We start from the raw sequence: 463685 nt of genomic DNA, 5'->3' as shown, positions 1-463685 counted from the left end.
AGGACTGCCGCAGGTCCTTAATTTTGCACCGGACCTGCTCCCGGCTGCGCTGGTGGCCCCTGGCGGCCAGGCTGGCAGCCATGCGGCTGTAGACAGCCGCGTTCCTGTGGCTAGTGTGGAGATCGTGGACATTGGAGGCTTCTCCCCAAACCTCGAGGAGGTCCATGATCTCCGCACTTGACCAAGCGGGCGCCCGCCTTTTGCGCCCTCGGGCAGGCTCCTGGGAGCCGCCAGGCTGGTCCTGGGGAGCAGTGGAGGGCTGGGTGTCCTCGGGTAGCTGGCTCATGGTGTGGCAGGTGCAGGTTCTGCTGGCATGGGTGCTGGCAGCCTTGCAACTGGCACAAACTGTGTAGCCAGCCCGTGGCCCTTTAAGGGCTCCGGGGCCAGGAGGGGGGCAATAGAGTTTCCCTGGTGTTGGCCAGAGTGGCCACCAGGGAAACCTGGGAAGCCTTAGCCTCCCACTAGTTCGAATTAAGGGTCTACACAGCCCTTAATTCGAACTAGCTAGTTCGAACTAGGCTTAATCCTCGTAAAATGAGGTTTACCTAGTTCGAACTAAGCGCTCCGTTGGTTCGAATTAAGTTCGAACTAATGGAGCACTAGTGTAGCGCCTAGCAAAGTTAGTTCGAACTAACGTCCGTTAGTTCGAACTAACTTTGTAGTGTAGACATACCCTAAGTCACTTAGCTGATTGATAAAGTATCATAGTATGTCTACACAACAAAGTTAATTCAAACTAACAGCCGTTAGTTTGAATTAACTTTCATAGGCGCTACACATATAAACCACTAGTTTGAACTTAATTCGAACTACGGGAGCACTTGATTCGAACTAGGTAAACCTCATTCTATGAGGACTAACGCCTAGTATGAATTAAGTAGTTCGAATTAAGAGGTATGTAGCCAGGATGACGCGGTCCCACCAGTCGCTGGCACGCTGGCATCCGGGCGCTGCTGCCGCTCCTCCACGACCTCTAGGGAGGCCAAGGGGACAGGCAGGGGGCTGACGAGCACCAGATGGTGTAAGGCAGCCTCCAGCCATTGCTGGCAGGCTTGCAGCAGCAAGTCCAAAAAATGGAGCAGCGTGCCGAGGGTGAGCTCTGGTTCCATGGTGCCAACTGCGGCGGCGGCCCCAATGGGAAGCACCAACACAGGCAGGCGGAGAGAAAAATGCTTTGCTGTCCCTCGGCGAGGTTGGCAAGCAAGCGGAAAAGCTGAGAACCAACTGTCCAGTAGGGTCCCTTTAAGCACGAGTGTCAGATAGCCTCAGACGGCAGCCACACAAAGCAACTACTGACCTGAAGCCCTGCTGGAACCGGTTTCAGCTGCCCTTAAATGCGACCCAGCATCCAATTAGTGTGGATGCACTAGTTCGAATTAGCAAAACGCTAATTCAAATTAGTTTTTAAGTCTAGAAGCACTAATTCGAATTATCTTAGTTCAAATTAACTAATTCAAATTAAGTTAGTTCGAATTAGTGCTGTAGTGTAGACATACCCATATTGACTTCTTCCCAGATACAAATGACTTTTTGTGAGTGAAGTTTGATTGGCTGCCATAGGCATGGGCATGGGGTGTGCCGGGTGTGCCCAGGCACACCCTAATGTCTGGGGCCAGCCAGCAGCTGCTGGAGGAAGAGGGGGTTTTGTGACGGAGCGCCACAGCCCCTCACTTTAAATTCCCCACAGCCATCGACTGGGCACTGTGTGGCAGAGAGAGCACATGCGAGGCATGCTCAAATGCAGCGCAACAGGTGAAAGGGGAAACACCGGGAATTTTAAAACCCAACAGCCCAGCTCCAAAAGCAGCTGGGGCCCGACTACAGACGGTTGCCCGAGCCACTTTTGCTGCCTGGGACCCACCCTAAAGCACTGCCCGGTGCCCCAGGGGTGCCCACGCCTGGCTCTGTAGCACTGCGCAGCGCCCCAGGGGCACCCCTGTACATCCCAGCAGCACCCAGCTGTGCAGCACCATACAGCGCCCCGGGGGTGCCCCTCCCCAGCCCTGCAGCTTGGGCTGGCTCTGACTCCAGCCCTGCAAGCCTTAAGGCAGAAGCTGGGGTGAGAGAGGGAGGGGCTTTCGCGATGTGGGAGGGTGGATGAGGAAGAAAGGGGAAGAGGTGGAAGGGGCTTGTATGGAGGGGGAGGAGAGAGGGGGAAGAAAGTGGAAGGCACTGAAGGGACAGGGTAGAGGAGACACAAATGCTAGGGGGTAAGTGGAGACAATGAGGAAAAGGGCAGGAGGGGAGGTGTCAGTGGAAGGGGGACAGGGTGATGCTGGAAGAGAGAAGATAAGGGCATTGGGGATTGGAGGAGGAGAAGGCTTGACAGAAGGGGTAGGCATGAGGAAGGTGGGGCTGGAGCAAGTCATGTGTAAGGGCAGAAGGGCATGAAGGGAGTGGTGGCAGAGAGTGGGGAGGGGGTGGGCATCAGGGAACAAAGGGCAAAGAGGGTAGGGGCAGGGGAAGTGAGGGAGACACCAGGAGGGTGCAGGGCTAAGGGAAGGTGCAGGGGCCAGGAGATTCTAGGGGTGGAGCAGAAGGGCAGACACCTGCAGGGGAGGGACCAGCACCAGAGGAGAGAGGCAGCGCAGGTGTGTAGAGGGAGGTGTTAGAAGAGGGGATGAGGAGGGGTAGCTCACATGATCAGAGTGGGGCTACTGGAGGAGTGGGCACAGCGGGGAGAAAAGGGCTGGTGGAGGGAGGGCAGGTCTCAGGAGGGCTGAGGGCAGTGAGAAGGGCAGGAGTCAAGACAGCAGAGGAGGGTGAGGTGTTGGGGGCAGCAGGCACAGGGGAGTTGATGGAGCAAGGGGAGGAGACATGGCAACAGAGTGGAAAGGTAGATATTTATTAATAACTTGGGTGCCACAATGGCTCATCCAAACAAGCCAAATGGATTCAGTACTGGTGCACAACACAAAATTCATTCTGCTCATGGGAGGAAACTCTTAGAGGGAACACTTCCCCCCCAGCCTCTCCACCCCCACATTAATGTCACACACATTGGGTTAATGCAATTGCAGGATAGTTGCATGGGGGGGTGGAGTTGGTGGGGGGCCAAACTAATCCCTATTGGTAGGAGGATGGTGGGAAAAGTCCTTGGGGGGGGGGTGACACATAACACTTTTTACTTTTGGTCTTTTGCCCATCTTGCCCGGAGAGGGTTACCACCAGAGGCATGGCTAATGGGGGCCAGGGGCGTGGTTAACAGGAGTCAGGGGTGTGGCTAATGGGGGGTCAAAGTACATTTTAAAAAATTCTTTGGGAGCACACCCTAATGAAATGTGCTGCGCACGCCTATGTTGGCTGCCATGATAGAGGTAATGGAGTTCCCGGTCCAAAAGCTGGGCTGTCTATGGGATGGAACAACAGTTTCAATTGCTCCGTGTTGCTTGTGTTGGGTGTTAGTGACATTGGAACCTCATAATTATGGATTCTCTAAGCCTTTCCTTTGGCTCTCACCCAGCACTGCCCTCCAAGAATGACTTACGAAGGACCAGCATGGAGATGCCGTCTGCTTCTCTGCAGATTCCTACACAACTGCTTTGCCAGTAAGTACATTGCTTAGACTGTCACATTGGGATGACTTTTCAGCAGCCTACGTTCCCAGCACAGATAGTATGTCCTGGATTTTTAAAAATCATTAACAATGTTAATGCTGGACTCTGCTAAATATTTTTGTTTACAAAATATAGAAAAAAGGGGTGAAGGGAGATCACCCTTCTCAGTGGAAACTTTATGCCAAATTTTTACCAAGGTAAATCTTTGCATCCAAGTGCTAAACTCCTAGGCTGTGTCTACATTGGCACCCTTTTCCGGAAATGTTTAAAACGGAACAGTTTTCCGTTATTCCGTTATAAGTATTTCCGGAAAAAGAGCATCTACATTGGCAGGATGCTTTTCCGGAAAAGCACTTTTTCCAGAAAAGCGTCCATGGCCAATGTAGACGCACTTTTCCGCAAAAAAGCCCTGATCGTCATTTTCGCGATCGGGGCTTTTTTGCGGAAAAGACTACTGTGCTTTCTACACTGGCCCTTTTCCGGAATAGTTTTTCCGGAAAAGGACTTTTGCCCGAACGGGAGCAGCATAGTTTTTCCAGAAAAGCACTGACAATTTTACAGTAGATCGTCAGTACTTTTCCGGAAAAGCAAGCGGCCAGTGTAGACAGCTTTCAAGTGGCCCAGTGTAGACACAGCCCTACTGAACAGCAGGGGCTTCAAGGAAATATTCACAAACTGTTGTTTACAAAGATATTTAGCAGGTGTTGCTGCTAAACCATAGCTCATCCATTTGCCAGGTAGCCAAGACTAGATGAAGAAACACTGCCTAGGACATACAGAAGAAAAAAAATACAAATGGTCTGGTAGCAATTTATAGACTAACAAAACATGTAGATGGTATCATGAGCTTTCGTGGGCACAGAAGTGGGCTGTGCCCACGGAAGCTCATGATCCCATCTACATGTTTCATTAGTCTATAAAGTGCTACCAGACCATTTGTTGTTTTTTTCTGTAACAGACTAACTCAGCTACCCCCTGAAGCTCTAGGACATACAGGTTACTGGTTTCTACGTTTGTCTACCTACAATCAGACGTTTCTTCTTTTGCTTGCCTCTGGCTGTGAAGAGTGACTCAAAAGCCTTCCTGCACCTGTGACTATATGTATGAGGCAATAAATCAAATTTCTGCCTCTTATTTACACTAGGAATTATGTTAATATCAATGAGTTTTCCATTGTAGCTATCAGTACAATCATTCTTGGTTACATTTCTTTCCAAGTGTCAGAGATGTGGATTCTGAAATTATTCTATTCAACTAGACACTTAATTAATTACAATGAAAATGCATCCATTTTGCTCAGGTTCTTGTACTGCGCCTATCACCATAGAATCAAGGCTCACTTAGGACCTGATTTTCAGTGATGACTACTAATGAACTGAGCTTGTAATTTAATGCCAACAGTGAATTAAGGTGAATGAATGAACAGGACTTAGATGAATACATTAATAGGCAGCTAAATGTCTCAGCCTCCCAATTACATTTGCAATTCCCTGGGAATGCTGTGGTGTATGGCACAAAACAGCATCCACACAAGTAGGCATTAGGCTTGAGATCTGGCTGGAAATTCAGCCCTTAAACTGTACAAAGGAACTTCAAAGTGACAAGAAATAACAACTACTGTGTGAAGTGCTATCTATAGTTGTGTTTAAATACAAGTAAGCAGGGCTCGACAAATTCTGGAAAACCCTACTCACCAGACAAAAAAGGGACTCGCCACCCTCCCCCGCAAAAAGTGGGTTTTTAATAGCATAAATTCCTAAGAAGAATAAGAACAGTAATTACGAATAAGTTATTAATAAATATCTTATAAACCTCTACCTTTTCCCTCTGCTGCCATGTCTCCTTCCCTTGCTCCATCATCTCCCCTGGTGCCTGCTGCCCCCCAACCCCTCACCCTCTCCTGCTGTCCTGACTCCTGCCCTTCTCACTGCCCTCAGCCTTCCTGAGACCTGCCCCCCTCCACCAGCCCTTCTCTCCCCCCTGTGCCTACTCCTCCAGTAGCCCCACCCTGATCATGTGAGCTACCCCTCCTCATCCCCTCTTCTAACACCTCCCTCTACACACCTGCCCTGCCTCTCTCCTCTGGTGCTGGTCTCTCCCCTGCAGGTGTCCACCCTTCTGCTTTGCCCCAGATTCCCCTGGCACCTGCACCCTCCTGGTGCCTCCCCCTTTCCTCATTGTCCCTGCCCCCTTTGCTCTCTTTTTTCCTGATGCTCACCTCCTCACCACCTTCTGCCCCCGTTCCCCTCATGCCCCCTGTGCCCTCACACATGAGTTGCTCCATCCTCACCTTCCTCATGCCCACCCCTTCTTTCTAGCCTTCTCCCAGCATCTCCCCCTCCCTCTCTAGCTTCCAGTGCCCTTATTCTCTCCTCTCCCAGCATCACCCTGTCTCCCCTCCCACTGACACCTCCCCTCCTGCCCTTTACCTCATTGTCTGCACTTGGCCCCTGGCATTTGTCTCTCCTGCACCCCTGTCCTTTGGCGCCTTCCCCTTTCTTCTTCTTCTTCTTCTTCTTCTTCTTCTCCTGACCTCCTCCCCTCCCCTCCTCTCCCCTCCCCTCCCCTCCCCTCACTTCCCCTCCCCTCAGCACAAGCCCCTTCCCCATATTTTCCCCCTCCCCTCCCCACAGTCCAGCCCAGCCCAGCCTAGCCCCTTCCCTTTCCCCAGGGCCAGCTCTAGGTTTTTTGCTGCCCCAAGCAAAACATTTTTGGCTGCCCCCCTTTTTTGTTGTCTTTTACACATGTTTGCATTTTGCAATGGGGGGGGGGGGGGTGTTTTCATTTTTGTCCCAGCATTTTAGCCCTATAAATAGCAAATAGCATTTTCATTTGTTTTTTTCCATAAAGGCAAAGATGCTTCAAGTGAACTCCCCCTTTCACTCACTGCTGGGTCACAGCAGCCTTTTCTCTGCCCTGTCCAGCCCCTCCCTATGAACAAGAACCCATCACTCCCGACCCACAGGGGGAAAAGGGTGTAGGGACAGCACAGACCCAGAGGAGTGCAGGGAACAGTGGAGGGGGGAGGTACAGGGGTGGCACGGGGAACGGGAGGCACAGAGCCAGAGGGACACGGGGTGCAGTGGAGGCACGGGGAATGGGACGTGGGGAATGGGAGGGGCAGAGGGATCGAGGTCTAGGGGCAGTGCAGGGAATGAGCAGCACAGAGCTGGGGGGGCAGGGATCGGAGGGGAGCAGGGTGCAAGGGCGGCGCAGAGCTGGGGGGGCAGGGATCGGAGGGGAGCAGGGTGCAAGGGCGGCGCAGAGCCAGAGAGTCACAGGGAAGAGGGAGAGCAGGGGATCTGGCGTATAGGGGAGCAGGGATGGCGTGGGGAACGGGCAGCGTGGAGACAAAGGGATGCGGGGCTGGTGCAGCAAGCTGGGTGGTTGGCCAGGAGCGGTCTCTCACCGGTGAGGGGATTGGCCCAAGGCAGGACTGGAGCTGGCAGGGCGGGGCCTGGCTGCACCGCAGCCAGCTTCCAGGGCCATGCAGCCAGAGCCGAGCTGCCGTGGCCTTTTAAAATCAGAGGGGCCATGTCACACCAGTGTCCTGGCGTCTGCCGGCATCCTGCCCTCTGGCTCATGCCCTGCCTCCTCGTGCCAGAGCAGCACACAGGCAGCCCGGCGCTGAGAGTCACTGCGCTTCCCCCTTCCCGACGGTGCTCTGCTCCTCTGCCCGGCCGGCGGATTGGATGGGGCCGCGCCACCCATAGTGCCAGCTTTGGCCAGCCCGTCATAACCACCCACCAGGCCAGTCCGCCCCTGCACTCGCCAGCTGATAAAATCTACTCGCCACGGGCGAACAGGCAAGTGCATTTGTCGAGCCCTGCAAATAAGACAAAAAGGGCCTGTGGGTATGGTAGTGTGTTAGTGGGATGATCATGGGAAGGCAGGATAGACTGGAGAAATAAGCCAAGGGCCAGGAATCAGTGCTGAATGCTAATCCTGCCTCTGCTACTGATTTACTGTGGGACCCCAGGCAGGTCACTTCGGGTACGTCTAGACTACAGGCTTTTGTCGACAGAAGTTTTGTCGACAGATACTGTCGACAAAACTTCTGTCGACAAAGAGCGTCTAGACTACATTCAGTTCTGTCGACAAAGCAAGCTGCTTTGTCAACATGGTAGTGTAGACGCAAAGGACAGTTTACATGCAATAACACCTTCTGTTGACAGAAACTCTGTCGACAGAAGGCGTTATGCCTTGTAAAATGAGGTTTACCAGCATCGACAAAACTGCTGAGTTCTGTCGACGTTATGTCGACAGAACTCAGCGGTAGTGTAGATGCAGGTATAGTTTTGTCGACAAAAGTCCACTTTTGTCGACAAAACCCTGTAGTCTAGACACACCCTTCATGTTTCTGCATCAGTCACAATGCCCGTAAAAAGGAGATGATAACCCTTACCTAACAGGGATGTGTTGAGGGTTCCTTGGCTAATGCATGTTGTTCTCTGAACAAAGAAAATGCCTCTGTAATATAAAATGTTACTATAAGTCAAGTGCTGTTGATAAATTTCAACGTCATGAACCAGTCACACAAAATTACATAGTCATGAATTTCTCTATGATTAGGAAAGAAACACAACACATGAGGCTATGTATGTGGCTGAGTGACTGAGTTTACTTGGTTGAAATCTTGTCCTAGATCACAAGTGAATTGAGGGATCATAACCTACTTCTACATCACAAAACAACATACTATTTGATACAGCCCTACAAGATTATTTAGAAAGCTTGAGCTTCTTATCTTCACAGGTGTCATGATTATGTGGAGCATTGGTAGCTGCCAAGATGGTAGAACATAAAGTACTACGCGAAACTCAGGCAAAGAATAAAAATTATCCGGCAGTTCAAGTTGCAGTCATCATGTTGCAGTCATTCTGGCACAGCCTCTTGGGGCTTGTCTTCACTACAGGCAGGATTGACTGCAGTGAAGTGAAGACAGCGTCTAGGATAGATGCAATAAATGGCTGGCTGAGCGTGCTCTCATTGTCTTCTCCAGAATGAGAAGAGTAAGCCAAGTCAATAGGAGAGCATCAGCTGCTGATTTACTGCAGGGAAGACACTGTGGTAAAAAGACCTAAGCACGTTGAATTAAGCTATGTAATGCATATGGCTGCAGTTGCCTCACTTATATCATCACCTGTGGCTGTGTAGACAAGGCCTGAGTAAAGCCAGCACTGCTATTAAAGAGAATTGGTGCTTTTGCATCTCCCCTTTTGTTGGAAGCATTGCTTTTCTTGATGCATAGCAGCTAGGGTCACTGGTTTGTGATCTGTGTGAGCACGGGAGAGACTTGTACTCTATGGGATATAATGAATCATAGATGCATGAGCAAAAAAGCCAGTTTTCAGTTGGATGAGGTTTCATGGCAGTCAGTCCATTCACCAGAACTTGCATAGCCACTTCATTCTGAGTCTTTGTTTAAGCAAATACCACAGACTAAACACATTCATAGAATCATAGAGCTGGAAGAGATCTCAGGAGGTCATTAAGTCCAGCCCCCTGTCCAATGCAGGATCAATCCCAGCTCAATCAACCCAGCCAGGGCCCTGTCAAGCCAAGACGTAAAAACCTCCAGGGATGGAAATTCCACCACCTCCCTAAGTAACTCATTCCAGTGCTACACCACCTCCTAGGGAAATAGTTTTTCCTAATGTCCAACCTAGACCTCTCCCACTGTGACTTCAGACCATTGCTCCTTGTTCTGCCATCCATTACTACTGCGAACAGTTACTTTCCATCCTCTTTGGAACTGCCCTTCAGGAAATTGAAGGCTGCTATCAAATCCCCCCTCACTCTTCACTTCTGCAGACTTAACAAACCCAAATCCCGCAGTCTCTCCTCATAGGTCATGCGCTCCATAACCCTAATCATTTTGGTTGCGCTCCGCTGGACCCTCTCCAATGTGTCCACATCCTTTATATAGTGGGAGGCCCAGAACTGGATCCAATATTCCAGGTGTGGCCTCACCATAGCTGAATAAAGGGGAATAATCACTTATCTAGATCTGCTGGAAATGCTCCTCCTAATGCAACATAATATCCCATTCACCTTCTTGGCTATAAGGGCAAATTGTTGACTCATATTCAGCTTCTCAACCACTGTAATCCCCAGGTCCTTTTCTGCAGAACTGCTACTTAGCCATTTGGTCCTCAGCCTGAAACTATGCTTGGGATTCTTCAATCCCAAGTGCAGGACTCTACATTTGTCCTTGTTGAACCTCATCAGATTTCTTTTGGCCCAATCCTCTAATGTGTCTACGTCACTCTGGACCCTACCCCTGCCCTCCAGCGTATCTACTGCTCCTCCTAGCTTGGTGTAATCCATAAACTTTCCAATAGTGCAATCCATCCTCTCTTCCAGGTCATTAATAAAAATGTTGAACAAAACCAGTCCTAGAACCAATCCTTGGGGCACTCCACTTGAAACCGAACACCGACCTGACATTGAGCCATTGATCACTACCCATTGGGCCCGACAGTCTAGCCAGCTTTCTATCTATCAGAGGGTGTGTCTACACTACAAAGTTAATTCGAACTAACAAACATTAATTCGAATTAACTTTGATAGGCGCTACACATGCAAACCGCTAGTTCGAACTTAATTCGAACTAGCGGTGCGCTTAATTCAAACTAGGTAAACCTCATTCCATGAGGACTAACGCCTAGTTAGAATTAACTAGTTCGAATTAAGGGCTGTGTAGCCACTTAATTCGAACTAGTGGGAGGCTAGCCCTCCTGAGCTTTCCCTGGTGGCCACTCTGGGCACCACCAGGGAAACTCTTCTGCCCCCCTCCTGGCCCCGGACCCCTTAAAGGGACACGGGCTGGCTACGGTGCCCGTGCCAGGTGCAAGACTGCCAGCACCCAGCCAGCAGACCTGCACCTGGCACGGCTCGAGCCGGCCACCTGCTGCCACCCAGCCCTCTGCCTCTTCCCGGGACCAGGCTGGCGGCTCCCGGGAGCCTGCTTAGGTCCACAAGAGGCGGGCGCCCGCCTGGTCTAGTGCAGACATCGTGGACCTCATCCACAATCTCCGCACTAGGCACCGGAAAGTGGCCATCTAGGGCAGAATAGCTGCCAGCCTGGCCACCCAGGAGCAGGTTGGCATGAAAATCAAAGTGGTCCACTGAGACCCCCGACCCTGAGCCCTGAGCATAGAATGGCTGTACTGGGTCAGACCAAAGGTCCATCTAGCCCAGTAGCCTGTCTGCCGACAGCGGCCAACACTAGGTACCCTGGAGGGGATGGACCGAAGACAATGACCAAGCCATTTGTCTCATGCCATCCATCTCCAGCCTTCCACAAACAGAGGCCAGGGACACCATTTCTACCCCCTGGCTAATAGCACTCCATGGACCCAACCTCCATGACTTTATCTCACTTCTCTTTAAACTCTGTTCTAGTTCTAGCCTTCACAGCCTCCTACAGCAAGGAGTTCCACAGGTTGACTATTTGCTTTGTGAAGAAGAACTTTCTGTTATTAGTTTGAAGCCTGTTACCCATTCATTTCATTTGGTGTCCTTTAGTCCTTCTATTATGGGAACTAATGAAGAACTTTTCTTTATGCACCCTCTCCACACCAGTCATGCTTTTATAGACCTCTATCATATCCCCCTTCAGTCTCCTCTTTTCTAAGCTGAGAAGTCCTAGTCTCTTTAGCCTCTCTTCATATGGGACCTGTTTCAAACCCCTGATCATTTTAGTTGCCCTCCCCTCTCCCACCCTCTCTCTTCCCCTCTCCCACCTTCTTTTCCCAGTGTCCCCGAGTTTTGTTCAATAAAGAGAGTTTCTATTTTTGAACACACGTGTCCTTTATTTTGTACATCAGTAAGGGGGGCTAGGGAGGGGTAAGTGGAAGTTGGTAAGGGAGGAATGGGGTACAAGCCCCCGATGGGGAGGACTGGGCTGGCTCTGTGGGCTCCTCAGGGTGGAAACTTTCCTGAAGCCCCTTGATTGACCTCCCCTCTGGATGGCAGCCTGCGGCAAGTGCAGCCAGGCTAATGGCCGAGTGCTGTGATGTGCCGAGTGTGGGCACTCAGGGCACTCCAAGCCAGGACTGCTTTGCAAGCAGGGAACCCCTGAGAACTGTCTGTCCGGGGTGGGGGTCGGGTCCCTTTAAGAACAGCCCTCGGCTAGCCTGAGACAGCAGCTCCACGCTGTAAATCCTAATCTGATGCCCTGCCGGCACTGCTTCCGGCCATCCTTAACCTCAGTTCAGGGTCCACTCAGTGTGGACATGCTAGTTCGAATTAGCAAAACGCTAATTCGAACTAGTTTTTAAGTCTAGATGCACTAATTCGAATTAGCTTAGTTTGAATTGACTAATTCGAACTAAGTTAGTTCGAATTAGTGCTGTAGTGTAGACATACCCTGGGTTCCCAGCTTCATTGCTCCACTTCCTGCTGCCACACATGAGTGCAGAGAACAGTTCCACCCTTCCCTCAAATCCCTCCCCTAAGTGATTTGGCTGATTGCTGGGACAGTGTACCAAGCTGGGGCCATTTTGTTCCATTTTCCATCACCTCTGGTGACCGTGGGGGCAGGCCCATCTCCTCCTGTCTTGCTCTTCTCCCCACCCCTCTCCACCCACAGCTCTGGACCTGGCCTCGACAGCACCTTTCCTGCTGCCCTGAGCTCAGCCCCGCTCCCCCTCTGTGGAGCAGAACCCGCATGTGTGTGTGTGTGGTGGGGGTGGGGGGGGGGGGAGCTGAGTAGGGCTCCAAAATGTCTAGGGATGGCCATGTGAGTTTGTTATCTCTTTAGCTCTCACTCTCTGTATATATAAGAGCAGAACTCTCTCTCTCTCTTTCTTTCCCCCTGCTGAATTTACCACACACTAGTGTGTATCTCTATTTTCTTTCACAGCTCTGCCTCCTTTACAATGAGCATCTGTCCCAGTTTTCAGGTTTTACTTAATGTCCCTGTCTTAGCTGTCATAATTCCCTGCACGCCTGAAGACACCATTCATGAGCACAGACTGAGAGAGCAAGATTGCTAAGCACAAACATGTCTCCAAAATCATCTCCATGCCATTTTGCTACCTGCTCTCAGCTCCTCTCATGCATAAGGTCTCTGAGCAAGCCTATCCTCATATGCAGCAGTGTTACTTGGTTGAGGCTGGAAAAAAGGAACTGCCGCTATTTTCTTTCTCTGCTTTTCATTCAGATGACAAAACCCTTCTGTGAACACATGCCTACTCTCAGAACGGACAAGAGCCTTCTAACTGACAAATGTTTCCCCTTCTCTTTTCCTCCCCATCCCCTCTTTTTCTGCTATTTATTTGTAACTTTGGACCCCTGGCTCCATTCATCTGAAGAAGTGGGCTGTTATTCTGGAAAAACAATACGGCTGTGTCTACATTGGCACCCTTTTCCGGAATTGCAAATGCTGCGGGGGATTTAAATATCCCCCGCGGCATTTGCATGAACATGGCTGCCACTTTTTTTCCGGCTACCCCTCTGTGGAGCAGAACACGCTTGTGTGTGGGGGGGGGGGGGGGGGAAGCTGCGTAGGGCTCCAAAATGTCTAGGGATGGCCATGTGAGTTTGTTATCTCTTTAGCTCTCACTCTCTGTATATATAAGTGCAGAACTCTCTCTCTTTCTTTCCCCCTGCTGAATTTACCACACACTAGTGTGTATCTCTATTTTCTTTCACAGCTCTGCCTCCTTTACGATGAGCATCTGTCCCAGTTTTCAGGTTTTTCCTAATGTCCCTGTCTTAGCTGTCATAATTCCCTGCACGCCTGAAGACACCATTCATGAGCACAGACTGAGAGAGCAGGATTGCTAAGCACAAACACAGTGCTTGATGTCTGGCCACCATGTCCCAACCCCAAGGCCCCCAAGAACCTCCTAACCATCCCAGGGAGCATTCACAGGGCTCCGAGGAGCCTGCCAGGGGATGCAAGAGGCATGTGCCATCCTGGTCTGTGGCGAGGTGTGGGATGAGGAGGAAAACCTGCAGGATCTCTACTCCAGATGGCTCAACGCTGCTACATATGGCCGATAGCCTGGCCAAAGGGCCATTTCAGGACACAGGAGCAGGTCTGGAGTAAAGTGAAGGAGCTCCAACAGCCATATGCCAGGGCGAGGGAGCACAGCTCATGCTCTGTGAAAGAACCCCATTCCTGCCTCTATTTTGAAGACCTGCACTGCATCCTGGGGGGGCGGGGCAGCCCCTTCCCCACCGCTGGTGGTGGACTCGGGGCTGGAAACACCCATTATCGCCCACTTGGGGGTCCCAGACAATGAGGAGGAGGAGGAAGAGGAGGATTCAGACAGCACAGTGACCACCATCATGCTGGAGCTAGTACCCCCCGGCCTGGATTAGGGATGTGAAAGACTAGTCGACTCGTTGCTGCCCACCCCCACTTGCTGCCGCTATCAGAAAGAGGAGGGAAGAGTCAAAGCAGCAGCACCATGTAGAGCCTCTGGGTCCACACGGCACTACTGCTTTGAAATGCCGCGTACAGCCCAGGGCCAGCTGGGGTATCCCCAGGCTGCATGCGGCATTTCAAAGTGGCAGCGCTGCATGGAGCCTGGAATCAGCTGGGGACTCTGTGCGCGCTGCCACTTTGAAATGCCACGAGGAGCCTGATGCTGGGCTTCCTGACACCTTTCCAAGTGACAGTGCTGCATAGAGCCCAGGGTCAGCTGACCCCAGGCTCCACGCGGCATTTTAACCCTAAGGCTATTGCTACACTTCAAAGGCAGAGGGGTCCTATGGACTAATCGAATATTTGATGAAAAATGCATTGACTGTTCAATTAATCAACTACGCACAATTTAACATCCCTATTTTGGATGTGCCCCAGGCATTCTCTGAGGCCAGAGAGGTAACATCAGGCGAGTGACCTTAGTTTTCTCACACAGATGCTCCCACCATGAGCCACCACTAGAAGGAGGCTGGAGAGAAGGCCTCTCCCCTCCTCTTTCCCACCTGCCCTTGCTGCTTCTGAGAGCGGCAGCAAATGGAGGTGGGAGGCGACTAGTCGACCAGTCTTCCACATCCCTAATCCAGACTCTGGAGCGCCGCACACAGCACATGGGCATGCCTGCATGCTCAAGGCAGCATCCGCTGCCAGGGGCAGTGCTGCCAGGCACAGGTGTGTCTTCTGCTCACACCCCTACTCCACTCTCACCCCCTCTCTCCCAGAAGTCAGGGATACAAGGTCTGTCCCCTTGGGATGCCACCACTGCCAGAGCCGGTATGTGTGGCACTGCTGGAAGCCCAGGCAGTTCGAGGCCCCCCTCTCAGCCAATGGATCCCAGTGTGGCCAGCCATTTCCAAGACCAGCTTATCTGTGGGACATGGGAAAGGGGTGGGAAGCATGGTCCCCTGGAGACATCTGGGCCACTGTGAGGCAGGGCCTGCTGTCCAGCCCACACATGACCTTGCTCCCGGGACATCACTGTCCTCTGATCCAGGAACTGTTTCTCTCAGCTCACAGATGAGGGCAAGGCCTTAGGGACAATGTCTTCAGGGATGACTGAGCACCTCTCTTTATTCTCCCCAGCTGGACCAGCCATGACTGTGGGGCGACCGACACCACCCGAGCCAGCTGCCCGACCCCGGGGGAGCCACAGGTACTGGAGGGCCCAAAAAGACCTCATGAGGGAGCACGTCTCCATCCTCTGGGACATGCAGGAGACGCTGGCTCAGAAGGTCTGGGATGACGTGTAGTGGCAGAGAGAGACATGGACTGAGCTGCTGCAGCAGTGACGCAACATGTGTATGACCATCCAGGCTCACCTGACCTACCCGACCCCTGTTCCAGTCCCTGCTCCTGCCCTAGACCAAGTCCCTGCTCCTGCCCCAGTCCCTGTTCCCCTTCCCTTGCCAGCAGCTCCCCCTCCCAGGCTTGACCCTGCTCCAGTTCCCACTCCTGTCTATCCCTCTAGCCTTCCTGCACCCCCTCAGAAGTTGCCGAGGTTCCCACACACGAGGTGGAGGAAGCACCAGAGCCATGAGCCTCTCCTCCCCCCTCGGAGTTTTTCAGCCCCCCTCCTCTCCAGTTACTTCTACCCCAAATAAATCACCACACTGTTCTGTTTTTATTAACCAAAATGTTTTTTATTGTGTCTGAAGGGGAGGGAGGGGAAGGGGGAAGGGAGGAGTAGCTGTAGGAAAGGCAGAGAGGGGCAAGGCACAGGCCCCCTAGTGGGGAAGCCTTGGGGAGAGTGTCACTGGGGTCCTTGAGAGAAACTCCCTAAGGGCTTCCTGGATGTGCACCCCTGCCTGATGGGCCAGGTGGATAGTACCTGTGCACGGCTGCTTGAAGGCACTGCCCTCTCAGTAAGCCTCTGCCTCCCACCCCGGAAGGAATGCTTCCCCCTTGCTCTCCCCAATTTGTGGAGCACACAGCATACAGACACACCTGGGGGATGTTCTGCTCCCCCACATCCAGGAGGGTCAGGAGGCACTTGAACCTCACCTTGAGACGTCCGAAGGCGCACTCCACCTGCATACAGGCCCTGACTAGGCGGCCATCAAAGCGGTCCACAGCATGAGAGGGTAGGCGGTGTCCCCCATGATGCACAGTGGCATGTTCACATACCCGACCCTGATGCTGCGCTCAGGGAAGAAAGTGCCGGCCTCCAGCTTCTGGTAGAGGCTGGAGTTGCAGAAGATGCAGGTGTCGTGCGCTTTCCCCGACCAGCCAATGAGGATGTCTGTAAACTGGCCGTGGTGTTGACCAAGGCCTGCAGGACCATAGAAAAGTATCCCTTCCAGTTGATGTACTGCGTTGCCCAGTGGTCGGGGGCCCAGATGGGGATGTGGGTGCTGTCAATAGCCCCTTCACAGATGGGGAAGCCCATGGCAGCAAAGCCGGCTACGACGGAGTCCAAGTCTCTCCCAGGCAGATGACCCTGCACAGCAGGACTGTGTTGATGGCCCTCACCACCTGCAGAAGGAGACAAATAAACAGACCAATCAGAGAATCAAAGGGGTTGCCAGAGGCCTTGGGAGGTCCCTCAATCTTCCCTCCCACAAACACCCCAGGAGCCATCCCCTATGAAGCCTGCCTCCCCCCCCCCCACTGCAGGGCTTCCCCTCGCCACCCCTACCCCACCACCTGTGCCCCCAACCTCCCTTTCCCTAGGGTCCCCCTTTCCAGTACTCCCCCACCCTGTAGGGACTGCAGCATGAGAGCATCTTACCTGCATTACAAAGGGTCCCGACAGTTGACTTTCCCATGCTGAACTGGTTCCTGATGGATCAGTAACTGGCGTGGGGAGCTTCCAGACAGCAATGGCGACCTGCTTCTCCGGGGGATGGCTGGTCGCATCTATGTGTCCCATTGCCTGTGGGCAGGGATGAGCCAGTCACACAGCTCCAGGAACATCTCTTTCCTCATGTGGAAGTTCTGGAGTCACTGCTGGCTGTCCCACTGCTCCATCACCAGCCAGTCCCACCCGTCGGAACTGGTGTCCAGCCACCAAAAGCAGCGCTCCACAGTGGGGTGCGGCTGCAAGAGCAGTGCTCTTGCACACATGCTGATGTTCTCCTCCAATAGCTTGTGGTTATGTTCTTGCAGGGCCACGAGGGCAGCCTGCACAATCTGCTGCAGAAACTGGAGCACCACAGTCTCAGGCTGTTGCGTGCCCAGAGGCAGCTCCAGCTACATATCAGGGGGTATGTCTACACTACACCGCTAGTTCGAACTAGGGTGGTAATGTAGGCATACCGCACTTGCAAATGAAGCCCGGGATTTGAATTTCCCGGGCTTCATTTGCATAAACTGGGCACTGCCATTTTTAAATCCCTGCTCGTTCGAACCCCGTGCCGCGCGGCTACACGCGGCATGAACTACCATTACTCCTCGTGGAATGAGGAGTAACGGTAGTTCGGACTAGGAAGCCTAGTCCGAACTACCTAGTTCGTGCCGCATGTAGCTGCGCGGCACGGAGTTCGAACGAGCAGGGATTTAAAAATGGCGGCGCCCAGTTTATGCAAATGAAGCCCGGGAAATTCAAATCCCGGGCTTCATTTGCAAGTGCGGTATGCCTACATTACCCCGCTAGTTCGAACTAGGAGGGTAGTGTAGACATACACAGGGAGTGCTGTGGTCTCCAAAGGAAGGGCAACCAGAGCACGCAGAGGAAATGCTTTGCTGTCCCTCGGAGAGATAGGCAAACAAGCAGCAGAAGCTGAGAAATGGCTGTCTGGGAGGGTCCCTTTAAGCACGAGTCTCAGACAACAGCTCCAGGAACCAACTGCTGACCTAATGCCCTGCCTGAATTGGTTCCAGTGGCCTTAAATGTGAGATAGTGTCCAATCCATGTGACACTATCTTTCGAAATAGCACATCGCATGTTGTTGCGCTTTTTGTGTATAGATGTGCTATTTTGAAATAAGCTTTTCCGAAGGATCTCTTCTGGAATAGCTTATTCTGAAAGAAGCTTGCAGTGTAGATATACTCTAAGGTGCTGCAGGACCATTTGTTGGTCCTTAGTTATCCCCACAACCAAAAGGGCAAGAAGCTACTCCCCTAGCTCCTATCCCCAACCCTTGATGAGAGCTTAGATTCTGCAGAAGCTGATCATTTTGCCAGAAGAGCTTCTCTAAGTGCATGGAGTTTCCAAGATCTGTGATCCAAATCCTTTCTCTCCCTTCCATATATACCTCTCCTGGGGCCAGCATATGGAGAAATACCATGAGTTGTACTTTAGGTATTTCATCTATAAGCCCTATGGTAGTACAAAAAATGTCATACCTCACTGAGCTGTGGCCATATTCCTGTTAAATATGCTTGGAAATCCAGTGGATGCAGAGGATGCAACTGTTTCATCTCTTGTTTGAGGTAACTTCTACTACCTAGGTAATATATAGTAAAGAACTCATGAGTCAGGCTGTTAGGGGAGAGAGTAATAATGCATTTTCATATCTGTGGCAGGAGTTAGCACTCCATTCTGACTGACTCAGGCTTCAGGACACAGCAAGGAAAATAAACGGAGGGCCTGGGCAGAGGCTTTTGGCTTAGTCATACTGCACTTCGGAATCATTCAATTTGCATACGCACTAAAGCCCTGATGCACAAAAGTGTTTAGTCTCTTCACTTCCACTGAAATCAACAGAAATTAAGAACTTAAATACCTTTGTGGATCTGGCAAACCAGCTAGGCAACTTGATAGAACTGATTGAAAATGGGGGGGAAAGGAAAACTTCAACATGTTTTTACCCTCTGTGGAGTTGGTTAAAACCAGAAACTCTCCCCTTCCCCCCCCTTCCCATTTTTTGCCAATATCTCAAAAAAAATCACACGACTGATTTTTGGTGTGGTGTTCTAAGAGGTAAAGTAAACCACAAGTCAGTAGATTTTATGCACCCCCCTTTGTAACTGATACACAGAGGATGTGAACCAGTTACAGCACATACTCCCTTAGTGCCTCATACTTTTAGCTCTGGAAGTCCCTGATTCAGTCATGAGTAGTGAATGATGGCTAAAACGGAGCCTGTCACAACAGTCCTGCTATCTTGGGAGTGCTATTGTTTAGAAAATGGAGTGATTCAAAGAGGAATAAATACTATGTGTATAGATAGCAAGAAACAACTCATCCACCCTGAATTTTACAGGGCAGTTGGGTGCAGATTGTTAAAACATAACAGATGTAATTTAGATGGTGAACTCAACCCACCAGCAGACAAACACACCAGGATGTTACACGGTGATGTGAAAATGCTGGTGTTGCACAATGATGCCAAGTTGAAATGTTTCTGATGTCCTCATGCAATTTTTCTTACTCACCCTGACTCTTCTTAAAAAGTAGCAGCCCTGCTGGGCAGTTTCAATGGTGGATATACAAGTAAAAAAAGTAATATTTTTTCACAGTCACTCGTGTCCAGTTACATTTTATTCATGCAAGTACAAATTTTCACAAGCACAACAGGCATTCGTCAACTATTTCCGTAAGGAACTCAAATTGTTAACTAAGAAAGATATGTGTTATCATAATGCTCCAAGGAAGGTATTTCTGAGGAATGGATTTCATTGACAGGAACAAGTTAAAGAATCAGGCATAGCATCTCGAAATTAAATCCGTACAAAACTTCTGTAAGGAAACAAGGACCTGGGGCAATTCTATTATTTCAAATGAAATCTGCAAAAGGAAAGAGTAAATCAGTGGGTTTTGACCCCCAAGCACCAGCAATGTTCAAATTTTTGCCCTGTAACTTTGAATTCATTCATTTGGGTTTCGGTTCCGAGGATTCCTCCTGCAAACTTAATTTCGCTTGATCTCGGATTACTTGAGCTCTGCTGTAAGGCGAACTAAGGGGGCCGGAAAAGCGCACAAACCAAGCAGGGAAAGTGTGCATGGATTCCGCTTACAACTCAACGAAGCGCCCGGACTCTCGCCGCTAGCTCCAAGCCAAGCCGGGCTGCAAGGAAGCGTTCTGGGCGCTGTGCTCCGCACTGCACACCGACTCTGCTGCTGCTCCGGAGGGGGGCTGCAAATGCCTTGGCATGTGCGCGAGATCCCCTTGCAAGTGGCTGCTCCTCAGGCGGCTCCCGCTGCCGCGGCTCGGGTGGTTTCTGTTACTCCCCTATATGTCCCCTCCCCACGCGATCTGTCCCCTCCCCACGGCTCCTCCCTTCTTGCCCCCTCCCCTCTGGACTTTCCTATGAGGTCACCAGCTGCTCCCGGCTCCTCCCCCCGCACCCCCTGCATGATGCGGGCCCAGACTCCGCCTCCCTGTAGCGAGCCCGCTCCTCGCGTTCATTTCATTCCTCGTCTCATTCCGAACATTCTTAGCATCGCTCGCGCCGCACAAGCCCATTCGCGAGCCCGGCCCGCCCCGCCACCGGCCTGGGCAGTAACTAATCACTTGAAGGGATTCAATAATCCTGCAGCCAGCAGCTAGAGCCTAGATATAAATAGAGAAACTGCAGATTAAAAATACACACGGGGCTATAAATAGCAACCAAGCCCAGGGGGAGCTGGAAGAAGTTTGCAATTGAATTGCAAAGAGCTGCTGGTGGTTGCAAAGGTGGGGAGTGGAGTGGAGGTAAGTTTCGTGTGTCTGTGTGCGAGTATGTGGTCGCTGCTGTTCGGAGGGAGCTGCTGCTATGCTCATCTCTCCCTTTGCTTTGTGTGGCTGGGAGGGGGGGGGGTCTCTTTTATTTGCTTGGAGAGCTACAAAGGCAGCTCTGGCCCCCCTCTTTCTCCTCCCAGCCCCCACTTCCAGTCCCTGCAGGTGATCTGGGGAGGAGGGTGAGGAACGGGACTTAGGGAGGGAGGGGGAGAAGAAGTTGTTTCCAATGGAGTTTTTGCTGCTTTGGGGCTGTAGCCAGAGCTGCAACAGGCGGCTGCTCCTCTGCTGCTCCTCTCCTCTCTCCCTCTCCCTGCTCCTTGCTGCTGCTTTCACTTAGTTGCCTGAGTCACTGCTTTGCAGCCTGGCGCTCGCTCGCACACTCTCGCACCACACAAATCTTTGACATTTTTCACATTTTTCATGAAGAAGGAAGAAGTTAGGACCGGCCCTGGGCTTGCAAAATAAAATCCCCATAATAATCAAAACTCTCCCAGTGTCGTGCTCTGCAAAAGTGACTCGCTCTGAATCGAGGGAGCTCTGGGGTTTTGTGCCTCGAGTTTTGTTTTCCTTCCTCCCTTTTCTTTTCCTCTAAAACATGAAAGAAAGAATGTTCTTTTTCGCTGCTTCTTCTCCTTCTCCAGAGCTGGTGCTGCTGCTGCTGGTTAATTGCACATTCAAGTGGAAAATTTTCGGGAGTCAGCAGAAATATTGTATCCAAAAAAGACAAAGTCGCAGTTACAACAAAACCGAAGAGCTTGTCCCTGGAAAACTTCCTTTCGGTAGGAACCATAGGGTTATTTATTTATCCTGAACATTTTAAAGAGATCTATTCGACAGATACCCACGGTGCTGATTCAAAGGCAGCCTTTGTTCACAGAAGTAACATTTGCAAAGGAAGTACACTTTTAAGGGGGAGGGGGAAAGTTATATTACAGCCTTGTAACAAAATTAAAACAACAACAAAGAGAGCTAGAGAAAGAAAAATTTGTTTTAATACATCAGAAAAATTCAACCTCCTCCTACCTCTGTTAATCCCATTCCTGATTTTTTCTCCTCTCCTCTCCTGAAATCTGTTTTCAGTTGCATGGAGTTACTGTATAAAAATATTTATGAAACAATGAAATACCAGCCACCCCTGTTTCTCAGGAGAGTTGTTAACTTATTAGAAACAAGTGCCTGCCTTTGATTTGGAGAAATGAAAAGTGATCTCAATAAGGTCTGGAAATTTAGGGATCAGTTGTGCTTTACATTTTCTGAATGTAAATGATTCCCAATAGTTTTTTTTAAACTTCCTTACAGAACACTATCTAACAAATGAAGGGCCAAGAAGCATGTCAGAAGTCACTGACATTTTCTCATTTAAAAGATTATACATATGATATCCAAGTTGAGATGGTACACTCGTAAAAAATAGTTATATAGTTGTATTTCTGTGTAGAAAGAATAAATACCTTTCCCCCTATATTGGTAAAGTTTGGAAGCAGGATACATATTAGTAACTTTTATGGTGATATTTGTATTAGGTATCTGAGTTGTCACAGGTAATTTTGAAACGTTTTTATTCTTTAAATGAATGTTCAGATATTATGCAGTCCATCCTTGGTACGTACATTTATGAACTTGAAAGCATCTTAAAAAAATGAAGCTAAATAACAGAGCATTATATACTATGCAACATGAACACAATGATTATTATAGCTTTGGGATTTAATCCCAAGTACAGGATTCATATAATCCTAAATTTGGAATGCCTGCCTGTAGAATATAGTGTATTACCATCTCTATAAATAGTTGGGGAATACCATTACAGGAGCATTCAACTGTGCTGGAGATCTACACATTGAAATTTAAAAATGATATAAGGAGCAGAATTAAGTTGCTTTATTTTGGGGGATGATATACATGGATTTCAAATAGTAATGTCTGAATTACAATGCATTAAACATTGGAGGTTTTATGTATCGGGACACATTTAATTTATAACTGCTTAAACTATGTTTCCTTTTTGAAAGAATTGTATTTAAACTTCCAAAATTTTTGTCAGGCATGTTTATTTTTCATTATTGTTCATTAAATGTCTATTTTCCTACTACACTGATTTTGAATGAGGTGCTAATATATTTTTAAAGCAGTAAGGGGCAGTTATGTGTTTTACCTGATGCTGGTTTATATCAGCTGATCGAGTAAAGATATTTTGGGTACAAGTGATATACTTCATAGTTTTTCTTTATAATAGTACTTTCTTATTACATGCACAGTAAATATATTTTGAACTACAATTTTAAGCCGACTGTTTAGCTAAAATATTTATATTTTCACACCAACAAAAAGCAAACCACAACATCACTTTAGATGTGGAATATGGCTTGACATTATGCATACTTTATTTTTTCTCGGTGCAGAATGTGACTAAAACAGTGTGCACAAGGAGTAAAGCAGAAGGAAAAATTTGATTTCATGTGAGCCTTAGTAAGGACAGCAGATACTTACTGAAGTTTAATTTAGAGTTGAAAGGAACAATAAGTGGGAACTGGGCCCTCAGTGAATTTGCAGTTCAGATTGTTTGCATTGTGGTGTATGCTTGTGCGCAACCTGTATGATACAATTTGGAACTTGTTTCTTTCTCTCTCTGCCAGGATAATGTACTGGGTTTTGATACTATTAGAGTGTTTTTTAGGCTTTGATGGTCTTTGACGGAAAAAAGTCAAACTCAATTAAATCATACGGGTAGGAAGAAAGAACCTTAGACTTCTTTTTTTCTAAATTAATGATAATAGCAAAACTGTAAAGCATCCCTCAAGACTCAGTAAAGTAAAAATAATTTATTTTAGACCCTCTAATGCTTCAGAGAAGCACAAGTATAAGAGAGACCTCTTTTACTTAATGGAAAGATGAAGGTTAAAAGAATTTCATTTTTGATAACAGAGTATAATTGTCAAATTATATGAAGTCAGATTAGTTTCAGTAGAAATAACATTAAAAATGGGATTATTTCAGAAATACTGGTTTTTTTGCAGTTTTCAGTGTATTTGTGGGGAGAGTGTTGCCTTAAAATTTGTGTCGTTTGACAATTACAGTGTACCTTTTGTGATTTTACACACACACACACACACATCATTTTTTAATGCAGCCCTTTTCTTGACATAGTTATTTTATGTCTAATTTATATGAGATTTTAGACCACAGACAATATCTTTTGAAAGGTATTCCATTATTTTAGAGTTTAAAGGTTTGTACAGTCAGGCCCTCTCTCACATTAAAGTCAATGGGACAACTCATGCAAGTATCAGATGTGAAGATATTTACAGCATATACTTTATGTACATTGGCATAGTATGATATTTGCTGTCTGAATGGAAAATCAAATGGTAATGTTTTTACATATTAATCAGCAGTGCCTTAAGAGTAATATTAAATTTTAAAAAAATGACAGGAGCAGTACTTATAGCTACATTTCTAGTCACAGTTAGTCAAATCAGTCCTGTCAGCACTGTTTCCACAGCAAGTGCAGATTTTAGGCAAAGTTTGACTTTTTTTATAGTGGTGTAAGTTCACAGGAACTCTACCAACTTCATTAGATCTGTATTGGTTATGCTCATGTAACTGAAAGTATGATTTGACCTTGCAAACATAACACTGAAAGTGACAACTTTCTTTGTGAATCTAAATATACAGGATTTGGGATATAATTACCATTTTATCACTTTGCAGTAATTTGTAAGGAATTTATTATTAGTTGCCTAGAGTATGAATGGTGTATATTGCTAAGCTAATTATATTTGGCAAACTTTTAGTCCAGCAGCAGATTTGAAAAATCAACCAGCTAACTAAGGGGAAGCTGCAGAGTGCTTTTAGAGGTTTTGTTGCTATCTACACAACTACTGTACTAGTTAAATGATAACCTGTGCCACATTATTTCTTGTAAAGCCAACTGATTCTAGGCCACAAGTAATGCCACGTTTTGCAAAGTAAAAAAAAGAAAAAAAATCTGTAATTAATCACCCACTTAGGGCTTTATCCCTTATATTCGTGTTTTTGCACAAAACTTCCTTTGATTTCTGCATGTGGAACGAGAGTGGAAGATTGTTTTCTGGAATAATTTTGTTTGGATTTTATGATTCTACATTTCCAAAACATAAAAAGAACTTACTTCAGTGCACTGAGACACTAGTTCCAAATGAATCACTTAAAAATACAGACAGTACTCTGCAGATTTAATTCTTCCAACACATACAGAACTTAATTTGAAATCCTGATACCAATGAAATTAAATGAGAGTAGGGCCAGGATTTCACCTTTTGTGTAAAACAGGTTAGGCAACTTTAAAGAATATACTTTGCCAAAGATAAAAGGCCACATGTCATCTTTGTGAAGCAGAACTGTCCGTTTGTTTCAACTGGGAGCCTTTGCCACAGTGATCCATAACAATTCATTTGGCTAGATATCTTACAAGGAAGAGTCTGTATGTTTTACAGACACTGAGCACCTAATCTTGTGCTATATATATTTATTTGTTGCATGCAGTTTTGTAGACTCAAGGAAATTATGAAAATCCATTTAAAGTTTGAAATGGTCAGGAAACTTCCATAATCATTGCAGAGATGCAGATCTTCCCTCTCCTTCGTTCCAAATTATGTGAAGGTTCTTCACAGCAAGTCCATTTTATTTGGGAGCTGGTCCAATAAAAGGTCTACAATGTCTTGTTCTTTGTGTTTTAGTCTTAGTTTACTGAAGCAACATGATTATGACTTTTACATCCTATTGTACAGGTCTTAGTGACTTTCTTAGATTTCTCAGTTTTCATCAGACGTCTTAGTCTGAGGTGTACTATATATTGTAATAGAAGCACATAAATACAAAATAAAAGTTTGTTTGCTGACACATCTCTGGTTTCAAAAGGTAGAATTTGGAACCTCAGTGTATTTGAGGGGAAAACAGTGTATTTGAGGGGATCTTGTGTAAAAAGATTAAAATGTTATTGACCGAGAATCTACAACAATGACGAATACTGTTGTTTTTACAGATACATAAACTGAAAACTGCTGCTAATGATGGGAAATGTTAATTATGTGAGAACATATTGAACTTATATTCTCTGGCATGAACTTTTTAAAATGCATCAACTGTGCTGCCTTTTATGCGCACAGCTTTCTAATTATCGTAATTCTGTACAGCTCTGGCTTTTGGAAGGAGTTCAAGTGCAATTGCAACTTAACATGAAAGGAGATTATTTAAAAAAATTGAAATATTCAAGAACAACTTGCAAAGAATCTTAAAAATACTATATGCTTAGCTAAGTATGAATCAACATACCTGTATTCATATAACTGGCTAGCAAAGTCAATAAGATTATTAGAACAGTTAGTTATTTCTGCATTTCACTATCTCATTCACACACATACAAATATAACTCAAAACACATTTCCATAATTGGATACCATAGGTTGTTCTATCCTATATTGGTCAACAGTATTTTTTATTTTCCCACGGTCCTTGAAATGATAAATGACGTAAGTGAATAACCATATTGTTAAAAAAAGACACTTTCTGAAAAAGTTCAGAGGTAACAATAACTGCAGCAGTATTAAAGAGAAAGAGAGAGAGAGAGATCCTTGAGATTCTTCTGTGTGAACCAGATGTGAATCTGTCGCTAATATTGCTGCTCCACTGTAAATCATCCTTATCTATCACTATTCACACCTTGCCTTCATGACATTTGATGGGTTGTACATTCTATTCTTTCAAATGTCTTTAAAAGCTCTTAAATGAGGGGAAAGTAACTTACATTAAACTTAAACCTGAATGATCCTTTCACATGTGTTTTTTGCTTTTTTGTTTTGTAAGGATCAAAGCAATAGTTTTGTCTAACAGGTTTCAAGCTTAAAAAGAAAAAGACAAGCTTGGAAAAAAATTCACTTATTTTACTGCACTACAAGCTACATTGCTAAAATGCAAAGAAAAACCCAGTGAAACAAAATGACTTCATTTGAGCTGGCACTTAAGAGCAGAATTCACTTCCATCCTGCTGAAATAAAAGAACCCAAGTGTTTTAAATAGCCACTCCCCTAGGCCAGAGAGTTTTTAGAAAAGCTTATTGTCTAGATTTGAGCTGTAACAGTATGTCTGCCTCTGTTAAATCTCCCAAACCAGACAACTCGATTTCTAAAGTTGACATCTGGTTTACTCTTTGTTCACCTGTTTAAAAAAAATGCAAATAGACCAGCAAGCCATTGCCCTAAAGCTCTTAAAAATGCTGTTGACAGTTTGTCAAATAGTGCTTCCAGTCTAAATCTGCAGTAGCCTATTGTTATGTCAGCAACAGGCAACAGAAGTTGTAGCACCATATGGCTAGTATATGCTTCAGATAAGCTATCTTTAATTTAGCCTATCAATAGTGTTTTGATATGCTTTGTGTTTGAATCACCAACCACTATGAGCTTTGGGTATTTTTGGTGCCAGATTATTCCTTAACATTATAGGCATCACAATTATTCCCTTGGAGGAATCTCTTCATCTCCATTATGCTGTTGAACAATGCTACTTGTTTTTGGAATTAGCCAGTAGGTTGCTGTCTTTGCTTTCAGTCATGAGATTATAATTTGGGAATGCTGTTTCAGTCTTGAATGAGAAAATGTCAGAGCAGACTTTAGAAGAAAATGGGTAAATGGTCTGACAAATACAGTAGCACATAGAGTTCACCCCAGTTTAAAAAAGAGTGTAGTTCACAGTTAGTAACAATGGAAAGGAAATCTGTTTTTCTTTTATTATGAACATTAAAAAAACCCCTCTGTCCTGCAACTACCTTGCATTTTTATGTACTATGTAAACATTTGAAAACCATTTCATTTTTCACAAGCCTGATTTCATCTTTATTCTTAGAACAAATTAGCCTTTGCAGAATTTGTTTGTTAATAGACTGAAACTCTCCTACAAGGCTCAGTGAAAACTCCTTCATTCCCATTATTTTCTAATCAAATTGCCTCTTGTAGCAGGAAAATATCAGTTATAATAGAACCATCTATTCAAAGCTGGATGGACGTCTTCTGGGTTGGATCTTTCTGCATTGTGTTCTGACCTTGTCTCACATTCTTTTTCTGTCCCTTTGGCTTCATCTCTCTTTTTGCTTACAGGGCACCATCTCGCTCTCTTGGCTCCTCATCTTGTCTTCTACGCACATTTCTTTGCTCTTAGGCTTCTCTTTGTTAGGCACTTTCTCCTTGAGATGTCATTTTTCATGTTCTGTCAGTCTCACCACTTGCTTCCTATCTCCTCGGTGCACAGCACGGTTCTTTACTCCATTCACTTTCCTGCTTTTCCATTTGGTCTCTTTTGCCAGTCTCGAGTCCAACACTTCTTTCTGAATGTGGACTGGTTGTAAGCGTACATTCCTTTGTTCATAGTGTTTGTGTTACTGATCAGTAAGAGGACAAGGTTCTAGGCCACAGGAATTTACACCCTACATTTAAATTAATTTACTGATTCTGCCCATTGAAGAGAAGGGATGCACTGTCATGCTCATTGTATTGTGATGAAAGTTTAAAAACAACACCATTGTTTAAAACCAATTCTAAGGGTATGTCTATACTTGGTTCCTCCTTTGAAGGAGGAATGCAAATGTAGACATCCAAAATTGCAAATGATGCGGGGATGTAAATATCCTGCGCTTCATTTGCATAATTGCGGATTGCTGCTTTTCTGCAATAGCGCTATTTTGGGTCATCAAACTCGGTCCCCATGGGTTTATTTCGAGAGAAAACCCTTCCCTTGACATAACCCTTAAACCTCATTTTTTGAGGAGTAAGGGTTATTTCGAGGGAAGGGTTTTCTCTCGAAATAACCCCGCAGGGACCGAGTTTGATGTCCCGAAATAGCACTATTGCGGAAAAGCAGCAGTCTGCTGCATGATCTGATAGTAACAACTTTTGATAACTTCCAACCTTGTACAGATTTGATCAGTGAATCCTCACTTGATCTCCTTCGTGTGGGCAGTTTTTAAAAGGACCCCTGTCCCTTACAGCAAATGACTCAGTGGATGTGGAAGACCTCAGTCTAAATCCTCTTCTAAATAATTTAGAAGCTTCAGAGGGGTAGCCGAGTTAGTCTGTAACAGGAAAAACTTAAAAAACAACAAAAAGCCTAGTAGCATCTTAAAGACTAACAAAACATGTAGATGGAATCATGAGTTTTCATGGGCACAACCCCACTTCTTCAGATGACCGGAGTGTTGGAAGTCCAGATCCAAGAATAAATAAGGGGGAGGTGGGGAGGAAAAAAAGAGAAAAAAGGAGGGAGAAAGATGGGGGGTGGGGTGGAGAAGAGAGAGTGGGACTTCAAGGAAGGGGCGGGGCAGTAGATCTTCGCCTGTTCTGAGACTTAAAAAGCGATCTTGGGTGTAAAAAGGTTGGAGACCACTGAATTAGCATCTCCATTGGTTGGTTGGTTAAGTCATTAGAGCAGTCTTAAACCCATCTCTCCCTGGTAAGTACTTTAACCTCTGATCTATAGAGAGGATTTGAACTCAGCTCCCTCACATCCTGTGGGACAATTCTAACTGCCAGGACATAACAGGAAGTGAGAGGGAATGAATCACCACAGTTTTTCTTCAGAAAGGGCTGACTTGGCTTAGGCAGCTAAATCCAGGAGGGTTTCATGGCTGTGCATCCCAAGTGGAGATCGGCACCTAACTCCCTTGGAGGGGCAGGGCATAGCACACCACTTCTTCTCCCTTCAGTGTTTCCTGCTAGCTAGCTTAAGTGGCTTCTACTCAGCTGTCTGGCTTTTGTGAATCCTCTTTTGTGCCTAACTCTCCCCGTTGATTTTACAGGGAGCCTGGGTGCTTAACTCAAGACTATGGATTCCATGAGGTGGCTGGGTCTCTAAAAGTTAGGAAAAGCAATGACTGTTGCAATGTCCAAGTCCCCATTGCGAATTACCCTTTGCATAAGTGCTTGCAGCTGAAAGGCTTGCTGCACAGTCTTCAGTCCCCTGGCCCATCTAGTCATCTCCTGTAATGAGTGTAGACCTGGTAGAGTAATTGGACATGTAAAATGTAACATCTGTATTTTCTTACATGCTAGACAAGTCTTTACACGGTTTGATTTTTGTGGTTAAATTTTAGAACCCAGGAAGTCAGAATTGATTTGGTATCTACTTAAGCGAGTTTTCACAACCCCTTGCTTGGATACAGTTTTTATTGTGCAATAGCAATCTGTAGCTCCAAATAAAATGTATTTTATTCAGTACATTTACTATGATGTATGTATAACAATTTCTTTCATCACTTCTTGGAAAGTTTAGTGCATAACTATTGATCAATTACAAAATATGCATTTGAAAGGGTATATTTTAAAAGCAGGGTTTAAAATATATAACTTTACATATCCAGTTCCTATTTATTAGGCTGCAGTATCAGTAACATTTTTTTGTTAGCAAAACAATACTGTATAACTCAATCTCACAAAACCTCTAGAAACAATGCAGAAAAGAGCTGTTTAGAAAATTAGCTAATGTCCTGGTCTGTGAGATTTTGGAAACAAATTGAATAATCCTTTTTTTTTTTTGGTTAGGTAGCAGGCTGCTTTTAATGGTTCTTCTGTATTAAGTAGTACAGTACTGAAGGTTATTTATTTCTGGGCATGGAGTATGAGGTGAAGAGCCTGCATTTCAGCTAGCAAGGCCTCTGTGCCCTGAGGTAAACTCTATTTCACAAAGGGAATTTTGATTATGGTCTACTGCTCTGTAGCTTAGTGGAGGCTTCAAGAGTAAAGTGGTAAATGCTACTAAAGAAAAAGCTGGATTGGAGCCACTGACGTCATCTAAGTAAACCTGCTGTAGGACTATAGCCATAAAATGACTGCCAGCCACTGAGCGCACTTTGGCCTTTCCTTGTCAACTGTTTTAACTGCTTTTTTTTTTAAGCAACTTGCATTTTGTTTTCCTTTTCTGTGCAAATCCTGTGGACATTGAAGGTCCACAGATGCAAAGGAACACCCCCTGCAACACTATACATCAGCATGCGTGTAGCTACAAGATTGCCTTTCTGAAATAAAAAGTAATCTAGTACTTTTCCATACATGATGAGAGCAGAATTAAGCTTCCCTCTCAAGCTGGGTTTCTTAGGTAAGAGACTGGCAGTTCAGGTTACAGTGTACTGATGAGATTTTTGTTGCAAGCAAAAATGTTTTTGATAGTTTTGAAAGCATGCTTTCTTCTATGAAAGAAAGAAATACCATAAAAAGATGACTGGCTGTGAATTCTGTATTTGCACAAATGATTTCGGGAGCTTAAGATCCAGTGGACGAGCACAGTAGCCATTACTTTAAGATTGATCATTGCAGTGCTGTGAAAATGGAACTTTCCCCAATTTACTGTCACCAGCTGGTCCCTGATTATACATGGTTACATAAATCATGTAACAACAATAGCAACACTAGAGTTTGTTGATTAAAATAAGGCTGTAGATATTTTTGTATGTGGGGGTTGATCTTTAAAAATACATCTGATATCCCACCTGTCCTCCACTTCTGGGAAGTTTACATGTGTCAGAATTGCAGTAAAGATATTAGGTTTGGCTTGTGTCTTTTGAATTCCTTGTCAGCATACTCCTGCAAGGTGATCACATTTTTCCAACTAATTTAGGAGGCTTTTTTTGTAAATGTATTTTGAGTCACTATTAGGAAAGTAAAAATGGGTTTATAATGAAAATCAGTTGTAATTGTTTAGATAATATTTTTCCACTAAAATAATTTTTTTCCTTTTCAAAATCGAAATTAAGCATCATTCAGACTTGTTTTTAAATTCATAAGTCTTATTATCAGAAACACATTAAAACCAGTATCTTATCCATGAATCATTAGATGAGTCAGTTCCTGAAACCACTACAAGCCTCACAACTCTTGGCTACAACTGAACGCAGGAAATCCAGGCTTCAATAACTTCCTTTCCCAGTACTGGCTATGGCCGTGTTCGTGGTTAGGATATGCTGCTTTTGTAAGCAATAGGAAGATGTATGTCTGAGGAACAAAGGCACTCAAGTCAATTTGCTGAAACTGTTTATAATTTGTGGTCTTGAGTCGAATGTCTGGATATATTGGCATATACTAGATTGTGTGCAACCATCTTTTTTAGCAGTAAAATTGAGAATGTAAAATGCAGTGGGCAGAATTCTCTGACTAAACCATTCTACCAGTTTCTCAGAATCTTTGATGTTCTCGAGATTTTGAGTGGCATTATAAGAGTAACAAACAGCGGAGCAGAAAGTAAGGCTGAACGCTTAAGAGTGCCTCTGAAATGTTTATTTAGCAGTTATTTTGTTTTTATTCTTTTGAAACAAACTATTTTATGCTGTTTCTCTGTTCCAAAGGAACTGTAAAAAAACCCAACCAAACAAACTTGGAATGTGTAAAACAAAAACACATGATTTGTTTTTCAGTCTGCCTTTTTGCTGTGAAAACTGTGTGCCTCCTCATAATCAAGGCCACACGGATTATCTCTGTCTTAATACAGCCATGTTGGCTACGGAATCCATCTCTTTGAATATAAGATGTTTGTTCTAGCACAGACACTTCAACTTTAGGTAAAAAGTAATTTTTACCTGTCCAGACTAAATGGGTGAAATTCAGCCTTGTTGTAATGCTGACCTGAATGCTTTTAGATCAGAAAAGTGTTTGTCCTATTATACTTTTCTTACCTATTATGAAAGATAGCATATCTGGTATTTCTGGTATTTCTGTGTTTTGGCTTTTGATCATCAACTGTGTTATGGAAATAATTAGCAGCCCAAAATCTGTAGCCAGCACCTCCCTATCTTTAATTATTTTTGTTTGTTCTTCTCTCTAAAAAACTCTCCTGCCATAACATACCAAAACAAGTATGGAGAATAGGTATGTTCGCACAGTTCTTGAACTATAAAGAAATGATCAAATACAGCACTGATTAAAACAAATGTGCAAGAAAAGAATCTACAAAGTTAAAATGTATCTTTTAAAAACAATGTAGAGTTTTTCAACAGTTTAAGACATATTGAGCCTCTTCACTTAAATAGGGATCATGATTATCCAAGACTTATTTTTTTTACATGTTTTTCTTTAGGTAATATGGGTATGTCTACACTACCCTCCTAGTTCGAACTAGGAGGGTAATGTAGGCATACCGCACTTGCAAATGAAGCCCGGGATTTGAATTTCCCGGGCTTCATTTGCATAAGCGGGGAGCCGCCATTTTTAAAACCCCGCTGGTTCGAACCCCGTGCAGCGCGGCTACACGGGGCACGAACTAGGTAGTACGAACTAGGCTTCCTAGTTCGAACTACCATTACTCCTCATTTCGTGAAAGGAAGCCTAGTTCGAACTACCTAGTTCGTGCCCCGTGTAGCCGCGCTGCACGGGGTTCGAACCAGCGGGGTTTTAAAAATGGCGGCTCCCCGCTTATGCAAATGAAGCACGTGAAATTCAAATCCCGGGCTTCATTTGCAAGTGCGGTATGCCTACATTACCCCGCTAGTTCGAACTAGCGGGGTAGTGTAGACATACCCCAAGAGATTAAGCCAGCCTTCTATGGGCCAGTTTCTCAGCTGAGGGTTACTGCAGCCCCAGTGAATAAGGAGGACCTGTACTGCAGGGCTCTCCCCATGTATAAATAATTCTGAGGGATGATGAGAGGTGTAGCAGTGGAGAGACTGCTGGTGGTAGGTGAGTTTTTTTTGCTGTGATAGCACCATGCCCTGCAAGGTTAATAGCTTTGTTTTGAAGCTGTTTGCATGGTGGTCACACTCTAGGCCTGTGGAGCCCATTCAGTTTTCCTAGCAGATTGAAACCCAGAAGGAACCTGGCAACCTCCCTATGGATCTGCAGTGTGCTATTGTGGTCTCGTCTCTGCATGGTCAGTAGATTCGAGCTGTTGATTGGCAGTTGGACTGGTGTAGACAAGGGTTCCTTCCAGTGATTTGTGGGAGCTTCCACAGCTGCAGAGAACATCCCAGCCAGACACCTCTGTTTAATTCCGATGACAAGGGAATTTTGTCAAGTCACTTAGACCTCAGGTTAAACTTACTCCAAAGCTATGCACACTAGAAAACATGCTCACTATGCCATGAGTGAATGGTGTTTGGGGGTATTTTTCATTTAAAATTGTATATTTTAGCAGCACTTAATAATAGTGCATTTGTACAGTACAGGATTAAAGAGCATATGAAAGGCCTTTGTTATGCTAAGTGATCCCATGATGGGCATTTTTTCTCTATTATTTAACCAACTGATTTTGTTTGAAAATAACAATAAAACCAGTTAAATGGAATAAGGATCATGTTCCTATTGTGATCTAAAGGTTAAAAAGCCAGTTAGTCATATGTTAAATAACTGTTTTTGATTATTTCAGTTCTAAGGGAAATTATAATGGTTTAGTATTGTTTTCCTGTGTTAAAGGTTTTCAATACTAGAATTTTAATATATAAGATTACAGGTTACTTTTTGGTCCTCACTTTATGTGTGTTTGAAATGTAACACTTTTTGTGTCAAGTATCGATCTCCATCACTCTAATGTGGAGTTCATCTTGGGATTAGAGGCCTGGGGCTTTGAGTTGCTTACTGTCTGTAGACTAAGTCATCACTGGCCAGTGATTGATTAATTAAAATAAATGTAAATAGATTTGTAAGCCTCATGTAACAGATTATCTTATTAACAGCATAGAGAAAGGCACTGTGATCTGCAAGGAATGTGTCGCCTTAGACAAAATGTAATATAATTTTATGGGAGAACTTCATGAATTGCTACTGCCCTAAGTGATCTATGCAAATGAAAGTGCCATGCTTAAATCCTACATTAAACAGACTCTTCCTGTTGAACATGTTTTTTATTTTGAATGAGTCTCTTCCAAAAGACTTGCCTTTAATCTTAACCTGTGTGCGTATGTGTGTATTCATGCCCACAAGGATACTTTAAGTATCACCTAGCTTCTGACAAATTCTGGTCTTTGAAATTCCTGCAGAGACTCTTCTACAGCAAAGGAAAACATGACTGTTTGTCTTTTCTGGTTTTATTTTTAAAAATAACAACAAAAATAATTTCCAAAGTTATTGGAAAACAAAATTTCAGAAAGAACATCTAATACTGGTTAATCCATCATCTGCCTGCTCAGCAGTACAGTCTAGGGAAAGTGCTTTGGAAACTGGGAGGAGGGGGGGAAACGTGGGCAGAGAGGGATAGTGGCAACAGCGAAAGAGGTGTCAAGATAAGCGAGAAAAGACTCCCTTATTAACGGGAGGACCAAACTAAATTTCTTTCTTTTAAAATTAAATCTTCAACTTTTGGCAAGAACACCACTTATTAAAAAATGCAATTATCTTCCAACTCCAAATCTTGAGGCCAGCCTTCCAGGCAGTGGTGGACTTTAATAGATTTTTATCAAAAGTGCCCACCTCAGCTGACATTGAGGTCAGTGGGAGGTTTGCCATTGACTTCATTTGGGGTGGAACTCTCATCAGAATGTGACAATTTATGTGAACCTCTCCAATCTAGTTTACCCTACCTGCTGCTGAAACATGCAAGTGTTTAAATGACTCTTGAGTTAGTGTTGCATCTGTTCTCTTCATAACTTTCCTCCTTAAGGGGAGAAAACTAGATCCCGTTGAAGTTAATGACAAAACACCTATTGACTTCAGTGGGGCTAGGATTTCACCCAAAGCCTCTCTTCCATCAGGTGTATTGGAGATCTTTTATATCTGTTCTGATAGATGGGAATAAATTTTTGATGCCAGCTGAGTTTTATATGATTTTGTTGTTGTTGTTTTTTAAAATAATTTTTTAAAAACTCCACGTCATTTGGAAATAGCTCATGGAAATTATTCTTGTAGTGATTTTTCCCCAGGGTACTTTTTGAGGAAATCACAAAAATTGTTTGAGTTTTCTCATTTCTCCATTAATATCCCACCAACTGATGTATCTACCTCACCAGGGTGCTGGGCCCTGGATCCTTCTAGTAACTGACTGCTAGTTCTTAATGTTGCTGATACTCCCATTATTTGACTTGGGGAGATGTGAAAGAAAAGACACTTCCTGTCACAATAGTCCTAAGGACATGTCAACCCACTGACACTGGTTGAGTCAATTCAGTGGGAAGATCGGAAGAAGCAGTAAGGGTTGGAGGAGGACATTGACAACAGGATTCCCCTGTGAGTGTGTGCAATTTCCAAAAATCACATCTGGCTTGTGCCAGCTGCGAGGCCGACCAGCTCCTTTTTCTCCTCCTGGGTTTCTGGCCTGAGGCTTTTGGGCCAGTGTGGGGTGTGAGTAGCATGGGAAAACTAAGACAGGGATCACATGATGTGGGATACTGTGGCTCTTTTGGAGAGCCATGGGTCTGAAATCCAGCCTTTTGATTTGCTGTTTCACCTTGGCCAAATCATATAAACCTCCACATTTTCCCATCTGTAAAAGGGAGGATAATTTGCTCTCCATGGTATGATAAATTAGCTGTTGTTTGTATACTGCTTTGAAAACAGACCCCTCCCAATATTTATGTATTACTACTCATTATGACGGGTGGGAAACCTTTTTTGGGTCAGGGACCGCTGACCCACTGAAAACTGTTACAAGTGAGAAGCCAACAACAACAAAAACCAAAACCAAACCCCCCCCCCCTACAACAACCAAAACCCAAACCAAGCCCCAAGCCCCCTTACTGATGTGGCCCCTGACGGAGAAGGAGAAAGACACTCTCCACATTGCTCTTGTATATCAGAGCTGAGGTGTGTCTAGCCTAGTAGACTATTTGTGCTCTGGTGGGGCAGGGAGGGGAGATAGAGGGAAGAGGAGCTGGAATGCCAGTGCCGGCTCCCAAATGCTTGGGGAGGAGTGGGTGCTTGAGCCTCGGGGGCTGGATCCACGCAAGGTGGGGGCCATATCCAGCCCCTCGGACCTTAAGTTCCCCACCCCTGCTTTGAGACCCCTGTGGCTACAAAGGAGCTGGTTGATTCTCAGGCTGTCCCTGTTGAAAAGGACTGGAAGGGAATGGGGAGAGAGATGCTAGATTGCAGTATTTTCTGCGGATTTAAAAAAACAGAAGATAAACTATACAGCACTGGTCTCCAACCTTCTTAACCACAAGATCACTTTTTGTATTTAAGTGCAATGTAAAATCTATCTCAAACCCAAATACCCTTGTCCCGCTTCCTTCCTGCCCCTGCTCCACCCCTTCTCTGAGGCCTCACGCTGCCCACTCCATCCACCTTCCTCCCCAAATCTCATTCACTTTCACCAGGCTGGGGTAGGGAGTTGGAGTGCAGGCTCTGGTCTTGGGCCAAAGGGTTTGAAGTGTGGGAGGGGACACCCTGAAGGTAGGAAGGTGAGGTGGGTTCTGGAGTGGACTAGGAGTTGGGCATTTTTCTGGGGAGCACAGGGTTGGGGACTTGAGTCCTGCCCACCCTGGAAGGAGCTGGACAGCCAACATAGGCTGAAGCAGGATAAGGGACCTGCTGGAGGTAGGGAGATGGATTGGGATCTCCAGTAAACTTGGAGAGGGCATTCACCTTTGGAGCACAGGGTGGTGGGAGTGGCCAGACAGCTGTCCCAGGGATGGAGCAGTGGGGTTAAGGCAGGCTTGCTCCTACCCTGGCCCTGCACCGCAGCTGGCATGTACAGCAATGGTGCCATGTGCTGCCCCTCATCTACAGGCACTGAGCTCACAGCTTCTACTGGCCACAGTTTCCCATCAATGGCAGCTACAGGAGCGGTGTCTGCAGGCAAGGATAGTGTGTGGAGACCCCCTGCTCTGCCTTTCCCAGGGGCTGCAGGGACCTGCCAGCACCTTCCAAGAGCAGCAATTCCCACAGGGATAAGGACTGCAGCCAAGACAGGTTAGGCATTTTAGAACTCACTACTCCCGCGCCGACCTGAAAGCCTTTATCGACCTCCCCGTTATGCCTCGTAGGATGAGGTTTACCGGGGAGGTCGATAAAGGGCTTTCATGTCAGCAGGGGAGTGTCCAGACTAGTGCGCTGAGCCGACAAACAGCTGATCAGCTGTTTGTCGGCTCAGCGCGGCAGCCATTTAAATTTAAATGAAGCCGTGATTATTTAAATCGTGGCTTCATTTCCCTTTGCCGAACAAACAAATCTACATGGCTCTGTCGACGGAGCCATGTAATTTAGACATACCCTTGAAGTGCAGGCAGACTCTTCCTCTGCTATGGTCACTGCTAGGCAGCCAGCTCATTGATTACTAGTCAGTTAGCTCACAAGTGAACAGACTTAAAGAAACCCTATTACAAGAAAATAACCTCCCCCCCCCAAAAAAAACCTCCTTGAGAACAACAAAATAGAAATGACTCCCCATTGCTACATTTACAGAGGAGCTGAAGAATCCCACAGAGTGAGAAAGTGACTAAAATCCTAACAGCATTTAAAGCAGACAATTAACACAGAAGTTATTTTCCCTCCCAGGTTCCCCTAGCTCTAAGTAGCATTGCCCTGATCCCTGGTAGAGGCTTAACATCACTACCTGCTGCAAAGTGCTGCAGTGTGAGGAACAGCAGCCAGTTCTCTGCTCCTGGCTTAGTTCCTTCCAGCTCACACAGGCCTTAGAAAAGCATCTGCCCTGCCTGCTTGCTCATGAAGTCTGACCCCAAACTACTGGAACCAACTCCAGACGTTTCTGTGCTGAATCTGTCAAGTAACAGTAATACTCAGCTCACTCCTACCTCGCCCCACAGGGGTCTCTTAAAGAGATAGCTCCCTATTAAGTACATGGGTTACACACAGACCAGTCACAAACCAAAACACTTGCAAGCACTTTGCAAGCAGTAAAGTAGTAACAACCCTCCACGTATGTGTTGAGTCAGGAGATGAGCGGGAAGGACAGTGTGTGTGTTTGTGAGAATGACAGACACACACAGTGTGAGAGTGACAGAGATTTGCATTCCCAAGCTCCCTCCATCCCCTTCTCTCTGTGTGGGGAAGGGGTATAGCAGTGCGGGGAGGAGGGACACCCTGACATCAGGCCCACCCCATTCTCCCTCCCACACCCGGCACAGCAAGCAGGAGACTCTGGGGAGCAGCTCCAAGGCTGAGGCAGGAGCAGCATGACAGTGGGGGGAGGGGCAACTGAAGTGCCAGCTTTGATAGCTTCACAGCCATCTGTCAGAGATTCCAAGATCTACCAGTAGATCCGGATCTACTGGTTGGTGACCACTGCTCTACAGTGGAGTTCAGCAGAGGAGTGCTTCTGCTCAGTTGTGGTGGCAAACTAGACAGACTTTTCCAAGGCTATGTGGAAAGTCATTTGCATAAAGTGGTGTAGAGCTGTGAAGTCCTGCTCTAAAATGTACTAGCAAATAGAAAGCGTGCTGACTTTTCCTTCGGCTGCTTCATCATATGTTTTCAATTCTAGGCTCCTGAACACCATAGTTTCAATTAATTGACTTTTTTTAGTTGAATTTATACAGTAGGATTGTGGCTAAAAAGAAAAGGACAGTGTTGGAGAATAGCTTTTAAGTGGCATGCTGCATAACTTTGCCATTATGACTTCAGGGAATGTTTTCAATTCTACATTTGTCTAGAGTGGGAATCTTAGTAACACTTGCCTTGTAGCAAAGATTTGTGTTTTGCAAACATTGTGAAATGGTTCTTAGTTGTCCTAAAAATATCAAAGTTCAGTTGGCTCAATTATTCCTTTTTGTAAGCATACATTTTATAATAAGTCATAGTTATTATAGTGCGGAGTTACATGAATTGCAATTCAGTTTCTAGTAACAAAATTTCCATGGAGCTCTATATGAAGGTCAGTGGTATGTAATTATCTGGTGGACTGGTGACAGGTGCTGTGTAGGAAGTGTTCCTGCCCTTGACACTGCATGTAGTAATTAAGCTAAGGGTCTATTATAAAAATTGTAGAAAATACACTACTTTTTAAAATAAATACTCAACTTGTCATAACATGCAGCTTAGTTATATCACATTAAATGTGTACTGAAGCCTTAATTTTATAAGTCAATGTTTATGCATTGCAGATTCAGAAACATATTTGGTGTAAAGCCTTTAGTTTTTATGAATGCAGAATTTATCTTTGTGCATTGGATTGTATAGTCTCCTTTTTAAGAGATGGGGATTTGACACCTGTTTTCCTGACCTACATTAAAAAAAATTCAGCCATTGCCAGCTTATGGACTGAAGAAACATTCATCAGTTATTATAAAAGAAAAAGGGGCTAAGGCTTGTTGAAATAGAAAGGTAGTTTTGAAAAGAAAGTGTTTGATTAAAAACACTTCAAAATCTTTCCCAAGGCATTCCTATTTTACTAAATTATTACAGAATAAGCATATTGAAAAGCTATAGGTTTAAAGTCTGTTTTGCCCTTTTCACAGCAACAGTCATTTGGGGCTTTCGTTGTGTAAGCCAGACCCTATTATATGTAATTCTTCTGCACTGCACAAAAGCTTCCATAAATAACAGAAAAGTTTAAATTATGAGGTGTTGTGCATGAAATGTTTTTATGTGTTCATGTGTAAGAAATAGTTTGGAAGCAAGAAGTTGCACTAATAAAATCTTTAGGTGAAATAAACTAGACTGTTGCTGTTGAAGGTGTGGCGATGTGTGTTCTTATTCTCTGTGGGGAACTACTGTGTGAAATAATGAAATAACATTTCAGAAGAGGATACAGAGGTCTTCACTCAAGCGTCAGTAGAACAATATTCTTTCATTTGTGCATTGGCGTACTTACCATTCCCAAGCAAAAGAATTAAAAATAAACACTTAAGTTCTGTAGATGCGGAAAAGGGGTAAATTTAAAAAAAATTCAGTGTCCACCTGCTGGTTCTTTCCAGTTGTCTTTTACCTCATTAGCTAGCACATTATCTTGGTCTCATAGTCTCACTCCCTGTGACTGACAGTGGGTGCAGCGTTCTTTCTGTTCTGGAAAGAAAGATGATCCTACGGGTCGGGCACTGACATAGGAGTAAAGAGGCCTTAGTGCTGCTCTGCAGCAGTGCTGGGTGGCAGCAGCCTCTGTCCGCAGGGGTCCGAGTTCCCCGCAAACAGAGGCTGTTGTGATGTGGGAGGGGAGAAGATGCCACGAAGCAGCTTCTGTCCGCAGCCAGCCCTGGGCCCGCTGTGGATAGAAGTTGGTCCCCAGCAACAGCCCCTGTCTGCAGGAGTCCCAACTCCCTGCGGTCAGAGGCTGCTCTGCCTCCCAGGGAGCAGCCTGGTCCCTGGCAGCAGCCCCTGTCCATGAAGGGTCCCAGCACCCCCCCTTGCTCCCCGATACAGAGGCAACAAGGGAGAGGGAAATGCATGTAGTTGAAAAGATTAAGTGAAAAGCCCAGGCTTATGTTAATTGTATAGTCGACTACATGTTGACATCCCTGGTGTGTACATGAAGTGTAGGATAAGTTTTGCCCTTACTGTCTCACAGCAAGCTCACTGCCTTTTTCCAGCAAGGACTGGTGGATTGGATTTACCAAGAGTCTGGTACATTTTTCATACTTATAAATTTTCTCTCTTCAATAAAGTATATTGGCCAACTAAAGCCCTGGAGGAGGAAGAAAGTGAACTGGCTTGTTGGCCTCAACTGTTACACAGTGAAGGCTGATGTCATCTGCAAGAGAGCAGGCCAATTCAGATTAGAGCCAGTCTACAGCAACGGGTGCAGCTGAATTTTGCTCAAAAGGTGACACATAACGACCATCCCCTGGGTACTCTGCAGACCTTTCTTGCTTTTAATTGATAAAACAATAAGCAGGATAATAAAATCTGGTGTTCTGTGAATTGAGTTCAGGCTTTCCCTAGCTGAAATCTTTCCCTAGCTGCATTAGCACAGGATCAGTGGTCTTTACAGTTACTGTGATCATTTTATTTGTATTGCAATAGCATCTAATTCTACAGTGAAGATAGGGCCCAGTGTGCTAGGCTTGGCATAAAAGCATAATTAAGAGACAGTCTCAGCTTTTCAGAACCTTTCAAATAGACAAGACCAGCCAGGGTAAAAAAGAGACTATGTATTTGGAAGGTTGGAAACATAAGCACTTGAGTGTCTTGCTCAGGGATATGCAGGAAGCATCTGGCAGAGTCAAGATTTGAACTGAGGTCTCCCGAGGCCTGCAAGAGCATCCTTCCTTTTACATATCTGTTGGATTAATCTAATATTATACCTGGCTGTGCTAAATACTTACAATACCATGGCAAGGTATGGTCTCTTATTGTAAAGAGGATATTAGGGCTTCAATTAATTTTTTACACCCAAAATGGATGAAACTCAGGGATACTTTGTGGTGTTCCCCACATCTTTTATCTTTGTTTTTTAGCAGGGTCACCTTATTTGAATTTGAGATAATGGATGTCCCTCCCACTTGCAGCTCAGATTACATGATGGGCTGTGTGTGGAAGTGCAGCCTGTGAAACAAAAGAAGTGTGTTGTTTTGGGCAATTGGCCAAGGTGACCTCACTTCTTTGTTATCGGAAGCCATGTATTTTTCTGGCAAGCAACTCAGTTGAAAATACAATTGCCTAGTTCATGGATTGTCTTCATTGAAGAAAAAGCTTGCCAGCTATTTAAATACATTTTCAAAACCCAGTCTAGGAATAGTGTGTAGTGGACAGCACAGCCAGCTGCTACATGGCAGACTCGGTTTAGAGGAAACAAGAGGAGAAATGTTCTCAGGTTGTGAAGATAGAACCTGCTCCACAAAACCTCCTCCCACTCTCCAAAGCGGTGTCTTACTTATGTAGGCCTAGACTGTGCCCTGCTGCTACCGAGGTGTGCATGGTTGGAGGGGAAGGATGAACAGCTTCCATCCTTCAAGTTTGTGGGACTGCTGCTTTCCTAAGCCCCTGCAGTAGTGTTTGACCTGGTTTATTGGTTGGGGTGGGTGGGTGGTGTTTGTGCTGCATCCTATGAAGTCACAAAGGAGCACTTCAGCTGCCACTGTACACTGTATGCAGATTCACCCACCTGAAATCTTGGATTGTGCCTTGGAGAGTTAACTGATCCTTTTACAAACCTCTCTTGATTTGTTTATGGACTGTTCTCAACATGGAGCTGCTTTAGGGAGAAGTGTCATTGTCCTGATGAGTGAATATGGTGGAAATGAAATCTATGAAGGAAGAAAAGAAGATTAGTCAGGACATGTGGAAAACTCACCAGTTCCTTCCCTTTTCCCTCTGTCTATGTGCTAGGGGACCTTTTGTGATCCTTTTGGATCCTTCTCCCTGATGTTGGAGTAAGGCAGACTTTAAAATTGATTTTGCAAGATAACTGGGGAAATATTTAAAATTCATAATGAAGAGCTGGGAAGGTGCCAAAACTCCTCCCTCATCCCTTCAAGGTTAGCAGATCCTAAAAGTTGTTTGTCATTCTGGATAGATAAAACAAAAACATATGGAAGAAGGTGAAAAAGCTGAGCATGCTTATGGGAACATAGTACTATGGTATTATGTGACTTTCCAGAAAAATCTTGAGTTCTGCAGAAATCTTAATTTGTTCTCTCAACCCCTTTTGATAATGTTATGAATATGTCTTGTCTATAGACAGGCTGAGGTTTCTTAAAGTTGTATTAGTGGAGAAGTTAGATCCATTAAAATAGTTTGGAAAAGACTGAGTGTACAGGAGACTGATCTCTGCTCTTACGTCAGGTTCATGGTATATGGGCTTTGTATTAAGCGTTGGCTTTTCCCGTAAGTGTGATTCTTGTTTTGACCTGCAGGACTATGGTTATTGGCAACCCTGTAGCTATTTGGATTTATTATTTTAAGACTGACAATGAAATGATCAAAATATAAATCTACTACAAACCCTGGAACTGCAGTGTCTGACCCTGCCTTTTCATTCCCTCTGGGTCATTTGGCATTGGCCACTGTCGGCAGACTGGAAACTGGGCTAGATGGACCTTTGGTCTGACCCAGTATGGCCATTCTTATGTCTTATATTGAATGTCTACTGTTTCACCAAATCATAGCAAACTCATCCTTTTTATAAAGCTACTTGCAGTAGAAAGTAATTGTATCTGGGCCATGCAACTTCATTAGCTTATTTGAGTTATCCTCATCATACTATTCATTTCACTGTTCATGGAAATTTCAAGAAGAGGGTCGTAAAGGCAGAACATTATTTGGATTAAATGTGCCATTCTAGTGGTAACCATTAATGGAAAACCCCATCAGTGTATATGACCTCGTGATTAAACATATGCTAACAAGCCTCTTTCATGCTAACAAATTGAGAGTTACTACTATTGATTTGTAAACTATATATAAGTAAAGAGATTTGAAGAAGTGATTCCTCTGTCATATTCTGTCCAGGGTACTATGTGACTCTACAGTTTTTAACCACAAAAATCATATTAGCTTTGATTTTGTCACCAGATGGTATATAGCCGGCACTTGAATTAAAGATTGAGACATAACTTTTATTCCTAGGTAACCTCACTGACAAAGACTCCATATTTTGTGGAAATGAGATATCCCAGGAATGAATGGACAGTGGAATTACTCTCCTCTTCCTCCTCCTCCCTCTCCCCCCCACACAAATGTCTCCTTGACCATCAGGAAACAAGTTACATTTTTAGTCTGTGGTGAAAGGAAAAATTACTGTCCTGTGAATACACTAAGTTGAATTATTAGGTTTAAATGTCATAATTTGACATGTTTCATAAAGAAAGAAAATCTCTATGTACCAAATTAATTTATTTCTACTTTGCTATTTTATTTTGTTTACATATTTTAAAAACAAAAACAAAATCTACTATATATTTTGAAGACTTTTTTGTGGATTTCTTTGTGCAAAATAAAGATACCAAATTTTGCATAAACAATCCTGCCACTTACGTTAGCTGAATGCACTACTTTTAACCCCATAATATGCGGGGTGAAAGGTTTAAGTAATTATTTTTATTTTTCATAATCAAAAAGTCATAATTATTTTGATTGGGGATCATAAAAAATTTGCTAACAAAATTAAAATCAAATCGCCTATTCAACTGTCACTTTAGTGCAAAGAAAAATTTTACTGTTACAAATCACAAAATAATTCAAATTAATTATAGAAAGAGTAATCGAAGCTTTACGAGTTTCTGATTCAAATGTACTATGTATGTTCATTTATTCAATCAAATTAATCATATTTGATGTTGAAATCTTACAAATTGAAAACTGTTCTTTTACTTCCCTTTTGCAAGCACATTGCTTAAAAAATGTATTATATATATTTAATTTTTTGAACTTTCCTGTAAGTGTAATTTACACAAAATGACTTTGCTTGGTCAACAATAGGCATCACTTGCTTGTCTCTCATAAAACATCTCTCCCTATAGTAGGGCAATAATTAAACCTACTTATTTCTTTTAACTGTAACCTCCCCAACTTTCTTGAGGTTATTGGACTCAAGAAGAGGGCAGAACTGAATATGTTATATCCCTTTTTCTCTTAATATGGAAAGGGAGAGCTGGAAATTACTGTGATTGGCTAAGAACAATGGGCTTGATTCTCTGGATACGTATGAATGTTTTACACTGGTGTAACTCTTGACTTCACTGGGGCTACTCCTAAGTGAGAGGAGCCTGATGTCAAATTTTTCTGGGGCACTGAAAAAGAGGACAGATCATGGAGGGGATTAGTGGTTTACCTCCTCCCCAAATTTATCAGCAAACAGTCAGCAATTTAAACATCAACACTTAGACTCCAGAATCAACACCAGGTTAAGATAAATGGTGACATTCTACACTTGTTTTGGAGGTAGTGGGCCGAATTCTGACCTTAGTTACCCTTGACCAGATTTACTTCAGCTCAGCTCCACTGACTACAGTGGAGCATTCATCCCATCACTTCCCTTTGGAGTCTCAGCAAGACTGTGCTGCCCTAGGTAACATTTCAATCATCCAAGAGACGTAGAAGATGCTTTCCAACAAATGCAAACATAAATTCTGCAAAACTGATTTGGCCACCAGAGATGTGCTGGTAGAGCCTTGCCTAGAGCACTGGCAAGATCTGATTATAATACAGAATTAGTTAAGAGAATAAATGCGTGTCTGTGCAGCACAAGGTGACTTGAATGTGTAACTTGGCAGTATTGTGCCTTTAAAGGGATGCTTTTGCATTACAGGTTATAGTTAAATAATGCAAAGAGCCAGGGGTAAACTGAGTTATGTGTGGTTTTGGATGGGTGACTCTTTCTGTGTTGAAAGGGAGTCACTCATCTGAAGTCCCGTACAGTTACCCTCTCCTATAGTAAGTGTTAACTTCACAAAGGAAAGGAGGACTGTAGTTCTACATCAAGCATTGCACATCTTACATGTAACGGGCTGCAGCTGGAACATGTTGAGGATGGTGCCTCATTACAGCAAGATATTGGTGGCTGTACAACTTAAAATTGGATTTATTTTACTAACAAAAGAGACAATCTTTACCCCAGTTATGGTCAACATAGGCTAGTGAGTGGGTCGCATGAGTGGCCCCAGTTCAGCTCAGCTCCTGCTACACAGAGAGTAAATCCTCTTTTGACCCCATATCTGCTATAATTACTCCCTGTGATTCCACTGCCAAGCTTTCTCTGGCTATGGAAGAAGCTGCAGAGTAGCTGCTGATCCAGATCCATTGTTGAGGGGGCACTTCCCCCTCAGGATTGCTGTGGCTGGCACCTCAGTTTGAAGACCTGGCGGCCTGTGCAGATGACACCCACTTAGTAGCTGGCTTAATTTGTCCTGTGGGCTGCAGCTTAGCAAAGTGATTTGTATAGCCCTTTTCACAAGCCTTAAAGCAATCATTAATACAGCAGGCTTGTAAGAAAGCTGCTTATTGATTGAAGCACTGTGCAAAGAAGCAAGTTAGTATTACATTATCTGACCCATGTTGCTGTTCTCCTGGGGGCAAGTTGTCCATACCAGGAGCTGCTAAATTTTCATTGTTTTTTAGATGATGTCACATGCAATTACCATTAAGTCACCACTGTACCAACAGCTTATTACAACCTGTCTGTAGCTGAAAATATGTATTCATTGAGAGTTATGGCTCACATTCTGCAATCCAATACACACAGCCCCACTTGTCAGTGGGAGCAGGGTCTGCACATAAGAGGACAGGATTTGGCCCATACTACATACGTACACTGGAACCTCTTCAGCTGCCTCAGACAAGCAGCTCAGTGTGAGTGGAATTTGGCTGCTGTTTCACAGCATTATAGAAACGCTGTAGTTGAGGACAGGACGTGAAGTAAAACATTGCCTGTACTAATTTGGAATAAGTGAAAGTTCAGGAAGAATTTGGGTAGTAGAACATAGTTATCCAGATTAAAATTTAGCCAGAATATCAAATGGACAATAGTACCATATTGCTCTTATGAAAAATTAGTCCAAGGCATGCTCTGTTATTGTGGATGCGCTACCTCGACTTAGGGTATGTCTATACTGCAAGCTTCTTTCGGAATAAGTTTTTCCAGAAGATCTTCCAGAAATAGTGCGTCCACATGCAAAAAGTACACTGGAATAGCAATGCGTTATTTCAAAAAATAGCATCCAATCTGTGTGGACGCTATTTAGCATTTAAGGCCACCTGGAACCAGATCAGGCAGGGCATTAAGTCAGCAGTTGCTTCCTAGAGCTGTTGCCTGAAGCGAGCTGAGATGTTGGCTTAAAGGGACCCCCCTGGACAGCCGTTTCTCAGCTTCTGCTGCGGGCTTGCTTACCTCTCTGAGCATTTCCACAGTGTCCTTTGGTTGCCTTGTCCTTGGACACCACAGCGCTCCCTGCTATGGAGCCGGACCTGCCCCTGGGCACGCCATGGCCCCTGACTGTGGTGCTGCAGTTTCTGCAGCAGTTTCTGCAGGCTGCCCTCATGACCCTGCACAAACTCGACCCCGAACTGATCATGGAGAACCTCTGCCTGTGTGTGGGAGTTCTCCTCTTGCAACCGCACACCACCATGGAGCAACGCTTCTGGTGGCTGGACACCAGTGGGATGACCAGCAGTGGCTCCAGAACTGCCACATAAGGATAGGAGACATTCCTGGAGCTGTCCTCCTAGAGCTGGCTCACCCCTGCCCTCACATGATGGGACACCCAGATGTGACCCACCATTCCCTGGAGAAGTGGGTCACCATCGCCGTCTGGGAGCTCGCCATCCCAGACAGTTACCGGTCTGTGGGCAACAAGTTCGGTGTGGGGAAATCAACCATTGAGGCCCTCCTCATGTAGGTATGGCGCTCTCGGGCTGCAGTCCCGGGGGGGGGGGGGAGTACTGGAAAGGGGGACCCTAGGGAAAGTTATCGGGTGCAGGGGGAGGGATGGGGATGCTGGGGGAAGCCCCGTTCCTGGGGGGGAGGGGAGTTCCTGCAGTCCAGCTCTCACAGAGCCCTGGGGGGTGGCTCCTGGGGTGTTTGTGGGGGGAAAAGAGGAGGGCTCAGGGACCTCCCAAGGGCTCAGGCACACTTTTGATTTTCTGTTTTGTTTGTTTGCCTCCTTCTGCTGGTGGTGAGGGCCATCAACACTGTACTGCTGCACAGGGTCATCCGCCTGAGCAACCTGAATTTGCTGCCATGAGCTTCCCCAACTGCAGGGGGGCAATTGATGGCACCCATATCCCCATCCGGGCCCCTCGACCACTGGGCAGCTCAGTACATCAACCGGAAGGGGTACTTTTTGACGGTCCTGCAGGCCTTGGTCAACAACCACGGCCAGTTTATGGACATCTTAGTCGGAAGGCACGCTACGCCCATGTCTTCCGCAACTCCAGCCTCTACCAGAAGACTGGCACTTTCTTCCCCGAGCACACCATCAGGGTCAGGGTATGTCTACACTACCCCCCTAGTTCAAACTAGGGCAGGTAATGTAGTCATACGGAGTTGCAAATGAAGCCCGGGATTTGAATTTCCTGGGCTTCATTTGCATAAAGCCGGCCGGCGCCATTTTTAAATGCCGGCTAGGTCGGACCCTGTGCCGCGCGGCTACACACGGCATGGACTAGCTAGTTCGGATTAGGCTTCCTATCCGAACTAGCTGTACGCCTCGTGGAACGTGCCGCGTGTAGTTGCGCGGCACGGGATCCAACCTAGCCGACATTTAAAAATGGCGCCGGCCGGCTTTATGCAAATGAAGCCCGGGAAATTCAAATCCCGGGCTTCATTTGCAACTCTGTATGACTACATTACCCCCCCTAGTTTGAACTAGGGGGGTAGTGTAGACATACCCTCAGGGATGTAGAAGTGCCACTGAGTATCATGTGGGATGTGGCCTATGCCCTCATGGTGTGGCTGAAGCCCTACACTGCTCATATTAACCCAAGCAAGGACTGATTCAGTGGCCACCTGGCCAGGGCCTGCATGCAGGCCAAATGTCCCTTCAGTCTAGGGATGTTAACTAACGATTACTTTACTAGTTGAGTAGTTGATGGAAAATCCATCGACTACTTGACTAGTCAGTAGGCACTTCCACATTCCTCCTTTGAACTGTACAAGAGTCCTCAGCGGGGGCTCTTGTGCATTTCAAAGCGGAAGCACCCTCATGGAGCTTGGGGACAGCAGAGGACTCCGAGTCCCCCACTGACCCTGGGCTCCAAGCTGCATTGCCGAGTGGCATTTAAGGGGCAGCGCTACTCAGCTGATCCTCAAGGAGGGCCAAAATCTCCACCCCAGACCAGGACAGCGCAGGCCTCTTGCAGCCCTTGGCAGGCTACTGGGAGCCCTGCGAGTGCTCCCTGGGATTGACGGGGCTTTTGAGGGGCTTGTGGCTCTGAAATGGTGGCCAAATGTGAGGAACTAGCAGCTGTGCTGTGGCTGGAGGCTTTGAGGGCCAGCTTCCTGCCACAAGACCTTTTCCCTGTGTCTGCAGCTTTAAGAGCTACAGTGGAAGAGGAACTATAGAGTCCTGAGGAGTGTGGATAGAGTGGCCAGCAGTGGGATTTCCTGGAGGCCTCTTTATTTGAAAAAACTCCCGATTCTGCATTCACACATGGCCTCTTCCAAAAAAGCATTTTTTCGGGAGAGGCCTTATTCCTCTGTCTGTTATTTTGTTTTTCTTTCTAAATAATGCATTTGCTTTGTGGATGCTAGTGCAGTAAACTTCCGATAATCCGGCACCTTTAGGACCCAGGGGGTGCCAGATTATCAGATATGCCGGACTATCAGAAGGGGGGGGCTATGAGGGGTCTGGGGTGGAGTGGGGGGATGCTACCCCAGATCCCGTCATAGCCCTCCCTTCTGATAGTCCGGGTCTGCCCCAGGAGTCCCTGATTCAGCCGCTGCTGGTCAGTTTCAGCAGCGGCTGAATCGGGGACGCCTGCAGCAGAGCAGCTGGAGTGTTGCCGGGTTGGTCCGGTAGCGCCGCGAGACCAACCCGTCAGCCCCTCAGCTGCTCTTGGGGACGATTGGGGCAGAGCAGCTGGGGTGCTGACGGGTTGGTCCCGCAGCGCTGCTCCTCGGCGCTACTGGACCAACCCGGCAGCACCCCAGCTTCTCTGCCCCAGGTGTCCCCAAGTCAGCCGCTGCAGAAACTGATCAGCAGCTGACTCCAGAAAGCCAGAGGCAGAGCTGCTCTGCCCCGGGCTTCCTGGAGTCAGCCCTGGTCAGTTTCAGCAGCGGCTGAATCAGGACGCCTGGGGCAGAGCAGCTGGAAGGCTGCTTGGTTGGTCCCATAGCGCCAAGGTTTGGCGCTACCAGACCAACCCAGCAGCACCCCAGCTGCTCTGTCCCAGGTGTCCCCAAGTCAGCTGCTGCTGAAACTTATCAGCAGCTGACTCCAGAAAGCCAGAGTCAGAGCTGCTCTGCCCCGGGCTTCCTGGAGTCAGCTCTGGTCAGTTTCAGCAGCGGCTGAATCGGGACGCCTGGGACAGAACAGCTGGGGCGCTCATAGACTCATAGACTCATAGACTTTAAAGTCAGAAGGGACCATTATGATCATCTAGTCTGACCCCCTGCACAGTGCAGGCCACAGAATCTCAACCACCCCTCTTAGAATAATCCTCTCACCTATATCAAAGATATTGAAGCCTTCAAATACTTTGAAGGACCCAACATGCAGAGAGTCCTTCAGCTGTGATCTGTGCCCAATGCTACAGAGGAAGGCGAAAAACCTCCAGGGCCTCTGCCAATCTACCCTGGAGGAAAATTCCTTCCCGACCCCAAATATGGCGATCAGCTAAACCCTGAGCATGTGGGCAAGACTCACCAGCCAGACACCCAGAAAGTTCCCTATAGCAACTCCTATCATCCCTCCATTGACCTATTTCCAACTGATAATGAATGGTCAATTAGTTACCAAGATCCTGTTATTTCATCCAACCATCCCCTTATCATAGAATCATAGAACTGGAAGAGACCCCAGAAGGTCGTCAAGTCCAGCCCCCCGCTCTAGGCAGGACCAATCCCATCTAAATCAACCCGGCCAGGGCTTTGTCAAGCCGAGACTTAAATACCTCTAGGGATGGAGACTCCACTACTTCCCTAGGTAACCCATTCCAATGCTTCACTACCCTTCTAGTAAAATAGTTTTTCCTAATATCCAATCTGGACCTCTCCCACCACAACTTGAGACCATTGCTCCTTGTTCTGCCATCTGTCACTACTGAGAACAGCCTCTCTCCATCCTCTTTGGAACCTCCCTTCAGGAAGTTGAAGGCTGCTATCAAATCCCCCCTCACTCTTCGCTTCTGCAGACTAAACAGACCCAAGTCCCTCCGCCTCTCCTCATAAGTCATATGCTCCAGCCCCCTAATCATTTTGGTTGCCCTCCGCTGGACCCTCTCCAATGCTTCCGCATCCTTTTTGTAGTGGGGGGCCCAGAACTGGACACAATACTCCAGATGTGGCCTCACCAAAGCCGAATAAAGGGGAATAATGACATCTCTGGATCTGCTGGCAATGCTCCTCTTAATGCATCCTAATATGCCATTAGCCTTCTTGGCTACAAGGACACACTGTTGACTCATATCTAGCTTCTCATCCACTGTAACCCCCAGGTCCTTTTCTGCAGAACTACAACTTAACTGGTTGGTCCCCAGCCTGTAACTATGCTTGGGATTCTTTTGTCCCAAGTGCAGGACTCTACACTTGTCTTTGTTGAATCTCATAAGATTTCTAGTGGCCCAATCCTCCAATTTGTCTAAGTCACTCTGGATCCTATCTCTGCCCTTAAGCGTATCTACCTCTCCCCCTAGCTTAGTGTCATCTGCAAACTTGCTGAGGGTGCAATCTATCCTCTCATCCAGGTCATTAATAAAGATATTGAACAAAACCGGTCCTAGAACCGAACCTTGGGGCACTCCACTAGAAACCGACCGCCATCCTGACATCGAACCGTTGATCACTACCCGCTGGGCCCGGCCTTCTAGCCATCTTTCTAGCCATCTTACCGTCCATTTATCCAATCCACATTCCCTTAACTTGCTGGCAAGAATATTGTGGGAGACCATATCAAAAGCCTTGCTAAAGTCAAGGTATATAACATCCACTGACTTTCCCATGTCCACCGAGCCAGTTACCTCATCATAGAAGCTAATCAGATTGGTCAGGCACGACTTGCCCTTTGTGAATCTATGCTGACTATTCCTGATCACTTTCCTCTCATCCAAGTGTCTCAAAATGGATTCCTTTAGGATCCCTTCCATGATTTTTCCGGGAACTGAGGTAAGACTGACCGGCCTATAGTTCCCTGGATCGTCCTTCTTCCCTTTTTTGAAGATGGGCACTACATTTGCCTTTTTCCAATCATCCGGGATTTCTCCCGTTCTCCACGACTTTTCAAGGATAATGGCCAAAGGCTCCTCAATGACATTTGCCAACTCCCTCAGTACCCTCGGGTGCATTAAGTCCGGACCCATGGATTTGTGTACGTTTACCTTTTCTAAATAGTTCCTAACCTGTTCTTTACCCACCAAGGGCTGTCCATCTTCTTCCCATCTTGCGTCACTTAGCACAGCAGTCCAGGAGCCGACCTTGTCCATGAATACAGAGGCAAAGAAAGCATTGAGTACTTCAGCTTTCCCCACATCATCTGTCACTAGGTTACCTCCTTCATCCATTAGGGACTGCACACCCTCTTTGATCACCTTCTTCTTGTTGACATGCCTGTAGAAACCTTTCTTGTTATCCTTCACATCCTTAGCCAGTCGCAACTCCATTTGCGCTTTCGCCTTCCTGATAACCCCCCGGCATTCTCGAACTATACATTTAAACTCCTCCCTAGTCATTTGTCCAAGTTTCCACTTTCTGTAAGCTTCCTTTTTGTGCTTAAGTTCACCAAGGATTTCCCCTGTAAGCCAATCCTACCAGGTTTGCCTCTCTTGCTACGCGTCGGGATGGTTTCTTTCTGTGCCTTCAATAAGGCTTCTTTAAAATACTGCCAGCTGTCCTGGACTCCTTTCCCCTTCATGTTAACATCCCAGGGGATTCTTTCCATCAGATCTCTGAGGGAGTCAAAATCTGCTTTTTTGAAGTCCAAGGTGTGTATTTTACTACTCTCTTTCCTTCCTTTGGTCAGGATCCTGAAATCTACTGTCTCATGATCACTGCTTCCCAGGTTGTCACCCACCTCTACGTCCCCTATTAGTTCCTCCCTGTTTGTGAGGAGAAGGTCAAGCTGTGCACGGCCCCTGGTCGGATCCTTCAGCACTTGTACCAAGAAGTTATCCCCAACATTCTCCAAAAACTTCCTGGATTGCCTGTGTACTGCCGTATTGGTTTCCCAACAGATGTCAGGGTGATTAAAGTCCCCCATGAGAACCAGGGCCTGCGATCTGGAAGCTTCGCTCAGTTGTCCGAAGAAAGCCTCATCTACCTCATCCACCTGGTTCAGTGGCCTGTAGCAGACACCAACCACAACATCACTGCTGTTTGCTCCTTTAAACCTGACCCATAGACTTTCAACAAGTTTTTCTCCCTCTTTATACTGGAGTTCAGAGCAATCATAGTGCTCTCTTACATATAGTGCAACTCCTCCTCCTTTTCTCCCCTGCCTATTCTTCCTGAACAATCTATATCCTTCCATGACAGCGCTCCAGTCATGCGAGTCATCCCACCAAGTCTCTGTTATCCCAATTAAATCATATTTCTTGGTCTGGGCCAGGGCCTCCAGTTCTTCCTGTTTGTTGTCCAGGCTTCTCGCATTAGTGTACAAACACTTCAGGTAACCAGTTGATTGCACTATCTTCTCCATTCAAAACTGGGGTCCTCCTTTCTCGCTCCTTGCTCTATGCATTTCTTCCTGGTATCCTACTTTCCCACTCCCCTCAGGGTTTTGGTCACTGTCCCCCGACGAACCTAGTTTAAAGCCCTCCTCACTAGGTTTGCAAGCCTGCCCGCGAAGATGCTCCTTCCTCTCTTCGTTAGGTGGATCCCATCTCTTCCTAACAATCCTTGCGCCCGGAACAGAGTCCCATGGTCGAAGAAACCAAAGCCCTCTCTGCGACACCACCTGCTCAACCACGCATTTACGTCCTCAATTCGACGATCCCTGCCCAGTCCTTTCCCTTCAACAGGGAGGATGGACGAGAACACCACTTGCGCTCCGAATTCTTGGATCCTTCTTCCCAGCGCTACATAATCCGCAGCAACCCGCTCAAGGTCATTCTTGGCCGTATCATTAGTTCCTACATGGAGAAGAAGGAAGGGGTAGCGATGTGAAGGTTTGATCAGCTTGCTAAGCCTCTCAGTGACATCCCGAATGCGAGCTCCCGGTAAGCAGCACACCTCTCCAGATTCCAGGTCTGGACGGCAGATGGATGGCTCAGTCCCTCTTAGGAGGGAGTCCCCGACCACCACCACCCGTCGTTTCCTTTTGGGGGTGGTGGCCGTGGAACCCCCATCCCTAGGACTACGCATCCCATGCCTTTCAGTAGATGGTGCTCCCTTCTGGTTTCTACCTTCTGAGGTCCCTTCCAGAGCTTTCAGCACTGCAGAGCCTGTGGAGAGAGCTTGAAAGCGATTGCTTACCTCTATAGTATCGGGGGAATCCCGTGCTGGCCTTTTTCCCCTTCTAGAAGTTACATGCTGCCAGTTCTCTTCTTGGTCACGTACTGCCCTCACTGGCTCCTCTGCCTGCCGTGCTTGGAGGATCAATTGCTGCCTTCTATCGAGGAAGTCTTCATCCTCTCTGATCAAGCGTAAGGTCGACACTTGGGCCTCCAGTCCTCTAATTTTTTCTTCCAAAATCTCGACCAGCTTGCACTTCCTGCAGATGAAATACGTTCTTTCTTCCGGGAGGAAGACAAACATGGCACACGCCGTGCAGGTAACAACAGCAGACCCATCATCAACCATCGCTGCTGTCCTGCTTCTTCTTCACCTGGAGAACTCCCTCTCAAAACTCCCTGTTAGCAATCACCTGTTCGCGCTCCCTGTTAGCAATCACCAAACCTCGGCGCTGCGGGGACCAACCCAGCAGCACCCCAGCTGCTCTGTCCCAGGTGTCCCCAAGTCAGCTGCTGCTGAAACTGACCAGCGGCTGATTTCAGGAAGCTGGGGCAGAGCAACTCTGTCTCGGGCTTCCTGGAGTCAGCCGCTGGTCAATTTCAGCAGCGACTGAATCCGCGACAGCTGGGGTACTGCCGGGTTGGTCCCGCAGCCCCGAGGGGCAGCGCTACTGGACCTACCTGGCAGCACTCCAGCTGTTCTGCCCCCTGCTTCCCGGATTCAGCGCTGGTCAGTTTTAGCAGCGGCTGAATCGGGGAAGCTGGGGGCAGAGCAGCTCCAATGGTCCGGCTGCTTGGAGCACTTCCGGGTTCCTGATGGTGCCGGACCATCAGGAGTGCCGGACCGTCAGATGCCGGACCATCGGAGTTTTACTGTATTGTTTTTTCAGAAAAACGGCCATTATTCTTGAAAAATGGTGCAGTGTAGACTCACCCTTAGAGCTCCAGGAAACTCTGGGGAGTAATTACTTCAAATTACTCTGGGGAGTTGTTATTTTGAAATAGCAGCAGCAGAGCGTCCACAATAATGCTATTTCAAAATAACCATTTCAAAATAAGCTTTATTCCCCAAGGAAAGCAGGAGTACAGATTTTGAAATGACCAGCCTGTTATTTTGAAATAATGCTATTGGTAGTGTAGATGCTCTGCTTATCACTTCAAAATAAGGGGGGTTATTTCGAAATAACTCCCTAGTGTAGACCAGGGCTGAGAGATTTGCCAGCTGGGAGCTCCTGGGACATGGAATCAGCTCTCCGTTGCTCTGATAAGAATATCATTGCCCTCTTTTCCTCCTGGCTCCCGTACTGAAATCAGGAAGCTGCAGCTGTAGCAACAACAATGAAATATCAGAGATCACTTCCTTGTAGGTCCTGGTTGTGTTGTGGGGGTTTGCTTTTTTAAATTTTCATTGGTGCTTTAGGGACAATTTACATACAATAATAAACAAGCAGTGAGCTTGTAAACAATTTTGTGACAGTTGATGTATATGATTTTAAAATTGTTGATCTTTGGTAGCTATGGTAGTTTGATTGGGTATAATTGGTCCTCTGGGATGTTTTTCTTCCTTTTTTTTTTTTTTTTTAAACTTAGCTACTTTTGTAGGGTCTTTCTTTCATTTTTGTTTTTTTTCCCCATTTTGTCGACCCTCTCTCTATACCTTCTTCCTAGCACTGTTTCCATTTTTCGGTAGATAGACAAAAGTATGTAATTACCAAAAGCTGATTCTTTGAACTTATGAAATGCAGGTGAAATTATACAGTATAAGGATATAGAAAATCACAGAGCAATTTTAACAAATTGCTTTTAACTGGATTGCACAAGCAAAGCTCTCGTAAGAAATGTTAGAAAGGTGTGTGTGTGTGTGTGTGTGTGTGTGTGTGTGTGTGTGTGTGTGTGTGTGTGTGTGTGTGTGTGTGTGTGTGTGTGTGTGTGTGTGTAATCCTAGCTTGGGGCTAAGTAGTGTTAAACTTGTTTTTCAGGTTGTTCTTGTATTAACTTTCTCATGCTAAAGATTGTAGACATTCCAGAAAAAGCACAGTTGGTCTACAGCATGGTTTGATGATGAAAAAATGGTCTCTAGTTCAGCAATAGTTTATTATGCAGTGCTTTTTAATTTGGATTCTTGTTGGACGGTATATTTAAAAAAAATAGATGTGTGGAGAAAAAAGGTAAACTAGCCCAGATCTTCTAAAATAAAGCGTCTTGAAAAAAGTGTCAGTTCAGACACACAATCTGTTTACTCACAGTAACCCTTATGACTTGCCTGATGCAACTAGTTGATATAGCTCTGAAGTATCAGTATCAAAATAGTGACTTGCATAGATAGGTTTGAGAGAGGTATAAGTCAGTGGTTCCCAACCTCTGGCCCGCGGCCTGACAACTCTGGGTGTCGGACGGGGGGGTACACTGCTCCCACCGTAGTTGTTGTGTGTCCTGCTCTGCCTCTCAGCCAACCAGCACCGGCCACGGGTGGGATCTCCTCCTGGATGTGGAAGAGCATTTTGCTGTGCTGTGGGAGGGCTGCGCGGAGCCCATCATGGCAGCCTTAGAGCAACCATGACCCAGGCAGCAGCTCTCAGTCGGCAGCTGGGAGGCAGTGCAGGGCTAGGTGAGTGGTGTGGGGCAGGCACTGGGGACTTTGGGGCCGGGACTAGTGCTGGGGGCTTTGGGGTTGGGGGGCTCTAAGAGGTGAGGGGCTGACACTGCGGGGCTCGGGGTGGTGCTACTACTGGTGAGCTCTAAGGGATGGAGGGCTCTAAGAGGCAGGGAATGACACTGGGGCATCCGGGGTGGGGAGCTGGCACTGGGGGGAGGGTTCTGGAGGGTTGAGTGCTGTGGGGCTCTGGAAACTGGAGGCTGGTGCTGGAGGGTCTGGTGGTGGTAAAGCTCTAAGCTGTGCGGGGCTGGTACTGGGGAACTTGGGATGGACTGGTAGTGAAGGGCTCTGAGGTTGTGAGGCTGGCACTGGGGTGGTGCATGCTGGGGACTCTGGGGTCAGTGGCTGGCACTGGGGAGTAGTGGAGGGGTGGGGAGCTCTAGGGGTTAGGGCTGGCACTGGGGGGTAATCGGGACCGTGGCTTTTGGCGGACCAGCAACAGTTTATTTGTATATTTGCATTTTCATTATTTGCATAATGGGTATGCAAATATGCAAATAAAATGTCACCAGTGTGCCAGAAGTCTGTGAATGGGTTTGCTGGTCTCATATAAAAAAGGTTGGGAACCACGGATCTAAATAATCCCCAGCCCTGGGTGTAGTTGCTTCATACTATACATAACTTTAAAGGTTCTGAGTAGTTTTATAGAATTAGCAAAAAGGGTTTAACTTGACATTTAGAATGCATTTTAGCATTTGCTAAAATAATTTTGTTGGCATTCACATAATTCACTATACAAAGTAACAAATATTAGAAAAGTCATTGAATGTATGGAAGCTTCAGGGGGTAGCTGCCTTATTCTGTACAGGATAAACAACCAAATGGTCTGGTAGCACTTCATAGACTAACAAAACATGTAGATGGGATCATGAGCTTTCATGGGCACAGCCCATTTCTTCAGATGACCAGAGTTATTGTATGTACAGTTATTTTATTTATGCACTTACAGAACATTTTTGAATAACAGCCAAGTGTATGTACATAAGAGAATGTTGATGCTCTATTTCAGTTTAATTTGTTAATGAAACAAGATGGAGTGAGTTCCTACTACACCTCTTTGGATGTTTGAGGCCAGGCACAATTAATTTATTTATACATCTGTGTAGGCGTATGCCAGCTAATATAGTGTAAGAGCTTTTATCTTTATGTTCATAATGAAGAGGGGCAGGTTTTTGGCAACTAGACAAAGATTAACTGATGACTCATCCTCTCTGGACTGTAAAATTCTTTCTTGTAAAATCAAGAAGACAACTAACCCTATTAAAAGTGGGCACACCCATTCTGGAATAGTTCAGACACTTTATATGCAAGTCATGGAGGGAAAGGAAGTGAGACTTAGCTACGTAAAATTAGTTTAGGTCCTGTATTGAAAATGTCTAGAACAATAGTAAATGTATGAGGAGGGAGCCCCTTATAAATAATAGATATTGCTGTACAATTGGAGTTAATGTGTTGGGGACTGTTATTAATCACCATAACTCATGCAGCTGTATTTTCACTTGTATTAGCATTGTTATACACACCTGTGATTTGGTGGCAATGCACCTGATATCTTGTCCAGTAGAAGTATTTTTCCTCTGGGCAATAAGTTTGAGTACAGACACTTCACCCAGTCTTTTATGTATCAGTTAGCTTGGGTTACTCAACTCCTGGGCATTTAGATGGCACTGTGAGATAGCAAGTTAAGTATAATATTTGAGTTAGTGGAAGTTGTGGAAGTGTTTGATTGCAGAATTTTATGCACACTCAGTATGATATTAAATACTGTTTTCCTCTTAAGGGACACATCAGCCTATGGTTACATCAGTTATGTGAGTAGTTTATGGGAGAAAGCATGGGAATGGATTTTTTACCAGGCAGCATGGAAAGGCTGTTTAAGGGGCATATTCCATGAAAATAAACAAGAATGGCTGGTGTATAGGAGTCAACTATTTCTCTACATTTTCAGGATCAAAATATTATTTTTATTGAAATAAAAACATCATTTCACCTCAGTTTTCCTACACAGGCCTTTGTCCATGAACATGCCCCTGCAAACTCATGCTCTTCCCCCTCTCCACTTCTCTCCTCCATATCTGGCAGAGGCTGGAGGATCTCTGGACAACAAGAGAGGATGTTAGTTAACAAACTACTTAATTTATTTTTGACTGAGCTCTTTTACTGGGCTGCTTCTGAGACATTGCAGGTACACACTTTCCTATATATATATATATATATATATATATATATATATATATATATATAACATGTGTGTAATCACCATCTGTCTTGTAGTAATTAAGAGTTTTTAGTGATAAACTTTCTCTCACATCTTATTTTTGTTTTAAATATACAAATAGTGTTTTGGGCAACACTTTGATTTGAACATCATGGGTATTGGCTTCAGCTGAGCCATGACAATTTACGCTAGCTACCATTTAATCTACACGCCCCATGATTTATAGAAGATTTTACCAGTTTTGTTGATCCAGTGTTATTCAAAATGGGTTCTGACTTCACCTTGCCACAAATGAAATGGGCATAGTCAGAAGACTTGTGAGCACTGCCCACAATAGACATCATATGCATTTATTGCCAGAAAGTTGGTTCTGTGGGTGGGTTCACACAGTATCGATTAAAGGATTAAACAATATCATTTGTCATCTTCAAGTGTATGAATTGGTGAATCTCAGTTGGCATATATAGTTGAACACTCTGTGCACAATGCATAGGTGAAGGTGATTGATGGATCATATTTTAGCTGTAAATGTAGGTCTCTTCGAAACTGAAAGCCAAGAGTAAAGTCTATAGCATATGCCCCAAAGGGCTGTCTACCACTGATTTTCCTTATGGGGAATGTTAAAATCTTGAATCCAGGATTTAGAATTCGGGGATTAACTGACAAGAATTTATGTAGGCCACTATCTGATTCTTCCAATTATTTCTTCCGTTCTTGCAAAGTCCTCCTTTAACTATAACTAAGAGGTGTCTAATATGTAGGTAGAAAGCAGTGTAAATTAATTCTGACTTGTCTGAAGTTCCGCTTGTGTTATGCTTTGGAAAAAAATCTCCAGGGATTGGCAGTCTTTTGTCATCTTATCTTTTAAACGAAATGTCTTCTTGTCCTGGATGAAAAATTAGTATCCCATATACCTGGGAAGTCCGTCCTACTCCCAAGAGAGATCTTTTATTTATAATGATTTGTATTTTGTATTGGAATACTTTTTAGCCCCTATATTTTGTGTCTGTTTTTAAAAAAAGCGGATTTGTTAAACTTCTGTTGTCCCTTCCAACGTTAACCTAAATATAGTAGAGCTGCTGCTGTTCTGTGTATACTGGGTTTTCATATGGCACCTGTTTCTGTAGTTTGTAGAATTAAGGAACCATAGAAGCCCAGAACAAAATATGTCATGGAAGAAAACTCTGTAGAATTGTTCAGTTTTATGCTAGTCCCCAACAGTTGTATGCTAGTCCACAAAGTGAGTGGGAGGCAGACAGTGCCGATGCTACTGACGTGTATGTGACAAGCGTAGTGTTTTGCAGGGGGTATGAAGTGTGTTAGAGAATGCAGCTGGGGGAGTGGTCAGCAGTTCTGCAACTATGTGGATTCACTGATTCACACACCCCATATAGAGAAGAGAGGGTCATAGATGGTACTATGCCAGTGCTCTGTGTTTTAAAGTCAGGCATGGGTCTGATCCATGAGCATGCCAGAGATCTTCTGCATAGCCTTGCTGACATGGGATTGGGTAGGGATTCAAGAATTAGCACACTGGAGTACAAATTTTAAACACTGAAATAAGTATTGAAATAGCAAATCCTGCTTCAGAGAGAAGCGAAAATTTAATCCTGCATGTTGCCCTTGCAAGGGAGTTTTGTGAGTTCCCAGTATAGCTAACATTTGTAAAGTACCAGTATTTAAAATGGATGTTTGACTTGCAAGTGAACAGTTACAAAATTTTAAAAAAATCAAATGAATTGAAATGTCTGGATTGCGACTCTTTTCTGAGACAAGAGCTTTTTTTTTTTTTTTTTTAACTTTTGTGTGTGTGCAGAATTCCAGTAAAGTTATATAGGAGGAGAAGCTATTTCTGGAATTCAACACCTGCAAAAAGAAAATATATAACCCTATGTCAAAACTACACAGTATATGGTGTGTTGTGTGCGTAGCTTGACAGGAGATTATAGCAAACCATAAACTATGTCACATACAAAATATTTAAAAATCTGGCCCAGAGCTGAGAGTTCTGTGGCATATATACTAATCCATCACACAATATTTCATTATTTGCATGCAGTTTAGGACTGGTTCTTAAAGGAAGGGTAGAAAAATTCTGATTTGTTAACGACGTGTGACTAATGTTCCTTATTTATAGAATGCCAGGGTTGATAAAATTATTCATTGCCTCTGGAATAGGGATGTAAAAGGTTAACCAGTTAACTGGTGAGCATATTAGCCTTACCCGCATGCTTACCAGGTAACTGGTTAACTGGCAGGGTGGGACCCTGCAGGAGGACCCTGGCCATCTGGCCAGAACAGCCACCCCATCTTCCCTGCCCATGGAGGGCCGGGTTGGAGGACACTCCTACACAGTGAAATAGCTGGACCCCAGCCCTGGCATGGTTAACTAGTTAAACAATTGCAATTAAAGTGTTTAACCAGTTAACTTCTTTCCTGCATATTCACATCTCTACTCTGGATTGTGCTTACCTGTCTTGGTATACTTTACTGTACAGTATAACTGGTAATGAAAAAACCCACAACTACGTCCAGTCCAAACTGTAGCATGTAGATATACGTTGCATTTTTTTCTTCAGGGAAATACAGGGGAGTAGATGTCATCCAATAAGCTTCATACACAATTAAACTGAACCTTTTAAAACCAAACCATATGTGGTTTTAGTGAAATATATGTCAGTTCCGAACTCTTGAATTGAGTGGAAGTTTGGCATATCCGATAAGTATTGCACTGGGCCGTATATCAGCCTCAGCAGTGATGTCATGCAGTGGCTCCAATCCTATACACTATAATTATCTGAGTATGTAACTACAGGCAGTCCCCGGGTTACGTACAAGATAGGGACTGTAGGTTTGTTCTTAAGTTGAATCTGTATGTAAGTCGGAACTGGTGTCAGCCGCTGCTGAAACTGATCAGTTCTGACTTACATACAGATTCAACTTAAGAACCCCAGGCGTCCCCAAGTCAGCTGCTGCTGAAACTGATCAGCGGCTGATTCCAGGAAGCCTGGAGCAGAGCAACTCTGTCTCCGGCTTCCTGTAGTCAGCTGGTCAGTTTCAGCGGCGGCTGACTTGGGGACGCCTGGGGCAGAGCAGCTCGGGTGCTGCTGGGTTGCTGCAATAGCGCGGCTCCTCGGCTCTACTGGAGCAACCCAGCAGCACCCCAGCTGCTCTGCCCCAGGCGTTCTGATTCAGCCGCTGCTGAAACTGACCAGCAGCGGCTGAATCAGGACGCCTGGGGCAGAGCAGCTGGGGTGCTGCCGGGTTGGTCCGGAGCGGCGCTGTGGGACCAACCCGGCAGCCCCCAGCTGCTCTACCCCAGGGGTAGGCAAGAAAAGCCTGATCTTCTGGGGGTGGGGGGGCACTAGCTGCAAGGGAGACAGAGAGCAAAGCCGTGGAGCACGCCCACAGCGGAACAGCCCAAGCGTGCCCGGGCTGTCCCACTGCGGGCGTGCTCCAAGGCTTTGCTCCCCGTCTCCCTGCAGACCAGGTGGCGGGTTTGCTCGGGTGTCCCTGGTCTGCTGGGGGGGTCCAGTGGCTTTGCTGGACCCCCCCAGCAGACCAGGGGGACAGGAGCAAAGCCGCCCAGGTGGGGGGAGTCCCGCTGCCTGGGCGGCTTTGCTCCGGGGCAAACGAGCAAAGCCGCCCAGGCAGCGGGACTCCCCCCGCCTGGGTGGCTTTGCTCGGGTGTCTCTGGTCTGCTGGGGGGGGGGTCCAGCGGCTTTGCTGGACCCCCCCCAGCAGTCCAGGGGGACAGGAGCAAAGCCGCCCAGGCGGGGGGAGTCCCGCTGCCTGGGCGGCTTTGCTCCGGGGCAAACGAGCAAAGCCGCCCAGGCAGCGGGACTCCCGCCGCCTGGGCAGCTTTGCTCGGGTGTCTCTGGTCTGCTGGGGGGGTCCAGCGGCTTTGCTGGACCCCCCCCAGCAGACCAGGGAGACCGGGAGAAGCTTTTCTCGCCCCGGAGGACACAGGTGGCGATCCGCCGCCCGTGAGCTCCGGGGCGAGAAAAGCCCCGTTCGTAGGTGCAGATCCGACGTAAGTCGGGGACTGCCTGTACTTGTATGAATAAAGTGAACAGGATTTCACATTGGAATATTAACACCTACAGGTTCAACAGTGCAAAACAAAGAAATTGCTGAGGCTTTTCAGCTGGAGAGATCAGAGGATCTGCTCTATAATATCCCTTTAAAATATAATTGTGTGAGTGTGAGTGTGAGTGTGAGTGTGTGTGTGTGTGTGAGAGAGAGAGAGAGAGAGAGAGAGAGAGAGTGTCTGTATATACTTGTATGTAAAAAATGTGCTTCTCTGCAGAACAGTCCTTGAGGAAGATTTTCAAGTGCTCAACACCCACGATTAGAGCCAAATTTTTCTAATGACCTCAGCTCCCATGAAAGTGCCTATTTAAAGAGCTCAAAAGAGCTCAGCACCCAACATGTTGAACTGTTCTGAAAATCTGGCTGCGATTGCCGGTGCTGAGCCATTCTGGAAGGACTGCTGCCTCTAGCACATGCTGTGCCTCTTTAAGGGTTTTGCAATTAATACATTGTTAAAAATATATAAAAAATGAAAGCAATGAGAACAACCCCAACTCTCTCTTATCAGACTTTTCATGAGGAGGGTCCCCTTCCTTTAAAAGGCTTTGCATAGGCATTGTCCCCAGCAACATCATTTAAAGCTTTTGGAATAATAGTCTCTTCCACTTCCCTCCCTCATTGTGGATCAGTGGGCCCAGCTTTTGTTTGTTTTGTACTGTTAGCCAAATGGTACCTGATTGGTCGGTGTCTGATTTCATTTTAGTGGATGATGTCAGTACTGATCCAGAAGTTCTCTGTGAGTTTGCTTTTAGCTTTTGGTGGTGGTAGTGGTTGTTTTTGTGTGCCTGAGCACAAGTCTACTTACTTTAAAGTAGCAGGATTCTGTAGCAGGATGAAGATTCTTCATCAGCAACAATAATAAGGAATAGTCTTAGAATTTTCTTGCATTTAGAACTACTGGATCTATTTCACAAAAATACTAAGGATATCTAGAAGTTCTGACTTTTGAAATTCAGGAGGCTATAATTAACTGATAATTCATTGGTATTAGTTACTGTTTAATACCAAAATCCCATGGCCATTAAAGGAATAGTACAGTACTGATAAAGAAGCAAAAATTCTGAAAACCAGATTGATGATGTGTAAATACTGAATTTGCATTACTGTGTGTTACTACAAAAATGTTCAAGGTCAGAAACCTTCATCCTCATTTAATATCACTTAAACTATCTATTTTCATAGTGACAAGTTCAGCATTGGCATTCCTCAGATGCATTCTCTGTGTGACAGTAGGAATTACTAGTATGCAATATGTGCTCTTACTACTTACAGAAGAATAAGCAGTGTTTAGTTTTATGCTATCCAGTCTGCAAATATTCTTATCTTTGTAAAACTTTGTTTTCCTTTTTGCCAGCATTAATATTGGCTTTTTTCCCCTTCAGCAGACACTGACTCTCTCTGTTTCTCCTGGTTAGATAAGTAAAAGATGAGCTTTACTTTATAAGGATATAGTTTCTTACTCCTGTCCTCTGTTACATTGCAGTCAAGTTGCTTGTATAAACACGACCAATTTTGCTTACTTTTCAGTTTATTAAAATGATAGTACAAATTTCTAAAGCTAATTTTTGTCTGATTTCTTTTCTTTCTCATCATCTGCTTGATACAGCACTTTATGCGCAAGTGTTAAGAGTAGAACCAGTTCCTTTTAAGTGGTTGTTATATTGGTGTTACCCAATGCAATTTCTCTTCCATTGGCTGTCATAGTGCATTGTCCTGCTATACAAAGTAATATCATCAGGGCTGTGAGAACATGGTAAAAATTGTCCATGACATTTTGTGCAAAAGTTTTATTTCCCATTTCATATTTTAGAATGGAATGTTGGGGAAGGGACTCAGACACTTGTGTCCAGTCAATTGTTGGTAACATGGAGACATTCAAGATAAAATTTCCAGCAGCTGTTTTCTGAGGTTTGCAGAGTTGCTGTGAAGTGGCTAATGCCGATCCTTCCCCATGTTCACCCACATGCTGCTGCTGCTGCTGCGTCAGGAGACTCACCTTGCAGGATCCTTGCCCGCTTTATCTTCTGATGTAGGACCACCTCTGTTTTCAATGCTAACACCCTAGACAGTCTCTATTTTCTGAAGATTATTGCTATTTATTATTATTAGTGTAGAGCCTAAAAGCTCTAGTCATGAACCAGGACCCATTGTCCTAGGTGCTGTGCAAACAGAACAAGAAGACAGCCCCTGCCTCAGGGAGCTTACAGTTTTACTGATGTTAAAAAAAAGCGATGTAAAATCCAATTTAATTAGTTAACAGGTTAAACTGATTAAATGGGTATGGGCGGGGGAAGCTCTTTCAGCCCATTGAGCTGGAGCATTTACCCCTCTCCCTGCCTGCCACGGTCAGACAGGGGCTACTCTTGACCCTGTGCTGGGCTGCTTGTCTCAGCCCATGCGTTCTTGTAGGCTGGGAGTTGGCAGCCTTGTGTGGTGCCAGAAATGGCAGCAGAGGGCTGCTGGCTAGTGCCTCACCACCTTCCGCCAGCTGCTGCTTCCATCACTCAAGAGCAGCCTGGAAGCTGGCAGCCTTCCCCTGCTGCTACTTCTGGCCCCCTCCTTATGAGGCCACTCTATTAGAGTTCTTTGAGGGGGAAGGGGGCTGTCAACAAACATGGGGACTAGGGGGATCCAGTGGATATAGTGTACTTAGATTTCCAGAAAGGTCCCTCACCAAAGGCTCTTAAGTAAGTTGTCATGGGATAAGAGGGAAGGTCCTTTCATGGATTGATAACTGGTTAAAAGACAGGAAACAAAGGGTAGGAATAAATGGTCAGTTTTCTGAGTGGAGAGAGGTAACTAGTGCGGTCCCCCAACAGTCTGTCCTGGGACCCATCCTATTCAACTTATTTATAAATGATCTAGAGAAAAGGGTAAACATTTGCAAATTTTTCCACATCTGGGTATGTCTACACTACAGCACTAATTCGAACTAACTTAATTCTAATTAGTTAATTCGAACTAATCTAATTCGAATTAGTGCATCTAGAGCTAAAAACTTATTCCTACTTTCAAGAGATCCTCTGGAAAAGGGCTTATTTTCCGGAGAATCACGTCTAGACTGGCGCTTTTCTCCAGCTTATCCCCAAGCCGGAAAAAAGCGGCAGCCATGTAAATGCAAATGCCGCGGGGGATATTTAAATCTCACGCGGATTTGCAATTGCGATGTGTCTCATTAGCATCCCTTTTCCGGAAAGGGTTGCTAATGTAGACACAGCCATCAGGTTTAAAACAAACAAAAGGAAGTTTTTCTTCACACAGGACATGGTTGGCTTGTAGAACTCTTTGCCAGAAGAGGTTGTAAAGACCAGGTCTTTAACAGGGTTCAAGAAAGAACTAGATATATTCTTGGAGGTTAGGTCCATCGGTGGCAGTTAGGAATGGTGTTCATAGCCTCTGTCAGAGGCTGGAAATGGATGATGATTACCTGTTGTGTTCACTCCCTCTGGGGCATCTAGTATTGGCCACTGTTGGTAGACAGAACACCGGGCTAGATGGACCTTTGGTCTGACCCAGTATGGCCATTCTTATGTTCTTATAAGGCTGCTGATTCCCAGGCTTCTTGGGCTGGCAGCTAGTGCCCTCTGCCCACTGCAGGCCACAGGCGGGGGCATGGGTTTCACCTTTTGAGGAAGGAGAAGAGAATATTTTTATACAGACTGTCTAACCTAGTGAGAAGGGCTTTAAACTAGGTTCAACAGGGGCAGGTGACCAAAGCCCACAGGTATGTGAAAAACATGGAGACCTGGGAGATGGGTTGGAAATGGGAGGAAGCGTGGGCTATAAGAGCAGAGATAAAGGACGGAAAAGGCAGAACTGGAGGGCAAAATCAAATCAGTATCTTAGATGCCTGGATACAAATGCAAGGAGTATGGGGGATAAGCAGGAAGAACTTGAAGTGCTAATAAATAAACACAGCTATGACATCGTTGGCGTCACAGAGACTTGGTGGTATGATACACATGATTGGAATATTGGTATAGAAGGGTACAGCTTGCTCAGGAAGGACAGGCGGGGAAATAAAGAGGGAGGTGTTGCTTTGTATATGAAAAATGTACATACTTGGACTGAGGTGGAGATGGACATAGGAGGCAGACTTGTTGAGAGTCTGGGTTAGGTTAAAAGGGGTAAAAGACCAGGGTGATATCATACTAGGGGTCTACTATAGACCACCTACCCAGGTAGAAGAGATGGATGAGGCTTTTTGTTTAAACAACTAACAAAATCATCCAAAGCGCAGGATGTTGTGTTGGTGGGGGACTTGAGCTATCCAGACATATGTTGGGAAACTAACAGAGCAGGGCCCAGATTATCCAATCAATTCTTGGACTGTATTGGAGACCATTTCTTATTTCAGAAAGTTGAGAAATTTACTGGGGGAAAACTGTTAAATATTTGATTTCAACAAATAGGGAGGAACTGGTTGAGAAATTGAAAGTGGAAGGCAGCTTGGGTGAAAATGACATGAAATCATGCGGTTTGTCGAGCCCTGAATATAAGCAATAACGCAAATATGCAGGGGAAGAGCGAAGGCACAAAATGAGTTAAATCTAGCTAGAGACATAAAGGGTAACAAGAAGACATTCTAAAAATATATTAGAAGCAAGAGGAAGACCAAGGACAGGGTAGGCCCATTGCACAGTGAAGAGGGAGAAACAATAACAGGAAACTTGCAAATGACAGAGGTGCTTAACGACGTCTTTGTTTCTATTTTCACCAAGAAGATTGGTGGTGACTGGATGCCTAACGTAGTGAATGCTAGTGGAAATGGGGTAGGTTTAGAAGTTAAAATAAAAAAGGAACAAGTTAAAAATCACTTAGAAAAGTTAGATATCTTCAAGTCACCAGGGCCTGATGAAATGCATCCTAGAATACTCAAGGAACTGATAGAGGAGGTATCTGAGCCTCTAGCTATCATCTTTGAAAAGTCCTAGATATTGGGAGAGGTTCCAGAAGACTGGAAAAGGGCAAATATTGTGCCCATCTATAAAAAGGGAAATAAGAACAACCCAGGAAACTACAGACCAGTCAGTTTAACTTCTGTGCCAGGGAAGATAATGGAGCAAATAATTAAGGAATTCTGCAAACAACTAGAAGACAATAAGGTAACAGCCAGCATGGATTTGTAAAGAACAAATCATGTCAAACCAATCTGATAACTTTCTTCAATAGGTTAACAAGTTTGTGGATAAGGGAGAAGCAGCGGGCGTGGTATACCTAGTATTTAGTAAGGCATTTTATATGGTCTCACATGACCTTCTTATCAATAAACTAGGGAAATATAACCTAGATGGGGCTACTATAAGGTGGGTGCATAACTTCAGACATCTGTCAGGGATGATCTAGATGGTGCTTGATTCTGCCATGAAGGGCAGGGGACTTGACTTGATGATCTCTTGAGGTCCCTTCCAGTTCTAGTGTTCTATAATCTTTACTAGACCACCTAAATCAAACCCTGGAAGATCAATCTCTAGAGCAGTGTTTCTTAAACTTTTTAAGACCAAGGAACACCAAAGAATATATTTTTTTATGAGGAACACCAAGGATTTTTTTGTTGAGCAAAAAGAAAAAACCGGGGTGGGGAGAAAGTTATTGAGCAAAAAGAAAAGGTCGCCTCCATTTTGAACTCTGTTGTTCTCCACGGCACACCTCTAGGGTTACCAGGTGGCTTCAAAAAAAAATACCGGACACACTTGATCTGAGATAGGGGGACCAGCTGGGAGGGAAGCGGGGCTGGCTGGGAGGAGGTGTGTGTGGGGGGGGGGGGGAGAACTGGCCAGTGGGAAGCAGGGCTGGCTGGGAGAGATCGGGAGGAGGAGGTGGGGAGAACTGGCTGGTGAGAAGCAGGGCTGGTCGGGAGGAGAGGGGAGAGCGGGGCTGGCAGGAGTGGGGGGTGGGAAGCAGGGGGAAAGGATCAGCCGGCGGGGAACGGGACTGACCCAGGCGCACGCAGATTCCGGGGTGCTGCTTGTCCTGCGCACGGTCCCAGCGAAGCACGAGCAGAGTCCGGCACCGAGGATTCCCTCCCTCCCCAGCCCTGCCCTCCCCCGTCCCCACTCTCCCTCACGTAGTTGCGTACTGATACTCCTAATAATAATAAAACGTAGGTAATCAGAAAATACTGGACATTTTATATGTCTGGTATTTTCTCAATTTGTTTCTCGGACAGAACCCTCAAATACCAGACTGTCTGGTTCAAAAACGGACACCTGGCAACCCTACACACCTCTGACTGCCTAGCGGCACACCAGTGTGCCACGGAACACAGTTTAAGAAACACTGCTCTCGAGTGTCAGTCTTGAGGTAAGTGCAGACCTGACCTAAGTGGAGAAGGTACAAGCTAGTCTACCTCACCCTGCCCTGGCTTGACAGACAAAGAATTGCATCAGGAGGAGTGGGATGTCATTTGTTCTTGGAGTGCAACCTTTTCCACTGTGATACCAAGTGATCGTGATTGGCCTGCGCCTCTTGATCATGTATATCAGGCAACTAGGGAACTTATAAGAGACTTAACTGGGACAAGTAACATGGCTGAAAAGCTAAAGGCATCATGAAAAGCTGCCTTGTGTTATGAGCAACATCAAAGATAGATATCTGGTTTTTTGCTCTAACTTCCCTGAGGTGAAACATGTTGAACAAAATCTTGAATGTTTGTAGAAACAGGTCAGTCTGGAGAGAGAATGTCAGTTTGCAATGTTGCAGCACTTTAGGTGTTTTCTTTTTAATGTGTGTAACTCTCATTAATGGGAGGGTCACATCTCTGGAGGGTCAAATTAACACATGCAAGAGGGTGTCAATGCTAGCCCATTTGTACCACAGAGAGTTGCTCAAACATTTGTAACTTGTAAAATCTGGGGGTCAGTCTACAGTGGTCATGTTTTAGTTGAATTGGCAGCAGAGGAGTAGAGAGAGTCGTTTGTTTATAGAGATTCTCCTTTTGCTCATATAAGAGTCATATTTATAGTGAAAGATCCTATAATCCATTCCCAATGCGGCCTTTAAGTACTGCCCGTAGTGTCTGTGTGTATTCTGTGAATCCTTGCTGCAGCTAAGTTTTCAGTCTGGCTATTTTTCTGGCGGTCGATTACTTTGAGACGGTCCACACTTTCTCCCTGCCAGACAAAAGTGAAAATTGTTTCACTAGAGTCACAAGTGACACAATCATTGCAATGAATTTTGTTAGGTTCTGCTGTGACCATCTCTGATTAGAAGTACAGGCAGTCCCCGGGTTACGTACAAGATAGGGACTGTAGGTTTGTTCTTAAGTTGAATCTGTATGTAAGTCGGAACTGGCATCCAGATTCAGCCGCTGCTGAAACTGACCAGCGGCTGACTACAGCAAGCCCGAGGCAGAGTTGCTCTGCCCCGGGCTTCCTGGAATCAGCCACGGATCAGTTTCAACAGGCTGAATCTGGACGCCAGTTCTTACATACAGATTCAACTTAAGAACCCCAGGCGTCCCCAAGTCAGCTGCTGCTGAAACTGATCAGCGGCTGATTCCCGGAAGCCTGGAGCAGAGCAACTCTGTCTCCGGCTTCCTGTAGTCAGCTGGTCAGTTTCAGCGGCGGCTGACTTGGGGACGCCTGGGGCAGAGCAGCTTGGGTGCTGCTGGGTTGGTCCAGTAGCGCCCAGAGTGGCGCTATGGGACCAACCGGCAGCGCCCCAGCCGCTGTACCACAGGCGTCCGGAGCAAAGCCGCGGAGCACGGGGACAGCGGGACAGCCCAGACGCACCGCGGCTATCCTGCTGCCTGCGTGCTCTGCGGCTTTGCTTCCTGTCTCCCTGGTCTGCTGGTCTCTGAGGACGCCGGTAGCAGGACAGCCGCAGTGCGTCTGGGCTGTCCGCTGCCCGCGTGCTCTGTGGCTTTGCTCCCCGTCTCCCTGGTCTGCTGGTCTCCAGCAGACCAGGGAGACGGGGAGCAAAGTCTCTGAGCACGCGGGCAGCAGGACAGCCGCGGCGCGTCTGGGTTGTCCCGCTGCCCCCGTGCTCTGCGGCTTTACTCCGGACGCCTGTGGTACAGCAGCTGGGGCGCGGAGCACGCGGGCAGCGGGCAGCGGACAGCCCAGACGCGCCGCGGCTGTCCCACTGCTGGCGTCCTCTGAGGCTTTGCTCCCCGTCTCCCTAGTCTGCTGGTCTCCAGCAGACCAGGGAGACGTGGAGCAAACCCAGTTCGTAACTGCGGATTTGACATAAGTCGGATCCGCGTAACTCGGGGACTGCCTGTATCACAAAAGAAAAATGAGTTTATCTTTTTTAAATACTGTACTTGTTTATGATTTCCATCTGATTCTTGGAGCCTTTAACATAAATAAACTCATATTATACTAATTTGATGTAAGGCCTTGGAGAGGTTTTTGTGATGTTGGATTTAAATGGGGTTCCTGCCTGGCTGATTTTACACTGGCTTTGTATGGTTAAAGCTAGTTGTAGTTAAGCAGTCCCCTGATTGTTTAAGGATAAAAACAGAGGCAGTGCGTATTTTTAAACCTTCCAAAAATAGTCTAAAATCCTTTGCCAGGATTAATCTAGCCAGAATTTCCTTGAAAAACATCAGTTAATGGAGTTTGGATCAGCTAGTATGGTAAAAAATAACAACTCATTTTTCTTTTTGCCCCTCACCATAAATTATCACTTAGTAGTTTTGGAGGTGTTAATCTTTTAAAAACGTTTTTGAGAGATGGTAAACCCTAGTCTTAAAAAGATAGATTTGCACTCTGAATGAGCATATCCTATTCACTGTAAAAAAAAATCTTTGTCAAGGTAGTAGTTCTCCCAGGATCATGCATGGGTCATTGCTCCCAGACTAAGGGGTCTGATTTGCCACTGGTTTGAACCTTTAGTAATCATTTACTCCTGTGCAAGCTGGATGGGGAAGCTATCAAATTAGAATCCTTCATTCACTGGCATTGGTGTCTTAACACTCTGAGGGTATGTCTACACTACAAAGTTAATTCAAACTAACAGCCGTTAGTTCGAATTAACTTTCATAGGCGCTACACAGGCAAGCCGCTAGTTCAAACTTAATTCGAACTAGCGGAGCGCTTAATTCGAACTAGGTAAACCTCATTCTACGAGGACTAACGCCTAGTTCGAAATAAGTAGTTCGAATTAAGGGCTGTGTAGCCACTTAATTCGAACCAGTGGGAGGCTAGCCCTCCCCAGCTTGCCCTGGTGGCCACTCTGGGCACAACCAGGGAAACTTCTGCTCTTCTCCCAGCCCTGGAGCCCTTAAAGGAGCACAGTCTGGCTACGGTGCCCGTGCCAGGTGCAAGCCTGCCAGGACCCAGCCAGCAGACCCTGCACCTGGCGCGGCTTGAGCCAGCCACCCGCTGCCACCCAGCCCTCCGCCTCTTCCCGGGACCAGGCTGGTGGCCTCCAGGAGCCTGCCTGGGGCCGCAATAGGCAGGCACCCGCCTCGTCTAGTTCAGAGATCGTGGACCTCATCCAGGTTTGGGGGGAGGCCTCCAACGTCCACAACCTCTGTACTAGGCACAGGAAAGTGGCTGTCTAAGGCAGGATAGCTGCCAGCCTGGGCACCAAATACCACGTGCAAACCCAGGAGAAGGTTTGCATGAAAATCAAGGTGGTCCAGTAAGACCCCCGACCCTGAGCCCTTAGCTTAGAACACAAGAACGGCCTTACTGGGTCAGACCAAAGGTCCATCTAGCCCAGTAGCCTGTCTGCCGACAGCGGCCAACACCAGGTACCCCGGAGGGGATAGACCGAACACAATGACCAAGATATTTGTCTCGTGCCATCCATCTAAAGCCTTCCACAAACAGAGACCAGGGACACCGTTCCTACCCCCTGGCTAATAGCACTCCATGGACCCAACCTCCATGACTTTATCTAACTTCTCTTTAAACTCTGTTCTAGTTCTAGCCTTCACAGCCTCCTGCGGCAAGGAGTTCCACAGGTTGACTATTTGCTTTGTGAAGAAGAACTTTCTGTTATTAGTTTGAAGCCTGCTACCCATTCTTTTAATTTGGTGTCCTCTAGTCCTTATATTATGGGAACTAATGAAGAACTTTTCTTTATGTACCCTCTCCGCACCAATCATGCTTTTATAGACCTCTATCATATCCCCCCTCAGTCTCCTCTTTTCTAAGCTGAAACGTCCCAGTCTCTTTAGCCTCTCTTCATATGGAACCTGTTCCAAATCCCTTATCATTTTAGTTGCCCTTTTCGGAACCCTTTCCAAGGCCAAAATATCTTTTCTGGGGTGAGGAGATCACATCTGTACACAGTACTGAAGATATGGCGTACCATAGTTTGATACTTCCCCTCTTCCTTCTTCCCCTGGCTTCCCCCTTCCAGCTCCCTCCTCCCAGGTTTCCCCGTCCCCTCTCACACTCTCCCTCTTCCCTTTCCCACCTCCTTTTCCCAGTCTCCCCAGAGGTTAATTCCCCCCTCCCCCCAGTTTTGTTCAATAAAGAGAGTTTCTATTTTTGAACACGTGTACTTTATTTTGTACATCAGGAAGGGGGGCTAGAGAGGGGAAAGTGGAAGGAGGTGAAGGAGGAATGGGGTACGAGCCCCCGATGGGGAGGACTGGGGTGGCTCTGCGGGCACCTCAGGGTGGAAGCTCTCCTGCAGCTCCCCGATTGACCCCCCGGATGGCAGCCTGTGGCAAGTGCAGCCGGGCTGATGGCCGAGTGCTGTGATGTGCCAAGTGTGGGCACTCAGGGCACTCCAAGACAGGACTGCTTTGCTGTCCCTCATCGAGGTAGACAAGCAAGCGGGGAACCCTGAGAACTGTCTGTCCAGGGTGGGGGTCGGGTCCCTTTAAGCACTGCCCTCGGCTAGCCTGAGACAGCAGTTCCACACTAAGTCCTAACCTGATGCCCTGTCGGCACTGCCTCCAGCCAGCCTTAACTTCAGTTCAGGGTCCACTTAATGTGGACATTCTAGTTCAAATTAGCAAAATGCTAATTCGAACTAGTTTTTAGGTCTAGATGATTAAGTTAATTCGAATTAATGCTGTAGTGTAGACATACTCTAAATTCCCATTGTCCAGGTTGTAATGATTATATGACATAGGTCCAAAGCCGTAGATTAGGGCCACAGTGATTCTCTAGCAGTCCCAGGAGGGTAAAATTGATGTAATTCCTGGTCTGTTCACTTCAATGTTCCAGGTAAACTGTTAGGTTAGCATTCTCTAAAAAACAATGCTTTACTTCTTAAGAATCTGATGAGAATCTAAGGGCCTGATTCTCCACGGTTACAGTTTTTATGTTGATTGACTGAGCTGACGTTACTCCTGACTTGCACTCACATGAGGTAATCGAGACCTCATCAATGTATTTCCCAAAATTTAGCGCACATGGTTTTGTGGTTGGTTAGTAAAAGCACTATACCTAATAGAGAAATATAAAATAGGTCATAGTCTAATCAAAACTAGGAGTATCTCCATGAAAAATAGAAGATTAATGACATGGTTTTGGATAATGTTGCTGAAAAGTATTTGTTCAGATATTTGGATGAGAGTCCAAGTAGGATGATGCAACAAAAACGATGGCGGATAGAACAGAACAGAAACTATCAAAGCCAACATAGTCATTGATTCTCAGAAATTAAATGATTTCCGGGTTAAAATAATCACGTGTAGATTTTACTTCTGAGCTTTCTGTAAAATGTCTAAGCATGTTGTGTTATCATGTCCACCACAATCTTCTCTTCGCATAGGAAACGGAAACACCTGTAGGATTCTGATGACACCATTATCTGATGTTTCCTCATTTAAAAAAAATGTTTAGACATTACAACTCCCATCACTTATTTTTTGAAGAGTGAAATGAATAGCTGAGGTTTTGAAGTGAGGACCCAGGGTAAATCTTCAATAGATTCTGACAGTCTGAGATTATATAAATTGATGTTGCACCATTGGTTACGATGATATAGATAGGATATATCTAGAGTAAAACACTGTTGTTATTAATGTATTAATATCCCTTTTATTCTGACTGTCATCTATTTTTAATTATTTAGAAAGCTGAAAGTATATCCTCAGAAAAAATTTACTCGAAGATCTGAAATTTGCTTCCCCTACAACTGGCAATCCTTAGGGTATGTGTAGATAGTAGCACGTACCTTGAAATAAACTATGCAGTTTCAGCTATGCAGATTGCGTAGCTTATTTCAAAATAGCTTATTTTGAAATTTTGGCCCTGTCTGCACAGCACTTATTTAAAAATAAATTGCTATTCCTCTGACTTCGTTCAACTTCGTACAACGAGGTTCACAGGAAGCTGGAGTAAGAAGCCCATTATTTTGAATATATTTTGAAATGGCCTTCTTGTGTAGACAGTGCAGAACATTATTCCAAAATAACTTTGCTGCGTACATTAACTAATCAAATAGTTGATGTGATTTCCATCAACTATTCGATTAGTTGATAAGGGCGCCTCAGCCTTTGAACTGTAGCAAGAGCCGTGTAGCTCTTGCTACAGTTCAAAAGTGGAAGCCCTGCAGGGACTGGCCCCATGTTCCCTGTGGCACCTGAGCCTTTGGGTACGTCTAGACTGCAGAGTTTTTCCAGGATATTGGAGGTGTCCCAGAAAAGCTCTGCCACATCCAAGGAAAGCATCTGCTTTTCTGGAAAAAAAAAATCGGAAAAGCGTTTTTTTCGGCATCCTTGTAAACCTCGTTCTACGAGGAAGAAGGGATGTTCCGAAAGAGGCCTTCCCCCAGTCATTTGGCCCAGTGTAGATGAGCCAAATGTCAGAAAAGCCTCTTTCGGAAGAAAAGCGGAAAAAGATATGCAAATTGCGGTTCACGATTTGCGTATCTTTTTCTGAGTTTCCTTTGTAGTCTAGACACAGCCTTTGAAATGTGCTTATGCGTATTGGATAGTCTACTAGTCAACTGGTCGCTTACATCCCTAGTGTAGATGTACCCTTACAGAGGGAGCTCACGGAAGAGAGTATCAAATTGGAATGGGTACTTTATGTAGCAGAAACAAATATTAAAAAAAATCCCGAAGTGCTTTATGCCACAGTCTCAAGAAAGGAAAAAGAAATGGAGTGAAAAAAAAAGTGAACCTAATTTCTAGGGGCTCATAGATACAGAGATTCAGTGCTAAATGCCTGGAAAGGTCATTTCCTAATTTTAGCTCCAAGAGTACTTTACTTCCAGAACTTCTAATACTAAAATTGCAGGAAAAAAGACACTGTTTAATGTGAAAGGCAAAAGATAAAGCTTAAACCTGTGTGTGTGTGATTTGAGGCCTAGTTACTTAAATGTTGGAATGGATTTTATAGAAGAGAATCTCACTTAATAACAAAATACTTACTGATCAGGTTGTTCCAAGTGACTGGGAAAGAAATCTAATGTTTTAGGAAGAGACAGTAAAGACTGGCAAAATGTCAGAGGCCTTAAATGAGCCTTTTAAAGCACGCCTGGAAAAATGCCTAATACAAATAATTCATAACCATGTTGGGCCCATTGTAGACGCCAAGCTCCCTGAAAACCAGAGCAGTGTTATTGGAATAAGATGCAGAGATTAAACATTCATGGTCCAGAGTGGAAACAACAATCACTGACAAAGTTTGAAAAAGCTCTTTAGTTTCAGAAATTAAAATGAGCTCCTACCATGAGCTGTACCCTTGCGTGTATTCTGTAGTTTTCCATCCCATTCTGTACCCCTGCTGAAGAGATGCATATCCTAAACAATGCATATATTCTTGCCTTGCCAGCTGAATGAGACTAAATATGCATTTTCATTGTAAAGCTGTGGTTAAGCAGGGCTGTGGTTTGTCTGAAATATTAGATTTATAGTCTTGGATCTGATTTTTAGAGGTGTTGAGTAGCTGAAGCTAAGGAGAGCAATATGGGAGCAGCACCTCTGTTAATCACTTAGGGAGCGTTTAGATAGCAGTGCTATTTTGGGATACTTCTGGTATCCCGAAATAGCGTATTCCACGTCTTGACAGCACGTCCATTATTTCGAAATAGCTTTTGAAATAACAGGCACTCTTTTCTGACGTCCCAGTAAAACTCATTCCATGAGGATTAAGGGTCTTTTCAGAGTGGCATTTTATTTGAGTAGCTCAAATTGCGTAGCTTATTTCGAGCTGTGGGTGCAGTGTAGATGCACTCTTAGGGTCTGATTCTTCCACACTCGTTGAATAGTACTTCAGTGGCACTACTTGCATGTGCCTGTGCTACTCAGCATGACCACCCCGGTGATGTTCAGGCACGCAAAGTATAAATGACTGGGGGAGACTTGGTTTAGCTCTTCAGAATTGTGAAGTTAATAATTCGCTGACTTCCCCTCCTCCCCACCGCCAAAACCAACAAGAAAAAACCAAGCAAACCCTAAATCCTGTGATTTGTGGTTTATGTGTATAACAAATCTTCCATAATTTTTGTAAAAAGGTACGACTCTGGTACAGGGAAAGTACAATAAGACAAAAGAGAACGAGATCATCCCAAGCAGAAGGGAACCTCATGCACACTTCTCTGTCTGCCTGTATGGTAGCAGGTCCTGTTCTTGTAGCACCATTCACCCTGATTGTGGACTCTGCAGTGAGCCTTACACTAGCTCTGTGATTCATATGGGTAGGGAGCAGGCAAGGCAAATGATGTGCCAAGGGAAGCTGCCTTGACCCTGGCTAAGCATGGAATCTGCTCAAAACTTAAGAAGTAGAGGGAAGGATTTTCTACCCTGTCCTAGCTCAGTTTTGATGCAGTGGAGAGGGTGAAGGGACCCAGTTGCAGTTAACAGATCCTAGGCCACTCAGCCCCAGTGTGCAGCTTGTAACATACTTGTCATAAGATTCCTCCAGTGGGCCAAAGCTATTAAAGTTAAGTTACAGCTATAGAAATGGCTACAAGTTGTGTTTGTAAAGACCATTGGCACTGTATTTGCTTTGTGTGTTTTCAGATCTCTGCCTACTTTAGTATCAATAATCAACTTCATATCATCCAGAACCAACTAAGTTAGGGTATGTCTACACTACCACCCTAATTCGAACTAGGGTGGTTAATGTAGGCAACCAAAGTTGCAAATGAAGCCCGGGATTTGAATTTCCCGGGCTTCATTTGCATCTTGCCGGGCGCCGCCATTTTTAAATGTCCGCTAGTTCGGACTCCGTGCCCGCGGCTATACGCGGCACGGACTAGGTAGTTCAGATTAGGCTTCCTAGTCCGAACTACCGGTACACCTCGTTCCACGAGGAGTAACGGTAGTTCGGAATAGGAAGCCTAATCCGAACTAGCTAGTCCATGCCGCGTGTAGCCACGGGCATGGAGTCCAAACTAGCGGACATTTAAAAATGCAAAAATCCCGGGCTTCATTTGCAACTTCGGTTGCCTACATTAACCACCCTAGTTCGAACTAGGGTGGTAGTATAGACATACCCTTACATATTTATTGCTGCTCAGTGCGGGTCTTGAAGTCACTCCACCCTAAATTTATGATTTTAGTTATTAATGGGAACCAGTGTTTTTACTAGTAAACTAAACAGGTCCGATGAAGAAATCACTGAGAACCAACAAACAAGAGATTTTTACAGATGGTTTTCAGAGCAGAAGCCCGCCTTGATCCCCATCCAGGAGCACTGATACCAATCAAGAGCTGTGCTTTAAATGTGAATAGCAACAGGATCAGTCCTAGTGAGATGAAGTGATCAGCCCTACTCAGATGTTAGATAGCAGGTGATAGAATAGTCAACTAACCTCATGGATTCTTAATGGTTAGTCAGCTATTCTGCACTCCCCAGGGATGGGACTGGCAGCCAGTGCACTCTGGCCCCACTCCTAGGGAGCCCTCTGCCACGTCACGCTGCAACCTCTTAGTCAGAGCCAGACTATGACAGCAGTCTTACCGGAGACTCTGCCATAAGGAAGGGGAATAGCCAGAAATGGCTTATTGGGGGTTCCATTGGAGTGTTTTTCATGGACCTGTGAAGTAGGAGTTGTTGATTTAGTTTAGCAGTGAGAAGAAAGTGATGCTTAAACCAAAGCGTTCTTGGCTGAGGCAGTCACCACTCTCCCCCACCCCCCCAAGAAATAGGATACGTCTAGACTGCAGGCTTTTTTCCGAAAGAAGCTTTTCCGGAAGAGATCTTCCAACAAAACTGTGACGGACCGGGCTGAGTCTGGGCACAGCTGAGGGTGTCCACTCAGGGTGAATTGCTCAAATCCGGGGCTCCTTACAGCACCCAGACTGGTGACCTCTCCGAACAGGCCACAAACCAGTCCCACAGAGCACTTCAGCTGCCTGCCTGAAGCCTCACGAGCAAAACCCCTCTGACACCCCAGCAATATCCGTGCCTCAGATGGCCCCGGGCCTCATACACAGGTGGGGGGTCCTAGCACCCAATCCCACCTACCCCGAACAAGTCCTGTCCGGTTCCAAGAAACCAGCCACAGATCCCTGGTCAATTTACACTCTGGATCTTACCCACAAATCACGATGGGCCAATCCTTTAGAATCTATATCTAAAGGTTTATTATCACAAGAAAGAAAAGCATGAGAGTAAGGTTGTCAAAGATTAGTACGTTACATGCACCGAATCTCCCCGTTCTCGATGCAGGCTCTAGCAGAGATTTTACAGCTGCTGGTTTAAAAGTCCTTGTTGCACATCCTAGAATCAGGATGGGTTCACAGGTCTTTCTGGCTCTTCGATCCCTGCATTGCTGCCTCTGGGATGAAGTGCTGAGCTGAGAACCAAGATGGAGACCACCACATGGCCTATTTATCCCTCCTTCCTGGTCTCTTCTTGGCTATAGCAGGTCACATGGTCCACCTTATTCCTGTGTTGCCTGCTGGTAGCCCTTAGGTATGAGTCACCACTCATTCTTTAGGTGTGTCCTTGGCCCATTGAGAGCCATTGTCCCACAGGGCCTCGCTGATTAGCATGTCCACAGGCCCGGCCCTGCCCACTGCTCAACCACATACAGAGAAGTATTCAGTATCCATATAGATTACAGATTCTTAACTACACACAGACATTATACAAACACATGAACAGCTTACATAGGATTATCAGATAATAAGCTTCTATTCAGCACCCCACATGGCCCCCTTTTTATACCATTTTCTGGGGCCAACACCCCCACCTATGGGTGCAGCAGCATCTAGGTGCTTCCCTCAAATTCGGTAATGTGACAAAACTTCTTCCAAAAGAGAGCATCTGCACTGCCAAAGCACATCAAAAAAGCGATTTGCTTTTTTGAAAGATGGCGTCCACACTGAATGACACTATCTCACATGTAAGCTGTGATTACTATAGGCAGAATGGCCACCAGGACATCTGTGCTTTTTCTTTTTTCCTCTTCTTCTGAAAGAACTTCACCGTCCACACACGATAGAGCTCTTTTGCAAAAAGGCTTCTTCCTCATAGAAAGAGGTTTACCAATGTTTGAAAAACCCTTCATGTCTTTAGATTTTTCTTGTGGAAGAACACAATTGCAGAGTTGACGTTAGGTTTTTTTTAAAAAACGGACGCTTTTCTGAAAAAAACTGTAGTGCAGAAATACCCATAGTCATTCACATGCATGAACTTCTGTAGACCATAGTAGGATATTGCTGGTGCACTCCAGACTTCCTAAGACAGGTGCACAGGCTGGAGCCTTTGAACTTTGAACTTTTATCAACCAGCTTTTCTTTATGGCTGAGAAGTGTGTGCCATATAGGGACACTGGCCTTCTGAAGATCAGAGACTCTCCAGTTGACTTCAGCAGAACATGTGGCACTTAACACTTCTGAAAATGAGATCCTGAATACTCTTTGGGACAGGGACCATCTTTTTGTGCCTAGCACAATAAGATTTTGGTCTATAGCAAGGGCTCAAGGTGATGTGATAATATAAACAATAAGAATAAGCAATTACAAGATCCAGCTGTAATAACCTGACCTATAGTACCTTGAAGCTGGCAAATCTGACACACAGTCCTAGGGTATGTCTACACTACAAAGTTAATTCGAACTAACGGACGTTAGTTTGAATTAACTTTGATAGGCACTACACTAGCGCTTCGCTAGTTCGAACTTAATTCGAACTAACGGAGCGCTTAGTTCGAACTAGGTAAACCTCATTCTACGAGGACTAAGCTTAGTTCGAACTTACTAGTTCGAATTAAGGGGTGTGTAGCCCCTTAATTCGAACTAGTGGGAGGCTAGCCCTCCCCAGCTTTCCCTGGTGGCCACTCTGGCCAACACCAGGGAAACTCGTATGCCCCCCTCCCGGCTCCGGACCCCTTAAAGGGGCACGGGTTGGCTACGGAGCCCGTGCCAGGTGCAAGCCTGCCAGCACCCAGCTAGCAGACCCTGCACCTGCCACTGCTCGAGCCAGCCACCCGATGATCCCCAGCCCTCCCCCTCTTCCCGGGACCAGGCTGGCGGCTCACGGGAGCTTGCTCGGGACCGCAAGAGGCCTGGTTTAGTGCAGACATCGTGGACCTCATCCACGACCTCCGCACTAGGCACAGGAAAGTGGCCGTCTAGGGAAGGAGAGCTGCCAGCCTGGCCACCCAGGAGCAGGTGTGCATGAAAATCAAGGTGGTCCACTGAGACCCCCGACACTGAGCCCTGAGCTTACAATGGCCGTACTGGGTCAGAACAAAGGTCCATCTAGCCCAGTAGCCTGTCTGCCGACAGCGGCCAACCCTAGGGACCCTGGAGGGGATGGACCAAAGACAGTGACCAAGCCATTTGTCTCGTGCCATCCATCTCCAGCCTTCCACAAACTTTGGGCAGGGACACCACTCCAACCCCCTGGCTAATACCACTCCATGGACCCAACCTCCATGACTTGATCTCACTTCCCTTTAAACTCTGTTCTAGTTGTAGCCTTCACAGCCTCCTGCAGCAAGGAGTTCCACAGGTTGACACTTTGCTTTGTGAAGAACAACTTTCTGGCCGTGTCCAGACTCAGGGGTTTTTTCGGGAAAAGTAGCCTTTTCCCGAAAAAACTTCCCCTGCGTCCAGACTCAAGCCGCGTTCTTTCGAAATTATTTCGAAAGAACGCGGCTTTTCTTTCGATGGCGGTAAACCTCAATTTACGAGGAAGAACGCCTTCTTTCGAAAGTTCCTCTTTCGAAAGAAGGCGTTCTTCAATGTAAAGAGGCCATCTTCGAAAGAGAGCATCCAGACTCGCTGGGTGCTCTCTTTCGAAAAAGCGGATTTCTCTTTCGAAAGATCCGCCTGCAGTCTAGACGCGATCTTTTGAAAGAGGCTCTTTCGAAAGATGCTTTCGAAAGAGCCTCTTTCGAAAGAAGCCTGCAGTCTAGACATAGCCTCTGTTACTAGTTTGAAGCCTGCTACCCATTCCTTTCCTTTGGTGTCCTCTAGTCCTTCTATTATGGGAACTAATGAAGAACTTTTCTTGATGCACCCTCTCCACCCCACTCATGCTTTTATAGACCTCTATCCTATCCCCCTTCAGTCTCCTCTTTTCTAAGCTGAAAAGTCCCAGTCTCTTTAGCCTCTCTTCATATGGGACTTGTTCCAAACCTCTGATCATTTTAATTGCCCTCCCCTCTCCCACCCTCTCTCTTCCCTTCTCCCACCTCCTTTTCCCAGTGTCCCCGAGTTTTGTTCAATAAAGAGAGATTCTATTTTTGACCACACGTTTTCTTTATTTTGTACATCAGGAAAGGGGGGTAGGGAAGGGTAAGTGGAAGGAGGTGAGGGAGGAATGGGGTATGAACCCCTGATGGGGAGGACTGGGCTGGCTCTGCGGGCTTCTGGGGGTGGAAGCTCTCCTGCAGCCCCCCAATTGCCCCCTCTCTCCATATGGCAGCCTGCGGCAAGTGCATCCGGGCTGATGGCCGAGTGCTGTGATGTGCCCAGTGTGGGCACTCAGGGCACTCCAAGCCAGGACTGCTTTGCAAGCGGGGCACCCCTGAGAACTGTCTGTCCGGGGTGGGGGTCGGGTCCCTTTAAGCACAGCCCTCGGCTAGCCCGAGGCAGCAGCTCCACGCTCTAAGTCTTCATCTGATGCCCTGCCAGCACTGCTTCCGGCCATCCTTAACCTCAGTTCAGGGTCCACTTAATGTGGACATGCTAGTTCGAATTAGCTAAACGCTAATTCGAACTAGTTTTTTAGTCTGGATGCGTTAGTTCGAATTAGCTTAGTTCGAATTAATTAATTCGAACTAAGTTAGTTCGAATTAGCGCTGTAGTGTAGACATACCCCTAGTGATTAGCATAGAGCAGGGGCTAGGCCCCCATATTAGTTCATAACATAGAAATCTGGTGGAGTTAAGAAGGGCTGCAAATGGATGTGCATCAGGATCACCCTCTCATTGCAAAAGGATCAGCTCTCCAGGGAGATTGTGGACTGCCCCAGGCACACATATGTCTAGGGAGGAGCTGCCAACTAATATCCCTGGCAGACTCTGGAATCAGGGCATAGTACAAACTGGTCCATTGGGGTCCTTGCCTTCCTCACATGGCAGCAGGTCCCATCTCGTGGAGTTGGGGCAGGACATGAAGGCGAGGAAGTGGATGGTATGAAGTACGAATATGTGCAGCGTTTCTCTGGACACTGTTCAGAGGCAGATTGGCTGAAGTCATGCAGCTGGCTCAGGTGGCATGTTGGGCTCAAGGGCAGTAGCCCAACGATGAGTTCTGGTAGGTCAGAATGGGAGGTGGACACAGAGCCACCTCCTGCAGGGGCCCAGTCACCTCTACTGGAATAATATTGTCCAGGATACTCTTGCAACCTGTCCCTGTGGTACACAGTTTGCACTTCAGTTTTTTCTGTTTGTTTGGAAATGCTCACCCATGCTAGAAGAGCTAACACCTATTCCTTTCTCTCTCCCATTGTCTGTCTTCCATAACGCGATTGTAAACCCTTCAGTGCAGGGACTCCTCAGGTAAGGGGGAGGGGGCTGATCTCAGTTGGGGCTCCAACAATGATGATCATGACCTGTAACAGAATGGGTAACAATATTCTAAAAAGGAGGCATTCTAAAAGCAGAATTGCCATGTATCTCTCCATGGCCAGTAGCTAGATGTTGTTAGTTGCGAGTCCCTGTCTCTGCAATGTGGTCTCCTTGCTGGTCTGCCAGAGTCTGACTTGGATGAGTGTTGCTAAGAAATTCATGTTAAGAGCTATATAGAAGGAGGCAGCCATTTGCAGCACACAAGAAATAGCTTTCTTGGTCCTTCAAAAACTGGGAACTAGGCTTGGTCTATACTACCAGAGGACACTGGTATAACTATATCACTCAAGAGTCTCAGAGGGGGAGCCATGTTAGTCTGTAACAAATGGTCCTGCAGCACCTTGGAGACTAACAAAAAATGTAGATGGTATCATGAGCTTTTGTGGGTGCCTGTGAACGCCCATGATACCATCTTCCTTTTAAGTTAGTCTTTAAGGTGCTCAGGACCATTTGTTGTTTGAAATTTTTCAGGTACGTCACTCAGAGTGACCGGGGGGCGGGAGGGGCGGAGGGCTGGGAGCCGCCCGTCCTCCCCTCTCTGTGGAGCGGGGGGCCGAGCTGCTCGGCCTCCCGCCCCCTGCTCCCGGGGAGGCTGGAGCTGCTTCCGCCCTTGTGCTCCAGGGGGGTGGGAGTGGGACCTATGATCCATGTATCCTTCCCCAACCCTGCACCCCCTCAGCCCCATCACACACACCCTTAGCCGAGACCCCACACCTCCAGCCCACTCATTCACCACCCTGCTGAGATCCTGCACCCCCAGCATACTCACTCACCCCTTCCACTGAGACTCTGTACCCCCAGGCTGCTCCTGCATCCTCCCCTGCTCTTGTATCCTCTCCCCTCTCCAGACATCTACCTCCAACCTGCTCCTGCACCCTCCCTACCCCCAGCCAGACACCCTACCCCCGGGCTGCTTCTGCACCCTCCCTGCTCCAGGCCAGACACCTATCCCCCAGAGGGGGGTGGGCAAGTGTAACGAACAAGGAACACTGCTCCCTAATTTGTATTATTAAGGTTTTCTGGTGTCAGTTATAGTAGTGTCCAGTTAGTTGTTTGGCAGAAGATTTTGGGGTAGGTCATTCAACTTCTTTTAAATTAAAGCACTTATTACAGCAGCTGGGTTGTAAATAACATATGTGATGAAGAGGGCAGGGTTATATATGCCTATACTAATAAATGGGACAAAAAATGCAAGGCAGATTAGTTTATTGGTATAAAATGGCTGAAGTGAATATGTAATTTGTACTGAGAATTTATCAAATGATTATTTTTTCTGTTTAAATGTTGAACTTTAGTTCAACATGTGAACATGTGTATATCTTATAGACATTCTGGAAATCTATCACTTTTGAGCTCAGACTGTAACTTTATTTATTCATTACATCTACATAAAAACAGCCTATTGATCTAAAATTTGGGCTTAGATCTGCCATCCCACCCATCCTTGGCAATTGTGCTTTTTGACTGATAGACTATCCTAAAAATAAAAAAAATGTGCAAAAGAAAATGTCCTTTTTGGCTCTAGATCATAATACTTGTTTACCAGAAGTCAAGTTTGCTTCTAGTTTAGTATTCACTATGAATGAATATTTTTCATTTAGTCATATGAAATTAAAAAATGGTCAGCTGCAGAAAGAAATGCTAATTTGATTAATCAAACTTCTTCCTCTTCTAATACTTTGTCCTTGGAGAGCATTCACTTCCTATTTTTAACACTAATTCACAGGGCTCGCCGAGCTGCGGCGTGCCCCGCTCTCTAGCCGCGCTTTCTGGCATTCTGCGCATGCGCAGATTGTTCTGCGCATGTGCAGATGACCTGAACCCGGCTCTTCTGGGATGTAATCTACTTGCCTCAGGCAAGTAGATTACGTAGATTGTCGAGTCCTGCTAATTAATAATAATAAAAATAAATAGTGCACACTTCTACAGTACTTTTCATCCAGTGGTTTCAACACGTTCAGGCTATGTCTACACTGTAGGCTTCTTGTGCTAGAACTGTTTTGCTCAAGAGTTCTTGTGAGAAAGGTCTTGTGCAATAGCGCAGCTATACTGCCATGTAGTTTTGTGCAAGAAAGGTGCTTTTGCGCAAGAGCATCCATGGCAGTATGGATGCTCTCTTGCACAAGAAACCCCTATTGCCCATCCACACTGACTTCTTGCACAAGAATTCTTGTGCAAGAGAGCTTATTCCTTGTGGAGAGAGGAATAACTTGCGCAAGAAGCCCTCTGTTCCCATGCTTTACTGTAAATTTACGTGCGCAAGAACGCACGTGCAGTGTAGATGCTCTGCAATTTTTTGTGCAAGGACGTTCGTTCTTGCGCAAAAAGCCTGCTGTGTAGACGTAGCCTAAGGGTTCCTTCTTCCCTTGAAATTCGTGGCAAAACTATTAGCTTCAAAGACACAAGATTGTGTCCTGAGCCTCCCAGCAACTCAGAAAGATGATATTGTTGATTTTGCACACATACATAAATGGAGGCATAGAGAAGTTAAATATTTTGCCAGAGATCACAAATCAGGTCAAAGGCAGAGTGGGAAATAGAATCCAGGAGGCACTATTCCCAGTCCTCTAAACACATTAGAGTACACTGATAAGTTAGTTAAGTGTTCCTGAGTATTGCCATTTTGCTGTCTGATCATATATGCCCAGAAATCCATTGGCCTCAGTGGAATCCCTTTACTTTGAAGGACTGAAACCTTGAATTGCAAAGTGGGGGGTAGGGTGGTTAATGGTGTTTTGTGGTAGTGAATTAAATTGTGAAGTTAAAAATGTCAGTTATCAACATGAAACCACCCATAGTCTATAATTTAAAACATGTTAGAAAAGCCATACAGAAAGAGTTCAGTTTCCCTAATGATAAAAACTTCCATTTCATTAATGGAACCTTTGTGTAAATGAGGACATTGTGAGAAACAGAGGTAATTTTCAACAATAAATAGTGCAATTTAAGATAATTCAGAAATGCAGCTAATCAGAGACTATTTCTCTTCTTCTACTAAGCTTGCCAAAAATTATTTCCTTTTAGAGTGCACTCTGTAAACATTATCTTTCATTTCTCCAAACCTACACACTTTTACATCTCAGTTCTTTAGATTTTTATTAAAAGAAGCTTTAATTAAAAGCTCCCTGTCCACCCTACAAATTAAGCCAGCACTAGCCCTGACCAATGTGTGCAATTCTTTATTGGTTTCTTTGTCCAAGAGCTTCATTGGTATAGTATTATATAAACTACCCAGGGAGCGAGAGTAGCAGGAAGAGCTGAGCCTATTCTTATGAAAGAAGCCAGGGCCTTTAGCAAGGGCACCATTTTGGGCATGTGTGGGGGTCAGCTCCGGGATGGGGCTAGCTTTTCATCCTGTTCCCTTGGCGCTAAGGGAGTGAGGGGAAAGTGCTTGCATTCCGTGAATGCCTTTCACAGCTGACTGGTGAGCTCCCTTCAGATGTCAGAGGTGTGAGAGGAATGCACAGCCAGGTGGGAGAGGAATTCATGGAATGCAAGCACTTTCCCCTCATTCCCTTAGCATACTGGGAACGGGATGAAAAGCTAGCCACATCCCAGAGCGCACAGCTGCTGCCCCCCCACATGCCCGAAATGATGTCGTTGGCCTTTAGAAAAGTCTCAGCTCCAGATAGGAAGCACGCAGGCCTGCCTTGATGGGGTCAGAGAGCAGAACGGGACCAAGGACTGAGAAGCATATCAGCAGAGGAATATGCGGCAGAATCCCTTGCACTGGAAAAAGAAGAGCAAAGTAAAGATGGCCCAAATATAAGATAGTCCCCAAGCAATCGGAGCCTGTGCTAACTATATCAAAGGCTTATTGTGCTCCAGAGCAAACTCATCCAGTTCACCCCTTTGTCTGCAAGGCTAGAGAAGGAGGACAGCCAATCAATACACAATAAAGCTGGAAGGCCAAGCAGAGGACAGCAAGGGGCCACAAAGCTTAATTGCCTCCCGGCGCTTTTATTCCTTCAGATAACCTTGCCCCTGCAATATCTAGGGGGAGCCCAGCCAGAGTTCCAGGCTAGTTCCAGGCAGAACTGAGAATTCCCAGCATAGTTAACCCTGGGATCTCATCTCTCAGGTAAGGAGAAGCCTAACTCTCCCTTTCTAGGAGCTAGCCTCCAGGTGCAGCAGATACACAGAGTGGTGACCCACACAAGGGCTTCATTTAGATGTTTATGTGGTTTCACCTACCTACGGAAATGATCGCAATCTGGGTATTAGTGTCTCAGATGTGCCAAGAAGAATTCAGAACTTTTTTTAGTGTTTTTTTTTTTAATTCTCACAGATTTTCATGCTCTTCTCATTGAAATCTGTGTCTTCCCTATTGTGTGCTGTCTTGCTCTTTAACTCAGGGTCCAGTGAATTCAAGGTCCTGGTGGATGTCAGCAGAGTTATTTTTATGGTAAATTGACACCTCAGAAACAGGGCAAAACTACAGAGGCAACAGGGAGACAAAATAGGCGAGATATGTAAGTCAGAACTTGAAACAGCAGTTGCTTCACCAACAAGCAATAATAGCAGGACAAGTGCTGACTAACTATGTAACTATTACACTGGTTTGTAAATGCCACAGTTGGTCATTGTAGCTTTTATTTAAAATGTTTAGCAATTAAAGCTTGTCTCCGTGTGGGATAGTTTTGATCAGCAAGACTGTGTTTTCCACTTCCATGCATGAGATCCAAGTCCTGATGAACAACAGACATTTCTTGTTTGAGTGGGTGATCCACTTCAGATGCTCATGTACCTCTCAAGCCCTTGATTGGAAATTTGTGTTTAGGGTCTGTTCTGCCCATGCATGTACCCTGTGCTGCCTCATACTGAATACTGAGGTTATATAGGGGTGGATAGGCAAACTGATCTCAGTTCTTTCTCTACCTCCTCTACTCAACATCAACCTCTTGTGTGCCTTCCTGGAGGGAACCTTTCTTATTTCATGATTTTCTTATAGTTGCTTGTTAAGATTTGTTAGTAGCAGTTTTACTTAGTAAGGGTATGTGTAGACTACAGAGCTTTCCTGGATACCAGAGGTATCCCAGAAAAACTCTGCTGTGTCCAAGGAATGTGTCTCCTTTTCCAAAAAAAAAATTCAGAAAAGAAGACGCGTTTTTTCAGAGTCCCTGTAAACCGTATTCTACAAGGAAGAAGGGATGTTCCAAAAGAGCATTTTTTTCTGATATTTGGCCCTGTAGACAGGCCAAATGTCAGAAAAGCCTCTTAAGAAAGAAAAGCGGAAAAAGATACACAATTTGAGAACCGCAATTTGTGTATTTTTTTCTGACTTTTCTTTGTGGTATAGACACAAGTAAGTGTTGGTAGTAGGGTTTTTTCCCCCTACTCCCTTTCTCCTTGCGGAGCTTTGTCCTCCTGGCAGGACATGCCAGATTTCAAACACTGCCTCTCCTATCACAAGACTCTCCATGGGTATGTCTACACTACCCCGCTAGTTCGAACTAGGAGGGTAATGTAGGCATACCGCACTTGCAAATGAAGCCTGGGATTTGAATTTCCCGGGCTTCATTTGCATAAGCGGGGAGCCGCCATTTTTAAAACCCCGCTGGTTCGAACCCCGTGCAGCGCGGCTACAGGGGGCACGAACTAGGTAGTTCGAACTAGGCTTCCTAGTTCGAACTACCGTTACTCCTCGTGAAATGAGGAGTAACGGTAGTTCGAACTAGGAAGCCTAGTTCGAACTACCTAGTTCGTGCCCCGTGTAGCCGTGCTGCACGGGGTTCGAACCAGCAGGGTTTTAAAAATGGCGGCTCCCCGCTTATGCAAATGAAGCCCGTGAAATTCAAATCCCGGGCTTCATTTGCAAGTGCAGTATGCCTACATTACCCCGCTAGTTCGAACTAGCGGGGTAGTGTAGACATACCCCATGTGAGCAAGGGAGTCCCACATCTCCCAGATATACAACTCTGCCTAGACCTCAAGTTGTGGGCAAGAAGAAGAAGGAAGATTAAACTCAACTGTTAATGATGGAATGCCTACTTCTGCAAGCATCTGGTTGCCAGACTGAATCCTCCCTCCCAAGCATGAACTGACCTCCTTCCCAGCTGACAACCCAGAATGCCCCTGCCCCTGACAGTTGCTGGAATCTCCCCATCAGCGATACAACCCACACCCTTCATTGGTGTCCCAACTGCCAGTCTAGTTGTTGTTCTACACAAAAACTACCTTGAACTCCTTACACTGGTTGAACCTGTTAAATCTCAGGTTTGGAAAAACAAGAAGGAAGGAAGAATGATGGGGGCTGAGAAATACTAGCTTCCTGCAACTTGTTCAATGGGACAGGTGATGGACAGCATGTCCATTATAAAGTTTTATTTGGTTACATTGCTTTTGGTACAAATAATTAGCCTGCTCAAGTATTTTTATCTTTAGGCAATGTTGAGGAAGAGTAGCCTGTTCAGAGATCCTTAGGTGCATGGTGAGTTAGAGCAGATTGGTGTGATCCTGTAGCTTTTTATTTTATTCTCATGGATTTTTGTTTCCATTTCTTCAGCATGTTTCTTCTTTCCCCAGCTGTATTTTTTTAAGATTTTGCAATGATGTGTCCAATTATGGTTTTCATCTACAGTTTACCTTTCTAAAATTTTATTATTGGTGGCATTATTTAGAAAGCAGGGATCAAATCCACACCATGAATAAAAGTATGCATGACTCTCTCTCCAGATTTCAGTGGTGAATTTTGGCCCACTCAGTGAGGTAGGAGTTGGTATCAAAACTCACACTTGAGTGTTTTATAAAACTAGGTCACTAGTCATGGAAAAACATCAGAAAAGAATTAATCCTGTATCAATGTCCTATTTAAAAAATAAAGACACTGGAGTAAATTGCCTAAACATTTTACTTCTCTGTGCCTCTTTTGTAACTTTTTTAACAGGATATTTAAATTTAACATATAAAATGTATTTTATAGACTAGGGTTCCATGTGGCATATGAACTGGTGAGACATTGGACTACCCTTCACATTATGCCTTCCATGACTAACATTGTATAAGGTTGCTCAAGCAGGTGGGATATTAATGCCCCCTGCTCCCAACACATGCATACCATTACTCACAATAGGTACACATGTTTTACAGCTATTGCTGAAAATGCTTTTCAAGTTACTGGGAAAAAGAAAAAGGTTGGTCAGAGAATGGAGGGCCAATTAGACACTGGAAACAAGCAGATGAAGGGCTGGAAGTAGGGTTTTTTTTTCAAAATGTATGTTCTTCTAGATTGGGGATTATTTAAAAGATAGAAATATTAATAAAAATAATCATAGCTTCACTGTGTAGCACTGTTTCCTTTTTTAAAAAACAGGAACACAGCTGGGGCTGACATGTCATGGCATTGCATTTGTAATAGGTGTTGCCATCACTGTTCACAATCTAGAGCTTTCAATAGATGGCATATGTGCACGGTCTGCTTCCGCTGCAGAGGGCAACAGCTAAATTGAGCCTTATTCTTAGGTTACCTCCTGGAGTTGCAGGAGGAATGGTTTCTCTTGCAGCGTAATTATCATCAAGGACTTGAAAAATCAAATAAATTGGCTAAACTGCACTAATACCAGCCCTTACTTGGATTGCTGGGTATGTGTGAATTTCCACTGGCACTGGAAAACGTTCGGGGATTGGGTGCATAGGGGTGCAGGAGCCAGAACAGAGCCAGAGGTCAGAGAACACTGCAGACAGTCAAAGGCTGGATTTAGTCTCAGTTATGTGATCTATGTGATAGCCTTTTTGCAGTCATTAGTCTTTAAAAGGGTGTTGTATTTTGCTGCTCTTCTATTAGTGCTAGTGCTTCCTAGAAAGAGGCAAGGAGATTTTTTTTTAATCTCATTTTTATTTCATCCCCAAAGAAATAAGAGAATGAATGAACTCTTACCGAATGGCAGATGGATTTGCCACACTAGGTGGGCCCGGCACAGTGGTGTGGATGAAGGGACAGCATTTGCAACAGGCAGTCATGCATCTCTGCAGATAACACCCAACAGAACACTTGAGATATATGGCTCTGAGCCTGTGTCCTGTGGCCATTGTTTATACTGCTGCTGAAGATCACGTCAGCTAGAAAGAGTTAGCGGCTGCTGGGCTTAGCTTTCAGTTTTTGTTTTTGTTTGAGAGGGGTATGAAATATTCAAGCCACAATACATTATAGCAGTTCCAAATCTTAACCTTCACTCTGCAGCCTGGAAGTGTGGAAGGTAAAAAACCCTTGCAAGTGACTCATAAAGAAACATTTTGTCCTTCGGCTTCCTGCATCTGCTGATTTATTTGTTTTAAATTACCAAAGACAGATGTTGAAATTAAACATAGTGGGCCTGACTATATTCCTTGCACTCCCAGCTTTCCCTGGAGTTTCAGGGTGTCTTGGAGGTGGGGACCAGGGCATTCCGGAAGAAAATACTCACCATTCATTCGCTTACACTAGAAAATGATACAGTGTTTGCACTTGTGTTTATTTACATAATTTAACATTCAGTATAAAAGCCTGTCTCCTTTGACATCAATGGCAAAAAGTGTCATTGACATGAGTGGAGTCAGAATTTCACCCCATGTGTGGACAGGGACTGTTGTGTTGAATATCACATCAGCTGCTAACCTGGGCCTACTATCATGATAGTCAATAAGCAAAATCTTTTTTTAAACACTGAGTGCTAATTCATGCTTCACATCCTGTTATGAGTTGGTAGCATGATGTAGGTTTTTAGTACAAATAAACCCTATGAGCACCCTGACAGTAAACCAAAGAGGTGTACACTCTAGAGCTTAAGATGAATTCATCTGCTGTCTCTATAGCTTTTGAGCATTCAAGGAAAAACTTTTGTATTTCATTTTAATGGCAAACATTATGTGAACTGCTAAATTTGTCGGGTTGAGTTTTAAATGAATATTTTGTCTTGGAGGTAGGTTTCTACTCTCTCCTGGCATTCTTTCCTCTTGGAAGGAATTATTGCTGATAAGTAGACCCTGTAACAGAAATGCCGTACCGTCATTTTGATGTAATGATTTCACACTTGAATGCTCTATAAATGATTTACATCTTTTATTGTTGATTCATCATTATAACATTTCCTCATAAAGATAAATTATGTGTAATCAGGGTGCATCTACACAGCACAGCTAATTGATGTTTTTTCGAAATAACAACGCGAATGTCTACACAACATTTCCGTTATTTCAAAATAAATTCAAAATAACGGATGGCTTATTCCGACTTCTCTTAACCACATTCCACGAGGATTAAACACCTATTTCGAAATAGCTATCTTAGAATAGCTGTAGTGTGGATGCTCCACTGCTGCTATTTTGAAATACAGCCGGTCCCCGAGTTGCAACCTAAGCTGTCATAAATGGCAGACCCCGAGTTACAAATGCGATACGCGCTTACAAACAGCGTGGTCGCGTGTAACTCTATGGGGTCCAACTTACGAACAATCCGAGTTACGACCAGTTGCTTGGTCCGTAACCGATTCGTAAGTCGGGGAGAGGCAATGTCATGTGAACACTTCAAAGATTGAGAAAGTCCTCTTTTATTATGGATGCACAAAATCTTCTATGGGCATTATTTTTTCCATTTTAAAGCAAAACAGAGTATTAAAAAAGGCCCATGCATATGGTTTGCAATTTCCCTGCCCATTGCATTGGCCTGCTAAACCCAGGGTTGTGAGTTCAATCCTTGAGGGGGCCATTTAGGGATCTGTGGCAGATCTGTCAGGGATGGTATTTGGTCCTACTGTGAAGGCAGGGGACTGGATTCAATGACCTGTTAAGGTCCCTTCCAGTTCTATGAGATAGGTATATATCTCCATATATTAAATTCAAATTTTTTGGACTGAATGAAAAAACTCACAATTGAATTTTGCCAAGCTTGTGTAAAATATTATCCAGCTCTGACAAACACTGTGTTTCAGATCGTCCCTTTGTGCCACTCTACCGTGCAAATGCTGAAATATCTTTTGCGCATAGTGGTCCCAATCTTGCAAATCATTCCGCACAGCTAGAGCTTTATTTATTGACTTTAGTTTTCTACCTGTGAATGGCAATTTGCAAGACCAAGCCTGTGTTTTCACTGCTCAGTGATAAATGCAGGGACATAAAAATGGAGAAACTGTGCCTGACATGCTGTACTCATCTGAACAAATCCTTTTTTCCACAGAGATGTTTTGATTGTTTTTGACTAGGTAGAGCCGTGGTCACCAACTCGTCGATCACGATTGACTGGTCGATCGCGAGGGCTCAACCAGTCAATCGCGAGGCGCTTGGGGCTCCTCATTTCCCCCCACCCCCAAGAAGCCCCACTACCTACCTACAGCGACAATGGAGGTAGTGCCGGCTTCCTGTGGGATGGCCGGAAGTCCTGCAGCTGCGCGCCACTTCTGGAAGTGTGCTGGCTGCTCCCCTCCGCCAGGTCTGTGGCGTACCAGGAACTTGTGCGGGGTGGGAAAGTCCCCAGAAGAAGTGTGTGCCGGGGCTTCCCTGCTCTGTGGGAGGGGGAAGTCATCCCTAGAGGAGGTGCACACCAGGGCTTCCCTGCTCTGCGGGGGGGGGGGGGGGGGAGAGGGGAGAGAAGTCCCGGGAGCAGGTGGGTGTGGGGGACACCTTGTCCCCTCCCCTGCTGCAGAATCTTGTCCCCTCTTCCCCACTGGCACCCTGCCTCCACTGGCACCCTGCCCCCACCCCAGCTTCCTGTCCCCTGTCCCCACTGGCATCTCACTTGTGTGGCCCCCAACTGACTTTTCTGTGGGTCAGTGACCCCTGACTTAAAACAGGTTCCCTGCCCTTCTCATAAATAAAGACAATGCAGAAACTTTTTGTGTTTGACACAGTATTTTATTTAAAAATGAAGCCTGGCCAAGCCCTCATCTGGCTGCAGCATCATAACAGTCCTGCAAACCCCCTCCTCCCCCCCCGACCCTAGATCTGAACTTATCATACACTGGAACCCTCTGCCCTGAGCCCCTCACATACCCCTCACACATCCCAACCCAAATTCCTGCACCCTCACATCCATAAGTCTGTGGCTTGCTTAGTACCCCAACTCTCCCCAGCCTGGAGCCTCCTCCCCGAGCCAGCATCCCTTTCTCTACTTCCTCCTGCATCCAATTTTTCTCCCAGAGCTTGCACCTCTCAGCCCTTCCCACACCCAAATCCCTCATTCCCACCCCAGAGCCCACAAATCCTATCTTAACCCAGTGAGGGTATGGCTAGACTGCAAAAGTTTTTCCAGGATTCCAGAGATATCCCGGAAAAACGCTTCTGCATCTAGGGACGCATTTGTTCTTCTGCTTTTTTTAGTGGAAGAGCAAACATGCTCTTTCGGTAATAAGGGGGCTTCCAAAAGAAGGGGTTTTTCTGACATTTGGTCCAGTCTAGACAAACCAAATGTTGGAAAAACCGCTTCCTACAGAAGAATCGGAAAAAAACAGCAGTGTAGAGTATATAAGGGCCAAGGATAGCAAGTGATGGAGAGGAGGAGAATAGAGAGGGCAGGGCTTCAAGGAAGGGGTGGGGTCTTGGAAAGGATGGGGCGGTAGATCTTGGCTTGTTCTGATATTTAAAAAGTGATCTTGGGTGTAAAAGGTTGGAGAGCACTGAGGTAGAGGCTATTATATATGTTATCCCTCATTTCTTTGGAATTTTTCTAAGTAAAGATCCAACATACTAAACATGAATGGATATACACTACCTTTAGCTAAAACTATTTCTTGTGTCTTTATGAAACTTTGCTGGGGTGATAATGGCCATTAAAATGTTTATAAAATTCAAAGTGGCCCTCTGAGATTTTCTATTTTGTTTAATATACAATGGCATTCCTTCTAGGGAGGAGCAAGGGTACCAAGTATACAGCCTGCATCTCTCATAGGGTATGTCTATACTACCCTTGCGACGCCCGGCAAGATGCAAATGAAGCCCGGGAAATTCAAATCCCGGGCTTCATTTGCAACTCCGGTTGACAACATTACCACCCTAGTTCGAACAAGGGTGGTAGTGTAGACATACTCATACAGAGGAAGAGCGTTACTACTTGAAGACATCAATATGGTTAGGTTTGACTGACAGATGAGAGGATAAAGAAGACAAACCTAGGGGAGTCCAAAGTCAGGAAAGATGTGGTCAGGCAGAGGTTACTGTGGCCTGCAGCGAAAAATAAGGTTGCCAGGTGTTCGATTTTGAACCGGACAGTCTAGTATTTGAGCTTCTGTTTGGGAAACAAATCGAGAAAATATAAATGTCAGGTATTTTCTAAATAATATGTAATGTAGATTGTGATGTAATGTCAGATGTGTCCGGTATTTGTTGAAACCATCTGGCAACCCTAGCTAAAAGGTTGTGTGCAGGATGCAAAACAAGCAGAAACACAGAATAAACAGTGCAGGGAATAGGACACTGCAACTGGAGAAATTTTTTATGTTAAAACAACCCCAAGAGCTGCAGAAGGAAGAGTTGAAAGAATATATTCTGGATTTGGGTATCAATGTTGAGGGTTTACATTTTTATATTTTGTTTGGCAGGAAATGAGGCACATGAAAGTGGTGGTATTATTAACAGGGTTAAAGGCAGATGAGTTGTAATGGGTTGGAAAACAATTGTGGAGCTATTCATCCTGGTTGAAGAGTACGCGTGAGCATAGCATACACATATATATCTTTTTTTTTTGCTTGCTATTTCCAGCTAATTAAATCCTCTTGCATAGAAAGTTGCTACTTTGAGCTTTGAAATGTATACATATCAAAGAAGTGCATGCATGGAATGTGTTTTTTCACAGGAATTGTCGCAAAAATCCATTTTTATTAGCTTTACAGCAACTTATAAGAGCATAGTATAGCTTGTCTAATGGCAAATAAATTGTGATTCCTCACATAGCCACTTTGAACTCTAGAGCATTAACACTGAATTATTTCTTCATGGTTGAGGCCTTAGAATTCAAACTATAATATGAAATAAAATGGCCTTTTGATACATGGTGCAGTGAGGGAAGTGACTTAACTGAGTAGTTCATTATTCTTCTGAAATAAGAGGGAGGCATTTACTGGTTGGGATACAAGTTGTTTCCCGCCACCCCCTTGTCTGCTGGCTTGATCTGCAGTGTCAGCATTCACAAAAATGGAATTCACTAAAAGCTTCCTTCAGTACGAGAGCTTATTTCCAACATATTGCTCCGCTCCCCCACTATCCTGACATTTGAGAAGAAACACATGCTTGTCTGATGCTTTTGAGACTGCTAAACACTGATTTGTAGAAGCTATAGTTTTGCTTGAAGATGACCCAATGAGGTTGGAAGGGTTAGGGAAAGCAACAGTAAGTTAGTTGAAACATCATCATTAGACACAATGTGAGGTCCAACATGAATATCAAGTAACATTAATTATGTTGGAGTCTATATAATGTTTTTGTCTATGTTTCTTTAGAATAATTTTATATGGGGTGATCAAGAATTTGGGCCATGACCCTGGCAGAGTTCATAAGCAGAGCACAGTAGAACTAGAATGGGAGACCTACATGGCTCGCTTGCATGCTACAGGAAGTGGAATTGGTTATCCAGAAAGTGACATGAATCTCCTCTGAATCTTTACTGAAGAAATGCCCGAGTGTGTTATTAGGGAGCTCTGTGCTGCTGGAGGTGATACGTCTTCAGATGAATCTGAGATCGTGGTTACTAGAGGCCACCAAGGATCTGGTGTGATTTATTTTATTTCATTTTGCAAGAGCAGAGTGAATGAAACTCTTGTCTTTAGTTTGAAGAATATCATTATAATTATTCTCATTGGAATCAGTGGAAGCTGTGGATGCTCGGTACCTTTGAAAATCAAGCCATTTATGTGGACTAGACTGACCACTTGTGGTTTTGACTCCAATTTGTCCAAGGAAAGCTGCAGTTACATCCTCTGGCTATACTGCTGTTTTGGTGCACTGCAGGCTGAAAGATGAATGTTGCTTAGCATTCCATCTCTGATTAGCCTGCTGAAAGGGGATATGTAGGAACTTGGATGGTGCTGTAGAGCAGTGATTCCCAGTCTGTGGTCTGCGGACCCCGATGGTCTGCGATGGTACTCTGCGGGGCGTGGGGAGGTCCGCTGAAAGTTTAAAAGTAAGGATTGGGCCCACCACGGGACTGAGACTTTCTGCCAAATGATTCTCACTAGGGGCTCATACTTCGCGACCACCCGTCCTCCCGCCACCAGCTGTGCTGCTGTTTATGCTCCAGCCCTCTCCCCTCCCCCAGTCCCGCGGTGGGGATAGAAGGGGTGGGAACTGAGGAAGCAGTACAGGCCAAGGGACATGGTGGTCACTGCTTCCTGCTGCTCCCCTTGACCCAGAACAGTGAAAGGCAGAGACTGAGAGCTGCAGTCGCTCCACGTGGGTAAAATGTCCCAGCGCGTCAGTGGTTTGGCTGGCTGGGCGGGGAAGTGACCCTGGGAAGTGCTGCAGACTCTGCTGTGCTCTGCTGGGACATTTGTTCACTTGCAGAGTCTGAGGGTACATCTAGACTACATGCCTCTGTCATCAGAGGCATGTAGATTAGGCTACCAGGCATAGGAAAATGAAGCGGCGATTTAAATAATCGCTGCTTCATTTAAATTTACATGGCTGAGCCGATCAGCTGTTTGTCGACTCAGCGCGGTAGTCTGGACGCGCGGGTGTCGACATCAAAGGCATTTGTCGACCACCCAGGTAAGCCTCCTGGGATGAGGTTTACCTGGGTGGTCGACAAATGCCTTTGATGTCGACACCCACGCGTCCAGACTACCGCGCTGAGTCGACAAACAGCTGATCGGCTCAGCCATGTAAATTTAAATGAAGCGGCAATTATTTAAATCGCTGCTTCATTTTCCTATGCCTGGTAGCCTAATCTATATGCCTCTGACGACAGAGGCATGTAGTCTAGATGTACCCTGAGTCTGTTTGCTTGCGGCACCGAGCCTCTCCACTCCCATTGGCTGTGGACAGTGAACAGCAGCCAATGGGAACGCCCTGCAGTCTGCACGTCCCTGTGACTGTGCTCTGGCATCGGCTTATAAACAGGTCAGTCACTTTTTACCATTTTTTCTCTTTTTTGAAACAATCATGCTAAGTGAATACGGCACGCTGCTGTAACCATTTAAAAGGTATGAGAGCGGCAGGAAGGGTTTAGTTGGGCCACTAGCAAAAATGGATCGGTGGGTCCAATAAAATTTTATTCAATAAAAATACATGGCACCTCAAAGTTGTTTAATTTCAATGTGGACATGTTGTATTATCTCTCAGCACTACTATATTTGTTTAGATAACATGAACTATTCTACATTTCCAATGATTATCAAGTAATGGAATGTTTGAAAAGAGCTACAGGTAGTCCCTGACTTACAAACGCATCAACGTACGACCAGCCGCACTTATGACCAACCTCCCATTAAGCGCGGCCCCGACTTAGGAATGGCAATCCACGCTTACGAATAGCGCGGTCCCATTGAAATGAATGGGGTCCAACTTACGAACACATCGAGTTACGACCAAGTGCTTGGTATGTAACTCGTTCTTAAGTCGGAGACTGGCTGTATATTGTTTGGAGGGGTCCATAACATTGTAATAGATTGAAAAGGGGCCCATATGCTCAAAAAGGATGGGAGCCACTGCTGTAGAGGTTTCCGATTTCCCTTCTCTCAACTTTCTTTTCACATTATGGTCCTTCACGTACAAATCAGGTAAATGATTTTGAAGTTGGGCAGTTTGGTTGGTTTGGTTTCATTTAACTGAAAATTTTCATTTTTTAAGATTTCCCTTCCTAGTTATATAACAAAAGTCACCAAACATCCATCTTTTTTCTTAATAAAAATGTGGTATGCCTAGACATGTTGAGCCAAATTCATTCATAGTATTGCATAATTGCTTTCCAAAGAGTTACGCTGGAGATGAATTTGGCCTGGTATTGCAGTTTTTTGCCTGAAGCAAACCTTTATAGCAGAGTTGTATTTCTCTCAGAAATATAAAAGAACCTGACAGATCTATAGCTGGTGTTAGCAGGTGCTGCTATATTGAATTATTTCTTATTAAACTGATTCAGCAACTTGAAGCTTGTAATTTTTGTTCTGCTGTAGTCCCATGGCAAAGACTTTTAAAAACATAGATGAAATGTGTAATGTCTTCTGTAGTTTCTCCTTTCCTTGGTATTATTATTTTTTTAAAGATTTCACCTTATGTATTGTTCAGACTCTTGTTATTCATTTGGTAGGATCTAAACATGTTAGTATGTCCAGTTAACCATACTGGGCTGATTTCATTTCTGGTGCTGTTTTCCTGATGCCATTGATAATCTGGAATAAATTTGTTTTGTTTTATTTAACATGTTTATTATTTTTAGGTTTAATGTGCTGGATTCTCATTGGGGCAAACACTTCCATTGAAATTGGTGCAGTGACAGCAATTTGTACCATCTGAGGATAAGCACCATTATTTTAAGGCTTCCAATGTAAATCCAAATTAAATATATTACATACAACAGGTTTTTTTGCATTAGGTATTTACCAAGTTATACTTCATAAAAAGTAACCTGATGCCCTGTTCCTATATGCAGTAGGGCAGAAAAAATGAAGCGTGCCTCCTTGCTTTTGTTTCAAGATATTCAGTTCTACAAATGGTTCAGGATAGAATTGTGCTTGTATTTTACTTTTTGTTGTTTTTTTACAAACTCCGTAATCACAATTGCTCATCACTACCGGGCCCGTTGCTGGCAAGTTCTGTGCAAGTTACCTTAGGCAAAGAATGGTTGTAGGCAAAGAATGTTTGTGTTAAGTTCCACATCTTCAATATCTTTTTGTTTGTTTGTTTGTTTTTAGGTTTATTTTCTTTAAGACTCCAGGCTTAGGCTTGGAGACCCCAGCCACCATCATTGAGCCCAGCAGCTGGAGCGGCAGCGAAAGCCCTGCCGAAGACATTGAAAGAATGAGTGACTCGGCAGATAAACCTATTGACAATGATGCAGAAGGTGTCTGGAGCCCTGACATTGAACAGAGCTTTCAGGAGGCTCTAGCTATCTATCCTCCATGTGGGAGGAGAAAAATCATCTTATCAGATGAAGGCAAAATGTATGGTAAGTAGTGAAAATGTAACCCTTTGAAATAATTGTCCAATGAGAAGCAACACAGCCAAAGCTGTATATAGACAAAAGACTAGATTCTTATCTCCAGATACACAATTGTAAATCAGATAGACCCCAAATGAAGTTAAGGAAGTTCCAGAGCATTCAGTTACTGATCTCTCCAGATCTCAGCGATTGGTAGAAAAGATATATTTGCAATTCTGCAGCTGTATCTACAATGTGGCTGAATAAGAGTGTTTAAAAGGTTTTAAATGGGGTTCCTTGTGCATAAATAATAGTGGTAAGCACTCTTCAATTTGCAATAAATACTACAGTAAAATAAAATCAACTTGAACAATCATTAGGAATTAGAGCACGTTAATACAGAAGTGATAAAGTTCTTGTCGCTTTCACAGTCCTCTCAGAGAGTGATGCAAGGTCTTTATCTCTTTTTCTCTTTATGAACTACTATAAAGTGTATGATGTTCTAACAGTGTTTTGTAAATATAGCCCATCTGAGAATATGGACATCTTGGCACATTTTCCCTGTTGTTTAGTTTTGTCTTTCCAGTTTCCTTTAGCTAAACTCTGACTTTGGAGAATTAGTTTGGCCTCCTGCTTATTTTTTTGTTTAAACTTTTGCAAATATTGCTGATTGCAGAGTTTTAGTTTTGGCTCTTCCGGCTATAAAAAGCAGATGGTGGTTTGTTCCTGTGCACTTTACGTTTTTATCAATCAGGGAGTGTTTTGGTGGTTGTGTTTGTGTACTGTTACTGTTAAAAATGATCAGGAGTCTATCTGACACATGGATGCAGCTTTCTTGATCCTTGGAGTAATTTGTTCCTAAATAATTGTAAATATGTCACATAATGGCATGTTGTGTCTTTAACACAGTCCCTTCTCCATTAATATCAGTAGGAACCTACAGAGTAAACTAGCAGGCACTGTCAGGAGAAAGCAGATGGCACTGCAGCTGCCACCAGCTGTGCCCCCTCCCCCAGTACTAGTTGGATGATGTAATGGAAACAAGGGGAAAATGTCTTTCTGTGGTGTTGGGAGTCTCTCACAGCCTGTCAGTGTCACAGCGAGGCAGAAACAAACCTTAAGGCGTTAGTTTGCAGCTGTCATGTGACCCTTGCAGCCAAATGAAACATAATGTCTGGAAAAATAGACTTGTGATGAAGCATCTCAGCTGCTGTTGGCAGAAAGTTTCTAGGCCTTTGGTTTCCTGCTGGATTTTTTTTTTTAATCTAAGAATACAGTTTTTCTCCTCATTATTCCCCCTTCACCTGTTATTTCCTTCTATTTTGATTGAAAGGCTTTTTGTTGTCACTCTTTAAAAAAGGATGAAAATCAGTTTAATGAACAGGTTGCACTTTCTGTGGAATGACTTAGAGATATACTTGCAAATATGTTTGTTATATATTTATAGTTCAAGACTACTCAGATGTGGACACCAAAATATGCCAAAAATAATGTTGGCTCCTTTTTTAAAATCAGGGTCCCATAATCCATAGATAATTTATTGTAATGACTACTGAAATGTATTTTTTTGTCTTGTAAGATTCCCTTCTGCAGAAAGAAATGGATCAGTAATGTGAATTTTTGTGTTTTAATGAAAATTCATACATTTGTACGTATGATATGTGAATGTAGGTTTGATAAGACAATTGTACTGAATCCTAAATGCCGAAAGAGTACTAATTATATTATAGAAAACCATCTATGCAATACATAGGCATAGTTAGTTGACAATAAATACATTAAACAATATCGGCATCATCTGTCATTATATACAATGTAAAACTGTTATTTTGAATATAATTACAAATCCTAAATAAAATGTGTTTCACATTAATTTGATATGAAAATTAAGTACATCTGTTGATTTAAAATGTTGCTATAATTTTGAAGAAGAAATGTTAGGAAATGCAGAATACTATATTTCTGATATTTGCATCCTGACTTTTTTAGTGGATGAACTCATGTTTTCATTCTTCAAGCTGAGTAACTGCTTTGTAGTGTTTTGAGGATTTATTGAAGCCATGCTAGGTTCCTGAGGACTTTATAATAGAGTCTTATGGCCATAAGAACATAATTGTTCTCCAAGGATTTTGAAATCAAAACAGCAGAAGTGTTTTAGATTCTGTGTGGCATAATGAAAATAATTTAATGCCTTTTAGTGGCATACCAAGTTTATTTCTCTTACGAGAAAGACATTACAATATTTCTAAGATTCCACAGGGCTGGGGCATTTTGTAATGTGTCAGTGACTCATGAACCATGCCAGACAAAAGGTCAAGATAGTACCATTTCATTTTCTGTCTGAAATTACCTTTAAATGTAGATACTAGAACAAATATGATTTTCTATAAAGACAAATGTAATGATCTCTTTGTCATGGGCTCAAGTTAGTGCAATTGTAATTTTGCTTTTCCAAAAAGGTATATTTTTAAGAAGGGAGGAATCTGTTGCCACTATAGATTTAATAAGACATTTTAGTTTCAGCAGAAGGCAGAATTGCTTCACGGATCTTTTTGTAATTATCTTGAGCAATTGTTACGAGTGGAGCTAATTAATGTGATTGGGTGTGAGTTCCTTGCTTTCTTATTTTGACTGTAGGGGTGTGTGCAGGTACTCCTGGTTTTTGTAAATCCCATACCTGCAGTGGAGGTATGTGAGAATTGTCTTCTGTGAAGAAAGAAATGTGCAGTGTGAGTTCTATGTCAAGCATTGAGGGATATCCCTGGCTTCTGTGTTTTGCGAATATAACTTGGTTTTCTTCAGTTGTTCTCCCACACATTTGTGATTATTTTAGAAGAAGTGGGACAAAGCCGTTCCCAGGTCATTCTCCCTCTACTATGGCCCTTCCATGAAAGTAGCCCATGGGAATGGATCAAGAGTATCAGAGAACTTCTCTGGCTATTGCAGCCCACAAAGGAAGATTTTAGGACTGTGTGGTTTGGGTTGGAAGGAGAAGTGGTTTGGGTTGGGAAGAAGATTTGGCCTCTCACTACTGCAGATCCAGAGGCTACACAGAGAAAAGAACTGCGAAATGCATAGAAACAGTGATGTCTTCTGTTATATCTTGATTCTATCTTAGCTGCTTTAAGCCCCAACACTCCATCATTGAAACCATGCAACAAAGCATTAGAAACTCCTGAACTGTGACTTAAGGAAATAATTGGGTAAAATATGAAGACTTGTTGATTAGAGTTCATGCCAGTAATATTGGTCAGGACATACCTAAAAGAGATTGGCCAATAATGACCAAAGAAATAGAGAAGATGGTTTCTGCAGGATGGTGCCACTCAGAGTTACATCTTTTGTCCTCAATGATGGAAAGTGCTATGGTTGAAAAATGGAAGTGAATAACAAAGTCTGATCTAGGATGGAGTACATCACTCTGAAAATTGCTGAGAACCAGCTGCTGCTCACTTTTGGAAGAAATAAGCAAGGAAGAAACAGGCTACTTTTATACCCACATTGCTTACATTTGTCATGTTGGGTCTTCACTACTAGAAAGATTTTTTGTTAGAAAGAGGAAGTGTGACACTGCAGGATTTATTTCCCCTCCCATAAATAGTTATGAATTCGTAACTTTCTGTTCTAAAACTCAATAAAATCCATAGTCCATTAGGCCTGGTTTACATTAGGACTTTTACATCGACTTTTCCCCATACAGTCAATTTTCTAAGTGATGCATCCACACTACAATGCCTGTCACATTGACCTGAAGGGCCGCAGAAGTCAGTTTCAGTACTCCTGCTTTTCACGAGGAGTAAAGCTATTCCCAACCTTGCATGGTTGAAATTACAGTAGTGTGACTACAGTGCTGCTGGAAAATTGACACTGTTGGCCTCCGCGAAGCTTCCTGCAGCTGTCTGCTCTGGCAATGCTATTGCTCTCCTGCCGAGCTAAAAAAGGCCTGGTAACAATAGAAGGACCTTTCCTGTTTGGCCGTGTGGTGACCCCATCTGTGAGTGAGCAGTACGTGGCGATGACTTTTGAGTAATCTGACCAAAAGTGCGACAACTTTGAGGACTTCTACTCCCATGGGCTCCAGTTCCCAGGGGCACAAAAGAGCTCCAGCATGGAGTGTCCAAGAGATCTTGGTCCTTATCGAGGTGTGGGGAGATGAAGCCATCCCCACTGATCTCTGAACCAGCAAGCAGAATGCCAAGATTTACGGCAGGATTGCAAGTTGCATGGGGGCTAGAGACTATTCCAAGGGATACCCAGCAGTTCAGAGTGAAAATCAAGGAGCTGTGCCAGTCCTACCATAAGGGGAAGGAGGAGAGTGGATGGTCTGGTGCAGCAGCTCACACATGCCACATCTAAGACCAGCTGGATGTCATGGGAAGGGGGCAACCAGTATTCCCAGTGTGCTTGTGGAGTCCGTCCAAGACACGCCTGTTGTCAGCCTGGAGGACACCATGGGGGCCGAGGGGCAGGAGAAAGAGAAGGAGGGGTATGTCTACACTACCCCGCTAGTTCGAACTAGCGGGGTAATGTAGGCATACCGCACTTGCAAATGAAGCCCGGGAAATGAAGCTCCTCATTCCACGAGGAGTAATGGTAGTTCGGACTAGGAAGCCTACTCCGAACTACCTAGTCCGTGCCCCGTGTAGCCGCGCTGCACGGGGTTCGAACGAGCAGGGATTTAAAAATGGCGGCGCCCAGTTTATGCAAATGAAGCCCGGGAAATTCAGATCCCGGGCTTCATTTGCAAGTGCGGTATGCCTACATTGCCCTCCTAGTTCGAACTAGGAGGGTAGTGTAGACATACCCGAGGAGACTAGTCAGCCAGTGATTGACAAAAGCCAGGAGCTGTCCCCTCATCCCAGGATGTCTCCCAGTCCAGCACCAACCCTGGGAAGGGCACTTCTGGTTAGTTCACTAGCTTTGTACATAAGAACATAAGAACATAACATAAGAACATAAGAACGGCCGTACTGGGTCAGACCAAAGGTCCATCTAGCCCAGTATCCTGTCTACCGACAGTGGCCAGCACCAGGTACCCCAGAGAGGGTTGACCGAAGACAATGATCAAGCGATTTGTCTCCTGCCATCCCTCTCCAGCCTCTGACAAACAGAGGCCAAGGACACCATTTTATCCCCTGGCTAATAGCCTTTTATGGACCTAACCTCCATGAAATTATCTAGCTTCTCTTTAAACTCTATTATAGTCCTAGCCTTCACCGCCTCCTCTGGCAAGGAGTTCCACAGGTTGACAACACGCTGTGTGAAGAAGAACTTCATTTTATTAGTTTTAAACCTGCTACCCATTAATTTCATTTGGTGTCCTCTAGTTCTTCTATTATGGGAACTAATAAATAACTTTTCTTTATCAGCCCTCTCCACACCACTCATGATTTTATAGACCTCTATCATATCCCCCCTCAGTCTCCTCTTTTCTAAACTGAAAAGTCCCAGTCTCTTTAGCCTCTCCTCATATGGGACCCGTTCCAAACCCCTAATCATTTTAGTTGCCCTTTTCTGAACCCTTTCCAAGGCCAAAATATCTTTTTTGAGGTGAGGAGACCACATCTGTACACAGTATTCAAGATTTGGGTGTACCATAGTTTTATACAGGGGCAGTAAGATGTTCTGGGTCTTATTTTCTATCCCTTTCCTAATAATTCCTAGCATCCTATTTGCCTTTTTGACCGCCGCTGCACACTGTGTGGAAGTTTTCAGAGAACTGTCCACGAGAACTCCAAGATCTCTTTCCTGATTTGTCGTAGCCAAATTAGCCCCCATCATACTGTACGTATAGTTGGGGTTATTTTTCCCGATGTGCATTACTTTACACTTATCCACATTAAATTTCATTTGCCATTTTGTTGCCCAATCACTCAGTTTGGTGAAATCTTTTTGGAGTCCCTCACAGTCTGCTTCTGTCTTGACTATCCTAAACAGTTTGGTATCATCTGCAAACTTTACTACGTGACTGCTTACCCCTTTCTCCAGATCATTTATGAATAAGTTGAAAAGGATTGGTCCCAGGACTGACCCTTGGGGTACACCACTAGTTACCCCTCTCCAATCTGAAAATTTACCATTTATTCCTACCCTTTGTTTCCTGTCTTTTAGCCAGTTCTCAATCCAAGAAAGGACCTTCCCTCTTATCCCATGGCCATGTAATTTACACAAGAGCCTTTGGTGAGGGACCTTGTCAAAGGCTTTCTGAAAATCCAAGTATACTATATCTACTGGATCCCCCTTTTCCGCATGTTTGTTAACCCCTTCAAAGAACTCTAATAGATTAGTAAGACAGGATTTCCCTTTACAGAAACCATGTTGACTTTTGTCCAACAAATTATGTTCTTCTACATGATTCACAATTTTATTCTTTACTATTGTTTCGACTAATTTGCCCGGTACTGAAGTTAGACTTACCGGTCTGTAATTGCCAGGATCGCCTCTAGAGCCCTTTTTAAATATTGGTGTCACGTTGGCTACCTTCCAGTCATTAGGTACGGAAGCCGATTTAAAGGATAGGTTACAAACCACAGATAATAATAGCTCAGCAATTTCCCATTTAAGTTCTTTTAGAACCCTTGGATGAATGCCATCCGGTCCCGGAGATTTGTTAACATTAAGTTTTTCTATTTGTTCCAAAACCTCCTCTAATGACACTTCAATCCGGGACAGTTCCTCAGATTCATCACCCACAAAGGACGGTGCAGATTCAGGAATCTCCCCAACATCCTCAGCCGTGAAGACTGAAGCAAAGAAATCATTTAGTTTCTCCACAATGGCTTTATCGTCCTTGATTGCTCCTTTTATAGCTCGATCATCTAGGGGACCCACGGGCTTTTTAGCAGGCTTCCTGCCTCTAATGTACTTAAAAAACATTTTGTTATTTCTTTTTGAGTTTTTGGCTAGCTGTTCCTCAAAATCTTTTTTTGCTTTTCTTATTACATGTGTACACTTGATTTGACAGTGTTTATGTTCCTTTCTATTTATCTCACTAGGATTGGACTTCCACTTCTTAAAAGATACCTTTTTGTCCCTCACTGCTTCTTTTACATGGTGGTTAAGCCACGGTGACTCTTTTTTAGGTCTCTTGCTATGTTTTTTAATGTGGGGTATACATTTAAGTTGGGCCTCTATTATGGTGTCTTTAAAAAGTTTCCATGCAGCTTTCAGGGATTTGGCTCTAGTCACTGTGCCTTTTAATTTCTGTTTAACAAACCTCCTCATTTTTGTGTAATTCCCCTTTTTGAAATTAAATGCCAGGGTGCTGGACTGCTGAGGTGTTCTTCCCACCACAGGAATGTTGAATGTTATATTATGGTCACTATTCCCAAGCGGTCCTGTAACGGTTTTATCCTGGACCTGATCCTGCACTCCACTCAGGACTAAATCGAGAATTGCCTCTCCCCTTGTGGGTTCCTGCACTAGCTGCTCCAAGAAGCAGTCATTTAAGCCATTGAGAAATTTTATTTCCGCTTCTCTTCCTGAGGTGACATGTATCCAGTCAATATGGGGGTAATTAAAATCCCCCATTATTATAGAGTTCTCTTTTTTGGTAGCCTCTCTAATCTCCCTCAGCAATGTCAGTATCACGGTCCTGGTCAGGTGGTCGGTAATATATCCCTCCTGCTAATTTCTTATTATTGGAGCATGGAATTTCTATCTATAGCGATTCTATGGAACATGTTGATTCACTTAATATTTTTATTTCATTTGATTCTACATTATCTTTCACATACAGTGAAACTGTACATTATCTTCCACATACAGTTTGTCTAACTACAAGCGAGTTAAAGGTGTGAGGTGTGTGGCATGCGCTGTGCCTACGCAGCATGGGGGGGGGGCCAGAACAGCTTGTTTATCTATCTGCAGATGGAGCGGGAGTCCTGCCTGCACAGCTCCATGGAGCTCTCTCATAGGAACTCTTTAATTCTTTTCACAAGGGTTTTTGGGAGGCCTGCCTTATTCTGTCCTCCGGAGTAAAACACTTTCCCACACCAAGTCACCAGTAAGTGGTCTGGCACGATTGAACCGAAAAGCTTTGCAAGATAAAGCCCAGGTTTCTGGCCACATTCGGTCAGTATCCGCTCCTAATCACTCTGTGTGATTCAGAGAAGACTGATATCTCGCATGGCAACCTGCACGAGGGAGGAGGGGAACCTACTAATACTATCCCTGGGAGGTCACATGTGCTGGACACATATTCCCCTAGCCCCCTCCCATCTGCAGGCTCCTGCCCTGGCTGGGAAAGTAGCACTGTCCCGGGAAGCCATGTGTGCCAGATCTGGCATGTGCTGGACAGAGTGGTAAGCTACCTTCTGCTGCCACTCCCCACCCGCCTGCAGGTTCCTGCCGGGGCTGGCCCTTTGCCATGTCTGCCTCGGGATCGAGTTCATTCCCATACTTCCCTGAGAAGTCTCAGCACCTGCTGTAAAGTGCTGCTTTAAAGCAACATTTGGGCTTGCACAGAGCACATCTCCTTTGTCTTTACAGAAATATTTTCCCCTTGCTCTCATAGGGTATGTCTACACTACAAAGTTAATTCGAACTAACAGATGTTAGTTCGAATTAATTGTAATAGGCGCTACACATACAAACCGCTAGTTCAAACGTAATTCGAACTACCGGAGTGCTTAATTCGAACTAGGTAAACCTCATTCTACGAGGACTAACGCCTAGTTCGAATTAAGTAGTTCGAATTAAGGGCTGTGTAGCCACTTAATTCGAACTAGTGGGAGGCTAGCCCTCCCCAGCTTGACCTGGTGGCCACTCTGGGCCAAACCAGGGAAACTTGTCTGCCCCCCTCCCGGCCCCGGGAGCCCTTAAAGGAGTACGGTCTGGCTATGGTGCCCGTGCCAGGTGCAAGCCTGCCAGCACCCAGCCAGCAGGCCCTGCACCTGGCACGGCACGAGCCAGCCACCCGCTGCCACCCAGCCCTCCCCCTCTTCCTGGGACCAGGCTGGAGGCCTGCCCGGGGCCGCAAGAGGTGGGCGCCCGTCTGGTCTAGTGCGGACATCGTGGACCTCATGCATGACCTCCGCACTAGGCACAGGAAAGTGGCCGTCTAGGGCAGGATAGCTGCCAGCCTGGCCACCCAGGAGCAGGTTTGCATGAAAATCAAAGTAGTCCAGTAAGACCCCTGACTCTGAGCCCTGAGCTTAGAACATAAAAACATAAGAATGGCCGTACTGGGTCAGACCAAAGGTCCATCTAGCCCAGTAGCCTGTCTGCCGACAGCGGCCAACCCTAGGGACCGTGGAGGGGATGGACCGAAGACAATGACCAAGATATTTGACTCGTGCCATCCATCTACAGCCTTCCACAAACAGAGGCCAGGGACACCATTTCTACCCCCTGGCTAATAGTATTCCATGGACCCAACCTCCATGACTTTATCTAACTTCTCTTTAAACTCTGTTCTAGTTGTAGCCTTCACAGCCTCCTGCAGCAAGGAGTTCCACAGGTTGACTATTTGCTTTGTGAAGAAGAACTTTCTGTTATTAGTTTGAAGCCTGCTACCCATTAATTTCATTTGGTGTCCTCTAGTCCTTCTATTATGGGAACTTTTCTTTATGAACCCTCTCCACACCACTCATGCTTTTATAGACCTCTATCATATCCCCCCTCAGTCTCCTCTTTTCTAAGCTGAAAAGTCCCAGTCTCTTTAGCCTCTCTTCATATGGGACCGTTCCAAACCCCTGATCATTTTAGTGGCCATTTTCTGAACCTTTTCCAAGGCCAAAATATCTTTTCTGGCATGAGGAGACCACATCTGTACACAGTACTGAAGATATGGCGTACCATATTTTGATACTTCCCCTCCTCCTTCCCCTGGCTTCCCCCTTCCAGCTCCCTCCTCCCAGGTTTCCTCCTCCCCTCTCCCACCCTCTCTCTTCCCCTCTCCCACCTCCTTTTCCCAGTCTCCCCGAGTTTTGTTAAATAAAGAGAGTTTCTATTTTTGAACACACGTGTCCTTTATTTAGTACATCAGGAAGGGGGGCTAGGGAGGAGTAAGTGGAAGGAAGTGAGGGAGGAATGGGGTACGAGCCCCCGATGAGGAGGACTGGGGTGACTCTGCGGTCTCCTTGGGGTGGAAGCTCTCCTGCAGCCCCCCGATTGACCCCCCCCTCCGGATGGCAGCCTGCGGCAAGTGCAGCTGGGCTGATGGCTGAGTGCTGTGATGTGCCGAGTGTGGGCATTCAGGGCACTCCAAGCCAGGACTGCTTTGCTGTCCCTCATCGAGTTAGACAAGCGAGCGGGGAACCCTGAGAACTGTCTCTCCGGGGTGGGGGTGGGGTCCCTTTAAGCACAGCCCTCGGCTAGCCTGAGACAGCAGCTCCACGCTCTAAATCCTAATCTGATGCCCTGCTGGCACTGCTTCCAGCCATCCTTAACCTCCGTTCAGGGTCCACTCAATCTGGACATGGTAGTTCGAATTAACAAAATGCTAATTCGAATTAGTTTTTAGTTCTAGATGCGTTAGTTCAAATTAGCTTAGTTCGAATTAACTAATTCAAATTAAGTTAGTTCGAATTAGTGCTTTAGTGTAGACATACCCATATAGTTTATGGAGCACACAACATGCTGCCACCATAAAGGGAATGTTTCGTTCACTGAGGTCTAACCAAGTCAGGAGAGTCCTGAACCTCCTCTTCAAATATGCAAAGGCACATTCCACCACCATTCTGCACTTGCTTAGCCTGTGTTGAACTCCTTTTTGATAGGGTCCAGGCTGCACTTATAGGACTTCATGAGTCATGGAAGCAAGGGGCAGGCTGGGATCACTATTGGCATTTCCACCTCTCCAACTCTGATTATCCAGTTGGGGAAAGAAGTTCCAGTGTGCATCTTTTGGAAGAGGCAGAAGTTCCTAAAGATGTGCACATCATGCACCTTTCCTGGCCATCCCACATTGATGTCAGTGAAACAGCCCTTGTGATCCACGTGTGCCTGCAGCACCATATAGAAGTACCCTTTGCAGTTGATGTACTCCATGGCAAGGTGTTTGAGGACCAAGATGGAGATGTGCATGGTGTCTATGGTACCACCTCTGTTAGGGAAGCCCATTGCGGCAAAGCCATCCAGTATAGTGCCCATGTTCCCTAGAGTCGCAATCCTCCGTAGCAGAATGTTATTGATGGCCTTTGCTACTTGTATGACAACAACCGCAGTCATAGATTTCCTCACTCCGAGCTGATTCTCGACTGATCGGTAGCTGCCTGGTGTTGCAAGTTTCTCGAGGGCTGTTGCCATACAATTATCTGTGGTCAGAGAGTGTCTTATTCAGGTATTCTAGTGCTTCTGGGCAGGAGAAAGCCATTTGCACACTTCCAAGAATCTGGCCTTCTGCATGTGGAAGTTCTGCAGCCACTGCTGATCATCCCATGTCTGCATCACATTGTAGTCCCACCAGTATGAGCTTGTCTCACGGTGGCAGAACTAGAGTTGCACTGTGTCCAGAGGATTGTCTGGCAGGTGCACTAGAGTGAGTACCATGCCTAGCCAAGCAGTGCCTCCATACAACATTTTTTTGTCCTTGTCCTCTTCCTGGTGGAGCAACAGGCATATGCTGTCAAAGTAGAGCTGTTAAATTTTGGTTAGCTGATAAATGGGGGTGGAGCACTTGCTATCCCTGCTGCACTTCTGCCCCTTAAATGTATAAGAACTACAGGAGGTTCTTCATACATTTAAATGGCAGAGGCGCAGCAGGGAACACGGGGCGAGCAGGGACTGAAGCAGGATCCTATGGGGCTCCTACTACATTTGAAAGGCAGAGGTGCAGCAGTTGGGACTTGGCGTGAGCGGGGACTGCTTCAGTTCCCACTTGCACCATTTCCCCTCCCTGTACCTCTGCCTCCCCTATCCCTACACTCCCTTTTAAGCTGGGTCCCCCTAGCACCAGGTAGTTGACTAGTCGCTTACATGCCTATATCTAAATCCAGTGCCATTCGGTGCACCACGACATACATGAGCTTGACAGTGCTTTCCTGCCAACTGGCCCCATGCTTGTGCTGATATGGCATTGTGACAGGGTGGATGACGCCTGACGCTTTGCTGCAACCTGCCCCAGGGAGAAGATTAGAAAAGAGGTCCTCCAAGTAGAGTGGCTGCTTCTCTGGCAGCCAATCAGGGCCCAGCAAGTGGATATAAAAGAAGCTGATGGGCCAGGGCCTGGCAGTTCGTTGCTAGAGTGCCACCAAGCAGACCTAAGGGGTGCGGGGTGGGGGGAAAAGGGGGGGGAGGGGGGAGAGAGGGACAACAGCACTTTGGACAGCTCCAAGTGGGAGCTGGACTTCAGACCTGGGCAGAACCCAGGTCCAGTGGCTGAAGACTAGTCGTTAAATAGCAACACCTTGCAGAACCCTGGACAGGGTCCAGGGAGAACTCAACTGCAAAGTTCCAGGAGAAAGGGCTGGGGAAGTGGCCCAGGGAATGTGACAACAACAGACTCTATTGATATGCGGCAGGCAGCTGCTACTTACAAGGGTCTCTGGGCCAGGACCTAGAGGAGTGGGTGGGCCTGCACCCCTGCCAATTCACAGCAGTCACAACAGGGGGTAAGAAGAAGCCTACTGATGAAGAGCATTCATCACAACAGGGGGTAAGAAGTCTCAGGCTACTGATGAAGAGCATTCTGGGACACCTCCACCGCCTGAGAACAGCCAGGCAGAGGAATTGCAGACTCGCCCTCAGCCACAAAGGGATGCTCACAAAAGGGTGAGCCCCTTCACAGGCATCTGCGTGGGAAACCAGGGTAACATGCAAGGGGGGAGGACTAGATAAGCGCCTTATGAGATTCTGGAGACATGAGCCCCTAACCACCCACTGCAGAGTTTTGGACCCAGCGGGCACCAGGAGCATAGCCCAGAATGCAAAGCTGCCCATGGTGCCTTGCTCCCTGGATCAATGGTAGGCTCCCTAATGGGGACACTCTACTTCGGATTTCATTCTGTTCTTCCCTGCAGTGAGGACACAGACCTTCAACTTCACAAAATCGGGTGGAAATCAACCCATAGATTCAGCCTTATCTCGTAGTGTAGATGTGCCCTAGAGAGCATTGGCCGTGTTTGTAGTTGTTGATCTTTTTCTGTTGACACTTTAGGTACTTGTAGTGATTCCTCTTAACTCACTTATTGGCAGGATACTTGCATGCACTTGTCTCTGATCTGGCTAAGATGGTTTTGGAAATATAAGAAGAATGAAGGCTTCAGAGGTTTTGCTGTAAAAATACAACTCTAATTCATCCCTGGTGAAACAACCCTGAAATCAGTGGAGTTATACCTGGAATTAATTTGATCAAGTGTGGTTTTTTTCACTCGTCTGAAATGCAAATACATTAATATATATTTGTTAGCACTTTGGGGATGATATAAAAGTAATTCAGAATAGTCATTAAGTGCGATAGTGCCTGTAGACATGAAATACTTTACTATCATTGTTATTAGCTTATCCATAAGGTAGCAAAGATGGCCTTTGCGTTTAATAGGAAAAATAGTTTATTTAATTTTTTAAATTAAAAAAATCAATTATCCTATAAAGAGATCTTAAGTGATGAAGCAAATATATCTGTGTAGGAAACAAAGCTACTAGACAAATGTATTCATAGTTTTATTAAAAATGTTACAAAGCTGTTTACATATTCTGCAAAGATTACTAAATTCGGTGGTAAAGTTATAAGAATATATTGCAACCTGCAAAACTATTATATAGATTTTAATAGTCCAGGCACAAAAGCCATGAGCCTATCCTTACTAGGATGTTAATGAAAAACCTCGTAGTATTTTAGTCACTCGTCAAATACAAATACTCTGCCTAGGCAAATAGAATATTGCAAGATTCATAATGATACTTTTTCATCTCCAAAGCACCATACTAATATTAATGGAACTTCAAATGGATCTCACAGCTAATCCACAGCAAAAAGCCCTATTCTATAAGGTTTATGTGACAGTGGAGGTCAGCATCCTTCTAGTTCTCTGTCTAGGTGTCTGTCATGAGAAAACTATTAGGTGAATAGTTTAATTAAACAATACTAACCTGTTAACGATTCTTTTTTATATTAATTCAAAAGTTTCCATATGAGTTACTGCTTCTTTAAAAGACATTATTATCTTATAGTTTCTATGCTATTAAATATATTTGAATGTGAATAAGGTATTTGGAGTGATGAAATAAAAAATGTGGGGAATCAGGTGGCATGTTTGTTCATCTGTTGTTGCAATCATTGTACAAAGATGTACTCTTGTATTTTCTGTCTCACAGCAACATATGCAAAATGCACCAGAGATAGGATACCTATTATGACAGTTACTATTTCAGATACTTAGAGTGTAAACAAATCTGCCTGAAAACATTCTTGCAATCCTGTGATTGTTCCTTGTATTGCATCATCATGCTGTGTGTATTCAGGAAGGCAGGTTGCACAATATAATTTCTGTCCTTAAATATGAAGAAAGTGGAGCTGACTTTGTGACCTCGGGAGCAGTTGTGCTCTGCTCTGCCACATGGGAGACCAGTTTAATTTTTGTACCTTGGTCTCTCAGGATTAAATGCTTCTTTAACCAGGAATTGGGAGAGAGAGGTCCATGAGCTAGAAAAGGGTTTTTTTCCCCTCCCTACTGGCAGCTTCCACCTTTAAGGACAGTGTAAGAAATAAACAACCCTGCTTTTAAAATAATGGGCTCTACCTGTGAAACAGGTGGGAGAAGACAGTAGGAAGCAGTTTAGCTGTGGGTTAAGGAATTATACATGGCACAAATACTGATTGCCTCCACTGACTGTGTATAATGTACTCCAAAGGAGAATTGCTACAGAATTGTGCACCAAGGCGAGCAGGCTAACATTTGGGAGTTCATCTTAGAAGTGTTATCCCTTCTTTCTCTTTGGTATACTGGACTTTTCCCTCTACTTAGTTATGCAAAACAGATGCAAAAAGCCCTATATAACCCTTTTATTGTGAAGCAGAATGTCAGATCAGTTCTGTGCCAATTGCTCAACAGGTTTTGCAATATTTGGTACTTATCTGTAGAGCAGAGTTTCCATCTGAATTCTCTCTCACTCTGCGCCAACCAGAGACTAACTTACTGCATGGTAAGGTGCCATGTTAATCTCAGGAATCTGAGTCTAGCATCACTCAGCATCCATTCCTAATGATGCAAAATGGAAATCAGAGCCATTTTTCTGTTTATGAAAATGTAAATATTAAAAATAGGTTGATATAAAGGCACACACTTTGGGAATGGGAGGAATTCCTTTTTGAGCTTAGTGGAATGTATCAGCACTAGAATAATACAAACTCTCTTGAACTAAAATGTGTTGAATGAGATTTATACAAGTTCAGCCCCTTTTTTTCCTCCTGGGTTAATGTCAGTACTTTAACCTGAGATCCTGTAATTGCAGATAACTGGTTGCAATAAGCTATTCTTAAACAGTTAGTTTGTAACATTGGGTAGAGCAAGCTAAAACTGTGTTAGTGAGGTAGGTCTGCAGTACCAAAAATTTGAGAGCCAATGGATATGTGGAAAACCCTGAGAGATAGTGATCGGAGTGGAAAAAGCACACTTCCTTTTGAAGTCATACATTGCAGTAACTGTGGTCCCTCTTAGAAATGCTACAGGTCCAAACTCTTTTCTAGTTCAGCAGAAGTCCATTCAGGAGCAAGGATGCCACAGTCCGAACCCCACCGGCTTTTAAGTCTTATAACAGACAGCCTGTATGAGGATCTTTTTGATAATCTCTGTATGAAACTGCTGAGGAGATTTCTCCTTTCTTGCCACCTGGCATTGGCAGCTTTCCAAACCCCAGTATTGGGGGCTGCAAATCCTGACATGGCCCTAATAACCACTTTCTTTGGGACGGCGTTACCCATGGAAAGTGGAGAGTGATTTGGTTTTTCAAAAGACATCAATGTCCCAGTTTAGGGGCACATGCTTTTAATGAGTGTCTCAAGGAAGAGGGACATATCAAAGAGGAGTAACAGTGGGAGAGGAAGCAAAATGCAGGACAATGTAGCACTTTAAAGACTAACAAGATGGTTTATTAGATGATGAGCTTTCGTGGGCCAGACCCACTTCCTCAGATCAAATAGTGGAAGAAAATAGGCACAACCACATATACCAAAGGATACAATTAAAAAAATGAAAACATATGAAAAGGGCAAATCAAATTTCAGAACAGGAGGGGGATGCCGGGGGGGGGGGGGGGGGAGGAAGGAAGGTAAGTGTCTGTGAATTGATGATATTAGAGGTGGGGAGAGTGGGACGTCTGTGAGCTAATGGTATTAGAGGTGATAATTGGGGAAGCTATCTTGGTAATGGGTTTGCGCATTTGTTCATTCCTTCCCGGAGAGAGTCGAATTTTAACATGAATGACAGTTCAGAGGATTCTCTTTCAAGTGCAGATGTAAAAGGTCTTTGTAGCAGAATGCAGGTGATTAAGTCATTGAGAGAGTGACCTTTCTGGTTAAAATGGCAAGAAACTGGTTTTTCTTTGTGATCTTGTCTGATATCTGTTTTGTGGGCATTGATCCTTTGGCAAAGTGTCTGAGATGTTTGTCCAATGTACATAGCAGACGGACACTTTCGGCACATGATAGCATAGATTATATTTCTGGATGCGCAGGAATATGTGTTCTTGATCTTATAACTCACTTGGTTAGGTCCAATAATGGTATCAGCAGAATGAATATGTGGACAAAGCTGGCAACGGGGTTTGTTGCAGGGGAAGGTACCAGGGTTGGTATTAGTGTGGTATGTCCTGTGGTTGTTGGTAAGAATCCTCTTGAGGTTAGGTGGTTGTCTATAGGAGACTATGGGTCTGTCTCCCAGAGCCTCTTGGAGTATGGTATCCTGTTCTAGTATAGGCTGTAATTTATTGATAATGTGTTGGACAGGTTTAAGTTGGGGGTTGTAGGTGATGACAAGTGGTGTTCTATTGTTGGTTTTCTTGGGTCTGTCTTGAAGTAGATGGTTTCTAGGTATTCGTCTGGCTCTTTCAATTTGCTTTTTTATTTCTCCGGGTGGGTAGTTGAGGTTTATAAATGCTTGGTAGAGATCCTGAAGCTTCTGGTCTTTGTCAGTGGGATTAGAGCAGATGCGGTTGTATCGAAGGGCTTGGCTATAGACGATGGATCGTGTGGTGTGTTCTGGATGGGAGCTGGAAGCATGTAGGTAACTGTATGAGTCGGTGGGTTTTCTGTAGAGAGTGGTGTCTAATTTTCCATTGTTGATTTGTACTGTGGTGTCCAGGAAGTGGATCTCTCGTGTAGAATGGTCCAGGCTGAGGTTGATGGTGGGGTGTAGGTTGTTGAAATCTCTGTGGAATATCTCCAGTGTTTCTTGGCCATGTGTCCAGATCATAAAGATGTCATCGATGTACCGTAGATAGAGAAGGGGTGAAAGGGGACGGGAGTTGAGGAAACGTTGTTCTAGGTCAGCCATAAAGATGTTAGCATACTGTGGGGCCATGTGTGTACCCATGGCTGTGCCGCTGATCTGGAGGTATAAGTTGTTCTCCAGAACTTTGGGTGAGAACAAAGTTACATAGGTCTGCTATCAGGTTGGCAGTGGTGTCCTCTGGGATAGTGTTTCTAATTGCTTGTAATCCGTCTTCATGGGGGATGTTGGTATATAGAGCTTCTACATCCATGGTGGCAAGGATGGTGTTATTGGGGAGGTTATCGATGTTTTGTAGTTTCCTTAGGAAGTCAGTAGTGTCTCAGAGATAGCTGGGGGTGTTGGTTGCGAAGGGTTTGAGAAGAGAGTCTACATAGCTGGATAGACCAGTAGTGAGCGTGCCAATACCAGAGATGATGGGACGTCCGGGGTGCCCAGGTTTATGGATCTTGGGAAGCAGATAGAACAATCCTGGTCGGGGGTCAGAAGGTGTTTCTGTGTGGATTTGTTCCCGAGTAGCTGTGGGGAGGCTTTTAAGGAGACAGTGTAGTTTCTTTTGGTATTCCAAGGTGGGATCAGAGGGGAGAGGTTTGTAAAATGTGGTATTGGAGAGTTGTCTGGTTGCCTCCTGGTTATAGTCGGCCTTATTCATAATGACCACAGCACCCCCTTTGTCAGCTGGTTTGATTATAATGTCCAGGTTGTTTTTGAGACTCTGGATGGCATGGTGTTCGGCGCGGCTAAGATTGTGTGTCACTTGTTGTCGTTTGCGAATAATGTCAGTCTGTGCATTGTTGCGGAAGCTGTGTATATAGAAATCCAGATTGTAATTCCGACCATCAGGGGGAGTCCATATAGAATTATTTTTCCTTTGGTGTTGATAGGTGGGATCCGGTAGGTCAGATTGATGTTCATTGGTGGTTTGGAAATATTCTCAGAGACGGAGGCGGCGAAAAAAAGCCTCAAGGTCACCACAAAATTGTATCCAGTTTGTGGGGGACGTGGGGCAGAAAGAGAGACCCCGGGACAAGACAGACTCTTCTGCTGGATTGAGTTTGTAGCTGGAGAGGTTAACAATATTATCCGGTGGGTTGAGGCAGTTGCTGTTGTAGCCAGTGGTATGGAGCAGGTTAGAAAATTTATTGTCTTTTCTTTGTTGTAGGGAATAGAAGTGTGTATAGTAGATTTCTTGTCTGGTGGAACAAAAGTCTTGTAAGGTGTCAGACGGTGTGGATGTTTGTCTTGAGATGAGATGATCTAAGTTAGAAATGTCATTCTTGATGGTTTTCTGTTTCTTGTATAAAATACTTATCAGGTGATTTCTTAATTTCTTGGATAGTGTGAGGCAGAGTCTTTCACTGTAGTCAGTGCAGTATGTTGATCTTAATGGATTGTTCACTTTCAGTCCTTTGGGTACGATGTCCATCTTCTTGCACTTGGATAGAAAGATGATGTCTGTCTGTATCTGTGCAAGTGGGAGAGGAGTAACCGTGGGAGACCCTAATTCAGTCTTTCAACATGAGAGAGACATGAACAGCAAAAAGAGTACCTTGTACAGTAGACTTCTGATAATCTGGCCCAGGGGATGCCGGATTATCAGATATGCCGGAGTATCAGAAGGTACTCCAGTGGGGGGCTGTGACAGGTCTGCTAGGACCCGCACTACGACCGGCGGGGAATGGCACGGCGGGGCGGGGGCGAACCCTCTGCCATTTTGCAGGGAGGAGGGAGAAGCCCCGTGCAGCCACTGGTGACAGGCCAGCTGGGGCGGCAGTGGTGGACGTGGGGAAGTAGCGGAGCAGAGCAGCTGGGTGCTGCTGGGTTGGTCCCGCAGCGCCACCCCTTGCCTCGCCCACTCTCCTCCGCCACCGCTTGCAGCCCCAGCTGGCCTGTCACCAGCGGCTGCACAAGCCTTCCCTCGGCTCCCTGCAAAACGGCAGAGGGTTCGCCCATCACCACACTGTTCCCTGCTGCCCCCGCCTCTCTGCCGGACGCACTGTGGGTCCCGGCAGACCCGTCACAGGGGTATAATCCCCTTCCCCTCTCCTCCTTTTCCATTTCCCGGCCCGTGAGCATGCTTGGGCTCACAGGAGCTCCAATTGTCCGGCTGGCTGGAGCACTTTCGGGTTTCAGTTGGTGCCAGACTATCAGGAGTGCCGGACAATTGGAGTTTTACTGTACTTGCAAGACTGGCTAAAAGGAAAGCCAGTCAGAAATTAGCCTAACAACATCACTGTTACGGGATAGACAATCAAGGGGGCACTCTGGAAATAGACTGATTGCCAGCCCTTCATGTAACATGGCATTTAGATCAATGAGATAATTAGCCAAAGCTCAGGCATCTGAATCTGTAGGTAGGAGAACTCTACCTGAATGTTTTCTCGTCTGGACCTGCCTCGTGTGGGACTGGCCACAGATGGAACTTTTGGTTAAAAGGGGAAAGAGAAAAGTGAGTATCTTTTATAGCATCTTTGATTTTTATGGGGTGTGTAGTATCTCAAAGATATGAGATTTTCCTCTGAGCTACATCACCCAACATCTTACTCCACAACATCTGATGTAGAGATCTACAAAGCTTTCGCAGAGCAAATGCAGAGTCAGATTAGTTCTTGTATTGGTTCCTGAGACCATGCTGTGCAGAGCTAACATTTATTTTTAAATTTTGCTTACAGGGATTTCCTCATGAGATACACACATGAATTTTGAGAGATCCTTAGGGTGGCAGTCATCATATTAGTGTTTGTGAATTTTGTAATTATTCAAATAATTTATTGTAGGATAGTCAGTCTTGAACAGCGAAAGCAACATTGAAGAGTGGACATTGTCAGTTGATTTTACTCTGAATGTATGTTTTAAATTAAATTTAAACATTTCTTAGAACTAAACAATTTGGAGCCTGTTCAAGTGGAACAAGTTGTTATTCTGGTGGTTTAGTTTTAGCCCCAAAAGCCTCTTCTAGCTCTAGGCACTTTAAAATCAGTACATTATTTTAAAGAAAGGGCATATTTTCTTAGGAAAAAAAATCTGAGTTGGGTGAGGAATAGAGGGGGAGAAGGTGAACACGAATATGCTGGTGCCAAACTTTGAATACATTTTTAACATGCAGGGGACTGGTATTACTGACTTGGCTCAGGATTACCAGTGCAGTTTATCATAGAGTAAAGAATTATGGTTCTTGAATTCACCATCTTTATTGGAGGCAGCACCATCTAAGGGTTGCAATAAAACAGTCTGCCAGGATTTTACATAGAGAGGACTCAAATCAACACTTGAATCCTCTGACCAGAAGGCTCAGAGATGCTGTAATAGCAATTAGCACATTCCCACAACCACCACCACATAGGTCAAGCCTTCGTGGAGTCTCCTAAGTGTAGCCATTGTTTGTAATTTATGGCAGCCTCCTTATAAATGACTCATGTTATGTGTCTAGTACATCAGAACTTCTCACCTGTGCAACCCCAAGTGCATAAATTAGCACAGAATGAGGCCCAACATTTGTAAACTAGAATTTACAGTGCTGCGTGAAGGATTTGTATTAATAGTAGTAACTCCTTGAAACCTTGTCCAGTTCTGGACACCACATTTCAAGGAAGATGTGGAGAAATTAGAGAAGATCCAGAGAAGAGCAACAAGAATGATTAAAGGTCTAGAGAACATGATCTATGAAGGAAGACTGAAAGAATTGGGCTTGTTTAGTTTGGAAAAGAAAAGATTGAGAGGGGACATGATAGCAGTTTTCAGGTATCTGAAAGGGTGTTATAAGGAGGAGGGAGAAAAATTGTTCTCCTTGGTCTCTGAGGATAGAACAAGAAGCAATAGGTTCAAACTACAGCAAGGGAGGTTTAGGTTGGACATTAGGAAAACCTTCCTAACTGTCAGGGTGGTTAAACACTGGAATAAATTTTCTAGGGAGGTTGTGGAATCGCCATCTCTGGAGATATTTAAGAGCAGGTTAAATAAACATCTATCAGGGATGGTCTAGACCCGTGGTCACCAACCTGTCTATCGCGATCGACTGGTCGATTGGGAGGGCCCGACCAGTAGGTCGTGAGGTGTTCAGCCCCCCCCATTTCCTTCCACCCCCAAGAAGCCCCACTGTTTACCTCCAGTGACAGTGGAGGTAGTGCCGGCTTCCTGGAGGGTGGCTGGAAGTCCCGCAGCTGTGTGCCACTTCCAGGGTTTCAGGAAGTGCGCTGGCTGTTCCCCCTCCCCCAAACAGCCGGTGCAGTACCAGACCCAGGTCTGTCACATGCAGGTGACTTCCTGTGGGGCTGGGAGGGGAAGGAGTCCCTGGAGAAGAAATGCGCGGAGTTCCCTCCTCTGCGGGGGCGCGGTGAGGGGCTAGGAGTCCCCGGAGCAGGCAGCGTACCGGGATGTGCTTCCCCTGTGAGTGGGAGGGGTTAGGTATCCTTGGAGGAGGCGAGTGCCGGGGACTTCCTGTTTCCTGCCCCCACCGACACCCTGTCTCCTGCTGCATCACCCACTGGCATCCTGCTACCTGCACCATCAGCCTGTCCCCTAGTCCCACCAACACCCTGTCCCCTGCTGCAGCACCCTGTCCCCTGCTTCAGCACCCACTGGCACCCTGTCCCTACTGGCACTCTGCCCCCACTGGCATCCCGTCCCTGTCCCGAGCACCCTTCCCCAGTACCATGTCCCCTGCTCTCACCTGCACAGTTGGGGCCACATTAGTGAGACTTGGGGAGGGTTTGGAGGAGGGTTTTTTTTTTTTTTGCATCTCACTTGTGTGGCCCCAACTGTCCTTTCTGTGGGTTAGTGACCCCTTACTCAAAACAGGTTCCTTGCCAGTCTCATAAATAAAGACAACGCTGAAACTTTGTGTTGACATAATATTTTATTTAAAAATAAAGCCTGGCCAACAAACCCCCCATTGGGGCTAAGCCCCCATCTGACTGAAGCATCATAACACTCTTGTACTGCCCCCGCAACCGCAAGTTTGAGCCTCTCATACACTGGAACCACCTGTCCTGAGCCTCTCACATCCCCAAACTCCTGCATCCCCACAGCCTCAGTCTTCTGCCACAGCACTTCTGCATCATCCACACACTGCAAATCTGTGTCCTGAGCCCATCATACTCCCAACCTTGCTGCCCTGAGCCCCTCACATATCCCAACCCAAAATCCTGCACCCTCACATCCACAAGCCTGTGGCTTGCTCAGTACCCCAACCCTCCACCTGACCTCAGCTTGGAGCCTCCTCCCCAAGCCAGTATTCCCTTTTCCACCTCCTCTTGCATCCAGATTCCTTCCCAGAACTTGCACCTCTCAGCCCTTCCCACACCCAAATCCCTCATTCCCACCCCAGAGCCCAAACCTCTTGTCTCAATCCAGTGAGGGTACGGATAGACTGCAGGAGTATTTTTCTGGGATACCAGCGGTATCCCAGAAAACCTCTTCTGCATCCAGGGACGTGTTTGTTCTTCCGCTTTTTCTAGAGGAAGAGCAAACATGCTCTTTCAGCAACCCCATGTATTCCACGAAGAAAAAGGGGGCTTCCAAAAGAAGGGTGTTTTTCTGACATTTGGCCCAGTCTAGACAGGCCAAAAGTTGGAAAAACCTCTTCCTACAGAAGAATCGGGAAAAAAAGAAGCAGTGTAGCCATACCCTGAGAGTGTATAAGGGCCAGGGATAGCAAGTGATGGAGAGGAGAACAGAGAGGGCGGGGGTTCAAGGAAGGGGTCGAGTCTTGGGGGAAGGATGGGGTAGATCTTGGCTTGTTCTGACATTTAAAAAGTGATCATGGGCGTAAAAAGGTTGGAGACCACTGGTCTAGACAGTACTGGCTCCTGCCATGAGGGCAGGGAACTGGACTCGATGACCTCTCGAGGACCCTTCCAGTCCTAATATTCTATGATTCTATGATTTATTCTATTGAACCACCCCATCCTCTGATGCAGCCCTAGTTATCTTTGTAGCTATTTCACAGAATAAGGACAATACATAAAATTCATGAGAGCCTTTGGATGTTAGTAGTTAGGATTGAACTGTTTTGTTTTAAATTCCTTTTTAAGTGATATATATGCCAGAATTTGCTTTATCTTGCTCCTAACATTGTCAAAGACACAGTTGTGTGCAGAGACTCCACATTATATAACAAACCATGACTATAGATCTGAAGAGTATGCTAGAATTCCTAACTTTAGGTTGTTTAGATGTGCCACATGGATCAAACCAGAGAGGACAGACAGCATCTAAAGCTACCAAGCACAAATGGATCAAAGTCGATACATTACTGCTACGGAGTTTTCTCTCCATGTAGTTAAACCGTGTTCTGTCAGATTGAGGGACATATTTTAGGCTAAGTGAGAGATAATGGAATTGTGCTGGGCTGAGTCCTGGGCATGTCTGAAGCCCTCCACACAGAATTATAGGCATGGTATATGATAGATTGGGAGCAGAGATACTACAGTGTGCAGTGAATAAAAAAGATATCCCTTTCTACCCTCATGGAAGTGGGAAAACTAAATTAAACTAAATGCTGATGTAAGGAATCCTTGAATGCTATTTTTAAGACTGAATTCTTCGTACTCATTCAACCTGAAACAATTCAGTCTTGACTGTCTGCAATCATTTTACTTGTGTTTGTTTATACTTAGTTTGCATTTTGGTTAGAGTATAAAGGAAAAAAAACACACTGTAAGTTACCTAATGAGACTCTCATAAATATTTCCAGTTGGGTAAACTAAAAACATGATGCAAAGTCACCCACAGCCACCTGGAGAAGAGATCCCCTGATCCTTCTGGCTACAAACACAGGTCTGTAATCCTAACCTGAGGAGCAGTTTTGTAAACTTGAGCAGGTCCAATTCCGTCCAGTAGATCAGTGGTTCACAAAGTGTGGTCCATGGACTACTAGTGGTCTGCGAGCATCTTGCAAGTGGGCTGTGGACTTGGGGCTTGCTTCTTCCCCAGCAGGAGGAAACCTGTGTGGTGCTCCAGCTCCCCGCCCCTTATGAGGATAGAGTGCCAGCACTGGCTTCCTGCTGCTGCGGAGGGGGTCAGACTCATGGGCTGGATCTGGCTTGCAGGGCAAGGAAGTGGCTGTGCACACTGGAAGTGGCAAGGAAGAGGCTTTTCCCCTCCCCACAACTGGGGAAATGGCAGCACAGGAAACCACTTACTTGGAAGCTCGCCCCGCTGCTCCCATTGGCTGGAAGCAGTGGGGACAGTGCTCGTAGAGGTGAGAAGCACACAGCAGGTAAGTGCCTCTCTCATGGACCTCCCGCACCACCCTTGCTCCTTCAGCCAAGCTCTTGGCCAGACCCCACCCCTGCCCCCTCGTGAACCCATTTTGTCATCATGGGTGGTTGGCTGGTGGTCTGTGAAACGCTACATTGAGTGGGGTGGGTCATGGGTGTCACGTTATTGGATTTTAAAGATCATTGCTGCACCCGTGGGGGCATGTTTGCCCCAAAAGTCGGTACAAAGGGGGCCATGTAAGATGTCAAATAAAAGCTTGTGTTTTATTGATTCTGTATATGCTATTATGTACTTGTATGATATTTGTATGTGGAGTTATAAATAAGTAATCTGTGTTTATGCTGGAAGGAGATTGGGTTCTATAACCCCTCACCTGTGTGTTAGGCCCGGGGCTGATTGTGGCGCAGGGATAGCTGGGGTGTCCGAGGTGTTTTGCTTGGTGTGACCAGTTTGTGACCTGTTTGGGAAGGTCTCTGGCCTGGGCATTTAGAGGACCCTTGTTTTGAGCAATTCGCCCTGAGCGGACTCCCTCAGCAGTGCCCAGATCCGTCCTGGTCCATCACAATGGGCCAAAAAGTTTGAGAACCCACTGCAATAGATGGTAGTGGGCCCAACCCTCATTTACAGCTGTTGCAGGCAACTATGGATAGATAGGCAGTTTTCACAGCAAAAGTAGTCTTTGAATTTATTTTAGTGTATGCCTTTAAGTCATTCTGGGAGCTTTAAGTTTACTTCTAAACTGTGATCTCCTTAGGGCAAAGTCTGCATTTGCATCTGTTCATGCAGGCTCAGACAAACCACTGGCGTGAAGTACATATGAACTTCTTAGTAAAACTAAAGTGAAATTCAAACTATACTAATAAAATATATCACTTACAAACAATTTTAAAAATGTCAAACACACAGAATGAGATACAAGCTTTCCAAAAGCAAATGCAGTGCCACCATTGACACAGAGCACTTTGATTGTTTGCTCTTGTGGCTGCTCATATGGCCTGTTGTGAGAGGGATCCGCTAGAAAATGTTCCAGCACATAAGCCAAATAGTTATATGTAGAGTCACGCTGGTGGAAATTACATCTCGCTCCTCCCCAAGGGAATTTTTCTTCCCTTCCTCTGTGGGAAGAAGTGGCAAGTTGTGGTTGAAGCTCCATAGTAAGGATACCAGTGAAGCTTTATCAGGAGATGAGCTGATTTAGGAGGTTCCTAGGACAGTTGTGCCCAATTTTGTGGCTGTGTTGGCCTCTTCCAGTCCAGCTTCCAGAGAGAACATTGTAGCTACTTTCTATAGCTCGAAACTGCCATTGACCACTACTAAGTTGAAGATGATAGTGGCCCAGCACAGACCATGTAGAATCTAACTAATGAAGTCAGCAGAATGGATGCTGTGAATGGGCGAGGTAATGTGAAAGAGAAAAATAGAGGTAGGTGTGATAGGGTATGTCTACACTACAAAGTTAATTCGAACTAACGGACGTTAGTTCGAATTAACTTTGATAGGCGCTACACTAGCGCTCCGCTAGTTTGAACTTAATTCGAACTAGTGGAGCGCTTAGTTCGAACTAGGTAAACCTCATTCTACGAGGACTAAGCCTAGTTCGAACTTACTAGTTAGAATTAAGGGCTGTGTAGCCCCTTAATTCAAACTAGTGGGAGGCTAGCCCTTCCCAGCTTTCCCTGGTGGCCACTCTGGCCAACACCAGGGAAACTCTATTGCCCCTCTCCTGACCCCAGACCCCTTAAAGGGCCATGGGCTGGCTACGGTACCCGTGCCAGGTGCAAGCCTGCCAGCACCCAGCTAGCAGACCCTGCACCTGGCACGGCTCGAGCCAGCCACCCGATACCCCCCAGCCCTCCCCCTCTTCCCGGAACCACGCTGGCGGCTCCCGGGAGCTTGCCCGGGACCGCAAGAGGCGGGCACCCGCCTGGTCTAGTGCGGACATCGTGGACCTCGTCCACGGCCTCCGCACTAGGCACAGGAAAGTGGCCGTCTAGGGCAGGAGAGCTGCCAGCCTGGCCACCCAGGAGCAGGTGTGCATGAAAATCAAGGTGGTCCACTGAGACCCCCGACCCTGAGCCCTGAGCTTACAATGGCCGTCCTGGGTCAGACCAAAGGTCCATCTAGCCCAGTAGCCTGTCTGCCGACAGCGGCCAACCCTAGGGATCCTGGAGGGGATGGACCGAAGACAGTGACCAAGTCATTTGTCTTGTGCCATCCCTCTCCAGCCTTCCACAAACGTTGGGCAGGGACACCACTCCTACCCCCTGGCTAATACCACTCCATGGACCCAACCTCCATGACTTGATATCACTTCCCTTTAAACTCTGTTCTAGTTGTAGCCTTCACAGCCTCCTGCAGCAAGGAGTTCCACAGGTTGACTCTTTGCTTTGTGAAGAACAACTTTCTGTTATTAGTTTGAAGCCTGCTACCCATTCCTTTCCTTTGGTGTCCTCTAGTCCTTCTATTATGGGAACTAATGAAGAACTTTTCTTGATGCACCCTCTCCACCCTACTCATGCTTTTATAGACCTCTATCCTATCCCCCCTCAGTCTCCTCTTTTCTAAACTGAAAAGTCCCAGTCTCTTTAGCCTCTCTTCATATGGGACCTCTTCCAAACCTCTGATCATTTTAGTTGCCCTCCCCTCTCCCACCCTCTCTCTTCCCCTCTCCCACTTCCTTTTCCCAGTGTCCCCGAGTTTTGTTCAATAAAGAGAGATTCTATTTTTGACCACACGTTTTCTTTATTTTGTACATCAGGAAGGGGGGCTAGGGAAGGGTAAGTGGAAGGAGGTGAGGGAGGAATGGGGTAAGAGCCCCCGATGGGGAGGACTGGGCTGGCTCTGCGGGCTTCTGGGGGTGGAAGCTCTCCTGCAGCCCCGCAATTGCCTCCTCTCCCCTGATGGCAGCCTGCGGCAAGTGCAGCCGGGCTGATGGCCGAGTGCTGTGATGTGCCCAGTGTGGACACTCAGGGCACTCCAAGCCAGGACTGCTTTGCAAGCGGGGCACCCCTGAGAACTGTCTGTCCGGGGTGGGGGTCGGGTCCCTTTAAGCACAGCCCTCGGTTAGCCTGAGGAAGCAGCTCCACGCTCTAAGTCCTACTCTGATGCCCTGCCGGCACTGCTTCCGGCCATCCTTAAGCCCGGTTCAGGGTCCACTTAATGTGGACATGCTAGTTCGAATTAGCAAAATGCTAATTCGAACTAGTTTTTTGGTCTGGATGCGTTAGTTTGAATTAGCTTAGTTCGAATTAACTAATTTGGACTAAGTTAGTTTGAATTAGCGCTGTAGTGTAGACATACCCATAGGGTGGTGTTAAGTGAAGGTTAATTTTTGTGATTCTATAATCATGATAGATTTATTTTGTATCCAGTTAATATTAACAGTATTTCAGTAATAGCAATTTTTAAAATTACATAAAAGGAATGTCTTGCAATGTATTGCATGCCATTATTGTCTGGAATTTGTAGTATAGTAGCATTTAGAGGTTTCGGCCAAATCTGGACATTATTATACCAGGTGCTATGTATAAGGGGAAAACGAGATTCTACCTTGAAGAGCTTGCAGTCTAAACAGGAAGACTCTAAGGAAGATTTATTATACTCTTTTTACCAATAGGGAAACAAAGCAAAGAGAGATTGTGACTTGAACAGGGTCACCTAAGCAATCTGTGGCACAGCTGAGTCCCAAATCTCCTGAGTCCTAGTCCAGAGCATTAACCAACTTTGTGTTATTTACTATATGAATTGAAAATGGGATAATTTCAGTTTCCTTTTAAACAAATTCTACTGATGTTAAAGTATCCTGCAATTTGCAAGAGAAGTGTATATTTTTCCTTACAGCTTTCATTGCAACAATGAAAATTGTTTATTTTCTTTTGTATTCTGCATTCAAGTTCTTATGCTTACAGGATGTGCCATAGTAAAATTCTGATCTTTAATTACTGGTTTAGAAAATGTGTTGGTCTCAGTTTTGCCCTAAATTACACTGTTGTAAATCTAATGGACTTGTTCCAGATTTGCCAGTGTAATTGAGAGCAGAATGGGATCCCTATATTTAAAATTCAGTTTTATAATAACTCATTTATACCTGTGGGCAGGAGTTTAAAAATCATGCAGATCTCTGTTTATGTAAAAGAAATAAGTAGTACAGTAATGTGGACTTGTGATTAATTGTAGGCAGGATGTGAAGGGGCAATCTAAATTGCCTGGTGTTGAAAATCCATATGACATGCAGGTTTAGGATCTGTTTGAGGATGCCCGATAATTCAAAATGTCATTTAAAAATATTCCAAGCCTTCATTTAGTAAATTAGTGCATTGCTTACCTGTTCAGTGTGCAGAATACAAGACTTGCTAAAATAATAGCATCAGATGGAAGGATGAACTTACTCCATTCCTCTTAAGAAGGAGTTAACTTCAGATCTTAACAAGAATAAAGGAGAATAATCACTTCTCTAGATCTGCTGGCAGTGCTCCTCCTAATGCAACCTAATATGCTATTAACCTTCTTGGCTACAAAGGCACACTGTTGACTGCTATCCAGCTTCTCATCCACTGTAATCCCAGGTCCTTTTCTGCCGAACTGCTACCTACTAGTCGGTCACCAGGCTGTAACAATGCTTGGGATTCTTCCATCCCAAGTGCAGTACTCTGACTTGTCCTTGTTGATCGTCATCAGATTTCTTTTGGCCCAATTCTCCAGAATCGACCCTTGGGGCACTTTGCTTGATACCAACCACCAACGAGACATCAAACCATTGATCGCTACCATTGAGCCTGACAACCTAGCCAGCTTTCTATCCACCTTACAGTCCATTATCCAATTCATATTTCTTTGACTTTCTGGAAAGAATACTGTGGGAGAGCATATCAAAAGTTTTGCTAAAGTCAAGGCATATCACATCCACTGACTTCCCCATGTCCATAGAGCCAGTTATCTTGTCATAGAACGCAATCAGATTGGTCATGCATGACTTGCCCTTGGGTGAATCCATGTTGACTATTTCTCATCACTTTCCTCTCTTCCAAGTGCTTCAAAATGGATTCCTTGAAGATCCCCCCCCCCATGATTTTTCCAGGGACTGAGGTGAGGTTGACTGGTCTGAAGTTTCCTTGGGTATGTCTACACTACCCCGCTAGTTCGAACTAGCGGGGTAATGTAGGCATACCGCACTTGCAAATGAAGCCCGGGATTTGAATTTCCCGGGCTTCATTTGCATAAGCGGGGAGCCGCCATTTTTAAAACCCCGCTGGTTTGAACCCCGTGCACCTCGTTCCCGGCAGGGCATCAGATGAGGACTTAGAGCGTGGAGCTGCTGTCTCAGGCTAGCCGAGGGCTGTGCTTAAAGGGACCCGACCCCCACCCCGGACAGACAGTTCTCAGGGGTTCCCCGCTTGCAAAGCAGTCCTGGCTTGGAGTGCCCTGAGTGCCCACATTTGGCACATCACAGCACTCGGCCATCAGCCCGGCTGCACTTGCCGCAGGCTGCCATCTGGGGGGGGGTCAATTGGGGGGCTGCAGGAGAGCTTCCACCCTGAGGAGCCCGCAGAGCCACCCCAGTCCTCCCCATCGGGGGCTCATACCCCATTCCTCCCTCACCTCCTTCCACTTACCCCTCCCTAGCCCTCCTTCCTGATGTACAAAATAAAGGACACGTGTTCAAAAATAGAAACTCTCTTTATTCCACAAAACTCGGGGAGACTGGGAAAAGGAGGTGGGAGAGGGGAAGAGAGAGGTTGGGAGAGGGGAGGGGGAAAACTGGGAGGAGGGAGCTGGAAGGGGGAAGCAAGGGAAAGGAGGGGGTGGGGAAACTCAGGGATCAGGGGTGAGGGTCTCGCCGGGCCAACCGCCTCCCAGCATGGCGATGGAGGGGGCCTCGGCGTCCCCGGGGAATGGGGTGGAGGGTGCGGAGGTTGAGGTGGGGGGTGTGGACATTGAGGAAGAGGGTGTGGGGGTTGAGGAGGAAGAGGTGGGAGGGGGGGCAGAAGTGGGAGGAGAGACAGCAGTTGGGGGGGCAGCAGGCGCAGGACTGGCACGGGGCACCATGCTCTGCAACAGGACCTGCAGGTTTGTGCTCAGCCAGCTGCTCCTGGTGGAGCTGGAGATCTGCCCGCATCCAGGCCTCCACTGTGCAGTGCACGGCTCGCAGGGCCCCCAGGTGCTGGTCCCAGTACTCCTGCTCCGTGACCGCACCCATGTCCCTGTGCCATGTATAGTGTGGCTGGGGTGGCAGGGGGGAAGGGGGAGATGTCCCTTGCCTCCGTGTAGAGGGGACATGTGAAGGGAAAGCATCCTGCTGGGTCCCGCCCCGGGGTCGGGAGCATGTCAGGTCTCTTCGCACAAACATGTGCCTAATGGGCCATGGCCCCCGGGGTGTCACGCAGCTGGAGCCACCTGCCCAAGGGTGGCATGGCACGTGCTCGCACGTGCACAGGTGTCTGCGTGATCCGTGGAAGGCATGGCCCACGCGCGTGGTCTCTGGTCTCCCTCCCGCCTCCCCCCTCCCCCAAACTACTTAATTCAAACTACTTACCCGGTACGGTCTCCCTGGACGACCCTGCCAACTCGTGAAATGAGGAATAATGGTAGTTCGAACTAGGAAGCCTAGTTCGAACTACCTAGTTCATGCCCCGTTTAGCCGCGCTGCACGGGGTTCGAACCAGCGGGGTTTTAAAAATGGCGGCTCCCCGCTTATGCAAATGAAGCCCGGGAAATTCAAATCCCGGGCTTCATTTGCAAGTGCGGTATGCATACATTACCCTCCTAGTTCGAACTAGCGGGGTAGTGTAGACATACCCTAATAGAGTAATAAATCATGTACATTATACAGGCAGTCCCCGAGTTACGCTCCGCAGTTACGAACGGGGATTTTCTTGCCCGCGTCCTCTGGGGCGAGAAAAGCTGCTCAGCGTCTCTCTGGTCTGCTGGGGGGTGGGGGGGAAACGCAGCTAGCGCGCCCCCCCCTCCCCCAGCAGACCAGGGAGACGTGGAGCAAAGCCCCGGGCCTGTGGTAGAGCAGGTGGGGCGTTGCCGGTTGGTCCCGCAGCACCGCTCCTTGGCACTACTGGACCAACCCGGCAGCACCCCAGCTGCTCTGCCCCAGGAGTCCTGATTCAGCCACTGCTGATCAGTTTCAGCAGCGGCTGAATCAGGACACCTGGGGCAGAGCACCTGGGGTGCTGCTGGGTTGGTCCAGTAGCACCGAGGAGCGGCGGCGCTACTGGACCAACCCAGCAGTACCCCAGCTGCTCTGCCCCAGGTGTCCCCAAGTCAGCCGCTTCTGAAACTGACCAGCGGCTGACTACAGGAAGCCCCCGCTCCGGGCTTCCTGGAATCAGTCGCTGATCAGTTTCAGCAGCAGCTGACTTGGGTACGCCTGGGGTTCTTAAGTTGAATCTGTATGTAAGTCAGAACTGGCATCCAGATTCAGCCGCTGTTGAAACTGATCAGTTTCAGCAGCGGCTGAATCTGGACACCAGTTCTGACTTACATACAGATTCAACTTAAGAACAAACCTACAGTCCCTATCTTGTACGTAACCCGGGGACTGCCTGTATTGTCTTAGAAGTGATTTTCATTTATCTTTTATATTAGATGTGAACCAAGTTACTTTGAACTAAAAAGTGTAAACATATACATATAGTTCTGAGTTACACATTTTGACTCATGATATTTATAACTTTTATGTATGGATTCTCTTTTGGGTTTTTTACATTCAGATAGATCATTCTGTTGCAAAATTAATTCAGATTAAAATGAATAAAACAGACTTGCCATTTCTTAAGGTATTTTGCAACCTAAGCAAAGGCCTCAGGTATTCCAGTTATGAGAGATGTGCAGATTGCATAAGATGTTATGCATTGCTCCCTCTAAGATACAGAGTCCTGTCTGCCCTTAAACCTTTTGTTCTCTTGGCTGAATGCAGTTAATTAGCAACTGTCTCCATAGCAACTGCCTCATAGTCCAAAAACATTGTCTAGTTTTTGCAGTTTAGCTTATCACACTGTTTACCTGAAGGGCTTTTCACTGCTTTGAGTCTCATTTGAGTTGGCTGCATGCCTGTTCACGGAAGTGAATTGTCAAGATAGAAAAACACCATGGCAGCAAGATGCTGAACAGGGTCCTGTTGTGTCAAACCAAAAACACTTTAAAAAGTTCTGCGGACACAAAAGTTAACCATAATTTACAATTAATTTTAAAGCGTGTAACCTGCCAGGAATACTCTGGATTCTAAAATATAGCCTTATTCCATAGCTTACCATTTTAATGTTCCTTTTTTTGTATCACACTCTCATTAGTAATCCTCAAGCCAAAGGTGCTTTATAATTACAGCACCTTCTTCTTCCTTACTATCTAAGGAGACTTCACTTCCTTTAGAATGTCATACCACTTCAAAAGACCTTAGCTTATTTATTGAGAGGGGTACGACTATATATTAGTGGTTCCTTGAATATTAGACCTTTTTTTTGTTGTTTTAGCATAACTAAGAAGAGTCTGTGTGTTGGTTCTATACAGTGATTAAAAACTGTGGAAGATCCATATCTCAGCTGTGTACAGCTGATTACATGGGAGACTGAAAATTGAGTAGGATATTGTTATTAATCTTTCATTGAAATGGAGGTAAAAAGCTATGGAAATGTATTTATATGATCCAGATGTTAACTGCTCAGTTTGGTGCTAATGTATTTAAGTATTTCAGCCCAGCTTGACCATCAAGTTGTTAGGTTAAGTGAAAAAAGTGAAAATATGCTATTTAAAGGCAAGTTACATTTTAAGAGAATACTGATCTAACATTTTAATCTGGAATGTATTCTAAGTGCTAATAGCATAGGAAGCTCTACAGTAAAGTTAGTACTGGACTTCATGGAATTTTGTTTTTTCTCTCTGAATATGTAATATATGTGGTGGAAGAGATGCCAATTTAAAATGGGGGACAAATTCCTATTCCTACAATTGCTCTCTGGCTGCTCTATTTCTCCTGCCATTTCAGTCGACTATTACATTCTTCACTTCCTGCCCTAACTGTTGTGTACCGTTGCTATACACTGATAAGCAGCTGTTGCATTTCATCCTAGATGTGGTGGGCGAAGTGATCCTTCATTTGAGTTTGTAAAGTGTTTTGGGATCCTTTCAGATGAAAGAGAACTATGTAAATGCAAGCTGATATTAATTATTTATTCAGCAGTTTGTGTACAGCCTCTCAAGAAAAGTTGACATAAAATTATTCTTCAGCCACACTGATGTATTGCTGTTACATTAATGTTAATTATTATTGGTAGTAGTAGTAGTATTTGTATTATGGCAGTGCCAAAAGAATACAGGCTGGACATAGGCCCCATCATCCTAGGTATTATCATAAACAGAGTTTGAGACAGTTCCTGCTCCAATGGTTTGCAGATTTAGAGCAAGATGTGTAAGTGCATGTATCACCAAAAGCACATAGGAAGCAGAAATGTAAAATCTCATATAATTAGTTAACCGGTTAAATGTTAATTAGTTAACTGGACAGCCTTGCATGCGTCCAGTTAACTGATAAAATGGGGATGGGCTGGGGGGAGCGCTCCAGCCTAGCTACTCTAGACCCGCTAGTTCTGGCTCTGCATGGGCCTGCCACCTCCCAACCTACATGGGGCTGGCAGAGACACTGCTGTGTGTGGTTGCCAGCTCCCATCCCGCAACAGCCTGGTGAGGCTGGAGCAGCCCTCTGCCTGCAGCAGGCCGCAGACAGGGCTGCTTCCCAGGTACTGGTTACCTGTTATCCAGGAAGCAGTGATGCTTACCAGATGAACCGTTAATCAGTCACCCGTTAACATCCCTAAGGATGAGGGTAATAGTTATAGAAACTCATGGTTACATAGACTGTGCACATTAAGGTGGCTTTGAAACTGTCCGCATTTTTATTTATAGAATACAAATTAACAAAAAACGTGTGGTCAGTAATCCCTGCTGCATTAGCAGCAGGCATTTCACTATAGGCATGTCAGTATAAGAGAGTTTTGAGGAGGAATTTTGAAGGAGGCCTTTTTAGAATCATTCATGAAGTGTTGGGGTATGTCTACACTACCCCCCTAGTTCGAACTAGGGGGGGTAATGTAGTCATACGGAGTTGCAAATGAAATCCCGGGCTTCATTTGCATAAAGCCGGATGGCGCCATTTTTAAATGCCGGCTAGATCAGACCCCGTGCCGCGCGGCTACACACGGCACGGATAGCTAGTTCGGATTAGGTTTCCTAATCCGAACTAGCTGTACACCTCGTTCCGAACTAGCTGTACGCTTCGTGGAACGAGGTGTACAGCTAGTTCGGATTAGGAAGCCTAATCCGAATCCCCCGCGGCACGGGGTCCGACCTAGCTGGCATTTAAAAATGGCGCCGGCCGGCTTTATGCAAATGAAGCCCGGGATTTCATTTGCAACTCCGTATGACTACATTACCCCCCCTAGTTCGAACTAGGGGGGTAGTGTAGACATACCCTCCTTTATCATTCAGGCATAGTATGGAGAGAAGATCCAAGGCACTTGGGCAAGAACTGGTCAAGTGAGAAATCAAGGTTGGCAACTCTGGAGTTGCTGAATGATAGAGCTTCTACTTTCTTTATGGGGTCACCACTAGATGTCTTGGATGTCTTAAATACAGTGTCTAGAAATAGTGTCTCTAATAACCTGGAAAAAAATCTACTATAATTCATATAATTCATGTAATTCTGCTATAAAATCTGCAGTAGTACACACCATAAAAACAGACCTTGACAGATGGCAAAATGGTGAGAAGGGGCTCTGTTTTAAAAAATAAAGGCCAACATCCTCATCTGATGTAAATTGGTTTAGTGCCACGGAAACCAGTGTTTGGCTTTTGCTCATCAGAGAAACAGAGAAAATTTTGCAAACAAATTAGCAGGAGGATTGAGGGACAGATATAATGCTTGAAACTACTTTTTAATTCATTTTTTAAGATGACTAGATTTCAAGTTAATGGTTAAGAACCATTGTGTTGTTGATGTGTGAGACAGAAAAAGAATCCAGCTCTCTTTGTCAGAGAGATTAAGTCTGCAAGGCTAACAGGATTAAAACTTTCTGTACTCTAGCTTTTCTTAGTTATTAATTTTTAGAATAAGTTATCCATATTTCATTCTAGTAATATATGTCAATTTTGAAACTGTGCAGAGTCACATTATTGTTACTTCATATAGTGCACAGCTTCTTAGAAACAAACAAAGAAAGCTTTGTCTGAAATCTTGTCCTCTGAAATCTTGTCACTGAAAATCTGTTTTAAAATAAAAGCTACCATCTATTTCAGAGCAAGTGCATTTTTCATTAATTACTTAATGTTTGTTTGAGGAAGGAGGTGTTGCCTATTTTTAAATCTGAATGAAAAGAACAAAGTATTGAATTATAAAGTTGGGAGCTCACTTATCTAGCCAGGTATAGCAGAGTTGCTTCATTAGTTCCTTCTTATAGATAAAATTGATCAGAATCAGCAATAAATCAAACTTGCTGAAAGCTAGTAATGATTAAAATCAGCTTTAAAAGTGGCTTTTCTGTACCTGCATATTTTCTTTGAAATAGAGCATTTGTGTAAACAAAGATGATCATGGAAATTAACCACATGCTGTAGCATATCATAAGTTTTTACATGCAGTCATTCCAAGCTATGGATTTACTGCATAAATAAAATCAACATGAAGTACAACTTTACATTTTAAATGAATTAGTCAAAGGGGTGAAGAATATTAGTAAAGATAGAATTTTTATGTCTCTTTGCTCTCTTGGTTTTAATGTTGCATGCTTAGGGTAAAATTGTGGCCACTCCAGTTCAGATGTTAGAAGGTGTGTATGAGTGTGTGTGGTGGGGGTAGGTGGTGGGGCACAATAATTAAGCCAATGGCTATGGGACTAGTGAGAGAGGGAAGAATCCTAGCTAGTGCAGATGGTTACATAAGAACATAAGAACGGCCGTACTGGGTCAGACCAAAGGTCCATCTAGCCCAGTATCCTGTCTACCGACAGTGGCCAGCACCAGGTACCCCAGAGAGGGTTGACCGAAGACAATGATCAAGCGATTTGTCTCCTGCCATCCCTCTCCAGCCTCTGACAAACAGAGGCCAAGGACACCATTTTATCCCCTGGCTAATAGCCTTTTATGGACCTAACCTCCATGAATTTATCCAGCTTCTCTTTAAACTCTATTATAGTCCTAGCCTTCACCGCCTCCTCTGGCAAGGAGTTCCACAGGTTGACAACACGCTGTGTGAAGAAGAACTTCCTTTTCTTAGTTTTAAACCTGCTACCCATTAATTTCATTTGGTGTCCTCTAGTTCTTCTATTATGGGAACTAATAAATAACTTTTCTTATCACCCCCCTCCACACCACTCATGATTTTATAGACCTCTATCATATCCCCCCTCAGTCTCCTCTTTTCTAAACTGAAAAGTCCCAGTCTCTTTAGCCTCTCCTCATATGGGACCCGTTCCAAACCCCTAATCATTTTAGTTGCCCTTTTCTGAACCCTTTCCAAGGCCAAAATATCTTTTTTGAGGTGAGGAGACCACATCTGTACACAGTATTCAAGATGTGGGCGTACCATAGTTTTATACAGGGGCAGTAAGATGTTCTGGGTCTTATTTTCTATCCCTTTCCTAATAATTCCTAGCATCCTATTTGCCTTTTTGACCGCCGCTGCACACTGTGTGGAAGTTTTCAGAGAACTGTCCACGAGAACTCCCAAGATCTCTTTCCTGATTTGTCGTAGCCAAATTAGCCCCCATCATACTGTACGTATAGTTGGGGTTATTTTTCCCGATGTGCATTACTTTACACTTATCCACATTAAATTTCATTTGCCATTTTGTTGCCCAATCACTCAGTTTGGTGAGATCTTCTTGGAGTCCCTCACAGTCTGCTTCTGTCTTGACTATCCTAAACAGTTTGGTATCATCTGCAAACTTTACTACGTCACTGCTTACCCCTTTCTCCAGATCATTTATGAATAAGTTGAAAAGGATTGGTCCTAGGACTGACCCTTGGGGTACACCACTAGTTACCCCTCTCCAATCTGAAAATTTACCATTTATTCCTACCCTTTGTTTCCTGTCTTTTAGCCAGTTCTCAATCCAAGAAAGGACCTTCCCTCTTATCCCATGGCCATGTAATTTACACAAGAGCCTTTGGTGAGGGACCTTGTCAAAGGCTTTCTGAAAATCCAAGTATACTATATCTACTGGATCCCCCTTGTCCGCATGTTTGTTAACCCCTTCAAAGAACTCTAATAGATTAGTAAGACAGGATTTCCCTTTACAGAAACCATGTTGACTTTTGTCCAACAAATTATGTTCTTCTACATGATTCACAATTTTATTCTTTACTATTGTTTCGACTAATTTGCCCGGTACTGAAGTTAGACTTACCGGTCTGTAATTGCCAGGATCGCCTCTAGAGCCCTTTTTAAATATTGGTGTCATGTTGGCTACCTTTCAGTCATTAGGTACGGAAGCCGATTTAAAGGATAGGTTACAAACCACAGATAATAGCTCAGCAATTTCCCATTTAAGTTCTTTTAGAACCCTTGGATGAATGCCATCCGGTCCTGGAGATTTGTTAACATTAAGTTTTTCTATTTGTTCCAAAACCTCCTCTAATGACACTTCAATCCGGGACAGTTCCTCAGATTCATCACCCACAAAGGACGGTGCAGATTCAGGAATCTCCCCAACATCCTCAGCCGTGAAGACTGAAGCAAAAAAATCATTTAGTTTCTCCGCAATGGCTTTATCGTCCTTGATTGCTCCTTTTATAGCTCGATCATCTAGGGGACCCACAGGCTTTTTAGCAGGCTTCCTGCCTCTAATGTACTTAAAAAACATTTTGTTATTTCTTTTTGAGTTTTTGGCTAGCTGTTCCTCAAAATCTTTTTTTGCTTTTCTTATTACATGTGTACACTTGATTTGACAGTGTTTATGTTCCTTTCTATTTATCTCACTAGGATTGGACTTCCACTTCTTAAAAGATACCTTTTTGTCCCTCACTGCTTCTTTTACATGGTGGTTAAGCCACGGTGACTCTTTTTTAGGTCTCTTGCTGTGTTTTTTAATTTGGGGTATACATTTAAGTTGGGCCTCTATTATGGTGTCTTTAAAAAGTTTCCATGCAGCTTTCAGGGATTTGGCTCTAGTCACTGTGCCTTTTAATTTCTGTTTAACAAACCTCCTCATTTTTGTGTAATTCCCCTTTTTGAAATTAAATGCCAGGGTGCTGGACTGCTGAGGTGTTCTTCCCACCACAGGAATGTTGAATGTTATTATATTATGGTCACTATTCCCAAGCGGTCCTGTAACGGTTTTATCCTGGACCTGATCCTGCACTCCACTCAGGACTAAATCGAGAATTGCCTCTCCCCTTGTGGGTTCCTGCACTAGCTGCTCCAAGAAGCAGTCATTTAAGCCATTGAGAAATTTTATCTCCGCTTCTCTTCCTGAGGTGACATGTATCCAGTCAATATAGGAGTAATTAAAATCCCCCATTATTATAGAGTTCTCTATTTTGGTAGCCTCTCTAATCTCCCTCAGCATTTCTATGTCAGTATCGCTGTCCTGGTCAGGTGGTTGGTAATATATCCCTACTGCTAATTTCTTATTATTGGAGCATAGAATTTCTATCTATAGCGATTCTATGGAACATGTTGATTCACTTAATATTTTTATTTCATTTGATTCTACATTATCTTTCACATACAGTGCCACTCCACCACCCACCCGGCCTGCTCTATCCTTTCTATATATTTTATATCCCGGTATGATTGTGTCCCACAGATTTTCCTCATTCCACCAGGTTTTAGTGATGCCTATTATGTCTATCTCCTCATTTAATACGAGGTACTCTAGTTCACCCATCTTATTAGTCAGACTCCTAGCATTTGTGTACAAGCACTTTAAAAATTTGCCACTGGTTATTTGTCTGCCCTTCCCTGATGCATTGGATTCCTTTCTATGCGGTTGTTTGTCATCTCTGGCCAATGGTTTGCCCTCTCCCCTCCTCTCTTTCCTACTACAGCTTAGAGAATCTCTATCAACGGATTCTCCTCTAAGAGAAGTCTCTCTCCGATTTACGTGCATCTCCGCACCAATCGGCTTTCCCCCATCTCTTAGTTTAAAAACTGCTCTACGGCCTTATTAATTTTTAGTGCCAGCAGTCTGGTTCCACCCTGGTTTAGGTGGAGCCCATCCTTCCTGTATAGGCTCCCCCTCTCCCCAAAGTGTCCCCAGTTCCTAATAAATCTAAACCCCTCTTCCCTACACCATCGTCTCATCCACGCATTGAGACTCTGAAGCTCTGCCTGCCTATCTGGCCCTGCGCGTGGAACTGGAAGCATTTCCGAGAACGCCACCATAGAGGTCCTGGATTTCAGTCTCTTTCCTAGCAGCCTCAATTTGGCCTCCAGGACATCTCTCCTACCCTTCCCTATATCATTGGTACCTACATGTACCACGACCACCGGCTCCTCCCCAGCACTACACATAAGTCTATCTAGATGCCTCGAGAGATCCGCAACCTTCGCACCAGGCAGGCAAGTGACCATACGGTTCTCCCGGTCATCACAAACCCAACTATCTATGTTTCTACTAACCCCTGCCTCTTCCTAGCTGGCATTCCCTCCCTATCAGAGGTATCCTCAGTGCAAGAGGATACCGCAACATCCTCTGAGAGGAAGGTCCCAACTACGGGATGGTTTTCCTCTGCTCCCATTAAATGCTCTGTTCCCTTGAGATTTTCATCCTCCTTAAGAACACTGGGGCTCTCAGACTGGAGGTGGGACAGTACTACAGTGTCCCGGAAAGTCTCATCAACATAGCTCTCTACCTCCCTTAGCTCCTCCAGTTCAGCCACCCTGTCCTCCAAAGCCCGAACTCGGTCTCTGAGGGTCAGGAGCTCCTTGCAATGGGTGCACACATACGCCACCCGCCCACAGGGCAGGTAATCATACATGTTACACTCGATGCAATAAACAGGATAGCCCCCACTCTGCTGCTGGGCTTCTATCTCCATGTTTGTAATGAATAAGTTTAAGTACAAACTGGGATTCTTTTTAAACTTCTGGAGTATAGATTATTCTAAGAGTTAGGTTTTAAAGAAGGACACAAGTCACTCGTGCCCTCTGAACTCCCTCTCCAAACTCTGTTAGCTGTTCCTGGTCGCGCTCCTCCCTGGTTGCTGAGTCACAGGCTTTATAGCTCTGGTAGCCCCTCCCCCTGACTGAGGCTCAACCAATCAACAGAGGCTTCTAGATTTCAAACCTTTTAGAAGCTCCTTCAAACCAACCAACCAACCAAACAAACCAAACAGACAAACACAAGCTCAGCACACTGCAAATAACTCCCCCACACACAAACACACACTCCAGACAGCCACTTACCACAAGGGTCCCGTTTTTACTCCTCTTTTACCTGGAGAACTCCCTCTCCAAACTCTCCTGTTACCTGTTCCTGGTCGCGCTCTCCCTGGTCACATTGTGAAGTTGATAGCCCCACCACACCATTTATCTCAGAGCAGTGCTGGGGGAGAAGTATTCTTTTTACAAAGGTGGGAATATCTCCCCACACAGGCACATAGGGATACGTCTGTGCTGCCGTACAATGTTCTCGGTTGGCCCGTGTCAGCCGACTTTGGCTGTGGGACTATAAAATTACAGTGTAGCTATCCAGGCCTAGCCTGGACCTTCAGGGTCCCACCACTGACACTGGAACTTGAGCTTGGCTGTCTGCACTGTAGCTTATTGCCCCTCCACCTGAGCCCTGCAAGGCAGATAAGAGAGGCCAGCTGCAGGTGTTTTACTGAATGCACTTTATGCCTTTAAAGATATAATGGCTCCATACATTGTTTCTGGGGCTGGTAACCTCCTCCAGTCCTCTATCATGATTCACTTACAGGAGTCACAACAAAATTCTGATTCACCTCTCACACTTGGTGTAATAAATCATGAAGCATTGCACTGAAGTCAAAAGACAGCAGAATCTGCCATTGATGGAGGCCACATTTGACCCAGATCCATTTTACTTCTTCTGTGTTTACCTTCAAGGGAGATCATGTCAAGGAGTTGCAAGATTAAATAAATGTTTATGGAGAGTGTTACTTAGTAGGTGGTATATCTTCATGATTTACTTATTTACAAAACCATATATCACACCTTTTCTGGCTACAGTACTGGGGAATTAGAAAAACATAGATGCAAAATGTTTACGTGAGTGTGAATGTACGCTAGCTAGATGCAGTGCTTCTGACATTTTTGTGACAAGAATAACAAGACGGGTTACCTTCAAGAAGTCCTGTTAGCCAAACATCTAAATTGCCTGAAAATGCGTGGTTAAACAAGTGGAGTTGAAATTATATACTATAATGCAGGTCTCAACATTTTTACAGTACTAGACTTTGAAACATATTTGGTGAAAAACTCTGCAATTGTGAAATTGCCTATGAGGATTTAAAGTTACACCGGACAATCAAATGAATCGGTGGACTGGCTATCACAGGCAGACCTTGATTTTAAAGCTTGTTTAGATTAAACTACAAAAGATAACCTGAAGTAAGTGGATATAAATCCTAACAGAGTTTTCTTTTGTCGAAAATTGTCCTCCAGGTTGTTAAAAAGAATGAAGCTAAAATACTGAGCAAAATTGACTGGACAAAAATGTTTCACCAAATTACACAGAAAAGCTTGTGCTCCGAGTTGCAGCAGTTCAGTGCTATTGAAACCAACGGAATTTCAGCAGTGCAAGTTAAGATGAGATTTTTGTCCTGAGAACAATCTTCATTTGGAAATTACATAATGAGACATCTAATCCACTGCTGCTGAAGTTTCCAGAGGTATAATTGGGTTCAAACAAGAATTAGATAAGTTTGTGGAGGACAAGTCCCTTAATGGCTACTAGCCAAGATATCCTGGGACACAATAGGGGATGTAATATATTAACTGGTTAGCCAATAAGAGTTAGTCTTACTGGTTAACCTGCCTTAACCATTGATACCCATGCTGGCTGTCTGGCCAACCTCAGCAGCTCCAGGCCATCAGCAGGAACAGCACTGCCCTAGTTGTGTCAGACAGCTGGCCTAACCCAACTCTAGCCCCAGCTGGGGGCTGGCTGGAGCCTCCACCTTTAATTAGTTAACTGTTTAAATTATATAATTTGTATTGCTTAAATGGTTAACTCTTTTTAAACAATATTTACATGCCTAGACACAAGCTATGCTCTGGGTGTCCCTAAACCTCCAACTGACAAGCTGGCGCCATGAACAGGGAATGGATCACTTAGCAATTGTTCTGTTCTGTTTATTCCATGTGAAGCATCTGACACATTCAGTGCCAGAAGACAGAACATTGTACTAGCTGGACCATTGGTCTGAATCAGTAAGACTGTTCTTGTGTTGTATGAAAGTGATGAACATTTTTTTTTTTTGCTTATAGTCTTGCTTGGAGAAATCACAATTCTAGATTTTAGCTTTTCTGTGACATTTTGCCATTTTTACATTTTGTTTTTAATGGTATTCCCTCCCAAATTAATTTGGGGTGCATCGCTGTGTGTCCCAAAATATAATGTTACTAGCACATTTACCCATCATTTCTTGGGTACTTAAGGAGGGAGCAAGGTGCAGGAGTTAGGGTTGCTGGCTGAGGAGGGGCTCTGGACAAGGGACTTTGTGTGTATGTGTAAGAGGAAGGGGGGGACAATCCCCCCAGATTTGTAGCAGGGTTGCTTGCTCTTTCTCTTCCTGTCTCTGTCAGGGAGCAAGAGCAAAGTGTACAGCTTTTTCTGCCCTGGTGTTCTCCAGCCAGAGTGAGGAATGCAGAAAATTGTGCATTTTCCGCTCATTGCCTGATGAAGGGGAACAGCCAGCAGTGTCCCTATACGAAACTGGGGGTGGGAGGTTTCAACCCCCCCCCCCAAAGGTTCTTGGGGGATGGGAGGCTCAGGGCTGGGGCAGTCCCAGACCAGAGGGAGGGGACAGACACCGCCAGCCAGCCCCATATCACCTGCCTGCTGATTCTGTCTCTTTTTTGTATGGCTTTATGAGAAGTAATCCCATTCCAGGTACATCCCATTTTCTTGTCACAACGACCCTTATAGAATCATAGAATACTAGAACTGGAAGGGACCTCAAGAGGTCATTAAGTTCAGTCCCTTGCCCTCATCCCTGATAGATGTCTGTCTAACCTGCTCTTAAATATCTCCAGAGATGGAGATTCCACAACCTTCCTAGGCAATTTATTCTAGTGTTTAACGACTCTCACAGTTAGGAAGTTTTTCCTAATGTCCAACCTAAACCTTCCTTGCAGTTTAAGCCCATTACTTCTCATCCTATCCTCAGAGGCCAAGGAAAACAATGTTTCTCCCTCGTCCTTGTGACATCCTTTCAGATACCTGAAAACCGCTATCATGTCCCCCCTCAGTCTTTTCCTTTCCAAATTAAACAAGCCCAGTTCTTACAGTCTTCCTTCATAGGTCATGTTCTCTAGATTTGTATTCTTGTTGCTCCTGACACTGGCCTGTGTTTCAGGGCTTCAGTTCCAGCCCTGCTGGCTGCCTTTTAAGCTGGCCACCTCCAGCACCCCCACTTGCTGCCTCTGCTGGAAATGCCAGTAGTCAAGAAGATTAACTGATAAACCTAGACTTATTGGTTAATCATCTACTAGACCACTTGCACACATCCTTAACTGTAACATTGCTTTCCCTGTTTCACTCTGAATTCGTCGGCCAGCCAATGGCTAATAGAGTATTTTAATCTTGAAATTTCTTTTACAGCTTTGTTTCAATAATTTAGTAAAAGTCATCAACATAATAAATAATTTTTTCTGTGTCTATATATAGATATCGGGGGGTTAAATCTAATTAATTTATTCAGAGGCACAGGAGAAGACAATGAGGAAAACAGGTGCAAGAACTGATTTTATTCATAGCAGTGCCATCTTAACACAACATCCTAGATGAGAGCCTATGAAGGAAAAGAAAGAATAATAAATAACACTGACTGAGGGCTTTGTAGACAAATACTTAGTTTGAGCAAACTGCAGTGTAAATCTGCCTTGCACTATCTGTGTGAACCTCACTGCCACACACTAAAAATTCCCTAGTGTGCATTAATTTTCCCTGTTTTGGAACGGGAGTAAATTAAAGTGCACTGGGGAACTTTTAGTGTGTGGCTGCATGGTCCACACAGACAGTTCATGGCGTGCTAGTGTGAGGTAAAATTCACAACCTAGTTTGCCATAAACCAAAGGCTTGAACATGGGGGCACAACACATGCTGTGGGGTGTGATTTCTAAAGAACACTGATGTGTTGCTTATTAATTGTTCCATGTAGACCCTTTTGGTGAACACTAAAATTTCCAGAGTGAGATTTAATATAGAGCAGATTGAAATAGTGCTGTGTTAAAGCACACTAGGGAACCTTTACTGTGCAGCAGCAGAGTCTACACAAACCAATCAAGTTGCAGCAGACGGATGCTATTTAGGAATCACCATTATGTGCATTAACTGACTGTGTAGACAAGCCCGAAGCCTGCAGTTCTTTGGGCTGCAGAAGCGTCCCGCATTATGTAACCTTTGTTGTAGGACAGCAGCAGCCCAGACCGTAACCTCTTCCTTCCCTGCAAGGGACCAGCCTAGAATTCATGAGTTCAGGTGGTGGGTGGCCCCAGACTCCTCAGCCTGTGGGGACGGGCAGCAAGTCTGGGTGCCTGCCATGTAGCTGCCTCAGTGACTGGGCTGACTGCTCCACCGACTGGGGACCACACAGGACCAGCTGGCTGTCCAAGAGCTGGTGGGACTGGATGGCAACTTCAGATTCACAACTGCCTCAAACCGTCCACTCTGCAGAATTGGCCGGGTTTCTTGTGCATCCCCATCCCAACTGTGCAGCTGCACTTGACATCTAGTGCTCATGGGGCTGACACTGGGGCCATTGGGCGCTCCAGATCCTGAAGCCCATGGGCTTACTGGACTTTAACACACAGTTTGGCTGCAGCTACATGCTAATAGGGCCACAAATGGACAAGCTCTAATATTTAAGGCTTGTCTACAGAGAGATTTTATGTGACTAATCAGGAGTTCAGATAATCAAGAAGGCAGAAGCAATTCAGCAATTCATCAGCTTTCCTTGTACCTCGCGCCTGCAGCAGTTAGAGGTTGCCTACTCTGTGGCTATACTGGAAGCTCGCTGCAGTTTTCCTGTCACATCCCTGCCCTCTCATTCCACAGGAGCCATTCAGCAGGGTGGCCTGCACTACTGCAAGGAGCTCCTCCTCCTCCTTACAGTGCTTTCTGGGCAAGGGTCGGCAATGTTTTCAAACCACGGAGCCAAACTACATCAACATTCAGAACAAGTGGTCAACAGAGAGCCGTGTACGAATGCCCGTTTGCATGACTGAAAACATAGGGTATGTCTACACTACAAAGTTAATAGTGTCTACACAGGCAAACTGCTTATTTCGAAATTGGTAAACCTCATTCTACGAAGAGTAACACCAAATTCAAAATAGCTATTTCGAATTAAGTGCTGTGTAGACACTTAATTGGAAATAGGGGGCTTACAGCTCTTCCCAGGGAGCCCTGGTGGCCACTCTGGGCACAACCAGGAAAGCTTACTCTCCTCTCCCCCATGCCCGGAGACATTAAAGAGGTAGGCCCTAGCCACAGTGCCTGCACCAGCTCCAAGCCTGACAGCCCAGAGCTAGCAGTGGCCACTGGGGCCCCTGACCCAGTGGCCCCAAAACATGAGCCAGCAAGCCACTGGCAGCCAGCCCTCCACCACTCCCCAGGAGCAGTCTGCCAGCTCCCAGGAGCCTGAAAGGGGCTGGAGAAGGCGGGTGCCTTCCTGGTCCAGGGTGGAGATCATGGACCTTATTCAGGTTTGGGGGGGATGCCCCCAACATCCATGATCTCTGCACTAGACAGAGGATTGCGGCCGTCTATGGCAGGATAGCTGTCAGCCTGGCTACCAAAGGCCACATGCGAACCCAGGAGCAGGTTAGCATGAAAGTCAGGTTGGTCCGGCGAGACCCCCAACCCTGAGCCTTGAGTTCCCCCTTCCCTTTCTTCCCCTTGCTTCCCCCTTCCAGCTCCCTTTTCCCAGGTTTCCCCTTGTCCTCTCCCACCCTCTCTTCCCCTCTCCCACCTCCTTTTCCCAGTCTCCCCAGAGGTTTATCCCCCCCTCCCCCAGTTTTGTTCAATAAACCCAGTTTGTATTTTTGAACATACTTGTCTTTTATTTGACATCAGGAAGGGGGGTTAGGGAGGGGTAAGTGGAAGGACGTGAGGGAGGAATGGGGCATGGCCATGGGCTTAGGACAGGTGGGGAGGACCGGGGAGGCTCTGAGGGCTTCTCGGGGTAGACGCTCTTCCTCAGGGCCTCCTGGATCCTGACAGCTCCCCAATGGACTCCCCGGATGGCAGCCTGCAGCAAGTGCAGCCAGGCTGATGGCAATGACTCCACAAGATGCACCGGCATGCCCAGGGGCAGCTCTGGCTCCATGTTTTGCGAGTGCTGTGGTGTCCCGAGTGCAGGCACTCAGGGCACTCCAAGACAGGACTGCTTTGCTGTCTCTCATCGAGGTAGACAAGCAAGCGGGGAACCCTGAGAACTGTCTGTCCGGGCTGGGGATAGGGTCCCTTTAAGCACGGAGCTCAGTTAACCTCAGGCAGCAGATCCAGACCAAGTCCTAACCTGATACCCTGCTGGCACTGGTTCCGGCCAGCCTTAACTTCGGTTCAGGGTCCACTCAGTGTGGACGTGCTATTTCGAAATAGGTTTTGGGTATACATGCGTTATTTTGAATGAGCTTAATTTGAATTAACTATTTTGAATTAAGTTAATTCGAAATAGCACTGTAGTGTAGACATACCCATACAGATTACTATTATTGATAATTGACATAATGATTAATAACAGCAGACATGAAACACTGAACTCACAGACTTTATTTAATGGGACTTCTGCTGATGTATCTTGTCACACATGTCTTTGAAGTTTACATCATAACTGGTAAAGTCCAGCTTCATGCATGCATTCAGGCTGTCTTCTTTTAGTCTCATGGCAGGGAGCTGGAGATGTGGGGGTACAGGAGAAATATGGCAGAGGACTGGGAATGTGGAAGTGCAGGAGTCAGGATTGGGTGTATGAGTGGCTCAGGGCACAGGATTAGGGTGTGGGGGTGCAGGAGTGTTATGGCAAGGGGCTGGGGATGTGGGGGTTCAGGAGTCAGGGTTGAGGTGCATGAGGGGCTCAGGGCAGGGGGTTGGGGTGTGTGGGAGGTTCAGGAGGCAGGGCAGGGTGCCAGGGGTGGGAAGTAGAATATGTGGCGGCGGGACCTGGGGCCAGATGACCTTACATGGCCAGGTCTGAGCTGCAGCACCTAGGCAGCAGTGGCTGGATGAGGGACCAGGCCTGGATCGCTGAAGCCAGATTGTGGCCTTCCCATCCCGCAGCCCCGGCCACAGCTCTGGAACATGGAGCAAGCCACTCACCACGCAGCCTGCCTTGGGAGCAGCTGGGCAGCCACCACTCAGACAACCCTGGCCACAGCGCCAGCCCTGGGGAAAGGCTGAGGCTGGGGCGTGGGCCACGTGATAGCTGACCCAGGTTAGGGCCGCATGGTGGGTGGCTGCCCCATGTGCTAGGGCTGGCACAGGGGCTGCAGTGCAGCTGCTTCTGGGACTGCACCATGGCCCTGGCCCCAGGAACAGCCACACCTTACCCCGGCTCTGGCACATGGGGCAGCAGGGATGGCCAGAAGAGCCATATTTGGTGCTATACTGAGACATCTTTGGCTCACGAGACATAGGTTGCTGACCCCTGTTGGTGGGGGTTTCTGCTCTATTATTCAAACCTCCAAATCCCTTCCTTGTCTTTGCAACATATACACGTTGCAGAGGGCATATATCTCATGCGGTGGGACAAAGAAGGGATTCAGATAAGGAAGAGCTTTTGATAATACTGTTTCAGATATACAGGAGTGTACTGTAGGTAAGATGCATTAAGCCTTGTGTGGACACTCATATTCAGAATTGAAGTGACCTTAATCTAGTTCACTTTCAAGTGGGTTAAGCTAAACTGAATTCAAATCACTTCAGTTTGAATAAGAGCATCCACACAAGGGTCTGATGTGGTTTAACTAAACCTCTATAAAAGTTAATGTGACTTGTCTACATGGGGACTCCCAGGAAAGTTCAGCCATCAGCTGGAGTAAGGTACAAGGTAAGGCAAAAACTGAATCCCCGGTTCTATAAACCTGATGATTTGTTGACGTTCAAAAACTGGTATCTGGGGAGGCAAACTAGCCTCTAAAAGTGACAAGAAAAGTCTTACATATTTGCTTTTATCTGGGCTTTCTGCCTCTAAGCTTGCTAAGGCCTCACTGAGGCTACGTCTATACTGTAACCTTCTTGCAGAAAAGCATATGCAAATGAAGCACAGTGTGGAATATCACCGCGCTTCATTTGCATAAGTAATAAGATGCTGTTTTGAGCAGCATAGATGGCTCCTTTTTGCACAAAAACCTCCTCATGCACAAGAGCCTTTCTTCCTCATTTTTTCAAGCCTCTTGCGCAAAAACGTCTGCTCATTAAGTCCATTAAGAAAAAAAGCATTAGAAAAAAATATATCCTAAAAAGAATAAACTGTACATATGCCTGGCCCATCAGGGGTCACAAAATGCTGAGCGAAGTACTTCAGGCCCTCTTGCAGAGCCTGCACCTCAGAGTCACACTCATGTCAGTTTATTGGATGATGGATCAGATGACTCGCGTGACTGGAGCACTGTCGTGGAAGGGTATAAACTGTTCGGGAAGAATAGGCGGGGGAGAAAAGGAGGAGGAGTATATAGGGGTATTTCTACACTAGCCACCCTAGTTCGAACTAGGGTGGCTAATGTAGTCATTCGAACTTGCAAATGAAGCCCGGGATTAAAATATCCTGGGCTTTATTTGCATGTTCCCGGGCACCGCCATTTTTAAATGCCCAGTAGTTTGAACTCACTACCCACAGCTACATGCGTCACGGACTAGGTAGTTTGAATTAAAGCTCCTTATTCGAACTACCGTTACTCCTCATTGCAGGATGAATAACGGTAGTTCGAATTAGGAGCTTTAATTTGAACTACCTAGCCCGTGCCGTGTGTAGCTGCGGGCAGGGAGTTCGGACTAAGGGTATTTAAAAATGGCGGCGCCTCGATACATGCAAATGAAGCCCAGGATATTTTAATCCCAGGCTTCATTTGCAAGTTTGAATGACTACATTAGCCACGCTAGTTCGAACTAGGGTGGCAGTGTAGACATACCCTAAGAGAGAACTATAGTTACTCAGTATATAGAGGGAGAAAAGCCTGTTGAGGGTTAAGTTTAGAGGTGGAAGTAGAACGTTGCCAGATGGTTGAAACAAAAATACTGAAAACCGCCCCCACCAAAAAAAAAAATCCTCCACCGGGAAAAAATTCTATGTGGGAGGGAGGGGAAGAGGGAGGAGTTGTTGAGCAAAAAAAAAAACAAAACAAAAAAGGACTCCAAGGACTTAAGCCAAAAAAAAAAATTAAAATAAAACAACATTAAAACACCAGGTCCTGAAGTGCTAAAGGAACCGACCAGGGGCCATGCGCAGCTTGACCTGCTGCTCACAAAGAAGGAGGAATTAGTAGAAGAAGTAGAGGTGGGTAACAACCTGGGAAGCAGTGATCATGAGATGGTAGATTTCAGGATTCTGAACAAAGGAAGAAAGGAGAGTAGCAAAATACACACCCTGGACATCAGAAGAGCAGACTCCCTCAGAAAACTGATGGGCAGGATTCCCTGGGATGCTTACATGAAGGGGAAAGGAGTCCAGGAGAGCTGGCAGTATTTCAAAGAAGCCTTATTGAAGGCACAGGAAGAAACCTCCCGATGTGCAGCAAGAAAAGCAAATATGGTAGGCGACCAGATTGGCTTACCGGGGACATCCATGGTGAGTTTAAACACAAAAAGGAAGCTTACAAGAAATGGAAAATTGGACAGATGACTAGGAATGAGTATAAATATATTGCTTGAGAATACAGGGGAGTTATCAGGAAGGCAAAAGCGCAATTGGAATTGCAGCTAGCAAGAGATATAAGGGGTAACAAGAAAGGTTTCTACAGGCATGTTAGCAATAAGAGGGTGATCAGAGAGGGTGTGGGGCCCTTACTGGATGAGGGAAGTAACCTAGTGACAGATGATGTGGGAAAAGCTGAAGTACTCAATGCTTTCTTTGCCTCTGTCTTCATGGACAAGGTCAGCTCCCAGACAAATGCCCTAGGCAACACAGTATGGGAAGGAGGTGGGCAACCCTTGGTGGGGAAGGAACAAGTTAGGAACTATTTAGAAAAGCTAAACTTACACAAATCCATGGGCCCAGATTTAATGCATTCGAGAGTACTGAGGGTATGTCTACACTACCCCGCTAGTTCGATCTAGCGGGGTAATGTATGCATACCGAACTTGCTAATGAAGCCTGGGATTTGAATTTCCCGGGCTTCATTAGCATAAAGCCGGCACCGCCATTTTAAAAAGCCGGATAGTGCGAACCCCGTGCCGCGCGGCTACACGCAGCACGGGCTAGATAGTTCGAACTACGTAGCCATTCCAAACTATCTGTACTCCTCGTAGTTCGGAATGGCTACGTAGTTCTAACTATCTAGCCCGTGCCGCGTGTAGCCGCGCGGCACGGGGTTCGCACTAGCCGGCTTTTAAAAATGGCGGCACCGGCTTTATGCTAATGAAGCCCGGGAAATTCAAATCCCGGGCTTCATTAGCAAGTTCGGTATGCATACATTACCCCGCTAGTTCGAACTAGCGGGGTAGTGTAGACATACCCAGAGGGAGTTGGCATATGTAATTGCGGAGCCTTTGGCCATTATCTTTGAAAACACATGGACATTGGGAGAGATCCCAGATGACTGGAAAAAGGCAAATGTAGTGCCCATCTTTAAAAAAGGGAAGAAGGACAATCCAGGGAACTACAGACCAGTCAGCCTTACCTCAGTCCCCAGAGAAATCATGGAGGGGATCCTCAAGGAATCCATTTTGAAGCACGTGGAAGAGGGGAAAGTGATCAGGAATAGTCAACATGGATTCACGAAGGGCAAGTCGTGCCTGGCCAATCTGATTAGCTTCTAGGATGAGGTAACTGGATCTGTGGATATGGGAAAGTCAGTGGATGTGACATACCTTGACTTTTGCAAAGCTTTTGATATGGTCTCCCACAATATTCTTGCCAGCAAGTTAAGGGAGTATGGACTGGATAAATGAACTGTAAGGTGGATAGAAAGCTGGCTAGACTGTCAGGCCCAATGGGTAGTGATCAATGGTTCGATGTCGGGTTGGCCGTCAGTTTTTAGGGAGTATCCCAAGGATCTGGTCTAGGACCGGTTTTGTTCAATATTTTTATTAATGACCTGGATGATGGGATGGATTGCACTGTCAGGAAGTTTTTGGATGACATTAAGCTAGGGGGAGAGGTAGATACGCTGGAGGGCAGGGATAGGGTCCAGAGTGACCTGGACAGATTAGAGGACAGGGCCAGAAGAAATCCGATGAAGTTCAACAAGGACAAGTGCAGAGTCCTGCACTTGGGACAGAAGAATCCCAAGCACTGTTACAGGCTGAGGAACGAATGGCTAAGTAGCAGAAAAGGACCTGAGGATTACAGTGGATGAGAAGCTGTGTATTAGTCAACAGTGAGCACTTGTAGGCAAGAAGGCTAATGGCATATTAGGGTGCATTAGGGGGAGCATTTTCAGCAGATCTGGAGAAGTGATTATTCCCCTTTATTTGGCACTGTTGTGGCCACATCTGGAGTACTGCGTCCAGATTGTGCCCCTGCTATAGAAAGGATGTGGACGCATTGGAGAGGGTACAGCAGAGGGTGACCAAAATGATTAGGGGGCTAGAGCACATGACCTATGAGGAGAGACTGAGGGATTTGGGTTTGTTTAGTCTGCAGAAGAGAAGAGTGAGGGGGTATTTGATCGCAGTGTTCAGTTTCTTGAAGGGAGGTTCCGAAGAGGAGAGAGAAAGGCTGTTCCCAGTAGTGACGGATGGCAGAACAAGGAACAATGGTCTCAAGTTACAGTGGGGAGAGGTCTAGGTTGGATATTAGGAAAAACTATTTCACTAGAAGGGTGGTGAAGTACTGGAATGGGTTACCTAGGGAGGTTGTGTAATCTCTATCCCTAGAGGATTTTAAGTCTCAGCTTGACAAAGCCCTGGCTGGGTTGATTGAATTGGGATTGGTCCTGCCTTGGTCGGGGGTTAGACTTGATAGCCTCCTGAGGTCTCTTTCAGCTCTATGATTCTATGAAAGGTGAGCCACCTGCCTGCATCCAGGTGGTCACTTTATACAATTGTTCAGTTCTTTGTGTGTCAGGCCTGGGGATCTAGGTTAAACCAGTCTATGCAATTTCCCCAAGAGTCCGAGGCTTCTCCGGATTTGCTACCTGCCTAGGGAGGTGCATTAATTACTCCTCTTGTTCCCTCTCCAGTGATTTACATTTCAGCAGGAAACTCTTTCCTTCCCCATTGGAGCAATCCTTAGCTCATAAGATACCTATAACATTTATAACATACATATTTTTAGGTTTTGGATATTCCATATGTCTAGTATAGCTGTCATACAAGACACACCAAAGTGAAGTGACTTCATGCAGAAAGCTACGAAGGAAATCTATGGTAGAACTTAGGCATGAAATTAATAGACAACATTTTCAAACTTGTGTGTCTAAAATTAGGGTCCTAAATCCATATTTAGGTTAGTAAATGACAGGAGACTTTTACAAGTGCCAAGCCAGGGGAAGGGGGAAATAAAATGATGGTAGTTCAGCTGCTGCTATATTTACCTGTGCCTCCACAGATATGGGTGATTGCAGCTCCCATTGGTCAGGAGTGGCAATCCACAGAGCTGGAGGTGCAGGTAAATATGGTGGTTTGTGGCGGATCCGGTCCATGGGCCAATATTTGCCCACCCCTCTGCTTAGGCTTTCCAGATGCTTTCACCAAAAATCTGAAACACGACAGGAGAAAAACTTGGTTGAGCAAAAAATGAAAGGAATAACACCCAGAAGGCGAAAGTTTTTCAACAAAAAAAAGGGGGGGGGGATGCTGCACCTTTAAGAAACCCCTTGCTCCTCGCTTCCCCACGCCAGACGCAGCAGGGGAAGAATGTCCCTGACGGCCTTCCGTCCAAGAAAAACACAAAATACCAGACATTTTACACGTCCAGTATTTTCTAGGTTTTTTTTTACCAGACAGGGACCAGAAATAACGATAAACCATATATCTGGCAACCCTACCTGTGCTAAGCACTGGCTTCTTCCAGCAACTCTTATTCCTCTGTTTCAATTGCAAGTTCTGTTCCCCTCATGTCCATGGGTGTCAGGTGAAAGGCCAGCTGGGAAAGGGAAGCTCCAGCCCTGCCCCTTCTGCTGAGGCCACACCCTTGAGGGCCATGTAGAGAGCCATGGCTTCCGTGCTGCAGCCCCAGCCCGGCTTTCCTTGGTAGCCAGGGAAAGTCAGGCTGCTGTGCAGCGGCCCAGTTACTCCCTGGCGGGGAGGCATGTAGTTTAGACGTACCCTTAGAGATCCTACAGCAGAAGGGAAGTTACCTCTTTCCATTGCTGCGGTATCCCTGCTGTTGGATGATGGGTGAGAACTTCACCTGTGATCATTGTAACAACTTAACAGTTGGTTTAGATTGTGACTGTATGCGGAATACTTAGTAGCTGGTAAAAGTCTATTGTTATTTTATATGCGATGAAGAACAATGTAAGTAATAGAGAGAGAGAGAGAGAGAGAGAGGAAAGGTTAAGAGTTTAGATACCAGCATTTTAACAGGAATAACCAGTCTAGGGTAAAAAGTGATGAACTTCTGCGATCCTACATTCATTTTGAAGAGTTTATAAGGAAAATCAGTAGTGAAAGCACATATGTCACAGGATTTTTTTCTCAAGTGACCTGAAAGGATTTCATATATCAAGGTTGGTTGTAAAATCTAAAACCACATTTATTCAGGATAGAATATAGGAATGAAACAAATAATTGGAGAGCTGGGGATGAAACTTCAGATGGTAAGGTATGTCTTAATTTTGGCTTCATTCATTTCTTGTAAACAGAAAATATGGACTAGGGTACCAAATATATGGGAACTTTAAATCACTTGGGGTATGTCTACACTACAAAGTTAGTTCGAACTAACGGACGTTAGTTTGAACTAACTTTAATAGGTGCTACACTAGCGCTCCGCTAGTTCGAATTTGAATCGAACTAGCGGAGCGCTTAGTTCGAACTAGGTAAACCTCATTTTACGAGGACTAACGCCTAGTTCGAACTAGCTAGTTCGAACTAAGGGCTGTGTAGCCCTTTAGTTCGAACTAGTGGGAGGCTAGCCCTCCCCAGGTTTCCCTGGTGGCCACTCTGGCCAACACCAGGGAAACTCTATGCCCCCCTCCCGGCCCCGGACCCCTTAAAGGGGCACGGGCTGGCTACGGTGCCCGTGCCAGGTGCAAGCCTGCCAGCACCCAGCTAGCAGACCCTGCACCTGGCACGGCACAGAGCCAGCCACCCGATGCCCCCCAGCCCACCCCCTCTTCCCGGGACCAGGCTGGCGGCTCCCGGGAGCTTGCCCTGGACCGCAAGAGGCGGGCACCTTCCTGGGCTAGTGCGGACATCGTGGACCTCGTCCACGATCTCCGCACTAGGCACAGGAAAGTGGCCGTCTAGGGCAGGAGAGCTGCCAGCCCGGCCACCCAGGACCAGGTGTGCATGAAAATCAAGGGGGTCCACTGAGACCCCCGACACTGAGCCCTGAGCTTACAATGGCCGTCCTGGGTCAGACCAAAGGTCCATCTAGCCCAGTAGCCTGTCTGCCAACAGCGGCCAACCCTAGGGACCCTGGAGGGGATGGACCGAAGACAATGACCAAGCCATTTGTCTCGTGCCATCCCTCTCCAGCCTTCCACAAACTTTGGGCAGGGACACCACTCCTACCCTCAGCTAATAGGACTCCATGGACCCAACCTCCATCACTTTATCTCACTTCCCTTTAAACTCTGTTCTAGTTGTAGCCTTCACAGCCTCCTGCAGCAAGGAGTTCCACAGGTTAACTATTTGCTTTGTCAAGAAGAACAACTTTCTCTTACTAGTTTCAAGCCTGCTACCCATTCCTTTCCTTTGGTGTCCTCTAGTCCTTCTTTATGGGAACTCAGGAAGAACTTTTCTGAATGCACCCTCTCCACCCAACCCCTGCTTTTAGAGACCTCTATCCTGTCCCCCCTCCGTCTCCTCTTTTCTAAGCTGAACAGTCCCAGTCTCTGTAGCCTTTCTTCATCTGGGACCTGTTCCCAACCCCTGATCATGTTAGTTGCCCTCCCCTCTCCCAACCTTTCTCTTCCCCTCTCCCACCTCCTTTTCCCAGTCTCCCCCAGTTTTGTTCAATAAAGACAGAGTCAATGTTGGAAGAAACGTTATCTTTATTTTGTACATCAATAAGAAGGGGGGCTAGGGAAGGGTAAGTGGAAGGAGGTGAGGGAGGAATGGGGTACGAGCCCCCGATGGGGAGGACTGGGCTGGCTCTGCGGGCTTCTGGGGGTGGAAGCTCTCCTGCAGCCCCCCAATTACTCCCTCTCCCTAGATGGCAGCCTGTGGCAAGTGCAGCCGGGCTGATGGCCGAGTGGTGTGATGTGCCCAGTGTGGGCACTCAGGGCACTCCAAGCCAGAACTTCTTTGCAAGCGGGGCACCCCTTAGAACTGTGTGTCCGGGGTGGGGGTCGGGACCCTTTAAGCGCAGCCCTCGGCTAGCCTGAGACAGCATCTCCATGCTCTAAGTCCTCCTTTTATGCCCTGCCGGCACTGCTTCCGGCCATCCTTAAGCCCTGTTCAGAGTCCACTCAATGTGGACTTACTAGTTCGAACTAGCAAAACGCTAGTTCGAACTAGTTTTTAGTTCTAGATGCGTTAGTTCGAACTAGCTTAGTTCGAATTAACTAATTCGAACTAAGTTAGTTCGAACTAGCACTGTAGTGTAGACGTACCCATGGAGATTAATCATGGAACCAATATGTGAAATAATGTATTTATAACTCGGGGTATGTCTACACAGCAAAGTTATTTCGAAATAACAGCCCTTATTTTGAAATAACTTTCCTAGCGTCTATACAGTCCCCTGATGGACCTCCTGGATGACAGCCTGCAGAAAGTGCAGCCAGGCTCACAGCAATGCGTCCATGAGAAGCACCAGAGTGCCCAGGGGCAGCTCTGGCTCCATGTTGCAGTACTGTGGTGTCCCGAGTGAGGGCACCCAAGGCACACAGAGACAAAATGCTTTGTTGTCCCTCATTGAGGTAGGCAAGCAAGCTGGGGAATCTGAGAACCGGCTGTCCGAGGAGGTGGAGGGGGGGGTCCCTTTAAGCATAGGCCTCAGATAGTCTCAGGCAGCAGCCACACAAAGTAAATCCTGACCTGATGCCCTGCCGGACCTGGTTCCAGTAAGCCTTAAATGCGATTCGGCATCCACTCAGTATGGACGTGCTATTTCGAAATAGCAAAACACTATTTTGAAATGCATTTTGTGTGTAGATGCGTTATTTCGAAATAACACTGTAGTGTAGACATACCCTCAGATAAGGCAGTATACATTACAGATGGAAACATGAGAAGATAGTTCATAAGAAAAAAATAGTAACAAAAAGAGAAAAAAGTGTCCTTTTTCTGTGAGTCACTGGCAATTTACAGATAATTTAGCTTTTATAGATAGAGTTGAGTTAAAAGGACACTTAAAATTAGCCATGTGCTTACACATTGCTGAACTGAGGTCTAGATCTAGTATTAGAACAGAAACAGTGGGCTTCATCTCATTATCACTGAGATCAATGGGAATTTGTCCCTAAATCCAGTGGGAATAGATTCCAGCCTCAAGGCTTTGGTGTTCACAAAAATCACTGAAAAGACTCCTATTGATTTTAGTGGGTTCTAGTTCAGGTTGTGAAGCATAAATTATTATTTATTATTTGAATTAGGATACCATCTAGGAGCCCCAGTCATAGACCCATTGTGCTAGAGGCAGTATAAACACATGCAAACCCCTCTTTCCTCCCTGGATTACTTGGGAGCAGCCATGCTCACCTGTGTGCCTGGGCACTTGATGTTTTTAATATTAAAGGAGCTCCTGGGTATTTCAGTGGTGATGTTGGACAGTTGTGGATTCCCTATTCACCGTTTTGCTGCTGTCCTTTCCCTCAAAAGGAATATAAAATGGCAGTGCCTGCACCTGGCTGGCCCAGTACACACTTAATAGTGTGCCTTGGGGGCCTCTAGTAATAAACTTATTCCAGTAATAATCTGGATCTAACTTCCAAACAACAATTATAAATAATATACAGCTAATTGATTAAATCAGCATCATAGGATCATAGAACACTAGAACTGGAAAGGACCTCGACAGGTCATGGAGTCCAGTCTCCTGCCCTCATGACAGGACCCAGTAATGTCTAGACCAGTGGTCACCAACCAGTGGATCGGGATCTACTGGTAGATCTTGGAGCCTCTGACAGGTGATCCTGACAGGCCGAGAAGCTATCAAGCGCTGGCACTTCAGTTGCCTCTCTCCCCGTTGTCATGCTGCTCCTGCCCTCTTCCTTGGAGCTGCCCCCCCGAGAGCCTCCTGCTTGCTGCGCAGAGTGTTGGAGGGTGAAGAAGGGGACACTGATGTCAGAGAGTCCCACCTCCCCCCACTTCTATACGTATATACACACAGAGAGAAGGGGATGGAGGGAGCTTGGTAATGCCAATCTCTATCACTCTCACACACTGTGTGTGTGTCTGTCATTCTCTCTCTTGCACACACACATTGTTCCGCTTTCTCATCTCCCAACCCAACACATATGTGGGGGGGATGTTGTTACTACTTTTACTGCTTGTGAAGTGTGTTAGTTTTGATTTTTGACTGGTCTGTGCATTTCATAATTTTCATTTCGCTTAAATTTAATTCTTTGAGTAGAGAGTTCTCAAATGCCTAACCTGTCATAGCTGAGTAATTATCCCTGTGGTAATTACTGCTCCTGGAAGTGGCTGGCATGCCCCTGCAGCCCCTGAGGCACTTAAATTGAAAAAATGATCTTGTGGTTAAAAAGGTTGGAGACCACTGGTCTAGACCATACCTGATAGATGTCTATCTAACCTGTTCTTAAATATCTACAGAGATGGTGATTCCACAACCTCCATGCTGGCTGTTACCTTTCACCGTATTATCTTCCAGGGTGTTTGCAGATGAATTCCTTAATTACTTGCTCCATTATCTTTCCTGGCACAGAAGTTAAACTGACTGGTCTACACTTTCCTGGGTTGTTCTTATTTCCCTTTTTATAGATGGGCACTATATTTGCCCTTTTCCAGTCTTCTGGAATCTCTGCTGTCTTCCATGATTTTTCAAAGATGATAGCTAAAGGCCAGATATCTCCTCTATCTTGAGTATTCTAGGATGCATTTCAGCAGGTCCTGGTGACCTGCAGACATCTAACTTTTGTAAGTGATTTTTAACTTGTCCTTTTTTAAAATTTTATCTTCTAAACCTACCCAATTCCCACTAGAATTCACTATGTTAGGCATTCCTTCATTATCAGACTTCTTGGTGGAGACTGAAGCAAAGAAGTCATTAAGCACCTCTGTCATTTTCAAATTTCCAGTTACTGTTTCACTTTCACCCAAGCTGCCTTCCACTTTCAAATTCTCAAGCAGTTCTTTCCTATTTGTTAAAATCAGATCTAGAACAGCTTCCTCCTAGTAGCTTTTTCAACTTTCTGAAATAAAAAATTATCACACCTTTACATAATAATGTAAAGAAATATTGTTTAACAGACTAAAATTAAATAAAAATCAATTAACAAAGTACACAGAAGTAAATGAAACGTATCTAACTGGCATTTACATGGCCACCATTTATCCCACCCCAGAGTGTGCACTCCTCTGGATCTTAGAGTCCCAAACACTTGCGTGGGTGCGCTTGAAGGTCTGCAGCTAGAGTGAAGACAGCCCTGTGCAGGTTATGTGTGTTAGTGCAAGCTAGGCAGCCAGTCCAGGCAAAGCAGTCCAGCAGCTCTGGTTCACTGGGCAGAACTTTTGAGATCCAGTTTGCCTTCTGTGCTCTGTCCCAGGCAGCACTTTCCCAAACAGCCACAGTTACTCACAGTACCTTCTATGTAGGCTCTTTTCAGCCACAGGTACAGCCAGAGTCTCTCCCCTCCAGAGACAATCACCAACAGCCCCTGAAGCAGCCTGCTAGATCCATGCCCGAGCAGGTACTCAGCAGCAGGCTCTAGCTTCCAGCAGCGGCCCTTGGACTGGAAAAGGCTCCATACCCACAGTCTGGTTCCTCTCTCCAAATTGGAGCCTCCCCTGCCCTCCCCTCCCCCCCCCCCCCTGCCCCCCAACTCTGTCTCTGCATTGCCTGGAAGAAAGCAACAGTTTTCCCTCCTTTCCCCCAGGGCTCGTGGGAGTTGTCTCTAGGGCTAGATGGTAGCACAAAGAATCCTCCCAGTAAAAGTCAGAGGTTCCTATAGTAAAGGGAGCCTACACACAGAAAAAAGATTGCCTTTATCCTTCAGAGTTTGCAGTCTAAGTAAATACACAACAGATAAGTTGTCGTTTGAACAATAACAGTATTTTAACAATGAAAGTAGTTTGCACTAAGAGTCCATTTCTGCAATCCTTACTCCCATTAACCGAATAGGAGGAACAAATGGACAAAGGAAATTCAGCTTTGGTTGGGAATGGAAAATAAGTGATATACATTGTTTAAGGATAGTAGATTCATATATTTACATTACTGTACCATTTTGAAAAGTCGTCAGCTGTAGTAACTGCAATTATAAAACTGGACGCCAGTCCAAAGTTAATTTTTGAATCGCTGTTCCCAAAGAAAACAAGCCCATTACAGACAAATAGAGTGTTCCCTCACTTCACACAGTTTTATTAAGCAATTTGAAAGGCAACATAATTTGAAAGCCTTGTCATATCTTTAATAAATGCTTTCTAACATTACTGTGTTTTGCACAGTTATGACAGAACGCATTATAATGACACGCATTTCAGCTGTCGTCAGTTTGGATTTACATATGTTCTGTGGAGCAAAGTGCAGAGAATGTGGCCGCCTCTACTAGAACAGAGCAATAACTTTGCAGGATGGAAAAAAACTTTTGGTACAGGCTGTGGGAGGCTAGTTAAACCTGTAAGTCTGCCACAGGATGTTTTGTACTTGAGGATAGTCAACATCAGAGTTGGCCCTGCCTTTTGTGACCCTGCTGCAGTGTATTTATTTATCTTTTTAGTACAATGAGGCTCTGATCTCTGATTGGGCATTCCAGGCACTACTGCAATACATATAATAAAATAATATAGTTACATTGACGACATATCTGTTGCAGCATTATTATTAATGGGTTGTTTTTGTAGTTTCATGGTTACATGACTATTCCTTGTCTGGTATCAGGTTTCGGCTAACAAAATAAGAGAACTGCCTTTAAATAGGAAGCACTATTTAAAGGTGCATCATTAATTTGAAGAATCTATTGGTTTCAGAAAACGTGGACCTATTATTATATAGGAATTAAAAATGACTGTAGATGAGGAAAAACATTTAGTAAAAAAAATTCTGCTTTCTTTCCTTCCAAATTTGTTAATTTTATACCTTTTATTGTATAATCAGAAGTTGCCCCCCCCCCCAATATAGTCAGATTTGCCTTTACAGAAATAGACCCTGGTGTATTTAAACAAAAGAGAAGAAATACCATATAACATTCTTAAGAAGGATTCAAAAACAAAATTAGGGACCTATTTAAAGGGTACCTTATCAAAAACTGATATTTTAAGAAATTGGTCCATGTTTAAAATTTGAATTTGATGGTGTCCTTTTAACAATAACAAAACATTGGAATGTGAAATGCCTCATATTGGCTGTCAAGGCTGTTCCCCACTCTGGAATGACGAATGCAGGAGTTGGGGGCCTGAAAGAGCACTACAGGCTCTGGTACAAAAACTCCCCTCCCAATCCTAATACCCAGATTTTGGGGAATCTGCAGCCACCATCAAGTGATTTTGAACCCACAAACAAAACTTGAAACCAACCTGAGGGGTACCCCAAGTTCTTTTCCCCCCCAAAAGCTTGAAAAAGATAAGAGTAAAACAAGCTGCAGTCTCTGGTAGCTGACCCCTTAGTCAGACATTCAGATACACACAGACAGATCTTCCAGGACACAAAGATTGACCAATACTGATTAATTAGAAAAAAGAAACAATCATTTATTATCAAAACAATACTACAGTTGCAAGCATAGTAAAATGGCTAGATGGAAACAGCCACCATTGATATAGCTACTCATGAAAACCCCCTGGGCTAAAAGACTTAGTTACAAAAAAAAAAAAAAAAAAAAAAAAAACCCAACAACACAATTAACAGCTCAGACATAATTTCCAAATCCCCAAACAAGGAAAAACCACAAATCCTGATGGACTAGCTTTTCCCTACTTACACATTGTAAGAAGTCAGTTCTTGGAGAGAGAAGCGTCTCCCATCTCCCTCAATACATGGGAGAAACTGCTCTCCATCTCAAACACAGAAGAGAGAGAAAAAAACCTCTTTTCCAGTTGGAAATTCCTACCTGCATTGTTATTGGCTGACCACTCGATACCTTGCTAGGTACAGAGTTAACCGCTTAGCTACCAGGTGCTGGTAAGCACTCCTGATTATGACACTGGCCATTTGTCAAAGAGCATAATTCTGGTCAAAGCCTACTAAGCCAATAAGATTTGGATCAGGCCCCAGATCAGTTCAGGTAAAACAGAGATATTAAATGATAGAACTCTGACTAATTTCACATTGTAATTATTTAAGGCTCACAATAAGGTTTTGCTCAAAGGAATTCTTGCTGAAGCTGTTTCTTACTCACTCCTTGTAGTTATTAGATGCAGAAGAAGTTGCCATTTGTTGTAGTGACCTAATGTATACCTGTTCATGTCAATGAAAACATCAAAGATTAAAAAATCAGAAGTAACTGGTAGGATAGAGTAACAGTATGAAATCTGGAAACAGCTTCCTTTTATTTTTATGGTTGTTTTGTTTGAGAGTGCGTACACCATAAATGGTATTCTTAAGCAACTACTGTAGTAGTTTCAACCTTTTACTAAATTTTAATAATTCATTAATTGTAAGATTTATTGTAAGGCTTAAAGCATTTTTAGTGCATCGTATGCCATTAATTGCCTGAGGTCTTCAGAACAAGTTACCTTGTTTCTATAAACCTAATGAAAATACTTAAAAAATGAGTTCCAAAATGTTTCCTGCTTCTGTGAAATTTGAATTTAGAAAATGTTTTATAGAAATCCTGATTTCCTTCTTCCATGAAGTAACTTTTCTTTCAATGAAGATTGCACAATTAGATTTAAAGAGACCAATTTAAAGTCTGACAATAGTAAGAATAAAATAATGATGTTCAACATAAGTAAAAATTCAGATAAGAAAAATGAAATATGTGAAACTGTACATGAGTGATATTCTAATGTAGAATACAAACTAACATTTTAGATCATTGACCAGAGGTATTGAAAGCACAACGGCCAGAGTAGACAACCATTCAAATTTTCTGCAAGCGTAAAATGAAGACTACTAGGTAAAATGTATAGGGCCAGATCCTCTCTTGGTATAAATGAACGTATTGTAGCTCCAGTTGGCTTCAATGAAACTATGTTTATTTATGCCACTTGAGTATCTGGCTCCTAGTTTTTTTTTCATAGCCCTTTCTAGTTTTATTTCTTGACTCGTATGTAGAGATCATGTACGTGCCTGCACTATCGAAAGATTGTAGCTAATGTCAATAGACGTCTCATGGTTGGATAGCCACTGGGAGACCTTGAACTAGGGAGTGTGAGATGGTCCGTAGACTATTAAAAGCTGCATGTGAAAATGTAATTTATTCACGCAGAGCAAAATACTTATTAGCTATATCATACAAACCTGTGGCAATTGTGAAAATTATGTGACTCATACAGTTTATAACTGTTTGATCAACACTTAATGACTAAATTATAGCCTGTCAAACAAAAGAAGCATTAATTTGAGGAAAATCTAATTTTATATATAAATATATAAAATAAATGTTGCTACTTTGCTAAAGAAAGTCCTGTAACCTAGCAGTGTGGGTTACTTTTTATTAATATTAAACTAAATTGGATCTGTATTACTGAAAAAATAAATCCACAGATGTTATTTAAAAGACCTACTCTAAGAATGAAAACTCTCAATAGTTTGGCTGTAAATCACAGAAGATGCACATAGAGGACTAATAATGGCTTCTATGGGACTTGTCTGCACATTCTAGGATAAAATTTATTCTAAGAGGAGCCAAGTTTAAATGTGTTTAAATCATTCCATACACATTATGCTTTTATATAATATTACATTATATGCAAATCCAGTCTTTCCTATTCCTTTTAACAATGTATTAGCTATTGTAGGCTAGTTATGAGGGGCCTGTAGGTTCCCATTTGGCACAAAACCACAGAGAATGGATCTGGTTATTGTGCCAGGTTGCCATTAATCGGTCAATAATGAGATCTTCACCTTTATGCTTATATGTAAGCTCTTTTGGGAAAGGCTCATGTGTCTGTTCTGTGTCTGTACCTTGCCTAGCATAGAGCAGAGTTTCTTAAACTGTGTTCCGTGGCGAGGCAGTCAGAGATGTGCCGTGGAAAGAACAGAAAAAATTCTGATCCCCCGCCCCCTGCGGAGCCTGTTGGCAGCTCCTGCTGTGACTGCACCTCTTCCTCCCCAGCCCGCAGGACAGCTCCTGTCCCACAGGGACTCCACTGTTGCGTGGACTCCTCCTCCTCCACGTGTGGTGGTGGCAGCTTTTATAGTGGCCGCTGCTGCTGGGAGGCAGAAGGGTGGCCAGAGCTGAGGAGCCGCTCCTGAACCTCAGTGTTTTAAAACTGCCACCTGCGGGGAACCCAGCTCAGGCTCTGCCCCCCCTCTCCTCGGAGTGTGCTCGGGCTCTGCTGCCCCCCATGCGCTGCTGCTCTCTCTCCCTGTGCCCTTCCCCATTGTTCTGGGGAAGTTTAATCTGAATTTAATCTGGCAGGAATGGTCAGGGCTTCTACTCCTCTCCCCTCGCCCCGCCTGCGGGAAGCCTGGCCTGGTGCTGCAGCTGCACTGGGTTCCCCACTGCATGGACGGGAGAGATTGGGAGGGGGGAACTGAGCTCTCTTCCTCCCCCCACCCCCCGAGGAACAAAAGCATGCTCCCTGGAGGCTTTCCCTGCTGCAGCAGAGTGCCAAGCCAGATAAGTGTCCCCCCTCATGCCCAGACCCTGCACCCAAACCCCCCTCACTCCTCTCCCACTGCCAAGACCCCACATTCCCAGCTTGCTCTGATACCCTGCCTCAAGTCCCCTCGTGCACTCCCTCTGCCCCAAGTTCCCTCCTCTACCCTCCCTCCTGGCCAGACACCCTGTCCCAAAACCCTCCTCTATCCTCCATCCTGGTCCAGTGGGTTTTTTGTCTGTTTGTTTTTCTCGACAAATTTTCCCTGGGGGAAAAAAATCCTTGGTGTTTCCCATAAAAAAAAATACCGTTTTGTGTATCTCTGTCTTAAAAAGTTTACGAAACACTGGCATACAAGAACCCTGGTCCATGATCGTAGGTATCATTATAACACTGCTGTTGGTAATATGAGGAAGGACTTACATGAGTATATGAGTTTTGTTTCCTTAAAGGTAAGCAGTGAACTGGATTGATTTGTGTTCTATCTGACTTTACTGGAGCTTCCATATTCTCTCATTTGTAGCCGTGAATTCTTGATGGTACGTAAGGGACATGGTTGAATGTTGTTGAATACACAGCACTTCTGGCACCGTGGAAATGATTGGACTAACCCATGTTGCGCAACATTGGAAGCAGAGTTGTTTTCTGTGCTATGGTGGCTTGTGGGTGACCTCCTCCCCATAGCATGCCAGTAGAGTTTATAGAGTGTGTTTAGATGTTTCTGGCTTAGTTACCTCAGTTTAAAAGGGTGAATATTCTGACTGAGGTAGATATTTCCCCTCCCCCCATTCTTTACAAGATAGTTATCTTCCTACAGACTATATTTTCTGCTTTTGCACACTTCTGGTCATTACTGACACAGATGTGCAAATAGCAACTATATGTAGGCCGATAAAAATGTGGCTACACAAAATATTAGTTTTGAGTCCCACTGGTTGCCACATGTAATTTCTCTGCATAGGGCCATATCTTTGGCAAGGTCTGAGATTAGGCAGTTCTGATTGGCTCAAGAAATGGTAGAATATTATGGGTTTGGGCATAAAAAAGTGAGGGGCCATTGACAGCTGAGATGTCTGTGGCCTAGGGTTGCCAACTTTCTAATCACGCAAAATTCAACTCTTGACCTGCTACCTTTCCAGAGACTTTTCCCCTTTTCCAAGGCCCTGCCTTTACTCGGTCCATCTTCTCCCTGCTTCCAAGTGACTTGTTCTCTTCCACCTTCACTGATTCTCTCTTGGCTGAGGCAAAGGGCTTGTGGTGTAAGAGGGGTGGGGGCTAAGGAAGAAGGTTGGGGTACATTCTCTGTGAAGGAGTTTGAGAGTGGCAAAGGATTCTAACCTGGCGCAGGGATTTGGTGTGTGGGCTCCAGATGGGTGGCTCTTACTTCAAGTGACTCCAAGTTGGTGGCACAGAAGGTCTATGGCAGGGTCCACCACATGGCTCCCAGAAACAGCAGGCATGTCCCTGCAGCTCCTAGATTGAGAGACTTAAGGGACTTTGTGGATTGTCAGTCTTGGAATAGAGTCAGCACATGGACTACAGGCAGTCCCCGAGTTACGCGGATCCGACTTATGTCGGATCCGCACTTACGAACGGGGTTCCTCTCCCTGGTCTCCAGCAGACCAGGGAGAGGAAGCAAAGCGGCGGAACACGTGGGCAGCGGACAGGGCTGTCCGCTGCCCACGCGCTCCGAGGCTTGGCTCTGCTTTGTCCCCCCCCTCCCCCTGGTCTGCAGACCAGGGGGACGGGGGACGGGGGGAAGCAGAGCCAAGCCGCGGAGCGCGCAATCAGCTGACAGCCCAGACGCATCTGGGCTGTCAGCTGGCCGGGCGCTCCGGGGCTTTGCTCTGCTTTGCCCCCCCCCCCCCCCCCGTCCCCCTGGTCTGCAGACCAGGGGGACGGGGGGGGGGGGCAAAGCAGAGCAAAGCCGCGGAGCACGCGGGCAGCGGACAGCCACGGCGCGTCTGGGCTGTCCCGCTGCCCCCGTGCTCCGTGGCTTTGCTCCAGACACCTGTGGTACAGCAGCTGGGGCGCTGCCAGTTGGTCCCGTAGCGCTGCTCTGGGCGCTACTGGACCAACCGGGCAGCACCCCAGCTGTTCTGCCCCAGGCGTCCTGATTCAGCCACTGCTGGTCAGATTCAGCAGCGGCTGAATCAAGACGCCTGGGGCAGAGCAGCTTGGGTGCTGCCGGGTTGCTCCAGTAGCGCCGAGGAGCGGCAGTGCTACTGGACCAACCCAGCAGCACCCCAGCTGCTCTGCCCCAGGCGTCCCCAAGTCAGCCGCTGCTGAAACTGACCAGTGGCTGACTACAGGAAGCCCCTGCCCCGGGCTTCCTGGAATCAGCCGCTGATCAGTTTCAGCAGCAGCTGACTTGGGGACGCCTGGGGTTCTTAAGTTGAATCTGTATGTAAGTCAGAACTGGCATCCAGATTCAGCCGCTGTTGAAACTGATCAGTTTCAGCAGCGGCTCAATCTGGAGCCAGTTCCGACTTACATACAGATTTAACTTAAGAACAAACCTACAGTCCCTATCTTGTACGTAACCCGGGGACTGCCTGTATATACATTGGCAGCCCTGCTACGGCTAGGACCTGGATATGACAGCCGTTTCTGAGAGCCATGCAGAGCCAAGGCAAGCCTGGAGCCTGCCTTAACCCCTTTTGTGCTGCCAACTGGACTTTAATGACTGGAACTTCCAGGCTGGATTGCACAATTGCTTCAGCTGGGGATGGCCTGCAGACTGGGAATTTGAGACCCCTGCCCTGGATGGTATGTGTGGACTGTGGCTGGAAGCAAGTTTCCTAGCCCAGGCAGATGGATATATGCTAGTGAGGATCAATTGAAAATAACAGGGTATGGACATTCTGGAGGGGAACTCAAGCTCTCACGCCTACCCAAGCTTGTAGGTTTGAGAGCCTAATCACCAGCTTGAGCCAGAAAATCTATGCTGCTATTTTTAGGGAGGTAGCTTGATCCCCACTAACATAAAGCTGCCTACCCGGTACAGGAGTTTCTCTCCCAGCTGCAGAGTAGACCAAACTGGCTATTTTAGCTATAGTCTGTCCTAAGTAAGAGCCACTGCTTAGTTGCACCACTCTGGGTAGTAGATTGTGATTTGAGGAATCTGGCATATGAACCATCTGGTTTCTCCCTGATCTGATGAGGAAGTAACATGGGCCAGGCCTGTATCCTATGCCTCATGTGCATTTGGAGATGGACTCTGTGGCGCTCAATCCCAACCACCTGTGCTGGTAAGGAGAAGGAACAGCATTGCAGAGTATGCTTCCCTAGCCATGCTGCTGCCTGCAGTACAAGTCACCCATGCAAGATAGCAAAGGGTACCTCGTCCTCCTGTGTATTTCTTTGTGTGGCCACATGGAATGGTTAAAAATGTAGGCTACTGTGATTCTAAAAAAGCTCTGTGATTGTTCAAAAATCCTGTGGTATTTAAACACTGACTTTATAAGATTATTCCCTTCTGCATCCACCCACCCAGGTAATTGATAAGAAACTATCTCTTGTAAATTACCCAGAGACAGAGCCCTCAGTGTGTTTTTAACAGTAATATTAATAATAAATGAAAAAAAATCCTTGTCATTCGTTCCTCTGAGCATCCCCAGTTGTCCCTTGGGTTTGGCTTGTTTAGATTTAAAGGTCTTTGGAGTTGGGATCAATCTGGTTTAGAAGATGAAATCTGAAAAACCCACTTTTGTACGTTTCTCAATCTTTGCCTAAGTGTGCTGCAATATTAGGGGACACAAGTTACTAGATACAAATGTCAATTTCCTTTTGATTAAAAGTTGAGTAAAGGAGGTCATTCCAGTTAGTTGCTTTGTAGATGAAGGGCCAGAACCTTGGCCCAGGCTGTTTTGAGTTGGTGCAAAACAGCCAGAAAGTTATCCTAAAGGGCCATCGAGGATTCCCTGTGGTGGAGATATGAGAGAGCCACCAGCATTGTCACCATTTCCTGGTGGCTTATAGGAGGCATGAAGGGAAGAAGGCAAACTGCATAGTACTGTACCATCTCCTCAGCACAGCAGTCCTACAGGACCAAATGCAGCTTACAAAATTTAGAGCCGGCATAATAGGCCCAGGTTTGAGGAAGTGGAAAGCAAGCTCATCTCTATCTTTGCTACACAGTATCCTACACTCTCAAGCACTCTGCTGACTGTAAACTCTGTGAAACTTAGTATCTGGTCCAAAGACTTTAATTTAACTATATGCAGTATTATTGTAAAATATATATTTACATTTATCTTTTGCAAGGAGGAACTACATCTTAAAAATATGTAATCAGTATGCATCCTGTAGAATAATAATAATTTGATTGTTATGCTCTAGAGGACCTCACTGACTTGTGTTTTGGCCTTGAAATGATCATGGGATAGTTGATTTCAGGATCCTGACAAAAGAAAGAAAGGAGAGCAGCAAAACACACATACTGGACTTCAGAAAAGCAGCCTTTGATTCCCTCAGAGAACTGATGGGTAGGATCCTCTGGGATGCTAATATGAAGGGGAAAGGAGTCCAGGAGAGCTGGCAGTATTTTAAAGAAGCCTTATTGAGGGCACAGGAACAAACCATCCCGATGCGCAGTAAGAAAAGCAAATATGGTAGGCGACCAGGGTGGCTTACCAGGGAAATCAATGGCGAGCTTAAACACAAAAAGGAAGCTTACAAGAAGTGGAAACTTGGACTGATGACTAGGAAGGAGTATAAATATGTTGCTCGAGAATGCAGGGGAGTAATCACGAAGGCGAAAGTACAATTGGAATTGCAGCTAGTGCAGGACAGGAAGGATAACAAGAAAGGTTTCTACAAGCATGTTAGCAATAAGAAGGTGATCAGAGAGGGGGTGGGGCCCTTACTGGATGAGGGAGGTAACCTAATGACAGGTGATGCGGGAAAAGCGGAAGTACTCAATGCTTTTTTGCCTCTGTCTTCACAGACAAGGTCAGCTCATAGACTACTGCACTAGGTAACACAGTATGGGAAAGAGGTGAGCAGCCCTTGGTGGAGAAAGAACAGGTTAAGAACTGTTTAGAAAAGGTAGACATACACAAATCCATGGGTCTGGATTTAATGCATCCAAGGACACTCGGGGAGTTGGAAAATATCATTGTAGAGTCTTTGGCTGATCACTGATCTTTGAAAACTCATGGAGATCTGGAGAGATCCCGGATGATTGGAAAAAGGTAAATAAAGTGCCCATCTTTAAAAAAGGGAAGAAGGACAATCCAGGGAACTACAGACCATTCAGCCTTACCTCAGCCCCCAGAAAAATCATGGAGGGGATCCTCAAGGAATCCATTTTGTAGCACTTGGAAGAGGGGAGAGTGATCAGGAATAGTCAACATAGATTCACAAAGGACAAGTCATGCCTGACCAATCTGATTAGCTTCTAGGATGAGGTAACTGGATCTGTGGACAGGGGGAAGTCAGTGGATGTGAAATACCCTGACTTTAGCAAAGCTTTTGATATAGTTCCCCACAATATTCTTGCCAGCAAGTTAAGGAAGTATGAATTGGATAAATGGACTGTAAGGTGGATAGAAAGCTGGCTAGACTGTCAGGCCCTACAGGTAGTGATCAATAGCTCAATGTCTAGCTGGTGGTCAGTTCCAACTTGAGTGCCCTAAGGCTGGTTTTGTTCAACATCTTTATTAATGACTTGGATGAGGGGATGGATTGCACCTTCAGCAAGTTTATGGATGACACTAAGCTAGGGGGAGAAGTAGATACGTTGGAGGGTAGGGATAGAGTCCAGAGTGACCTAGACAGATTAGAGGACTGGGCCAAAAGAAATCTAATGAGATTCAACAAGAACAAATGCAGAGTCCTGCACTTGTGATGGAAGAATCCCAAGCACTGTTAAAAGCTGGCTAAACAGCAGTTTGGCAGAAAAAGACCTGAGGATTACAGTGGATGAGAAGCTGGATATGAGTCAACAGTGTGCCCTTGTAGCCAAGAAGGCTAATGGCATATTAGGGTGCATTAGGGGGAGCATTTTCAGCAGATCTGGAGAAGTGATTATTCCCCTTTATTTGGCACTGTTGTGGCCACATCTGGAGTACTGCGTCCAGATTGTGCCCCCGCTATAGAAAGGATGTGGACGCATTGGAGAGGGTACAGTGGAAGGCAACCAAAATCATTGGGAGGCTGGATCACTGAACCTGCAAGGAAAGGCTGAAGGATTTCGGCTTATGTAGTCTACAGAAGAGAAGAGTGAGGGGAGATTTGATAGCAGCCTTCAACTTCGTGAAGGGAGGTTCGAAAGAGGCTGGAGAGAGGCTGTTCTCAGTGGTGACAGATGGCAGAAGAAGGAGCAATGGTCTCAAGTTACATTGGAGAAGGGCTAGGTTGGATATTAGGAAAAACTTTTTCCCTAGGAGAGTGGTGAAGCACTGGAATGGATTACCTAGAGAGGTGGTTTACATCCCTAGAGGTTTGGAAGTCCTGGTTTGGCAAAGCTCTGGCTGGGATGGTTTAGTTGGGATTGGTTCTGCTTTGGGCAGGGGGCTGGACTCAAGGACCATCTGAGGGCTCTTCCAGCCCTAGGATTCTACGATTCTATGAAGGTACTTATCTAAGGTGGATCACTAATACATACAATGGAAGCAGCAGAGCTCACCATGTTTGTTGAACCTCTGAGTATCTGTAGCATGCAACATAATGGGACCCTAGTGAGGACTCAAGGTTCTATTATGTGATAATTCTTTGCTAATGTATAATGATAATATATTCATTATTATATTATTTATATTATGTACAGTATATACAGATAAATATAAACCAAGGTTCTGTAGCAGATATACATTCATGAATTGCATTTTCATGTTATTTGGTGGTATTATATATATATATATATATATATATATATATATATATAAATAAATGCAGGAGCTTTGTGCAACGCATGTTTTTCCTTGTTCAATTTCAGTTTAGATACACTACATTATGCATTTTGTCAGCCATTCTTGCCAATTAGCAATCAAACTTGGTTTTGTCTTTCCTTCAGGCAGGGGAAGTACTGTAGTTTTTGTACTGCAGCTGCTCCTGGGCTGGGGCCAGGGTAGTAAAAATAGCAAGGCAGGGGATGGAGCAAGTGATGTGTGAGGCCACAGAGGGCCATAAGGAGAACTGGGGAAGAGGGTGGTGAGGGGTGGGCACCACAGAGGAAGAGGGCAGGGGGGCGGGTGTTGGTAGGGCAGGGGCACTGAGGGAAGGGGAAGCACCAGGAGGGTGCAGAGGCTAAGGGAAGGTGCAGGTGTCAGGGAGTTTGTGGGGGTGATTAAGAAGGGCAGGCATAGGGAGGGAACGGGAAGGGAGGGATGGGCACCAAAGGGCATACAGGAGAGGTGGGGCAGATGTGGGTAGAGGGTAGGAGAGGGGTTGGGGAGGGGTAGCTACAGATGATCAGAATGGGACTAGAGGAGGGCTGGGCACAGGGAGTAAGGGAAGTATGGGTGCAGGGGTCAGAGAGGCTAGGAGGGGGAGGTCCCAAGAGGGCTGAGGGGAGTGAGAAGGGAAGGAGCTAGGACAGCAGAGGAAGGTGAGTTGTGGGGGATAGCATAAGGCACCAGGGGGGCAGATGGGGAGAGGGGAGGAGGGAGACATGACAGCAGAGGGGAAAAGGAGAGGTTTATAAGGTATTTATAAGATACTTGTTAATAACTTGGGTGCCATGGTGGCACTCCTCCAAACAAGTGCCCATGACTTCAATATTGGTGCACAAGACAAACTCATTCTGCTCATGGATGGAAAATCTTGGAACACTGGTCTCCGCATCCTGGGACACATGGGTTCCTCACAATGGCCCAGGCTTCCTGGGCAGCTCTTAATACTGTCAGGCTCTGGCTTCTGGCCTGGCAAGGGCAGGGCCTTGGGGGGAAGAGGAAGTGGAGGGTCAGGGCCTCATGCTGAGGAAGAGGACACTAAGACCCATTTCAGCCCCCTCACTGCGCAGAGTTTGGTCCCACCCCTGACCCTTGAGCAGGCACAGAGTGGCACTGCAGAGTATCCATGATAGACGCTGAGTATCGATATGACAGTGCAAGTCAACGCTCTGCTTTTCTTCTAATGCATTCTGGTCATATCTTGTTGAGCACTCAGAAAACTTACAAATTGTTGAAGCTTAAACTTTAGTACATTTTAGTTCAAGCAAATATAAAATGTTCAGTTGAATGGGGATATTGTTGCTGTTGGAGACTAACAATGCCTGAATACTTAGGCTGCCTCTATACCTCCCTCCCCATCAGTCTAAGATACAAAACTTCAGCTGTGCGAATAGCATAGCTGAAGTCAGCATACTTAGACCTACTTACCATCGTGTCTTCCGTGTTGTAAAGTCAGTGCCGATATTCTCCCATCTACTTCACCTACTCTTCTCATCATGGTGGAGTACCAGAGTTGATGGAAGAGCACTTGGAGGTCGATTTATTGTGTCTAAGCAGATGTGATAAAATTGACCGCTGGTGGATTCATCTCTGCAGCGTAGATCCACCATGTAATAGAGACAAGTCCTTAGTTATGTTATAGCAGACAGTCTGAGTCTAGCTTGTCTGGTTCCAACCCACGATCATACTAGATGGATTTATCTGCTTAAGTAAGAACATGATACCTATCCCGCTTTTTCCCATCTATATTCCTTGTTCAGTTTATGGTATACTCTCCTGACCCCTCTTGTATTTGTTTTATCTCATGTTCCCAATGCTTCTTCCCCCCTCACATCTGTCGAGTTTCCCACCTTAGTCGATAGGGCTACTCTTTATCCCCAGAGTTTACCAGATGTTTTGAGTGAACTTCACTTTTGTATAGAGAACCAGCACCACAGCTACACATATCAGTGGTGCATAGGTCTTGTATGGCTGTCTTGCACCCAGACAAGTTTCATTCTTTGGGAATGCTGCCCCCATGTGTAACAATCTTGTCACCCTTTTGAATGGTCTTCAGTGCTCGAGCCCTTTTTCTGTTCCCACATGTGCCAAAATTGATAAAAAGAATGCAAATATTGATTACCCCCTGCCTCGCAGCATACACACAGCTATGAAATTGTCATATGGTACCATTTAATTAATTCCTTTTCAGTGTGTGTCTGTGTAAGCCGTGGAGCATGCTGTGATTATATGTTGTGTGGACTGCATAAATGTTACACTGTGAAAGTAATTCAGAATACAACTGCTGAGTCATCTGCAGCTTTTATGATAATGTTTACAATTAAACGAAATTCAATCATGTAATTATCTGGCAATTACTGTATGTGCTAATTTCTACGTATATAGTAGATCAGTTGCTGTACTTAATTTAACAGTTATAAATTAGATATTTTGGGCTCAGCTCTGTTGCAGTTACACAGAGAACAGTCAAACCCACTGATGTGACTGGTGTGATATAAATGAGGGAAAAAGTAAGATGTACAGATATATTAATATACCTACACAGATTACAGTATGGAATATGGTCTCTTGCTATAAACAGGGTATTTAGCTATACCTTTTCCATAGCTCAGCCATGTATTGCAAACAACTTTTGGGGACTCATTTTCCATCCAGCTCGACACAAAGGGAAAATGATCATGACCCACTGCTGTGGACCTGTTTGTGATCTCCCATGCACTCAGGGGCTGTGTCTAGACTACATGCCTCTGTCGGCAGAGGCATGTAGATTAGACAGATCAGCAAAGGCAAATGAAGCCGTGATTTAAATGATCGCAGCTTCATTTACATTTACATGGCTGCCGTGCTGAGCCGACAAACAGCTGATCAGCTGTTTGTCGGCTCGCCGCTAGTCTGGACGTTCCCCCTGTCGACATCAAAGCCCTTTGTCGGCAGCCCCGTTATTCCTTGTGGAATGAGGTTTACCGGGGCTGCCGACAAAGGGCTTTGATGTCGACAGGGGGAATGTCCAGACTAGCGGCGAGCCGACAAACAGCTGATCAGCTGTTTGTCGGCTCAGCGCGGCAGCCATGTAAATGTAAATGAAGCCGCGATCATTTAAATCGCGGCTTCATTTACCTTTGCTGAACAAACAAATCTACATGCCTCTGCCGACAGAGGCATGTAGTTTAGACGTACCCAGGATGAGTACCAGTATTCTGTGATGTTTAGGTATGACTCCTCAAACAGACTGTAAATACCTAATTTCATATAAGTATGTCCTTTTCCATGGTACATACATCTGAGTCTCATTGCTGCAAATAAAGATTATATATGCCCTGTTGCAAGAATCAAGATCCAGAAAGTTGGGCGCTAACCTCCACTAACTGGATCCTTTGGGTCTGTTACTGATTATTGTAATTTGTGAGAATCATTTTAATGAGTAAGTGCTTATCGAACTCGAGTATAAATGGATAACTTATACCCATTTATGGATACTAAATTTGTTGTATTGTGTTCAGAATGCACTTGGAAACATTTCCTTTGATCTAAAATGAACTTTTTCAATTCCCAAAATAATTCTGAAAATTTTCAAATTTGGTTTCACTCAAACTGATTTTTTAAAAATTTTTCAGAACTGTGATCAAATAAAAAGTGAGTTATTGGCCCATCTCTATATCAGAGTTCCTTGAGTGTAGATTTGAAATGAACATTGTGGATAAATAATGTGAGCTATGTGTGTTTTTGAAGTAAAAGATTTAACCTCAATCTCTTTACAAGTGTTGTATAGTAAAACTAGCAAATTGTTGCTTAATAATAGCTTAAAAACAAAGGCTATTTTGAAATTCATCCATATAGTTCTTTATGAGAGAGTCTGGTTTTCCCCACTAAAATTAATTAAAGGCTTGCTAGCTTGATTAGGGCTCTGAAGAACTGAGCCTCTGCCTTGCTGGTGTATGGACAGCAAAACCCTATCTCAGAAGAATGGATATCTTTTGAGAGAAAATCGGTGAGATTAAACCAGTTTCCACAAATCAAAATCCACAGGGAATATCTCTATAAAATAAAAACAGAAAAACTTGCATTGTGGTGTCTGGAAGTCATCCTTGACTGGTGTCTCTTACTTTTCACCTGAAGCTGGGTCTCACACTGCTGTGTGGTGACAGTTTCATCATTCTTGATAATTAGAATGTGCTTTGCTGGTGAGTTGCAATGGATCTGATTAGCTAACTATATGCAGGGTTTCTATCTAAATTTGAAAAGCTCTGTTCTTCAGCAACTTCTGTTCCAACAATAATACATAGACTTCCCCAGGAATATACTTGTTCAAAGTACAGCTTATACAAAAAAAGAGGCATCTAGGTTAAATGCCTAAGTCCCTGAGTATAAGCAGCTGTTCTGAAAAATAGCATCAGACAATGGCATCTCTCATTGATATCTGTTTATCATATATCATACTGGTGTTCGCTAATATTTCACTTAAATTGATATTTATCATGTCATATGCTGGATCATACTTTGTCTACTCTGTCATACGGACATCTTCATCGACAACATACAGCAATTTGAAGTGTGAATTTTTGAACATTTATGTTGCTGTGCAAACAGAATAGATATTTAACTGGCATGTCTATTTGTTCAGGCCTTTATCTGACCAGGGCTGTGTCCAGACTCCATGCCTCCGTCGACGGAGGCATGTAGATTAGCCAGCTCGGAAGAGGGAAATGAAGCCGCGATTAAAATAATCGCGGCTTCATTTAAATTTAAATGGCTGCCCCGATCTGCCGATCAGCTGTTTGTCGGCAGATCGGGAGAGTCTGGACGCGATGCCCCGACAAAGAAGCCTTTCTTCATCGACACAGGTAAGCCTCGTGAAACCAGGTTTACCTGTGTCGATGAAGAAAGGCTTCTTTGTCGGGGCATCGCGTCCAGACTCTCCCGATCTGCCGACAAACAGCTGATCGGCAGATCAGGGCAGCCATTTAAATTTAAATGAAGCCGCGATTATTTTAATCGCGGCTTCATTTCCCTCTTCCGATGTGGCTAATCTACATGCCTCCGTCGAAGGAGGCATGGAGTCTGGACACAGCCCAGGAGTCAGAACAAAGGAATTTTCAGGACCACTTTTGTAGTAATATGAAAAATGTATAAGTTGACATAAAAATTTAGATCTGTCTAGCCACAGGCTTCTTATAGTTTGTCATCCTCTCAATAAGATTCAGAATACATAAAGCTACATTTCAGTCTTAAATGTTGGATACAAACTGTGCCTAAATTATAACATTTTGAAGGCTGCCCTAATTGAATGTGGGGGCATTAAACTTGCCATGAACAGTTCATAGTTAATTTAGTACTGATATTAGTTATGGTACTTTTGCAATTTTTCATATAATAAACAAAGCAGAAAATCTTTAGTAAAACCTCATTGGCCACTTCTGTCCTTTATGTAGTATTTAATATTCAGAAGGGCTGCTACACTTCATTTTACAGCACTGTATGTAACCCAAACAATATCTGCAACATGTTAAAGTAACTTAATCATGACACTAATATGTCGGTAGGGAAAGAGATTCATTGGAGCTACGGGTATGCTTTTTCAAAGCGTTTTATTCAGGAAAAACACATTTTAATTCTCCTTTTTATCTTACAAAAATATCTGGAGTATTGCATCCCAGTTCTGGGCCCTTCAGATGACTAGGGAGGAGTATAACTTTATCACTCGAGCATCCAGGGATGTAATCAGGAAGACGAAAGCACAGTTGGAATTGCAGCTATCAAGAGATGTGAAGGATAACAAGAAAGATTTCTACGGGCATGTTAGCAATAAGAGGGTGGTTAGGGAAGATGGGGGACCCTTACTGAATGAGGGAGGTAACCAGTTTTCCTATAAGATGCGTGCCTACACGGTCACGCACAAAAAACTTTAGGCCCACTCACAGAGCTGTGCAGCAGTGCTCACCACTCACTTCCCTGCTGGACCGGAAGACGAATGATGGTGGTGATCTGATGGAGCCATGTGACAGTGGGCAGCTGCCCTGTCCCAATTTGCATTGGCTGGGGCTGGGACGCGATGAGGCTGTCCCTGCTGGGGCAGCCTCACCAGTCCCGCTTCCAGCTGTGGCATGCGGGGACACTGTGGCCCAGCTGGCTGGACAGTGTGGATGGAGGTGGTGGCTGCTTGGGTGGCCTGGCTAGGGCTGGAGCTGTGTGGTTAGAAGCAGCGGTTGCTCGGGCCAGAGCCATGTGATTGGGGGTGGCAGCTGCTCAAGACAGCCCTGGACAGGCCAGTGCCATGTGTTGGGCAGCTGCTCCAAAGGCTTGGTCTTGTCTTGGTCGCTGGTGCGGAATCCATGGTACAACAGGGGCCATTTGTGATGAATATTCAGGAAAAAAATTTACATTCCGCTGATGATTACAGAAATGCAGAAAATAGATTTGAGAGAAATCACAGGCTGTGTCTAGACTGCATTCTTCTGCCGACAGAGGGATGCAAATCAAACACTTTGGAAGTGCAAATGAGCCCGGGATTTAAATATCCCGGGCTTCATTTGCATATTCACGCTTGGGCGCTGTGCTGATCACACACCCCTTTGAAAGTGAAAGTATAAATCCTCTTTTTTTGAGGAGTACGGTATCTGCCAAAAAAACTCCCCGCTGTCGGCAGAGCCACGGCTACACTTTACTTTCACTTTCGAAAGAGCGCATGATCGGCACAGCGCCCGAGTGTGAGTGTGCAAATGAAGCCCGGGATATTTAAATCCCGGGCTCATTTGTACTTCCGAAGTGTTTGATTTGCATCTCTCTGTCAGCAGAGGGATGCAGTCTAGACATAGCCCCAGATAGGAAACCAGTGATCTGCAATATTAAGACAGTAGCTGTCTAGTTCATATTTACTTCTTGCAGTTTGATCCTGCAACCTTTTCACATGTAAGTTGTCTTGTTGCCTTCAGTGGAACTATTCGTATGAATACAAATTACTAGATAAGGCCAATGAATTTGTGTAGAAAATCCTTTTTGTTCTGTCCAAAAAATTTTCTGCAATAAAAAGCCTTCTTTAAATAAATGTGTTTTTGTAAGCAAAAAAGTTGGTAGAGTTATAATTGTATGCATAGATCATACGTTCATCAAAAAGACTTAAGTAAAGGAGTAGTGGGTTTTTTATGGCTCAGTGATTTGTCAGCATTTTCAAGAAATCTGGGTCTATTAATGTCATTGCCACTCATTTGTTTAAATGTGTCTGTCTGTCTGTTTTGCACTGCCACTTTTTTCAAAGTATTTGCCATAGTCTTTCCATGATGATATACAATTCATTAGTCAAACAAGAAAAAATTAATTTGCTGCCTGACGTCTGAGCCTTTAGGAGACACCTGCTTCACATTTTCTAGCTTTCCCGTGGAACTGTGAGGACTACAAATACGATGGTTAAAAAAATTGAAAGCAGACATTGTGATGCAAACTCTTGTTTCTGGTGAGACTAAGAAAAATAATGCAAGTCTGGCAATGAAAATCACAAAAGGTGGCAAGACTGGAGCAGGGGAAATGGACAACACAGCCTGGTTCTCCCCATACTGATTCAAAACTGTTCTTTACCAGGGCTGGTTGACAATTTGTGAAGGAAAACTGGGCCTTTGATGAAACAAACCTTTTCTATGAAATGTGTTTCCTTTCCTTAAAAAAAAAAAAAAAATCTGTTTTTACAAGTCATATTTCCCCCCAATGAAAATTTCAGCATTTTTGGACCAGCTCTACTTGTTATCCATGAACAAACTCGAGTAAAAATCTTTCGTATGTTGCTCCCTGCTAATTTTCCCTTACTTCCATTTTTTAAAACTGTAGGAGTGAGTTTTAGGCAGCATGGAATGTGATACAGTTCCTATTGATGATGAAGGAACATCCAAGGGGAAAGAAATCAGCACAGCATCACAGCAAAGATGTAGGAAACAATCATCAGAATCTCTCATATTATAATAGATTCACTATGCACTGTGGGTGGCCCCAGACCTGGAACAGCGACACCACAGCCCTGGCTCCAACTCTGGCTGCCACTATCTCTCTAGCCATTGCAAAGTACTGTTAATAGTTCATCTGGGGCAGGGGAAGCTTCTGCCGACCCTGAGAATAGCAGCAGTTGCTCTTTGCCAAGGAACCATTCCTGCTGCCATTTATTACTGACATTGTGTAGCAGCTCAGCACAGGTCTTTAAGAAAAAGAGCTTTTGTTCAGACGTTGCATGAATGTGTAGGGGGTGGCATTGCCAGGGGTCTGGTATTGACCAAGACAGTCCAGTATTTTCTCCTCTTGTCCGGTAAAAAAATTCAGAAAATACCCGACACCTGAAATGTCAAGTATTTTCTGGGTTTTTTCTCTGCCAGGAGGTGAAAATACCGGATACCTGGCAACCCTACAACACACAGCAACCAGGTCCAGCCCCAGGCCCTCCCCACCCCCAGATCCCCTGCTTACCGGGGGGGGGGGGGGGGGGGGGAAGGGGGGCCTCGATCAAGAAAACAAGATGGCTGCTGGCAAAAAGTCTAAAGACCTGAAGCAAGAGGAAGCAATGCCATCCCTGGGTCTTAGTGCTCAGCCTCTCCCCTCTCACACTTAAAGGGGTCATGCAGTTTTAATGCTGTTTTATTTTATTTTGTTTATTTTGCTTAATAACTCTCGGGCTTTTTTTTTTGCTCAACAACTCTGGTCTTCCCCCTTTTTCTTTTGCCCTCCCCCCCCCCCCAGTGGGGATGGGCGTGTTCGGTATTTTTGATTAAACCATCTGGCAACCCTAGTGGAGGTAATGTCTTTTTACCTTATCTGTCACTGATGGCATGATACAGTACATTGGCACTTACGGTCAGCCATAATAAAAAGGGTGCTTGGGTAAAAGTGCTGATTTAACAGCTCTTTAATTCTTTGTGACTAGGAAAGGGCTTTCTTAGTATTCTTTCTTCCATAACATTATCTAGATCTACAGATATATAGATAAATAAATGATATTTGTTAGTAACTGGTAGTGTATAAGACAAAACTCACTCTGCTCATGGATGGAAAATCTTAGAGGGAACATTGGTCAAGAGCTCTGGCCTGGTGGTCGGGGATGGGTGGCAGGCAAACTCCTTCTCACCCGTGCTTCAGTCCATCAGGTGCAACGCAGGTTCACTGCTCGATCCTGGCATTTTCCTTTTTGCTGTACATCCCTCCCCACCGGAAAACTGGAACACTGGTGGTAACCTGGTGACAGATGAGGTGAGAAAAGCTGAAGTACTCAATGCTTTCTTTGCCTCTGTCTTCACAGACAAGGTCAGCTCCCAGACTACTGCACTAGGGAGCACAATATGGGAAGGAGAGGGGCAGCCCTCAGTGGAGAAAGAACAGGTTATGAACTGTTTAGAAAAGCTGGACATGCACAAATCCATGAGGCTGGAACTAATGCATCCGAGGGTGCTGAGGGAGTTGGCTGATGTGATTGCAGAGCCATTGGCCATTATTTTTGAAAACTCATGGTGATCTGAGGTGGTCCCAGATGATTGGAAAAAAGGCAAATGTAGTACCTATCTTTAAAAAAAGGAAAGAAGGCAAATCCAGGGGAATATAGACCAGTCAGCCTTACCTCAGTCCCCAGAAATATCATGGATGGAATCCTCAAGGAATCCATTTTGAAGCACTTGGAAGAGAGGAAAGCGATCAGGAATAGTCAATATGAATTCACCAAGGGCAAGTCATGCCTGATCAACCTGATTAGCTTCTATGATGAGGCGAATGGCTCTGTGGATGTATGGAAGTCAGTGAATGTGATATACCTTGACATTAGCAACATTTTTTGATATGGTATTCTTGCCAGCAATTTAAAGAAGTATATATTGGATAAATGGACTGTAACGTGGATAGAAAACTGACTAGATCATTGGGCTCAATGGGTAGCGTTCATCAACTTGATGTCTGGTTGACGGTTGTTATTAAACGGAGTACCCTAAGAGTTGGTTATGGGACCAATTTTGTTCAACATCTTTATTAATGACCTGGATGAGCGGATGGATTGCACCCTCAGCAAGTTTATGGGTGACACTAAGCTAAGGGGAGAAGTAGATACATTGGAGGGTAGGGACAAGGTCCAGAGTAACTAGGGGTATGTCTACACTACCCCACTAGTTCGAACTAGGAGGGTAATGTAGGCATACCGCACTTGCAAATGAAGCCCGGGATTTGAATTTCCCGGGCTTCATTTGCATAAGCGGGGAACCGCCATTTTTAAAACCCCGCTGGTTCGAACCCCGTGCAGCGCGGCTACACGGGGCTCGAACTAGGTAGTTCGGACTAGGCTTCCTATTCCGAACTACCGGTACACCTCGTGGAACGAGGAAGCCTAGTCCGAACTACCTAGTTCAAGCCCCGTGTAGCCGCGCTGCACGGGGTTCGAACCAGCGGGGTTTTAAAAATGGCGGCTCCCCGCTTATGCAAATGAAGCCTGGGAAATTCAAATCCCGGGCTTCATTTGCAAGTGCGGTATGCCTACATTACCCCGCTAGTTCGAACTAGCGGGGTAGTGTAGACATACCCCTAGACAGATTAGAGGATTGGGCCAAAAGAAATTTTATGAGATTCAACAAGGACAAATGCAGAGCTGGCTAAGTAGCAGTTTAGCAGGTTGGATATGAGGAAAAACTATTTCACTAGGAGTATGGTGGTGAAGCAGTTAACTGCCCTTGTCCCCACCTCTTTTGGGGTGTGGAACCACATCCCTCCTACCTTGCGTTGGTGCCCGTGGTAACTGGTGGCTCCGCTGGGTGCAGAGGTGGGCTGGGGATGGGGAAGTCTGACCAGAGGGGAGGGTGCAGGAGTTGGCTGACTAGGGAGGTGGTGGAATTTCCATCTCCAGAGATTTTTAAGTCCCAGCTTGACAAAGCCCTGGTTGGGATGATTTTGTTGAGATTAGTCCTGCTTTAGCAGGGGATTGGACTCAATGACCTTGCGAGGTCTCTTCCAACCCTATTATTCTATGAAACACAAATAATAAGTGACAAATAATATATTATGACCGTTTTCAACACTGTGGTTGTTGCCAGTAATAGATTCAAGTGTTTCCGTTTTGTCTGATTTTAATTTCAATTATTTCTTGGTTTATTCATATGGAATGTGTCAGTTGGGTATTTTGTTTGACCCATGTGAACTCTGTTTATGATATGGCTACACACTGCTTGTTTTAAGACATTTGGAACATTGTTATATATATAGGCCATCCTCGCTATAAGTCCAAGATACGTTCCAAAAAACTTGGACTTAAAGTGAAACAACTTCCGTGACTGACTTCCATTTATGCAAATTGGGGTTTTTTTTGCGTGACTTAAGAGCGGGGAATGGAAGGACTTATAGTTCCTACAAGTGTCAACTACTTTAGTGTGGAACGTATGTATACCAGGGCGACTTATAGTAGGGCTGCCTGTATACCATACTTTTGACTCAAAAAAGGTATTTTTGTTTGTTATATTTCCTCCCTCTGGACTTGTGATTGTAAAAGCACTTAGTAACTTGGTGCAGAAAGATGAAGATGGATCATACTGAAGCCAATGTAGCCCAAAAGATGTCGGGCTGCCTCCAGCCTGCCCACCTCCATTTAGTCAGTTTACTGGTTAAACTTAACATGTAACCAGTTCACTAATTAAACAGGATTTTACAACCCTAGTTGTGAGGACACTTGGTCACAGCCATCGGTTTGAAAGAAGGAATGTTTGTGAAGCAAAGACTGTAAAAGTCAACGGATGTAAAATTATGGTCATGTAAAATCGGTGTGGGACCAAAATCAGTACCGAGTTGTATTAAATACAAATGTCCCAAACTCAAACCCAGGCCAAGTATGCATGCCATTGCCATCTGTGGCACAGAGATTTTCGCTTTAGTAGGTTGGGAGAATAAAAGACACAGGATCTGATTGTGATATCACTTGCATTGTACCTAGGTGGTTTCAATTGAGTTACACCAGTGTGAGATCAGAATCAAGCATGATGTGCAACATATCTCCCTGTATATAATTTGATCTGTAGGCTTTCATGGAAATTGACTTGCTTTCTCCAGGTTGACTTTGATTCAAAGATCCATGTGTTTAAAAATAGTTGGAACTGATTTCCCTCAATTTCTCTGAAGGGATAATTGAGACCTGGAGATGAAATCCTAGACCTACTGATATCCCTGGATTTCTGTGGGGCCAATATTTTCCTATGGCCATTTATGTCCTCTGCTTTGTGAAAAATACAGTAGTAAAGTTCATGGGATCACTCTCTTTTGTCATCATCTCTCTGAGTTGCTAAATTGATCTGATCAAGGGTAAGACTCTTGGGTGTCTCCATGGAAGTTTTACTTTTATATACTGATTTTTTTCAGAGTTGATCAGAGTTTTAACTCTTTGAGTACCTGATCATGAGCCCCTGGTTTCTGCTAACTTTGATTATGTTTGAATGTGAGTTTTAGATGCACTTGCACATTCCATGAGGCGTACAACTAGTTCGGATAGGAAGCCTAATCCGAACTAGCTAGTCCGTGCCGCGTATAGTCGCGCGGCACGGGGTCCTACCTAGCCGGCATTTAAAAATGGCACCGGCTGGCTTTATGCAAATGAAGCCTGGGAAATTCAAATCCCAGGCTTCATTTGCAACTCCGTATGACTACATTACCTCCCCTCCCCCAGTTCGAACTAGGGGGGTAGTGTAGACATACCGTGAGAGTCCATTGACTTCAATGGAATTACTCCTGGTTCATGCCAGTATAAGTGGGTATGTCTACACTAGTCCCCTAGTTTGAACTAGGGAGGCTAATGAGTGCAACCAAAATTGCAAATGAAGCGCGGGATTTAAATATCCCGTGCTTCATTAGCATGTTCCCGGGTGGTTGCCATTTTGGAATTGACTAGCCCAGAATAACTGCCCGTGTCTACATGTGGCAGTGAAATGGGAGTTCTAAGTAATTTGAATTAGCTGTTAAACCTCATTCCAGGAGGAATAACAGCTAATTCAAATTAAGGGCTTTACTTCGAACTCCGTTTCACTTCCACGTGTAGACACGGGCAGTTATTCCGGGCTAGTCAATTCCAAAATAGCGATTGCCCGGGAACATGCTAATGAAGCGCGGGATATTTAAATCCTGTGCTTCATTTGCAATTTTGGTCGCCCTCATTAGCCTCCCTAGTTCGAATTAGGGGGCTAGTGTAGACATACCCAGTGAGAGCAGAGTTAGACTCAATGATCTTTTAGAAATGTGCTCAGAATCTCTTTGCTACCATATATTACCTCCTATATTTTTGGAGCCTGAAGTAGAATCTTCAAAAGTATGTATTTTATATATTTTAATATTCCACGAGGAGTAACGGTAGTTTGAATTAGAATCTTTAATTTGAATTACCTACTCCGTGCTGCGTGTAGCCACGGGCACGGAGTTCGGACTAATGGGGATTTAAAAATGGTGGCTCCCGAGAACATGCAAATGAAGCCCGGGATATTTAAATCCCGGGCTTCATTTGCAACTCCGTTTGCCCTAATTATCCTACCTAGGTTGAACTAACGAGCTAGTGTAGACGTACCCTCAATAGCTTATTTTGAAATTTGGTGCTGTCTATACGAGGGTTACAGGGATGCTGGAAAAGCACACCCATTATTTCAAAATCTACTTTGAAATAATGGGCTGCTTTAAAGATGCAGAATACTTCCGGTATCCCAAAATAGCTCCACAGTGTAGACGTAGCCTTAATGTCCTTGTACACTACTTCTCATTCTTTGTTATTAAAAGTAGCTTCCTTGTTCACGATGAAAGGAAACCATTTTTCTCTACCGTTCACATGTATTCTTCAGAAATGTCATAGAATTTAGAGTTGTCAGAGGGAACTCACATATTAAGAGACTCAAAAATGAAACAAAATTTCTATTATTTTCTCATATAGTATAAGGAGATCTTCTTTGTTGAAAGATAGGTCTTACATATAACAGATAGTAAATTTCCTACTTCACTTTATCTCATTTTACTGTAGGATGTAAAATTCCCCAGTAGGAAAGTTGTGCATTCTTTAGTCCTCTAGGTTTGGATTAGTAGGTGGCACAGTATAGAAATGATATTTTCTCCTATGTGTATGTAGTAGATCCGAGTGGGCAATAAAATGGTGGTGGTTCGGTATGGTTAGCTCCTGGCTAGCCGCCACCGCTATATTTGCATGCCTCTCGTCAGGTATGGGCAGTTGCATCTCCTGTTGGTCATGGATTGCTGTTCTCGGCCAATGGGAACTGCAGGAAATGACACAGACTGTAGTAGATATTCCTCCTCTTTAGGCCTCTGAGAATTCTTGTGTAAAACCTTGGTGACTGCTTTTAGTCACAGCAATGCTTTCCATTAGGTTGTAGGAATGAGTTGGTCATAACCAGAAGGGTTTGTCCAGCTGAGAAATAAATCAAACTGAGGAAAAGGTATCAGCAAGTAGTATACTAACTTTAGTCTAACAAGATGTATTCCGTTTTCACTGTTGTTGGCAGGGATGAGTAAGTTCCTTAGTTACAGATGACTGGTACAGAGAGGAACTTACAGAAATAAAATTTTTGGTAGGACAAAAAGATACTTTATTAAAAGATCAGAATCTGTTCATTTGTAGTGTGAAGCTTGTTGTGGATGGTAGCAGAAGGTGGTTTACGAGATGGAGTCATATAGACTAGCCAGTCTTTATATTCTCTGCACAACTCCTTAGATTTCTAGTGACAAAGTTAATGATAATTGGACATAAAGCCAGCTTGCTGTTTCACAACAGATACATTTTACTCTTGGATATATGATTCATAGATACTTAAATTATGCATTCTTTATACTCTGGCATCTAGTTTAAACAATTGCTTCATTTGTTCTATGATCAGTACATTGTTAGTTAGTCTTTTAATGTAATCAACTGAACTGTATGTTCATATTGTTCTTTCTGTACTTATTTTATAGCTGCTCATACAGAAGAGGAATGAATCAATTAGCTTCTTGTCTTGTGAACAGGGCACTGCTTTTCTAGAACTACAAGGGTGTGTCAGAGAATGAGACAAGCAGTAGATTTCTCTTGGGCAGCGTGCGTGGGTCGGTTTCAAGTTACACCATTTTTATTGGCTTCCTTTTGCTGAACCGTGATTTCATATGATTGTGCTTGTTAGCTGAACTTAAAGGTGCCGGTGCTCTGATGTCACTGAATTTCAAATAAGGCAATGTATATATACAGTCTCTGTTGTTCTTAATCTGTACTGTGTAAAGTTAGGCAACATTTTTCATGTATAAGGCATTATGCTATGATACGGAAGAGCTAATGTTTACTGAGCCAAGCTGTGATAAAATCAAACATTTTTTCCATTTAAAAGTAACATGCACAGAATTTCTTGCCTAATTTTTACTGACTTTTAACAAAACCTGTAGCACTGAATTCCACAGGTTGGCCATATGCTATGTGTTTCCCTTAATTGGTTCTGAAGATCCCCAGGGATCCTTGGAGATGGAAGGCCGTCCAGTTTTACTATTATAATTAATGTTGATGTTTCCATGTTGTTTTTAATTTCACAAAGAGCATTTAAAAAAAAAAGTATACATGCTGTCTTGCAGTGTCAGCTGCAACTCAACCACAAAAGCATTAATCTTAGGTCTGAGAATCAGAAAGTGACAATTTACTTACTTGACCCATCTATTTTCACTGTCCATGATGAGTTCAAGCTACTTGGTGAGGAACAAATAACGTTGTCAAGCCTGTCCATGTTAATAATCCAGGGCGTTGTTAGTTTCATGACTAGAGATTATTTTCAAGACACACTGAGCCTGATTACAATGTCCAATAAAAACAGTAGAAAAACTCCCATTCATTTCAGAGGTCACTGGAGATGGACTAAATCACACTGCTGAAGACAGTTGCAGGAACATGGCAGAGAAAATAATTCCTGTATAGTTTCCCAATATTCATTCCAAGAATGGTGAGGAAGGGTTGTCTGTCTTCCACCCCTTATGGAATGAGCCAGAATGGACACACAAGAGCTCATTCCTCTGTACTGTCTCCCAACCTCAGATAGATCTCTTCCACTTCCCTTCACCCAGGGAACTGCCCTCCTAAGTGCGCATCACAACTCCTCCCACCTGAGGATCCCAGATGAATGGTGACTGGGTTGTATCGGTATAGAATTAGTAGGGGCATGGTGTGGTGGACACCACTGTTCACTCTAAGGTGCATGCCTGTGTGGCCACGCACAAAAAATTCTAAGCCCGCCCACCTCCTTCTCAGAGCCATGCAGCAGCACTTGCCTTCCTGCTGGACCTGGAAAGTGAGTGGCGTGGCTGCTCTGGCGGCTGGGGCCACATGGCGGGTGGATGGGAGACTGCTGGAGGTAGAGACTGTGCGCAGGAGGGCAACTGCTGGCAGGTATTGGGGTCATGGGCAGGCAGGTTGCCGCTGCTGGGGGTTGGAGCCACGGCTGCATGGCAGGTGTCTGCTGCCAGGGGTTGGAGCTGCAGCCATGTGGCAAGTGAGAGAGTGGCTGCTGCTGGGGGAGGAGGCCACAGCCATGTGGCAGGTGGTTGGCTGCCAATGAGGATTGGGGCCACAGCCGTATGGTAGGTGGGCGGCTGCTGCTGGGGGTTGGAACTGTGGGGGTTATTTCTCTCTTGCCCTAGATCAGGGGTGGGCAAAAGGGCTGTGTGGGAGGCATGCAGCGCTTAGAGTCAACTCTGGAGGTTGACTATAAGCGCCACCCGCTGGAGGGCTGGGAGCGAGAGACTTCATGCCCCCCCATCTCCAGGCCAGTCAGGATCTGGAGGTGGGAGGAAGCATACAAAGTCTGCTCCCGCCATGTCCTTGCCCCTGCCCCTGCCCTGCAAAGAGAGTGTAGCGCTTAGAAGCATTATGCGCTCCTTGCAGGACAGGGCAGGGCAGGGTAGGACAGGGCAGAAAGAGACTTTGTGTGCTCCCTTCGCCCCCAAACCCTGATTGGCCTGGGGGCAGAGGGAGCACGTGAAGTCTCCTCCCATCCTGCAAAGGGCTCAGCACTTAAGAGTCAACCACCAGCTGCTGCTCAGCTGGCAGCTGGCTCTAAGCATGGTTCTCCCTTGCAGGATGGGGGCAGAGAGCAAACGACTTCATGTGTTCCTCCTGCCCCCAGGCCCTGATTGACCTGGGGGCAGGGTGGGGGGAGTGCGTGTAATCTCCCACTGCCAGGTATGCAGATACTTAGAAGGAACTGCCACCTGGTGGCTCTCTCTGGGAGGGAGCTTGGGGACAAAGACTTCACATGCTTCCCTACGCACAGACCAATCAGGGTCTGTGGGCGGGGAAGCACAAAAGTGTCCCAGTCCCGCCCCTTCAACCTGACGCCCTACCCCTTCAAAAATTTCTGAAGTGGCCCTTGGTAAAAAATTATTGCCCATCCCTGACATAGACCATTTTGCACTCCAGTGCACAAAGGTACCCTAAAGGCAATGATCTCACTTCCCTACTTGGGTCCCCTCTCCTCCCCCACCTGTGTAGGTAGGGGACTCCCTATCTTGCTTAGAGCCAATTAAATGGCTCTGTAGTGTTTCCTCCCCCGTTAAAGCTCCTGGAATAGGGGCATTCTGGAGGAAAACTAGAGCAGTGCTGCAGTGTGCTTATTCTTGGCCTCCTGTGACTTCTATGGGACTGTGAGCAGTGCAGACTTAGAGCAGCCTTGAGACTAATCTAACATAATGAAAACTTTACAGTATTTTCTTTTTATCTGACTTCATATTAAATAAACATTCAAAGTCGTGCACCTTGTTAATTTTCCTTGTTTTAGCATTCTTTCTTCCAACTGGGTGCCACAGTAGCACACATCTGAACAAGTGCATGTGACCTCAATATTGGTGCACACGACAAAACTCACTCCGTTTATGGATGGAAAAACTTAAAGGGAACACTTGTGGACACCCCCTCTGACTCAGCTGTTCATGAAAGGAATTGCTACTGATTCAATCTCAAGTGCATCTGATACAGCTCTGAGAGTATTCAAACTTCAAGGATTTCTACTGCTAGCCAAATGTGTAAGAAACCATATGAAATAAATGTGTTTTCACACATTTAAAATTTGTGCAACACATTTGAAATGTGTACTTTGGTAAATTTCCATTTTTTAATTATCCTAGGGCTTTTCAATTTTTCTACTAAAACTGTTTTGATTTGACAAACTGAAAATGGCTTTTATAAGAAGGATGTTGCAGGCATAAAGGGTTAAGGTGTATATCCATTTTTAGGTGGGCGTAATGGAAGTAGCCTTCCTTGATACCATTTTGTGGTGAAAATAATACTTAGTCATTACTTAGTACAGATTTTAACAAAGGTCTGCATTAAAATCCTAAATATTCAGCTTGTGCCTGGTCAAGAATGTACCCCCAAACTCTTTTTTTTAAGGCTCATCTAATCCCTCCTGAATGAATAATTTTACAGTTTCCTTTGTGAAACAATACTAGAGTCAGTTGTGTTTCTTGGTGTTACAAGTAAAGAATCTGATGCAAAGTCTTTGATTCCTTGTAAATGAGACTAAATTCAGCAGTGCTTAATAGAAACAATTTATATAAAGTTTCTTTTCTTTAATGTTTAATTGTCAAAAGAACCACTTAGTGATCTTAGGACTCTTCCATATGAAACAGAAAAAATGTCAATAAGATGTCAAGCTGCATTCCTGGTGGGACTTTTTTCCAAAGCGATCAAGGGTTTTTTCTTCTCTCTTGCACTAATCATTAATAAATATACAGTTGTCACAGCTCAGAAACTTTTCTATTGACACTTCAATCATTTTTAAAGATCTTGAATGTTCAACGTGTATTAAAACTAACCTTTTGCACTCTATTAAAATTTAAGAATGGCTTGATTTTTCAGTGAATGCCCAAGCAACTGGATCATGAAAGCATTACCTTGTGCCAAGGGCATGATGCAGTGCACTGATTCCTTTTTAACAAATAATAAGAAGTTTGACTTTTCATTTACACATTCTGCCAATTGCTAACAAGTTTCCATCTCATTCAAACACTGGATTGATCCTAAGAAATTGAAAATATTGATTTAACCCTCTGCCTGATTTGTGCTGTGGGCACCTGCTAGTACAGTCTTAGCACATTACAATTGCTTGGCCGTAATTCCTTAGGGGACCACTAATAACTACCACATTTGTCTTTTCATCTTCTGAAATTATGCTAGCAGTTGTCCAAGTCAATTGTGATTCATTTGATACTGCTCTCCTTCAAGATATATTGCAACCAAATAGACTTGCTCACCAGTAATATATCTGATGACATAGTTAGTTCTTGTTAATTGACAGAATGATTCAGGCTTTTATGGATGGCATTAATTGGTCCCTTGTGTCCATGTAATAATTGACCAGACGGTGGAGGCTACATTAGCTTCTCATCCAGTCAGAATAGTAGTAAGATGAGGTAAATGTGGTATAAATGATAAAATGGCTATATTTTAAATCAAACATTTATAAATCTTGAAAGCGGGAGATTGTGGCATGAATAGAGTCTAAGTAATGGAACTATATCAACATCCACACTCAAAGTTTGGGTGGGTTTTCTGATTTGTTTTTCAATTAACACATGTAAGGCACATTTAGTTGCTGTAATGGACTTGGTTGATCGTGGTTTAATGTGTAAAGTAAAGCAGATGAAAAGGCCTTTTACATGGAGCATTTGAAATCTGGCATCAATCTTTATAAAGCTAAGTTTATTTAAAAAAATAACAATGGATGAAAAGACAACGGAGGCTACCTGCCTTACTCGCATTAAGCAGTACCATTCCATCAATAGTCCCATTAAACCAATGGGATTTTTTTTGTGGAGTAATGTATCACTCAAAATCAGTAAGGATAGCAGAATACGTACTCCAGTGGTCACCAACCAGTTGATCTCGAGGCAATGTTCCCAGTCCCCCCTTGCTCTCCCCACTTGCAATGAGGAGCCCATGCTGGCGCTAGAGCCTCCTGCCCCTTGCAAAAGTGGAGCCAGAGCCATCTTCCTGCAGGGAAGAGATATGTCCCCAGGCTTCTCGAGAAGCAGCGTGCACTGCTTCTCCTTTCTTATCTTCCCTTCCTTTCCCCAGGCTCTGGGAACGGGGTTGTAAGATGGCAGCAGAGGATAACAAGGGGAGCCCCTGGTTTTTTTAAAGGAGCCGCATGTGCGCTTCTTCCAGCGCTTCCTGCAGATCTTGCCCGAGAGATACTTGTCCCTGGAGATCCCCCAGGTATAATAGTGGCTTATACTACTGCTTTCTTAGAAAGTTCCTTAGCATCTCCCTCTCCTATTTCATTTGCAAAAAGCCTGGGGAAAAAAGGGGGAGGAATTTCTGTAGGATGTGGTCCGTACCAAGGGGCATATAATAGGAGAGGATTAAACTGCGACTCACAGTACTGATCCACTCCACCCCTCACTTGGGAGAAGACCCACTTCTACCACGACTTACAAGGAATTGGTGTGCTAGTAACAGTTTGAGCAGCAATTGGCAATGTTATGCATGTAAGCTGCAGTGAAAGTAACTTAACATTTCTTACGAGTACTGTCCTATTGCAAACCGGATCCCTGCCAGCTCTTTCAATAGCTTCCTGCTGACATTTGCCGCAGCTCAGCCAGCTCTAGAGGGAGCGCCGCACCTGGGCACACCTGCTTACTTTCACCTCTTCACATAAGGAAAAAGCCTATTATATACCCAAACCAGGCTGTTCTTCACCTTTGACTGCTTTACTTGTATGTTATATCCTTTCTCACTATCCTTCTACTTGTTTGGTTTTCAGTTGCAAATTCCACAAGGCAGAGACTTTGCTTTCCTTTTTTGTTTGCTCAGCATCTAGCACACGAGTGGGCAGTACCAGAAATAAACAACAATAATAATTGTTGCCTATCTTTAATTTCTATGAACTGCTAAGCACCCTCAATTCCTACAGATTTCCCTTTGTGAGTGAGAGGTGAGGGCACTGAATGCTTCCAAAACATTATCAGAATCTTGTAGGCTCAGATCTTTGGTCTTTGCACTATCCAGATACATGTTGGTAATTTTTATGTCTCCTCTCAGTTGTTACTTAGGCAAACTTTAATTCTGTCTTCATAACCCACTAATAATTGTACCGCTTTTCTACCAGTTGCCTCTAAAATATAAATATTTTTTGGTACTGAACCCCGTATGCCCACTAGAGCTATATAGTTAGAAGATGCTAGTGTTGTATAAAAGGGCCTTTGGAAGGTTAAAAGTGTATCAGTTTCACAGGAAAGCATTATAGACTATCCCATGTTTGGATCAGACTTTATTCCTAAAGCAAGGTGTCAGCACTCCCTTATACTGAAGAGAATATTGGGCGATCATACTTGGGGGGTGCTGTTCCTATTTAGAGCAGCGTGAATTTCTACCTCATTTGGATATGCATATTGGTGGCCTTGTGCTTAAACTGGGACAGTTCTTGGAATGCCACAGCCCTTACGTTTCCTTGTTACTTTACCATCTGGTTCTATACAGTAACTTATTCTAGCAAGAGGATGTTATTCCTGTACACCGACTGGTAAGGGCCAGGTTATTATAATCTATTACTGGACCTGGTGGATTCTGTGTTGTAAATTGCAGTGGTGGACTTGCATACCACTGATTATTAGCAGACTTGTTCTGAACCTCCAATAATTAGGGCATGTCTACACTACCCTCCTAGTTCGAACTAGCGGGGTAATGTAGGCATACCGCACTTGCAAATGAAGCCCGGGATTTGAATTTCCCGGGCTTCATTTGCATAAGCGGGGAGCCGCCATTTTTAAATCCCCGCTGCTTCGAACCCCGTGCAGCGCGGCTACACGGGGCTCGAACTAGGTAGTTCGGACTAGGTTCCTGTTCCGAACTACCGTTACTCCTCGTGAAATGAGGTGTACCGGTAGTTCGGAATAGGCACCCTAGTCCGAACTACCTAGTTCGAGCCCTGTGTAGCCGCGCTGCACGGGGTTCGAAGCAGCGGGGATTTAAAAATGGCGGCTCCCTGCTTATGCAAATGAAGCCCGGGAAATTCAAATCCCGGGCTTCATTTGCAAGTGCGGTATGCCTACATTACCCCGCTAGTTCGAACTAGCGGGGTAGTGTAGACATACCCTTAGTGTGTAGAAAGTTTTTCTTCTCCACATTGACAGCATCGATGTTAATATGGCTGAAGTTTCTGTATGTCATAGCAGAAAGTAAATAACATGAGATAAAGAATGTTTCACTCCGGCTACGTCTACACTGGCATGATTTTCCGGAAATGCTTTAACGGAAAATTTTCCGTTAAAAGTATTTTCGGAAAAGTGCGTCTAGATTGGCAGGACGCTTTTCCGCAAAAGCACTTTTTGCGGAAAAGCGTCCATGGCCAATCTAGATGCGGTTTTCCGCAAAAAAAGCCCCGATTGCCATTTTCGTGATCGGGGCTTTTTTCGGAAAACAGTACTGTGCTATTTACACTGGCCCTCTTGCGCAAATGATGTGCGCAAGAGGGCTTTTGCCCGAACGGGAGCAGCACAGTATTTCCGCAAGAACACTGATGATCTTACATGAGATCATCATCAGTGTTCTTGTGGAAATTCAAATGACCAGCGTAGACAGCTGGCAAGTTTTTCCGCAAAAGCAGATGATTTTGCGGAAAAACTTGCCAGTCTAGACACAGCCTCCGTGTAAAGAAGAAGACACTATTTGCTAGAGTTTTTTCTTTTATGGAAGTGATTTTTGTAAAACATGCCTCCTTCAAATGCAATTCTGTATCCACATAGCCAAAAATCTCACAGACTTCAGTTGTACTGGAACTTCTAAGCTCACAAGAAATGCAGAATTTGGCCCAAATTAGGGATATAACAGTGTAGTCGATTAACCAATAATCAAAAGCATATAGGTCAATGGCAATGCTCCCCCTCCACCCTCAGTAAATTTAGCAGGCTGGCTAGCTCAGTCTTGGCTTGTGCTGGGTCTGGGACCTACCTCCCTGTGGTTCTGCATTAAAAGTGTATTAAGAGCCAGGCAGGCAGCCCAGCTCAGTTTTGGCTCGTGCTGGGTCCAGGAGCCCAGACCCTCACCTGGACAGGGGCTGCTGCCACCCTGTGCTGCTGCCTTTATACCAGAGACAGTAGCGTGGGGTGACAGGCAGCCGGTCCGCAAGGGGAGCTGGTTTTTAAACTGGTTTCCCTTGCAGACCAGCTCCTGCCTGGCACCCCATGCCTTGGTATAAAGGCAGCAGTGTGGAGTGGTAGAGGGCTCCTCAGGAGTGGAGCCGGAGCGCACTGGCTGCCGGCTCCACCCCCGGGGACTATAGAATAGTTGACTAACTGCTAAGAATTCATGAGGTTAATTGACTATTCAATTAACCAATATTTAACATCCCTAGCCCAAATGTTATAGTTGTAGGAATAATTGAATTCTTAATCTGTGTACAGTAAACTTCCGATAATCCGGCACCTTTAGGACCCAGGGGGTGCCGGATTATCAGATATGCTGGATTATCAGAAGGGGGGGTTAGGAGGGGTCTGGCCCCAGACCCCTTCTAGCCCCTCCCCCTTCCGATAGTCCAGCTCTGCCCCAGGCAGCCCTGATTCAGCCGCTGCTGGTCAGTTTCAGCAGTGGCTGAATCGGGGACGCCTGCAGTAGAGCAGCTGGAGTGCTGCGGGGTTGGTCTGGTAGCGCCGACCCTTGGCGCAGCGAGACCAACCCAGCAGCACCCCAGCTGCTCTTGGGGACGCCTGGGGCAGAGCAGCTGGGGTGCTGCCAGGTTGGTCCGGCAGCGCCGCTCCTCGGCGCTACTGGACCAACCCGGCAGCACCCCAGCTGCTCTGCCCCACGTGTCCCCAAGTCAGCCGCTGCAGAAACTGACCAGCGGCTGATTCCAGAAAGCCCGAGGCAGAGCTGCTCTGCCCCGGGCTTCCTGGAATCAACCGCTGGTCAGTTTCAGCAGCGGCTGAATCAGGACGCCTGGGGCAGGGAAGCTGGGAGGCTGCCGGGTTGGTCCCACTGCGCCGAGGAGCAGCGCTACTGGACCAACCCAGCAGCACCCCAGCTGCTCTGCCCCAGATGTCCCCAAGTCAGCTGCTGCTGATACTGATCAGCGGCTGACTCCAGGAAGCCCGAGGCAGAGCTGCTCTGCCTCGGGCTTCCTGGAATCAGCCACTGGTCCATTTCAAAAGCAGCTGAATTGGGATGTCTGGGACAGAGCAGCTGGGGTGCTGCGGGGTTGGTCCCGAAAGCGCCCGCACCTCAGCACTGCGGGGACCAACTTGGCAGCACCCCAGCTGCTCTGCCCCAGGTGTACCCAAGTCAACTGCTGCTGAAACTGACCAGCGGCTGATTCCAGGAAGCCCGGGGCAGAGCAGCTCTACCTCGGGCTTCCTGGAGTCAGCCGCTGATCAGTTTCAGCAGCGGCTGAATCGGGGACAGCTGGGGTGCTTCTGGGTTGGTCCCGCAGCCCCGAGGGGAGTGCTACGGGACCTACCTGGCAGCACTCCAGCTGCTCTGCCCCCGGCTTCCCCGATTCAGCTGCTGGTCAGTTTTAGCACCGGCTGAATCGGGGAAGCTGGGGGCAGAGCAGCTCCAATGGTCCGACTGCCCGGAGCACTTCCGGGTTCATGATGGTGCCGAACCATCAGGAGTGCCGGACCATCAGATTCTGGACCATCGGAGTTTTACTGTAATTAGCACTGATTTGTAGGTTAAAATATGGTACAATGGTTAACTTAATACTACTTTCCCCTGAGTATGTGTGTCTTTCTGTCCCTTCTTCCCTCTTTATCTAAACTAGATAAACATTGTGTAGTGATTTAATTATCTAATCTCAGAATCTATAATCATTTTGACATTAAGTACAAATAATTAATATTTTCTATTCTCCAAATATTTTATAATAATCTTTAGGAAGAGAGTTCTCTATACAGTATTTACAGCATTTATAGCCATTTTATAAAATACTGTAATCCCTAAACAGGACTAAAGTTATTGTTCTTTGTACAACAAGGAGGAGAGAAGCAGTTACCACTCAGGATGGGCTTCTCTGGGGTGTACAACTGGAAACCCATCTCATCCCTTGGCCTGACTCAGGCACATGTATTTTAAATGTTTGGGTCTTACACTCAAATTTGATAGTAGCTCTGTCATAAAGGATTTATACAGACTGAACATACGTCAATAATTTCTGAGCAGCCCACAATTTGCCAAAAGTCTCTGCAGAAGAAGATCGCAGAATTGGAAGACACCCATATTGAGATGCATTGGCAGAGCTATGTGGGAAAACTAAACATGTTGCCTGTGCCCTTTGATATTGGTTTGTTACCTTAATGAGCACTCCAGCTCTGATACAGTTCAGCCATAGAAAATAAGACAAATTGGAATTAAATTAAGAGAGAAAGTTAAAGAGATGGAATAATAATCTGCTGCTATGTAAATACAGAGTGCAAACTGGAGACATCTTTGGATATTCACTTTTTTTAAGCAGAAGACATTCAACCCGTGACAACATTCTCTTATCTCAGAATCTGTTATCTCAGATAAGATTTCTGTAGTCAAGTGCTCATACATTATTTAAACAAAATGTCCAGTGAACAGATTTTTTGCTTATGGTCATAGATTGCTGGTTTAAATTGGTCAGACATGCTTTTGTATGTCTTTTGAATATCTGGATATTTAGGCCCTTACATAGCTCTCCTCCTTATAAGTAGAGAGGAGCTCCTGCTCTGTGGCTCTTGATTGGGAAGATGATAGGCTAGTGTTGGGGAAATCAGGATCCTAATGATACTTGTCTTCTCAAACACTCTGGGCAAATCCGTTCAAATTATTTCATGTTCCCTCTCGGTATGTCTACACTAGCTTGTTAGTTCGAGCTAGGTAGGGTAATTAGGGCAATCGAAGTTGCAAATGAAGCCCAGGATTTAAATATCCCAGGCTTCATTTGCATGTTCCCGGGCGCCGCCATTTTTAAATCCCCCTTAGTCCGAACTCCGTGCCCGCAGCTACACGTGGCACGGAGCAGGTAGTTCGAATTACAGATCCTAATTTGAACTACTGTTACTCCTCATTCCACGAGGAGCACTTTGTTGGCAAAAAGCAGCAGTCTATAGGGGGATCTGTAGAGAAAGAAAGCCTTTTTCGACAGATCCTGTAAACCTCCTTGCAGGATGCATAAGGGATCTGTCGAAAAAGGCTGTCTTTCTCGACAGATCCCCCTCTAGACTTCCGCTTTTTGCCAACAAAGTGCTAGGTCAGCAAAATGTGGTGGCCATTTTTATGCAAATTAGGCAAGGGATATTTAAATCCCTGCCTCATTTGCAATGTCGACCTGCCTAATCTGGATCTCTCTGCCAACAGAGGGATGCAGTCTAGATATACCCTAACAGATTTATTGGAGCATAAGCTTTCGTGGGCAAAGACCCACTTCGTCAGATGCATGTATTTGTGTGGTTTTCATTGTTGTATGATCTCAGTTCTACAAAGCTAAGTAGTCTGCATTTAAAAATTTCTCTAGGACAGTGTTTCTTCAATTGTGTTCCGCGGCAGTTGGAGATGTGCCGCGGAGAATAACAGAGTTCAAAATGGCCGCCCTTAAAGGGGCAGGCTACCTTTTTTCTTTTTTTTTCTCAATAATTTTCCCCTGACCGTTTTTCTCCCCGACTTTTTTTTATCTCAACAAAAAATCCTTGGTGCTCCTCATTACAAAAAATTATTGTTTGGTGTTCCTTGGTCTTAAAAAGTTTAAGAAACACTGCTCTAGGATAATAAAAGGACCCATCTACCAAGATTGGAGCAGAAGCAAATGAGGGCTATTCATAAAAGTGGGAATTAATAAAGCAGATAAAATATGAAATGGAAATATATACTAGCAGACTTACCTGGCATTACCTGGGTACTTTAGGGCAGGAAGCTGATGGTGTGCAGGGTGCTAGACTCAAGGCAGGGCCTTGCAGATATGGGAGTGGGTGCAGTGATCAGGGGGTTTGAGAATGAGGTTTGGGGGGTGAGAAGGGATTCGGGGGGGGGTCCCATGTGTCATGGGCCTTTTCTCTCCCCCTGCCATGCCCTCAGCCACCAGGGGCGTTTTCTCTCCCCCCAGCTACCCCCTAGCCACCAGGGTCCACCCCCCCCCCCCCCGCCCCGGCTGGGAGAGGGGAAAGGGTTTGGGGCATGGGGACTACTTACTCGGTGTGCTGGCAGGAAAGATGGCAGAGCCCCAGCCCTGCTTGCCACTCCCTTGGTGATATAGCTACCCCTAGTGGATACAGGATAGCGCTCCCTTGAAGGCTCTCTCCCCTAGTGGCCACTCACAGTATCACATCCCTCTGAACAGTAGCCCTTTCCTTTACACACACACACTCTCTCTCTCTCTCTTTCTCTCTCTCTCTTTCTGATAAACTGGCCTATATTTCAGTTGATATATTTAGTGAATTCCATGGAAAATGATACACTTTCATTTTCACAATGTTAGGTCAACTTGTCAGCATAACTAGAATAGGTAGCGTTTAAATGTAATCAAACAGAGTTTTCTTTGCTAGGCAGGAGAATGCTCTGGGTACTCCAATATGGCTAGTCACATTCCTCCATAATACAAGGAACAAGACAACAATATGCACTGTCTGCATATTAAAAGGTGTTTGACCACACTGGGTGGAAACTTGTATGGAAACATTTGCAATTGGCATTTGATGTGGACGTGTGTGTGGTCTCACAGACACAATTAATGAAAAACACCAAAAATATTTCTACTGTTCTCTTTCTTTCCTGCACACACAGAGAAGGAATCAGTCCCCTTCTTGTGCAATGTTAATCTGAAATGTGAAAATTCTTGAGATTTTTTTTTTGTTAATTTTTGTTACATTGTTTACTGCTGGTATATAAATAAGTATCTGATAGGAAATACAATTAAGAAAACATCATTTATAGAATTTACTTTGCATCCAATGGCTATAATATTCTGAAGTGTGTTCATGGCCCATTAGTAGATGAGGTTTGTGTTGCACTCTGAATGGAAGGAGCATTGGTAAGTTTTTGGAAGTGTGTGGGACGCTGAACAGGATTTTTTACAATAGCAGTGAATTACCCAGAGTCACTTCTCTAGGTGGTGCTTGTCTGTCTGTACAGAACTCTTCCAAACCTTGGGTTGCCATGAAAAGCCTTTCATATTAGGCTTCTTTGACCCTCTGGCAGCTTACTCAGTAAGGAGGAAAAAGGCCCATTATTTCTCTGTTCCCTCATGAGCTCCTGTTTCTTCTCTGTTTCTTACTAAGCCAGCTTTTTTTGCTGTCACCCAGGCTATGTCTAGACTACACTGATCTACTGGAAAAAGGTACACAAATTGCACTCCACAATTTGCGTACTTTTTTCCGATAGTTTTTTCGGAAGAGGCTTTCCCGAAATGTGGCCCATCTACACTGGGCCAAATTTCGGAAAAGCCTCCTCTTTCAGAAGAGCCATTCTTCCTTGTGGAAGGAGGAAGACAGGGCTTCCAAAAGAGTGCGTCTGCTCTTCTGCAAAAAAAAGCGGAAGAGCAAATGCATTCCCTGGACGTGGTGGAGTTTTTCTGGGATACCTTTGGTATCCCGGAAGTCCCCCATAGTGTAGACATAGTCCCAGTCTCTTACTGTTGCTGATCTCCTAGGTGAGAGTCACAAAGGACTTCAGTTTTGAACTATTTCTTTCATTTAAACTTTCCTTTTTAGCAAAACATTCAATTCAACATCATAATAAACTTGCTTCTACTGTAGGACAGGCCTATGCCACTCTAATAAGCACCACTGATAAAAAATATGGCCTTATTTTTCTGTGACCCTACATCAGTGACTTCCTTTTAGAAATGTTGTATTAGACATCTAAATACATTAAACTAATATACTTTTAAAATGTGGGGAAACTTTAAATATCATACAGGTTGATCCTTTCTGGACTGGCACCCTTCTGGACCTAACTGGTACCAAACCAGAGAATTTGCCAAGCCACAGGAGGTCAATATTGGGATAGCTTTAGCTATCTCAAATAGTCAGAAAGCAGAATTCTTCTTGAGTGTCTCATTCCTCATGAGGATGAGTTGGTCTTTGCCTTTGGACATCCATTTCTTCTATGCCTATTTGTCTCTACTGATTCTTCGTTAGCTTGGTTGTTTTCTTGTGCATTTAGTTTTGTCTATTGTAGTTCTGTTTTTGGGTGGCAAGAGACTTGAAAGCTGATGTCTGAAGGGAATTTTAAAACAACTTTCAGCATATCTTTGGCTGGTCCCTTTTAAACTCATTTTATTTTAATTGCAGTTTGTTCTATGAATTGTTATTTTTACAGTTCCTCCATCCTTTTGACTGACTTTCTGAAATCCAGAGGTACCCGTGTTCAAGCCATTCCTTAGGTAACACTTTTCCCAACAGTGAGTTAAGCATGCATTAAGGAACACATCCAGAAGTATTGTAGCAATGAATTCAGGATTAGACCCTGCAAAGCTAGGTCTATACTGCAATGTTAAATTGGAAAAAGAAACACAATTTGCAATATGCAAATTGTGTATCTTTTTCCAATCTACTTTCAAAAAAGGCTCTTTCAAAATTTGGCACATCTACACGGTGCCAAATGTTGAAAGAAAGTGCTCTTTTGACACATCCCTTATTCCTCGTAGAATGAGGTTTACAGGGATGGCGAAAGAGCATGTCTGCTTTTTCGAAATTTTTCAAAATTATCCCAAAAAGTCAATGCAGTCTAGATGCAGCCCAAGAGCACTGCTGTACAGTCTTCCAGAGAACTTTTTCTAAAGAAAGCAGTGGTTCATTTGAAGTCCAGGCAATTAGGTCACACGTGTACTAATGATGGATACTTTTTAAAGGCTTGTTTGCATTAGCTTGACAGCATACTTCGGTATAGTTGGGGAAATGAGAAGCTTACACATGCTACCTGGAAATCCTTGTGGTTAGCCTGCTTGACAGGAATAATGTAACTATAAATTTTCCTCAACAGAAAACTCATCATTACATCAACAGCACCAGAAACAGTTTTTCATTTTGCTTTTGATAACTATATTGTTTTAAATCTCTTGTCTCTAATGCCGTTAAGATTTTGTGAGCCTTTAAGGTAACTAAGCATGTTTTCAATAATTTTTATGTCCTAAGGAGAATCAACTACGGTTCAAACATGCATGTGTATGTGTACATGTATATGCTAATATTGCAAAGTTAAGCTTTCTAATATTGGGAAATGTCAAAATTAAGATTGGCTGTGCAACCTTAATTCAGCTGCCTTGTGTGTGTGTGCTAGTGTTCTATCCATCATTATATAGGATGCCTAGGGAGAACTATGGATAGAAATATTTATGTTTTTAAGCCTCCCATTATGAAAAACCTACTGTGTTTTGTTAGGAATGTGTTATGTTAGGAATTAATTGACATAATTTTTATATCAGTAGCCTAGGTACTAGGGAGGTAATGGTGTAGTCAATTAACCAATAAGCCTATAAGCAATAACTAATAGGTTAATGCTATAGACTACATGCATTTCCCCTCCCCCCCATGCCAGTACATTTTTTAGCAGGCTTGGACAGCAGCAGAGCTCAGTTCTGCCTTGTGCCAGGTCCAGGACCTACCCCTCCTACAGCTCTGCTTGTAAAGTATATTAGGAGCTAGGTGGGCAGGCAGTCGGTCTGTGAGGGAGCTGGTTTTTAAACCAGCTCCCTTTGTGAACCAGCTCCCTTTGTGAACCAGCTCCCACCTGGTAACCCACATATCTGCCTCTGATACAAAGGTAGCAGCGCGGGGTGCCAGGAGGCTCCTTGGGATTGGGGCCAGAGTACACTGGCTGCCAGCCTCACCCCCAGGGACAATAGAATAGTTGAGTAACCGATAAGAATTCATGAGGTTAATCGACTATTCAATTAGCCAATATTTAACATCCCTACTAGGTACAATTAGTGGTTGGCACAATACATTATTAAGCTGCAGAAGATAGATCTGTTACTTTATCAGTTACTCTTTCTGCCAAGCAATACACTATATTTAAAGGATAGGTTTCGGTTCCTGGGTTGAAGAGAGCAGGCACTCAGTAAAATTCATATGAAATCTGTGGAAAAATGTAAACAGCAACTCTATTTATGACCTGGATACATATCCTAGTAATAAAAACTGAAATATAATATAATAAAGTGTACAGTTGTTTGTAAAACCAATATTTTTGCAAAGCTAAGTGCACACGTTAATCTTAAAAAATACTAAATATATGCATTGGTTTATATACTAGGACATGGCAAGCACTCTTCCATACCAATTTAGAATAATTAGAAATTATAAAATCCTAGAGTGGAAGAGACCTCAGGAGGTCATCGAGTCCAGCCCCCTGCCCAAAGCAGGACCAGCTCAGTTAAATCATCCCAGCCAGGGCTTTATCAAGCCGAGACTTAAATACCTCTAGGGATGGAGATTCCACCACCTCCCTAGGTAACCCATTCCAGTGCTTCACCACCCTCCTAGTGAAATAGTTTTTTTCCCTAATATACAACCTAGGCCTCCTCCACATTTCTTTGTAAATCCAGAATAAGTCTGCTAGTCACCCAATGTAACTGGGTTCATTATCAGTCTGACCCTCTATTTTAGTATTAAAATGTGAACATTCAGATAAAGGAGCTAGTCTGCCAATGCAGCTGTAAGTGGGACTAACATACACTCTCCCATGCCCCAAAACATTTTTATTGGGACATGGCGCATAACAGCAGAGTGGCAGGGAATGGATGGAGCCAAAGTTCATAACACTTCAATTTGTGTATGCTAGAGGGATAAGTAGCAGATTGCTACCCCCGCAAGAGCAAGGAAGGAGGTTGAAGGATTAGTTTTTCTGCTTTAGATTGTCTGGTTACTAATGATTACTAACTGGCTTTGAGCATAAAAAATATCAAATTGCAAGAGAAAAGATATCTAGAAAATTTACAAACCACAGGTTTAAAAAAATAAACAGAACTCCATCAATAAAGGTTGCAGGCCATATATTATTTGACTAAGTAAGCAAAAGGTAAGATTTACAGGAGCAAACTGAGAGGCTCAAAAGATCTGTGACTGACCTAGACAACACAATGCAATTCCAAACCTCTGCATTTATACTTAAATTCCTCTTTGCTGTTGTTAAATAAGGTTACCATGTTTGCAGCTCCTGCCAGCATAACTGCTATAGTTCTTGTGATCTTAACTGGGGTTATTATACTGGAACATTCCATCCTCTGTCCTTGATCTGATTCAACTCCTGCCCCATCCCCAGTAAGGCATGTCTAAACTGTGAAATGGAATCCGTCTGCTCATCTTGAAATCTCAGTTGCTGCTGTCAGGATTTTTAGTTTCTATTTGCTAAAACCATTTAGTGTGATAACCATGCTGAAAAGAATGCAAGTGGGAGAGAGATACATCATGGGGAAATAGAATTGATCTTTCATGTTGTTGTTATAATGAATATGTCTCCATGAGAAAGCCACAAAATTAGAGGATTCTAATGCTCATTTACCTACAAACTGCTTTCCTCTGCAGTGGATTGCTCTTATTGATCCCAGTTAGAGATGTGCATGTTGTGTGCACAGCTATTGGAAAGCTTTTCCCCTTTGTCACAGGGTCAACTCACTGCTGTGGTGCCTCCTGCTGGTTGTTCTGGGAAATTAGTTCTTAATTATCAGGGCATCCCCTTCTGGCAGTGTCTCACCTGTCTTCACTCCACACGAGCACACTGGACCCACATCATTCATGGACCATGGCGTCCTTTTCAGAACACTGTCTTCAACAGTGCCCACTACAGTGGCCTCTCGTACCCCTTCCAGAGATTATCAGCACTCCTTAGCTTAGCATCTGCCATCATGGCTCTCTGCAGGCTCAGTCTAACCCCTCACTTCAGGGGCAAGCCACATTCCTGGCAGGCCACACATCAATTGTGGCTAGATACAGTGCAAGACGTTAAGGGGAACCCAAATCAGTTTGGTTGTTGTGCCGTCTTTCACTCTCCCTGCACTGCTTCTTGCCATTTTCTCCTGGCCCTTGTGTCAAGGCTGCAGCCTGACAGGTATCAGGCAGGAGCCGCCCTCTGTGGCCTCCCAAGCCTGCCCAGCACTGTTCTCCCAAAAGTGCCTGAGAACGAGGTACTGTGCCTTCCCTGATCAGGACCTAACTGTTAACTCTCTGGTGAGCAGCTCCTTTTATACAGAGCTGTCCCAGCAAGATACACCCTGATTGGCTCCTCTAAGCCCTTCCTTGATTGGCCAGCTTTCTTTGTAGGCTCCCTCCAGTCTGTTTTAGCTCCTCTCAGCCAGACACCCCACCACACTTCTCAACGGCTTTTTCCCCATCAGGTCGGCTGTGGAGCCCCATGGAGTGGCACCTTCAAGGTGCTCAGTATATGATCCTGCCAACCCAGTGCCTCCTTAGTTCCTGCCTATCACCAGTGATGATTGTTGGAACTGTAGGGGTTCACTTAGCAACTTTTCCTCCCTAGCCTTTCAGGTTAGTATAGTTTGGCATTGGTTGTAGTTTTAGTGTTAGCTTTAGTTTGTTGTAATACTTCTGTTAGCTGTTCAGAGCAGGGGTTTCCCCTCCACCCTGCCCACATATTCCCTCTTGGGGAATCTGGGCATGCCTGAATCCCAAGGATTGAAACTCTGCAAGTCCTGCAAGAAGCCTATGCCAATGGGTGACCCCCATGACACTTGACTAAAGTGTCTGGGGACGGCTCGCCAAGTGGACAAGTGCACGATGTAGAGGATTTTGCCCTAGAACGAAAAAGGAGTGGGAATTTCATTTATAGCTGCTCTTCATGGAGATGGCTCTGAGATTGCAATCCACCATGGCCCAGCAAATTCAACGGTGTACAGCGCTCCAGTGTCCATGGCAGAAGTGGCACTGCTGATGGTTTCTGGGCACAGAGACCTGAGGCACAACTGGTCCCATCTCCTGGCACCACAGCAGCAGCACCAGAAATGGGTAGAGTGGATCTCCAACTCCAAAACCTTCCTGTTCAGAGCCAGCCACTGTGGCACATCTCAGGGAGAAGCACTGATGCCTTTGGAGCTGGCACCATTGACTTTGGCCCCCAGGTGCTATTGGACTTCCCAATGCAGATGACTGGAAGGTGGAAATGCTGTCCACCTAGGACTTCTCTGAGGCCACGAAGGACTTGGTCACGATGATGGTATCATATCTGCAGTCCTCCAGGGGCAAGCCTTTTGTGTCACAACTTGCAGCTCACTCCTGAAGCAAATCAGTGATGTGATGTCCTTTGATACTGCCAATGGAGAAAAGATAAGTCTCCAGGTCCCAGGATCAGTCTGAATCCTGACACCACTCTGCTTCATGAAGCTGTTCAGACTCACAGTTGGACTCGCAGGGTCAGTAACATTCACAGCACCACTCCAAGTCATGTCAGCACTCCCGATCGAGGCACCAATCTTCGAGTTCTAGTCCCCATCGTGCAGTAGACCCCTGCACCTGACACCAGCTGTCTCAGCACTGATCATCTTGGCATTTCTATGCAAACCCTACTCCTGCCACCTCTCCCTTGTTCAGCTCTGCTCAACCCTGCCCTGACCATCACCATCCTGGTCCTCATCTCCCGGCTTGGACATGGGATCTAGATGTTCAGAGCAGAGCCAGCACCAATCAGCCTAAAGAGGCTGGTGCAGGGAGGTGGCTCATTGGTGGTATCTGTGGTGAATGAAAGGCCCCACACCGAAGTCAGAGGACTCTACACGCCTAGAGTCGTTCGTGCACATGGCATTCTCTACTGTGGGTTAGCAACTTCCGAGGATAGTGCATCAGCCATGATACTTTCTGTCCCACTTCTTTTGTGCTTGGTCCAAAATAGAATTGGGCTGCTGAGTTCTTTGAACAGTAGACATGGGATATTATCTCCTATTCGGCTCCTCCTGTCCAACTCAGCCCTCTGTCGACAGCCCCCTTCAATTCGCAAAGTGCATGTCAGTACTGGCCTTTCTTTATTGCAGGGAGGTGCAGGGGCAGGTACACCCTTTCCTCAACAACTGGCTGCTCCAGGCACGTGCCAGGGACCAGATGGATCAGCAGATTGAACAAAAAAAATGGATTTTGAAATAAAAAATAATCAATAAAATACTAAATTTCTCATTTAAAAATAACAGTTACGGTTACATCTCATCCCAAACATGGTACACATATATTTACAGTATCATAAAAATGAATTAATAGTTCTAGTCTGTCTAATCTAACCACTAGCTCTTGCTTCTTAAAAGTTCTGGGCTTTCAAGTTCTGGGCTTTCAAGTTCTGTTTTTCAGCAGACTAAAAAGTAACGTGCAAAGAAAGACACAAGCTGGATAGGATTTTTTTTTGTTCTGTGCTTATGTAGTGGTGGACCTTGTTCAAGCACAGCAGAGTAGTTAGTTAAGACATAGTCTTAAATAAAGAGAGATAATATATAGGAAAGGACGGTGGCAGCATAGAAAGGAACAGTGGAGTGGACTGGAAATACGAAGGAATAGTTCAGCACTGAGGATGTGAAAGATTAACCTATAAGCATCACCTGTTTAAGGTGATGCTTACCAGTTCCAGTTAACTGGGCAGGGGGCTGCTCCAGCTCCACAGAGGGCCTGCTGCAGACAGAGGCTGCTCTCATTTGGAGCAGCCTTTGTCTGCGGGGATCACACGCTAAATATGTGTCAACAATATGACATTGTCACAAAAAAAAGCAAACATCATTCTGGGATGCTGTAATGGATGGGAGGAGTACCACCCTTTTCTAGACATCACAGCCATTCAGTTAACTAAATTGCCTATAAAGGGTTAAACTTAGAGACTTGCAGGTAGATGTTGAGAAACATTTTCAATCCTTGCCAAAATATATTCCAATGCAATATTAATTCTTTCATTTTAGTGACTTAGCTCTGCAGTGCTAACTTTCACAGCCGCACTTTACAGTAAGAAGTAGCATCTTGAGCCTTGTAACAACAGAAGTTTCCTTACCTAAGTAACAAAGGGTATGTCTAAACTACATGGCTCCGTCGACAGAGCCATGTAGATTTGTTGTTTTGGTAAAGGCAAATGAAGCCGCGATTTAAATGATCGCAGCTTCATTTAAATTTACATGGCTGCCGCGCTGAGCCGACAAACAGCTGATCAGCTGTTTGTCCGTTCAGCACGCTAGTCTGGACGTTCCCCTGCCGACATCAAAGCCCTTTGTCGGCAGCCCCGGTAAACCTCATCCCACGACAGAGGCATGTAGTCTAGACACAGCCAAAATGATCAAGCTTTTCTTCTTCCTTCAGGATGTACTCCTGCAGTGCATCTAGGGATACCCTGGAGCTGCCTAATGGCACAGGATGGGATTAATGGTGTAGGGCTGATATTAAGGAACCAGATGCAGAGAATTATTCTGGAATGGCTTATATTGTACCTGGAAGTAGAGGCAAAGTCTAACCTTTTTCTCTTTGAACTAAATAGAGACAAACTATTCCTTCATTTAACTATGTTTGGGCACGTCTATACAGCAGGGCTAATGCAGAAATTAGCTATGCAACTTGAGCTACATCAATTGCATAGCTTAAGTCGAAATAGCTTATTTTGGCCTTTGGTCCTTTCTACACAGCAGGAAGTCTGAGGAAGATCACTCTTCCTCCAACTTCTCATACTCCTCGTAAAATGAGGGTTACAGCAAGAAGCCTTTGACTTTATGTTGAAATAACTGCTTGTACTATAGACACAGGTTATGTTATTTTGGAATGACGTCAACTATTCCAAAATAATGCTGCTGTGTAGACGTACTGTTGTGAATCACTTTTGAATATTCATAAATAGTGCAAATACTCCTGCCATCTGAAGAAGTGGCTTGTGCCCACAAAAGCTCATGATACCATCAACATGTTTTGTTAGTCTTTAAGGTGCTACTAGACTATTTGTTGTTTTTTAATTTTTTCCTGTTACACACTAACTCGGCTACCCCTTTGAAGATTTGGATAATTCCCAATATCTTTCATACATTGGTCAAATGTTTCTAAACTTGGCTCCTATGATGTCAGAACCTGTCATCACATGTAAATAGAATTCAAAACACTTGACATAATGAATGTTTAAATATCTCTTTGCACCTGTTGTGAAAACAGGTCTTTACTACACCAAATAATGTATAGGATAAACAGCTTTTGCAAACAACTGTGAGCAGCAGCTAGAACTCACAGAACTCAGAATCTGAGAAGCTGAAAATGCAGACAACACATACTGTCATCAATCTTATGTAAATTAATCCCCCACCCAAAGCAATAAGATAGGCATAACAGTCCTCAGCTAAGGCATCTGATTTATCTTGTTTAGAGAACCATTGAAATTGTTCAGAATTCAAATAAGTAAACAAGGGAAGCGCCCACTTCTTTTATAATCTCATTATAGTAAATGCTGGATTGAAAAAACATGTCACTGGGTTTTGGTTTTTTTTTTCATTTGTAATATCAGCCTTGGAAGAAATCTAGCTCCATGATGCCATAGCTTTGTTCTTTATTAATGGTATTATAATACACAGCAGAATGTGTCACTGATTCAACCATGGATCACCTTTGGGGATGTACAAGGACACATTTACTGTGCAATGATAGTATTTTTTAAACACGAATTGACTTTTTCAGAGACTGCTCACTGGCTGCTAAAGCTTTGTATGCATCATCCATGCGCCATTACTTTTGAAACTATTGTGCTCCTATTTAACATACAACTCTTGGGGGAAGGATAGATTTCTCACAACCACCTTCGCTCAAGCCTTCTGTAGGAGTGGCTTCACCAAGTCTTGACTTCACCCTAGTGCCATGGTGTCCAACACGTGAGCCACTAGCCACATGTAGCTATTTGGCCGGATTACTGTGGCTAGTTGGCTTGAACAATGTGACTGCTTGGCCGGTTGAGTGTGGCTAGTTTACTATGGCTGCTTCAGAACTGGTTGGACACCACAGTCCTAGTGAGTGTGTTTTCTGTGAATACCTTATGCATTTTCATTGTTATGTATTCTTAGTCATATATATTTTCTCTGTTGATGTTAATTCTTGAAGTTACAGTGAAAAGCAAGCCTTTCATTATGCTGTTTTGCACTGTGAGCTTTTGCTGTTTATCTAGTTGAAAGAAACACATATGTCTTTTAGGGATGTAAGCAACTAGTCAGCTAGTTGACTACCCGATAAACTAATGCTCATTGGGTAGTCAAGTAGGAACTTGACTAGTTGCTTCTCCACCTACCCCCCTTTTGCTGCCTCTATCGGGGGAGCACAAGCTGGTGCAGGAGGGAGCCAGCTTAAAAGCCTTCTCTCCCCCCATGCACTATATCTGCAGAGGGCAGGGGAGGCAGAGGGCAACGGGGAAACAGCATGGGCGCAGATTGAAACAATCCCAGTGGAACCAGTCCCACTGCTGCTCCTCTCGACTACTCGATTAGTCGATAAGGGAGGCACTCGCTATCCCACTGCGCCTCTCCCTCTGAAATGTACAGGTGCTGCCCACAGCTCTTGCACATTTCAAAGGAAGAGGCACAGAGGGGAACCTGTGCCAATGGGGACTGCCTTGCTCCCCACCGGCGCAGGTTCCTGCTGCCCCTCTCCCTTTGAAATATACAAGAGCTGTGGGCAGCTCCCGTACATTTCAGAGGGAGAGGCGCTGTGGGATAGCGAGTGCCTCCCTTATCGACTAATTGAGTAGTCAATGGAAATTCTATTGAAATCATAGAATCATAGAATACTAGGACTGGAAGGGACCTCCAGAGGTCATCGAGTCCAGTCCCCTGCCCTCGTGGTAGAACCAAATACTGTCTAGACCATCCCTGATGGACATTTCTCTAACCTGCTCTTAACTATCTCCAGAGATGGGGATTCCACAACCTCCCTGGGCAATTAATTACACAGTTTGACTACCCTGACAGTTAGGAACTTTTTCCTAATGTCCAAATTTAAAAATTTAAAATCTCTAATATGTTTTGAACATCTCACCTTAGCTACTGAGTCGTAATTACAGATTTGGAAGTCAACAAAGCACTATGTGCAAACTTTACAGTAACCAAGGGAGTGTTTCTTAAATGAATATATTTGCTTTATAGTCTACTGACTTTCCTGTATATTTAATACTTTCTTGCATATGCAGGTTATATTTGTGCGAATATTAAAGAGCAAATTTCAAAAACCTACATATACAATTAAGATGTAATCTTAAAACATTTTGTCCCCATGAATTTAAATATTTCATTTGAAGCTAAGATTGTTGATTTTTAACTGTTAATATAACATTTATATCATCATTCTGAAGGACTGCCCATAAAAGGAATATCAGCACCTAAAATGTAACCTCAGCAAATTAATATTACTTAAATCAACTGTAATTCCTCTAAAAATGGGATCTTCTCTTTATGCGAAGGACAACCGGAATTGAAAGCACCTACTGAGAAATTCTATTTTGGTAATTTTTATCTATTACAATGCAAATAGTAGTTTTAATCCCCATAACTCATCTATCATGCATGACAGGTCCGCCAACCTATTGTCTGTGGATCTGAAAGATTTCTCTTCAAATCAGACTTTTTACTAGTAGCTTTGGGCAAAAGTCTTCCTGTATTTGAAAGTGTTTGTGCCATGCAATATCAGCACCATGGCAGAAAATAATTTTGCATGCAGTATGGTAACATGAATATCACTTAAACTGATTACAACTAGGTTACTAAGATATCCTATCACAGTAGCAAAAGCAATAATAGCTTCTTTCTTTAATATGTCAGATTTTGGAAATGTAACTGTTAAACATATTTTAGCAGCTTCAGATAGATGCAAAGGGCAGGATTGTGGATTTCTTTCTCTTTCCTTGTATATTCTAAAACATATAAATTGTAATTTGTTTTAAATGCATTTTTATTGCTGTAATAAAACATACTTTATAATATGTAGCAAACTATATAATTACAAGGTGGCAAATGAAATTCAATATAGATTAGTTGTAGTGTTTGAATTTTAATTAAACCAGGTGAATAGTAAATTATAAATGCTTCTTTTGCTGGGACGAGTGACACTAACAAAATATTAATCTAATGAATTGACATTTAAACGAGCTCAAACATCCCTGTGCCATTCTTTACTGTCTTTAAAGGACATCCAGAATAAATATTTCAAACAAAAGAATAAAATTTGAAACCCACATGAAATAAACATTGTGCTTGAATGGAATATTCCATTATTTGAAAACATGTCAAGCAGAATCCAATGCATCTCATTTGTGTCACTGAAGACTTTTTTGAACCAGATGTGTCTGTGGTTATTCTTTCTTTTTTTAAGTCTTTAAACTAAAGCTGGGATAAATAGCAAACTGTTGAGTACAAGATCTAATATAAAAAGGATAATTATTCCATGTTCCTGTTAGGACATTTCCCCTTTGCTATGTAAATTATTTTGTGTTACTGCTTAAGTCTGAGATTACTTTACTGGTTTTTCACTTTTTATTTAAATAACCAAAACCAAAAAGACTCTTCTTTGGGAGCCTAACTGTATTATAACTTCAATAAATTATACTAGTCCATTAACATCAATGAGAATTATTTTTATTATTCTATTTCCTGGGCCATGTCCTTTCCGTGTTTTGCAGGAGTACCTATTTTTACATGATACTTTACTGGATGGTCATTTGTGTATACTAAAACTTGAAAGACTACTGTAATCTTATTTTTTTTAAAACATAAAAGCTAACCAGATAAAACAGCAATCACCTTACATACTCCATGATCATAGTTCTGTCACAACTCCTTCCTGTGTCTGTGCTTCTACCTCCTGTTCCTGTGTAAATTTAAGGTCACACTCTGCACTTCCTTATCAGGTCACTCTGGAGCTGGCCTGTAGGTTCATGGAGAGGAATAAGGGAATGTAAGACAATCTATTGCTTTCCTATGTTGGCAGCCTACACAGGTCCCAACACAGGGGAAAAAGCAGCTATTGGTGCACTGTCCCCGCATCTGCACTAAAGAGGACATGGGTAGGGGCTTGGTCAGAATGTTGATTTCAGCCCTGCAATGATGAGAGTGCAACTGAGCCAGGACAGAGAAAGAAATATTCTCTGCCAGGTATGGTGCGATCCAGACTACTTTCCTCATGGAAGCAGGTTCCCTTCTGTTCCTAGAGCAGTATAGCTATGCACTTCCCAGTTCACATTCTGAAGTGCTAAGCTAACCCATACCATGTGAGTCCATTAATTTGCAGAATGGTTTTTCAGAATCTGGCCCTTGTATCTTAAACTTTCCGGATAGGGACTCTATCTTTGTTTTCTGAAGCACTGTTTGTATTTGTGGTCATCTAAATAACCAAACAAAAGCAGGGAAATTTAAATGATTGTGTTTATCGGGTAATTTGGAAATTTCAATGATCTTCCATTTAAAAGTAAAAGAATCAATGTGGACTTTACAAGAGGAACTTAGTAAATATTTTTGTATAGTTAATCTATATGAAATGTGATTTATGGCTTTGAGTGAAAAATTGTTACAACATAGTAATACTTGGAACATTAATGGCTTTATATTTCTGTAATTGTTATAAATCAATTTGAAAAACATCTCTGTTTGATTGGCTGTAAATATTGTCAGCTCAGAGGTTAAATTCTGTTGTTGGAATCACTTAGGGAAATTCATCTGAAATGCAAATATGACAGAAAAAGCAAAACAATATGGTAGAGGAATATTTGCTGACTGAAGAGCATAGGCTCAACACCAATATTTTTCCAGTTATGCTAAACCTCTTGTAACTGCTAAATTGGATTTGTAGTTGAATGAAGTATCAGCTGCTCTTGGACAAGCCCATAAAGGCAGGACGGCTGGCCTTTTGTAGGAAGAGCTTAAAGGACGATTGATATGTTTTAGCACTTTTGGGATTATTGTGATTAAGAGGAAACCATTCTGAATGATAGAGAAAAGGGTGTAAAATACACAGACCACAGCTGGTAAGCAGCATGTGTTTGCTATGAGGGGAGGTCTTGACTAGGTGATCCTGCTGGTTCTGGAGTTGACTGACAGATAAGAAAACGTGATATTATGGAGGAGGGTATTTCTTTAAGAAACAGTGCTTTAGTAAATATAAAAGTAAAAACAAACAGTAATTAGAATCTGCAAAATGTTGTGCAATATTTTATCAGTATCATCAAAGGAAAGTGTGAGCTGACTGCATAGAAATATATTACTGCAACATTCCAAATAAACTGTTAAAAATTCAGAGGAAGGACGTCACTTCCATTGTATGAGAACCCCACTCAGGACTTTCAAGGTTGGGTTCTGTGTTTTTACATTTTTTGTATTTTATCTGAGTCTGAAATAAAACCTATTTGTAATGTAGTAGAAAAAACTATGCTAAATATAAGGAAATGTTAAGTTAGCTGAATTTTTAAACCATAAGTATCTGATGAGTCTGAGATATTCATGTTTATATGATTTATGCAATACAGAAATCTTACATTTATTTTTAATAAACACCTGCCCTCAAAATGTGTAGGCTTTTTCATCTTATCACTCTCTCCTCCGCTTGGAAATTTAGCTCACTCAATTGATTGCTTTTTTAAAACTACAGTCTGAATGCTCGCAAATGTACATTCAAAGCGTTGGATCTCTGACTCTTTTTAGTGGGGCTGTACCTCTTTCAAAATTTGAGTTTAGCATACCACACAGGAAAGAACACAAGCTTGCCAACTCCTGCTGAGCGTTTTTTCAAGCCTGTGAAAAGAATGAATTATTCAGCAGTAAGCATGCTTACAGCTGGCCATTTGGGAGCTTTGATGTGCGAATCAGGCGGTTGCATGAATGCCCTTATTGTCATGTTATGTGTACACAGTGTGTGAATTATTGAAAATAGTGAGGCCTGAGCCTCATCTGGTAGAGATTACAGTGTAGGCATGCTGGGTGAAGGTCTGTAATTGAAAATCCCCAGATGCTGTTTATTTGGCCTATGTCACATGACCTTCTGCAGTAAGCTTGTCTGAACAAAATGTGGCCTGCATAGGAAGCAGAGCCCAACCCCCACCCTAAGCCTTTTTAAAACTCAGCATGTAGATGACTTAAACACCTGCCCTTAATATTTTTAAAAGCTTAAAATAGATTTGCCCGTAATGTTTAAATAGAGGATGTCTTATTTACATGTTAAAACTCTTTGGCCAGTTATTGACTTTTAGAGCTCTTTTATCTACAAGACACTTTTGTTAGTTAATTTAACTTTATTGTGTCTTTAGAAAACACCATGTCAACTTTTGAGCAAATGCTCTAAGAGCTTCATTTTATGCTTGCGAAATAGAGTGGAAAAGTTCAGGGCTTGATCCTAAAAAGGGCTGTTTACTCCTGTGAGGTGCTGAGCACCCTCAACTCCCAGTGACATCAACGAGGTGTCAAGTTCTGGTAGAGCAAAACAGCAAATAGAGCCCAATCCACCTCCCTCTGGAGTCAGTGGAAAAACTCCCCTTAACTTCAGTGGTATCAGGAGCATGCTCTGCTGCACAGCAAAACAAAGAGGCCAGTCCTGCTTCCTTTATTTGCATGATTTATCCAAGAGAAGTCTGTGAGATCTAGCATAAGGTGCTCAGAATTTGTCACTCCTTCCTCAGTCAAGGAACGTTCCCATTGACAACAAGATTTGGTTTAAGGCTGTGTGTTCAGCACTTCTGAAAATCAGGCTTCCTAGCAGGCCTGTCAAAAATTCAGGTATCCAAAAATCACTAGAAATTATTGAAAATTTTAGCCATGGTGAGAAAACCATTTTGGGTATGAAATCTTGGTAAATAAATGTTTGTTATGAGATCTTTAACACACCGCAGTACCTAAGCGTGTATCTGAAATTCAGTGTGCTTTTTGGGGAAATTAACAATTTATACTCACATATAAAGAGGAATCTCAAGTTTGCTTATTTTTTCATGCTAGTTACTTGTATTTTGCTACTAATATAAGAACTTTTTTTAAATTCCCTACTCATTTTCAAGTTATTAAATAATTTAATTTTCTGTACTTAATGTATTATTTATTATTAGCACACACATTTTGAAGGCAGCTATTATCATAGGCTTTGGGTGCAGTGGGTTAATTTGTGTCATTAACTTTTCAAATAAAGGGAAAGCAAAACATTCACTCTGCCCAGCAGCTATAAAGTTCTTCCCTGTGTTGCTTCAGTTCAGCATTGGGGTAACTTGACTGATTTCAGCCTAACACTGAAGTGGGACGAAACCTGGCCTGCCAGTTTATGGAATCCACTGCTGGTACAAATTGTCATAGCTTTGTAGTAATGTATCCCAGCTGAGGAACTGCACTGGAGTGTCCATAGTTTCAGTCTGTGGGTGTGGCTATGCGAATTTTAGCTGAATTGTGAAGTGTGAATTATGGGAAAATACTCTTCACAACTACATTATTTGAAGATTTAAAATATTTTTAAAACTGACCATCGATCTATTAATGTAGTATCTTTGCATGTATATATATGTGTGCATGTAAATATATCCTGCATACGAATATTTGCTGGTGCCACAATTATTACGTGTTTCGTTTGCACGGTGAAGCATGTCTCTAGTAGAAGGATTTGAAAATTCTGTTTTCCCGTGGAAAACAGGAATTCTTTCCAAGGTGAGTGCTGTCAACTTCCACTTAATTTAACCTTTAATTTAAATAAAAAAGTAACACTCATAGCTGTGAAGGAAATCTTTCAAAATTGATCCAGTCATAACTAATACACTAATGATAGAAATGTAGCCGTGTTAGTCTGGGGTAGCTGAAGCAAAATGCAGGACAATGTAGCACTTTAAAGACTAACAAGATGGTTTATTAGATGATGAGCTTTCGTGGGCCAGACCCACTTCCTCAGATCAAATAGTGGAAGAAAATATAGTCACAACCATATATACCAAAGGATACAATTTTTTAATATATATAAAACCAATTTATAGTACCTCTTGGTAGTCCAGCATATCCAATAATCCAGCACCACCTAGGTCCCAAAGGTTCCGGATTATTGGAAGTCTACTGTATAATTTTTTTTAATGAGCTTATTTTACAGGTGTGTGTATGTGTGTATAAGAGAGATTCTTATGAGCTTTCATTTTTTTAAAATAAGTCCACATCAAATGTTCTTTTTTAAAAATGAATCTTAATTCCACATGGTGTTGGTCCTTTCTGAGGTCAAGACGCTTTTCCTCTAGTTCTTCATGTCCCTTGGAATAGGTTCAATAAGATTCCTTTGCTCTGGAGGTATGCTGTATCTCACTGGGTACCTTCCCAAGACTGACGGATACCTGAACCACAAAATTCCAAGGAGAGACTGAGGACTTAGACATGATAAATCAACCTCTGTGTGTTCTTCTCTTGACTCTGGTATTCCACCGGGACAAGAAGAGTAGCTGGTGTCGATGGGAGAGCAGCCTGTGCTGACCTTATGTGGAACACACCACAGGAAGTACATCGATTTCAGCTATACTATTCACATAGCTGAAGTTGTATAGTTTAGATCAAATTGGGCGTGGGAGTGTAGTGTAGAGTAGGTCTGACTCTCATAACATAAGACAAGAAGGAATAGAGCATTTCTCGTTCATGAGTGTGAGGTTTTTTTTCCATTTGGCAATCTCTATATATTTTATTTTTCACTGCTAGAGGAAGAGTGGAGAAAATATTACCACAAATGTACTCTTCTTGGAGAAGTACATACATATCTGTCATTCATGCTAAAATTCGACACTCTACGTGGGGTGCTCAACAAAGACTCTGGCTATCTTACCCATTGCAAAGATAGCTTCCCCAATTATCACCTCTAATACCATTAGCTCACAGACATTTACCTCCCCCCCTCCTCCCCGCATCCGCCTTCTGTTCTGAAATTTGATTTGTCCTTTTCTTATGTGTTCATTTTTTTTAATTGTATCCGTTGGTATATATGGTTGTGACTATTTTCTTCCACTATTTGATCTGAGGAAGTGGGTCTGGCCCACGAAAGCTCATCATCTAATAAACCATCTTGTTAGTCTTTAAAGTGCTACATAGTCCTGTATTTTGTTATATCTGATCAGAGAGACTTTACAGCTCTTAGGATTTCTAATGTATGGTGTGTAGGTGGTTCGTTGAGACCCACTTTTTTTTCAGCCTCTTAATACTTTATAAAGACATGATGTGTTTTTGGAGTGTCCTTAAAATTCTCTCCTTTTTCATATTAATCAAGAGAGAAGGGTCAGTTTCTGACCCAAGCTGATTTTTGAAAAAAATACCAGGGATGTTGATTGACAGTTAACAGAAGACCCTAAGCTTTTATTTGGAGAATTCTAGTTCCTTTCACATGTCAGGCAATGTTTATTTTACTGCTGGAGTCTGGTAGGGTTGCCAGATACCTTCATAAAAAATCCCAAAAAGGCAGGGAAAAATTGGTTGAGGGGAAAAAAAAGGGGGGGGGGGGAGACCAAACTTGTTAAGCAAAAAAAAAATAAAAAGTTGCTGCGCCTTTAAATTACCACACTCCTCGCTCCCCCCCACCCTCGCAGACACTGACGGCCATCTTTTTGAGGAAAAAAAGGCCGCTGCTCCTTTAAATTACCTTGCTCTCTCTTGCAGATGCCGCCAGCGGAAGGCCAAAATACCGAACTGTCTGGGCAAAAACCAGACAGTTGGCAACCCTAAGTCTAGGAAAGGTGGTAAGGCTTCTCAGATAACAATGGCCGCACTGGTATTGATATGTTGTTAGTCTCAGAGGGGTAGCCATGTTAGTTTGTAACTGAAAATTTTAAAAAAAACAACAAATGGTCCTGTAGCACCTTAGGCTATGTCTAGACTGCAAGCCTCTTTCGAAAGAGGCTCTTTCGAAAGATACTTTCGAAAGAGCCTCTTTCGAAAGAGAGCGTCTAGACTGCACGTTGAACTTTCGAAAAAGTGGCTTGCTTTTTCGAAAGAAAGCATCCAGTGAGTCTGGATGCTCTCTTTCGAAGAAGCCCTATTTACATTGAAGAACGCCTTCTTTCGAAAGAGGAACTTTCGAAAGAAGGCGTTCTTCCTCGTGAAATGAGGTTTACCGCCATCGAAAGAAAAGCCGCGTTCTTTCGATTTAATTTCGAAAGAACGCGGCTTGAGTCTGGACGCAGGGGAAGTTTTTTCAGAAAAAGGCTACTTTTCCCGAAAAAACCCCTGAGTCTGAACACAGCCTTAGAGATTAACAAAATATGTAGATGGTAGCATGAGCTTTTGTCGGCACAACCCACTTCTTCAGATGAATGTTATTGAGACTTCTAAGGGATAAGTATCTTTCGTGGTTAAGCTTGGGGCTTATTTCTCCACTGACGGAAAACCATGGGCATTAGAAGATTTGTAAGGTCTTGGTCATCCTATATGTTTTGTCTCTTAGGCCTTTTGTCCCTGAAAGTGTTGCTGCATTAAGTAATGACACTCTTGCAAGAATCAAGCGTTCCTAATATGTGAAAGAACAACCAAACTGGGAAGCAGCACTCTAGTCACCAAAGTCATGTGATGGGCTAGCTAGCTTGAATTTTAAATACCACCTTACTCAAGCTATTGGTTGTGCTTATGGGAGGCAGATTAGGGACAGTGAGTATTAGCCTGGCAAAATTTGGTGGGTTTTTTTTTAGGAGATTCAGCTTCTGACAAATTTCATGTAAAAAAAAAAGTTTCTATCCCTCATGGATGGAATAAAAGCTTGAAAACATGATCTCCAAAGGCTAAAAACAACTTAGGCTTAAAAATCATGACAATTAAAGAAAAATCGTATTTTGTAATACTTGGGTTTGGCAATATTAGACCAGAGAAGTATTCTGTATAGATTATAACAGTGTTTTGAATGAAGTAATAGAAATGGCTAAAATTCCTTTTAGGTGCTTTAGCAATTCAAATAATATTGAGGGGTTGTGACTCTTATTGCAATGGATGTATAATTTGTGAGTGTTGAGCAGCATTATTGTTCATGCTTATTGATTAGTGAAATTTTCCTCAGGGCAGGTGGCAGCTAGGGCTGAAACAGCATTCTTGTTCAATAGCTATAAAGCCATCTTTCTGCTCCCTTTACTCTGACTCTGACCATCGATAAAAGTGTGGTTTGTGGTGCTAGTTTCGGATGAGTAAAAGGCTTGAGGAGAATTTAGACTAGTTGAATATATTTAGTTCTTGAACTAGTATGTGTCAGGTAAAATTTTTGACTCCGTTTTCATTTTAGACTTCATTTTCAAAGTGATGCCTAATCTTAGTATAAAAACTCACTCTAGGTAAGTAATTTTCCAGAGTATCAGCAAAGGACCATATTTTAAACATACTTACACATAGTAGTACAAATACATCTTCTGAAGTTATTGAACAGCTCCGTCCTCAAGTGTGACTTAGACCAACTGCTATGATCTCATGAGGACTACAGGTTGAACCTCTCTAGTCCAACACCCTTGGGACCTGACTGATGCCGAATCAGAGCATTTGCCAAACCACGGGAGGTCAATAATGTCTAGCAGCATTAACAACACTTCCATTGCTTACTGGGCTCTTAGAAGACATTTAGGTTATGTCTAAACTACATCCCTCTTTCGAGAGAGGAATGTAAATTAGACATATCGAAATTGCAAATGAAGCCGGGATTTGAATTTCCCATGCTTCATTTGCATAATTGAGTAACGGTGTTTTTTCAAAAAACGCTGTTTCGAAAGTGAAACCATGGTCTAGACGCGGTTCTTTTGAAAAGAAAAGTCTTTTTTGAGAGATGAAGTTTACAGGAACTTTCGAAAAAGGCTTTTCTTTTGAAAGAACCATGTCTATAACGTGGTTTCACTTTCGAAATTTAGTTTTTTGAAAAAACACTGTTACGCGATTATGCAAATGAAGCATGAGAAATTCAAATCCGGGCTTCCTTTGTAATTTCAATATGTCTAATTTACATCCCTCTTTTGAAAGAGGGATATAGTCTAGACATAGCCTTAGGGGGAAATTGGAGCTAAATAACAGCACAGAACAGAAAGCCAGGACTGGTGGCTGTAAACAAACTTTATGGGTATGTCTAGACTACAAGCCTCTTTCGAAAGAGATTGTCTAGACAGCCCCAAGTCTTTCAAAAAATCGAGCCACTTTTTTGAATGAGAGCATCCAAGCAATCTGGATGCTCTCTTTCGAAAAAGCCCTGTTTGCAGTCAAGAATGCCTTTTTTTGAAAGAGCTCTTTCGAAAAAAGGCGTTCTTCCTCATAAAAGTAGATTTACCGCTGTTGGAAAAACCACCACGTTATTTTGATTTAATTTCGAAAGAATGCGATGGCAGTCTAGATGCAGGTGAAATTTTTTTTGAAAAAAGAATACTTTTTTAGAAAAAAACCCTCTGTAGTGTAGACATACCCTATGGCAGGCAAAGAACCAAAATATTTGTGCATATAGCGCAAAGAGCCGGGGAAAAAACATTGTTGAGGAAAAAAAGAAGCCCCAGCCACATTTGGGGTCGAGCAAAAAAAAGAAAAAGAAACTGCCCCTTCTTTTTGGCCACATCAGGCTCCCGTCGGCCAGCACCATCTTGCTCCACTGCACCGGATGGCTCTCCAGCACCCAGTGAGCTCAGGGAACTGGGGACCATTTCTAGGGGCGCAGGGGGAGTTTCGCAAGCCAAGGGGGAGGCTTCGCAAGCCGCACTTTAAGGGGCATGGCTCACGAGCCGCAAGTTGGCCACGGCTGCCCTATGGGACCACAGGAGAGTTGTCCAAACCCATTGTAAGTGGACATTCAGTTAACTACATTCATGCTGGACCACAGATTTTGCCAAACCAGAGAGTGTTGGTCTGGAGATGTTCCATTTGCACTTTATTGGCAGAGGACTGACGGGAGCACTCCACACCAAGCCTGTCATGAATGCAGAATGAGGGTCCGTGAGCTGTCAACCTAGTGATGCTGCATTTACGCTGAGGATTTCCTCTAGCCATAGGAATCACCAGCTGCCCTTTTAGGGCAACTTTTTCTGCCTTGTTGCATTGATGAACTGGGCCTGATATTTTATTCATGTGTTTACTGAAAAATGTATATGTTGTTCCCATTGCCTCCACAACAGGGCACCTCCCCTTTCCTCAGAAAGGTGCACTTAAATCAATTAAAATTTCCTCACAGCTTGCCACACTGAGGATCCCATCAGCTCAGTTAAGTGCTAGCTAAATAGATAAACCATACACTCCTTGAAGCCTATCAAGTCCAGAGCCTTTGCACTGTTCATGTTCCCTAATGAATTCATTTTGAAGCAATTTTTCACTCACTGTATTACCTTAATATATATTAAAAGGACAGTGTTGTTGTGTAAGGGTACATAACCATTGTGGGAAGGTTGCTTGAAGCTCCTGCCCCACTGCAGTTGCAGTACAGTGTATTGAAACCATCATTTTATTTGTGTTTTTCCTGGTCTTTCCCATTAGTCAGGCCTCAGTCTCTTGACGATTCTCCTACTTTCTTTTTCTGGGTGATGTTTTCCCTCTTTTTCCATTAGTGCTCTTTTCTCCATGAACTGGTGCTCCAGAGCAAAACTAGACCATAGTGTCCCATTTTCCTTCCATGGATGACAGTCATGGAACAACATGAGATTAGCTCTCTTGTGGGGAGTAACTGGGATTGTGTCTAAGGATGTGGCTACGGAAACTAAATATCATCCTGTCTGTTGGAAGAAGGGGTGCTGGGCTGCTGACAGTAGGCTGCAATCAGCTCCAGGCTCTGATGGCTATTATACAGTGTTTAAATAAAAGGTATGTAGCTGTTAAAAACAAGTAGTCCGGAGCTTCTGCACAGGGAGATCAACATAGAGGAGATGTTGGGGGCTCTGAATGACAGAACAGGGCTCTTACTGTTTTCTTAACTTGCTCATTAATGTGTAAAATGTAAAATATAAAATGTATGGAGACTGGGGCTATGCCTACGCTGCACTCTAAACTCAAAATAAGAGTACTTATTTTGAGTTTATTTCAAAATTTGGTGCTGTCTAGACAACACCAAATTTTGAAATAAAATGCTATTTCGAGACATCCCTTAACTCTCGTGGAATGAGGGTTACTGGGATGCCAAAAACATTTCAAAATAATTGGTGGCTTGTGAAAACGTGGGGAAGCTATTTCGAGATACCTCTGGTATCCCAAAATAACTTTGATGTGTAGACATACCCTTGTAGATTGACAAGGACTGTCTATTTGGTTGGATCATGTAAGCGCTGCAACTCTTGATTTTGTAGCAATTTGATAGTGTACGTGGATAATATTTAAAATATCCCCCCATATATTTTAATTTAATAATTTTTTAATTTGTTTTGGCTAACACCAAGGAATATTTGATAATTACTCAGATATATAATTTAAGAATGACATAGAAGAAACACTCTTTTTTTCATCCCATGAATAGGGTGACCATATTTCCCTAAACCCAATACAGGACAGCAATGGGGCGAGAGGGGGTTGCTTCCAGCACTTAGGGCTTCAGCCTCACAGTGGGGTGGGGGGAGAGGAAATGCGATGGGGCTGGGGCTAAGCTTCACGGCAGAGACCTCCCAGGAACTGAGCTTCAGTTCCACAGCAAGGGACTCCTGGGAATGGGGCTTTGGGGCAGCCCGAGAACAGAGCTGATTTGCTGCGGGGGGGGGGGGGGGGGGGCGGAGGAGGAAGGATGGGGTGCATCCCAAGAACAGGGTTGAGCCCCATGACAGGTGGGTGCTGTTGCAAGGGGATGTGGATTGCAACTGCTTTAAACACTAAGGAGAGGGGATCACCACATAGGAGTGTAAAGGGTTTTTTTATTCAGTTAAAACTCACTCATACACTCAACCACACTTACGGTATGTCTACACTACAATGTTAGTTCGAACTAACATTCATAGCCGCTACACTAGCGCTCCGCTAGTTCGAATTTGAATCGAACTAGCGGAGCGCTTAGTTCGAACTAGGAAAACCTCATTTTACGAGGATTAAGCCTAGTTCGAACTTACTAGTTCGAATTAAGGGCTGTGTAGCCCCTTAATTCGAACTAGTGGGAGGCTAGCCCTCCCCAGGTTTCCCTGGTGGCCACTCTGGCCAACACCAGGGAAACTCTATGCCCCCCTCCCGGCCCCGGACCCCTTAAAGGGGCACGGGCTGGCTATGGTGCCCGTGCCAGGTGCAAGCCTGCCAGCACCCAGCCAGCAGACCCTGCACCTGGCACGGCACAAAGCCACCCACCCGATGTCCCCCAGCCCACCCCCTCTTCCCGGGACCAGGCTGGAGGCTCCCGGGAGCTTGCCCGGGACCGCAAGAGGCGGGCACCTTCCTGGGCTAGTGCGGACATCGTGGACCTTGTCCACGATCTCCGCACTAGGCACAGGAAAGTGGCCGTCTAGGGCAGGAGAGCTGCCAGCCTGGCCACCCAGGAGCAGGTGTGCATGAAAACCAAGGGGATCCATTGAGACCCCCGACCCTGAGCCCTGAGCTTACAATGGCCGTCCTGGGTGAGACCAAAGGTCCATCTAGCCCAGTAGCCTGTCTGCCGACAGCGGCCAACCCTAGGGACCCTGGAGGGGATGGACCGAAGACAGTGACCAAGCCATTTGTCTCGTGCCATCCCTCTCCAGACTTCCACAAACTTTGGGCAGGGACACCACTCCTACCGCCTGGCTAAGACTACTCCATGGACCCAACCTCCATGACTTGATCTCACTTCCCTTTAAACTCTGTTCTAGTTGTAGCCTTCACAGCCTCCTGCAGCAAGGAGTTCCACAGATTAACTATTTGCTTTGTGAAGAACAACTTTCTCTTACTAGTTTGAAGCCTGCTACCCATTCCTTTCCTTTGGTGTCCTCTAGTCCTTCTTTATGGGAACTCGTGAAGAACTTTTCGGAATGCACCCTCTCCACCCAACCCCTGCTTTTAGAGACCTCTATCCTGTCCCCACTCCATCTCCTCTTTTCTAAGCTGAACAGTCCCAGTCTCTGTAGCCTCTCTTCATCTGGGACCTGTTCCCAACCCCTGATCATGTTACTTGCCCTCCCCTCTCCCAGCCTTTCTCTTCCCCTCTCCCACCTCCTTTTCCCAGTCTCCCCCAGTTTTGTTCAATAAAGACAGAGTCAATGTTGGAAGAAACATTATCTTTATTTTGTACATCAATAAGAAGGGGGGCTAGGGAAGGGTAAGTGGAAAGAGGTGAGGGAGGAATGGGGTACGAGCCCCCGATGGGGAGGACTGGGCTGGCTCTGCGGGCTTCTGGGGGTGGAAGCTCTCCTGCAGCCCCCCGATTGCTCCCTCTCCCCAGATCGCAGCCTGCGGCAAGTGCAGCCGGGCTGATGGCCGAGTGGTGTGATGTGCCCAGTGTGGGTACTCTGGGCAATCCAAGCCAGGACTGCTTTGCAAGCGGGGCACCCCTGAGAACTGTCTGTCCGGGGTGGGGGTCGGGACCCTTTAAGCGCAGCCCTCGGCTAGCCTGAGACAGCATCTCCACTCTCTAAGTCCTCCTCTGATGCCCTGCCGGCACTGCTTCCGGCCATCCTTAAGCCCTGTTCAGGGTCCACTCAATGTGTACTTGCTAGTTCGAATTAGCAAAATGCTAATTCGAACTAGTTTTTAGTTCTAGACGCGTTAGTTCGAATTAGCTTAGTTCGAATTAACTAATTTGAACTAAGTTAGTTCGAATTAGCGCTGTAGTGTAGACGTACCCTTACAGTCCCAGGCTGGATGATAAGGCGAGAAGAAGGCAGTTCATGTTGTTTGATCTTCCCAAGTTGACTCCTAAGCTGGTCTGCTGGCCAAGTGATCCCAGCAGAGGGCGTTCTGGGAGGCTCCACTTGATGGTCAACCAACCGTGTCTCTGTCCTTCTCTCCTTTAAGGATCAGCCACATGCAGCCTCTGAGTCTGTGGGCCTCTTGGGGCCGTGGGCACTCCCTGCTGGGGGCCGTGTGTATTGTTGTTTACTCCTGCTGTTTACCTCAGACATTCTTCTGCACTCACTCAGGGAAGGGGTAGGGGGTTAACAGACAACACTCCAACAGTTTAGGGAACCAAATAACATAATTAACAGGTGAGAAAGAGAACAACAACCATTTTAACTCTCCCCTTGCTCCTCTTTTGCCTCCAACAGGTGCTGCCCAGGAACAAGGGTTGATCCGAGTGGCAGGGAAAGGGCTTCAGCCCCACAGCGGGTGGGGGCCGTGTGGGAACGGGACTTCAGCACCGGGGTGACAAAAGGCTTCAGCCCTACTGGGAAGGCCTCCTGGGAATGGGCTGCAGCCAGCGATGGGGGTGTTCGACAAAGGGGTTCCAGTGCCGGGGGGGAGGGGCGTGCTGGCGGTCGGGGCTAAAGGCTGGCAGACTTCCGCCCTTCTTTAGGGTGCACAAGGAGGAAAGACACTCCTATTTGGTTTCTCCTTTGGCACCCTGCCTGACTCTACACATCACATGCTTTACCATCAGCCACAAACAGGAAGTTGCTGTGACTGCGCTGACCGGGGAACTCAACGATCAGAAGGGGGTGTGCAAATATGGGACATTTTGGTCCTTTTAAAAAAAAATCAGGACACCTGGAAGACAACTTAAATATAGAGCAATCCTGGTAAAAACAGGACGGATGCTCACCCCACCCAAGAACATAAGAACAGGACTAATGCTCAATGAAGATACGATGTACCTTTCTGACATAGTGCAGTGTAGAATTGCTGTCAGGGGTCCATTTTCAATTTTCCCAATGATGACTTTTTGCCTCAGATTGGACAGCTAACTGCTCACTTTGTTGATTTTTGTGTATGCAGATTTACAGGGCTCGCCAAGTGGCGGTGAGCCCCACTCGCTAGCCGCGCGGTTTCGCACAGTTCTGCGCTCTGCGCATGCGCAGATTGTTCTGTGCATGCACAGATCATTCTGTGCATGCACAGATCACTTTGCGCTGGCTCTTCCAGGTTGTAATCTACTCACCACGGGCGAGTAGATTACATTATTTGTCAAGCCCTGCAGATTTAGGCTAATGTATCAAATATGCCAAATTTGGTTTTTGAAGTTTGGCCTTTAAGGCCCTGTAATTTAATCACTAACTTTGCATCACCACCATAATTCTTTATTCCAGATAGCTCTAAAATGTCCAGACCCAAACTGAAGGGGAGCAGAGGGAGTGCAGATCCACTTTTCACATTCATAAATTGCATATTCATCTGTCTACACACAGACAGACTACAAAAGGGATGGAGAGTATTTCATTGCTGGAGGTGACATTGTCCAAAAAAGATGTAAAATTAAAATGGAAGGTGCCAGGGGATGAAAAAAGGCCTACTTAAATAAATGTGTTATGTGTAGGACTTTCCAGAGGAGTTGAGCAAAAGGAACAGTTTGCCCTGGGTTCGTTGTTTGAGAGGATCCCCAAGTCCATGGAATTTGTTAAGGTCACAATGTTCACACCTGAATTCCAAAATTAGGAGGCCTAAAGGAGAGGTCAGATTTTCAGCTTGGAAGCTGTTAGTGGCATTAACTCCTTTTGAAAATATCTGCTCCTTTAGATGTCCAATTTTAGAGACTTACATTTGAAAATATTGGCTTTTGCGAATGTCTAAAGCCACAGAGCGGAATTTGAGAAATCCAGTGCAAGTGACAATCCTTTTCTAAAACAGTGGGAATTGGGGATTATAGCCACATTAAGGTGGAGCACAGCCACTGGGACATCTCTCTCCAACTTTTCATTGTCTACTTGAGGTTTCCATTAATGTGTCTGCAATAATCAAGTAGAATTATATTTTACTTATATAGATGTGCTTTTTCTCTGTAATGAACTGGATTAGAGAAGGAAAAGAAAATGATAAAAATATCGACAAATGCCATTTCTATTAATGAAAATCAGATTATATAAAAATAAGAATATTCTCATATTTGTAGACCTTTTATTTTTAAGTCCTGGAGTTTGATAGCTGTTTGGTCCTCACTGTAAACTCTTTTTCATTTCAGGTAGGAATGAATTAATAGCCAGATACATCAAACTTAGAACGGGGAAGACACGGACCAGGAAACAGGTAAAACACCCAGTTGAAAAGTGTGCATGTCAGCAAATGACAAAAAAATGGCATTTTTTGGCTGCAGTGGCTGTCGGCAATTCAGCTCTAATAAGATGATGCATTGATTTCACTGTCATTAAGTATGTACTTTTAAAAAATCCATTGTTTGTTTGGTTCATTATTTCAGTGACCCTTTATTGGGGACATTCCATATTAATCTTTATATATGTCGCTATTGCCTCATAGTGAAAAGGGCATTTCATAGGACAAACTATTAACATAAGCCATATTACTTCTTGCATCGCGTGCATATAAAGAAAATACAGAATTTAACAATTGTTTTCATATAGTGAGTAATGGAACAATTAGATGTCTGGCCACATCACCTAAACAAGAAAGTTACTTGCTTAGAACATGAAAAATAAATAAGTAATGAGTATTCAAAGTACTGGTTGTACTCATGCTCCCTCTTCATGGCCAGTGGTCACAACAGGCTGAAACAGAGTTATTTCCATAAGAGTGATGGGTACTGTTGTGTAACTGTAGTAAGATTTTAGTCATAAGTAAGTCAACCTAAACTTCTGTCTTTAATCTTTTTCAGAAGCTTATCCCATATCAGTTATCATATCCCACTAGATCCTTTAATTGTTATTAGGGATGTGAGGGTATGTCTACACTACCCCGCTAGTTCGAACTAGCGGGGGTAATGTAGTCATCCGCACATGCAAATGAAGCCCGGGATTTGAATTTCCCGGGCTTCATTTGCATGAAGCTGGCCGGCACCATTTTTAAATGCTGGCTAGTTCGGACTCCGTGTCACACGGCTACACGCGGCACGGACTAGCTAGTTCGGATTAGACTTCTAATCCGAACTAGCTGTACGCCTCATGGAACGAGGTGTACAGCTAGTTCGGATTAGGAAGCCTAATCTGAACTAGCTAGTCCGTGCCGTGTGTCGCCATGCGGCACGGAGTCCGAACTAGCCGGCATTTAAAAATGGCGCCGGCTGGCTTCATGCAAATGAAGCCCGGGAAATTCAAATCCCAGGCTTCATTTGCAAGTGCGGATGACTACATTACCCCCGCTAGTTCGAACTAGCGGGGTAGTGTAGACATAACCTAAGAGAGTAGTCAGTTAATTGACTACTTGCATTCTCCCCTTCCCCCCCCCCCCCGCCGCTGCCTCTGTATCAGAGGCAGCAGGAGGAGGGGGCAGAGGAGGCTGCTGCTGCAAAGCAGCTCCTGTCTGCAGGGGTCCCAGTGGAGAGCTGGGATACCCACGGACAGGGGCTCTGCTGGCTGGGCAGAAAGTCCTGCTCAGTCCTGGCTTGCACTGGGATCAAACCCCGCTGCAGCTCTGCAATTTAAAAGACAATAGGAACCGAGCATCCTGGCTCTTACTATGTTTTAAATTGCAGAGCCACAGAAGGGTTTGGTCCCCAACCCTGTGCGAGCAGGGACTAAGCAGGGCTGCCTGCCTGCCCAGCTCCTACTAAATTTAGGAGCCAGTCAGGCAGGCAGCCCAGCTCAATCCCTGCTCACACCAGGTTGGGAACAAAACCCCGCTGTAGCTCTGCAATTTAAAACACAGTAGGAGCCAGGGGCAGGCTGCCTGATTCCTACTGCCTTTTAAATTACAGAGCCTCAGTGGGGTTTGTTTCCAGTACAAGCCAGGATTGAGTAGGGCTGCCTTCCCCTATTGAGTAATCAAAAGTCGATAGAATTTTTATCAACTACTTGATTACTAAAATAATCTATTTAACATCCCGAATTGTTATCTCCACAGTGTTTAGCTGTCTCACAAATGCACACATAATCATCGTGTAGTTTGAGTTGAAGTTACTAAATGGGTATGGAAAAAGTTAGCATATTTCAGCATCCCTTTCCTTGAGCGCCACCTTCCAGATCTCCTTATCAATGTGTGTTATGGGGAGCAGGAAGAAGAGGGAGAAACTTTTTTGCAGGCATGCAATGCATCTTGTATACTGTGATGAAAAAGAATGCTGACTCAGCATAAGCAAAGCTGGCCTGCTGCCAATGCTTGTATTTAAGGCATGTTGAATTGGGTGACATTTTCCCTCCAGTAATGTTCTTTGTCAGTTAGGAAGCAATGTAAACTACAAGGGAAGAAAAAAGGCCATGAGGAAAGAGAGAAACTGCAATTCACAGAGAATGAACAAACTACACATTGACAAAGAATCCATCGTAAAGGAAGCTCCAAGTTCTTTTTTATTATAGCTGGGCAACCCCCATGATGGGGATGTGAGCGACTAGTCGCGTCCCCCTGCTTGCTGCCTCTATCAGGGAGAGGCAGCAAGGGGGCAGGGAGCAGGAGCCGGTTCTGGGGGGAGCTGGCTTAAAAGCAGTACCATCTCCACAAGAGGCAGGGGAGGCAGGGGCACAGCGGGGAACTGGTGCTTGTGCTGTTTCCAGTGCTGTGCCTCTGCCTCCCCTGCCTCTGTGGCAGCAAGGGGGGAGGAACAGGAGCCGGTGTTAGGGGGAGCTGATTTAAAAGCTGATTCCACACCAGCACAGTCTCTGGGGTGCTACCAGAGGCAGCAGGGGCAGGAGGATAGGGGAAGCTGCTGTGAAGCTGCAGGGGTCCCAGCAGGGAGTCTTGTCCACCATGAACAGAGGCTGCTCTGGCACCAGCTCTGTTTGTGGCAGCCAGGGCTGGCCACAGACACAGACAGAGGTTGCTGTCGGAGCAGCCCCACCCGTGCCCAGCTGTGGCTACCAAGAACAGAGGCTGCTCCAGCAGCAGCCCCTGTTCACAATGGACATGGGCTTCTGGATTTGGCTTGAGCCAGGGCTGATCAGTCCCAGCTCGTGCTTGTCCAGGACGTTGCACCTCTGCATTTTAAATGTAGTAAGATCCTGCTGACTCGTACTACAGTTAAAATGCAGAGCCGCGGAGTGCGTGGCTCCCAGAGCTGGCACGAGCCAGGACTAGTCAGTCTGGTTCAAGCCAGCTCTGGGAGCAACCCCCATTGCCACTCTACAGAGCACTCCTATCCACCAGCTAGGCAACCGCAATTTAACATCCTTACCCCATGAACTTGGGGTTGCACAGGTGCAGTTAGCAGCACGTTTTGGCACAATGGTTTAAAGCACATGACCAAATCCTCAGCCAGGGCAAATCAGCCTCGCTCCATTTTCATCAATGGGGAGGGGTTGATTTATACATGTGCGCACACATATGTGGAACACTGTAGAATGGTGCATACAGTGTAACCTTTAACACCATCATCCTAAGAAACTGAGAACAAAAATTACCATATGTGAAAATTATATATATATGTTGAATTATCAACTTGCTTACTAGTCTGAGAAACTACAGACTCTTGTTCCTGGGCTGCTTCATTAAGAAGCTGGATAAAGTTGGCCTTCATGAATCAGAATTTGTTTACATATTACAATACAGTACATTTTTTCCCCTTGCAAACAAAAGTTGCTCTAAGGTACCACAACAAAAGGATTTTTCTAAGTGAAAATTTTTAATCCTTTCTTTCTCCCTCCTTTTATCTGTCAGGTTTATTTAGATTCAAACCTGTTCAAGGGTGGGACGGTCTCTTCCTGTGTGTCTGTGCAGCACTCAGCACTGTGGGGCCATGTCTCTAGGTGATACTGTAATACCAATAGTATGGTGCAGTGTTCCCTCTAAGATTTCCCATCTACGAGCGGAGTGAGTTATGTCTTGTACACCAACATGGACATCATGTGTGTTTATTTGGATGTGCACCACCATGACACCCACCAGTTACTAACAAAATTTTTATTATGGATACACACATGCGCATGCGCGCACACGCAAATATACACATTTAAATTGTTATATAAGAAAAAATACCAAACCAAGGGCTAATTAACAAGGTGCATGACCCTGTGGTACAGAAATTGGGGGACAGGAGGTGGGAGGTATGGGGTGGCTCAGGGGGTACAGGATTCAGGGCAGGGGGAACTCAGGATGGGAGTCTAAGAGGTTGAGGAAGTGACAGCTCCTCGCTGGGGGGACACTGGAGCTGGGCTTCCCATTCTTGTGGGGGGTAGGTACAGGACTGGGCTGTCCGGCCTCCCACAAAAATGCTCACATGGGGGAAGAAGGAGAGCAGGGCTGGGCTGCCCAGTACTCCCAGCTAACTGTTCCTGGGGTAAGGGTGCCACCTGGCTTGGTGCTACAGCTGAGATCCAGGGGATAGGTTTGGGGGACACACAGCGACTCCGGGCCTAGACCTGACAGTGCCACCCATCACATGGCCACTCTGGCCCCAACTGAGAGCAGCAGCTGCCACTCGCCATGTGGTGGCTCCAACTGGGGCCACCCGAGCAGCTGCCCCCCGCCACGTGGCAACTCCGGTCCCAGCCAACCAGCCACCACCTGCCACGCTGCAGCTCCAGTCCTATCTGGGGTCTTATGACCAGTCGCCACCTACCATGTGGCAGCTCTGGTCCCAGCCGACAAGCTGCCGCATGTCACACTGTGGCTCCGGTCCCGGATGCGGTCTTATGACCAGTCGCCGCCCACAGTGCGACAACTTTGGTCCTGGGTGGGGCCGACCAAACAGCCACTCTGGTCCCGGCTGGGCTGCAGTGTCCCACACGCTGTGGTTGGAACTGGGGCCGGTAAGGCCGCTCACGCAGGAACTGCTTCAGTGCACCCTGGCACCAGCTGGAGCAAATGGGGGTATGGCAGGCCAACTGCTTGCCACCACGCAGCACCGCCGGAACCCACTCGGCCGCCAGCAGCACACTCACCTTTCTGTCCAAAAGGAAAGTGAATGGTTGTGAGTGCTGCTGCAGGCGAGTTGGGCGGGCCTAAAATGTTTTGTGCACGGCCATGCAGGCATGCAGCTTAGAGGGAACCCTGGTATTGTGGTAGAGAAGTTTCTCTATCATTTTTATTGTTGTTGCCGCTTAGAGAAATTCATATTGGGCCGAGCAACTCTCTTAGAGGTTGATTGTGCTCTCAGCTTCTGTTTTAGATTGCTTGCTCTTAAAATTTGGCAGGATTTAAAAGTATAAGCTGGGTTCAAAATTAAATGAAGTCATGGAGTTTAGGTCCAGCATTGGCTATTAGCCAATATGGTCAGCTCTGTCTTCTGGGGGTCCCCAGACTTCTGACTGCCAGAAGGTGACATGAAATGACAGGGACTGAATCACTTGGTAATTACACTGTTCTGTTTACTCCTTCTGAAGCATCTGGCACTGGCCACTGCTGGAAGATTGGACAGTGAGCTAGATGGTTCTTCGGTCTGACACAGTATGGCTGTTCTTATCATGTAATCCACTACCATCATCATAACACATTTTAACACATGCTTGAGAAAATGTGAATGCAAAACGTGGCCCCCAATCCCTCTCTCATCAGTCAAGCAAAACTTCCAGAAAAACTAGACCCAGGAGCTGGATGCAGCCCCCAGCTTGCCTGGATCTGGCCCTGAGGGCTCGCGCTGGCGCTCAAGCCCCCCGGCTGCTCCACCGCGGGGCCGGAGAACTTAGGCTCTGGAATGCAAGAGGAATGAATGTGGGGAGTGTCTTTCTCCTCAGTGGGGGCCACGTTAGCATGTCAGTGAGGGGTTTTTTTCTGTGCACTTGTGTGTGGCCACCCACTGATTTTTCTGTGGGTCAGTGGCCCCCAACCCTAAAAAAGGTTTCCCATCCCTGTTATAAAGAAATGCAGTATTCATTTGTATTTCCTTAAGGTCTATAAGATGTCAATATTTTATCAGTTGTATAAATGAGCTCAAAACACAGCCTTGGTGTAATCATTTGAAATCATAGAAGATGATGAATTATTGGTAATATTTCTTGATGCTGTGCCAAATAAAGTCTCTCGTTCAATGCTGAATGCTGCAAGGGCCTGGTTCTGAAACCTCTCAAATATGGTTAGGCTTTACTCATGCAAGAAGTCCAATTGACTCTTTGCATGAGTAAAGGTTCTTTGGCTGTCTGTACTAGGGGTTATAGGATTTGTTACAAAAGAGGAAGCGATCCACACCCGATTCAGAACAATGTCATTGGGTCTTTTCCGTAAAAGACTATTTAACTTGATAGATTAAACTTTTTCTCCGTAGTCAAGTCACTGCAGTCATGGCCCGTGTTGTTAAGCCTTGATGCTAAGAATTTGGTATGTGACTGGGAATGTGGTATCTTTAAAAGCAGCACTTACTGAAGATGCAAATAACTTCCCCCCACAAAAAACAAGTAATTTAAAAGAAATTTTAAATTTGATTTCCTTTTTGTTTTTCTTTTTCTTTTTTCTTTTTTTTCTTTTCTCTCTCTTTTTTTTTATAAATCTGAACAATGTAGGTGTCTAGTCACATACAGGTCTTAGCAAGAAAGAAAGTTCGAGAAATTCAAGCCGCCATTAAGGTACGTTTGGCTTGCCCAGTTGTAGGGGGCTTTTCATCTCCATGGTTACAGGCTTTTCCTTTGTTTTCCTCCCTTCCCCTACCCTGCAGGTGTCTAGTCACATTCAGGTTCTTGCCAGAAGGAAATCTCGTGATTTTCATTCCAAGCTGAAGGTATGCGCTTTTCTGCTTTTGGGCTTGTGGTTGCTATGCATTTCATTTCCTGTTTTCCATGGTGATTGGTGAATGCCTGGTGCTGTGATTCTTGTAACCTAGTTTTCTTGCATGTGGTAGCTGTTTACATTTCTTTGTGTTTAATCTCTGATTCTGCACTAGCATCCATATTAAAAATTTTAACACTATCTAGATATAAAGTAAGCTATTCTTGTAACTACTCAGCACATAAACATGATTGTTTTTAACCCATTAGTGTTTTAACAGCTAGATTGTTAGTGTATTTAAATAAAGGGAGGAGGTTTTTTTGTGCGCTTGTTCACAAAAAAACATTTCCAGAGTGGAAATTAGGATTGTGATGCTTCTTTTCTATTCCAAAATGCTTTTAATCTGTGCTTTTGAAATACTTTCAAGAATGCTTAAAATAGATTTTTTAAGAACTAGATAGTATAGTTATTAAGTTTGCTTTGGAAACTGCAGGCTGAAATTTCCACAGTACAGTCTAATATAACTTTAAATTAACTGCTGTACATGATTCCCTGAAGATGTATTCATTTCTCAGTAAAATATTAATATTTATCGTGGTTAATTTTTGGAGAGTCTCAATCAGAATCATGTTTGGGGAACATTAATATGTTTGCTTAATCTAACTTGATGCAGCATATCTGTCCCCATTTTTCCACGAAAGATCTACCAAAACTAAAAGGAACCTCTTGGAAATGTTTAATAAGGATCTTTGCAAATTTTCCAAGGGAGATCTTGTGTTACATTTGCCCAACATTATTTAGAAATCAAGGAGGTTTTAGAGTTTTGTAAAAAAAAATTCTGTTTACAAAAAGCAGAACAATTTATAAATCTTTTATTTTTCCCACCTTCTTTCCCCTGCTTTTTGCTGAGTTGTTGTGGGTTGCCCCCATCTTTCTCCCTCTCCCCACCCTGCAGCCATGGGGGCTATGTATGAGAACAAATCATGTTTTTGTTCTAGCTGAAAAGCAAAATATTTCAGAAAATAATTTCACAATACAAAATGGTGAGTGCTGGGACCGCTTACCACAATTTTGGAACTGCAATATGTAAATAACAGACTGGCTTTGTAACAGGCCTACTTGATGGAAGCATTTGGTTTTCGATGTGCAGTGGGCAGCATGCTGGCAAGCTTGTATGGCTGTGGTGGCTGGCTTTTTAGCTGCACTGGCTAAGCAGTTGGGATTGATGAAGAACTTAAACATTAAACATACTGCTTTTTAACCAAGGGTGCAATAATACAGAGAGAAGTAGCAATTTAGGCTAAAATAATCAAAACTGGGTGCTTAAATTTTGGTACCCAAACCCATATTTAAGTATCTAACTAAGTGGCCTGAGTTGCAGAGGTGCTGAGCTCCTAAAGCTCTCATTGACTTAGGTAGAAACTGTGAGTGCTTTGAAAAGCAGGAAACTTGTTTAAATGTCTACATCTAGACCTAGGCACCTAACTAAAAAAATGGACATAGTGATTGGTAAACTTTGGGGAGGGGGGGTGACACTTTTGTCCATACTTTAAAATCTGAAAAGACAATATTTTAAAAACAGAAATATTCTTTATTACTGCACCTGCTGTACAACTCCTACTGAAGCTTTTTCACAGAGCAAGGCAAAAAACTCAACTCCAGCGAGACTTAAAAGTCCCCTTTTCTAGTTGACTTTCAGTAGGCACTTAGCATAAGTTGAGATCATAAAAGTATCCTGGTAAGGCTGTTATTTAAGGAGCTGTGTAAAGAAGGAACAGACATCTAGTACAACAATTTATTGTGTCATGATTTCTTTAATTTCTACACTCTCAGATCCATCAGTTCAGAGTGATGGGTTGCAGTTCTAACTGAGCTAAGTAACAAGCAATGGACCAGTGAAAATTAGGCCACCCTTCAGTTGCTAAGAATTCCCTTCACACTCAAGCCTCACAATCCCTGCAGCTCTACAGAAGACAGTTGCTTCAAGTCTGTGGAAGAATTACACAGCAAGGATGAAGCAGTTTTTAAAAGGGCAATTTCAGTTTTCACAATGAGCCTTGTGGAAGGGGAAGCAAAAGGAAGGAAATGTATCCCTAAGAGTCACAGTTCCCTCTACTTTCCATGTACTCCATGGTGGAGAAATTAACTGATACCAGAAGCAAATTGTGATCAAGTCCCTTCTGACAAATGCATGTGGGCTCAAGTATGCTTGGGGAAGAGGCAAAGCCAAGACTCTGCTTATTCTCTGACTGCCTCAAGGGAAGTATTTATATGGTACTGAGAATACTGTCCTCCCTATATGACTGACTTTTAGGAGGAAGTGACACAGTTTGACTCCTCTCTTGTCCAGAAGAGTGTCCAGCACATTGAAAAGAAGGAGAGGAAGAGGAAAAACTCTGTCCAAGCAGATGGCCCCTTACTCATGGCATTTCTGTGCCTGTAACATGGCTCCGACTCTGCCTGCACATTCATATCTAGACAAATCGTCACTGCCACTTCCCTCTTCCTCCTGTCCTCCCCAAAATTGGAAGAACTGAAATTTTGAGGAAGAAGATTATATGAATATTCTAATGTCAGTGAGGAACTTATCTACTGCTCTTCCTACTCATACAGCTGAAACGACTTTCTCAGAAAGAGGAGGAAACTGATTCTTTTGTATCTTAGAAGAACTCTCACTCCTCCAGATATTTTCAATTAGTAGAATTACCTGATTTATCAACAGTTAAATGTCTATATCCAACCACTCATTCTTCTCAACACATGCTGAAAATTAGCTGAAGGAAATATCACTTGTTTGGGGTGGAAGAAGAATTGGATACTTCTTGGCATCCATGATTTTTCATTTCATTGTCCATGCTACAGTAAAGATCAGTTGTCTATATTTTATATAATCAGATTCTCTTACATAAAATCATCTTTTGGGTTATTAGCCAGCACATGAAAAACAAACAGTGCCAGAGTATTTGGGGTAACAAGGGGATGCAGTTAAGCTGAATCTCAACATCTGTATTATCCAACTAGCTTAGCTAATGGTGAATCAAGCAGTCCAGCACTGAGCAAAGGCCAAAGATTACTTTTATATAGTGTGCTGTGTGAAGACACTATGTCTGAGCATCACATTTTTCAACAAAGTATCCCTTCTATCTGTCCATAATTACCCATTCAGCCAGAGTTGCCCAGTGGCGTTTATCTCTTAGATCTCCTGTTTTCTTTCCTTGACACAAGATTATTCCCTAAACATGCTTCCACTTACAAAACTCCCTTGCAAAAATCTGGTAGCATGTTGAGGGTCTGCTGCCCAGTAGCTTTATTGCTATTCCTATAGGCATTGGGGCTGAAATGAAAACCAGGAAATAAAATCGTGCTGGAAGGGATCTCAAGTTGTCATCAAATCCAGCCTTTTGTGCTGTGGCAGGACCAAGTAAACCTAGAGCATCCCAGATTAATGCTTGTCCAGCCTGTTCTTAAACACCTCCAGTGATGGAGATTCCATAACCTCCCTTGGAGAGCTAAACTATAACTATCCTTATAGTCAGAAACATTTTCCTAATATCTAACCTAAATATCCTTTGCTGCAGATTAAGTCCATTAGTTCTTGTTCTAAATTCAGTGAATGTGGAGAACAAAAACTCACTTCCTCTTTTTATAACAGCTTTTAATGTATTTGAAGACTGTTATTAAGTCTCTCTGGGTATGTCTACACTACCACCCTAGTTCGAACTAGGGTGGTAATGTAGGCAACCAGAGTTGCAAATGAAGCCCGGGATTTGAATTTCCCGGCCTTCATTTGCATCTTGCCGGGCGCCGCCATTTTTAAATGTCCGCTAGTGCGGACTCCATGCCACGCGGCTACACGCGGCACGGACTAGGCTTCCTATTCCGAACTACCGCTACTCCTCGTGAAATGTGAAATGAGGAGTAATGGTAGTTCGGAATAGGAAGCCTAGTCTGAACTACCTAGTCCGTGCCGCATGAAGCTTCGCGGCACGGAGTCCGCACTAGCGGACATTTAAAAATGGCGGCACCCGGCAAGATGCAAATGAAGCCCGGGAAATTCAAATCCTGGGCTTCATTTGCAACTCTGGTTGCCTACATTACCACCCTAGTTTGAACTAGGGTGGTAGTGTAGACATACCCTCCGTTATCTTTTCTCAAAACTAAACATACCATTTTCTTTCTTGTCTCAGTGGTGAGAGGTGAGGGATGAGGGGTTCTATGGGTGAGGGGTTTCTAGACATGCTAATCGTTTTTGTTGCTCTCTTTTGGACTTTCTCCAGTTTGTCCACATATTTTCTTAAGTGGAGTGCCTGGAACTGGAGGTTGTACTCCAGCTGAAGTCTCAGCAGTACAGAGTTGAGTGAGGCAATTCCCTCATGTGTCCAACATATTGCATTTCTGTTAATGTCCCCCAGAATGTTAGCCTTTTTCACAACTGCATCACATTATTGATTCATAGTCAGTTTGTGGCCATTCTAATCCCCAGATTCTTTTCAGCAATACTAAAATTAAATTCTAGCCATCTTGTAGTTGTATGCTGGCTTTTTGCATCCTAAGTAAAGTACTTTTCACTTGTCTCTATAGAATTTCATCTTGATGAATTGAACTTAATCTCCAATTTATCAAGATCATTTTGAATTCCACTTCAACGTGCTTATAACCCTTCCCAGGTTGGTGTCATCTGCATCATTAATAGGGTTGCCAGGTGTCCGGTATTGACCAGGACAGTCCGGTATTTTCGCCTCTTGTCCGGTAAAAAAAATCAGAAAATACCAGACACCTAAAATGTCTGGTATTTTCTGATTTTTTTCCTGGCCAGGAGGCAAAAATCTCGGGTGCTTACCTGGTTCCGCAGGGAAGCTGTCAGGCCCGGAGCAGGGAGACAAGATGGCGGACAGACGCCAGCAGTCTGTTAGGGCCAAAAAGCCTCAAAAGCATTTTTAAAGGGGCCACGCTGTTTAAAAAATTTATATATATTTATTTTTATTTTTATTTTATTTGTTTGCTTAACTCTCGGGGTCCTGTTTTTTCCTCAACAACTTTTTTCTCAACAGAATTTTTTTCCCTGCAGGTTTTTTTGGGGGGGCGGGGCGGGGGCTCAGTATTTTTGGTTAAACTATCTGGCAACCCTAATCATTAATGAAAATATTTCAGACACAGGACTGAACCCCAGGGAATCCCACAAGATATACCATCCCATTCTGAAAGTAAACTATGAATATGAGCTTTCAACCATTTATCTACTTACCTTTTTTTTAATTTCATCTAGACCACATTTCCCTAGTTTGCTCAGGAGACTGTCTTGTGGCATTGTGTCAAGATATAGCATATCTATAAAATAAAGACGTATTATTTCTATGGCTTCCCCCTGCACTCCACATTGTTCTTTATGCCAGTAATCCTGTAAAAGAACCAAAAAAGATTGTTTTGGCATGATTTGTTCTTGACAAATCCACTCTGGCTATTCCTCATAACTCTATTGTCTTCCAGATGTTCACAAACTGAGTTTTTAATAATTTGTTCCAGTATCTTTCTAGCTATCAGAGTTAAACTGATAAGTCTGTAATTCTCCTGGTTTTCATTGTTCCTCTTTCTATAATTAGGTACTGTGTTTGCCCTTCTTGAGTATTCTGGACTTTGCCCATCCTCAAGGAGTTCTCAAAGATAATTGCTAACTGCTCCAAGATTGCTTCTGCTAATTCCTTAAGTACCCTCAAATGAATTTCAGCAGTCCTTGCTGACTTGACTGCATCCAACTTATATAAATATTCTTTAACCTGTTCTTTCCCATGCATTCCTTTCCCATAGTTATTAGGATTGACTGTGGTGTGTGTCTTATCACCATTAACCTTTTAAGTTAAAAATCCCCCCATTATTACTGGGGGTGGGGTGGGGGGGGGGCTGAGGGATTGTATATTTCTATTATTTCTCCTAGAAATGTCTCATATACCTTCTAGGGTTGCCAGATGGTTTCAACAAAAATACCGGACACACTTGACATTCCATCACAATCTACATTACATCTTATTTAGAAAATACTGGACATTTGTATTTTCTCATTTATATTTTTCAATTTGTTTCCTGAACAGAAAGCTCAAGTACTGGACTGTCTGGTTCAAAACCAGACACCTGGCAATCCTAACACCTTATCTTTCTGATTTGGTGTCTAAAGTAGACATCTAAGATCCAGAGTGTCAGGCTTATGTAACTCTGCAGTAGTGGATTCACTGGCCAAGGCTCTGGCCCACTCGTTGCTAATAATTTTCTTGGCGTATAATCAATGTATTGGACTTTTGGGCACTGTCCTACCTATCTGTTGCCTGAATCCAGACAGTGACAGGGAGAGTACTTTACACTCTTGCAATGGAATATAAGGTGTCCAGTAAGGGTTCATCCTTTGCTAGTATCATAGAAATGGATGGAAAGATTGCAACACTTTGGTTGCTCTTGGAATTGGCTGGTATGGTGTTGAAGCTTACCTGACAGATGATATTTCAGACCTTGTAAAGGCTATTTGCCAGCATCGTCTTCCTGAGTAGAGAGAGGAAAGCCTCATGGAAAGTATTTCTGAGGGTTCAGTAATACTTAAATATTTTACCAGGCACTCTGCCAACAATCACTGTGGATTGGTGGATCTTAGCATGCAGGAAAATTTTACCTGCATCTCAAATACACCAATCTGGAGTGTCCCACAGATCTCTCCCGCGCAGGGACAGTGCATCCTATTTCTGTTAGGCCAGAAGTTCAGATTCTGTCATTGGGTGTTTGTTTAGGGCTCTTAGCTTCTCCTCCTCCATCCTTAAAATGTTTCTAAGTTTATGGAAGTTTCCTGGAGAAAGAGGCAAGAAAGAGTAGGAGAACAGTGACACTGTTTACAGGACACAAACCTGGTAATGGTTCCTCTCAGGCAGGAAATGCTGCAACCTATTTTTCTGGACTGGTTTATCTGAAATGCAGAAACAACTTTATCAGGTAAAAATTATGCTTTCCATTCTCCTTGATAATGGTGCCTGAACCTTCACTCCACATTCAAGAAAAACTACTACTGAAACCAGTGGGAGTTCTGCTTAAATAAAGAGCAAGAATACAGAATCCAAACCAAAATCTATACACCAGAATCGACTCCAGTCTTTGACTTTGATTTTAGATATTCCCTCATGCTATTAGCTTAATTAAAGAGAAGCAAAAAAGAAACATTAAAATGCCTACAGTTCACACGTATTACATGTTTTAAAATCCATTATTCTACATTCCACATTGAGGGATAAAAAATATTGTTGACAATTATAGAATGCTAAAGATAGCTCTATACTTTTTAAATGAACAATGATAAAAGCCTTGAAAAATTCCCTTTGATGTGAATGGAGTCTTCAGCATTTTGAAATACAATAAGATGGATTAATTGCTACTCATTAGGCAGCAAGTTGGGACAGCTTTGAATGCGCATTCTCTTCTTGGCATTAGCTATTGCCTGGCTGAAATAGCCAGCTTTTGTATTTACTACTGTCTTCTCTAATAATAAGCAAATTGGAGAGCAGGGCTAGAAACATTCAAGTGCTCTCTATCTTTTGTCCAGAACAATTGTATAGTTTCACGATTTGTTTATCTTTTTTGAGCTACAGCTAATAATTGCAAAGGTTATTTGAATCAATACAATATATGAGCAGAAATAACATCTGCAAAATTACTTATTAGGAAACTATTTTGTGTCAGTGTCTTATGTTATACAGTAAAATCCATTTGTGAGCAAATTGCTGTTTCTTCTTCACCACATCATATTTTTCTCCTACAAGAAAAGTTTTGTCTTTAAAAAAATCATTTGATAGGTTTTACGGCTTTTTGAAATTACATGATCTATTGTTGCCCTTGATTTTCTTGTGTCTTAGATTTCTTGTTTCAAACTCCACCTAGTCAGTGTGGTATTGAAAGCCCAATTTTCCTGCTAGGATAACAGATTTTTTTTCTTTTAGTAGAACTAGCTTAAACTGATTGGTTATTCTGCTGTTTACGTTGGATTAAAAGAAAGCCAAGCAAAAATCCTAACATGCTGGTTATGTAAAATATGTTTTACCCTATGTTTCTTTTAACTTATTTAAATTTGTGATTTGGATGTAAAATGGATGAGTCTGGGGAGTTATTCTGTGCTAATGTGACAGTGATCCACATTCCAGAAATGATCTGTGTAACATAAACCTCGGGGGTCTGATTAATTAAAAGTTGTATAATCCATTTATGTTAGATTCAGACAATTTACCTCTTGTGGGTATATTTACAATCTCTCAAAAGATATACAGCTGCAAGTTGGAGAGAGCCTATGCTCACCCAAGAAGTGTCTGCAAGTTGGAGAGAGTCACTACAAAGTGCAATTCCGAACTCACTGGAAAATCCGGTGATTTCAGTAGAATTCCAGTTTTTTACTACAATGACTGAGCTCTAAGTCTAGTCTAGTGCTTCTAACAATATATCACAAAATACAAAAATTTGGTAATGGGAGAAAAGGATGAAGGGATTTTTAAAACTGAAATCCATTATTTACTTCAGTGTCTTACTAGAGCAACAATCCTATCAGAGCTCCTAAGTTAAGTGAGGTCAGGCCAGGTCAGTACTAGATGGGAATCATCTAAGAAATACCTTCAGCTGCTGCAGGAATTAATGTTAATGATGCAATAGGGAGACCCTCTTCTTCTGAATCTATGCTGAACCAATATATTGGCATAGCACTTGAAAAAAACCATCATGCTGGATATTCTGGGCCAAATCCTACTCCGATTTACTCCAGTGTGACTTCAGGAAGGCTGTTCCAAAAGTATGCATCAGGATAACACAGGACATGTCTACACGAGGAACTTATTTTGAAATAATTTATTTTGAAATAATAACTCCTGAAATAACTATTTCAAAATAGCATGTCCACACTACAGGGAAGCCTTAAAATTAGTCTAGGCCAGGATCCTTTCATGTGGATGCACTACCTAGACCTAGAGCCCCGGAAAGCAGTGGGTAGTAATTAGTTCAAATTACTGTGGGGAGTGGTTATTTTGAAATAGCAGCAGTGGAGCATCCACACTACCGCTATTTTGTAATAACTATTTTGAAATAAGCATTATTCCTTGTGGAAAGCACGAGTAATTTTTGAAATAACCAGCCCCTTATTTCAAAATAATGGGCTTGGTAGGGTGGACGCTCCACTTGTTATTTCAAAATGACTCCCTAGTGTAGACCAAGGCTGAGGAACTCTGATAAGAAGTAAAATTAATATCCTGACTCCTTGTGGTCATTAAAGATCCCATTGCATTCTCTGTTACAGTAAGCAGGTGGCCAAATTACAATTTGGGTAATTATTGTAATCTGGCTGCCTAAATTCCCGCTGCAATTTTAATTGGATAAAATATTCTTCATTTGCTGCCCACACGTTCTGAATGTTGCTATGTATTATTGGTCAGTTATTGTGTTTCACCCCAGAAGTGTCTGCATTTCATTGGTGGACAAAGTGATCGCTTTTGTATTGATTATGTAGGATTGATGCGGCTATACATGCTGCTGTCATTTTTAATTTATTTTAAGGGAGCTACGGTAAATATGGCAGGTACTTCATCTTCTAATCCAAGCGAAAAATGAACCTTAAATGGAGATTTCTTTCAGATTTTTGGAAGACTAGTATTGTGGGCCCAGTTTTACAGATGTCAATCAGCCGCAACTGTCACTGACTTCTGCTGGAGCTATATGCGCTCAGGACTGATAGAAATCGGAACCTTATATCTACTTATGTTTGATTTGAAATGAAAGAGAAGTTAAGCAAGACAACTTTTTAACTCTGAAAAAAACTCTTTCTGATTGTTTAAAAAACTATGCAAGATCAGAAACTCAGAATCCTAAAATAAGGTCAGACTCTCAGCTGATGTTTTTGGTGGGGCTTCATTGAAACCAGCTGAAAAACGTATATAGATGTTTATAAATCTGAGAGACATTTGCTGTCAGGGCTATTCTTGCATTGCCAGTTCTGAACTTGTCTTCATTCAGCTTTGCAGAATTCAACATGTAACCACTCAAAGAGACTGAAATACACTGCTATTACAGAAATGCAGGTACCTCTAGGATGACATGCAGCATGTTTAAATGCACATAGCAACAAATACATTATATTAGTAATATACACACACACACACACACTCAGGGTATGTCTACACTACCCCACTAGTTCACGAGGAGGAAGCCTAGTTCGAACTACCTAGTTCGTGCCCCGTGTAGCCGCGCTGCACGGGGTTCGAACCAGCGGGGTTTTAAAAATGGCGGCTCCCCGCTTATGCAAATGAAGCCCAGGAAATTCAAATCCCAGGCTTCATTTGCAAGTGCGGTATGCCTACATTACCCTCCTACTTCGAACTAGGAGGGTAGTGTAGACATACCCTCAGTTCTTTGCAATCAGATGTTTAAAAAAAACCCTTCTTGTTCTCCCACAGTAACTTAAACAAGTATGCTCTCCTATGACAATTTCTGCAACTTCTGAGTGTCAGACATATCAGTAGTAAAGGTAAATCACAGATGCTATTTTTGGATTTGTCTTTCTGAATTGCAACTCCTATAGGAAAATTTAAATTTTTAAAGGCTTTCTTTTTTCTGTAAGAATATAATTAATCATGAGTTTGAGCAATGCCAAGATCCCAAAGAGAGCATTTGAATATTTAACTCCTTAATTCCATATTGCAGCAGAGCAATGTTTATATTTGGGAACTCAGGAAGAAGCCCATGAATTGGCTTCACTCTTTATGGGTAGTCAGTGGAGGTATCATATTCAGAGAGAGGGCTCTGAAGGTAATTGTTTATGCTTTCAAATTAACTAACTTCAGAATTTCTGTGAAGTTTTACCTGAGTAAAAGCTGCAGGATTGGACCCTAAGGATGCATCTACACAGCACTCTTAACTCAAAATAAGCGATGCAATCTGTACTATGCAAATTGCATAGCTTATTTTAATGCTATTTCGAAATAGTTTATTTAGTAATTTGGTGCTGTCTACACAGTGCCAAATTTCAAAATACTTTGCTATTCCAAAATTCTCCTTAACCCTCGTGGAACGAGGGTCAATAGGATGTCAGAATAAGCCACCCGTTATTTTGAAATCTACTTAGAAATGGGCTGCTTCAATAGATACAGATTAGCTTTCAGTATCCCGAAATAGGTCTGCAGTGTAGACATACCCTTAATCTGTATTCATCAAGTCAGAGATCCCACATGTTGCCTGAAGGCCATATTATATCTTAATAGAGGTTTCAGTTATGGAGATTCCGTCTCAGAGTGCAGAACCGTTAAAGGAGTCATCCCCTAAGACCTCCGGGCCTCAGAGTCCCTGAATGGCTGCCCCATTGTGCATTTCTCCCTGTCAGCTTGGTTTTATGGGAGCCATGTGGCTCTTATCTTGCATTGTATCCCCCGTGCCTGAGCAGGAGCAGTTGTGGATGGGTCCATAGGAGTTTATGCTGCTTCAAGAAGCATTAACATTTGATTCAATTTCTGTCCTTCAGCCTGCAGGATGTGGAAGGGAGAATGCTGCTGAGAGTAGCTGTTCCCCTGCTCCCTCTGCTGTAAGGTTTCTTATAAACCACAGAGGCCAAAATACAGAGAGGTGCTTCCATGTATCCCACCTAAGCCATAGAAACATGCTGAATGGTCGATACCTGCCACCCAAGATCTGCTGCTCTCTGCCGTGGAGATGGGCACATTTTCCTGTGTTTTTTTCCCCCTTTTTTATCTTTTGATGAATCAGACCCTAGGTGAAAATTAATTTGTTTGTCCCTTATATGTAATACTGAGCAAACTGCTCTTCTTTTGTCTCTCGCAAAGTATTTTACGTAAAACCTTCTGTTATACACAAGCATTTTAACAAACTGTTTGTTGTTGTATCCAGGTAACAAGCATGGTAAGTATTTTAACTAAACCAGTATTATGTACATTAGCTGTGCTTGGCAGATTTTTTGGCTAGCTTTTACTGTATTCTCAGCCTATGCTGTTTCTAAAAGAGCTATTCAAAGGAAGAAACTGCTCACCTTTAATACTACTACATATAAGCTTTAGAGGGAACATGTATGCAACTTCATGTACCATATATAAAAGCATGCATCCCTTGCCAGCATGCATGGTAGTTTGCTTGTAAAAATGAACTTGCCTATGATTGCTTGTGTTCCTTCACTGTAAGCCATGGATCTAAACATTAGCATTTATTAATACAATATTTACACATGAAGAATCATGACCTGGCCATAGAGTAACACAATTTAGTGTGTGCCTATTTTTACTGTTCTAATATATCCACTTGCCTGAATCTATAATCAGACAGTTTTTATAAAAAGCCAGGCTTTTGTGTTTGAGAGCAGGGGGTTTTGTTGTTGCTATTGTTTTGGAAGCACTGTAAAATATTAATGGAAATTGGAAGTCAAAGAATGCATTTCCTTGTTTGAATATATATACACACACACACACACACACACACACACACACACACATATATGAAACCAGAATATTTAATATTTGTAAACATATAATTCTATGTTCACCTTAAAAGTTTTCATTATTAAGGGCAAATTCTCTCAGATCCGCATGGTCAAGCTCAGCTCTCATAGGTCCCAGTTCTGCAATCAGAACCATACAGGGAGACTTCTACTGAAGGCAAAACTTAGATGAAGTCAGTGAAGCGCTGCATTTGCAAAGGATGTGCCTACATGGATTCAATTTGCAGAACATGGGGAACAATTTGCTCTTCCTGAATTGCCTGCTGCATGTCAGGAGAGCAGACTGAGAGAGCTCAGCTCTTCCAGGCATCTCTGAGAGGAGATTTTTGCTTTGAGGAAATGGGAGTGTAATTTCACTTTCATGCTATATTTTTCTGCATGGTTTTCTATTTTTTGTTTTCTGTGGCCTTTTAAGTTTGGCTTACGTGCTTGTAGCTGCAGTTATTTAACAGTATTTGTGGTCCCAAATGTTTTAACAGTCCATATCATTGTCATGTTAAAGGATCAGACTGCGAAGGACAAAGCACTCCAGCACATGGCAGCAATGTCATCAGCTCAGATAGTATCAGCTACTGCTATCCACAACAAGTTGGGCCTGCCAGGAATTCCCCGTCCTACATTTCCTGGTGCACCTGGGGTAAGTTGTTAACAGATGCCAATAAAAAGTTTGTTTCCTAACAATGATCAGTAGGAAATAAAGACTAGATCAATGGATTTATGCATAAATTGTACTTACATCCGTGTTTACAAAATGAATAATTTTGAGTATAAATATACACAATTATTCTACAAAGAAGGCAATTACAAAGTTGTTTTTCTCCCTACCCCTTCTAGTTTTGGCCAGGAATGATACAAACAGGGCAGCCGGGATCCTCACAAGAGTAAGTCTGAAAAATAAGAATGATTTTATGTGCAGTATAGTGGAATTCATTGCCAGAGGATATTATTCAGGAAAATACTTAACAAGATTAAAATAGAAGATTAGACAATTATATGAATCTTTACAGTTACAATAGCTCCTGTTAAAATGATACAAGAGATAACATTCCTTAAGGCAGAAGCTGAATATCAGCTGGAGACAATAATTCTCATCCCTTTCTCCCTTTGATGGTACATAATTGCACCATAAAGCAAGTGTATGACAGTGTTGTGAAAATGTATATGTGTATTTCCAACACAAATCTTCTCACTCATTTTAATACATACAGCACATGGAGGGAGGCAGGGAATGACAACTTCGCATGTGAGCCAGAACTAGATGAAAAGCCTGGTTCAGGTCAGGCGTGTGTGAAATTGCATGGCACCTTGGGAACAGCAACATCATGAAGTGAAGAGCCTTGTAAATCTGACAAATTGAGCCCTAGCTCTACTGGAAAGTGTGATCTGAGGAGTACCTCCTCTCAGCTCCCTTTCTAGGCCTTATCCAAAGCTTACTGAAGTCAGTAGGGCTATGTCTACACTACTACGAGATTATTTCAAAATAACAACTCCCAAAAATAACTATTTTGAAATAGCGTGTCCACACTACAAGTCCCCATCGAAATAGCACAGATTTATATAGAAATGGAGCATCCACACTGATGGTGCCTGAATCGCATTTAAAACCCCTGGAAGCACTCCAGGGAGGGCATCAGGAGAGCAGTCACTTCCTGTAGCTGCTGCCTGAGGCGAGATGAGACTTGTATTTAAAGGGGCTCCTCTCTACAGCTGTGTCTCACACTCCTCTTTTCCACTGCCTGCCCCCTTGAGGGACAGCCAACTCACGCTGTGTGCTCTGTCTGCCCATGTGGATACCTCAGCACTGACACTATGGAGCTGGAGCTCATGCAGTGGTGGAACGACCAGCAGTGGCTCTAGAACTTCCGCATGCGGAAGGCCACCTTCCTGGAGCTGCATGAGACACGTCAACCCCCTACAGAAGCGCATTGCCATCGCACTTTGGAAGCTTGCCACACTGGCACTTATTGCTCCCTTGGAAACCTGTTTGGCGTGGGAAAATGGATGGTCGGGCCATACTCATGCAGGTTTGTCTCTCTTACTATTTCCCTAGGAGGGTGGTGAAGCTCTGGAATGGTTTACCTAGTGAAGTGGTGGAATCTCCATCCCTAGAGGTTTCTGAGTCCTGGCTTGACAAAGCCCTGGCTAATATGGTTTAGTTGGGGTTGGTCCTGCTTTGGGAATGGGGTTGAATGTGGTGACCTTCCAAAGGCTCATGCAACCCTCTGATTCTATGTTCCTATGATTTTATAGGTGGTGAAGGCCATCAACGCCATACTGCTACAGAGGGTCATCACGCTGGGCAACGTTGACCCCCATCATCACTGGCTTTGCTGCCATGGGCTCTCCCAACTGTGTCTGTGTGTGTGTGGGGGGGGAGGGGGTTTAGACACTCACATTCCCATCCTGGCCCCCTACCACCAGGTCTCTGACTATATCAATAGGAAGGGGTACTTTTTTATCATGCTGCAGGTCCTTGTGGACCACAGAGGCCAGTTCACAGACTTTTACGTCGGGTGGTGGGGGAAGTTGCAAGACGCCCACATCTTCATGAACTTGAGCTTCTTCTAAAGGATGCATGCTCGCACATTTTTCCTCGACCACACACATCCTGGGTGACACAGTCTATCCCTTGCTCCCCCTACATGGGAAGCCTGGACTGCACTAAAGAGACTTTCAACACCAAGTTCAGCAAGTGCCACATAGTTGTGGAGGCTGCCATCAGCCACCTCAATGGGAGGTTCCAGATTCTCCTCACCCGCCTGGACCTTGGTGACTGGAACATCCCCAGGTGTGGTGACCTGCTGTGTGCTCCACAACATCTGTGAGAACAAGCGGGGAGACTTTCCTGCCAGAGTGGGGGGCAGAGGTTGAGTAGCTGGCCAGGACTTTTGAGCAGCCGGGCACCAGTGCCATTTGGCAAGCCCATCAGGGGGCTGTGCTCATCTGGGAGATCTTGAGGGAGAGTTTCAGCCAAGGCCACTTGTGAGACTTTCCCACAAGCTCCCCACAAGGAGCCTCTGCATTGTCTCTGTGTGCCTCTAATCCTCCACCCCTCCCTTTCTACCTTTGCCCCCTCCCCTACAGAGCAAATAAAGAAGACCTTTTTGTTTGAAAACACCACAGAAATTTTTATTGGGGGAATATACAACAGGGGAGAGACTGGGGAAAGAAACTGGGAGGAGGGGCTCAGGAATGGGACTGGGACTGGCACCTACCTCAGGTACCATGGGACACTTCAACTGCCTGGGAGGTCTAACTGCCTCAGCAGCCCCTGAGGGAGCTAGGACGAGAAGCACAGGGGTGTGTGCAGGGGTAGGTGCTGGGAGTTTGGGGGAGAGGAGGTGTGGGGACTTGTGCAGGGAATTAGGGGGCAGGTGCAGAGGGGTGATGATTGAGGAGCATGTGGCCCTGTGCTCCCAGATCGTCCACCTTTGCTCCTGGTCAGCCCAATGTTCCTGGCGCTCCTCCTCGAAGTTGCAGTTCAAGGAATGGAGGCATTTGAGGTGTTCCCACACCAGGATGTCATGGGGTCGCCTTCGCCTGCTGCTCTCGCGGAGTTGGAAGGCTGGCACAGGAGATGGTGGATATGCCACGCTCACAGCTGGCCCAGCTGTGAAGAAAAGTGACAAGAGCAGTCATCCCAAGAGACACAGTGCATGAAGCCTAGCATTAATCTCTGAGCTGACCCCAAAGATCTCAGTTCAGATGGTGGCAGTGTGCTTTGAGCAAGACCATCTGTTGCCTACACAGTTCTTTAATTTTCATCTGCACTTGGTCTAGGGTATGTCTGTGCCCTTTCTGGGCCAGGCAGGCACCATCTGTCCATATACATCTGCATTTTGGCATTTGGTGCGGAGATCCTGGAGGTTTATCTCCTTGCCCCAGACCTTGATGAGATCCAGAATATCCGCACCAGTCCAGGCCGGTGCCCTCTTTTGCCCCAACCAGGGGCTTCAGAAGTGGCTGCAGGTGTGCTTTTTCCCTAAGTGCACCTTGTGTTTCAGGTTTGGGGGGCTCAGAGGAAATTCTGAGATCACTCATGGCTGGACTAAAGGGTGCCTCTGTGTGGCCCGGGGCTGGTATGGTGCCACAAGCCCTTTTCCTTCTGCTTGAAGCTTTAAAGAGTATAGGAGAAGGGGAGCAGTGGAGTTGTCTGGTGTGTACCCAGAGTGGTCACAGGGACCGCTGTGAGAGGCCTCTGGAGGCCAATTATTTCAAAATAGCAGCAGCTGAGTGTCCACACTAACGCTATTTTGAAATAAAAATTTTGAAATAGTATTGAAATACTCCTCATCACAAGCAGGGGTTGTTATTTCAAAATAACAAGCCCACTATTTCAAAATAATTTCAAAATAACAGGCTTGCTGTATGGATGTTCGCTTTGTTATTTCAAAATAAGGGGAGTTCTTTCTAAATAACTCCGCAGTGTAGACATGCCCAAGGTGTCTGTCTGTTGGATTCATTGGACTTTGGATTCATAGAAGGCCAGAAGCAATCATTTTGATCTAGGCTGACTTCCTACATCATGTGTATTAGAGAATGTTATCCAATAATTCCTGCAGTTGAGGGCATTATTTTTCCCTACTATATAAGGGTATGTCTACACTACCCCGCTAGTTCGAACTAGCGGGGTAATGTATGCATACCGAACTTGCTAATGAAGCCCAGGATTTGAATTTCCCGGGCTTCATTAGCATAAAGCCGGCGCCGCCATTTTTAAAAGCCGGCTAGTGCGAACCCCGTGCCGCGCGGCTACACGCGGCACGGGCTAGATAGTTCGAACTACGTAGCCATTCCGAACTATCTGTACTCCTCGTTCCACGTAGTTCGAACTATCTAGCCCGTGCCGCGTGTAGCCGCGCGGCACGGGGTTCGCACTAGCCGTTCCACGAGGAGTACAGATAGTTCGGAATGGCTACGTAGTTCGAACTATCTAGCCCGTGCCGCGTGTAGCCGCGCGGCACGGGGTTCGCACTAGCCGGCTTTTAAAAATGGCGGCGCCGGCTTTATGCTAATGAAGCCCGGGAAATTCAAATCCCGGGCTTCATTAGCAAGTTCGGTATGCATACATTACCCCGCTAGTTCGAACTAGCGGGGTAGTGTAGACATACCCTAAGTCAGCTTGCAGCCCAATCAGCACACAGTGGAGGCTCATGTGACAGCCTTGGGCTATAGAGGTTCACTAACATGAATCAGACTCAGTGTTTTAAATTTGGGATGACCTTTCCTTGCTACCTGTTTGCTAACTATCTTTTCAATAGGCTTACTAGGAAAGAGACATCTGTGTGCAGAAAGATTATAATCATATATTTCCCTTCACTGTAAGTAAATGAATTGTGAATTTTGTACTATGTGATTTTGTGTAACTGTTTATTCCAGTGTAAAGCCATTCGTCCAGCAAGCCTATCCTATTCAGCCAACAGTCACGGCTCCCATTTCAGGTAACTTTATTTTCTAGCTTTCTTTAAAGCGAGCTGAATTGCATAAGGAAAAGTAATGAGTGTGTTGTATTAATTTATGATCTCACTGTGTCCAGAGTCTCATATGTCCCTACCAGACATCAATGAACAAGCAATTGATTCTTTATGAAGAAAAATCACTGCTTAAGTAGGAGACAGGGACTCCTAATCCCAGCACCCCCATATATACCAGCAGTTCCTACAGCACTAAAGTATGTTGCCTGGTGGTATTTCATATAAAGCAAGAAAATGACTTGTGCAGAACATAATGGGCCATGCATTGCATATTCTGTTTTAAGGGCTAAATCTTGCTTCCCTTGCTCATGCAAAGTAAATCACATTTACTTAAAAAGGCTATGTCTACACTGCCACCCTAGTTCGAACTAGGGTGGCTAATGTAGGCATTCAAACTTGCAAATGAAGCCCGGGATTTAAATATCCCAGGCTTCATTTGCATGTTCTCGGGCGGGCGACGTTTTTAAATGCCCATAGTTCGAACTACCTGCCCATGGCTATATGCGGCATGGACTAGGTAGTTCGAATTAAAGTTCCTAATTCGAATTACCGTTATTCCTCCTGCAAGGACTACCTAGTCCGTGCCGTGTGTAGCCGCAGGCAGGTAGTTTGAACTACGGAGCATTTTAAAAATGTCAGCGCCTGGGAACATGCAAATCCCGGACTTCATTTGTAAGTTCGAATGCCTGCATTAGCCATCCTAGTTCGAACTAGGGTGGCAGTGTAGACATACCCAATCAGAGTTAAAATACCAAAACATTTATATTCAGTTGTACAAGGTACAAAACATGCCACCACTGGTATATGCTCCATTAGCCATTCTCTCTTTCCTGAACATCTCAGGTTAGAAGCCAGTGCCACCAGAACTCTCTTCTGCTAGCTACTCCTTAGTTTGGTAGACACCTTGTACCTCAGAGGGCTATGCTTGCCCAAAACTGTTATTGTGACCTTTTCCCTTGTCATCTCATGCATTTCATTGCTAATTCCAAGAATAGGCATTATCGCTGATTCCAATGATGGGCAAATGACAACCTACTGTGTCCCTTGCCAAACTTCCTCATCCTTTTATTTCTCGTGTATTGGTTTTTCTCAAGTCTATCCTTTCTTCTCAACATTATAATTGCCATCTTTCCAAGTAAAAAAATTTCTTTTGTAGTCTTGATATCTTACTGTATTCTCATTTTTCCTAAACTATGTAATGTTGCTTCTGAAGCCAGAAATTATGAGTCATCTTCAACTTTTAGCCTTTCACATCTCCTCTTGGAATCTGTTTTTTACCACTGCTTCAAAACTGCTAGAATTTTCAGCATTACTGAAATTGATAATCACATTTCACTGTTGCAATTCCCCTTTTTATGTAGGCTTCCTAAAAGCATGGCTACACTACTAGATGAGGTTGAATCTATCATGGTCGATTTCTGGTCACCCGATTTTGCAAAGTCAAAGGTCCGTGTCCCCACTGCAGGGAGGAATCCAATGTAGTTTGAAGTAGCACGCCCTCCGTAGGCAGACTGCTGACTACTTTGGGTATGTCTACACTGCCACCCTAGTTCGAACTAGGGTGGCTAATGTAGGCATTTGAACTTGCAAATGAAGCCCAGGATTTAAATATCCCGGGCTTCATTTGCATGTTCCTGGGTGGGTGACGTTTTTAAATTCCCCGTAGTTCGAACTACCTGCCTGCGGCTACACGCGGCATGGTCTAGGTAGTTGGAATTAAAGCTCCTAATTCGAACTACCATTAAACCTTCTTGCAGGTTAGCTATCCCACAGTGTGCCTACATCACTTTCCATTCTGGGTTTTGCTCCCGATGCACGCTGGGACCAAAACAGTATAGTGGGTACTTATGGGTTTGTGTCATCCGCATCCTATAATGAACTTGTCTACCTCCTCCTCCTTGACAGAGAAACAGTCTATTCACACTTTGGCCCTGGTTGTCCACTCAGACATCAGAGCAGCAGGAGCATGAATCCACATCAAACCATTGTGATGTTGATGTCTACCTGGGTGCTCCTAATGGTGCAGTATTTTAAGAGCATTAGCATGCCATGTCAGGAAGAGGAGGAGTAGTTATCTCCTCCATCTTGGGGTCCCACGGGCATTCTGTAGAGGCAAGCCTTGCTTCGAGCAAAATGGAACTGCAGCCAGTATTTGATCTTATTAACACAGTGGAACACCGGTTCTGGTGCCGTGAGACAAGCACAGACTGGTCAGATTGCATAGTGATGCAGATATGGAATGATCAGCAGTGTCTGCTTTCTTGGAACTTTGCGAATGGCTTTCCCTTGCCCTGAAGCCAAAGAATGCCACAATGACACTTGCTCTGACTTTGGAGAAGAGCATGGCCTGTGGAAGCTTGCAAGGCCAGACAGCTATCAGTTACTTGGGAATCTATTTGGAGTGGGGAAGCCTACAGTGGGGGCTGTCATACAAGTAGCCAAGGCGATCAGTACCATTCTGCTGTGGAGAGTTGTGACTTTGGGAAATGTGGGTACCACAGTGGATGGCTTTGTTGTGATGGGGTTCCTTCACTGCAGTGGGGCGACAGATGGAATGCACATTCCCATCTTGCCCCAGCCACCTTGCCAAGGTGTACATAAACCACAAGGGAAACTTTTCCAAGGTGCTGCAGGTGCTGGTGGATCACAAGGGTCATTTCACTGACATCAATGTGGGATGGTTGGGAAAGGTGCATGACACGCGCATCTTTAGGAACTTCTGCCTCTTCAGAAAGATGCGATCTGGAACTTTTTTCTCATACTGGCAAATTAGAATTGGAGAGGTGGAATTGCCAATAGTGATCCTTCGTGACCCAGCCTACCTCTTGCTTCCATGGCTCATGAAACCCTTGAGTCTCTTCCACACTACCCCTCCTCTTCCCATCCAGGGACCCCTGAGGGTGGAGGCTATGAAACTGAGGCTATGTCTACACTACAGGGGTTTTCCGGGATACCAGAGGTATCCCAGAAAATCTCCGTCACGTCCACAGAACACGTCTGCTCTTCCGCTGTTTTTTGCAGAAGAGCAGATGCGCTCTTTAGGAAGCCCTGTCTTCCTCCTCCCATGAGGAAGAAGTGCTCTTTTGAAAGAGAGTTTTTTCCCAAAATTTGGCCTAGTGTAGATGGGCCAAATTTCGGAAAAGCCTTTTCCAAAAAAACTATTGGAAAAAGGTATGCAAATTGTAGTAGGAGGGAAAGTGATTTTGCACAGGGTGGTAGGGGATCCTAGGAGAAGTTCTTTTCCTGGAATGCCTTAAGCTGTTCCATCACTGCCAAGATTTTCTCTTGTTACTTAGCTTGTAGCTCCTGTCAGGCTTTTCTGTCTACTAGCCTGTCCTCCCTTTCCACCATCCTCTCCTTTATTTCTGTCCAAATCTCCTCTAGGAGCATGTTCCTCCACTCCATTTGCTCCTTAAACAAATCAGCCCTTGTCCGTTTTTGTCGGCATATCTGCACCAGGCGGACAGCTGATGAAGCTAGGGGAATACACTCTGAGCTAGCTGCTGTTCCCACTGTAATGAAAAGTTACAAGGGAACACATGACGGAAAATGCATTGTGTTAAACCTAACCCTAATCTGTTAGTATACAGTTAGGTCGCTGTAAAGACAATGGAGATGTGTTCTGTACAAGGCCAAAGTTTTGCTTTAAAGTGGCCACTGTACAGTAGGTACATAGAATTCTTAGGGAAGCATCTGAACTCGTGGCTCACAGGCAGGCATGGTAAGGGGCCTGCCAGGGCATGATCCTGTGGTTGAGGGTGGAGGGATGGTTTCCGGTCATGCCGGCGGAATAGGATGGCTTCTCTGTGTCCAGCACATGCAGCTTCTTGGGACAGTGCTATTTTCCCATCCTGCACGAGCCTAGCTTGGGAGGTGTGGACTGCGTTCGGTCATACTGGTGGGGCAGGGCTGCTTCCCAAGAGAGTGCTATTTTCTCATCCCACACGAGCCTGTAGTTGGGAAGGGGGGGATTTGGTCCTGTCATATTGGCAGGACATCCTGCAGCTGGGAGGGCAGGAGGGAGGAGGAGAAGGGAGGATGCCAGAGGTTGAAGCCATGCTAGCAACAGAGGCAGCCGTGAATAGCTTCCCATCCTCCTTCATCCAGATTGCCATGAAAGATATCAGTCTCCTCTGAATCACACTGCGTGATAAAAAGTGGATACTGACTGAATGTGGCCAGAAACCTGGGCTTTATGCTGCAATGCATTGTGGTTCAATGACACTAGAGCATTTACTGGTGGCTTGGTGAGGGAAGGTGTCCTAATGTGGAGGATAGAATAAGGCAGGCCTCCCCAGAAACCTTGTGAGAAGGATCAAAGAGTTCCTATCGGAGAGCTTCATGGAGATGTGCAGGGAGGATTCCTGCTTCATCTCCAGACACATTAACAAGCTGTTTTAGCTCCCCCCCACACACACACTGTCTATGCACAGAGCATGCTGCACATCACACTCAATTGCCTTAACCCTCTTGTAGTAAGAAAAAAAATTGAACTCCAGTAGTGCCCTCCCTGGGATTGGTGCTCAACTGGAGAGACATCTTGGGCAGAGGGACTGGTTCCAATGTGTTAAAAAGTTCTTGTCTCTTGCCAGTCACCATCTGGCCTTTCTTGTTCTCCTCCTCCCCCTCCACTACCTCTGTGCTGCTGTCAAGAGCGTCTTGGCTGGATTCCATGGTCAGGCTTGGGAAGACACACTTTCCTGGGGCTTTTCCTCTTCACTTGGAGAGCTATAGAGGTGTATGTTCTGGCCAGAGTGGTCAGAGAGGGGCACTGTGGGGTGTCTCCTGGAGGCCAAGAACCTCGACTTTTGACAGTGCTGCATCTACATTTCCATAAACTTGACCAGCAAGTCTGGAATTGCGTTACTCATTAAATGCAGGAGTACCCAACTTCAGCTTCGGGGGCCCTTAAGGTCGACAAGACAGGCATGGTGGTATAGACACATTATTTAGAAAATTGACTGTATGCAGCTAGATTCAGTGCAAACTCCTAGTTAGACCAAGCCTAAATCTCTGCTACATAAATTTAAGGCGCAGAAAAATTATAGCTAGATTTTCATTCCTGAGAATAGACCCATGTTACCTGAGTCCTTTTTCTTCACTGGCTTGTCTATTTCTCTGAACTCACATCAGAAATGCCTTCTTGATTTTCAAATCTTGGGGGATTATCTCTGTCCTACCTTCTGTGGTGACTGTCTCCCTTGGCTGGTTGCTCTGCTCCTTCTTTATTCTTTCTCCCACTTTTGTGACTTTTCACAGTTTGAAGCTACAGAGAACAGTTACAGTTTTAATTTGTGGCCAGTAAGTTCTGGTAATAGACATGCTTCCTTGTAATAAGGTCAAATGGCTGACTCTTTATTTTCACATTAAGGTTTGGTTAATCTCCCTGCATTAATTATTTATTATTATTTGTACTACAGTAGTGCTTAAAGGCCCTGATATGCTAGGCTCTGCACACACACATAGAAGCACAGCACAAGCAGAAATAAATAGAAGAGCCCTGTCTTGAAGAGCTTACACTGTAAATAGACTAGAGTGGGAGGACAAAAAAGAGAGGTCCCAAGGTCCCAGATTAGGTCACTGGAGAGTCAGGAATAGAAACCAGGTTTCCTGATTCCCATTAGACCAGGCTGCTGAGAAATGACCATGCTACTTGTAAAATATCTGTTGTAGTATTGTGCAAAATGTGTAATAATCAATTGTATAGTTTAAGCAAAGAATATATAGTGACACATTAGCCGTATAAATTAAGGAAGCTCCACTTTTGCTTCACACCATCCTATGCTTGACCATCCACATTGGCACTAAGATCAGTAGGTTGCATCCCCATCTGTGTTGTTTACCTTTAATAAATAATAAATTCATGTTGATTTTGTATCTTTGTTTGAATTTCAGTTAAAAAGAGCTCTATGCACAGATCCTAGTTAAGTTTAATATAGAAAATGGAAGTTGAGAAATTGATTGACTCATACATAACAATGATACTTCGTATTTCAGGGTTTGAACCTGCATCAGCTCCAGCACCATCAGTTCCTGCTTGGCAGGGTCGATCCATTGGTACAACCAAACTCAGACTGGTGGAATTCTCGGCTTTTCTTGAACAACAGAGAGACCCAGAATCAGTAGGTGTAATCAAAAGAAGTGTCCAATAAACTTAATTAAGTCTCTTGTTTTCTCAGCAATACCTCCCTATTTCTAGTCTTTTCCCGTATGCTTTCCACTCTTGGCACTGATGTCACTGTAATTCTGTGAGGCTGTATTTCTCAGAGCTGCTGTGTTAGACATTGATCATTGCGTTGTAATATTATTCTGATTACACTACAATTTTTCCCTTTTCAACCTTGTTTTAATATGGAAAGGGAGGGGCTGTGCCATAGAATCACAGACTTCTAGACCAGGAAGGGACCTCAAGAGGTCAAGTCTAGTTCCCTGCCCTTGCGACAGGACCAAGCACCATCTAGAATGTTCGCCTCCTTTCAGAGCTGAGCCAGCCTAACTGAAAGCTCCACTTCACAGCTTTGCGAGCAAGCCATGTCACTGATCCAGTTTTAATGGTTTGCTGACCCAGTCTCACAGTTATACAAAATTGCATGGTTATGTGGGCCACAGATCAGCCAAGTAATTAAGCATGTGCTTAATTCCTGTTAAAATCAATGGGTTTTAAGCATATACTTAGAGGCAGGTTTGTGCTAGGTTGTTTCTGGAACAGACACATAATTTAAGGACATGCTTAAAATTCAGCATGTCCTTAGGTGCTTTTGTGATTTGGGCAAAAATTTCTCTAGATACCAAGAATAGAGCCTAATCACTTCTGTTACTCTTCTGGAGACTCAAACTGAAAGTATAATTTCACTGAGTCACTTTGTTAATCTTTTTTAAGGAACAGCCAATTAGACAATGAGTTTGGGCTGCAAACCAATGCTGATCGGTAAACATTCCTAACCTAATTTCATTTTAAACTTGTTTAAATTTCTGCTCCAGATTAATAGAGCAAGAACAGTCAAGTAGTTTGTGCAACTTACCTATTTAAAGATCTCTATATGGGCCTGCTTTGATTTCAGTCTGTGTCTCAGGGTCAAATTTAATATTTAAAAAACTCTAGATTATGTACTGCAAAATTTCAGGCAAATTCATTGAGCTGAGCATAATATTTCTTATTTAATCCAATCATTAGTGAGCTCATTTAATGAAGTCTCCTAATATTAATGATTGTATATGCCACAAAAACATATCCACTTAAGCGACAAGGAGTCCTGTGGCACCTTATAGACTAACTGAAGTGTAGGAGCATAAGCTTTCGTGGGCAAAGACCCACTTCGTCAGATGCATGTCTTTGCCCACGAAGTGGGTCTTTGCCCACGAAAGCTTATGCTCCTACACTTCAGTTAGTCTATAAGGTGCCACAGGACTCCTCGTCGCTTTTGCAGATTCAGACTAACACGGCTACCCCTCTGATACATATCCACTTAACTGTCCTACTGCATATCACAAAATACCAGAAATCAAAAGAGCATGTTGTCAGTTTTCAGCAGAAAAAACATGTTGTTGAATCTAAGAATTTTTATTGAGATTATTGCTGAAAAACAAAAACTCTCTTGAGTATGTGGTATAGACAGTCCTTTCTTCTTCAAATTGCTGGTAAAATACAGTAGCTTGGAGTAGAGTGAAGCTGTGTCACATGCTGTTTACAATTCTGCTCTGGAAACCAAGAAATGTATGGGCTATAGCTGTGTGATGTTATCAAGAGAGTATTTACACTAGATAATGGAGATCAGAGACATACTACAGCACCCTTACATCAAAGGAATCCTTAACACAGAAAAATTAAACTAAAAAATACAATATATTTAATCAGTATTGATATTAATATACATGGTCATATTTTCATTTGCTAAGTGTCATTTACAACTGGATTAACTGTATTTGGAGACAGAGACAGTTCTCCTCTCAGTTATACCTGTCTAGCTCTAGAGTAACTCCTCTAAGTTCTGTATAATTTTCCCTGGTTAGGTATTTAATCAATTTCATTATTCATACAGAACAAAGCTCTTGTCTAATGCAGTGGCTTTAACACACTCAGAGGAGAGAGGGTGAGACTCTGAGCTCCTTCACCCCAGTGTCAATCAAAATTGACTTATTTTAGGGGGAGTGGTGGATAATGAAGAGGACTGGTCACTGACACAGAATAATCCAAGTTGTAGGGTAAGCTGGGCATAAGCAAACAATATGTGGTTCAATATGGCCATCTGTATATCTTGCGCAAGAGCTGTTCTTCCGGAAAAAAAGAGGAAGAATGGCTCTTGCGCAAGAGGGGAATTTTGCACTAAAAAAATGGAGCCTCGTTAATTATGCAAACGAGGCATAGCAATATTTCACGCTTTGCCTCATTTGCATATTTTTTGTTGCAAGAGGCAGCAGTGTAGACATAGCCTTTGGTTTTTTGGGATAATCAGCTTTATATGCGCACCCAGTGTGATGCTCTGGTCCAAGGCCTATAGTGTAATCTTTGGATGTATCATCAGGAATCTTGAGTGGGAATAGAGAGTCCTGTATTTAGGATTAGTAGAGCTGCACTTTGAATATTATGGTCAGTTCTGGTGTCTACAATTTAAAAGGTATGGTAATAAATTGGAGAGAGCGGTCAAGGGACAAACCATGAGAATGATTAAAGGAATGACAACCGTGCTTTAAAATGATAGGAGCTTCAATCTATTTACCTTAACAAAGAAAGGGTAAGGGGTGAAAGTGCCTACATAGGGAATAAAAAATGTATAATGGACTCTTCCATCAACCAGATAAAAGGTATAACATGACCCAGTGGCTAAAGCGGAAACTAGACAAATTTGCATTAGAAATTCAGTGCAAATTATTAACAGTGAGGATAATTAATCATTAGAACAACCTACTCAGAGCTATGGTGGACTGTGTATCGTCAGTTTTAAAATCAAGAATGGATGTTTTTCTAAAAGATGCTCAACTTCAAAGAGGACTTACTACGAACTCTATGAACTCAGTGGAATTACACCTGCAGTGTATTTTATGCCAAATGTTTTATTTTTCTTAAATGTATAGAGATGCAATATGTTTAGGCCCACATTCTGTGCTCTGAACACTACTACCATAATTGAAAACCACACAAACGGACTGCCCATAAATATAACCACTAACCTGCTCCTCAAGAACCTGGGGAAATAGATGCCCCTGGCAGCATGCCCAAAAACACTCATACCTGGTCCCTGGAATACCAAGGGGTGAGAGAGGGTTCCAAAGGGATTTCATGTGTGACTGTATGTCATGAGGAGAAAGGCCGACTCTCAGGTAACAAGATTGCTTATCATCTAAAGTTTTGTAGTTTAAAATCAAATATGTATACTTTCATCTGGAAGCTTACTGGAACTCCAGTGTAGATCACAGAGCACTGGCTATAAAGTCCTCTTGCTCCCAGTGCGTAAGTGGGATGCAGCATCAGGGCCATTCTAAGTTATTCCTCCCCAGGGCCTCCTGGGGCTCTAAATCAAAATAGCACGTCTACATTACGGAAACCTGCCTCAGACTAATTTTCACGTGCAGTGTAGACGTGCTATTTCGGATTAAGATATTTTGGAACTTTTCCAGAATAGCTTATTTCAAAATAGCCATGCAGTGTAGACGTACCCAGAGAGGTAAACCTGTGCCTCTGCCAGCTGACCAAGAAATGTGAGCCAGTATGTGGAGAAAATAAGGTTACAACATGACATTTGTTCACTTAATTGTTTTACATTTCTGTCAGTATTTATTCAAGTTCTCAAGAAGGCATCATCTTAAGAAGCTCCTAATAAAGAAGGATACCATCATATAGGTTTTTGTCCTCCTGCAGCCTTGTAAGATGCATAGTGTAGAAGTCCTTGGCTTATTCACTGTACATATTGTATAAGATTTATTGGTTCTAGTGTACACAGAATGCTCCACAGGAATAGGAGATGTTGTGCATGTGTTTCCATACTTGTAGGAAAAATGTACATTGTTTGGAAAATAGTATGTGACTGTATTACTAAAAACAGCATAATCACGCATGTGCACAGGGTGGTAGAATTACATAAATTAATTTTCTTTACTAACTTCCGAGTGGTTCAACCACCTAATTGAAACATCCTCCTCATGTAATATTCATAATGCTATTACTAGTATCCTACATTAACATGTATCAAAATTTGGAAAACAGGTCTGTTTTTAAACAGCAAACAATATTTGTATCTCTAGGCCATCTTACAGTTTAAAAAAATGAATAATAGAACAGTTCACTGACTAAGAAACTTTGTTGTTCTCCCTCTGAGGAACAGAAAGGCTTAAACAAATAAGTTTTTGTCAGATTATATGTGCTTTCCAGTCACACCACTGGAATTAATAATATGAAACAATCTGAGTAAAGATTTGCAACATTATCAATAACTAATGGTCAAAACATACAACTTTGGCAACTGTGGGTATCAAAAAGTCAGCATGCACTAGTACTTTACCCATTGTACTATCACTGTACCCATTTCACAGATACTGTACCCATAGCACTAGTACCATACGGGTGAGACTAAGGCTCAGCAGAGGCTGCTGAGCTCTCATTTTCCAGGCAGGTGTAGACTTTCAGGGAAATGTAACACATACACTTGGATTGCAGAGACAAGTTAGAGACTTGAATTGAAAAACAGTGGTACAGAAAGCCTGGTTAAATATGACAAAGCTGTCTTTAGGTAGCCTAATATCTTTAAGAATTCGTGCTAGCTAGGGTAAGAATCCCATAAGCATTTGCCTTTGATTGGGAGTGCATTGCTAGGAAATTCCACATTTTCAGTGCAATCCATTTACATAAATGGCTTATTTGAATACCAGTAATAAGAAACTACTTGTGTTTTTCTTTAAAAAAAAAGAGCTGTTTAAATATTTGTATTTTACAAAAGTAAGGAACAAAAAAGTAAATATCTTGTCAGTTACAGACCACAGCTAATATCATTCTTGAGTCCCATTGTGATATTTTCCTTTCATTTCTACAACTCTTCACTTCAGAGTTCAAATGCTTGACGAAGTGTAGGTTGGGCAGGAGTCAGTGGCCACGGGAGCGGCCTCAGAAAGCAAATGGGTAGGATCAATAGAACAAAAATCTGCGAGGGAGAGTAATGGTGGAATGCTGAACATTTAGACGATAGAAGGGAGCCAAACAAGCAAGTTGAAGAACAGGAACATCAGGTGATCTGGGGGAATCTGTAGGAGAATAACAGGAGCCATGTGGGGGTAGAGCCGGACTGATTGGCTGAGCACAAGCTGCAGCTAGCTAATCTGCTTGTCAACAGGGGTGTGTCTAAACTACATAGCTCCATCGATGGAACCATGTAGATAAGGCTGATCGACAAAGGGAAATGAAGCCGCGATTTAAATAATTGCAGCTTCATTTAAATTTAAATGGCTGCCGCGCTGAGCAGCTGTTTGTCGGCTCAGCGCACTAGTCTGGACGCTACTGCGCCAACCTGAAAGCCCTTTATCGACCTGCTCGTTATGCTTCGTAGGATGAGGTTTACCGGGGAGGTCGATAAAGGGCTTTCATGTCAGCAGGGGAGCATCCAGACTAGCGCGCTGAGCTGACAAACAGCTGATCAGCTGTTTGTCGGCTCAGCGCGGCAGCCATTTAAATTTAAATGAAGCCGCGATTATTTAAATCATCGCTTCATTTCCCTTTGCCGAACAAACAAATCTACATGGCTCCATCGACGGAGCCACGTAGTTTAGAAGTACCCCAGAATGGTAGGCGTCACAGCATTTTTAATCAGCAGAGGGAAAGTGTGAGGAGCCATACACAGGAGATTGGCAGGCAACTGAAAAGCCAGCCAGGAAGGACAGGTTCTATGTAACAAAAGATGTTGGTGCTGTGCTTCTTTGCTCTTCTTGTAACAGAAGAACTAGGAGTCACCAAATGAAATTAATAGGCAGCAGGTTTAAAACAAACAAAAGGAAGTTTTTCTTCACGCAATGCAAAATCAATCTGTGGAACTCCTTGCCAGCGTATGTTGTGAAGATCAGGACTTTAACAAGGGCTCAAAAAAGAAATAGATAAATTTATGGACATTAGGTTCATCAATACTTATTAGCCAGGATTGGCAGGAATGGTGTCCCTAGCCCACGGGACCTATGGTACGCCTGCCACTTATGGCACATGAGCCAATTTCCACTGGCATGTGTGAGGGAGTCAGCCTCATCTCTCTTCCTCCGTGCAGCTGCTGGAGAGTGCTCCCTTCTCCCTGCAGCAGGTTAGGCTGCAGTGGAAGGAGGCAGCGTTGGGGATGAGGCTCCTCAACGGCGCCTCGGCCAGGACAGGAGGCACTTCTGCTGTGGCCACGCGGTCCGGGGATAGCCCAGAATCACATGGCCGTGGCAGCGGGGCCTCCGGGGCCTCCCCAGACCATGTGGCCGTGGCAGCCATTGTCAGAAGACAGGATATTGGGTTAGATGGACCTTTGGTCTGACCCAGTACGGCTGTTCTTATGTTTCAGCTGTTCCTGAAATGTCACTCCGGCAGCTTCACTAAATTTGCCTTATTTTCATGGGGAATTAATGAGAGCTCCCGCTTTGTTACTTACAGTTTTGAAGATGGCTGATCATTTACTGTTTACATGGTTTGAGTCTCTGGATCCTATTGGATCCTATTGGATATAATTTTAAGCCATGAAGTTTTTGGTTATTGTATTCCTTTTTTCCTCTTCTGACCTAATAAATTGAAAAGTGTAGCTTTTAAATAAACATCTTAAAAAATTTAAAAGAAGCTTTTAATCCAGAATCATGTAACAGTTTACTCCATGTTTGAAATAGTCCTCAGAACCTTTTTACCAGTAACATTTCACATTTAAGAAAATAGAGCTCATAGACTTTAAGGTCAGAAGGAACCATTACGATCATCTAGTCTGACCCCCTGCACAGTGCAGGCCACAGAATCTTACCCACCCCCTCCTAGAATAATCCTCTCTCCTATATCTCAGATATTGAAGCCTTCAAATACTTTGAAGACCCCAAGATGCAGAGAATCCTTCAGCTGTGATCTGTACCCCATGCTACAGAGGAAGGCGAAAAACCTCCAGGGCCTTCCTGACCCCAAATATGGTGATCAGCTAAACCCTGAGCATGTGGGCAAGACTCACCAGCCAGATACCCAGAAAGTTCTCTATAGTAACTCCTATCATCCCTCCATTGACCTATTTCCCACTGATAATGAATGGTCAATTAGTTACCAAGATCATGTTATCTCATCAAACCATCCCCTTCATAAACCCATCTAGTTTAATCTTGAAGCCAGATAGATCTTTTGCCCCCACTACTTCCCTTGGAAGGCCAGAACCTCACTCCTCTAATGGTTAGAAACCTTCGTCTAATCTCAAGTCTAAACTTCCTACTAGCCAGTTTATATCCATTTGTTCTTGTGTCCCCATTGGTATTAAGCTTAAATAATTCCTCTCCCTCCCTGGTATTTATCCCTCTAATATATTTAAAGAGTGCAATCATGTCCCCCCTCAGCCTTCTTTTGGTTAAGGTAAACAAGCCAAGCTCCTTGAGTCTCCTTTCATAAAATGATGCATTATTTTTTAGAAATGGATTACTGCTATAACATAAACAATTACTTAGGGCAGGCATGTCCAAAGTCCGGCCCGCGGGCCAATTGCGGCCCGTGTTCCGATTTAATACGGCCCCCGCTTCCTCCCCCTCTCCTGGCTCCCCGGCGCTCTTTTGAACTGGCGCGCCCAGCGCGCCGCTTCTGGCCGCGCCACCGCCGCCGCCACACATGGCCTCCGCAGTCCTAGAGCCTGCCCTGTAGGGCACGTCCGCAGCCCCGCTCCCCTGCTCGGCTGCGGGTTCACCCTGCCCCCGGGCCGCCGTGAGGCCGGCGTGCCCTGCGCTCTCCGCCCGCCTCCGACCCTGCGGGCCCTCCGCCTTGGGGCTGAGAGTGCGAGGACGGCCCTCAGGCATGTTCACTTCTTCAGATCTGGCCCTCTTTGAAAAAAGTTTGGACACCCCTGACTTAGGGTATATCTACTCTAGCCCCCTAGTTCGAACTAAGGAGGCTAATGTAGGCATTTGAACTTGCAAATGAAGCCTGGGATTTAAATATCCCGGGCTTTATTTGCATGTTCCCGTCCGGTCACCATTTTTAAATGCCACTAGTCCGGACTAACTGCCCGCGGCTACACGCAGCAGTTAAACGGTAATTCAAACTAAGTCCTTAGTTCGAATTACCTGTTACACCTCATTCCAGGAGGAGTAACGGGTAATTCGAACTAAGGACTTAGTTTAACTGCTGCGTGTAGCCGTGGGCAGTTTGTCCGGACTAGTGGCATTTTAAAATGGCGACCGTACGGGAACATGCAAATAAAGCCCAGGATATTTAAATCCCAGGCTTCATTTGCAAGTTCGAATGCCTACATTAGTCTCCCTAGTTCGAACTAAGGGGCTAGTGTAGACATACCCTTACTTAGGCCCTATCTGCCTGAGAAGCATCCCATTTACTTCAGTGACTGTGGTTTAAACATATATCCACACAGAACTCATTGCAGGATTGGGGTACTAAAAGATTTCTGGGGTATCTCAATTGATAATGAATGTTTAAATATACAAGAGCCTGTAACTATCACATAGTTCTATTAATGTAGGATCGGTATGCTAGCAAATTTCAGACCTGCTCCATAGAATCCTGTCCTTTGGAGGCCTCTTTCCCCTCATCACAGAATTATCTCTCTCTCTATATAAAAAAGTTTTTCCTGACGGGTGACAGAATAATGTCCTCACATTCTAGCGCTCTTTGGCCGCTTTCGGAGGGGCTGGCTAGTGTAGCAACCATGGGGCCCAGCCCACAAGTTCCATTTAAAGCTGAAATTTTGAAAAACAAAAATCTTCCTAAAATTATAGAATTGAAATAATAAGCCTCACTTTAACTTTGGTATTTTTGGAAATTGTAAGGTAGGATGCTGCACTTCCAAGGACTACGAATATTGACTCTGCAGCTAAGTGTGAGTAAATTTACTCCTTTTTTAATGTAAAAAACAATTAAATATACACATGCCAAATTGCTCCTGCATTTTCTTCCAAATTCTATGGTTGTTTAGTAGTTCAGTTTATTATTATCTTACAAACGAACATTGAATTTCACCCAATGTCTTCAAACACTAGGCACTTAAAGAGAATAAATGACTCTCTACATTTGGAACATCACTAAATTAAATGATCATATATACCAGTCTGTCACTGTCAACCTAAGATCTTTTTACTTAAGTGTTCTGTGGTTTCACTGTAACAGTTTCTGTGAAGTCCAGAACCAATTTCTATTCATGGTTAAACCAAGTGAATGTGATCTCTAACAAGAAATTGTATCCTGTGACAGACAAGAGAAAATTTAAACTGTTATCTTCCATACAAATGTTTATAAAATGCAAAGACTCAAAAAGTTTTTACCTGTCTGATTCTTCAGTTGCAACTAAAACTGATCTAATAAGGTATCTGATCTAATTAGGTATCTGTCGGTCAGTCTACCTTCAACATTTTTTTCTTCCCTGTCTCTTCTGAAAATGTTCCATATTTTTTATCTCTGGTTTTGTTTTTTTAAATAAAGCTTTTGCATGTAAACATTTCCCTGCAGGACTGAGTCCAGAGCGTGTTGTGCATGAGAGCCATAAAGTTAAATCAACTAGAAATGGATCGTGAAAGTGCTAGCTTGTTCTCTTTGTGCAATTGCAATAAAATACAAAAAGTTAACCGAAACACTTAAGCTGATGAAAAAGATTACATTTTTAAAATTCCCTCCATTTCCCTCCTGTATAATACGTGATTGGTGCTAAGGAGTTTTTATGTTATGCTACACACACATCTTAAGCTGTGTTTAGAAATGTATTCTTTTGTACTCTTGATAGGCGGCATATTAAAGATGTCAACATTTTGGTAATATGAAACTCCTTGTTTAGCCTCTTTACATAAAAAGATCAAGGAAACTTAAATTTAAATGGCTCTTTTAAAAAAATTATTATTTTACCGTGGTAAACTCTAGATTCAAAATTATTTTAATATAAAGTTGAATTAGGTATGCAAAAATGTGGAGGTCACTTCTGTTGCTTTGTGTGGTGATTGTGCATTTGCACTGTGGAATGAACATATCATACTTTGGAAAATTTTCAGACTTGGCTGTCTGTATTTACATTAAATTAAAGTGCCCAGATTTTTTTCAGGGCTGCTCAGAACTGAGAGTTCCCATTGGTTGAGTATTTATGTAGGCCTATGTTCTGAAACTGGCTCTTTAATATTAGCCCCCTCTGGCTGCATGGAACCCCCTCAAGGTTGGTGGGGAGGGGAAACAGCTGTTCGAATGTAGGGCATCCACCTACAAGACTACAACTGTAGGTGCTTGGGCTTAGTTGTCCAGTATGCTCATATTGGTGGTAATGAGTAGAAAGACATTTGGCCATAACTAATTCTCTGAAGTTGGCCTACCTTGAAGTTGACTGTGTGTGTAAGATTATTCACATCATTCTTTTTCAAAATCTACTACCGCTGCTGACATTTTTCAAAATAAAATAACTTTTTCCCCCCAGAACTCTCCAAAACAATCAGTTTTGGTGGTTCCTCCCGCTGGCTCTGTAGTCACAGCTAACAAACACTACTCCCAGAGCTCTGCTGAGATAGTTATTGATGCTTGTGCAAAACCCAGGGAGTAAAAATAACCATGCTCATTTTGACATCACTAGAGATGCATAAGGGGCTAGCGTTGACAAGTGGAAAGAGGAATCAGAAGAAAGATTTTTATTTCAAAAGCTCCTGAGAGGGCACTGCAAATAATGGAAGTGGGTTTTAGAGATGTAAAATTACAATGCACCCTCTTTCATTCTCACTAATGGTCAAGATGTGAACTGGGGAGTGCATCATTATGGGAATAAATGAATATAATTGTAGCTTGGTAGCCAGCCGGGAGCACTATATCATGCACTAGTCCTGTCCAGTATAGCTGTAGGAGCTAGCGTGTTTGTGAAATTGCAGTTGTTTGACTTTATGAATGTAACACTCTTCTTTTACTGTAAGGAGGTTTTTGGACGTAATTCTCTAGTTTTTAAGAAAAGCAAACTGAAACAACTGAAATTCCATCAAATGCCATTATCTTGATTCCATGGTTCTTCAGCAGGCTTGGAACCTTCAAATCCATAGCACAGATCTCATGTCATTTGAGTTACTAGAGTAATTGGTAGCAGTAGTAGGTTGTCATCTTTTTTTGGACCAGGACTAGTGGGAGCAGAGGAATAGTGAAACTTTGGGCTCTGGAGGGGAATGTTATCTAGTGGGCACACACTCTTCCTGTTCTCTCCAAACAGGGCCATGTCTGCCCCTCATCTTCTTCCTGTCCTGTCTCTTCTCTAACACTAGCACCTGGCCCCAGTCCTGTTGCCCTCATATAGCCAGTCTCTTCATTCCACAGTCTCCAGGCTCTGTGAGTTCTAGTTTCATGCCTCCTAACTCACCATCACAGTCCCAATCTTCTTTCATAGTTCTTCCAGGTCCCCCTGTATTTCATTCTCAGTCTCTTTGCCTAGCCAGTCCAGGGGTATGTCTAGACTGCATCCCTCTGTCAGCAGAGGGATGCAGATTGGGCAGATCAACATTGCAAATGAGGCAGGGATTTAAATATCCCACACCTAATCTGCATAAAAATGGCTTCCGCGTTTTGCCAACTCAGCACTTTGCCGGCAAAAAGCGGCAGTCTAGAGGGGGATCTGTTGAGAACGGCTTTTTTTCTTGACAGATCCTCCTCTAGACTGCTGCTTTTGGCTGATAACGTGCTGAGTCAGCAAAACATGGTGGCCATTTTTATGCAAATTAGGCACGGGATATTTAAATCCCTGCCTCATTTGCAATGTCGACCTGCTTAATCTGAATCCCTCTGCCAACAGAGGGATGCAGTCTAGACATACCCCACATTTCTCTGCCACCCTTGTGCAAACTGCATTTTGTTCAGAAGTTTGTAACAGTCAACTTTATGCAGATTTTATTGGGATGGCAAAGAACTTGTGCATAACTCAAAGGCCTCCCTCTGCCCTATTTCTAGTCCCTACTCTTAGACCTGGAGGTGCTAGAGCTTCTGTGAAGAAGGTCTGGGGGATATTTTTTACATTGGCCAAACACTGTATTTTTCCTTAGCCCCTATTATCAGCAATGGCTGACCAATTTTGGCTGAAATTTTCCAGAAAAATTCACACTAACCAGACACCCAACATATAAAATTTCTGCCCAAATAGTAAAGTTTGAAAAAGTTTATGAACAAAGGAAACCAGGTTCTTAGAATGGGAAGTGTTATCAACCTTCATTGCCATGATAAAATGTTGCTAGGCCAACTCTATGTATATGTCTACACAGCACACTTATTTTGAAATAAGCTATTCTGGAATAGTTATTCCAGAATAATTTATTTTGGAATAGCATGTCCACACTGCAAGGAAGCCTCAAAATTAGTCTGAGGCAGGCTTCCCTAATGTAGACGTGCTATCTCGATTTACAGCCCCAGGAGGCACTGGGGAGGAATAACTTAACACTGGGGAGGAGCTATTTCAAAATAGCAGCAGTAGAGCATCTACACATGCCTTATTTCGAAATAGCTATTTCGGAATAGGCGTTTATTCTTCGTAGAATGAAGCTTAGAGAAGTCGGAATAAGCTGTCCATTATTTTGAATTTATTTCAAAAGAACAATTGCTGTGTAGACGCTTGCATTATTATTTCAAAATAACGCTAGTTTTCTCGAAATAATGGTGCAGTGTAGCTTATGTCCACACTGCAATCACGTTCTTTAAAAAAAAATCGAAAGAACAGAGGGGTTTTTCTGACATTGGCAAACCTCTTTCTATGAGGAAGAAGCCTTTTTCCAAAAGAGCTCTTTCAGAAAAAGGCGTGTGTGGATGGGGAAGAGGGAATTCTTTCAAAAGAAGTGGAAAAACCGCAGGTGCACTGGTGGCCACTCTGTCCATAATAATCACAGCTTAAATGCGAGATAGCATCCATTCAGTGTGGACGCTGTCTTTCGAAAAAGCAGATCGCTTTTTTGATGTGCTTCGGCAATGTGGATGCTCTCTTTAGGAAGAAGTTTTTCCAGAAGATCTCTTTCGGAAAAGCTTCTTCTGAAAGAAGCCTGCAGTCTAGACATAGCCCAAGTCTTTATCCCTTTCCATGTGAAGTTATATCTGTGGGAATGAACACTGAAATTTTACTAGAAATAAAGGGAGTTCTTGGCAGTGCACGTGATTTTCTCAAATCAGCAGGAAATTAAGAAGTGTAAGATTTGCAGATAACGCAGTATAGCAGAGCTAAGCTATGTAGGTTATAGGTTTCAGTCACAGGCAGACTGTTACTGTATTGGTGATTGTTTTTTAATCAGGTCATCCTACTTAGTTCCTTTTTCCTCTGATAGCATAGTTTGCTAACCTAACACAGGCAGTACCTTTTAGAGGGAGATCTTCAGCTACAGCATATCACTAAACAGGATACATCTATTGAGCCCCAGCCATTAGAACAAGGCTGTCTCATCAAGGGTATGTTTACACTGCAATAAAACTACTTCAGTGTAGAGGTTTGGGACTCTGAGACCACTTGGGGTGGGGGGTGGGGGGTGGGGGGCGCATCCATCTACACTGCAGTTTTATAGCCCCACAGCATAAGACAGTTAACCTGGGACACCTGTGCTGTACAGTAGATCTTTTAGCACGTACCCCAAGTGTCTTAGACAAAGCCAAGTACTACCACATATCTTAAATCTTACACGGTGATCTAGCTTGTGAGATATTTCTAATTGTCCAATCATGGGATGCTGCCTCTCCACAACTGATAGTTGAGGACCATATTCTGCCTGGCCTTGTAAGTACACTATGTAAGTACATGATGGGAGGAATGTGCAAGGAGCCATCCCTTTGTGTGGTCCCTTTAAGGACCAGGCATTCCTGCACATCCTGCACTAGAGGACGTTCTCCCCACTTCTCCAAAGTATGGTGTTTCAAATAGGTCCAGAGGAGGTGGAACTATGGCTCTATCACCAGCATGAGGAGGGAGCAGGCTGTATGCTATGAAGGGCTTTTGTAGTTAGTGTGCTTTACCTGTAATCAGGGAATTCAGGTAAGTAGAATGTTGCTCAGTAACTCCTTTAGGACAGTGCTGCCTCCTCATTTCTTTTCTCTCTGGGCTGTGCCTAAGGGTACGTCTAGACTACATGCCTCTGTCGCCAGAGGCATGTAGATTAGGCTACCCGACAGAGTAAAATGAAGCGGCGATTTAAATAATCGCCGCTTCATTTAAATTTACATGGCTGCCGCGTTGAGCCGACAAACAGCTGATCAGCTGTTTGTCGGCTCAGCGCGATAGTCTGGACGCTCCCCTGGGATGAGGCATACCTGGGTTGTCGACAACTCCCTTTGATGTCGGCAGGGGAGCGTCCAGACTATCGCGCTGAGCCGACAAACAGCTGATCAGCTGTTTGTCGGCTCAACGCGGCAGCCATGTAAATTTAAATGAAGCGGCGATTATTTAAATCGCCGCTTCATTTTACTCTGTCGGGTAGCCTAATCTACATGCCTCTGGCGACAGAGGCATGTAGTCTAGACGTACCCTAACTGGCACAATCTAATCTTGTAAAATTTAGTTGGAGCAACTGATTCTGTGGTAGATGGCTACAGGTTGTAGCTCTTTTTGTTGAGAGCATGTGCCTGTCAAGTTACAGCACAGCCTGCATCTTGTCAATGAAATTGAAATAACTTTGCTAAATATGTGTGAATTTGTTGTGTTGCATGGGATTCAAAGTGCACTGTTCCAGCACTGTGGAGCACAAGAATGCACCGGAGAGAGCTGTAACAGCTCATACCATCTCGTTTTGTTGAATGTAAGAGCAAAACCATAGGATATGAGGACAATTCACAATCACTGTTGTGTGTGTTGAACAGTAAAACAAATGTAGGTGATTTGTCTTTGTTCTGCTTCAGATTGTATGTTACTATCCTTTGACATTGGCAATTTGTCTTGGTTCCTTTAAATTCCTAAGTGGATTATAATTTTCCTCATGGTATTAGTTGACAACAGTCATTTTTCATGGCTTTACTGCATTCCTCAGATATTTGAAATTTTTAAAGGAAGGAGTTCAGTAAGAGGCAGCCATCTCCAGGACATGTAGTATAATGCAGATGAAAAAGCTCAGGAATGTATTTTGTAAACTTGGATGTAGTTTCCAGGCTTAAAAACCCACAGGATTTGACCTACCATGGTTTACAGTATTTAAAGCATATAATTATGCACGTGTCAAATGCAAATCCTTTAAATACTGTGGCATGGCCAAATTCCTCAGTACTAATATACTTCAGTAACTCTGGAATATGCAGCCTGAAATAATAGCAAAGTTTGCTTATAATGAGGATGTTCTTGATCTTTTCAAATGCTAATAGGTTCAGCAGATATCGTCATGTAACTTAACCTCATAGCTTTCATATATACACACATTATTTTCATGGAGACTGCCCATATAAAATTTTTCGGGTACTTGAATACAAATTTGTCTTGTGCTAATATTGTGGTGTTACTTATGAGCCTGTAAAAATATGCCTTATTCAATTAGATTATTAATTATTCTATTTCATATAGGAATTACAACACCATAAGCAGAAAATAATCACATGGGCAATGACAAATTAAACATTTATGTTCTAAGAATATTGTCAGGTGATGTCATACCTTCTGTCCCACTGTATCCTGTCAGAATTTTTGCTACAGCAGCATCTGGTACTTTGGCAAGATCTGCAAGCAATTGTAGTAACTTTACAGTTGCATTTAACTTTGCTTTCATATTTAAGCAGTATAAAGGCTCTGTGATCTGCTCTGTATTAGGGATATAAAATCTCGCTTAATCAGTTTACAGTTAAATGTTATGTTTAATCAGTTAACTGCTTAAATGGAGGGAGGCTGCTCTAGTCTACCTGGACTGGAGCGGCTCCCCCACCTCCACACCATGGATGGGGACTGCTCTTTCCAGGATGGGCTAGTGATGGATGAGGATTGCTCCAGCCCCGTGGGGGCTGCTCTGCCCGAGCTGAAGCACCAGTGGTGGACTCCACCAGGCTGCCTGAAGCGGGCTTCTTCAGCCCCCTCCAGTTAACTGTAACTGGTAAGTGTTACCCAGTAAAGGTGATGCTTACCAGTTAACCATTCACATCCCTGCTTTGTATTCCAATATACATAACATCGCTTCGATTGCAGTTTGGTTGCTTAGGAATTTATACTTTTTAGTGGTCTGGAAGATAATGTATTAGTGCCTGAAGAAATGTTTTACCTGATTATTTTGCAAGACAGTAATGTTGGAATTCCTTACAAGACTTCTTCCACTTGACTTGTCCCAAATCTCTGGTCCAGTTCTGAGAGAACACTTTATCCAGTTCTTAAGATTAAAAAAAAAAACCCTCAATTTGACTCCAGCTCATCTCTCAGGTTATTTTATTAGGCATGTGACAGCTCTATGCTCATGTGGCCAGGTTGCCCAGATGTACGGTGTTAGATACTAGCTGATACCAATTCCAGTTCCAGTTCAATCATGTCACATGCTAGGCAGTTTATGTACATTTTTCCTAGTTGCTAACATGTATATTTGTTGAATCTAATTGGTTTGGACATTGTGCGGCTCATGTAAGGAACAGTCACTTTGGAGATTGTATAAGGACCAGTTGCTCATTTCCTCACCTGATCTACATTTCAAATTAATCAATCATGGAAACAGTCTCTAGCACACAGCCTGGCAAACAATTGTTTACAATTGAACCTTGTACTCAAATTTTGTCTAAGCCCACGGTTATGTGCCCCAAATTCTAAATGCTGACTGTATCTTGATCATAGTCATTACCTAAAGTACAGTATTCTTGCTTCCTTGCTTGCTTTCCCTGATCACCAGACATTTAAAAGGTAAAGTTAGAACAGAAATGTTCCCAACAATATCATATATTAATTTTTATATATGCTTGGTGCTACAACATAATACAGTGGTGTCTAACAATATGTAGATCACATATAAGTGAAGTAGTGTGTTAGGAATTATTGGCTTGATCCTACACACGTTTAAGTTTATGCACATGTGAGTAGTCTGATGGAGTCAATAAAGAGATAGTCATACTGCATAGGGAATTTCTTGATGTCAGTGGGACTACACACCTGAACAAAGTTAAGCCAGCGTGTAAGTGACTGTAGGCTCTGGCCTCTAGTTTTCTATACTCGTGACACTCTTGATACCTATTGCACTCTAACTAAATGACACTGATTTCTAAAAAAAGAAATTTCGGGGCTATCATATTTTCTCCTGATTCTTTTCTTTTAGTGTGCTATTAATGTTAAAAGAAACACATATTTTGGGTGTATAGTTAGCTTGTTTCATCTGCAGTAATCATTTAGTTATCAAGTTAAAAGGCAAATCTAGCAACTCTGTAGATGTTATGATAATCATTCATAACTGGATACTACAATAATTACTGTAATTCTTGTGTAAATGGTTAGTATTTGACTTAAACTTGCTCATGATAAGGTCTTACCGATACTTTCATACAGTCAGTCAATCCTTTGCATTCATTTGTTTATTTTTCTGACATACGTTCTTTGTTTTTTAGAGTAGAATCACCCTATTCTGACTACTGTGCTTCTTTGGGGGCATCTATGAGCAAAGGTTGGAAAAGTTTTCTACCCCCAATTTTGCACTCCGAGGAAATGAGGATGGTGCTATTTTGAAAGAGCGCTCCAGGGAAAAGCTGATGTTTTCATCTTACATATTGGCTGTGTCTACACTAGGCCACTTATTCCGGAAAATCAGCCGCTTTTCCAGAATAAGCTGCGAGCTGTCTACACTGGCCCTTGAATTTCCAGAAAAGCAACGATGCTCTACTGTACAAAATCACCCGCTATTCCAGAAAAACTATTCTGCTCCCACTTGGGCATAAGTCCTTATTCCGGAACACTGTTCCGGAAAAGGGCCAGTGTAGACAGCCCAGTAGTCTTTTCCGGAAAAAAGCCCCGATCGTGAAAATGGCAATCGGGGCTCTTTTCCGGAAAAGCGCGTCTACATTGGCCACAGACGCTTTTCCGGAAAAAGGGCTTTTCCAGAAAAGCAGCCTGCCAATGTAGACGCTCCTTTTCCGGAAAAACTGAAAATGGAATAGTATTCCGTTTTAAGCAGTTCCGGAAATTCATGCCAGTGTAGACACAGCCATTATGTTTAGGTCTATTAAAGCCTGAAGTGCTATGTCCCCCCTCCCAAATAAAAAACTTCAGGTAGAGACTATATTTTATCCAATTCTGTTTGTCCATTGTAACAGATGAGTGTGATCTAAATTCAGATTTCACCACACTAGATGATTTTTAGCAGATTACTAGTTTGCTTGTCCAAGTACAACTGATAAAAAGCTAGTCAGTCTACTTTCTTTTCCCCTGGATTTTACACATTTTTTAGGGAAAGATATATTCAGTTATTATTATTTATTTTTATTCAAAGCCCTCAACATGGACCCAGCCCTCACTGTACTAATTGCTGTGCAAATACAGAACAGAAAGATAGTCTCCACTTCAAAGACCTTGCAGTAAAAATGTAAGACAAATGACAACAGAGGGAAATAGATGGAATACAAAAAAACTAGACAATAGGAGTCAGCATGATAGGCCAGCTGAATGTCTTAATTTAGGTGTGAAAGTATTGTTTTTTTCTGTTTTATCTGCAGATATATTGTGAACAAAATAGTTAGGCAGACGTCCACTTTCCATTTACAACATTAATATTTGCTTACCAGGTAGAAATTGCCACCTTGCACCAGTATCTAACCAATATTGCAGCATTTTTAGCTGTTCAGTGACTGTACATTATAACTGAGTTAGCAAAATGTTGTTTGTGATCTATGTAACTACAGTGCTCCTTTCATCTTCTCACACAGTCTTGTGGGGATTGGAGCTCCCTGCGATGGGCTTAGCATCAGGCAACAGTAGGTCCTCTTCTTTTTCATTTCAGATTTTACAGCATGCTATCCTCTCAGATAAATATGCAGCATTGTAAACAACATGGATGAAATCATGGCCCCTTTAAAGTCAATAGTGGGGTTAACAATAGACTTCATTGGAGTCAGGATTTCATTCTGAGAGGGAGAGGAATTGTTTAGAGTTGCACTGATAGCTATAAATAGTGGAATGAAAGGGGAAATTTAGGTTGAATATCAGGTAACAAAGTCTGGCAGCGAAAGTGTGAAACTAGTTCTCCCACTCAATTGAAAGTGCATTCAACAAAGCACTGGGGAATATACCAGAGGAAAAAAATCTGACATTGGCAGGAAGATGAACTAACTGGCCTATTAATTCCTTCTTATTAAAAAGTTCCTTCTTAAAAAAAAATCTACTCCCCTGTTTTAGGCAAGTGATATCAGCACACTGTTTTTTAAAGAAAGAAATATTTGTAATGTAAAGAATAAAGGAGCTGTTGCACTAGCAGAAACTCAAGATCTCTGTGCATAAGACATTAAACTGCATAATACAGACACCTCCTACTCTTCCTAATTACCTTGACCTTACTGTGCTCAGAATGGGCTGATTATCACTTTGCTGGCTGTTCTGTATTTTTGTCAAACACTTGCCTGCAGTTAACCATCCAGGTTTACAGTAGGGGAACTGTTTTTATTATACTGAATCTTATTCACTAAGGACTGTGCCAAGACCACCAAAGTTACTTCATGGAAATCATATTGCAAATAACATTGTTGCCATAGGTAAACAAGGGCAGGATTTTTAATCTACCAATTTTAGTATGATTACACAGATACACAGTTCAGCTAAAATAAAACTCTGTTCTTGTACAATAGTGATTTTTCTTTTTCTTAATTTCTTTCAGTACAACAAACACCTCTTTGTGCACATTGGACATGCCAACCATTCTTACAGTGACCCGTTGCTTGAGTCGGTGGACATTCGTCAGATTTATGACAAATTTCCTGAAAAGAAAGGTGGTTTAAAGGAACTGTTTGGGAAAGGGCCCCAAAATGCCTTCTTCCTAGTAAAATTTTGGGTGAGTAAGACATACCATACAAGGTAGTTGAGACTGTGTGTTTGCATATGCTCCTGTACTTGTTCTAAATGTACATGTACATAGGACTATATTTTGTCATTAATAATCTGAAGCTAAATCTCCATCATTTGTATATATCCTTCATGTGGGACACTAGCACAAAAACACTTCAATCGATGGTTTCCACAACATGTATGTGTTCCTAGAAAACAGCTGTAGTAACTATACAGCCTGCTAGTGACAAACAGGTCATAAGATTCATTGTTTATAAATGAACTGCCACCTAGTGGCTTGAATGAAGAGCAATAGCAGCAACTTAAACTGAGACTTCTGTATATATTTTGGAGTGTTTTATATGTTGGACTCTGATAAAGGCAGGTAACAGTTTTTAGCCTTGAGATCAGCCAGTGTTTTCACATCACAGTTATATTTAATATTTGTATTAAAAACTATCTAAGAGTTTGTAATATTTCCAGTGCTGTTGTATAATAATTTTGGTTGCTTCATTGTTGAAGCACATCTGCCTTCAGTTTCTCTAAGTATATCTGGGACATTGGCTTGCAGAGTAATTATATCTACCAAAAGGAGCTGTAGAGATGGGCAGAGGAAGGATCAGAATGAAAGAAAGATAAAAGCAGGATATCACAAATGTTGAAAAATACCTAAACCATTGCTTTCATTTTATCCATGTACATACACTAACGAATTGCACCGGAAACTTGTTATATTGTGGTTTGGGCATGTAAATAAATATACTGTGAGGTCATCAAGTGATCTATCATGAAATCTGAGCACGTGAAGTTTGTCCTATAGGGTATGTCTAAACTACATGGCTCCGTCAACGGAGCCATGTAGATTTGTTTGTTCGGCAAAGGGAAATGAAGCCACGATTTAAATAATCGCGGCTTCATTTAAATTTAAATGGCTGCTGCGCTGAGCTGACAAAAAGCTAATCAGCTGTTTGTCAGCTCAGCGCGCTAGTCTGGACGCTCCCCTGCCAACATGAAAGCCCTTTATCGACCTCCCCGGTAAATCTCATCCTACGAGGCATAACAGGGAGGTCGATAAAGGGCTTTCAGGTCGGCAAGGGAGTGTCCAGACTAGCGCGCTGAGCCGACAAACGGCTGATCAGTTGTTTGTTGGCTCAGCGCGGCAGCCATTTAAATTTAAATGAAGCCGCGATTATTTAAATCGCAGCTTCATTTCTCTTTGCTGATCAGCCTAATCTACATGGCTCCATCGATGGAGCCATGTAATTTAGACACAACCATAGACATTTCCTGCTGCCTCAGAGGTGGATGTTGCTCTGAGAATTGAAATGTAGTGTTTTAAACATAAGGTTTTCTAAAGTTGTGAAAGCATTTAACCCTCCCTCTCCCCCCCAAGTAGTGAGCTGTAGAAATTCTGTATGTAGTTATTACACTTAAACCAAGGTAGGAAAAGCTACTATAGTGTTTTGTGTCAGTTTTTAAAACCTATCCATAGATAGAAATTAGGACTGCTTGGTTTTCATTAACATTCCAGCATAAAGCAGAGGATGAGCTTCAGAAATGAACTTGCAAAGAGCTTTGTTGAATGTAAGCAATGTAAAGCAAAGCAAAAGTTTTCAAAATGTCTCTCCTCATACCCGCTGAGAGAAGGCTTCTCTTCTCCCTGAGAACACTGGCTACTGCTTCTGCTCTTATCTGAGACTTCATCCTGCTCCCCAGATGGGAGTGTTGTGCTTCCCGAAGGATAGGCCATTCTGGTCTTTACCTAACTATTTCACTTACGGTATTGTCTGCCTTGTCACCCAAGTGGTGATTATTGCTTGGATAGCCATATCCGTGCCATCTTTGGCATGGCTAAAAGTGGCATTGTAGATGTGACAGCTTCGGCTTCCCCTGGATCTTTAGTGTGCGTTTAGGGCCTATGCTGAAGCCTATGCCATCCCATCCATACTACTATTTTTAGCCATGCTGTGTGGATAAAATTAGCATGGGTATGGTGGGTATGGCACCACAAGCTTCACTGGTGCTTTAGACTGCAGGCTTGCCCAGAAAATGCATTGAACAAAATGTGCCCCACTCTTTGCAAGCCCTAGACTTTAGCAGAGATTGGGGTGAAATCCTGTTCTTCTTCGAGTGGTTGCTCATGTCCATTCGAACCGCGTGCACCGCGTCTTCCGGAGCGTTTTCCCTAGCGGTACCTGTAGCGCCGGCAGGGCGCCCCCTGGAGTTGCGCCGCTATGGCGGAGCATAAGTACCCCTGCCGGCACTCCCCCTCCTCAGTTCCTTCTTACCGCCCGTGACGGTCATTGGAGCGTGTCTCTCTGTTAGAGTAGTTAATGGTTCCCGTTTCTCTTAGTGTTGTAGATAGTTGTAAATAGTTCAAATTAGTTAGATAGTTGGCAGTTCTTTGTTTTTTCCTTCTCCCCCTTCGGGGGTGAAGAATGCCTGGGCCGCAAGGCTTTAAGGCTTGCGCTGTATGCGCTAAATTCATGCCCAAGGGAGACCCTCATGATAGCTGTTTAAAGTGTTTGGGTGAGGGTCACCTAGCAGATGCCTGTAAGATCTGCAGGTCATTCAAGCCACACATGAAGAGGGAGCAGGACTCTCATTTGAAGCTTCTCCTCATGGAGGCGGCTTTACAGCCGGCACTGACTGGACATTCCACAGTGCGCCGGCGTTGACACGCGACGCTCCATCCCGTACGAGGACTTTGGTACCGAGGGCTCAGCACCGCTCTCATTCCCTGGCGCCAAAGAAGTCAAGGTCTTCGTGGGGTAGGTCTCCGAGCCGGAAGTCCAGCTCCGGCCTACACCGTTGCCTTGAATCCCCAGTGCAGGCGTCTCTGAGTGCTGCGGTGCGGCGTAAAAGAGCTCGATGACCATCAAGTCCAGGTCAGCTACCCTCACATCATCCTTCGACGCCGGACACTTTTGAGGCGGCGCAGGACCTGATTAGCCTCACTACCTCCCCTCCGTCATCGGTTGAGGCGGAGAGGTCGAGGACTTTGACACCGGCAGCCATGTTGGCACCGGCTTCTCCTTCGCACTGGTTGGATCGGTCGGCACCGGTAACATATGCAGTGGGACCGTCCCCTGTGGGACCAGTACCGCTTGCCCCTACCTCGGTGCCAGCTTCGACACAGGCCACCAGGCCTCATGCGGTGCCCAACTGGCCTCAACCCCTGTCGGTGCTGGGACCTCTCCCGGAACCGGTCTTGGCTGCCCCGGCACCGTATTACTCAAGCCTTGTGGCACCGTCAATGGCACTGGCAACGACCCTCTTGACCGGGGTGCCGCTTCAGTCTTCAGCACTGGGCTCTTCGTTACCAGGCTCTTCGGCACCGATACAAGCACAGGCACCGGGCTCTTCGGCACCGTTGCAGGTACCAGCATCGGCCCCGTGGGCCTTGCCGGTACCACCAATGCCAATAACGCCGATCTCTTCGACAGCAACCACTAGAGCTCCAGCGCCTTCCCTCCTGCCTGCTGTGGTGCCCACGGGGGCGATAATAGGGGTGCTGCCTTTGGGGCAATGGGACTTGGGAGTTCCACGCCCGCAACCGGCACCGACTTTGGCACCAGAGTCCACATGCACCGGGTCGACACTGCATGTGGCACAGGGGCCTGTCTTCCAGGCAGTGGCACTGGTACCAGTACGCCCTCACCGCACGCACGCGGGCAAGCCAGAATCTATGGCCAGGTTTGCCTCTCCGATGGTGGCAGGGCACTCATCGTCGGCACCACCCTGGCCTGAGTCTGACTACTCTTCAGATTCTGATGTGGGCTCTTTCAGGTCAGAGTCCTCGGGAGCTTCATCACATCATAGATCCCGTTCCCGGCACCTGTGTGACCATTCGCGCATGCAGCAGACTTGGCCGCCTCAGCCACATTGGACTTTTTTGGATGCCGTGGGCATACCACGAGTGGCAAGGGCCTGTGCCCCCTTCCGCGGTGTCAAGTGTCTTCAGGCACCGGGCTTCTCCGTCGGCGTCACTATCATGACCCCTTCCCTCACCCCAGAGGGCTGTTACTATCGATGCCGCTAGAGATCCGCAGGCTTCGGTGCCGGACCCGCTTCCGCACATGGTGCCACCTGCCCAGCCGCCCCCTCTGTCAGGCCCTATGCTGGATCCGATGCCGCTCCAGGAGTCATCGTCGTCCTCGTCTCCTGATGAAACGTTAGCAGATCCCACACCGGTGATGCCGATTATGGATGCTTAGTCGCATCAAAATCTGCTCCGGCATCTGGCTTCCAACCTGGGTGTCCCAGTGGAACCAGTAGTGGAGGACACGGACCCCATGATAGACATCCTGTCCGACAATGCGCCAACCCGTTTGGCTTTGCCATTCAACAAGACTGTGGCTAAGATCACTAACGCCCTGTGGCAGACCCCGGCTTCTTTAACCCCTACCTGAAAGGGAGTCCAGAGGCACTATTATGTCCTGCAGTTGGGGCATGAGCATCTGTATTCCCAGCCTGTCCAGGGGTCCCTGGTAGTCCAAGCCGCGGACCAGAAGGAGAAACTTCCGCAGCCGGGGCCATCTCCGAAGGCTAGAGAGCCCAAACGCCTCGACCTGATGGGGCGTAAGGTGTATGCCACTGGTGGGGTGCAGCTCCTCATTGCTAACCAGCAGGCAATGCTGAGTCGATACACCTATAACACATGGCAGGCGATGGATAAGTTTAAGGATAGGCTTCCCACTGAGGCGCGTCAGGAGTTTGTGGCTATGACCACAGAGGGCAGGACTGTCGCCCATATAGCTCTTCAGGCTTCCCTGGACACTGTTGACTCTGCAGCCTGCACCATGGCATCGGGTGTAGTTATGCACCATGGTGCCTGGCTGCAGGTGTCTGGAATACCTCCTGATGTCCAGGATCTGCCTTTTGATGGCAAGGTGTTATTCTCGGAGCATACGGACTCGAGGCTCCATACGCTCAAGGACACGAGGTCTACTCTCCAGTCCTTGGGGATCCACACGCCGGCTCCTCAGCGACGTCAGCTTCCCTACCGACAGCAGGGGAGAACGCAGTCCCAGGTCCTTCCTGGGGATTACTGGAGACGCCGTCCTCATACTCCCAGTGTGGGTGCGGGGGTGGCTGCAGCCCCGTCGTCGGCCAGAGGTCATCATTGCCGCCCGACAGGGGACAACCTCTGTGGGGTTGGACAGGGCCCCTCTCAACAGTCTAAGTACCAGTTTTGACGGTCCTCTAGAGCGTTGCGCACCAGTTTCCTCCCCCCCCCGACCCTCTGTTTGGACCCCCTCTCCCCACTTGGGACCTTAACCTCGTGTTGTCTAGACTTGTGTCACCCCCCTTTGAGCCGCTGGCCATGTGCTCTTTGAAGCACCTCTCTATGAAGGTTGCGTTCATTGTAGCCATTACGCCAGCTCACAGGGTCTCTGAGCTGAGGGCGCTAACTGTAAATAATGTGCAGCTCCACCATCACCCGGCCTTTCTCCCCAAGGTGGTGTCACCGTTCCATCTGTCCCAAGAAATTTACCTCCCGGTTTTCTTTCAAAAGCCCCATGCCTCTCCTAAGGAGCAAGTGTTCCACTCCTTAGATGCTAGACGGGCGTTAGCCTTTTATGTTGATAGAACGAAACCCTTTCGTAAGTCCATGCAACTGTTTGTGGCTTTCACTGACAGAATGAAAGCCATCTTGACCCAGAGGTTGTCCAATTGGGTCGCGGGGGTGTATCAGGGAGTCTTATGTCCTGGCCGGGAAGGTCCTGCCCCGGGTTACAGCACATTCCACCAGGGTGCAGGCGTCCTCTGTAGCTTTTGGGGCGCAGGTTCTAATTACGGAAATCTGCAGGGCAGCCACGTGGTCGTCAGTGCATACCTTTATGGCACACTATGCGCTGACACAACAGGCCAGGGAGGACACAGGGTTGGGTTCTGCGGTTCTCAGCTCTGTGTTGTAAATGTGTTGGTTTTTTTCTCTGTACCACATTGCACTTTATTCAACAGTTCTCTGTGTTATGTTACTTGAATACATATATTCTGGGTTGTTTAGCTTTCGTGGACTTCTCTTTCTGGGTGCTCCGACCCCTCCTCCATAAGTAGGGTTGGCTTGGAAGTCACCTGATTCAAATGGACATGAGCAATCACTCGAAGAAGAAAAGAACGGTTACTTACCTGTAACTGTTGTTCTTCGAGATGTGTTGCTCATGTCTATTCGATCCCCCCCCTTCCTTCATTGGAGCATCCAGCAAGAAGGAACTGAGGAGGCGGAGCGCCGACAGGGGTACTTATGCTCCGCCATAGCGGTGCCACTCTAGGGGGCGCCCTGCTGGCGCTACAGGTATCGCTAGGGAAAACGCTCCGGAAGACGCAGTGCACGCGGTGTGCACACCTGATTCGAATGGACATGAGCAACACATCTCGAAGAACAACAGTTACAGGTAAGTAACGATTCTTTTCTCATCAAAGTAGAAGATAAAACTTCTATTGACTTCAATGAAGCTACAGTTTCAAACTGTGTTCTCGGGAGAGCTGGCTGAGGAGGGATTGGATTTTTATTTTCTTGAAAATTGGTTTTAAATTCCAGTTTAATTCTAGTGCCATTTGTTATATTAAGTAATGTGTGTACCTTCATGAATCGGCTCGTGGGTGATAAAACACTCAAACACATTCATTCATCAACTCCCAATCACAGTGTTTATTGCCAGGATTGAAGTGTTACTCAGCTAAAACCTAGATTTCAGCACCACGTCAGCTTCTGCTGCCCCATTTTTGAGTGGGTAATTGTCTCTAAGGATCAAACTTTAAGAGGGTGTAACAGTCAGTCCATCAACAATATAAATATGTATCTCTGTTGTACTTACCAAACCCCACCTTTGTGCTAACAGCATGCTTTTACAAGAGTGTCATAACATGCAAATGGTACTACATCTTATAATGACACTTCTGTACTCACACATAGGGTTTTTTGGGTACTTGAGGTACACATCCATTATCTGCTCAACTGATAGGTGAAATATTGTAACAGGCATTTTCCAAAAAGGAACTGGGAGAGAGGTGGTGATGAGCAAACAGTGCCTGCCTAGCAAAGTGACAAGAGCAGAAGCTGGTGGAAAAATGCAGGTGGGATGGGGAATTAAACACAGAGAAGTCAGGATGGGGAGACTGGCAATGGCCAGGCAGGTAGAATTGGTCAAGGATCCTGAAGGGGACTGGGATGATGAGTCTGAGGGGGTGAGGAGATTGACTGGGACAAGAAGGTTAGAGGTGGAAGGAGTAGAGTCATGACTGGGATATAGGCAGAAGGGACCAGGCCTGATGTAATAGGGACAGAAGTGTCTGTGACCCTCCCCAAACAACACACACAGCATAGGGTATGTCTACACTACAAAGTTAATTCGAACTAACAGCCGTTAGTTTGAATTAACTTTAATAGGTGCTACACAGGCAAACCGCTAGTTCGACCTTAATCCAAACTAGCAGAGCGCTTAATTCGAACTAGGTAAACCTCATTCCACAAGGTCTAATGCCTAGTTCGAATTAAGTAGTTCGAATTAAGGGTTGTGTAGCCACTTAATTCGAACTAGTAGGAGGCTAGCCCTCCCCAGCTTGCCCTGGTGGCCACTCTGGGCACCACCAGGGAAACTCATCTGCCCCTCTCCCGGCCCCGGAGCCCTTAAAGGGGCACGGTCTGGCTACAATGCCCGTGCCAGGTGCAAGCCTGCCAGCACCCAGCCAGCAGACCCTGCACCTGGCATGGCACGAGCCAGCCACCTGCTGCCACCCAGCCCTCCGCCTCTTCCCGGGACCAGGCTGGCGGCTCCTAGGAGCCTGCCCGGGGCCGCAAGAGGCGGGCACCCGCCTGGTCTAGTGCGGACATCGTGGACCTCATCGAGGTTTGGGGGGAAGCCTCCAACGTACACGACCTCCACACTAGGCACAGGAAAGTGGCCATCTAGGGCAGGATAGCTGCCAGCCTGGCCACCCAGGAGCAGGTTTGCATGAAAATCAAGGTGGTCGAGTGAGCTTAGAACATAAAAACATAAGAATGGCCGTACTGGGTCAGACCAAATGTCCATCTAGCCCAGCAGCCTGTCTGCCGACAGCGGCCGATACTAGGTACCCTGGAGGGGATGGACCGAAGACAATGACCAAGCCATTTGTCTCGTGCCATCCATCTCCAGCCTTCCACAAACAGAGGCCAGGGACACCATTTCTACCCCCTGGCTAATACCACTCCATAGACCCAACCTCCATGACTTTATCTAACTTCTCTTTAAACTCTGTTCTAGTTCTAGCCTTCACAGCCTCCTGCAGCAAGGAGTTCCACAGGTTGACTATTTGCTTTGTGAAGAAGAACTTTCTGTTATTAGTTTGAAGCCTGCTACTCATGCATTTCATTTGGTGTCCTCTAGTCCTTATATTATGGGAACTAATGAAGAACTTGTCTTTATGCACCCTCTCCACACCACTCATGCTTTTATAGACCTCTATCATATCCCCCCTCAGTCTCCTCTTTTCTAAGCTGAAACGTCCCAGTCTCTTTAGCCTCTCTTCATATGGGACCTGTTTCAAACCCCTGATCATTTTAGTTGCCCTCCCCTCTCCCACCCTCTCTCTTCCCCTCTCCCACCTCCTTTTCCCAGTCTCCCCCAGTTTTGTTCAATAAAGAGAGTTTCTATTTTTGACCACATGTGTCCTTTATTTTGTACATCAGGAAGGGGGGCTAGGGATGGGTAAGTGGAAGGATGTGAGGGAGGAATGGGGTACGAGCCCCTGTTAAGGAGGACTAGGGTGGCTCTGTGGGCTCCTCGGGGTGGAAACTCTCATGCAGCCCCCCGATTGCCCCCCCCCCCCGTATGGCAGCCTGCGGCAAGTACAGCCAGGCTGATGGCCGAGTGCAGAACTGCTTTGCAAGCGGGAAACCCCTGAGAACTGTCTGTCCGGGGTGGGGGTCGGGTCCCTTTAAGCACAGCCCTCGGCTAGCCTGAGACAGCAGCTCCACGCTCTAAGTCCTAATCTGATGCCCTGCCGGCACTGCTTCCGGCCATCCTTAACCTCAGTTCAGGGTCCACTCAATGTGGACATGCTAGTTTGAATTAGCAAAATGCTAATTTGAACTAGTTTTTAGGTCTAGATGCACTAGTTCGAATTAGCTTAGTTTGAATTAACTAATTTGAATTAAGTTAATTCGAATTAGTGCTGTAGTGTAGACATACCCATAGAGCCCTCCAGAAACTAGAACGGAACCCAAGATTCTCCACTCAGTGTCTGGTTGGCAGTCGATATCAAGCTGAGTGCCCCAAAGGTTGGTTCTGGGGCTGGTTCTGTTCCATATCTTTATTTATGACCTGGATGAGGGGATGGGTTGCAGCCTCAGCAAGTTTGCAGATGACACTAAGCTAGGGGGAGAGGTAGATACGTTGGAGGGCAGGGAGAGGGTCCAGAGTGACCTAGACACATTGGAGGATTGGGCCAAAAGAAATCTGATGAGGGTCAATAAGAACAAGGGCAGAGTCCTGCACTTGGGAAGGAAGAATCCCAAGAACTGCTACAGGTTGGGGACCGACTGGCTATGCAGCAGTTCTGCAGAAAAGGACCTGGGGATTACAGTGGGTGAGAAGCTGGATATGAGTTAACAGTGTGCCCTTGTAGTCAAGATGGCGAATAGAATAGTAGGATGCATTAGGAGGAACATTGCCAGCAGATCTAGAGAAGTGATTATTCCCCTTTATTTGGCTTTGGTGAGTCTACATCTGGAATATTGTGTGCAATTCTGGGGCCCCACTACACAAAGGATGTAGCCACATTGGATAAAAACCAGCAGAGGGCAGCAAAAATTATTAGGGGACTGGAGCCCATTACTTATGAGTTGATGCTAAGGGATTTGGGCTCATTTAGTCTACAGAAGAGAAAATTGAGGGGGATTTGATAGCAGCCATCAACTACCTGAACAGGGGATAGTCCAAAGTAAATGGAGAGAGGCTGTTCTCAGAAGTGACAGATGGCAGAACAAGGAGCAGTGGTCTCAGGTTGCAGTGGGGGAGGTCTAGGTTGGATATTAGGAAAAGCTATGTCCCTAGGAGGGTGGTGAAGCACTGGAATGGGTTACCTAGGGACGGGGTGGAATCTCCATCCCTAGAGGTTTTTTACTCTCGGCTTGACAAAGCCCTGGCTGGGTTGATTTAGTTGGGGTTGGTCCTGCTTTGGGCAGAGGGCTGGACTCAATGACCTCCTGAGGTCTCTTCCAGCCCTAGGATTCTATGGTTCCTGATGCTCAACAGCCCCCTGCAGTCAGACGATATCTGTGAAACCGACTGGCGAAATGTTTCTCTTGTCTCCCTCTAGTGCTAGTCCACAAAGAGGAAGACAACCTGCTACATCTATTACAGTTAGCCTAAGTGGCAGAGGTCTGTGCTCTGCATCTAGAGCAGTGATCTCAAACTCCCAGCCCTCGGGCCAGTCCTGGTCAGAGCAGTTGTACAATCCAGAGACTCCCAGAGAGGGGTGGGATGTCTTTCACCAGTGCTCCTGCCACTGTTGGGAGGATGGGGGGCACAATTGCTCCCTCTCCCGGTAATCCCCAAAGCTATGTGCTCAGAGAATGGGGTGCCATGGGGGGAGAGGGCAGTGGTGGGAAGAAGCCCCTCACCTCCAACCAGGACTGGTCTATAGGCTGGGAGATTTGAGACCCCTGATCTAGAGCAGGGGTCAGCAGCCAGTAGCTCCTGAGCCAAATAGAACCAGATATGGCTCTTTTGTAGCTCAAAGAGTCCCCTTTGCTCCCCCCACAGCACGGAGCCCACGGTGTTGCTCCAGCCTTACGGCCCCCCACAAGATTGGAGCACTTGCGCCAGCTTCCTGGGGGGGCGGAGGAAGGGGAAGAAACTCCGAGCATCCCTGATGGATCCGACTTGCAGAGGGGAGAGGAGAAGGAGCCAGAAATGGCTCCATGCACAGCCGCTTCCCTTCCCCCCTCTCTCAGCTGGGCAAACAGCAGCAGCAGAATCTGGCCAATGGGAGCAGCAGGAGGTGGAGCCCGAAAGTGTGTGGTGCAGTGCGTGAATGCATGTAAGTGCCCTCCCAGATCCTGCACCCCTAGCCACCTCATGTACCCTCTCTACCAAGACCCCACATGCCCAGCCTGCTCCTGCATCCTTTCCCCCAGCCAGACACCTATCCCCAGCCTGCTTTTGCTCCTTCACTCCCACTCAGACCTCTCACTTTCACCCCCTCCTGCACCCTACCTCCCGCCCAGATCCTGCACCCTCACCAGCAACCCTGTCCCACACACGCAACCCCTGATTTTTGGCCCCACACCAGAGCCCCGGGGGGGGCTGTCAAAATCCTCCAAACCTGGAACCCCACAGGAGTTAAGCCTGGCCTGAGGCCTTGAACCCCAGTCCTCCCTGCCCCTCCCTACCATACAACTGGAGCACCAGGGGAATGACGTGTTTCAATTGGGGACCACAACAGTGAGGGTTGAGGAGTGTTTTGGTTTGGTTGTTTTTTGTTGTTGTTGTTTTTTACTTCTCACTTGTGTGGTCCCTGACTGATTTTTCTGTGGGTCAGTGGCCCCCGACCCAAAAAAGGTTCCCATAAATCAAGATAATGTTGAAACTTTTGTGTTGGGCATGACATTTTACTTTATTTAAAATGAAGCCTGGCCAACAAGGCCTCAGTCGGGGCTCAGCCCGCAGCTGGCTGCAGCATCCTGTCCCCAGCCTGGGGCAGGCCTTACGGTTTGGCCCCCATCTGGCTGCAGGAAGGGCTGGTGGCAACCCCCGCTCCTGCTGCAGAGGGCTGTGGCAATCCTTGCCTAGCCCCTCGCCTAGCCACTGCTGCCCAGGTGCAACAGACCAGCCCCAGCCAGGTAAGGTAATCCAGCCCCAGGGACACCCCGCACCCCACATACTCTTATTTCCCACCCCCAGTGCCTTGCCTGCCTCCTGCACTTCCCACACTCTAACCCCCTGCTCTGAGCCCCTCATACACCCAAACCCTGACTCTTGCACCCCACATCCACAAACTGCACCCCCAGAAGCAGCAGAAGTCCCATTAAATAAAGTCTGTGAGTACAGTGTTTCATTTATAGTATTAATAACCATCATATCAATTAAAAGTAATATTAACTTGCATATTTTCTGTCATGCAAATGGGCATTTTTATATTGGCTCTTTGTTGACCACTTCATTGAAATTTGATGTAGTTTGGCTCATTGGTTTGAAAAGGCTGCCAACCTCTGGTCTAGAGGATCCAGCACAAGATGAAATTTCTAGGGTTTTTTCAGGGTGGCTTATTTAATGCTACATTTCCATTTTAAAAACTCAAGTAAAAGAAATTCATGGTTGTAAAGCTGAGCACTCAAAAGTTAGTAAATGCCAGAATTAAGGTTGGCTGTTAAGGTTGCCAGATGGTTTCAACAAAAATACCGGACACACTTGACATTACATCACAATCTATATTAAATCTTATTTAGAAAATACCGGACATTTATATTTGCTCATTTATATTTTCTCAATTTGTTTCCCGAACAGAAAGCTCAAATACTGGACTGTCCAGTTCAAAACCGGACACCTGGCAGCCCTATTGGCTGTTGACCACAAGGGGAGGAATCTATACAGCCTTGATTCAGCCCCTTTGTACATATGCATTATGGCACAGATATTAATTACATGATCACATTCTATTTTTCCACAGGAGGAACCTGCTCTCAGGTTGAATTTGAATGGTGTAATGAAGGAAGGAGAGTTTTGTCTGTATGACCCCTGCCTCATTTGTTACAGAAGCTGGAAGGTGTGTAGTGAACGAGGCAGGGAACTGGAGAAGGACAAAGAATGGCCTCATGTGTCAGACAAGTGATTACTGCCCTGGAGCATGCCACTTGCTCCTGTCTGTGCCACAGTGTCCCCAGGTGACGCTGGGCAACTTGCTTAAACCAGACTTTTCACAGTTGCCACCAAGTGTGTACTCCTCGGTTTTGGGTGACTGGCTTGAGATTTGATCTGAGTTGCAGAGTTACTGAGGACCCAAGCTGCAGCCAAAGTCAGTAGGAGCTGTGACTTGAATGGATAAACGTGATTTGAATGTCTTGAACAGTCAATCTAAGACATTTCAGATTGGCCACCCAAAATTAGTGGGCACTTTTCCTAGGTTCATAGATTATGCAGCTGGGAGATGACTGTAATCATCTAGTGTGAATTAGCTTTAATCTCTCTGGGCCTCAGTTCCCTATCTGTTAAATGGGAATAATTATCACTCCTCTCACATTGTAAGAACCAAGATAGTACCACTGGATGACAGCACCATAGAAAAGCCAGTGAGGAAATAATTGTGTCTTTGGGATTGAATAGTATGCAGTAAATCAGGCCTAGGGGGAACACATTGAGTGTTGAATAGCTGTTCATTAACTGTGCACAAGAGAAAGCAAGAGCCTGTGGCAAAAACATGTGATCATATAATTAAAAACCACATAAACAAAAAGGGTCTGAATTAAACAAACTTCATGGTATTTTAACATAGCTTTTTCTGTGAGATAATATATGGATTAGAGACCATGTCATACTAACATTCTTGTTGGTTATATATTAGGGTATGTCTACACTTGCTCCCTAGTCCAAACTAGGGATGCAAATATAGCATACCGAAGTGGCTAATGAAGCGCGGGATTTAAATATCCCGCGCTTGATTAGCATATTCACGTCCGGTTGCCATTTTAAAAATCCACTAGTCTGAATTAACTCGCCGCGTGTAGATGCAGTATTCATTGCACGAGGAGTAACAGTTAATCCAAGGGAAGGGGTTTCTTTCGGAATACTGCATCTACACGCGGCGAGTTAATTTGGACTAGTGGATTTTTAAAATGGCAATCGGACGTGAATATGCTAATCAAGCGCGGGATATTTAAATCCTGCGCTTCATTAGCAACTTCAGTATGCTACATTTGCATCCATAGTTCAGACTAGGGAGCAAGTGTAGACATACCCTCAAAGAGTTGAAGAGAATGTGGTTTTGAATCATGAACTTCTAACAGGTTAGAGGATTTACTTCTACCACTCTCTGATGCTCCTTCCTATTAAAGTACAGAGTGCTCTGCCCTCTTCAAAATGCAGAGGGATACTTAGTATTTTTGGCCATTGAAAGTATCAACAGGTCTAAACAAACAAACAAGACAATACAGATGCAACACTGGTTACTTAGAGGAAGGATGTCAGTGCTCTACTACTTTAAATGATCAGGTGGGTAATCACACTGACAGCTTTCATTGCTATTTCTAGGCTTTGTGGAATTACTATAATCAAAGGAGGGATTGGAGTTAGTGCCTCTGGGGTCTGGTGTATAGGGGCAACATGGAAGAAAGCCTGGTGAGGGGCAAAAGCAAAAGATGACAAGGGGCCATTGGACAAAAGAAAGAGGAAGAAAATAAAAGGAAAGCAGCTCAGACACGCAGGCAAGGGTGGTGCTGTGGTGTGCCCCTTAGGAAGTGAAGCAAAGATAGCTGAACTTGTTGTGGCAGGTGAAGGGAAGACAGTGAAGGGGTTCAGAAAGAGAGTGACATAGTGTAACAGCAGGTGAGGAAGAGTTTGATAGCTATGGTATTTTGAATCTGGTGGAAGGCAGGGAGGGAGAATAGAAAGAAATAATCAAGTTGATAGATGACCAAGATATAGACTAAGTGGCTTAGATATGGAGACAAAAAGGAATGTTCCTTTTATCTTATCCCTCTATCTAGCTTTTGGGCTGCAGAGCAGATTGGTTTCCTATAATTTTCTCTGTGACAGATATAAGTACTTAAAAAAATGGGTTGAGATCTATAAAAAGGCAACAGTGAAGTTTGGCTACAAAGAAAATTGCTATATTTTGCTGCAGAGGGTTGTTTTGTATGAATTACATCTAAACTGATATACAACATGATACCAACAACTAAAAAATCCTCAGCCTATGTTTTGGTGAAGAATCTGGATGGCCTGGTTTTTGCTCTCCTCCATATACATCTAAATCTTGCTGCCTCTCCTTTGTCTCAAATATCCATCCCTTTCTCTTTGTTAGCAGCACTTGCCCAGGCTCTGATCTGCATCATGAATACTACAATCTACCCCTCTTTGGCATAGATATCTACAGCTATTGCAGTGCTACCACTAGACTCATCTCACTGGCCCATGTTGATAATCACCTTCTCTTTCTCTGTGCATGTCTCCATCTGGGTATTAGATGTGAAAGGTAGGGTGGAGCTAAAAGATAAGTATCATTAAAGATGTAGTTAAGAAGCTTGTATATTACGTGGTGAAGGGGATGTCCCTTCACTGCCACATCACGTACAAGTTTGCTAACCGCACCTTAATGCCATCCTCCCTTAACCTCCCCTTCCTCCTCCTGCCTATCAATATTAACGATCTCCCTAACTGGCTTTCTTTGCCTGCATGGCTGTTTTTTTCCACAAGCACCTCTGTGCTTTCTCCCAGGCCACCCCCATGCCAAGCTGCAAAATGGGTACCTTCTTCCCACTACCTTTCTTCCATTGCCTACAGATCGTTACCACTTGGCACTAATTTGTCTGGCAAGTACGTGTTACTGGTAAGAACACTATGATCACTAATTTTTGTTTGTCTCTGTTATAGCCTCACTCTTTTCCCCCTCTTGTTCATCTGGTTGTTTGTCATGTTTTGTCTGGCTCTTTGATTGTGAGTTCTTTGCACAGTGCCTGCTGCCTGTATAACGGGTCCTGACCCTTGTTAAGAACCTTTAGGTGTTACTGCAGTAAAAATAATAGTAATGCATTTGGTTGTGCATTATGGGCCAGATCTTTCTCCCAATGAAAGCAATGTTGACTTTGGCGATTAACATGCAGGAATAAGAACAGCCCCTATGAGTTAATAAATCTAAAACGAGCAAAAGGCCAGTGTCTGGCTTGTCACACAGTAGGAAAGAACAATCATTATGAATTAATGTCTGGATTTATTGCTTTTGTATGCTGCTACGGTAACTACCTTAATTTTAAATGCTTGCAGTAGTTTGCATTATGCCTCAAACTGATGAAAGCTTGGTCATATGTCAGTGCAACTGTGTGAAGCAGAGAATGAAACTCATCAGAAAATGTCTGGGTGATATTAATTTATTTTTTTAATTAATGCCTCCATTTGCCGAAATCTGCAATGCAAACAAGCAGTTATTAGAAAGTAATACATATTATAATGAGGGCAAGCTTTTAAAGATGCTTTGAAGTCCTAGACATTTTTGAAATTCAAATGTGGAATGGAAATAAAGGAATCTACACAATAAAGGGACATTAAATTATGTCAAAAAAAGAAAAAAGAATCACTGTTTTATAGATGTAAATAAATGCCATAATTAGTGGCAAGTAACATGAGTAGGATGGTTACGTTTATTCCTATTCTTATTTAAAACAGCTGTGGCGTGAAAAATAATTCTGCTTCTCTTTGAAATGTGATGTAACAAACAATTTACCCATGTACTCGGTGTTAAAAAATGGCTTGTCCGCATGATCTCCTCCCACCCTACCCCTTACTGTTCTTGCCCATGTGTTTTCCTCAGACTTTCTGGACACCAAAATTCCTTGTGTTCTTCATCCACCCCCCCCCCCCCCCAAAAAAGTTACCTCTGCTTTTTTTTTCTTTTTTAAATACAACTGTTTTCAATATAGTGAAGCTTGTAATCCTCCTTCTGCTCACTCATCACTTCTGATTGCCAGTTCACATATGTGATCTGTGACATAGATGAGTCTGCAATCAGCATACAAATGTATTCAGAACAAATTAGAAATGGAAGAAAACAGTAGTTCACCTACCTTTCCCTCCCCACTTTTATTTTTAAAACTGGATCCCAAGTAGTGCTTTTGCAGGGTTTCTTCACAAATTGAAGAGTCAATGAGTCAATGAGCAGCTGGATGGATAGATCAGCTTAGCCTGTCAATCACACGCCTAACCCTGGGGCAGATCTGGAAGCAATTCCAAAGCTTCCATACAACTGTGTTCCAAGAATCCAGATGCTACCATTGGAAAACATTGCTTCACAGTTTAGAATCTCTGCCTTGGCTTTGACAGTTGTTCCATGACAGAGAGGGGAGAAACAATGGGATCATATGAATGACACTTCATTGCACTCAGTTTAACTTACAGGTTGTTAACAAATCACTCTACATTTAATTGTTACTACTGAATGTTTGCATACATTATGCTATTTGCTCCCCATGCATCCCTGTGTTACTAATAAGTACTTATTTCTTTCTGGTCAGTGGAGGGGAGTTGTTCCAATGCTACCTTTTGATTAGCCAAACCCATTATTATAGGAACAACCGTATCTCCTTCTTACTGTAGAGATTGAAAGCAATGATCAATATCAAGATTTTATTTACTTGAAGCCAGTTCTGCTTCAGAAATACCATGATGCATCATGTCAAACACTTGATATTGTTGATATACAGTTTTCATAGATAGGTGCTGGAACAACATTGTAGTGAGGGATAAATCTATTATGTTATACAGTGTATTTGCATTGTTGTACGAAAGGAACAACCTTATAATAAAGGCAGTTTCATCTCCTAAGACTTGTTCAGTGCTTTATAGCTCAGTGATAAAAGAAACTCTCAAAAATGAAACATATCAGTGTCCTATTTATATTTAACCTAAAAATAATACACTTTCAAAATGGTTGAAGTTATATTTTTAGTTCACTGATCTTATAAGGTAAAATCCAGAAGTGCAGTTTTTTACTTTCAGCAGAAGATCCTTGTATAAATATAACGACCAAAGTATTGGGGTGAGGTTTTTGTTTTTGTTTGGTTTTGCAGATTTTTTTCTTGATTTAATACCAAAGCGCAACAGATATTAAATTACTGTGCCTTATTTTGGTGTCTCTAGATTTGTTATTTAGGCTTGAGAAGTGAGGCCTATGCAGGTGACCTTTTTGACAATATGAACACATGAACATCATTTTAGAAATGCCTTCTTATTTACTCTAGACATAAGTAAAGCAGAAAAAGGAAATGCTCTGATAAAAAAACTGCAACTGGGGTGGTGGTGGTAGAAATGACTATTTTTGAGAGATTATTACAATCACTTCTTTGAGGCAACTGTTCTTAGATGCTCCAGCACAGCAGCTGTGACATGGTTGAATGGCTATGTCACTGTTCTTCATGTTCAAATGTAATTGCAAACCTGCTAAGAGGGCAAATTGGTTATTTACTTTTAGCTCAGAACAATTTCTTACAGATCACCACAAACACTGTATTAATATTAACCAGTGAACTAATGAAAAATGTTCAAGAAACAAGGAGTAATAAAGATAGAATTCTCTTCTGTTGGTACATGACTACAGGACTGTACAGGCAGTCCCCGGGTTACATGGATCCGACTTACATCAGATCCCTACTTACAAACGGGGTGAGGCAACCCCGCACTAGCTGCTTCCCCCCATCAGACCAGGGAGACGCGAAGCTAGCGCCCCCTCCCCCCCAGCAGACCAGGGAGACGCGGAGCGGCTTTTCTCAGCAGACACCTCAGCTTGAGAATAAAGGACTGAGGGAAGTGAGGTGTGGGAGAATAAAACTGAGCTCTGGAGAAATGTTTGGCTAGAATTTCCCCTACAAAATGTACCAGTTCCGACTTACATACAAATTCAACTTAAGAACAAACCTACAGTCCCTATCTTGTACGTAACCCGGGGACTGCCTGTATGTGTTACTGTGTGTGATTCTCAAGTGACTTTTCCACTGATTAATTTACCAAAGCAAATCTACATTAATCAGGCCTCCTATTTTTTCTCCCCATCACTAATTACCTCAATATGTGCCATCATCAGCATATTGCCTGCAAATGGTTGTTCCTCAGAAACGGAATGTAGCTGCTAAGTAGAATTTAAAGAGCTGCTGCCTAGTTAAACATTAAACACAAGTGACTTGATATGATCAGAAGTATGGATTACACATGATCTAATATGCTGGGTTTTAAAATGTAGCCATATAAAAAGGAAGATGTCCCTGATCTTCCTGAACATATTTAGGAAGTACTAGGAGAGTTGGGGGGGGGGGCGGGTTGTAATAAACTTAAATGTTAGCAGTAAAAAAGATCTGGAATTGAGAGTTAGATAGCTAAACTGGCTGAAAGTACATTTGTCCATCGAAACTCCCACCACCAAGGGTTCAGCTGATCCTTTAGCATTCTTTTACAATAGTTGGCAAGAGATATTTTGTAACAGCTGGAAAGTGTTAGTTCCTGAGAGGTTTAGTAAAAACTTTATACATAATGAGCCAAATCCTGTCCATTGCCACCTTCCCTTGTGGCTTCTGTGGAAGGCCTAAACCAGGATGGGAGCAAGAATGTTTGTAGCTGGCTCTGAAGTGCCTTCTGCCAGGCCATAACTTTCCCAATCAAGCAGGTGCCGTAATTTGCCATGCTTAATCTTAAAAACAAGAACTTTCTGTATATCATAAATTTCCTGACCCTGCATGTGCACTAGTGGCACCAGTGATGAGACTGTATGTGGAACTGTGTGTTCAATGTATGGTTTTAGAAGTGAGATGTTGAAGATAGGGTGAACTCTAAGGGTATGTCTACACTAGCCCCCTAGTTTGAACTATGGAGGCTAAGGGTATGTCTACACTACAGCACTAATTCGAAATAACTTAATTCGAATTAGTTAATTCGAACTAAGCTAATTTGAACAACTGCATCAAGACCTAAAAACTAATTCGAATTAGCGTTTTGCTAATTTGAATTAGCATGTCCACATTGAGTGGACCCTGAACTGAAGTTAAGGCTTGCCGGAACAGGTGCCGGCAGGGCATCAGGTTAGGATTTAGAGCATGGAGCTGCTGCCTCAGGCTAGCCGAGGGCTGTGCTTAAAGGGACCGACCCCCACCCCGGACAGACAGTTCTCAGGGTTCCCTGCATGCTTGTCTACCTCGATGAGGGACAGCAAAGCAGTCCTGTCTTGAAGTGCCCTGAGTGCCCGCACTCGGCACATCACAGCACTCGGCCATCAGCCCAGCTGCATTTGCCGCAGGCTGCCATCTGGGGGGGTCAATCGGGGAGCTGTCAGGATCCAGGAGACCCTGCAGGAGAGCTTCCACCCCGAGGAGCCTGCAGAGCCACTCCAGTCCTCCCCCTCAGGGGCTCGTACCCAATTCCTCCCTCACCTCTTTCCACTTACCCCTCCCTAGCCCCCCTTCCTGATGTAAAAAATAAAGGACACGTGTGGTCAAAAATAGAAACTCTCTTTATTTAACAAAACTGGGGGAGAGGGAAATAACCCCTGGGGAGACTGGGAAAAGGAGGTGGGAGAGGGGAAGAGAGAGGGTGGGAGAAGGGAGGGAGAAACCTGGGAGGAGGGAGCTGGAAGGGGGAAGACGGGAAGAAGGAGGAGGGGAAGTATAAAACTATGCTAGGCCATATCTTCAGTACTGTGTACAGATGTGGTCTCCTCACCTCAAAAGAGATGTTTTGGCCTTGGAAAGGGTTCAGAAAAGGGCCGTGCCAGGTGAAGGGTCTGCTGGCTGGGTGCTGGCAGGCTTGCGACTGGCACAGGCATTGTAGCCAGACCGTGCCCCTTTAAGGGCTCCGGGGCTGGGAGGGGGGCAAAAGAGTTTCCTTGGTTTGGCCCAGAGTGGCCACCAGGGCAAGCTGGGAAGGGCTAGCCTCCCACTAGTTCGAATTAAGTGGCTACACAGCCCATAATTCAAACTACTTAATTCGAACTAGGCGTTAGTTCTCGTAGAATGAGGTTTACCTAGTTCGAATTAAGCGCTCCGCTAGTTTGAATTAAGTTCGAACTAGCGGTTTGTATGTGTAGCACCTATGAAAGTTAATTCGAACTAACGACTGTTAGTTCGAATTAACTTTGTAGTGTAGACATACCCTAATGTAGGCATTTGAAGTTGCACATGAAGCCCGGGATTTAAATATCCTGGGCTTTATTTGCATCTTCCCATCCAGGCGCCATTTTTAAATCCCCTTAGTCCGAACTAACTGCCCGTGGCTACACGTGGCAGTCAAACATTAACTTGAACTAAGGACTTATTTAAATCCCGGGCTTCATTTGCAACTTCGAATGCCTACATTAGCCTCCCTGGTTTGAACTAGGGGGTTAGTGTAGACATACCCTAAGAGATCAATGGAGCTAGATCAGGTTGGTTTATTGCCGACTCCAGTAATGGGTAAAGTTTAGTTATTGGGTGCTCTGTCCATGTGGAGATGTTCTGTTGAAAGCCATATCTTCTACAGAATAGGTGGGGCCCTACTGTCCACATTTGTCTGCATACCTTTTGGAGTTCTCCTTTCTCTTTTCAAGGTGTTCCGTCACCACTTTTTTGATGTAGTGGCTGTGTTGTGCTTAGTCTCAGGCAGATGGGTTGGAGGACGTTGTGGGTAGTTATACGTGAAATCAGGTATGGTACTCAAAAGTTAATAAAGAAGCAGCTGTGGCTTGTGGATGCAGAGACCTCATCATCGCACAAGAATTCTGCATAGGGTAATAGTGAAGACTAGTCATTCTGTGATAGTTAATGTTGTAAGTATTATTCAAGGATCTAGCTGATTCTTCCCGTTGGGCTGTTTTACTGAGGATGGCAAGCAGAGGTCAGCTGTACATGGGCTTTTAATAAACACAGAGCCTCATGTCAAAAGCAGGCTGTAAACTTTGGCCCTTCGTAAGAGATGATATGATCAGAGAGGTCAAACACGTAGTTGTTTATCCAGTGCTATGTGGTTTCCTCTGTGGATTGTAAGTCGTTACTGGGCATGAATTACGCCGTCTTTTAAAAGCAATCTACCTCTATCAGTATATAGTGAAACCACTGAATTTTGGTAATTTCACCACAAAGTAGAAGGAGATGGCCTCACTGGGCTGAGATGGAATGTCCAGAGATTGGAGAAGACTGCGGGGGTACGTCTACACTACAGCGCTAGTTCGAACTAACTTAGTTCGAATTAGTTAATTCGAACTAAGCTAGTTTGAACTAACGCGTCTAGAACTAAAAACTAGTTCGAACTAGCGTTTTGCTAGTTCGAACTAGTAAGTCCACATTGAGTGGACTCTGAACAGGGCTTAAGGATGGCCGGAAGCAGTGCCGGCAGGGCATAAAAGGAGGACTTAGAGCATGGAGATGCTGTCTCAGGCTAGCCGAGGGCTGCGCTTAAAGGGTCCCGACCCCCACCCCGGACACACAGTTCTAAGGGGTGCCCCGCTTCCAAAGAAGTTCTGGCTTGGAGTGCCCTGAGTGCCCACACTGGGCACATCACACCACTCGGCCATCAGCCCGGCTGCACTTGCCGCAGGCTGCCATCTGGGGAGAGGGAGTAATTGGGGGGCTGCAGGAGAGCTTCCACCCCCAGAAGCCCGCAGAGCCAGCCCAGTCCTCCCCATCGGGGGCTCGTACCCCATTCCTCCCTCACCTCCTTCCACTTACCCTTCCCTAGCCCCTCTTCTTATTGATGTACAAAATAAAGATAACGTTTCTTCCAACATTGACTCTGTCTTTATTGAAAAAAACTGGGGGAGACTGGGAAAAGGAGGTGGGAGAGGGGAAGAGAAAGGCTGGGAGAGGGGAGGGCAACTAACATGATCAGGGGTTGGGAACAGGTCCCAGATGAAGAAAGGCTACAGAGACTGGGACTGTTCAGCTTAGAAAAGAGGAGACGGAGTGGGGACAGGATAGAGGTCTCTAAAAGCAGGGGTTGGGTGGAGAGGGTGCATTCAGAAAAGTTCTTCCTGAGTTCCCATAAAGAAGGACTAGAGGACACCAAAGGAAAGGAATGGGTAGCAGGCTTGAAACTAGTAAGAGAAAGTTGTTGTTCTTGACAAAGCAAATAGTTAACCTGTGGAACTCCTTGCTGCAGGAGGCTGTGAAGGCTACAACTAGAACAGAGTTTAAAGGGAAGTGAGATAAAGTGATGGAGGTTGGGTCCATGGAGTCCTATTAGCCAGAGGGTAGGAGTGGTGTCCCTGCCCAAAGTTTGTGGAAGGCTGGAGAGGGATGGCACGAGACAAATGGCTTGGTCATTATCTTCGGTCCATCCCCTCCAGGGTCCCTAGGGTTGGCCGCTGTTGGCAGACAGGCTACTGGGCTAGATGGACCTTTGGTCTGACCCAGTACGGCCATTGTAAGCTCAGGGCTCAGTGTCGGGGGTCTCAGTGGACCCCCTTGATTTTCATGCACACCTGGTCCTGGGTGGCCAGGCTGGCAGCTCTCCTGCCCTAGACAGCCACTTTCCTGTGCCTAGTGCGGAGATCGTGGACGAGGTCCACGATGTCCGCACTAGCCCAGGAAGGTGCCCGCCTCTTGCGGTCCAGGGCAAGCTCCCGGGAGCCGCCAGCCTGGTCCCGGCAAGAGGGGGTGGGCTGGGGGGCATCGGGTGGGTGGCTCTGTGCCGTGCCAGGTGCAGGGTCTGCTAGCTGGGTGCTGGCAGGCTTGCACCTGGCACGGGCACCGTAGCCAGCCCGTGCCCCTTTAAGGGGTCCGGGGCCGGGAGGGGGGCATAGAGTTTCCCTGGTGTTGGCCAGAGTGGCCACCAGGGAAACCTGGGGAGGGCTAGCCTCCCACTAGTTCGAACTAAAGGGCTACACAGCCCTTAGTTCGAACTAGCTAGTTCGAACTAGGCGTTAGTCCTCGTAAAATGAGGTTTACCTAGTTCGAACTAAGCGCTCCGCTAGTTCGATTCAAATTCGAACTAGCGGAGCGCTAGTGTAGCACCTATTAAAGTTAGTTCGAACTAACGTCCGTTAGTTCGAACTAACTTTGTAGTGTAGACATACCCCAAGATCTCTGGCATGAGATCTGGCTGCAGGCATGCACTTTGCAGGAATCTTCAAAGGTCTCTATCTTGGGGCAAGTATGGGGCCATCAGAAGAAACAGGATGTTAATCATCAGGTTTTATGTCATGCTAAGTGTCTTGTGCAGGGGTGGGCAAAAGGGCCTCCAGGGGCCGGATCCAGCCTGCCAAGCAGGTGGTTCTGGTCCACGGAGACCCTGCTGCCACTTTAAAGTGCCACATGCTCCTCACAGGGCAGGAGGAGGCTTACCGCGCTCCCCAGACCCTGATTGACCTGGGGGTGGGGGAGCCTGCCAAACCTCTTCCAGGGCATGGGTGCCTAGTGGGAAGGGGGGGGGGCAAAGGAGCTTCCTCACCCCCAGACCAATTATGGTCTGGGGGTGGGGTAGCCCAGCCCCTTCCCATTTAGGCCCTGCACCTTCCTGTTTAGGCCCCGCCCCTTCAGGGGTGGCCCGGGGCTACCTCAAAAATGTTTGAAGTGGCCCCTGGGCAAAAATTATTGCCCACCCCTGTCTTGTGAGTGGTAGTCATGGCACAGGTGTAGAAATGCCACTCTCATAGGATCTGGGGAAACATAGATGCACTCTCTAATAGCCATGATCCCCTTCCAGGTGTTGTGCATGTCTCTGTTGATAGTGGCCATCTCATAAGACAAAATTCCTTAGAGGCAGAGCAGGTGCATGGGAGCAGATGTTGGCAGTAAGTCACATTAAAGAAATTAATGGGATTCGAGAATGTGGGCTAGCTCCAAACTGGGGCCATGTGGGTCAGACTTACCATTTGGTCCCAGAATGGTGGGTTAAGATGAAGTTAATCTGGAAGAAGGATGGGGCCCACTGCATTTGTCATTGGTGTAGGGCATGGCCCTTTGCAGATATTCCAGGTTCTCATGCTTGGTAAACATTTAGACTAGATGGTGGGCCACAAAACAACAGCTTGTGTCACACCTGGGTGGTCCAATACTAGAGAGAAGGCAGATTTTAGTTGTTTGAATGCATGCGGGGCCTTGGAGGACATGGGACAGGGCTTTTTTCCAGAGTTGTGCATTTAAGTGTTTGGCTTGTTCTGAAAAATTCAAAATGAATATTTAGTAAGAGCAGTTCACAAAATGTTGTGCCATGTACATTGCAGAGAGGGTGGGGGTGCCTAGTCAGAAACAGCCTGGACTTTGCACAGATCCATCTTCATTGCTTCCAATGACAGGATGAAACCTCAGAGACTCAGTTCAGGCCTGAACAGATGTGCGCTTCTCAAGTTTAGCATAGAAACCATGGTGCTGTAGTCTCTCCAGGACTGTGTGGACATAAGTGGTGTGTTGGTCCAAATCATCTAAATACACTGCTACAGACCGGGCCAGTAGGTAGAACTTCTCTGGAACATTAATCCAAATGAAATAACTAAAAATTTGAAGTAGCGTAACAAGCAGGCAATTTTCCATACATCCCTTTAATGAATATAAGATTGTAAGTTCCCCAAAGATCCATCTTAATGAATATCTGGGCAGCTCCCATACAGTACAATAACTCAAGGATTTTTTTTATTACTATTTTTTATTTTTTTACATAAAGGACCAGAGCATCGGCCAGTGAAGTTGATTTGCAGATGAATTCCCGACTAGTTTCTGTTTGAGACATTCTCACCACTCTGACAGTTCAGGCTCTGATATTACATATATGTGGTCCCTTCTGAAGTTCTGTGTGGCAGTCTTAGTCCTGATGAAGGTGGAAGTTTTCCACATTATGATTATCAAAGACTTCAACTTAGCTGTGATACTTGTAGGGGGAGTTCCATAATTCACTTAGTGCAGTGATTCTCAGACTGGGGTTTGTGTACCCATTGGATATGCAGCGGTCTTCCAGGGGGCACATAAACTCCTAAAAAGTTGCCTAGTTTTACAACATGCTATGTAAAAAGCACTAGCAAAGCCAGTACAAACTAAAATTTCATTCAGTGACTTGTTTATAGTGATCTATACGCTGAGTGAAAGTACAATATTATAAAGTGGCGTTTACATCGCAAATTGATTGATTTATTTTATACTTACATGGTAAAAATGAGAAAGTCAGCATTTTTTTGGTAATAATGTGATACTTTTGTATTTTTATGTCTGATTTTGTAAGCAAGTCATTTTTAAGTGAGGTGACACTTGGGACACACAAGACAAATCAGACTCCTGACAGTCATACAGATGTCTGGAGAGGTTGAAAACAACTGCCCAAGTGCATACTTCCATAAGGGTGATGGCAGCTACTTTAGCCTTGGGTCTGAGTGCAAGGTTTTCTGGTCCCTGGCTGTGGTGTTTTAGATGCTGCTTGTAATTATTAGAACTGGGAGCTCTGGCTGTTGGGAATTTGGAAGCACAGAATTCCCTTTGCCTATCTGCTTACCATTTTCAGTCAGGGAAGCTGTGTCAGAGGAACTTAAAAAACTTGTTCAAAAAGACATTATTGAAGAGATTGACTCCTTAGAATGTGTTTCACCTATAGTAGTGACACAGAAAAAGGATGGAGACATTCGCCTTTGTGTGGAATTAAGGGAGCCAAATAAAGCTATTGTGATTGACACCCACCCTCTTCCTCACATTGAAGAAGTATTTGCAGAACTCCGTGGAGCAAAGATGTTTTCTACTCTTGACTTACAGAGCGCATACCACCAGGTTATGTTGCATGAAGATAGCAGAGACCTCACAGCATTTATTACACATGAGGGACTATTTCGTTTTCAACTGGTTCCATGCCGTCTTGCATCTGCCCCAAGTGCCTTCCAAAAAATGATGTAATTGATTCTGAAGAATCAACATGGAGTTCAGTGCTATCTGGATGATATTATCGTGTTTGGAAATACTTCTGAGGAGCATGACAATAATCTGCAATCTATACTAAACTGCATTAGCATAGCAGGCCTCAAGCTCAATATGTCTAAATGCAAATTTAGACAAACAGAACTCTCATTTCTGGGGCATACAGTTTCACCGGCTGGACTAAAACCTGATCCAGATAATATCCTAGCAACTTCAAATGCTCCTCCTCCATTAGATTTGCAAACCTTACGTTCCTTCTTGGGTCTAACCTCCTGGTATGCAAAATTCATTCCCAATTATGCTTCTGCCATTGAACCGTTATGAGAATTACTACAGAGAAGTTCAACGTTGGTGTGGACAATGGATGCACAAGCTAGTTTGGAAACTGTGAAAGACTTGATTGTACATAGTCCAGTACTTGCACTATTCAGTCCTGCATTGCCCACAATTGTGACTACTGATGCTTCTGATTATGGACTTGGGGCTGTCCTCACACAACTTCATGAGGACAACGCAGAGAGGACTGTTGCATTTGCTTCAAGGACACTGAGTGATGCTGAGAGAAAATATTCTACAGTTGAAAAAGAAGCACTTGCTTGTGTCTGGGCTACTGAAAAATGGAGAACTTACCTGTGGGGCTGCATGTTCAAGCTGCGCACAGACCACAGCCCTTTCACAACTTTGCTAACCACAAAAGGACTGGGAAGAGCAGGGAATCGTTGCTAGATGGTCTGCAAGACTACTCTCTTTCAATTATGAACTGGAATATAAGCCTGGAAACCAAAATGTGATAGCTGATTGCCTTTCTCGCCTGCCTTTGTCTTCACCAGATGGTCCACCGGAGGATGAGGATGAAGCAGTTGCGCTTATTACAAGCACTCTTACTGCAGTAACAAGAGCAATTCCAAGCTGCTTGTTCAGCATGTCCAATTCAACAAACGCTACAGGAATTTCTGACAAAGAGATGGCCCAGTAACCCTAAAAACCTTGACCCAGTTTTGCTGCCTTATTTTAGAATTTGGGATGAACTTCCTTTGCTTGATGGCTGTGTGCTATGAGGTACACACCAGCTACTTGTGCCAGAAGAATTACAGCCAAAACTCATACACCTGGCACACGATACTCATCAAGGTATTGTCAGAACCAAACAACGACTACGAGATCTGTATTGGTGGCCAGGGATGGACTCCCACACTGAAGCAATCATAAAATCCCGTGTCACTTGCCAAATGCATGATAAGACAGCAGTGACATGTATCCCACCATTACAGCCTGTTCCTCTTCTGGATTCTCCATGGGAAAAAGTTGCGATTGACATCGTAGGACCCTTTGATACTGCTCCAATTGACTGTCGTTATGCCCTCACTTTAATAGACTATTTCAGTAAATGGCCTGAAGTGGCGTTTACATCGCAGATTTCTTCTGCTACAGTAATTAAGTTCCTCTCTACAGTTTTTAGCAGGGAAGATATCCCCAAAGAACTGTTTCAGATAATGGTAGTCAATTTACTTCCGGTGGAATTTGAAACTTTTCTAGCAGAGAGAAACATTTTACATAGAAGATCGTCCCTGTATTTCCCTCAAGCCAATGGGGAAATCGAAAGGTTTAACAGAAGTTTGAAAGAGAGTTTGCAAACGGCTAAACTGGAAGGACACTCATGGATAACCTTCACTACTGATTTCTTGCAAGCTTACAGGGCTACACGACATGCCACACGCAAAGATCACCCGCAGAGTTACTGCATGGAAAACAGATGAATACTAAACTGAACATTGCTGGATTGTTAAAGACAAGATCTGATGCACCAAATGAGGATGCTGTGAGAAAAACAGTTGAACAGAAGCAAGCAAAGTATAAAGCTTTCACAGGCAAATGGCGGGGTGCTAAGGAACCGAAGTTTGAGTGTGGATGAATTTTACACAAAGGGGACCATAAATTCACATCTCCTCTTAAAATCATAGAGATGATGTTATGTAGTATTTGCAATGTTTTCAGTGTAATATTTCTGCCAACAGTATAGTGTCTTGTTCCATATTTGTTGCTGTGGTTAGAACAACAATGTTTATTTTATAATTGGGAGAGCTTCTTAAGAGAGGAGGGAATGTAGTGTTTTAGATGCTGCTTGTAATTATTAGAATTGGGAGCACTGGCTGTTGGGAATCTGGAAGCACAGGAAACAGGAAGGAGGGGGGAGGAGATGAGCCTGGCCTGAGTGAGTGCTACAGAGGGGAGCACAGCAGCTTTGTAAAGAGGTTTCACTTTTGTTAAATAAAGACCTGTTGAAGTTTGTTACTACCTTGCTTGCATGATAGAACACTGGCCACACTGTTACCAGAATTCTGACAGGAAAGTGACCTATTTATGTTCTACTCTGTACCTGTCATGAAGTGGTAGAAGTGCACTGCATAGGAGACCACTGCACCTTAGCCCTGTTGTTCAGGCTGTCAGCTGACGGTCAGGGCAGCGTGTGTGTGTGTGTGTGTGTTACTGAGAAAAGGTTTAACGTCCGTGCCTTTACCGCTAGGACCGGGGTCCTGTTGCAGAGGGCAGCCAACAGGCTGACAGACACCCCTGTTTATAGGAAGAGCTTATTACACCTCAGATTTTAGCTGCTAGGATACAGGATCCCTTCGCAGCGGGCAGTCTAGGGAAGACTGAGAGATGCCCAACGGATCTGTCACCTGGGAGTGACATGATCCAAACGCCCAAGCTCCTCCTATACCTGTCCCTTATGACCCGCTGAAGTTCTTTTAAACTGTGCTTGGTTCTGTTACAGCAACTGAAGGAGTCAGGTTAAAAACTTAAACAGTTACAGGTTTATTAAAAAGACTTATAAAAGCATATGGTTACAATGGCTATTGCTCTATTTCTTAACTGCTAGCAAATACAGATCTTATGGTTACAATGGCTATTGCTCTATTTCTTAACTGCTAGCAAATATAGATCTTAAAAATGGTTACAAAGAAAATAACGATAGAAAATAGAAATAATGGTACCAAGTGACAGCTTAATCTTTAAAGAGCTCTAAGTCTATGTGTACACTTAAGACAAAGGACCACATCCAGGTACAAGTTTTACCCCCTTCTGTGCCTCTCGACTCCAGCGGGTCAAGCCAGGGCCGGTCCCTCAATTCCTAGGAAAGACGAATACGAGGTGGGCGTCCCCATGGAACCTCAGGAGGTCAAACACCTAACCCAACCAGCAGATAGATGGTAGATTGACACTCAGAGTAAATGTGCTGCTGGACTCATCTTTATACCCTTGGGGGCCCATATCCTCTTTGGGTATGTCTACACAATTTCCCGGGCTTCATTTGCAATTGCGGTATGCCTACATTACCCTCCTATTTCGAAATAGGAGGGTAGTGTAGACATACCCTTTCTTATCTAAGATGCCGAATTGTACTGGTCCGTTTTGTGGCGCCAGTTCTTACAAGGGAGTTTCAAATAATTTACACTTGTAAGAGAGGAAGATAGCTAAATTAGGAGTGCCGGATATTCTTTGCTGGGCGGGAGATTCCTCCCCCCGTGGACGGCTGTGTGTTCGTATCAATATGGGATTTAGTCAAGGGCATTCCTCAGCAGCCTCTTGGTCAGCAATTGGCATATCTCTGTTTACAGCCATTCACGGTCACTGAGCCTGCATATCCAGGCAAGCAAAAATGGATGTTACAAGAGGGGTTCCTGTCTGGCTACACAGGTTCAGTGCAGGTCTTTGTGTTTGACATTTATTGGAGAAAGGCTTCCCCATTGGACAGCACTGAGCTATAGCCTTTTTAACATGGGGGGTGCTGAGTGCAATAAGTCTTCAGTCAGCAGACTGATTGCAAAGGCCACCATGGCCAAGTCAGAGGAATAGATTTGGAACCACATAAGAAACAGACAGTGGTGTTGGTTCATGAATCCCTAGAACCACCAATGATTCCCATCAAGCTGCTTGAGCAAAGGTATTACAGGCCCCTGTTTGGGCAAGATGCTGTAGACTATGTTCACAGCTTTGGGCCTTCACCTGCTCATAGTTGTAAGTCAGATGTGCTGTTTGAGCCTGCCATGCTTGACCTTTCACCTAGAAGCAAAAGGTCCATTTGGGCAAGTCCAGTGCCTCTGGTGGACATAGATGTGTTGCTGGGTCCATCCTTCTTGCACTGGACTTGGTCCCGCGTGGTTACTGAGGTCCATACCAGCTGCCATGGTGGAGTCAACATACTTGAAAGCCAGAAGCAGGAGAGGAACCACAAATAAGATGCCAAGAGATAAGCTAAGTTGATATGTCAAGCTGGGAAAGCAGGAGCTGATAGTAGGAAGTGCAAAGCACAAAACCAGAGCAAGCTATAGTTGTTTATAGAGCTAGCTTCAGTAGGGCCAGTCAGTTTGCTGGGAATCCACCAATTGGATTAAAGAATCAGATGCTTGCACATGGATTGGGTTTTATGTTCCTCTGGTAATCTGTTGCCAGCAAGCTATCAGCTGGAAGGCTGCAGAGTGACTGTTTGCATACATCTTGCAGGCCCTGACTTGAGGTCCATGGGTCATTATGACAAATGCCACTCCCATTCACTTTGGTTAATTATCTGTATCCACATGAACAATTAGTTGGCCTATAGTTAGGAGGAACAATGGGTCTTTCAATAATACATTTGCAATTGTTTTGCTGCTTAAAGTTTAAAGAAATCGCTTCCGTAAGGTTTTTACTGTTACATTGATTTAAAATCCATGAAAGAAAAGTATTTTTACTTATTAAAAAAGAACCACCTGACTTTTTTTCTCACTCTCTTTAACTATGTGGCTGTTATGTTTATAGACTTGCCTCTTTCTCCACCTTTGGTAGGGCAAAAGTGGCCAGCTGCTCATCACTATGACCCTGCTAAATGACAGAGATAATATGCAATATCTCTTACTTTTCTCCACAGGCTGACTTAAACTGCAACATTCAAGATGATACAGGAGCATTTTATGGAGTAACTAGCCAATATGAGAGCTCAGAAAACATGACAATCACTTGTTCCACCAAAGTCTGTTCATTTGGAAAGCAAGTAGTAGAAAAAGTAGAGGTAGGATGCACTGCTGGATGGTGTTACTGTGCTGCCAATGCTGTTAAGTTTCTTTCTCTGTACATTTATACTCACATGAGAGCTTATCCCCTTATCCCCTGTGAATTCAAATTATAAACTTGGAAATAAACCAAGATTACACACCTAGGCTACGTCTACACTGGCCCCTTCTTCGGAAGGGGCATGCTAATTTTGAACTTGGGAAGAGGGAAATCCGCGGGGGATTTAAATATCCCCCGCGGGATTTAAATAAACATGGCTGCCGCTTTTTTTCCGGCTTGGGGAAAAGCCGGAAAAAAGCGTCTAGACTGGCGCGATCCTCCGGAATAAAGCTCTTTTCCGGAGGATCTCTTATTCCTACATCAAAGTCCTTGGACTTTCCTTGGACTTTGAAGTAGGAATAAGAGATCCTCCAGAAAAGGACTTTTCCCCAAGCCGGAAAAAAAGCGGCGGCCATGTTTATTTAAATCCCGCGGGGGATATTTAAATCCCCCGCGGATTTCCCTCTTCCCAAGTTCAAAATTAGCATGCCCCTTCCGAAGAAGGGGCCAGTGTAGACGTAGCCCTAATATATAACTTTCTGAATAAGTCTATGGAAGGAGACTTGCTGAAAAGATTAGCGTTTCAGATCAACAATTCCACTTAATATATGTTGTTGTTTCCAAACTAACAAAGCGAACCATCCTAACATTTTGTATTACCTCTGTTGATCACTGTAGAAATAGGTTTGTGCATAAATACTCTTAAAATGTTTTTCATTTTCTATTTAGACAGAATATGCAAGGTTTGAGAATGGACGGTTTGTATATAGAATAAACCGGTCACCAATGTGTGAATATATGATCAACTTCATACACAAGCTCAAGCATTTACCAGAAAAATATATGATGAACAGTGTATTGGAAAATTTTACAATTTTGTTGGTAAGCATTCATTATTCTTTACTGATCAAGTCTAAAATGTGTTCTGTTTTAGCAGAACTAGTTTAAGTTGGAAATTAAGAACAAAACACTGAAGCCCTTACTGACTCAAGGCCAAGTAGTCCTATTGACTTCAGTAGAACTATTAATGGAGTTAGGTACTATTCAACCTGAGTAAAAGCAAGAGTCTACTACCAAGAAATAAGGCTGCAACACTGTTTCCCAAAAGTGGGGTCTCAGTCATGTAGCAAGATACAAAAGCCTAGCTGGGTTGAGAGCATGAGCAGTCTCATATATTTTCCATATATTTTTAAGTAGGTGTCTAGCTGTTATGATTGCAAAGAAGCCCCTCAATACCGGACCCTAGTATGAATGATCCTGCGATGTTTGCCTTAATTTGCAGAGAGCCTGAAACACAAGCTCAGTGGTATTAAGTGTCCAGTTCATTTCAATGGGTGGAAACTCAGTTGCCAGTGGTGACACTTGAAATGTCAACATTGTTAATTATTTCAATGCTTATCAATGATTATAAGAAAGGAGAAGAGTAGCACAGTATGAAGATCTAAAATGGGGCAGGCTTTTAACAACATATTTTGGAAAGGGTATAATTAATTTAATTTTCCTAAAGTGAGGTTCAGCTATTTAAAGTTTGAAAAACACACAATAACAATTTTATTTTCTTCTCCTTTCAAGCCTGCAGTACCTTTTGGTGCAAATCCAATTTTCCAAGTTTATAACACTGCTGTCTATATTTTCCCCCCACCAATAGGTTGTAACAAACAGAGATACACAAGAAACCCTACTCTGCATGGCTTGTGTATTTGAAGTTTCGAACAGTGAACACGGAGCACAACATCACATCTACAGGCTTGTAAAGGACTGAGTAGTTATTTATATATACACTTCATTACACTTCTTTATCAAAAACATAGACTGTAAACCTCAACACTACGTGGCAGTGCCTCTGGCCTAGCTTTCACCCACATTTTTCTAAATCCTGTTTTAGTGAAGTCATTTTTAATGTGTTCATATATAATTGTAGCTGTGAAATTCTGGTACAGTTGTAAAAAATTCTTTCTAAAACTAAGTGTTCTTCAAATTTGTTAACAACAGTACTTCGGGAAGACTGTATTTAAGAACCTAATGCCTCTGTCTGTGGAGGCTTATTTTTAATTGTGATAGAAAAATGAAAGACAGAGCATTTGCCATGGGGAAAATTTACAGCATTTAAAAGAATTTATTTAGGGTTTTGTTTTGTTTCTTTCCAAAATAAAATACTTATTTTACAATGCAAGTGAAATTGAAATGAATCTTTAACTATAACTATAACTTAGTACACAAAGTTAATAATCTTTATAGAATTATCTTTGTAACTAATCGGAGTGGAAGATACGGACGAATGTAATTCACTAAATTATTTTTTAAAATGAAACATTTTTTTTCTTTTTGAAACCAAATGATAAATGTAGCCTTAAGAAATGCCTGATATAAAAACAAGCAGCTCCTAAAATTAGGCAAATTTTGTATTTTTTTTCTCAGTGTTAAAACTAATCTTTTAATTTATAATTCATTAAACTTTCCAACAGGTATTGCAGAGAAAGAGAATATCATCCCTTATACTAACTATGTTATGTATATTTTTAAAAATACAAAATTGTGTTGTACTAATATGGAAATTTGATTATTTAATGAAAAACTGATGGCTCATTTTGCAATAAGTAGGTAAATACTGAAATTTTAGACTTTCATTGTATGTAGCCTTGTGTGTGCAGTTATATTTTATGTGGACAACTATATTTTCTGTTGAGTGAAAAATTTGCAATGCCAAAATTAACAAACTTAGGGGTGAAACAATTGACATTATTACTGCATTGCAAATAATCTGTATGCTGAATGCTAGAAAAAATAATGTGGTTGAGAAAAGACTACGTAGGCCAGTAAAAGACTCGTCAGCTTTAATGTCATAGGGATGCTAGAAAATCACAACCATCATCAGGCAAAAAAGATTTGAAATTTTATGTCCGCCCCTTTCTCATACTACATAAGTTACCCCAGTTATGTCTCCAATCATGGTACATTTAGTACTTGGAGGCAGGGTACATAGGATGCACCCATTAATACCACTTGAGGTTTGGTCGCCTTTCATATCCAAAATATACAGATGTGCAGTATTCATCCCTGTGGTTAATAAACAGAAAAGTAGTCCATTCAGAGAAGATTTGGATATCAAGTGAAATATTTTAATATTAATAAGGATTAAAAATGTAGTCACGGGTGTGAATGGTTTTCTAGGTTGCACATGTTTTCTGATTCTTGTCGGCATAGGCTTCCCTTAGTATTAGTCTGATGCATCTCCTCTGCCATCTGTTCAACCACCGCCTTTCCACTGCCCCATGCAACCTTAATTTTAAATGTATTGAGAGGACAAGTGGGTTATTCTGGGAAATAACTTGGCTAAAACAATGCAGTCCATTTGGAACCTCAGATCTTAACAGGGCACATCAAACGTAGGTTACAAGGTAAGATGAATGGGAGCTGCAAACATCCAAAAGTCATATTTATCAGGGACCCAGGAAGTCTTGGGGAGTCATCAGCAGGGCACAGAAATGTTTTCAACAGTTCCCCTCTCAGCTGTATTTTACAGGTGCATGCCTGTATTCAATTAGAAGCCTGGATTTGTCCCGATGTAATATACTGGTTGCAATTTTTATGACAATGTCATCTAAAAAGTTCCCTTGGCTATAGCAACACAAATATAGATAAATATTCTGAGTCAATATACCATCTGGAAGAGCAATCAGTATTTATAATGTGCAGCAAATCATTGGTTGTTTTGCTTGCCTTTCATTGTGTTACATTGGAGAAGGAGACCAGCATGGGGCGGGGGGGACAGGGGGTGTGCTTGAAAGTCCTTAGGCTATAAAACTGCTGGTCTAACTATAAAAGGTAGGTGATTGTTGTGATGTCTAGCCGTCATATTATCAACATGCGGATATTAGAGCTGATGAATCTTTTAATTGTTTATATTCAGCGAAACATAAAATTTGATGTCCACCATAAGGTTCCCTAATACATTTATAACACTAACAATCACATCAAGAAAAGCACTGCATTGTACAGCCTAATGGTAGCCCTTTATTCTAAGCACTTGGTGTTACAATTCAAATTACTTCTTTTGTTTTGTTTTAAAGTTCTCTCTTATTTAGGTTTCTGAATTATGGTTTTGATGGTTTTTTTATTAAAAAATTCTGTGTGGAGTATAAAATATAAAATTCAATTTGCAAAACCAGGTACAGATTTTTATACAATCTGGCATATTACATATATCATAACAATAGAGTATAAAAATCACAGTGTTTATTGGTGTTCACATTTGTAATATTAGGGAAAAGATTTGCATTGTCTTTACTTTACACTTTTATGTAAATGATCTAAACCCTGCACATGTTCATTCTTAAAAGCCTTAAGTCCTTCAAATGTATATCGTGGAGTGTATAGTCCAAAAGGCTGCCTGTAAACTGTGAGCTCTTTTGTAAGCTGGAAGAATGTATCTTGTTACTGTTAACTTTTTCTAGGAACTTTTTAATTCAGAGCTGCCAAAGCATTACAATATGCAGTGCCTTAGTGTTGTATTAGAAATACCTTTAGCCTCTTGCATCAATTTTATATGTTGTTTTATTAATTGGTTCCGTTTTCTAAAGAAAAAAATCCCCCTCCATGGAGAAGCTCTTTGACTACGTGGTCTAAACAAACTTTCAGCATAAATCAGTCCCATTACTACACAATGAAATGTCTATACCAAAATCAAAGGTTACAACATAATACTTTTTCTGTGAAAAGTGATTTGTACTAATAATGCTGCCTTTTTAAATTTCATGACCAAATACTTAACTATTTGTGACTCTTCTGCACTCTAGCATGAAAGTGCCTTTGGTTTGAAATTCCAGCTTAGAAAAGTGCTGTCATAATAACGATAATTTGTAGAGAGACCAAAAATATTAAGTGATCACCATAATGCCTTTGGTTTATTGGAATAAGTCAAAACTACAGGCCTCCATTCATGAAAGAGCATCATTTATGCTAATGTGATTTTGCAAATCACGAGACTGCATCGTGCTGGAAAATAATTTACTTGCCATTTACCTGTTTGACTTAGGGTGTGTCTATACAGCAGGGCTTAACTCAAAATAAGCTGTGCAAATTGAGCTACATCAATTGCGTAGCTTATTTCGAAATAGCTTGTTTTGAAATTGGGAGCATCTAGACAGCACTTATTTCGAAATAGAGCACTCTTCCTCCGACTTCCCTTACTTCTCATACAATGAGGGTTACAGGAGTCGGAGTAAGAAGTACTCCAGCTTGACAGTATTTTGACATTATTTTGAAATAACTGCCTGCTGTGTAGACATGGACTAAGTTATTTTGAAATAACGCTAGTTATTTCAAAATAATGTTGCTGTGTAGATGTACCCTTAGTTTTGCAGCATTGCAATCCGGCAATTGATTTGTGTATAATATAAAAATGGTTAATGATTCACTTTTTTCATCTTTTCATCCAGTCTTGCATCTGAATAATGTAACGCCCATATAAATGACAGAATTTCAAACAAGTGAATAAGTGTGACTTTATTATTTTATTCTGGTAATATTTCAGTATATGTGAAGGTTTCTTCTGTATCCTAATTTTGCACTTATTTTGTTTACAAAGTCAAGTATTCTGAAAGACAGAATTATAACATTTGAGATGAAAGTGCAGAAAGTAAATTAGAAAGTAAATGTAATTTGACATGTGCTTATTAGCATGAAAATGTTAAGCATGAGCACTGTTAGTTGAGAGTGCTGTATGGAAAACTGCGTGCAGCACCTTTCCAAACTTTTTTTTTTCCCCAAGCACTATCTCAGTGCAGGGAAGGCAGCCCCTTTAAATAATGTCTGCTTTTGACATGTTGTGTGAATTGGGGCAATACTGCACACTAGAAATGAAATTGACAGGAAGAGGAGCAAAATTAAAAAAAGATGAAAAAGAACAAATATCAGCCAAACCAAAAGCTGGCAAATGAATTATATAGTTGTGAATACAGTTTCAATGTGATTTTATATGAATATGTGATGAAAACTTAAGATTTACTTTTTATATAAAATATTGTGACACTATATAGTAAATATTGTGATAATTCAAGATCCCTGTCTATAAAATACTATTTTTTTTTATTCCTCCAAGGTCTAAATCCCATTTACCTTCCTCACATAGAGCCCTGTTGAATTCAATGAGTCTGGGATAAGGTAAAGAGGATTTGGCCCCATAAGTACAGCATGTGTTTACAGTTATTAAATATAACTGCTGGGAGAAACATTTGATAACAATTGTGATGAATAGTTTATTGCAAAGTCAATGTAATTGTATTATTTACTGATTCATTATACAAAAGTTTAGATAAGAATAATGGTACCATTTTTGGCAGTTTAAAAAATTACTACTAACAAATGTAGTTTTACTTACTTGAATTCCAAACTGGTTTATTTAGGTACTGTACCACTATTTTGAAGAAGTTACACATCTTACGCTTGTTTCTCCACTTTCCCATTCTGAAAGTGATTCAATTGGGCAATAGCTCCATTCTCAGTAAACTCCCTGCTTTATATGATCTTAATGTAAGAATGTGTATTAACTTAAAATGCAAGTCACTGACAGATAGATGTCAGGTATAACATTTAACAAGTTGATCCATTTCTGTTTATTTTCCCATTCTAATTCCTAGACCTGTCAATCAAGTTTTACTTGCTCATTCACACCTAAGAATGTTTGTTATAATATTCAACATGACCCACATTAATATACGTTGTATCCAGTCACTCAACATACATGGTAGCAGATCCCAGTTTCTCAGGATACTTTTCCCTCTACCTTTCATTATAAGATTTTTTTAACCTTCTGAAAAGATCGAGGCTAACTAATTCAAAGTACAAAAAACACTAGGGAGAGGTCTCTAACTTTTCAGGTCAAGCTTGCTGAGATCATTCGATTAGTTTTACTGGGTAAATTAACTCTTACATGCACTCAACTGACAAAAGATGTGTCCCTGTTACCTCCTTACAAAACGTTTGTGGAGGGTGTTGTGGATGTTTTGTTTTGTTTTTTGTTTTATGAGCCTCTTTGCTTCAGGCTCATGACTGCAGACAAAAAAATACAATATGTGCCTGAAAAAAAAAAAAGATAAAAGAATTTTATAACATTGAAAACCCGAATAGCCTTTAATTCTTCAATATCAATACATTTTATGTAAAACAGTTTTAGGGTTTGTTTGAGGGTTTTTTTGTGGTTTTGTTGGTGTTTGTTCTTTTTTTGGGGGGGGAGTTGTGTTTTATTTGCCATGTGCATTTGTTCACATTTGTAAATGACTTAATGGAATTCTCACTTTGTTTATTTGTGTAATGTGTATAAACTGGGTTTGTGACTTAAGCATATTCATATATGGTCAGTGGTTACTTTAATATTGTACTGCTGCTGGTAACTTTTGATGTAGAATCTGCCTTTTGATGAAAAAGTACCTCTTGATTAGACGGGGAGGGAAAGCTCTGCTAAAAGTGAATGTTCTAAAAAATGTTTTAACATATTTGCAGAAGCTTTCAAAAGGAGTTTCAGTCAAACCTCTTGGCAGTACAGTAATCTTGTATTTGTTATTGTCTGTGTGTAGGTACTGGTACCTTTTTTGTTTAAAAATGTTTTAAGTGTTGGCTTTAAAGTGACTTTATCTTTAGTACGATAGTAATATGAAAATTATAGGTTTTGTGTGCAGAGAATTTTTTTATAAAGTGCTTTGTAAAAAAAAATGTATTCTAGCTTTTGCGGTACATATGTGTGACAACTTTAATATCCATGACAGTTAAGTGCAATTATTTCATCACTCTAAAAATGCTATTTTTGTGTCAGTTACTGCAGGTGTTCTCATGTCTTTGCAACGTGACACATTTTGATGCCTTCTTGATAAAGTGGTAGAATTTTTGTAGCTTTCTAGAAACTTTGTATTCATACAGTATCGATTGAAAATAAAGAAAATGAAAGTGTTTGGTGCATTATTTTAATCTATATGGAAATCACTCTTTTTACATATTTTAGGTAAAATTGCCCAGATACCTACATGATTTAGTAGCCTAAACCCCATTTTCAAATGTGACATCGAGCCAGATTTAGAAAGGTGTTTACATGCTTAAAGGTGCAAACAGACATGCAATGCAGTTTAGCAAAAGAAAGCAAGTGAGGTGAGTAACTCCCATTTAAATAAATAACTTTGAAAATCTGGCCCTTAGGAATAGATCTTAAAAGCATAAATGGCACTTTGGTACCTAACTCCTGCTGAAAGTCAGTGGAAGTCATGCACCTAACATTTGTCCCTTTGAAAATCTGCACCTTTCGGCCTCATATTCAGCCAGACCTCAACCTGGTCTCCATTTATTCAGGTAGAAGATAAAGCTGCCACATACATTTAGCAGTTAGATGAGTAATGATGTGTGAACACAAATGTCTTAATATTTGTACCTGCAGTTCATTACAGCAAAAAATTGTGTACAAAAATTGAGATTATTTCTTATTCTGTAGTTTTGAGGATTACAGTGAAGAAATGTTTATTGCTGGGCAATTTTTCCTGTACCATCAGTGCTCTATTTTTGTCAATTTTAATTGAAAGCTTGATTAAGGTTAGTTTCGATTCCCACTAAAATGCCTGCAGTTGAAATAGCAGCAATATTTTGGAAATATCAAGTTTTTAGTGGCAACAGTAGCTGCACTTTGTGTCTAAAGTGTGTGTTTCCTTGTTTGAATATATGACGAGAGGGGTGAATACTTTATACTTAAGCATGTGGTACTGGCCACTGGCTAGTTCGGGATACTGTACTTGATGGACCATTTATCTAATCAAGTATTTCAGTTTCTATCTCCTACTTTTAAGAGCTGATAAACACATTTAATCAGTATTAATTAATTCTAGATAGTTACTCTGTTTCCTATCCATTTATATCCTCCATTTCAACACTTGTCCACTGATCACAGCCACAGGTGAATGGAAATGTTTTAAAACATTCAGGGCCATAAGTACTGATGCTCTTGAGGAATGTGTGTGTTCTGTGGTAATAACACACTGATGCCCCTACCCTTGGTAATTTCCAACTTGTGTTCTCCTATAATCTACCATACTCTATTTCACCAGCAAAGCAGTTTGATCCAGTTCTAAATGAATGTGTGCCATAAAAAAGGGACAGTGCCTGCCTGTGTGAAGCATCCAGTGCATCCCAGGGTCAAGATGCAGTTTTGCAATGTCCTCTTGCTCCTAAAAACTGAAAAGAATCTGTAAGAAGAAAAAGATTATCAAATCTGACTACCCCAACAGATTAATGGTCTAATCTCAATAGGGCTATTAAACATCTAACTTTTAAAAGCAAAAACTCTTAAGTTATTTGGGTAGAGAGCCTAAATCTGATTGCCAGTGAAAATATTCACAAAATGTGTCTTGTGTAATTCCTCTTCCACAAGTCTAGCCAACCTTCTACTGAGAACTTAGAAAATCAGCTCCAAAAGTATTACCTACAGACACATCTGGACATAAGTAATCAGCAGGGAATTGCACATACTTTATCCCCCCCCCCCCCCCAAAATGTTGTTTTTCTGAAGCAACAGCAATTTTTGAAAAGAATACTGAAGCCATTAGATAATGAAGGAGAAACTTCCCCAATCCCAAAAGAAATGGTGATGTTTTCAGAACTGAAATTTAATGAATGCATGTGAAATACATAATTATGTTTGTTTCCTTATCAACTTATGCTGATGTGCCAGTTGTCTCAGAAGTGTGGTGTTTTTCCCATGGATTGGTCTACTTCTCTCTGGAGCTGAAAGAAGTTGCTAGAAAATATAGTAGCATTTTAGGACCTTAATTTTTCATCCTAATACAGGGATTTCTTCTTTGAGTGCTTACACATGTCCATTCAACATAGGTGTGTGTGCTCACCACATGCACCAGTGCTGGAAGATTTTTCTCAGCTGTAGCCATAGGCATGCTGACCATACGTCCTGATTTTTCCAGGACTGTCCTGAATTTAAATACTCTATCCTGGTGCCCCATCAAGTAGTGAAATGTCCCAGAAAACCCCACCGGACATTTCACTACTTGATGAGGACACCGGCACGGCACAGCTGGCTCCTCCCCTTCCCCCCAACAGGGCACATAGGGCTACTGGGCCAGCTCCTTCTCTCCCTCCCCCCATGGGAGTACCTCTGCCTGGGGGATGGGTGGGTCCTGGTCTGGTGACACCACTTCCTTGTCCTTCTGGCTGCCTTGGAGCCCTGGCAGGGGCCACAGGGAGCCCAGCTGGGCACTGCAGGGTGCCACGCATTCGGGCTCAGCAGGTGCTGGGACTGAAGCAAGTGCTATTTTTAGTACCGCAGTCCACATCCCCATGGGCGGCCCCCGCTCCAGTTGGAGTCAAGCGGCAGCCACGTGAAGCATGTTCCAGCCAGCGCAGCCTCGCTGAAACATGCCTCATGTGGCTGCTGTTTAATTCCAGCTGGAGCTGAGCAGTCTGCAGGGACAGGACCACAGAACTAAATATAGCACCATGGGTGGTCTCTGCTCCAGTCCTGGCAAGCAGTTCTGCCCTGGGAGCAGTTGGGGCAAGGGCTGTTCAGGTTTCTGTGGCCAGATCAAAGGCTCCAGACCCGCAAACTGCTTTCTGGAAGGCAGAAGGAGAGGGAAGGGGCAAAGGGGAAGGGGGGCGAGGAGTAGAGAGCAGGGGGCCAAAGCAGGAAAAGAAAAGGGAAGGCACCAAGGGGCAGGGTGGAGGAGAGACAAATTCCAGGGGGGCAAGAGGAGACAATAAGGAAAGGGGCAGGAGTGGGAGGGGAGGGAAGGGAAGGTGTCAGTAGGGATGGGAGGAGGGACAGGGTGATGCTGGGGGAGGGACAATGGGGGCAAGAGGGAGGAGGAGGAGAGGGAAGAAGTGGATGCCCAGAGAAGAGGAGTTGAAAGGAGGTCTGGGTATGAGGGAGGCAGGGGATGGAGCAAGTCATGTGTGAGGGTGCAGAAGGGCACGAAGGGAACTGGGGCAGAGGATGGTGAGGGGTTGGGCACCAGGGAGAAAGAGGGAAAGGAGGAAAGGGGCAGTGAGGGAAGGGGGAGGCACCAGGAAAGTGCAGATGCCAGGGGATTGTGGGGGTGAAGCAGAAGGGCAGACCCGGGGAGGGGAGGGATGGGCACCAGAGGAGAGAGGCAGGGCAGGTGGGTAGCGGGAGATGTCAGGAGAAGGGATGGGGAGGGGTAGCTACAGAAGATCAGAGTGGAGCTAGAGGAGAGGTGGGCATGGAGGAAGAGAAGGGCTGGTGTAGAGGAGGGGGGCAGGTCCCCAAAGGGCTGAGGGGAGTGAGGGCAGATGAGGGTAAGGGGTGGGGGGGCAGCAGGCACCATGGGAGCAGATGGGGTGAGAGGAGTGTGGGAGACATGGCAGCAGAGGGGAAAAGGGAGAGGTTTATAAAATATTTATTAATAACTTGGGTGCTGCAGTGGCGCACAGCCGAACAAGCGCAGATGGACTCAATACTGGTGCACAAGACAAAATTCACTCCACTCGTGGGAAGAAAATCTTAGAGGGACACTTCTCCCAGCTTCTGCCCCGAGTTAATGCAATGCAAGTTGGGTTAATACAATTATAGGATAGTTGCATGTGGGGGCCAAATCCATCCCTATTGGTAGGAGGACAATGGGAGGAGTTCTGAGAGGGGTCACATGACACGCTTTACTTCTGGTCATGTGTCCATATTGACCCCAAGAATACTACCTCCACAGGTGGGACTTCTTATGGCAAGGGTTGTGGTTAATGGGGGCCAGCGGTGTGGCTAATCTGTCATTAATTTTGTTTCAAAAAATGTGGTCACCATATTCATAGAGGACCAGACTTGGTGCCCCGTGGAGTGAGACACACATGCCCTGCTATGTAGGGTGCTCCTGGGCCCCTCTCTCTTTAGTTCCTTCTTGCCACGATTGCCACCAGTGACATGCTTGGAACACTTTGCTCAGCTATAGCTGTAGCTGTAGTTACGCCCTCTATTCATTTGTAAATAGTTTCTCTTTTGTATAGAGTTTAACAATTTTATTAGTCCCCTGTTGGGACATAGCCCAGAGATGGGGCATGCTCCGCTTCCTCTGGTTTTAAAGCCTGTGCCTCGTGCTGCAGGGCCACGTCAGTAACCCACATGCTGACTGCCTATGTTGTCTAGGAGAATCACACCAAGAGTGCGTCTAGACTGGCAAGATATTGCGCAAAAGCAACCACTTTTGCGCAAAAACTTGCCACCTATCTACACTGGCCATGAGAATTTGTGCAAGAGCACTGATGTTCTCATGTAAGAAATCAGTGCTTCTTGAGCAAATACTTTGCCGCTCCTGCTCAGGGATAAGCCCTCTTGCACAAGAATACTTGTGCAAGAGGGCCAATGTAGACAGGCACCTTAAATTCTTGTGCAAGAAAGCCCGATGGCTAAAATGGCCGTCGGAGCTTTCTTGCACAAAAGCGCGTCTATACTGGGCACGGATGCTTTTGTGCAAAAGCAAATCTTTTGCGCAAAGGCACTTGCCAATCTAGACGCTCTCTTGCGCGAATACTTTTAACAGAAAACTTTTGCATTAAAAGTATTTGCGCTAAATCATGCCAGTCTAGATGCAGCCCAAGTGTCATAGCTGCAGGTCTTTGCACCCCAGGATAAGAGGAGATATGGGCATGCACCTCAAAGCCCTGCTCAGGGAGTCATCCTTTGCCCCACAGGATCACACTCTGACTCGGTGCCGAGCATGGGTATCTAGGTGCAGAGCACTCCTCCATTGCCATAAGCAGGTCCCTGGGCATTATCCATTGTTCAGCATAAAGGAACGAAAAAGACTGGCAAGGGTGACTCCTGCTCTCCTTGCAAGGAGAAGACCAAAAAGGAAGGCAGCCGGCCCCTGGGATAAGACCAGCCATACCCATTCCCTGCTACCTGTTTTGAATGTGCAAGACCCCTCCACGCCAGAAGCCTTTCAAGTAGTGCAAGACATACTGACTGTGCCGGTGCTATCTTCTTCAGGATTGGCTGGAACCCATCATAGAGCTGTAAGACACCTCAGGAGGTCATCAAGTCCAGCCCCCTGCCCAAGGCAGGACCAATCAAAACTCAATCAACCCAGCTAGGGCTTTGTCAAACCGAGACTAAAAAACCTCTAGGGATGGAGATTCCACCACCTCCCTAGGTAAACCACTCCAATGCTTTGCTATCCTCCTAGTGAAATAGTTTTTCCTAATATCCAACCTAGACCTCCCTCACTGCAACTTGAGACCATTGCTCCTTGTTCCGCCATCCATCACTACTGTGAAGAGTCTCTCTCCATCCTCTTTGGAATCTCCCTTCAGGAAGTTGAAGGCTGCTATCAAATCCTCCCCCACCCCCACCCCCACTCGTCTCTTCTGCAGACTAAACAAACCCAAATCCCACAGGGTATGTCTACACCCTCAGTCTCTCCTCTTAGGACATGCGCTCCAGCCCCCTAATCATTTTGGTTGCCTTCCACTGGACCCTCTCCAATGCGTCCACATCTTTTCTATAGTGGGGGGCCCGGAACTGAACACAATATTCCAGATCTAGCCTCACCAGAGCCAACTGAAGGGGAATAATCACTTCTCTGGATCTGATGGCAATGCTCCTCCTAATGCAACCTAATATGCCTTTAGCCTTCTTGGCGCACTGTTGACTCATATCCAGCGTCTCATCCACTGTAATGCCCAGATTGAGGGGGGACATGATAACAGTTTTCAGGTATCTAAAAGGGTGTCAGAAGGAGGAGGGAGAAAACTTGTTCATCTTGGCTTCTGAGGATAGAACAAGAAGCAATGGGCTTAAATTGCAGCAAGGGAGGTTTAGGTTGGACATTAGGAAAAAGTTCCTAACTGTCAAGGTACTCAAACACTGGAATAAATTGCCCAGGGAGGTTGTGGAATCCCCATCTCTGGAGATATTTAAGAGTAGGTTAGATAAATGTTTATCAGGGATGGTCTAGACAGTATTTGGTCCTGCCATGAGGGCAAGGGACTGGACTCAATGACCTCCCGAGATCCCTTCCAGTCCTAGTATTCTATGGGGGTATGTCTACACTGCCACCCTAGTTCGAACTAGGGTGGCTAATGTTGGCATTCGAAGTTGCAAATGAAGCCCGGGATTTAAATATTTACTTCATTTGCATCTTGCCAGGTGCCGCCATTTTAAAATCCCACTTAGTGCGGACTCCGTGCCTGCGGCTACACGCGGCACGGAGTAGGTAGTTTGAATTAGACTCTCTAATTCGAACTACCATTAGTTCTTGTGGAACGAGGTGTACCGATAGTTCGAATTAGAGAGCCTAATTCTAACTACCTACTCCATGCCGCGTGTAGCCGTGGGCACGGAGTCCGCACTAAGGGGGATTTTAAAATGGCGGTGCCCGGCAAGATGCAAATGAAGTAAATATTTAAATCCCAGGCTTCATTTGCAACTTTGAATGCCTACATTAGCCACCCTAGTTCAAACTAGGGTGGGAGTGTAGACATACCCTGATTTAGCAACTCCCTCAGTACCCACAGCTGCATTAAATCTGGGCCCATGGATTTGTGTATGTTTAGCTTTTCTAAATAGTTCCTAACTTGTTCTTTCCCCAACAAGGGCTGTCCACCTCTTTCCCATACTGCCTTGCCTAGTGCATTTATCTGGAAGCTGACCTTGACCGTGAAGACAGAGGCAAAGAAAGCATTGAGTACTTCTGCTTTTCCCACATTATCAGTCACTAGCTTACTTCCCTCATCCAGTAAGAACTCCACACCCTCTCTGATCACCCTCTTATTGCTAACATGCCTGTAGAAACCTTTCTTGTTATCCTTCACATCCCTTGCTAGCTGCAATTCCAATTGCACTTTCGCCTTCTTAATAACTCCCATGCATTCTCGAGCAATATATTTATACTCCTCCCTAGTCATCTGTCCAAGTTTCTACTTCTTGTAAACTTCCTTTTTGTGTTTAAGCTCACCAAGGATGTTCCCAGTAAACCAATCTGGTCACATACCATATTTACTTTTCTTGCTGTGCATTGGGATGGTTTCTTCCTGTGCCTTCAATAAGGCTTCTTTAAAATACTGCCAGTTCTCCTGGACTCCTTTCCCTTTCATGTAAGCATCCCAGGGAATCCTGCCCATCAGTTCTCTGAGGGAGTCAAAGTCTGCTCTTCTGAAGTCCAAGGTGTGTATTTTGATACTCTCCTTTCTTCCTTTGGTCGAGATCCTGAAATCTACCATCTCATGATCACTGCTTCCCAGGTTATCACCCACCTCTACTTCCCCTACTAGTTCCTCCCTGTTTGTGAGCAGCAGGTCAAGCTGCGAATGGTCCCTGGTCGGTTCCTTCAGCACTTGTACCTAGAAGTTATCCTCAACATTCTCCAAAAGCTTCCTGGATTGTCTGTGTACTGCTGTATTAGTCTCCCAAAAGATGTCAGGGTGATTAAAGTCCCCCATGAGAACCAGGGCCTGCAATCTGGAAGCTTCTCTCAGTTGTCGAAAGAAAGCCTCGTCTACCTCATCCACCTGATCCGGTGGTCTATAGCAGACAGCAACCACAACATCACCCCTGTTGCTTCCACTCAAAACTTAACCCATAGACTCTCAACAGTCTTTTCTCCCTCCAAGTACTGGAGCTCCAAGCAATCATACTGCTCTCTTAAGGTATGTCTAGACTACATGGCTCCGTTGACAGAGCCATGTAAACTAGTTTACCCAGCATAGTCAATGAAGCCGACAATCAGCTGATCCAGACGTAGATCAGCGAACAAGGGAAGCCTTTGTCAACTGCTCCCTTATGCCTCGTGAAACAAGGTTTACAGGAGCGGTCGACAAAGGCTTCCCTTGTCGACCAATCCGTGTCTAGACTGCCACGCTGTGCTGGATCAGCTGATTGTTGGCACAGTGCGGCAGCCATTTACGGGTAAACTAGTTTACATGGCTCCATTGACGGAGCCATGTAGTCTAGACATACTGTTACAAACAATGCAACTCCTTCTCCTTTTCTCCCCTGCCTGTTCTTCTTGAACAGTTTATACCCTTCTATGACAGTGCTCCAGTCATGTGAGTCATCCCACCAAGTCTCCGTTATTCCACTCAAATCATAGTTCTTCGACTGTGCCAGGACTTCTAATTCTTCCTGTTTGTTTCCCAGGCTTCTCGCATTGTACACAAAACACCTTAGAATCATAACCAGTTGATCACCCTACCTTCTGCATCCGAATTGGGGGTCCTCCTTTGTTGCTTGTTCCTCCTTGTGATTCTTCCCAACGAATCTAGTTTAAAGCCCTCCTCACAAGTTGTGCAAGCCTGCCCTCGAAGATGCTCTTTCCTCTCTTGGTTAGGTGGATCCCATTTCTTCCTAGCAATTGTTGTGCCCGGAACAGACTCCCATGGTCAAAAAAATCAAAGCCCTCTCTCCGACACCACCTGCACAACCACACATTTACTTTCTCAATTCGACAATCCCTACCCAGACCTTTTCCTTCAAGCAGAAGGATGGATGAGAATAACACTTGCGCTTCAAATTCCTTGATCCTTCTTTCCAGCACTACATAATCTGCTGTGACCAGCTCAAGGTCATTCTTGGCCATATCATTAATTCCTACATGGAGAAGCAGGAAGGAGTAGTGATCCGAAGGTTTACTCACTTTCAGAAGACTATCGATCACATCCTGAATGTAAGCTCCTGGTAAGCAGCACACTTCTCAAGATTGCAGGTCTGGATGGCAGATGGATGGCTCAGTCCCTCTAAGGAGGGAGTCCCCGACCACCACCACCCATCTTCTTCTTTTGGAGGAGGGGTCGTGGGACCCCACCATACCTAAGACTACATCCCATGCCGTCCGGTAGATGGTGTTCCCTTCTGATTTCTTCCCTGAGAGGTCCCTGCCAAAGCATTCTCTTCCGCAGTGCCTGCAGAGATAGCCTGATAGTGGTTACTTACCTCTACAGGAGCGGGGGATACCAGAGTTGGCCTTCTTTTCCTTCTAGAGGTTACATGCTGCCAGTTTTCTTCCTTGTCCTGTACTGCCCTGACTGGCTCTTCAGCCTGCTGTGGCTGCAGAATTAAACTCTAACTTCTGTAGAGGAAGTCTTCAACCTCTCTGATAGAATGTAGAGTTGATACTTGGGCCTCAAGCCCTCTAATTTTTTCTTCCAAAATGGTGACCAGCTTGCACTTAGTGCAGATGAAATCCTTTCTTTCTCCCGGGAGGAAGACAAAAATGGCACATGCTGTGCAGGTAACAATCACTATCCATACCTGCCTTCCTTCTGAGAGATTCCTCAGTTGTTAATCAATGCCTCCCTGAAGGGAAGGAGTATAGTGAAAAGATGTTAAAGACTGGCGAGTGTATCTCATCCCCTTCCCAACTCCCTTTCCAAACTCCCTGTTAACAGCCCCTGTTTGCAAGCTCCCTGGTTGCTGACTCACTCCTTTATAAAGCCCTGGACTGCCTGATAGCCCCTCCCCCTGATTAAGGCTCAACCAATGAGTAGATTTCAAACCCTGATTAGAAGCTCACAGCTTCTACCTGCCAGCCACAGCACACACTCCGTGATGGGGGGGGGGAGAGAGGGAGAAGGGAAACGAGAAAAGAGGGAAAAAAAACAGTCGAACACAAGCTCAGCACACAGCAAGAAAAACACAAATACAACCTGCAGACAGCCACTTCCATCAAGGGTCCTGTATTAGCTTCCTCCTTTATCTGGAGAACTCCCTCTCCAAACTCCCTGCCTACAGCCCGTCATTCCATCATTTGCTACACTGTTAGGGTATGTCTACACTACAAAGTTAGTTCAAACTAACGGACGTTAGTTCGGACTAACTTTCATAGGCGCTACACTAGCGCTCCGTTAGTTCGACTTTAATTCGAACTAACGGAGCACTTAGTTCGAACTAGGTAAACCTCATTCCACGAGGATTAAGCCTAGTTCGAACTAGCTAGTTCGAATTAAGGGGTGTGTAGCCCCTTAATTCGAACTAGTGGGAGGCTAGCCCTCCCCAGGTTTCCCTGGTGGCCACTCTGGCCAACACCAGGGAAACTCTACTGCCCCCCTCCCGGCTCCAGACCCCTTAAAGGGGCACGGGCTGGCTACGGTGCCCGTGCCAGGTGCAAGCCTGCCAGCACCCAGCCAGCAGACCCTGCACCTGGCACAGATCGAGCCACCCACCCGATGCCCCCCAGCCCTCCCTCTCTTCCCGGGACCAGGCTGGCGGCTCCCGGGAGTTTGCCCGAGACTGCAAGAGGTGGGCACCCGCCTGGGCTAGTGCGGACATCGTGGACCTCGTCCACGATCTCCGCACTAGGCACAGGAAAGTGGCCGGCTTGGGGAGGAGAGCTGCCAGCCAGGCCACCCAGGAGCAGGTGTGCAAGAGAATCAAGGGGGTCCACTGAGACCCCCGACCCTGAGCCCTGAGCTTACAATGGCCATCCTGGGTCAGACCAAAGGTCCATCTAGCCCAGTAGCCTGTCTGCCGACAGCGGCCAACCCTAGGGACTCTGGAGGGGACGGACCAAAGACAGTGACCAAGCCATTTGTCTCGTGCCATCCCTCTCCAGCCTTCCACAAACCTTGGGCAGGGACACCACTCCTACCCCCTGGCTAATAGCACTCCATGGACCCAACCTCCATGACTTGATCTCTCTTCCCTTTAAACTCTGTTCCAGTTCTAGCCTTCACAGCCTCCTGCAGCAAGGAGTTCCACAGGTTGACTCTGCTTTGGGAAGAAGAACTTTCTCTTACTAGTTTGAAGCCTGCTACCCATTCCTTTCCTTTGGTGTCCTCTAGTCCTTCTTTATGGGAACTAATGAAGAACTTTTCTGTATGCACCGTCTCCACCCAACTCCTGCTTTTAGAGACCTCTATCCTGTCCCCTCTCCGTCTCCTCTTTTCTAAGCTGAAAAGTCCCAGTCTCTTTAGCCTCTCCTCATATGGGACCTGTTCCCAACCCCTGATCATTTTAGTTGCCCTCCCCTCTCCCAACCTCTCTCTTCCCCTCTCCCACCTCCTTTTCCCAGTCTCCTTTATTTGTTCAATAAAGACAGATTCCATTTTGGAAGACACGTTATCTTTATTTTGTACATCAAGAAGAGGGGCTAGGGAAGGGTAAGTGGAAGGAGGTGAGGGAGGAATGGGGCACGAACCCCCAATGCCGGAGAGCTTCTGGGGGTGGAAGCTCTCCGGCAGCCCCCCAATTACCCCCTCTCCCCATATGGCAGCCTGCGGCAAGTGCAACCGGGCTGATGGCCGAGTGCTGTGATGTGCCCAGTGTGGGCACTCAGGACACTCCAAGACAGGACTGCTTTGCAAGCGGGGCACCCCTGAGAACTGTCTGTCCGGGGTGGAGGTCAGGACCCTTTAAACACAGCCCTCGGCTAGCCTGAGACAGCATCTCCACGCTCTAAGTCCTCCTCTGATTCCCTGCCGGCACTGCTTCCTGCCATCCTTAAGCCTGGTTCAGGGTCCACTTAATGTGGATGCGCTAGTTGGAATTAGAAAAACACTAATTCGAACTAGTTTTTAGTTCTAGATGCGTTAGTTCGAATTAGCGCTGTAGTGTAGACATACCCTTACATACGTTCGTTAGTTCGAATTAACTTTGTAGTGTAGACATACCCTTATGGGTTACAGTGGATGAGAAGCTGGATATGAGTCAACAGTGTGCCCTTGTAGCCAAGAAGGCTAATGGCATATTAGGTTGCATTAAGAGGAGCATTGCCAGCAGATCCAGAGATGTCATTATTCCCCTTTATTCGGCTCTGGTGAGACCACATCTGGAGTATTGTGTCCAGTTCTGGGCCCCCCACTACAAAAAGGATGTGGACGTATTGGAGTAGGTCCTGCGGAGGGCAACCAAAATGATTAGGGAGCTGGAGCATATGACTTATGAGGAGAGGCTGAGGGAGTTGGGTCTGTTTAGTCTGCAGAAGCCAAGAGTGAGGGGGATTTGATAGCAGCCTTCAACTTCCTGAAGGGAGGTTCCTAAGAGGATGGAGAGAGACTTTCTCAGTAGTGACCGATGGTAGAACAAGGAGCAATGGTCTCAAGTTGTGGTGGGAGAGGTCCAGGCTGGACATTAGGAAAAACTATTTCACTAGGAGGGTAGTGAAGCACTGGAATGGGTTACCTAGGGAAGTAGTGGAGTCTCCATCCCTTGAGGTGTTTAAGTCTCGGCTTGACAAAGCCCTGGCTGGGTTGATTTAGTTGGGATTGGTCCTGCCTAGAGCAGGGGGCTGGACCTGATGACCTTCTGAGGTCTCTTCCAGCTCTATGGTTCCATGATTCTATGATTCTATGTGTTGGGAAGGAAGAGACTTTGTGCACTTTCCCATGGGGTGGGAGGTCTCTCCTCTGCCCCTGCTCCTGCCCTGCCAGGAGCGCGTGGTGCCCAGAATGAACCACCAGCTATTTTGAATAGCCGGCAGTTCCCTCTGTGCTGTGTGCTCCTGGCCAGGGAGGGAGGGAGGGGGAGAAGATTTCATGTGCTCCCCTGCCCCCAGGTCCCAACAGGCCTCGGGGGAAGGGCAATAGCAGAATGGGTCATAGACCAGATCAAATGGCTTGTCAGGTTGCATCCAGCCTGTGAGCCATAACTTGCCCACCCCTGACCAAGAGGGTGGCCAGCAGGCCATCTTGTCTGCCTCCAGATTAGAAGGGGGAGCAGAGAAGGCCCCTGGTGGCTGGAGTGTTGGATTAAGACAGAAGGCCCCTGCTGGCCAGGGGCACTGGAGAGAGAATGCCACTGGAAGCTGTGAGGGCTGTGGGGAGGGAAGAACGGCCTGCTGGATGGGACCCCACCCTGCTCTGAGCCCCTCCTCACCCTCCAACAATCTCTCTCACCACCCAGACACCTGTCCTGCCTCCCCCTCCCCTGCCACTCGCCCCCAAAGCTCTACTCTGACTCCTGCCCCACCACCTTGCCTGGGCAATGTTGAGTAAGTTTTCTAGTATGCTTATTAGAACGGATTTGAGTTTGCCTGTTTAATAACAGATATGGAATTCTTTAAGTACAACATGTAATTGTTTTGTTACCCCCATGAGCACCAAATGACAGTGTCAAAACCATCCCCTGCTGTGCGTGTTGAAGCGCCTTGTTTTAACACTCAGAAAAATGGCATCTGCTTGCATGACATTTAAGCAAATTGGCTAATGGCTAAATTGCAAAGAACTTTCTAAACAGTAAAGCAGAGGAAAAAGTGTAATTGTCTGAGATGCTGGAGTACTAAGCACTGTGTGCTCAGGGCTCAGTCTGAATTAGTCTGGTATGGATGGCACAAGAAAGACCAGGGGTACACTCAGATGAATATCAGACATGCATTATCTGTCAAAACAATAGATCAAGCCTTCAACAGTTGATTTCAAGACATTGAGTGCCTTTCATAATAAATAAATTAATTAATTAATCATAAAAATGCCATAAATAACATCCCTTATAGGACTGTAGTATTTTATTAGAATGGTCCAAAACATTCCAGTCAGCACCAAAATCAATGCATAGTTTTCCTAAGCAAAGTTATAGAAGTGTTGCCTCTAGTATAAAAGGAATCCTAGTTGACTTACTAGTTTACATAACCATCTTTCACCATTCTTGTCTATGCCTAGTGTGGTCATGGAGCGTTCAGTTTATAACAACTAAACTGATGGAGAAACATGATTGTATTTATAGAAACTAGAATCAAGAGGTGACCAGTGATAAGTGTAAGAGATTTGAACCTCTGTCTTAGGGAGTCTCAGGAACTTGGATTCCCCTGCTGAAAGACTGATTAAAATATAAAATGAAGTTTCCACAAGATCAGTAAATATCTAGATGCCTTTATTTAGAGCCAACAAAAAAACTACTTTAAGCCGCAGTAAAGAATTTTATATTCCTTGTGCCATGACTAAAATGTATGCAAGTGGAACACTATTGAGCCTGAATTTTAGTAAAAATGATTGCAGTTTCACAGAAAGTCTTAGGGTATGTCTACACTAAAGCAGTAATTCGAACTAACTTAATTCGAATTAGTTAATTCGAACTAAGCTAATTCGAATTACTGCATCTAAACCTACAAACTAATTCAAATTAGCGTTTTGCTAATTCGAAATAGCATGTCCACATTGAGTGGACCCTGAACCAAAGATAAGGCTGGCCGGAATCAGTGCCAGCAGGACATTAGGTTAGGACTTAGAGTGTGGAGCTGCTGCCTCAGGCTAGCCGAGGGCTGTGCTGAAAGACACCTGACCCCCCACCCCAGACAGACAGTTCTCAGGGTTCCCCGCTTACTTGTCTACCTCGATGAGGGACGGCAAAGCAGTCCTGACTTAAAGTGCCCTGAGTACCCTAACTCGGCACATCACAGCACTCGGCCATCAGTCTGGCTGTACTTGCGGCAGGCTCCCTTCTGCGGGGATCAATCGGGAGGCTGTCAGGATCCAGGAGGCCCTGCAGGAGAGCTGCCACCCCGAGGAGCAGAGCCACCCCAGTCCTCCCCATCGGGGGCTCGTGGCCCATTCCTCCCTCACCTCCTTCCACTTACCCCTCCCTAGCCCCTCTTCCTGATGTAAAAAATAAAGGACACATGTTCAAAAACAGAAACTCTCTTTATTTAACAAAACTGGGGGGGGGGAGGGAGATTAACCTCTGGGGAGACTGGGAAAAGGAGGTGGGAGAGGGGAAGAGAGGGAGTGAGAGAGGGGAGGGGGAAACCTGGTAGGAGGGAGCTGGAAGGGGGAAGCCAGGGGAAGAAGGAAGAGGGGAAGTATAAAACTATGGTACGCCATATCTTCAGGACTGTGTACAGATGTGATCTCCTCACCTCAAAAAAGATATTTTGGCCTTGGAAAGGGTTCAGAAAAGGGCAACTAAAATGATCAGGGGTTTGGAACAGGTCTCATATGAAGAAAGGCTACAGAGACCGGGACTTTTCAGCTTAGAAAAGAGGAGACTGAGGGGGATATGATAGAGGTCTATAAAAGCATGAGTGGTGTGGAGAGGGTGAATAAAGAAAAGTTCTTCATTAGTTTCCATAATAGAAGGACTAGAGGACACCAAATGAAATGAATGGACAGCAGGTTTAAAACTAATAAGTGAAAGTTCTTCTTCACACACCACATAATCAACCTGTGGAACACCTTGCCACAGGAGGCTGTGAAGGCTAGAACTATAACAGAGTTTAAAGAGAAGTTTGATACATTCATGGAGATTGGGTTCATAGAGTGCTATTAGCCAGAGGGTAGAAACGGTGTCCCTGGCCTCTGTTTGTGGAAGGCTGGAGATGGATGGCACGAGACAAATTGCTAGGTCATTGTCTTCGGTCCATCCCCTCCAGGGTACTTTGTGTTGGCCGGTGTCGGCAGACAGGCTACTGGGCTAGATGGACCTTTGGTCTGACCCAGTACGGCCATTCTTATGTTCTTATGTTCTAAGCTCAGGGCTTAGGGTCGGGGGTCTCACTGGACCAACTTGATTTTCATGCAAACCTGCTTCTGGGTTCGCATGTGGCCTTTGGTGGCCAGGCTGGCAGCTATTCTGCTCTAGATGGCCGCTTTCCTGTGCCTAGTGCGGAGATTGTGGACGTTGGAGGTTTCCCCCCAAACCTCGATGAGGTCCACGATCTCCGCACTAGACCAGGCGGGTGCCCGCCTCTTGCGGCCCTGGGCAGGCTCCTGAGAGCCGCCAGCCTGGTCCTGGGAAGAGGCAGAGGGCTGGGTGGCAGCGGGTGGCTGGCTCTTGCCGTGTGAGGTGCAGGGTCTGCTGGCTGGGTGCTGGCAGGCTTGCAACTGGCACGGGCATTGTAGCCAGACTGTGCCCCTTTAAGGGCTCTGGGGCCGGGAGGGGGGGCAGAAAAGTTTCCCTGGTTTGGCCCAGAGTGGCCACCAGGGCAACCTGGGAAGGGCTAGCCTCCAACTAGTTCGAATTAAGTGGCTACACAGTCCTTAATTCGAACTCCTTAATTCGAACTAAGCATTGGTCCTCGTAGAATGAGGTTTACCTAGTTCGAATTAAGCGCTCCACTAGTTTGAATTAAATTCAAACTAGCAGTTTGCATGTATAGCCGCTATTAAAGTTAATTCGAACTAACAGCTGTTAGTTCGAATTAGCTTTGTAGTGTAGACATACCCTTAGAGTGTTCTGAGCTGCTCACAAATTCATCCAAGCATAAGGTTGTGCACTGGGGCACATCATGATCTACATTTTCTCTGAGACTTGTGTATTAAAGTGAGTAGGGGTGAACTGGTGTTACCAAGAGGAGCCTATGGCTCCATGACAATAGCTTGACCTGGTGTCAGCTGCTGAAAATAACTTCTACAATGGGGTAGTGGCTGATGCTAAATCTGATGGGTGTTTGCTACTCATTTCATTAGAGTAGCTTGTCTCAATATGTTTAGCTGGAAATACTAGGTTTAATCAGGTTAGGCAAGCCCATTATTCCAGTATGTAACCTTTGGCTTGAGGCTTCTACTTTCCCTTCTGGGACAAGCACATTCTTCTCCCTCGTATGACAGCTTTGCTCAGCCCTAGAAAGTGATTGTATCTTCATGCTTCTGCCTCTACAGAAATCAACATGGAGCATTTTTAAAGGAAACCATTTTCAATAATGTTCAGATGAATAACAGGAATATAAGATGTGCAAGACATATAAGAGGTGCAAACGAATCCTGGATAGTACATTTCCCATACTGTGTATTTGTATGACTAGAGTCAACAATTCTGAAAGTCTCAACAGTGTAACATGTTTCCCCTTCTTTTATTTTTCTGGTCCTGCTCTGCATCCCACTGGGAGTTTTTCTTAAATGAGAGAAGAACTGAGTTCCCTTTAGGCCAGTGGTCCCCAACTTTTTGGGGCTGCCGGGCATCTGGGGGCGGGGGCTGCTCACTTTTGCACGTACGGGGGCGGGGCCACTCACAGGCCATGTGACTGCGGGCGGGCCAAGCATGCACCACATGCCCGAGGCCGGCAGCGGCATGTGCAGTGATCCTGGGCAGGGGCTGCCCAGGTTCCGCGCAGCCGGGGCCGGTGCAGGCACGCACTGCGCCCTCAGGGCCGGGGCCAGCGCCGGGACCAGGGCTGGCAAGGGCACGCGCGGCGCACCCGGGGGCGGGGCCAAGGCCAGGGCCAGGGCCGGCAAGGGCACGCACGGCGCACCTGGGGCTGGCACCTGACGCACGCCCAGGGGCGGGGCCAGCCCAGGTTGCTCCGCGGGCGCAGGAAAAGGACCCAGCGGGTGCCACAGCGCCCGCGGGCACCGGGTTGGGAACCACGGCTTTAGGCTATCACCCCTATAGTCTTATCCGCATGTGTAGGGGTTTGAGTGAAAGTCGATGGAAGAGGTGCATGTATTGCTTAGAGCTAAAGCAGAAGAAAAGGACTAGTGAGTTACAAAAGCTGCAGTTGATCTTTTTTCTTATTTACCTTCTTCTTCTTTCCTCATGGCCAACAAATCCTGTTTGCTACCCTGTAATTTCTTGAAGGTTTGCTCCCTTCTGCTCTCAGGGTACCCGGTAAGAAAGGAAGGCCGTAGTTTCCATTTCAGTCACAAAGAGAGCAGCCCTCTTCTAATTCCTCTCTAGCATTGGGCCAAATCCCTCCTGCCATGCTTACTCAGTAGGACAATAGGGGTACGTCCTACACTGCATGCTTATTTTGAAATATTCAGAAAAATATTTCAGAAAATATTCCAAAATAGCTTATTTCGAAATAGCACATCTACACTATAGGGAAGCCTCAAAATTAGTCCGAGGCAGGCTTCCCTAATGTGGATGCACTACCTCGATTTAGAGCTGCAGGAGGCCCGGGGGAGTAATTATTTTGAATAGCCCTGGGAAGGGGCTATTTCAAAATAGCAGCAGTGGAGCATCCACACTATTCCAAAAGAACTATTTTGGAATAAGTGTTATTCCTCACGGAATGAGTTTTACAGATTTTGAAATAAGCTGCTCGTTATTTCAAAATTATTTCAAAATAATGACTATGTAGTCGCACCCTAGATAGATGGCATAAGGATTTGGCCTGGTTTCTTTTTGAATTTTTTTCTTAGTCCCCAGTAGCTACAAAGTTGAGTGAACTCAATTTGAAGAACCTGTCTTTTGCCAGAGGTTCATTTGATTAGATACATGCTTTTGAACAATTTGGCTCAGTTGTTCAGAGATGAAAGAAATCCCCATTCTTTCTCCTCACATGCTCTTCCCCTTCCTTGATATAGTCTGTTTTAAACAATGATTTAAGCTAAAGGATCTCAAGATGCTGTTTGTCTGATGAAACAGTTAATATTAGCTGCCTTAATCTTATCCTTTTTTTTAATAGGACCTAGTATACCAGTGAACATAATACATCATCTTTTCTGTGGTTTTCAGAGCATAGCCTGATACATGCAGAAAGCTGGCTCCTCCTTCTTATTGCTAGCTGCTTAATGTCCTTAGATATTAGCCAAAATAGATTAATTACTTTGCTACTATAAGGAACTATTGTACCCTATGCATGTTTGTGTCTGGCTTTATTGCTTTTCACAGAGTGAAAAGAGTTAATGTGGCACCTCATTTTTTGAAACTATAATTGTTATTACCATTTTTACTCGGATGATTGATCTTCTGTATCATAGCTGCCAGTTCAACAAAGCTTATATTAAGTGGTTTACTGGCGGAAGGCCATAGAATTTAGCTTTTTTCCTAAGCAGTTACCTGCTGACAGCATGGGTGGCGGGTGACAGCTCAGCTGGGAAAGGCAACTAAAGCCCCACCCCTTCTGTCCAAAGCCACACCCCTTCCTCGAGACTCTACCCCTTCACAGTCTACCTCACCCAACCTCAGCTGAGGACCAGGGCTGCCTCATGACACAGTCCAGCCTTCCACAGCCACTGGGGAGCTGCATGGCACAACCGGTATCCTTCCCAGGTGGCTGGGCAGTGTAGGGAAAGCAATGCCTTCCCTTGTCTACATTACCCACTGCCCATGGCTGACATCTTATGTCACCTAGAACAGCACCTAGAATCACAGAGCAAGTTCAATTTATTTATGAGCTTAACACTGCTACAGTGAACAAGCTGAATATGCCCAAGCATCTGAGCATTACGTCTGGTCCATGGTGGTGCATTGGTGGAATGCAAAATTTTAGGGGTTTGATTAGCACAGGTGGCTCATGTGGCTTTTCATTGCACTAGGCTTGAGAAAATGGCCATTGTGATCAGCCACAGCCACAAAAGAAGTTCAACAGAAAAAAACAGCAACAGATCCCTGACATGCAATCACTCTGGGGCCAGAGCACCCGTGGAAACAAAATAGTGGGTGCTGAGCTCTCACCAGCCACAGTTGTTTGGCAGCTTGGGACAGGGCTAGGGAGGGCAGAGAGGATCCAGTGGAGGCCTGGGAAGGGGATGGATTGGGGGTGGGAAGAAGCAGGATGAGGGTCTCAAGGAAGGAGAGTTGGAAGATGCAACACAAAGGCAGGGCCTTGTAAGAAGGTGAAGTGAGAGTGGGGCCTCAGGCAGAGCAAGGAGGAGCACCCAGAGGAAAACTAGAAAGCCGCACCAGGTTTGTGTGCAATAGTTTTTTAATGTGCCTCCTAAGTGTACTCTGGAATAGCATCCTTGCTGACTGACAAGGAAACGAGGTGCCTTGTATAGTACTGCAACCCTGATCAAAAGTGAATGTGCTGCAAAATACTGATCATGCAAGAAACTTTCAGCGACTCCCTCATTACATCTTTTTAAACTGTACCAAGAAAGTAGTTGTCACCGTCATTTCAATAGAACTGAACGTTCAGCATCCAGCTATCTTCCGAGACAAAAATCAGTTCTCGCTCAAAGGCTTTTCAGTTACCTAATAGAATGCTCTCTGACTTCCCCTCCCCTCATTGTTTCTTCAGGCCTCCCCTCATTGTTTCTTCAGGCCCGAAGGGTGCAAATGCACCCCCCTACCATGGTCCTCCATGGGCCGACCTAGGGAAAGCAGGGAGGTGCGCTGCCTCAGCCTCCCTCCCTCGTGCTCCAGACAACAGTGGAAGGTTGGGGATGATTCTCCCTTCCTCACCCAGGAGCGGGGGCAGGGCTGTGCCATAGGAGGTGGGGCTGGGCTGTGGAGGAGGGGTGGGGGAGGCCACCAGTCCCTCCCACAGTTTGCTCCCACACAGAAATTCCTGTGTACAAGCCTGTTCTTCCAACTGAACACCAGTCTTAAGCTTTGTGTGCAGAATAAAGTGCAGTGCAGCACTTGCTTGATGTGGTGGTGTGCTCTGTTTCTGTAGGACTTTGAGAAACACAAAAACAGTTAATATGAAAAAACACTGCTTTCACTGTGCACGCTCTTGTTTGTGTCATCTAATGTTCAGTGGACCCTCAGATGGAAAATGGCTTTAAACCAATTACAGCACAGCAGGTTCCCTCTCACTTTCATCCATAAAGGTAACAAAGGGTACGTCTACACTACAGCGAGAAATTCGAACTAACTTAGTTCGAATTACTTAATTCGAACTAAGCTAATTCGAACTAACGCGTCTAGAACTAAAAACTAGTTCGAATTAGCGTGTTGCTAATTCGAACTAGCATGTCCACATTAAGTGGACCCTGAACAGGGCTTAAGGATGGCCGGAAGCAGTGCCGGCAGGGCATCAGAGGAGGACTTAGAGCGTGGAGATGCTGTCTCAGGCTAGCCGAGGGCTGTGCTTAAAGGGTCCTGACCCCACCCCGGACAGACAGTTCTCAGGGGTGCCCCGCTTGAAAACCAGTCCTGGCTTGGATTGCCCGGAGTACCCACACTGGGCACATCACACCACTCGGCCATCAGCCCGGCTGCACTTGCCGCAGGCTGCCATCTGGGGAGAGGGGGCAATTGGGGGGCTGCAGGAGAGCTTTCACCCCCAGAAGCCCACAGAGCCAGCCCAGTCCTCCCCATCGGGGGCTCGTGCCCCTTTCCTCCCTCACCTCCTTCCACTTACCCTTCCCTAGCCCCTTTTCTTGATGTACAAAATAAAGGACAATTGTGTTCAAAAATGGAATCTGTCTTTATTGACCAAAACTGGGGGAGACTGGGAAAAGGAGGTGAGAGAGGGGAAGAGAGAGGCTGGGAGACGGGAGGGCAACTAACATGATCAGGGGTTGGGAACAGGTCCCATATGAAGAGAGGCTAAAGAGACTGGGACTTCTCAGCTTAGAAAAGAGGAGACGGAGGGGGGGACAGGATAGAGGTCTCTAAAAGCAGGAGTTGGGTGGAGAGGGTGCATACAGAAAAGTTCTTCATTAGTTCCCATAAAGAAGGACTAGAGGACACCAAAGGAAAGGAATGGGTAGCAGGCTTCAAACTAGTAACAGAAAGTTGTTCTTCACAAAGCAAAGAGTCAACCTGTGGAACTCCTTGCTGCAGGAGGCTGTGAAGGCTAGAACTGGAACAGAGTTTAAAGGGAAGTGAGATCAAGTCATGGAGGTTGGGTCCATGGAGTGCTATTAGCCAGGGGGTAGGAGTGGTGTCCCTGCCCAAAGTTTGTGGAAGGCTGGAGAGGGATGGCACGAGACAAATGGCTTGGTCACTGTCTCCGGTCCATCCCCTCCAGGATCCCTAGGGTTGGCCGCTGTCGGCAGACAGGCTACAGGGCTAGATGGACCTTTGCTCTGACCCAGTGTAGCCAGACAAAAACCCCATCTTGTTTTTCCACAAACCCCATCTTGTCCCCCCCCCCCCAGAGAGCAAGAGAAAGTCAGTCAGCCTTTGATGCCCTGGGAACACAGGTTTGCTGCCTGTCCCTGACTCTACCATAAACAGAAACCAGACAGTAAATGGGCTAGCTGACGACCCGGGGCCTCCCGTCGCCCTGATGGCTAGTACCAGTAATTGACACGCCTGCACTGTCCCAGAGAGGAATCTTCGCCCATCACATACCAGAGGTGCCCATTGTCTGCATTTTCCCAGGTGTGAATTATGCTTTGCACCCTTCGTGGGAAACTTGGCATTCAAAGCCATTTTTCCTAATTGGCCACTTGAGCCCAGGAAGAAGCCTACATGACCCAAGGGGTATAAAAGAGGTTCAGCAGCCCACCCCATTTGAGCTCCAATCATCTATACCTGCTGGCAGGTATTGATTGTCTCCCGAGGTCTGTGGGACGCCCAACCTCGCCCTACTTCTTCCCGAGGGATTGAGAGAAAGACGCTGGCCACGCCAAGTCTGGAACGCAGGGGTGAGAATATATACCTGCTATGTGTCTATTTTGCATGCATTTAATAAGAGCTCAGAGAACCAAAGGGTTTCATGGTACCTGTAAGTGACTTATTAGTGTAATTTCTGTCCTGTCCTTTGTAGTGTCTGTGTTATCTGTAACACAGTAGTAGCATTTAACAACTAAGTTTACCCTGTAACAATAAAATAGTAACTGTTTAAGCTTTAACCTGACTCCTTCAGTTGCTGTAACAGAACCAAGCACAATTTAAAAGAACTTCAGCCGGTCATAAGGGACTCACTGCCCTGACCGTCGGCTGACAGAATTGGCGTAGTCGGCAGGATTGTGCTATTGGTTCACATACAGCAACATGAAGCCTGTCATGATAGACATGGATTTTAGTGGTATAGAGAAAGGGTTTGCCCAGGAAGGTTGGGGCAACCCAAAATGGGATAGAGAAATGTTAGAAAAGGATTGGGGAAATCCTGAGGAGTTGTGGGTACAGTTCTGTAAGTATAGAACTGCCTGCAAGCTAAAGAATGGGACAAAGCCTGAGTCTGTGGAAAGGAGACACTTTCCATTTAGCAAGGAAAACAGGATCAGGCCCAGACAAGCAGGCAGGTAACAGATAAGATTGAAAGCCTTGTTATAGAACTGAGAAAAAGGCAGTAAGTACTGGGAATCTAAAACCTTAAAACATACTTACAAGAGTAATATCTGAAACAAGGCCAGTTTTTATTTTAGAGATAAGAAAGTGTTTTAAGAAAAGAGAAACAGAGAAGTTAAACTCTGCAGAGAATGGAGAGAATTGAGCAGTTGTGCAAATGCTAAAATGGTGTAGATAGAAAATTGTGGTTTCTTTACAGTCATTCTGAAGGAAAAATGGGCCCTTTTTCCAAAGGAATGTCTGTAAATAACCCAGGCAAATTTGACTCAAATCTGTACATTTGATTAGAGAGACTGCTAAAAGAACTCTAAAGGGAGGGGGTTCTATTGGAACTGAACTACCCCAATGAATAAAAAGGGAATGTAATTGTTGTACAGCTATGTAGAAATAGTGTAAGAAAGGTTCAAAGAGAATGTATGTGTATCTCTGTGTAGATATATATATATATATATATATATAGTGTAAATAAATGAAGTTTTAAGGTCCAATAATCTTGTTTGTTTGTAGGTTTAAAACAGATTGGTTTGGTTTACTTTTAGTCCAAGTTGTTTAATGAAAGTACAGGAAAACTGTAAGCATAAAGAAAGAGTTACACTATATGCAAAGTTTAATGTGGCTAAGTAGTGTTGTAAACAAAGATTGCACATTTTCCTGTAAACTATAGAATGAGTAAAAACTGCAAACAAACTAAAATGCTGTGAAAGCTCCAGGAGCCACAACAGGTTGTGATTTCCTTTGTGGTGCAAATGCCCTAGCTGGCAGCACAAAGAAGCTTTGCAGGTAATAGCTAAGTTTGATTAGCAAACTAGCTGAGATCAGAAAGTTCAAATTGTAACCCTCCAGAAAGAAAGAAAAAGGAGGTATTGGTATTGCTATTTTAGTCCCAATAGGAGGTTGGGTATACTAGAAAAGGTTTAAATGTAAGCAGTCTTTTAAGAAGGCAGAGAGAAGACTGAGACAATTGGCATTTGTAAAAGATGTTACCCCTTTTGAACAAAATCTTGCAAAGGTTCTGGCATAGCCCTTGGTCTGATCAAGTGTTAACTGCTTGTCCATACAATTTCAGACCTACAAGGCAAATTGGCTAACTACTTGTGCATATGTAAACCCTCAACTCCAATGAAGAGGGAAACAGCTGCAGCTTAACTTCTATGGAAACTCTGTAATGAGGTGTTCTTCAAAATTGTCTGAATATAAGAATACAAATATGAAACTGGAAAAATGTAAAAGCCTCTGCTGCAGAAGTGGAGAGGTAGAAATGCATGTCCCTCAGTACCCAAACGAGCTAGATTCCCTTAAGGATGGGTGCTGAGAGTTAAAGCAACTCAGATTTATTTTTTGTTTTTCTTCCTTCAGGAATATGTTTAAGAAAAGGACAAGGAGGTATGAGGCTTAGTGAACAAGCTCACCCTCCTTACCAAATTAATAGTAGACAAACATGTGTCATTGTAAAAAGTCATTTAGCAGGAATTAGGATGGACCATAAGAAGGGGAAGGCAAAAAGTTTGGAGCCCTATAGGCATAGTTGAAGGAATAAGGAAAGTCAGACATTGGAAAGTTACTAGGAATGAGAAACATTTTTGAAAGAACAAAGCAAGTGATTTGAGGGAATGTGAAGATAAAAGGTGGACTCCATGGGAGTGTGGAAGGAATTAAGTGATGGTTGTAATATGTGAAGGGAAATCTTGTTTTAAAAATGACACCTTGTTTATTTCAAATTAACTAGTTTTATTTTGTTTTGGATAATGTCCTCTTGCTTAAAATTGCAAATAGACAAGGCACAAATTAGTTAGTGCTTCTGTTGGGCATTCAACTCTTAAGGACATTTAACTTTCTAGAAACCAACTTATTAGTTTAAAAACTCAAGCTTTAAAACTTAACTGTCTCTTTCAAGGCTGAGTTGATAACACTTTTGGCTTGCTTTTAAATTCAACATTATATGTAAATACAGGCTGCCTGGTTATTTCAAAGGAAAGTGGACAGGGAAGGCTGTTGCTGTTTCAGCAGACACATCCACTGCACCCCTGTCCACAAACATAGAAGGAACAGCTCAGCTTGCAGAGCTGGCAGCAATCAATTAGCTTGTGAGGCAGGGGCCAGTACCATCTACACTAACTCCTATGCTGTATGGGCTGGAGCCACCCAGTGGATAACTAATTGGAAGAATAATAACTGGGAAATAGGAAAGCCTGTTTGGAGATTGGAATATTGGAAATGGATATACCAGCATGCAACCCCACATGCCTTAAGCATAAGTCATGTGTCAAAAAAATAATAATAATACTCTAGCTGCATAGCTAAATAACCTAGCAGATGCAGCAGTACAAATTTTTGCTGCCCAGGTGGATTGGGAACGCCTGTACATTTGGCTACATAAAACCTTGGGACACACAGAGAGCTGGTGCGGCAGGCACATGCCAGGGGGTGGCCTATCACCCACAAACAAGCCAGAGCTCTGGTACAAGCTTGCACCCTATGTGCTAAACTCAGAAAACATATAACAGAAAGGCAATGATTTGCCAGGCTAAAAGATAGAAAAATACTATGGGCAACCTGGCAAGTAGAGTATATTGGTCCACCGCCCAGCAGTAAGCAAGGGTGGGAGTATGTTTTAACTGAAGTAAAAATTGTTTCAAAAATTGGTTTTGCTTACCCAACCCGATGGACAACAGGGTTGTCTACGATCATGGGACTAAACCACTTAATAGACCTTGTCCCAACACCCCAGTTTGGGAACACAAACCCATTTACTGCACTCCTACAGGTGAAAGGGAGTCTGGGCTAACACCAATAACCATTACTGAGGCTTGGATTGTATCCAAGACCGGCGAACCTTATGTTTTATCACAGGAAACTGAGGCAATAGCCCTGAACAGTGCTCCAGTGGGATGGATCCCTCCCAATGCTGGTGTGGATCCGGGAAACCACCATGAACTTTTTATATATATATATCGCTTGCTGTTGTAGCGCTTGCAACCACTGTTGTTAGTTACAGACTATTGAAATAAGACATGGTACTCCAACTCGCCATGGTCTTCTTCCTCATCCCAACTGCTACTTCTGTACCAGAACACCTTACTTGACTCCTCTACTGGACTGGGAATCGAGTTTGTCCCTCTCAGCCCAAATGACTGGTGAAACAAGAGTGACATCTTCCGATGGGGACCGGTATGGTTCGATGACAGCGACTACCGCAATCCTCTAAATAACTCTGGGCGGAAGGCAAGGGAAGTGGCAACAAACGGTATGGGATAAGACATGCTGTAACTAAAAATGTAAAGCCTCAAGGCTAGATTGTCTAGCCCAACACCTAGGACTTTCGTTAACTCCCTTCCTTCACTCTATTATAAATACTATATTAACCATTTTACTTGTTGTAATTGCTTGCTGCATGCTTCTATGTATTGTTAGGCATTTTGTGTACACTGCTACCTCCTCTGCACAAATCTGGTATATGGCGTTGGGAAGTGATCCTAATCAATCCCTGGATCCAAATTATCTGATCAGACCCTGCTGATAGGGCGATTTTAGCTTCCTCCAAGGAGGGCAAAGGGTGCTGGCATCACCGCCATCTTGCGTTCTGGGACATAGTGAGGCGTGTCAAGGGGGTGGAATGTAGCCAGACACAAACCCCATCTTGTTTTTCCACAAACCCCATCTTGTCCCCCCCCCCCCCAGAGAGCAAGAGAAAGGCAGTCAGCCTTTGATGCCCTGGGAACACAGGTTTGCTGCCTGTCCCTGACTCTACCATAAACAGAAACCAGACAGTAAATGGGCTAGCTGACGACCCGGGGCCTCCCGTCGCCCTGATGGCTAGTACCAGTAATTGACACGCCTGCACTGTCCCAGAGAGGAATCTTCGCCCATCACATACCAGAGGTGCCCATTGTCTGCATTTTCCCAGGTGTGAATTATGCTTTGCACCCTTCGTGGGAAACTTGGCATTCAAAGCCATTTTTCCTAATTGGCCACTTGAGCCCAGGAAGAAGCCTACATGACCCAAGGGGTATAAAAGAGGTTCAGCAGCCCACCCCATTTGAGCTCCAATCATCTATACCTGCTGGCAGGTATTGATTGTCTCCCGAGGTCTGTGGGACGCCCAACCTCGCCCTACTTCTTCCCGAGGGATTGAGAGAAAGACGCTGGCCACGCCAAGTCTGGAACGCAGGGGTGAGAATATATACCTGCTATGTGTCTATTTTGCATGCATTTAATAAGAGCTCAGAGAACCAAAGGGTTTCATGGTACCTGTAAGTGACTTATTAGTGTAATTTCTGTCCTGTCCTTTGTAGTGTCTGTGTTATCTGTAACACAGTAGTAGCATTTAACAACTAAGTTTACCCTGTAACAATAAATAGTAACTGTTTAAGCTTTAACCTGACTCCTTCAGTTGCTGTAACAGAACCAAGCACAATTTAAAAGAACTTCAGCCGGTCATAAGGGACTCACTGCCCTGACCGTCGGCTGACACCCAGGATGGCCATTGTAAGCTCAGGGCTCAGGGTCGGGGGTCTCAGTGGACCCCCTTGATTTTCATGCACACCTGCTCCTGGATGGCCAGGCTGGCAGCTCTCCTGCCCAAGCCGGCCACTTTCCTGTGCCTAGTGCGGAGATCGTTGACAAGGTCCACGATGTCTGCACTAGCCCAGGCGGGTGCCCGCCTCTTGTGGTCCTGGGCAAGCTCCTGGGAGCCTCCAGCCTGGTCCCAGGAAGAGGGGGAGGGCTGGGGGGCATCGGGTGGGTGGCTCGATCCGTGCCAGGTGCAGGGTCTGCTGGCTGGGTGCTGGCAGGCTTGCCCCTGGCACGGGCACCGTAGCCAGCCCGTGCCCCTTTAAGGGGTCCGGGGCCGGGAGGGGGGCATAGAGTTTCCCTGGTGTTGGCCAGAGTGGCCACCAGGGAAACCTGGGAAGCCTTAGCTTCCCACTAGTTCGAATTAAGGGTCTACACAGCCCTTAATTCAAACTAGCTAGTTCGAACTAGGCTTAATCCTCGTAAAATGAGGTTTACCTAGTTCGAACTAAGCGCTCCGCTAGTTCGAATTAAATTCGAACTAGCGGAGCGCTAGTGTAGCGCCTATTAAAGTTAGTTCGAACTAACGTTCGTTAGTTCGAACTAACTTTGTAGTGTAGACATACCCAAGGGTATCTGGCATACTTTACAATTTATAACAAGACATGACAAGGCATGTACGCTGGAGCCATTAATAAATACTTTAGGCACACTGTGAGGTACACAAAGAGCAATGCCTTCACTCCCTGAGGTGGGTTTTAATTAAGTAATGAGAAACAGCCATTGGCTGTGTAATTTGTACCTATTGTTTTCATAGACCGGAGGGCTGAAGTCTTATTGGTGTTTTTTATTTCATTTTCCGAGATAAATTGTGCTATTGGATGCAGTGCAGTAAAAATGCAGAATAACATGAGTCAGTAGTTACAGCAAAGTAACTTACAGCAGAATTTAGCATGTTATGTTGAAAGGAAAAGCAGGGTGTGGAGTGGCAGTTGCCAGCCTAGTGTAGTCAGTTTTAAAAGAGCATTTGGATTTTTGTTTTTGTTTTATTTTGTTTGGTTTCTTTTTCCTTCAAGGGGTTGCTGGCTAGGGATTGGTAATGGAATAGAGAGCTTTTTACTTCAGGTCACCAGTGTTCTTAACATGACACGTTTTGTGAGTTCTATACTTAAAAGCAAGAAATAAAATGGCATTTTGTGTTTTTCTCTCAAGTGCCTTTCTTGCAGGGCTCATCTCATTAAACAGATCCCAATTTAACTTTTTTAAATAGCAACTAAAACTTGAAAGGTACTTGAAGAACAAAGTGGGGAGATGGTCAAAGTATTGCTAGTCATTTAATCAGTCATATGTATGATGTTCCCCCAATGGTTCTGCCCAAGCATTTTAGCCCTGACCTGCAGCATTGATATTTTCCCATCTTACTGCCTCTCCTGAACAAATACCAGCCAAACAAGATAGTGATTTTCTGATCTTCAGTTATGCTCTCTTTTCAGCCCATTTTAACTATGCAGACAGGTGTGGGCACTAGCCATACATTTTTCAGAAGATCCTTTTCTTGTCCTTCAGATAATTTGCATTTTACTGCATGCCACATTCCTCAATATAAACAGACTCATGAATGTTACACTGTTCTGTTGTGAACTCAGCTTTGTGTTCCTATTTTATGCAAAATGTTATGGCACCAGGCACATATGGTTTGCATGGCATTGTTTAATGTACATAATGATATACGGTGTTAAAGAATATTATTAAGACAGCAGTCAAGCACTCAAAAGTCAGGAAACTTCAGAACTATGGTGTCCTGTTCAAGCTTAATTTGTCCCTTGTGCATATCCATTATAACAGTGGTTTGCAACCTCTGGTCCATGGACCCTGAGGGTCCTTGGAGACTTTTAAAAGAAAGGATCCTTACTTTTCTGTTCCTTTTCTTCTCCCTTTCCCTCCTGGAGCGTGGGGGTTGGGGATACAGGGGTAGCAGCCATATGCCCTAGGTCATGGCTTGCTTTTGATCCCACTCCCTGGAAGCATGCCTCTCATGCCTGGCTGGTGTGTGAGAGGCTTGCATGAGATGCAAGCACTTTTCCCTCGCTCACTTAGCATCTAGGCAGCAGGATCAAAAGCAAGACCTAGAGCACATGACTGCTACTCCCATGCTCTCCGGATTTTGATGTCATTCCCCGGACACTAAGGGAATGAGGGGAAAGTGCTTGCATTCTGTACATCCCTCCCATACACCAGCCCACACTGAAGCTGACAAGCTGCGACTGTACTCTGGAGTCAGCTATAAATGGGTCAGTCACTTTTTACCATTTTTTCTCTTTTTTGAATATGTCACCCTGCTCTAACTGTTCAAAAGCCATAAGAGTGGTGGGAAGGGTTTAGTTGGGCCACTGGCAAAAATGGATTGTTTGGAGAGGGTACTGTGAATTTTTTATAGAATGAAAAGGGGTCCGTATGCTCCAAAAGGTTTGGAACAATGAATTATAACAATGAATCATAGAGCCCTAGGGCTGGAAGAGACCTCAGGCGGTCATGGAGTCCAGACCCCTGCCCAAAGCAGAATGAACCCCAACTAAATCAACCCAGCCAAGGCTTTGTCAGGTCAGAACTTAAAAATCTCTAGGGATGGAGATTCCACCACCTCCCTAGGTAACCCATTCCAGTGCTTCACCACCCTCCTAGGGAAACAGTTTTTCCTAATATCCAACGTAGACCTCCCCCACTGTAACTTGAGACCATTGCTCCTGGTCCTGCCATCCATCACTACGGTGAACAGCCTCTCTCCATTCTCTTTGGAACCCCCTTCAGGAAGTTGAAGGCTGCTCTCAAATCCCCCCTCACTCTTCTCTTTTGCAGATGAAATAAGCCCAAATCCCTCAGCCTCTCCTTGTACGTCATGTGCTCCAGCCCCCTAATCATTTTGGTTGCCCTCTACTGGATGCTCTGCAATGCATCCACATCCTTTCTGAGGTGATGGGCCCAGAACTGGACACAATACTCCAGATGTGGCCTCACCAGAGCCGAATAATGGGGAATAATCACTTCTCTGGATCTGCTGGCAATGCTCCTCCTAATGCACCCTAATATGCCATTAGCCTTCTTGACTACCAGGGCACACTGTTGACTTAGATCCAGCTTCTCATGATTCTCAACATTTTTCATTTGTGGACCCCTAACATTTTCTTTTGAATGGAAGTGCAGACTTCTTTGGAAAGCTATCTATCTATCTATCTATCTATCTATCTATCTATCTATCTATCTATCTATCTATCTATCTATCTATCTATCTATCTATCTATTAGAAAGTGTCTATCTGTGAATACATCTGTCTGCTTGTCCCCTTAGGGTACGTCTAGACTACATGCCTCTGTCGCCAGAGGCATGTAGCTTAGGCTACCCGACAGAGTAAAATGAAGCGGCGATTTAAATAATCGCCGCTTCATTTCAATTTACATGGCTGCCGCTTTGAGCCGACAAACAGCTGATCAGCTGTTTGTCGGCTCAGCGCGATAGTCTGGACGCTCCCCTGCCGACATCAAAGGGAGCTGTCGACAACCCAGGTATGCCTCCTGGGATGAGGCATACCTGGGTTGTCGACAGCTCCCTTTGATGTCGGCAGGGGAGCGTCCAGACTATCGCGCTGAGCCGACAAACAGCTGATCAGCTGTTTGTCGGCTCAAAGCGGCAGCCATGTAAATTTAAATGAAGCGGCGATTATTTAAATCGCCGCTTCATTTTACTCTGTCGGGTAGCCTAATCTACATGCCTCTGGCGACAGAGGCATGTAGTCTAGACGTACCCTAAGAGAGTGGCCAGCAGGGCTGAGGCTCTGCCATCTTGCCTGCCTCCAGATCAGGTAAGCAGCCTCCCTGTCTCAAATCTGGAGCCTCTCGCCCTGACAGCCTGCAGATCGTGGGGAGTAGGGGGAGGATGCTGCAGAAAGGTGAAGCCCCCCAGAGCCTCACCCCCCAGACAGTCTGCAGGCTGCAGGGAGAGCAGCCCCCAGAGTCTTGCCCCCATCCTGCAGGCACCTCCAGGGATAGCAGTGAATAGATTGTTTGTTTCCCCTCAATCTACAGTGCAAGTCAGACTGAGCTATCTGAATCTGTGGTAGTCCTGTTTTATAATATAAAGAACATAGAACTTGAAAGAGGATGGATGGGAATAACCACTCATGAAAGTGATTTGGGGAAGTTTGCTACAGATGAGGTCTGTTCTGCTGTGTGATATGCTCATAGTGAACAGCCAAAGCTGCTGGGGGATGGTATAGGATGCTCTATCGCTCTGGGACAGCAGCTGACAACATGACAGCAAAACAGAATGCACAGCATTAATTACAATAAGGCTACTCCTTTGTGGCTCAACAGGCTGCATCAGATGGGACAGCAGGGTTTTCACTCTGGAGCAGCAGATTGCAAGGCATCCGGCAATAGCAGGGTTACACTGTGGCAAAATGTACATTACATAGAGCTGAGTTACTTACCACAGCATGGCAAAACAGATTGTATAGCATTAGCACTGGTGACAACAGGACATCCATTGTGTAGAACAATGGTTCACATAAGAATCTGTGGAAACTTGATTGATTGGGTCCATCTTAGCATATCCATATCAGAGCAACATATGGCAACTGGTGACATTCCTGTCACAAATGTTGAAAGCCTTTGTTTTCATCTAGTCCATGGGGAAGATTTAGTATATCTTTTCCCCTTTGTGTGGGTGAATAGTTTGATTGTGTTGAAACAGTTTCACTTGATGCATTACTCCACTGATTCCTATTATCAGGAATATTTCTAGCTGTGGTTTCATGTTGCAATGTACTCTATCATTCTCCTACTGAAATCCTACTTGTCAACAAATGTTTACAAATACTGGTAGTTACTGCTGTGAAATTTGGTTAGCTTAACAAAGGGTGGGGAAGGTTGTAATGCTGTTTCTTATGCGCTATACAATTTGGGTTTCTACTGATAATAGCTCAGACGGTAACAGCAGCAAAAAATGTTAATTAAAAAAAATCCAAATAATATTTTAAACTCTGTGTCTGCTATAATTAATTACATTATTTAATTTATGTATAGCCACCTATTTGTCTGTTTTGCTCCATAAATCCATGGATTTTTTATCCTAATTTTGTCAGCCAATTGCTTATCTCTTAACTGTTGCAGATTAGACCTCATCTGTATCAAACTTCCCAACTGTGAGTGTGTGTATAAAAATTTCCTGTGGGATGACAGAGTCACCTCATCACGTCACTCAAAGTTCCACTGCCTCCTTTGCCCTCAGCTGCCCTGCCTCCTCCCTTTCTCCCTAGTGCCGTGGGTTTGGAGCCACATGCCCTCCCACCTTCTGGGGGGAGCGGGAATCATGCACCCTCCCCCCTCATGGGGAGGGGCTGGGAGCCGTGCACCCTCCCTGGGTGCCCCCTCACTCCCCACTTCCAATGAGACCCTGCATCCCCAGGCTGCTTCTGCCCCCTCTCCCCAGCCAGACATCTACCCCCAGAGAACGGGGAGTTGGTGAGCATAATGAGCACGGAGAGCAGCCCCTTAGTTTACATTTAAAGTGAATTTTGTGCCTATGGCAGCAGACAATGGAAAGTGCAAGCCTCTGTTGGTCTCCAGAATAAATACATGCTGGGTAGGAGCCTTGCCAGGGTTCTCAGTCCTTTCACTCTCGCTTCCTTTTCTGAAGGAACAACTGTAAGGACGAAAAGATAATTCAGCACCACCACCTTCCCTGCTTTCAATTGAGACTGTCCACAAAGGGGCCAAAGGCTGCTCATTGTAGTGGCAGTTTTTTCAGAGGGACCTCCTTGTACTTTCATGACTAGGGCATTGCACTGGGACATGGGGTGCTGGAATAATTTGTATAGTGGGGGTGCCATTATATAACGGAAAAATCCCATATATAATGGAAACCCCTTTAAGCCAGGGAATGTGCCCTTAGTTGCAGTACCTGTGACTCAGAGGATGTTTTCTAGTCCTGGCTGTGCCACTGGCTTGCTGGGTGACCTGAGGCGGTCACTTCGCCACCATGTGCCTCACTTTCCCTATTTCAGCATTCCTCAGAGTGGGCTGCAGGCTAGCAGGCCTGCACCACTTTGTTTACCTAAAGAGTCTGTAGCCATGGAGCCATGTGTCTCCCATGGGTTCCAGTTTGCTGTTTCCAGCCAAGGGAAGCCACGGGAAGGGGCAGCTGCAGCCACACTACTTCCTGCGGCTCTCTTTGGCTGGAAACAGCAAACTGGAGCCAATAGAAGCCATGAGGCTCCATGGCTACATAACCTTTAGGCAAACAAAGCAGCGCAAACCTACTACAAGCTTTCCCAGTGTTGAGGAACACTGCCCTATTTGAAAAATGAAAGTGATGAGAGCAATTGAAATGGGGATGTTGAGCAGCCTGAGTAAGGGAGGCTCATCTGAGGCTAGAGACACAATGATCATTGAGAATTTAATGCATAGCTTGTTTTGTTCATTTTTCTCACATGAAGTTGCACGTATAACTAGCACTGAACAACAAGTAATAGTCATGGAAAGTTCCATTTTTTAAAAGTGCCGTCAGTAATTGAAAAGGTCATATTCAAACTTTTATATTTGACCTAGTGATAATTTCTGACTTCAGTGAAATTTGCACAGTGGTGAATGAGCAGAATTCAGTTTCACTGAAGAACAGCATCAGAGTAGGTGACTTAGAAATTAAAACATGCATACTCATATTTATTTTTCTTTCATGTGACCAAATTTATACCTTCTGTAACACAAGTAAAGGTATGCCAGGGCTACACAGGACGCACTCATTTAAGTGGGGTTATGTGGTATGCTTCCAAGAGCAAGAAAAGCCAAACATATTTCACACATTTCTGTGGTGCTAGGATGACATCTAGTGGAATTTGAAAGTGAATTGAGAAGTAGCCAAAACCTTTGTTCGGGGTCTCTGCTGTGCCTTTGCTATCCCTTAGTTTGCCTGTGGTTTGGGCATAAGCTATAGCTGGAGGCCTTGATTTTATGGCTTAGTTGATAAGTTAAGTGGATGCTGCTCCCTTTTGCAAGGGTCAAAATGGTCATCCTGTAAAAGTATCTGATCCTAGGGCTACCCTACATCTTGCAAAGAGGAAAGAAGAGGGGAAAAGAAGAGCTTTTTTCATATCTAGTAATCTGCCCGTGGCACAAGGAGTTGGTATCTGCCTACGTGAGGGATGGAGAGAACTACAGCTGCTCAATATTTTCAGATATTCTCATTAGCCACAGTACAGCTGGTCAGAAACAGTTATCAGAATGTTCTTAATGGAAAACACCATTTTTATCTAAATGAAAACTTTTCAAAAAAGTGCAAACTGTGAATAAAATTCCTAGAGGATTTTTTATTTATATTTATTTTTATTTAAAATAAATGTTTTATTTGGAGAATTGTTGAAATTGTGTTTTGAATTTTATTGGCTTTCATTTTTATATTTCTATTCTTTTTGCATTTTGCAAAATGTCAAACTGTTTTATGACAACACTGTCACAGGGTGACTGGATCTTGAGAAGGAAATGACTGCAGTCCTACCTGTGACACTTAGCTCATCTCCTGAAGTGAAGAAAATGAGCAAAGCCTGCAGACTTGTTAAGATGGAAGCCTGTGGAGAGTCAAAATTGAAATTCCAGCCCTGGGAGTTGGTTCTTGGTAGACACTCAAAGAAGTCAGAAAGACAAGGTGAGAACAGAGTTCAGAGGATGGGCTTGGAGTGGCTGATGTTTGAAGGGGGAATACAGTTTGACATATTCTCAGGATATGGAGTTCTTGAATTGAACTTGGAGGCTCCTGAAAGGTTGGACTTTTTTCTTTAGCTGGGTAGAAATTGTACAAAACACAATTTCCTGGTTCTGAATACATAATGCACACTGAAACTTCCAAGGGAAAAGGGAGCACCAAATTAAAGAAATATCTTCTTTACATAAAAGGAACTGTTATTGCTGTGAATTAGTAACTTGTTTTGCTGAGGAAATGCAACCCTACAGATGGCAAAATCCAAAGGCTATTTCCTAAACACAGCCTTTATTGCATACCTCATTCCTATTATAGGTCCTCTCATATATGCTTACAGTGACCATATTTCTGAACCAAAAATAGGGACACATTAGCCACATCCTCTGAGACCACTAGCCATGCCCCTGGCCCCTTAGGCCCTGCCCACCTGCCACAGGAAATCCCACCCTGAGGGGTAGTACTTCTGGGGTCAAGATGGACACATGACAGGAAGTAAAGGGTGTCATGTGACCCCCTCTAAGAACTCCTCCCACTGTCCTCTACTAATAGGTATGGAGCCCCCCATGCAACTATACTGAAATTGCATTAATCCTGACCCCAGACCTAGGGTATCATGACACTGCAGTGCTAGGGTTCCAACCTTGATTCAAGATGAGATCCAGGATCTGACACCTGTTACTTTGCAGGGCCTGGAAATCATCCAGAACTATCCCACAATTTCATGGGACAATTTCCTTAGTCCTCTTAACAGATGGGCTGTGTCTAGATTGCACCCCTTTTCCATAAAAGGGATGCAAATTAGACACAGCGCAATTGAAAATGAAGCGGGGATTTAAATCTTCCCCGCTTCATTTGTATAAACATGGCTGCCACTTTTTTCCGGCTCGGGGCTTTTCCAGCAAAAAGCGCCAGTCTAGACGGGGATCTTTTGGAAAATAAAGCTTTGGTGAACTTAAGCACAAAAAAGAAGCTTACAAAAAGTGGAAACTTGGACAAATGACCAGGGAGGAGTTTAAATGTCTAGCTCGAGAATGCTGGGGGGTTATCAGGAAGGCAAAAGCGCAAATGGAATTGCGACTGGCTAAGGATGTGAAGGATAACAAGAAAGGTTTCCACAGGCATGTTAACAAGAAGAAGGTGATCAGAGAGGGTGTGCGGCCCCTAATGGATGAAGGAGGTAACCTAGTGACAGATGATGTGGGGAAAGCTGAAGTACTCAATGCTTTCTTTGCCTCTGTATTCATGGACACGGTCAGCTCCTGGACTTCTGTGCTAAGTGATGCAAGATGGGATGAAGATGGACAGCCCATGGTGGGTAAAGAACAGGTTAGGAACTATTCAGAAAAGCTAAACGTACACAAATCCATGGGTCTGGACTTAATGGATCCGAGGGTACTGAGGGAGTTGGCAAATGTCATTGAGGAGCCTTTGGCCATTATCTTTGAAAAATCGTGGAGATTGGGAGAAATCCCGGATGATTGGAAAAAGGCAAATGTAGTGCCCATCTTCAAAAAAGGGAAGAAGGACGATCCAGGGAACTATAGGCTGGTGAGTCTTACCTCGGTTCCTGGAAAAATCATGGAGGGGATCCTTAAGGAATCCATTTTGAGACACTTGGATGAGAGGAAAGTGATTAGGAATAGTCAGCATGGATTCACAAAGGGCAAGTCGTGCCTGACCAATCTGATTAGCTCCTATGATGAGGTAACTGGCTCGGTGGACATGGTAAAGTCAGTGGATGTGATATACCTTGACTTTAGCAAGGCTTTTGATATGGTCTCTCATAATATTCTTGCCAGCAAGTTAAGGGAATGTGGATTGGATAAATGGATGGTAAGATGGATAAAAAGATGGCTAGAAGGCCGTGCCCAGCTGGTAGTGATCAACAGCTCGATGTCAGGATGGCGGTCGGTTTCTAGCGGAGTGACCCAAGGTTCGGTTCCAGGACCGGTTTTGTTCAATATTAATGACCTGGATGAGGGGATGGATTGCACCCTCAGCAAGCTTGCAGATGACACTAAGCTAGGAGGAGAGGTAGATACGCTGGAGGGCAGAGATAGGGTCCAGAGTGACTTAGACAAATTGGAGGATTGGGCCACAAGAAATCTGATGAGGTTCAACAAGGACAAGTGTAGAGTCCTGCACTTCGGACGGAAGAATCCCAAGCATAGTTACAAGCTGGGGACCAAACAGCTAAGTAGTAGTTCTGCAGAAAAGGACCTGGGGGTTACAGTGGATGAGAAGCTGGATATGAGTCAACAGTGTGCCCTTGTAGCCAAGAAGACTAATGGCATATTAGGTTGCATTAAGAGGAGCATTGCCAGCAGATCCAGATATGTCATTATTCCCCTTTATTTGGCACTGGTGAGGCCACATCTGGAGTATTGTGTCCAGTTCTGGGCCCCCCACTACAAAAAAAGATGTGGACGCATTTGAGAGGGTCCAGCTGAGGGCAACCAAAATGATTAGGGGGCTGGAGCATATGACCTATGAGGAGAAACTGAGGGAGTTGGGTCTGTTTAGTCTGGAGAAGCGAAGAGTGAGGGGGGATTTGATAGCAGCCTTCAACTTCCTGAAGGGAGGTTCCAAAGAGGATGGGGAAAGGCTGTTCTCAATAGTGACAGATGGCAGAACAAGGAGCAATGGTCTTAAGTTATGGTGGGAGAAGTCCAGATTGGATATTAGGAAAAACTATTTCACTTGGAGGGTAGTGAAGGACTGGAATGGGTTACCTAGGGAAGTAGTGGAGTCTCCATCCCTAGAGGTGTTTAAGTCCCGGCTTGACAAAGCTCTGGCTGGGTTGATTTAGATGGGATTGCTCCTGCCTAGAGCAGGGGGCTGGACTTCCTGACCTTCTGATGTCTCTTCCAGTTCTATGATTCAATGATAATGGGATGGTTTGAGAACATGATCTTGGTAACTAATTGACCATTCATTATCAGTGGGAAATAGGTCAATGGAGGGATGATAGGAGTTACTATAGAGAACTTTCTGGGGTCTGGCTGGTGAGTCTTGCCCACATGCTCAGGGTTTATCTGATCGCCGTATTTGGGGTCGGGAAGGAATTTTCCTCCAGGGTAGATTGGCAGAGACCCTGGAGGTTTTTCGCCTTTCTCTGTAGCATGGGGCACAGATCACAGCTGGAGGATTCTCTGCATCTTGGGGCCTTCAAAGTATTTGAAGGCTTCAATATCTGAGACATAGGTGAGAGGATTATTCTGGGAGGGGTGGGTGAGATTCTGTGGCCTGCACTGTGCAGGGGGTCAGACTAGATGATCATAATGGTCCCTTCTGACCTTAAAGTCTATGAGTCTATGAGTCTATCCCTTATTCCTCTTAAAATCAGGAATAAGGGATCTTTCAGAAAAGGCTTTATTTTCTGAAAGATCTGCATCTAGACTGGCGCTTTTTGCCGGCAAAGCCCCGAGCCGGAAAAAAGCGGCAGCCATGTTTATGCGAATGAAGCAGGGAAAATTTAAATCCCCGCTTCATTTGCAATTGCGCTGTGTCTAATTTACGGAAAAGGGGTGCAATCTAGACACAGCCATGATGTTTACCTGTTCCAATTAACTGGTTATCAGAGGGGGGTAGAGCAGCTCCCCAACTGCTATGGGCTGGGGGTGCTCCATCGCCACAGAGGGCCCACTGCAGACAGGGGTTGCTCTTGTCCGGAGTCTGTGGAGAACCTGGTGGCCCCACAAGCAGGGATTCTACGGGTGTCCAGAGCAGCCTCTCTCCATAGGGAGTCCAGCTTGCTGTGGACAGGGGCTGCTCCACAGGGGGTTGGGAGCTGGCGGCAGCCCCAGTGTGACCCAGTGTGATGAATGGGAATTTACATTCTTAATGAGATGGACTGAAACTGCATTTTTTGAAGTTACTGCAAAACTATCAAGTGTCCTGCATTTCCACAAGCCAGAATGATAATACTGAACTAACCATGACAATTACAGGGTGGAGAAGACCATGTCACTAACCCTCCCCACCACTGACTGAAAGGGCCATTTCTCATGGAGGTCAATGGGGCTGGGCTATTTTAGATGTAAAGCTACCAAGAAATGTACATGTCAATCCCATGATGGCAATGCCTATATTATGTAAATAACACCTAATAGTTGCCAAATGAGACCACTTCCCAATCTCCTTACAAAGGGCCTGATACAGTTTAAATGTTAAGCTAGGATTGGGCCCAAGCGATCTGTTAATATTACCCAAGAAGTTCTAGTTAACATTTAGTCACCCTTCAAAAATATAAAGGACCAATCGGTAAAAGCTCCACTGCGTGGTAGAGATGATCTCTGAAGAAAATTGGAGAGACTTTGAATTGACTTCTGGCAGCAGCACTTTCTCTCAATGGATGTGGGGTCTTTAGCACAGGTTTTACTTTGTGTGTCAGAATAACTCAGATATGCATTGTCACAGCTAACTCCATTCAGGTCTAGACAATGTGCAGCCCAAAGACAGAAGAATAAATCCCTTGCAACTGGAAATCAACTCAACTCACCTCTTCACAGAGCTCACAAAGGGCTTGTTCACCCAGAGACACTAGTCATGACAACCCTCTTTGGAGAGAGGCGATACATCCTGCCTCTCTGTGGACGTGCCAAGTGTTTTCATGTGTCATCTTAAAACGCTGTTTAAATCATCAACTACTTGGATGAGGAAGACTCACAAAGAGTCTTCCCACCCCTCACTGAAATGGCCCCCAACTCAGACACCTCATTCCTCTAGCACCCCACAGGGTGAGGGGAAGGGACAGGGAGGACTGAAGTTCAGAGCTTCCCATAGGCATATTTGCTTTTCTGGTGAATTTTATAGATCTCCCTTAGGTTCTGAGGTGGGGACAAAAACATGAGGTTCAGTGTGTGGGAGCAGGGCTGGAAGTGAGTGGGATAGGGATGTAGTGCAGGATCTGGGAGGGAGGTGGGGTGCAGAAGGGGGTGAGGGAGTGAGATCCGTTAAAAGCATTTGTGGAAAATCATGCCAGTCTAGACGTAGCCCAAGTGTTTATTTCATTGGGGGTGAAAAACAATTGTTGCCTTCAGATCCTATCTCTATTACCACCTTCTACCCCAAACTACCGTCATTCTATCTAGACACCACCATATAAGGGATTCATATTTCAAAATGCCAAGTGAAGTTTTGATTAGCTTGCAATGTGTTATGGCTTTTGTAGGGAGAAGAGTCAGGCTGGCTCCTTAATACTCTTGCATGATTTCTGTGAAATTCAGATGGTAATGGAATCAACTAACAAACAACAGTGGCTTCTAGTAATTAGCAATACTACTGCATGTGTGCAAATCAAATGGAATTACCATGGAGATAACAGAATCCAGATCTGTCAATATTAAAAGATTAGGGAAGAAATAGATTCTTCCCAAGAGCTGATTTACAATCCTCAGTGCAGCATATGCTTGACTTTTAGGGCATAAGTATATCCATCCCTAATCCCTATTTAAGGTGAAGTATGTGATTAAATGCTTTGCTGAATTGAGACCTGAATGGTGGCCTGACAATGCTTTGCAATCCAGGAGAATTTTTTTCTAAATAAAGAAGAACTAGGAGTGCTGTACTTTTAAAATATCAGTTTATTGTTATTTGTATTGTGTCCAGCTGTTGGAGAAGAAAAATTATGTTTAACATAAAATATTCTGTCATGCTAAATAGCTGGAAAACTATATGGAAAAGTTCTTGTTTTGACTCATCAGTGCTATTCATTAACATTGGAATGACAGGGAGGTGACACACCATTTCTGTAGCTAACGGTAAATCACATTTAACATCCACCAAACAAACTCGAATAGTGATGATAGCCAAAGTTTTTTAAGAGTTGGGGGCCCCCCCAATTATTGGATGGTCATTTTAGGATTGCCAGACATGAGCATCTGATGGCTTAGGCAAGGGGAGGCTTAGATTTCCCAAATTGCCAGTCTGGTCCTGCCCACGGTCCACCCCCAGAACGTCTACTATAGGTGTTTTGGGGGGCGGAGTGTTGCCCCTTCCTTCCCCCGTGCTCTGGCCAGGAAGGCTGGAACCACGTGACCACTCCTCTTCCCCCGGTGCTCCAGGAGCTGCACTGTGCACATGCTTCCCTTGCATCTCTGCCCTTCCCCGGTGTTCCAGGGAGTGTGCAGAGCATTCAGTGCACTGCTCCTCTTCTCTGCCCCTCCCCAGTGCTCCAGGGAGCCTGGGGGAGTGCTCAGCATGGTGTCCTGTCTCTTCCCCTAGGGGAAAGGGCTTGCTCAGCGCGCTGTCCTACCTGCTCCCCTCCCCTGCTGCACCAACGACCCATGTTGCCAGCCCTCTAGTCTTGTCCTGGAGTCTCCAGGAATTAAAGAATAATTTTTAATGAAAGATTGTCATATACTCTTCAGGTATACATCCAACCAAAATTGTCAAACCTAGGTCAGCTTGAAATACTTTAAGTATGCCTGGGTATGTCTACACTACAGCGCTAATTCGAACTAACTTAGTTCGAATTAGTTAATTCGAACTAAGCTAATTCGAACTAACGCATCTAGAACTAAAAACTAGTTCGAATTAGCGTTTTTCTAATTCCAACTAGCGCATCCACATTAAGTGGACCCTGAACCAGGCTTAAGGATGGCTGGAAGCAGTGCCGGCAGGGCATCAGAGGAGGACTTAGAGCGTGGAGATGCTGTCTCAGGCTAGCCGAGGGCTGTGCTTAAAGGGTCCCGACCCCCACCCCGGACAGACAGTTCTCAGGGGTGTCCCGCTTGCAAAGCAGTCCTGGCTTGGAGTGCCCTGAGTGCCCACACTGGCTACATCACAGCACTCGGCCATCAGCCCGGCTGCACTTGCCTCAGGCTGCCATCTGGGGAGAGGGGGCAATTGGGGGGCTGCAGGAGAGCTTCCACCCCCAGAAGTCCACAGAGCCAGCCCAGTCCTCCCCATCGGGGGCTCGTGCCCCATTCCTCCCTCACCTCCTTCCACTTACCCTTCCCTAGCCCCTCTTCTTGATGTACAAAATAAAGATAACGTGTCTTCCAAAATGGAATCTGTCTTTATTGAACAAAACTGGGGGAGACTGGGAAAAGGAGGTGGGAGAGGGGAAGAGAGAGGCTGGGAGAGGGGAGGGCAACTAAAATGATCAGGGGTTGGGAACAGGTCCCATATGAAGAGAGGCTAAAGAGACTGGGACTTTTCAGCTTAGAAAAGAGGAGACAGAGAGGGGACAGGATAGAGGTCTCTAAAAGCAGGAGTTGGGTGGAGACGGTGCATACAGAAAAGTTCTTCATTAGTTCCCATAAAGAAGGATTAGAGGACACCAAAGGAAAGGAGTGGGTAGCAGGCTTCAGACTAGTAAGAGAAAGTTGTTCTTCACAAAGCAAAGAGTCAACCTGTGGAACTCCTTGCTGCAGGAGGCTGTGAAGGCTAGAACTGGAACAGAGTTTAAAGGGAAGTGAGATCAAGTCATGGAGGTTGTGTCCATGGAGTGGTATTAGCCAGGGGGTAGGAGTGGTGTCCCTGCCCAAAGTTTGTGGAAGGCTGGAAAGGGATGGCACGAGACAAATGGCTTGGTCACTGTCTTTGGTCATCCCCTCCAGGGTTCCTAGGGTTGGCCGCTGTCGGCAGACAGGCTACTGGGCTAGATGGACCTTTGGTCTGACCCAGGATGGCCATTGTAAGCTCAGGGCTCAGGGTCGGGGGTCTCAGTGGACCACCTTAATTCTCTTGCACACCTGCTCCTGGGTGGCCAGGCTGGCAGCTCTCCTGCCCAAGCCGGCCACTTTCCTGTGCCTAGTGCGGAGATCGTGGACGAGGTCCACGATCTCTGCACTAGCCCAGGGGGGTGCCCACCTCTTGCGGTCCCGGGCAAGCTCCCGGGAGCCTCCAGCCTGGTCCCAGGAAGAGGGGAGGGCTGGGGGGCATCGGGTGGGTGGCTCGATCCGTGCCAGGTGCAGGGTCTGCTGGCTGGGTGCTGGCAGGCTTGCACCTGGCACGGGCACCGTAGCCAGCCCGTGCCCCTTTAAGGGGTCCGAGGCCGGGAGGGGGGCAGTAGAGTTTGCCTGGTGTTGGCCAGAGTGGCCACCAGGGAAAGCTGGGGAGGGCTAGCCTCCCACTAGTTCGAATTAAGGGGCTACACACTCCTTAGTTCTTACTAGCTAGTTCGAACTAGGCTTAATCCTCGTGGAATGAGGATTACCTAGTTCAACTAAGCGCTCCGTTAGTTCGAATTAAATTTGAACTAACGGAGCGCTAGTGTAGCACCTATGAAAGTTAGTTCGAACTAACGTCTGTTAGTTCGAACTAACTTTGTAGTGTAGACATAACCCCTGACTGTAGTGAGGCACTACATGAATCACGGGAGGTGAGAGGGGACAAGCCCGCCCACTTCTAAAGGCCCCTCCCCCAGCCTTGTGTGAGGGACCACTGGACCTGGAATTCAACTGTTAGACAAATGATGAAAAACAAGATCGGGGTGCAGGCATTGGTTTAAAACAGGGGAACCGGATGGGGACACAGAGCAGAAAACTTCAGACAGCTCCCACTGCTCCTCGAATCTGTCCAGGGAGCCAGTGGTCGCTGCCCAGTGGAACTCTGCCCTAATGTGTGAGACAAGGGAGGAGCGGAAATAGGCTCCACAGTTGCAGATCACCCCCTCGGCCAGCATCCTCCTCCTGGTGTGATAGTTGTTGGCTTTTGCTAGGGCCAGGAGGAAGTTGATAAGGAAGTCTCATGACTTTGTGGAGCCATGGATAGGGTGTGGGGAAAAGTGCAGCCAGAACCTCAGCAAGAGGTTCTGAAGGAGCCAGAAGAGGGACTGCAACCTGGTGCATTCTAGGTAGGCGTGCACCAGGTTCTCCCTCTCACTGTAGAAGGGGCAGGTGTCAGGGATAGAGGTGAACTGCACCAAGTACACACCTGTACTCATGGCTCCATGGAGGGGCGGCCACCTGGTGTCCCCGATGGGCCATAGGGTCAGGGTGGGATACACACTGGCCTACCGGGGTTCCTCACTCTTGACACGTGTTAGATATTCCTGCCACTTGGTATCAGGGTGGGACACAAGGGTGAGGAAATGCAGTGTGTGGCACACGAGCATGTACAGTTTTTCCCTAGGCACAGTTCGAAAGCAGACTGGCTGCAGAAATTGCAGCCAGCTGGAGGTCCAGGGATGGGGAGGCTGGGAAGGCCCATGAGACAAGGGCCCAAAAGAAAGGATGGAGGGCTTGAAGTGAGGGATGGGTGAGTCATACCCTCTCACAGTGCTCACTGCAGAAAATTGAGAGCAGGCTGCGACAAAGCCACTTTCACGCAGAGAGGGAGGAAAGCCCCATGTGCAGAGTGAGCACTTGGGGATCCACCCAGTCATCTCTGACCCTGGTGGTTCCAGCACTCCTAGGGAGACCCCACCACTTGCATGCACGAGGTTGGATTGTGGAGTAGTCCATGCTGAGGAGTAAAATGGGACTCGACTCAGATGGTGATGAGATCTGGGCCAAGGAAGTCCCAGAACATGTGGTAGAACTCCACAGTCAATTCTCTGGGTTATGTTAGTGGGTTTGAGAAAGGACTTCTGAGAATTCAGCCGGAGTGAGAGGCAGCTCTAGCCAGTCCCAGTTGCCCATGCTGACCATCGGGAGTTCAGTCAAAAGCATCTTGCAGGTGTTGGTCAGATCCAGGAAGAATAAGCTGGCATAGAAGGACCTGGCCCTTCCATCCATCTCCTCCAGATCCGTGAGTGGGGTGCTATCCTCTGCCAAGATGCAGGTGATGTGCTTTTGTGCCCCCCTTTTTCTACAGAGTGTATAAGTGGGAGCAGTGATTCATCTTCTAAAGGAGACAGATGCTGGATCGGACAAAGGAATGCCTGGCCCAGTGGTCCTCCAGGACCCAAAGCTCCTCCCACTTCTCCCAGTAATCCTCTCAGAGGCGTGGGTCCTCAGGGTTGGATGCCAGGTACTTCTCAAGCTTCAAAACCACAGCAAAAGAGCCAGGCACACACCTTCCCCACGTCTCACCATCGCTGCACCAAGGGAAAGGCCAGCCAGAACTCCTGGAAGAAAGCCACAAAGCCCATGTCTTCCAGCAGGCTATTATTAAAATGCCAATAGGCTGGCTCCAGTCTCTCTGCACTAAGGGAAGCCTGCATGGCCACCAGATAGTGTCCAGAAACAGGACCGACTGTACGCTGGAGGAGTAGGCCCATGCTAGATGAAAGTGCGATAAGTATATGTGGTCCAATTGGGAGTGGTGCGACCGATCGTCCACCAGGGAGTGATGGTCCACGATCTCCCTGAGGTTTCCTGCTGTGGCCTGGCAGTTCTTGATTCCTGAGCAATCCTGGCCCCAACCAGGACCAGGCACTCGTGAAGATCCAAGGTGCCTAGGAAGGTGGCTGCCTGCTGATAAAAGGTCACCCAATCTGGGCCCATGTTCGGCACATTTACGTTGACCAAGTTCAACATCAGCCCCTCTTTGTGGGCCTGGACGTGCAGGAGGCGGCCCAGGATGAGCCTGGTAACTCCCAGCACCTTGGCTGTAGAACAGAGAACAGGGTGACCACCCCGGCCAAGTGGACACTGAGGTGGCTAATGCAAACCCTATTCCTCCACTCCAGCCTCCAGCCAGCCTCAATGGTTGGAATCATGTGGGTCTCCTGCAAGAAGACCACCAAATATTCCCTTCCCAAAGAAAGGAGAGCACCCAGCTCTTGCAGAGACCCACCCTACAGCCCTGGGCATTTAATATTGTGAAGGTGGTGTATTTCATAGTGCGGACTGGCATGGATCTTCATAGGCAGGGTGATTGTTGGCCTCCTGCAGGTCCCACAGCAGACCTCTCTCTGACCCGAAGGCCAGGAGAGCATCGTGAAACTTGCATGTCCAGTGGTAGGCTGCAATATCCTGACTCTTGGTCCCTCTCCCCTCCTGCAAGAGGACCTTTGTAGCCTGGTGGATGCAGTTAAAGTCACCACAGCGCTGAAGGGTGAGCTGCATCTTGTCCTTGACCCTGCAGGTACTTGCAAGGAATTGGTGCAGCTCAGCCTTCAGTGCTGAGGGGGTCAGGGCAACAGGGTCTGCCTCCATCTGGGTCCCTGGATGGGCCTAGTGGGCCATGGAGATGGGCAAACAAGGATCAGATTCCAGGCACAGTGCCAAAAGTAGTAGCGCTGTGCTGCCCATCTCTTATCTCTGGCGAGGGAGTGGGCAGAGGAGGGAACAGGACAGCCCCTATGGAACTAGTAATGGGGGACATGTAAACCACTCCTTGAGGGTCACTCACAGTTAATGGGAGTGATGGCTCCCATGTGGGTGGAAATAACCATGGGCTGAGGGGGTGTGGGCATCGTGATGGGGATGGAAGGAGTAGGGTCAGGATTAGGAGTGGGTGTAGGGCTGGGAATGGGAGTGGGACCAGAGCAGGAGTGGGACTGGGACCAGGAGTAGGGGTGGGATCAGGACTGGGAGTAGTGACAGGAGCATGGGAGGGATCAGGACAGGGAGCAGGGCTGGGGCTTTGGAACAGTCTCCAGGGCTAAGTCATTGGGTTGCGGCACCTCCCAGATAGGATCTGGGACTGAAGGGATATTGGAGAGGGGGCCTGACTGACACCAGGCTCAGATGATAGGGTGGATTGCATGTCCGGACCCACGGTGTTGGTTAGGATGGCAACAGCAGGTGGGAAGGGTGGACAACCGCTCTGCATCAGAGGTGGAGGGGGCGCCCGTGGGCTCAGGACCTGGCCACTAGATGCCAGCCATTGCCCCTAGAGGGTTGGTGGCCTTAGGCAAAATGCCTTTGGTGGCCAGGCTGACAGCCAATATCAGCGGTGACCTGGGGGTGGCCACGTGGGGTAAAGGGGAGGGAGGAGGAGGGAAGGCACAGCTGAGTCACTGCCCAGACTAAGGCCCACTGGAAATGGATTTTCCTCTTCCTGGGTTATTGTGGTCAGACCTAGGGCCTCAGTCTTCTCAAAGATGGAATTAAAGTCTAACCTCATGGCCCCAGAGTCCTCACTGCCAACCACCGAGGTAACAATTGCCTCAGTGGTAACAATAAGGGGCACAGATGGTAGGGAGGCTGGGGGAGCTCCATTTGAGGCCTCCGTGGTGATGGACTTTGTGATGGGAACAGTTCCATTCCCTTTAGGTGCCAAGGTGTCCTTGGTTGGTGCCTTCTACTGATGCTCATCAAGGGAGATAGCAGGAGCAGTGGCCCACTTCAGTATTTTATGGGGGCCTTCCCACCCTCCTCATTGGATATCCCTTCTGGGCCCTGTGCTTCCCCTGAACAAGTGTCCAGCCCTCTGAGGTGGAGGCAGAGGGCTGGTCAGCAGGAGCAGGGCCAGGGGGCGCAGATGGTACTCAGGTGGGGGTCTGGGAAGCAAGGGAGGACAGAGTCAGCCCTCTCCCTCACTGGGCAACAACTACACCACCCTCTCCTCAATGGGCCCTGTCAAATCAGGTTGGGCAAAGGCCTACTTGCCAGGGTGCACTGGTGGGGTGTCCCGGCTCCTGAGTGGACAGGAAGAGGAGGGGCAGCTGCGGAGGCTGGACTACCAGAGGGGTCAGAAGTACTGGTGCTGATGCCCTCCTGGGCCCCGAGGGTACAGATGCCTCCTCAGACCAGGGCAGGGAAAAGTCCCTCTGGAAGTGCCTCATTGCTTGGCAGAGGAAGCACCAGGTCTCCCCCAAGGAATAGTGGACCTGGTAAAGGGCCCCGGTAAGTTACGAGGAAGGATCTCTTGAGTGCCACCCCATCACGTGCCACTGGTAGCATTTGCAGCTGCACCGGCTGGCAGAAGAACAGGACGTAACAGAGGGTGGAGTCCTTGCAGCCAAATGGGAGAGAGGAGATGGTTGAAATGGGTCTCCCCAGATTGAAGAGGGCAGCATTAGGCAGGAAGGGCAAGACAGAGGTGAGGACCACCTGTACTCCCAGGTCCTCTAGCAGATTGAGGGGCATGTGCTTGTCCCCCACCACTAGGCCCCTCTCCACCACCTCCTGGGCAGCAGCCTATGAGGCAAGAAAGAGCGCTATCTTGCCATACATTTTGGAGGCCAAGGACCTCACCGCCTTCGCCAGTGTCCGCATGTATGTTTCAACATGGGGGAAGGCAGGGACCAGGAGGCAACAGACACCGTGCTTCCTGGTCAAGGTGGGGAAGGGGCCCTGGCCACCAGAGATGGAGCTGAAGGCGGAGGTCAAGGCAGAGGACAGGTGGCAGGCAGGGTGGCTTCAGCCACAGGGGTTTTGGCCTTCCAGGCTGGGCCTTTGCTTTTCTTCTTCCCCGGATCTTTTTATTGGCTGAGGTGGAGGCTCCTCCAGAGTCAGGGGAGCATTGACCATGGCAGCATTGGAGTCTGGACCGGGGGTTGTGAGGTCCACAGGGATCCTTGGGGCTAGTGGCATGGGAGGACCTTGGGTTGAGTAGGAGCAGGGGAAGGAGCAGGGACCTCTTCCATTGTGGGGGCAGGGTTAGAAGGAGGCATGGATAGCAGGGGAGGATGACAAAAATCAACCATTCCTCCCCACCTAGCAGCAGGCAGGGGAGGAGGGTGACAATGGAAGGGACTGAGGGGAAGTGAGGTGGGCTAACTACACCTCCTTGCTGAAACAGAGGCAGGGAGGAGGATACGGAGGGTGTGTCTACTCTACAGCGCTATTTTGAATTAACTTAATTCAAATTAGCTAATTTGAATTAATCTAATTTGAAATAACACATCTATACACAATAACTAATTTGAAATAGCATTTTTCTAATTCGAAATAGCACGTCCACATTGAGTGAACCCTGAATCGAAGGTAAGGCTGGCTGGAACCAGTGCCAAAAGGGCATCAGGGTCGGACTTAGTGTGTGGAGCTGCTGCCTCAGGCTAGCCGAGGTCTGTGCTTAAAGGGACCCGACCCCTCCATCCTGGACGGACAGTTCTCAGGTTTCTCTGCTTGCTGGTCTACCTCACTGAGGGACAGCAAAGCATTTGTGTCTCAGAGTGCTCTGCTTGCCCTCACTCAGGACACCACGGCACTGTGCAACATGGAACCAGACCTGCCCCCGGGAACTCTGCTGCATCTCATTGACACGTTGCCAGCAGCCTGGCTGCACTGTCTGCAGGCTGCCATCCGGGAGGACCATCGAGGGGCTGTCAGGATCCAGGGGGCCCTGCGGGAGAGCTTCCACCCTGAGGAGCGATAACAGTCTCCCCGGTCTGCCCCACTGGGGGCTTGTGCCCCATTCCTCCCTCTCCTCCTTCCACTTACCCTTCCCTAGCCCCCCTTCCTGATGTCAAATAAAAGACACGTATTTTCACAAATAACAACTCTCTTTATTCAACACAACTGGGGAGGGGGAATGAAACTGTGGGGAGACGGGGGAAAGGAGGCGGGAGAGGGCAGGAGAGAGGGTGGAAGAGGGGAGGGGGATAACTGGGAGGAGGGAGCTGGAAGGGGGAAGCAAGGGGAAGAATGGGGAGGGGAAGCTCAGAGATTAGGAGTGGGAGTCTCACCATGCCAACCGCCTCCCAGCACGGCGAGGGAGGGGGCCTCGACATCCCCGGGGAGATGGGGTGGAGGGTGCGGAAGTTGAGGTGGGGGGTGTGGAGATTGAGGAGGAGGGTGTGGAGGTTGAGGAGGAAGAGGTAGGAGGGGGGCAGGAGTGGGAGGAGGGACCGTTGTTGGGGGGGCAGCAGGCACAGGACCGGCACAGGGCACCATGCTCTGCAGCAGGGCCTGCAGGTGACAGTTTCTCGCTCGGTCCTTCTCATGCTGCTCCCGGCGAAGCTGCAGGTCTTCCCACATCCAAGCCTCAATGGTGCGGTGCAGGGCTCGCAGGGCCTCTAGGTGCTGGTCCCGGTACTCCTGCTGCGTGGTGGTGGTCTGGAGCAGGCCGTGGGTGCGGGAGCATGTCCCAGGCAGGGTGGTGCGCCCTGCATGAGCAGCTGGTGCAGCTGTAGAGAAAGAATAGAAGTGGTCAGTTCTCCCTGGGGACGCAGTGGGTGATGCCCAACCCCTCCCCCCCCGCGACATGAGGGCAACTGTGCCCTGCACCATCAGAGCTGCTGTGCTTGCACAGAGGCCATGGTCAGGATGTCTGGCTCTCCCCGGGACTGGGAGCTGCCCCAAGACTGCACCCATGCCCCTGTGCCGTGTATATTGTGGCTGGGGTGGGGGGGAGATGTCCCCTGCCTCTGTGTAGAGGGACTGTGTGAAGGGAGGGTGTCCTGCTGGGTCCCGCCCCGGGGTCAGGAGCGTGTCAGGTCTCTTCACACATGCATGTGCCTATTGGGCCATGGCCCCTGAGTGTCATGCAACTGGAGCCACCTGCCCAAGGGTGGCATGGAACGTGCTCGCATGTGCACAGCTGGCTGCGTGATCCGTGGGAGGCATGGCCCACGCGCGCGGTCCCTGGTCTCCCTCCCTGCCTCCCCTCTGGGCAGGGGTCAGTGCTGGCACTTACCCAGTATGGCCTCCCTGGCCGACCCTGCCAACTCCGGTGCCAGAAGAGCTGGCGGTGGCCCCTCCAGTGCGCCCGGGTCAGGGCCCTCCGGTCCCGGCTCACTGCCTCGCAGGCTGCCGTGGACCGCCCTGCCCCCCAGTTGGTCGAGGGCGAGGAAGTAGGGGCAAGTGGCAGCCCCTGCTGCAACGCCCCCCCCCCCCCCGGGTGGCCCTGGCATACGCCTGCCGCAGCTCTTTGACTTTCAGGTGCACCTGCTCCTGCGTGCACCTGTGTCCCTTTTGGGCCATCGTGGCCACTATGCGGCCATAGACAGCTGCGTTCCTCCCCCTAGTGCAGAGATCATGGATGTTGGGGCCTGCCCCCAAACCTCAATGAGGTCCATGACCTCCGCATTAGTCCAGGAGGACGCGTGCCGTCTACAGCCCCTGGCTAGCCCCTGGGGGCTGGGGGACTGGGCGGGGGATGGCTGGCTATCACTGGTTGCCGGGTTCATCCTGGGGCCACTGGGTCAGGGGCAGAGACTGCTGGCAGGGCTGGCTCTGGCAAGTGCCGTCTGGCCAGAGTCTACCCTTTTAAGGGCCCCGGGGCTGGGGGAGAGGAGAGGAGTTTTCCTGGTTTGGCTCAGAGTGTACGTCTACACTACAGCGCTAATTCGACCTAACTTAGTTCGAATTAGTTAATTCGAACTAAGCTAATTCGAACTAACGCATCTAGAACTAAAAACTAGTTCGAATTAGCATTTTGCTAATTCGAACTAGCGCGTCCACACTGATTGGACGCAGGGGGGCATTTAAGGGCAGCTGAAACCGGTTCTGGCAGGGCATCAGGTCAGTAGTTGCTTTGTGTGGCTGCTGTCTGAGGCTATCTGAGGCTCGAGCTTAAAGGGACCCCCCCTGGATAGCCGGTTCTCAGCTTTTCCTGCTTGCTTGCCAACCTCGCCGAGGGACAGCAAAGCGTTGGTCTCTGTGCCCGTCTGTGTCGGTGCTTCCCTTCGGGGGGGCCGCCGCAGGTGGCAACATGGAGCCACAGCTCGCCCTGCACCTTCTGGTGCACGTTCTGGACTTGCTGCTGCAAGCCTGCCACCAATGGCTCGAGGCTGCCTGGCACCACCTGGTGCACGTCAGCCCTCTGCCTCTCCGCCTGGCTGCCCTGGGGGCTGTGGAGGAGCCGCGGCGGCGCCCCGGCACCGGCGTGCCCTGCCGCATCTGGCGTCTGGACACCAGCAGCGACTGGTGGGACCGCATCGTCCTGGAGCGCTGGGAGGACCGACAGTGGACCCAGAACTTCAGGATGAGGAGGGACACCTTCCTGGAGCTCTGCGAGTGGCTCGCCCCTGCCCTGCAAAGAAGGGACACTCGCATGAGGCCCGCCATCCCCCTCCAGAAGCGGGTGGCCATCGCCCTCTGGAAGCTCTCCACGCCGGACAGCTACCGATCCGTCGGGAACCAGTTCGGCGTGGAGAGATCCACCGTCGGAGCGGTGCGCATGCAGATACGGCACATGTTAGCCACCGAGCCGGGGGGCAGAGGGACTGCGAGGAGGGGATGGGCCGCCCCAGGGACAAAGGGGGGGCGGGAGGAGGCGAAAGCGCCCTGCACCGGAGGGGATCGGGCTGTCCCGGCCGTACTACACGCCGCCAGGGGGGTTGCTTCTGGGAGTGGGGCGCGGGGCACTGCCAGGGCACAAACGCTCCCAGCCACCCGGGCGCCCCACTGATTGGAGCTTTGATGTGTCTCTCTCCGCAGGTGGTCAAGGCCATCAACTGGGTGCTGCTCCGCAGGGTGGTCCGCCTCGCCGACCTGGACGCCGTCATCCGGGGCTTCGGCGCCCTAGGCTTCCCCAACTGCGGTGGGGCCATCGATGGGACGCACATCCCCATCCGTGCCCCGGAACACCAGGCGTCCCGGTACGTGAACCGCAAGGGGTACTTCTCCGTGATCCTGCAGGCCGTGTGTGACCACCGGGGACAGTTCACAGACATTAATGTGGGCTGGTCCGGCAAAGCACACGACGCCCGGGTGTACCGCAACTCCTCCGTGTGCCAGCGGCTGCAGGACGGGACCTTCTTCCCCGACCGCCACATCAGGGTTGGGGACGTGGACATGCCCGTGTGCCTGGTGGGGGATGCCGCCTACCCACTGCAGCCCTGGCTCATGAAGCCCTACACGGGGCACCTCAATCCCTCCCGCCAGGCCTTCAATGCCAGGCTGACCAGGGCCCGCATCGTGGTGGAGGGGGCCTTCGGGCGACTGAAAGCCCGCTTTCGATGCCTCCTCACCCGTCTGGACCTGGTCGAGCACAACATCCCTCCCGTGGTGGCAGCATGTTGTGTGCTCCACAATTTGTGTGAGCGAAAGGGGTAGGCTTTCCTGCCAGCCTGGATGGCAGAGGCTGACCGCATGGCTGGACACTACGGTCAGCCCCGTACTGCCGCCATCCGGGAAGCCCAGCGCGGGGCCGTCCGGATCCGGGAAGCCCTGCGGGAGAGCTTCCAGGTGGAGGAGGAGGACTGACCTCTCCCTGCATGCCCCACTGGGGCCTTCTTCCACCCTACCCCCCTTCCCTTTTCCCCTCCCTACCTACTGTAAAATAAAGACACCTGTTTTTGAAACCAAAATGTCTGTTTATTTCATATAACTGGGTGGTGGAAGGGAGGAATGAGGGTGGGAGAGGGGAGGGGGAAACCTGGGACGAGGGAGCTGGAAGGGGAGGGAAGGGAGGAAGGGAAAGGAAAGCTCAGGGGTGGGAGTTCGGCTGCCTCTTCCGTCTTGCCACACTGCGGGTCCGGGGGCGTCGGTGGGAAATGGTTGTGGGGGGGGGGGGGCAGGAGGGACAGGGGGTGTGGAGGAAGCAGGAGCGGAAGCAGGAGCGGGAGCAGGAGGGGGAGCAGGAGGAGCAGAGGGAGCAGGAGGAGGAGGAAATGGGAAGCGGTCGAGCAGGCTCTTGAGGTGGCCTTGCAGGGCACGGCCCTGCTCCTCCAGGGCCTCCAGACTCCTCCGGCGCAGCCTCAGGTCCTCCTGGACCCAGTGGTCCTGGGTGCGGAGCTGGTGGTCCATGAACCGGAGGTGCCGCCGCTGATACTCCTCCTCGTTCCTGGCTCTCCTGCTTGCCCGGGCACGGGCAGCTGCTGCAGGTGGTGTGGTGCGTCCTGCAGGCCCAGGTGCTGCAGCTGTGGTGCAACAAGACCAGCGGTCAATTACCCCAGGGGCCCAGGTGTGTGAAACCCAGCTCCCCTCTGCAAGGCCAGGGCCCCTGCAGGATCCCCAGCTGCTGCTCCTTGGTGGGCAAGGCCCAGGCGCACGGTCCCGGGGTTCCCTCTCGCCCCAGCCCCCCGTACACATAAGGGGAACACTATGGTACTCACAGGTGGACACCTCCCCGGCTTCAGACGACACAGGCGAGCGGCTCTGTGGGGTGCCTCGGGGGTCCCGGGTCCTGGGCAGGCTGCCGGCAGGCTCCTGGCTCTCAGAGCCCTCCTCCTCCTCCTCCATCTCCAGGAGCGGGCCCTCTGCCCCGGGGTCAATCACGTCCCGGAGGGCAGGGACCCCCAGGAGGCGGTCCAGGGCGTGGAAGTGGGGGCAGGCCTCCGGGTCAGCCCCTGGCTGGCAGGCCCGGGAGTAGGACTGCCGCAAGTCCTTAATTTTGCACCGGACCTGCTCCCGGCTGCGCTGGTGGCCCCTGGCGGCCAGGCTGGCAGCCATGCGGCTGTAGACGGCCGCGTTCCTGTGGCTAGTGCGGAGATCGTGGACATTGGAGGCTTCCCCCCAAACCTCGATGAGGTCCACGATCTCCGCACTTGACCATGCGGGTGCTGACCTTTTGCGCCCCCGGGCAGGCTCCTGGGAGCCGCCAGGCTGGTCCTGGGGAGCACTGGAGGGCTGGGTGTCCTCGGGTGGCTGGCTCATGTTGTGGCAGGTGCAGGGTCTGCTGGCACGGGTGCTGGCAGCCTTGCAACTGGCACAAACTGTGTAGCCAGCCCATGGCCCTTTAAGGGCTCCGGGGCCGGGAGGGGGGCAATAGAGTTCCCCTGGTGTTGGCCAGAGTGGCCACCAGGGAAACCTGGGAAGCCTTAGCCTCCCACTAGTTCGAATTAAGGGTCTACACAGCCCTTAATTCGAACTAGCTAGTTCGAACTAGGCTTAATCCTCGTAAAATGAGGTTTTCCTAGTTCGAACTAAGCGCTCCGTTAGTTCGAATTAAGTTCGAACTAACGGAGCGCTAGTGTAGCGCCTAGGAAAGTTAGTTCGAACTAACGTCCGTTAGTTCGAACTAACTTTGTAGTGTAGACATACCCTGAGAGAGTCCTCTGCAGCTACAGGGAGGGACAAGCATGTCTCTCTCTCACCAAGAAACAATGCTTCACTTTAAGTAGGGTAAGGTTTAGGTCAGTGATCCCCAACCTTTAGAGGCTGCCGGGCGCCAGGGTGCATGGCCGTTCGGCCTCCCAAGAGCCGCGCGCCTGGGGCCGCCCCCCCCCCCGCAAACGCCGCGCTCTGCTAGTTCAAATTAAATTAGAAATAGCGGTTTGCATGTATAGGCGCTATTAAAGTTTATTCGAACTAACGGCTGTTAGTTTGAATTAACTTTGTAGTGAAGACATACCCGGAGTGAGGAGACAACTGAGGGAAAGGGGGAAACGACCACTCCTCACTGTTAGGCTGGAGGCAGAGAAGGAGGGCACTAGTGCGATAGGAAAGGGGGTGAGGTTACAGGTACGGGGGCGGAAGGGGTTGCTGGCTTCTCCAGCTTCACTGGGGTGGGGGAAAACTGTGACAACATCAAGGAAGGTGCAGTGAAGGGGGGGGGGGACTAACTAAAAAGGAAGGGAAGGGACATGGGTGCTCGGGGAGGGGACCAGGGCAATATATACAATATACCAGTGCTCTCCAACCTTTTTACACCCAAGATCACTTTTTAAATGACAGAACAAGCCAAGATCTACTGCCCCGCCCTTTCCATGAAGCCCCGCCCTCTCTATTCTCCTCCTGTCCATCACTTGCTGTCCCCAACCCTTATACTGCTGCTTTTTTCCCCAATTCTTCTGTAGGAAGAGGTTTTTCCAACATTTGGCCTGTCTACACCGGACCAAGTTTCAGAAAAACCCCTTCTTTCGGAAGCCCCCTTATTCCACATGGAAAGAGGAATATAGGGGTGACTGAAAGATCATTGTTTCTCTTCCACTAAAAGAAGTGGAAGAACAAATGCATTCCTGGATGCAGAAGAGTTTTTCTGGGATATCTCTGGAATCCTGAAAAACTCCTGGGCTATGTTTAGACTGGCCACAAATTCTGGAAAAGGGATGCAAATTAGGTAAGTCAGCATAGGGAAATCCACGGGGGATTTAAATATCCCTCATGGATTTAAATAAACATGTCCGCCGCTTTTTTTCCGGCTTGGGGAATGAGGGATTTGGGTGTGGGAATGGGTGAGAGGTGCAAGCTCTGGGAGGAAATCTGGATGCAGAGAAGGTGGCTAAGGGGATGCTGGCTCGGGGAGGGGGTTCCAGGCTGGGCAGTGTTGGGGTCAAATGTAGTGTTAGGGTACTATGCAAGCCACACACTTCTGAATGTGAGGGTTCAGGAATTTGGGTTGGGGTATGTTAGGGGTTCAGAGCAGGGGGTTCCAGTGTATGATAGGCTCAGATGTAGGGTCTGGGAGAAAGGGGACTGCAGGAGTGTTATGAGGCTGTGGCCAGATGAGGGCTTGGCCTCAATTTGCGGTTTGTTGGCCAGGCTTCATTTTTAAATAAAATACAATGTCAAACAAAAAGTTTCTGCATTGTCTTTACTTCTGAGAAGGGCAGGGAACCTATTTTGAGTCAGGGGTCACTAACTCAAGAAAAGTCAGTTGGGGGCCAACACAAGTGAGATGCAAAATAACCCTCCTTCAACCCTCCCCCCCCCAAGCTTCACTAATGTGGCCCCAACTGTGTTAGTGGGAACAGGGGACATAGTACTGGGGAAGGGTGCTAGTGTGTGCTTTGGCAGGGGACGGGATGCCAGTGGGGACAGAGTTCTGCGGCTAGGGGCAGGGGAGAGGGAACAGGGTGCTGGGAGGGCAGAGGACAGGGTTCTGCAGGAGGGGACAGAGTGCCAGTGGGGACAGAGTTCTGTGGCTCGGGACAGGGGAGTGGGGACAGAGTTCTGTGGCTGGGGAGAGGGAACTGGAGAGTGGGGCTGTGGAGAGTGAACTGGGCAGTGGAGAGTGGGAACAGGGGGCAGGGGAGTGGGGGTAGTGGGGCGGGGTGCCAGTGGAGGCAGAGTCCCCTGCATCTGCCTCCTCCCAGGATTCCCCCCCCAGAGGGAAGTCAGCGCATGCTTTCTCCGGGCCCAATTCCCCCCCTACCCCGCAGTGCAAGGAAACCCCGCGCGCTTCTGCCCCAGAGCCCCGTGCGCGCCTGCCCCGGGACTGACCTCCCCCGCTCCGTGGCGCAGGGAAACCCTGTGCATGCCTGCCCCGGGGCTAAAACTGCTCCCCCCTCCCGCAGCACACGGAAACCTTGTGCGCGCCTTCCCCGGAGCCAACTCACCCTTCCTGCACCGGTGCAGGGAAGTCGCTGTGCCCTGCCTCTGGAGCCAACACTCCCCTCCCACAGTGCACCCGGCAGAGCAGCCAGCGCACTTCCGGAACCTCTGGAAGTGGCGCTAAGCTGTGGGACTTCCGTCCACCCGTGGGAAGCCAGCACTACCTCTATTTTCACTGGAGGTAGGTGATGGGGCTTCTCGGGGGTGGAGGGAAAATGTGGGGGGGGCGGACGTCTTGCGATCAACTTGTCAAGGCCTTGCAATTGACTGGTCTATCACAATCAATGTGTTGGTGACCACGGCTTTATACTATAGATAATGTTATGGAAGAAAGAATACTAAAACAGCCCTTTCCCAGTCACAAGGAATAAAAAGAGCTGTTAAATCAGCACTTTTACCCAAGCACCCTTATTATTATGGCTGACCCTAAATGCAAATGTACTGTATCATGCCATCAGTGACAGATAAGGTAAAAAGCCATCACCCCCTACACATTCTTTCAAAGTCTGAACAAAAGCTCTTTTTCTTAAAGACCTGTGCTGAGCTGCTACACAACATCGGTAATGAATGGTGGCAGGAATGGATCCTTGGCAAAGAGCAACTGCTGCTGTTCTCAAGGTCGGCAGAAGCTGCTCCTGCCCCAGATGAACTATTAACAGTACTTTGCAATGGCTAGAGAGATGGTGGCAGTCGGAGTTGGAGCCAGGGCTGCGGTGCCACTGCTTCAGATCTGGGTCCACCCGTGGTGCATGGTGAATCTATTATAATATGAGGGATTCTGATGACTGTTTCCTACATCTCTGCTGTGATGTTGTGCTGATTTCTTTCCTCTTGGATGTTCCTTCATCATCAATAGGAACTGTATCACATTCTATGCTGCCTAAAACTCACTCCTACAGTTTTAAAAAATGGAGGTAAGGGAAAATTACCAGAAAGCAACATATGAAAGATTTTTACTCAATTTGTTCATGGATAACAAGTAGATCTGGTCAAAAAATGCTGAAAATTTTAGTAAGGGAAAATTCTACTTGTAAAAACGTATTTTTTTTTTAAGGAAAGGAAACATTTTTCATAAAAAAGGTTTGTTTTGTCAAAGACCTAGTTTTCCTAGCCATGTCTCAATGGCTTAAATGACTGCTTCTTGGAGCAGCTGGTGCAGGAACCCACAAGGGGAGAGGCAATTCTCGATTTAGTCCTGAGTGGAGTGCAGGATCAGGTCCAGGATATAACCGTTACAGGACCGCTTGGGAATAGTGACCATAATATAATAACAGTCAACATTCCTGTGGTGGAAAGAACACCTCAGCAGTCCAGCACCCTGGCATTTAATTTCAAAAAGGGGAATTATGCAAAAATGAGGAAGTTAGTTAAACAGAAATTAAAAGGCACAGTGACTAGAGCCAAATCCCTGAAAGCTGCATGGAAACTTTTTAAAGACACCATAATAGAGGCCCAACTTAAATGTATACCCCAAATTAAAAAACATAGCAAGAGACCTAAAAAAGACCGTGGCTTAACCACCATGTAAAAGAAGCAGTGAGGGACAAAAAGGTATCTTTTAAGAAGTGGAAGTCCAATCCTAGTGAGATAAATAGAAAGGAACATAAACACTGTCAAATCAAGTGTAAACATGTAATAAGAAAAGCAAAAAAAGATTTTGAGGAACAGCTAGCCAAAAACTCAAAAAGAAATAACAAAATGTTTTTTAAGTACATCAGAAGCAGGAAGCCTGCTAAAAAACCTGTGGGTCCCCTAGATGATCGAGCTATAAAAGGAGCAATCAAGGAAGATAAAGCCATTGCAGAGAAACTAAATGATTTCTTTGCTTCAGTCTTCACGGCTGAGGATGTTGGGGAGATTCCTGAATCTGCACCGTCCTTTGTGGGTGATGAATCTGAGGAACTGTCCCGGATTGAAGTGTCATTAGAGGAGGTTTTGGAACAAATAGAAAAACTTAATGTTAACAAATCTCCGGGACCGGATGGCATTCATCCAAGGGTTCTAAAAGAACTTAAATGGGAAATTGCTGAGCTATTATCTGTGGTTTGTAACCTATCCTTTAAATTGGCTTCCGTACCTAATGACTGGAAGGTAGCCAACGTGACACCAATATTTAAAAAGGGCTCTAGAGGTGATCCTGGCAATTACAGACCGGCAAGTCTAACTTCAGTACCGGGCAAATTAGTCGAAACAATAGTAAAGAATAAAATTGTGAAGCATGTAGAAGAACATAATTTGTTGGACAAAAGTCAACATGGTTTCTGTACAGGGAAATCCTGTCTTACTAATCTGTTAGGGTACGTCTACACTACAGCGCTAGTTCGAACTAACTTAGTTCGAATTAGTTAATTCGAACTAAGCTAGTTCGAACTAGCGCATCTAGAACTAAAAACTAGTTCGAACTAGCGTTTTGCTAGTTCGAACTAGCGCGTCCACACTGATTGGACGCAGGGGGGCATTTAAGGGCAGCTGAAACCGGTTCTGGCAGGGCATCAGGTCAGCAGTTGCTTTGTGTGGCTGCTGTCTGAGGCTATCTGAGGCTCGTGCTTAAAGGGACCCCCCCTGGACAGCCGGTTCTCAGCTTTTCCTGCTTGCTTGCCAACCTCGCCGAGGGACAGCAAAGCGTCGGTCTCTGTGCCCGTCTGTGTCGGTGCTTCCCTTCGGGGGGGACCGCCGCAGGTGGCAACATGGAGCCACGGCTCGCCCTGCACCTTCTGGTGCACGTTCTGGACTTGCTGCTGCAAGCCTGCCAGCAATGGCTCGAGGCTGCCTGGCACCACCTGGGGAACGTCAGCCCCCTGCCTCTCCGCCTGGCCGCTCTGGGGGCCGTGGAGGAGCCGCGGCGGCGCCCCGGCACCGGCGTGCCCCGCCGCATCTGGCGTCCGGACACCAGCAGCAACTGGTGGGACCGCATCGTCCTGGAGCACTGGGACGACCGACAGTGGACCCAGAACTTTAGGATGAGGAGGGACACCTTCCTGGAGCTCTGCGAGTGGCTCGCCCCTGCCCTGCAAAGAAGGGACACTCGCATGAGGCCCGCCATCCCCCTCCAGAAGCGGGTGGCCATCGCCCTCTGGAAGCTCTCCACGCCGGACAGCTACCTATCCGTCGGGAACCAGTTCGGCGTGGGGAGATCCACTGTCGGAGCAGTGCTCATGCAGGTACGGCGCTCGTCGGCCACCGAGCCGGGGGGGAGGGGGGCTGCGAGGAGGGGATGGGCCGCCCCAGGGACAAAGGGGGGGGGCGGGAGGAGGCGAAAGCGCCCCGCACCGGAGGGGTCGGGCTGTCCCGGCCGTACTACACGCCGCCAGGGGGGTTGCTTCCGGGAGTGGGGCGCGGGGCACTGCCAGGGCATGAATGCTCCCAGCCACCCGGGCGCCCCACTGATTGACGCTTTGCTGTGTCTCTCTCCGCAGGTGGTCAAGGCCATCAACCGGGTGCTGCTCCGCAGGGTGGTCCGCCTCGCCGACCCGGATGCCGTCATCCGGGGATTCGGCGCCCTCGGCTTCCCCAACTGCGGGGGGGCCATCGACGGGACGCACATCCCCATCCGTGCCCCGGAACACCAGGCGTCCCGGTACGTGAACCGCAAGGGGTACTTCTCCGTCATCCTGCAGGCCGTATGTGACCACCGGGGACAGTTGACGGACATAAATGTGGGCTGGTCCGGCAAAGCACACGACGCCCGGGTGTACCGGAACTCCTCCGTGTGCCAGCGGCTGCAGGACGGGACCTTCTTTCCCGACCGCCACATCAGGGTCGGGGACGTGGACATGCCCGTCTGCCTGGTGGGGGATGCCGCCTACCCACTGCAGCCCTGGCTCATGAAGCCCTACACGGGACACCTCAATCCCTCCCGCCAGGCCTTCAATAACAGGCTGAGCAGGGCCCGCATCGTGGTGGAGGGGGCCTTCGGGCGACTGAAAGCCCGCTTTCGATGCCTCCTCACCCGTCTGGACCTGGCCGAGCACAACATCCCTCCCGTGGTGGCGGCATGTTGTGTGCTCCACAATTTGTGTGAGCGGAAGGGGGAGGCTTTCTTGCCAGCCTGGATGGCTGAGGCTGACCGCATGGCTGGACACTACGGTCAGCCCCGCACCGCCGCCGTCCGGGAAGCCCAGCGGGGGGCCATCCGGATCCGGGAAGCCCTGCGGGAGAGCTTCCAGGTGGAGGAGGAGGAGGACTGACCTCTCCCTGCATGCCCCACCGGGGCCTTCTTCCACCCTACCCCCCCCCTTCCCCTTTCCCCTCCCTATCTACTGTACAATAAAGACACCTGTTTTTCAAACAAAAACGTCTGTTTATTTCAGAGAACTGGGGTGGGGGAGGGAGGAATGAAGGTGGGAGAAGGGAGGGGGAAACCTGGGACGAGGGAGCTGGAAGGGGAGGGGAGGGAAGGGAGGAAGGGAAAGGAAAGCTCAGGGGTGGGAGTCTGGGTGCCTCTCCCGTCTCGCCACACTGCGGGTCCGGGGGCGTCGGTGGGGAATGGTTGTGGAGGGGGGGGCAGAGAGGACAGGGGGTGTGGAGGAAGCAGGAGCGGAAGCAGGAGGAGCAGGAGGAGCAGGAGGAGCAGGGGGAGCAAGAAGGGGAGCAAGAGGGGGAGCAGGGGGAGCAAGAGGGGGAGCAAGAGGGGGAGCAGGGGGAGCAAGAGGGGGAGCAAGAGGGGGAGCAGTGGGAGGAGGAAATGGAAAGCGGTCTAGCAGGCTCTGGAGGTGGCCTCGCAGGGCACGGCCCTGCTCCTCCAGGGCCTCCAGACTCCTCTGGCGCAGCCTGAGGTCCTCCTGGACCCAGTGGTCCTGGAGACGGAGCTGTCGGTCCAGGAACCGGAGATGCCGCCTCTGGTAGTCCTCCTGGTTCCTGGCTGTCCTGCTTGCCCGGGCGCGGGCGGCTGCTGCAGGTGGTGTGGTGCGCCCTGCAGTCCCCGGTGCTGCAGCTGTGGTGCAAGAAGACCAGCGGTCAATTACCCCAGGGGCCCAGGTGTGTGAAACCCAGCTCCCCTCTGCAAGGCCAGGGCCCCTGCAGGATCCCCAGCTGCTGCTCCGTAGTGGGCAAGGCCCAGGCGCACGGTCCCGGGGCTCCCTCTCGCCCCAGCCCCCCGTACACATAAGGGGAACACGAGGGTACTCACAGGTGGATGCCTCCCTGGCCTCTGATGATGCAGGCGAGCGGCTCTGTGGGGTGCCTCGGGGGTCCCGGGTCCTGGGAAGGCTGGCAGCAGGCTCCTGGCTCTCAGAGCCCTCTTCCTCCTCCTCGGTGTCCAGGAGCGGTCCCTCTGCCCCGGGGTCAATCACGTCCCGGGGGGCAGGGACGGCATGAGGCCCCAGGATGCGGTCCAGGGCATGGAAGTGGGGGCAGGCCTCCGGGTCAGCCCCTGGCAGGCAGGCCCGGGAGTAGGACTGCCGCAAGTCTTTAATCTTGCAGCGCACCTGCTCCCGGCTGCGCTGGTGGCCCCTGGCGGCCAGGCTGGCAGCCATGCGTCCATAGACGGCCGCGTTCCGGTGGCTAGTGCGGAGATCGTGGACATTTGAGGCTTCCCCCCAAACCTCGATGAGGTCCACGATCTCCGCACTTGACCAGGTGGGCGCCCGCCTTTTGCGCCCCCGGGCAGGCTCCCGGGAGCCGCCAGGCTGGTCGTGGGGAGCAGTGGAGGGCTGGGAGCCCTCGGATGGCTGGCTCATCCTGTGGCAGGTGCAGGCTGTGCAGGCACGGGTGCTGGCAGCCTTGCAACTGGCACAAAGTGAGTAGCCAGCCCGTGGCCCTTTAAGGGCTCCGGGGCCGGGAGGGGGGCAATAGAGTTTCCCTGGTGTTGGCCAGAGTGGCCACCAGGGAAACCTGGGAAGCCTTAGCCTCCCACTAGTTCGAACTAGGCGTTAGTCCTCGTAAAATGAGGTTTACCTAGTTCGAACTAAGCGCTCCGTTAGTTCGAATTAAGTTCGAACTAACGGAGCGCTAGTGTAGCGCATAGGAAAGTTAGTTCGAACTAACGTCCGTTAGTTCGAACTAACTTTCTAGTGTAGACATACCCTCAGAGTTCTTTGAAGGGGTTAACAAACATGCGGACAAGGGGGATCCAGTAGATATAGTATACTTGGATTTTCAGAAAGCCTTTGACAAAGTCCCTCACCAAAGGCTCTTGTGCAAATTACAGGGCCATGGGATAAGAGGGAAGGTCTTTCTTGGATTGCGAACTGGTTAAAAGACAGGAAACAAAGGGTAGGAATAAATGGTAAATTTTCAGATTGGAGAGGGGTAACTAGTGGTGTACCCCAAGGGTCAGTCCTAGGACCAATCCTTTTCAACTTATTCATAAATGATCTGGAGAAAGGGGTAAGCAGTGAGGGTATGTCTACACTACAAAGTTAGTTCGAACTAACTTAGTTCGAATTAGTTAATTCGAACTAAGCTAGTTCGAACTAACGCATCTAGAACTAAAAACTAGTTCGAACTAGCGTTTTGCTAGTTCGAACTAGTAAGTCCACATTGAGTGGACTCTGAACAGGGCTTAAGGATGGCCGGAAGCAGTGCTGGCAGGGCATAAAAGGAGGACTTAGAGCATGGAGATGCTGTCTCAGGCTAGCCGAGGGCTGCGCTTAAAGGGACCCGACCCCCACCCCGGACACACAGTTCTAAGGGGTGCCCCGCTTGCAAAGAAGTTCTGGCTTGGAGTGCCCTGAGTGCCCACACTGGGCACATCACACCACTCGGCCATCAGCCCGGCTGCACTTGCCGCAGGCTGCCATCTGGGGAGAGGGAGTAATTGGGGGGCTGCAGGAGAGCTTCCACCCTCAGAAGCCCACAGAGCCAGCCCAGTCCTCCCCATTGGGGGCTCGTACCCCATTCCTCCCTCACCTCCTTCCACTTACCCTTCCCTAGCCCCCCTTCTTATTGATGTACAAAATAAAGATAACGTTTCTTCCAACATTGACTCTGTCTTTATTGAAAAAAACTGGGGGAGACTGGGAAAAGGAGGTGGGAGAGGGGAAGAGAAAGGCTGGGAGAGGGGAGGGCAACTAACATGATCAGGGGTTGGGAACAGGTCCCAGATGAAGAAAGGCTACAGAGACTGGGACTGTTCAGCTTAGAAAAGAGGAGACGGAGGGGGGACAGGATAGAGGTCTCTAAAAGCAGGGGTTGGGTGGAGAGTGTGCATTCAGAAAAGTTCTTCCTGAGTTCCCATAAAGAAGGACTAGAGGACACCAAAGGAAAGGAATGGGTAGCAGGCTTGAAACTAGTAAGAGAAAGTTGTTGTTCTTGACAAAGCAAATAGTTAACCTGTGGAACTCCTTGCTGCAGGAGGCTGTGAAGGCTACAACTAGAACAGAGTTTAAAGGGAAGTGAGATAAAGTGATGGAGGTTGGGTCAATGGAGTCCTATTAGCCAGAGGGTAGGAGTGGTGTCCCTGCCCAAAGTTTGTGGAAGGCTGGAGAGGGATGGCACGAGACAAATGGCTTGGTCATTGTCTTCGGTCCATCCCCTCCAGGGTCCCTAGGGTTGGCCGCTGTCGGCAGACAGGCTACTGGGCTAGATGGACCTTTGGTCTGACCCAGTACGGCCATTGTAAGCTCAGGGCTCAGTGTCGGGGGTCTCAGTGGACCCCCTTGATTTTCATGCACACCTGGTCCTGGGTGGCCAGGCTGGCAGCTCTCCTGCCCTAGACGGCCACTTTCCTGTGCCTAGTGCGGAGATCGTGGACGAGGTCCACGATGTCCGCACTAGCCCAGGAAGGTGCCTGCCTCTTGCGGTCCAGGGCAAGCTCCCGGGAGCCGCCAGCCTGGTCCCGGCAAGAGGGGGTGGGCTGGGGGGCATCGGGTGGGTGGCTCTGTGCCGTGCCAGGTGCAGGGTCTGCTAGCTGGGTGCTGGCAGGCTTGCACCTGGCACGGGCACCGTAGCCAGCCCGTGCCCCTTTAAGGGGTCCGGGGCTGGGAGGGGGGCATAGAGTTTCCCTGGTGTTGGCCAGAGTGGCCACCAGGGAAACCTGGGGAGGGCTAGCCTCCCACTAGTTCGAACTAAAGGGCTACACAGCCCTTAGTTCGAACTAGCTAGTTCGAACTAGGCGTTAGTCCTCGTAAAATGAGGTTTACCTAGTTCGAACTAAGCGCTCCGCTAGTTCGATTCAAATTCGAACTAGCGGAGCGCTAGTGTAGCACCTATTAAAGTTAGTTCGAACTAACGTCCGTTAGTTCGAACTAACTTTGTAGTGTAGACATACCCTGAGGTAGTAAAGTTTGCAGATGATACCAAACTGTTTAGGATAGTCAAGACAGAAGCAGCCTGTGAGGGACTCCAAGAAGATCTCACCAAACTGAGTGATTGGGCAACAAAATGGCAAATGAAATTTAATGTGGATAAGTGTAAAGTAATGCACATCGGGAAAAATAACCCCAACTATACGTACAGTATGATGGGGGCTAATTTGGCTACGACAAATCAGTAAAGAGATCTTGGAGTTATCGTGGACAGTTCTCTGAAAACTTCCACACAGAGTGCAGCGGCGGTCAAAAAGGCAAATAGGATGCTAGGAATTATTAGGAAAGGGATAGAAAATAAGACCCAGAATATCTTACTGCCCCTGTATAAAACTATGGTACGCCCACATCTTGAATACTGTGTACAGATGTGGTCTTCTCACCTCAAAAAAGATATTTTGGCCTTGGAAAGGATTCAGAAAAGGGCAACCAAAATGATTAGGGGTTTGGAACGGGTCCCATATGAGGAGAGGTTAAAGCGACTGGGACTTTTCAGTTTAGAAAAGAGGAGACTGAGGGGGGATATGATAGAGGTCTATAAAATCATGAGTGGTGTGGAGAGGGCTGATAAAGAAAAGTTATTTATTAGTTCCCATAATAGAAGAACTAGAGGACACCAAATGAAATTAATGGGTAGCAGGTTTAAAACTAATAAAAGAAAGTTCTTCTTCACACAGCGTGTAGTCAACCTGTGGAACTCCTTGCCAGAGGAGGCGGTGAAGGCTAGGACTATAATAGAGTTTAAAGAGAAGCTGGATAAATTCATGGAGGTTAGGTCCATAAAAGGCTATTAGCCAGGGGATAAAATGGTGTCCTTGGCCTCTGTTTGTCAGAGGCTGGAGAGGGATGGCAGGAGACAAATCGCTTGATCATTGTCTTCGGTCCACCCTCTCTGGGGCACCTGGTGCTGGCCACTGTTGGTAGACAGGATACTGGGCTAGATGGACTTTTAGTCTGACCCAGTACGGCCGTTCTTATGTTCTTATGTTCCTTCAGAAATTATCAACCAGCCCTGGTAAAGAACAGTTTTGAATCAGTATGGGTATGTCTACACTAGCCCCCTAATTCGATCTAGGGAGGCTTATGAGGGTGACCGAAATTGCAAATGAAGCGCAGGATTTAAATATCTCACGCTTCATTACCATGTTCCTGGCTTGTCGCCATTTTAGAAATTGACTAGCCTGAAGTAACTGCCCGCATCTATGCATGGCAGTGAAACGGGATTTCAAATTAAAGCCCTAAATTGAATTAGCTGGTAAACCTCATTGAAGGAGGAATACCAGCTAATTCATTTAGGGCTTTAATTTGGAATCCTGTTTCACTGCCACATGTAGAGGCGGGCAGTTACTTTGGGCTAGTCAATTTCTGAAATGGCGACCGGCCAGGAATATGCTAATGAAGCATGAGATATTTAAATCCCGCACTTCATTTGCTAGTTCAGTCGCCCTCATTAGCCTCCCTAGATCGAACTACCCATTATGGGAAGAACCAGGCTGCGTTGTCCATTTCCTTTACTCTAGTCTTTCCACCTTTTGTGATTTTCATTTCAAGACTTGCATTATTTTTCTTAAAGTCTCACCAGAAACAAGAGTTTGCGTCACAATGTCTGCTTTCAATTTTTTAACAATTGTATTTATAGTCCTCCCAGTTCCAGAGGAAAGCTAGAAAATGTGAAGCATGTGTATCCTAAGGGCTCAGACATCAGGGCTATGTCTAGACTGCAAGCCTCTTTCGAAAGAGAGCGTCTAGACTGCACGTTGAACTTTCGAAAAAGCGGCTTGCTTTTTTGAAAGAAAGCATCCAGTGAGTCTGGATGCTCTCTTTCGAAGAAGCCCTATTTATATTGAAGAACGCCTTCTTTCGAAAGAGGAACTTTCGAAAGAAGGCGTTCTTCCTCGTGAAATGAGGTTTACCACCATCGAAAGAAAAGCCGCGTTCTTTCGATTTAATTTCGAAAGAACGCGGCTGCAGTCTAGACGCAGGTGAGGTTTTTTCGAAAAAAGGCTACTGTTTTCAAAAAAAACCCTGAGTCTGGACACAGCCCAGGTGGCAAATTAAATTTTTCTTGTTTGACTAATGAATTGTCATCATGGTCAGACTATGGCAAATACTTTGAGAAAAGTGGCAGTGCAAAACAGACCGCCAGACACACTTAAACAAATGAGTGGCAATGACATTAATAGACCCAGATTTCTTGAAAATGCTGACAAATCACTGAGCCATAAAAAACCCACTGTTCCTTTATTGTGTCTTTTTGATGAACGTATGCTCTATGCTGTCATAATCAGGAGTGCTTCCACCCAGTGACTAAGGGGTTAACTAATGTCTCCTGTACCTAGCCAGGTATCAGGTGGTCAGCCAATAACAATGTAGGTAGGAATTTCAAAATGGAAGAGAGGGGTTTATCTCTCTGTTCTTTGTTTGAGAGACAAAACAGTTTCTTCCAAGACTTAGGGAGATGGGAGACACTTCTCTCTCCAAGAACGGACTTCTTACAAGCTGTAAGTAGGAAAAAGTTTAGCTAGTCCATCAGGATTTGTTGTTTTCCTTGTTTGGGGTTGTGGAAATAATGTCTGAGCTTCTTAAGTGTTTTTTTTCCCTTTTTGTCACTAAGTTTTAGCCCGGCGGGTTTCCCTGAGTATCTATATCTTGCATGGGGTGCTGGCGCGCAAGATCTGAAGTGGCTATTCCACATGCACAGTCGACCACCTCCTCAGTTCCTTCTCTGACCTGGATGTATCTGAGTCCAAAGGAGAGGGGAGGAAGTGTGGGTGTGGGAGCGCCCATGGGGACAACCATCTCGAAGAACTTCAGTCACTGCACCAGGTGAGTAACCTTCTCTTGTTCTTCGAGGAGTGTCCCCAGCGGGGGCACTCCACCTTTAGGTGATTACAAAGCAGTAGTCATGTTAGGAGGTGGGAGCTTCAGAAGGCGAGACTCTGTGACCGAGAGTATTGTTCAGCTGAATTTTGTTTCTGAATGTCTTGATGGCATAATGCTGTGTGAATGTATGCGTCAACACCCACGTGGCAGCCTTAAAGATGTGTTCTGTTGGGATGCCTCATGGGAATGCAATTGTAGCTGTCATGACTCTTGTGGACTCCACTAGCACCGTCCACCTGCCCATCCTGGAAGTGACTAGACAGCCAACACAGGATAAGAGACCTTCCCAAGATAAGAAAGTGGGGTGGGTTCTGGAGTGGCCTAGTGGCGAAGGCATTTATTGGGGGAGTGCAGTGTGGTGGGTTCAAGTCCAGTCCACTCCAACCCCTCTGCCCACCCAGGCAGCCACTGGGGACCCAACACCAGTTTCCCTATAGATGAAGCAGGCATTGGTATCAAGAAGGCAGGATAAGGGATGCTGTGAAGGTAGGGTGCTGGGATGGGTTCTGGAGTCATGTAGTGCATAGAGTATCCACCTGGGGAATGCTCTTACATTGGGCAGAGGCTCCATTTGTGCTAATGTATAAAAGTCAGGGGTGGGAAATAATTTTTGACAGGGGGCCACTCCAAGATTTTGGAAAGTGGTCAAGGGCTGCACTGTTTCATGATATTAATGGAGGAGATGCAGAGTCTGGGATGGAGGTTGGGTGCAGAGGGGAGCTTGGGGTAAAGGCAGGAGTGGTCTGTGGTGGGCTGTGGCAGCTGGCACCCCAGGTGGAACGTGCGATCAGTGCCCCTACCTGCACGGCCGTCAATCGAGTGATGTCATCATTGGGCACCCCAGGCTCCCTGTGATGTCACCATCGGGCGCCGTTGAAGGTGGTGCCCTAGGCGATGGCTAAATCAGTCTATAGCCATGGGCCGCCCCTGGGTAAGGGATTGGAGTGCAGGAGGGAGACTGGTGTTTGGGAGGGAGTTTGGGTGAAGGAGGTGATTGTGACCTAGGGCAGGGGACTGGTGTGCAGGGGTTTGGGATGTGAACTAGGATAGAAGGGGATTATGATCTGGGAGGTGGTATGGGTGCAAGAGGGGAACAGAGGGTTTGGGTATGTTGAGTGTGGGGGGGGGCGTAGAGGGTTGGGGTAGGGAGGCACTTGGGTGCCAGAGACAGGCTGTGTCCAGGAGACTTACCAGCCAGCAGCCTAACCAGCCTGACTGCCTGCAGAGCAAAGACTTGCAGAGCTTAAAATGTTTCACAGACAGCCAACCTCCCTGCTTGCCTGAGCATGTGCTTCAGTGAATAACTTAGCCGAGGAGAAGGGGGTGGATCTTCTTGGCTGCCTTTTATTCAAACAAGTAGCTCCCATTGTCTGGTTTCTGGCCAGAAACTGGTCAATGGGATTGTGCTGGGGGTGGGGCAGCTCCTCAAATTTCCTCTCTCCCCTCCAGTTTTGAAACAGAAAGGAAGCCCGGCAGCTGCGTTTCTGCACGGTGGGCAGGGCTGTGGGGCAAGCAAGGGAACCTGCCTGGAGCTCCCGCTGCCTCTGCAGGCCTGATCCAGTGACTTGACAATGCTCAGAAAACATAATGCTAAGCTAAGAGTGTTCAAAAGACAAAAGTTAAGAGAGAAAGTTACAGGGAAAATATTATAGAAAATAAGAAGAGGCACAAACAGAAAGGGAAAATGGTCTTCAGATGAAGGTCGGGGGCAGAGGAGATGCCAAAAGTCATGAAGACATTTTGATTTTAATCCCCATTTCCCCAACACTGGATGTTGTTCATACCACAAAATTGTTTGTATGTTACTGCCTAATTCCCAAAGCCCCTGGAACAAGCTGGGGATGCCACAGCAGGGTTCCTTTTAAACCATTAAATCAACGTGTTACATCTGTCGAAATCCTATAGAGTCATGGGCAGTGATGCCAAATTTCAGAGTCTGAACTCGGCAGGAGCTGTGTGGTAAACTTGCACATTTAGAATCAAAGTTTGTTTTATGCGCTGTCACTCTCTGGAAATGCTTCAGTTAAAACTCAGAAACCATAACGTTTCCACCCGCGCCTCTCCCACTGTATTTCTTATATAGTAGAGGATGTGAAAAACCCTGCATAAAACCTTATTGCTGGCACTGGTAAACAGGAGTGGGCTCATGATGATCTCATATGGATCCTTGACAGCATGGATGATCTTAGGGTTATTTTGTTGTTGTGATAAAGAAGAAAGTTTCTAACCCTTTTCTCTTTTCTGAAAAATAGAAAATATTGTGAACTGAGTGCTAAATGAATAAGCAGCTCCTGCAGGAAACATGTGAATAGGTGAATAGAGATCTAACATTCCCACACCCAAGTACACATGGTATTAATGTAAAAAAAGTTGGCTAAGTGGATACGTCTAAACTACATGGCTCCGTCAACGGAGCCATGTAGATTTGTTGTTTTGGCAAAGTCAAATGAAGCCGCGATTTAAATGATCGCAGCTTCATTTAAATTTACATGGCTGCCGCGCTGAGCCGACAAACAGCTGATCAGCTGTTTGTCCGCTCGGCGTGCTAGTCTGGACAGTCCCCTGTCGACATCAAAGCCCTTTGTCGGCAGCCCCGGTAAACCTCATCCCACGAGGAATAACGGGGCTGCCGACAAAGGGCTTTGATGTCGGCAGGGGAGCGTCCAGACTAGCACGCCGAGCGGACAAACAGTTGATCAGCTGTTTGTCGGCTCAGCATGGCAGCCATGTAAATTTAAATGAAGCCGCAATCACTTAAATCGTGGCTTCATTTGACTTTGCCTATGTGTCTAATCTACATGCCTCTGACGACAGAGGCATGTAGTCTAGACACAGCCAGTGTGAGGAATGGCCCAAACAATCACCTTGCTCATCCTCTTCAAACTTCTCATTTCAGCCTTTCGCAGATTGTTGTGATCATGATGCATGGGCTTCAGTTATGCGAGGGAAGGCTGGCCCACCAAAAAAATCTTAAAGCCAGCTCTATTTGGTAATATGTTCAGTCCTGTCTGATGCTAGGGCTGAGCGGGCTACTGTACATTCAGGTGCACGTTAAACAAGGCACTGAAGCATGTGCTTAACTCCATTGATTCTCACATCTTACTTCATTTTGCTAGATCGGTGTCTCATAGCTAAATTGCTCCTAGCCCTTGTGCAAATGGGCAGAGGGTAGGCAAGCATGAAGATAACCCCAGTTTGTAATCACAGCACGTTGTGGTTACACTGTGTGCCTTGGACAAACCACAGCCTATTGCAAATGGTCTTATTTCTAAAATGGAAATAACACTTGCCTATTTCACAGGGGTGTTGGAAGGATTAATTAGTTAATGATTGCACAGCTCACTGGAAATGTAAAGCTCTACTTGATTGCAAAGCTTTTGTAATCAGGATTTTTGGTTAACAGGTGTGAAAGCATTGTGTTTATTTGAGCCACCGAAAGCTAATGGATACAGAAGTCATAATGTATTGGCACAGCGAGCTGCTTGCAAACTAGGAATACTAGTGCAGCCTTGGAGTCACTGGGCTATCACTGCACCTTCTATTTATTGAGAGAGCTGTCATATAAAGAAATACTTCCAAAAGCCAGCTATTGGGTTAGTCAAGCATGATGTTCATGTCCCTCCCCTTTATTGTAGTGCTGTGATGTGCTAATCAGTGGTACAGGCGTTCTTGGCATCTTGTTTTTTGTTTGGTTTGCATTGGTCCTCACCACCTACGTTCTCCTTTCCTTTTAAGGATTGAACAAATATGCAGACTCAGCCCAGACCACTGAGATCTTCCTGGTTAAACACTGAACCATTAATATCTTGTCTCTGTTCTCCTTTCTGGTGTGAAAATATCCCCCAAACCAGAAATGCTGGAGACTGGAATCCTTTTTCCACAAGCAATCTCTAAGGGAACATCTATACTACATGGCTATTTCAGGATACCGGAGGTATCCCAAAATAGCTACTCCACGTCTATACAAGCTGTCTGTTATTTCAAAATAACGGGTGCGCTATTTCACAATTCTGGTAAACCTTGTTGCACAAGGGTTAAGGGATGGCTCGAAATAGCACATTATTTCAAAATTTGGCATTGTGTAGATGTGCCAAATTTCAAAATAAGCTATTGTGAAATAGATTCAAAATAAGATACGCAATTTACATAGCACAAAATATGTATCCTATTTTGAGTTTAGGGTGCAGCATAGATGTACCCTTAATGAAAGTGTAAGGCTCCTCATCTTCTAGAGAAGCGGGTAGCAGCCTAGAAGTTGTTAGCACCATATTGTTAATCCAACTAGCAGGCTTCCCCCTACTCCTGGGTTCTTTCAGGTCAACTGACATTTTTTCTGCATCCTCTGTCTGCTACAGAAGGAGAAGGTAGGAGAGAGTACAGCTCTGACAGCTCTGATTGGAAAAGGAGGGTGCATTGAGAAGACTGGGTCTTTAAGCAGGCTGGATATCTTTCAGAGGGAGGAGAAATCTTTTCCCAGGAAAACGTGAAATGTCTGTCAACAGCTGGGACTCAGGAGCAAGTCGTGGAAAGAAACTGAGAGAGCAGGTGAGAGGCAGAGAGGCAATGGTGTGAGAAGCACCTAACAGGAGACTAGCAGAGTGTGTGTCAGGGAACCACATCCAGGCTCAGAGGTGGAGGTTCCGTGGCAGTTGGAGGCAGCTAGGCAGGAGGAGAGACATGTTGTCAGTTGGGAGTCTCCATGCCACAGTGCCTTGAAAGGAAGCTGCTTCTGGAAAACGGTCTCTGCATAACCACTGCCCTGTGCTTCCCTAGTCCTGCGACGCTGGGTGCCTGAGTCAGCTCTAGAGCATCCTGCTGGAGCCGGAACCTGGACAGCCCAGTAAGCACCTGCTGATACAGTTTTCTCACATGGGCCTGCAAACCTAGAGATGGGACCAGGGTAAAGGGAGCTGAGGGAATGACTGAAGCTGCTGTCACCATATCTCTCTCAGAGTGAGTGGCTCTTTGCCACAACACTGCCTTGGAGATGGTGCAGGGGGCCATTATTCCTCAGGAGACTCAATGCCTGTCTGAGCAGCTCCCAGTGTGTGGGGAGGGAGTGCACAGACTGCTATAAGTCCCCATCCAGTGCTCTTGCAGCTGGCATGGGAGCAGTAGCCCCAAGGGCTGCTAATAAAGCCCAGGGATTGCACCAATGGCTGGTGGCTGTTCAGGTGGGAAAGCCAGCCTCTGCCATGATGGCTTTTCTAAAAAAAGAATTAACTTGACAGCTAGCCAAGTGGTAGTCTGGGCATTGCTGTCCTTAGGGACAAAGTGACACAGGAGCCCCAGTGCCAATCCAGTGTGTTAGGAGGAGGCTGATAAAACACTAGAACAACATATTGTCAGCTGCAGAGGATCCTATTTGTTGTGACCTTGATCCAGATTTAAATGTGGCCATCTGTATCTTGCCCCTGGTAGTTCACATTCAGGTAACTATGTGCCCCCACTATATGTCTGACCTGTCCCTGTATAGTAAAAGCAGGACATTACATTACTAGCCATTAACAAGGGGTGAGGGGAGGGAGGGAGGGTTTCAGAGGGGTTTTAGGTAGTGCTGGTTGAGAAACATTGAAAATTTCTGTGTGTGGGGGGGAGGAGGGAAGGATAAAAATGTTAATTTTCCTTAGAAAAGTTTGTTTTTACAGTAAAAAATCAAAAAACAGAAATATATTGATCAGGACATGGCATTATGGTGCCTCAAGGAATATTGGGTGCTTCACACTTTGATTCTCCTCTATAGGTTGGGCTACCTGTGGTTGGATGACATTTCCCATGGTGTGCCAAAGCCTTGCCTCATTCTGTAGGGAACTGATAGCATAGCAAGAGTTTCTGGCTGTGGTGTATAATGGGAGATATGATTTGGCTGAAGAGCCCAGCCAATAGAAAAGAATGGAGACATGAGGATCTTCCAAATTTGACTTCAAAACCCATTAGGTCTCGTAGCAGAGCATTTCTCATTAACTATTTCAATTTTGGATGGTTGTTTTTGTGATGAAAAAACTGGAGGTAATCTGGATTTTTCTACAATAAGTAGACACTTTACATCTAAAATATTGTTTTGTTAACCTCCTAATTTTCTATTGAAAGCCAGTTTTGACAGAAAATTTTTAATCACAATAATTTCTTATTGACTGTTCCAGTATTGCCGATATCAAGAACTGAAAAATCATGTTCCAGATCAGGGCTACTGAAGTAGAGAAAAAAGATTGGCTTTAAGAGCTCATATAGAAAGATTCAGGAGTGTTCTGAGATAATGTTTCTGTTAAATGCAAGGAGTTATCTCTGTCTATCTGTAGTATCACCTTCTTATATGTCCCTGGAATCTATTGGTGCACAGAGTCAATACAGGCCCGTACGCAGGAATTTCTGTGGAGGGGTGCTTTTTTGTAAACATGGACTGCAAGGGTGTGAATGTACTCCTATGGCCTCCCAAGTAAGTGGGGAAATCAGCCCCAGCCTTCCCCTGACCTGCCAGAGTATGGGGAAGGGAAGCTTGGGTAGTATGCTGCTCCTACCTTCCTCTGGTCAGCTGGAGTATGCTCACGTGGGTGACCATGTGGGGGTGCTTTCACACTCTTTGCACACCCCCCCTGCATACAGGCCTGCAATAGTATTCTTGTGGCAGTAGTTCTCAGTCAGGGGTACATGTGCCCATAGGGGTATGTAGAAGTCTTCTGGGAGGTACATAAATTTACCCAGATATTTGCCTAGTTTTTACACCAGGCTACATAAAAAAACACTAGTGAAGTCAGTTCAAATGAAAATTTCATGCAGAGAATGACTTGTGTATACTGCTCTGAAATGGAAGTACAATATTTGTATTACAACTGATTTATTTTATAATTATACAGTAAAAATGAGAAAATAAGCAATTTTTCAATAATAGTGTGCTATGATACTTCTGTATTCTTATGTCTGATTTTGTAGTTTTTAAGTAAGGTGAAACCTGGGGGAATGCAAGACAAATCAGAATCCTGAAAAGGCTACAGTAGTCTGGAAAAATTGAGAGCCTCTGTTACAAAGGATCTTCCACAGAACTCCAGTGGGAGAAACAATGATACAAATCTACAGCTTTTATCCTTTCATGCCCTGCTCAGAGTGAACTGATGGATCTAAGTTCCTCTCAGTTCAGAATCAGAGAGGAGTATCCACATCTACATGTAAATACACAAATTCAGCCCTGGTGAATTCAGTGGAGTTGCAACTGCTAACACCAGATGTAAATATGACCCATTGATATCAATGGAATTGCACTTGCATATGTCAGAGCAGAACTGGAACCTTAACTTACTGTCAACACCTAACTGTGTTAAAGGTAATGACTGCATACAAAGCAAGAAATAAGGATTTCATATGTTTCTGCTTTCAGGCTGGAGCAGCCCCACTGCCCATGACATGGTGGGACCCCAGCTGTCTGGAGCAGCCCTGCCACTGACAGAGGGTTGGGCTGGAGACCCTTGATAACCAATTGAAATGGTATCATTTTAACAATTAACACTTTAAGGGGCATTTACATCCCTAACAGAATTTCTCCAGTATGAGCAAATATGTGTTGTGTACTAAAATATATAGGCACACACTAAATAGCATTATGTAGGCCACCATGTTCTAGATTTTGGTTTCTTACCTACTTGATGCATTGTCTGTATTTAAAGGAGGAAAAATGACAGTGAAAACCTGCAACATACAAAAAGCACTAGCCTGGTATTGGAGAACCCTTCCAAGGATTTTTTTTCTCCTTCTACTTTTCATAATATTGTTTACCATTATTTGGAAAAAGAACAAAGAAGAATGTAACTGCTTTAAAATGGGAAAGCCTGGATTAACACCATTTAATGTAGGTAACAAAATGGATGATTCACAAATTGTTTTCAAATAAGGTTATTTATTAATGGTGGACTATATACAATGATTTGATAAAATCTCCCAAATTTGGAGTTTCTGAATAGCTATTTCACAAAAAATATTGCATATACATTGATTTAATGAAAAATTATGAATCTTTTACAGGATACTACATTGAAAGTTTTTCAGTGATGCAAACATTGTTTTTCAGCATTTAAAATATGCAGATCTTTAATGGCAATATTGACTTGCAATACTTTTCTGAAAAAAAACCCCAACCCTTTCCACTAGAGGAAAGACAGCTTTGGCATTGTTTACCAAATAAATTATGACCAGTGGAATTTGTGACAAGAGAACTCAAGGTTGATTTTTGTCACCATTATTGCTTGAATACAAAAATTAAGAAAAAGAATACATCTGAGATTTGTTTAGGCTGAACAGGTCTGCAGAACCATGGTTCATATATTTTGGATCCTCAGCTCCTCGAGTCCTGATGCTTTTCAGTGTCTTGGGAGCTGATCTGTGCATGAGAGTGTCTCTGTGTGTCTATGGAGGACTGGGAAATAGGTTACTTACCAATAATGAGAATTAATTAGCTAATGTTTTCAAAGCACTTTGAAGATGAAAAGCACTATGAGTGCTAAATTCTATTAAGTAATTGAGTTATTTGACTGCTAGTTAAAGGGATAATAGCAATCCTTTCCCCTCCCCCTGATTGTGTTTGACTATTAGCTTTATCTGGTTTTTGTTTGTGCAGTGGTCACTACCATCAGACACCTCCAGTGCCCATTCAAATCTGTCACAGAATCAGAGGTGGTAGAGTCATGGGTATGTTAAAGAGGGAATTGCATACAGGTCCATATACAGTACCAAATACGAAACTAAGTCGAAACTGTGCCCAATGATCACGTTTGTACACACTGTAAAACAGACTCCTGCGGCTTCTTACCCAGATAGCATGGGAACTTGCCCACATCCAGTTATTTATACTGGGTTTTGTCAGCTCAGCCTTAGGCCCAGGCTGCTCCTCACAACTTGCAAGGGACCCTGGCCATTTGAAAGCCTTCTTGAATCTTTCTGATTTACCCTGGATTTTGCTGCACTTTCTGATTTTGCTGCACTCTCTATAGGACTGAGATGAAAAGTTTCAATCTGGAAGTTCCTTCTGTGGCTCCAGAAGATCCTCTAGCAGTCTCCTGCTCCTTTCTCCCACCAAACTGCAGTTTCCTCCCTCCAAGACCCCCTCCCAACTTTACATGACTGACAGTTCCAGGGGAGTGAGGATAGCCCTGTCCCAAGACCTCTCTGGCACCCTCTGCACTAGTGTGCATTCTATATCGCATATTCCCTTAGACCAAGATGAAAATAGTTCACTGTGTTACGGGTGGCAAAGTGACACTATTCAGTGAGAAAACTTTCAGAGCTGTAGTGGATGCCAATGAGCACAAACTATCAAACATGGTATTGGTCTTCAAATGCAGAAATACGAGTGAACTTGTCAGCTCTTAGCTACAAGTTGGACCTCTCTGGTCTGGCACCCTCAGGACCTGACTGGTCCCAGATGACGGATTTTGCTGGATCCTGGGAGGTCATTTTTGGACCCCTTCCAGGGGCCCCCCTGGCCTGCCAGCCTTGCAGGGGTCCTTGCTGCTGGCCCGCCAACAGGACTCTCTGGTCCCGCAACATATGTATTGGACCAGGGATGTTGTCGGATCAGAGAATCCCAATTAAGAGAGTTTCAACCTGTAGTAAGTATCAGAGGGCTAGCCATGTTAGTTTGGATCTGCAGAAGCAACAAGGAGTCCTGTAGCACCTTATAGACTAACAGATGGATTGGAGCCAGGAGTGGCCCAAGGCCGGTTGTAGTAGCTGGCACCCCAGGTGGAAGGTGTGATTGGCGCCCCCGCCTGCACGACCGTCAATGGCCGTAATGTAATCAAGGGGAGCCTGGGTGCCCCGTGATGTCATCATTGGGTGCCTGGGCCAGCGGCGCCCTAGGTGACCGCCTAGTCTGCCTAGGCTCACGGGCCACCCCTGATTGGAGCATAAGCTTTTGTGGGCAAAGACCCACTTTGTCAAATGCATGACATGACATGCAACTGACGAAGTGGGTCTTTGCCCACAAAAGCTTATGCTCCAATACATCTGTTACTCTATAAGGTGCTACAGGACTCCTTGTCGAACCTGTAGTAAGTTCAATGTCAAACGCTAGTGAAATAGCAGAACTTATATCAAAAACTAAAAGTCACCAAACACCTAGAGAAAACTGGAACAATAAGCAATAAACAATGTGAGGTTAAAAAAACTAATCTTGTCAGACAAACCCACGTTTATTTCAACAGAATTGTAAAATAAGTGGATGAATGGAATGAGATAGAGATAATCCATTTGGATTTTATTAAAGCATTAGACACAGCTGCTCTTGTAATCTTATTCCTTATTAATTCAAGTTGGTTGGATATAAACACTATCACATGGGCTGGAAAGTCACTGAAGTTCTGTAAACACAGGCTAATGATAGGCAGTAATGTATTGGAATGGGGTGAGTGTTTAATATAGTGCTACTGGAACAGGTCATGCCCTGTCTTATTTAGCCGCTCTGTTAGTAATTTGAAAGAGGGAATAAACAGCAAACATTAAATTCCTACATATACAAAATTCAGCAGTGTTGCTAAGGGCAAGAAATAATGCAAAGAATCATAGAATCATAGAGCTGGAAGAGACCTCAGGAGGGCATCAAGTCCAGCCACCTGCTCTAGGCAGGACCAATCCCAACTAAATCAATCCAGCCAGGGCTTTGTCAAGCCGAGATTTAAAAACCTCTAGGGATGGAGATTCCACCACCTCCCTAGGTAACCCATTCCAGTGCTTCACCACCCTCCTAGTGAAATAGTTTTTCCTAATATCCAACCTAGACCTCCCCCACTGTAACTTGAGACCATTGTTCCTTGTTCTGCCAGCCTCTCTCCATCCTCTTTGGAACCTCCCTTCAGGAAGTTGAAGGCTGCTATCAAATCCCCCCTCACTCTTTCCTTCTGCAGACTAAACAAACCCAAATCCCTCAGTCTCTCCTCATAGGTCATGTGCTCCATCCCCCTAATCATTTTGGTCACCCTCTGCTGGACCGTCTCCAATGTCTCCACGTCCTTTCCATAGTGGGTGGCCCAGAACTTGACACAATACTCCAGATGTGCCCTCACCAGAACCGAATGTTAAAGGGGTTGGTAAAAAGAAATAATATATTATTGTTGACAAACTTGCTTTTTACCAGTATCTGCGTAAATCCCTTGTATTAGCCTGTATCCACAAGAGGAAATAATATAAATAGAGGTGAGCTATCTATAAATCTTTATTTAGCTATCTGAGTCCAATGGCAAGTTTTATGTACTGCCACATAAACCATCTTGGAGAAGTGAGTTTATGCACTTGTGCTCAATAGAGAGTAATTGAAACAGTAATACAGTGCTATGGACTGCAAATAGAATATTAGACCATAGTGTATATAGCAGCAAAAACTCTGAATATACACGTAGTCTATGAATGTAATCTTCTTTAGTAGTTACAGAAGAGATTTGGGAGACAGGTCACCTGGGCTCTATTCCCAGTTCTGTGACTGCTTCTTATGGGCTATGTCTACACTACCGGGAAAAGTCAGAAAAAGATATGCAAATTGAGAACTGCAATTTGTGTATCTTTTTTCGCTTTTCTTTTTGGAAGAGGCTTTTCTGAAATTTGGCCCATCTACACAGGGCCATATTTAAAGAAACCTCTTTTGAAACATCCCTTAATCCTCTCACCAAGAGGAATACAGGGATGCCGAAAGAACACATCCGCTTTCTCAGAAACTGTTCAGAAGTGTTCCTTCAGTGTGGTAGAGCGTTTATCCTGGAAAAGCTCTGCAGTCTAGACATAGCCATGCTCGGTAACATGTCATGTAACGTCTCTGAACCCTCAGTTTACTTATTGGCAAAACAGGTCTGATAATAGCTGCATCATAGAAGAGTTTGTGAAGCTTAAATTAACTAATTTGTTAATTAGCCTGAAATCCTGGGGTGCTTGTTTTTGTTGTCATTCTCTAAATTAAGAATTCTGCTAGGGACTTTGGGAAGTTCCATTTAAGGAAGAAAACTCCCCACTCATTATAGAAAGCATAATGTGTATTATTGCTTTTCTATAAATACCATTGAAGAGGAGGAAGACTCAGAATCTTTGTCTAGACTGGCCAGTTTTTCCGGAAAATCAGCCACTTTTCCGGAAAAACTTGCCAGCTGTCTACACTGGTCGCTTGAATTTCCGCAAAAGCACTGACTTCCTACTGTAAGAAATCAGTGCTTGCGGAAATACTATTCTGCTCCTGTTCAGGCAAAAGTCCCTTTTGCGAAAAGCTTTTGTGCAAAAGGGCCAGTGTAGATAGCTCAGATTTGTTTTCCGCAAAAAAGCCCCGATCGCGAAAATGGCAATCGGGGCTTTTTTGCAGAAAAGCTCATCTAGATTGGCATAGACGCTTTTCTGCAAAAAGTGCTTTTGCGAAAAAGCGTCCGTGCCAATCTAGACGCTCTGTTCCAAAAATGCTTTTCACAGAAAACTTTTCCGTGAAAAGTATTTCCAGAAAATCATGACAATCTAGATGCAGCTTAAGGGTATGTCTAGACTATATGGTTCCGTCTACGGAGCCATGTAGATGAGTTTACTAGACATAGGAAAATGAAGTGGCGATTTAAATAATTGCCGTTTCATTTACATCAAAATGGCCGCCGAGCTGTGCCGATCAGCTGTTTGGCAGCACAGCGGGGTAGTCTGGATGCACTGCAGTCGACAAGGGAAGCCTTTGTCGACTGCTCTGATATGCCTCATGAAATGCTGCTTAAATCGCCGCTTCATTTTCCTCTGTCTAGTAAACTCATCTGCATGGCTCTGTCGACGGAGCCATGTAGTCTAGACATGCCCTAAGGGTGCGTATACACTGCAAAACTATTTCAAAATAACTAGCACAGTCATTTTGAAATAGTGTAAAAGTACTGTCAAGTTGGAGGACTTCTTACTCCTGTAACCCTCATTGTACAAGGATGAAGGGAAGTTGGAGGAAGAGTGCTCTATTTTGAAATAAGTGCTGTGTAGACACTTCCTATTAGCGCTTTTCTGTGCTCTAGTTCTTAGCTCCATGGGTGCACATTACACATTGTTTTCCTATAACACTGTACCTTGTTACAATATAAAAATGCATAAATAGTAATAATAATGTCCTTCATATATTGAAACATTGGCAGCTTGAAAGGTACGAAACAGGAAAATATAGCTTCCATATGTCCAGGAGCAATAATATATATATATTGTATGCTGTGGCTTGTGTCAGTCTCACATGTTAGAAAGTAACAGTGTCTTGTTTTTAAGGCCACAGCTGGAGAGAAGGAGACGGCTGATTTGGAGGCTGCTGTTTGCGAGATGCCACAAAATCAAAATTTTACTGTAAAAGGAACTGTGATAGATCCTTTACCAATTCCATATGACTATATCTTAGGTTCTCGTCCTACTAGAAAAAGTGAGTGTTGACTGAAGCTCGACTCTGGTTGGCCACCTCAGTTCCTTGCTGTTGTACTAACAGTGAATGTATTATTATGCAATTCAGGAATATTATCAAAGTAACTAATGACCTTAAAAGTAAGATCTGAGAGGCAAAATCACTCAGGATTCCCTGAAATATAAAGAGCCACAAAAGAGGGAGGATTCCAGCTCTTCTTGGTTCCAAAGAAACTCTGCCAACCCAAACTCTCTAGCACTATGGCAACATCATAATACTGACACCAATTCAAGGTACTTAACTGCCTGCTTCATTTTATATATGTGAATAATCTCCCTTATTTCAATGAGATTACTCACAGTCTTAAAGTTAGGAAGGATCTTAGGGTACGTCTGCACTAGTCCCCTAGTTCGAACTAGGGAGGCTAATGAGGGCAACCGAAATTGCAAAAAAAGCATGGGATTTAAATATCCCTGTAGAATGAGGTTTAATAGCTAATCCGAGTTAAGGGGTTTACTTCAAACTCCCATTTCACTGCCGCGTGTAGTTATTCCAGGGCTAGTCAGTTTCCAAAATGGCAACTGCCCGGGAACATGCTAATGAAGCATGGGATACTTAAATCCCACTCTTCTTTTGCAATTTCAGTTGCCCTCATTAGCCTCCCTAGTTCGAACTAGGGGGCTAGTGTAGATGTACCCTCAGTATTTTACTGAATCAGGTCAACTATGACATTGAGCCAATGAGACATTGGTTAATTACACATGAGGAAAAATGTGTTCTGGAGCTTTCCCTATAAATCAGAGTAGAAGTTGGCCTATTTTTCCTAATAGCTTTTGAAATTAACCCGTTTATGGATGTCACATACACTATGTTCATTACTTTTCTTTTTTTTTAAACCTAAAACTGCTAGTAAAAAATGTGCATATGGATATCTACTACAATACCACTAAATGTAAGAGCACCTTGGAACAATCAAGAATAGAGTACTGGTCTTGCAAGAAGCTCCACATCAAGGCTGCTGGGAGCAGGTGGTTGGAACACTCTCTGGGCTAAGGCTTCTGGGAAGAAATGGGTGTCAGAGCTCATGAACCAGGGGATCAAACTAATGGAAGGCTGGAGCAGTGACCAGTTTTTTTGCTTCTTGGAGGTTGCAACTTTATTTGGACCCTGACCAAGTATGGTCCTGATGTCCCTGGAGATGTGGGGCAAATTTAAGTGAGTGGCATTGCACACTGGCATATGGTGTCACAGAACTGCTCAGGTTTGGCACCCTATGCAGTCAGGCCTCTTTTCAACACTCTACCAGATAACAAAGGTGTAAGATGGGGTGGGCTTTCAGGAGGACTCAGGTTTTTCAGGTCCCTTTTCGTGGCTCAGCTCATCCTAGACTTGTTCTGCCTCCTTGTTGTTGTCAGGAGCCATCAGAGCAACAGTGTCCTCTTCAGAGTACTTGAAGCTGGCAACTAAATCCATCTTTCTTCCCTGAGAGGAGAGAACCAGCTTTCCTCCTCACTTAGCTGCCCAGTCCTCCTGTGGCTCAGAGGTAGTTCCTTGTCTGAGATCAAACTTGTGTCCAGAGTCAGCTGAGACTCAGTGCCCTCTTCCCTTAGAGCTGGTAAAGTTCCTGTTGGTTTTTTAAAAGACAGCAAATCATCTCTGCCTCAGATATCCAATGAACTAATGTATTTGCTCTCTTCTGGTTTGTACAGTATCCAGCAGTGCTGCTTTTGGCAGGAGCTTATTGTCCTGGAGTTGGGGAGCTAGCTGGGCATGGCTGAGTTCATTTGTTAAGTCATATTTCATAAATACACCCAAGCATGTTGCCTACTTAGCAAATGTTCCAGAATAAAAAGAGAGAGCATGAGTAATTAGATTTTTAAAAGCATCAAATTGCCATGTATGGGTAAATGAAATTTTCCCTAGCTAGATCTATTAACATTAAACATATTTCACAGTAGTTTATTTTAAAAGTCTTATCTGATCTTTCTCTCATGGCTTGGAATAATGATCTTATCTGTGATTTTGAGAATCCTGGTAGCAGATCTGATCTCTCAGTGAAAGGTAGATATGTTATTCATGATGTCCAGTAGAATGGGGTGGGTCCCTAAATCCTATGGTGACCTGGGATTCTGAAGGCTACTTATTTTGTCAACAGGAAAAGGAAACAACCAAATCGCATTGCAAACTTACCACGTTATTTGTTCTTGGCTAGCCACAGAACTGAGTTCAAAGTTATATGTGTCTGCACAAACTTTCACTCCCAGGCTGTGTCCAGACTCAGGGTTTTTTTCAAAAAAAGTAGCCTTTTTTCGAAAAAACGTCACCTGCGTCTAGACTGCAGCCACATTCTTTCAAAATTAAATTGAAAGAACGCGGCTTTTCTTTCGACGGCGGTAAACCTCATTTCACGAGGAAGAACGCCTTTTTTCGAAAGTGCTCTTTCGAAAAAAGGCGTTCTTGAATGCCAACAGGGCTTTTTAGAAAGAGAGCATCCAGACTCAATCGCTGCTTTCTTTTGAAAAAGCGGCTTGCTTTTTCGAAAGTACTGCTTGCAGTCTAGACGCTCTTTTTCGAAAGAGGCTTTTTCGAAAGATACTTTCAAAAAAGCCTCTTTCGAAAGAGGCTTGCAGTCTAGACATAGCCCCAGAGCATGTCTACACTGCATGCTTATTTCAAAATTTATATTTCAAAATAGCTTATTTTGAAATGGAGCGTCCACACTCATTGGACACTAAATCACATTTAAGGCCACCTGGAAGCACTTCAGGCAGGGCATCAGGACAACACTCTCTACCTGAGCCTTGAGCTTAAAGGGGCCCCCCCCATACAGCCATGTCCCAGGTTTTTTCCTTTGCCTACCTCACTGAGGCTATGTCTAGACTGCAGGCTTCTTTCGAAAGAGGCTCTTTCGAAAGCATCTTTTGAAAGAGCCTCTTTCGAAAGATCGCGTCTAGACTGCAGGCGGATCTTTCGAAAGAGCAATCCGCTTTTTCGAAAGAGAGCACCCAGTGAGTCTGGATGCTCTCTTTCGAGGAAGCCCTATTTACATTGAAGAACGCCTTCTTTCGAAAGAGGAACTTTCGAAAGAAGGCGTTCTTCCTCGTGAAACGAGGTTTACCGCCATCGAAAGAAAAGCCGCGTTATTTCGAAATAATTTCGAAAGAACGCGGCTTGAGTCTGGAGCAGGGGAAGTTTTTTCGGGAAAAGGCTACTTTTCCCGAAAAAAACCCTGAGTCTGGACACAGCCTGAGGGACAGCAAAACCTTTTCCTTTGCCTGATGTGGTTGTGGACACCTCAGCTCTCTAGCCATGGAGCAGGACTTGCCTCTCAGTAGTCAACAGCTCTTATATGTCTTAGTGTACCTCCTGCTGAAGTTTCTGTGGGCAGCCTTCCAGGCCCTTCAGGAACAGGACTTCCAGCTTGTTGTGGGGCAATTCCTTTCCACTCTCCACTCATGGCTCATGCAGCTCAACCCCACCCACCCTCCCCTGCACACTGTGTACCGCTGCTTCTGGAGACTGGACACCAGCTCTGACTGCTGGGACCAGATCTTCCTGGAGCAGTAGGATGACCAGCAGTGACTCCAGAATTTCCACATGTGGAAGGACATCTTCCTGGAGCTGTGTGAGTGGCTCACTCCTGTCTTCCGGCAATGGGACACCCATTGGAGACCCACCATCCCCCTCCAGAAGTGGATTGTCATTGCCATCTGGAAGCTTGCTGTGCCAGACAGCTATAGATCCATCAGGAACCAGTTGGGCATGGGGAGATCAACCATTGGGCGCACGGTTATGCCGGTATGGTGCTCTCATTCTATTGCCCCAGGAGGTTGGTGAACAGAACTGCTGGAATGGGGTTCCTAAGGAAGGAGATGGTGGTGATAGAAGCCTCCTCCCCAGAAGTTTTTTCAGTCCCGCCTTCACAAAGCCCTGATGGGGGATGGGGCAAGTCGAGATTGCTCTTGGTGTGGGGGGGGGGGGGGTGAGGGAGAGGGATGGGACCTCCTGAGGGCCTGGCAACCTTGTGATTCTACAGGCGGTGAGGGTCATCAACACCACCCTGCTTGCAGAGTCATCAGCCTGGGTGATGTGGACCCCATCATCACCAGCTTTGTGGCTATGGGCTTCCCCAACTGTGGAAGGGGGGCTATTGATGGTACCCATATCCTCATCTGGGCCCCTGATCACGAGGCATCCGAATATATTAATCGCAAGAGGTCATTTTTAATGGTCCTGCGGGCCCTCATTGACCACTGTGGCTAAGTTCACCAACATCTACATCAGAAGGTGCACAACACACATGTCTTCTGAAACTCCAGCCCATTCCAAAAGATGCCCACCATCACGTTTTCCCCCGACCGCGCTACCAGTGTTGGAGACGTGGATGTGCCAGTCTGTATTGTAGGGGAAGCAGCCTACCCCCTGTCTTATGAAGGCCTACACTGGACATCTTGACCCCACCAAGGAACACTTTAATGCTAGGCTCAGCAGGGCCTACATTGTGGTGGAGGGAGTCCTCAGGAATCTCAAGGGGAGGTTCTGTTGCCTCCTCACCTGGCTGGACCTTGATGAGCAGGACATCCCCTAGGTGGTGGCAGCATGTTGTGTCCTTCACAATATTTGTGAAAACAAGGGGGAAATGTTCCTGTCAGAGTAGGGGGGCGGGCAGAGACTGACTGAATCAGGAGGGCCTTTGCAAAGCTGCTAGACAGTAGGCCCATCAGGGGCCTGTGCACATCCAGAAGGCGCTGAGGGAATTTCACACAAGGACCCTAGTGACACTCTCTCCTGGGCCTCCCCACAAGGGTCCTGTGCATTGCCCCTCTCCACCTTTTATCCCCCACCCCTCTCTTCCTCTGCTCTCCCTTTCCTCTCTCCACCCCCAACCTCTCCTCCCGTGCACAGACAATAAACCACACTTTTTGTTAGGAAACAATAGACTCTGTTTTTATTATTGGGGTAAATGTAACTGTGGAGGGACTGGGGTAAGAACCCATATGAAGAGGGAGGAGGGAAGTGGAAGGGGGAGGAGGGTGAGAAGAGAGGCTTAGGGCTCAGGCTGGGAGTGGTGCCTGCATTGGGTGTGGTGCCACTGCCTCATGTGTGGGGCTCTCGGTGGCCATGGGGGAGGTTAGGTGGAGAAGCTGGAGGGGTGAGAGCTGGCATGGGAGCCGGCGTGGGAGCAGCCACCAGGTAGTTGATGACCATGTGGAAGGCTGAACAGATGGATTGGCCCTGTCTCAGCAGCTCTTGCCAGATGTCATGTCCGCCTCTTGGCCCATGGAGTGCTGCAGGGCTCACAGGGCAGCGATATGTTCCCTCTGGAGGTCCGTGTGGGCTCTCCAGTATTGGTGGATCACATGGGGTGAAGAGGATGGCATGAGAGGTGGCAACTGCTCCCCTTTCACAGCTGCTCCAGCTGTGGAGAATAAAAAAAAGGGAAGTAATCCCAGGAGACACTGTGCATGAAGCCAGGCCTCATCTCTGAGCTGAGACCGAAAGCCCTCAGGTCAGATGAAGGCTATGTGCTTCGACCATGGTCACCTGAGGCCTAGACAGGCCTTTCCAACAGGGACACAGATATCCGAGGGGGGAGCCTCACTACCACCACATCCCAGGGACAAGCAGGCATGGGAAGGTGCTGCCCAGACCAGGAGGGGTGCCACAGGGTGGCTGGGCTTCCCTCCATGCCGTGTACATGCCGGGTCCAGCTGTGTTAGTGTCCCTCAGAGAGAAGACTTGTATCCCTGGCTGCTGGAGAAGGTGGGAGAGTGTTGGGGGGAAATGACTGCTTCTTGGAGCAGCTGGTTCTGGAATCCACAGGGGAAAAGACAGTTCTTGATTTAGTCCTAAGTGGAACACAGGATCTGTTTCAAGAGGTAAATATAACTGGACCGCTTGGAAATAGTGACCATAATGTTAATAAAATGTAACATCCCGGTGGTGGGGAAAACAGCCCAGCAGCCCAACATTATGGCATTTATTTTCAGAAAGGGGAACTACACAAAAATGAGGAAGTTAGTTAAATAGAAATTAAAAGGTACAGTAACAAAAGTAAAATCTGTGCAAACTTTTCAAAGACACCATAATAGAGGTCCAACTTAAAAGTATACCCCAAATTAAAAAACACAAGAAGAGAGCCAAAAAAGTGCCACCGTGGTTTAACAACCAGGTAAAAGAAGCAGTGATAGATAAAAAGATATTTTTTTAAACAGTGGAAGTCAAATCCTAGTGAGGAAAATAGAAAGGATCATAAACTGTGTCAAATTGTAAAAAATGTAAAAATCATATATATAGTAGCCCAATGTCTGTGACTCTGTAATGCTGTAGCATTATAGTCTTGTCTCTGGGGGGCACTGTTGCCTCCCGCCGTGGTGTTCGTCTGAGTTCTGTGCCACTCAGCCGGGCCGCTGCAGGGGAGCAAGCGGTGCAAGCGGCCATTTGGGGTCCCTGTGCTGCATGGGGAGAGTTGAGCCCAAACAGCCGCTTGTGCTGTTTGCCCCCCACAGGGAGCGCGGAGCCCAAACAGCCATTTGGGCTCCGCAGTCCCCCAAGTGAGAGGTAGAAGAGGGAGAAGAGAAAGAGAGATGGAGAGAGAGGCAGGAGGCGGAGGAGAGCTGGGGGGGGGGGGGGGGGGCGAGGCAGGAGGAGGAGGAGGAGGAGAGAGAGAGACGGACATGGAGGAGAGACCCGAAAATCCCATTTTATGACTGGCTATTGGCTAGTATAAAAAGAAAAGCCAAAAAGGAGTTTGAAGAACAGCTAACCAAAAATTCAGAAAGTAATAGTAAAATGTTTTTTAAGTACATCAGAAGCAGGAAGGCGGCTAAACAACCAGTGGGGCCCTTGGACAATTGAAATTCTAAAGGAGCCTTCAAAGATGATAAAGTCATAGCAGAGAAAGTAAATGAATTCTTTGCTTCAGTCTTCACAGCTGAGGATACTGGGGAGATTCCCAAACCTGAGGCATTCTTTTTAGGTGACAAATCTGAGGAATTGTCCCAGACTGAGGTGTCATTAGAAGAGGTTTTGGAACAAATTGATAAACTTAACAGTAACAAGTCACCGGGACCAGATGGCATTCACCCAAGAGTTCTGAAAGAACTCAAATTGTGGAACTATTAACTGTGGTTTGTCAACTATCCTTTAAATCAGCTTCTGTACCTAATGCTTCAAGGATAGCTAATGTGATGCCAATATTTAAAAAGGGCTCTAGAGGTGATCTTGGCAATTATCATCAGTACTGGGCAAATTAGTTGAAACTATAGAACTGAATAAAATTGTCAGACACGTGGATAAATATAATTTGTTGGGGGACAGTCAACAAGGTTTCTGTAAAGGGAAATCATGCCTTACTAATCTGCTAGAGTTCTTTGAGGAGGACAACAAAGATGTGGACAAGGAGGATCCAGTGGATGTAGTATACTTAGATTTCCAGAAATCCTTTGACAAGGTCCCTCACCAAAGGCTTTTAAGTAAAGTAAATTGTCATGGGAGAAGAGGGAAGGTCCTTTTGTGGCTTGATAACTAGTTAAAAGACAGGAAAGAAAAGGTAGGAATAAATGGTATGTTTTCCGAGTGGAGAGAAGTAACTAGTGGGGTCCCCAAAGGATCTGTCCTGGGACCCATCCTATTCAACTTATTTATAAACGACCTAAAGAAAGCGATAAACAGTGAGGTGGCAAAATTTGCAGATGATACCAAACTGCTCAAGATAGTTAAGACCAAAGCAGACTGTGAAGAACTTCAGAAAGATCTCACCAAACTAAGTGATTGGGCAACAAAATGGCAAATGAAATTTAATGTTGATAAATGTAAAGTAACGCACATTGCAAAATATAATCCCAACTATACATACAATATGATGGGGACTAATTTGGCTACAACTACTCAAGAGAGAGATCTTGGAGTCGTGGATAGTTCTCTGAAAGCATCCATTCAGTATGCAGTGGCAGTCACAAAACAAAATAGAATGTCAGCAATCATTAAAAAAGGGATAGAGAATAAGACAGAAGATATCTTATTGCCACTATATAAAACCATGGTATGCCCACATCTTGAATACTACATACAGATGTGGATGCCTCTTCTCAAAAAAGATATATTGGCATTAGAAAAGATTCAGAAAAGGGGAAGAAAAATACTTAGGGTTTGGAACGGGTCCCATATAAAGAGAGATTAAAAAGACTTGGACTTTTCAGCTTAGAAAAGAGGAGACTAAGGGGGGATATGATGAGGTCTATAAAATCATGACTGGTGTGGAAAAAGTAAATAAGGAAAAGTTATTTATTTATTCCCACAATATAAGAACTAGGGATCACCAAATGAAATTAATAGGAAGCGGGTTTAAAACAAAGAAAAGGAAGTTTTTCTTCACTCAGCACATGGTCAGCCTGTGGAACTCCTTGCGAGAAGATGTGGTGAAGACTAGAACTTTAAGGGTATGTCTACACTACCACCCTAGTTCGAACTAGGGTGGTAATGTAAGCATACCGCACTTGCAAATGAAGCCCGGGATTTGAATTTCCCGGGCTTCATTTGCATAAGCCGGCCGGCGCCATTTTTAAATGCCGGCTTGTTCGAACCCCGTGCCGCGCGGCTACATGCGGCATGGGCTAGATAGTTCGAACTAGCAAGCCATTCCGAACTACCTGTACGCCTTGTGGAATGAGGTGTACAGATAGTGCGGAATGGCTTGCTAGTTCGAACTATCTAGCCCGTGCCGCGTGTAGCCGCGCGGCACGGGGTTCGAACAAGCCGGCATTTAAAAATGGCGCCGGCCGGCTTATGCAAATGAAGCCCGGGAAATTCAAATCCCGGGCTTCATTTGCAAGTGCGGTATGCCTACATTACCCTCCTAGTTCGAACTAGTGGGGTAGTGTAGACATACCCTAACAGAGTTCAAAAAAGAGCTAAATAGATTCATGGAGGTTAAGACCATCAATGGCTATTAGCCAGGATGGGTAGGAATGGTGTCCCTCTGTTTCTCTGGAAGTGGGAGACAGGGGAGGGATCACTTGGAGATTACCTGTTGTGTTCCCTCCCTCTGGGGCATCTCTTATTGGCCACTGTCGGCAGACAGGATACTGCTCTGGATAGACCTTTGGTCTGACCCAGTATGGCCGTTCTTATATTCTTGTGTGTGTGTGGGGGGGGGGGGGGGGCGGGCAGACGCTCCTCTGCCTTGTTGTGCTGTCCCGGGAAGCAGATGCTGCCCCAGGAGTGTGGGCATGCCTATGTGCAGCACTTGTGAGTGTCTGCATGTCCCTAGCCTACTTTTAGTGGTGGCTTGTGGAGGGAGGGTGTCCCAGTGTCCCACCCTGGTGTCGGGAGTAAGGCAGGCCTGTCCAGACACCCTGTCAGCCAGAGCACAAGGGTCCTCTGTTGCAGCCTTCTCAGGGGGTGTGCCTCAGACTGTCACTCCACTCTGTGTGGGTCTGCCTTAGTTTGTTTACTTTCATGCACCCCTGGTCCTGGATGCACATGTGGTCCTTGGTGGCCAGGCTCTCATCCACGTGGCCATAGACATCCACATTCCTGCATTTGGTGTGGAAATCCTGGAGGTTTGCCTCCTTGTCCCGGACCTCACAGAGGTCCAGGATCTCCGCACCAGACCAGGAAGGCACATACCTCTTCCATCCCTGTGTACAAGCTGCTGTGCAATCCCTAGACTGAGAAGGCTGAGCAAGGAGTGTGTGGCTGCCCCTCATCACTGGCAGCCTCCACTTGTGTATATAGGGCAAATGATGACACTCACCTAAGGGTGTGTCTAGACTACAGGGTTTTTTTTTTCAAAAAAAGTGGCCTTTTTTCAAAAAAATCTTCCTCTGTGTCTAGACTGCTGCCGCGTTCTTTTGAAAGTAAATCGAAAAAAAACACAGCAGTTTTTTCGACCACGGAAAACCTCATTTTATGGGAATAATGCCTTTTTTCAAAAGTGCTCTTTTGAAAAAGGCATTGAACACAGTGCTTTTTCGAAAGAGAGCACCCAGGCTTCCTGACTGCTCTCTTTCGAAAAAGTGGCTCTCTTTTTTGAAAATACTGGTTGCTGTCTAGACAATCTCTTTTGAAAGAAGCTTTTTGTAGTCTAGACGTAGCCTGAGGGGCCTTCCCCAACTTTGGATGCTGCCCGGGAGACATCCTGGGAGGGGGTACTGGCTCCAGGGTAAGAATGATCTTCTGGCTGGCAGGCATCAAGCTGGTGCTGGCCTCGTCCGGATCCTCTTCCTCCTCTTCACTGGCTCTGCCCTCACAGGAGGGCTATGACAGGCACCTCCAGCCCTGAGTCCACAATGAGGGGTGGAAGGGAGCTGTGTGTAGTAAGGACAGGCCTGCAGTGCCATCCCAGAGTGGGAGCTGCACTCCCTGGCCTTGGCATAGGCCTGCCTTAGTTCTTTTACTTTCATGTGCACCTGCTCCTGGATGCACATGTGGCCCTTGGTGGCCAGGCTCTCAGCTACATGGCCATAAACTTCCATATTCCTGTATCTGGTGCGGAGATCCTGGAGGTTTGCCTCCTTGTCCCAGACCTCAGTGAGGTCCAGGATTTCTGCACGAGACTAGGAAGGCACATAACTCTTCCATCCCTGGGCAGGGTCCTGGGAGCTGGCTGCTGGCTCCCTTGCAGTAATGGAAGACTCAGTGGGAGCAACGGGGTCACTCATGGTAGCATAAAGCACTGGTCTGGCACCTGCTGCGTGGCTCAGGGTAGTCAGGATTTCCCCTGAAGGCTGCAGCTTTAAAGGCTGAAGGGGAAGGGAATCTATAGAGTTCTGATGAGTGTGGCCAGTGGCCAGCAGAGAACCTGTGGGATTTCTTGGAGGCCTCTTATTTTGTAATAACTCCATCTGCCGCGTCTACACATGTCCTATTCCAAAATAGCTATTTCGGTCATGAGGGTTACAAAATCTGGAATAAGACTCCCATTATTTCAAAATAAAGGGCTTGCTGTGTAGATGCTCGCAAAGTTATTTTGGAATAATGTCCATTATTCCAGAATAACACTGTTGGGTAGACATGATCCCAGATCTCAGATTAGGGTCCTACGCTGAAATGAATCAGTGTAAGAGAGAAATGACTGTGGTACAATGTACTTTCTTCCTGATTCTCAGATGTCTGTATTTCTCTTTACAGAAAGAAACTTTTGCATAATCACTAGAGTCTTAGCACAATGCTCAGCTCACGGATTATATATTATGCAGTTATACAAATAATTAATAAATGGAGTTGTTCTCATATTTATAGACTTTTTAAGAAAAGGGTGTAGGAGTAATTTCCATAGTGCACAGGACCCCAAATTCTTTATTTTGACTGCTTGTTTTATTGAGCAATTGGAACTCCTACAGGAATACACAGAACCAAACCAGTGAAACTATAATTTCCTACGATCCTGCCTCTAGTTCACCAAAGCAGGAACAGTTCATAGAAGGGAAAAAAGAGATAAAAAATAATTTATTTTTTACCTTTTGTAGGGTACTTATCAATTGGGATTTCCTCCATTCACCGGAAGAATAAAAACTATCTATTGCAGACAATTGAATCCATATTTAGTCAATCCAGCCCAGAGGAGATAAAAGCAATAGTCTTAGTGGTCTATCTAGCAAACAATGATTCTACTCTAAACAAGCAAACAGCCAAGGAGATAAAAGATCAATTTAGTTCACATACTGATGAAGGAAACCTTCTTGTTGTATGCAGCTCTTTAGCCAGTTACCCTTCTTTACAAAGTCTGCAAAGGAACTTCTGGGATAAAGATGAAAGGATCCAGCACAGGTCAAAACAGAATGTGGACTATGCTTTTTTAGTTAACTTTTGTGCCAGCCTCTCTCATTATTATTTGATGTTGGAAGATGATGTGGTTTGTGCCAGTGGTTTCCTTTCCATAATACAACAATTTATACATGAACGGAGGGAGCCCTGGACCACAGTCTCCTTTTCAACGTTGGGCTATATAGGGAAACTCTATCACAATGAAGATCTTCCCAAACTGGCACGATTCCTGTTGCTGTTTTATGATGTGATGCCCTGTGACTGGCTCTTAGAACTTTTTTACCAATCCAAAGCGCAGAAAGAAATCATTACCTTCAGACCTTCTCTTTTTCAGCACATTGGCAGAATTTCATCTTTTCACACTATGGAAAATGCACTCAAGGATCCAGAGTTCCAAGAAGATTTTGGGGATTTTGGAGACTTCCCTGCTGCCTCCTGTTACACAGACATACCAGTGTTTGATAACTATATGCCTGAAAAAGTCTGTCCACCTGGCAAAGGTGTTTTTTGGGGAAGGAATGTATTATCAGGGAGCACCTTTACCATTGTTTTTGAAACACCTATCATTCTCCAGAAGATTCATATTTATACAGGGTCAGCTGAATACAAACAGGACATTCTGTATTCAGGTTACCTGGAACTGGGCAAAGTGAAAATAAAGGAAAATGATAGTGCAACATGCAGGATTTTCAGAAGAGCAGGAGATTTTTGCAATGGAAAATTTGAACTGGACAACTTTGATCAAGTTATGGAGGAGCAGATTCACTGCCTTCGAATACAGGTAACAGTCACACAAAAGGAATGGCTAATAATAAGGAAAATAAATATTTGGGTAAAAAAGGATTAATGGATTAAAACTCAGTACCACTTTGTTTGAAAATAGAAAGGAAATCCATATTATACATCACCTTGTAAAAATCCCTGGATTTACTATTTATTCTGTAACAAAAGCAACTTTGCAATTGTTTAATGAAAAAGAAAGCCAGATTTGAGAGGCATTTCTAGCTCAAATAAGGAAAATAAACTTGTACACAATACATTAAACTTGTTTCTGCCCTAATGTAGTTGTGTCTACAAAAGCTCATTAGTAACAGAACTTGTATGCCTGTTGACTGGTATGCATGGCAGAAAAGGGAAGCAGCCTAAAGGAATGACTCCCTACTTGCTTCTGTCATCCGGGTTTGTCTTAGCCCCTTAGGAAAAACAAAACCAACTAAAATGTGGGTGCTAACAAAGAGACCATTTATTTAACAGTTCAAACAAAGTAAAGAATGTAATTAAAACCAAGACCCCCACAACTAAAGGTAAGTGACACAAAGGTGGTGCACGACTGCGACTTGGGTGAATTCCCTTCCACCAGGATGGGACCCAGGTAAGGAAATGGAGGATTATGAAATCACTGCCATATCCTGCAGCTTGTGGATCCTCATGGCAGTGGGACCACTCCGGATTCTGTCTCCAGATGGTATCTCAGGTGAGAGTGATCAGGTTGTGTCAGCTCTGCTCCAACAATAATCGGCCCACTCCCCTCCCTGCACAGCCGTGGGTGTGTCCTTAGTGATGACGGGTGGCAGCTGGTAGCACACACCTTGTGTACAGGTAAGTTCACCCTCCCACAACCAAAACCTGTCTGCACAGTGCTGGCGTACCCCTCTATCTAGCTCCAGACTCTGCCATTCAGAAGCACAGTCCCTTGGAACTGAAGAGGCAGCCCTTAAATAAGCTACTGTTCCTGGGCAGAACCTCAGTCACGCGTCTGTCTAACTTTCCTGCCAAAACATCAAAAGAATGGGAAAGTGTTAAGGGCAGGAAAATGCCCTCAGGGGAGGAAGAAGGATGGCCAAGATGGACTCCATGTGGTTCTTTGGACATTTCCAAAATGGCATACACATGTTATTGATTACCAAAACTTTTCCCCTTCATGCACTGTTTAAATAGGATTTATCACATTTATGGTGGTCATGAACACTTAGACTATGTCTATTTCTTCTTCTTAAACCCTTGTACTCCTAGTGGAGCATAGGTCATCTACAAATCTCCTCCACTTCACTCTGTCTTGAGACAAAACTTCTAGCTGACTCCAGGAGTACCCCAGTTGTTGTCCTTCAATCTCAATAGATCTTCTCCACTTTGTCCGAGGTCTTTCCCTTTTGCGTTTTACTTGTGGGTTCCATGTGAGAGCTTGACAGACTATGCTGGATGGTGGTTTTCTGAGAGTGTGTCCTAGCCATCCCCACTTTCTTCTTTGATTTGAACGTTAAGTGGTTCTCGTCCTGCTCTGTTCCAAAGCTCCTAATTTGCGACAAAGTCTTACCATTTGATGTGAATGATGTACCTCAACATCTGTTTATGAATGTCTGTAGCTTGTGATTTGAAGACTTTTTAGTATGCCTGGTCTCACATCCATACAAGAGCACACTCTTCACATTTGTGTTGAAAATTCGCAGGTTTTTTTTGCAGATATTATTTGTGAACTCCATATGGGATGAAGAGTCTTGAATGCATCTGTTGCTTTCCCTATCCTAGCATTGATATCCTTGTCTGTTCCTCCTTCTCTGCCCATAATACTCCCCAAGTAGATGAACTGCTCCACATCTTCCAGATCATCCCCTCCCAGTGTGATGGTGTTGTTGTTGGACTAGTTGATCCTCATTGTCTTGGTCTCTCCCTTGTTAATGCTCAGTCCAATCACTGAGGCATTTTTTTCTAGTGTTGTGACCTGTTCTTCCATGCTTTCATGTTGGTGTGAAAGGAGGGCGACATCATCAGGAAAATCAATGTCCTTTAGCTATTTGAAAAGTGTCCACTGAATTCCCCATTGATGGCCATCTGTTGTCCTGCTCATAATCCAGTCCATTTTGATCAAGAACAGGAAAAGTGACAATAGGCACCCTTGTTGCACTCCTAAGTGTATGCTTAAGGATTCTGTCAAGACACCATTGTGAACAACTTGGCATGTTGAAGGTTCGTGCGTTGAACAGATCAGGTTAATAATTTTGGATGGGCTGCCACAGTGTTGCAGCAGTTTCCACAAAGTGTCTCTATCAATGCTATTAAAGGCTTTTTCGAAGTCTATGAAGGTTATGTACAGGGGAGAGTTCCACTCAAGCGACTGTTCTATGATCACTCTGAGAGTTGCTATTTGATCAATACAAGATCTTTTGCTTCAGAAGCCAGCCTGTTCTTCCCTAAGCTGTCTATCAATTTCTGTCTTCATTCTTGCAAAGAAAATCCTATTGAACACTTTTCCTGAAATAGACAGTAACGTGATGCCCCTCCAGTTTTTGCATGACTTCAGATTGCCTTTCTTTGGAAGCTTGATAAGGTAGCCATGTTTCCAGTCTTGTGGGATCTCCTCAGTGTCCCAAATTTTCCCAAATAGATTATACATCATGTTGACTGATGTCTCACTACCTGCCTTTATTGCTTCTGTGGGAATGTTGTCTGGACCAGGTGCTTTTCTGCTTTTCAGATGGGCAATGGCTTTTCTGATTTCTTCTTTTGTAGGTCTGCTGCTGTTAATTTGTAGAAGTATATTTGCAGGTCGTATCTCTGGAAGTACCATGTGGGCAGGGTGGTTCAGTAGCTCTTAAAAGTGTTCCTTCCATCTACTGAGCTGCTCACTTGGGTTCATTAGCCCTGCCTTATCCTGTACTGGCTAATCCACTTTAACGCCATGACCCAGCTAGCTTCCGTGTGATGTCATACAGCTCTTTCAAGTTTCTCCATCCTGCATCTTGTTCCGCTTGTTGTGTAAGGTTTTCCACAAAGTTCTTCTCATCCCATTTTACAGCCTTTTTAACTTCCCTGTTGGCTTCTGAATACAGTCTCTGAGCTTCTGCCTTGTGTGCTCTTGTTATTTTTTTACAGATAGGGTTGTTAACCCCAAACCAACCCCTTTTACCTTGGGGAGAGGTAAAATGCAGCTAGCTTCCGTGTGATGTCATACAGCTCTTTCAAGTTTCTCCATCCTGCATCTTGTTCCGCTTGTTGTGTAAGGTTTTCCACAAAGTTCTTCTCATCCCATTTTACAGCCTTTTTAACTTCTCTGTTGGCTTCTGAATACAGTCTCTGAGCTTCTGCCTTGTGTGCTCTTGTTTTGCTGTTGTTGATTGCTGCTTTTCTATCCTTTTGTTCCTTCACTTTTCTCAGAGTTTCTGCTGTGATCCATACTTTGTGATGCCTTGCCCTCTTTCCCAATGTTCTATCACAGGTCTCTTTTCAGGCTGTTTTGGTGTGTTACCAAATTTGTTCCACGGTAGCATCTTCCGGAATAAGGTTTGTCAGAAGTGCATATCTGTTGGACAGCTCCACTTGAAAACTGGCTCTTGTCTCTAAATCCTTCAGTTGCTCCGTATTGAATCTCAATCCTGGCTTGGTCACTTCTGTGGTGTACCTTTATAGCTTGAACTTGAGTTTTATCATGACCAGATGATGATCTGAACCTACATCTGCTCTTCTTCTAGCGTAGACGTCTTGCATCAATCTTCTGAAAGAACAGCTGATACATATGTGATCAATCTGGTTTTCTGACTGATGGTCTGGTGAAACCCATGTGACCTTATGGATCCTTCTGTGTGGAAAAACACGACCGCCTAACACCAATCCATTGAAAGAACAAAAATCACTGAAGCTGCTCTCCATTTTCATTCATGTTATCTAGGCCTTCTTTTCCCATAGTCTGTTCTCTGCCTGTATTTATGCTTTCAATTTTTGCATTGAAGTTGCCCATCAAGATCAAGATATCCTTCTTTGCTTTCTGGTTCACAACACTTCGTAGTTTTTCATAAAAGTCTGTTTTACATTCCTCAGCTGCTTCGTTGTTTGGTTCATAGCATTGCTCAATCAGTACCTTCCACACTTTGGTGAAGAACCTGGCTGTGATGATGCATGATGATACTGCTGTCCACTGCATTAAAACACCAGATGCCTCTCTTCATAACATCAAGCCCATGCCTTTTGTGTGGTGTGCCCTCTTCTTCATGGCCTGACTAGATGAGGGTTTCACCTGTTGCCAGGTGTAGCTGCCAAGATTGTGTCCATCTTGTCTCACACACGCCCAAAACTGCAAGCTTGTACTGTTACATCTCCTCTGAAATCTGTGCTGTCTTCCCTGCTTGATACATGCTCCGTACGTTCCCCGTACCAAACTGGGTGGTTGTCCTGGATGAGAGATGGGTCATCTGTGGGGCAGCTTCCTTTTGGCTTTCTCTACCAAGCTTCATATTCAATCTGTGCGGTTTGCCAACTCCTCCCAAGACTTGTGTAGCTGTAGGTTTCTTTGTAGATGTTTCTGTAACTTTTGTTTTTTTACAGATAGGGTTGTTAACCCCAAACCAACCCCTTTTACCTTGGGGAGAGGTAATCCAAATTTGTCTGGTCTCTACCCTTTGACCTGTCCAGTTTGGGTGACCCTTCCAGGAGCTGTAGCCAGTGGTATGTTAAACATGCAGGTATACACGAATTTGTGCACACCTCTATGCACATGGATTTCTCTTAATGGAAATGTAACAGAATTGTAGTGACACTTTTCCACCCTTTTTTATTTCATGTTCTATACTTGTACTAATACGGCTACATTTCTATCACTATTGTACAGTAGAGGGCACTAAAGCTTCATAAGCTGACCTTGACAAATGGATATTTTTTCTGATAATGCTGAGAAATGCTGAGAAATGCTGTTTAATATGAGGTACTCAAATTCTACCTAAAATATGTGCAAAGTCAAGCTCCCCCCCAAAAGAATTAAGCATGAGTTGCTTTAATAAAGTGGGTACTGTTAACAGTAGAGATGTTACATTTAATTGATGATGTTACATTTATACTCTTTGACTCTGTATATTAAATATATAATACATCAATTTTCCATACTGATAACAGTTTAGCAGAGTAAATTCATGACTCATAGGTGTTATAGATAAAAAATTTAATTAATTCTTGATAGCACAAATTAGAAACTGAAGGAACCAATCCACTTAGCAGTGAAGTGAATACTGTACGCTGTCCCACTGGTAACCCAGTGAGAGACTGTACTGGAGCGGAGTGGCTGCCCACTAATCCAGAGGGGGGAGGAGTCCTTCCCAGAGCTCAGGTGGGAAGTGCCTGGTCCTCACACACCACCTGACTGGAAGTTTTGGAACACTTTCCATTCTGTTCCTCAGGGAAATTCCCCCCCACAATTAAAAAAACCCCCAAAAAACTCAAATGAACAAAACAAAACAAAAAAACCCAAACCACCCAGTTCTTCATTGTTTTCTGATCAACATTCCTGGTTCCCAAGGCTTTAAGCACTGTGACTTGTGCAGCGAGGCCATGCCAGCTTCAGATGGCCATTAATACTGCATAAAGTGCCTTGGTGAGGCACACATGATGCAAAACTGCTCACACTACTCCAACCTGACTGCAAGCTTGCAGATACTGCACTAATAGATTGAAGACTTATCTTTATGAGAAGTCTCTTCAACCTGTGTGGGACAACTTGCCACACTGCTCAAAGACACAAACAAACCAAAAGGTATGGACAAAGGCTGTCCCTCTACCTTGGCTGACAAGGCAAAGGAGAAAACCCAGATTTTTCAGGCAAAATCACTGCCTCTGTCACCGAGCTCATTTAGGGTGAGCATGGGTGACAATCCTGGCACCTCAGGCATGGCACCGCCGAAGCCCTCAGTGCCACCTAAAAGAGTTCATTCCAAGTCCAAGCAGAAGTCACCTGCACCGACAGCAGCCTTCCACCACGCCTACTAAATATCATATGTCGGTGCACACGGGAGATGGCACAGGATAAAACACCAAAGAGACCACGTACCAAAATGCCTCCACCTCAGGAACTGACTCTGATCACATTCTTGGCACTGTTGGCACTGCCCACGACATACCTGGCTCATCACCATCACACAAGCATCTGTTAGTGACAGCCCATTATGAGGTCAAAGTGTTACTCTGTCCTTGGTGAATATCGTGAGTGACAGGTCAGCCATTACTGCCACTAACACACCGACTCTCCTGCTAGGAGTTATAGCTACTAAAAATGCCACCTTCATAGGGAGGCGCAACCAGGAACAGGTGGCTAATAGTTTGAAGGGATCCATCTAACCAAGAGAGGAAAGAGCATCTTCGGGGGCAGGCTTGCAAACCTAATGAGGAGGGCTTTAAACTAGGTTGGTTGGAGGATGGTGACCAAAACCCTGAGGTAAGTGAGAAAGTCAGACACCGGAAAGAATCACAAGAAGGAACAAGCAACAAAGGAGGACCCCTGATTTGGATGGAGAAGGTAGGGTGATCAATGGGTTATCTAAGGTGTTTGTACACAAATGTGAGAAGCCTGGGAAACAAACAGGAAGAATTAGAAGTCTTGGCCCAGTCAAAGAACTATGATTTGATTGGAATAACGGAGACTTGGTGGGATGACTTGCATGACTGAAGCACTGTCATGGAAGGGTATAAACTGTTCAGGAAGGACAGGTAGGTGGGAGAGAAAAGGAGGAGGAGTTGCATTGTATGCAAGAGAGCAGTATGATTGCTTGGAGCTCCAGTATTTAGAGGGAGAAAAGACTGTCGAGGGTCTATGGGTTAAGTTTCAAGGTGGGAGCAACAGGGATGATGTTGTGTTTGGTGTCTGCTATAGACCACCGGATCAGGTGGATTAGGTAGACGAGGCTTTCTTTGGACAACTGAGAGAAGCTTCCAAATTGCAGGCTCTGGTTCTCATGGGTGAATTTAATCACCCTGATATCTATTGGGAGACCAATACAGCTGTACACAGACAATTCAGGAAGTTTTTGCAGAATGGTGGGGACAACTTCCTGGTACAAGTGCTGAAGGAACCAACCAGGGGCTATGCACAGCTTTACCTGCTGCTCCCAAACAGGGAGAAAATAGTAGGGGAAGTAGAGATGGGTGACAACCTGGGAAGCAGTGATCATGAGATGGTAGATTTCAGGATCCTGACCAAAGGAAGAAAGATGAGTAGCAAAATACACACCCTGGATTTAAGAAGAGCAGACTTTGACTCCCTCAGAGAACTGATGGGCAGGATTCCCTGGAATGCTTACATGCAGGGGAAAGGAGTCCAGGAGAGCTGGCAGTATTTTAAAAAAGCTAAACAAGCAAGTGGGGAACCCTGAGAACTGTCTGTCCGGGCTGGGGGTCGGGTCCCTTTAAGCACAGCCCTCGGCTAGCCTAAGGCAACAGCTCCACACTCTAAGGGTATGTCTAACTAGGGTGGTTAATGTAGGCAACTGAAGTTGCAAATGAAGCCCGGGATTTAAATATCCCGGACTTCATTTGCATCTTGCTGGGCGCCGCCATTTTTAAAGTCCAGGTAGTTCGGACTCCATGCCCACGGCTACACGTGGTACGGAGTAGGTAGTTCGGATTAGGCTCTCTACTGTGGAACGAGGAGTAACGGTAGTTCGGATTAGAGAGCCTAATCCGAACTACATACTCCATGCCGCGTGTAGCCGCGGGCACGGAGTCCGAACTACCAGGGCTTTAAAAATGGCGGCGCCCGGCAAGATGCAAATGAAGCCTGGGATATTTTAATCCTGGGCTTCATTTGCAACTTCAGTTGCCTACATTAACCACCCTAGTTAGACATACCCTTAGAGTGTGGAGCTGTTGCCTTAGGCTAGCCGAGGGCTGTGCTTAAAGGGACCCGACCCCCAGCCCGGACAGACAGTTATCAGGGTTCCCCACTTGCTTGTTTAACTTGATGAGGGACAGCAAAGCAGTCCTGTCGTGGAGTGCCCTGAGTGCCCACACTCGGCACTTCACAGCACTTGGCCATCAGCCTAGTTGCACTTGTCGCAGGCTGCCATCCGGGGGGGTCAATCAGGAGGCTGTCAGGATCCAGGAGGCCCTGCAGGAGAGCTTCCACCCTGAGGAGCCCTCAGAGCCACCCCAGTCCTCCCCATCGGGAGCTTGTGCCCCATTCCTCCCTCACCTCCTTCCACTTACCCCTCCCTAACCCCCCTTCCTGATGTAAAAAATAAAGGACAAGTGTGTTCAAAAATAGAAACTCTCTTTATTTAACAAAACTGGGGGGGGGGATTAACCTCTGGGGAGACTGGGGAAAGGAGGTGGGAGAGGGAAAAAGAGAGGGTGGGAGAGGGGAGGGGGAAACCTGGTAGGAGGGAGCTGGAAGGGGGAAGCCAGGGGAAGAAGTATAAAACTATGGTACGCCATATCTTCAGTATTGTGTACAGATGTGGTCTCCTCACCTCAAAAAAGATGTTTTGGCCTTGGAAAGGGTTCAGAAAAGGGCAACTAAAATGATTAGGGGTTTGGAACAGGTCTCATACGAGGAGTAACGGTAGTTCGAACTAGGAAGCCTAGTTCGAACTACCTAGTTCGTGCCCCGTGTAGCTGTGCTGCATGGGGTTCGAACGAGCGGGGTTTTAAAAATGGCGGCGCCCCGCTTATGCAAATGAAGCCTGGGAAATTCAAATCCCGGGCTTCATTTGCAAGTGCGGTATGCCTACATTACCCTCCTAGTTCAAACTAGGAGGGTAGTGTAGACATACTCACTCTCTGAGGTCTATCCCAAGGCAGCACTTTACCAAAGAGCCCATTTACTTACAGCTTCCTTCTGTGTGCTAGTTGTTGTATAGTTCTTCTGAGCCACAGACACAGCCAGAGTCTCGCCTGTCTATGGCAATCAGCTGCCCCAGAAGCAGCCTGCTAGATTCATGTCCCAAAGGCTCTCAGTCCCAGGCTGTGGCTGCAACATAACAGCTCCTGGACTGGAATCAGCTCCTCCACAGCAGCCTGGCTCCTTTGTCCCAAAATGGAGAATCCCCAGACTGCTGAGACCCTCCACATGGAGAGCCCCAGACCAGCTTTCACTTCCTGGTTTCCTCAAGGGCTCATGGGAGTTGCAGTCTCTAGGGCTAGATTGCAGCACACGGGATCTTCCCAGAAAAAGTCAGAGGCACCTTTAGTAAGGGGACTACAAAAACATTAAACTTTGGGAGACTTCCATGTGGGAAACTTAATTTTAAATGTATTTACACAGATTTCATACATTACTACACTTCTTACAGTGACCCTAGCTTAAAAAGAAGCCCTTTCTAGGCCTCAATTCTGCAAGGTACCAAGTACTGTTAACTTCCATTGAACACTCATCACCTCACAGTGGCACTCTACTCCTTACTGACACCCACATGCTGTAACCACACAGGCAGAATACAGAAAGGTATATGCTTTATGAAATCATAGAATATTTTGATTGGATGGTGGTGACCTCAGGAGGTCACTCAGTCCAACCCCTTGCTAAAAACAGGACCAACCCTAACTGAATCATCCCAGCCAGGACTTTGTCAATAAGGGACTTAAAAACTTCTAGGGATGGAGATTCCACCCTCTCTCTATGTAACCCATTCCAGTGCTTCACCACCCTCTTTGGGTATGTCTACACTACCACCCTAGTTCCAACGAGGTGTACCGGTAGTTCGGAATAGGAAGCCTAATCCGAACTACCTAGTTCATGCCGCGTGTAGCCGCGGGCACCGAGTCTGAACTAGCGGACATTTAAAAATGGCGGCGCCCGGCAATATGCAAATGAAGCCCGGGAAATTCAAATCCCGGGCTTCATTTGCAACTCCGGTTGCCTACACTAACCACCCTAGTTCGAACTAGGGTGGTAGTATAGACATACCCTTAGGGAAATAGTTTTTCCTAATCCAACCTAGACCTCCCCCACTGTAACTTGAGACCATTGCTCCTCGTTCTGTCATTTGCCACCACTGAGAACACCACTGTGGATTAATTCACCCTTAAATATTGCCAGCTCCCATGAGAAAAGATAGGGTTACTCCCTGAAGGGTTTTCAACTTAGTTTGTTGAGGAGGGGAAAGCACTATATTTGGGAGAAATTCTTCTGTCTTTAATTAGTTTACTGCTTTATGCAATGGGCAGGAGGTATGCTAAATGGGGGAAAGCACTGCTTTCCCAAACTGCTGGCCTGGCCCCACCCACACTCCACCCCCAAAATGTCTGCTGTAGGCCGCTCTGAGAATGAAGTGTTGCTGCCCACAACCCTAAACTAACCCTAACCCTAACCCTAACTGTAACCACGGATCTATTCCCAGCAGATAACCTAGCCCTAACCGTAGGATGTGCCCTAATTTTAAACCTACCCTTAACCTAAGCTTAACCCTAACTTAACCCTAACCGAACATTATGTCTATCCGTACCCGACGTTCTAGAAATAGGTCTAGCCTACGCCCTAACCCTAAGCCTAACCCTAATCCTAACCCTTTAGGATTCCCTAACCCTAGCCTGAAAACTAACCCTCGCCCTAACCCTAATCTGTGCACTAACACTAAATCCAACCCTAACCCTAACCCTGACCCTAACCCTAACACTAACACTAACACTAATTCAAACCTGATCCCTAACCCTAACCCTAACCGTAACCCGAAAGCAAACCCTAATCCTAACCCTAACCCTAATCCTATCCCTAACTCTAACCGTGAAGATATCCCTAACCCTAACCCTAAACCTAACCTTAATCCTGAGCCTAACTCCAACCCTAACTCTAACCCTAACCCTAACCCTAATCCTAATCCTAAACCTAAACCTAATCCTATAGAATTCCCTAACTCTAAGCCTCATCCTAAACCTAACCATAATCCTAACCCTAGCTCTAACTCTAACCCTAACCATATAGCATTCCCTAACCCTAATCCTAACCCTAACTATAACCCGAACCGAAAACCTAACCCTAACCCTAACCCTAACCTTAACCCTAACCATATCCCTCACAATAGCACTAGGCTTTGCACTAACAGTAACCGTAACCCTAACACTAACACTAACCCTAACTCTAACCCTAACCATAAGTAGAGAAAGGGAAAGGCTGTGCACAAACCCTAACCCTCACCCTCACCCTAACCATGAAGCTATTCCTAACCCTAGCCCTAACCCTAACCCTGAAACTAGCCCTAAACCTACCCATAACTCTAACCCTAACCCAAACCCTAACACTACCCTAAACCCTAAATCTGACAGTAACCCTAAGTAGCCCGAGGCAAGGGCTGTTCACTAACACTAACCCTAACCCTAACCCTAACCCTAACCCTAACCCTAACCATGAAGCTATTCCTAACCCGAGCCCTAACCCTAACCCTGAAACTAACCCTAAACCTACCCCTAACTCTAACCCTAACCCAAACCCTAAGCCTAACAGTAACCCTAAGTAGTCCGAGGCAAGGGCTGTTCACTAACACTAACCCTAACCCTAGCACTAACCCAAACCTTATCCCTAACCGTAAACCTAACCATAACTCGAACCCAAACCCTACCCCTAACCCAAACACTACACCGTATCGTAACTCTAACCTTAATCATGAAGCTATCTCTAACCCTAACCCTAAACCTAACCCTAACCCTGACCCTAAACCTAACCCTAATTAGCCCGAGGACAAGGCTGTGAATTAACCTTAACCCTAACCCATTCCTAACTTGAACCCTAACCCTACCCCTAACCCTAATCCAAATCTTATCCCTAACCCTAACACTAACCATAACCCGAACCCAAACATTTACGCTAACACTAACCCTAACCTAAACCCTGACCCTAACCCTATCCCTAAACCTAACCATGAAGCTATCCCTAATCTTAACCTTAAACCTCACCCTAATCCTAACCCTAACCATAATTAGCCCGAAGCCAAAGCCGTGAACTAACCCTAAACCTAAGCCTAACCCTAAGCCAAACCCTAATCTTAACCCTAATCCTAACTTTAACCCTAACCGTAACCCTAACCTTAACCCAATCTGTAACCATAACCCTCACCCTAGCCTAGGCTTTGCACTTACCCTAACCCTAACCCCAACCCTAACACTAACCCTAACCCTAACTCTAAGGCTGTGTTTAGACTGCATCCCTTTTCCGTAAAAGGGATGCAAATTAGACACATCGCAATTGCAAATGAAGCGGGGATTTAAATCCCCCCCGCTTCATTTGCATAAACATGGCTGCTGCTTTTTTCCGGCTCGGAGCTTTGCCGGAAAAAAGCGCCAGTCTAGACGGGGATCTTTTGGAAAATAAAGCCTTTTCCGAAAGATCCCTTATTCCTCTTCAAAAAAGGAATCTTAAAAAACGGAATAAGGGATCTTTCGGAAAAGGCTTTATTTTCTGAAAGATCCCCGTCTAGACTGGCGCTTTTTTCCGGCAAAGCGCCGAGCCGGAAAAAAGCGGCAGCCATGTTTATGCAAATGAAGCGGGGGGGGGGATTTAAATCCCCGCTTCATTTGCAATTGCGATGTGTCTACTTTGCATCCCTTTCACTGAAAAGAGTGGCAGTCTAGACACAGCCTAAGAGTAAGAGTAAACGTAAGAAGCCCAAAGCAAAAACCGTTCACTAACCCTAACCCTAACCCTAACTCTAATCCTAACCCTAACCCTAACGCTTACCCTCGCCCTAGCCCTAGACTGTGCAGTAACTCTAAGCCTAAACGTTACTCTAACCCTAACCCTTACCCTATCCCTAACCCTAACTGTACCCTAATCGGAATCCTAACCCTAACCCATCCCTAACCCAAACCTAACCTTAATTCTAACCCTGAAGCGAGCCCTAAACCTAACCATAATCCAAACCCTAACCCTAAGCCTAACTCTAAGCCTAACTCTAACTCTAACTCTAACCCTAACCCAAACCTTATCCCTCACCCTAACCGTAACCGTAACCGTAACCATAACTTGAACCCTATCTCTAACCCGAAGCCTAACCCAAACCCTAACCCTACACCTAATCCTAAGCCTAAACCTAACCCTAAACATGAAGCTATCCCTAACCCTAACTGTATCTCGAACCCAAACCCAAACCCTAACCCTAACACTAAATCTAACCTTAAACCTAAGCCTAACTCTCACCCTCGCCCTAGGGTTTGCACTAACCCTAACTATAACCATAAGTAGAGCGGGGAAATGCGGTGCACAAACCCCTAACCCTAAACCAAGCCCTGACGTTTACCTTCACTCTAGCCCTAGGCTATGCACTAACCGTAACCCTAACCATAACCCTAACCCTTGCCTGCTCCCTAACCCAACCCTAACCCGAACCATATCCTTACACTAACCCTGAAGCTAGCCATAACCCTAATCCTAACCGTAACTCGAACCCAAACCCTAACCCTATACCTTATCCTAACCCTAACCCTAACCGTGAAGCTAGCCCTAACCAGAACCCTAACCCTAACTCTAACCCTAACCCTAACTAGCCCGAGGCCAAGACCACGAACTAACCCTAACCGTAACGCTAACATTAACCCTAACTAACCCAAGGCCAAGGCCATGAACTAACCCTAAGCCTAACCCTCAACCTAGCCCTAACCCTAACACTGAGCTGTAATCCTAGTCTGTGCAGCAACCCTAACCATAACCGTAACCATAACCCTAGCCCTAACACTAACACTAACCCTAAAACTAAACCCATTCCTAACCCGAACCATAACCCCAACACTAAGCCTAACCTATCCCTAACCCTATCCCTATCCCTAACCTAAACCTAAAACTAACCCTGAACCTAGCGCTAAACCTAACCTTAACCCAAACCCTAACCCTAACCCTAAGCCTAACAGTAAACCTAAGTAGCCCGAGGTAAAAATGGTGCAGTAACCCTAACCTTAACACTAACCCATCCCTAACCCAACCCTAACCCTAATTCTAATACTGAAGCGAGCCCTAAACCTAACCCTAACCCGAACCCTAACCCAAACCTTATCTCTAACCCTAACCCTACCTGTAACTCGAACCCAAACCCTATCCCTAACCCTAACCGTAATCCAAACCCTAACCCTACACTTAATCTTAACCGTAACCTTAACCATGAAACTGTCGCTAACACTAACCCTAACCCTAAACCTATCCCTAACCCTAACCCTTATCCTAACCCTAAAGCATGCCCTAACCCTAACCCTAACCCTAACCCTAACCCATTCCTAACCTGAACCCTAACTCCATAGTATTTCCTAATCCTAACCCTATAGGATTTCCACATTCTAGGCATAACCCTGAGCCCTAATCCTAGGCTGTGCACTAGCCCCATCCCTAACCTGAACCTTAAAACCATCCCTAACCCTATCCCTAACCATAACCGTAACCTTAACCTTAACCCTAACCCAAACTCTAACTAGCCTGAGGCCAAGGCTGTGCTCTAACACTAACCCTAACCTTTACCCTATATCATTCCCTAACCCTAACCCTAATCCAAACACTAACCCTAACCCTAACCCTCGCCCTACACCGGGGTGTGCCCTAACCCTATCCCTAACCATAAGTAGAACAAGGGAAAGGCCGTTCTCAAACCCTAACCCTAACCCTAACCCTAACCCTAATCCTATCGCTTACCCTCGCCCTAGCCCTAGGCTGTGCACTAACCCTAACCAATTCCTATCCCGAAACCTAACCATAATAATAACTCTGAAGCTACCCCTAAACCTAACCTTAACTCTAACCTTAACCCTAAACCATTCCTAACCTAACCCTAACGCTAACTCTAACCCTAACCCTAATGCTAACTCTAACCCTAACCCTATAGCATCCCCTAACTCTAACTCTAACCCTAACCTTATAGGACTCCCTAAGCCTAGCTCTAACCCCAACTCATGCCCTAGCCCTAGACTGTGCACTAACCCTAACCCTAACCCTAAAACTAACCCAATAGCATTCCCTAACCATAACCTGAACCGTAACCCTAACCCTAACCATAAGTGTAACCCTAACTATCCTGAGGCCAAAGCCGTACACTAACCCTAACCCTAACCCTAAACCTCTCCCTGGGCCTATGCTGTGCACTAACCCTAACCCTAAGCCAAACCCCTGCCATAACTTTAACCGTAAATCTATCCCTAAACCTAACCCTAACCCTAACCCTAACATTAACCCTAACCCTGACCCGAACCCCAAACTCTAACCCTAATCTAAGGTCTATCACGAGCCAAAGCCCTAGCCTTTGACCTAATCGTTGCAGTAACCCTAACCCTAACCCTGACCCTAACCCCAACCCTAATCCTAGGTCTTTCCTTAGCCGAAACCCTACCCATAGCCCTAGGCCATGCACTAATCATAACCCTGTCCCTAACTCTAGTCCTAACCCTTACTTCATCCCTAACGCTAACCCTGAGCTTCACCCTAACTCTAACACTAACCCTAACCCGAATCCTATCCCTATCCCAAACTCTAACACTAAGTCTATCCCTATCCCTAACCCTAAGGGTATGTCTACACTACAGCACTAATTCGAACTAACTTAATTCAAATTTGTTAATTCGAACTAAGCTAAATCGAACTAGTGTATCTAGACCTAAAAACTAGTTCAAATTAGCATTTTGCTAATTTGAACTAGCATGTCCACATTGAGTGGACCCTGAACCGAGGTTAAGGATGGCCAGAAGCAGTGCCGGCAGGGCATCAGATTAGGACTTAGAGCGTGGAGCTGCTGTCTCAGGCTAGCCGAGGGCTGTGCTTAAAGAGACCTGACCCCCACCCCGGACAGACAGTTCTCAGTGGTTCCCCGCTCGCTTGTCTAACTCGATGAGGGACAGCAAAGCAGTCCTGGCTTGGAGTGCCCTGAATGCCCACACTCGGCACATCACAGCACTTGGCCATCAGTCCAGCTGCACTTGCCGCAGGCTGCCATCCGGGGGGGGTCAATCGGGGCGCTGCAGGAGAGCTTCCACCCCGAGGAGCCTGCAGAGCCACCCCAGGCCTCCCCATTGGGGGCTTGTACCCCATTCCTCCCTCACCTCCTTCCACTTACCCCTCCGTAGCCCCTCTTCCTGATGTACAAAATAAAGGACACGTGTGTTCAAAAATAGAAACTCTCTTTATTTAACAAAACTCGGGGAGACTGGGAAAAGGAGGTGGGAGAGGGGAAGAGAGAGGGTGGGAGAGGGGAGGAGGAAACCTGGGAGGAGGGAGCTGGAAGGGGGAAGCCAGGGGGAGGAGGAGGAGGGGAAGTATCAAACTATGGTACGCCATATCTTCAGTACTGTGTACAGATGTGATCTCCTCACCCCAGAGAAGATATTTTGGCCTTGGAAAAGGTTCAGAAAAGGGAAACTAAAATGATCAGGGGTTTGGAACAGGTCCCATATGAAGAGAGGCTAAAGAGACTGGGATTTTTCAGCTTAGAAAAGAGGAGACTGAGGGGGGATATGATAGATATAAAAGCATGAATGGTGTGGAGAGGGTGAATAAAGAAAAGTTCTTCATTAGTTCCCATAATAGAAGGACTAGAGGATACCAAATGAAATGAATGGGTAGCAGGCTTCAAACTAATAACAGAAAGTTCTTCTTCACAAAGCAAATAGTCAACCTGTGGAACTCCTTGCTGCAGGAGGCTATAAAGGCTAGAACTAGAACAGAGTTTAAAGAGAAGATAGATAAAGTCATGGAGGCTGGGTCCATGAAGTGCTATTAGCCAGGGGGTAGAAATGGTGTCCCTGGCCTCTGTTTGTGGAAGGCTGGAGATGGATGGCACGAGACAAATGGCTTGGTCATTGTCTTCGGTCCATCCCCTCCAGGGTACCTAGTGTGGGCCGCTGTCAGCAGACAGGCTACTGGGCTTGATGGACCTATGTTCTAAGCTCAGGGCTCAGGGTCGGGGGTTTCAGTGGACCACCTTGATTTTCATGCAGACCTGCTACTGGGTGGCCAGGCTGGCAGCTATCCTGCCCTAATCTGAACTAGGTAGTCTGTGCTGCGTGTAGCCGCGAGGCACGGGGTCCGACCTAGCCGGCATTAAAAATGGCGCCGGCCAGCTTTATGCAAATGAAGCCCAGGAAATTCAAATTCCAGGCTTCATTCGCAACTCCGTATGACTACATTACCCCCCCCAGTTCGAACTAGGGGGGTAGTGTAGACATAACCTAAATAACTGCTGTGTAGACAGCACCGAAAGTCTAAGTAAAGTATTTTGATATAAGGTACGCAAGTAGTATAGCTCAAGTTTCATAGATTATTTTGAGTTTCTCCCTGCTGTTTATATATTCCCTACTTTACTACTGAAGCGCCAAGTTGCAGATATACTGTATCGCTCAGTACTTGGTGCAATGTAGAAAAGGATAACATGTCAAACACTCCTGATCTCAGAACTAGTTTTCTTTTAACACTTAGCCAGAAGGTTTCATTTAAGTGTAGTCCCCTTACTAAAGGGGCCTCTGTTTTATTCTGAAAAGACCCTGTGTGCTACAATCCAGACTACAATTCCCATGAGCCCTTGGAACAAAAGAGGTAGGAGGGACTCTTGGGAGAGAGAGGACTGCTCTCCATGTGCTTGAAGAAGAGGCCGAGCAGTCTGGGACTCTGCCTTGCAGTTTGGAACCAAAGGGGGAGCCAGGCTGCTGCCAAGGACATTGATCCAGTGTAGGGGCTGTTGGATGCAGCTACTACATGCCTGTTGGAACTGGGAGTTAGCAGGCTGCTTCCTATAGGCACAGCATGAGACAGTAGTTTGGGCCTTGCTGGAAGAGTGCTGCCTGGGACAGAGCTGCTGTTTAGCCTGGACCAAATCTTCACTACAGCTGCAACATCAGTGCGCCAACGCAAGCGTCTGGGACTGAGTCTAAGGGTGTGCACACTCTGGGGTGGAGTAACTGTTGTCTAGCTATATAAGCTTCAGTTATTGTTATGTGTTTTGTTAATGCTATTTCTTGCTAATCTGTTAATCCCTGTTTAGTTAAGTAAAGATGGTTTATTTTAAAGTATTCTATTAGATGTATATGATTTGTAGTTGTTCTGGAATTAGATCCAGCTTTGTTGGAATGAGTATATTCCTGGAGGCTCTCAAGGCACCAGTGTGTGTACAAGGCCAGCCAGGTGGAGGCACCGCCACCTTACATTCATTGCCAGCAAGGGACTGCAGCAAGGGGGTGGATAGGGTTTTCCCCAGCTAAACACCATCACCACTGGGGTGCTCAGGATCTCTTTTGGGTTAAAACACCAGGCGCCCAGGCACACCTGTGAGTGTGACCTGCTCCCCAGAGGAAAAAGGGGGTTACATAAGTAATGTGGGCTGAAATCTGAATAACTATGCATTCTTCTCAATCTGCAAATGAGCAGACTCGAATTTCTCCTGTAGTATGCATGACTTAAAGATTCTGCTGCATAGCTCTGAGCACCAGCATCTGCCTTCGACGGGGGCCTAAAATTTCTTTGGATTAAGCCTTTCAGAATGGGTATCCTATATTTTTAATAAGGGCTTCTTTTTTACTTCTTGACACCTCACAACTTATGCTTGTTCCTATCTCAAACTAGATGACAATGGACTCTCAATCCTGCTCTATACCTCCTCATATTTTAACTTTATTTTCCTCCTGCTTTCTGATTTTTTTTCTCCAATTTTCCTTCTTTGGGGGGCAGGAGGGCTATTGTCTTAGGGTATGTCTTCACTAGCCCCCTAGTTCGAACTAGGGAGGCTAATGTAGGCATTCGAAGTTGCAAATGAAGCCTGGGATTTAAATATTCCGGGCTTTATTTGCATCTTCCCATCCGAGCACCATTTTTAAATCCCCTTAGTCCGAACTAACTGCCCATGGCTACACGCGGCAGTCAGACGTTAACTCGAACTAAGTCCTTAGTTTGAGTTAACTGTTATACCTCGTGGAATGTTGTTACATCAACATTTAAGGGCAGCTGAAACTGGTTCCAGCAGGGCATCAGGTCAGTAGTTGCTTTGTGTGGCTGCTGTCTGAGGCTCGTGCTTAAAGGGACCCCCCTGGACAGCCGGTTCTCAGCTTTCCCGCTTGCTTGCCAACCTCGCTGAGGGACAGCAAAGCGTTTTCCTCTCTGTCTGCTTTGGTCGCTTTCATTTGGGACATCACAGCACTCGGCACCATGGAACCAGAGCTGCTCCTGGGAACTCTTGTGCTAATGTTGAATGTCCTGCTGCAAGCCTGGCAGCAATTGCTGCAGGTTGCCTGGCACCTTCTGCTGCTGGCCAGCCCCCTGGCCCTCCCCCTGCCCTAACTCTAACCCTAAGCCTAAAGCTATCCCTAACCCTAACCCAAACTCTAACCGGGGGGCTGTGGAGGAGCAGAGCCCAGACGCCAGTGTGCCCCGCCGCATCTGGCGTCTGGACACCAGCAGCGACTGGTGGGACCGCATCGTCCTGGAGCGCTGGGAAGACCGACAGTGGACCCAGAACTTCAAGATGAAGAGGGACACCTTCCTGGAGCTCTGCGAGTGGCTCGCCCCTGCTCTGCGGCGACGGGACACACATATGAGGCCCGCCATCCCCCTCCACAAGCGGGTGGCCATCGCCCTCTGGAAGTTCTCCACGCCGGATAGCTACTGATCCATCGGCAACCAGTTCGGCATGGGGAGATCCACTGTTGGAGCAGTGCTCATGCGGGTATGGCACTCACCAGCCACTGGGTCAGGAGGGGGGGCTGCAAGGAAGAGAAGGGCTGCCCCAGGGAAAACGGGTGGGAGGTGGTGTAAGTGCTCTCCCTGGTAGGGTTCGGTCTGTCCCAGCCACACTACAGACCACCTGCAGTGGCCAGGATTGCAGTGGGGGTTGCTCCCGGGAGTGGGGTGCAGGACAGTGGTGGGGAACGAACACTCCCAGCCACCCAGGCACCCCAATGACACTCGGTTTTGTGTGTCTCTCTGCAGGTGGTCAAGGCCATCAACAGGGTGCTGCTCCGCAGAGTCATCCGCCTCACCAACCTGGATGCAGTCATCCGGGGGTTCGGCAATCTGGGCTTCCCCAACTGCAGGGGGGCAATTGACGGGACGCACATCCCCATCTGTGCCCCGGACCACCAGGCCTCCCTCTACATCAACAGGAAGGGGTACTTCTCCATCCTCCTGCAACCCGTGTCTGACCACCAGGGCCAGTTCACGGACATCATTGTGGGCTGGTCTGGCAAGGCACACAACGTGTGGGTGTACCGCAACTCCTCCGTGTGCCAGAGGCTGCACGCTGGAACTTTCTTCCCTGACCACCACATCAGGATTGGGGATGTGGACATGCCAGTGTGCCTGCTGGGGGATGCAGCCTACCCCCTACAGCCCTGGCTGATGAAGCCTTACACGGGACACCTCAACCCCTCCCGGCAGGCCTTCAATGCCAGGCTCAGCAGGGCCCGCATTGTGGTCGAGGGGGCCTTCAGCCAACTGAAAGCACGGTTTAGGTGCCTCCTCACCCGCCTTGACCTCTCCCAGCACAATATTCTGCATGTGATGGCAGCGTGCTGTGTGCTCCACAATTTATGTGAGAGGAAGGGAGAGGCTTTCCTGCCAGCCTGGAAGACAGCGGCTGACCGCTTGGCTGGCCAGTATGCACAGCCCCACATGGCTGCCATCCGGGAGACCCTTCAGGGGGCTGTCTGCATCCGGGAAGCCCTGCGGGAGAGCTTCCAGGCGGACGAGGACTGAAGTCCCCTTGGCATGCCCCACTGGGGCCTTGTGCCTTACATTCCACTCCTTCCCCTTTCTGCTCCCAGCCCCCCTTCCTGATGTACAATAAAAACACCTGTGTTGCCACAAAAAACTCTCTTTATTTAACATAACTGAGGTGGGGAAAGGGGGCAAAGAGGGCGGGAGAGGGGAGGGAGCAAACCTAGGAGCAGGAAGCTGGAAGGGAGTGGCAAGGGGAGGAAGGGTGAGGGGAAGCTCAGGGTTGGGGGTCTTGCCAGCCCTCCCATCTTGCAGCACTGCGGGTGTGGGGGCCTCGGCGTTCCCGGGGGGGGAGTGGGAATGGAGGGTGAGTGTAAATGGGTCCAACCGTGCACCCTGTTAGCACCTAACAACACCTCCCCATCCCCGTGTTTCCTTCATCCTTTTGGGTGCCTTCCGGCATCCGAGTCTGTTTTGACCAAGGCTCGCAGGGCCTTCACTCGTTTGGGGTTATGCTGGCCCCTAAGCAGGAGCCGATCTCGCACCGACCGCGGAGAGAAGGGGTTCCAGGCCTGCCCCCTCTCATAGACCCCAGCCCAGGGCCCTAAGGACATGGACGCTTCTACCGTCTGGTCCAGCTGGCGAGGCGTCGGCCGTAACTTGCCAGCCCACAGGCTCCCTTTGCCCGCCCTGGGCTACTTCCTCTCTCCGTGGTCTAATATCCCCTTGCCTCCGGGCTCACCTCCTCGCCTTGGGTCCCATCCGCCGCTGGTCCCCAGTGAGAGGTCGCTCCCTCTGACCTCCTCCTCTCCCCGTCATCTCCCGGGGTTTAAATCCCCGAACCAGCTCCCGGCCCATGGGGTCCCGCCCCTTCCAGTGTGGCCACACTTCCGGGCCGTCGGTAGGGCCGTGACCCGACGTCACTCCACCCACGTCAGCCCCTGGCCTCCAGGCCGTACGTGGGCGTCCTGCAGGGGCAGCTGCCCAGAAACAGCTGCTACACAGCCGGTAGGATGGCCCCTGCGCTGCTCGGCCCATGGCATGCGGCGCGCCCGGCATCGCTACTCTGTCCCTGCCCCGAGATCTGCCAGATAAGCGGCAGCCAGTGGGATCTGTCAAAGTGGGGCAGAAGGGATGGGGAGGGATGGAAGAAGCAGGAGGGGGAGCAGGGGAGGGAGGAGGTGCGATAGCTGGGGCGGCCATGGGCTGGAGCAGCAGGAGGCAGTAATCGGTCTACCAGGGCCTGCAGGTGCTTGCAGAGGGCACAGCCTTGTTCCTGCAGCTCCCGCAAGCTCTCCCGCTGCAGCTGCAGGTCTTCTTGCACCCACTGCTCCTGGCTGTGGACCTGCCTTCCCTGTAACCGCAGCTGCTGTCTCTGGTACTACTCCTGGTTGCGGAGGGAGGGCAGTGTGCAATGTCTCCCCCCGGGGTCAGGAGCCTGTCATGCACCTTCACACGTAGACGCGTGTGAGGAACATGGCACCCAGCTGGGGCCACGTCCTGGCTGCTATGGCAGATACACAGGTTACCGCTTGCTCCATGGTCGTCAAGGCCCACACGCACGGTCCCTGGGCTCCCCTCCCTTCTCCCCCGCATAAGGGGACCATGATGGCAGGCCTTCCTGGCCTCGGATGAGGATGCTGATGGGCTCTCCAGTATGGCTTGAGGGTCCTGGGTGCAGGGCACACTCCCTGCAGGCTCCTGGCTGCCATCCTCCTCCTCTTCCTCCTCTTCCCCTGTGTCAGGGTAGGGCCCTCTGCCCCGGGGTCAATGATGACCGTGGGGTATGGACCATCTGACCCCCCAGGATGCGGTGCAGGGCCTCATGCTGCGGGCAGGCCTCTGGGTCAGCCCCTGGTTGGGATGCCCTGGCATAGGCCTGCCGCAATTCTTTTATTTTGCTCCACACCTGCTCCTGGCTGTGCATGTGGCCTCTGGTGTCCAGGCTGGCAGCCATGCGGCTGCAGATGGCCACATTCCTGTGCCTAATGCGGAGATCATGGGCATTGGAGGCTTCCCCCAAAACTTCAATGAAGTCCACGATCTCCGCACTAGACCAGACAGGCGCCTGCCTTTTGCAGCCCCTGGCAGGCTCCTAGGAGCTGCCTGCCTGGTCCTGGGGAGCGGTGGAGGGCTGGGTGGCAGCGGGTTGCTGGCCCATGCTGTGCCAGGTGCACGGTCTGCTGGCTGGGTGCTGGCAGGCTTGCAACTGGCACAGGCACTGTGACCAGAGTTTGCCCCTTTTAGGGCTCCGGGGCTGGGGGGGGAAGCAGACGAGTTTTCCTGGTTGTGCCCAGAGTGGCCACCAGGGCTCCCTGGGAAGGGCTGGAGGCCCCCTAATTCAAAATAAGTGTCTACACAGCACTTATTTGGAATTAGCTATTTTGAATTTGGTGTTATTCCTCGTAGAATGAGGTTTACCTAATTTGAAATAAGTGCTCAACTATTTCAAATTTATTTTGAAATAGCGATTTGGCTGTGTAGACGCTATTAAAGTTAATTCGAAATAACGGCTGTTATTTCGAATTAACTTTGTAGTGTAGACATACCCTTCCACTTGTGCTGCTTCTCCTCCCTTTTACCCTGTGTACTCCCCTTCTGGATTAGTCTAGTGCCCAATGTTCACAAATGCTAACATAAGCACTATTGATCTTTATATAGCTAACTTGGAGAGGCAGTAGAGTCATCCTGCATTGGAAAGGGAAACAAAAGCCAACTATCCAAAAATGGATTGGAGATGATAGAATTTATAATAATATCAGCTTTGTCTTATTGGGCAGCATCCTCTGAATCTTTTCTACTTCTTCATAATCTTTACAAATCTATATTTGTATAAAGAAATATCTTAAGATATTGATACATACTTTTGACTGTCATGAAGCGAAAGTTTGCACTGTGTGATAGTGTTGTACAATCACTTGGCTTCTAGATTTTAAAGCCAATTTTATTATAATAAAATATTTCAAATTAGGCTACATCTCAATCAAACAAGGATTTTTAAACATTATATCATATAAAAAGAGGCAAATAGGCATCCTGGGCCAGATCTCCAATTAGTGTAAACTGGCATCATTTTATGCGGTCACTGGAACGATGCTGATTTATCTCTAGCCTGTGTATCTAGCCTGAGTCATTCTCATGGAAATAAAGTGTGAGATTTTTTGATAGATAAGAGACTCAATTGTCAGCAAGAACATATCGTATTTATTTACACTAATTTACAGCTATGGCTCAACCATTTACCATATACAAAACTGATCATATGCTGCGATAGAGCTAACCTTTTCATTGATAAATATGAAATCATTAAAAAAATTATAACTGCATCCAAGAAGCAGAAAACACTATGAAACAAGGTTTACTAGTGTTTGTTATCTAACGCAATAGCCTATTTGCTGACAACATTCATTATACACAATTTCAAAATCAGGAAAAAATACAGTAGAGGGTGCGTGGAAGGCCTTGGATTAGTCAAATTAGTCTACACCCACTCTTGAAGCCGTAAGCAACCTCCCTGAGGCTTGTTTATAAAGTAACTTAAAGGGAAATATGGAGGACTTTTTTAAATAACAAAAGTCGACTGAAGCACAATGGGCTGATGATGGATGGAGTATCATTCTTTTCTGAATGACAGGTGAATAATTGGTGTAAAACCCAGCTGTCCTTTTGCAAGCTAACTTGAAAAAGTGTTTGAGTCAAAAATGCACAAGTGCTATGAGAGTGCACAAACAAAATATGAATCTTACTTTGCATCTAATACCTGGAAGGTGCTGTAAGCACCTAGATTCTTTAAACACTTGTCATATGAGCTGTAGGCTGTAAAGTTGGATGGAAACCATGTTTTAGGTGATTAAAAGTTTCAGAGGGGTAGCCATGTTAATCTGTGAGGGTATGTCTACACTAGCCCCCTAGTTCAATCTAGGGAGGCTAATGAGGGCGACCGAAATTGCAATGAAGTGCGGGATTTAAATATCCCGCGATTCACTAGCATGTTCCCGGCCGGTTGCCATTTTAGAAATTAACTAGCCTGAAGTAACTGCCACGTCTACACGCGGCAGTGAAACGGGATTCCGAATTAAAGCCCTAACTTGAATTTGCTGTTATTCCTCCTGCAATGAGGTTTAAATCCTGTGCTTCATTTGCAATTTCAGTCACCCTCATTAGCCTCCCTAGATTGAACTAGGGGACTAGTGTAGACGTACCCTAAGTGAAAAAAATAAAAAACCCACTTGTTCAGAAGAATGGAGTTAAGGGGGTCACCTGAAGAAGTGGGTTGTGCTCATGAAAGCTCATGATACCATCTACATTTTTATTAGTATCTAAGGTGCTGCAGGGGTATTAGTTGTTTAAGGGTTTTTTTAGGACATTAAGTTCGTACCCTTGTCAGGAGAGGATTATTCCTGCATTGTAGTTACTCTGATGAAGCTATTGAAGAGTGAATCCTACATATAACAAACATCTGTTTTTCTGCAATGTGCCATACACTCCAAGCTAGTTTACAATCTGCTCTCACCCCTTAGCCTCTTTTAACATCATTCCATCCTAGACTTCTCCTTCCTACCACTTTCTAATTATTTCTGCCCAAGATTCTAGGTTGAATCTAATTTTATTTTTTCCTCCCGCCCTGGAATCCATGTTTGTTCATACAACTAATCTTTAATCACATGAGTTGCTCTACCACAGTTTACTTGCTTAAGGAGGTATGGGGCTGACATCTTGCATGTATAAATACATTTGATTGGGCCTCCTATTTCCCTTTTGGTGTTTTTTTGTTAGCAATAGAATTTACAGACCTCACTATGTACTGTGAATGTGCCTCATTGGAATTTTTTCCAAAAGTTTGATTTTTTTAAGCATGGCAAATATAATCAATTTCATGTTATGATCTACCAAAAATAAGAATGACAGTGAATCTAAAACAGAGCCAAAATACCAATATTGACAAATTATAAGCTTAGCTCTGGGAATTCTACATGTAAACAGCTTGAAAGATCAGGCCCTGAAATGGCAACAAAAATTGAGAGTTAGCAAAAGAATTTATCAATCTCACAAGCCCATTCTAATTCAGTTTGACTATATTTGGAATGTAAATTATACTTCCTACATTTGTATTAACAGCTACATCCATTGTGTCAATGTCTGAATACAAATCTCTGCAAGGAAAGCTGAAATTAATTATAGGCCATGGAAGCCGAAGAAAAGCAAAAGCAAAGTGTGTTCCGAATACATTTGAAATATGATAATGAGAGGGTTTAACAGTTTTTATTTTGGAAACAATGAGTTTTCTCATTCTAGCATTCAGAATATTCCTTTGTTCACACACTAATGTGCTCATCGAACAAAACCTCATAATTGATGTGTGTGTGTTTGTATATGTGTGGGGGGGGAGGAGGGGAAGGTTCTGTGTTTTTCAATGTGCTCTCATAATGTAGGACTCATTGGACAAAAGCATGTCACTGGATTAAAACAAGTGCCCATAAAAAAGTAAAATATTGCTCAGATCTGTGAAATGTTGAAACACTGTCTGGTTTCATGTAAATTTCCAAATGAATGTGACAACAGAGTAATATGATGAGAGAATACCACTCATCACTGTGGACAGAAATGTATATCATTAACTTCTTCTACTTAGACATATATATTGACTAGAAGACTCTCTTTGTACCTGGAAGAAGAGCATAACAAAAATGTACTGTATACATTAGACCTGTGAGCACATGTAAGTTAGAACTATTTGCCAAAATTGCGCCAGGGTCGATCTTCGGCTGCTTTCTGTGTTGCAGCTGTTATATTAAGTAGCTGAATTATGTTGCCAACATGAACATAACTTTTAGGTTCAAGTCATACTGACATGTTGTTTCAAACTACCACTTTGGGCTCAGTCTAACTCTCAGTGAAGTCAGTGAACATTTTGCCATTGATTCAAGTGGGAGCAGGAGCAAGCCCTTTTCTGTACAATGGAAAGAAATGGACAGACAGTGTGGGTTTTTGTTGCTGTCTCTCTCCCATCCATCCACCGTCCATCATTCAATTTAAGGACTAATCCTCAGGGCCCTTCTGCAAATGCAGAATTGGCCTACACATAAGGAAGGCCATTTGGACAAAATCAGAATCATCCTCTTCCCCATAAAACTAGCACTGTACTCCTCAGAATCTGAAGAAATTGTATGAATATAAATGCTGTGTCATTTTATCTCATATGGCCCCTGTACAGTGCAAACAGCCACTGGCAGCATTCTCTTAGGGCTGAGGACAAGAAGTCACCCTCTTTTCTACTCATACCGCCTTTCATAGTTCCATTGATTCACTTCCAGTTTCCTATTTTTTTTCACCTCCATCTCATATGGCCCTCTGAGCCCACAACTTTTCTCTGTAACCACAATTAGCAGGGAAGAGGCATCATTAGATGGAAACTGAGTTGAAATATTCACAGTATTTTTGGCCTTAAATATTTAAATCTTCCTGATATGAGCTATTTTGGTGAAACATATACACGTGTTTGGGTAAAATCCTAAAGAATTGAAAATCTATCAGCTTGGGATAAATTCCCTACGGGTTAGGGATACATGTAGTGTAAGAGCCAATAAGAGCTAAAACAAAATGCAGGACTATGTAGCACTTTAAAGACTAACAAGATGGTTTATTAGATGATGAGCTTTCGTGGGCCAGACCCACTTCCTCAGATCAAATAGTGGAAGAAAATAGTCTCAACCATATATACCAAAGGATACAATTAAAAAAAATGAACCCATATTTGCAGAGTGCAGGATTATTATAGCAATGCCTGCCATAAGTTCCCAGTGCTCGACTCATTTCTTTTTGAACAATGAGGCATGCTGAATGTGAAGAAAAGTGATGTTAAGACAGAACCAGTGTTCCCTCTAAGCTGCGCAGCAGCACATCTTCACTGGTGATTAATTAGTCCCGCCCTGTCAGTTAGCTCCTCTGACTGGGTGGAGGCTGATCAATCACCTGTGAAGCTGTGCTGTCCCACAGCTTAGAGGGAACACTGGACAGAACATGTAGAAAGTTGGGGAAGTGTACCTTAATGTACATTTATTCTTACTAAGACAGCATCTGTACAGCAGATTTAACATTAATTTTTTTTGAAAATGAAATAGATATCATGTAGTCATGATTTTCAATAGCTTTACACCTCTGACTTCCTGACAGTTTCCTCTGATTAACACATGCAAGTGTGAGGAGAAAATAGCTCTGTATGTCTATTATGAAAATTATTCTGAAAAGCATTTGCTTACTTGTTTAATTCAATAGCTTATCTATCTTTTGGTAAGTATAGATTTATTAGTGTTTCATAAAGAAAAGGGAGTGTGAAGTAAATTTTATTAAGGGCTTTTATTTTTCAACATATTTGTTAAAGAACTGTGCCACTAAGCTAGCTGCTGCTGATCTCTACTCCAAACATGCGCTGCCACGTCCAGTTTTGTTCATTAATCTTTGTCATAAAAAAATAGAACTGAATGAAATTTTAAGTCAACAGTTTTGCCCCCAGGCTTCAGAGCCACCTCTTTCAAGGGTCTTGAACCCTCCAGTTTCTGACAGCTTCATGTCATCTGCCAGCTGCCAGATTCTTCCTTGAATCTCCCGTGCTTCCAAAGATTCACTGCAGGAGTTAACGTCACTTCTTTGTGGCCTTTGCTGCCTAGTGCTCATCCTTCCTCCCAGCAGAGGAGTGAACAGCCATGCTGGACCCCGGGCAAAGTGGAGCGGGGGCCAGCTCCACGCTCCCAGAAGGGCAGTGCCTTAGGTGTCTGGGTTGTGCAGCAAGCATGGCAAGTCAGCTTCGCACCACACCCTCAGTGCTGTCCCGCGCTCAGCGGCCCTGCCCCAGAGTTGCCCAGAGCAACCATGTAGCACTCCAGTGGCAATTTTAAAGGGCCCAGGGCTCCAGGCGCTGCTGCTGCAGTTGCAGTGGTGGCCAGAGCCCTGCTCACTTTTGAATTGCAGGGTCCTGGGCAACTGTCCTTTTTGCCCCGCTCTCATCAGCATGCCTGCCTCCCACCCCTCTTTAATTAGCTGGAGCAGGCTCACCTCCTCCAGTTTACGGGCACTGGGCGCAGTCTATCTTTGGAGATAAGCTACCCTATTACAGGGTGTAACTAAGGTGGATGAGATGTAGCTGTGTTAGTCTGGTGTAGCTGAAACAAAACACAGGACTATGTAGCACGTTAAAGACTAACAAGATGGTTTATTGGCTCATCATCTAATAGACCATCTTGTTAGTCTTTAAAGTGCTACATAGTCCTGTATTTTGTTTAAGGTGGATGAGTGAGTTATTGAGGACATAGCCTTGTGGCTAGGGCAGGGGCCTAGAGCTTGGTTCTCATTTTTGTTCTGTGACTAACCTGCTGTGTGATGTTGGGCAAGTCTTCAGAGCAGGAACTGTGTGTGTATATGGTGCCTACCACACTGCCTCCAGGCTCTACTGCAATATACACATCATTAATTTTCCCTTAATGGAAGTCAACAAATAGATGTACATACATTTTTCAAACAGTTGCACAGGGAAGGGACGTACTTATCCCTGTAGCCCCCATGGTATCTAAGGGTACAATCCAATTGCAGTGGCTATTGTTCATACAGAGAACATCACTGCCTTTCCAAAAGGCAACACATAAGTAAATAAAAACTTATTGATCACATTAAATTGCATATTATTTTCTTATCTCTCTATGTATATATAAAAAAATTGTCCTGTGGGATGACAGAGTGATTTCATTATGTCACTGCCTCTCATCACCTGTCTCAGCCCTCCGTTGTGCATGGCCTCCTCCTTCACCCCTCCCTCATGATCTGGGAAGATGAGACGCGGGAACTGCATGGCCTCCCACATCCCTGGTGCTCCAGGGTGGTGGGAGCTACAATCTGCATGGCTTCCCCCTCCCAGCATCCCCAGAGCCCTCACACACCCCATTGGCTGAGAAACCACAGTCCCTGTCCCCTCACACACACCCTTGGCCAAAACCTTGCACCCTCAGCCCCCTCACATACATCCTCCACTGAGCACGCACCTCCAGCCTGCTCACTGATACCCCCCAAGCCAAGACCCTGCACCCCCAGCCCCCTCACTCGCCACCCTGCCAAGACTTCACACCCCCAGCCACTTCACATACCCCTTCCACTGAGACCCTGCACTCCCAGCCTGCTCCTGCACCCTCCCTCCTGACCAGGCACCTCCAGAGAGAAGGGGGTTGTAGAGCATAGCAAGTAGGGGAAACAGCCCCCTAGTATATGTAAACTCAGTCAATTATAATTAATATACAAACTGAATGAAGGAAATTGAAGAAGAAACACGGAATTAGAAATATCTATCAAAAGTGCAAGTTCCTTACTCTGTGCAACAGAGGTAATAAGCTAATATTCTCATTTTGAAACTGGTAGGAAATAATTTCACCATTACTAAGGAAAGTTTAAAGCTCAGTCTGTAAATTGTTTCAGCTAAAATCTGTATACTCCTTTTTGATACAAGTTGTTCAATGTTTTTGTGGCATGCATTCTGACTAGGGTAGCAGATTTTCATGGCACTGCATGGTTTTGTTATTCTGTTTTATGCTTTCATGAATAAATAGGTATGAAAGAAAGAAGCATCTGTGAAAGACTGATTTGTAAACTCAAGTAGCCTCTTCACTATTCATATGCCTCTAAGCTCAGGCAAGCTCTCGAGGTGTCTGTAATAGATCTTATTAATCGTCTAATTGTGTTCTTGCCAGGACTGCATTAATGTTTGTCTCACAATCAAAAAAAGTGTAAAGGACCCATCACTAAACCTTGCAAAATAAGATTAACAGGAATTCAGGGAGGGAAATTGAACAAATAGCTGCTATTGAAAGAATGCAACAAAGACTAACTTCACTGCAGTTATGGATGGATGGAATATTGGTTGTAATCTGTTTTCACTTACTACTTTATATTCTATTTTTTTTTTAGTAATGACAGCAGAACAAGTTAATAAACTTATCTTGATCCTATCTGAATATTCAGAACAACTCTGCTTGGCATGTATGTGATTTCATCTCCAAACATCTCATTTTACAGTTTAACCCTTTGTAACTATGTTAGGGTATGTCTACACTACATGTTAGTTCAAACTAACGGACGTTAGTTCGAACTAACATTCATAGCCGCTACACTAGCGCTCTGCTAGTTCGAATTTGAATCGAACTAGCGGAGCGCTTAGTTCGAACTAGGAAAACCTCATTTTACGAGGATTAAGCCAAGTTCGAACTTACTAGTTCGAATTAAGGGGTGTGTAGCCCCTTAATTCGAACTAGTGGGAGGCTAGCCCTCCCCAGGTTTCCCTGGTGGCCACTCTGGCCAACACCAGGGAAACTCTATGCCCCCCTCCCGGCCCCGGAGCCCTTAAAGGGGCACGGGCTGGCTACGGTGCCCGTGCCAGGTGCAAGCCTGCCAGCACCCAGCCAGCAGACCCTGCACCTGGCATGGCACAGAGCCACCCACCCGATGTCCCCCAGCCCACCCCCTCTTCCCGGGACCAGGCTGGCGGCTCCCGGGAGCTTGCCCTGCACCGCAAGAGGCGGGCACCTTCCTGGGCTAGTGCGGACATCGTGGACCTCATCCACGATCTCTGCACTAGGCACAGGAAAGTGGCCGTCTAGGGCAGGAGAGCTGCCAGCCTGGCCACCCAGGAGGAGGTGTGCATGAAAATCAAGGTGGTCCACTGAGACCCCCGACCCTGAGCCCTGAGCTTACAATGGCCGTCCTGGGTCAGACCAAAGGTCCATCTAGCCCAGTAGCCTGTCTGCCGACAGCGGCCAACCCTAGGGACCCTGGAGGGGATGGACCGAAGACAGTGACCAAGTCATTTGTCTCATGCCATCCCTCTCCAGCCTTCCACAAACTTTGGGCAGGGACACCAGTCCTACCCCCTGGCTAAGACTACTCCATGGACCCAACCTCCATGACTTGATCTCACTTCCCTTTCAACTCTGTTCTAGTTGTAGCCTTCACAGCCTCCTGCAGCAAGGAGTTCCACAGGTTAACTCTTTGCTTTGGGAAGAACAACAACTTTCTCTTACTAGTTTCAAGCCTGCTACCCATTCCTTTCCTTTGGTGTCCTCTAGTCCTTCTTTATGAGAACTCATGAAGAACTTTTATGAATGCACCCTCTCCACCCAACCCCTGCTTTTAGAGACCTCTATCCTGTCCCCGCTCCATCTCCTCTTTTCTAAGCTGAACAGTCCCAGTCTCTGTAGCCTCTCTTCATCTGGGACCTGTTCCCAACCCCTGATCATGTTAGTTGCCCTCCCCTCTCCCAGCCTTTCTCTTCCCCTCTCCCACCTCCTTTTCCCAGTCTCCCCCAGTTTTGTTCAATAAAGACAGAGTCAATGTTGGAAGAAACGTTATCTTTATTTTGTACATCATTAAGAAGGGGGGCTAGGGAAGGGTAAGTGGAAGGAGGTGAGGGAGGAATGGGGTACGAGCCCCCGATGGGGAGGACTAGGCTGGCTCTGCGGGCTTCTGGGGGTGGAAGCTCTCCTGCAGCCCCCCAATTACCCCCTCTCCCCAGATCGCAGCCTGCGGCAAGTGCAGCCGGGCTGATGGCCGAGTGGTGTGATGTGCCCAGTGTGGGTACTCCGGGCAATCCAAGCCAGGACTGCTTTGCAAGCGGGGCACCCCTTAGAACTGTCTGTCCAGGGTGGGGGTCGGGATCCTTTAAGCGCAGCCCTCGGCTAGCCTGAGACAGCATCTCCATGCTCTAAGTCCTCCTCTGATGCCTGCCGGCACTGCTTCTGGCCATCCTTAAGCCCAGTTCAGGGTCCACTCAATGTGGACTTGCTAGTTCGAATTAGCAAAACGCTAATTCAAACTAGTTTTTAGTTCTAGACGCGTTAGTTCGAATTAGTGCTGTAGTGTAGACGTACCCTTACATTCTTTGTTTAGTTTTTAAAATACTAACTCACCTGCTACTCTGGTTCATGACTTGACAGGCAAAAAATGGATGTTGAGGATTTGGCTCTGATCATTCCAGGAAAGTTTGCTTTTTGTTTCTTGAACGTAGAAGAACTATAATTAATTTCTGGAAGTTCAACAGAAAAAAACCCAATATTTTACTCTTAAAAAAACCTGAAATAAAAGTCCAAGCTATATCACTATTGGTTATTCTTATAATAAAGATAATTATTCTTGTGGTAAATGTAAAGCAACAACTTTTACACTTACTATATTATAGCTTCATCTTTAGACAGATTTCAAAAATGCCTATGTGAGTTAGACCCCCTGCTCCCATTGACTTTCCATTCTAGCAGCTAATAAGGCAAAGTCCGATAAAAACAAACCAGACCCTCCAATGCTGTGGGTGACATTTTGTCAGATAAGGTTACAATTTAAAAGCAGGGCTGACTGTTACATGTTCATTGATATGGTTTTATTTAAAGTAATCTAATGACTACCCTCATTAGGGAAGAGTCTATATGGGTATGTCTACACTACCCCCCTAGTTCGAACTAGGGGGGGTAATGTAGTCATACAGAGTTGCAAATGAAGCCCGGGATTTGAATTTCCCTGGCTTCATTTGCATGAAGCCTGCCGGCGCCATTTTTAAATGCCGGCTAGTTCGGACTGCGTGTCGCGTGGCTACATGCGGCACGAACTAGCTAGTTCGGATTAGGCGTACAGCTAGTTCGGATAGGAAGCCTAATCCGAACTAGCTAGTTCGTGCCGTGTGTAGCTGCGCGACATGCAGTCCGAACTAGCCGGCATTTAAAAATGGCGCCAGCCGGCTTCATGCAAATGAAGCCCGGGAAATTCAAATCCCGGGCTTCATTTGCAACTTCGTATGACTACATTACCCCCCATGGTTCGAACTAGGGGGGTAGTGTAGACCTACCCTATATGTGTTGACTTTTAAAAGTGAGAGGCATGGAACGCTTTTTTTAGAATGTATATGGGACTTAACATTACTGCTGGTGTGGGAGCATCTTCTCTCCCTGTTGTATATACGTACTTTACACATTGGCATCTCCATTTAGGCTTAACCACCCGCAGTCTACAGATGTTGACCTGTAAGATAAAGGAGCTTTCTTTGCTAAGGGAATGTAATGAACTAGGTTGTGTACTTTCACCCTGTTATGCCGTGGGGAGTTTCAGAGCATAGGAAGAAATCAGTGGAAAGGCAGGGAGCTGGAGTAGGTGCAAGTGTCCATTTTATTGCATAGCACAGAAATCACCAGAAGAAGCCCAGACTAGCTGGGCTGACCCCAGTGACCTACTCAGTTACCATAACAACAAGATCTATATCTACAACCCAATATACAACACACCCTCTACTGAAATATTGAAGGCTTACTTTTACATTCTTCTGTTTGCTGAGTTTGCTCCTTCATTTCAGCAGGACCTGTTGTTTTGGAGCCAATTCATCCTTGTGATATTTTATTTTGTCTTGGCATGAGATGAGAGAAAGACATAAGCAGGAAGGTAGGAGGGACAGAAGAGTCTAGTGATTAAAGGTAACTGGAAAACAAGAGATCATGTTTCTGTTCCCAGATATCTTGCCGTATATAATCTTAGCCAAGTCCTTTAAGTTTTCTGTGTCCCAGTTTCTTTCCTTAAAACTGAGGATACATCTACACTACAGCGATAATTTGAACTAACTTAGATCAAATTAGTTAATTCGAACTAAGCTAATTCGAACTAACACATCTAGAACTAAAAACTAGTTCGAATTAGCGTTTTGCTAATTCGAACTAGCACGTCCACACTGATTGGACGCAGGGGGGCATTTAAGGGCAGCTGAAACCGGTTCTGGCAGGGCATCAGGTCAGTAGTTGCTTTGTGTGGCTGCTGTCTGAGGCTATCTGAGGCTCGAGCTTAAAAGGACCCCCCCTGGACAGCCGGTTCTCAGCTTTTCCTGCTTGCTTGCCAACCTCGCCGAGGGACAGCAAAGCATTGGTCTCTGTGCCCGTCTGTGTCGGTGCTTCCCTTCGGGGACGCCGCCACAGGTGGCAACATGAAGCCAGAGCTCGCCCTGCACCTTCTGGTGCACTTTCTGGACTTGCAGCTGCAAGCCTGCCAGCAATGGCTCGAGGCTGCCTGGCACCTCCTTGTGCACGTCAGTCCCATGCCTCTCCGCCTGGCCGCCCTGGGGGCTGTGGAAGAGCCGCGGCGGCACCCCGGCACCGGCGTGCCCCGCCGCATCTGGCGTCTGGACACCAGCAGTGACTGGTGGGACCGCATCGTCCTGGAGCTCTGGGAGGACCGACAGTAGACCCAGAACTTCAGGATGAGGAGGGACACCTTCCTGGAGCTCTGCGAGTGGCTCGCCCCTGCTCTGCGCAGAAGGAACACTCGCATGAGGCCCGCCATCCCCCTCCAGAAGCGGGTGGCCATCGCCCTCTGGAAGCTCTCCACGCCGGACAGCTACTGATCCATCGGGAACCAGTTCGGCGTGGGGAGATCCACCGTCGGAGCGGTGCTCATGCAGGTATGGCACTCATCGGCCACTGTGCTGGGGGGGAGGAGGGCTGCAAGTAGGGGATGGGCCGCCCCAGGGACAAAGGGGGGGAGGGAGGAGGCAAAAGCGCCCCGCACCGGAGGGGTCGGTCTGTCCCGGCCGTACTACACACTGCCAGGGGGGTTGCTTCCAGGAGTGGAGCGCAGGGCACTGCCAGGGCACGAATGCTCCCAGCTACCCGGGCGCCCCAGGGTATGTCTACACTACCCTCCTAGTTCGAACTAGGAGGGTAATGTAGGCATACCGCACTTGCAAATGAAGCCCATGGAACGTGGAACGAGGTGTACCGGTAGTTCGGAATAGGAAGCCTAGTCCGAACTACGTAGTTCGAGCCCTGTGTAGCCGCGCTGCACGGGGTTCGAACCAGCGGGGTTATAAAAATGGCGGCTCCCCGCTTATGCAAATGAAGCCCGGGAAATTCAAATCCCGGGCTTCATTTGCAAGTGCAGTATGCCTACATTACCCCGCTAGTTCGAACTAGCGGGGTAGTGTAGACATACCCCCACTGATTGGCGCTTTGTTGTGTCTCTCTCTGCAGGTGGTCAAAGCCATCAACCGGGTGCTGCTCCGCAGGGTGGTCCACCTCGCCGACCCGGACGCCGTCATCCGGAGATTCGGCGCCCTTGGCTTCCCCAACTGCGGGGGGGCCATCGAAGGGACGCACATCCCCATCCGTGCCCCGGAACACCAGGCGTCCCGGTACGTCAACCGCAAGGGGTACTTCTCCATCCTCCTGCAGGCCATGTGTGACCACCGAGGACAGTTCACGGACATTAATGTGGGTTGGTCCGGCAAAGCACACGACTCCTCCGTGTGCCAGCGGCTGCAGGACGGGACCTTCTTCCCCGACCGCCACATCAGGGTCAGGGACGTGGACATGCCCGTGTGCCTGGTGGGGGATGCGGCCTACTCACTGCAGCCGTGGCTGATGAAGCCCTACACGGGGCACCTCAATCCCTCCCGCCAGGCCTTCAATGCCAGGCTGACCAGGGCCCGCATCATGGTGGAGGGGGCCTGGCCGAGCACAACATCCCTCCCGTGGTGGCAGCATGTTGTGTGCTCCACAATTTATTTGAGAGAAAGAGGGAGGCTTTCCTGCCAGCCTGGATGGCTGAGGCTGACCGCATGGCTGGCCACTACGGTCAGCCCCGCACCGCCGCCTTCTGGGAAGCCCAGTGGGGGGCCGTCCGGATCCGGGAAGCCCTGCGGGAGAGCTTGTTGGTGGAGGAGGAGGACTGACCTCTCCCTGCATGCCCCACTGGGGCCTTCTTCCACCCTACCCCCTTCTCCTTTCCCCTCCCTACCTACTGTCAAATAAAGACACCTGTTTTTCAAACAAAAACGTCTTTTTATTTTACATAACTGGGGTGGGGGGAGGGAGGAAGGAGGGTGGGAGAGGGGAGGAGGAAACCTGGGACAAGGGAGCTGGAAGGGGAGGGAAGGGAGGGAAAGGAAAGGAAACCTCAGGGGTGGGGGTCCGGCTGCCTCTCCTGTCTCGCAACACTGCGGGTCCGGGGGTGTTGGTGGGGAATGGTTGTGGAGGGTGGGGCAGGAGGGATGGGGGGTGTGGAGGAAGCAGGAGTGGGAGCAGGAGGGGGAGCAGGGGGAGCACAAGGGGGAGCAGGAGGAATTGGGAAGCAGTCGAGCAGGCTCTGGAGGTGGCCTCGCAGGGCACGGCCCTGCTCCTCCAGTGCCTCCAAGCTCCTCCGGCGCAGCCTCAGGTCCTCCTGGACCCAGTGGTCCTGGAGACGGAGCTGTTGCTCCAGGAACCGGAGGTGCCGCCTCTGGTACTCCTCCTGGTTCCTGGCTCTCCTGCTTGCCCGGGCGTGGGCGGCTGCTGCAGGCGGGGTGGTGCGCCCTGCAGGCCCAGGTGCTGCGGTTGTGGTGAAACAAGACCAGCGGTCAATTACCCCAAGGGCCCAGGTATGTGAAACCCAGCTCCCCTCTGCAAGGCCAGGGCCCCTGCAGGATCCTCAGCTGCTGCTCCGTGGTGGGCAAGGCCCAGGCGCACGGTCCCAGGGCTCCCTCTCGCCCCAGCCCCCCGTACACATAAGGGGAGCATGAGGGTACTCACAGGTGGACGCCTCCCCGGCCTCGGACGACGCAGGCGAGCAGCTCTGTGGGGTGCCTTGGGGGTCCCGGGTCCTGGGCAGGCTGCCAGCAGGCTCCTTGCTCTCGGAGCCCTCCTCCTCCTCCTCCTCCATCTCCTGGAGCGGTCCCTCTGCCCCGGGGTCTATCACGTCCCGGGGGGCAGGGACGGCATGAGCCCCCAGGAGGCAGTCCAGAGCCTGGAAGTGGGGGCACACCTCCGGGTCGGCCCCTGACAGGCAGGCCCGGGAGTAGGACTGCCGCAGGTCCTTGATTTTCCAGCGCACCTGCTCCTGGCTGCGCTGGTGGCCCCTGGCGGCCAGGCTGGCAGCCATGTGGCCATAGACGACCGCGTTCCTGTGGCTAGTGTGGAGATCGTGGACCTTGGAGGCTTCCCCCCAAACCTCGATGAGGTCCACGATCTCCGCACTAGACCACGCGGGCGCCCGCCTCTTGCGGCCCCGGGCAGGGTCCTGGGAGCCGCCAGGCTGGTCCCGGGAAGAGGGGGAGGGCTGGGTGTCATCGGGTGGCTGGCTCATGGGTGTCAGCTGCTGGGTGTGCTGGCATGGGTGCTGGCAACCTTGCAACTGGCACAAACTGTGTAGCCAGCTCGCGGCCCTTTAAGGGCTCCGGGGCCGGAAGGGGGGCAGTAGAGTTTGCCTGGTGTTGGCCAGAGTGGCCACCAGGGCAAGCTGGGAAGGGCTAGCCTCCCACTAGTTCGAATTAAGGGTCTACACAGCCCTTAATTCGAACTAGTAAGTTCGAACTAGGCTTAATCCTCGTGGAATGAGGATTACCTAGTTCGAACTAAGTGCTCCGTTAGTTCGATTTAAATTCGAACTAACAGAGCGCTAGTGTAGCACCTATGAAAGTTAGTTCGAACTAATGGACGTTAGTTCGAACTAACTTTGTAGTGTAGACATACCCTGAGATAATAATGGTAACCCCTTTGTAGAATGCGTTGGGATCCTTGGATGAAGGGCATACTGCTACATGTACTCCATGAAAACAGAATTTGCTGCAGAGCCCATCTGTTGGAGGAAAACTGTGCTGAAGATCTTTAACTTTCATTAAAAAAAATTCCTCTAGACTTCCTGGGTGTGAAGAAAATAACCTTCCAAGTATAACTGATGCAGTGATATCTGCAGTCAGTCTGAAACAATAACACTGGAGTGTTAACTTGGGAATCAGAATTTGCGTTATTGGATTACAATTACTTCACTTGTAGTGAGGAGGCATGCCTCCACCCTTCAGCCATGGATGCTGGGGAGACACCCCAAGCTGCCTGGTAGGTGGAGCCAGGAAGGGCCCGCCCTGCCTACAGAGGAAGGATGGGAGAGGAAGGGAAGTATAAAAAAGCTGGCCTTGTTGCTCAGTTGGGGGGAAGCTGCTGGAGGCAAGCTCCACAGAGAGCTGCTGTTGCCCCATAGGCCAGCTTGAGCTTCTATCAATGCCCATGGCAATGTACCTAGAGAAGCTGGAAGAATAGCCATGGGCCCAGATATGCTGGGGGAGTGGTGAAAATAACTCATGGGAATCAAGTGATAGTCTGGTATAGGGGTGTAAGCGACTGATCGACTAGTCGACAATCCAATAAACAAAAGCTTATTGGATAGTCAACACACTAGTTGACTAGTCACTTCCCTCCCCCCTTGCTGCCTCTATCACAAAGAGGCAGCAAGGCAGGGGGAGGGGGAGAGACAAGAGCAGGTGCTGGAGGGAACTGGCTTTTAAGCCAGTTCCCCCCGACTCCAGCTCCTGGAGAGGGGGCAGGAGCATAGCGGCGGCCAACTTTGAAATGTACAAAAGTCCCCACTGGGGACACTTGTACATTTCAAAGCTGGCCTGCCACGTGGAGCCAGGGTCCAGTGGGGAGTCCCACTGATCCCAGGCTCCATTCAGGTGCTTCCACTTTGAAATACACAAGAGCCCCAGTGGGGGTTCTTGTACGTTTCAAAGCAGAAGCTCTACATGGAGCCTGGGGTCAGTGGGGAACTCCCCACTGGACCCAGGCTCCAAGCCACATTCCAGCTTTGAAATGCACAAGAGCCCCCACTGGGGACTCTTGTACCTGTCAAAGGTGGAACATGGAAGTTCTTATCTACTCATTGAATAGTTGATGGAGAGCCCATCAACTATTCAATTAGTTAATCAAAATTTAACATCTCTAGTTTGGTAGCTAGCATGCCTGAGTCCAGGTCAGTGTGTTGTGGGTGGATTGATGCTGACCCAGTACTGGACAGCCCCACCACTGACAGGGCCCTGGGTTGGGATATAGTAGAGTTGGACGGGCCTTTGTATGGCAGTATTCCTCCTCCATAAGCCTGTGTCCTGCTTAAAGACCAGGAAACAGTGATTCAGCGGTGAAAGTAACTTAAAATTTCTTACAGGTACTGACCCATTGCAAGCCAGGTCCCTGCAGCTTTTTAAATAGCTCCCTGCTGGCTGGAACTGCATACCAGCGTGCACCTGCCTACTTTCACTTCTGCTCTGATTGCAACTGAACTGGCTATGAGTGACTGTAAGCACAGAGCCTCTGATCATCAATTGCCCTGGCCTGCTGGAGGCCAGGAGTCCCTGATGCTACAGTGGCTCCGTCTGACCGTTCTGATTGTTAATTACCCTGTTCTGTTTACAGGCCAGGGAACCCTGACCACTGCTGAACTGGTTCTGTCTGGCTGTGAGAGCAGAACCTGGAAGGGGGAGGGGATGAATTTCCTGCTCTGTCTGAGTGCCAGTGAACCTTAACTACTAAACCCCAAGCTCAGTAGAAACTATTCATTCCCCTTTTGTAGTCCAGATCCCACACCACTGCAGTGAGGAGGTGTGGCCCTCCTCAGCTACAGATGCTGATGAGTTGCCAGTAGTGTTACACCATCTAATAGGATCACCCTGCAAATTCAAGACATTCTCTATGCTTTGCCATGTGCTGTCCCCAACCAAACTCACTACTTCAGTTTCTCCCTAACAGAAGCTGGCTAGGGGGATGCTCCAGTAGCACAGAGCCAACATGACTGCTCAGTGCTAGGGGCCTACTCAGAGGAAGGTGATATAGTAAAGTGTAGCAGTGCTCAGGCTGTGCCTGTCTGCCAGAATGAGGCCGCAGCCAGCCAGACTGAAGTTAAAGCAGCCTCTAATTAATCCTTTCTCTGTAATTTACATGTCCATGTACCAATTAGGCTTGTAGAACTGTGTGGCAGATTAACCCTGAGGGACGACAGAGCATTGCTACTCCCTCTCAAATTTTCCAGCAGGGTGAGGATGGGAGCAGCTCTCTCTCTTCAGAACACTTTAGGCACTGTGTCAACATCAGCCTTTGAGGTGAAGAGCTGAAACTGCAGAATCCCTGGCCTCATTCCCTCTTGGGTCAGCCCCATCCAGTTTTGAGACAGTATTAGGTCTCCAAGTGCTGCCTCAGAAATGAGGCTGCTTTGTGACACTCTCTGCTGATGGGAGCCTCTTTCCAAAGCCCTGATGCTAATCTAGCCCTAAGGCTGAAATTCACTAAGGATCCGTCTACACTGCACCCTTAGCTCGAAATAAGCTATGCAATTTGAGCTACATAAATTGCATAGCTTATTTCGAGTGTATTTCAAAATAGCTTATTTCATAATTTGGCACTGTCTACACAGCACCAAATTTTTAAATAAACTGCTATTCTGAATGTCCCCTAATCCTTGTGGAATGAGGTTTACAGGAACATCAGAATAGCACACCCCTTATTTCAAAAGATATTTTGAAATAAGAGGCGTGCTATCAAGACTCAGAATAGCTATTTCAGGATCCCAGAAGTATCCTGAAATAGTGCCACAGTGTAGATGTACCCTAACGGTGCACAGAGTAATAAGACTGTCTCTGGAATTTCATGAGAGTTGATATGTAGTTAGTGCATGGCAATGAAGGACAGCTTCTCTGTTGCAGACACTAGCCCCTTTTAAAAAGGGGATTACAAAGTGCTAGTATCCATGTTGCATGAAGCTATTAGTAATCATTATTAAAGGCCCAAAAGCAAATTATTCCACTGAGAAGGAAAGACAGAAAGCATGACAAGAGACCATGTTGGCTTAACCAGGAGAACTTGCATGATCTAAAAAATGAAAAGGAGTTATATAGAAAGTGGAAACTAGGACAAATAACAAAGGATGAATATAAGCGAATTAAACAAGTATGTAGAGGCAAGATTAGAAAGGCAAAGGCACAAAATGAATTCAGTCTAACTACAGACATAAAGGGTAATAAGACATTCTACAAATATATTAGAAACAAGAGGCAACCCAAAGATAGGGTAGGCTCATTGCTCAGTGAAGAGGGAAAAATAATAACAGGAAACCTGGAAATAGCAGAGGTGGTTAACGACTTCCTTGTTTCTATTTTCACCAAGAAGATTGATGGTGACTGGATGCCTAACATAGGCCGTGTCCAGACTCAGGGGTTTTTTCGGGAAAAGTAGCCTTTTCCCGAAAAAACTTCCCCTGCGTCCAGACTCAAGCCGCGTTCTTTCGAAATTATTTCGAAAGAACGCGGCTTTTCTTTCGATGGCGGTAAACCTCAATTTACGAGGAAGAACGCCTTCTTTCGAAAGAAGCCTGCAGTCTAGACATAGCCATAGTGAATTCTAGTGGAAATGGGGCAGGTTTTGAAGTTAAAATAAGTAAAGAAGTTAAAAATTACTTAGAGTAGTTAGATGTCTTCAAGTCACCAGGTCCTGATGAAATGCATCCTAGAATAATCAAGGAGCTGATAGAGGAGGTATCTGAGCCATTAGCTATCATCTTTGAAAAGTCATGGAAGTCAGGAGAGATTTTAGAAGACTGGAAAAGGGCAAATACAGTGCCCATCTATGAAAAGGAAAATAAGAACAACCAAGGAAACTACAGACCAGTCAGCTTAACTTCTGTGCCAGGACAGATAATGGAGCAAGTAATTAAGGAATTCAGCTGCAAAAATCTGGAAGAAAATAGGTGATAGATAGCAGCCAGCATGGATTTGTAAAGAACAAATAATTTCAAACCAATCTGATAGCTTTCTTTGATAGGATAACAAGCCTTGTGAATAAGGGAGCAGTGATGGACATGGTATACCTAGACTTTAGTAAAGCATTTGATATGGAGTCACATGACCTTATCAATAAACTAGGGAAATAGAACCTAGATGGGACTACTATAAGATGGGTGCATAACTGGCTGGATAACCGTTCTCAGACAGTTATTAACAGTTCACAATCATGCTGGAAGGACATAACAAGTGGGGTTCCAGAGGGGTCTCTTTTGGAACCGGTTCTGTTCCTTATCTTCATCAATGATTTAGATGATGGCATAGAGCAGGGAGCTGTTAACAGGGAGTTTGGAGAGGGAGTTCTCCAGATAAAAGAGGAAGCTAATACAGGACCTTTAAGGGAAGTGGTCTGTTTGTAGTGTGTGTGTGTATGTTTGTATTTGTGTTTTGGTGTGTTTTTCTTGCTGTGTGCTGAGCTTGTGTTTGGCTAATTGTTTTTTTTTCCATCTCCCTCCCCCTATCCCCCCATCCCCACGGTGTGTGTGCTGTGGCTGGCAGGTGGAAGCTGTGAGCTTCTAATCAGGGTTTGAAATCTAGAAGCCTCCGCTCATTGGTTGAGCCTTAATCAGGGGGAGGGGCTATCAGGCAGTCCAGGGCTTTATAAAGGAGTGCTTCAGCAACCAGGGAGCTTGTGAAGAGGAGCAGTTAACAGGGAGTTTAGAGAGGGAGTTGAGAAGGGTGTGAGATACACTCGCCAGTCTTTAACATCTTTTCACTATACTCCTTCCCTTCAGGGAGGCATTGATTAACAACTGAGGAATCTCTCAGAGGGAAGGCAGATATGGCTGGTGATAGCTCTGCTGTTGATACGTGCACAGCATGTGCCATGTTTGTCTTCCTCCCAGAAGAAAGAAGGGATTTCATCTGCACTAAGTGCAAGCTGGTCACCATTTTGGAATAAAAATGTAAAGGACTGGCGGCACAAGTATCGACCTATGTTCTATCAGAGAGGATGAAGACTTTCTCGGTAGAAGGCAGCATTTAATCCTGCAGCCACAGCAGGCTGAAGAGCCAGTCAGGGTGTAGTAAGTTGAGGGTCAGTAACATGGAGTCAGCAGGCCTAAATAGAGGCCTGTAACACGAAAACAGCAACAGACCTGCAATCTAGTGAGCAGTACAGGACAAAGAAGAAAACTGGCAGCATGTAACCTCTAGAAGGAGAAGAAGGCCAACTCAGGTATCCCCCGCTCCTGTAGAGGTAAGTAATTGCTTTCAGAATAGTGATAGAAATGTAGCCGTGTTAGTCTGTGTTAGTCGCTTTCAGGCTCTCTCCATAGTCACTGCAGTGGAGAATGTTTTGGCAGGGACCTCTCAGGAAAGAAATCAGACGGGAACTGCTTAAGGACAGCATGGAATGTGCAGTCCTAGGAATGGGGGTTCCACAACTACCACCCCCAAAAGAAGATGGGTGGTGGTTGTGGGGACTCCCTCCTAAAAGTGACTGAGTCATCCATCTGCCATCCAGACCTACAATCTCGAGAAGTGTGCTGCTTACTGGATTCTCGCATTCAGGATGTGACCAAGAGTCTTCTGAAAGTGATTAAACCTTTGGATCGCTACCCCTTCCTGCTTCTCCATGTAGGAACTAACAGTATGGCCAAGAATGACCTTGAGCGGGTCACAGCAGATTATGTAGCGCTGGGAAGGATCAAGGAATTTGAAGCACAAGTGGTGTTCTCGTCCATCCTTCCAGTCGAAGGAAAAGGTCCAGGTAGGGATCGTTGAATTGAGGAAGTAAATTTGTGGTTGCAAAGGTGGTGTCGGAGAGAGGGCTTTGACCAGAGGATTCTGTTCCAGGCACAAGGATTGTTAGGAAGAGATGGGATCCACGTAACCAAGAGAAGAAAGAGCATTTTCATGGGCAGGCTTGCAAACCTAGTGAGGAGGGCTTTAAACTCAGTTCGTTGGGGGATGGTGACCAAAACCCTGAGGTAAGTGAGGAAGTTGGATACTGGGAAGAATCACAAGGAGGAATGAGAAACAAACGAAGACCCCCTGATTTGGATGGAGAAGGAAGGGTGATCAACTGGTTATCTAAGGTGTTTGTACAGCAGTGCGAAAAGCCTGGGAAACAAACAGGAAGAATTAGAAGCCCTGGCACAGTTAAAGAACTATAATTTGATTGGAATAACCGAGACGTGGTGGAATGACTCTTATGACTGGAGCACTGTCATGGAAGGGTGTAAATTGTTCGGGAAGAACAGGCGAAGGGAGAAAAGGAGGAGGAGTTGCACTGTATGAAAGGGTATGTCTACACTAGCCCACTAGTTTGAACTAGGGAGGCTAATGTAGGCATTTGAAGTTGCAAATCAAGCCCGGGATTTAAATATCCGTACTTGATTTGCATCTTCTCGGCCGGTCGCCATTTTCGAAATTTACAAGTCCAGACCAACTGCCCGCGTCTACATGCAGCAGGGACCCGGTAGTTTGAATTAAAGCCCCTAAATCAAACTACCTGTTAAACCTCGTTCCAAGAGGAATAACATTTGCAACTTTGAATGCCTACATTAGTCTCCCTAGTTCGAACTAGGGGGCTAGTGTACACATACCCTAAGAGAGCAATATGAGGAGTCTATGGTTAAATTTAGAGGTGGAAGCAACAGGGGTGATGTGGTTGGTGTCTGCTATAGACTGCCGGATGAGGTGGATGAGGTAGACGAAGCTTTCTTTGGACAACTGAGAGAAGCTTCCAGATTACAGGCTCTGGTTCTTATGGGCAACTTTAATCACCCTGATATCTGTTGGGAGATCAATACAGCAATACACAGATAATCCAGGAAGTTTTTGGAGAATGTTGGGGATAACTTCTTGGTACAAGTGCTGAAGGAACCAACCAGGGGCCATGCGCAGCTTGACCTGCTGCTCACAAACAGGGAGGAACTAGTAGGGGAAGTAGAGGTGGGTGGCAACGTAGGAAGCAGTGATCATGAGATGGTAGATTTCAGGATCCTGACCAAAGGAAGAAAAGAGAGTACCAAAATAAACACCCGGGACTTCAGAAGAGCAGACTTTGACTCCTTCTAAGAACTGAGGTGCAGGATCCCCTGAGATGCTTACATGAAGGGGAAAGGAATCCAGGAGAACTTGCAGTATTTTAAAGAAGCCTTAGTAAAGGCACAGGAAGAAACCATCTTGATGCGCAGTAAGAAAAGCAGATATGGTAGGCGACCAGATTGGCTTACCGGAGACATCCATGGTGAGCTTAAACACAAAAAGGAAGCTTACAAGATGTGGAAACTTGGCCTGATGACTAGGGAGGAGTATCAATATATTGCTCAAGAATGCAGGGGACTTATCAGGAAGGCAAAAGCGCAATTGGAATTGTAGCAGGCAAGGGATGTGAAGGGTAACAAGAACGGTTTCTACAGGCACATTAGCCTGTATGGGGTATGGAATCCAGGAAGTTTTTAGAAAATGTTGGGGATATGGGATATGGGCATGGGGCCCCTACTGGATGAGGGAGGTAACCTAGTGACAAATGATGTGGGAAAAGCTGAAGTACTCAATGCTTTCTTTGCCTCTGTCTTCACGGACAAGGTCTGCTCCCAGACAAATGCCCTAGGCAACACAGTATGGGAAGGTGAACAGCCCTTGGTGGGGAAAGAACAAGTTAGGAATTATTTAGAAAAGCTAAACATACACAGATCTATGGGCCCAGATTTAATGCATCCAAGGGTACTGAGAGAGTTGGCAAATGTCATTGCAGAGCCTTTAGCCATTATCTTTGAAAATTCGTGGAGATTGGGAGAGATCCAGGATGATTGGAAAAAGGCAAATGTAGTGCCCATCTTTAAAAAAGGGAAGGACAATCCAAGGAACTACAGACCGGGAACTACAGCCTTACCTCAGTCCCCGGAAAAATCATAGAGGGGATCCTCAAGGAATCCATTTTGAAGCACTTGGAAGAGGGGAAAGTGATCAGGAATAGTCAACATGGATTTACGAAGGGCAAGTCATGTCTGACCAATCTGATTAGCTTCTATGATGAGGTAACTGGCTCTGTGGACATGAGAAAGTCAGTGGATGTGATATACCTTGACTTTAGCAAAGCTTTTGATACAGTCTCCAACAATATTCTTGCCAGCAAGTTAAGGGAGTATGGATTGTATAAATGGACAGTAAGATAGCTAAAGTCTGGCTAGACTGTTGGGCCCAATGAGTAGTGACCAAGGGCTTGATGTCAGGTTGGTGGTAGGTTTCTAGTGGAGTGCCCCAAGGGTCAGTTCTTAGACCGGTTTTGTTCAACATCTTTATTAATGACCTGGATGAGAGGATGGATTGCACCCTCAGCAAGTTTGTGGATGACACTAAGCTAGGGGGAGAGGTAGATATGCTGGAGGGCAGGGATAGGGTCCAGAGTGATCTTGAAAGATTAGAGGATTGGGCCGAAAGAAATCAGATGAGGTTCAACAAGGACAAGTGCAGCGTCCTTCACTTGGGACGGAAGAATCTCAAGCATTGTTACTGGCTGGGGACTGAATGGCTAAGGAGGAGTTCTGCAGAAAAGGACCTGGGGATTACAGTGGCTGAGAAGTTGGATATGAGTCAACAGTGTGCCCTTGTAGCCAAGAAGGCTAATGGCATATTAGGGTGCCTTAGGAGGAGCATTGCCAGCAGATCCAGAGATGTCATTATTCCCCTTTATTCGGCTCTGGTGAGGCCACACCTGGAGTATTATGTTCAGTTCTGGACCCCCACTAAGAAAGGATGTGGACGTATTGGAGAGGGTCCAGCGGAGGGCGACCAAAATGATTAGGGGGCTGGAGCACATGACCTGTGTGGAGAGACTGAGGGATTTGGGTTTGTTTAGTCTGCAGAAGAGAGCAGTTAGGGATGATTTGAAAGCAGCCTTCAGCTTTCTGAAGGGAGGTTCCAAAGAGGATGGAGAGAGGCTGTTCTCAGTAGTGTTGGATGGCAGAACAAGGAGCAATGCTCTCAAGTTACAGTGGGGGAGGTTTAGGTTGGATATTAGGAAAAATTATTTCACTAGGAGTGTGGTGAAGCTCTAGAATGGGTTACCTAGGGAGTTGGTGGAATCTCCATCCTTCGAGGTGTCTAAGTCTTGACTTGACAAAGCCCTGATTTAGCTGGGATTGGTCCTGCCTTGGGCTGGGGACTGGACTTGATGATCTCCTGAGGTTTCTTCCAGGTCTATGATTCTATGAGGGGTGGCCAACCCATTAGCGATGAAGAGCCAAAATAGCGGTGGATAGAGTGTGAAGAGCCATGTACCAGGGGCGGGGGTGGGGGGGGGGGGTGTTGATGAACATCAACAAAAAACAACAACAACCCCAAACTGCACCTGGGGAAAATAGGTGCCGGTACACCATGCCAGGGCATACCATCACAAGAAAAACACTTGGAAGGGGTGAGAGGTGCAAGCGCTGGGAGGGAATTTGGGTGTAGGAGAAAGTGGAGAAGAGGATGTTAGCTCAGGGAGGGGGCTCCAGGCTGGAGAGTATTGGGGTCAGATGAAGGGGTGGCATGCTGAGCAAGCCGCAGGCTTGTGGCTATGAGGGTGCAGGAATTTGGGCTCATAATTCACTTAGGAAGGAACAATCCATATCACACATACAGAATAGGAAGCGACTGTCTAGAAAGGAGTACTGCAGAAAGGGATCTTGGGGTCACAAGCTAAATATAAGTCAACAGTATGACGCTGTTGCAAAAAAGCAGACATGATTCTGGGATGCATTAACAGGAGCATTGAGAGCAAGACACGAGGGGTATGTCTAGACTGTATCCCTCTGTCGGCAGAGGGATGCAGATTAGGCAGGTTGACATTGCAAATGAGGCAGAGATTTAAATATCCTACTCCTAATTTGCATATAAATGGCCACCATGTTTTTGCTGACTCAGCACTTTATCGGCAAAAAGCGGCAGTTTAGAGGGGGAATCTGTTGAGAAAGACAGCCTTTTTCGACAGATCCCTTATGCCTCCTGCAAGGAGGTTTACAGGATCTGTCAAAAAAAGTTTTCTTTCTCAACAGATCCTCCTCTAGACTGTTGCTTTTTGCTGACAAAGTGCTGAGTCGGCAAAAACTTGGTGGCCATTTTTATGCAAATTAGGCATGGGATATTTAAATCTCTGCCTCATTTGCAATGTCGACCTGCCTAATCTGCATCCCTCTGCCAACAGAGAGATGTAGTCTAGACATACCCGAGAAGTGAGTCTTCTGTTCTACTCTGCGCTGATTAGACCTCAACTGGAGTATTTTGTCCAGTTCTCGGCATTACATTTCAAAAAAGATGTGGAGAAATTGGAGAAGGTCCAGAGAAGAGCAACAAATATGACTGAAGGTCTAGAAAACATGACCTATGAGGGAATACTGAAAGAACTGGCCTTTCTATCTAAAAGGATGTTATAAGGACGAGGGGGGGAAATTGTTCTCTTTGGCCTCTGAGGATAGGACAAGAAGCAATGGGCTTAAATTGCAGCAAGGGAGGTTGAGGTTGGACATTGGGAAAAACTTCCTAACTGTCAGGATAGTTAAACACTGGAATAAATTGCCTAGGGAGGCTGTGGAGTATCCATCACTGGAGATATTTAAGAACAGGTTGGATAGACATCTATCAGTCAGCAGGTTATGACAGAAATTTGTGTGAGGTGACTGGACCCAGGAAATAATATTGAATCCAGCATTCTTTTGTTTTATGCCTTCTTACAACACCAGCCTGCCTCCTCTGCTTAGAATCTTTGAACCTGGGGGGGGGGGGGAATAAGAAAATTAGTGATCCTTATCTTCAGGGATGTTGGAAACTGAAAAATTTGGTCTCAGCCCACTTCCTATTAGGACAGGAGTTTGCATGATAAGAACTACCATCCTACAGTTTTAGCAGAGAAAAAACTGAACTAGACAGCCATCTGTCAGGGAGGTCCTTTCAGAACAGATTAGAAAACATTTGCAGAAAAGCTCTCTCAACCTGCCAGTGGTTATCTTGGTTTCTATGAAATAGAAGAAGTTAATTGCCAGGGTTGTTAACCCAGGCACAAAATTCATTATTTTCTAAAAATGTAAGAATTGTAGGATCATTGGGGTTGGGTTATACTATAAGAGTCAATATATAATTTAACTGACATTCAGGTAACTATACTTTCTTTTTCAATCAAAATATGATCCAAATCCATTTAAAATTCTCCCTATATGACATTTTTACCAACTCTAGAAATTCACACATTAATAATCTATTCTAAGAGAATGTTCCCATGTTAACAAATTAACGTTTTAGCCATTTAAAACAAAATTGAAAAGCACAACATTCCCAGTTCACTAAGCAATCATAGAAATCGTTACACACAGCCTAACATGAAAAAACAGATTTTATGATGGGTTCTTCAATCCCCTTTAGAGATTTGCCTGCTCCCATCACAGTAAATGGCAAATTCCCATGAAACTCTGGCTTAGCTAGCATTTCAATAACACTCAGCATTCAGCAGTTACTGTCCATTGCACATTTCACCTGCAAAGTGCTTTACAAACTCTACCTAATTATAGGCTGAAGGTTTTATTAACGTTTTAGAAATCCTGATCCTGGCAATTTACTTTGAAGATCTGGTGTTTGCTCCAACCTCTCTGTTTTGTGGGTGGGAAAGGGCAGTCCTAGAAAGATTCCTTAAAACAGTTCATTTGGAATCCAGCCTGGAGAGAAGGCAGAGAAGGTAAAAGAGTCACTTGCCCCCAGCCTCCACCCAAAGACCTTTAAGGGCCCCCAACTTTTGTCAGCAAGGTCAAAACATGCAGTCTGCTGTCCTTTCTAGATAATATAGACATTATTTCATTGTGACTTACAATGACAGTACCCGGACAGCTACACTGCAGCTCTATTTCAAGATACTTCGAGTATCCCAAACCCGTTATTTTGAAATAGCTTTTGAAATAATGGTCTCAGTATTCTGATGTTCCTGTAAACTTAATTCCATGAGGATTAAGGGACATTTTGGAATAGCAGTTTATTTCAAATGTAGGCGCTGTGTAGACAGTGCCAAATTACAAAATAAGCTATTTTGAAGTTCACTAGAAATAAGCTAAGCAATTTGCTAACTCAAATTATGTCTTATTTGAGCTAAGGGTGCAGTGTGGATGCACCCTATCAGCCTCCCCTACCATTCCTCTAGAAGGCTAACTAACCAACCCCTGGATGACTATTTTATTTTTCCCCAGAGACATA

At 45.6% G+C, this 463685-nt stretch overlaps 3 protein-coding genes and 2 long non-coding RNA genes across 8 annotated transcripts in view; 4 read left to right on the top strand and 1 right to left on the bottom strand.

Moving 5' to 3' along the window:
* Positions 1-15570: 15570 nt before the first annotated feature.
* LOC106731582 (uncharacterized) lies at positions 15571-20157 on the bottom strand. The gene is made up of 4 exons (XR_016349688.1): positions 19894-20157; positions 18280-18380; positions 16724-16867; positions 15571-16467 (listed from the first exon to the last, which is right to left on the bottom strand). It is a non-coding gene; the product is annotated as an uncharacterized LOC106731582 (long non-coding RNA).
* A 121-nt stretch (positions 20158-20278) lies between these two features.
* Positions 20279-319242, top strand: TEAD1 (TEA domain transcription factor 1). 4 transcript variants are annotated; one of them, XM_006117420.5, is made up of 14 exons: positions 20279-20570; positions 21239-21376; positions 101139-101392; positions 229049-229113; positions 235404-235466; positions 235556-235618; positions 248610-248744; positions 248942-248988; positions 253487-253548; positions 259579-259703; positions 279496-279669; positions 311117-311257; positions 312028-312180; positions 312947-319242. In XM_006117420.5, the coding sequence occupies exons 3-14, from the start codon at positions 101245-101247 to the stop codon at positions 313058-313060; spliced, it is 1290 nt and encodes a 429-aa protein (XP_006117482.2). In that variant the 5' UTR covers positions 20279-20570; positions 21239-21376; positions 101139-101244; the 3' UTR covers positions 313061-319242. The 4 variants fall into 4 exon arrangements, with proteins under 4 accessions (XP_006117482.2, XP_075783982.1, XP_075783983.1 ...); XM_075927867.2 differs by lacking the exon at positions 235404-235466 and having other exon boundaries at positions 20280-20570; XM_075927868.2 differs by lacking the exon at positions 235556-235618 and having other exon boundaries at positions 20280-20570.
* A 21708-nt stretch (positions 319243-340950) lies between these two features.
* On the top strand, positions 340951-346443 carry LOC149524356 (uncharacterized). The gene is made up of 2 exons (XR_016349687.1): positions 340951-342468; positions 342655-346443. It is a non-coding gene; the product is annotated as an uncharacterized LOC149524356 (long non-coding RNA).
* A 45599-nt stretch (positions 346444-392042) lies between these two features.
* LOC102460254 (alpha-1,3-mannosyl-glycoprotein 4-beta-N-acetylglucosaminyltransferase C-like) lies at positions 392043-413593 on the top strand. Its single transcript, XM_025181842.3, has 4 exons — positions 392043-392238; positions 395057-395238; positions 400638-400785; positions 412236-413593. The coding sequence occupies exons 2-4, from the start codon at positions 395065-395067 to the stop codon at positions 413378-413380; spliced, it is 1467 nt and encodes a 488-aa protein (XP_025037627.1). The 5' UTR covers positions 392043-392238; positions 395057-395064; the 3' UTR covers positions 413381-413593.
* A 49927-nt stretch (positions 413594-463520) lies between these two features.
* The window catches only part of RASSF10 (Ras association domain family member 10), a 3840-nt gene continuing 3675 nt past the window's right edge, over positions 463521-463685 (top strand). Inside the window, exon 1 of the mRNA XM_075927858.2 lies at positions 463521-463685. This exon is cut by the window's right edge and continues 3675 nt beyond it. The gene's annotated coding sequence lies outside the window, so the exon portion shown is untranslated.

The sequence above is a fragment of the Pelodiscus sinensis genome, chromosome 5 (genome assembly GCF_052426305.1).
Source record: "Pelodiscus sinensis isolate ZL-2025 chromosome 5, ASM5242630v1, whole genome shotgun sequence".
Lineage (NCBI taxonomy): Eukaryota > Metazoa > Chordata > Testudines > Trionychidae > Pelodiscus > Pelodiscus sinensis.
Note: the sequence above shows the minus strand (reverse complement) of the source record. Positions and strands in the feature narration are given on the sequence as shown.

Coding starts and splice junctions, on each gene's coding strand:
- TEAD1 (XM_006117420.5), top strand. CDS start 101,245: ATGAGTGACTCGGCAGATAAACCTATTGACAATGATGCAGAAGGTGTC. Junction 101,393..229,048: donor AGATGAAGGCAAAATGTATG/GTAAGTAGTGAA, acceptor TTTTCATTTCAG/GTAGGAATGAATTAATAGCC. Junction 248,989..253,486: donor CAGCCGGGATCCTCACAAGA/GTAAGTCTGAAA, acceptor TGTTTATTCCAG/TGTAAAGCCATTCGTCCAGC.
- LOC102460254 (XM_025181842.3), top strand. CDS start 395,065: ATGACAGTGAAAACCTGCAACATACAAAAAGCACTAGCCTGGTATTGG. Junction 395,239..400,637: donor CTGGATTAACACCATTTAAT/GTAGGTAACAAA, acceptor CTTGTTTTTAAG/GCCACAGCTGGAGAGAAGGA. Junction 400,786..412,235: donor TTCTCGTCCTACTAGAAAAA/GTGAGTGTTGAC, acceptor TACCTTTTGTAG/GGTACTTATCAATTGGGATT.